General features: G+C 47.4%; 1 protein-coding gene and 1 pseudogene across 3 annotated transcripts; both read left to right on the plus strand.

Annotated features, from left to right (window-relative positions):
* Positions 1–14548: 14548 nt before the first annotated feature.
* On the plus strand, positions 14549–29227 carry LOC141258121 (retinoic acid receptor RXR-beta-A-like; annotated as a pseudogene).
* Positions 29228–38590: 9363 nt separating this feature from the next.
* Positions 38591–302297, plus strand: LOC141259389 (cytochrome P450 2J2-like). 3 transcript variants are annotated; one of them, XM_073675295.1, is made up of 12 exons: positions 38591–38738; positions 93240–93429; positions 113113–113275; positions 128900–129049; positions 157111–157271; positions 179565–179738; positions 181889–182030; positions 184680–184867; positions 192880–193021; positions 291712–291969; positions 302001–302074; positions 302161–302285. In XM_073675295.1, exons 2-12 carry the CDS (start codon positions 93262–93264, stop codon positions 302233–302235), a joined length of 1695 nt encoding a protein of 564 aa, XP_073531396.1. In that variant the 5' UTR covers positions 38591–38738; positions 93240–93261; the 3' UTR covers positions 302236–302285. The 3 variants fall into 3 exon arrangements, with proteins under 3 accessions (XP_073531396.1, XP_073531398.1, XP_073531397.1); XM_073675296.1 differs by lacking the exon at positions 93240–93429 and having other exon boundaries at positions 38629–38738; positions 302161–302297; XM_073675297.1 differs by lacking the exons at positions 291712–291969; positions 302001–302074; positions 302161–302285 and adding an exon at positions 219293–220488.
* Positions 302298–576716: the final 274419 nt, after the last annotated feature.

Genomic DNA, 576716 nt, shown 5'->3' on the forward strand with positions numbered 1-576716 from the left:
GTCTTCCATCTGGAACTGCAACTCCTCGAATCTGTGTACGTCTGTAAGAAGATCATAGAATCATAGAATCATAGAGTTGGAAGGGACCTCCTGGGTCATCTGGTCCAACCCCCTGCTCAAAGCAGGATTCACTAAATCATCTCAGACAGATGTCTGTCCAGCCTCTGTTTGAAGACGTCCATTGAAGGGGAACTCACCACCTCTCGTGGCAGCCTGTTCCACTCATTAATCACCCTAACTGTCAAAAAGTTTTTTCTAATATCTAATCTGTGTCTCCTCCCATTCAGTTTCATCCCATTGCTTCTAGTCTTTCCTTGTGCAAATGAGAATAAAGATGATCCTTCTACAATGTGACAGCCCTTGACATATTTGTAGACAGCTATTAAGTCTCCTCTCAGTCTTCTTTTTTGCAAGCTAAACATTCCCAAATCCTGCAACCGTTCCTCATAGGACATGGTTTGCAGACCAGTCACCATTCTGGTCGCTCTTCTCTGAACTTGCTCCAGTTTGTCTATGTCTTTTTTAAAATGTGGTGCCCAAAACTGTACACAGTATTCCAGATGAGGTCTGACCAAAGAGGAGTAAAGACCGATAATTACTTCACGTGATCTAGACTGTATGCTTCTGTTAATACATCCCAGAATTGTATTTGCCTTTTTTGCTGCTGCATCACACTGTTGACTCATGTTCAGTCTATGATCTATTAGTATACCTAAGTCTTTTTCACATGTACTGTTGCTTAGCTCTATTCCTCCCATTCTGTATATGCTTTTTTCATTTTTATTGCCCAGATGTAGTACTTTGCATTTTTCCCTGTTAAAAACCATTCTGTTGGTTGCTGCCCACTGCTCCAGTTTATTTAGGTCTTTTTGAATCCTCTCTCTCTCTTCTCTAGTATTAGCTATCCCTCCTAGCTTTGTGTCATCAGCAAATTTAATCAGTTTACCCTCAATTCCTTCATCTAAATCATTGATAAAGATGTTGAACAATACAGGTCCCAGGACGGAGCCCTGTGGTACCCCACTTGAGACATTCATCCAGCTGGGTGTGAAGCCATTTACAACCACCCTTTGAGTCCGATCACTAAGCCAGTTATGAATCCACCTAACAGTTGCCTGGTCCATTGCATACTTGGTCATTTTTTCAATAAGGATGGTGTGAGATACTTTGTCAAATGCTTTGCTGAAGTCAAGATATACTATATCTACAGCATTTCCCTGATCCACCCAGTCAGTGATTCTGTCATAGAAGGAAATTAAGTTAGTCTGACATGACTTGTTAGTTACAAACCCATGCTGACTCTGGTTAATCACTTCATTCTTATCCATGTACTTACATACATGTTGTTTAATAATTTGTTCAAAGATCTTTCCTGGTATAGAAGTCAGACTCACCGGCCTATAGTTCCCTGGGTCCACCTTCTTCCCCTTTTTGAAGATAGGAACAACATTTGCTCTTCTCCAGTCTTCTGGGACTTCTCCTGTTCTCCAAGAATTTTCAAAGATTATGGAGAGTGGTTCTAAAATTTCTTCTATGATCTCCTTCAGTACTCTGGGGTGTAATTCATCTGGACCTGGAGACTTGAACTCATTTATGTTAGCTAAATATTCCCTCACAATCTTTCTGTTTACAGATAACTTGGATTCCTCTATTCCTCTAAAAGGACAGTGAAGATCAGTTGATGTTACATTTTCTTTCTGAGAGAAAACAGATGCAAAATAGGAATTAAAAAGTTCGGCCTTCTCAACATCCTCTCTTACCATTTCTCCATTTTCATCCTGTAAAAATCCTATAGCATCTTTGACTTTTCTTTTACTTTTGACATACCCCCAAAATCCTTTTTTATTGCTTTTGACATCTCTTGCAAGCCTTAATTCATTGTCAGCTTTAGCTAACCTGATACGTGCCCTGCAGGATCTGCAGACTGCATTATAATCTTCTTTAGATATGCCTCCCTCTTTCCATTTAATAAACATTTCTTTCTTTCTTTTTAGCATGTGTTTAAGTTCTGTGTTCATCCATCCTGGTTTCCTTAAATGCTTCCCATTCTTCCTACTTTTCGGGATTGTTAACGATTGTGCTTTGAGAATCTCATTTTTAAAAATTTCCCATCCTTCCTGGACATTTTTGTCCTTAAGGACATCCAGCCATTGGATCCCTCCTATTCTCTTTCTGAGTCTCTTAAAATCTGCCTTTCTAAAATCTAACCTTGAAGTTTGAGTCTTCACATGTCTTCCTCCTCTAGTTATCCAAAATTCTATAATAGCATGATCGCTGCCTCCTAGCGTCCCAGCCACCTTTACCTCCTCAACCATTTCCTCCCTGTTTATAAGGATTAGATCCAAAGTAGCAGATCCCCTTGTTTTCTCCCCTACCTTTTGGAAGATAACGTTGTCAGCAAGAGAGGATAAGAATTTGCTTGACCTGTTAGTTTTACTTGAGAGAGATTCCCAACAAATGTCTGGATAGTTGAAATCTCCCATGACCACTACGTCATATTTTTTGGAGAACTTGGTCATTTGATACATAAAGAGTTCATCCATATCTTCAGCTTGCCCAGGTGGCCTGTAGTAAATGCCTACAATGGTGTCCTTTCCGTTGTTCTCTCCTTGTATTCTTACCCAAACAGTTTCCACAGAACTCCCAGTCTCTGAAGCTTCAATCTCTGTGCAGATATACGCTTTTCTAACATACAATGCGACACCTCCTCCTCGTTTATCAAGTCTGTTTCTTGCAAATAAGTTGTATCCTTTTAGCCTTTTATTCCAATCATGTGTATCGTCCCACCAAGTCTCAGTGATTCCAATGACATCATATTCCTTTTCCTGCATTAGTAGTTCCAATTCTCCTTGTTTGTTGCCCATGCTTTGTGCATTTGTATAAAAACATTTTAGTTTGTGATTGGTTTCTCTTCCTCCCATATTTTTATTATTTAGATTGTTTTGTCTTTGTTCTTCTTTTCCACTTCCAGTAGCAGAGATCTCAATAGTATTTGTCAGCTGTATGGCTTTTTCTGGCCTTTTGCTTCCCTTCCCACATTGTTCTAGTTTAAAGCTCTCCTGATGAGTGTAGCAAGGCGACTTCCAAATACATGTTTTCCAGTCTTCGTAAGGTGCACCCCATCTCTAGCAAGTAGTCCATCGTATAGGTAATTCATTCCGTGATCCAGAAATCCAAATCCTTGTTGACGGCACCATCGACGTAGCCAGTTGTTCACCTGTAGAATCTTATTCCACCTCATTGTTCCATGGCCATCCACTGGGATGATGGATGAGAAGACCACCTGCGCTCCCAATTCTTTCACTTTCTTGCCTAAGTCTTCAAAGTCACTGCAGATGGTTTCCAGGTCCTTTCTTGCGGTGTCATTTGTCCCCACATGTATTAGCAGGAATGGGTAGTGATCTGTAGGTCTGAAGAGTCTTGATATCCTGTCAGACACATCTTTAATTTTTGCTCCTGGAAGACAGCACATTTCTCTTGAGGTTATGTCTGGTCTGCAGATAGCGGCCTCTGTTCCTCTTAACAGGGAATCCCCCATGACCACCACTCTCCGTTTTTTCTTCACAACATTCTTCTTTCTCCATCCAGGAGGATTCTGAGGGCTTACAAGGTTATTCATTGCTGGCAAAGTCTTATTTTGCTGTATTTCTTCATGGTTCTCCTGCGTGAGAGCCTGGTACTGGTTCCTGAGCAGTATGGGTGCTGACTGCCTCTCGATCCTCCTGCTTCTCTGGGTCACATGCTTCCATTCCTCTGTTTCGTCAGGTGCAGTTCGAATTTCTTCTCTTTCTGAATCATGAAGAGATAATTCTGCTCTGTCTAAGAACTCTTCACCTTCCTTAATGATTTTCAAGGTAGTTAACCTCTCTTCTAGATTTCGCAACTTTTCCTCCAACAGGGACACAAGCTTGCATTTCTGGCATGTGAAGTTTGGCTTTTCCACTGGCAAGTCTGTGAACATGTAGCAGGATATGCAGCTCACCAAATGGCTCCTGGACTCTTCCATGTTCTTACTGTTAATGTTCTGAAAACAGTGAAAAAAGCTTAAAAAAAAAGCTTCAAAATGCGCGCGCCTACCGGCGCGCGGTTTACCGATGTCCTCTTTTCAGCTCCAACAGCCAAAATCCAGTGTTCTTTGAGCTCGCGGAGACTCTTCACTTACCCCAAAATGCAGTGGGAATATGCAAATTATCTCCTCAGGACTCCTCCCCTGGTTTACCGATGTCCTCTTTTCAGCTCCAACAGCCAAAATCCAGTGATCTTTGAGCTCGCGGAGACTCTTCACTTACCCCAAAATGTAGTGGGAATATGCAAATTATCTCCTCAGGACTCCTCCCCTGGTTTACCGATGTCCTCTTTTCAGCTCCAACAGCCAAAATCCAGTGTTCTTTGAGCTCGCGGAGACTCTTCACTTACCCCAAAATGCAGTGGGAATATGCAAATTATCTCCTCAGGACTCCTCCCCTGGTTTACCGATGTCCTCTTTTCAGCTCCAACAGCCAAAATCCAGTGTTCTTTGAGCTCGCGGAGACTCTTCACTTACCCCAAAATGCAGTGGGAATATGCAAATTATCTCCTCAGGACTCCTCCCCTGGTTTAGTGGGAATGCCTAAAAAAGCACTGGTATCAGGAGATAAGACATTCTGAAGTTAGCTACATTCACTCACCGGACTTAAAACATCTTCACCGGCATCTGCCCAATCCGTTCTGGGCTTCTTTCAGGAAGTTCCAGGTTCCTCGTCCTCAGAGGACCTTGCAAGAGTAAAGTCACCTGACTTTGACTTCCACAACTGGCCAACTCCTCCTCAGTAGCTATCCAAGATGCACTGGGGGATTTACCAAGAGAACCGCCCAAACTCCCTCTCCCCGCAGACATCAGACTGATGAGGGAGCTCACACTCAACTTCAGCAAGTTCCAAACTCGCCGTCTCTGGGCTGGGAGACTCCGTTTGGGGCAGGGCCTCCTTATGTGCATCCATGATTTCTGGCTCCTCATTAAGATCCGGGCCTCTAACCTGTGGAATGTTAACAACAGCAGCAGGGGGTGCAGCCGCCTCCCCTGAGACTTCAGCATAAGACCTACGACTGGTCCTGGCCTTACAGTCCCAATACTTGTGGCCCTCCTCACCACAAGCATTGCACATAACAGGATTTGTGCAGTCTTTTGCCATATGGCCAGAACCATTGCAATTCCTGCAAGTTGGCATCTCCCAACAACTATACTGTGTATGCCCGAAATTCTTACACCTCCTGCAGAACATCGGGACATCCGGGAAAAACAAAAAAACACTATTCTTCCCAATTGAAAAATTAAGACGAGGGCAATGGATGCCTCCGGGGCCTTGGGGATCCATCCCAAATCTCACAAAAAAATTGTACTTCCCGGTCCAGAGCCCTTCTCCATTTCTCCATTCAGGACCCTGTGGGAGTACTGAACATAAATGCAATGTCTCTTTAAAAATAAAGTAATGTCATCCAGGGAAACAAAAGGGTTGTGCATAAAAACTACAAGTGGGACATCCCCCTTAGAGTAAAGCACAGTAAAGGTAAGACCTTCCAGCAAAGGATTTGCAACTCCATTTGTCAGGGCAGTAAACAAATTCCGGCACGCAGCCATAGAAGATAGTACCAGCACATACCTCCCTTCCCTCCTGAACTCCTGTAGGCATATTATCTCAGACTTGTGAATCTTCAGGATGTCATAAAACACCATGTTGACCAAATATCCCAGATAAAAATGCAACTTCTTATCTTCAGCGATGTCAATCCTGAATCCATTTTTGACCCGGCTATCACCGATCCCAGAGAATTGAAGCTTGACTCCCATCTTCCACAGCTTCCAGAATCTCCCTCCTTATACCTCCTGGCTATTTTCCAAAAGCAGTGACCGGCTTAAGCCACCGAAGTGGAGATGCTGGAAGGCCAAGAGACAGCACTGAAGGCGTTTAGGAGTCTTTGAACCTCGTCAGTGCAAAATGTGAGTTCTGGTTTGGCTGGGTGAGAGGCGTCAGACCGGTATCTAAGAAGTAATGTTTCTCCTTGTGGAGAGTGACATGCTAAGCACATCAAGGTGAGGAGAATTTTCAAGCCACAATGCTCCTCTGGGAAATATGCACACGTTGTGACACAAGCGCAGGTGCGATCCTTGTGAGTGAAGTGTCGGCTCCTATTAACTAACCATGCCAGATTAGGCAGTGGCACCTTAGGTGAACCAATGAATTATAGCATTCCACAGGTCAGAATTGACCTATAAATGGAGATAATAGATTGTGGCATGGTATAGCCACAAATAAACTATATTCAGCCCCCTGTGTTGGTATTGTGGATGCTATCCTAACCTAACCCACAATATAGCCACTTTCCAATCTCAGTGTAGGATGGATATAATTTCAGATCCTCTGATATGGATATACTGTATATCACCCAACCACTTATTTGTAGGGACATTGGTTGTGAAACCATTTAACTTAATGCTCTCCCATACATTCCAGGATTCTGTGGGTCACAGCTATTTTAAATATACTCATAGCAGTGACCCAATATACATTCCCATTTGGATGTATGGGCCATTGGATATTTAAATAGAGGTTTTATATAATTAAAGTTAATTTTTATTCACAAATCTTTTTTCTCCCTTTCCCCTCCTACTTTCATTATGTCTGTAGCCTTACCTTTCTGCTTAGAATCACCACCTCTCCACCTTTGATTGATGTACACACATGTATAAAATTGTTTGTACCTTTCTGTTAAAGCAAGAAAAATCCACAATAGTCAATGATAAAACTGAAAAAAAAAATTTCAATTTAAATTTGCTGAATATCAAATAATGAAAATCAAACATTGATTTGAATTGTAGTTCAACAGAAAAATTAAAAAACCCTCAAAATAATGAAAATGGCCAAGGCAAAAATGATGATACACCTAGAAAAGATTGAAAATAATTTTACCATAGGGACATGTGAAACTAAGGTGTGTCCTATGATTAGCATCACAGGTGTCTACAAATTTTGTAATAAGTCAGTCTGCCTATTTATAGTATGAAAAGTAGTCACCGTGCTGTTTGGTATCATAGTGTGTGTCACATTGAACATGGAGCAAAGAAAGCTAAGAAGAGAGTTATTGCTACAAGACCATCTCCAAACAGCTTGGTGCTCCTGGTACTACTGTTGCATATATTATTTAGAAGTTTAAGGTCTACGGGACGGTAGCCAACCTTCCTGCACGTGGCTACAAGAAGTAAATTGATGACAAAATGAAGAGACAGATAATATGTATAGTAACAAAGAGCCCAGAGCAACTTCCAAAGGGATGAGAGGTGAACTCCAAGGTCATTGTACATCAATGTGAGATCTCAATATTTGTCACTGTCTTTGCCAAAGTGGACTCATGGAATTTGACAGAGGAGGAAACTACTGTTGAAAGCAAATTTATGAAAGCGAGGGTGGAATTTGCCAAAATGCATATTGAAAAGCCAAAAAACTTCAGGGAGAATGTCCTTTGGATACATGAAACAAAGCTAGAGCATTTTCGCAAGTCACAGATGCAAAAATGCTGCAAAGAAAAGAACATTGTGAAACATGGAGAAGACTTGTTTATGCTTTGGGACTCAATTGTTACATATGCAACAAAGTGTCATGAATCTGTGCCAGATACAATACAATCTCAAAGACTATTAAGGTATTATGGATCGAAATGCGCTGCCCAGTGTCAGAAAGCTTGGTCTGAGTGACAGGTCATGGGTCCTTCCACGGGATAATGATCCAAAACACAAAAACACACAGCTGAAATATCGAAGAATGGTTAAGAGCAAAGCTTTGGTCTAGTCTGAAGTTGCCTTTTATGAGCCCTGATCAAATTCATATTGAAAATCTGTAGAAGAAGCTGAAACATGTAGTTTGGAGAAAGTGCCTTCACACCTGAGACAGCTGGAGCAGTTTTCTCAGGGGATTGGACAAAATACCTGTGGACAGGTGCAGAAGTCTTATTGAGAGTTAGGGTATGTGCACACGATGCAGAAATGCTCAGGATTTTTTCCTGAGCGTTTCTGCATCTCTCTGGCAGGAAAAAACGCATGCGGATTGTACATGCGGTTTCCTGCCAGGGACATGCGGAAATGAAGCGGTCTTCACTTTCATTTCCGCATGCGGGTTGACAAGCGCTTCCCAAGCGATTTTAGCATCACTTGGAAAGTGCTTGTCAACTTCACACTATATAAATCCATGCAACCGGCATGGATTTATATAGTGTGTAAATGTCAAAAAATAAAAAATAAATCTATACTTTACCCTCTGATGGCCCCCGGTGTCCTGCTTCATCGGTCCCGGCTGCCGGCAGTGAAGACTGTAGGACCTTCCGACGTCAGCGTCACGTGACCCGTCACATAACTCTGACGTCAGCGAAGGTCCTTCATTCAACCGCGAAGTGCGCGGGAAGCCGGCAGGACGCAGCGCGGGCCGTCAGAAGGTGAGAATATATATATATTTTTTATTTTATTCTTTTTTTTTTAATGGTACCTGGGTCTGGATGAGAGTCCTCTCCTCCACACCCGGGTACCATCCGCACATTAGACCGCATGAAAAGCGCATCAACATATACAGTGATGCGGATTCCATGCGGTCTAATGCAAGTCAATGGCGGCAAAAGAGCAGCGTTTCCGCAAAATTAATTGACATGCTGCGGATTTTTGACCGCAGCGTTTACGCTGCGGAAAAATCCGCATCATGGGCACAGCACATGCGGATTTCAATTGGGGAACATTGCTGCCCTTCTACCATGCGTCTTTCATGCGTTTCCGCGGCGTTTACGCAACTGCAAAAACGCCGCGGAAACGCATGAAAAACGCATCGTGTGAACTCAGCCTTACAGAAGCTATTTGCAGTGACTGCCTCAAAAGGTTGTGCAACAAAATATTTAATTAAAAGTAACATAATTTATGTCCATATTTAAACCAAACAGGGAAAAGAGCTGTGATTCCCGACGCTGCCACAGAGTTAAGACAAGGGTGTATGTTCTCTGGATCTTTATTAATTCATACTGAATAAATAAAAATACAGATTTGAATGAATAACAATTCAGAGAACATACACCCTTGTCTTCACAGTGGTCAGGAATCACTGCTCTATTTCCTGTTTGGTTTGAATACAATGGCTTGTGGAAGTATTGACCCCCTTTTGCATTTTTCATGTTTTGCTACCTCACAACCTGGAATTTCACTGTTTTTTTAGGGTTTGCATCAGTTTATGTAAAGAACATGCCGACAACTGTGAACATTTGTTTTTATTTTTATTGCGAAGCAAAAAACAATGGACAAAATAACTGAAAACTTCAGTGTGCATAACTACTCACACCCTTAAAATCATTACTTTGTAGAGCCTCCTTTTGCGGCAATTACAGCTGCAAGTCACTTTGGATAAATCTCTATGAGCTTTCCATATCTTGCCACTGGGATTTTTGCACATTCCTCAAGGCAAAACTGATCTTTCAAGTTAGATGGTTTCCTCTGGTGAACAGCAATCAAGTCGTCTGACCACAGATTCTCAATTGGATTAAGGTCTGGGCTTTGACTAGGCCACTGCAAAACATTTACTTGTTTCCCCTTAAACCTCTCGAGGGTTGCTTTAGCAGTATGCTTTGGGTCAAAGTCTTGTTGGATCGTGAACCTCCCTCCCAGTATCAATTCACTGACAGTCTGAAACAGGTTTTGCTGAAGAATATCCCTGTATTTCACACCATCCATCTTCCCCTCAACTCGGACCATTTCCCTGTCCCTGCTGCCAAAAAACATCCTCACAGCATGATGCTGTCACCACCATGTTTCACTGTGGGCATGACATTCTTGGGGTATTGATCTGTGTTGGTTTCCCGCCAGACATAGAGTTTACGTTGGTGGCCAAAAACTTCAATTTTAGCTGACCACAGCACCTTCCTCCATACATTTGGGGAGTGTCCCACATGTCTTTTGACTAACTCAAAATGAGCATTACAATTTTTGTGTTTATGTGAAGGCTTTTTCTGCCCACTCTTCCATAAAGGCCACCTTTATTAAGTGTACGGATTATTGTAGTTGTCTGGATGGATACTCCAGTCTCTGCTTGGGATCTCTGCAGACCTTTCGTCTCTGTGCTGCCTCTCTAATTAATGCCCTCATTGCCCAGTCTGAGAGTTTTAGTGGGTGGCCGTGTCTTGGCAGGTTTGTTGTTGAATCTTTGAATATGATGATAATGAACTTGATGGTATTCCGGGGGATCATCAGAGATTGGAATATTTTTTTTAATCCCCAACCCTGATTTGTACCTCTCAACAATTTTGTCTCTGACTTGTTTGGAGATCTCTTTGGTCTTCATGATGTTGTTTGGTTAGTGGTGCCTCTTGCTTAATGGTTTAGCAGCCTCTGTGGCTTTTCAAAAGAGGTGTGTGTATACTGACAGACTTAGATTGCACACAGGTGGACTTTCTTTCACTAAACATGCGACTTATGAAGGTAATTGCTTGCACCAGACTTTTTTAGGGGCTTCATAGCAAAAGGGGTGAATACATATGCACATGCCAATTTTTAGTTAGTTAATCCCATAAATTAAATTTATGTCTATATTTTTATCACTTCACTTCACCAACTTAGACTATTTAGTGCTGATACATCACACACAAATCAAATTACAATTTTTTTTAAACACAGGTTGTAATGTAACAAAATAGGGATAAAGCCAAGGGGTAAATGCTTTCGCAAGCCACTCTACATTTCTTCCTACCAGCTTGTGTGTTAGCGGTCGGAGCAGCAGTCCTTCATTCTTACAAGTACGGGTTGTGCCAGGTCACAACACAGACAGGTGAGCATATACAATCCTTTGCTCGCTGTGTCTTATATTGAGGGTAACACTTTGAGCGCCTTTTCTCTCTTCTTTATCATTTTTGTCGAGGACATTTTCATTATTTTTTTTTCATTCTCTGTTGAACCACAATTTAAAAGCAATGTTTGATTTTCATTAGTTTATTTCAGTGACCATTGTGGGTTTTTCTTACTTGACAGAAGTGTACCAACAATTTTGTCCATGTACAGTATGTAGATTACATCTCAATACTACAATACTACTATTTATTGGAAATGTCAATCAAAGGCAGAACAAAGGCATTTGCAGGCAGGGCGATGAGAATGGTCTCAAGAATGCTGAGCATGGTCTGAAAACGCCCATTGGACCACTTGCCGTAGCTTTATGCATGATTCACGTACAGTATGTTAAATTGGAAAACCTGCTGACAGGTTCCTTCTAAGTTCAAACCTCCTTGCATGAATATATAGTGAAGTACCAGATTATGCCTTATGATTCCTTCATGTGGTAATAACTTTGGAATGCTTCAACAGACAGTGGTAAAATTTGTTTGATATAACGCGTTTATGTGTGAAAAAATCTGAAATTTGGCAAAAAATTTGAAAATTTCCCAATTTTTCAAACTTTTAATTTTTATGCCCTTAAATCAGAGAGTTATGGCACACAAAATAGTTAATAACATTTTTCATATGTCTACTTTACATCAGCAAAATTTTTGAAAAATAGTATTTTTTTGTTAGGAAGTTAGAAGGGTTAAAAGTTGACCAGCGATTTCTCATCTTTCTAACAAAGTTTACGAAACTATTTTTTTTAGGGACCACATCACATTTGAAGTAATTTTGTGGGGTCCATATGATAGAAAACTGCCCCAAAATGTGACTGCCCCAAAAGGTATGTAGGGAAAACTATCAGACAATTTTGTGTTAGAATTCTCGAACACCTGGGGGATATTCGGAGAAAAGAAGATACACCAATCTCTAGGCATATTTGGGAAGTACATGGTGGTGATATTAAGGCTATAGGCTTTCAGGGTATTGAAAAAATCAGAACATCTCAAAGGGGGGGTGATCATGACAACAAAATTCAAAGGAAAGAAACCCAGTGGATTCATAGATTAAAAACTGTTGCTCCAATGGGTTTAAATGAACGTATGTCCTTTACTGCATTCATATAATAACTGTGGAAGTTTGGGAATATATGGTTGGGAATGATATTTAATAGCAAGGAGCATCTTGATATTTAATAGCAAAAAGCATGTGAATATACAGCATTAGCATCTCTATGCTTGTCAAAGGACTAACCATACTTATTAAAACTGATATCCTTTAGTCTCCCCAATCCTGGTGAACTTTATTTATAAAGATGCTATACTGTTTTTATTGGATATTCTGGCTTTCTGATGTATGCGTCCATGTTAACAATGGGTTAAAAGTGTGCCTATCTGTGCTGTGGTATCTATGATGACTCTGCCCCCCCCCCCCCCGTGACACGTGAATCCTTGCATGTGACGTGGCAACTCCTTATTGGCCCCAAGGGAGGGGATCTGTGAGTGGCCCATGCTGGGTCGCGTCATTGGAAGGGGGGAGGAGTATTATCTATAAGAGTTTGGCGCCCGTGCCGCCGCATGCGGCTCTCATAACAGCTGGGAGCAGAGACTCCTGCAAATGCATTATCTAATAATATAATGTCTCAGCCTCCTGATGAGCCTATAAAAATATTAGATGGGTGAAACGCGTAGAGGCGTACTTGTATGTTTTGGGGCATGTATGTGGAGATAGGGACGTACATGCTAAGAGGCTGCTGTGATACCCTGAGTTATAAATAAAGGGGTAGCAATTCTTAAAGGGACAGCGTAATGACAGACGATTCATTAGGTCTGTAAGTGAAACAAAAAAGAGCTGTGTCCTATGTAGATGTAGAGCTGCCATTGAGTCATCTGTGATTCAACAGAAATTTACAGGCAGTAAACCGATATTGCAGACCAATTGTTTTTAGACAATAGCACAATATATATTAAATCGTGTTATCTGTATCCTCCATTAGTGAATTGTAGTTTATAAAAAGGATTAGGGGGGGGGGAATCTATCCTTTTTTGTATAACTACGACAATACACAAGATGTGAGGGGGTCTATAGTTCTATTTTCTGCAGAGGGCAAAGTGCATTAATAATCTTATGCTCCCCCTGTGAAAATAATTTAAACCTCTCCTTTTTCATATAACCCCAACTATATACAGGATGAGAAGGGGTTTGTAGTTTTATATTCCACAGAGGGCAAAGTGCAATATTAATTCCATGTTCCCCCTGTGGAAATGGCTTATATTTGTCTAAGGGTTGGGAACTTAGGATACAGATGTATTAAGAATAGTCTAGACATCAGTTATTACACATTGGGTGATTGCTTTTAGGGAATATTAATATCCTGAGTATGACCCGTGTGATAAAATAGGGGACATACAGGATAGACTGCATTAAGTACAGTGGTTTTCTTTATAGTATTTTAAATATTTATAATAAAATATCATTTTTGAAGTATTTCTATTCCACCTCAGCCAGTGAGTTAAGAAGTTTATTAACCCTTCAGGTGCTTCACAGGAACTGAAGCAATGTGGAAGGAAAAATAAACATTTTTCTTTTTTTCACAAAAATTTTACTTTAGACCCCAATTTTTTTTTTTTTCAGAAGGATAACAGGAAAAATGGACACCAACATTTGTTGTGCAATTTCTCCTGAGCACTCTGATACTTCATATGTGTGAGGGAAATATACTGTTTGGGCGCACGGCAGGGCTCGGAAGGGAAGGAGCACTGTTAGACTTTTTGAATGCAAAATTGTCTGGAATCGACAGCGGACATCATGTTGCGTTTGGAGAGCACCTGATGTGCCTAAAAAGTGGAAACCCCCACAAGTGACCCCATTTTAGAAACTAGATCCCTCAAGGAACTTATCTAGATCTGTACTGAGCACCTTGAACCCCCAGGTGCTTCACAGAAATGTATAACGTTGTGCCGTGAAAATCTAAAAATCTAATTTTTTTCTACAAAAATGTTCTTTTATCCCCAACTTTTTTTATTTTCACAAGGGTGTCAGGAGAAAATGGACTCCAAAATTTGTTGTGCAATTTGTCCTGAGTATGCTGATACCCCATATGTGGGGGAAAACAGCTGTTTGGGTGCACTGCATGCTTGGAATGGAAGGAGTGACTGTTTGGAACGCAGACTTTGGTGGAATGGTCTGCGGGAATCATGTCGTGTTTGGAGAGCCCCTGATGTGCCTAAACAATAGAAACCCCCCACAAGTGACCCTATATTGGAATTGATGTAGCATTTTCCTGGTATGTGAATTTTAGAATGTGGTGGCATATGTAAATTGTGTAGAGTGCATCAGGTTGGCATATATGAGTAGTGTAGTGTACGTCAGGTTGGCATACATGAGTTGTTTAAGTCAGAAATTAATTCAGTAGTCCATGGATGTGTGGTCAGTCCACTGTGAGCATAGAAGCCTAATATTTAATCATGTCAGAATAAAGTTATGGATTTTAATGCAACTTGTGAGCTGGAGCGTTCTCCCTTTAGACAAGTTTATATTATGCATGGACCATGGAGCAATTTTGGACCCCGAGGTGTTCAAGACGTCAACATGATCGTTTGTCACAGCCTAGACACCTCATCCCAGAGTCTGCCTTTGGGGTGCCTGTTGAGCGTCACCCCTCCTCCTAGTGCTCCCTTACACCCTTCCATGATCGGATCTGCAATGACCTCCTCCGTCAACTCTCCTCTGGGAAGTTTTGGCTCCCCTTTTCCTGTCATTAACTGTGCTGTTGGCTCCCCAGGAATTCCTGTCACCTCATCTGTAGAATATGGGCCAGTCAGCAGTCCCCAGTTAAGTCACTATATAAACTCCACAGTGAACCTCTCGGTTCTGCAGTTTGTCAGCTCCTCTGAAGACATCAAACTTCCCCTGGGAGTGAGAGTCATGGCCGGCCCTCCCAACAAAGGAGGAGCAAGTGGGAAGAGACTGTACGCCATCTGCCGCAACCACTCCTCCGGGACACACTATGGCGTAAATAGCTGTGAGGGCTGCAAGGGCTTCTTCAAATGCACGGTCCGCAAGGACCTGAACTATACTTGTAGGGACAGCAAAGACTGTATCATGGACAAGAGACAGAGGAATTGCTGCCAGTACTGCCACTACCAGAAGTGTCTGGTCACTGGCATGAAGAGGGAGGCTGTTCAGGAGGAGCATCAGCGAGGCCGAGAGCATGAAGGAGAGGCCAAGTTTAGTGGCACAATAAACAAGGATATGCCTGTGGAGAAAATCCTAGAGGCTGAACTGGCTGTGGAGCAGAAGAGTGATCAGAGCCTCGAAGGGGGCGGATCTCCCAGTGATCCGGTGACAAACATCTGCCAAGCTGCTGATAAACAACTTTTTACTCTCGTTGAATGGGCCAAGAGGATCCCGCTTTTCTTTGAGCTGCTATTGGACGATCAGGTTTTACTGCTTAGAACTGGTCATAATGAGCTATCATCGCTTCTTTCTCCCACCGCTCCATTTCTGTGAAGGATGGACATGATTCACGTCCACTGTAACAGCGCACACAGTGCTGCGGTGGGGGCCATATTTGACAGAGTTCTCACTGATTTGTGTCTAAGATGAGAGACATGTGTGGCGCCCCTGCGGGTTCAGTCGCCACAGAGGTACTGCATCTCACCCAGAGGTATGGTATCTCACGCTCAGGTAAGGAAGGAATACTGCCCGGGACCCTAACACCTGCATCCAACACTACACTACTCCAGACCGGCAGGAGGGGCAAGATGCGTCTCTTCCCTGCTGAGCCCTGTCCCTGGCTGGAGTGGGGGGAACCAAAGTAGGGGGAACCATGTAGTTGGTGTGGGTGGAGGAAGAAGTTCAGGGGAGCATTGAAAGAAGTGATATAAAAAGAACATTCTAGAGTGCAGTCAGTTCCAGTCAGACAGTCTGAGAGGAGAAGTAGAGGGAGCAGGAGCTTTGTAGGAGCTCTGCTCAGGAGGAGGGCCTAGCCAGAGAGGCCCAAGACTGAAGAGAGAGAGAGGAGCAGGAGAAAGGCTCCAGGAACGTGGAAGGGACCCCAGGGGTACGGGTAGTGCTGGAGGCCACCCGTACGCCCGAATCTACCAGGAGGTGGAGGGGTCAGGTCGCACAGAGGGGACCGGTTCCTAAACTAGCAGAGTTCTTTAAGCCTCAACTAGGAAACCGGAGGCTGCAGTATTTCAGGTACTGCAGACAAAAGCCACATCTAATCACCAGAAAGGTGGCCATAGAGGACCCAGGGGACAGAGAAGACATCGCCCGGCAAGGTCCGCGGCCACTGGCCTTAGACACTGGGTGTGAGGTGCAGGGAGACGGCCAGAAGGAACACACAGAAGGGGGACCCGTTACGTACTCCGGATAGACCTGGGAGTTTGCTGAACCCCTCCCTGAGTAAGCACAGGATGCCGTGGGAAGTTACTTTAGTACTGGTAACTGGAAGTCTAAGAACCATGAGTAAACCCTGAGGACTGCACTTTACTGTCTCTGTGATCATTATCTGCGCCATCCTCTGCACTACACCATAATAGCAACATCTACACTGCCCTGGAGCTAAGCTCTACCTGTGGAGAGCTAAACCAACTCTGCTGCATTCACACCAGCTCCAGAGGACCTGCTCCGCAGCGGCGGCTCCCTTTAGCCGCATACCACAGGGGACGTCATGAACTGTATATAAAAACTATAAATCCCCTGTAAATAAAATTCCCCCTTTTATTGACCGCCCTGGGTCACGGACCGGGTCACCGCCACTGTGACATCTCCCCTAGCAGCGACCGGCCCGGCACCAAGTATCCCACGGCCCAGGGGGCGCGTCACATGCATATGGATAACACCAAACTAGACTGTCTGCGAGCAATTATATTGCCAAAGGACTGTCCAACCCGGCAGATGTGGAGGTTCTCAGAGAGAAGGTCTATGCATCTCTGGAGTCTTACTGCAAGCAGACGTATCCAGACCAACAAAGAAGATTTGCAAAACTGCTCTTCCGCCTCCCGGCCCTGCGCTCCATCGGACTCAAGTGTCTTGAATAGTGATGAGCGAATATGTTCGAGATCCGATCTCCTAACTTAAGTTCGACACAAATGTGGCACATTCAGATTCATGATCAGAAAGGCGAGCAAAATTTGTTAAATTCGGGAAAATCGGTAACGTTCAGCGAATTTCCATGGTTACGTGATTGCGGGGCAACTGCAGCTCTTTTACAGTTTTGCTAGCATACTGCTTGTGTATGATGAGCAGGGACACGTGGCAGATGAGTGGGAGGGCTAGTGATAGCTCAGAACAGGTCAGATCAGCGGCGCTTTTTTTTTTTCTCCTGTAGGCAATAACTTTAAGTCAGGAAAGCGCAGCTAGCCAATCAGAGCGCAGGAAGCATCCAGAGTGTCCCAGACACAAGGACTTCTGAAACTGGCTACTGAAATCACATGTCCTCTCCATATAAAAACCGGCCTTGTTCCCTCAGCACCATTTCATGCATGTCACTGAAGGAGATGCTGCTGAGCAGGGCTGGCGTCAGCACCTGGGCAAGTGCCGGGGCTCTGAGCAGGCGGGGGGGCCCACTTACCGTCGGTCACCCCGGCGTGCTATGGGATCCGTGAGCGGCGCGGTGCCGGTGTATGGAGCGTTATATGGGGACCAGTATCCTGTATGGTGCGTTATATGGGGACCAGTATCCTGTATGGAGCGTTATATTGAGACCAGTATTCTGCATGGAGCAATATATGGGGCCCATAATACTGTATGGGGGACTATACTGTCCGGTCTGCACTGTGCGTTGAGAGAATTCACCGGTTTCTGAGCCATTGTAGAATTTACAATAGATATCGCTCATGTAATGTAAGAAGTGAAATCTTCGGCATTGATTATATATACAGTACAGACCAAAAGTTTGGACACTCCTTCTCATTTAAAGATTTTTCTGTATTTTCATGACTATGAAAATTGTACATTCACACTGAAGGCATCAAAACTATGAATTAACACATGTGGAATTATATACTTAACAAAAAAGTGTGAAACAACTGAAAATATGTCTTATATTCTAGGTTCTTCAAAGTAGCCACCTTTTGCTTTGATGACTGCTTTGCACACTCTTGGCATTCTCTTGATGAGCTTCAAGAGGTAGTCACCGGAAATGGTCTTCCAACAATCTTGAAGGAGTTCCCAGAGATGCTTAGCACTTGTTGGCCCTGCGGTATTTCTCTGCGGTATCTGTGCCCACAAAAACCTGGAGCCGGCCCTGCTGCTGAGTGTGCTCTGTCTGGTGTAATGAGAGATATTAGCTAGATAGATGGGCGCTTCTGTGGAAGTCAGATAGTGTAGATAAGTCCTGTGCTGTGTACCTGTTCAATCGCCCTTGCAGCACTTTCTTTTGTTTTTGTGCAATTACTGAGATTCTGACAGGAAGAGCAGGGCCTATGGCACAGAACAGTGTTGCGCACTGGTTGTACTGTCTGTGCTCCATGCCGACCTTCAATCTATTTTTGCAATTGCTAATATGATAAAGCAAGCAATCCCTTGTAGGCTACTTTTTGCTTTTGTGGGGTTGAAATTCAGCTGTCTGCAGTGCTTGTCAGTGCAGAGCACAAAAAAACTTTTTTTTTCATTTGCTAATGTGATAGTGTAAGCTGTGTTAGCCCAGTTTGTCATTTTTTTGGTGGGTGAAATTCAGCTGTTTTCAGAGTAGAAAAATAGATTTTTTCTGTTGCTAGCCACAGTCCACCAAAGATTTTTTTGTGTCGCAGACATGTTACACTCTGCTATAAGCCACCTAGTGCTTTTAGTGGTTGTGAAATTCAGCTGTTTTCAGAGTAAAAAAATAGATTTTTTTCTGTTGCTAGCCTCAGTTCACCAAAGATTTTTTTGTGTGACAAACGTCATACACTCTGCTATACGTCAGCTACTACGTCAGTGGATGTGAACTTCAGCTGTTTTCAGAGCAAAAAAATAGATTTTTTTCTGTTGCTAGCCACAGTCCACCAAAGATTTTTTTGTGTCGCAGACGTGTTACACTATGCTATAAGCCACCTAGTGCTTTTAGTGGCGGTGAAATTCAGCTGTTTTCAGAGTAAAAAATAGTTTTTTTCTGTTGCTAGCCACAGTCCACTAAAGATTTTTTTGTGTCGCAGACGTGTTACACTCTGCTATAAGCCACCTAGTGCTTTTAGTGGCGGTGAAATTCAGTTGTTTTCAGAGTAAAAAAATAGATTTTTTCTGTTGCTAGCCACAGTCTACCAAACTTATCTTTGTGTCGCAGACGTGTTACACTCTGCTATAAGTCACCTAGTGCTTTTAGTGGCGGTGAAATTCAGCTGTTTTTTCTGTTGCTAGTCAGAGTCCACAAAAGATTTTTTGGTGTCACATAAGTGATACATTTTACTAAAAGCCAGTCAGTCCGGGCGTGTGCATTGCAGCATGCTCAGGCCATGGTTCCCGTTGAGCCCCACGGCCTTCGCTCTTTGAGACGTTTTTCAGCGAATACGTGCATTAAAAATAAATAATTTTTTTTTTTCTCTAGCTGAGTTCCAGGCGAATTACGCACCCGTCCAGATGGACTTATCAGCTCTCGTTCCTGCGGATCCGCCACGGTACTATGGGGATCCAAGACAGAGTCGTGCATTTGTGGAGCAATGCATGCTACACTTCAAGTTCTACCCTCTTTGTTTTCCCACCGATCGGGTTAAGGTGGGATTCATTATGTCTAACCTAGCGGGTGATGCCTTGGAATGGATCAACCCCCTATGGGAAACACAGGATCCTATCGTCCTGGACATAATGGCCTTCCTGGTGGCCTTTCTAATGGTCTTCGATGATCCTAACCCGGAGGCTCCTGCTGAAGCTTCACTTCCCAATATCCCGGAGCAGCCCCGATGGGTAATGTGTGTTGGTAGCGCAATAGTCCTCCAGCCCAATGAGACTACTGCCCACCCAGAATCCTCACAGGGTGACTACGCTCTCTGGAATACTTCTCCCAACCTCAAGAGGCAGTCCAGACGTGCTAGATGTAGAGGCAAGCCGTCCCGCCAGGGTCTGTCCTCCCTGAGACCTCCTGACCCCAACCTTGAAGTCCCTACTGAAGCTTCATCTCCCTGTATCCCGGAGAAGCCCCAACGGGTAATGTGCGTGGGTAGTGCACCAGTTCTCCTGCCCGAAGAGACTACTGCCCATCCAGACTCCACACAGGAGAACTTCCTGCACCTGGCATCAGATACTTCACCCACTTTAATCAGTGTGCATGTCCTAGGATGCTCCGATGCTGTAATTACCTCCGAGTCTGTGCACCTCTCCTACCTGGCGGAGGACCCCCTGTTGCCTCCTGAATCCTCTGGGATAACACTCGATGACAAATGGAGAGAGACTTCTCTACACCCGGTACTCGATACTTTGTCCGCTCTGTCCTGTGAGCCTGACAATGGGTACCCCAAAGTGGTAGTTACCCCCGAGTCTCTACACCCCGCCGACCAGGCGGAGGACCTCCAGTTGTCTCCAGAACCCTTCGCGGTGCTACCTGGTAGCAAAAGGACAGAGACTTTCCTATACTCGGTACCCGATACCTCGCCTGCTTCGTCCAGTGAGTCCGACCTAGTGTACTCTGAAGCAGAGGTTACCCATGAGTCTCTACACCCCTTTGACCAGGCGGAGGACCTCCAGTTGTCTCTTGAACCCTTCGGGGTGCTACCTGATAGCGAATGGACAGAGACTCTCCTATACTCGGTACCTGATACCTCGCCCGCTTCTTCCAGTGAGTCCGACCTAGTGTACTCCGAAGCAGAGGTTATCCCCGAGTCTCTACACCCCTCCGACCAGGCGGAGGACCTCCAGTTGTCTCCTGAACCCTTCGGGGTGCTACCTGATAGCGAATGGACAGAGACTCTTCTATACTCGGTACCTGATACCTCGCCCGCTTCTTCCAGTGAGTCTGATCTAGTGCACTCCGAAGCAGAGGTTACCCCCGAGTCTCTGCACTCTTCCGACCTGGCGGAGGACCCCCAGTTGTTTCCGGAATCCTCCGGGGTACCACCTGATAACAAAGAGACAGTGACTTTTCTACACCTTGTACCTGATACCTCGCCCATTTCATTCTGTGAGCTTGACAAGATGTACCCCGAAGCAGAGGTTACCCTCGAGTCTCTGCACCCCTCCAACCCGTCGGAGGGCTTCCAGTTGTCTCCTGAACCCTCTGGGGTGCTACCTGATAAGTGGAGAGAGACTTCCTTGTGTGCTATTCCTGGTACTCCACCCGTTTCGTCTGTTGCTGAGGATGGCTGGATAGGAGGTAGCATCCTAGCTACCCAGAGGAGACCAGTTTTTGCAGTGGACAGTGGAAGTGATCTCCTTGATGTAAAGGATTGGCCCTCGAATTCCCTGCGGAACATTCTGGCAGGCCTGAAGAAGAGGGGGCATAAGGGGGGGGTACTGTAACATACCTGGCGGCGTCCTTGCATAGTGGTCCATCTCCCACTGTGCAAGAGCGCGCACTTGATCTCCAGTCCAGTTTGCTAGCCTGGCTTCCCTCCATGCTGTCTGTTTGCCTCATGTGCTGCTGCTTAAGGGCGGCGCCCGATCACTTCCTGCTTTTTGTACCTGCTGCAGACACACCCCTTGTGCGTCCTCAGCCTATTGCTGTCTGCCATCTGGTATTTAACCCAGCTGCTCCAATGAATCCCTGCCTGAGCACTGTGTTCTGTCAGTTGGCCTTTGGTCACTGATATGCCAGGTCCCGTTTATGTTTCCTGCCTTCGGTGTCAGTTCCCGTGTCTGAACTGTGTCCTGTCTGTATTATCTTCTAGCCTGTTGTCTTCTGCCTATCCTGGAGGCTGTATTTCCAGGCCTGTGTGAACCCGCTCCTGTATCTTGCTGTTGTGTCTGTTCTTGTCTGAATACTCTCCTAGCCTGTTTTGTTTTTCTCTATGTCCGTACTTTCCCTTTTTCTGCAGAGTCTGAACTCGTACCTAACTCCTGCTCGCTGTCACTGTACTTCCGTTTGTGAGTTTGTGGTCCACTCGCTACTTCTCTGCAAGTACCCTGTGGGTATCTGGTTCTGCCTTTCCCTTCTAGTCTGTTCCGTGTGTACAGAGCCCTGTCTTCTCCGCGTCTGCGGTTTTCGCTTTGCTCAGCTCTGTCCACCGCGTCTGCGGTTTTCGGTTTGCTCAGCTCTGTCCACCGCGTCTGCGGTTTTCGCTTTGCTCAGCTCTGTCCACCGCGTCTGCGGTTTTCGCTTTGCTCAGCTCTGTCCACCGCGTCTGCGGTTTTCGCTTTGCTCAGCTCTGTCCACCGCGTCTGCGGTTTTCGCTTTGCTCAGCTCTGTCCACCGCGTCTGCGGTTTTCGCTTTGCTCAGCTCTGTCCACCGCGTCTGCGGTTTTCGCTTTGCTCTGCCCTGTCCACCGCGTCTGCGGTTTCGAATTTGTCTCCCAGTCTGTACTTGACCCTACCCAGCCTGCACTCTAGTCTGCCTGTTCCTGTATTCCCCGGTGTGGGGCAACAGCCATGTCCGGAGTCTGACCTGGAGTAGACCCTGGTTCCTCTGCTCGGTTCCTCCCTGGTGCACTGGCGTCGTATGCCATCGTGCGACCTTGGTCGGATCGGGCAGATACTTAGTTACGCCCCTCCAGGCACTCTCTGGTTCATGGCACAGTGGAATCACTACATAAACACGCACACGCCAGTCAGTCCGGGCGTGTGCATTACACTAACGTCATACACTAGGGGACATCTCAGGGTGCCAAGGGAGGGTGGTTCACTGCGATCGAGGGTGGTTGACGATATCAGAAAAACTGTTTGTGAAGGTGTTAGTGAAGTCGAGGAACAAATGGAAGAGGAAGAGATGATGGAAGAGCAACAGTCAGAACATGAAAAGGATAATCATCCCCTCTCTGTTCGTGTTTGGCGAGAGGGGACAGATGAAACAAGCATCAGAATTGCCCAGCCACCAACACACCATGGGCTTGTACCTCAGGAAAAATATATGAGTGTGTTCTTGCTGCACTATCTGCAACATGATCCCCGTATAGTTATGAAATAGCACAAAATAGTGCTGACGACTGGGTTACCACTCTGTTAGATCCACATTATAAGAGTAAATTTTGCCGCCCTGGAAAGGGACCCGCGAATGCTGGAGTATCAAAACACGCTTTCACACAACCTTGAGATAGGTTTTCCCCAAGCCAGCAGTGAGGTACACAGAGTTCCCTGCAGCTCTACACTTCCAACCTCCGGCACTTCAATTCGTCAACGCCAAAATAGCAGCAGCAGTAGTGTAAGTGGCAGAAGCGATTTCTGCTTTTTTAATGTGTACTGGCTCCATAATGTCCCTGGCCACATTCACTTGTCCGCGTGTTTGTGGTTAGGTGGTCCTCTCCAGTAAGTGCACTGGGGAGGACACAGGTAATGTTCCGGGACCCGTGCTTGTGGAAGGCGGGAACAACACCAGGAGAAATAGTGGTGGCTGTGGACCTAGTATGGAGACCAGGCCGCCGCCGCCATGAGGTTGTGAAAAGCTTCCGCCTCCATGAGCCTAAAAGGCAACATTTCAAGTGCAATCAGCTGTCCAGAAATGAACAGTTTAGTATTGCGGTCTGTGGGTAGGTGGCTGTCTGCATACTAGAGCTTGCATTCCAACTAACAGAAAACTAAGTAGATGGATGGCCTCATCATCATCACAACCTGAAAGGTTTGCGCTATGAACTTTCCTGATGGAGAAGCCAGGGCCCACCGGAGGAGTCTCCGGTTCTCTGCTGGGCCCATCCAACCCCGCCGAGAAACAGCCTTAGTCGAGAAAAGAGTGTGGGAAGGATCCCAGACACTCTATGGCTGCTTTTTTACTGAGGGGAAAACCCACGCAAACACGAGGAGAACATACCAAATCCTTGCAGATGTTGTCCTTGGCAGGATTTGAACCCTGGACCCCAGAGCTGCAAGGCTTCAGTGCTAACCACTGAGTCACTGTGCTACCCGCTTTGTTCTCCCTCTGATATCTAATAAGCTGGAGAAACTTGCACCTACTGCCACTCAGTATCTTCAGCTCCTTTGTGAGAAACTAATGTATTTGGGCAGCCACTCAGTCTACCAAATAAAATTCCTGAGAAGGAAATTGTGGATGGCTTCGCTACTGGTACTGGGGGCACTGCTAATACCATGGCGTCGTGCCATAGTTCACTGGAAATATTCTAGGCTGGTTGGAGCCAAGCTGATTCCCATAGAAAAGTACCAGCAGCAACCTAAGGAGATGGTGGCCTCTATCATCATCACAACCTTTCTCATCATCATCATCACGACCTTGGCACTATGAACACTCCTGAAGGAGAAGCCAGGGCCCACCGGAAGAGTCTCCGGTTCTCTGGTGGGCCCTTCCAACCCTGCTGAGAAGCAGCCCTGGCTAAGAAAATCTGTGGGAAGGTTCCCGGACACTCTATGGCTGCTTTTTTGCTGTGGCCTAGCTCCACTGAGATGTACCTGTCCACATTCACTTGTTCACATGTTTGTGGTTAGGCGGTCCTTCCCACTAAGTGCACTGGGGAGGGCATGGGTAATGTTCTGGGCCCCGTTCTTGTGGGAGGCGGGGACGACACTGGGAGAAATAGTGGCGGCCGGGGACCGAGTATGGAGACCCAGCCACCGCCATGAGGTTGTGAAAAGCTTCCGCCTCCATGAGCCTAAAAGGCAACATTTCAAGTGCAAGCAGCTGTCCAGAAATGTGGCAGTTTTGTATTGTGGCCTGTGGGTGGGTGGCTGGCTGCATACCAAGTAACAGAAAACTAAGGCGATGGATGGCCTCATCATCATCACAACCTGAAAGGTTTGCGCTATGAACTCTCCAGATGGAGAAGCCAGGGCCCACCGGAAGATTCTCCTGTTCTCTGGTGGGCACGTCCAACCCTGCCAAGAAGCAGCCCTGGCTAAGAAAAGTGTGTAGGAAGGTTCCTGGACACTCTATGGCTGATTTTTTACTGTGGACTGGCTCCAGCAATCCATAAGATTGCAATCTTTAAGATCCCTTCACTGACTCCCAATTGCCCAGCGTATCCAGTTCAAACTACTAACACTGACGTACAAAGCCATTCATAAACTTTCTTCTCCGTACATCTCTGAACTAATCTCCCGATATATTCCCTGCCGTAATCTCTGTTCCTCCCAATACCTCCTTCTTTCCACACTTATTTGTTCCTCACCCAATCACCTCCAATACTTCTACCAAATATCCCTCATCCTCTGGAATTCTGTGCCTCAACACGTCCGATTAGCCACCAAATTCGGATCTTTCAGACACAACTTGACAACCCATCTCTTCAAGACAGCCAACAGCCTGCCATTGCCTCGCTGCCACCTCACCTCAACACCACTGGAGCTTATGCAACTCCACAACCTGCTGTCTCCTTTCCCACGATCCTGTAGAATGTAAGGCCGCAAGTGCAGAGTCTATAAGACTTAAAATGCAATATGGCACCTTGGCAAAGCGCAGTTATGTTCTCCCTCTGATATCTAACAATAATAAATAGGTCAAGCTGGAGAAACTTACACCTACTGCCACTCAGTGTCTTCAGTTCTTTTGTGAGAAACTAATGTTTGCTCAGCCAGTCTAACAAATAAAATTCGTGATTTACGAAAATTGTAGATGGCTTTGCTTCTGGTACTGGGTGCTATTACCAAACTGTGGCGTGCCATTTACTGGATATTCCTGGCTGGTTGGAGACAAGCTCATTCCCACAGAAAAGTACCAGCAAGCTAAGGAGATGGTGGCCTCTATCATCATGAAGGCGTTTGATCGTTGTCTAGTAGTCTGGCTTTTATACTAAAGATCCTGCTGATTTTTATAGTTTTAAGTGAGCACGCGGAGACCGAGGTTTCTGCAGCAGCACATTCAGGCCAGGATAGTGGCGGAGAAATTGCTGTACCATCAGGTTGAGGATGCGAGCCATGCAAGGCACGTGTCTGAGGTTGCCCCGGCGTAGAGTAGCCACCGGGTTTTCACCATCGCACACGGCCTTCCCTTGCTCCAGATTCAGTGGAGACAGCCATTGCTCAAACTCGGCCTGGAGAGCTGTCCACAACTCTTCAACTGTATGACTGCGATCTCCAAGGCATATTAATTTTAACACTGCCTAATTGCAGTGAGACCTGGTTGCGCAGTACGGAGGTGGGGGGGATTCTCTCTGCACTTCTGGAACGTGTGCCTCAGTAAGGCAGAGGTTGAGGGCACAGGTGGAGGCCCTAGAGGAAGTGAAGGATGCAGAAGCACTGGAGGATGTGTTAGATACAGAGGTTTGTCCCACAAGCCTTGGGGATTCCAACACTTGCTGTCTAGTGACACCTTGGCGTCTAGTGGTTTAGTTCTCCAACCCTGGCTGTTTAGTAGGTTAGTTTTCCAACCCCTGTTGTCTTATTAGTTTAGTTCTCCAACCCCTGTTTTCTATTAGTTTATTAGTTTAGTTATCTATGTTCTGGTGTGTATTTGTTTCATTCTCCAACCTTAGCTGTTTAGTAGTTTAGTTCTCCAACTCCTGTTGTATATTAATTTAGTTCTCCATGTTCTGATGTGTATTTATTTCTTTCTCCAACCCATCCATGCCCACCCCCAGGGGTTAACGTCTGGTAACAAGGGTTTGGATTCTTCTTGGTCCCTACTTTATCCGGGTCTTGATCAGCTGAAAAAAATTTTGGGCATCGCTACACATGCTTTCCCCCTCTTGAGTCTGTGAAGCTTTGGATCAGATCTCTGATGCCCCGGAATAGAATGTGTGAACAGCTCTGCAGACTCGCCCATCTGTGCTTCCCCAGAGTCAGTTGGCCAGTTGGAGAGTTGTGACATGGGTGAAAACAAGGGTAATTGGGGTGGCACCGCTGATGACTGTACTGTGTGTGATGTTAAGGTGGAGGAAGAGGAGCAGAGGCCACTTAATGCAGCGCTTGTCATCTACTGGAGCACATGTTCTTACTGCCTCTCATTTACAAGGCGTATCACTGTGCGACTGCCAAAGAAAGGGACTGAAGTCCAGTAACAGTTTTCAAAATGCTTCACAATTGCTCACTGCAGTAAAACAAACCTACTTCTTATATCATACGTGCCTCACAACCCTAAACAGCTATTCAGTACTTTCAAGTCCCTCCTCTGTCCACCAGCTCCCTTTCCGTCTCCTCTCCTCTCATTTCAGCTGAAGACTTAGCCTCATTCTTCAAGCAGAAGATTGACAACATAGGGCAAAGCTTTTGCTTAAAGTCCCAACAGCACCTTCTCATAACGACTTAACTCTCCTCCTCCAAAACCATCTTCTCGCCATCACGGAAGATCATCTTTACTCTCCAAATCACATCTCACCACCTGTGAACTTGACCTAATACCATCCCACCTTATTCCAAACTGTACCACAGTCTTCATCCCAAGCCTAACCCTTCTCTTCTACCTGTCACTAACAACTGGCATCTTCCATTCATGATTCAAACATACCTCGATCACACCCATCCTCCAAAAGCCCTCTCTTGACCCATCCTATGTTTAGCTATCGTCCCATCTCACTTCCCCCCCTATGCCTCCAAACTACTGGATCAACACGTCTATTTTGAACTGTCCTCCCACCTCTCCTCCTGCTCCCTCTTCGACCGCTTACACTCAGGCTTCCGACCTCACCATTCCACTGAAACTGCCCTGACTAAAGTCGCCAACGACCTACTAACTGTCTAATACAAGGCAGACAACTCTGTCTTCCTCCTCCTAGACCTGTCATCTGCCTTCGACACAGTAGACCATACTCTCTTACTACAGACTCTCATTTCTTGGCACCACAGACTTGGCCCTGTCTTGGATCTTTTCATACCTAACCGACAGGACATTCAGTGTCTCCCACTCACACACCACCTCCTCATCTCACCCCCTATGTGTAGGTGTTCCCTAAGGTTCAGTTGTAGGGCCCACGCTCTTCTCCATCTACACCTTCGACCTGGGACAGCTCATGGTCTAACGGCTTTCAGTATCACCTCTATGCTGATGACACAGATTTACCTCTCTGGACCTGATATCCCCTCCTCACTAACCAGAATCTCACAATGTGTGATGTGTGTCCTGTATTTCATCTTTCTTCTCTGCTAGATTTGTAAAAATTGACATGGATAAAACAGAATGCATCATCTTTCCACCATCTTATTCACCCCCCCCCCCGCAACTGACCTATCTATCAAAGTGAATGGCTGCCCACTCTCCTCAGTCCCGCAAACTTGACTCTGATCTGTCCTTCAAATGTCAGATCCAAGCCCTTTCCACTTGCTGCTGACTTCAACTCCAAAGTATCTCGGGGATTCGCACATTCCTCAATCATGAATGTAGAAAAACACCAGTGCACGCCCTCGTCATCTGCCGCCTCGACTACTACAAGCTCCTGCTCTGTGGCCTCCCTTCTACCACTCTCGCACCCCTCCAATCTATCCTAAACTGTGCAGGCCGATTAATCCACCTGTCACCCCGCTATTCCCAGGCTTCTCCCCTCTGTCAATCCATGCACTGTCTCCCTGTTGCCCAGAGACTCCAGTTGAAAAGCCTAACTTTGGCATACCAACCCATCGAAAACCTGTCTCCTCCATACATGTGTGACCTAGTCTCCCTGTACTAGTTATCTGCACGCAACTTCCCATCCTTCCACGATCTCCTTCTCTACTTCCCTCTTATCTCTTCTTGTCATGATCGCATACAAGATTTGTTCCCGTGCATCTCCTCTACTGTGTATTGCTGTACCCCAACACATCAGACTCTCGCCTACCGTGCAAACCTTGAAAAGGAAGCTGAAGACCCACTACTTGTGACAAGCGTACAATCTGTGGTAAGTCTCGCTCCAGCATACCGCTGCACGACTAGCTGTACCCTGATCTACTATATCCTCACCCATCCCTTGTAGATTGTTTGTGCTCCCTCGTGGGCAGGGTCCTCTCTCCTCTTGTGCCAATCGTTGAGTCACCGACAATGACTCCTTTTCACATGTAAAGTGCCACGGAATAAATGTCACTGTAATAGTAATAATAATTATAGTACTTGTACTCTGGGTCAATTGATGGCACTTTCCATGTGTCTGCCCCTAATCTGATGTGTTTTGGTAGCTTTTGGGCCCGTTTTAAGATGTTGCGTATGCGTTTTTTTTGTCCCCCCATTGAATCCCATGGCGTTTGGTAACGTTCGACAAATATTCGACAAATAAATCGGCGAATATTGCAAATTTGGCAATTGTAATCCGAATCGAATATTGAAACATTCGCTCATCTCTAGTCTTGAACACCTCTTTTTTAAAATCATTGGAAACACCCCAATAGACACCTTCTTGATGGAGATGCTCGAGGCGCCCCACCAGCTGTCTTGAAGACAGACTGTGGCGAGGACCTGCTACTCCATCCTGAAAGATGGCTAGTATATATACTCTAATGCAAGGGTCTCAAACTCAGCTGGATATATGTGCCGCACACGGAAAAACATTTAATTTGGGGGGCCGCATTATTTGCAGGACAAAGTCACATTTTTAGTGATACCATTTTTTTTTCTATACACTTTTTGAACTGGTCCTCATCTTGTAGTAATGCCCCATGCTGGTCCCTATATTGTAGTAATGTGCCCCATCCCGGTCTCCATATTGTAGGTATATCCCCATCCAGGTCCCCATATTGTAGGTATATCCCCATCCTGGCTCCCATATTGTAGATATGTCCCATCCAGGTCCTCATCTTGTAGTAATGGCCCCATCCTGGTCCTCATCTTGAATTAACGTCCCCATCCTGGTCCCATTCTTGTCGTAATGTCCCCCATCCAGGTCCCCATATTGCAGACATGTCCCCCATACAGGTCCCCATATTGCAGACATGTCCCCCATACAGGTCCCCATATTGCAGACATGTCCCCCATCCAGGTGCTCATATTGCAGACATGTCCCCCATCCAGGTCCCCATATTGCAGAAATGTCCCCCATCCAGGTCCCCATATTGCAGACATGTCCCCCATCCTGCGCATATGTCCCCATCCAGGACCACCCCCCCATACTGCGCACAGGTCACCCCCCCATACTGCGCACAGGTCACCCCCCCATACTGCGCACAGGTCACTCTCCCCCCCCATACCGTGCACAGGTCACCCCCCCTATACTGCGCACAGGTCACCCCCCCCATACTGCGCACAGGTCACCCCCCCCATACTGCACACAGGTTCACTCCCCCCATACTGCACACAGGTTCCCTCCCCCCATACTGCGCACAGGTCACCCCCCATATACTGCGCACAGGTTCCCTCCCCCCCATACTGCGCACAGGTCACCCCCCATATACTGCGCACAGGTTCTCTCTCCCCCATACTGCGCACAGGTTCCCTCCCCTCCATACTGCGCACAGGTGCCCCCCATACTATGCACAGGTGATTCCCCCTCCATACTGCGCACAGGTTCCCTCCCCCCATACTGCGCAGAGGTCACCCCCCCACATACTGCGCACAGGTTCCCCCCCATACTGCGCACATGTGTTTCCCACCCCATACTGTGCCCAGGTGTTTTCCTCTCCCCCATACTGCGCACAGATGTTTCCCCCCCCCCCATACTGCTCACAGGTGTCCAACCCCCCATACTGCGCACAGGTTTCCCCTCCCATACTGCGCACAGATCCCCCCACACTGCGCACAGGTACCCCCCCATACTGCGCACAGGTGTTTTCTTCGCCTCCCATACTGCGCACAGGTCCCCCCACTATACTGCGAACAGGTCCCTCCCCCCTACTGCGCACAGGTCCCCCCCCATACTGCGCCCAGATCCCCCCTCATACTGCGCACAGGTCCCCCCTCATACTGCACACAGGTCCCCTGTGCTGTATTTCACATAGACATGACAGAAAAAAAAAAGATTCTTCTCACCTGTCCTCCGTTCCCTCGGCATCCTTTCTGCACCTGTAGCCCGCAGGCACCATAGACCCCTTGATGATCGCGGCCCCGTCCAGCAACCGCCGACATCAGAGCTGTAGTGCAGTGTATTGCCGCGCAGAGACTGGCTCTTTGCACAGCAATACCAATGCAAGCCACCTGCCTATCAGAGGCTAGCAGCTGACATCGGCATCCCAGCGCAGCGGCGTATGACGTCACTGCCATGTGCAGATGTCAGCTGCTGGCCTCTGATAGGCGGCGGCTGCTGGCACTGATATTGCTGTGCAGAGAGCCAGTCTCTGCATGGCAATACACTGCACTACAGCACTGATGTCGGCGGCTGCTGCGAGCCACGATCGTTACGGGGACTATGTGTCTGCGGGCCGCATGAAGCAGCCGAGGGGGCCGCATGCGGCCCGCAGGTTTGAGACCCCTGCTCTAATGGATCGCGTCCAACTGGAGATGTTATAGGCACCTCAAGAACTACCGAGAGCGACAGCCTGAACTGGTCAGATTCTCCCCTCTCCCCTTCCGGTTATAGTCCTCCACATTCTCTCATGGATGGCATCGAGATCAGAAGGGTTGGATTAAATGCAACAAATTCATATGGAAAGCTAATGAGAGCCCCAAATTAGATTTAACCCTGCCTGGTTATTACTCTTAGAGGTACAGGGACTTTCAGAAAGTGATTGGTATCCTAATGACTGCTGCCGAGGCTTCCACTAATCATGGATGTGTGGTACAGTTTGAAGCATTCTTTTATACACTGGCCAAATTTGTCGGGCAGGTGTCGCATTGCCAAGGTGTCCTTGAGTATCCCCTTCTGTAACACATTCAGCACATCTTTTGCGACCTTCCTTTCTTTTGAGGTTTGAGGCACCTCACTGGGAAATGTTGGCCTGGTACGATACGAGCACCTTCACTTCCGGAAGTACTTGGGCCCGCTCCTTCCTGATGCCAAATATTAGGTACAATTAACACAAAAATAGCATAGAGAGTAGAGATTGCATACCACTTCTAAATCACTATAAACAAACAACTTCTAAGGACGTGTTGTCACGGATGTGTCAGATGTGACAGACAGTCGCCCTGCAGTTGGTTGCAGAAGATCTCTTTGTTTGGCATTTCAGACACCTTCTTAAATCTGTCTCACTCTAGGACCCTGCGACTACCTCCCTCCTGCTAATTGACACCCAGGCCTAGGTGTTTAAATACTTTCTGTTTGCTACAGGAAGGTGTCAGTGATATTCACATGTTCCCTTGTGAAGGCTTGGAGCTATTGCAGTCTGCTTACTTCCTCTCTGGTGCTAAGAGGACATGTGGTGTAATCTCTCTGAAGTCGGCTCAAGCTAAGTTACTTTCCCCCGTGTTTGTCTCCCTTGTTGTCTTTAGTTGTTAGTGGGGACTGACTAGTGCTCACCCGCCTTCCCTATCCAGGGCCAAGCTCTAGGAAAATACAGGTTTAGGTTCCTGTGCGGCAATTGGTAAGGAACCAATATAGGGATCATAGGGGAGACATGGTGATATCAGATTAGCCTAGGAGGTCTCCACTCCCCCTTTCCCAAGTGTCTGGACTCCTTTCCCCTCTTCCCTTCGTGCTGCACTTAGTCTTTCCACACCTTGCGTGACACGTGTTTGTTTATGCCTAATATTAGGGTCTTAATCACTACCTCCTGGAACTGAAGGTACGACGTACCGGTCTGGCCTATACATTGTGATAGCACGAAAGCGTTGTACATTGCTATCTGTACGATGTGCACGGCCAGCTTCTTGTACCACATCTTGGCTTTTCTCATGGCACTGTACGGCTGGAGGACTTGATCAGAGAGATCAATTCCTCTCCATGTTCTTATTGTACCCCAGAACACAGTTTCGTTTGTGGACCTCATACAGTGATGGGGGTGCTGCCATCACTATGTTTGGTGGTCAAGAAAAGGACATCCCTCTTGTCCTTGTACTTGACCACCAGCATGTTGTCGCTACATTGGGCTCTGCTCTCACCCTTTCTGAGCAGCTGCCCAATTAGCGTCTTAGGGAGGCCTTTTTGATTTTTGAGGATGGTACTGCAGGCTGCGGTAGCTCGCACAGAGAGGGACTTGAAGAGTGGGATGCTGGTATAAAAGTTTTCTACGTACAGATGATAACCTTGATTCACCAGTGGGTGTACCAAATCTCACACAATTTTCCAACTTTCAACTTACTCTCAGGACAGGGGAGCATTAAGGGGGTTGATTCCGGTGTCCTTCTCTTTTTAAACTGTAAACTAGTGGACAGGGTCGGACTGGAGCACCGGGACACCGGAGAATTCTCTGGTGAGCCCGGTTCCTCGGCGGGCCCCCGAGCAGGACGCATGGGGGCCTTCTGGTTAACATGGCCGCTGACCAATCAGTGGCCGGCGGCTGAAGCAGGGGCGGACATTCCGTCTATACACCCGCACCGGGGCCAGGAGATGGAGGAGGGCCCTTGCAGGACAGCTGATAATGAGGACAATCTGGCTTGCTTCTCGAACCCCCAGGCTCTGGGGGGCCCATGGCCAGATTGCCCTCATCATGTGCGGCGGGCAGGGAGCGGTGCGATCCTTTCAACTCCGCTGCTGACAGGAGGAAAATGGCAGCGGAGCTGAGGGATTCAGGGGAGATATGGCAATGATGGAGGAGGTGAGGGAGATATGGCAATGATGGAGGAGGTGGGGGAGAGCAATGATGGTTAAGGGGGAGAGCAATGATGGAGAAGATGGGGAGAGCAATGATGGAGGTTGGGGAGAGCAATGATGGGGAATTATTTGGACGCTATATGCTGTTAAAATCTGGTCTGGTCATGGTGTGGTGGTATTTCTCCCTTGTACAGTATGTGGTATTATTCGGTCACTATGTGGTGGTAATATGTGGTCTGGTCATGGGTGTCACTATATTTCTCTCTTGCATGTAGTATTATTCGGTCACTATGTGGTGGTAATATATGGTCTGGTCATGGTGTGGTGGTATTTCTCCCTAGTATGTGGAATTATTTGGTCGCTATATGCTGGTAATATCTGGTCTGGTCATGGTGTGGTGGTATTTCTCCCTTGTATGTGGTATTATTTGGTCGCTATATGCTGGAAATATGTAGTACAGTCTAGGAGTGGCGGTATTTCTCCCTTGTATGTGGTTCTATTGGTGTTGGTATAGTGGATTGTGTTGTATATGGCGGTCATTTGTTCTCTTTGATATTAATTAGGAGAAGATTCTTTATTTCCATTAGTGATTAAATACTTGTAACAGAGCGGCAGAGATGCACTTACAGGGGTTCTCTGGGGAAAACAAGTAATCACCTCTCCACAGGATAAGTTATTGATTAGTGGGGGTCTGAATGCTGGGACCTGCACCGATTGGTAGAATGTGGAGTTTTTAACCTCCATTAGACTGGAGCTCATGTGCGACTTAAACACTAATACATTCATTCCCTTAGTGGCTGTTCTTGTTTTTTTCTGGAAGCCCCAAAGAGAATGAATGAGGCTGCGGTCAGACGTCCCACCTGCCGCTGCATTTTAAAATAGGGATAAGTGTCCTGACAGAGATAAAACTTCCCCATTTTTCCGATAGGTGCGTTTTCCAATATTCGGACCCAAACAATCAATAAGTTATCACCTATCCTGTGGAGCCCATGGATCGGTGATAACTTGTTTTAGGGAAAAAGCCCCTTTAATGCAAACTACCGTAATTGTACATCCCAGTTATAGTGGCACACAGTAGATGTACAGGAGCCGCCAGTGATTTACAGTCGACGCTCCACTATAACAGGGATAATGGGATAATTCAGTATCTGGCCCTCTTACTGGGCAGGTATTTTTGGAATTTGAGCCTCCCCTTGAAATGCAATAGGGACTCATCTAAGCTGATGTTCTTTTGGGGAACGTACACCTCAGCAGACTTGTTGCTGAAGTGCTCAATGACTGGCTGAACTTTGAAAAGACGGTCAAAGTTGGGGTCATCCCGGGGAGGACACTGTGCATTATCGTTGTGGCCTCAAAACATTTATGGGTCACAGTTATGCGGAACAGTGGAATGTTGTATAAAACATCAACACTCCAATATTGCCGAAGTTCTGGCTTCTTCACTAACCCCATGTGAAGTACAAGGTCCCAAAACGTCTTCATTTTTTCTGTGTCTACAGGAGTCCAGTTAGAAAATGAAGTGGTGTTTTGGGCCAAAAATTGCTGGGCGTACAAATTTGTTTTGGCCACCATGAGGTTTACAAAATCCTCAGACAAAAATACTCTGAAAAAGTCTATTTCTGTGAGGTCAGTGGTGTCAGATTGGATTCTTGATTGCACCACAAAATCAGTAGTTTGTGGCTTATAATCTTCAGGTGGTGAGGTCCAGACGGAGTCAGAAATGGTGGGTACTGGTTCATTTTCTCTGCTGGGGAGTCTGTGTGGTGGTTTGTTACCACTTGAGAAAGAGAACGAGGATAAAAAATAAAGGATGGTGGCATCCTCTCCCTCACTATCAGTGCCAGAGGCAAGGAAAGCATATGCCTCCTCCGCTGAATGCCATGTTTGGAACGAGCAGGATGACATATTTTCATATATGCAGTGTTTGTGTGTATTTTATTCAGGTGTGTGTGAGTGTTTGGTGTAAACTCTTTTTATTTAGAAAAAAAAAAAAGAATCTACAAAGAAAAAGATAAAAATACAATAAAAAGAAATAAAAAGCAAACTTGCTAAATGGACGCCAGTAAAAAAATAATAATGAGCGCCCGCAACTATCTGACATTAACTGACTATATTCATTAAAAAATACTGTAGTAGTCGCCGATTACTACAGTTTATTTTTCTAGCCCTAATCTAGTCCGATCAACTAATCTAAATAATTTTTTATTCAATTCTTTTTTTCACAAAAAGAACAAACAAATGAAACAACCTGAGGCCGATCAGTGATGTGTGTCAACGACCAGCGCTCGACGGCTGTAGGAAGCATGTATGGATGTGGTGCACAAAGGGGATAGAAAAAATAGACAGGAAAAAAAAGTTGTGGTCAAAAGCGAGCATGGGTGCCAGTGATAGCGTCTGATCAGCGGCTCGGCTGCTGCAGTTCACAAGCACGGAGTGGTGCGAAGGAAGGGGGGGCAGGGGAGAAAAATTACTTAAGGAAAAAAGTCCTGGAAAACAGCAAGCACAAGTGCAGATCAGTGATTTGTGTCACTGATCAGCGCTCGGCGGCTGCAGGATGCACGCATGGAGGTGATGCAAAGGGGGTGAATCGACAGGGATGAAAAAAGTCCTGGAAAACAGCGAGATCCGACGTTGATCAGTAATTTGTGCCACTGATCAGCGTTCGGCGGCTGCAGGATGCAAAAACCAGCCAAAAATAGAGCGATCAAGTACTTATCAGTGCTCGGCGGGGGTGCAGACGGGGTTAGGGAGAAGGGGAGAGGTGGCAAAATGGGAGAAAAGAGATGGAAAGGGGGAGAGCGGGATTGGAGTGGATTAGGTAACAGATCAGGGAAGGATCAGGAACATCTTTCTTCAACAGGAGCAGCATCACCAGCAGTGATGGCACGGATTTGAAAAAGTCTGTTGCACCACAAGGCCCAGCACAGTGCTACAGAATGACTGTATGACTGCCCTACACGTCCTCATTCTAGCTTCAGACATGTGCATGATGGTCATACTGAGGTCAGATTTATAAATTAGGAGGGCACCATCCAAAGTTTGGGATCTACATGCAGCATGTCCCTAAAGAACAATGAAGTAAAAGAGAGAAGAGGACATGCATGACAGCAGTGATCACCACCAATAATCAAAGTTCAAATAATGTTTACAAAATATCAAAAATTTTTATTTGACACATGGACATACCCACAGAACATCTAAAACACCATTAAAAAGGAATGAAGGACAACTTCCATTCCTGTTCAAACCCACTACTACAGAAACCTTTCATGATAAAGACAAATCTTGGGTGCAAAACAATATACATGCATAGGATAACAAACAGGCTTGATGGTGACTCTGTGGTGGTCAATATTGCACTTGCCCGGGCAGAAATTACCCCAGAAACAAAATTAGTGTATAAATGATGCAACAGTTAAACACTATTTGGAGTATACACAAAACCATATATTTGGAACAACCCCACAGCTGAGAGCATCAGTGTGCAGTAATAGATATCCCACCCAGGAGGCCCTGGCGGTCTTCAAACATATAAACAAACAATATAATAATAATAATGCTGCTGTTATGAACAAGCTGTGCTGAACACAGGTTGCTGTATAAACCCAATAAGTTCCAATCCAAGCAAATAGCCAGGCGATAATACCCAAAGCTGAAAAGGCCTATTTGGCCAAACGCTGTGGAGGGATCTTAATGGCCCTCTGATCCACTACTACAATAGCCCCTCGTGATTAGAATACTTATAATTATGATATTGTACATTTAACAGTCACGCACAGGTTTTGTGGAGGCTCTGTGACGATCAATGTTACACAAGCCCTAAATATATGGTAAAGGGTAAACCATGCAGGGTATGATTCAACAAATAGCAGCTATTTTAAAGTGTACATTGTGTTAGAATGCACGCATTCTTTAATTCCAGGATTTGCATATAGACAAGCCACTAAAAATATAGACATAAAAATGCAGTAATTGCTCATAACTACCAGTAACCCTAATGCTGCCAGATAGCACAATCTAAGGGGATATCCCTATTTTGTATGAGTTAAAGTGAGAGCAGGGTGCTGCATTAGCCCAATACGAACCCAACCAGAAACATGCCCTGTGAGCAATGTCACATGCTGGAAAGCCTGCTGCACTGAAAGGTGTAGATGGGTCCTAGGCAACCCAACGCGTATCGCCACACACGTATCTTCCTTTTTGTCTCTAAGGAGACCTCTTGTCCTACGCCGGCCCCTTCTGTGTTGAGTACGGCTGTAGATCGGGGGCTCACTTGCCTGGTTAATTCGTGTAGGTTACCTGGGATGGACATTTGACGATGGTTATAAGTAATAGAGCCGGGGCTGATCAGTTATGCGCTAGGTTGCTACACTCGGACAACACTTTATTTGGACGTCATTTCAGCAGGCTCTTGTTCCCCGTCCTAGAGTATTGAGTGCTGGTATGTGGCACTAGGAGCAGGTACTCACGTATAGCCCCTCCCGAGGAAGCTCAAAAACTGTACTGCACTCGGGTCACATCTGAGTCCAGTCTCATTCTTCTTATTTTGCGCCCTTAGACCAATGCGTGGCGCGGGTTTAAATCATTACCAACTCACCAATTGCTTAAGTTGGGACTGCCTCTTGTAGTTCTGCTCAATATATGAGGCTGTATTACTCTCACACCTCACACTATGCTAATCAATAGGTGTGGGATGGTGTGACGGTATATATATATCTTTTGTCACTCATGTCACTATTTGCTTTTGCTTCCAAAATTACTATCGTCTGCTTACTTAATCATAACCCCAAGGCTTAGCAAATGCAGTTGTTTGTTCAGCAGCAGAACGGTGTGTGTGCTGCTATACACCTTAAATCATGATATGGAGGCTATGATCTTAGTATAATGTTGTATTGCCACACAATTAGCAATAACCTCAAAAGGGTATCTGGGATAACTCCTCACTTTTTGTGTATTCCTCCCTAGGAGGTCATGTCCCAGGACTCCTTACATGATAGGAGCACACTCACAGGATGATGATAGCCTGGGATTCAGACTGGCATGGGAGATCTGTTTCAGGTTCCCCCTGCTCAGGGAGAGAGACGCAATCCTAAGATCCCTCCTTGGCCTCCTGCTTTGTATTGTATTGTTTGGCTTCTGTTCAGTTGTCTGGTGGTGAGGGACTTCCCTGCTAGTAATACTGGTTCCCTTGGACACGGGAACACCCTACGTCTTCCGGGGTGTGTGTGTGTTGTGTTTGTGCTGCTTCCTCTGACTTCCGTCTTCCACACTGCTACTTTGTTATGCACGTGCTCTCAGTGCTTTCCGAGCAACAACTGACTACCTGGTAATTAGTCATCATTTTATGTATTTATCGATCAACACTTGGATGTGCACTGCACCGACTCCTGACGAAGCCACTGTGTGTGGCGATACGCGTTGGGTTGCCTAGGACCCATCTACACCTTTCAGTGCAGCAGGCTTTCCAGCATGTGACATTGCTCACAGGGCATGTTTCTGGTTGGGTTCGTATTGGGCTAATGCAGCACCCTGCTCTCACTTTAACTCATACAAAATAGGGATATCCCCTTAGATTGTGCTATCTGGCAGCATTAGGGTTACTGGTAGTTATGAGCAATTACTGCATCTTTATGTCTATATTTTTAGTGGCTTGTCTATATGCAAATCCTGGAATTAAAGAATGCGTGCATTCTAACACAATGTACACTTTAAAATAGCTGCTATTTGTTGAATCATACCCTGCATGGTTTACCCTTTACCATATATTTAGGGCTTGTGTAACATTGATCGTCACAGAGCCTCCACAAAACCTGTGCGTGACTGTTAAATGTACAATATCATAATTATAAGTATTCTAATCACGAGGGGCTATTGTAGTAGTGGATCAGAGGGCCATTAAGATCCCTCCACAGCGTTTGGCCAAATAGGCCTTTTCAGCTTTGGGTATTATCGCCTGGCTATTTCCTTGGATTGGAACTTATTGGGTTAATACAGCAACCTGTGTTCAGCACAGCTTGTTCATAACAGCAGCATTATTATTATTATATTGTTTGTTTATATGTTTGAAGACCGCCAGGGCCTCCTGGGTGGGATATCTATTACTGCACACTGATGCTCTCAGCTGTGGGGTTGTTCCAAAATATATGGTTTTGTGTATACTCCAAATAGTGTTTAACTGTTGCATCATTTATACACTAATTTTGTTTCTGGGGTAATTTCTGCCCGGGCAAGTGCAATATTGACCACCACAGAGTCACCATCAAGCCTGTTTGTTATCCTATGCATGTATATTGTTTTGCACCCAAGATTTGTCTTTATCATGAAAGGTTTCTGTAGTAGTGGGTTTGAACAGGAATGGAAGTTGTCCTTCATTCCTTTTTAATGGTGTTTTAGATGTTCTGTGGGTATGTCCATGTGTCAAATAAAAATTTTAGATATTTTGTAAGCATTATTTGAACTTTGATTATTGGTGGTGATCACTGCTGTCATGCATGTCCTCTTCTCTCTTTTACTTCATACTGAGGTCAGATCGCACTCTGATTGGTGCAATTGCCGCCATCGCCCGATCGCACCAATCAGAGCTGGCCCTGGTGACACTGCCGTTGCTAGGCTTCAGCCTATGATTGGTGCTGTTACAGCACCGATCACATGCCGGACATCAGTGTTTCAGACAATTTTATTGCTTGAAACACTGAAAACGCTGTAATTGGCTGTTCAGAATTGAAAAGCCAGTCACGGTGATCGTAGTTGCGTGGGGGGACGTCAAAACCTTCTGTGACAATGAGCCCAGGTGCCATGATGTTAGAAACAGCAGGCACCACATTGCGATCATTGTGGTGCCGCATTTTAGCCATGACGTAGTCACTACTTACTAACCATTACTTACTGGGTGCGTCCAAGGTCAGGAAAAGGTTAATAAATCAGTGTTTTTTTTTCATTGCATTAGGCTATGTGCACATGTTCAGGATTCGCAGCACAAAAATCGTCTGCAAATACTGATGTGTTGGCAGGAAAGACGCAGCATTAAATAGGTGCATTCTTTAATGCGTTTATGGCGTGTTTTTGAATACTTTGTTTTTCACATTCATTAGCATGGGTGAAATCTGCACCAAAAGCACAGAAAAAATTTACATACTTTAGATTTAAATCTGCTGCAAATCTGCATTGCAAAAGTATGCAACGGGTGCATTAGACTTCAGGAATCTCATTTACTTTGTTGGTACTAGAAAATTCTAGAGGTTTTGTGACAAATCTGCTCAGAATAAACTGCAACAAAACCGCATTGTGTGCACAGGCCATTACGGTTTTTATGTGACAGTGCCCACCATACTGCATTTTTTTCAATTGCAATTGTCTAAACCAGTGTATCCCAAACTTCAGTCCTCATGGCCTCTACACGTTTTCAGGATTTCCTTAGTGTTACGCAGGTGATGGAAGTATCATCAAGGCATCAGGAATTCTCTCATCTGTGCAACACTATGGAAATGTTGAAAACGTGACCTGTGGTGGCTGTGAGGACTGGAGTTTGGGAAACACTGGTCTAAACTCTTCTAAGGTCAGGTGCACACATTGAGTATTTGGTGAGTTTTTTTACCTCAGTATTTGTAAGCCTTAAACCAGGAGTGGATGATAAATACAGAAGTGGTGACGTGTTTCTATTATACTTTTCCTCTGATTGTTCCACTCCTGTTTTGGCTTACACATCCTGATGTAAAAGACTGACCGAATACTGAACGTGTGAACATGGCCTAAAACACAACTCCGTTCTGCTGTGCTGAGAGGCTGCTTACAACATGGCCCCTGCTCTCCCTGCCCCCTCTCTCCTGCTCTGTATATTAGAGCGCTGCTTTTTCCCTCCTGCCCTATAGTTACAGCAAGGCAGCTCTGCAGTCGGGCCCCAGGAGGAGGGGAGGCTGCAGCAGAGAGCAGAACCTGCTGAATGAACCATATGCAATCATCTGCAGGGAGGGTAAGTCTATGTGTAAGGTTAAGGTACAGAGGTATGCATGTCTAATATGTTTGTATAGAGGTGTGAACTATGTCCTGTATAGATTAGCGTACATATGTGTATGGTATACAGGTGGATTTATCTGTGGTACATCCATGTATTCTCATGTGTTCATATGTGGCATTTCAGTTCCTGTTAGAGAAAGGTCCTGTGTGGTGGGGCTGAAGTGCCACATGTGTACATGTAGGTGAATTAATACATGTAACCGCACAGTGGACTAGTTGGACAAACATGACCTGGTGACTTCTCCCACCCACTGCCAGTGACTGACAGGTCTCTCTAATCGCTCATGCAGTAATACTGTAGACATGTCAGTCGCTGACAGCGGGTGGTGAGAAGCCGCCGGGTCGCATCTCTCTGATTTATCCACTGTGCGGCTTCGTCCCCAGCAGCTTTTAACCCCTTAAGCCCCGCGGGTGGTTTGCACGTTAATGACCGGGCCAATTTTTACAATTCTGACCACTGTCACTTTATGAGGTAATTACTCTGGAACGCTTCAACGGATCCCACTGATTCTGAGATTGTTTTTTCGTGACATATTGTACTTCATGATTGTGGAAAAATTTCTTCGATATCACTTGCGTTTATTTGTGAAAAAAACGGAAATTTGGCGAAAATTTTGAAAATTTAGCGATTTTCAAAATTTGAATTTTTAAGCCCTGAAATCAGAGCGATATGTCACACAAAATAGTTAATAAATAACATTTCCCACATGTCTACTTTACATCAGCACAATTTTGGAACCAAAATTTTTTTTTGTTAGGGAGCTATAAGGGTTAAAAGTTGACCAGCGATTTCTCATTTTTCCAACAAAATTTATAAAACCATTTTTTTAGGGACCACATCACATTTGAAGTCACTTTGAGAGGTCTTTATGACAGAAAATACCCAAAAGTGACACCATTCTAAAAACTGCACACCTCAAGGTTCTCAAAACCACATTCAAAAACGTAATTCTAGCGTTTACAATTTTTTTTTCTCGTTACGCTGTTTACCGATCGGATTATTTATTTTTTTATATTGATAGATTAGGCGATTCTGAGCGCAGCGATACCAAATGTGTATGAGAGTTCTTTTTTTAAAGTTTTATTTTGAATGGGGCGAAAGGGGGGTGATTTAAACTTTTATTTATTTTTTAATATTTTTAAAACCTTTTTTTTTTTTTTTTACACTTTCTGCACGCTTCAATAATCTCCATAGGAGACTAGAAGCAGCAGTTGTCTGATTGCTTCTACTGCATACAGGCGGTGAGCAGATTGCATGTATGCAGTAGAAATGCTCATGTGCTATGAGCACCGACCTCTAGATGGCGCTCATAGCAATCTTTACATGACAACCACAGGGGTCTGCTGCAGACCCCGGGTTGTCATGCCCATGCATCGGTGACCCGCAATCATATGACTGGGTCACCGATGGGCGGGGTAAGTGAAGCGCTTCCGGCGCTGCAATGTTAAATGCCGCTGTCATAGATTGACAGCAGCATTTAACTGGTTAACAGCCGCGGGTGGATCGCGATTCCACCTGCGGCTGTTGTGGGCACATGTCAGCTGTATAAATCAGCTGACATGTGCTCGGTTCAGTGCGGGCTCAGCGCCAGAGCCCTCACTGAACTGGGGATGATGGCCAGGGGTGTACTAATACACCCCAGTCTTTAAAGGGGTTAAAGGAGTTTTGCAAAATAATGAAAGTGCTGCACACTGGCAGTAATACATGTACATTAAGGAGATTATCTGGTAAAATGTTCTCATGATGGGGTAGGGGTGTTTGATCTTGTAAAAGTGAAAACAAAATTAGTCATATTCACCTGTAGTCGCACTCCGGCATCCGGTGCAGACTGATCTGTGATCTGCAGCAATAATGTCACCATTTTACCAGTGGTTGCGTGACCTGTCACATGACTTAATGACGTCATGTCAGGTCCTCACACCACCGCGAGCCGCCCAACACACCGCACGCATCGCTATGGAGACCGGGGGCAATCGGAAAGTCTAATCTTTATTTTTTATTTTAAATTCTTTTTTTATTTACAGTTTCTATGGTACCCGGGTCTGGATGAGAGTCTCCTCTTCTCCAGGCCTGGGTACCATCCGCACATTGAATCGCTTCATATCCGCGTGTGCACATGTAGTGATGCGGATATCAAGCGTTTCAATGCAAGTCAATCGCGGCAATTACGCTGCGTGTCCACAAAATTAATGGACATGCTGCATATTTTTCCGCAATGATAATCCGCAGCAGAAATTTCTGCAGTATGTGCACAGCACATGCGGATTATCATTGGGGACCATGGGGCACGTATTACCAAGCGTTTTTTAAGCATTTTCGCTGTGGAAATTCCGCGGCAAAAAAACGCTTGAAAAATGCATAGGGAGAGGCTGTGTGCCCACTATCTTTAAAAGTTATGATGTATGCTATTTTGTGACTCTTCCTGTGCGAGGTGACACGCCTACTCCACTGAGAGGGAAGGGGGGCCCAATTAGGACACTTGCTATGGGACCCCATGGTTTCTATGTACGCCCCTGCTCATACTTGCATCTCTGGCAAGGCCATGTCATCACTTCTATATTTTTCTCCTTCCCCCATGACGGCACCACGGAGAGAGGGGATCAGCCCTTCAAGGACAGGAAACCTACAGATAAAAGGGCGGTACCTCTCTCCCACATGGGTTGGTTTCCTGTCCTTGACAGGACCCTACAGTCCGGAGGAGGCATACCTGCAGGGTGCCAGAAGATGGACGTCGTGGGATGCCAGGCCCAGCCAGTCCGATCCAGGCAGTGGGAGTCCCCTGCCTGGGCTGGTGCGGTGTCCTGATGCGCCACCTCGGCATCTTCCAGGAGGACTCCGTCTACAAAGATGGCTCCACCTCCTGTACCGGTACCCGCTCTTCCGTCTGGTTGGTAAGTGAGCTTCGTGAAAGTCCACTTTGTAACTAGGGGCCCTTGCGCTCTCTCTCTCTCTTTTGTCTTCTATAGGGAAAAAAGAGTACAGGGAAAAAAAAAATAGGACTTGTGCACTATGCACTGAAACCTTGCCCACTACTTGGGATAAGAGACTCTGCAGCTCCTGCATTGAGCAGACTATATGCGAGGGAATCCCGAGATTTGCCTCTGAACTTAGAGACCTGATTAAATTGCTGGTCGAAAACACCATTAAATTTTTTAAGGGGGGCAAAAGGTTAAGGAAAACTAAAAACATATCCCCCCAAGTCCAGGTCTAGCAGTTCGGAGGATGGCGGAGATTCGGACACTTCCATCTCTTCCTCCTCCTCTTCCTCATGTACAGATAGAGGAGGACGGAGCTGTTTCCCTATCGAGGAAACAGCCTCCTCAAGGCTGTCAGATCTACCATGGGATTAACAGATCCCCGGCCCAAAAAATCCATACAAGACGTGATGTTCGGCGGTCTAGAACAAGAAAAGGAGAGCTTTTCCACTCAACGAACATGTTCACTCGCTGATTAAGAAAGAGTGGAAAAGACCGGAGAGGAAGGGCTTTCTTTCCCCCAAACGAAAGTACCCATTTGAGGACCCAGTATGTTCCTTTTGGGAGAAAGCACCAAAACTAGATGTCGCCATAGCCTAGGCCTCAAAGAAATACTCCCTTCCATTTGAGGACATGGGTGTCTTAAAAGACCCCATGGATAAAAAGGCAGACACCTTCCTAAAGGGTTCCTGGGAGGCCGCTGGAGGGGGGTTAAAACCTGCGGTAGCTGCCACGTGTACGGCCAGGTCACTAATGGTCTGGCTGGATCAGCTTGAATCACAACTGAGGCAAAAAAACATCGAGACACAATCCTTGAATCTATCCCGATAATGAAAGGGGCAGCGGCCTTCCTGGCTGACGCCTCGGCGGACTCCGTCAGGTTAGGTGCTAGAGCAGCAGGGCTTGCTAACGTGGCTAGATGAGCCCTCTGGCTCAAATGTTGTCCCGGGGATCTGCAGACTAAGTCTAGATTGTGCTCCATCCCCTGTGAGGGCGAGTTTCTATTTGGGCCCTCCCTTGATGATATCTTGGATAAGGCAGTGGACAATAAGAAGCGGTTTCCTATCCTGTCTAACACTACTTACAGGAAACCTTTTCGGAGTAGAAGGTTTATACATAGGAAGCCCCCTAAAGAACAGGATAGATGGGAAGACAGGAGAAGGAAGACCAAAGGTTTCCTATTTAACAAACCCTCCAGTGATAACAGAAAGGCCCCCCAATGAAGATTTGCCCCAGGTAGGGGGAAGGTTATCAAGTTTTCTCCCGGCCTGGGAGCTAATATCCAACAGCTCATGGATTCTGAGCATAATACAATCGGGCCTGAAACTCCAGTTCCTCAAATTCCCTCAGCAAAACTTTGTTATAACCCCCGAAAGGTCTTCAAACGAGGAGTAACTGGCCTTGGAGCAGGAAATCCAGGGACTGGTAGGGAAGGCAGTCCTTCAGGAGGGAGAAGGGCATGGGCTTCTATTCTCCATTATTCCTGAGAAAAAAAACAGATGGGACATACAGGACGATTGTTCAGTTTTTTTAGATTCACAAAGGTGGAAGCCTTCAAAATGGAAACAATAAAATCTTCAGTAAGAATGCTGTTTCCCGTTTGTTTCATGGCCGTCCTGGACTTAAAAGACGCTTATTATCACATCCCGATACACAAAGACTACCGGAAGTTCCTCAGGGTAGCAGTTCCTATGGGTGGAGCGGTCAAACACTACCAATATACAGCACTCCCATTCGGCATCGCCATAGCCCCAAGGGTCTTCACCAAAGTTGTTGCAGAGGTGATGGCTCATTTAAGGGAACAGAACACCCTGGTCGTCCCATACCTAGACTACTTCCTGATAATAGGCAGCTCCTTACTAGACTGCAAATCCCATCTGAAAAAGGTCATGGATTCCTTGACTCGCTTAGGATGGCTTTTGAATCTGGAAAAGTCCAAAACAGAATCATGCCAAATACAGGAATATCTAGTCATCGTGCTGGATTCAAAAGGTCAGGAGTGTCGTCTCCCCGAAGGGAAAATTCAAAAAATCCTAAGCCAGATATCTCGGGCAAAGTCCCACCCATATATGTCCATTCGGAAAGCCATGTCCCTACTAGGTTCCCTGACAGCATGCTTTCCGGCCGTCCAATGGGCTCAAATACATACCAGAACCCTTCAGTGGGAAATCCTAGAGGCAGAAAAAGCCCTAAAAGGGTGTTTAGAAGGGCTTTTAACGCTATCTGCAAAAACCACACTTTCCCTAGAGTGGTGGGGGAACATAGACAATCTAGCCCGGGGGATTCCTTGGACAATCCCAACACCGCAAATCTTGACCATAGATGCAAGTCCCGGGGGCTGGGGGGCTCACCTCAACAATCTGGTAGCTCAGGGGGTCTGGACAGAACGCCAAAAACTAATGTCCTCAAACATGAAGGAGCTCCTAGCTGTAGAGCGGGCACTCCGGGAATTCATGCATACATTACAGGGTCATCACGTGAGGGTCTTTTCAGACAACCAAGTAGTAGTGGCATACCTGAACCACCAGGGGGGTACATGGTCCCATTCCCTAATGCAGACGACAGAGGTCATCTTTCACTTAGCCGAGGAGAACTTACAATCCCTATCCGCTCTACACATAAAAGGGATAGAAAATCGCACCGCAGACTTTCTGAGTCAGACACAGCTGAAGCAGGGCGAGTGGGAATTAAGTCAAGCAGTTTTTTGGCAGATTGTACAAAGGTGGGGCCGGCCCTCCATAGATCTGTTCGCCAACAATCAGAATGAAAAAACACGCTCTTTTTGCTCCCTAGATCCCAAAGGGAACCCCGTAGCTGTGGATGCCTTCATGATCCCATGGAATTACCCTCTAGCTTACGCTTTTCCTCTGACCGCTCTGATTCCAGCTGTTCTGAGGAAAATCAGAAGAGGAAGCGAAGGTAATCTTGATAGCCCCCTTTTGGCCAAAGAGGGCATGGTTTTCATGGCTGAGGAGGTTATCCATCCTCGGGCGTCAAGCTTACACTTCACAGCCTGGAATTTGAGAGGGCTCTTCTGAAAGACAAAGGTTTCTCCCCAAATCTTATCATCACACTACTTCAAAGTAGAAAACCAGTCACCACCAAACTGTACGGGCAAACCTGGAAGAAATTCCTTTCAGTCTCAGGTTCCAGGTTGGGTGGGAAGATACCATTGACAGCCATCCTGGAATTTTTACAGAGGGCGTTGGAGTAGGGCCTGGCCACAAGTACCCTAAAAGTTCAAGTTGCGGCCCTGGGAGCACTCTATAATTTTGACCTGGCTAGGGATAGATGGGTATCTAGGTTTATTAAGGCATCAGCTAGATTCCGTCCCATCCCATCCCGAAATACTACACCCTTGGATTTAAACTTGGTCCTTTCAGCTTTAACGGAGGCCCCCTTTGAACCCCTGTCGGAAGCGTCCCTAAAGACAGCACTCTTGGTAGCTCTCACATCCGCACGTAGGGTTAGTGGTATTCAGGCTCTATCAGCAGGCTCCCCCTTCACACAAATCTTGGAGGATGGGGTTATTCTGAAAACCGACCCTGCCTATCTACCAAAAGTGGCGTCAAGATTTCAAAGGTCCCAGGAAATCACCCTTCCTTCTTTCTGCCCTAACCCTAGGAATACGAAAGAGAAGGTCTTGCATACACTAGACGTCAGAAGATGCCTAATCCAATATCTAGAGGCGACACGAGTGTAGGCAGGATAGTTCTCTCTTTGTTTTCTTTCAGGGCCCTCGTAAGGGGAAGAAAGCTTCTAAGGGCACGCTGGCCAGATGGCTAAGGGAGGCCATCACACTATCTTACTCCTCATGGGGAGAAGCTGGCCCGGAGAAACTGAAGGCCCACTCAACGAGAGCTGTGGCAGCCTCCTGGGCGGAGAAGGCCGGTGCTACGATAGAGCAGATATGTAGAGCGGCAACCTGGTCTTCCCCCTCTACCTTATTTAATCACTACCGGCTAGACTTAACCTCTTCTTCGGACCTTACTTTCGGGAGAAGGGTTCTGGAAGCTGTGGTCCCCCCCCTAATTAGTCACTTCTCTGTAATTCTCTCCGTGGTGCCGTCATGGGGGAAGGAGAAAGACGTAGTTACTTAAAGGTAACGGGATTTCTCAGAGCCCATGACGGCACCCGTACATTCCCTCCCTTCACGTGTGGGTGCGCACACTTATTAGTTACTTGTTGTAGCCATGTGGTGTGTCTGACGAGGTCTTAAATTGTAAAATTTCATGTTACTAACCTGGTGGTCCTCTCATTGACTGTAAACAACTGATGCGGGAGAGGGGTACCGCCCTTTTATCTGAGAAATCCCGTTATCGGTAAGTAACTACGTCTTTTTTACCCACTCCTGGTTTAGGCTTACAAATACTGAGGTAAAAAACTCTCCAAATACTCAACTTGTACAAGTAGGATAAGAAGAAATAACAGCCCCGGGGTGCAGAGTTTGAATTTACATTATAACACAGCTTAGTGGAGGTCTCTTGTTTGAGCAATGTTCTGTTATGGAGAAACTCCAACATGCTGCAGGATAAATTACGCTTTGTGCCACCTAGTAGAATCAATTGGCTGTCCATGTGTTGATCATACAGGCTTGGTGGGTTCACCAGAGTCTGAGCCTATCTCCTCCAAATGTCAGCTCTCCGCTTTAATAGTAGAGAAGACATCCAAATGCCATAATTTATGGTTAAAGGTTTACTAAAACAGGTTGTTACATTCAGTTTGATGAATTAGCCTATGTTCCCACTGTGTGCTTGTGGAGAGTTTTTTACATTACGTATTTTAGAAAAAAATGCAAGTAACCCATTTGGCTATGATGACACATCATGCGGTTTTTTTCAGCGTTTTTTGATGCGTGTTTTTTTATGCAAATTTTCAGCTGCGTTTTACAGTACCAGTGAAGTCTGACATTCCAGAAATCTCATGCACACATCATGGTTTTTTTTTGTTCAGGATTTTGTGCTTTACATGTTTTTTTTGCAAAATAGTGACTTTTTTCAGAGTTTTTTTTCACCCAATAGAAGTTATGAGAAAAAACGCTGAAAAATTGCACCAAAAACAGTCTTTTTTTTTTCAGCGCTTTTGTGCCAAAATCAGAATGAGATTTTATTTTTTCACTGAACTTTATGTACATGCATATGAGACAAAATGACAGTGAAAAAAACCGCACCAAAAAATAAGAAAAAAAGCAAGAAAAATCCTGAACAACCTCCTGGCAAGAGACCAGGTTTTGCTGCAGAAAAAAAAACGCTGAAAAAAAACATGATGTGCCTTTTACTTAAAGGGGTATTCCCATCTCCAAATTACTATCCCAATTTTTGTCTTGTTTGCATTCTGTGCAATTTAAGGGTGTGGCATCCCCTTTGTTGAGCTGATTAGTATATATGTAGCTTACCACGGGCCTAGGTGGTCTGGAGTTGGGACCCGGTCCTATTTGTCTACCCTTTTATATGCATTACTTCAACTTTGATATACAGTAAGGTTTTTAATATAGGCAGTATAGGTACCGTCCCAATTTAGGGTCACCTTGCCGCTGGTGGGACGGCTTGTATACTTTTTTTGATCAAAAATAGTTCACTAAGTACCCTATATTTATTATGCAACTTTGCTTTACATTTATATATAATGATGGTAGGGTATGAGATATATTTTTGTCTTTTGTAGGTTTTGCTTCTTTTTGCTAGTGTGAACATGCCCCTATTTCTTGCATGTCTGCCATCTTAGACCTCAGTTCACATTGCTTGGTTTTTTATCCCAATATGTAGTAGGAATAATAATAGCAAATATCTCCAATTAGAAATGTATTATAGCATTTTTGATTCGCTGTCTCTCTTACCTCATGTGCAGGCTATACAGGACCTTAGGTATCCATGGTTACAACCACTAGAAACTAGCTAACTGTGACTTTATCAGTGGACGTAACCATGGATACCTAAGGTCCTGCGATGCCTGCACATGAGGAAAGAGATGGCAAATCAGAAAAAATATACTACATTTCTAATTGGAGGCATTTGCTAATCTTACTATTAATACACCTACTACATATTGGGATAGGGTCTTGGAGATGGGAATACCTCTTTAAGTGCAGAAATGGTGCAGAAAATTTGGAACATCAAAAACTCACCAGAAGCTCATCATGGGAATGTAGCCTTATACTTTTGAGTTTTTTTTGTCTCCTTGTTGAACCTCTTCAGTAAATGTATAAACTGGATAATTTATGATATACCCGGAGGCTTAAAAGCCATAGCTTCTCCACAAATCATTTTTATGTAATGCTAATAAACAGAACTAACACTTGGGCATGTCTATAACCTAAGGAAATCTCGAACACAAGGTTCAGATGAACAACGCTTTTCTTAGGTACAGGGTCGGACTAGGGTGTCTTGGGACCACAGGGAGAATTGACCCTAGGGGCCCACCCTACAGCTTTATGCAAATATCTGTTAGTCATTATCCCCGTTATAGTGGAGCATCGACTGTAAAAGACAGGCAGCTCCAGCACATATACTGTGTGCACACCATACCTAGGATGTACAATTATAGTAGTTTGTATTAAAGGGGTTCTTTAGTTAAAAGAAGTTATAATAATACCACATAAAAGGGAGAAATACCACCACACCATGATTGGACTACATATTGTTACACGCACGCCGCTAGGTTCAGATAGGGGCGAGACGGGTTACATGAATTCTTTGGAATCCTGGGGTAACAGTTACTCAGGGTGACCATAGACCATGTGCTGCAGTTTCCCTCAGGCACAGACATGTAGGTTGTTTCACTTGCTGACCAGACACACTTGACAAGAGTCCTCATAACCGGTAAAACAGTAGCATTTAATAAGAAGCCGCACAGCCAGTGCAAGTTAAGTGTTATCAGCAACAGGCTCCAGTGACAAACAGTACAGTTTCCTTAGCAGCACAGCAGTTCAGTCTTCCCTGTAGTACAGGACAGCACAGTTCTAATGCAGAGGCACATTAATGAACACAGCATTCTTTACAGCACGGTGAGATGGAGGAGGGGAGAGGGTTTGCTGAGGGAGATGATCCCTGTGACACCATTTCTTCCAGTCCTTATCTTTCTGCTTGCCAATACTCTGCACTGGTAGTTAAGGAATTCTACCAGACCTGTGCTTAGCTTCACTCCTGAATTGAATCCTTTTCACTTGCAGAGGCTCTTCTGTCAGATGCAGAACACACAGACAACCTTTCTCTTCGCTCCAGCCAGACAGTAAACAACTTCCCCACAATCCCCCTGGGGCTCTGCTAAAACACTCCCCTTCTCCTGTGACTGTGTTAACCGCTCTAGTTGCTGGATGCTTCTGGATCACAACACTTCCTGTCTCATCTGCTTGTGTTACTTCTAATAGTTGCTGAATGCTTTTAAAGCAACAGCACTACTTCTGCATGTCACACTCTGCAGCGGCACTACTTTTGCATGTCACAATATTCCACCACATAGTGACCAAATAATACCACATACAAGGGAGAAATAGCGTCACACCATGACCAGACCACATATTGCACCACACAGTGACCGAATAATACTATGTACAGGGACAAATACCGCCACACCATGACCAAATACCACATACAAGGGAGAAATGGCGTCACACCATGATAAGACCACATATTACCACCACATAGTGACCAAATGCTACAATACTGATCATGACTAAAAACCACAATACTAACACTTATTACCACCAGTGACATTATACACAAGAGTGTATAGTGTCATTGTACAGGTAATACAGTGATGACCAGTGACATTGTACACAGGAGCTCTGTATATAGCGTCAGTGTACAGGTAATACAGGGATCACCAGTAACATTATACATAGGAGCTCTGTATATAGTGTTAGTGTATAGGTAATGGTAATCACAAGTGATATTATAAACAGGAGCTTTGTGTATAGTGTACAGGTAATACAGGGATCACCAGTGACACTATACACAGGAGCTCAGTATATAGAGTACTGGTAATATAGTGATCACCAGTGACATTATACACAGGATCTCTGTATATAGTGTGTGCCTGTACATGTGATATACTGACTCACCAGTGACGTCTCTAGGTGAAGTCCTTCATCTTCACTTTTTTTTTCTGGCACATACACCATCACTTCTTCCTGCCGGGACTCATCTCTATAGAAAATAAGTCATTTATAGCTGATCTCTTCTAGACCACATTCCCCACATTTTCCCCCAACTTCTAAATTATGCCAGATGAAGAAAAAAGCGACAGTGCTGCCCTGCACAGTAACAGGCCCCCACCCTTTTTGTTCCCTCCATGGAAAACAGTCTCCTAAAAAATAAAATATATTATAGGAGAAATGATGTCCCCCACTTGCTACCATAAACTAATAATGTATGTTCCTCATTCTCACCCCCCAAACAGTACTTAAAGGGAACCTGTCAGGTCTCCCATGCCCTCCAACCCAGCTGCATTCACTTATATGTGAGTAAATTCCCAGCCTAACCAGCCCTGTGTAACGTTTTTCTGTAAAAATGAGGTTTTGAAAAAAGCATTTATATTGTCCCCGTTTCCTATGCTAATAAGGACTTTGGCTAGATGATGGGGCGTTAGCGCGCTGATTAGTCAGGGGAACTTTCACTGCCGGACCCTGCAAATCTCGCTCACATGCGCTTCACATTTTGGCAGTGCCACTACACCCTCTGCAGCCGGGTGTATGCTTCCTGGCTTCAGAGGCGCACTGTGCATGACTGGAAGCCATCTTCTGAACTTCCAGACAGTGTGCGTCTGAACTCTGTGATAACATGGAAACAGCATGGGAAACGGGGACAATATACAGTGGAGAAAATAAATATTCGATACACTGACGATTTTTGCAAGTTTTCCCACCCAAAAAGAATGTAGAGGTCTATAAGTTTTATCGTAGATACACTTCAACTGTGAGACAGAATCTAAAAAATAAAAACCCGAAAATCACATTGTACGATTTTTACTTAATTAAATTGCACTTTATTGCATGAAACAAGTATTTGATCACCTACCAACCACCAAAAATTCTGGCTCACATATCTGTTAGTTTTTCTTTAATAAGCCCTCCTACTCTGCACTCATTACCTGTATTAATTACATATGTTTGAACTCGTTACCTTTATAAAAGACACCTGTCCACACACTCAGACAGCTCTTTGGTCTTGGTTGGAGTGTGATTGATTAACCACTTTGCGCCAGAGCCTGTTTTTGCCTTCGTGACCAGGCCAATTTTTTCAATTCTGACCACTGTCACTTTATGAAGTAATTACTCTGGAACGCTTCAACGGATTCCCCTGATTCTGAGATTGTTTTTCGTGACATATTGTACTTCATGATAACGGTAAAATTTCTTCGATATCACTTGCGTTTATTTGTGAAAAAATCGGAAATTTGGAGTATATTTTGAAAATTTTGCAACTTTCAAACTTTGAATTTTCATGCCCTTAAATCAGAGAGATATGTCACACAAAATAGTTAATAAATAACATTTCCCACATGTCTACTTTACATCAGCACAATTTTGGAACCAAATTTTTTTTTTTGTTAGGGAGCTATAAGGGTTAAAAGTTGACCAGCGATTTTTCATTTTTACAACAGAATTTACAAAAACATTTTTTTCGTGACCACATCATATTTGAAGTCACTTTGACGGGTCTTTATGACAGAAAATACCCAAAAGTGACACCATTCTAAACACTGCACACCTCAAGGTTCTCAAAACCACATTCAAGAACTTTATTAACCCTTCAGGTGCTTCACAGGAATTTTTGGAATGCGGAAGAAAAAAATGAACATTTAACTTTTTTCACAAAAATGTTACTTTAGACCCAATTTTTTTTATTTTCGCAGGGGTAACAGGAAAAAATGGACCCCAAAATTTTTTGTGCAATTTCTCTTGAGCGCGTTGATACCCCATATGTGAGGGAAAACCACTGTTTGGGAGCACTGCAGGGTTCGGAAGGGAAGGAGAGCCATTTGACTTTTTGAATGTAAAATTTGCTTGAATAATTAGCGGACGCCATGTTGCATTTGGGGAGCCCCTGATGTGCCTAAACAGTGGAAACCCCCCACAAGTGACACCATATTGGAAACTAGACCCCTTAGGGAACTTATCTAGATGTGTGGTGAGCACCTTGAACCCCAAGGTGCTTCACAGAAGTTTATAATATTGAGCTGTAAAAATAAAATTTTCACATTTTTCCCACAAAAATGTTTTTCATCCCCTAATTTTGCATTATCATAAGGGTAATAGGATAAATTGCACCATGAAATTTATTGTGCAATTTCTCCTGAACACGCCGATACCCCATATGTGGGGGAAAACCACTGTTTGGGCGCACGGCAGGGTTTGGAAGGGAAGGAGCACGATTTTACTTTTTGAATGTAAAATTTGTTTGAATAATTAGCGGATGCCATGTTGCATTTGGGGAGCCCCTGATGTGCCTAAGCAGTGGAAACCTGTCACAAGTGACACCATTTTGTAAACTAGACCCCTCAGGGAACTTATCTAGATGTGTGGTGAGCACATTGGGAGACATAATAAACAAATCAGTAGCAGGTGAAGAATTGGTTTTATTTATTTTTTACGCTGTTCCTTGTGTGGTATAAGTGATGAGATTACTTTATTCTTCAGGTCGGTGCGATTACAGAGATACCAGATTTATATCGGGTTTTTATGATTGACAGCTGTCACACACTAAAAGACGTGTTTTTTTTTTTTCAAAATCTAGTTTTTGCATCGCCATATTTTGAGAGCTATAATTTTTCCATATTTTGGCCGACAGTCATATGACGGCTTGTTTTTCGCGGGACCAGTTGACATATTTATTGGTACCATTTTTGGGTACGTGACATTTTTTGATTGCTTTCTATTCCGTTTTTTGGGAGGTAAAATTAACAAAAACCAACAATTCAGGAATTGTTTTTTGAGTTTTTTTTTATGCCGTTCTGCGTGTGGTAAAAGTGATAAGGCAGCGTTATTCTTCAGGTCAGTACGTTTACAGCGATACTACACTTACTGTATATTTTTTTAATTTTTTGGCGCTTTTACACAATAAAACAATTTTATAGAAAAAATATTTTTTTTGCATTGCTTTATTCTGAGAGGTATAACTTTTTTTATTTTTCGGATGATGGAGCTGTATGGCGGCTTGTTTTTTGCGGAACAAGATGACATTTTCAGCGGTACCATTTTTATTTTCATTTTGCTTTTTGATCGCATTTTTTTCCACTTTTTGTTTGGCAATAAGGAAAAAGCATAGTTTTTTGCTCCGTTTTTTATTTATTTTTATTACGGTGTGCACAGAAGGAGTTAATTAGTGTGACAGTTTTATAGCTCGGGTTTTTTCGGACGCGGCGATACCAAATATGTGTACTTTTTTTATTTTTGCATAAATATACGGATTTATCGGTTTAATATTTTATTTATTTATTTTTATTTAGTAATTTTTTTTTAACAGTTTCAAAAAATTTTTTGACTTTTTTTTTTACATTTTTACTTAGTCCCTGTATGGGACATTAATTTTTATTTTTCTGATCACTGATCTCATGTAATGTAATAGACATGTATTACATTACATGAGATCTTTGCTGACTGTTTCACAGTCAGAGTCTCCTGCCAGGCTTCAGCTGCAGGCTGAGCCAGGCAGGACACCATATATGGCAGATCTGGAGGCGGTCATGTGACCTCCAGCTGCCATAGCAGCGTCAGGTCCTGGAACTTATCAGGGGGCCGTCGGAGAGGTAAGTGGACGACCCCCTCTCCTCCTGCTGTATTCTATATGCCGCGATCACTATAGATCGCGGCATATAGAAGACAGCAAAGGGTTAACATCACTGGGACCTGATCCAATCAGGTCCCGATGATGTTCCCTGTCAGAGCTATCGCTCTGCACCGCACCCGCAGCGCTTGCAGGACCCTCGGGGTCCTGAGCGCTGTGGGACCACCCACCGTTTTTAAACGTCTGCGCTGCACAGAGCCCAGGCAGCTCGGACGTTTATCTACAGTGGGCGGTCGGGAAGCGGTTAAGTACACCAGGGACAAAATTGTAGACCTGCCCAAGGCTGGGATGGGCTACAGGACAATAGGCAAGCAGCTTGGTGCGAAGGCAACAACTGTTGGTAGTTGGTACAATTATTGGTGTATTTAAGAAACATGGGTTATTTTAATAAATAAAAAAATGCTGAAAGGAAAATTTGAAAAATATATACATATACACAAACATGAACATATGCATAAGGGCTAATGACAGGCTTAAAAGGGATGAAATCATCATACTCTGTAAGAGAGAGGAATATACACAAATAAATAAATGCATACTGTAAGGCGGCGGTGTTCACACCGTGCATTAACTGAGGCAGTGACCCAAGCAAGTCCAACATAAACTGCTTTATTCAGCAACTCATGTGTAAAACAGAAAGTCCTCCTGTTCGCATCCGGGTTAACAGGAGTCCATAACGGCTGCCGTGGGCAATGGCCGCGCCGGGCTTCTCAGAGCCTGACGGGTGCAGAGCCTTCCCAGGCGTAGGTTCAGCTACACACAGGCCTGCCAAGCTTTCCTGCTATGTTTCTAGCAGGTCCCAACACTGAACAACACTAATCCTTACTGCAGGGTTTTTAAAGGACCTATGGCAAGAGCCACTGGAAAACCCGGGTTGGAGGGAGGAGGCCGCCCCACTGCCTTCCTGTAGTCTCCTCCAAGAAATGAAGGCCCTTCCAGGTTTTACTAATCTGCCTTAGCCAGATAACCTGACCAGGTCAATGCTCACCTTCATTCCTGCATTGCAGCCGCAGGTAAGTTTGTGACTACAATGAACTCCAATGGATTTAATAGGTCTCTGTACACATTCTGGGGGATATAGAACGTCCCTCGTATACGATCCCAGTCACTGCCTCACAATACATACTAGTAACAGCAGCCTTTACAGGATGATATCCAATTACGGTATTCCATAAGAAAGGAATAAAAAGGGACATATTAAGAATGAGTAAAAACATGTACACACAATATAAACAAAACTATAAAATGGTGACCAGAGAGAGATAAAGAAATGGAGCATAACTGAGAGTCTTATTTAATCCTAGAGGCTGTAAAGTCCTTGGAGTTCAAATCCTACGACTTTCACATTGTTCAAGAAATATTGTCTCCACGTATTCCAGTATGAATATGGTCAATGCCGCATACACGCAATAAGGATGGTTTACATTGATGGTGTGTCTTAAAATGTCTTGCAATTAGTTTAAGGGCATCAATGTTGGTCTTATCAGCTGCAGCCAGAATTCCTGTGATATGTTCACGGACCCTTACTTTAAGAAATCTGGTAGTATGACCGATGTAGATCTTGGAACAAGGGCAGACTGGGTTGTACACAGCCACACAAGTTGAGTAGTTGTTAGTCTGTGTAATGGTGTACGTCCTACAATTAGTGGAGTTGGTAAAGGTAGAAGCACGTTCAATATTTGGGCATGCTACACAATTACCACAAGGTGTGCAGCCCCAGCATGGTCTGAGAGCCAAATGGAGAATTTTGTCTAGATGGTTGGTAGTGGCTGAAGACAAAATGGTCCTTAACCCCTTCGCAACCCTGGGATTTTCCGTTTTTGCATTTTCGTTTTTTGCTCCCCTTGTTCCCAGAGCCATAGCGTTTTTATTTTTTGGTCAATATGGCCGTGTGAGGGCTTATTTTTTGCGGGACGAGTTGTAATTTTCAACGCCATTACTAGTTTTACCATATTGTAAACGGGGAAAAAAATTCCAAGTGCGGTGAAATTGCAAAAAAAGTGCAATACCACAAATGTTTGTTTTTATTTTTTTTACCACGTTCACTGAATGCTAAAACTGACCTGCCATTATTATTCTCCAGGTCATTAAGAGTTCGTAGACACTAAGCATGTGTAGGTTCTTTTTTATTTAAGTGGTGAAAAAAAATTCCAAAGTTTGCTAAAAAAAAAAAAAAAAAACCCGCTATTTTCCAAGACCCGTACGTCTCCATTTTTTGGAATCTGGGGCTGGGTGAGGGCTTATTTTCTGCGCGCCAAGCTGAAATTTTTATTGATACCATTTTGGGGTAGATCCAATGTTTTGATCGCCTGTTATTGCATTTTATTGCAATGTTGCGGAGACCAAAAAACGTAATTTTGGCGTTTCTCGTTACGCGGTTTATCGATCGGGTTAATTCTTTTTTTATATTGATCGGGCGATTCTGAGCGCGGCGATACCAAATATGTGTATGTGTTTTTTTTTTTTTTTTTTTTTATTTTATCTTGAATGGGGCGAAAGGGGGGTGATTTTAAACTTTTATTTTTTTAATATTTTTAAAAACTTTTTTTTCACTTTTTGCTTGCTTCTATAGTCTCCATAGGAGACTAGAAGTAGTACTTGTCTGATCGTCTCTGCTACATAGAGGTGAACAGCAGATCACCTCTGTGTAGCAGAAATGGTCCTGTGCGATGAGCGCCGACCACTAGGTGGCGCTCATAGCGATCAGCTCATGACAACCACTGGAGTCTGCTGGAGATCCAGGGTTGTCCTGCCCACCCATCAGTGACCCTCGATCACGTGACGGGGTCACCGATGGGCGGGGTAAGTGACGCACTTCTGGCACGGCGATGTTAAATGCCGCTGTCAGATATTGACAGCGGCATTTAACATGTTACCAACCGCGGGTGGATCGCGATTCCACCCGCGGCTGTTACGGGCACATGTCAGCTGTAATAATCAGCTGACATGTGCCCGGTTCGGTGAGGGCTCAGCGCTGGAGCCCTCACTGATTCGGGGGTTACAGCCTTGTGCGTACAAATACGGCACAGGTTGTAAAGTGGTTAAAGAAGTTGTTCACTACTAATACATTGATGCCTTAGCAGGAAGGTGTAGTCTAAGTCGGTGTCCATTTTGGTGGAATCGGTATAAAATATACCAACTCAAACTCCTAAAAAATCTATAATAAATTGGGTACAGTAGTTCAATGCAGTTTGTGGGGAATATTTTTTTCATAAGAATTTGGGAAAGTTATGAAATGTCCTATTCCTGATCTCAGGGTCTAGGCTTTTAGCTGAGATTAATCAGTGCTACAGTAAATTTATCACTTAAACATGAGCCATGTACGAGGGAGTCGGCATCGTGGAGTCTGTGTCATGAAAATTGATGAGTTGGAGGTTTGGCTTACCTACTCCACAGCCTTGTTCCCTATGCAGGATAGTGTATCAATGTTTGATCTGCTGGTGTCCGACACCCGGCACCCCCGCCGATCAGCTGTTATCGGTGACGGCTTGAAGTTTTCACTTGGGGAGCTTGGCCGTCTAGTTGTAATGGCTGCCGCGGGGTACTACATATCCGCCTCCCATTGAATAGGAGGCGGATGTGTAGTACCCTTCAGCGGCCACTAGAATCAGACTGCCAAGCTCCACAAGTGAGTACTTCCGGTCACTGCCGGCACCGATATCAGCTGATCGGGGGTGCCGGGTGTTGGACCCCGGCCAATCAAACATTGATTCCCTTATCCTGTGGATAGGGCATCAATGTATTGGTAGTGGACAACTTCTTTTAAGTTTGCATGCAGGTTGCAAGAACTAGATCGACCAAGAGAATTGGCCAGAATTTTTCATTTGATACCAATTAGAATGATATTGGGTAATTAGTCTCACCTTATTAATAGATGTATTTCTAGAGTTGGGATTCAAGAGTTCAGATCTATTTCTATTCTTAGCATATTAGTATGCTCGATCTATTTCTGGAATTATATCCATGATCCAGGAATCGTTCTGAAAGGTTGGTTGATTAACATTGAAAATCTGGCTCAGTTGAACAGACCCTCTGCATCCGTAAAAACTGTCCAGTTGGGATAGAACGGATCATCTGGGGTGGATGTGAATGTGAAGAACTTGCATGCAGTAGCGAGTTGGTAGCAGTTGCTTTTCGAAAGATGTCTGTCTGCAACATATTGTTAGTCTCATTTTACTTTAACATCTAAAAAGACAATGTTAACAGAATCACAATGAAAAGGAAGATGAATATGCAGATCATTATTGTTGCATGTCTGAAAAAGGTTTGTAATTCAGAACATGTTCCATGCCAGATAAGGAAAATGTCATCAATGTACCAGGCCCAAAGTAGGACACGGTCTATTGATACATTACCACTAGCGATGAGCGAGTATGTTCTGTTAACCCTTTCTGCAAGCAAGCTCGGGTGCTCGTCGAGTATCTCCAGCGTGCTTAGGTGTTATGTTTTAGCCACGTTGTGCGCATGATTTGCGACTGTTTGACAGCGTTTAATACATGTGAGGAATGCTTGTTTCTTAGGCATTCCTCACATGTGTTAAAAGCTGTCAAAGAAACAGTCATTCCTCACATGTATTAAAGCTGTCAAACAGTCGCAAATCATGCGCACGGCGTGACTAAAACATAACACCTGAGCGCGCTTGTTAGGTATCCCCACAGCGACGACACCGGGGAGATCATGCAATATCTCACCGTTGCTGTCAGTATTTTGTCTGGAATCACGATCACCCGATCCAGACTACTCACTCCATAGGTATCAGCAAGTGACCAGTGAGCGTATGGCGTCACCTCTGGGTTCCAAAGCATGGAATACGTGTTTACGCTCTCTGTACCATCACTGTCAGTTTCACGATAGCCCAATTACTATTCTCTGCTACCACCAGCCGAGTTTGAGCCTGGACCACAAGCCTGGACGCCTGCGTTTTTGTAGCGTATATGGTTTTGGGGGAGGGAACGATTACAGGACAAAAGAAACGGAACTATTAAATTTTATATTTAATCCAAAAGGAAGGCAGTGTTTAGGAAAAATATATACATGGATGTTACAAAGGAGACCTTAAAATACATAAGCAGTTACATAAAATAAACAGGATTAAAGGGGAAACTTGCGCTATACAGTTTGCAGGGATGAATCCGCATAGGTGGAAGAGGGGCTCCCCAGTTTGATTTGAGCGTTATCGAACGCGACCTGTTGCTTATAGTCCTTATACCCCCCAGGCAATGAGTGCTCCTCTATTCTCCATGGATTCTCTTATACCTCAGGGGACATCTGCCCACAAGCCCCTTGTGGTGACATCATGTGGGCTGGTCTCCAGCCTGTACATTTTTATTTAAACCGCTAACTTCTGCAATAACTTATCACTCGTTCATCGCAGAAGCTTGAAAAATATGCCATTTTTTCCGTTATTATTTTACTTTCATTTAGAGACCCCGTATGACATATTTGCGAACCGTCATTCTGGTGTTTTGCGCTATAGCTTGATGGAGGGTTTTTCGGCTACGAAAAAATGAGCATATCGCTCCTTGGCTGATCCTGCCACTAAAAATATAGGTCCCATTATTATCAGACTTATGGAACTTACAATATTCCGTATTGTAGTCGGCGTGTCTATAGATTTTCTTTTGAAGCTCGGGAAACAGTTACACGCAAATTATTGCAATCCTGCAACTAATCATCCCCTGCATCTGCCAGGGAGAAATAAATTTGCATTTTAATTAGGCTGGTAGCACTTCTTGGCTGGCATCTGCCTACAAGGCATTTCTCAAGCGTGTGTTAATTGCATACAGACAGAACTCTGTTCTCTTCTTGTGGCAAATAGTGGATAAGGGAGGGGTGGAGGGGCTTTGGAGAAATGGTCAATACCTATGACAAGGGGAGAAGGAATATTTTTCAATGTTCCACAATATCTCCCTGACAACGCTGAAGATACTCGGAAAACACCTGAGCATGATTGTAAATCTTGAGTAATGAGCATATTCGCTCACCACTACAGTGGTGGCCAAAAGTATTGGCACCCCTGCAATTCTGTCAGATAATACTCAGTTTCTTCCTGAAAATGATTGCAATCACAAATTCTTTGGTATTATTATCTTCATTTAATGTGCTTGCAAGGAAAAAACACAAAAGAGAATGAAGCAAAAATCAAATCATTGATCATTTCACACAAAACCCCAAAAATGGGCCAGACAAAAGTATTGGCACCCTCAGCCTAATACTTGGTTGCACAACCTTTAGCCAAAATAACTGCGAACTTTGGTATTATCTTCATTTAATTTGTCTTCAATGAAAAAACACAAAAAGAATTGTCCTAAAGACAAATTGGATACAATTCCACAACAAACCTAAAAAAGGGGGTGCACAAAAGAAGAAGAAGAAACTGAGTATTATCTGACAGAATTGCAGGGGTGCCAATACTTGTGGCCACCACTGTAAATGCCACATGACATAAAAAGATCCCTTTCTCTTGGCCCCAGTAACAAGTTGGCATAAGAAGGTGCACAAGCTGCACACATTGCGGTGCCCTGCAGGTAGAAGGATCCATTGACTGTCGAATCGAAATTACTCATATTTAAAAAGTGAGACTGCTCGCTGGCCATCTGAATGGCGAATGTTAGTATAGAGTGAGTCGATATCACATGTGACTAATAACATGTTGTCTTGTACATGCAAGCCATCAATTTTTTGTTAAAATTCCAAAGTATCCTGTAAAAATGAGGGTAGGCATTCAACTAAAGGTTTCAGCTATGCGTCAATATATTTACATTTTTTCTGTGATGCCACTAGTTCCTGATATAATTGGCCTACCTGGTAGTAGGTAAAGGATCACTGGTTCAGGTATAATCAAATCCTCCATCAAAGGTTTGGAAATAACTACCAGCTGAAGTAATGATTCAGGAATATTAAGCAATTTTAGACCTGTAGGACAAAATAGGGTTGAAGGTTAATTTCTGATAGCACGTTTTGCCTTTCAATTGTCGGTATGCTTCCACCTCATACATCTGCCAGGGCCAAATGACTAGATTTACTCCATTGTCCGTCTCTCTTCTCTAAATTATTATTATGTATATGTCGGGATATATAAGACATTTCTCTGGAAACAAGTTTTACAAATAGTTCAACTCTGGGCCATGTTAAAATTTTTGTGATTAGAGGTGAATGGATGATGGAATATTACCTGAAATGTGTATAGCGTATTGAGCAGCAAGATCGTAAAGCATTTGTAGAGCTTCCTGTTCAACGGTTGATGGAAAGAATTGCTTGGTTTCTTTATTGTGAAACCATTTCTTAAATGTTAAAGAGCAAGTAGATATGTGTAGATCCTTGATTATTGTGAAAAGACCAAAAGCGGAATAGGGGGAAAGGTTATGATTGTGTAACAACTCTTACGGGGAAACTATCTAAAACACTAAAAAAAAAAAAATGCAACTGACCCAGCCGGTTACTGTACAAACTAGAGATTCTGACCCTACAGTCCCTAGTAGTTCCTACGTGGGCTGGAATAGCTCTAACAGTCTAAACAATGGCAGCTCTGACCTATGCTGCCTGAAAGGCCGTTGGGCGCTTTGCTCTGCCCTCCAGTACTTTAGGGTAAATGTAGAGTGCAATCTCGCTGACGTCAGCGGTCATGTGACCTGTCACTTGACTAAATGATTTCACCGCAGGTCCTTTTAGACCACCGCGAGCCGTACAAAAGACAGGACACACTGGAGAAAACACTGGGGGCCATCGGAAGTTAAGTTTGTTGTTTTTTTATTTTTTGCCATTTTATTCTTTTTTATAAAACTATTAATTGGTCACACTATATAAATCCATGCCAGTTGCATGGATTTATATAGTGTGACCAAGTTGTCAAGGACTTTTCCAAGAGATGCTAAAATCACTTGGAAAAGCGCTTGATAACTTGCATGCAAAAACGCTTGACAAACGCTTCTACCTGGCAGGAAAAGCGCATGTAAAATCCGCATGCGTTTTTCCTGCCAGGGAGATGTGGAAAAAATCTGCAGCATTTCTGCATCGTGGGCACATAGCCTTAGTGCTGTGGCTCGGCAGACATATAAGCCGAGCACAACTCAGGCTCATGGGTTTGCACTCAGACTCCTAATAAGAGGGAATGTTCAGATAAATTAATCACCTTAAGTGAATCTGATATGAAGTCTTCTTGTTCAATTAAAATTGCCATTACCTTGAACAAACTATAATCACATGTTTTCCCATTGATTAATAAAGGATTCATCCTCAATGGGGAAAGATGGAAACACTTGTATTCTAAAACTGCCAGGGATGAAACATTTATTGGTATAGTTCTCAAAAAATGCCTTATTATAAAATATATCTAGAATGATAATATGGAGATAATTAATGGGTGCAATGGTGAAGGGGAACAAGGATAGGTGGCTGGTAACCAATAAATATAATAAAATAAGAGTAGAACAGTTGATGCCAAACAAATAATATGCAGTGACTTAATAAATAAAACATGTTCAATAGAATGAAACCACATAATGAAGGCAAATCTAAAACACCATCTTATCCATAGCTTCCTCCTACTGGATTGGTGCCAGTCCCAAGTCATGTTTCAGCGCAAACTTCGTCAGGGGGTGACGTCAGACTACAGTGGAGTACCTTTTAAATTTCTTAGAATCAATACAATCAGGTAGTACAGGACCAGACTACACTGAGTAGGGGTGCAAATTTGCGTAGGTTCTAGGGTGCCAACCCCTGTGGTAAGGAAGGATTCAGCCTCTGAGTGATGGTCACTAGATCTTAAACCTATCACACCTCACCCTTGCCAAATAAACCCCCCCTCCCTTCCCAATCTATTACTATTGTCCTAGTCCATATACCTCCTTGCCTATTATCATATACTCTTATCGATCTGAGATTTTACCTTTCTGTTAAATCTGATAATGAAAATATTTTTCTGGTTTAAGCAGTACCCTTGTTCAATACTGTTAGGCTGCGTGCCCACTATGCGGATTTAATGCGTTTCCGCGGCACCATTTCCGCCACGAAAACGCATTAAAAACGCATGTTAAGTTGTCTGCCATGTTCCCCAATGATAATCCGCATGTGCTATGCACATGCTGCGGAAATTTCCGCTGCGGATTATCAATGCGGAAAAATCCACAGCACAACCATAAATTTTGCGGAATCGCGGTGTTTTCGCCGACATTGACTTGCATTGGACTGTATAATATCCGCATGACTACATGTGCACATGCGAATATTGTGCGATTCAATGCGTGGATGTTACAGGGTCTGGATTAGAGGAAACTCTCTTCCAGACCCGGGTACCATAGTACCTGTAAGTAAATAAAAGAATTAAAATAAAATCACCTTATACTCACCTTCTGATGGCCCCACTCTGCTAAGACAGGAAATGCGTTGGGAGACACCCTGGTTTAAGACCCACCTAATTTGGATCACTGATGGGCTCAGATATTTAGGTTTGCAGCCTTCCCTGTCAGGTGGGACCATTTACTTTTCCTCACCCTTTGAGAAGCTGGGAGAGAATGTTCCTTTCCTTTTCTATATACAGGTGCATCTCACTAAATTAGAATATCAATACAAAAAGTGAAACAAGTATATTATATAGTCATTACAAACAGAGTAATCTATTTCAAGTGTTTATTTCTATTAATTTGTTGATTTTTATGGCCTCCAGCCAATGTCTCTCGCCTGTACTCCTTGGTGGTCACAGTTTGTTGGACCTCTGCTGCCAGCGTTTTCAGATGGGAATTTTTTTTAATAATTCTGCAACAAGGCCCTTCTCGTACTGCCCCATTTTATTAGGTCTGTCCTGCGCGGGAATAAGAAACTGAGTTCTCCTTGTAGCGTGGGTCTATAAGTATCACCAACCAGTAATGACTGTCACCCAAAATTTGGACAACGCGAGGGTCATGGGAAAGGCAGTATAACTACAAACTCAGCCATGTGTGCCAGACTGTAAAGAGGCAAGACTTCAGTGTCCTCACCAAGAAGACGACTGACCATGCTCTCCTCTTCATCCTCATCTTCCTCCTCCTCCCTGTCCTCATGGCATCCATGCTGCATAGATGGTATGACAGTTTTGCAGGTAGTACCGTCTATAGCGCAGGAAACTAGTTCCTGTTCTACCTCCTCCTCTTCCTCATGGTCACCCAATCCACGTTGGGATGAGATGAGGCTGGGCTGTGTAATCACCCTGTATGGTTCCTTGCTCCATCTCATCGTGCTCCGCCTGCAATGCATCTTCTTTAATTGTGAGCAGAGAGCGTTTCAGAAGACAGAGGAGGGATGGTGACTCTAATTATGGCGTCATCGCCGCTCATCATCTTGGTGGAGTCCTCAAAGTTTTGGAGGATGGTACAGATGTCTGACATCCATGTCCACTCCTAAGGTCTTATGTGTGGAGTCTGACCTGAATACCGACGGCCTTGTTGATGCTGGTAGTCAACAACTGCCCTCTTCTACTCTAAATCCTTCCCAACATCTGCAATGTAGAGTTCCGACCAGGGCTGTGGAGTCGGTAAGCCAAACCTGCGACTCCGACTCCTCAATTTCCCTTACTCAGACTCCGACTCCACGACTCCGACTCCCACATATATTGCTTATATTTAAGTGAAAAATTTATTGTAGTACAATGTGAATATCAGGCATTTAATAATTTTTATGATACAATAATCAATATATTTAGATATAATATATATTTACTGGAATACAACTTTAGAACACAAGCTGTAATAAATTGTAAATATTTAATACACTATGTAATATCGATTATGTGTGTGTATATAGATATATATATAGATAGATAGATATATAATATAAGCTATTGAGCCCGTTCTACGCCTGGGTGGCGAGCATTTTTATTGGTACATTTTTAATTTTATTAAATTATCCTGCGCCATTTGGTTTAAAGATGTCTGCGAATTTGCATAAACGGTGTCTTCAATAAAATGGCGCCGCAGTGTGGTATGCACACGTGCTGACTCGTGCATCACTGCGCAGGTGCCACCCATCCCGTCCAGCATATATAAGATGTACTGAGAATACAGGGGGTGTACTCACTTACGCTGAACACTGTATATAACATACTGAGAATTCAGGGGGTGTACTCACTTATGCTGAGCGCTGTATGTATAACGTACTGAGAATACAGGGGGGGTGTACTCGCTTATGCTGAGCGCTGTATGTATAACGTACTGAGAATACAGGGGGGGTGTACTCACTTTTGCTGAGCACTGTATGTATAATGTACTGATCATATAGGAGTGTACTCACGAATGTGTCTCCCTCTTCCTGGACATGTCGTCATGGCGCCATTCTGAGCATGCTCAGTCTATCGAGGCTTTGGACAGAGACACACATCCCCGGATAGATATTATATATATATATATATATATATATATATATATATATATATATATATATATATATATATATATATATATATATATATATATATATATATATATATATATATATATATATATATAATATATATATATATAACTATCTAAGTGTCAAAAACAGTTTTCAACAAAAACATACTAATTAACATTTGTGCAGTCTATGAATTTGTTCTAAGAAATAGTAGATCCTCCTTCAAATCTGACCTAATAATTTTAAGGCTAGAGAACAACTTCTCTACACTAACTTGGGTTGGAGGCAAAGCAGTAACCACATGGGCAACATCTCTAACAATTTCCGGGTATAAAGGAATTGCCTCATGCACAGTCAGTTTTGATGAATGGTTGAATTTTTCTATTTCTTTGAGAGCAAGTGAAACATTTTGCTGAAATATGGTCAATCTGCTTGCTATAGGAGACGGAGTGAAATCTTTTTCCTTGCGGCAACGCTTTGCCTGCTCCATGTCATCCAAATACTTGTCAAAGTCAAACTCCTCATCTAATGAGGATGAAGATATGGCAGCAGTAGCACTGTCAGGACCCAAGTCCTCTTGCGCCTGGCAGACCTCCTGTAGGCCACTCATCCTAACTGCTTCCTCAGTCAGAGCTTCTTTTCCTTTAGTAAGCTGTTGATCATCAAGCAGTATACGATGACTTGGGTCCACATAAACAGCTGCCAGAAAATTTTTATTTTCCAATAGCTGTGTCTCCGTTCCATTGAAGCAGAAATGCCATCTGCGATTAAACCTCCTCTGTGGGACAGGCAAAATAGCAAGTTCTTCTACTCCCTTATGAAAATGCCAGGAGTTAAATCCTCAGCTTGTAATTTTTTAGTCACCGTAAATGGGTGATTACGCAATTCCTTCAATTCAGCCACCTGTGTCCATTGACCTTCAATTAGGGTTACCTGAGGGTTCGCCATATCTATAAGAAACTGTTTTAGTTCAAGCAATCGCTCAATCATTAAATAAGTGCTGCCCCACCGAGTGGCTTGATCGACAATTGCCCCTTTCCCATCACGTCTCTTCAAGATGGAATCAATTTTAGGGGTTCTGGCGGCAATAACCAATTTCCTCACTTTTCCAATCAGATTTCCAGCATGTCCCTCTTGCAGACTCTCTCATTGCCAGCTGCAGCGTGTGCACAACACAGCGCATGTGATGAATAGGAAAGAGGTGTGAAGCAGCTTCAACAAGATCATCTATTTCTAAAGTATCATTTTGATGTTTTTCTGTTGTAATATCGGTTTGTTCCTCAGTTACATGAACAGCTCTGTGGCTTTCCATCTCAAACATGCTGAATCCTAAATGTTCTTCTAGCTGTTGTTCATTACTCTCATTCATCAGTTTAATTGTACTTATCATGTTTGAAGCATTGTCCGTTACAATAGCAAGAACCTGTTCTTTTTTGAGTTCGTAATCTTGCAGAACTTTTTCCACTAAGGCCTGGAGAAACTGGCTGGTGTGATGAGCTTTAGTATCTTTTACTGCCAGTGTCTTGATAACAATTTCTTTGTCACAAACATATCGAACATTGATGGCAAAATAGTTCACTCTGTGACGTGTGCAGACATCCATTTTAAGAAACATGAAGCGTCTTTTGAGAGTCTTTTTAAAAATATTCCCCACAAACTGCATTGATCTACTGCACCCAATTTAATATATATTTTAGGAGTCAGTCGGTCCATTTTATACCGACTCCACCAAAATGAGCACAGACTCCAACTCCATGACTCCGACTCCACAGCCCTGGTTCCAACACGTGTGGACATCACACACCAGTCGGTGAGCTGGAAGCTGCAAACGCTGCTGAAGCAGGGCAGCGGAAGCTGTAGGTGACTTTCAAAAATGGGCACATAGGCGGCACACTTTGACAAGCAGATCCGACAGATCTGGGTAGGTTTTGATAAACCGCTGAACCACAAGGTTAAGCACATGGGCCAGGCATGGTACGTGTGTGAGCTCGCCTCGCCTCAGAGCCGCCACCAGGTTCTGGCCATTGTCACACATGACCATGCCTGGCTGTAGGTTCAGCGGTGTGAGCCACAGATCTGCCTGCTCTTTCAGAGCTGCCAACAACTCTTCTGCATTGTGAGGTTTGTCACCTAAGCATATTAACTTTAGCACAGCCTGTTGCCGCTTGGCCGAGGCAGTGCTTCCAGCTTGCGACTGATGTGGTCATTTCTGAGATTGATGGGGGGTAGGAGGAGGACGAGGTGCAGGAGTTGTAGAATGTGGGGGCAACCCTGATTGACCCAGGACCCGAAATCCTCGGCGTCGGGAGGACGTGTTTCGTCCCAAGGTCCGACTGGGTCCCGGCTTCCACTATGTTAACCCAGTGTGCCATCAGCAAGATGTACCGTCCCTGCTCACAAGCACTTGTCCACATGTCCGTGGATAGGTGGACTTTCCCAGTAACTGCATTGGTGAGGGCACGGCTAATGTTTTGGGACACATGCTTGTGTAATGCGGGAACGTCACACCGGGAGAAATGGTGGCGGCTGGGGACTGAGTACCAAGGGACGGCCGCTGCCATCAGGTTGCGGAAATCTTCCGTCTCCACGAGCCTAAAAAAACAACATTTTGATCGCAAGCATTCGTGAAATATGAGAATTTAGTAGTGTGGGGTGTTATCTGTGTATATGCGCTTGCGATCCAAGGACTGGAGTAGGGACAACTGAACGCTGCGCTGGGGCAAGCATGTGCTTGCTGATGGTTCTAGTTGAGTGTTCAACGACAGTGGGAAGCATCTTCGCATGTGTTACGCTCACGCCTGGACTGACTGGCGTGAGCGTGGTTAGTGGTCCCACTGGGCCACGAACCAAGGAGTGCCTGGAGGGGCGTGACTAGGGGCCTTGCCAGATCCGACCACGAACACACAGCGGCTCAATCGACTCTGTGGTCTGAGGGACGTGGGAGGTGGCCCAGGTGCTTCTCCAGGTCAGACCCCGGTCACAGCTGTTGTCCCACACGCGGGAATGCAGGAACGGCCAGGCACGGCTGGTATGCAGATAGGCGGGTACTGGCAGGCACAGCTGGTATGCAGACAGGCTTGTACTGGCAGGTAGGAACACAGGCTGGATAGGGACCAGTGCAGACTGGGATACAGGAACAGAGCTGCAGGTGCGGTGGACAAGCAGAGCAGAGCAGAACCGCAGGTGCGGTGGACAAGCAGAGCAGAACTGCAGGTGACTAGCCCAGGGGGATGGGGATGACTCGGTACCCGGGCCTTTGCCCGGCCTTGGGGATGTCGCGGTGGTCGGCTCCCGGGCCCATACCCTGGGTTCAGCTTTTTAAAAGGGGATTATTTGTTAACTCTATGAAAGTTCGTGACACCACCTGTGCTTTCTGGTGAGAATCACCAGCGCTGCGGCAGTCCACTGAGGCCGGTGATAAGGCAGCTGGATGGTATAGCTCCCCACAGGTGGAGCTAGGCCTCAGGGCAGCGTACGGACGGGGAAAGCAGGACGGAGAGACCTAATCGGGTCAGAGCAAGAACAGGGACAGACACGATAGTCACTTCAGTACCTTTTACTGATGGAAATTCAGGCACGTCCCGGAGCACTGTAGGGTGAAGGGTGCATATCAGGATCCTCCCCAATGAGCGGGTGTAGGGCCTCCTGTTTCTTGCTTCTGCGTAGTAAGTTTCTGACCTGCCTGAAGCTAGGCCTAACTTTATCTCTCTCCTGCACCGGCTGACGTTGTGGTAGGGCCTTCTCTTGGAGTGCACGCTCCCAGGTTACGAGGCCTATGTGTCTCCTGGCTCTGTTACGTATCGGCTCTCTGGTGAACCTGGGACCTGTAGTTCTCTTGGGATTCCGGTTATGCCTTACTGGGTCGTAGAGATCCCGGTAAGCTCGGACCCGGTGTCCGGTATATGTTTCGGGGTAAGCTCCTCTGCCCCCCACTGCTACTCACATTCCACTCGCCTTCGGCCACGCTCGGGCCCTCACTAGGCTACTCACACTAATGGCAGCTTGCCGCTCTTCACCGATCTTGGGGCGCCGGCACACCTTAAGCTCACTATTCTGAGCTACAACTGAGTCTGAACTATGCTCCACTACAGGCTGACCTTGCTCAGTCTTCCCTTCTGCAGGAACTCTCTCAACAGACTAAACTGCCTAGCTCCACCTTCCCTATTTATATCCCTAATGGGCTCCCTCTGCTGGTCTGAGGTGGAAGGTGGAGATGTGTGAATGTTTATGGGGGCCTCTTGTGAAGGATTCCAATAATACACCCTTCTAGGATCTGTGGTACCAAGCGCAGCTGGGCGCCACACAGGTGCGGTGGACAAGCAGAGCAGAGCAAAACCGCAGGTGCGGTGGACAAGCAGAGCAGAACAGAGCAGAAGGTGCAGACAGGACAGGGCTCTGATCACATGGTACAGACTGGGAAACGCAGGAAGATAGTTAGAACACAGGAGGTAGATACGGAGGCAGGGAAACGGGAAAAGCAGAACCAGATACACACAAGGTATTTACAATGAAGTAGCGAGTGGACACAAAACTCACAAACAGAAGTACAGAGACAATGAGTTGGAGTTAGGTGCAGGTTCAGACACTGCAGGCAAGGGGCAGGTACGGACATAGAGACAAACAGGTAACGGGCTAGGACACAGTTCAGACAGGAACTGAACCCGGAACAAGATACAGGAACGAGCCTGGGAACTCAGCTCCCAGGGTGGCGAAAAGAAACTAGAAGTCACAGATACAGGTAACAGGCCTGGGTATACAGCCCCCAGGGTGGGGGAAACAGACAAGATACAGGACAGGACCTGGCAACTCATATGCACAGAAGATGCTGAAAGAAAGCGTTGCTCAGACACCTCCTACTGGGTGGAGGGGATTTAAGCATCCAGTCACTCATAGCAATAGGATGGGGACGCATTACAACTGCGCACACTGTAACTTTAAGAATCAGGCAGTAACCGCGCTGCCGCCCTAAGCAATCAGACAAGAGACATGCACACAGCAAGTAATGGAGCAAAGTGTGCAGCCTGGACTGATAGATAAGTTGGCGGTCTTGCATGGTGGGAGATGGTAAGCCATGCCAGCACGCCGCCAGGGATGTTACAGTATCCCCCCTGTTTCGCCCCCTCTTCAAGCCTGCAAGAGTTTTCTGCAGAGAATTTGGAGGCCAATGCCTCTCTTCAAGAAGATTACCTCTTCCTTCCACTAGAGGGAACGAGACTGGTCTCACCACCTTGATGACTAGGATGCTTCCTCCCATCGAGCCATCCTCCGCATCAGATGAAATGGGCGAAGTACCAGGAACAGGACACAGGAAAGTCTCAATCCATTTGTTATCCGGTAGCACCCCAGAGGATTCAGGAGACAACTGGAGGTCCTCCGCCTGGTTGGAGGGGTACAGAGACTTGGAGGTAGCCACCACCTTGATGGACTTATTGCCAGATTTATTAGAGATGGAGGATCCTTGCTTTGGGACAAACTTCAGTCTGGTTTCTAAGATGACACGTCTGCGAGGCAGGGCGGTACCTGAAGCCAGATCATTGGTTCAATCGTCGAGACTGTGTGGGGACATTGCCTCCGCTTCCTTCAGAGACTTCAGCGCACAGTGAGTCAGCGACTAGCAGATCTGGTGAAGAAGACACTGCTGACTGTGCTGAAGATATGGGGACTGGACACCCCTTGTACCTCAGCAGTCCCCCAGGAAACACCATGCAGGATCTTCAGACCTGAGCGGGCACTAGATCTCTCAGCTCTGGACGACCTGTGGGTAAACCATACAGCACCTGGAATGTGAACTTCTGTAATGCTCCAATCTGGAGCTTAATTTGTACAGACATATTTTGACTTGTTTCTGAGTAGGGCTCGTCCTTCCGCTGACAATGCCCTAACCGGATTCTGGAATTGTCGGACGGGAATCAGACACCGACTCTTCAAGGATTTAAGCCCGAAACTTCCGGTTAATCTGAGGCCTTCACTTGCCACAGTCATGGTCATCTGTGGAGAATGTGAGCGAAATACGCTCTCCTCTCTGCCTTCCGAACTCCAAATTAATAAGATTTGTTTTACGAGCGCTCGGGAAATCAATACTAGAAAAGACTAATGCTTTATTGACACATGTGACACTTTAAATAGGGTCAGAGACAAAGGAATGGTTCTCTCTGACCTATCAACCAATAGTAACCTTAGGGGAGTGAATAGAAATGTGAAACCTCACTGCCCATCAGTGTTACTTGATCACCATTACACAGAAGTTACAAGACAAGATGGATACCACATACTCAAAATGGATTATTTTCTCTCACATTTCCCTCCCCCCTTTGTGACCAATTATAGCATCTCAGTAGGTATATAGGAGTGCGCTAGTCACGTCCTCGGGACTTTCCTACCTGCTTCGCCTCAGTTTCCTACCTAAACACCTATTATTGTATCACAACAATGGATCTGTTCTTGTCTGGGGTCCATAGTATACAATCAGGGGTTCTGTGACATGGTTTTCCTTACATATAAACCTGAGTAACTTAGGTGTAACATAAATCTGCGCTTTTACGGCTACATATATCAACAAGCAGAATAATAATAATAATTGCATACATGTATGTATAATCCCTGAGAGCGCCCTATCTAGACCCTTGAACCAATTAGTGGGATTCAGGAAAGGAAATGTTTCTCCCACCAGGACTCCTTGTTTGCGTCATGTTGCTGTAACCACTTATCCCTTATCTCGGGTATCTTCTGTATATCAGTCCTAACCTGGAGATTTCCCATAACGTCGATGTAATGACAACATGCAGGACCGATGATCTGACACATCCCTCCATAGCGGTCAGGTGGTCCAGCACTATGGTGTGTTGTCAGTGACTACAATTAGCTTCTTCTGTATTATATTAGATGCATTAAGGATATCAAGCACCTGGAAGATCTGGTCATCTAGATAATCAGTTGCCTCTACCAGCTTATCCCATCTGCGTTATGGATGGGTAAATCAATACGCTGCTCACAATCTTATTTGCCACCCCCATTTCTACAAGATGAGATTTACCATTGGGTCTGGGATTGTTGTCTGCAGCTCGTCTGTACAGTGTGTGTATAGGGATTGCTTTAACATTTACTCTGATGTGAGGCACTATAAAGGTTGATGGGGTCAGGAAGGCCGGTGTGCAGACCCCTGTAAAGTTATTAGGTAACCACTTGTAGGCCTGATGTCCACATACAATGTACAAACTCTCTGGTGCTCCCATAACTGTGTTATTGAATAGACTAGCAATCCATTTAGACAACAAGGTGGAGCTTAATATGTTCATCTCTTCCTGATACTGAGTGTCATTTGACATAATACCTGATATCAGTCTTTCCAAGGTGACGTTTACACAGTGAAGCTCAGGATTGAGCGTGGCATCGACCACTACACACTGTGTGATGTCGGTACAGACCCGTTACACTCAGAATACTGTAGAGAAAGCGACGTCTCTGGATCTTATCTGGATGCAGCTGCAAGAGGTGAGGTTCGGATAACAGGAGAGGTCAACAGGACTAGAAGCCCAAGGCATTCCTGTCTGTCTTGGAGGCGGACCACTCCTGTTGAACAACAACCTTGGCTCTGTCACCCATGCAGCTACAGGCAAACCTACAGCTCTCTTTCCTGTTGTTATCTAGCTTAGTGGGAAAAGTGCGGTTACTCAAATAGAACATTTCTTTCAAAGTCATTGGAATGGCTAAACAAGGCATAGTATGAGAGCTCACAGGGCTGTGAGTGCAAATCCAACAGTCTTTTGGTAATGTAATCGTGTCCATGTCTTTTAAAAGTACTTGGTGATGTCTAATGAATTTCTTATCCCAGTCACCATTCAGAACTTCATTTAATGTCTTTGCTAGAGGCAATGCCACCACTATCCCCATTAGAACTGGCAAAAAGGTCATCATTCTGCTGGTGGAGTGACTTGTTTACAGTGGCTGGCGTGTATCCAAGTGGACTTTCCCTCAAACTTCACCGAATGTTGCTGTGGTCAGAAGAACTTTGAATGGCCCATCAAATCTAGGATCAAGACTTTTTTTGACGTGTCTTTTTAGGACCACCCAGTCTCCAGGCTTGAGATCATGTGTTCCAGACACTGATTCAGGGTCTGTAATGGAAGAATACACCTGTTTATCACACTGTTTAGGCGATTATGCAAGGCTTGCACATAGCTAATCAGGCTGTCATTCTGCATTTGAAGTGACTGTGGGAAATATAACCCTGTTCTTGGTACTGAACCAAAAAGTATGTCATATGGAGAGAGACCTGTTCTTCTACCTGGAGTGTACCTTATTGAGAAAGGAGCTAGAGGCAAGCATTCGGTCCATGGTTTGCCGGTTTCCTCTTTTGCCTTCTGAATCTTTAACTTTAATGTCCTATTCAGTCTTTCTACCTTCCCACTACTCTGTAGATGGTAAGGTGTGTGTAAACCCTGCTCAATTCCCAAAGACTTTAAGATCTCTCTCATGATCTCTTTAGTGAAATGTGTACCTCTATCACTTTCAATCACGTCAGGAACCCCATATCTACATACCACCTCCTTCATGAGTTTTTGAGCAGTAACCTTTGCTGTAGCTTTCTGCACTGGATATGCCTCAGGCCAGCATGAAAAGAGATCAACACACAAGCACGAACTCATATACCCCTACTCGTGGTAGTTGTATATAGTCAATCTGCAATCTCTGGAACGGGTAGAGCGGACGAGGGGTGTGTTTCTGCGGGGTCTTAGCTTTCACTACGTTGTGTTGGGCACATGTCATATAAGACTGCGTGTGCCTGGCCGCCTGGGTACTGGACCCTGGGCCGTCACTGAGTAAAGAGCTGGCGGCAGGCAGAGCTTACTGCCCTTTTTCCACAAACCTTCCTCAGTCAGCTGGGCTCCCTGCATCTCCTACTCCTTCTTTTCCTGTTGAACCGCCTGTTTCTGCAGGAATTTAAGAATATCAGGAGTGACAGGTGCCACTGAGGTCACGGTCTGTACCGCTGCTAGACTCTCAACTCTCGACCTCTTTGCTGCTTCCTTGGCGGCAGTATCTGCACAAGCATTTCCTCTGGCTTCATTGGTGTCAGCTCGAGTGTGAGCTTTTATCTTCACCACGCCAAGCTTAGTTGGTAACAGGAGAGCCTTCATCAGAGCCTTTATGCTCTCTGTGGTTTATAGGTTTTTCATGTGACTTTAGGCAAGATCTACTATCTACACACACATTTGGCCGTCTTACCCTTTGCCGCTCTACACGCCTCAGTGAGTGCCCTCAGCTCTGCCTCCTGTGCCGATAGGTGAGGAGGGAGTGGTTCAGCTTTTATTACCTAATGTTGTGTGATCACAGCGTATCCAGTATAGAACCAACCAACATCTTGGCATTTGGATCCATCTACAAAAAAACTCAAAATTTGCATTAGCAATGGGTTCATCTGAGACATGTTCAAACCCTGCCGTCTCTTGCTACATCAGAGCTACACAATCATGGGGTGTATGTATTTCGGCTATTTCCTCCTCTGTCAGAGTATGTAAAAATAGTTAATTTTCCCCATCTTTCCCCCCTTTTTAAATCCAATGGCAAAAGCATAAATGGATTCAAAACTGCCCGTCGTTTGAGTTCTACATTTGGGGGAATGAGGAGGGCACATTAAAGTCAAAGTTACTGGGTCATTGAAATGTACCTAGGATGTACCTGACTGAGGACACCATGAATGTCATGTTGAGTATAAAGTGTGACCTTGTAATCAAGAACTATTTCTGTGGCCTTTTCAATCATGGCTTGAACCGCAGAAATGGCTCTAACACAAGAGGGTGCACCTCTGGCAACAAGATCCAGCCTAGCTGAGTAGTAGGCCACTGGTCTTTGTAGTTGTCTGTTTTTGGGTAATGCAAGCTGCTGTATTGTGACTTTTCTTTCCTTTGTGAAATGTCTGGTGTATTGTGACATGCCATGTCCTAAGAAGACTACCTTCTGGTGATAAACCTGTGGTTTCTTTTTAGAGGTTTGTCATGCACGTTCTGTTAGGGACCACAAAAGTGAGATAGACGACTCCTGACATGAGACTTGATCAGGACAAAGTAATAAATCGTCCACATACTCTAAACTAAAGCATCACAACCTCCAAATATGGAGGAGTCAACAAATTTTCAAAATGAGAAAACATTGCAAAAGTAGACACTATCGGTGAATTCTGAGCACCTTGTGATGGCACCATCCATGTAAATTGTTTATGACCAAGGAAAAATAAATAAATAAAAACAAATAAATGCTGGCAGTCTGGATGCAGAGGCGCGGAAATAATGCATTGTCTAAGTAAATCACCATAAAATGCTTTGATGATTTCTCCAAGAAAAACATTAATTGCATACAGACCCGGCTGCCCAGTATCTATTAAGGAAAAAAATAAAAATTTAAAAATGTGCCTGGAGTTCATTTTAATCATTGAAATAGAACCTCTAAAATTTGAATTTCTGTCATTATAGTTTTTATCTAGTGACTTTCAATAATTAGGATGAAGGGGAAAAAGTAATTCCCAGCTATCTGCTATGTGAGTGGGGGCTGCTGCACTCCTGTCTCCCCCCCACCTTTTTCTATGATAAGGAAAAAAACTTACTCTCTTTGTTCTGCAAGTTTGGATCAACTCCTGCTCTACCCCTTTAGCTACTTGTAACAAATCCCTTGGGTCCTTCCCCCTCCACTCTGGGTGCATTTTTTTTTTACAAGTCCCGCTCTAATTGATTTCTTTAACCCATCCACAAAAGCATCTCCCAATATACGTATATTAAGAGTGTCCCCTGGTAAATATCCCATATCTGTCCAAGTCATGTGTGAAAGGGCAAAATATTTTTCTACAGTCTCATCTTTTTCCGGAGTGATGTCATTTAAAGATAAAGATTGTCCTCTCTGTTTTGTCAATGCCCAATGCTGCAACTTCTTACAATAGTCTTCCCCTGACTCTAATGTCTGTAAATATTTTGTTCCAGGTCTGTCAGTCAGATAGTCTTTTGACGGTCCTGTCTCTTGCTTTATAATATGTGCAGTCATATCTCTTCCTTTTGCGTCTACTAACAATTCTAAATCCTGCCATGTTCAGTTCTATATAACCTGTATCTGCTGAACTTGTCTAGCAAAAGGAGCAGGCTTCTCATCAGGGAAGTTGTTTCATCACCTTGTGAGGGGGGCCATGCCTCGTGTGAGGAGTACTGGTCGTTGGTATGTGAGTGTATCCTCTCAGTCCCCCCCTCTCACTGCTCTCGTGCCCTCTTCCCATCCCATGTAATTGGCTCTGGGGGAGGAGGTGTCCTATCAGCTACCACATGCCTCTTTGTTATAACTCGTAGAATAGGAGCATTTGGGGAGTTTAATTTAGATTTAGTTATCTTGCAATTTGAACAGTTATTTTTCCATCCCAAATACTGTACATGTCCACCGTCCTGGTCCATTATAAGGAGGAGGTACTGTTAATTCTGTCTCATTAAGTCTGTTCAGTCCATTGTCAAAAGCACTCACACAATACTTTTACTTATAGTGGTTTTCTCACACTTTCTGCACTAATTACTTCCAGAGCCAACATTCTCTAACTGCTCAGCTGTCCTGATCATGCTTGCTCTAATGAACAGCCTTCTCTCAAAACACATACAGACCAGACCTCCCTGTGGGGAATTTCAGTCATTTCAACATTCTTTTACTATCCGTTATGGCATCCTTGCCTTCACGTTATCTGAACATTCTACTTTTTGCTGTCTTTCCATTGGGTTTCTGTCTCCATTTACACGACAAGTTTTCCATACTTGCCTCAAAATCAGTGCTAGCACAATATCAACAATAGGCACAAAGCCACGGGTCCAATAGGGAGGCACACAGCCACACATCCTATTATTCTGTAGAGTAGTCAGTCACAAAGCCACAAATGCTACAATACACCCCGTAAATTGTCCATAAGATACCCCTCTGGTGAGATGATCAGTCTCATCAGCCAAATAAGATGCAGCAACAACAATCCTCTAAGTACAAGTACCACTATATCACACTGATCCCATCACATGCACACAGTTCAAAAAGGCATAGGTAACTCTTCCCAGTTCTTGGACTACACTATTAATTGCAAAAATAACTCACCCAGATTGGAGGTGACCAGCTCGCAGTAAAAGTGAAATACAATTGTAAGAATAAGCTTCTTACCTTATGCTGCAGCGTTTGAATTCACTTTTACTGGAGGGTCCTCCTCACTCTTGATCCGGATGGTATAATGCGCGTCTAGTCCCGGGACTTTTCGGCATCAAATTCTGTGAGTGAAATACGCTCTCCTCTATGCCTTCTGAACTCCAAATTAATAAGATTTGTTTTACGAGCGCTCGGGAAATCAATACAGCACAGCCAGGAATGGTGTACTAGAAAAGACTTCTGCTTTATTAACACATGTGACACTTTAAATGGGGTCAGAGACAAAGGAATAGTTCTCTCTGACCTATGAACCAATAGTAACATTAGGGGAGTGAATAGAAATGTGAAACCTCACTGCCCATCAGTGTTACTTGATCACCATTACACAGAAGTTACAAGACAAGATGGATACCACATACTCAAAATGGATTCTTTTCTCTCACAAGAGGAAACACTAACGCCAAGGGCAGCCTCTCCCACAGGCCTAATGTCTTGGGATTCTCCAACCTTCGCTGGACAAAGACCGTCAGGTTGTCTCAAACAACCGCAGCGGGACAGCAATCCGATTTTGTGACTGAGTTCCGGCCTCTGCTTTGCCTGATGAACATGGTCATCCTTCATGGATTCTGTGCAGATAGCTGCCTCTACAGGCTGGGGAACTGGAGGTCTTTGGGAGGACGGAACCTGGTGTGACTGTTTACCTCTACGACTTGCACGTCTGGACTGCCTCTTGAGGTTGGGAAGAGAAGTAGTCTGTGGAGCATTGTCATCCTGTGTTGATTCTGTGTGGGCAGCAGCCTCTTCAGGCTGGGGAAATGGTGGGCTACCTACATGCATCACCCATCGGGACTGCTCCAGGATATTGGGAAGGGAAGCTTTAGCAGGAGCTTCAGGGTTTGGGTCATCGAAGACCATTAGAAGGGCCACCAGGAAGGCCTGCTGGTCAGAGACTATAGGATCCCCTGCTTCCCATAGGGGGGTGATCCAATTCAAGGCATCACCCGCTAGGTAGGAAATCATAAATGCTACTTTAACCCGATCAGTGGGAAAATAGTGAGCATAGAATTTGTAATGCAGCATACATTGCTCCACAAATGCACGGCTTTGTTTTGGATCCCCATAGTACTGTGGTGGATCCGCAGGAACGAGTGCTGATAGTTCCATTTGGGCTGGTGTGTAAATCGCCTGGACTTCAGCTTGAGAAAAAATGTTTCCTTGGTGCACGTATTCGCCAGACAAGGATTCAAATGCCTCCGAGAGCGAAGGGCTGTGGGGCTCAACGAGGACCATGGTCTGAGCTAACTGTTACACTCACGCCCGGACTGACTGGCGTGAGCGTGGTTAGTGGTCCCACTGGGCCACGAACCGAGGAGTGCCTGGAGGGGCATGACTAGGGGCCTCGCCAGATCCGACCACAAACACACAGCGGCTCAATCGACTCCGTGGTCTGAGGAGGGACGTGGGAGGTGGCCCAGGTGCTACTCCAGGTCAGACCCCGGTCACAGCTGTTGTCCCACACTGGGGAATGCAGGAACGGGCAGGCACGGCTATTATGCAGACAGGTGGGTACTGGCAGGCACGGCTGGTATGCAGACAGGCTGGTATGCAGACAGGCGGGTGTTGGCAGGCACAGCTGGTATGCAGACAGCCGGGTATTGGCAGGCATGGCTGGTATGCGGACAGGTGGGTACTGGCAGGCACGGCTGGTATGCGGACAGGCGGGTATTGGCAGGCACGGCTGGTATGCGGACATGCGGGTACTGGCAGGCACGGCTGGTATGCGGACAGGCGGGTACTGGCAGGCATGAACGCAGGCTGGATAGGGACCAGTACAGACTGGGATACAGGAACAGAGCCGCGGGTGCGGTGGACAAGCGGAGCAGAGCAAAACCGAAGGTGCGGTGGACAAGCGGAGCAGAAGGTGCAGACAGGACAGGGCTCTGTTCACATGGAACAGACTGGGAAACACAGGAAGATAGTTAGAACACAGGAGGTAGAAACGGGACAAGCAGAACCAGATACACACAAGGTACTTACAATGAAGTAGCGAGTGGACACAAAACTCACAAACAGAAGTACAGAGACAATGAGTTGGAGTTAGGTGCAGGTTCAGACACCTGCAGGAAAATGGCAGGTATGGACATAGAGACAAACAGGTAACTGGCTAGGACACAGTTCAGACAGGAACTCAACCCGGAACAAGATACAGGAACGAGCCTGGGAACTCAGCCCCCAGAGTGGCGGAAACAGACAAGATACAGGACAGGATCTGGGAACTCAGTTGCACAGAACACACTGAAAGAAAGTGTTGCTCAGACACCTGCTAATGGATGGAGGGGGGTTAAGTATCCAGTGACTCACAGCAATAGGCTGGGGACGCATTAGGAGTGCGCACACTGTAACTTTAAGAATCAGGCAGTAACCGCGCGCCGCTCTAAGCAATCAGACAAGAGACATGCATACAGCAAGTACTGTAGCAAAGTGTGCAGCCTGGACTGATAGGTAAGTTGGCAGTCTTGCATGGTGGGAGATGGTAAGCCATGCCAGCACGCCGCCAGGGATGTTAAAGCATGCGCCATGGACAAAGGATTGGCTTGCACGCACAGGGGAAGAAGCTGTGGTGCCACCCACAGACACTGTTCCTGGACCCTGGAGTTTGGCCCACTTAGTCGGGTGCTTTGCCGCCATGTGCCTGATCATGCTGGTAGTGGCCAGGCTGCTAGTTTTGCTACCCCTGCTGATGCTGGCTTGGCATGTGGCGTAAATGGCCTTTTGGGGGTTATCTGCGGAGTCTTTAAAAGACAACCAGACTTGGGAAGTTGTACTGGCAACTTCCGTTGTGTTGATGTTACGGGGAACGGTTGCTTGCCTTCTGTCTGTGGCCACCACACTGCTTCTTCCTGCCTGTTGTGGTTCTCTGCCTCCCTCCCCCTGTGTGCTGCTGTACTAGCTCTGTATGTACCCCTGCCAGGTTGGATCAGTTACTATATCATCCACCACCTCGTCTTCCACTTCCGCACCCTGTTCCTGCTCCTGACTTTCTGGCAATTGTCTCAACATCATCCACCTCTTGTGACAGTAATTGCATTTTCCCACCGTTGCCTTCATGTGACCGTGGCTACTCCAATATTTGGGCATCACTACATGCGTTCTCCTCTTGACTCGCTTGAAGCTGGCCAGGCGAGAGGCTCAAATCTACAAATGGAAAAGTGCACAGCTCTTCTGAGTGTTATATGTGGGATCAGTTGTCTCCAGGCACTCGGCATGGTGGGAGGAAGGAGGATCAGGGTGAGGAATATACGGTCCAGACTCACGGCTACTGAGACTTGACCATGTGGAAGACAGGGTGGTGGTGGCAAAGTGACTGGAAGCATTATCTGCTATCCAACCAACAACCTTTTGACAGTTCTCTGTGGTGTTCTGCGGTCCCCTAGTAATTGGGACAGGAAGGTCGAGCGACAAGATGTGGGTGTTTGTTGTGGCACAATTTCAGCTTGACCTCGGCCTCTGCATGCACCATCACAATCACGTCCACTTCCTCCATCCGTTGCCCATTTTTAATGGAGGGCAATATTTTCCACATTCACAAGAAATGGCTGATTTTAGAACGCAGTTATGTGATACGTCTGACAAAGAACCACAATTTTAAAGAGCAGGCCTGTAATTTGCTAATACTATTCACAGACGCCTAGTGTGAATAGCTTGACCGACACACTGCAACAGAATGGAAAAGGAGGCCAATATTTTCCACGTTCAGTTTAAATTTATGGATTTTTATCGCTGAAATATGGAACAGATCTGGCTTTATTCTGCAGTGAGAACAAGCAAATGGAGCAGAAAAATGGTGTACTCTGCATTGCCTTTATAGCAAATAACCAGTATTAAGATAAAAAAATTTTTCCCTGGCCCCTGATATCTGGGGCTATGTTTACAAATATCTGTAATTAATACAGCAGCAGACAGAACGTTCAATGGACCCTCTTGTGATGTATCATACACTGCAGTCTGCCACATACACTGCCTGCCTAGTACTGATCATATGCCGCTGGATTAGTCCTCAGGACTGTCCGTTCAGATGGGGATAGATGTGTGTGTGTGTGTGTGTTGTGGAATACCTACACTAACTATAAAGAAGCAAATGTCTCTCTACTCTGCCTGATTCCAGAGTGGCTGTGACGAGCATAGCGGCGCCAGGTCTTGTATAGACCTAATCGCGCTGTGCAGCCAGCCAATCAATGTAATGCCACAACCAACATGGCTACGGCATTACAGTGCATGGAAGGCAATTCCTGCATGTTCATTGGCTCTATAAGGAGCGCCAAACATGCAGGGAGGGGACCAGAGTTCCCGCCTGAGCAACCCGGAAATACACACAGAGCTTGTTGAGCACAATGATGCTCGGACGAATAACAAGCAGTGGCGAGCACATTTGCTCATCCCTAATAATGAACAGATGTATCTTCAGATGTGGGGTTATTCCATGGAGACCAGGTTCACCCTCAACTGTCATAATTATTTTTATTAAAGGTATAATTTTGTATAATATGACCTGCATGCCCATGTAGATGGCTTGGGAGGGTTGATCCTACTGACAGATTCCTTTTTAAGTGACTCGCAGGTAAAATATTCAATTGACTGCACTCATTTTCGCTTTTTTTCACACCCAGACTGCTATAGCTTTTTCCAGTCAATCCTTGTCTCCACAGAATATAGTTGTTAGGCCGCTGTATCTGTCTCTCCTGTAAATCAGGTAACTGGATGCACCGCGCAGATAAACACGAGGCAGGAACAGTCAATGAACTTTTTATTTTCATCGCTATGGCGGGAAATTGCAGTAGTTAGAAACAGTTAAACAGTATGAACAGGGTAATTACAAGTAGATTATACAATGCAGAACATATGAGTTTTAAAGTACACTTAGAACTGCAGTCTCGGGGATTATACTAGTGTTCCTCTGACAGGGGTGATACACCCGTCCCTGTGGGAGTTACTACGTTGGCTCCTCCTGAAGTAATGGCCCTAGCGGGGGTTGCCGGGTTGTCCCGTTAGGCCGGAACTCCTCCTGATAAAGTCTACCTAAACACATTGAGCCTCCTTTGCTCCAATTGACCACCACCCTGTCTGCTGTCCTGGCCCAGCCCGACTCCTGTACCATACGACAGTGCTGGAAGCGATGGCCCGGCTCACTCGTGTCGTCCTTCTGTTTTCGCAGGTGTCCTCTTCCGGGTGGAGTCTGTTCAGGGGTGTTCAGTGCTTGACCGACTGCGGTCTCCCGGCTCTGGGGAGAAGAGGGCTGGGCTCCGTATCTTGACCGATGCAGGTCTGGGATTTGGTTCTTGACTGGCGTAGTTGGCGCTCCGGATCTTATCTGGTGTCATCTTGGTCTTATCAGCAAGCAGTCAGCACTCTGCTGGCACATGTTTCCTGCTGCAGCCTTTCACTCTGGCTGCAGCATCTTCTCCTATGCACAGCTGCACCTTGCGCTGTTTTGGCGCCAAAGCATCCTGCGATTTGGCACACAGTGCTTTCATATCCAGGAACTTTGTCATTCAAGGCACCTGACCAGATCTGGCACAAGAACTAGCTCCCCCTGCAATTTTTCTGGTGGAAACTGGTAACGCATGGTTTCGTCCAGCCAGCAGATGGCAGTTTTTCCTCATCATGCAGGGACTCTTCAGAGACGCAATAGTTTCCTCTTACACTCCGCTGGCACTATGTATTACTCCTCTTTCCTCTTTTCGACATGGACTATATATGTGAGTAGACACCAGTGTCCTCAAAGAATGGCAACACAGGCTGCATGTAGCTTCCAGACTGCAGGCTGTGCACCCTTGTTCAAGGAATACTTCCACTGTAACTGGTTACATATAAGTATGTATGGAGTGCACTGCTACTTTTAAAAAACTGGGTTAATTTGCGCTGCCCTGCGGGCCAAGGTGATTAGATCTTAGGTATTAGCAGGTATATGAGAGCAGCTAAATTACAACATGAATAGATTGGTAAAAAAGGACAATGACAATTTAATATTGAAATTTAAAAGGTCAATAAGTACAAAATATTAAAATGTGTAGAGGCAATAACAATAATTGAAATAAATAAGTAGGTATCGGTGTAGAATAAAAGGTGCAAGGTAAGTCCTCGACAGGTCCTGGTTAGTCAGCTGGTTAGCAGTTCGTAGGAGTCCGCTTGTAGGTAGTAGGAAGTGGGGACCAAAGTTTTGGGTTAGAGTTCAGTAGCTGGGTCTAGGAGAAATGGGGGAGGGGGAAATTAATATAGGGAAAGTAACTGGTATAGTGGCTGAATAGAGATGAATGGTAGTTACCTAGGGTACTAGGTTTGATGGAAGCACTCAAGTGGCAGGATGCCGTATGAGGACACTCTGAAAGGTATAAACAAGGAGAATCAGTATCAATGCTGGCAAGCAAATGAGTAGAGTGTAAATAGTAGTTACCGGTATAGGTGGATATAATCCTTGATGGGTAGAATGAAGAGTGGGCCAGCTAATGGATGCTAAGAGGTTCTTTGGAGACCTGTATGGATGGGAGAATACAAGGTGAAAATAGGGATGAGATTGTTGATTCTTAATAATGGAGGTGGAGGTTATTACTTGCTTGAATGGAGGACGTGTGTGGCCCCAAAAGTAGGGGCGCGCTCCTAGGTGGCAACAGGATCAGTGACCTGGCTGGGAGGGGGGTGGGACCCCCAAGGTCCAATTTGCTGTTCTGATCAATAGGATGATGCTTGGATCACTAGGTGATCTGAGCAGGGAATGAGGATGGAGGTCAGAACTGGCACTGAATGATGGTTAAGTAAATGTAGAGGTAGGTACTGGGGAGCTTGGAACTAATGAGGATAAAATGCGGGGGGGGGGAAGAGAGCCGACTATATTGGGTGTTTATGATAGGCTTGAGCGTCGGAGGTTCTGCGGCTTACCTCCTTGGTGGAAGAGATCTTTGAAGAGAGGGTGCTGTAGTAGAGAGCGCGCGTTTCCTGAATGATTGTGGTGAAGCTTGATGGTAGGAGGTTGTGGGGCTTACCTTCTGGGCAATGAAGGGGGAAGTCTGCGTCTTGCGGGTGTCCGTCTGAACGGAGATGAAAGGGCGGTTCTTACCTCCGTTCCTTGGGTGGAGTCCCCCGGGTGGGTAGCTGGAGAGGAGGATGGGCGGGGGATGCAGGAGCAGAGTCCCGGCCGACGACTACTGCTCTGTACCTTACCGCGCGTGTAGTTGTGGAGCGGATGCAGGACCTAGGAGGACCTGATGTGACGTCACAGTCACGTGTAGGCCACGTGATTCAATGAAAGACGGTGTGGCAGAAGGACCAATTCCTACTAGTTTCGAAAGCTCCGGCTATCTTCATCAGCGATGGTCGTTCTTCTGCCCATGGTCCTTTTTATACTTGATGGTTGATTGATAGATGTATCAATAGGGAAAACGCTGAAAGAGCTGTCAGTGGTCGTTAAAAGCAAAGATTTCTATCTCTGCATTAAGTCCCTTAGGTTTCAAGGTGTCCAATTCAAAGATCCAAAAACTTTCTCTTTGACATAATTTTTATGTGGTTGCCTTTTCTCCAACTTTTTTGGAACAGTCTCTAAGCCGGCTATTTTGGTTCCTGTAATTTTTCCTCAGTGTATTTCAGCATAATGAACCGAAAGGGGGTGTCCTTGAAATTGGTTTGTAATGTTCCTTAGATGTTCATTTATGTGTTTAAACTTAGGACGTGTGGTACGTCCTATGTATACCTTATCGCATGGACATTTTAAGAAGTAGATGACACCAGATGTGGAACATGTAATAAAGTCGTTAATTGTGTATTCCTTTTGTGGTGTGGTGATGTTTTTGTTTGGACGTGAGTGAATGTTTGCAGGCTTTACATTTTCTACATGGAAAAAAGCCTTTCAAGTTTTTTGTGAGTGTATTGGAGTAGTTATAGTGCTTGGGTGGATTGCGCACAGAAGGAGCAATTAGGTTGCCCAAATTTTGGGCTTTTCTAAAGACGAATCTTGGGGTTTGCGCTAATTTGCCCCCCAAGATTTTATCGTCTCTAAGTAAGTCCCAATGTTTTGTTACAATTTTACGAATAAAGTGAGTGTTTGAGTTGTATTGTAAAATTATAGGAATGTCTATAATTGTATCGTTGTCAGTGGATTTGGGTCTGGGCTCTTTGTCTTTCAGTAGCCTACTCCTAGGGATTTTCTGGATTGTGTTTTTTGTAGTTTCCAAAAATGTGGCCTGGTACCCCTTTTCCAAGAATTTTTTTGTGAGAGCATTTGCTTCAATTTCGAAGTCTTGAGATAGAGAGCAGTTTCGGTGGAGCCTAGTATATTGACTTTGTGGTATATTAAGCAACCATTATGGTAGATGGCAGCTGTTTAATGGGATGAAGCTGTTAGCGTCTGTGGGTTTGGAGTAGGTTCGGGTTTGTAGACGTCCTTTGTCAATGTATATATCTTGGTCTAAGAAGTTAATTTGGTTGGGACTAATATGAGATGTGAATTCCAAATAATATTCGTTTTTATTAATATCTAGCAGGAACTGGTTGAGTGACATTTTGTCCCCTGACCAGATGAATATGATGTCGTCAATGAATCTATACCAGAGGACCAGGTTTGTGCGTAGTGTGCCTCCAGAGTAGATGGCGGTCTCTTCCCATCTACCTACGTATAAATTGGCATAACTGGGGGCAAACCTGGTCCCCATTGCGGTGCCCCATTGCTGGGTATAGTAGTGCTCATCGTGTAAAAAATAGTTGTGTGTCAAAGTGAAGTACATACAGTCCTTTAGGAATGAGATTTGTTCTGGTGGTGTTTGACTGGAATGGGATAAGTAGTTGTCGGCTGATTCACATCCTTTATCATGTTGTATAACCGTGTAGAGAGCAGTAATGTCCAGGGTAGTTGTAATAAATGTTTGCTGTCCTTAATATACGAAGGGAGTTTGTAGACAAGGTTTTGGAGGTGATGGTCCACAAATCTTGATAGATTAGAGGTGAGGCATTGTATGCCAGATATAATGGGTCTCCCTGGAGGATTAGGAAGGGATTTATGGATCTTGGGTAGATAATAAAAAACGGCAGTCCTTGGATGGGTGATATTGATATAATCAAACTCCTGCTTTTTTAAGCTTCCAAAAGAATACCATTTCTGATATCCGCCACCTGAGTGATAAAAATTTAAGAATAATCTTACCAAGCCAGAGCAAAAAGCTATAAAACAACTGCAAAACAATAAAAATATTGTTATCAGGCCTACTGATAAAGGAGGCAGCATTGTCATTCTGGACTAGCCACTACCAGCTTGAAGCCGCCCGTATCCTAAATGACACACGCACTTACAAAATCGTAAAGAAAGACCCCACTAACGCTTATAAACTCGAATTAAAGGACCTAACAGCAAAAGGCCTAGAATTCGGATATATAAACAAACAGGAGTTTAATTATATCAATATCACCCATCCAAGGACTGCCGTTTTTTATTATCTACCCAAGATCCATAAATCCCTTTCTAATCCTCCAGGGAGACCCATTATATCTGGCATACAATGCCTCACCTCTAATCTATCAAGATTTGTGGACCATCACCTCCAAAACCTTGTCTACAAACTCCCTTCGTATATTAAGGACAGCAAACATTTATTACAACTACTGCAGAAAATCGTTTGGAAGGACAACTATATACTGGGTACCCTGGACATTACTGCTCTCTACACGGTTATACAACATGATAAAGGATGTGAATCAGCCGCCTACTACTTATCCCATTCCAGTCAAACACCACCAGAACAAATCTCATTCCTAAAGGACTGTATGTACTTCATTTTGACTCACAACTATTTTTTACACGATGAGCACTACTATACCCAGCAATGGGGCACCGCAAGGGGGACCAGGTTTGCCCCCGGTTATGCCAATTTATATGTAGGTAGATGGGAAGAGACTGCCATCCACTCTGGAGGCACACTACGCACAAACCTGGTCCTCTGGTATAGATTCATTGACGACATCATATTCATCTGGTCAGGAGAAAAAAGTGTCACTCAACCAGTTCCTGCTAGATATTAATAAAAATGAATATTTGGAATTCACATCTCATATTAGTCCCAACCAAATTAACTTCTTAGACCTAGATATATACATTGACAAAGGACGTCTACAAACCCGAACCTACTCCAAACCCACAGACGCTAACAGTTTCATCCCATTAGACAGCTGCCATCTACCATAATGGTTGCTTAATATACCACAAAGTCAATATATTAGGCTCCACCGAAACTGCTCTCTATCTCAAGACTTCGAAATTGAAGCAAATGCTCTCACAAAAAAATTCTTGGAAAAGGGGTACCAAGCCACATTTTTGAACACTACAAAAAAACAGAATCCAGAAAATCCCTAGGAGTAGGCTACTGAAAGACAAAGAGCCCAAACCCAAATCCACTGACAACGATACACTTATAGACATTCCCATAATTTTACAATACAACTCAAACACTCACTTTATTCGTAAAATTGTAACAAAACATTGAGACTTACTTAGAGACGATAAAATCTTAGGGGGCAAATTAGCGCAAACCCCAAGATTCGTCTTTAGAAAAGCCCAAAATTTGGGCAACCTAATTGCTCCTTCTGTGCGCAATCCACCCAAGCACTATAACTACTCCAATACACTCACAAAAACTTGAAAGGCTTTTTTCCATGTAGAAAATGTAAATCCTGCAAACATTCACTCACGTCCAAACAAACAAACATCACCACACCACAAAAGGAATACACAATTAACGACTTTATTACATGTTCCACATCTGGTGTCATCTACTACTTAAAATGTCCATGCGATAAGGTATACATAGGACGTACCACACGTCCTATGTTCAAACGCATACATGAACATCTAAGGAACATTACAAACCAATTTCAAGGACACCCCCTTTCGGTTCATTATGCTGAAATACACGGAGGAAAAATTACAGGAACCAAAATAGCCGGCTTAGAGACTGTTCCAAAAAAGTTGGAGAAAAGGCAACCACATAAAAATGATGTCAAAGAGAGAAAGTTTTTGGATCTTTGAATTGGACACCTTGAAACCTAAGGGACTTAAAAGCAAAGATTTCTATCTCTGCATTAACGACCACTGACAGCTGTTTCAGCGTTTTCCCTATTGATACATCTATCAATCAACCATCAAGTATAAAAAGGACCATGGGCAGAAGAACGACCATCCCTGATGAAGAAAGCCGGAGCTTTCGAAACTAGTAGGAATTGGTCCTTCTGCCACACCGTCTTTCATTGAATCACGTGGCCTACACGTGACTGTGACGTCACATCAGGTCCTCCTAGGTCCTGCATCAGCTCCACAACTACACGCGCGGTAAGGTACAGAGCAGTAGTAGTCGGCCGGGACTCTGCTCCTGCATCCCCCGCACATCCTCCTTTCCAGCTACCCACCCGGGGGACTCCACCCAAGGAACGGAGGTAAGAACCGCACTTTCATCTCCGTTCATATGGACACCCGCAAGACGCAGACTTCCACCTTCATTGCCCAGAAGGTAAGCCCCACAACCTCCTACCATCAAGCTTCACCACAATCATTCAGGAAACGCGCGCTCTCTACTACAGCACCCTCTCTTCAAAGATCTCTTCCACCAAGGAGGTAAGCCGCAGAACCTCCGACGCTCAAGCCTATCATAAACACCCAATATAGTTGTCTCTCTTTCCTCATCCCCGCATTTTATTGTCATTAGTTCCAAGCTCCCCAGTACCTACCTCTACATTTACTTAACCATCATTCAGTGCCAGTTCTGACCTCCATCCTCATTCCCTCCTCAGATCACCTAGTGATTCAAGCATCATCCTATTGATCAGAACAAAGCAAATTGGACCTTGGGGGTCCCACCCCCTCCCAGCCAGGTCACTGATCCTGTTGCCACCTAGGAGCGCGCCCCTACTTTTGGGGCCACACACGTCCTCCATTCAAGCAAGTAATAACCTCCACCTCCATTATTAAGAATCAACAATCAATCTCATCCCTATTTTCACCTTGTATTCTCCCATCCATACAGGTCTCCAAAGAACCTCTTAGCATCCATTAGCTGGCCCACTCTTCATTCTACCCATCAAGGCTTATATCCACCTATACCGGTAACTACTATTTACACTCTACTCATTTGCTTGCCAGCATTGATACTGATTCTCCTTGTTTATACCTTTCAGAGTGTCTTCATACGGCATCCTGCCACTTGAGTGCTCCCATCAAACCTAGTACCCTAGGTAACTATCATTCATCTCTATTCAGCCACTATACCAGTTACTTTCCCTATATTAATTCCCCCCTCCCCCGTTTCTCCTAGACCCAGCTACTGAACTCTAACCCAAAACTTTGGTCCCCGCTTCCTACTACCTACAAGCGGACTCCTACGAACTGCTAACCAGCTGACTAACCAGGACCTGTCGAAGACTTACCTTGCACCTTTTATTCTACACCGATACCTACTTATTTCAATTATTGTTATTGCCTCTACACATTTTAATATTTTGTACTTATTGTCCTTTTAAATTTCAATATTAAATTGTCATTGTCCTTTTTTACCAATCTATTCATGTTGTAATTTAGCTGCTCTCATATACCTGCTAATACCTAAGATCTAATCACCTTGGCCCGCAGGGCAGCGCAAATTAACCCAGTTTTTTATCCAGGTTTCAATTTCTGACACCTTCTGGACAGGTAGTGGCTCCTGTTCTAAAATTTGCTGCATACCCTTAGGACCACCTACTAGCGCCACCGACTGCTGCTCATTTACCACTGCTACTTTTACACCAACTCTTAGGATGGCTTCACATACAGTTGTCTTGGTACATGTGCTATCCAATATTTTGCAGATAGACAGTGGCGTAACTCAAAGCTTGTGGGCCCCAGTGAAAAATCTCCAACAGTGCCGCCATCTATCACGGATTTTTATTAGTATTGGTTTTCTCAAAGTGGCCTAAGGTACCTTTTGGGCCCCTTAGATTTCCAAGCCTGGGTGCGACTGCAACCCCTGCACCCACTATGGTTACGCCGTGGTGGATAAATCATGGACCCATTGGAATGATTGTGCTTTTTCACGTGTGTGTGTGTGTTTGTTTTTTTGTAGATCGCTTGTCTGCCACAGACACAAAGTGGAAACGTCCTATTTTAATTACATGTTGAAAAGAACAAAGATTGTAAAAACTGACAATTGTGTCCACCACCCTGAAAAAATTACTGACCTTTTTTTAACTTATGAGAAAAAAAGAACATGAAGCCTTACCAGACACTTGTCTTCAGATTGCTGTGATGTCGATAATGCTGGTGATTTATTTGTGCATTTTTTTTTACAAAGGAGAACCTATTCTTCAGCAGCATAAAATAAATCTACGGTTTCCGTAAAGAAATTCTGTACGTCTCTAACGTAATCCCATATGACATTCACACTAAGTTGTCGATGAAATAACTAAATATGCACATCTTTATCTGAGTAATTAGAAACCATAACTCCATGATTTTTTTCCCTTTGACTATTTCCTGATAGATTTTAGGATCACCCCACGAGGATGAATGTTATCTGGATACTTCTGGTTTTACTGTTGGGTCTGTTTAGTATTCAATTCATGAAACTTCGTCAAGCTGCTGCTTTACTGCCACCTGGACCAACTCCGTTACCCATTGTTGGAAATCTTTTTGCAATCAAATTTCAGTTTCATCATAGGACTCTAATGAAGGTAAGTAAGATGAGTCAAATATGGTTGCATTAATTTTTTTAAATAGGATTTTCGTTTTATCTATTTTTATTTAGAAAAATAAAACAAAACCTTTAAATTGCTTTTTACCTTTAACCCCTTTAAACTCCCCCTCCCCCAGCCTATTTTCACCTTCCTGACGAGGACAAATTTTACAATTCTGTCAAGTGTCACTTTGTGATAACTCTGGAATCAGTGATTCTGAGGGTTTTTTTTTTTGTTTTTTTTTTAAATATTTGTGAAAAAATAGGAATATTGACAAAAAATGTCATGGTTCTCAAACTTTAATTTTTATGCCCTTAAACCAGATAGTTATACCAAACAAAATAATTATTAATAACATTAACCACATGTCTACGTTACTTAAGCATAATTTTTTTTTTTTAAACTGTACCCCTCAAAGTGCTCAAATCCACATTCAATAAGTTTATTAACCCTTCAGATGCATCACAGGAAAAAATGAAAATTAACTTTTTCTCTCAATGTTGATTTATCCCCAAATTTTTCATTTTCACAAGGGTAACAGGAGAGAAAGGACCAAATAATTTTTTTTATGGGCGGAAAACTACTGTTTGGGCACATGGTAGGGCTCGGAACTGAAGGAGCGCCATTTTGACATTTGGTTACTATAATAAAGGAAGAAAGGGAGTCAGCTCACTGAAGACGTAGTAACAGGATACAGCTGGTAGTCTCGCACAGATTAGCCCGGGACCAGGCTTATACCTCTGAGACAAAGAAAAGGCATTCCAGCGAGGCAGCAAGTAGATAAAATCCAAGATTTATTGAAGATTCCGTTAAAAAGATGGCAGTACATCCAGGGGCACAATAACCAATTCGATTCAGCTTTAGCAAGCCTCACTCATGGTTACATACGGCATGTCAGAGCTAACAATTAGAGATGAGTGAACATGTTCAGAAAACTTTCGCTATTAATAAATATTCAAATAAAAATAAACACATTATACTCATCTACACCTAATCCCCGATACCCTTGTCCCCTGAAATAAAGAAAAAATAATAAACCACCATATTCCTCATCTGTCCTGCGCAATCCAATTACATCTCCCGATGTGGAAAGAGAAATTTTAAATAGTGTCCACTGCGCTGGTCCACTGAGGTCAGGTAATTGACAAAAGAGAGGAAGTACTTTTAAATAGGTTTTATTATTTTAAAACTGGTAAAAACGTATTGTATTGTGTGCATAGACACATAGTCTTATTTGATTTCTCCAATCGGTCGCGGAAGGTGGGGGGGGCGAGATGTTGGGGTGGTGTGGGGTCCAGGGCCGGTATTGACCTGCAAGGAATGATTCTAAGACCTGTTAGTAGATCCATTTTAGGTAGGTTGGTTCTAGACAGGGAGGTATTGTTGATTGTCAGCTACGTACCTGATAGTGTTTCTGGATGACTGAGGGGAATAGTTTAACAGATGAATGTCCAGGAAGAGGGTGCATCCTGTTGCAAGATACTTCTACAAGGATAAATAGGAGACAGAAGATATTAATTAGGGCAAGGAGCAATCTATATGCTTGATGGGACATTACGGGTGGAAATATTTGTGGTAAACCTAAGCAAGTAGTCCGGTGTCCTGCTTGTAGGTACCAGGTGTTCTTAAATATGGTGTGGACCCTTATGAGATGGTGTCCTTGAGATGATATATCTGCAATATACTGAAAGATTATTATGAGTAAACACCTGTTGTAAATCAGGAAGCATGAGACATGAATAGGAATACTGTACTATCAATGCACTAGGTTAATGCTTAAATGGGTAATTGTACCCTAGTTTTAGTCTTCCAGAACCTTTTTGATGGCACTAGTCACACTAACGGTACTGTAGTTAGCTCAGTGATTGGCCGGAGCTCTGTTGACTGCGATAATCCAGTGATGTCATTGTTTAGAGTGTCCCAGAATGTAGGCGAGAGTAAAAACATTTGAAAAGCGCTTTGAATAACCGTAATTACAGACCTGCACTTAGTGGCGTATGGTCCAATTAAGGATTTGTTGGTGATACAGAGGTGTACCTTGTTAGGATGGCGGCCTTCCAGCATTGACCGCAGGTAGTGCCTGTTCCCTGGTCTGAATCCCACGGAGGCTGATTGGCGGTGGTTGCTTACGGTACAGCTGATGTCTGGGGAGGAGGTGAGTGTAGAGGGTGCCGGAGACTCCGACACGGTCATGCGCTGCTTACTTGGCGCGCTCAGAGCAGGGGGACCTGCATGACGTCAGTCACGTGCGATCACGTGACTAGTCTGGGCAGAGAGAAGGCAGGACCATTACACGTTCCTAAAACAATCGCCTGTGTCCCACGGTAAGCTTTTTACCGCGTGCCACAGCTGCGGGATCACGCTGACATCTGACAGTGTGATCCCGCAGCGCTCTGACCGGCGGTAATTGTTACTGCCGATCAAAGCCTCTACTTCTTGCTCTGTCACGCTTATGACAGCGTGGGAAACCATGGTTGTTCGGGGCCCCATTCAGGTTTGTGTTCGGGTGCCCTAACACGAACCTTTTTTGATGTTCGGGTAAAGTCGACGAACCCGAATATCAAAAGGTTCGCTCATCTCTAATAACAATACATATGCTAAAAAAAACACATCACATGCCAAATGTGATCCAATTAAATAAGTGCACCTTAATTTGTGCACCTGTGAAGACCTGTTGAAGATGGCACCAAAAAAATGCATGATTAGAACACCCGGGATGTGGGGGGAGGGAGGGAATATTTATAGCAAAAGAAACCTACTAATATTGCAAAAACAGATTTTGCCTCACAGTGAGACCTATTGGGGTTCTAGTATTTAAAATAAAAATCCGAAAGGATTCCCTGTTTAAAATTTTCCTTTTGAAATTGTCCTTCCTATTAGGTTTATGAATCTTCTCAATACCTTTGAACAAGAATGAGGACAAATTACCTTTATTTTTCCTGTGCAAAGTAATGTGACACTGCGGAGATATTTAAAGCCATAGTGCTTGTAGCATCCGACATATGCCTCCTAATGCGTATATTTAGGTTGCCAATAGTACACCCAACATATGGGATATGACCGTGTGCAGTCTATGAGATAATTAACACCAGTGGTATTACAATTAATAAAATGCTTGATGTTAAATGTCTGACCTGTAGATGAGGATACAAACTTTTTTGATTTGTGCGCAAAGGTCACAAGTGACGCATTTGGTGTTACAGCACTTTAAATGTCGTGTTTTTGTTTTTGTTGTTTTTTTTATGAAAGCCACAACTCTGGATTTTCTAGTATTTTGTTGAAATAGACTAGGGGATAAGATTGACCCTAATGTTGGTGCCTTTTTGCAACATTAATAATGTCGGTATATTGTAAAATATTACTTTAGTATCTTGGTACACAATGGGTAGGTATTTTTTCATTATATGAATAATATCATGATACTGACGCCTATATTGAGTTGAGAAGGTAATAAAATTATTCCTTTTTAGCGTGGTTAGCGTTTTGCATATTTTTTTTTCATTCTTTTCAAATGAGTATTCACCAATCTGCTTTCAATGGTGATCAGATTATCCGTAAACGTATCATTGTGTTCTGATAAATCATATTGCTTGATTTCTGATATTTGCTTTAAGGCATTGTTCAGATGTCTCTCTATAACCCCTGTTTTTCAGTCTACAAAACACCTTATCAGCCTCCTTAGTAAAGTCCTCTGTTTTAGTACAGTTTCTCCTAATACGGATTAGTTCTCCTATAGGGATATTTTTTAATAATGTGCAGTGTAGGACATGATTCAGCTTGACGAATAGAATTGCAGTCAGAGGGTTTTTGATATGGGGATACAACAACATTACTGTCACCCAGGGGGAGATATAGGGGACTCGGTACCCGGGCCTTTTTACCTTGCTTAGGATGTCATGGCAGTCGGCTCCCGGGTCCGTACTCTGGGTCTCTCTTTGAAAAGGGGTTTTAGTATACAGTTTGTCTCGTGACGCCACCTGTGGTTTCCGGTAATGGTTACCGGCAATGCTGCAGACCTCCGGGGGTGATGAGATGGCAGCTGGGATGTTTCTGCTCCCCACAGGCGGAGCGGGCCCCCGGGGCAGTGTAGGTGCAGATGGTGGTGATGCTGGGGCTTGCAGTGCAGGAGAGATGGCGCAGCAGAATAACTGACGGAGGCAGTGCAGTCATCCGAGTTTTACTCCTAGTTAGTGTTGAGCGATACCTTCCGATATCGGGAAATATCGGAACGGATTGGATCGGACCGATACTTTTGGGGTATCGGATATCGCCGATTCCGATTCCGGAACCCAATGCAAGTCAATGGGACAGAAATATCGGAATAAAAATAAACCCTTTCTTTCCTTGTAGGTTAATTCTACATGAAGGAAAACAACTAAGAATAATGTAGAATGTATTGGGGGAGGTGGGGGAGACAATAAAGGCATAGAGGTTTAGCCCAATCAAATGGAATAGCTGGAATTAATATTTTTTTTAAGACTTTCTGAGTTACGGAAATATTGACGGAAATATTGACTATGTTAAGCTTTTTTATATTTTGTCAGATATTTATGTTTCACTACTTCCATGCTCTTCACCTTCTTTTTTACTTCTCCCACACTTTCTCCTTCATCATCCTCAGCATCAGCATCTTTTTCATCAACTTCTTCTTCACCTTCTTCATCTTCTTTTTCTTCACCTTCTTCGTATTATTCTTTTTTTTTTACTTCTTCATATTCTTCTTATTCAACTATTATTCTTCTTCATCTTCTTCATATTCTTCTTCTTCATAATATTCTTATTTGTGACAGGCATTCCTGTAGTTATCTATAAAAGTTTGAACATTACACCTTTTGTTCTGCCCGTCACAAAAGATTTACAACAGGATTTGTCCGCGTTCAGTTTGGCCTGCAGCAGCAGGTCTTTTCCAGGGGCACCACGAGGAGGAACGGACTCACCCCCATACACTGCTTAGTTATCTTCTGCTTATAATTTAGATAATATATTTTGCTCTGATTTTTAGTCTTATGCTTAATGTTCTTCCGCTTTTTGTTCTGCAGCTTCTTGTACTTCTGCTTCTTGGTTTTCTGTCTCTTGTTCTTCTGTATCTTGGTGGTTGTCTTCTCTTCTTTGTCCTCTTGGTCAACTTCTTCAGGGTCATCTTCTTGGTCTTCTTTGGGGTGGTCTTCGGGGTCCTCGTCTTCAGGGTCCTCGTCTTCGGGGTCCTCGTCTTCTTCGGGGTGGTCTTCAGGGTTTCCGTCTTCAGGGTCCTCGTCAAGGAGATCCAGAGTGATTACCAAGAACCATTTCAAAAAGCTTGAACTTGGAAATGTAGCAGAAGGTACAAGAAGGCTGAGGAACTGCCGAGAACCAGCTGATGGTACTGGAACCCGGATGGGTAGCAGAAGGTACAAGAGCCAATGGAACTACCGAGGACCAGCTGACGGTACTGGAACTCGGTTACTAAGCAGGAGGTACCTGTGCCAGAAAGCACTACCAAGGACCTGCAGACGTTGGTGGAACTTGGATACCGAGAAGGAGGCACCTAAGCCAAAGGCAATGCCGAGAACCAGCAGATGGTACTGGAACCCGGATGGGTAGCAGAAGGTACAAGAGCCAATGGAACTACCGAGAACCAGCTGACGGTACTAGAACTCGGTTACTAAGCAGGAGGTACCTGTGCCAGAAAGCACTACCAAGGACCAGCAGATGTTGGTGGAACTTGGATACCGAGAAGGAGGCACCTAAGCCAAAGGCACTGCCGAGAACCAGCTGACGGTACTGGAACTCGGATGGGTAGCAGAAGGTACCCATGAAAAAAAAAGTTGCAAGGCCGCTTGCCGGCCTGAGTTACCGAAACCCACAGTCCTACAGGGGGTGCTTGTCCTATTTGCACTATGGAACCAGCCTTCATTGCCAGATCCCGCAGTCCACATAGGAGTCCCCTAAACTGCAGGCACCATAGAGTCGGCTAACCCGACTGCAACACGACAGGACAACGCATTGGAGGCAAAGTGACGTTGACACTACCCGGAAACAGCTGGCGTACTGGAACCAGGCTGGGCAGGAGGGAGTACCCGTGCCAAAGACACTGCTGGGAAACAGCTGGCGGTGCTGGAACCCAGGGTAAATACTAAAAACAGAGTGGAGCCAGAGGCCTAATTGGAGCAAGTTTAAAATCAGTAGTAGTGTGAATGTGGACAGAGCCGGAGAAATTGCCGTACGCACAGCAGGGGAACAGCTGACGTTACTGAACCCCAATAACACGGCAGCAAGTGTTGACTGTGCAGACGGCACTTCTGAGCAGCAACTGGCGGTGTTGGAGCTCAGGGATTACAGTTCAGGTGGTAGAAACACAACAGGAGACCTGGATACTGTTGCCAACCAATTATTTATTCTGGAAGAGGACTGGCAAATTCATGCGAGATCTAGGCCTTGTTCATTTTGAGAAAAGTAAGCTGGTCAACGTTATCGGAAGATAGTCGCATGCGACGGTCTGTTAGTACACCACCTGCGGCACTAAAGACGCGTTCCGATAATACACTAGCAGCAGGGCAAGCTAGCACCTCCAATGCATACTGGCTAAGCTCTGGCCATGTATCCAGCTTACAGACCCAAAACTTGAAGGGGGAAGAGCCGTCTGGGAGTACACTGAGAGGACAAGACATGTAGTCTGTCACCATCTGACGGAAACGTTGCCTCTTGCTGACTGGAGCCGTCTGTGATGGTGTAGACATTTGTGACGGCGGGGACACAAAACTTTTCCACATTTGGGCCATACTAGTCTTGCCTTGTGCTGAGGCGCTGCTTCTGCTCCCTCTTTGTGCCGAGCTTCCTCCACTGCCTCGACGCACTGAGATGCTTTGTAAAGCACTAGCAGCACTGCTCTCGGGTGGAATGGAGAACATGATGGAATGCACCAGTGCGTCTTGGTACTCCCGCATTTTACGCTCCCGGTTCAACGGTGTTATGAGGCTTTGTAAGTTGTCCCGGTAGCGAGGATCTAGGAGGGTGGACACCCTATAATCAGCCGTGTTGAGAATGTGGGCGATGCGGCGGTCGTTTCTCAGGCACTGCAGCATGAAATCAACCATGTGCTGCAGACTGCCAACTGGACAAGAAACGCTGTCCCCTGCTTGAGGAGTGATCTCTGCCTGCTCTGCATCACCCCACCCTGTCTTCCTCCTCCATTGACTCCTCCTCATCCTCCTCACAAAGTGTCCCCTGCCTAGGCGTTTGTGAGGAACCACGTTGCGCAGACTGTAGAGAAGCAGATGGCATTTGTGACTCCTCATCCTCCACCTCTTCCAAAACCTCATCCCTTAGTGCTTGCAGTGTTTTTTCAAGCAGGCAGATAAGGGGGATAGTCATGCTGACTAGTGCATCATCTGCACTCGCCATCCGCGTGGAATAATCGAAGGCACACAAAACGTGGCAAATGTCCTTCATAGAGGCCCACTCAGTGGTGGTGAAGTGTGAACGGCGTGCACTGCGACTTGTTTGCGCCTGCTGCAGCTGGTACTCCATTGCTGCTGCCTGCTGCTCACACAACCTCTCTAACATATGTAACGTTGAATTCCACCTGGTGGATAGGTCACATATGATGCGATGTTCCGGAAGACGTAATCGGCGCTGTAGAGCTGCAATGCGCGATCTTGCGTTGCTGGAACGCCGCAAGTGAGCGCACTCTATGCGGACCTTGTGAAGCAAGTGCATCAAGATCCGGATAGTCCCTCAAAAACTCTGCACGACCAAGTTGAGCACATGTGCCAGACATGGGATGTGAGTGAGGTTGCCTAGGCCCAGAGCTACCACCAGATTTCGGCCATTGTCACACACTGCCATGCCTGGCTGGAGATTCGCTGGCACAAACCACACGTCGCTCTGCTGGTTGATGGCATTCCAGAGCTCCTGCGCTGTGTGGCTTTAATTCCCCAAAGAAATTAATTTTAATACGGCCTGTTGACGTTTGGCCACGGCTGTGCTCATATCGGTCATCATAACAGGTAACCGTTCACGGGTCGATGTGGAGGTAGACCGTGACGGCTCCTGCAGCGCTGATTCAGAGGAACTGGAGTATGAGGAAAAGTCAATGTGTACAGACTGGATTCCTGCAATCCTTGGAGTTGGCAGAACACGTACAGCGCCACTCTCAAGGTCTGTACCCGGCTCCACAACATTTACCCAATGGGCAGTGAGGGAAAGATATCGTCCCTGTCCATGCTTACTGGTCCACGCATCGGTGGTCAGGTGGACCTTGCTACTGACGGCGTTTTGTAGCGCATGTTTAATTTTTCCCTCCACATGCTGTTGCAGGGCAGGGACGGCTTGCCTGCTGAAATAAAAGCGGCTGGGCATTTTGTATTGTGGGACTGCCAATGCCATAAAGTTACGGAAGGTGTCAGTCTCCACCAGCCTGAATGATAGCATTTCAAGGGCCAGTAGTTTAGCAATGCCAGCATTCAGAGCCTGTGCTCGGGGGTGGTTTGCCGAGTATGGGCGCCTTTTCTCCCATGCCTGTGCTAACGATGGCTGTAGACTGGCCTGGGAGTGTGAGGATGACAGGGAAAGTGGTGTTGTGGGTGGAATTACACTGTGTCTCTGTACAACAGTGCCAGAGATTCTTCCATGGCGATCCTGTGAGGAAGTCGAACCAGCTGTGTGTGAGCTGGAGGAAGAGGCTACAACACGAGCTGAAGAGGTGGTAGGTGGCGCTGTAGGTTGGCCTAGGTCTTCAGTGTGTTTTTGTAACTCCACCACGTGCTTGGTCCGCACATGTTTCCACATATTTGTGGTATTGAGGTTGCTGACACTTTTCCCTCTTTTCACCTTCTGATTACACAGCTTGCATTTGACAAAGCAAATGTCATTTGCAACTGTGTCAAAAAAGGACCAGGCACTGCAAGTCTTGGGAGCGCCCGCTTTGGATTTTGGAAGAGCCATGCTCCTAATGGGTGCGAAGTGGAGGCTACAGGCAACCAAGTCTGCCCCCTCCCTCTCCCTCCTTTTTGGGCCGTTCGGGGAATCTCTTCCTCAGAGCTGCTCCCACCACCTTCCTGTCCCTCACGCCATGATGGGTCAAGGACCTCATCATCTACACCACCCTCTTCAAACAACTGCTTCTCCTGGGTAGTCTCGACAGCACAGTACGCACCAGAAAGTGGCACCTGAGTCTCATCAGATGCGTACTGAGGTGTGCTGCTGACCATAGTCACTGGTCCACCCGCCTCTTCAGATTCAGAGAGACAAAACGGTTGCGCATCACTGCATACTACCTCTTCTTCAAATTCTTGAATTCTGCTTGGCTGGCCCCCTCTTTCCAAGTCAAGAGATTCAGAGAACAGAAGTAGAGATGGCTCCTGTCCAGTGCTCTCTGACTGCCTGGGCAATTTGGCAGGAGGTGAAGAGACAGATGGGTGCTCTTCAGTGCTCAGGACCTGAGAGGATCTGGAACTAATTGAAGTCGATGCGTTAGCAGCCATCCATCAGACAACTGCTTCAATTTGGTCCTCCCGCAGCAGTGGGGTACAGCTAGCGCCTACAAAGCTGCGCATAAAGGACTGTTCCCTGGTAAAACTGGGAGATGCTGAGTCACTGGTGCCCGCAGCAGGCACAGAATCCCCACGTCTTCTCCCTGCAGGCACAGAATCCTCACGTCCTCTCCCTGCAGGCACAGAATCCTCACGTCCTCTCCCTGCAGAAACTCCACGACCACGACCACATGCCTTACTCCCTGCCTTCTTCATCTACTAAGGGCTTAGTGTGCTTATTCCTGAACAGCTGCTAACAGGTATAAGAAACACTAATTTTATAAAGTGTGGACTAGACTTTAATATGAGATAATGTGGCCTACACAACTGTAAAGTGGAGTGTTTGGTGAACTTTATTTAGGTTTTTTTTGTCACAAAAAGACACTGGATGTGCCCAAAGATGTAATACCGATAGTATCACAAACTTTTTGTAGCTATTACAATGCAGGATGGTAACCTACAATGCAATAGATGAGGCTACAAAAAATAGGCTAATACTAATCTGGCTGGGGCTGCAGGGCACAATGCTGGAGAAAGCCTCCTCTATCTACTCCTATATAGTGTGTTTGGAACCAATGTAGCTGAATACGGATGGAACCACCACACTAATAGGAGATATCAGGAAAAATTATCAATTAGCAAAAAAGGACAATGTATGAGGCAGTGACGCACACTGAGCGCACTACAACCAGACGTGGCTGAAGCACACACTACAGCGTGAGCTGCACTCACACACAGAGACCTTGCAGACAGCGGTGAACAGCACAGAGAACTGTGCACTAGCGCTGCAAGGCACAGCGATTTATAAAGTAGCTTGGGTAAAGCAGAATAGAGCAAATAGGTAGCTAAACCTGTCCCTCAGAACAACAGCGTCCTATCCCTAACTGAATTCACAGCAGAGTGAGCTCAAAATGGCGGCGGCGGCTTTTATAGTGCATCATAACATCATTTCAGCAGCCAATCACAGCCATGCCATTAGTCAACATGCCTACATGCCTAACAGGATGTGCCCACACTTCTTAGGATCCTCATTGGCTGAATAAAATGAAACTGGCTCATTGCATTATGGGAACTTCCGATTCCGGTATACGATATTCTAAAAGTATCGGAATTCCGATACCGCGAATATCGTCCGATACCCGATATTTCAGTATGGGAATGCTCAACACTACTCATAGTTCTTGTTCAAGTTTCTCAGGTACACTGTACGGGTGTCAGCCTCCGCGTCTCACTGTGTTCAGCACTCCTTCAGGTAGATTAGAAGCACTTAACGGGACCCCCTTTCTTATGTTCCTTTCCTTGACCGACTTCACGCTCTGGGTCTTCTTCCTCCTGCCCTGCGCTCCCCCACGCACTTTCCCGATCGGGCGCTCTGAAGTCCCTTCTGGGCAACCTGGAGTTCCTGGACCTACTTGATGCCCTTCAAGTTGACACGCCCCCTGGGCCGTGGGGTACCCGGTGCCGGGCCGGTAGATGCTGGGGGTTGTAGTCACTGTGGCGGTGACCCGGTCCGTGACCCAGGGCGGTCAATCCAAGGGCAATTTTGTATAGGTTTTTATAATGTCTGACTATGCCACCTGTGGAGTACGGCTAATGAGGCTGCCGCTGCGGAACAGTCCTCTGAAGCTGATGGTTTGGCAGCAAGGGTGGTATAACTCCCCACAGGAAGAGTGTAGCTTCAGGGCAGTGTGTGTGGATGATGGTGGTTATTGTGCAGGAAGTCAATAATAAACATGGAGTCAGTGTGATGCAGTTCCAGGGTCTTTACTGATGACACTTTAGACAGGCCTGGACAGAGTCCGGTCAGCCTGAAAGCAAGCATAGAGTCCTCCTTGCCAGGTGGAGTTGTAGACCTGCCGTTCTTACGTCCCTGAGTGTAATGTGCGTTGCTCACCCTTATGGCTGGTAGCGCGGGCCTTGTGGATGCTTTGCTCCTCCATGGCGGTACTGGTCCCTCTGTGCTGCTGAGCCTCCGGGCGTCTGATGGGGGCCAGGAGACCTGCAATCTCCTGCCCTGCGGTATTTGCTGCTGGGCCTGCAGTGCCCCACAGCCTTGGACTCTGGTGTCCGGTTCTTTGTGTAGTCCAGCTAGGACGAGCTATCCTCAGCTCCAGTCCCTAGCTCCTATCTCTTCAATGTCCTAAACTCAACTTCTAACACTAAGCTCAACTAACCCCGCCTCTAGATCCAGTTGCCAAGGGGTGGGTCCTCCCCTTGCTGGTCTAGAGCCAGGAAGTGTTGCATGTGTTATGTTCCTGACCCGGAAACCTCTGCTTGCCTCCAGACATGGCATTACTTCTTTTGAGGCAAGCAATACCACTGTGGCAACCAGACCCTCTGGGGTGCCACAATGGTGACTAGTGTGAGGTTGTGGCAACTGCACCATGGAAGTGCAGAAGCCTCCGGTTTTCCAGCCGAGACCTGGAGTAACATGGCTGGTTCAGGGACTGGTTCCCTTCTTGCGGCCTGATCCCTCAGACACCTGGCAGATTCGGGGCGTACGGGTGCCGTCCTGCACTCACTGTACCCCCTGGGATCCCTTCTGTACCAGAGCCTTTCTCCTCTGCTCCCCTCCTGGGCCTCTATCACTAGGCCCCACTTGTGGAGCAGAGCTCCTGAAGAGACTCTGCTCCCCTCCTCTCCTTACTACTCACTGACTGACTGTCCTCACTGTCCTGCCACCCTAAGGCTGTGTGCCCACGATGCATTTTTAATGCGTTTTTGCAGCTGCGGAAACGCATTAAAAACGCATGGTAGAAGGGCAGCAATGTTCCCCAATGATAATCCGCATGTGCTGTGCACATGCTGTGGAAATTTCAGCTGCGGATTATCATTGCGGAAAAAAACGCAGCACTACCAATTATTTAGCGGAAGTGCTGCGTCTTAGCCGCCATTGACTTGCATTAGACCGCATGGATTCCGCATCACTGTATATGTAGATGCGCATTCCATGCGTTCTAATGTGCGGATGGTACCCGGGTGTAGATGACAGGAGAGTCTCATCCACACCCAGGTACCATTAAAAAATCTGTAAAAAAAAGAATAAAATAAAAAATAAATGTATATTTACCTTCCGGCGGCCCGCGCAGCGCTCCTCCTTGCTTCCCGGCACTTTGCAGTGAATTGAAGGACCTGCGCTGACGTCAGAGTCATGTGACGGGTCACGCGATGCCGACGTCGGCAGGTCTTTCAATTCACTGCTGCCGGCAGCCGGGACCGAGCGAAACAAGCCAACGCGGGCCATCGGAGGGTAAGTATATATTTATTTTTTGATTTTTTACCACTCTCTCGGGGCACACTATATAAATCCATGCTGTTTGCATGGATTTATATAGTGTGACGAAGTTGTCACAAGCACTTTCCAAGTGATGCTAATCGCTTGGAAAGCGCTTGTCAATCCACATGCGGAAATGTCCGTAAATAACGCTCCATTTCCGTATGTCCCTGGCAGGAAAACGCATGCGTTTTTTTTCTGCCAGGGAGATGCAGAAACGCTCAGGAAAAAATCCTGAGCATTTCTGCATCGTGGGCACATAGCCTTAGATGGCTTCCCTTTATATACCTCCTATAATTGTGCTCCCCTACTCTACATCCTCCACCCACACCCACTACTGGTTCCCCCTCTCTTTGGTTCCCCCCACTCCATCCAGGGACAGGACTCGGCAGAGACACAATGCATCTTGCCCTTCCAGCCGGCCTGGAGCAGTGTAGTGTTGAATGTGGGTGTTGGGGTCCCGGGCAGCACGCCGTCCTTATCTGAGAGAAGGAGGCATCACACCGCTGGGTGAGGTGCAGTACCTCTGTGGCAACTGAACCCTCAGGGGCGCCACACTCCCCCCTGGCAAAACACAGCACGTCCGCGGGCTGGAATTGAGCAAAAACACGGCATTTTAGACATACAAAATTTTTTTTAGAATGCATTCGCATAGAAGATCATAAGCATAACATCTTTTCTTCCCTTTATGGGAGGCACATTTTCTCGAACGTTTCAGGTTACTATATCAAAACGTTATAAGACTTATTAAATAGCATTTTCCAGACAAAACATTTGTCATATAAACTGTTCCTTAACAGGTTACAGCACGATCTGCAACCAGGTGTCCATTTTCTTTAGTAAGTTGCAAACTTGAGTATGAGGGACCCGTCCGAAAACCCTCAACGTAGGCCCTGGGCGTGGCTGCAGGGCATAGGTGATCCGGTTGTTGGACCATGTCTTTGGCCACGCCAAACGGGTTTTTATTCTGAGGTCTTTGTTGTACAGATATAAAACCAATAAGGGGCACTTTAGGAAGTGCAACTATTTACAAGATCAGGTCTTGGCTGCTCACAGTCCTCAGCCTGTCAGTTCCTTGTACCCTTCCGGGTAATTATAGAAAAAACACTCATAACTTTTTTTTTTTTTGACTTGCAGCATACCTGATATACCCTTCCGGGCAACTTTACAGTCCACAGTTCCAGCTACTGTCCTCAGTAGTGGTGCTCCCTCGGGGGAAGCTCTTGTCCACTGTAGGCTTGCCCATACGGGTCTTCAGCGCTGTAGGGTGAGGAGCTGCTCCTTTTCTCCACTCGGTGGGCATTCAGGGCATACCAGCCCCTTTCGCCTCTGTGTCTGGTGTAGTTGACGTAATCACCTGGGTACAGATTCTGGTCCGGGTGATCTTCTTTAAGGTGGGACTCCACGTCCCTCCGGTTTACAAAAAGATCTGTCTCGGACTGCGGGTCCAGGATGAAGCCCCAACCTCCCTCCAGGTTGAACTTCACTACGGTCCCTTCGGCACGGGGACCGTAGGCTGCCCCTCCTGTCTTTGCAGGCCCGGGCCTTCTCCTCGATGTTGCGGGCCTCCAGCTTCTCCCAACACACCAGTCGGATGTGCCGCTCCCTCTCTAGCTGCTCCAGCTCCCTCCTGCAGTGTTCTCTCCTGTGGACTACCTCTGCTTTCGTTTCCTGGGGAAACCCCATGAGGTCTCCCCCAGAGTTGTCCCACTCAAATTGATCCTCCTCACCTTGGGAGATGGCAGGGGAGCTGGTAGGAGTGGGGGCCGCTGGTCCTCCACCTCCGCGGACCAATCCCAGGGATGGCGTCTACACACCCATTCAAGTGTCGGGGGAGGTGATTCCCGTAAGGGGCCCAGGAGCAGGCCGGTGTCGCTGGTGCCTGGAGGTGACTGTTCCGGGACCTGAAGGACATTTAGGGCGGGCACGCCCAGGTACAGATGTCCTGGGAGGAGGGTCCGGAATGCGTCCGCGTCTTCCACTCCCGGGGGCAGAGGGCCTTGCTGGGGTGTTAGGAGCGGGCCGGTGTCAGTAGCGCCCGGGATCAGCGGTTCCACCAGGGGGCCCAGGAGCAGGTCAGCAGCTCTAGCGCCTGGGACAGGGAGACTCCTCTTACCTGCTCCCGCGGCTGCTCTTGCGCTGCACCCTGCCTCCTGGCGTTGGTCCGGATCCACCAAGGCTGGGGCGCTGCCTGTAGTTGGTAGCGGTGTTTGCTGCCGGCTTGCCATCCTTTCCACCATTTCCTTTTTCCAGCTTATGATGGCATCTTGCTGGGCCCTCTCTATCCTCTGGTTCAGGTCTTCCATCCCGGCGTAGAGGAATTCTGAATCTTCCCGGGACAGCCTGGCAACTAACCCCTCCAGGGTGAGGGGCGCCTCCGGTTGTAGCAGGCCGCTGGCAGGGATTCCGGTCTCTCTTCCTTCCATGTTCCCTGCCAGGTGCGATCTGTCTAGATGGGCCCAGACCACACCCCGTCTCCCAGTTTTGTTCTTCCCTCTCCCCTTTCTGGGGTGGTCCCAGGTCTGTTTGCTGTCGGCTACACCTGGGGGCATCTCCTCCAGACCGATGGACAGGTCCAAGGTTATGGCCACAGTTGCAGCAGTGGGTGGGCCGCGCTTTTGGCACCATTCTGGGACCCGGCCCACGATGGGAGGCGATATCTTGCTGTCATTTGGCTCGCACATAATGGCACCCGTTCTTCTGGGGCGGGCGCCACATTCAGTATAAAACTCAGTCTCTAAGCGCACAGTACCCGGTGATAACAGGCACGAAATCCTGTTCGTGATGCCAGGAAAGAGAGATGTGTCACCCAGGGGGAGATATTGGGGACTCGGTACCCAGGCCTTTTTACCTTGCTTAGCATGTCACGGCAGTTGGCTCCCGGGCCCGTACTCTGGGTCTCTCTTTAAAAAGGGGTTTTAGTATACAGTTTGTCTCGTGACGCCACCTGTGGTTTCCGGTAATGGTTACCGGCGCTGCTGCAGACCTCCGGGGGTGTTGAGATGGCAGCTGGGATGTTTCTGCTCCCCACAGGTGGAGCGGACCCCCGGGGCAGTGTAGGTGCAGATGGTGGTGATGCTGGGGCTTGCAGTGCAGGAGAGATGGCGCAGCAGAAATAACTGACGGAGGCAGTGCAGTACAGTCATCTGAGTTTTACTCACAGTTCTTGTTCAAGTTTCTCAGGTACACTGTATGGGTGTCAGCCTCCGCGTCGCACTGCATCTGCCAGGCAGGGGTTCAGCACTCCTTCAGGTAGATTAGAAGCACTTAACGGGATCCCCTTTCATATGTTCCTTTCCTTGACTGACTTCACGCACTGGGTCTTCTCCCTCCTGCCCTGCGCTCCCCCACACACAGTCCCGATTGGGTGCTCTGAAGTCCCTTCTGGGCAACCTGGAGTTCCCGGACCTACTTGATGCTTTTCACGGTGACTAGAGTGAGGTTGTGGCAACTGCACCATGGAAGTGCAGAAGCCTTCGGTTTTCCAGCCGAGACCTGGAGTAACACGGCTGGTCCAGGAACTGGTTCCCTTCTTGCGGCCTGATCCCTGAGACACCTGGCAGATTCGGGGCGTACGGGTGCCATCCTGCACTCACCGTACCCCCTGGGATCCCTTCTGTACCGGAGCCTTTCTCCTCTGCTCCCCTCCTGGGCCTCTATCACTAGGCCCCACTTGTGGAGCAGAGCTCCTGAAGAGACTCTGCTCCCCTCCTCTCCTTACTACTCATTGACTGACTGTCCTCACTGTCCTGCCACCCTAAGATGGCTTCCTTTTATATACCTCCCCTACTCTACATCCTCCACCCACACCCACTACTGGTTCCCCCTCTCTTTGGTTACCCCCACTCCATCCAGGGACAGAGCTCAGCAGAGACACAATGCATCTTGCCCTTCCAACCGGCCTGGAGCAGTGTAGTGTTGAATGTGGGTGTTGGGGTCCCGGGCAGCACTCCCTCCTTACCTGAGAGAAGAAGGCACCACACCTCTGGGTGAGGTGCAGTACCTCTGTGGCGACTGAACCCTCAGGGGTGCCACATTACCACCACGTTTACCTCCTTTTAGAGTGATATCTGAAAAGTTAATTTGAGCGTCATTGTGCACATATGTGAATTTCAGGTTGAACGGATTGTCATTGATATATGAAATGAAACCGAAGATCTCCTGTTGTGTGCCCGACCACACAAGCCGGAGGTCGTCAATATAGTGACTAACCAATTGTATGTGATTTATATTGGGTATCGTTGAAAATAAATCTTTCTTTACAAATCACCATTAGAATAAGAATTTTGACAGTAATGCGATTCAGACTTCCTTAAGTAGTAAAACCTTGCCGGAATTTACCATCTCTAAAGATAAAATCCTGCAAAATTTTGACAAACTACAAAAAATCATAGCCACCGCCAAAAATAAAACAAATTTGTACATGACACCACAGATTTCACCAACAATCAGGTGTATGCGTGGCATTTAAATAAATCCATTCTTAGAAATGGGAGAGGTGGTTATTCACCATGAGAGCAGAGGAGAGTCGGCTTTTCCAGCCCAAATACTTCAGCGGGCTCAACTTCAGAATTTTAGAACGTTGAGCCGTGAAAATGAAAAGCATACATTTTTCACACACAAATGTTGCTTCAGCCCAAATTTTTCATCTTCACAAGGTTATCAGAAGAAAATGGACTATACAATTTGTTGTGCAATTTCTCCTGAGTACACCAATACCCAATATGAGGTGGGAAAACTTGTTTGGGCACACGGCAGGGCTTGGAAGGGAAGGAGCACCAACTGAATTCTGGAGCGCAATTTTGGCTGGAATAGATTTTGTCACATTTGAAGAGCCCTTGACATGACAAAACAGCAGAAACCAAAACAAGTGACCCATTTTGGGAACAATATGCCTCCTGAGGAATTCATCTAGGGGGTTTATGGAGCAATTCACAGAATTGTATATTGCTGTAAATAGAAAATTACATTCACCCCCCCCCCCCCCCAACAAAATGCTTTGGCCCAAAGTTTTTTTTCAAAAGGGATAATGTGAGAAATTGCATAGCAAATTGTACAATCCAATTTCTTCAGAGAAAGCCAATACACCATAAATGGTCAAAAAACACTTTTGGGACACAGTGCAAAGCTCAGGAAGAAAGAAGCACCATATTGGAGTTCAGATTTTGCTGGAATGGCTCAGGGTTCCATGTCACATTGGCAGAGCCCATAAGGTGCCACAACAGCAGAATCCTTTGTAAGTGACCCTACTTTACAAACTACACCCCCCCCCATGAATTCATCTAATGGTGCAGTGAGCTTGTTGACACCACATAAGCCTCACCGAATGTCTTTTACCATTGGCTGGTGAAAGAATAATTACATATTTACCACTTTTAGCCCCAAATTTTTAATTTTTAGAAGGGTTAATAGGAAAAGATGGACCTTAACGTTTGTTGTGCATTTTCTCCTGAGTGCACCAATACCCTACATGTAATTGTGAAATACTTTTCAGGCATAGTGGAAGTGAAGGAATATTATAGTGCAGATTTTGCTGTTTGCGGGTGCCATGACCCACTGGAAGAACCCCTCAGGTTCCAGAACAGCAGAAAGCCCTCCTCCACCCCCCCCATGATTCCTTCGTAGGGGTGCCTATCTGAAGGGAGAGTGAGTCCCCTCCCTCTCCCAGCCTCCTAATTGCTGCAATCACTATTGATTGCAACATATTGGGGTTTAAATGGCCTGGGGCGGTGCGTACACAACAATTGGCTGTGACTGCTGGGCCTCAGCTATTAAGCTGAGCTCCCGGCAGCGATTGTGCGGGTACAGCTCCAGATCGCCATTTTGTGGGAACCCCTTCCCGATCATGACGCAAACTTAGACGTAAATGTTGTGAAGGGGTTAAACCGGCTAATCAAAGCAAAATTAGGAAAGACTAGATGGGTATTTCTGACAAAGAAGCATGTGGAATTGATGGCTTGTTTTTGATACTATTGACTATTTTGGTGGTGAAATATTTATTCAGAATCAACCATGCAAGTCTATGAGTCTGTGAAAATCATGTGTGCTGTCCATTTTTTAACATTGCAACGGACAGGAGAAGCTTTGCATACTAGAAAATCAATGGTAAAACACTGATTTAAACGGAACATTGACAAAACACTGATGAAATTGTGATCCAAAACACAGAACACAATTGGACCTTTTTTGCATCTGAAAAAAATCTGAAGTCTGAAAGAGGCTTAAAGAAATTTAAGCGAGTTGGTATATAACAGACCCCTCAGGGAGACAATCTGTGTCCTCAATACTTCACCGAGAGGGGTACATGTGTGGCCTTGAATTTTTAAAGGGGTTGTACGGTTTTAGGCTACATGCCTGCACAAACTCTGACTTCTGAATCCTCACGTCACGTGCATTCCACACTGAGGATTCTCCAGTGCCAGCTCCGGGAGTTGCGGGCAGGTGTCTGCAAGAATGTTACTTGTGTACATGCAGTTACATGCCAACTAAATGGGTGTGGCATCACTCAATGCAAGTGTATTGAGCGAGGCCGGACACAGTCTAGTTGGAATGTGGCAGGATGTATGCAAATTGCAAATTTTCTGATGTTGATGGAGGAAATGGTCGCATATGAACTTCGTCTCTCTGATAAGTTTAATGGCACTTGGGCGTCCTGGTTGGACTTTCACTGTTTTGGTCCCAGTTTTGTAAAATGTCAGGGCTGATCCTAGGATTCAGTACACTGATGAGGCATACATGGCTATTTTACATTACAAACCCTAGACAACAAATGGCAAAGTTTTGGTTGTTTTTTACTATAAATTAGAAAAGTTTGTATATGAACATGTAACTGTTAACTTCTATAATTTTGTTAGGAGTTTTTATTTTAAATATATTTATTTTCCCTTTTATGCACAGTTGTCAGAGATTTATGGGAATATCATGACCATTTGGGTTGGACAAAGCCCAACGATTGTGGTGACTGGATATGAAACTGTGAAGCAATGCCTGATCGACAACTCAGAACAAGTGTCAAATCGACCTACAACACCATACTTTAAGCTATATGCTGAGGAACGCGGTAACTAATAAGTAATTTTACATTATACAGAGTTAACTATGAAAAAATAGGATTGTTTTCTGTTGTGGGATTTGTACTTGATGATGAAAGAGTAATGCACCCCACCCTCCCTGTTACAGAAGATGATTGGTTATGCAGCGTTTTACCCATTTTATAATCTTCAGGAACACCACCAGCTACGCCACACATACCATATTTAGAACATTTAATTTCAATTTTGTTATTTCAGCTCAGGCACAGTCCATGGATTTCCATAAACCTTACCATGCAGGTAACCAGATAAGGCGCCCACCATTGTGATGTATTGCACATCTCTTATAGTCATGGTAAAATGAAAGCTGGTCTCTGTTTTCTTTGCTGCCAATTTGATGAATGAGGCCCGATAAGCATTATACTGTAAAAAAGCACAAGTGAAACAGGGGTCGGTTTTTCACTGTTCAATCCTATATACATTGCCTTGAAAAAGTATGCATAACCCATGAACTTTTCCACACTTTTTCCATGTTACACCCACAAACCTAAAATACAAATAAATTTTTTTTATGTGATATACCAATACAAAGTATCAAGTATTTGTGAAGTATAAAGGAATTGATACATGGTTTTTCTAATTATTTAAAAAATATAAATCTAAAAATTGTGACATGCATTGGTATTCAGCCCCCCGAGTCAATACTTTGTAGGACTACTTTCTAAGCAATTACTGCTGCAAGTCTCTTGGGGTATGTCTCTACCACCTTTGCACATCTAGAAGCTGAAATTTTTTGCCCATTCTGATTTGCAAACTACCATACTTTTCGGACTATACGACGCATCGGAGCATAAGACACACCTAGGTTTTAGAGGAGGAAAATAGAAAAAAAATGTAAGCAAAAATATTTGGTCATGATACACGGCTAAGGGGCAGGGGGTCTGCTGCTGACACTGTTATAGGGGTTATGTCTCCCAATTCTGTTAATATCCCACATCCTGGTATACATGCCCCCCCCCCTTCCTATAATATGTGGCCCTCATCCCCCATTCTGGTATGCATGGCACCCCTCATCCCCATCACGCTGCACACAAAAATAAACACTTCTACTCCCCTCCCTTCTGCTCCAGCGCTGCGTCCTGCTCTGCTGCCGGCACTGATCTCGCCATGTGAGCCGCGCATGACACCACTGCCATGTGCCCTCAAAAGGTGAGATGAGCTGCCGGAATATTCACTGCTCCCCACGCTGGGACTATGTCTGTGGGGAGCAGTGACTACATTCTCCTTTAATAGCGGGCACACAGTGTAGCCGCAGCGCGGCTCCTGCTGCAGCCGGGCGATCACTTGTGCCTGCTATTAAAGAGCATGAATATTCACTACTTTCCACGCCCATAGGAGTGGAGATTAGTGAATATTCACACTGTTTAATAGCAGGCACACTCTATCACCCGGCCACAGCAGGAGCCTCACCGCAGCTACACTGTGTGCCTGCTATTAAGGAGAGTGAATAGTCAGTGCTCCCCATGCCCATGGGCAGTGAATATTAATTTTCTTTAGCAGCGGGCACAGTATAGGCTGCAGCTGGCGGCTCCTGCCTCCTGTGCCCCACTCCTCCGCTGTTGCCGCTCCGCCCCCAGCCACTGTATGTATGTATGTATATGCATGCATACTATTCGGATTATTTTTTGAGGGGAAAAAAGTGCGTGTTATAGTCCGAAAAATACGGTAGCTCTAGCTCAGTCAGAAGCTTGCTCAAGCCCGTACCACAGTCTGGATCATTTGTTCAGTGGTGAATATACCGCAAAGTTATTTCTATTACTTGTGTGTATATATACTTGATGAAATACTTTTGTATAAATTATGAAGAAAAACAACTAGTGCCGGTTTCTGTTTTGTATGGGCTATATCCAGTTGGTGGGAGAAACTGCTAGGCAGCTATTATAGGTGTGAGACTTTCGTATAAAATAAAATAAGCCACTTTTTCAATTTTTTAATAAATCGTTAGAAACTTTACACACTGCTGAATCTGCCCTCACTAAAGAGTGGAAACCAGATTGTAGAGGGTCAAGAAGGGCGTTATCTGAGAAATAGCGAATTAGACGGGAGTGGATCAAGCGGTCCAGGAGTTTGAAGGGAAGTTTAGAGACAGGTCTGCATTTCTTGTTGAGGTTGTTTTTTTTTTTTGTTTTTTTTTAAGTAGAGGGGTTATGTGAGGAGAGAATGATACCAGATGAGAGAGAGGTTAAATGTTAGATGAGTGGTGACAACCTGTGAGAGAGACTGCAGGAGATGTGAGGGCTTAGGGTCACTGGTGCAGGTTGTAGGCCAAGGAAAAGCGAGGAGCCTGGTAACTTCTTCTGTAACAAGCTCAAAGATGGCAAGTGAGCTTGAAATGCGGGAGGGAAGGTGATCCAAGCACTGAGCAGATTGGGCAAAAATGTTGTGATGGATGTTGTGTGTGTGTGTGTGTGTGTGTGTGTGTGTGTGTGTTTTTTCTTTCTAGGAAATAAGTGGCCAGATCCTCACCTCTGAGGTTGGTGACTAGGACCTGTGCTTTAGGGGGTGTAGGGTTTTGAAAAGTCGTTTTGGATTGTTAGCTACTGAAGTGATGAGGGTGGTGAAGTATGATTGTTTGGCCAGATGAACAGGTTTATAAGTTTTGAGCATAAACTTATAGTGGCTAAAAGTGATTTACTCCACTGACGCTCAGCGCACCTTGAACAACTCTGAAGAAAATGTGTTTGCATTGTGTGCCATGGTTGCCGTCGTCTGTGTTGGATCTTGGTGTGTAGCAGATGCTGCTTCATCCAGGGCACTCAGCATTGTTACATTACCATAATACATTGCAAAGTCTGGACTGGAGTAGAAGGAGATGGGAGCTAAAGATGACTGTAGATTGTACATAAGCTCCTGGGTATTAATGGTACGTGTATTCCTATTAGTGAGGATGTCATGGGTATGAAGACAGTTTTTGACAGAGCAGGAAAGAAGGTTGTGGTCAGAGAGAGAGAGGGGAGTTATTAAAGTCATGCACTGAGGAGAGCCAGGAGAAGTCCAGAGTATTCCCGTCTTGATGCGTAGGAGCGTTAGTAAAGTGTGCGAGGCCGATTTAAGAGGTTACAGAAAAGAGATGAGGGGCATATGGGGAGAGGGGATCATCAATGGAGATGTTAATGTCCCCCATGGTGAGAGTGGGAATGTCACAGGATAGAAGGCGAAGAAGCACGGTGGCTTCCTCAGTCCAGTCTAAGTAGCCGTGAGTCTGGACTACATATTCCTCACCCTGATCCTCCTTCCTACCACCATGCTGAGCACCCAGAGAACTGGACACTCCGAAGAACTGTTCACATTTCCATTTATAGATTCTGACCTCTCGCTCGGTCCCCTTCAAGCGGGGCAAGAGGAAATCACATGTAGCGATGTCCAAATATTTGAGCAGCCATGGTCATACGAAGGCGATGGTGGGAAAATGCAATTGAATCGCCCCCTGGGCCGTGGGGTACCCGGAACCGGGCTTCTGTACGATGCTGGGGGTAGTAGTGGCAACCCGATCCCGTGGCGCAGGGTGGTCAGACCAAATTGTGGCAGTCTATTTATCAGTGTTTTGAATGTCCGACTACGCCACCCGTGGATTGCGGTCAGGGATAACCGCTGCTGCAAGGCAGACCTCTGTGGCTGGTGTTGGTGTGCAGCACAGGGATAGGATAACTCCCCACGAGAGGAGCGTAGCCTCAAGGCAGCGTGTAGGGAGGATGGGAGTGATGGTACAGGCGCAGCAGTAATCACAGAGTCCAATGATGCAGTCCAGGGTCTTTTACTCACAGTTGTTATCCAGGTCACTTCTGTCAGCAAGGACTGCCCGAGCCGTGCTGCGCTCACCAGGTGAGGGGCTCGATCAATCTCCAGGTAATTTAGAAGCGCTTCACAGGACCCCCTTTATGTGTCCTTTCTCTGGCCTCTCATACCCCACCAGTGACCTCACTTCTGTCCGGCTGCCTCGGACCTTGTCGGATTAACGTGCCGGACATTTTCCCTGGGCCCTATGTGGTGCCTTCCTAGCAGGTTTAGCAGGGGGCTGTACCAATGAATGGTCGCAACCTCCGGTTCTTGGCTGAGTGTAGTTTCTCCTCCACCAATTTAGGGATCCGGTTCCCCTTCTGCGGCCTGACCCCTCCACACAGGTGAATTCGGGCGTGCAGTGGCTACTGACCGTTCTGCACCCCTGGGGTCCCTCCTTCCTCAGTGTTCCTGGAGCCTCCCTGCTCCCCTTCTTTCTTCCCTCAGGCTCCGGCCTCTGTGCTAGGCCTGCCCAGGGAGCAGAGCCCATGCAGCAGCTCTGCTCCCAGCCTTCTCCTCTCACAGAACTCCCTCCTAAGATGGCCCCCACCTTTTTATACTCCTCTCTCTGTGCATCCAGGAACTGCTTCCTCTCTGCTCCTGCACTACTGGGTTCCCCCTGTTCTGGGTGTTCCCTCCATCCCACTCCAGCCAGGGACATGGTCTGTCGTGCTCGCTGCTGGGAGCACCATCGAGCTGTCCCCCCGGAAATGTGGTGTAATGCATGCAGCTGTCAGGGTCCTGATCCACACTCCATCCTTACCTGGAAGTGAGATACCACACCTCTAACTGAGATGCGATACCTCTGTAGCAACCGAGCCCTCGGGGTGCTACACAATTACTGTCGCAAGAGGTGGATGATGAGACACAATTGCCAGTAAGTCAGGAGGAGGCCCAGGGTGTGTACGTAGAAGACTAGGTGGTGGATGAAGTCACTGACCCAACCTGGCAAGGTGACATGCACGGCGAGAACAGCAGTGCAGAGGGGGAAGGATGCATAGCACCACAACAGTAATGATATAGGCATAACCCTATATAGCATAAAAATATACTACTGGATAACATGGACTCTAGCTAATTAAAATCCAATACATTTTATTAAGTACACCCCTCCTTCCCTCCTCCCGGAAGAAGAATGTTGCGAAACTGCGTAGGGGTTTAGAGAGGTGAAGCTACACACTCCAGGAACATAAAGTCCTTCATATGCTAAACAATTACAGGTAACATACTACCACACCTGATTTGACTTTTTGGCTTATAAATTGACTGAGGCAAACTAGATGCATTCAGGCACTTTGCTGTAGATGGATATATATGTTGAATTGCATGATTGTTAGACTAGATGGGCACCTTGCACTTTATATTATATGTACATTGTATGGCTGCTACCAATCAAAGGAATATACACTATTTATCCGGGCATTTTTTGCACTTTATAAAAGCATCTAGTCATATGTAAATTAACCATCTCCAATCTGATATTTGTTCTGTTCCATTATGCATATATCGCATTGAATTTTTCTTATGATGTGAGTAGACATGGGTGACACGTAAAGCTAGGTTACATCAGTCCTCATTGGAGGTTTCTTGTCCTACACGGTTTCTTGTTTCCCCAATTTTAATTTTATGTATTTAATAAAATTTATTGTTTTTTAATTGGCTAGTCTGTTATCCAGTAGTGTTTTTTTTAATTTTTTTTTATGCTACATAGACACTATAATAACTACGATATATGCATAATCCTATCGACTTTCTCCATCTCTTTGGACATTTTTGAATAATAGTGCCACAACAGGCAGGAAGAAGTAGTGGGGTGGCCACAGACACAAGGTGGACAACTGTTCCCCAAAACACCAACACGAGGGAAGTTGCTAGTCCAACAGTTAGGTCTTCCCATGTATGGCACTCTTTTTAAAGTCTGTCCAGTTAACCCCAAAAAGGCCAATTGCAACATCTGCCATGCCAGCATCAGCAGAGGCAGCAAAACTACCAGACTGACCACCACCAGCCTGCTCAGACACATGACAGCAAAGCACCCCACTACTTGGGCCAAACGGCAGGGTCCAGAGGTGGTGTCTGCAGGTGACACCACTGCATGTTCTGCTGTTGTGCGTGCACGCCAATCCCCTGTCCATGACGCAGGCGAAGATGCCTTCCACCCTGCACCTGTCGTTGCACACTTGCAACCACGTCAATGTTCTTGTCCCAGCACAGCGTTCAGTTATCCCTACCCCAGTACTTGGAATGCAAGCACAAATACACAGTCACCCACTCACAGGCCACAATACTAAACTGCCACATTTCTCAAGTGCTTGCTCTGGAAATGTTGCCTTTTAGGCTCGTGGGTACGGAAGCTTTCCTCAACCTCATGGCGGCTGCTGTTTCTCGTTACTCTGTCCCCAGCCGCAACTACTTCTCCCTGGGTGCCATCCACACCTTACACAAGCATGTGTCCCATAACCTTACTATGCTGTCACCAACACAGTTACTGGGTAGGTCCACCTAACCACGGACACTTGGACGAGTGCTTGTGGGCAGGTATGGTACATTTCAGTAACTGCACACTGTGTTAATATAGTGAAAGATGGGACCTGACAGGGAACACGTCCTCCCGACGCTGAGGATTGCGGGCCCTGAGTCAATCAGGGCTGCGCCCACATTCTACAGCTCCTGCACCACCACCACATTCTCCTCTTCAGCCTCCATCTCCGAAATGACCACATCAGTCGCAATCTGGTTGCACTGCCACGGCCAAGCAGCAACAGGCTCTGCTGAAGTTTATTTGCTTAGGCGACAAACCAGACACCACTGCAGAGTTGTTGAAAGATCTAACAGAGCAGGCAGATCTGTGGCTCTCACTGCTAAACCTACAGCCAGGCATGGTCGTGTGACAATGGCCGGAACCTGGTGGTGGCTCTGAATCTTGGCAACCTCGCACACTTACCAAGACTGGCCCATGTGCTCAACTTAGTGGTTCAGTGGTTTCTCAAAACCTACCCAGATCTGCCTGACCTGCTTGTGAAAGTGTGCCGCATGTGTGCCCATTTCAGAAAGTCAGCTACAGCTTCCACTGCCCTGGCAGCACTTCAGCAGTGTTTGCAGCTTCCAGCACACCAACTGGTGTTCGATGTCCCCACATGTTGGAACTCAACCTTGCATATGTTGGGAATTTGTGAGCAGCAGAGGGCAGTTGTTGAGTACCTGCTTCAACACATCTGTCGGTATTCCAAGCAGCCTCTGCACATGAGATCTGATGAGTGGGCATGCTGGCAACACGTGGGAGAGGAGAGAGGGGAGGCCCCAGATGTGGCACATACATATTAAGAGGCATTATATTATATAGCACTAGATTGTTCCATACTTGCCTCGTGACAAAGCCGCAGGGAGTGGTGAAACGCGTCGTGGTGAAGAGGTTCCAGGCAACTCCAGGTGCACCATGTCTTACGGTGATGGTGCATTTATCTTTATGGATTAGATGCATTGATTTCTGATTATGTCTCCTATATGATGCTCCATTACCTGTCCTTAGGCCAGGTTTATCACTTCATACTACAGTTCGTGGTTATAGCATTGCCATTTCTACGTGTCATTTGCTGGTGAGATGTATTATCTTAATTATATTATTAAATCTGTTTTTGTACTGATTGATAGTTTCAGATAATGTGATGCCCTCTAGAATGTATTCATATAGTCTGTTTTTTGTTTTTTTTTCCTCCTTTTGACATATGGTAACCGCACCTAGGCTTTGTGATTGTTTTATTAGCTTGCTTAGCATATTTTAGTCATTATTGCGACACTATATGGTATACTTGTAGCTGACCTGTCCCTTTCTTGTCTATTATGTCGCACTATGCAGTTTTTGTATGTATATTTTTATATTAAATTTTGTAATTAAAGATTGATTTTCTTTGTGTTCTTTGGATCATATATTCCTTCATGATTCCTTGTAGGTTATTTTCTCCTTGGCCCAGGTAAGACGCTTCTGGCGTGGTCTATTGGTCATGAGTGGCTTGACACAAGGAATGCGACACTTGTAGCCCTTGTCCTGGATACGTATTTGTGTGGTGGCTCTTGAAGCAATGACTCCAGCAGCAGTCCACTCCTTGTGAATCTCCCCCCACCTTTTCGAATGGCCTTTTCTTAAAAATTCTTTCAAGGCTGCGATTATCCCGGTTGCTTGTGCACCTTTTTCTACCACACTTCTTCTTTCCACTCAACTCTCCATTTATATGCTTGGATACAGCACATTGTGACCAGCCAGCTTCTTTAGCAATGACTTTTTGTGACTTACCCGCCTTTGTGGAGTGTGTCAATGACTGCCTTCTGGTAATCTGTCAAGTCAGCAGTCTTCCCCATGATTGTGGAGCCTACTAAAACAGACTAAGGTACCTTTTTAAACGTATATGACGCCTTTTGCAGGTGTTTTTTGTTAATTATTCTAATTTACTGATCTAATGACTTTTGTGTTTTCATTGGCTGTAAGCCATAATCGTCAACAGTAACAGAAATAAACACTTGAAATAGATCACGCTGTTTGTAGTGACTCTATATAATGAGTTTTTTTCCTTTTTGTATTGAAAAACTGAAATAAACTTTTTGGTCTTCTAATTTTGTGAGAAGCACCTGTATGTGATTCAGATTAAACCCTCAAGGGAGCCATTCACGATAAGGAGGCAGCAGAGTTAATCAGGACGCCGTCTGGTATCTGTTTAGCATTGTCCATCTTTTCAGAGGTGCACAAAACTGGGACTGACCGTGCTTTTATGCACACTCAAAAAACCTGATACCTCCAGATTATAGGCCAGACTATGTCCAAAGTGTCCCCATCTACCTTATTAGGCTACAGCCCCACTATCTGTATTTGGTCAGTAATTTTTTTCAGTATTTGCAAGCCAAAACCAGGTGAGGAACAATCAGAGAAAAGGTATAATAGAAAAAAGTGCATCTAATCTTTATTTTTGGCTTACAAACACTGAAGTAAAAATACTGACCAAATAGTGATAGTAGGGCCGTAGCCTTTCAGAGAATCTAACGCTGGGGGTTACATCTGAATCATATATTTGAGATTTCCATGGAAACCCTGATGTACCGTAAGTGCTCAGCGTACTGTGCAGGATAAATGCGAGTTGAGCCTTATTGCGATCTTTGAGAGAGAGAATGAACAAATCATTGCATTGCCATACTTTGAGAGCTATAATTTTTCTATTAATACAGTCCAATATGAAGGCACCATGTTATACATCAGGGAGAGCTGAGTAGATTGACATATAGTTTATTGAGAAGTTTCAGTAGAACTTGTGATTTAATCAATTAACCCCTTCCCGACCTTAAACGTATAGATATGTCCTGGTGATTTTGTGCACATAAAGGCGTACATCACTGCTGACACCCAGCTCTCGCTGCCAGGAATGGTGCCCGCTCTCCCCTCCGATCGGTGCCCCTGTGACGTCATCGTGAGGGGCCAATCATTGGCATGGTGACCCGAAGTCGTCATGACAACATTCGGGTCACCAGGGCTAGCAAGCTTGCTAGATAATGTCATAAAAAGCGTTAACTCGTTCCACAAATAACAAGCGTCACATGACACTGTCTGCAGAAATATGAAAAAATTATAGCTCTCAAAATACACTGCTCAAAAAAATAAAAGGAACACTCAAATAACACATCCTAGATCTGAATGAATGAAATATTCTCATTGAATACTTTGTTCTGTGCAAAGTTGAATGTGCTGACAACAAAATCACACAAAAATCATCAATGGAAATCAAATGTATTAACCAATGGAGGCCTGTATTTGGAGTCACCCCCAAAATTAAAATGGAAAAACACACTACAGGCTGATCCAACTTTGATGTAATGTCCTTAAAACAAGTGAAAATGAGGCTCAGTATTGTGTGTGGCCTCCACGTGCCTGTATGACCTCCCTACAACGCCTGGGCATGCTCCTGATGAGGTTGCGGATGGTCTCCTGTGGGATCTCCTCCCAGACCTGGACTAAAGCATCCGCTAACTCCTGGACAGTCTGTGGTGCAACATAACGTTAGTGGATGGAGCGAGACATGATGTTCCAGATGTGCTCAATCGGATTCAGGTCTGGGGAATGGGCGGGCCAGTCCATAGCTTCAATGCCTTCATCTTGCATGAACTGCTGACACACTCCAGCCACATGAGGTCTGGCATTATCCTGCATTAGGAGGAACCCAGGGCCAACCGCACCAGCATATGGTCTCATAAGGGGTCTGAGGATCTCATCTCAGTACCTAATGGCAGTCAGGCTACCTCTGGCGAGCACATGGAGGGCTGTGCAGCCCTCCAAAGAAATGCCACCCCATACCATTACTGACCCACTGCCAAACCGGTCATGCTGAAGGATGTTGCAGGCAGCAGATCGCTCTCCACGGCATCTCCAGACTGTGTCACGTCTGTCACATGTGCTCAGTGTGAACCTGCTTTCATCTGTGAAGAGCACAGGGCGCCAGTAGCAACTTTGCCAATCTTGGTGTTCTGTGGCAAATGCCAAGCGTCCTGCACGGTGTTGGGCTGTGAGCACAACCCCGATCTGTGGACGTCGGGCCCTCATACCCCCCTCATGGAGTCGGTTTCTAACCGTTTGTGCAGACACATGCACATTTGTGGCCTGCTGGACGTCATTTTGCAGGGCACTGGCAGTGTTCCTCCTGTTCCTTCTTGCACAAAGGTGGAGGTAGCGGTCCTGCTGCTGGGTTGTTGCCATCCTAAGGCCTCCTCCATGTCTCCTGGTGTACTTGCCTGTCTCCTGGTAGTGCCTCTGGACACTACGCTGACACACAGCAAACCTTCTTGCTACAGCTCGCATTGATGTGCCATCCTGGATGAGTTGCACTACCTGAGCAACTTCTGTAGAGTCTGTCTCATGCTACCAAGAGTGTGAAAGCACAACCAGCATTCAAAAGTGACCAAAACATCAGCCAGAAAGCATTGGTACTGAGATGTGGTCTGTGGTCCCCACCTGCAGAACCACTCTTTTATTGAGGGTGTCTTGATAATTGCCAATAATTTCCATCTATTGTCTATTCCATTTGCACAGCAACATGTGAAATTGATTATCAATCAGTGTTTCTTCCTAAGTGGACAGTTTTATTTCACAGTAGTTTGATTTATTTGGAGTTATATTCTGTTTAAGTCTTCCCTTTAATTTTTTGAGCAGTGTATATGGCGATGCAAAAAGTAGATTTTGCAAAAAGTCTTTTTGTGTGACAGCAGCCAAACATTACAGCCATATCAGATTTATATAGTTTTTTTCACACTGACCCGAAGAATAAAGTCCTTGAATCACACCGCACGAGGAACGGCGTAAAAAAATAAATAAAACCAATTCTTGACTTGCTGTGCATTTGTTCACTCTGCCTCCCAAAGATCACAGTAAGACTCTGCGCACATTTATTCTGCGCTGAACGCTTACACCAGGGTTTCCGTGTAAATCTTTGAAATATGTGATTCAGATCAAACCCCCAACTGAAGATTCCCTTTAATGGGGTAGATAGTGACTTTGGACATTGTCTGGCCTATGATAGGGAGGTGTCCGTCTTTTTAGACGTGCATAAAAGTGCAGTTGGCCACAGTTTTGTGCACCTCTGAAAAGGACAATGCTGAACAGAGGCCAGAGTAACTCTGCTGGCTCCATTATAGTGAATGGATCCCTTGAGGGTTTCATCTGAATCATGTAATTTAGAAATTTAGATGGAAACACCGATGTAAGTGCTCAGCATAGAGCGCCGGATAAATGTGATCCCAAACTTTAAAATAAATGTAAAATGTTCCCAATAAAAGCTTCAACTCAATCCACAAAAAAGTCCACACTTGGATCCGTCATTTGTTAACGAAAATATAAGGGGCTTCCACCTTACTGGTAGTACAAAGGCTCTGGAAAAGCGCTATGGCTTCTCGCCCCCCAAAATTCCAGCGAATTCTGCACTCCCAAATTTAAGTGACCCCCCCCCTCCTTTCTGAGTCCCACAATCTGCCTAAACCACATTTAGTGTCCACATGTTGGGCATTTCTGTACAGATGAGAGCCCGCCTAATTTACAAGTGCATGTCTCCAGAAGCACAAGCTGGGCATAATGTACTTGTCACTCCAACATACTGGGCACTATAATGTATGGGGCACTACGATATCAGATTTGCAATTTTCGCTCCAACATCCACTGATGCTTTTTTCTGGAAAACACCCAGGGAGTCAAACTCGTCAATACAATTGTAGATAAATGACCAAATGGGTATAATTTTCAAAATGGGGTCACTTGAGGGGGTGGGGGAATTCTGCTCTTCTAGCACTTAGAGGCTCTATATGTATTCTAGGAAAATCTGCACTCCAGGAGGCAAAAACGCTCTGTCCCTGCCAAGTCTCGCCATGTGGCTAAACAGTACTGTACAGCTACATATGGGGTATTTCCACTTTCAGCAGAAATTGCGGGACAAACTTTGGTGCCAATTTTACCCATTTCACCTTGTGACAAAGTAAAATTTGGGCCTAAAACAAGATTTTTTTTTTTTTTGTAAAAATGTAATTATTTTATCTTCACTGCCCAATGGTATAAAATTCTGTGACACATCTGTGGTGTCAATATGATTGCTGCACCTTTAGATGAATTCATTAAGTGGTGTAGTTTGTAAAATGGGATCACTCATGAGGGGTTCTGCTGTTCTGTCACCTCAGGGGTGCTCTCAGTAGGTCATGGCAACTGCAATCCATAACAGTAAAATCTGCACTAAATTTTGGTGCTCCTTCCCTTCTGAGTTTTGCATTGTGCCTCAAAAGTAGTTACCGATTTACATGTAGAGTATTAGCACTTTCAGGAGAGATTGCACAACAAACTGAGAGGTCTATTTTTTCCTTTTAGCCCTCATAAAAATTAAAAAAATTGGGGCTAAAACAACATTTTAGAGGTAAAATTGTAATTATTCATTCTTCACTGCCCGATGGTATAAATTTCTGTGAGGCACATGTGGTGTCATTGCTCACTGCACCCCTAGATAAAGTTTGTAAAATGACATCACTGATGGGGGGGTTCTGCTTTTCTGGCACCTCAGGGGCTCTGCCAAGGTGACATGGCACCCTCAAACCATTCCACCAAAATCTGAACTCTAATATGGTGCTTCTTCCCTTCCGAGCTTTGCACTGTGCCTTAAAAGTATTTTTCCCCCACATATGGGGTATCTGTGTACTCAGAAGAAATTTACACAAAAAATTGTATGGTCCATTCTCTCCGGTTACCCTTGTGAAAATGAAAAATTTGGGGCAAAACTAACATTTTTGTGGGAAAAATTAATTATTTCATTTTCATAGTTCAACGTTACAAACTTCTGTGAAGCATCTGAGGGTTCAAAGTGCTCAACACATGTCTAGATAAATTTCTGTGAGGGTCTAGTTTCCAAAATGGTATCACTTGTGGGGGGGTTTCCACTGTTTAGGCACATCATGGGCTCTCCAAACGCGACATGGCGTCTGCTAATTATTCCAGCCTATTTTGTGTTGAAAAAATCAAATGGCGCTCCTGCCGTGCTCCCAAACAATAGTTTTCCTCCACATGTTGGGTATTGCTGTACTCAGGAGAAATTCCGCAACAATTTCTCCTGTTAACCTTTTTGAAGAAAAGAAAAAAAAATTGAGGCTAAAAGGACATTTTTGTGGGAAAAATGTGACTTTTTATTTTCATAGCTCTGTTATAAAATTCTGTGAAGCACCTGGGGGTTCAAGGTGCTTCACTACACATCTAAGTACATTCTTTAAGGTGTGTAGTTTCCAAAGTGGGGTCACTTGTGTTTTTTTTCCCTGTTTAAGCACACCAAGGGCTCTCCAAATGCGACATGGCATCTGCTCTCGAATCCAGCAATTTTTGCGTTAAAAAAATCAGTGCTCCTTCCCTTCTGGGGCCCTGCTGTGCGCCCAAACAGTAGTTTTCCCCTACATATCGGGTATTGGCTTACTCAGGGACAATTGCACAATAAATTTTGAGGTCCAAAAAAAAAGTAAAATGTTAATTTTTCTTTCCACATTGCTTTAATTCCTGTGAAGCATCTGAAGGGTTAATAACTTTCATGAATGTGCTTTTTTTTAGGAATGCAGTTTCTAGAATGGTGTCACTTTTGGGTATTTTTTGTCATAAGCACACCAAAATCACTTTAAATTTGATATGGTCCCTAAAAATATGGTTTTGTAAATGTTGTTGGAAAAATGAGAAATTGCTGGTCAACTTTTAATCCTTCTAATTTCCTAACAAAAAAAATTGTTACAAAAAATGTGCTGATGTAAAGTAGACACGTGGGACATGTTTAACTATCTGGTTTAAGGCAACAATTAGAAAGGAGTGTAAGAGAAAATATATATGTAAATGTGTCTATTTAGCCATAAAACCTATATATATGACACATAAACTAGATATAATATAAAATATAACATTTATTGATGATAATTTAAAAATGCATAATAAAAGATGGGGAAAGGAATCACAGAAAAGAAAGGCCACAGAGGTAAGTATCAGCAGTACTCAGATGAACATGCACAAAAATAAAGTAAATATATCAACCAATTCTCCACATGAAGTGTTAAATGCAGGTAATAAAGTGAAACAGTGGTAAAGTGCAATGTGCTAATATACTTCCCACAATATTAGATGTATAAAAAATAACAGACAAAGTGAGAATGGTGTGCAAAGATCAGACATGTGTTACATATTAGGCTGGTACTGACCCGTGAGGCCTGGATCCAACGCGCGTTTTTATACATCTAATATTGTGGGAAGTATATTAGCACATTGCACTTTACCACTGTTTCACTTTATTACCTGCATATATAATATTTTAACACTTCATGTGGAGAATTGGTTGATATATTTACTTTATTTTTGTGCATGTTCATCTGAGTACTGCTGATACTTACCTCTGTGGCCTTTCTTTTCTGTGATTCCTTTCCCCATCTTTTATTATGCATTTTTAAATTATCATCAATAAATGTTATATTTTATATTATATCTAGTTTATGTGTCATATATATAGGTTTTATCTGGTTTAAGGGCAGAAAAATTGAAAGTTTGAAAATTGCAAAATTTTCACCAAATTTCAGTTTTTTTTTCCACAAATAGTCAAATCATATTGAACAAATTTTACCGCTTTCACGAAGTACAATTTGTCACACAAAAAACAAGCTGAGAATCAGTGGGATCCATTGAAGCATTCCAGAGTTATTACCATATGGTGATACTGGTCAGAATTGTAAAATTTGACCTGGTCATGAAGGTGAAAACAGGCTTGGGGGGTGTAGTGGTTAAACTTCTGCTCTCTCTGGGATTTTTGGTCCACTGGGAGTTCCTATCAGACTGCCCACTGGACAGAAAGTCCCGGAAAGCGCATAGCTTTAATGATTAAAGCACTGATTATACTGACTCTATTCTTACAAAATAATATATCAATGTGCTCCACTCTTTGTGCTATTTAACATGATGAATGCAGATTGGACTGCATTTTCATGGTGACACGTTCCATATAATGTATAGTGTTACTCAAGCTCCGTAACAAACTACATTTGGTGAAAGATTGTGAAACATCAGTTTTCACTGGTGTACAAATAAACCAAAACACACAATTCTAGTTGTCCATTCATTTCTCAAAGAAATACTTTCATAGTTTTGTTGTCCTGACTTTAATAAAAAAATTTAATTTAAATTTGATAAGTTTATTAATCTCAAATATTTAAAAAAAATCTTTTTTTTTATAATGGTACTATCACATAGAACAATAGAAAAAATATGATTTCATTGGGTTGTGATTTCTTTCTAGGAATAATTTTCTCTAATGGTGAAAATTGGAAAGTCCAGCGACGCCTTGGCCTAAAGATTCTGCGTAACTTGGGTTTGGGCAAGAAGGTTCTGGAGGGGAGAATTAAAGTAGAGGCTCATCAAATGGTGGAAGTCTTTCTTTCTCAGAAAGGTAATTCATTGGATTTTTTTTTTTTTTAGCTTATGTGGAGATTTTACTAATGATTTGTAAACTAGTGATGAGTGAGCACTAAAATGCTTGGGTACTCGTTGTTCGAGTCGAGCAAATTGGAATGCTTGATGTGAGCAATGAGCCCAATGTAAGTCTAGGGGAAACTCAAGCATTATGTGGCGGCCCTACCCAAAGGTCTGCAGAGAGCCTAAAAATTGCTGAAATCAATGGGAACAGTGCTCAAATAACATGGGAACAGCATGGGGAAGAACCCTGGAAGCATTTCTGACTACCTGGTCACTGCTGTGAACAATGTTGTCAGAGTATTATGCTACTTGTACGGACTCGCAATAAAACATGCAAAAACGAAATCAATATGGATTTTCCTGGGAAATAGGTTAAGGCACATCCTTTCCAGGGTAATGACTTGTATATAAGGCAAAATAAATAACCAAAAACAAAAAATACTCCTCCACACCTTGGGCTATGTTCACACATAGCGTTTTTAATGTGGTTTTGCACTTTTACATTGCTTTCAACTGTGAAATACTTTTACCAGTACATGTCATTTTAACATTTTATCACCTTATGTTGCCATGTGGTGTGTGTGAGACCTGATCATACACATCCTGTTTAATTTATGAAGGAGGGACTCTGAAAGTCACAAAGCCTATTTTTATGGGCAGCGTAGCATCATCCTGAATAGTTCCATGCTCCATCTCATTGTGCTCCGCCTGCAGTGCCTCCTCTTTAATTGTGAGCAGCGAGCCAGGCTAACAGGCAAGACTTCCTTGTCCTCACCAAGAGGACAACTGACCATGCTATCCTCCTCCTCCTCCTCCTCCCTCTCCTCAGGCCATCAACGCTGAACAGACATTATGACAGTTGTGCTGGTAGTACCGTCTATAGCACAGAAAACTAGCTCCTCTTCCTCACCCAATCTATGTTGGGATGAGGTGAAGCTGGGCTGTATGGAATCACCCTGTATAGTTCCTTGCTCTGCCTGCAATCCATCCTCTTTAATTTTGAGCAGAGAGCGCTTCAGAAGACAGAGAAGCCAGATGGTGACGCTAATTATGATGTCATCATCACTCACCATCTTGGTGGAGACTTCAAAGTTTTGGAGGATGGTACAGATGTCTGACATCCATGCCCACTCCTGAGGTCTTGTGTGGAAGCTGACCTGAAAACTGACGGCCGTGTTGATGCTGGTAGTCAATAACTTGCCTCTACTGCTCACAAATCCTTCCCAACATCTGCAGTGTACAGTTCCAACGCATCGGGGCATCACATACCATACCTTTCTAAAGTGGGCACACACACCGCTTGCTTTGACAAGCAGATCCTGGTAGGTTTTGAGATACCGCTGAACCACGAGGTTAAGCACATGGGCATGGTATGTGTGTGAGCTCTCCTAGCCTCAGAGCCGCCACCAGGTTTTGGCCATTATCACACATGACCATGCTTGTCTGTAGGTTAAGCAGTGTCAGCAACAGATCTGCCTGCTCTTTCAGAGCTGTCCACAAGTCTTCAGCGGTATGCGGTATGTCACCTAAGCATATTCGCTTCAGCACAGCCTGTTGCTGCTTGGCCAAGGCAGTGCTTCCAGCTTGTGACTGATGAAGGTTATTTCGGAGGAGGTGGTGCAGGAGCTGTAGAATGTGGGGACAACCTTGATTGACCCATGGCCCGCAATCCTCGGCGTAGGGAGGACGTGTTCCGTCCCAAGGTCTGACTGGGTCCCAGCTTCCACTATATTAACTTGGTGTGTCGTCAGCGAGATGTACCATCCCTGCCCCAAAGCACTTGTCCACGTGTCCATGGTTAGGTGGACTTCCCAGTAACTGTGGTGTTGAGGGCACGGCTAATGTCCTGGAACACGTCCTTGTGTAATGCGGGGACGGCACATCGGGAGAAATAGTGACGGCTGGGGGCCAAGTACCGAGGGACGGCCACTGCCATCAGGTTCCGTGTCCACGAGCCTAAAAGGCAACATTTCGAGCGCAAGCATTCGCAAAATTTGTGCGTTTAGTAGTGTGACCTGTGGGGCATTAGCTGCGTATTTGCGCTTGCGTTTCAAGGACTGGGGTAAGGACAACTCAAAGCTGCGCTCGGACAAAGACGTGCTTGCTGATGCTGCTAGGAGAGTGTGCAGGGCAGGCAGAATCTTCGCCTGCGCCATGGACAGGGGATTGGCGTGAACGCACAACAGCGGAAGAGGCAGTGGTGTCACCTGCAGACACTGTTTCTGGATCCTGTGGTTTGGCCCACCTTCTCGGGTGCTTTGATATTATGTGTTGGATCATGCTGGTAGTGGTCAGGCTGCTAGTTTTGCTACCCCTGCTGATGCTGGCCTGGCAGATGGTGCAAATGACCTTTTTGGGGTTATCTGCAGAGTCTTTAATAAATAACCAGACTCGGGAAGACCTAACAGTTGTACTGGCAACTTCTGTCGTGTTGATGTTTCGGTGAACGGTTGCCCGCCTTGTGTCTGCGGCCACCACACTGCTTCTTCCTGCCTGTTGTGGTGCTACGCCTCCCTCCCTTTGTGTGCTGCTGTCCTCACTCTGCATGTCCATGTCACCTTGCCAGGTTGGGTCAGTGACTTCATCGTCCTCCACCTAGTCTTCCACTTCACACCCTGGTCCTCCTCCTGATTTTCTGGCAACTGTGTCTCATCCTCCACCTCTTGCGACAGTAATTGGACTTTCCCACTCTCGCCGTCGTGTGACCGTGGCTGCTCAAATATTTGGGCATCGCTACATTTGTTCTCCTCTTGCCCCGCTTGAAGCTGGCCGAACGAGAGGCCCGAATCTACAAATGGAAAAGTGAACAGCTCTTCTGAGTGTCCAAGTGTGTGATCAGTTGTCTCCGGACACTCGACATGGTGGGAGGAAGGAGGTCAGGGTGAGGAATATGCGGTCCAAACTCACTGCTACTGAGACTTGACCGTGTGGAAGACAGGGTGGTGGTAGCGGCGGCAAAGTGACTGGGAGCATTATCTGCTATCCAACAAACAACCTTTTGACACTGCTCTGGGTTCAATAGTGGTGTGCTGTGGTCCCCTAGGAATTGGGACAGGAAGGTCAAGCGACAAGATGTGGGTGTTTGTTGTGGCACAATTTAAGCTTGCCCAGAGCCTTGGCCTCTGCACGCACCATCACATCAACTTCCCTGTCCCTTGCCACGCGCCTTGCCCATTTTAAATGGAGGATAATATTTTCCATGTTTACTGCAAATGCCTGGATTTGAACCTCAGTTCTGTGATGCATCTTACGGACTCCCACGGTTTTAAATGGTGGCCCTGTAGTTAACTATTCTTCAGAGCAATCATGTGTGAATAGCTTCACTGACACACTGATGCAAAACTCTAAATGGAGGTCAATATTTTCCACGTTCACTACAAATTTGTGTATTTTTAGCGCTGTAATATGGGATCACGTCTGATGATGGAAAAGATCTGGCTGTATTCCGCAGTGCTAACAAGCAACTGGAGCACTAAAATGGTGTACTCTGGATTGATTTTTAAGCAAATAATCAGGATTAAGATAAAAAAAAAAAAATAGTCCTGGCCCCTGTTATCTGGGGTTATGTCAATGGCTATCTGTAACAGCAGCAGCAGACAGAACGTGCAATAGACCCTCTTGTACTGTATACATTGCCACAAACCCTGCCTGCCTAGCTCCTGCTATCACCACTGAGTATATGCAGCAGGATTAGTCCTCAGAAGAACTGTTAGTTCAGATGAATATATACAGTGCCTACAAGTAGTATTCAACCCCCTGCAGATTTAGCTGGTTGACACATGCGGAATTAACTTGGCATTGTGACATTTGTACTGTAGATCAGCCTGGAAGTGGGAAATGCACTGCAGCAAATATTGTTTTTGTTTTTTTTTTTTGTTTTTTTTTTAAACGTTAAAAGTTAATTCAGAGTGTCATTTATTATTCAACCCCTCAAACCACAAGAATTCTGTTTGGTCCCCCTAAAGTATTAAGAAGTAGTTCAGGCACCAAGAATAATGAGCTTCACATGTGTGGATTAAAGATCTCTTTTGCCAGCCTTTTCTGACTATTTAAGACCCTCCCCAAACTTGTGAACAGCACTCAGACATGGTCAACATGGGAAAGACAAAGGAGCATTCCAAGGCCATCAGAGACCAGATCGTGGAGGGTCACAAGGCTGGCCAGGGGTACAAAACCCTTTCCAAGGAGTTGGGCCTACCTGTCTCCACTGTTGGGAGCATCATCCGTAAGTGGAAGGCTTATGGAACTACTGTTAGCCTTCCACGGCCTGGACAGCCTTTGAAAGTGTCCTCCCGTGCCAAGGCCAGGCTTGTCCGAAGAGTCAAGGCTAACCCAAGGACAACAAGGAAGGAGCTCCGGGAAGATCTCATGGCAGTGGGGACATTGGTTTCAGTCAATACCATAAGTAACGTACTCCACCGCAATGGTCTCCGTTCCAGACGAGCCCGTAAGGTACCTTTACTTTCAAAGCGTCATGTCAAGGCTCGTCTACAGTTTGCTCATGATCACTTGGAGGACTCTGAGACAGACTGGTTCAAGGTTCCATGGTCTGATGAGACCAAGATCGAGATCTTTGGTGCCAACCACACATGTGACGTTTGGAGACTGGATGGCACTGCATACGACCCCAAGAATACCATCCCTACAGTCAAGCATGGTGGTGGCAGCATCATGCTGTGGGGCTGTTTCTCAGCCAAGGGGCCTGGCCATCTGGTCCGCATCCATGGAAAGATGGATAGCACGGCCTACCTGGAGATTTTGGCCAAGAACCTCCGCTCCTCCATCAAGGATCTTAAGATGGGTCGTAATGTCATCTTCCAACAAGACAACGACCCAAAGCACACAGCCAAGAAAACCAAGGCCTGGTTCAAGAGGGAAAAAGTCAAGGTGTTGGAGTGGCCTAGTCAGTCTCCTGACCTTAACCCAATTGAAAACTTGTGGAAGGAGCTCAAGAATAAAGTCCACAAGAGACACCCAAAGAACCTAGATAACTTGGAGAAGATCTGCATGGAGGAGTGGGCCAAGATAACTCCACAGACCTGTGCCGGCCTGATCAGGTCTTATAAAAGACGATTATTATCTGTAATTGCAAACAAGGGTTATTCCACAAAATATTAAACATAGGGGTTGAATAATAATTGACCCACACTTTTATGTTTAAAATTTAATAAAATTCAACTGAGCAACATAACTTTTTGGTTTGTAAGATTTATGCTTCTGTTCATAAAACCTACTCTCGTTTGCAGTTTGAAAGCTCTAACTTATTTGCATCTTATCAAACCAGCTAAATCTGCAGGGGGTTGAATACTACTTGTAGGCACTGTACAGTGCCTTGTGAAAGTATTTGGCCCCCTTGAACTTTTCTACCTTTTGCCACATTTCTGGCTTCAAACATAAAGATTAGTGTTGAGCGAGTATGTTCTATTAACCCTTTCGCCGAGTATGCTCGGGCCGAGCTAAGAGTATTTATAGCTGCTCGGTGATGAGGTTAAATCGCTTCCGTGTGCATGATTTGCAACTGTTTGACAGCTTTATTACATGTGAGGAATGTGTAAGAAATAGAGTATCCGACCACTGCAAATCTACCAAGACCCGGCTGTCCCTCTAAACTTTCATCTCGAAGAAGAAGACTGATCAGAGTTGCAGCCAAAAGGGGCGTGGCCTGGCCGGGCATGTGAGCAGAGGAGCTCCTGTAACCCTGTCTTATAATCCTTCTTTCCCGAGGGAAATAATACGTCTAAAAGAACTTACCCGGTGGCCTGAGGTCTCAGGAGTGCGGGGGAGCAACCTGCAGTGCAGCACAGGATCACCCGGCGAGACAGCAAGCTGAGGCAGGCGGCCGGCACAACGCAGCACGAGGACCAAAATGGCGCCGTGGCCTCTGAGGCGGTGGCCGAGACTCCAAGGCAGCGGGAGAAGCGCATGGAGGTAGCGGACCGGCTCTCCAAGTATGCACTTAATGGAGGTGCTGAGGAGCCTGCATCGGCCGGACTTTGCAGACATCAAAAAGCACGGTAACAGAGGGGGAGGTGGAGAAGGCAGCAAAAGGGATACAGCGGAAGCCACATGAAGAGAAAGTACAGGCTGCCAGAACAACCACTACCCCCAGCAGGGAGGCTCAGGCTACCAGTGGTGCTGACTCAGTGGCAGAGGATGGTGAGCCCACTTTAAAGGATGTGCTGCTGGCCATCTCACATAGTAAAGCAGATCTCACTGAACATATAGGGTCTGTGAAAGTGGACATATCTCATATGCGCCATGACATGCAGAAAATGAGGGAGCGCCTCACTGCAACAGAGGGCAAAGTGGGGAATTTGGAAGATACTGTGACTCCTATGACTAAAACACTTAAAGCAGCTACTGACTCTAACTATTTAATCAACAAAACGGATGATCTTGAGAATCGTCTGAGAAGAAATAACGTGCGTATTGTGGGCGTGCCTGAGAAAGCAGAGGGCAGAGAAGCGGTGGATTTCTTTGAGACATGGCTGCTGCAGTCCTTTGGAAAAGATAAGAGATGCAGCCAAAAGGCCCATGATCACTCTGGATGAACTGCAGAGATCTACAGCTGAGGTGGGAGAGTCTGTCCATAGGACAACAATCAGTCGTACACTGCACAAATCTGGCCTTTATGGAAGAGTGGCAAGAAGAAATCCATTTCTCAAAGATATCCAGAAAAAGTCTTGTTTGAAGTTTGCCACAAGCCACGTGGGAGACAAACCAAACGTGGAATAAGGTGCTCTGGTCAGACGAAACCAAAATGTAACTTTTTGGCCACAATGCAAAACGATATGTTTGGCATAAAAGCAACACAGCTCATCACCCTCAAAACACCATCCCCACTATCAAACATGGTGGTGGCAGCATCATGTTTTGGGCCTGCTTTTCTTCAGCCGGGACAGGGAAGATGGTTAAAATTGATGGTAAGATGGATGGAGCCAAATACAGGACCATTCTGGAAGAAAACCTGTTGGAGTCTGCAAAAGACCTGAGACTGGGATGGAGATTTATCTTCCAACAAGACAATGATCCCAAACATAAAGCAAAATCTATAATGGAATGGTTCAAAAATACACGTATCCAGGTGTTAGAATGGCCAAGTCAAAGTCCTGACCTGAATCCAATCGAGAATCTGTGGAAAGAGCTGAAAACTGCTGTTCACAAACGCCCTGCATCCAACCTCAATGAGCTTGAGCTGTTTTGCAGGGAAGAATGGGCAAGAATTTCAGCCTCTCGATGTGCAAAACTGAGAGACATACCCCAAGCGACTTGCAGCTGTAATCTCAGCAAAAGGTGGCGCTACAAAGCATTAACTCAAGGGGGCCGAATAATATAGCAAGCCCCACTTTTCAGTTTTTAATTTGTTAAATTTAAAATATCCAATAAATTTCATTCCACTTCACGATTGTGTCCCACTTGTTGATTCTTACCCCAAAAAATTAGACTTTTGCCACATTTCTGGCTTCTAACATAAAGATATAAAAGGTAGAAATATGGCATCTAGGGTTAAGCAAGTATGTTCTGTCCGAGTATGCTCGGGCCGAGCTCCTAGTATTTATAGCTGCTCGGTGATATGGTTGAATCGCTCCCGTGTGCATGATTTGCAACTGTTTGACAGCTTTATTACATGTGAGGAATGTGTAAGAAACAGGCAAGTGCCGGGCAAGTGCCGGGGCCCTGAGCAGGCGGGAGGCGCACTGGCGGTCGGGCACCCCGCCGGGCTATGGGCGGAAGAGAGCGGTGTCAGCGCCCGCCCTTCTCCCCCGCTTGCTCAGGGCCCCGGCAGCCGGATACTTGCCTCTCCCCGTGCCTCCGCAGATCCACTGTCTTCCTGCTGTGTGCACCCTGTGACGTCTCAGGTCAGAGGGCGCGATGACGTCTTTCCACCGCTCCCTCCCCTGAGCCGTCACAGGCAGCGCAGAGCGGGAAGACGCCGGCGACGCTGGAGTCCGGACCTGAGCAGTGGCAGCAGGTGAGAAGTGAGGTGAGTATTTGATTTTTTTTTTTAATGTATGGAGGCATAATATGGGGGGTGACATCCTGCATGGGGCATAATATGGGGAGGTGACAGCCTGCATGGGGCATAATATGGGGGGATGAAATCCTGCATGGGGCATTATAAAGAGGGGGGTGTGACATCCTGCATGGGGCATTATAAAGAGGGGGGTGTGACATCCTGCATGGGGCATTATAAAGAGGGGGGTGTGACATCCTGCATGGGGTATTATAAGGGGGGAACAGCCTGCATGGGGCATTATTAGGGGGAACAGCCTGCATGGGGCATTATAAGGGGGGAACAGCCTGCATGGGGCATTATGTGGGGGGAACAGCCTGCATGGAGCATTATATGGGAGCCAGTATCCTGTATGGAGCGTTATATGGGGGCCAGTATCCTGTATGGAGCGTTATATGGGCACCTGTATTCTGTATGGAGCGTTATGTGGGTGCCAGTGTTATGTATGGAGCATTATATGGGGGCCAGTATTCCGTATGGAGCATTATATGGGGGCCAGTATTCTGTATGGAGCGTTATATGGGGGCCAGTATTCTGTACGGAGCATTTTATGAGGGCCAGTATACTGTGTGGAGCGATTCTCCGGTTTCTGAGCTGTTGTGGAATTTACAATAGATATCACTCATGTAATGTTGTAATGTAAGAAGTGAAATCTTTGCCTTGTACTATATCTATATATCTCTGCAGTATCTGTGCATCAGGAATCGTGGTATGTGTTAAAGGGGCCCACTGAAACTCTTTCGCCCAGGGCCCAGAAGAACTTGGAGCCGGCCCTGCCCAGGGCCCACAGCATCGCCCCATTCCTGCAGGCGCAGGCCTCCTGAAGCAGCGGAGCTGGCTCCTATGATCCCTCTCCACCTCAGCAAGCTTACTTCTGATTATAAGTCACACGCCCATTTTCCTCCCAAATTTGGAGGAAAGTGTCTTATCTGAAAAATATGGTGTGTATATATACAGCCAGCAGTGTCCACTATATGATATACAGTGGGTACGGAAAGTATTCTGACCCCTTTAAATTTTTCACTGTTTCATTGCAGCCATTTGGTACGTTCTAAATAGTTCATTTTTTATTCTCATTAAAGTACACTCTGCACCCCATCTTGACTAAAAAAAAACAAATGTAGACATTTTTGCAAATTTATTAAAAAAGAAAAACTGAAATATCACATGGTCATAAGTATTCAGACCCTTTGCTCAGACACCCATGTTTAAGTCACATGCTGTCCATTTCCTTGTGATCCTCAAGATGGTTATACTCCTTGATTGGAGTCCAGCTGTGTTTAACCCCTTTACAGCCCATGACGTATTAATACGTGTCTGTGCCCTGGGACTTAAGAGCCTGACCCATATTAATACGTCATGGCGATCGCGCGCGCACACAGGCTGTGCGGGCGCGATCGCCGCCGGATGTCAGCTGATTGTCACAGCTGACACCCGGGACTATGTGCAGGGAGCGGTCCCACACCGCTCCCGGCACATTAACCCCCGCAATGCTGCGATTGAAGTCGATCGCAGCATTGCGGAGGCAAGGGGAGGTGATCGCAATACTCACCTCCTCTTCCGGCCTCCAGCGCTGTCTGCCGCGGCTTCCCGGGTGTTGCCATGATGACCTGATGCCGTCATGACAACATCCGGGTCACCAGACAGCAGGAAGATTGTTTGGTCATGCGCAGTGCATGACCAAACAGTCTTCTCACTGTGCAGCGCTGACTGCCTGCATAGCACAGGGATGGTGCTCCATCCCTATGCTATGCAGGCGATCAGAATAAAAAAAGTGAAAATCCCACAGTGGGACAAAGTAAAAAAGTGTAAAAACTCTCATAAAGTGAAAAAAAAAAATAAAATAAATAAATTGTAAAAAAATAAATAAAAAAAATAATCCACCAAAAATAAAAATATAATGTACCCATCAATAAATATTATTATGAAAAAAAAGCAAACAAACAATAAAAGTACACATATTTGGTATCGCCACGTCCGGAACGACCTGACCTATAAAACTGTCCCTCTAGTTAACCCCTTCAGTGAACACGGTAAAAAAAAAACAAAAACGAAGAAAAAAACAATGCTTTATCCTCATACTGCCAAACAAAAAATGGAATAACACGCAATCAAAAAGACTAATATGAATAAAAATGGTACTGCTGAAAACGTCATCTTGTCCCGCAAAAAACAAGCTGCCATACAGCTCCATCATCTGAAAAATCAAAAAGTTATAGCTCTTAGAATAAAGCGATGCAAAAAAATAATTTTTTCTATAAAATCTTTTATTGTGTAAAAGCGCCAAAACATAGAAAAACAATATAAATGTGGTACCGCTGTAAACGTACTGACCCGAAGAATAACGCTGCCTTATTAATTTTACCACACGCGGAACATAATAATAATAAAAAAAAAATAATACATTCCTGAATTGGTGGTTTTTGTTTATTCTGCCTCCCAAAAATCGGAATAGAAAGCTATCAAAAAATGTAACGTGCCTGAAAATGGCACCAATAAAAACGTCACTTGTCCCGCAAAAAACAAGCAGTCACATGACTGTGTAGGCCAAAATATGGAAAAATTATAGCTCTCAAAATATGGCGATGCAAAAACTAGATTTTACAAAAAATGCGTCTTTTAGTGTGTGACATCTGTCAATCATAAAAACCCGATATGATTCTGGTATCGCTGTAATCGCACCGACCCGAAGAATAAAGTAGTCTAATCACTTATACTGCACGAGGAACGGCGTAAAAAATAAACTCTCGGGTTAGGGTTGTGCTAGGGTTAGGGTTAGGGCTGGAGTTAGGGTTGTGATGGGGTTGAGATTTTTTTCAAAAGTAAGAAAAAAAGATGACGATATGGCGACTAGTGTTGAGCGCAAGTGCTCGCTACTTGAGTTTGCATCAGGTGCTCTGGTATGCATTGAGTATCGTGGGTATTTGAGTGACATGCTCGAGTCTCCGCCCCATATGCTTCGCGGCCAAAAAAACTTTGCGGGGATTGCCTGCCATGCATGAGCGATCCACGCATGTTTTTTTTTTGGGTGTCTAATAACCGTGAAACATGCGGGGCAGGGACTCGAGCATGTCACTCGAGCACACGCAGTACATGGTGCATACCCGAGTACCCGATGCAAACTCAAGTAGCGAGCACTTGGGCTCAAGACTAATGACAACTTATTCAATATGATGACCTAATGTTATCAAATTCTGTGTCGTACCTCTGGGTTCAAAATGTTCACTATACCCCTTGATAAAATCCTTGAGGGGTCTAGTTTCCAAAATGGGGTCACTTGTGGGGGAGCTCAAATGTTTAGGCACACAGGGGCTCTCCAAACGCAACATGGTGTCCGCTAACAAATTGAATGGAAAATCGGCTCAAATTGTTAGCGGACACCATGTTGCGTTTGGAGAGCCCCTGTGTGCCTAAACATTGGAGCTCCCCCACAAGTGACCCTATTTTGGAAACTAGACCCCCCAAGGCACCTATCTAGATGCGTAGTGAGCACTTGGAACCCCCAGGTGCTTCACAAATTGATTCGTAAAAATGAAAAAGTGGAAAAAAAATACTTTTTCATTTTTACGGATTAATTTGTGAAGCAGCTGGGGTTCAAAATGCTCACCGCCCATCTAGATAAGTTCCCAGGGGGGTCTAGTTTCCAAAATGGGGTCACTTGTGGGGGGTTTCCACTGTTTAGGCACATCAGGGGCTCTCCAAACGCAGCATGGCGTCCGCTAATTATTCAAGCAAATTTTACAATCGAAAATTCAAATGGCGCTCCTTCCCTTCCGAGCCCTGTCGTGTGCCCAAACAGTGTCTTTTCCCCACATATGGGGTATCTGCGTGCCCAAGGGAAATTGCACAACAAATTTTGGGGTCCATTTTTTCCTGTTACCCCTGCGAAAATAAAAAAAATTGGGTCTAAAGTAACATTTTTGTGAAAAAAGTTAAATGTTCATTTTTTTCTTCCACATTCCAAAAATTCCTGTGAAGCACCTGAAGGGTTAATAAAGTTCTTGAATGTGGTTTTGAGCACCTTGAGGAGTGCAGTTTTTAGAATGGTGTCACTTTTGGGTATTTTCTGTCATAAAGACCTCTCAAAGTCACTTCAAATGTGATGTGGTCCCTAGAAAAATGGCTTTGCAAAATTTGTTGGAAAAATGAGAAATCGCTGGTCAACTTTTAACCCTTATAGCTCCATTACAAAAAAAAAATTGGTTCCAAAATTGTGCTGTTGTAAAGTAAACATGTGGGAAAAGTTATTTATTAACTATTTTGTGTGACATATCGCTCTGATTTAAGGGCAGAAAAATTCAAATTTTGAAAATTGCAAAATTTTCAAAATTTTTGCCAAATTTCCGTTTTTTTCACAAATAAACACAAGTGATATCGAAGATATTTTACCACAATCATGAAGTACAATATGTCACGAAAAAACTATCTCAGAATCAGGGGGATCCGTTGAAGCGTTCCAGAGTAATTACCTCATAAAGTGACAGTGGTCAGAATTGTAAAAATTGGCCTGGTCATTAATGTGCAAACCACCTTGGGTAGTAAAGGGGTTAATTAAACTGATAAGACTTGATTTGGAAAGGCACACACCTGTCTATATAAGACCTCACAGTGCATGTCATACCAAATGAGAATCATGAGCTCAAAGGAACTGCCCAAGAAGCTCAGAGACAGAATTGTGGCAAGGCACCGATCTGGCCAAGGTTACAATAGAATTTCTGCATTACTCAATGTTCCTAAGAGCACAGTGGCCTCCATAATCCTTAAATGGATGAAGTTTGGGACCACCAGAAGTCTTCTTAGACTTGGCTGTCCAGCCAAACTGAGCAATCGTGGGAGAAGAGCCTTGGTGAGAGAGGTAAAGAAGAACCCCAAGATCACTGTGGCTGAGCTCCAGATATGCATTAGGGAGATGGGAGAAAGTTCCACAAAGTCAACTATCACTGCAGCCCTTCACCAGTTGGGCCTTTATGGCAGAGTGGCCCGACGGAAGCCTCTCCTCAGTGCAAGACATATGAAACCCGTATAGAGTTTGCTCAAAAACACATGAAGGACTCCCAGACTATGAGAAATAAGATTCTCTGGTCTGATGAGACGAAGATAGAACTTTTTGGAGAGAATTCTAAGCGGTATGTGTGGAGAAAACCAGGCACTGCTCATCACCTGCCCAATACAATTCCAACAGTGAAACATGGTCATGGCAGCATCATGCCATGGGGGTGTTTTTCAGCTGCAGGGACAGGACGACTGGTTGCAATTGAAGGAAACATGAATGCTGCCAAGTACAGAGAGATCCTGGATGAAAACCTCTTCCACAGTGCCCTGGTTCTCAGACTTGGCCGAAGGTTCACTTTCCAACAAGACAATGACCCTAAGCACACAACTAAAATAACAAAGGAGTGGCTTCAGAACAACTGTGACCATTCTTGACTGGCCCAGCCAGAGCCCTGACCTAAACCCAATTGAGCATCTCAGGGGAGACCTGAAAATGGCTGTCCCCCAACGTTCACCATCCAACCTGATGGAACTGGAGAGGATCTGCAAGGAAGAATGGCAGAGGACCCCAAATCCAGGTGTGAAAAACTTGTTGCATCATTCCCAAGAAGACTCATGGCTGTACTAGCTAAAAAGGGTGCTTCTACTCAATACTGAGCAAAGGGTCTGAATACTTATGACCATATGATATTTCAGTTTTTCTTTTTTAATAAATTTGCAAAATTTCTACATTTCTGTTTTTTTCAGTCAAGATGGGGGTGCAGAGTGTACTTTAATGAGAAAAAAAATTTAACTTTTTAGAATTTACCAGATAGCTGCAATAAAACAAAGTGAAAAATTTAAAGGGGTCTGAATACTTTCCGTGTATACAGCATACAGCCAGCAGACAGTATCCATTATATGATATATATAAAACCAGCAGTGTGTCCACTATATGATATAGCCAGCAGCCTGTAGCTGCTATATGATCTATTCAGCCAGCAGCCTGTATCCACTATAATATACACTACCGTTCAAAAGTTTGGGGTCATTTAGAAATTTCATTATTTTTGAAAGAAAAGCACATTTTTTTCAATGAAGCTAACATTAAATGAATCAGAAATACACTCTATACATTGTTAATGTGGTAAATGACTATTCTAGCTGCAAACGTCTTGTTTTTATTGCAATATCTACATAGGTATATAGAGGCCCATTTCTAACAACCACCACTCCAGTGTTTTAATGGTACATTGTGTTTGCTAACTGTGTAAGAAGGCTAATGGATGTTTAGAAAACCCTTGCACAAGTATGTTAGCCCAGATGAAAACGGTTTGGCTGATTTGAGAAGCTATAAAACTGACCTTCCTTTGAGCTAGTTGAGAATCTGGAGCATTACATTTGTTTGTTCTATGAAACTCTCAAAATGGTCAGAAAAAGAGAACTTTCATGTGAAACTCGACAGTCTATTCTTGTTATTAGAAATGAAGGCTATTCCATGCAAGAATTTGACAAGAAACTGAAGATGTCCTACAACGGTGTGTACTACTCCCTTCAGAGGAGAGCACAAACAGGCTCTAACCAGAGTAGAAAGCGAATCTGGAGGCCGCGCTGCACAACTGAGCAACAAGGCAAGTACATTAGAGTCTCTAGTTTGAGAAATCAACGCCTCACAGCTCCTCAACTGGCTGCTTCATTAAATAGTACACGCTAAACGCCAGTGTCATCGTCTACAGTGAAGAGGTGACTCCGGGATGCTGGCCTTCAGGGCAAAGTGGCAGAGAAAAAGCCATATTTGAGACTGGCTAATAAAAGGAAAAGATTAATATGGGCAAAAGAACACAGACAATGGACAAAGGAAGATTTGAAAAAAGTTTTATGGACCGACGAATCAAAGTTTGAGGTGTTTGGATCACACAGAAGAACATTTGTGAGATGCAGAACAACTGAAAAGATGCTGAAAGAGTGCCTGGCGCCATCTGTCAAGCATGGTGGAGGTAATGTGATGGTCTGGGGTTGCTTTGGTGCTGGTAAAGTGGGAGATTTGCACAAGGTAAATAGGATTTTGAATAAGGAAGGCTATCACTCCATGTTGCAACACATTGCCATACCCTGTGGACAGTGCTTGATTGGAGCCAATTTCATCCTACAACAAGACAATGACCCAAAGCACACCTCCAAATTATGCATGAACTATTTAGGGAAGAAGCAGGCAGCTGGTATTCTATCTGTAATGGAGTGGCCAGCGCAGTCACCAGATCTCAACCCCATTGAGCTGTTGTGGGAACAGCTTGACCGTATGGAACGCAAAAAGTGCCCATCAAGCCAATCCAACTTGTGGGAGGGGCTTCAGGAAGCATGGGGTGAAATTTCTCAAGATCACCTCAGCCAATTAACAGCTAGAATGCCAAAGGTCTGCAATGCTGTAATTGGTGCAAATGGAGCATTCTTTGACGAAAGCAAAGTTTGAAGGAGAAAATAATTCTTTCTAATAAAAATCATTATTTCTAACCTTGTCAATATCTGGACTATATTTTCTAATCATTTTGCAACTCATTTGATAAATAAAAGTATGAGTTTTCATGGAAAACACAAAATTGGCTTGGTGACCCCAAACTTTTGAACGGTAGTGTAGATATATAGCCAGCAGCCTGTATCCACTCTATGATGTGTATACAGCCATATTCCGTTATGGCCGAAAGTGTTAGCACCTTTTGAAATTGTTTGAGAAAATGAAGTATTTCTTCTAGAAAATTATTGCAATTACACGTTTTGTTATATACATGTTTATTTCCTTTGTATGTATTGGAACAACACAAAAAAAAACAGAAAAAAAGGCAAATTGGACATAATTTCACAAAAAAAAACAAAAATGGGGCGGACAAAATTGTTGGCACCTTTCCAAAATTGGGGTAAACAAGCATTTGATGCTCGTTCAAACTCACCTGTGGCAAATAACAGGTGGAGACAATATAAAAATCACACTGGAAGCCAGATAAAAAGGGGGCAAAGTTCACTCAATCTTTGCATTGTGTGTCTGTCTGTGCCACACCAAGCATGGAGAAAAATATCAACAATCTTGAGGTTACAAATCCATCTCCAGAGAGCTTGATGTTTCTTTTCCCACTGTGCACAACATGGTCAAGAAGTTTAGAACCCATGGCGCTGTAGCTAATATCCCTGGACGTGGACGGCAGAGAAAAATTGTTGAAAGGTTGCAACACAGGATAGTGCGGATGGTGGATAACCCACCTCAATTAAGTTCCAAAGAAATACACCCTGAGCCTGCGGGACAGCTTGAATCGGTGTCAGCGCGAACTATCAATCTACATTTGAATGAAATGAAACGCTATGGCAGGAGACCCTGGAGCGCCCCACTGCTGACGCAGAGACATAAAAAAACCTAGACAGCAGTTTAGCAAAATGTACAGGAGTATGCCAAAATCCTTTTGGGAAATCATCTTGTGGACAGATGAGACCAAGATTACAGCTTTTTTGTAAAGCACATCATTCTGTTTACTGAAAACGAAATGAGGCCTACAAAGAAAAGAACACAATACCTACAGTCAAATATGGTGGAGGTTTAAAGATGTTTTGGGGTGGTTTTGCTGCATTTTGCAATTGGTGCCTTTACTGTGTGCAAAGCATCATGAAATCTGAAGATTATCAAAGGATATTGGGTTGCAATGTAGTGCCCAGTGTCAGAAAGCTGGCTTTGCATCCTAGTTCATAGCTTTTCCAGCAGGACAATGACCTCAAACCTACTTCAAGAAGCACCCAGATATGGATGGAAAGAGCGCTGGAGAGTTCTGAAGTGGCTAGCAATGAGTCCGGATTTAAATCCCATTGAACATCTGTGGAGAGATCTTAAAATTGCTGTTCGGAAAAGGCACCCTTCAAATATGAGGGACCTGGAGCAGTGTGCAAAGGCATGGTCCAAAATTCCAGTTGAGAGGTGCAAGAAGCTTGTTGATGGTTATAAGAAGCTATTTATTTCAGTTATTTATCCCAAAGGTTGTGCAGCCAAATATTAACTTGAGGGTGGCAACAATTTTGTCCAGCCCATTTTGGGAGTTTTGTGTGAAATTGTCCCATTTTGCATTTTTTTCAGGTTTTTTTTTTTGTTCCAATATACACAAAGGAATTAAACGTGTATAATAAAACATGTAATTGCAATAATTTTCTGGGAGAAATACTTCACTTTTCTTAACAATTTCAAGGATACCAACACTCTCTGCCATGACTGTACATTCATCATATATATGATGACGTATACATCAATTCTGAAACGCTGAGACTGTGACATATACATCACATAGAAGACACTGAGACTCTGCAAAAATAAATAATAATATATATATATTTCTTATCCCGTCTGTCTGTCCAGGAAATCCCAGGTCGCTGATTGGTCAGGCCGCGGCCAATCAGCGACGTGGCATTTCAGAAAAACATGGCGGCCATTAGCGGCTCATGTGTGGCACGGAGGTCAGCGGCGATGCAGCCGGCTGCTCGCAGCATAAGTCCCCCGACCGCAGGCGCCGCTGACCTACATGCGGCTATGGTCAGAAGATCAGCGGCTACGGCCGCTTATCTCCCGATGACAAGTGTGACGCCCCTCCCCTCCTCCTTTCTCCTCCCCTCTCCTCTCCTCCCGTGCTCTGTGACGTCTCAGGTCAGAGGGCGCGGTGACGTCTTTACACCGCGCTCTCTCCTGAGCGGTCACAGCGCACAGCGGGAAGATGCCGGCTACTCTGGAGTCCAGAGAAGCAGTGAGGTGAGTATTGGATTTTTTTTTTTTTGTATGGGGCCATAGGGGACCTGCATGGGGCACTATAGGGGGATGTGACATCCTGCATGGGGTATTATATACGGGGATGTGACAGCCTGCATGGGGCATTATATAGGGGGGATGTGACTTCCTGCATGGGGTATTATATACGGGGGATGTGACATCCTGCATGGGGTATTATATACGGGGGATGTGACATCCTGCATGGGGTATTATATAGGGGAGATGTGACAGCCTGCATGGGGTATTATATACGGGGGATGTGACATCCTGCATGGGGTATTATATAGGGGAGATGTGACAGCCTGCATGGGGTATTATATAGGGGGGATGTGACATCCTGCATGGGGCACTATAGGGGATGTGACATCCTGCTTGGGGCATTATATAGGGGGGATATGACATCCTGCATGGGGTATTATATGCATGGGGTATTATATACGGGGGATGTGACATCCTGTATGGGGTATTACAGTATATAGGGGGGATGTGACTTCCTGCATGGGGCATTATAAGGGAGGGGGGGTGTGTGACATCCTGCATTGGGCATTATAAAGGAGGGTCGGGAGACATATGCTAGAATACCCGATGCGTTAGAATCGGGCCACCATCTAATATATATATATATTTTGATCTATACGTCAGGGTCTCAGCAAATCCAAAGTCATGTATCTGGCATACTGTAACCGGAATAATAGTGGAACCACTGTGCCATGGACCGAGGAGAGCCTGGAGCAGTGTGACTAGGCGAACACTTGACTCTTCGCTGGAGCCCCTGAAGGAGTGGTTAGACTTGGTTCCAGATTGATTGACGGACCTTGGACACACGACAGATGAGCTCCAAAGGGGCAGGAATCTGGTATGAGCAGGAACGAAAAAAGCTTGGCTGGCATAGGCAGGCACGGCAGGAAGACCAGAACGGCAGGTGTAAGCAGGTGGTATGGCTGGTATGCAGGCATAGCAGGTGCAGGCGGGTATAAGCAGTTACAGACCAATATACTAGAACTGGGGACCTGAGAACTAACAGACAAGCAGAGCAAACACGTTGCTCAGGCACCTTACAACAGGTGAAGGTGCCTTAAATAATAATTGTCTCCAAGCTATTGGCTGAGGACACTTTAGGATGTCACGTGCTGTCTATTTAAGAGGCTCAGACCATGCGCCCTAAGTGTAGTGCCTGGGGATCGGCCAGACGTGCGCAGACCCAGGGAGAACGCAGCAGCAGGAGAAAGTGCTGGCCAAGGGTGGGGGCAGTGAGTAAATCTGTGTCCCGGGCTGTGGAGGATGGGGATCACACAAGGATGCCAGCGCTACAGTACCCCCACTTTGCCTCCTCTTCTTCAAGCCTGTAATAAATCTCTTCAGGAGGTGGGGGGCATAATGTTCTCTTTGGGCTCCTACAACCTCTCCTCAGGACCGAACCCCCTCCAATCCACTAGGAAAAAAAAGTTTTTCCTCTTACCCTTTTAGTGGGCAGAATATTCTGCACCTCAATGATGTGTTCAGAGCAGACTTGAGCAGGACTGGTACCCGGGTCATTGAAGAAGGAGCTTAAGATGACAGGCTTGAAGAGAGACGCATGGAATAAGCTGAGGATGGAGCCCAAGAGCTTGGGCTTGTAGAATACCGCATGTATCTGTTTGAGAACCTCAAAAGGACCTATAAAACGGAGACCTAACTTGTACGAAGGTAGATTGAGATGGACTAACTTTTAAGAAAGCCAAGCCTTGTCCCCAGTATGAAACAGAGGTGGGTCCAAATGCCTCTTGTCTGCATGTCTCTTCATCCGTTCTGAAGACTTCACCAATGTGGCCTTGATGTCCTCCCATATTCTAGAGAAGTCATTGGTGAGAGCTTCGTCCACAGGGACGTTGGAGGTAGTAGCTACAGGGAATTGAGTATTTGGGGGGGGGGGGGGGTTGACCATACACAATACAAAAAGGAAACTTAGCAGAGGACCCGCTCACATGGTAGGAGCATCCGTCCCAATCACTGTGTGGTGAGCATTGACAAAATGCCACAGGAATTTGGTTAGAATCTGACCCACTCTACCTGGCCATTGGATTGGGGCTGGTAGGCTGAATAGAAGTCCAGGGTTACCTTTAGTAGATTACAGGTAGCCCTCCAGAATCGAGATGTGAACTGGTGTCCCGATTCCTGTTTTCCTTCTACAGTGGCTTCTATTGTTCACCTTAATTGTGCTGCAATTCCACTCCTTACCACTGGAGGCTGCTGCTGTGTTTTGCAATTGCCCTTTACTAAGATGGCAGATTCTGAACCTGTTCAATCCATCTTGTTTCCTCTTTGGGCCTACTTACAGCTACATGGATCTCTCACTGATTGCTTGATTCTAGCTGTTTAGCCTAGTTCCAGTCTCCAACTCCTGGACTGTCTTACTTAGACTGTTCTTGCCTATCTACGAATTGTTTCCTACAACTCCTTTGCTAAGTCCAAGATCTTCTACTACCACTTGCGGTTACTGCTTGTGATCTTTCGGCCACTGGATTCCAGCAGTGCTACGCCAGTATCGTAAGACAAATAAATAAATCTCTCATTGCCACTTGTAGGCCAAGCAAATTATTTTTCTGCTCTTCTGTGTGTTTTCTAGTAGTATGTCAAATAAGTACATTTCAGCAGCCATTTGTAGGGAAACAAATATTTTTCTGGATTGCTGTGTTTTCTAGTACTGTGACAAATAAATAAATAAATCTCAGCAGCCATTTGTAGGGCAAACAAATAATTTTTCTGGACCGCTGTGCATATTCTAGTAGTGTGGGAAATTAAGTAGTCTACTCTTTCGCAGTCTCTGTGGGAGTAGTATGCAGAAAAAAATGCTTCCAAGAGTGAGGAGAGCATCAAATGGGGGATGTTGACATGGCCTTGGTGGTGTGGCTGCTGCAGTTAGAAGATGTGTTAGTTCTCTGCCTGCTACTTGCCCAAATAAAACACCTTCCTCTAGTGCACGCAGACGACAGGACGTTATGCGTCCTTTCGTAGGACAGAATACCGCTGCATGAATGTTGATTCCACATGATTTTGAAAAGGTGCTGCATTGGATGGCTGAGAGTGCCTTCAGTTAATGTGAAGTATCTTCCAGCCCAGTCACTGCTGAAAGTACAGAGTAGGCAACTGAGGACCATGGTCATTCGGCTTCTACTTCACCCCCTTGCAAATCAGCCAACCAGTCTGAGCCCCAAGTCATGCAGCTGTCTCTTCTGCTTTTTGATGACTCCGCTGGCTGGGGTTTCATGGCCCATCCACCTGCCCTTGCCCCCAAAGTGGAAGAGACCGAGTGCACTGTTGCCCAACCACTTGTTAGGTTGGAGGATGAGTACATGGGAGGGCTAGTGCAAACTATCAGTGGACCAGTGCAGCACATGTCTGTGGATGACTAAACACAGTTGCCAACTGCAGCGTTATTTTGCAGTGTGTAGACTGGCAATGAGGGCATGGGTGAGGAGTGGGTGGAAGATGATGCAGGGGATGATTAGGTCCTAGACCACACATGGAGCGGAGGCCACCCTATGAACATGCGCAGTTCGGAGGAAGATGTGGCCACACTGCTCCAGTAGCACAGCAAAAGAATGAACAGGGTGCAAAGGCACAGCGGGCGGTCCTTAGCCAGTATGTAGGCTGCTACTGCCCACCGCTGAAATCCGCATACCAAAGCCAGCTCAAAAGGGCTCCCTGAAGTGGCATTTCTTCAGGGAATGTCCTGATGACAACTGAGCAGTGGTTTGCATGCTAAGCCATCAGAGCCTAAAGCAAGGTATACATTTTCTGAACCTGAGCACCACCTGCATGACCAGACATCTGAATTCAAAGTGCGAGGTGCAGTGGAGTACACTCCTTTAAAAAGCATGACAGATCTGAGCCTACTCCTGCTCCCTCTTCTGCTGTGGTCTCGGCATCGTCTTCCCGCTCATCAACTGGGCCACCTGCCTCCCTGCAAAGAGGATGTGATAGCACCATCACCACAACCAGTGTCACTGAACATCTCCACACCGTCCCATGCAAGTGTTCAGCTTTCCATCCTCCAAATCTTCTAGAGAAAGTGATGTCACCCACGAGCCATGGACTTGAATGGCAGCACTTCCAAATTACTGGCCTTTGAAATGCTGGCATTTTGGCTGGGGGAGACGGATAGTTTAAAAAAACCCAAAAAACTAATGGCGGTGGCTGTCCCACAGTACGTTGTTCCCAGCCGCCACTTTCCTTTCCAGGCGTGCCATCCCTACCCTGCACACACATGTTGCGGACAAAATAAGATGTGCAACGGCATCAGTGGCAAGGTCCACATAACCACTGATACGTGGACCAGTATGTATGGCCAGGAGTGTTGCATCTATCTAACTGCCCACTGGGTAAATGTAATGGCGGCTAGGACAGAGGCGGAATGAGTTCTTGCCCATGTCCTACCTCTAGTGCATGGGCACTTCCTCCACTGCCTCCTCATCTGGTCACCGTAAGACCTACACCACTAACTTCAGCACAGCCAGGGGGAAATGACAGCAGGCTGTTCTTCAACTCCTCTGTTTGGGGAACAAATCCCACAAGGCGCTGGAGCTGTTGATGGGGATCAAACAGCAGACGAGTGGTTGGTGCCGGTGAACGTCAAGCCCAGCCTGGTGGTGTGCATCCCATATCTGTGGATGCACTTTGCCAAAACGCGCTGTGTACTCTGCATTCATGTCTGTGATGGTACTGCTCAGCGCTTGCTTATCTGCACCGCCGGAAGTCATAAGTCAATTTCTCTCTCACGTTCTTGCACTGCTGCTCTCCTCTAGCCTCACTGCAGACTGTCCATGGTGTCAGCTTCCATGTGGTCTTTTTTTCTCTGCAGGCCTCACTGCATCATTCGTCACTCCTGGCGACTCCGGCTTCAGTCACGCCTCTTTCACTCTTTTGTTTCTTACCAGGTGGGCTGTACTTCATTTTGAAGCGCCCGCCTTTTGGACCACTACTTCCATTCTGGGCCAAGCCCTAGTTTCAGCACTCCCCGGGGGCATTCAACCCAGAAGAGGGGGGGGGGGGGTGGTGAGTACCTTTTCGTGCCCTCAGGCGCTGTAAACTCCCATGATGGGCTGAACTTTTCCACCTCAGACCACAAGTCGCCTCCATCTTGGTTGCCATCTTAGTTTGATCAATATCAGGTACTGTCATATTTGCATCAATGTCCAACATTTTGGAATTTATATGCTGTACCATTTCAGGTTGTTCATTTTCAGGTGCTTCTTCAAGTGCACCACGGGCATTCTTCACCCCACTTTCTCCATGCAAGGAACCCACATCCTGCCAACTACACAAAATGTAACAGGTCCCAGGGTGGTAGCCGTGGTCAAGTGTAGTACAATCGGCACTGCGGCCCTCTACAGAAATAGGGGGACCTTTTGGATCCCTGGGTGTGTGTGGAGTGCAGTGTTTTTGGTGGGGTAGATTTTCATACAAACTTCTGATTCACCTACCGTGGTCTTCAGAATGAGACAGGCATACCAGCTTGTACTTGTAAAGTCCTCTTTTACTTATCAACGCATTCAGATACAGGGAGTAGCATGTAACACATTTTCTTTGATGTTTCACAGGCAATGGCACATTCACTGTGATGGACACATGCACAGCTCTTACACTACAGATCACTGCAGAGTGTTTCAGCTATCCTGGATCCACCTTCTAGATAAGGCTTTGTGTTCTACCGGGTCCCCTCCTAATCATGGCTCCAGTTCCAACAAATAAGAAAATAGAAACTGAGTGCTATTCCATTATCCCTAGCTGGAGTATTCACGTTTGGTTGCCTGCTTTGCACAATAATTTTTTCAACAACATTGGGGCGGTATCCCAAGGCAAAGTGGCTGTGACTGCCAGTAGGAAGCCTCACGCCACTTTGATCTAGAAACAAACTACGAGCTTTTTATCTGTGGCTGCTCTTCTGTACGCTACTAAAGGTAAAAGTTTGGCTCTGTGGGGGTACTCTGACCCACGCTCTGTGGGTGAAATTTGTAAGCTGCCTCTGTAGGGGTTACTGTGCCCCATGCTCTGTGGGTCAAATTTGTAACCTCTTCTGTGGGGGTGGTATGCCCCATGCTCTTAGTGAAAGTTTTAACTGGACTTCCGGTAGCAAACCTCACAGCGGACCGCCAGCTCGATCCAATATCAAACTAGCAGCTTTTCATCGGCAGTTGCTGTACTGTACGATACTGGAGATGAAATTTAGGAGCTGTGGGAGAAATGGAAAACATGCCCGGTGGGTGAAATTTTTAATCCACTTTTGTGGGGTTACTCTGCCCCATGCTCTGTAGGTGAAATTTTTATCTGGACTGGCAGTAACAAGGCTTAGTCTCTGTGGCGGCACTGTTAATGTTATGTTATTCATTTACTTACTATTTTACCATGATTGGTATGGTGGTAGAACCCCTTAAGGTCATTTCCCTATGCACATTTGTTTGCAGGGCAATTGTCCTGCTCTTACCCACATTTTGTTTTCTTTTTCAGTCTCTATCCCTTACTCTGACCATTTTACAGCCATTTTAAAGCACTGAAGTTTGGGTCCCCATTGATTTATATGGGGTTCAGAGTCTGGGGTCAAGTTCGAGTCGCAAACCGGACTTTAAAGAACGTCTGGCCAAATCCGGACATCCGCTCATCCCTACTTAGGACCCAAACCCAGCTTTCTGACACTGGACACTACATTGCGACCCAAAGGGTATCTTCAGATTTCATGATGCCTTGCACACAGTCAAGGCATCCAGTTCCAGATGCAGCAAAACAACCCCAAAACATTTTTGAACCTCCAACATATTTGATTGTAGGTACGGTGTTTTTCTTTGTAGGCCTCATTCCATTTTTGTTAAATAGTAGAATATCTTGGTCTCATCTGTCCACAAAATGCTTTCCCAAAAGGATTTTGGCTTACTTGCATACATTTTGGCAAGCTGCAGTCTAGATTTTGTTTGTCAGTGGGGGGTCCTCCTGCATCTCCTGTCATAACGTTTCATTTTATCCAAATGTTGACAGATACTTTGCGCTGACACTGATCCACTCTAAGCCTGCAGGACAGCTTGAATTTTTTTTGCTACTTGATTGGGGCTGCTTATGCACCATTTGGACCATCCTTCACCCATGACAGCACCATCTTAGAGAGGATCCACCCATCCAGGACAGGAAACCCGCTGAAATAAAAGGACGGCAGCTCTCCTCTGCATCAGTTCGGTTTCCGATCCTTGATGGGAGACCTCAAGAAGGTACAGGAAGCCTCCATCCAGAATCTCACCCTTAGGCCACGGACCCACTATCCGTATTCGGTCAGTATTTTTTCTCAGGAGTGGGAGCCAAAATCAGGAGTGGGTGATCAATGCAGAATTGGTGCACTTGTTTCTATTATAGCTTTTCTCTGATTAGGAAAATACTGATAGTGGGGCAGTGGCCTTACTGAAAGGTTGGAGAACGAACATCCCTTACAGACTTCAATAATGCAGTTCATTTTTCCATGCATTCCATGCTTATGTGGTCATGTGGACATACCAGTAGTAGACACAGACAGAAGAGGCTCCTGTGCAAGAACAATATATTGTCTCTTTGCAGTGGGGCCTTGGCCTTAAGGTCATAATACTCATAGCCTTGACGTCACTTCTAAGGTCAGTGATATTCAGGCCTTGTTGGTAAATCCCCCATACACTCAGGTGCTGGAAGATAGAGTGGTCTAGGGACCTGACTAGTGCTCAGGGAATTGTTCTTCCCTCTTTTTGTAGTACACCAAAAAACCCCAAAGAAAAACCGTTTCACACCCTAGATGTTTGAAAAGCCCTAATTAAATATATAAAAGCAACTAAAGGGTGGAGGAAAACCCAATTGTTCGTGTCCTTTTCAGGGAGCTAGAAAAGGGCATTAAATCTCAGAGTACCTTAGCTCATTCCACTGTGATTGCGACTTCTTGGGCAGAGAAGGCAGAGGTAACCATCAACCAGATATGTAAGGCAGCAACTTGGTCCTCTCCTTAAACCTTCTATAGACACTGTAGGCTGGACTTATCCTCCACAAACGATCTAACGCTTGGTAGAAGGGTTTTACAAGCAGTGGTCCACCCTGAGGTGGGTGGTTATTCTATACGCGTATAAATCTCTCAGGTGGTGCTGTCATGGATGAAGGGAAAAATCTAAGTTACTTACCGGTAATGGGATTTTCCAGAGCCCATGATAGCACCCTTATATTCCCCTCTCACCGGTTGTGGGTGCACTTTTTCAGATTGAGTGATTAAATTTAGAGTGTGGTGATAATTTGGTGTATGTTGATACTAATAATTGTTTGGCGGTCATCTCATGCTCTGTAAACCAACTGATGTGGAGAGGTGCTGCCCTTTTATTTCAGTGGGTTTCCTGTCCTGGATGGGTGGATCCACTCTCAGGTAGCGCTGTCATGGGCTCTGAAAAATCCTATTACCTGTAAGTAACTTAGATGTTCTCTGCCATACACGTCTAGGGAGATTAGCTACAGTCCTATGGGTTGTAAACTTCTTGATTATGGTGCACACCGTGCACAAGTGAACATCAAAATCTCTAATCTCTTTAGATGGACTTGTAACCTGAAGATTGTTTGATATTTTTCAACAATTTTGGTTCTCAAGTCCCTAGACAGTTCTCTTTTCCTCTTTCTGTTCTCCATGCTTAATGTGGCACACGCAGACACACTTTATTCCCTTTTTATATGGTTTCAGGTGTGATTTTTCATATTGCCCACACCTGTTGCTTGCCACAGGTGATTTTAAATGACCATCAAATGCTTAAAACAAAGTTGTTTACCCACAGTCTTGGATAGGTGCCAACAATTTTCCAATTTGCCTTTTTTTTTTTCTCTTTTGTTTGTGTTGTCCCAATACACACAAGAAATAAACTGGTGTATAACAAAACATGTGCTATTGCAAAAATTTTCTGGGACAAATACTTCATTTTCTGGAACAATTTCAAGGGTGTTAACATTTTCGGCTATGATTGTATGTGTGTCACCCCAGGCCTGGATGCCACAAATATTAAAGGCTGTGTCTGAGAGCAGGAGGGAGGTTCTCTGGTCAGGGACAATTAGCATACAGCACCTCCTGTCCCAGGCCAGTAGGGGGAGCTGGCTGCCCCTATAAAAGCTGGAACTGGGGGCAGGGTTAGGGAGAACTGGACGACCTAGCTCAGGACTGAGACTAGTCCCAGAGAAGGAGGGACAGTTGAGCTGAAGCTGAGGAGTCCGGGAGGCAGAGGAGCAGCTGCGAGCCAGGGACAGAGGCGACGAGAGCCGGTCCTGGCTGAAAGAACTACACTACCGGACATTGGGGTCCGAGGCTGTCAGGGTTGCAAGCCCGGCAGCAGAGAACCAACCCGCGAGGGATTTCAGGTCCCTTGGCCTAAGAAGCCTGGAGGCTCCGCCACACAGAGGGACCAGTACAGCACAGAAAAGCAAAAGGTACCTAAGGCCCGAGTTGCAAGCTATACAGGCGAAGTACACGGCCAGCTCAGGGACGTGGGCTATCACACCACGAAAAGGGCGATAGTCAGCAAGGGCAGAGAGGGAACGGTAGGCCTACCCACTCACCCTGACCAGTGGGGCTCGCCCGAATGCTCTCAGACACCCAGGCCCATTCCTGCTCGGTACTCCTGTTGGGTCAGTAATAATACCTTCAATAAAGACCCTGGACTGTTTGAAGCGGTCTCTGAACTTTTATTATTGCGGCCTGCACGATCACCCCCAGCATTCACATACGCTGCCCTGAGGCTACACTCTTCCCGTGGGGAGTTATCCTATCCCTGTGCTGCACACCAACATCAGCCTCAGCGGTCTGCCTAGCAGCGGCGGTCATCCCTGACCGCAATCCAGGGGTGGCGTACTCGGACATTCATAACTCTACAAATACACTGCCACAGCATTTGGTCTGACCACCCTGAGCCACGGGATCGGGTTGCCACTACTACTCCCATCATCGCACTGAAGCCCGGTTCCGGGTGCCCCACGGCCCAGGGGTGAGTCATATGTATTTGCATTCAGCGTAAACATTGGGTTGTATATTGCTGTATTTTCTTTTACTTAATACAAAAGTTTTTTTTATATAGAAAATTATACAGTACATTTGTTTTATGGTTAAGCATTGACGTGTTGAGATGATTATGTGGAAATAATGATACTTTGAACCAAAGTCTGTGCATGAAACTACCCATTTATTGATAATTTCCTTTGCCTTTCTTGTGCCATTTATACCATTCACCTTCTTTTTTAATTGATCCATCAGGAAGTGCCATTGACCCCAGTCGCTGCATTATGAATGCAGTTGGTAATGTGATGTCTGCTGTGAACTTTGGCCATACCTACTCATTGAAAAATGAAGACTTCCATCGTCTTATTGATTCTACTAATGTGGTTGTTGATTTTGCTGGTACTTTATGTGGTCAGGTAAGCAGTTTCTTTCGTGCAGTTTTAAAATACAGAATTAATAATTATTTTACTGATTATTTTCAGGTGCTGTAGGAGAACACAGTAAAAAGGTACCACATTTATCTATGAAGGCCATGGGGGAGATTTACAGTATATGTAACTGTTTAAAGGGAACCTGTCACCAGTTCTTTAATGTACAGTGGGGAAAATAAGTATTTAATAAACTGCCGATTTTGCAAGATTTCCCACCTACAAAGAATGGAGAGGTCTGTAACTTTTATCGTACACATGCTTCAACTGTAAGAGACAGAATATAAAAATAAAAAAACAGAAAATCATATTGTATGATTTTTAAATAATTAAATTGCATTTTATTGCATGAAACAAGTATTTGATCACCTACCAACCAGCAAGAAATCTGGCTCACAGACCTGTTAGTTTTTCTTTAGGAAGCCCTCCTACTCTGCACTCCTTACCCTTTTTAATTTTATTTTATCAAATCATTTTTGATTAAACTCCAAATATGAATTTTCCATCTTTCAAAAAACATGACATGGTAATTCCATAGCATAAAACATAAACAATGTATCTCAACTTCAATTCCCTAACCCACACTAAACCCAAATCCCAACATTCCAGAGAACGTTATTCTAGAACTGCTCTGAAAATGGGAGTATAAAATTTGTAGGAGGAAGAAGGTAAAAAAGTGACTAATAAAGGGATAGCATTGTTAATATTCTATCTCTAATTAGAAGATTTGTGGGCAACTCTGGAGTATCCAACCAAGGACTCCATATCTTTTCGAATAGTTACGTTTACTATAGACTCCTCTTTCCAACCAGATTATATTATCTTCAGTTGTAGCTCGCCCTTAGATGGAGGTTGTGTGTCTAACCAGTGAAATACAAGACGTTTACATGCTTGAAATAAGATAGGAGAGATACCTATGAATAGGGGCAAGTCGAGATCCACTCCATCCTCAAATATTCCAAATATACATATACGGGGATTCTGTTAACAATTTCACTCCATACACCCTTTCTATCAAGGATAGGCCCATTTTGGAATGAGGTCATATCTGTCTACACTCCCACATCCTATGCATCAAATGTGCCTCATCAATCCCACACCTAGGATAGCTCCATGATGCAAAATGCCCTATCTTGTGTAAAAAGCTTGGAGTTTTGTATACTCTGTGAATTATAGTTGAGAGATCCTTTGGGCCTCACAGGGAGATAATTTGGGAACAGTTTCTTGAATCTCTCTCCATTGCTCTATCGATATAGGGCCTACATCCCCCTCCCATTTAGCTTTAAGTGTCAGAGGGTGATTATCCAGTTGGGATGACAATAGGCACTTATATATTGTAGAGATTAAACCCTTTGTATGACCTGTAGAAGTAATGGTATCTATTATGGGATGATGTTGTATGCTAAGATCCATCAGACCCGATTTGAGCTGAAGGAGCATGTCGGATTTGTAGGCATGGGTAAAAAGTGTTGCGCGATAAATTGAATTACTCTTGTGGCTGTTGAAGACCTTTAAAGGACAGAGTTTGTAAATAATTGTTCTATCGACCAGATCCCTTTTTGCGCCCAATCAGAAAAGCCCTTTAACTTTCATACTTCACCCAAATTTGGATTATGCCATACCGGTGTGTATTTGGTGAATCCCTTAATACCCATAAGTTTCTTTCCTCTGTCCCACACTTTATAGACTAACGCCAGTGTGGGAGTAAGAAGATTCCCTCTGGGAGAAATCCCAGACTCCCAAAGTCAGAGGTGAAGCTCATTTCATATTCTGTAAAAGAAAAGCACCTGACTTGCCAATGTCATCTGTACTTCCCCCATCCATGGAGGTGTTGTAATTGGGATGCAATAAAATTCAGCCATGGATCAGGAATGGCCAGTCCACACTCATCCTTATTATGTTGGAGAGTTTGTAGTTTTTTTCAAGCAAGCTGTTTACGCCATATTAATTCTCTGAACATGGTTTGTACTTTTTGAAATATGGGGAGAGGAAGCCAACAGGAAGCGTTATCTAGCACATATAACAATTGTGGCATAATAATCCTCTTGATAAGATTTCCTATACTTATAACTGATAAGGGGAGTTTGGACCATGCATTCACCTTGGTTCTAAATGTATTCAAAAAAGGATCACGTTTAATGTTCCATATTCTTTAGGCTTGGTACTGACCGTTCTTCCCAAATGTTTAAACTTTACTACAATTTGTAACGGAGATTGTTCCACTACTGGAGAATGGGGCAGAGGGAGATTTATTCCAGTTAATTGATAAACCTGACAACCTTCCGAAGTCTATTTATGATTGACATTATTGGACTAATTGAACTCATTTTATCTATAAAAAGCACCATATCCTCTGCATAGAGACTCACTCGCTTCTCTATTTCTACACATTTAAACCCAGTAAAATCTCTTGACTCTCTTAAGCGACATGCCAAGGGTTCAATGGCCAGCATAAAGAGAAAGGGTGACAATGGACATCCCTGTCTAGTGCCCCTCTGTAATTTAAAAGTCTGAGTTGACCATTCACTCGAATTTTGGCAACTGGGGAGTGGTATAACAGCTGGGTTAAAGCAATGTAATAAGGACCAAAGGCCATCCTTTTCATAACTGCCCACAGATAACTCCATTCCACACTGTCAAATGCTTTGGCAGCGTCCAAGGATATAACCGCCTTTGTGCCATCTCCCTTTGAGCTCATTTGGAGGTTGAGGAATAGATGTCTCAGATTTATAGCGGTAGATAAATTTGACATAGATCCAGATTGATCCTCATCCTCATGTACTACTTTTCTGCTAACTTTAATCAATCCATTGGCTAAAACCTTAGCTAGTTGTTTAATATCCAATGGGACTAGAGAGATTGGCCTATATGAGTCAGGTTTTGACATATCTTTTCCAGGCTATAGTATTAAAACTATTATGGCTTTATTCATAGAATCTGATAGGTAGCCCCTTTCTAGTGCCTCCTTAAAGACATCGAAGAGCTTTGGCAGCAGTGCCTCTTTATTTAGTTTATAAAATTCTCCTGGGAGATCATCAGCACCAAGTGTTTTCTCATTTTGCAAGGTTTGTAATGCATCATCTAGTTTCTCCAAGTCCAGGGGCTGATCCAAAGCCTCCCTTCTAGCTCCAAACAGCTTAAAAAAAAGCAATTTCATCTAGGTAAGAGGAAATATCTCCCTCCAAAGCATTAGTCTTAGATGTGTACTCATACGTATAGTAAGAATGGAGAAGTTTAATAACCTCATCAGTGTCTGTTACCATCCTCCCATCTGTTGTGACCAGTCTATATTTTTTATAGGCTATTCCCATCTGTGCTTTAACTATAGTTGCCAGTAGCTGACCTGCACTCTCACCCTCTATGAAGTATCTTTGCTTAACAGTTTCTGAGAAGCTAATGATGGCAAATGATCAGCCAATATTTTCTGTGCATTTTCCCATTCTATTCTACTTGTCGCTGACATATGTGCCACATAAAGTACCTCCTTTTCGCAAACATTCTGTTGCAATTTTTGGGTTAACTCCTTTGTTTTAGATTTTATCTTATTGATCTCCCCTATGCATAATCCCCGTACATATGCTTTCATAGCATCCCATATAAATCTTGTAGATGACTATTCCTCATTAAAACTAAAATATTGTAAGATTCTTGCGCTAAGAGTGGGACCAATTAGTTGCAGCCAAAAAGGATTGAGGCACCATGAATATACCCCTGGAGACCTCACAACACTAATTTGCTGGTGTACCTGTGTTAGGTGAGTGTTAAGACACTCCTTGGCAGATACCTGACAGATTTAATATAGCGTATGATTGATTCAGAGCCAATAGCTAGGTCTATTCTTGACAAAGATAGGAGGCGGAGTAACAGGAATACACTGTGTTCCAAATTATTATGCAAATAATATTTTCTCAGATTTTCCCAAATTACCTATATGAATTGCAGTCATTGTAATTTTCCAGTCAAATAACTATTAGAGTACAATTGAAAGGTTTTTGTACAAACTGCCTATGATAACAGCATATTTTTTAAAAAATAAAAAACTCAAACTGCACTCAAAATGCATGTTCCAAATTATTATGCACAGCAGAGTTTTCAACCTTTTTCATTTTAATAAAGAACAAAAAAATGGTCATTTTTGAAATTATAAGCATTAGCAGGTTATTACAAACTGAAATCAAACAGTTTTCAACTCAAAACTTTATTCTAGGTGATGTTACATTTGCACATAGGACCGCTTGTTCGAAAGGAGCTTCTGAACTCTCTTGTCCATTGAATTTGTCAGGTTTTGGATGGTTTCTGCTTCAATTGTTTTGCATGAGGACAGAATACCCTCCCAGAGCTGTTGCTTAGATGTGAATTGCCTCCTGCCATCATAGACACTCCTTTTGATGATGCTCCAGAGGTTCTCAATGGGGTTGAGGTCAGGGGAGCATGGGTGTCACACCATAAGCTTGTCCCTTTTTATGCCCATAGCAGCCAGAGATGCAGATGTGTTATGTGCAGCATGAGACGGGGCATTATCATGCATGAAATGATCTCGATGGTCCAGATGGATGGAGTGGAGGATGGCTGGTTGATGGACACCCCATGCTTTTTCTGATGTATATCTTTTATATGATACCCCTAACTTTCTGGAATGCAGCACAGGCGCTGAAAAAGGTAGTGATATTGGTTCATACAGTGGGGAAAAGAAGTATATGATACACTGCATTATCACTGGCCGCTCACAGGCATCACATGAACCCCGGCTGCAGCCGGCGCTGACGTCACGACAATTCCAGGCTGCAGCAGAGGGTCCATCTGCCGCGTTCCACTGGTGGCTGCTGGGTTGTGGGCGGGATTATTCCCCTGTGTCACACCCAGCATCCACCGCGCCCTTGTAATGACCGTAACGCCAGTCGTACGTGTGTGAGGATGAGATATGGCGCTGCTATAAATAACTTGCAATAAATAACAGTATTTCACATACAAAGTATGGGCCACGACAGACAAAAAAACCCCCACAAGATACAATTTATGCAGCCTGAGAGATCCCAGGTGCCCCCTTCACGGACAGAAGGAACTATCCCCAGACTGTACCACTCCCACCATTATCCGGTATAGGGCCTACCTGTAGTTCTACAGTGATCGTGACACGTGGTTCTCTCAGGAATACAATCTTATACCCTCCTCCCTCCTAAATTACAAAAGATTCCGGGTACCCTGTTTTCCCCTTTATTTATATATATTTACACGATTAATCTCTTGTATCAACACAACATTTACACAGTACACTGTCCTCTTTGCGAGCGCTCAGAGCGGAAGCCGTGACAGAATATCCTCAAACAGAAAACTGAACTGAATGTTATTCTGACATCCGGCCACACGATTTTAATCAGCTTCCTAGGTCACCGAATTCTCTGGTACAGGTGCAGGTGAAGATTCAGATTAATCCCAGTAATATTTCACGGTGCTCTCCTATGGCATTCACGTTCACCAGAGTTTAGAAACACTGGAGCTCACACAGCCTCCATCAGTCCATCTGTAATCTCAGTAACAGGAATGTTCTTTGAGATGCTGCGAATCCTATCTAACTCTCCCTACCTATCTAAACAGTAGGTGACCGGTCACACATGAAAGTTTACTTACGGAGCCGCTTTCACTGGATCACACCATGCTGTCCAATTTGGATCAGTTCAGGCTCCCAAAACTCCTGTCTCTCTCAGGCAGCACGTCTCCACACAAAATCACCTCAGGAAAAAAACGACCGTTATTTCTTCTTCCTGTTTTCAGTGTTTTCTTCTCTTGTACATCGGTGACCTCTAGTGGCCAAACTAAATTACTGTGGCATCATATCTTAGAAAACATTAACATACCACACGCTCTCCCTCTCCCCATTCAATGGGAAAGCGTGCGGTGGAGACTGGGTGTGACGCGGGGAATAACCCCGCCCACAACCCAACAGCCACCATGGGGACCCCAGCGCTGAGTCACTCCTCACGCCAGCGCTGGGTCACGTGATGCCTGTGAGCGGCCGCTGATATTGCTGCTCACAGGCATTATCAGCAACACAAGGTATTTACAAATATACTTATGCCCACTTATGCCCAAGAGATTTTGAGCATCACTTGGAAAAGTGCTTGACAAGTTGGTCACACAATATAAATCCATGCAACCGGCAGCATGAATAGTAAAAAAAAAAAAAAAAAAAAAAAAAAAAAAATTATACTTGCCTCTCCGGTGGCCCCCGGTCTCCTCTCCGGTGGCGTCCTCTGTCAACGGTGTCCCGCGGCATTCTGAAAAGACCTGCATTGACGTCATTTAGTCAGCTGGCAGGTCAAGCGACCGCCGAAGTCAGCAGTCGCATGACTATCACATGACTAAATGATGTCACCGCAGGTCCTTTGAGAACACCGCCGGGCCGAGAACGCCACCGGAGAGGAGACCAGGGGCCACCGGAGAGGTACAGTAAGTATAATGTGTTTTTTTTTTTTTAAAAATTTTAGGCTTTAATTTTTTTTTTTTTTTTTTACAAATGGTACCTGGGTCAGAGGAGTCTCCTCTAATCCAGACCCGGGTACCATCTACGCACTGAACCGCATGCATACATGTATACATGCGAATGTTATGCGGTTCAATGCAAGTCAATGGCGGCGATTTTGCTGCGGTTGCGCTCAAGAAATGGTTGGGCTGCGGATTTTTCCGCAATGATAACACGCACCATGTGCACAGCATATGCGGATTATCATTGGGAAACATGGCAGACAACTTAACAAGCATTTTTAATGTGTTTTTGTGGCGGAGATGCATTATATCCGCATTGTGGGCACACAGCCTTTATTCAAAATAAAATACAATTTAAAAATTGAAGTATTTAAATACAGAGGCACAATGACGAATGAATCAAAATGCAGTACCTATGGTTATACAGCCCTAATACAAAACTATATATATTACTGTGCCATCACTAAACAGTACATATGCTATTTATAACCAAAAGTTTGTTTATATATAGACATGCAGTGGCCATAACATGACTTAATTACTACTAAATCATTATTACAAATGAAAAACTATTTGGTTAATCAAGCAAACGCAGTATAATTGCTATAGAGATACCAGGCTAAAAAAGGTATATCTGTAGGCATGAAGCTCTTTATGCATGGTGCCTATATAAGCCTGCCATCCCTATGGAACACTCATCCTGAGATGTAGTATTCAGAATGAAGTCATATTATCTAATGGGTGGTATCAGCTTACCCATGATAGAATTCGACTGCATGGACCCAAGGAAAGAGCCTTGTGACGAGCGTTTCGCTTTGGCTTCGTTCCGATTATCATCCAGAGAAGTGGAACTATTTTTTTTCTCACTTATCTGTTTTTTTTACAATAGCAGTAATTTAATCATTTATAAGACCATTTACGGTTTCCTATATTACAGAAATGCAATGTGTCCATAAAAATCAGATGCTGTACTGTGGCTCCCATTTTTTTTTCTTGCATCCAAAGACTTGAATGGGTGAGTCTCGTCCAATTTCAGATTGAAATCTCTGCATGCTGCGATTTTTTTTCACAGACCGATTCTGTCAGTAAGAAAAAAAAGTCTTCTGCAATGCCCCATTAAATAACATTGGGGAAAATTCTATATGATAAAAAAAATCGGATAGCACTCGTCCAATTTATATGTTGTGAGCAAGCTCTAAAGCTGAAAAGGACAGAATGGATCCTTTTATTTATGCCACTACATCTGTTGAAGGGGGTTAGGTGTGAAAAAATGATAGATTGTGCCAAGTGGAAAAGGCCAAACATCTGGGACCTTGGTGGTTTATTTTTGCAGAAAGTCCATTGCTGCAACCACTGAGCCTGGACCGCTAGACTCAATCCCTGCAAGTATTTCAGCCATTAATTTATTGTAGTTCTTTTAAGCCCACATGGTGAGGTCATAATTTAGCTATTTGTGGTTCACCAGACAAGAACTGAGCCAGTACCTCAGCCTACTGGTCTAAAGGTGTTTTTTTTCGATCTATAATTCACTCAAAAACAGTTCGATAGGCCTCCACATCGCACATCGTCCTCATTTGGTCATTTTTTGTAATGCATTCTGGACTGTTTTTCGCCCATTAACACCAGAGGTTTGTCCAGCTGTAGGATAGTTCACCAAATGATGTAATAGTGGCTGCAGAATGTAATAACGTGTTGTTTTTTTTATTTCGCCTCTCTATTGTAGATATGTTGGCAATTAAAGTATTTGGCACGTAATGAGTTAACTTTAGTCCAAATGAGTATTCTCAGTTTGCATTGTGGGCAAGTACTTCTTTGAATTGCCCAATCATTTTAACGCCAACAGATTTTCATATGTTGCCACTAGCAACAAAATGCCTGCATTCTCCACCAAATATGAACGGAACTCTTCAGATTGCCAAGCAAACAGGCACACACTGGTAGCAAAACTTTAAATGTCCAAAATGACTTATGCGCAGGAGGAAAGAATATCCAGATTCCAGTCCAAAACTTATAAAAACTAATGACCAAGTTTAAGAATACAGTGTGCGTCCAAAACGCGTTTATTGTTCCACGATGTTCTCCTCGTATCCCCATTCACACTTACATGCTTAGTGTGGTTGTGTGCTGTGCATTTTGTTACGCACACGCCTGGACAGACTGACGTGAGCGTGGTTAGTGATCCAACTGGACCATGAACCGAGGAGTGCCTGGAGGGGCGTGACTAAGTATCAACTCACGGCGGTTCAGTCGACTCTGTGAACCAGGGAGGAACAGAGTAGAGGGACCAGGTGCTACTCCAGGTCAGACCCCGGTCACCGCTGTTGACCCACACCGAGGAATGCAGGAACAGGCAGGTTAGGCTGGCATACTGACAGGTGGGTACTGGTAGGCATGGCTGGCATGCAGACCGATGGGTACTGGCAGGCACGGCTGGTATGCAGACAGGTGGCTGGCAGGCATGGCTGGAATGCGGACAGGTGGATACTAGCAGGTAAGAACGCAAGCAGGATAGGGACCAGTACAGACTGGGATACAGGAACAGAGCTGCAAGTGCTGCAGACAAGCAGAGCAGAGCAAAACCCGCAGGTGCGGTAGACTAGCAGAGCAGAGCAAAACTCGCAGGTGGGTAGACTAGCAGAGTAGAGAAAAACCCGCAGGTGCGGTAGACGAGCAGAGCAAAACCCGCAGGAGCGGTAGACGAGCAGAGCAGAGCAAAACCCGCAGGTGCGGTAGACTAGCAGAGCAGAGCAAAACCCGCGGGTGCAGTAGACGAGCAGAGCAAAACCCGCAGAGCAGAAGGTGCAGGCAGACAGGAAAGAGCTCTGTTCACATGGAACAGACTGGGAAACACAGGAAGATAGTTAGAACACAGGAGGTAGATACAGAGGCAGGGAGACGGTACAAGCAGAACCAGATACACACAAGGTACTTACAATGAAGTAGCGAGTGGACACAAAACTCACAAACAGAAGTACAGAGACAATGAGTTGGAGTTGGGTGCAGGTTCAGACACTGCAGGCAAAGGGCAGGTACGGACATAGAAACAAACAGGTAATGGGCTAGGACACAGTTCAGACAGGAATTGAACCCGGAACAAGATACAGGAACGAGCCTGGGAACTCAGCCCCCAGGGTGGCAGAAACAGACTAGAAGTCACAGATACAGGTAACAGGCCTGGGTATACAGCCCCCAGGGTGGCAGAAACAGGCAAGATACAGGACAGGACCTGGCAACTCAGTTGCACAGAACACACTGAAAGAAAGTGTTGCTCAGGCACCTCCTACTGGGTGGAGGGGGTTTAAGTATCCAGTGACTCACAGCAATAGGCTGGGGGCGCATTAGGACTGTGCACACAGTAACTATAAGAATCAGGCAGTAACCGCGCCGCCGCCCTAAGCAATCAGACAAGAGACACAGCAGGTACTGGAGCAAAGTGTGCAGCCTGGACTGATAGGTAAAATGGCGGTCTTGCATGGTGGGAGGTGGTAAGCCATGTCAGCACGCCGCCAGGGATGTTACACATTTTGTTGAATCATTATTAACTGCTTCCAGACCGCCCACTGTACATAAACGTTGGCGCTGCCTGGCGCTGCGTTTATGAACAGTCGGTGGTCCCGCAGCCCTCAGGACCCCCGGGTCCTGCAAGCGCTGCGGGTGCGGTGCAGAGCGACAGCTCTGACAGCGGACATCATCGGGACCTGATTGGATCAGATCCCAATGATGTTAACCCTTTGCTATCTTCTATATGCCGCGATCTATAGTGATCTCCCAAAGATCGCAGTAAGGCTCTGCTCACATTTATCCTGCTCTCTGCGCTCAGCACTTACACCAGAGTTTCCGTGTAAATCTCTGAAATACGTGATTCAGAGGGAACCCATGACGGAAGATTCCCTGTAATGAGGCAGATATAGGCCACTGTGGGTGCCGTCTGGCCTGTGATCCCACGGTGTCAGTTTTTTTAGGCGTGCATAAGTGTGGTTGGCCACAGTTTTGTGCACTTCTGAAAAAAAAGGACACCACTAAACAGAGGCCAGACGGAGTCCAGAGTAACTCTGCTGCCTCATTACAGTGAATGGATCCCGCAGGGGTTTAATCTGAATTACATCACTTGGAAATTTAAACACCGATGTAAGTGCTCAGTCTAGAGCGCCGGATAAATGTTACGTAAAATGTTCCCAATAAAAGCTTCAACTCAGTCCTCAAAAAAAAAAAAGCTAGTCCCCACTCAGGTCCGTCATCTGTTAAAAATAGCTTCCAAGTTACTGGTAACAGAAAGGCTCTGGAAAAGCGAAATGGCCCTTGCCCCCCAAAAGAATTTCAGAAAATGTTGTGCTCCCAAATCCAAATGCCTATTCAACAATAATTTGTTCTCCAATTGTCAAATAGCGCTCCGTCCCCCCCAGATCTCGCCGTATGGCTGAGCAGTATGATACAGCCACATATGGGGTATTGCCACTTTTAGAAGAAATTGTGTGACACATTTCGGCACCATTTTTACCCATTGCGTGAAAATGTAAAATCTGAGGGTAAAACATTTTTTTGTGGTAAAAATACAATTATGTTTTCTTCACTGGCCAATGGTATAAATTTAAAAATTAAAAAATACTCACTACTTCCCTAGATGAATTCCTTGAGAGGTATAGTTTACAAAATGGGGTCACTTGTGGGGGTTTCTGCTGTTTCGGCATGTCAGCGACTCTTCAAATGTGACATGGTGTCTGCAACCTATCCCAGCCAACATAGTGCTCCTTTCTCTTCCGAACACTGACGTACACCAAAGCAGTGGTTTTCCCCCACATATGGGGTATCGGCGTACTCAGGAGAAATTGCACACCAAATTTCATGGTGCAATTTCTCCTGTTATCCTTATGATAATGCAAAATTAGGGGATGAAAAACATTTTTTGTGGGAAAAATGTGAAAATTTTATTTTTACGGCTCAATATTATAAACTTCTGTGAAGCACCTGGGGGTTCAAGGTGCTCACCACACATCTAGTTAAGTTCCCTAAGGGGTCTAGTTTCCAAAATGGTGTCACTTGTGGGGGTTTCCACTGTTTAGGCACATTAGGGGCTCCCCAAATGCGACATGGCGTCCGCTAATTATTCAAACAAATTTTACATTCAAAAAGTCAAATGGCGCTCCCTCCCTTCCGAACCCTACAGTGTACCCAAATAGAGGTTTTCCCTCACATATTGGGTATCAACGCGCTCATGAGAAATTGCACTACAAATTGTGTAGTCCATTTTTTCCTGTTACTCTTGTGAAAATAAAAAAATTGGGTCTAAAGTAACATTTTTGTGAAAAAGTAAAATGTTCATTGTTTTCTTCCACATTCCAAAAATTCCCGTAAAAAAACACCTAAAGGGTTAATTAACTTCTTGAATGTGGTTTTGAGCACCTTGAGGGGTGCAGTTTTTAGAATGGTGTCACTTTTGGGTATTTTCTGTCATAAAGGCCCCTCAAAGTCACTTCAAATAAGATGTGGTCCCTAAAAAAAAAATAAATAAAAATTGTTTTTGTAAATTTTGTGGGAAAAATGAGAAATCGCTGGTCAACTTTTAACCCTTATAGCTTCCTAACAAAAAAAAAAATTTTGGTTCCAAAATTGTGCTGATGTAAAGTAGACATGTGGGAAATGTTATTTATTAACTATTTTGTGTGACATATCTCTCTGATTTAAGGGCATGAAAATTCAAAGTTTGAAAATTGCAAAATTTTCAACATTTTTGCCAAATTTCCAATTTTTTCACAAATAAAGGCAAGTGATATCGAATAAATTTTACCACTATCATGAAGTACAATATGTCACGAAAAAACAATCTCAGAATCAGGGGAATCTGTTTGAAGCGTTCCAAAGTAATTACTTCATAAAGTGACCGTGGTCAGAATTGAAAAAATTGGCCTGGTCACGAAGGCAAAAACAGGCTCTGGTATGATTAAAGGATATACGTTTTATGAATTTTGGACTAGCTAGATCGTCTTTCCTCCCGCTCATGGATCTTCAGATATTGTCACATATTCAGATATGTTCATAAATCAAGGTTTTCTCACAAACTTTGCAGGTTCAATTTAAATAATAGTCCTTCATTTTTCACAGTAATCTCTTTGAAAGTTTAATCAGGGGGTAAAAGATTTAATCAGTCCATCAGACACACTACTCTCTTGTAGCTGGTGTTTATTCAATCACACTTCTTTCTACCTATGGATTCTGGTGGTAAGGAAAAGAACTGGAATAACATGTGGGTGAGACCTTCGCACTCGAGCTCTTCAGTCACTCCTAAAGAAAAATTTAGATCCAAACTCCAGTTAAATAAACTCCCATATTACTGGTCATAACATTTCCAGGATTTACACCACAGCAAGAAGAGGCCTCAGTCACACATCTGCCATCCTCAATCTTGCCTCCCGATTGTTTGCTATATGTATAGTCCATATACGTGGTGTGAAAGTGTTTGCCCTTTTCCTGATTTCTTATCCTTTTGCATACTTGTCACACTTAAATGTTTCAGATCACAAAAAATTTAAATATTAGACAAAGATAACACAAACAAAAAATGCAGTTTTTAAATGACAGTCTTTTATTAAGGGAAAAAGAAAACCAAACCTACAGGGCCCTGTGTGAAAGTGATTTCCCCCCTCCTCTTAAAACATACAGTACAGACCAAAAGTTTGGAGTGTGCAAAGCAGTCATCAAAGCAAAAGGTGGCTACTTTGAAGAACCTAGAATATAAGACATATTTTCAGTTGTTTCACACTTTTTTGTTAAGTATATAATTCCACATGTGTTAATTCATAGTTTTGATGCCTTCAGTGTGAATGTACAATTTTCATAGTCATGAAAATACAGAAAAATCTTTAACTGAGAAGGTGTGTCTAAACTTTTGGTCTGTAGTGTATATTAACTGTGGTTTAGCACATCTTTGGGAAACTGCGTTAAATTTCCCTAGCCACACACAGGCCTGACTACTGCCACACCTGTTCTCAATCAAGAAATCGCTTAAATAAGACCTGCCTGACAAAAGTGAAATAACTCAAAAGATTCTCAAAAGCTAGACATCATGCTGTGATCCAAAGAAATTTAGCAACAGATGAGCAACAAAGTAATTGAGACCTATCAGTCTGGAACAGGTTAAAGCCAGAATCCAGTGGACTCCTGGATGATTTGTCACGAGTCCTAGGAAGTTGAGACCACACCCTACGGAAACGTGGTAGAGCATGTCGCCCACATGCAGGAGAGGATTGTCCATGTGATGCCCATTGTTAATGAACATCTCTTCAAGGCACAAGAGGCAGTCAAAGGTGTATAATAGGTTGGATGTGACAGCGGTGGGTATGGGATTACCCTGGTGGAGCATAACTAAGTGACAACCTGGTTTACTCTAGAGCCTCTGATGAGGATGGGCTTGGCTGCAGGTAGTCACCAGGTGTCATTCCTGAGCAGTCCGTAGATCTGTAGCAGCTGACCCATGGGTCAAAGCGGGAAAGCGGAGCACAGATGGGTGAAGACCAGAAGCGTAGTTAGGCTATCTACGGTTGGGGCAGACAGCACAGGTTCACCAAACTAAGCTGAGGTCAGGAGAGGAGAGGTCAAGCTGAAGGGGTAAACGAGAAGGGTCAATAACATGAGAGACTAGATAAAAACACTAGACTGATGGAGAACAGGAATCTAAGTTCAGGCAGGGAACAGGAGGAGGAGCAGACTAATATATCCACTGCTGACAAGGGATAGTTTGGGGAACCCAAACCTGCCGGACACAGCAGGATTAAATTCCTGCAGAATCTGGCCACACCTCCCCATAGCCAGGTGGAAACAGCAGGAATATGCAGCAGAGTTGGAAGTGCTGTATGAGGTACTGACACAGGAAGGAGCAGAGCGGCGAATGGAATGAGTAGCTTGGTGTTGGAAGTGCAAGAGAGTTACCACTGTGCCATCGGCTAGGATTAGAAAGTTAAACCCTGGTGATCAGGTACTTGTGCTGGTGCTCACAGTGGACAGCAAGTTCCTGGCCAAGTAGCTTGGGCCGCTATGACTTGATGTAAAGATTGACGAGGTCAACTACAAAATTCACCAACCAGGGAAAAGTAAACCTTACCAGGTTTATCATGTTAACCTGATCAAGCCTTGGCGAGACAGGGAACCCATGGAAGCTCCTAGTGTGTTGGCAAATTCCACCACCAACGTGGAAAACATCAAGGTGGCAGAATCCTTGTCATGCTCTCAGAAGCAGTAGTGCCGGAAGCTGTTGCACAGGAAATGGAGAACTCTTTCTGAATTACCAGATCTCACTCAGGTCATGGAGCATGAGTTACTCACAGCCTCATGTTCGCGTCAATCTGAAACCCTATTGAATTGCAGAAAGCTGCCAAGAGGTGATCTCAAATAAGGTGAAGCGGATGCTAAATCTGGAAGTCATTAAAGAATCCAAGAGTGACTGGCCCAGTCCTATAGTGTTGGTGCCAAAGCCAGATAGGGAGTGGTAGGTTTGAAACAACTACAGGAAGCTCAATGAGGTTTTGAAGTTTGACACCTACCCGATGGCCCGGGTTGATGAGCCTTCTAGACACCAGAAAGATGTCATCAGTACATTAGGATGCCGTTTGGGTTGCAGGGAAATCCAGCCACTTTCCAGAGAACAAGGGACCGAATCTTGGCACCTCATAAAAAGTATGCTTTAGCCTAACTAGATGACATTGTCATATTCGGCCAGGATTGGGGAAGTCATCTCAGCAAAGTTCAGGCAATAGTTGATTCCCTAAGGAAGGCAGGCTTTACCATCAAGCCAAAGAATTGTGCCATGGGGATGGAGGAGGCCAAGTGGTATGTGGTATGTGATGTGGTGGGCTATGTGGTAGGTAGAGGCGATATAGAACCACAAATAAATAAGGCAGAGGTGATCCATAGTTGGCCACATCCCCTCTCAAAGAAGCAAATCAGGACATTTATAAATAGTTTTTTTTTTCTCCTGCTTACATGTCCCTTTGTGCCTGGCCACAATCCCAAAGAGTCCAATTCAATACGAAAAAATCCGGCACCAAAGAGATATGTTCCAAAGCTTTATTCCAAAAAAATCTTAGATGTGAAAACACAGGCAAACATTTTGAAGGTGTAGAGGGCTTGACACAGCAAGGTCCCAGGACACTGATTTACGCGTTTCAGGGCTATATGTGCCCCTTAATCATAACCAGGTTATGAGGGGGGTTAATTGTAGTTTTTGACAGGCACCTACAAAATTTGTTCCACAATCAGGCCTTATTTGCTTGACTGGTCCTCGTATGGCAAGGAATCGTCTTAAGGCATTGATAAAACTGAAGGAATCCATTGATTCTATTACTTCTATGTGTATTGCTCGTCCACTCACGTTTACTCATTGCATGTCCGCCGCTGGTCCTACGTGCAACTGCCCGTGGGCCAAAAACATTCAAACCAACATAGGTAAATGGTGACTCTGTGCTTGTCCTATCAGCAGGAAGATCAGACATCTCTTGTTGCAGTTTTCCTCTTGTCTTGCGACACTGAACACAATGATGAATTAAATGGGAAACCAGTCTCTTTGCTCCCACAATCCAGAGGCCTGCAACTCTTAAGGCACCTTCGGTGAAGTGTCAGCCTTGATGTTTGACTTTTTTCATGGTAATGTCGTATTAGTAGAGTGGTGATATGGTGACAGCCATGAATAATTAGAGGATTCTTTTCTGCCTCCTCCAACTTGGCCTTGTTTAAATGACCACCAACTCTCAGTAAACCCTTCTTGTCAATTACTGGATTTAAGTCGACAATGGGGCTGTTTTTAGGAACATCTTGTTTTCTAAGTATACATTCCATTTCCTTGTGAAAAACATTCTGCTGCACATTATATATCAGAAACAGTTTACTCAGAGCAATGTCTTCTGCAGAGAGAGGCTTATGACAGATGTGCCAACCGCGACTTTCAGCGTTACTGTCCTTATTGCGGTAACATTGTGCGATGTGGACTAACCTTGCAATGGCACAAACAAGCCTTGTCCATCTGGAGAAGCGATCAAATCGCCGACCGTCCAAGCCAACCTTCTCCTTGGAATTGGTGATGAGGGTGCTGACATCAGGACAGATCTCTGGGTCAACGTCTGGATCCTGAAGGCTGAAGCGGTCTTCAGCAGCAGTCTCTTCACACTGGCTGAGAAGGAACTCCGGTCCTATTAACCAAGAAGAATTTGCAAAGGCACCAATAGACACTGGTCTAGTAGCAAGGTCAGCAGGGTTAAGATGGGATGAAACATACTGCCATTGCTTAGGTTTAGAGGATTTCCTGATCCTTTCAACGCGGTTACTGACGTAGACATAGACTCGTTTTGTCTGGTTGTATATGTAGCCCAGAACAACCTTGCTTTCTGTGTAGAATATTGTCATCCACGTGATTAGCTAGTTCACTCTGTATGAAGTCTGCAATCTCAATGGCTAGTACAGCCCCACAGAGCTGAAGTCTAGGTATGGTGTGCTCGGGTTTAGGAGCCAATTTAGCCTTTCCAAATAGAAATCCAACATGAGCTTCATTGTTAGTCTATGACCTTCAAATAAGCAACAGCTGCAATAGCTTCAATAGAGGCATAACAGAATATATGGATCTTTCCTTTGACTCGTAGCAAGATATGCTGAAGTGTAACTATGTGGTATGTGGATTTTATTCAAGGCACAAAGATTCCTCCATGACTTCCACTTTAGTTGTTTGTCAGCAGAGAGTGGTACGTCCTAGTCCTTAATAGACTGAGAGTTGCCTTAACAGAAACTTGCCTTGTATAGTCAGGGGTGCAACAAACCCGAGTGGATTGTGTAGATACTGTTCACCACTGACAGAACTCCATGTTTAGTAAATTGTTTTTCTGCACCACTAACCTGAAAGCTGAACTTTCTGTACTGGTGGGTTGTCTGAACCTAGGTTCAAGTCTCTGAATTCTGTAGCATGATCATTAGGTTGAAAGGCCTTCATGATAACTGCACTATTGGAGGCAATTTTATGCAATCTTAAATGAGCTTTGGAAAGCATACCTTGTGTCCATTTGAGCAGATCTATGGCTTCTTCCGCTGTGGGCAGGCATTTGAAACCGTTGTCCACATAGAAGTCCTTTTCAACAAACTGTTGGGCACCCTTCCCGAACTCTGATTCGCCACCAGAAGCAGTCCTACGTAGGCCGTATGTAGCAACTGCAGGAGAAGGACTGTTTCCTAACACGTGCACCTTCATGCGGTATTCAACCATTTCCTTGTTGGTGTCGTCTCGGTGCCATAGAAAACGGAGATAATTTCTGTGATCTTGTCGCACAATGAAACAATGGAACATTTGTACGATGTCCGCAGTAATGGCAACTAGCTCTTTTCTGAATCTCATGAGCACTCCCACCAGGTTTAGTCAGGTTGGGACCAGTGAGGAGCACGTCGTTCAGAGATACACCATCATGTTTGGCGCTTGAATCGAACACCACTCTGATTTGTTTAGGCTTTCTTGAATGATATACTCCAAAGGAAGGTAGATACCAACATTCTTCTTTGGCTTGCAAGGGTGGAGCTTGCTCTGCGTGTTCATCGCGAAATATCTAGTCTATAAAGGCTACAAAATGGTACTTCATTTCAGGCTTGTTTCTCAATGTTCTCTGCAGTGAGATGAACCTGGATAAAGCCTGTTCTCGATTGTTAGGAAGCTTGGCCCTTGTAGCTTTGAAGGGTAAGGGAGCAACCCAACGGTCAGATTCTTTCTTGAAGAATCCACTCTCCATTATTTTAATAAATTCCCTGTCTTCTATGGATAAGGCGACCTTGTTGTCCTCTTGTTTTGTGTGAAACACTGTTCTCCCTAAGTCGTCACCATAGGGAGTGGGAATTATGTCAGACTCTTGGATGAAGTCAGGGATCCTTTCACTTCGTAGTGGCAAGAGCATGGTTTGAAGTGAGCTGTGCGACCATTTTGAAGTACATATGTTTTAAAGGAGTTGACTTCGGATGCCTTGTGACTCTTATCCAGACATACATTGGCCACAATTTCCCAGCCTAGATCGAGTCTTTGGGCCTATGGAGCATCATCTGGGCCATTGCATTGTTGGTGCACATTGTGGACCTTTAGAATGTTCCTCCTTAGTAGGATTAGTTTATCAGCATTCGTATCCAGAGGAGGAATTTCGTTAGGTGCCTCAAGTGGGGATGATGGAGCGCAGCTTCCGGAGTGGGAATTTCTTCCGTTTATCGGGTATCTGGTCACGTTCAATTAAAGTTGGCAAGGGTATGTGCACATTCCCCTTGATTGGAGAGATATTGTACTCAGAAGCTCTCCTACCAGAAGTCTCAATACGACCAGAGCAGGTGTTGAGGGTGTATGGAGTTTTGTCCTTTTTATATTAAAGATCTCAAAGAATTTGGGGTTTACTAGAGACCTGTTAGTTGGCTCATCTATTATAGCATACATTTTGGAGGCCTTGTCGGGTTGTCCTTCTGGATAGACTTTGACCAGGCATACCTTGGCACAGCATTTAGGACCCGGTCCCTTCTCCACATACTTCAATACATCAGGAGTAAACAGCAGTTGCAGCAGGAACTTGTGGCTCCCCGCCATGCTTTTGCGCAGGATTGGATGCTGCAGAAGGTTGCAAATTGTGTGGAGCTGGTGTGGGATGCATGGATGTCACGTGTTTGTCACTACTGCATTTGGTACACTTAATGATGGCCTTACAGTCCTTAGCAAGGTGGTCTGAGGAGGCGCAGCACTTATAACATATATCCCAAGCTCCTTCAGAGTATCTCTGCGCTCCTGCAAAGTCTTTGCCCTGAGTCCACGGCATTCTTTAAGAGGGTGAGGTCTTTTGTGGATAGGGCACATACAGTTGCTGTCCATAGCTTTAGGAGCAACAGCATTTGTTTTAGTGAAGGCGGGTGCAGTAAGTGGAACGTCAGTTTTTCTCATTCATACTGTGCCCTTTAACTCTCTACGTTTTGTGGTAATGTATCATACCTTGTAGATGATGACGATGAAGCTGGTGGAGTAGGTTTAGTGAAGTCGAAGCTGGGATCATTCTTCCGAGTTTGATCACTGACGAACCTGGAAAAATATGAAAAGGGAGGAAAAGACACATTATGCTGTCTTTTATACTGTGAGCCGTGGTCTGCCCATTTATCCTGATTGCCATATGGCAACTTGAGAACTACTGGATTCAGGCCATGAGCAGTATCAAGGTAGCTCAGTCCTGAAAGACGTGGGTCTAATTTATGCTAATTCTATTTCCTTTAGCAGGTCGCTCAGGTCTCGAAGTTTTCGATTGTCCTTGTTAGCTATCTTTGGGAAAGTTTGCAGTCTCTTAAATAAGGCAGACTCTACGGCTTCTGAGCTGCCGTAGGTTTGCTCCAGTCTCTCCCATGCTGCAATAAGACCTGTATCTGAATAGTCCACATAAACTGCTCTTATTGCCTTGATGCACTCTGCTAATTCGGGGCCTAACAAGTTAATAAGCAAATACAGTTGTTCCTTGCCGGTGAGGTTGAGGTCTTGGATTACTGCTTGAAAGGTCGACTTCCAGGCGCTATAATTCTCGGCACGGTCATCAAACGTTGAGAGACTGATGTTCATTAACTCCCTGTGAATCCTGTATCTGGTGAATTCGGACATGTCCGATCTCCCGGTCATAGTTGCAGGATTAACTTGTGGTATCCCTGGGGAATGTAAGTTCTCTGGCTTGTATGACTCTGACGAATCAGGACGAATTGTTGCAGCATGAGGGTTAAGTTGTGGTTTAGTCTCTATAGGGTTTGCTGGCTGCAGCCTAAATTGTGGGTTAGTGCTGGAAGTTACCTTGTCGGCAGTAGGTGGCGACATCTCTTGGCTTGCAGGTGCATCCGTATGGTAGATTGGAGGTGGCGCTGGTACAGATGGTAAATGTTTTAGCACATAGTCTGTAGTGCGATCAGCTGGATCCTCCAATTCTCCTGGAATAAGGCAATCCATATCAGCATCTTGACCTAGTGCTTGTTCAAGGACCTTCTGTTTAGCAAGGGCTGTTGCTGCTTCCCTTTCTGCTTGGAGTATTTTTAATTGAACCTCCATCTTGTTTCTTTGAGCTTCTACTTCAGCCTCCTGCCTAACAAAGGAACTTCTTACTCTAGCTTCCTCTGCCGATGCACGGATCTCCAGCAGCTTGTCAGACATTGTTGACTTCCTGGAGTGAGATGATCTGGAAGATCGAGATGTGATTTTGGTTGACGTTGCATGATATGACTTAGCCTCGTGGAGGTGTGCGATGCGGAATTCTGCCTTCTCCAAGAAAAGACCACATTAGTGCGAGATGCCCAGGATAAGAGTCTTTCAGCTAGCTCTGCTGGGGCATCATCCATATCACAGTTACTCAGGAATGTGATGTACTTAACAGACAGTCTCTGGTAGCGATCATAGGTGGCAAATAAATTATTCAATGTGGTGGTTAAATCTGCTGCGTCATTGTTAGCGTGTGGAAGAGCCGCTAAATAGTGCTCAACTCTGCCCCATAACCTAGATCATTAATCATGTAACTCGTCTCTGGTTGTCTCAAAGTTCTCTCTGACTTTTTTGTGTCGGCTTGGTTACACGTTTGGGTCGTACATCCTGCTCTGCAGTAAGTGTGGACTCTGCTCCTGGAGTATCTGTGGTGTCAGGAACATGATGTGCTTCTCCCACAGAGTGATCCACGGTGCTTTTTGTGGACATGCTTTAGCTAAGTTGGTGAACGATCATAGACTTGCTAGCAGACAATGCATATGCACACGGATACAGTAGACTTAGGGCTCTCCTTACTATTCTGCCACCGATGTACATGGGGTGAGATGTGTCTGAAGGATGTGAACACTGATCTCTGTATAAGCAATGGCAGATATTACTCACTAACCTGTGCTTCTATTCCTTATGAACTGCACGTGATTAGTCCGGAAGGATAATGCAGTGATGTATTCAACAGGTTTTATTCACAGTAGTGAGGTGAGGTGAGGGATGAAGATAAGGTAGAAGATAGTGTTGGTATTAGAAGCACGGGTTACAGGTAAGGAGAGAATCCTTTCTCAGTCCTGCAGCATGTGTTGTCCAAGATGGCATTGAACAAGAAGGAAGTGAAGGAGAAGATAGGAGTTGCAGACAGGAAGGATTGTGGGTAACACAGTAATGACAGCATGTTATAAAAAATGGCCAGTAGATGGCAGCAAAGTACAACAAATACAATATATGGTAAAAATAAACCGTGTAACATTAGGCAATGTCCAAAATGGCTGAAAGTCTTTGCAAACAATTGGCTAACAGCACTGATAAAGTTCAGCAAAATGACTTGCAGGACCTGATTATTTACTTTCAGAGCACCATTTATTCCATGGAGCTGTACATGAGAAGGGGTAATATACAATACACAAATAGAAATTATAATGAACAAACTAATAGTGACAGACAGGTACGGAGGGGAGAGGACCCTGCCCCTTATCCAGTGACCACCTTTGTGGTCCATGACTGCTGGACACCGCTTCTGATTAGTGGGCCCCTGTGACAACATGGAGCCCACTAATTATATGAGGTCCTCTAGTTGCCGGGAAGCAGTAGGAAGTTCTCTGGCCTAGCTGCCATGGAGTACTGTTTTTGCGGGTCCTGACACTATTTGTCCAGCAAATCATTTTGCACACATCTAGTCATTGATGTTTCCCTAGTTTCCTAACTGAAAAAGTTCAGTATTATGATTGTGTTCGGAAAATGAAAAAAATATAAAAAATTTAAAATGCTAAATATATTTTAAGGCTAAACTTAATGTGTCTTTTTCTGTTGCTTTTCAGCTTTATGATACTTTCCCATGGCTCATGCATCGCCTTCCAGGTCCTCAACAGGCCATGTACAAACACCTCCACTTTCTTAAACAATGTATGTTGGAAGAAATAAGGCAACATCAACAGAACCCTTCACCTGAGCCTCAAGATGTTGTGGATTATTACCTGGAAGAGATCTCAAAGGTTTGTAAAAGAAACTGGATTTTCTTCAATTTTGGTCACGTAGAAAATTACTAATGTGGTCTTAATAGCCACGATATTGTTTGTTTATATTTGTAATTTTATCTGGCTTGGTGTATGTAAAGTTTTGGCATTTGGTAGCATGGAACTGTTACGATCTGCTTTAAACCAAGCGGCACAAAAATTATGCTAACGGGTTTTGTTTTGTTTTGTTTTTTAAAGCGTTTTTTTTTTCAGTGCTGGAGTGCTGCTGCTAATGTAAGTTCCCTGACCCTTGTCTCATACTTAACAGTGTTTGTCTTCAGCTCTTCCTGGCGCTACTCCGGTCCCACACTGCCATTTTGTGACCCCAACTTCTGACTGACTGGAAGTCAGCGTTAACGGTCACAAGCTCTCAATGTAAGTCTGAGAGCCTTGTTCTGGCTTTCATAGACTTACATTGAGTTGTGACTGTTGGATCATCTAGCAAACACTGGAGCGATGTGGTAGGTCACAACTTGCAGGAGACCGACTGGAGCGGCGTCCATAAAAGATGATGATGGCAACAAAGAAGTATACAACTATGGGCAGGGAATTTAGATTAGTAGCACCACTCCAGCGCTGCAATAAAAAAAAATGCTTGAGTGGTGCTTTAAACAATCAAGCAGACTCCTAAATCTCCCACCCCCTTCCTGTAACTGTCATTAGTAAATAAAGAACATGTTTTTGGTAGTGGTTTGGCAAAGAATATGCTCTACTTTTGAAGGATGTGTATACATCAAGTATAACATCACATTTTTTTGTTATTTACATAGTTATTAGCTTTCAACATAGAACAAAACCCATAAGATACTTTTTCGCCAAGAGCAATTGTTCTTAGTATACTGTGACATGCAGAAGTAGTGCTGATGCTTCAAAAGCATCCAGCAACTATTAGAAATAACACAAGCACAGGAGACAGGAAATGTTGTGCTTCAGAAGCATCCAGCAACTAGAGGGGTTAACACAGTCACAGGAGACAGGGAGTGTTTTAGCAGAGCCCCAGGGGGATTGAGGGGAACTTGTTTTTGCAGTCTGGCTGAAGCCAAAGAGAAGGGTGGTGTGTTATCTGGATCTGACAGAAGGCAACTGAACAGGATTCAGATCAGGAGGGAAGCTAAACACAGGTCAGATAAACTCCCTGAACTAACAGTGCAGAGTATTATCGGGCAGGAAGATGAGGACTGGAAGGAATTGTGTCACAGGGATCATCTCCCTCCTCAAACCCTCTCCCCTCCATCTCCATGCATGATAAAGAATGCTGTGTACTATTGTGTCCTTGATAAGGAAAAACCTGTGGTTGTGTATGCATGGAAGTGTGCTGCTAAGAGATCTAATTTGTGCTGAACTGTGCTACTGAAGAGACTGCCGTTACTGTACCTGCTGTACATAGGGGCTGACTAATTAAAGCTTTAATGCCAGAATAGTCATGTAAAAGCTTTGAAAAGTTTCAAAAAATTTGGGCGCTGCGGAGGTGCCTGAGTGAGAGATGGTGCGTCCATACCTGCCCATCAAATTAATTAAATGTGACGGCAGTTTGTATGTTAGACTGGAGTAATATTTCTGGTGTGGCGCACGTCATTTAGAAAAGGCGCCAAATTCATTGTGAAATACTGGTGATTCTGTATAAAATATTAAAGTATTCATACAAAAGCACAATGATTAAAGCGAACCTGTCAGCAGGATTTTGCTAAGTAAACTACAGGCAGTGTCATGCTGCCCTGATTAATATGATACCTGAGGTGAAGAAATCCATCTTATGGTTCTTGTGTGATCATTGTTTGCAGTTTTGAGTTAATGATATGCCTGTGCTCCGGGGCGGGACTGTAGGCAGAGTCTTATCCTGGTGCTCTAGGCCAGATCAGCAAGAAAAGACCTGATCACTTGCTGATCTGACCTAGAGCACCAGGATAAGACCCTGCCTGGAGCATGGGCATATCATTAACTCAGAACTGGAAACACTGATTAATTACACAAGAACCTCAAGACTGATTTCTTCACCTCAGATATCATATTAATCAGTGCAGCAACTCCAACATGACACTGCCTGTAGTTTACTTAGCAAAATCCAGCTGACAGGTTTGCTTTAAATAAGAATTAAACATTGGTTCTGTGATCTTTGTTCTTTTCCATAGGCGAAGAATGACCCATCTTCCAAAATTAATGAAGAGTCCTTGATTATTGTATTGATGGATTTGGTGCTGGCTGGTTTTGAAACTGTTACATCCACCATACAGTGGGCATTATTGTACATGGCAGTCCACAAAGATGTACAAGGTGACTTTTTTCTTAGTTTTATGGCCATCTCCATATTTGGAGATGAAAGAAATTTACTTTTGTAAGGGCTTGTGCCGATGACCATTTAACTTGAACGAGTGCTATATGTGGTGTAGGGTTTTGTTACTCACTCAGCCGCGTTAGAGGTAGACACAGGAAACGGTTTCTTGTAAAAACTCCCAAGGCTGGTTTATTGTACCTTCATAAACCGCACTTTTAGAAGTAAACAAAAGTTAGCCTTGTCCGGCACAGAGTAACAAAAACAGAAAATAAACAGTCCATACAATATGGCGAGTTCGCCCGCTCACGGTCAGTGTCTTTTAGCACAAAACACTCTGCAGGTCTCCACACCTCCAGCCCCAGACACTAAATGAGACACTCTGCCTCTATTTTATACACATGCCCTGGGGTGGGGGATATGTGAGCAGCCAATCCCTCCCAATTCTTATGACTGCTCATAAAAACCGGCCCTGATGCGTCCAATTAACCCTCTCAGCACTACATGTGCTGGAGCATGCTTATCCTGGATTTACATCACCGAAGCTACCAACCTCTGTGATGCAGATCTCCCCTCAAGGACCTGCAGGACACAATGGGTTAAATTACTGCAGAGTCTGGCTCCGCCTCCCTCTAGCCAGGTGGAGACTCTCCAGCAACAGTGGAATGCAGCAGAGCTGGGAGTGCTGCAACAGACCGCTCAGCTAGCATCAATCGTGGACGTCGCTGTAGTGTATCAGCTCCCATTTACTGCGGTCACCCACTTTTGAATGCGTCGACGCTCGGAGTGAGCCCTTGCAATCTTCACGCAATTCATGTACAGAGGTTTGCTTTAACACACCTCGCGCAGCGCCATACATGTATGGTGGATGTCGTGAAGGGGTTAAGATCTATGAGCAGGACACTAATCTGCATGAGAATCTGTCTGCAGATCTTTTTTTTTTTTTATGAAATTGAATGTTACCAGACTGTCAGTGTATGCTCTCCTGATCTACATGTTCCACACTTGTAAGGCCACCTTTCATTGAAAATAATCTCTGGAGGCAGATTTTCAGGGAAATGTGTCCTGCCCATAGATCCGAACCGCTCATTCCTCTGTGGATTACCCTGGACTGAGACAACAGATAGCAGATCTGAAGGTATCCTTTTATTCCGCTTCCTATGACCTGTGAGCCCATATAGATGGCTTAGAAGGGTTGATCCTGCTGACAGATTTCCTTTAAAAGCTGGCTGGGGACAAAGACACCAAGGTGACTAGTCGGAAAGGTCGCTCCTCAGCGGCTTCTCTTCCGCTGCCAATGACTGACGGGTCTGTCTCTATATACATGCACGTGGGGTGAGACCTACAGTACAGACCAAAAGTTTGGACACACCTTCTCATTTAAAGATTTTTCTGTATTTTCATGATTATGAAAATTGTACATTCACACTGAAGGCATCAAAACTATGAATTAACACATGTGGAATTATATACTTAACAAAAAAGTGTGAAACAACTGAAAATATGTCTTATATTCTAGGTTCTTCAAAGTAGCCACCTTTTGCTTTGATGACTGTTTTGCACACTCTTGCCATTCTTTTGATGAGCTTCAAGAGGTAGTCACTGGAAATGGTCTTCCAACAATGTTGAAGGAGTTACCAGAGATGCTTAGCACTTGTTGGCCCTTTTGCCTTCACTCTGCGGTCCAGCTCACCCCAAACCATCTCGATTAGGTTCAGGTCTGGTGACTGTGGAGGCCAGGTCATCTGGCGTAGCCCCCCATCACTCTCCCTCTTGGTCAAATAGCCCTTACACAGCCTGGAGGTGTGTTTGGGGTCATTGTCCTGTTGAAAAATAAATGATGGTCCAACTAAATGCAAACAGGAAGGAATAGCATGCCGCTACAAGACGCGGTGGTAGCCATGCTGGTTCAGTATGCCTTCAATTTTGAATAAATCCCCAACAGTCTCACCTGCAAAGCACCCCCACACCATCACACCTCCTCCATGCTTCACGGTGGGAACCAGGCATGTAGAGTCCATCCGTTCACCTTTTCTGCGTCGCACAAAGACACGGTGGTTGAAACCAAAGATCTCAAATTTGGACTCATCAGACCAAAGCACAGATTTCCACTGGTCTAATGTCCATTGCTTGTGTTCTTTAGCCCAAACAAGTCTCTTCTGCTTGTTGCCTGTCCTTAGCAGTGGTTTCCTAGCAGCTATTTTACCATGGTGACTACCTCTTGAAGCTCATCAAGAGAATGCCAAGAGTGTGCAAAGCAGTCATCAAAGCAAAAGGTGGTTACTGTGAAGAACCTAGAATATAAGACATATTTTCAGTTGTTTCACACTTTTTTGTTAAGTATATAATTCCACATGTGTTAATTCATAGTTTTGATGCCTTCACTGTGAATGTACAATTTTCATATTCTTGAAAATACAGAAATATGTATATGGCTGAAATCATATAGCCACTGTCTATGTACCACAAAATGGCACATGAAAAAACCCCACTAAAACCTGTTAAGACCACTGGAATGGCAGGATAGAAAACAGACACAAAAGGGACCTTCTTGTACAGTTGATGGGGTCTATTACCTTAAACTAATGACTATAAATCAAAGGTACTGTTAATTTTTTTGTCAGGTCAAATATTCTGATTTTGTTTTACAGTAAAAGCACAGAAAGAAATTGATGCATTTGTACAAAGCATTGAAAATCTTAAATATGAAGACCGCTTGAATATGCCATACACGAATGCTGTAATTCATGAAATCCAGAGATTCACCAGTGTGGGACCTGTAAGCCTGCCCAGGCAATGTTCTCAAGACTTTACCCTGCTTGGTTATTTAATCAGAAAGGTAATTAAGTGAAGATTGTGATTGCATACTGATATCATTCCTAACCTGGCAAATATATATTAATAATCTTTCATGATTACTAAGGAAGTGAAAATAAGGTTAATTTAAACCATGGGAAGTCTGGATGTTACAGCTGTATTTACGAAGTCTCAACACAGCCAAAAAGGAATATAATCAGCTCACCATCTTATAGAGTAGCATACCTGTGTCATCAGTTTAATAGATTATACGGTGCATTAATATTTGGGCCAGTCCCAAATCTTGTAGACAGATAGGATAAATGGATATAAATGGTAATTCAGCTCCAATACATATACTGCTCAAAAAAATAAAGGGAACACTCAAATAACACATCCTAGATCTGAATGAATGAAATATTCTCATTGAATACTTTGTTCTGTACAAAGTTGAATGTGCTGACAACAAAATCACACAAAAATCATCAATGGAAATCAAATTTATTAACCAGTGGAGGCCTGAATTTGGAGTCACCCCCAAAATTAAAGTGGAAAAACACACTACAGGCTGATCCAACTTTGATGTAATGTCCTTAAAACAAGTCAAAATGAGGCTCAGTATTGTGTGTGGCCTCCACGTGCCTGGTAGTATCTAACTTTATTTTATAACTTTTAAAATCATAAGGCAAAAAAATATATTTCACAATGAAACACTTAGCTTTCCAAGCCATTGAAAATGCTTGATCATAATGATGATATACAAACTGTAAGTGATATATACACATATACATAATATATACACATATATGTGTATATGTACATATATGTGTGTGTATATACAGGGTGGTCCAAAAGTAGGTGGACAGAAAATAATATTTATTTTGATTTATATATAAAATTATATTTACTAACACAAGCATAACATTGACAATTAAATTTTATTCTGAACAATAATACAAAAGCCCTTAAATTTTATCAACCCAGGTGCTCAAACTGTTTTCCATTACAATTTGCAGAGCTTTGAAGTCGGCCTCTTACGCTTCAACAAACTTTTTTGCACAAGTCTCTTTGGGTATTAATTTCTTGAAATGCATCTCTTATGTAATTTTTCAAATCACTGACACTTTTTGGTTTTTGACTATAAACTTTGTCCTTGAGTACTCCCCAAAAGAAAAAAATCATTGGTTGCTAAGGGCAACTGAGCTAGTTTCCCTTTACACCATGTTTAATAAATCTCCCCCTTCGTAACCTTATTACACTTTCTGTCCACCTACTTTTGGACCACCCTGTATATGTATAAGTGTGTGTGTATATATGTATATGTTACTGTAAAAGTCAGAAGGCCGGTAAAACCTAGGATTTACCGGTCAATCTGGACATTTACCGAGGCCGTCGGTAAAAGCTCCCACAAGTTCATCTTTGATGATACCAGCCCATACCAGTACCCCACCTCCACCTTGCTGACATCTGAGTCTTAGTGGAGCTCTCTGCCCTTTACTGATGCAGCCTCTGACCCATCCATCTGGCCCATCAATAGTCACTCTCATTTCATCAGTCCATAAAACCTTTGAAAAATCAGTCTTAAGATATTTTTTTGGCCCATTCTTGACGTTTTATCTTATGTCTCTTGTTCAAAGGTGGTCGTTTTTCAGCCTTCCTTACCTTGGCCATGTCCCTGAGTATCGCACACCTTGTGCTTTTTGATACTCTAGTAACGTTGCAGCTCTGAAATATGGCAAAACTGGTGGCGAATGGCATCTTGGCAGCTACACGCTTGATTTTCCTCAATTCATGGGCAGTTATTTTGCGCCTTTTTTGGCCAACACGCTTCTTGCGACCCTGTTGGCTATTTGCCATGAAACGCTTGATTGTTCGGTGATCACGCTTCAAAAGTTTGCAAATTTCAATTCTGCTGCATCGCTCTGCAAGACCTCTCACAATTTTGGACCTTTTCAGAGCCCGTCAAATCTCTCTTCTGACCCATTTTGCCAAAGGAAAGGAAGTTGCCTAATAATTAAGCACACCTTATATAGGGTGTTGATTAGAGATGAGCGGTGTTCGACTAGAACTGTTCGCCAATCTCAAATTCGAGCTGTTTTGGGCGGTGTTCGAGTTGTTCGACGAACCCGAACGATTTGCAAAAAATTCGGCTGCTCGAGGTTATGTTCGATAACTGTTCGTGCACCAAAGCGTGTCCTGCATGTCTGGCGCTATTTAGAGCACCAATCATGCAGGGATTGCCTGCCACTCACTGTAATGCCACAGCCATGGTGGTTGTGGCATTACAGTGATTGCCCAAATCGATGGGAACAGTGCCAACAGTGAAACATGAAAAGCCGGCAATTCAGCAGCGGCATACACCGGTACCCGACAATTTAGAACCGAAAGAATAGAGCTTCACACATAGATTAGATAGAAACATGTCAGTCACATATATAAGAAGTACAGTGACAGTGTTGATTACTGTACTTGTCATTTAGTGTAAAGGATTTATAAAAAAAAATATTAGTGTTTTCATGCACCGTCTCTTTAAAAAAGCCGGCCGGCAATTCAGCAGCGGTACCCGACAATTTAGAATAGAAGGAATAGAGAATCACACATAGATTAGATAGATAGAAACATGTCAGTCACATATATAAGAAGTACAGTGACAGTGTTGATTACTGTACTTGCCATTTAGTGTAAAGGATTTATTAAAAAAAAATAGTGTTTTCATGCACCGTCTCTTTAAAAAAGCCGGCCGGCAATTCAGCAGCGGTACCCGACAATTTAGAATGGAAGGAATAGAGCATCACACATAGATTAGATAGATAGAAACATGTCAGTCACATATATATGAAGTACAGTGACAGTGTTGATTACTGTACTTGTCATTTAGTGTTAAAAGAAAGGATTTATTTTAAAAAAAAATTGGCGTGGGGTTCCCCATAATTTTAGGCTCTAGCGGAGGTTAAGCAGACAGCTGGGGCAGATGTTTGAAGCCTGGGAAGGGGTAATACCCACGGAGCTTCCCAGGCTACTAATATCAGCCCCCAGCTGAATGCCTAGCCTTTACTAGCTATTAAAATGGGGGACCCCCCAAAAAAATTTACGTGGGGTCCCCCTATTTTAATAGCTAGCAAAGGCTAGGCAGACAGCTGGGGGCTGATATTAATAGCCCAGGAAGGGTGCCATGAATATTGGCCCCCTCCCAGGCTAGAAACACCAGCCGTCAGCCGCCCCAGAAATGGCACATCCATAGGATGCGCCAATTCTGGCACTTGGCCTCGCTCTTCCCACTGCCCTGTAGCGGTGGCAGTGGGGTAATAGGGCTGGGGTTGATCTCAGCTTATAATGCCAGCTGACATCAAGCCCAGGTTAGTAATGGAGAGGCGTCTATAAGACACCCCCATTACTAACCCCATAGTCAAAGTTAAAAAAAAACACAAACACCCAGGATAAAGTCCTTTAATTGAAATAAAGACACAATTCTTTATTGTTCTAAATTAAACCATACTTACAATCACGCCCATTCCAGCTGAAACCAACGATCCCCTGCAATAAAAGAAAAATAATAAAGCAACATAATCCTTACCTTTCCATGGTTCCCACGACAGCTTCAGCTCTGCTACATCGAGATGACAGGCTGGACCGCAGCAGAAAGCTGCCATCCAGCCTGTCATCCCGCAGAGACTGAGAAGCGCAGGCTTGCTTGCGCTCCTCAGCGTCTCTCTGTGACGGCATCCAGATGAGCCGAGTTCATGTCCAATGAACTCGGCTCACCTCATGCACGTCACTGACAGCGTGGGAAAATTCTCCTGCACTCAGCGCTTCAGCGTGAGAATTCTCCCACGCTGAAGCGCTGAGTGCAGGAGAATTTTCCCACGCTGTCAGTGACGTGCATGAGGTGAGCCGAGTTCATTGGACATTAACTCGGCTCATCTGGATGCCCTCACAGAGAGACACACTGGAGCGCAAGCATGCCTGCGCTTCTCAGTGTCTGCGGGATGACAGGCTGGATGGCAGCGTTCTGCTGCGGTCCATCCTGTCATCTCGATGTAGCAGAGCTGAAGCTGTCATGGGAACCATGGAAAGGTAAGGATGATGTTGCTTTATTATTTTTCTTTTATTTCAGGAGATCGTTGACTTCAGCTGGAATGGGCGTGACGGTAAGTATGGTTTAATTTAGAACAATAAAGAATTGTGTGTTTATTTCAATTAAAGGACTTTTTTCTGGGTGTTGTGTTTTTTTTAAATACTTTACTAGAAATTCATGGTGGTCATGTCTAATATTGGCGTGACCCCATGAATTTCGGGCTTAGGGCCAGCTGATAATGCCAAGCTGGCCCTAACCCCTTTATTACCCAGTGAGCCACCGCATCAGGGCCCTGGATGAGTTGGGTACAGCGCCAGAAGATGGCGCTTCTATGAACGCGCCATTTTCCGGGGTGGCTGCGGACTGCAATTTGCAGCGGGGGTGGCCCAGAAAGCTTGGGTCTCCCTGCGCTGCAGATTCCAGCCCCCAGCTGCCTAGTTGTACCTGGCTGGACACAAAAACAGGGCGAAGCCCCACGTCAATTTTCTTTAAATTATTTCATGAAATAATTAAGAAAAAAAGGGCTTCCCTATATTGTTGTGTCCGGCCAGGTACAAATAGGCAGCTGGTGGTTGGGGGCAGCCCGTTCCTGCCTGCTGCACCTGACTGGACACAAATATAGTGCGAAGCCCCACGTCAATTTTTTTTAAATTATTTCATGAATTTCCTGAAATAATTTAAAAAAATTGAAGTGGGGCTTCGCACTATATTTGTGTCCAGCCAGGTACAGCAGGCAGGAACGGGCTGCCCCCAACCACCAGCTGACTATTTGTACCTGGCCGGACACAACAATATAGGGAAGGCCTTTTTTTCTTAATTATTTCATGAATTTCATGAAATAATTAAAAAAAAAAAATACGTGGGGCTTCGCCCTATTTTTGTGTCCAGCCAGGTACAACTAGGCAGCTGGGGGCTGGAATCTGCAGCGCAGGGAGGCCCAAGCTTTCTGCCCCCCCCCCCCCGCTGCAAATTGCAGTCCGCAGCCACCCCGGAAAATGGCGCGTTCATAGAAGCGCCATCTTCTGGCGCTGTACCCAACTCATCCAGGGCCCTGGTGCGGTGGCTCACTGGGTAATAAAGGGGTTAGGGCCAGCTTGGTATTATCAGCTGGCCCTAAGCCCAAAATTCATGGGGTCATGCCAATATTAGACGTGACCGCCATGAATTTCTAGTAAAGTATTTAAAAAAAACACAACACCCAGAATAAAGTCCTTTAATTGAAATAAACACACAATTCTTTATTGTTCTAAATTAAACCATACTTACCATCACGCCCATTCCAGCTGAAGCCAACGATCTCCTGCAATAAAAGAAAAATAAAATTCTCACGCTGAAGTGCTGAGTGCAGGAAAATTCTCCCACGCTGTCAGTGACGTGCATGAGGTGAGCTCATGTCCAATGAACTCAGCTCACCTCATGCACCTCACTGACAGCGTGGGAATTCTCCCACGCTGAAGCGCTGAGTGCAGGAGAATTTTCCCACGCTGTCAGTGACGTGCATGAGGTGCGCCGAGTTCATTGGACATGACCTCGGCTCATCTGGATGCCGTCACAGCGAGACACTGAGGAGCGCAAGCATGCCTGCTCTTCTCAGTGTCTGCGGGTTGACAGGCTGGATGGCAGCGTTCTGCTGCGGTCCAGCCTGTCATCTCGATGTAGCAGAGCTGGAGCTGTCCTGGGAACCATCGAAAGGTAAGGATGATGTTGGTTTATTATTTTATTTTTATTACAGGAGATCGTTGGCTTCAACTGGAATGGGCGTGACGGTAAGTATGGTTTAATTTAGAACAATAAAGAATTGTGTGTTTATTTCAATTAAAGGACTTTATTCTGGGTGTTTGTGTTTTTTTTAACTTTCACTATGGGGTTAGTAATGGGGGTGTCTTATAGACGCCTCTCCATTACTAACCTGGGCTTGATGTCAGCTGGCATTATAAGCTGAGATCAACCCCAGCCCTATTACCCCACTGCCACCGCTACAGGGCAGTGGGAAGAGCGAGGCTAAGTGCCAGAATTGGCGCATCCTATGGATGCGCCATTTCTGGGGCGGCTGACGGCTAGAAACACCAGCCTGGGAGGGGGCCAATATTCATGGCACCCTTCCTGGGCTATTAATATCAGCCCCCAGCTGTCTGCCTAGCCTTTGCTAGCTATTAAAATAGGGGGGACCCCACGTCATTTTTTGGGGGGGGTCCCCCATTTTAATAGCTAGTAAAGGCTAAGTATTCAGCTGGGGGCTGATATTAGTAGCCTGGGAAGCTCCATGGGTATTACCCCCTTCCCAGGCTTCAAACATCTGCCCCAGCTGTCTGCTTAACCTCCGCTAGAGCCTAAAATTACGGGGAACCCCACGCCAATTTTTATTTTAATAAATCCTTTATTTTAACACTAAATGACAAGTACAGTAAGCAACACTGTCACTGTACTTCATATATATGTGACTGACATGTTTCTATCTATCTAATCTATGTGTGAAGCTCTATTCTTTCTGTTCTAAATTGTCGGGTACCGCTGCTGAATTGCCGGCCGGCTTTTTTAAAGAGACGGTGCATGAAAACACTAATATTTTTTTAAATAAATCCTTTACACTAAATGACAAGTGCAGTAACCAACACTGTCACTGTGCTTCTTATATGTGTGACTGACATGTTTCTATCTATCTATCTAATCTGTGTGTGAAGCTCTATTCTTTCTGTTCTAAATTGTCGGGTACCGCTGCTGAATTGCCGGCCGGCTTTTTTAAAGAGACGGTGCATGAAAACACTATTATTTTTTTTAATAAATCCTTTACACTAAATGACAAGTACAGTAACCAACACTGTCACTGTACTTCTTATATATGTGACTGACCTGTTTCTATCTATCTAATCTATGTGTGATGCTCTATTCCTTCTTGTCTAAATTGTCGGGTACCGGTGTATGCCGCTGCTGAATTTGCCGGCCGGCTTTTTTAAAGAGAGTGTCTTCTGAGCAGTTTGTCAGCTTTTGGACACCTTTGCAGGTGTTTTCTATGTGTTTCTATGTGTTTTTGTTTGGCTGCATTGGTTTTAACGGTGTTCGACGGTGTTCTAAGGTGTTCGACGAACAGTTCCTCGAACATCCCGGTGTTCGACGAACCGAACCGAACTCGAACACTACGGGGGTGGCTCAACACTAGTGTTGATGTCATTAGTCAACACCCCTCCTCATTACAGAGATGCACATCACCAGATTTACTTAATTGGTAGTTGGCTTTCAAGCCTATACAGCTTGGAGTAGGACAACATGTATAAAAAGTATCATGTGATCAAAATACTAATTTGCCTGCACACAGTGTATAGGTCTTTGGAGTATGAGTAGAAACCAACACAAACACATGGAGAACACACTTGCAGTTGTTGTCCTTGGTAGGATTTGAACCCAGGACCCCAGCACTGCAAGGCTACAGTGTTAACCACTTAGCCACCATACCGCCATGATTGTGCCTATAGTACATACTATGGAACAAACATTACATATGACATTTGGCAATATATACAACATGCTTTGTGTTGCAATTAATCAAAGTTTTAAAGTGGATGTGTTTAACTGTGATTAGTGAAAAAAAAAACTGAGGATAAGCAGAAACAGGGGTGGACATAGCATTGGCGCAGCCATACAGGGGCCAAAGATATAAGGGGGCCCATTTGCACCTCAAAAGCACGTGTGATTGTGCATTATGATGAGCTATTGGACTGCAAAGGGCCCATATACTATTCTTACACAGGGGTCCTCTTCTGTCTGTGTCTGACACTGGGCACAAACTACAGTGTTTCACATCAATAACGGCCTTTTACTGTAAGCCAGGTGAATATGGGATTGAAACAGCTAAGTTCTCATTGAAAAGTTTTGTTTTTTTTTTCCGCTAAAAAATTGACACTGTGTTTGTTACTTATTATTCTAGAATATTGCAATATTTAATTACAATTCTTTCACATGTACAATGATTGTCATTCCCTTAGGGAACCACAATTGTACCTAACCTGGCCTCTGTGCTCACGGCACCCAAACATTGGAAATTCCCAGATACGTTCAATCCTTCAAACTTTTTGGATGAAGAAGGCAATTTTCAGGGCAATAAAGCATTCATACCATTTTCTGCAGGTAATACAATACTGTTTCACAGTCTAATCTATGGGACAGTCCGTAAAAAATATGAACTGATTATTTTCTAATTGTTGGTTTAATATTAGTTACAAACCTTTTACCACACTTTACATGCTAAACTGGTCATATCCTGATCAAATGGCTGGCGTTCTGAATAAAACTTATTTTTATTTATTTTTCCAATTTCCAATGTGAAGATATTCGCTTGTACACTTTATATGCTAATATTCACTATAATCAAGGGAGCGTTGGCAGAGATTTTTGGTCATTTGGGGGCATTTATTTTTTTTCCTTGTATGACGTTGCCTAATCATAAGCAGGAGGTATCATGCAGGACTAAAAAAAATAAAAAACTTCCCCCTATGAAGGTCAGGACTGGCTTTCTCAGTGTGACATGGTGAGACTCATGTTTAATAAGGTCACATTGATCTAGCTACCTGTGATGTACAGGGAGCTGAGGGAGGTAGAAAGCAAAGCTGTATGTCATTTTAAACACTGCTCTGCATCCATTACAAGCATCGGGGAATACTGCCTCAGTACCTGGGAGAAATGCAGCGTTCTAGATGTTATAAGCACTGCTCACACCACAACTCTCATCTCACATATACAGTGCTCTCTCAGGTAGCGAGGCATTGTTTCCCGATGCATGTGATAGATGCAGAGCAGTGTTTATAGTCACACACACAGCTCGATTCTCTCCCCTCCTACACAGTAATTGCCAGCACTTAGATCTGTGTGACCTGGTTACATGAGTCTTATGTCACCCAGAGGAAACTGGTTCTGATCTTCCTTGGTTTTTTTTTTTCCCTGCATGATACCTCCTGTTTATGATTGGGCAATGTCATACAGGAGAAAAAGTAAACACCCCAGAGAAGAATTTGTGCTAACATCCAATTGGCTATAGTGGAAATTGGCATATAAAGTTTACAAGCTAATAACTCCATAACAGAGATGAGAAATAAAAAAGAATGCTTTTATTCAGATTTTCAGCAAATTCATTATTATGTGCTGAGTTTAGCGTGTAAAATGTGATGAAAGGTCCACTTTAAAGGGAATGTGTCACTAAGTTTTTGTTCTATAATCTGAGAGTAAGAGGATGTAGGACCAGAGACCCTGATTAGAGATGTCTCACATACTGGACTGTTTCAATACAATCAGTGTTTTATTAGCAGGAAATTATCACTAGAGGACAACTGGCCTTGTGCTTCCTAGTCCAATCACACCCCCAGCAATGATTAGCAGATTTCTGTCAGTATATAATGTACATAGAGAGCTGCCAATCAGTGGTGTGGGTGGAGTGAAACACTGCTCAGCTTCTGTGCTCTGCTAAATCTTCAGAGAAAACTTTGATTCTATCATAATTGCTGCTGTAAACTAAGTGATCTATATAAAGGTGTGGACTGTATTGCCTTGTTCCTGTCCCTAAAGACAGCAATCACATAGTGTGGAAAGTGTCATGCATCTCTGTGCGTCTAGTGTGTAATATGATATGGTGCAATATAAGTATTGTGAAGTATACTATGCATGTGTAGCAATGTATAATGTTGGTAGCATAGGGAAGGACATAGATTAGGACCTAGTGCATAAGATAAGGACATTAGATTTTGTACATACTGATATAAGGATAAGATATAGTTAATGGGGCTAGCCAGCAATGGCAGGGGGTTAAATGAGGTCAGAAAAGGGGCTCACTTCCTGGTAGTTGTCAGTTAGGGAAGTAGAGTGACAAGGTCAAACTCGGGTGCAGTGGGCTGCTAGGGCCAGCATGTACCAGTCATTCAAGGCAATGGAAAGCCGTACTGATATCACTTGCGGACATTCCGTCATCAGGAGCCCAAAGCTCAGTGTGGGGGCTGATGGGTGCATCGTGTCTTCTGGCGCACAGGGGATGCTGGACGTGGAACCGTGTGAAGGGCAGGTGGCTGATCCCGGGTGCACTGTGGAACTGGACAGGAAGGCCATGGGGCTGACTGAGTCAGTGGGCTTAGGGATAGTCCAGGAGGAACGAAAGGTAGGACTGAAGCTGTAAGGCATACGAAGTGATGTGCCCTATCCCACATGTTACAATCTGAGGAACTTGAACTGACCAGTATACCTTTGATTGTTGCAATGAACTTGGTGTCCCCTAAGTTGTGTGTGACTCCTGAAGATGCATGCCTGGAGACACAGGAGGCCTGCTGCCTACTAGTGATTGTGATGCACTCCACACCTGACAGCACACTGGGACTGTGACACTGATTTCCTGTAAAGTGGCAGAGCCTAACCGAACAGGAGCTCTTGGCAACTTTACAATTGGCGTAGTCGGCAGGATCTAACCATGCATCAAGAAGACTTGAATGCGGGTAAGGATCCAGTGAACATAAAGATAGCACTGAGCACAGACTTCAAGATGGCTGTGAGTGGCGCGAGATGGCGAGACGGACCCGCCCATCTTGGGCATAAGAGAAGTGGAAGAGTGCGAAAATCCATCCAGCCTGGGAAGTGGTTTGTCTGGAGAGGCCGGCTTGTAGTGAGTGATGCTCGCTCCTGCTGGACGTGGCGAAGGAAAAAGAAACCACACCCGTTCCAGAAAGCCAAAGGAGAACGGGAGGAGACTCCTAAGAAACAGGCAGGTGAGCTGAAAGTAGCTCCACCTGGTAAGAGGAGGAGTGTGGCACCCTGCTGCGCATTGGTGCCACAGATCCTAGAGGGGTGCATGGACGGATTCCTCCACAAGAGGCCGTCACAGCATTCACACACCTCCACCTTCCACCTCAGACCACCAGAGGGAGCCCGGATAGGGATATAAATAGGGAAGGTGGAGCTAGCCAGTGCAGTCTAGAGAACAGTTTTCTCAGGGGACAGAGGTAGTTCCAGTCCCTCTAGAGAGTTCAGACTCATAAAGCTCAGAGTAGTGAGCCTAAGGCATGCCGATGCCATAAAAGCGGTGAAGAGTAGCGAGGCCTACTGCCAGTGTGAAGCCTAGTGAGGGCCCCGAGCACGGCCGAAGGCAAGTGGAGTAAGCGAGCTACATAGGGGGCAGAGGAGCTTAGCCAGCTCACCCCAAGACCATATACCGGACACCGGGTCCGTGTCTGCAAGGATCTCTAGGACCAGCAGAAACAACTGGAACCCCTAGCGAACTACATGTCCCAGGAACACCAAAAGCTGACCTTTATCTCAGGGTTAGGAATCACAGAGGCCCAAGAGACCAGGGAGTGTGATCTCCAACAGAAGGCCCTACCACCAGGTCAGCAGGTGCAAGACAGAGACCAAGTTAGGCCTAGCTCCAGGCAGGTCATAAACTTATCAGGAAAAGGCAAGAAACAGGAGGCCCCATACCCGCTCACTGGAGAGAGTCCTGAAATGCACCCTTCACCCTACAGTGCCCTGGATCGTGCCTGAAACACCACCAGTAAAGGTACTGAAGTGAGCTGTTGTGAGTGTGCCTATTCTTCTCCTGACCCGGCTGGGTCCCCTCTGTCCTGCATCCCTTTTCCTACGCTGCTCTGATGCCCTGCTCCACCTGTGGGGAGCCGCACCAACTAAGCTGCCTGAGCACCGGCCTCAGAGGACTGTAGCAGCACTGGTGATCCTCACCAGACACCATGGGTGGCGTCACGAACTTTTCCTATTCCATAAACCTTTCCCCCATTATCCCTTGCTTTTAAGAGTGACCCCATGGTACGGGCCCAGGAGCCGGCCACCGCAGCATCCCCCAAAACTAACAGCAAGGCCCGGGCGCCGAGTAGTCATCCCCATCCCCTGAGCGTGTCATCTCTTCCTGGCGTCACGAACAGGATTCCGTGCCCGCTGCAGCGACGGAGTGTTGTGCTCATTGCCACCGGGTACTGTGCGCCTTTAATCAAAAACTGTGTATTTAACTGTGGCGAAGATCGCCGCCATTGTTGTGCCGCTGAGCGGGAAGAAGGGTGTAACCACGGGAAACTGAGAGGCGTGCCTGCTGAAGTGCGCGAAGCCCCGGACACACCCCACGCCTCGACGTCAAACCAGGAAGCGCCAGGTCCTGGAAGGAGTGCCGGTGAGCGCTCTGACGTAGGACGCAAGGTCCTGAAGAAGACCGTCACCTGCGGAGCTGCGGCCTACCGGAAGAAAAGAAAAGAAGGTAGGCCACGGTTCGCTAGGGGGGTGTCAGAATGTCCGAAGAACGGCACAACGCCCGAGTACCAGTTAACCGCCCTGATGTTCAACCCGTGCTCGGCGCCGAGCAGGCCGAAGCAGCCGCTCCACCAGCAGGGCTTGTAACCCCTGTCACACCCATGGCCCTACCGTACATCCCTGGAGCGAAGTGGCTCCCCCAATACAGCGGCAAACCAGATACCCTGTCTGGATTTAAAAGGAAAATATGCGGTATATTGGACATGTACTCTATGACAGGCAAGCAAAGAGCCGCTGTTGTATTGGGACAATTGACTGGTGCTGCGGAGCGAGAAGTAGAAACCTGGTCGGCCGCAGACCAGGAGTCAGTGTCCGCAATCTTTAAAAAGTTAGACTGTCTTTGAGAATCGTACTGAGACAGACCTCCGGATGAGGTTCTACAACTGCTCTCAGCAACCGGAGGACAGTGTTCGGGACTATGCCTGGCGTTTACAAGGGGCCCTGCGAGCTCTGAAACAGGTTAGTCCAACCAGCATTGATAATGAAAATAAAATGCTGAAGGAACAGTTTATCAGTTTATCCCCTAAACTATGGGGAGGACAAGGTTAGAATACCACGCTACGCCACTGTTGCCAAACTGTGCACAGTAAATAACAACTCCATAGGCGGAGTCCTTAACCTCACCAGATGAAGTGGAGGATAATGACCCGGCAACCCAGGTGGAGGATTGGTATCAACAGCTCCATGTTGGGACAGACACAACGCCTGCCCATCAGAAGCAGGGTGTACACCGGGTGGTTCAGGAATACGCGCAGGTATTCAGTAAGCACCCACTTGACTTTGGGAGGATTAAGGGGGTTCAACACCATATCCCCACAGGTGACCATCCACCCATCAAAGAACATTACAGGCCTATACCACCAGCACACTACCAGAAGGCGAAGGAGATGTTGCACGACATGAAGAAGGCAGGGGTAGTAAGGGATAGTTGTAGTCCCTGGGCAGTTCCCCTAGTTCTATATTAGAATAACCTCGGCACTCGGATTTAGAACAAAGAAGTGTAATTTTTAATGCAGTCCATTAATTTACAAACAAAAGACGTTTCGGTCAAACAGACCTTCATCAGTAAACAGACTGTCTGCTATTAGGGTGAGGCAAATGTGCAGGGGCAGCGGACACAATGTGATAGTATAGCACAGGACTTCCTTAATGCTGCTGGTGCAATGAGCCTGGCGCAGAACGCGGTATCCACCGCTGGTTCCTGGATACCGCGTTCTGCACCAGGCTCATTGCACCAGCAGCATTAAGGAAGTCCTGTGCTATACTATGACATTGTGCCTCAGAGGACTGTAGCAGCACTGGTGATCCTCACCAGACACCACGGGTGGAGTCACAAACTTTTCCTATCCCATACACCTTTCCCCCATTATTCCTTGCTTTTAAGAGTGACCCCAGGGTACGGGCCCGGGACCGGCCACCGCGGCATCCCCCAAAACTAACAGCAAGGCCCGGGCGCCAAGTCGTCCCCATCCCCTGGGCACGTCAGGAGCGATGGGGGGGGAGTACACTCTAGGTAGAGCGGGCAGCCGCCGCTGTTGGCGAGTCAGGAGAAATGGAAGCAAGTCGTGATGGAAGAGTGCAGCTACCCTTTTGAGGGTTATAAACGGCGGTACGCTCTCGCACTCTGGGGAGGGCCTGGTCGAGTTGAGTGGAAGAGGAGGAGATGTGGCCAGGAGGTTTGCAAGTGAAGGTGCTCCATGAGGAAGCTCCGGTGGAGGCCACAGCCAAAGCCCAAGTGAAGGATCCGGAATCAGAACCCAATCCGGAATGGAATATAAAAAAAACGTAGAAAACCAACTTAGCACTCAAAATGGTTTCAGTGAATAGGGGAGACATTTATTCTGGCAATCGTAAAGGGTTAAACGATTTCGATCCTACATTTGGACCTTCATCAAAAATGTGCGATACATACAGAAAATAAAAATAAGTGACAGAATAAATAAATACAGCATTTATATCAGTCTATTTTGTATATTTTGTATACATGTAAATTCTATGTGTTCGCCTAAACGGCCATTTGTTAGGACACATTGCATCAGATTATTCCTTTTAACAAGATATCCATGGTAAATAGAACAATGATATAACAACATCATAATACATTTGGAGCGCATATATATGCCAAGAGAAATACCGAAACTATATAGAAAGATCTAGATCTCGATCTGTGTAGAGATTCCAGAAGTTGTCACTAGATGGTGCTCTGTCCGTTAAAAAGACAATGGTGCAGTGCAATTTCTTTATCCAGAACCTGATAGAACGTTTCCGTGCTTATTAATTAGGGTGAGTGGGAGTCAGGGTATGGTACCTGGGAAAAGTGACTATATTGGTGAACAGGGTAACTGTCAATTTAACAGTAGTAAGGAATGAAAAGGTGAGAATAAGAATTAGAATATATACTTGGTACACTTATATGGTATGTATCCACCAATTATTTGTGAAGACATGTATAAACTATAAGAAAGATATAGTCGTAGGTATAGATAATATGGATGGCTGTGCCTTTTATATGGCAGGAAGGTTAGACAAACTGGAGTAGTACATGTATAATTAAAAGTGGTTACCTGATTGCCAGTGGTTCTTGAATAAGCAGCCTTGAGTTAGCACTGTTTTTGTGACTCGCCCCCTGGGCCGTGGGGTACACAGAACCGGGCCTTCTAGTGTAGGGTGCTGATGGGGGTAGTAGTGGCAACCCGGTCCCGTGGCTCAGTGTGGTCAGACCTATGTTGTGGCTGTCTATTTGTAGATTTCTGAATGTCCGACTACGCCACCCGTGGATTGCGGTCGGGGATGACCGCCGCTGCAGGGCAGACCGCTGAGGCTGGTGTTGGTGTGCAGCACAGGGATGGGATAACTCCCCACGGGAAGAGTGTAGCCTCAGGGCAGTGTAATAGGATGCTGGAGGTGATGGTGCAGGCGCAGCATAAATCACACAGAGTCCAATGGTGCAGTTCAGGCCTTTTACTCACAGTTGTTATCCAAGTCACTTCCGTCGGCAAGGACTGCCTGAGCCGTGCTGCGTCCACCAGGTGAGGGGCTCGGTCAACCCCCAGGCAATTCAGGAGTATGGCACAGGACCCCCTTCTATCCTTTCTCTGACCTCTCGTGCCCCACCAGTGACCACGCTTCTGTCCTGCTGCCTCGGGCCTTCTCTGGTAAAACTAGGCGCCAGTTTCCCTGACCCTATGTGGTGCCTTCCTAGCGGGTGTAGCAAGGGGTCGCACCAATAAATGATCACGACCTCCGGTTCTTGGCTGAGGGATGATTTACCTCCACCAACTTGGGAATCCGGTACCCTTCCGTGACCTGACCCTTCACCCGATATAACGCGGGCTTGCAACGGTTGCTGTCCGTTCTGCTCTCTTAGGGTCCCTTCTGCCTTCTTGTTTCTGGAGCCTTTCTACTCCTCTGTCTCTTCTCCTTCCTTCCTTCGTTCTTCTTCTTCTCTTCTCCTCTCTGGCCCCGGCCTTCTCCCCAGGCCGGCCTCGTGGAGCTGAGCTCAGGCTGAGCCGCAGCTCCCTGTCAGCCCTCTCTGGCTGAACTACTTCTCTCTCTGATGTGAACACTCAATAAAGATGGCTCCCACCTTTTATCTGCTTCTCTGTGTCTGAGCTCCGGTGACCTGCACCCAATGAGCTCCTTCCTATGCTCCAGAAACCGTCCCCTTCTGCTCCTACATCACTGGGTTCTCTCCCCGCTCCCCACTCCAGCCAGGGACATGGTCAGTTGTGCCTGCATAAATGGGAGCACCATCGAGCTGTCCCCCGGAAATGGGGTGAGTGTGTGTATGCAGCTAACTGAGCCCTGGTCCACACTCCATCCTTACCCGGGAGTGGAATATCACACCTCTGGTTGAGGTGCAATACCCCTGTAGCAACCGAACCCTCGGGGCGCTACATATGCGACGCACGTCGCTGCAGGGTATGCGCTCTGAGCGGTGTTCTCCCACCTGCAGCTTTGTAAAGCAGAGACCGGACGTAGCGGTCCCAAAATTGGAAGTAGCTATTCCATGTTATGTCTAGCTGGGGCGTGTCCGTATGACGTGAGAGGTAGAATTAATCTGGACACGCCAGGGTATCCCCGTCTGATGCTGTATGGGCGTCTGTTTGTAGGAGAGGCGTGATGGTAGTCAGACCGCCCAAAGGGGCGGGTGGCCACAGTAAACAGGGGAAGCAATGTGTTATGGGCAGCACGGTGGCTCAGTGGTTAGCACTGCAGTCTTGCAGCGCCGGGCTCCTCTGTGATGCATAATAGGATACTCATGCTCTTAAAGGCTGTGAGAACCGTAATAAAAAATGGTGGTGGGGGGGATTATTTATACTGTGTGTGTGTGTGTGTGTGTGTGTGTGTGTGTGTGTGTGTGTGTATAGCATTATTGCAAGGAATGAAGTGGAATGAGAGGACAGAATAGCAGTACGTGATCCCATACACTACCATATGTGCCCAGGATAGGTGGTGAGTATCTTTCGGTTCTGTTTAGAAAGCGAACAAGGTGTTGGTCATTGTACACCAATAGGCACAAAATCATATAAAAGACAGGGAATAAAATATCATCATTACCACTGTAGTATATGACGCGCCCCTGGACCTGTGTCGCGCTGCGTTGCGCACGCGGGAGCTTACCCGGAGCCGGATCTCTTGAGGGTTGTAGTCTCGTGGCGGTGATCCGGTCCGTGCCCAGGGAGTCAGACTAAGTGGCGCTGTATTAGCGGTAGATGTTGGACGACTACGCCACCCGTTGAGTACAGCTAAGGAGCTGCTGCTGCAGGGCAGACCGCTGAGGCCGGTGGTAGGATTGTGCAGCGTGATAGTATAACCCCCAACGGGAGGGGTATGGCCTCAGGGCAGCCGACGTGGATGATGGGGGTAGCAGGAACCACTCGGAGACGGTACGGTATAGTTCAGGGTCTTTACTGGTGACAAAGATAGACCCTCCCGGAGTACTGGCTAGCGATTGGGGCCTGGTCAGTCCTTGAGCAGATGGGATCTCCCCTGGCCAGGCGGAGTTGTAGGCCTCCCAAACTAACGATACTCTTCCGGCTACCTTGCTAGAGGCGGATATAAGTAGCCCACGTCCCTGAGTGTACCGTGTGGTGCTCACCCGTATGGCCGGTGACTCGGGGCCTTCTAGTAGCTTCCGCTCCACGACGGCGGTGCTGGTCCCACGCGTGTGACCGTGCCTTCGGGTTTCTGGGCCAGAGGACCTGCAATCCCCTGCCGGTCGGTTTCTGCTGCTGGATAGGAGTTAGTCCCCACAGCCTCGGACTCCGGGTCCGGTGATAACTTCTCAGTCAGGACGAGCTCTGCAGCTGCCAGCCCCTGACTCCTTGTAGCACTGCTCCCACAGAGCTCCTGATGTTCTTTTTCTATATCTGCTTCTCTGTCTCTACTTCTTCTCTACTCCCTAACCCTGCCTCAGCCCTAAGTTTATATAGGGGAAGTTCTTCCCCTCCCAGGACTGGGCAGGAGGTGTGGCATGCATAGGATCCCTGACCAAGAGACCTCCCACCTGCTCTCAGACATAACATTGCTGTTACTGTGGAAACCAGACCCCTGGGGTGCCACATTCCCCCCTAGTGAAATTTAGTACTCCGGGACTAAACATATTTTTAGAAAAACATAACAAGGTATAAACAATAATAATACAATAAGAAAAACACATAAGGATGGTCACAACCGGGTGCAGTTTTTGAAGAAAAGCAAGGTGTCCATTTCACCAAAACAGGGAGACGTAACCAGGTAGGGGTCTGTCCTGCCCCGAGTCCTTAACAGTCTTTAGTCCATTCCTAGGTTACGCTCCAACCAATTGTACAAGGATTCCCGGTAAATCCACCAAGGACTCCTAAAAATAACTAGAAACACATAATTATACACAAGCAACAAGAAAAACAGGTAACCATAAATAAAACAACTTATACACTTCAAATCCTCCATCGTGCGGGTAACTGGCCTCTAGTGGCCCTAGTGGACCTACGGAGCTGACTGTCTAGCCCCGAACTACAGGGTGTAGGAACTGTCAAGGGTAAACTGGGCAGCTGTCCACGGGCCCTTTGGCTCACTAGAGGCATGGCAGGTTCACTATAAGCAGAGGGTTGATCCTCCTGGTCTGCTGGTGTGGGGTCTTCTGCCTCCTGGACCGGCTGTTCTTCCAGCTCTACCTGTTGCTCTGTAGGTGCTTGGGATGCTGGTTGGAGGAAGGTGAGTACGGGTACCACAACTGCGCCATTGACTTGAGTCCAAGACCGAGGGAAGTCTCCGAGCACAGTACTAACCATATCTTCCCTTTCCTCTACGGGTCGAGGGTCTTCTTGTTCCTCTTCAGGGTTCCGTAGCTGTTCGGGACACTTCTTCAGGTGATCCCGGGATACAATGGTTGTGGTTTCCCCTCCGTCTTTACTGATGGTACAGACCTTTGGGTTGTCGTGGCTTGAGGGCAGTACGATGTACGGGTCCTTCTCCCACTGGTCGTCCAACTTGTGGAGCCGCCTTTTCCTCTTCAAGACCTGCTCTCCGGGTACCAGGGGAACAGCGGGAGCATACTGGTTGTAAGTTTTCTCTTGTCTTTCCCTAGCTTGACAGAGACTTCGCTCCACGCTCTCCTGTACTTTCCGGTACTGCTGCTGCCTCTCTGTGTCCCAGTCTGCTTCTGGTGAAGTGTCCTCGGGTGTCAGGACTCCCATCTCCAGGTCAACAGGTAGCTTACCAGGTCTTGCCCTCATCAGGTAAGCCGGGGTACAGTTGGTGGAACCTACCGGGATGTGGTTGTATAGGTCCACTAGGTCGGGCAGCCTCTCAGGCCACAGACTGCGTTCTTCCAGGGGCAATGTTTTCAGAAGATCTATCACCACCTGGTTCATTTTCTCACAAAGTCCATTAGTTTGCGGATGATAGGGTGTCGTCCTTATCTTCCGGCAGCCATACAGAGTGCAGAATTCTTGGAAGACCTCCGCTTCAAAGGCAGGTCCCTGGTCTGTCAACACTTGGTCCGGGTACCCGTGTGGACGGCAGAAATGCTGCTGGAAGGCTCTAGCTGCTGTTCGAGCTGTTAAGTCCTTGACGGGGACGACAACCAAGAACCGGGAGTAGTGATCCACGATGGTTAGTGCGTAGACGTAGCCACTTCTGCTTGGGGTCAGTTTTACATGATCCAAGGCTACCAGATCCAACGGCTGCCGGGTGACGATGGACTGCAGGGGAGTCTTCTGGCTGGCACGGTCCTTCCTTCTTAGGTTGCACGGGCCACAGTCTCTGCACCACCTCTCGATGGTTCCCCTCATGCCTACCCAGTGGAACTACCCGCGCAGCAGGAACTCCAGCTTCTTCCATCCGAAGTGTCCAGCCCCGTCGTGGTATGCCTCCATCACCACGGCTGCGTCTCTTCGTGGCACCACTACTTGCCAGATTAGTTCATGCGTCCGGGAGTTAACCATTCGGCGGCACAACTTCCCCTTATAAAGGAACAGTCGACTCTTCTCAGCCCACAGTTGCTTGGCTTCCTCCGGAGCGTCTGGGTCAAGGCGAGCCTCTGGCCGAGTCAGCATCTCCTTCACCAGTCGGACGGCAGGGTCACTGTCTTGCGTTTCCGCCCAGTTGTAGTGAGGCAAGGGATTAAACGTAGCAGCTTGCTTACTCCCTACCCGGTGGGAATACTGGATAGTCCCATGACGGTGGAACGCGGGGAGTTCGACTTCTTCCAGTCCCTCTGGATCTTCTCCTACGTCCGGTAGGTTTGGCATCCTGGACAGGGCGTCCGCGTTGGTATTGGAGCGTCCTGCCCGGTATTTGATTGTGAACTCGTAGTTGGACAGACGGGCCATCCATCTCTGCTCTAGGGCACCGAGTCTTGCTGTGTCCAGGTGTGTCAACGGGTTGTTATCCGTGTACACGGTGAACCGGGAGGAAGCGAGGTAGTGCTTAAAGCGTTCGGTGACTGCCCACACCACTGCCAGGAACTCTAGCTTAAATGAGCTGTAATTCTCAGGGTTTCTCTCGGTGGGTCGCAGTTTTCGGCTGGCGTAAGCGATTACTCGTTCTTTCCCCTGCTGGATCTGGGACAGCACGGCTCCTAGCCCGATGTTACTTGCGTCGGTGTAGAGGATAAAGGGCTGGCTGTAATCAGGGTACGCCAGGATTTCATCCCCCGTGAGGGCCATCTTCAGCTGGCGGAAGGACTCTTCTTCTAACTTCTCCCATCTGAAGGGTGGCTTCTGGTTCTTGGCCTTCCGGGACTGGCCTATCAGGAGGTCCTGCATAGGAGCTGCCTTTTTGGTGAAACCGGGGATGAATCTGCGGTAATAGCCTACCAACCCGAGGAACTGCCGCACTTCCTTTACACTGGAGGGACTTGGCCATTCCTTAATTGCGGTGATCTTATCAGGGTCAGGAGCCACTCCATCAGCGCTCACCACGTGTCCCAGGTACTGCACCTTTGGTTTCAGGAGGTGACACTTGGAGGGTTTCACCTTTAGGCCGTAGCTTGCCAGAGCTTCGAACACTTCCGCCAGGTGTTTCAGGTGGTCCTCATACGTCTTGGAATATACGATGACATCGTCCAGGTACAGCAGGACCGTCTCGAAGTTTCTGTGGCCCAGACAGCACTCCATTAATCGTTGGAAGGTTCCTGGTGCGTTGCAGAGTCCGAACGGCATGCAGGTAAACTCGCTAAGTCCCATCGGGGTGGTGAATGCGGTCTTCTCCCGGTCCGCCTCTGCTACAGGAACCTGCCAGTACCCACTAGTGAGATCCAAGGTAGAGAAGAAGTTAGCAGATCTTAAAGCAGCCAAAGACTCCTCTATCCTTGGTAAGGGGTACGCATCCTTGTGTGTGATACGGTTGATTTTCCGGTAATCTACACACATCCTCATGGTGTTGTCTTTATTTTTGACTAAGACTAGTGGAGCTGCCCAGGGGCTACAGCTATCCCTGATCACCCCAGCCTCCTTCATGTCTCTAAGCATCCCCTTGGCGTGTTGGTAGTGTGCAGGGGGTACGGGTCGATACCTCTCTTTTATGGGAGGATGGTCTCCCGTGGGGATGTGGTGTTCTACCCCCTTGACTCGCCCGAAGTCTAACGGGTGTTTACTAAACACTCTCTCGTACTCTTGAACCACCCGATAGACTCCCTGTTTCTGGTGTGAGGGAGTGGAGTCAGTACCCAAATGTAGTTGCTGACACCAGTCCTCCATTGTTTTCTGAGAGCCGTTACCTTCCTCCGGGGAAGATGGAGGCAAGGGTTCTACGGACTGTATGGAATCTTGATTGATGGTATACAATTTGGCTAGCGTGGCATACCGGGGCAGGTACACTTCCCTCTTCCCGATATTTATTATGCGAACGGGCACCCTCCCATGGCGTACATTGACCACCCCCCGTGCTGTCAAAATGGTGGGCCTACTGTCTGAGTAAACTGGTTCTACCATTGCCTGGTAATCTCTACCTCTCAGACCAATAGCTGCCCGGCACCAAATCATCATTTCACTTTTCGGGGGCATGGCAATAGGGAAAGGGTCACACATTCGCACGCTACCAATCTCACCACCGGAGAGTTCTAGCTGTTGCCGTCGCATCAGTGCCCGGATCTCTTTCTGGAGCACTCGCTGCTGGCCGGAGCTGGCGTTCTTGGCAACCTGCTGTAAAAGGAAAATCACCTCTGCAAGACAATTTTCAATTACATTAGTTCCTAGAGTTATCTTTGGGTGACTCTCATGTTTGTCAATGTCTACAATGATCAGTCCCTGTGCTGCCAGTTCGACTCTACCGATTTTAATGGTCACCTCTTTAAATCCAATCTGTGTCACGGGCTGACCATTGCTGGCGATGATACTCAAGTCGTCGTCAGGGTAGCGGGTGATATCCGAGTCATTCCAGTACTGCTTGAAGAGCACGTACGGGATGGTGGTGACCTGTGACCCGGTGTCCAGTAGGGCACTCATAGGAATGCCATCCAGTACCACGGGTAAGACTGGACGTCCTCCCACATATTTGTCGCGCCAGTTCGATGGGCCTGGTGAACTTTTTCCTGGGGGTTGGCCCTCTACCCCAGGTTGTGCCAGTTTAAAGGACAGTACCTTGCCATATGTCCGGGTTGATTGCAGCGGCGGCAGATGGGTTGTCCGTCCTCGTTGTATCGGTCGCTGGGTCTTCCTCTGGCCGGTGGGGTCCTCCTTGGTCGACGCCACGGGATGTCCTCCGGTCCGGATGCCAGCTGGATCTTCCCTGGAGTGGAAACCTGTAAAGACTGCACAGTTCGGGTTAGCGCAGCAACGCTTTTAGCTAGCTCTTGGACCTGATGGTGCAGGTCTGGAGCCGGGTCATTGTTCAAAGCCTGCGCATCAGCTCCCACAGGCCCTGCCGACAAGGGTGCCGCCTCCTGGTGGTAAGTGGTAGTGGGGCGTCTGTGGGTCACAACGCCACCTGGTGCCGGTTCTCGGAGCACCCGGATGGCTCTGTCCTTGAACTGTGCAAATCCCAGATGAGGGTCCTGTAAGGCCATTGCCCGCAACTGGGTTCGGTGGGCATTGCAATATAAACCCTCTATAAATTGTTCAGTCAACAGCCTGTCCTCGTCTCCCACGCCGTCAGGGTCGGTCTGCTTAATGGCTCTCAGGGCCTCTTGTAGGTTCAGGGCATAGTCCCTTATACTCTCGTGTGCTCGCTGCTTGCACCCGTAGAATCTAAGCTTGATCTCGGCTGAGGTGCGGGTATCAAAGGTGTCCCTCAGCCGGGTTAGTATCCCTGCAACAGTCCTCCCCCCAGGTGGCCAGGACTTTACCTCCCTTTGGGCTGCCCCGGTTAATTGGGCCACCAGGATGCTCACTTTTTGCTCTTCTGTGAGGGGATACACCTGGAAGAGGCTATCCAGCTTTTCTCTAAAGTCATGCAGGGTATGTGACTCCCCTGAGTACTGGGGTAGCCAGGCCGCTCCCGGGATATAGGGCATGGTGAAAGGCATGACTGCAGCAGCGGTGGCGCTAGCGGGGGTTGAGGCAGTGAAGCTCTCCTCCGTATCCGACATCTTCCTCCCCCCTAGTGGACCGTGGCCTACCTTGCGATGATCCTCTTCCGTAGGCCGCGGCTCCGCAGTGGATCGTCAGGGTTGAGGACCTTCCATCGCGCTCCTGTGACGTCGGCGTCTGCTGGGCTCCTTCCAGGACCTTACGCAATGTCCGGACGTGAGGCGGGGCTTCAGTTCTCGCGCGCTTTCGGAGTCCACGCCCCTCTTCTTCCCGCGCGGCGTCTTCAAGATGGCGTCCAACGGCGGGAAAACTCCACGGATGGCGGGAAGAAGGCAGAAGATGGCGCCGGATGGCGGGAAAACTTTGCGGATGGCGGGAAGAAGGTAGAAGATGGCGCCGGATGGCGGGAAACCTCCACGGATGGCGGGAATCTTCACCACTGGTAAGTTTGAACAGTCTTTTTCAGGCACGCAGTACCCGGTGGTTGCGGGCACGAAATCCTGCCGACTACGCCAAAAGTTGACGCGCCCTTGGACCTGTGTCGCGCTGCGTTGCGCACGCGGGAGCTTACCCGGAGCCGGATCTCTTGAGGGTTGTAGTCTCGTGGCGGTGATCCGGTCCATGCCCAGGGAGTCAGACTAAGTGGCGCTGTATTAGCGGTAGATGTTGGACGACTACACCACCCGTTGAGTACAGCTAAGGAGCTGCTGCTGCAGGGCAGACCGCTGAGGCCGGTGGTAGGATTGTGCAGCGTGATAGTATAACCCCCAACGGGAGGGGTATGGCCTCAGGGCAGCCGACGTGGATGATGGGGGTAGCAGGAACCACTCGGAGACGGTACGGTGTAGTTCAGGGTCTTTACTGGTGACAAAGATAGACCCTCCCGGAGTACTGGCTAGCGATTGGGGCCTGGTCAGTCCTTGAGCAGATGGGATCTCCCCTGGCCAGGCGGAGTTGTAGGCCTCCCAAACTAACGATACTCTTCCGGCTACCTTGCTAGAGGCGGATATAAGTAGCCCACGTCCCTGAGTGTACCGTGTGGTGCTCACCCGTATGGCCGGTGACTCGGGGCCTTCTAGTAGCTTCCGCTCCACGACGGCGGTGCTGGTCCCACGCGTGTGACCGTGCCTTCGGGTTTCTGGGCCAGAGGACCTGCAATCCCCTGCCGGTCGGTTTCTGCTGCTGGATAGGAGTTAGTCCCCACAGCCTCGGACTCCGGGTCCGGTGATAACTTCTCAGTCAGGGCGAGCTCTGCAGCTGCCAGCCCCTGACTCCTTGTAGCACTGCTCCCACAGAGCTCCTGATGTTCTTTTCCTATATCTGCTTCTCTGTCTCTACTTCTTCTCTACTCCCTAACCCTGCCTCAGCCCTAAGTTTATATAGGGGAAGTTCTTCCCCTCCCAGGACTGGGCAGGAGGTGTGGCATGCATAGGATCCCTGACCAAGAGACCTCCCACCTGCTCTCAGACATAACATTGCTGTTACTGTGGAAACCAGACCCCTGGGGTGCCACATATACATACAGACAATATGTAGAAGTTTGGGATTATCAAAGTCATGAAAAGGGCAGTAAATAGGAAAGAGAGAATCCTTAGGACTCATACAAAGCTCGCTGTGTCAGTCTCTCTTCATACCTTTTTGATTTGAGAGTTTGAAGCGAGAATATCCAAAACGCTTTGCATTTTTTTTAGCTGTTAGATTCTAATTTGTTCCCTTCTAAGGTGTGGTACTTGTTCCAGAACCTGTAATCTCAATGTGAGACATAGTGGGCCAGTTGTTGATAGTGAAATGGTAAGGGTAGTTGGACCTTCTTGTACCTGATGTTGGATTTGTCCTGCAATATTCTGTCTCTTACTGATTGGGTTGTCTGTTTATTCTGTCACTTATTTTTATTTTCTGTATGTCTCGCACCTTTTTGATGAGGGTCCATATGTACAGTACAGACCAAAAGTTTGGACACACCTTCTCATTTAAAGATTTTTCTGTATTTTCATGACTTTGAAAATTGTACATTCACATTGAAGGCATTAAAACTATGAATTAACACATGTGGAATTATATACTTAACAAAAAAGTGTGAAACAACTGAAAATATGTCTTATATTCTAGGTTCTTCAAAGTAGCCACCTTTTGCTTTGATGACTGCTTTGCACACTCTTGGCATTCTCTTGATGAGCTTCAAGAGGTAGTCACCCGAAATGGTTTTCACTTCACAGGTGTGCCCTGTCAGGTTTAATAAGTGGGATTTCTTGCCTTATAAATGGGGTTGGGACCATCAGTTGTGTTGTGCAGAAGTCTGGTTGATACACAGCTGATAGTACTACTGAATAGACTGTTAGCTGCTTTTTCATTGCCATAATACAAATTCTAAGTAAAGAAAAATGAGTGGCCATCATTACTTTAAGAAATGAAGGTCTGTCAGTCCGAAAAATTGAGCAAACTTTGAAAGTGTCCCCAAGTGCAGTTGCAAAAACCATCAAGCGCTACAAAGAAACTGGCTCACATGAGGACCACCCCAGGAAAGGAAGACCAAGAGTCACCTCTGCTTCTGAGGATAAGTTTATCTGAGTCACCAGCCTCAGAAATCACAGGTTAACAGCAGCTCAGATTAGAGACTAGGTCAATGCCACACAGAGTTCTAGCAGCAGACACATCTCTACAAGAACTGTTAAGAGGAGACTTTGTGCAGCAGGCCTTCATGGTAAAATAGCTGCTAGGAAACCACTGCTAAGGACAGGCAACAAGCAGAAGAGATTTGTTGGGCTAAAGAACACAAGGAATGGACATTAGACCAGTGGAAATCTGTGCTTTGATCTGATGAGTCCAAATTTGAAATCTTTGGTTCCAACCACCGTGTCTTTGTGCGACGCAGAAAAGGTGAACGGATGGACTCTACATGCCTGGTTCCCACCGTGAAGCATGGAGGAGGAGGTGTGATGGTGTGGGGGTGCTTTGCTGGTGACACTGTTGGGAATTTATTCAAAATTGAAGGCATACTGAACCAGCATGGCTACCACAGCATCTTGCAGCGGCATGCTATTCCATTCGGTTTGCGTTTAGTTGGACCATCATTTATTTTTCAACAGGACAATTACCCCAAACACACCTTCAGCAGGCTGTGTAAGGGCTATTTGACCAAGAAGGAGAGTGATAGGGTGCTACGCCAGATGACCTGGCCTCCACAGTAACCAGACCTGAACCCAATTGAGATGGTTTGGGGTGAGCTGGACCGCGGAGTGAAGGCAAAAGGGCCAACAAGTGCTAAGCATCTCTGGGAACTCCAACATTGTTGGAAGACCATTTCCAGTGACTACCTCTTGAAGCTCATCAAGAGAATGCCAAGAGTGTGCAAAGCATTCATCAAAGCAAAAGGTAACTACTTTGAAGAACCTAGAATATAAGACATATTTTCAGTTGTTTCACACTTTTTTTTGTTAAATATATAATTCCACATGTGTTAATTCATGGTTTTGATGCCTTCAGTGTGAATGTACAATTGTCATAGTCATGAAAATACAGAAAAATCTTTAAATGAGAAGGTGTGTCCAAACTTTTGGTCTGTACTGTATGTCCGAAAACGATTAACCCTCTATGATTGCCTGAATAAACGTCTCCACTATTCATTGCAACCATTTTGAGTGCAAAGTTGTTTTTCTATATTAGCAATGGGTAAGAATCCTACTTGAGCACCTCACCACACGCCAGGAGTGCTGTATATCTACAAATAATACCAATACAGAATGCAAGGCGGCTGAGTCTGCGTGGCCAAGGGCTGCAGCAGGGCAGCACGCTTGAAGGCACCAGTGGCGCTAAGGGAACCTCTGACCCCTATAGAGCCCGTCTGGGAAATAGCCCTGACCACCCCCCTCCCTATTATGGATATATGTGAAAGAGACCCCAGCCCCACACCCTGAGATGGCTTGATGGGGAGCCCAAGTGATCCAAGGGAAGAAGGAGCAGGAAAAGTGATGCAGACCCAAATAGATCTTCCTGGAGATGGAGAGGTCAGCATTGGAATGGCAAGCAGCTTCATCAGGTATTTTGATGGGGAGAAGGGATACGGCTTTGCGTAGGAAGAAAGGACCAGCCACTTTGTGTACGTCAATGCTTGTTCCCTGTGGTACGGGCCCACCCTACAACAAGGGGACTGTATCAGCTTTGTGAAGGAAAATGGTACGCGGTGACACTGTCAGTTATTCAATCGGAGGAGGTGAATCACCAGGCAGCTGCCCAATCCCAACAGAGGGAACCGATATTCAGGGCCCCGCCCCCACCGCTCCAATCCCTATGATCTCGGACCCCACCGAACATACCCCGAAGAACAGCTGGGAAAACACCACCAGCTCTGCGTCTTCCACAAGCAAGACCCAGGCCTGGCCTATCAGGATCAACAGGTGCTGCAGCAGTAGTGTACATCTGCCAGGGATCCTATATAACAATATATGTGGGAAAATCAGGTGTCAAAGAGACATGGGTCTGAGAATGGCCGTGGAATCTAAATTACGGTTAAGGAGAACAACAGGTCAGCTGTGAACAATTTCAGCAGTGCTCGTTGCATAAGAAGGAATTGTTCCACGTTTCTGAGGGCAGGAGGCTCTAGATGTACTGGAAACCCCCAGTGTTAGCCAGGATGGCAGAAGAGTTTTGTGTTTTCCCCCCTTCCAGTTTGTTTTTCTCATGTTTGCATATGTCCCTGCTGGATTGAGGGCCTGTGAGCTGTTTAAGGGTCTGAATCTTTTTCTATCCCTGTGGACTGCACATTTCCCCTATGAACTCTGTCCCGTTGCTCCATGAACTTTTCCCCTAGCTATCCATGAACTTTTTTCCCAAGGGACCTCAAATCTGACCTGGGACGACACTGTGCAAATTAAAATGGGCTGTTGTTCACAAAAGGGGGAGGGAAGGAAACTGATAACCCAAAGGTTCCAGCCTAATGGCCCAAGTAACTTTTATCTTTAATTCCGGGGTCAGTGCATCATCCGCAATGGACACTATATACCTCGGGAAGAAGGGTCCATTAATCTTATGTGTATTTTGTGTTGAGAAATGCGTTGTTGTATTCTAGGTTACTGGATGGTCGAGGATGACCATGTTCAAAGAGGGGAGGAATGTAAGGGTGTCGACTGTATTGCCCTGTTCCTGTCCCTGTACCTGAAGACAACAATCACTTAGTGTGGATATTGTCATGCATCTCTGTGCGTCTAGTGTGTAATATGATATGGTGTAGTATAAGTATTGTTAATGTGAAGTATAATAGGCATGATGTGTCGCAATGTAGAATGTTGGTAGTAAGCCACATGGGATAGGACCTAGGGCATAAAATAAGGACAAAAGATTTAGGATAAGGTTAATTTTTGGGGCTAGGCCACAGAGGCAGGGGGTTAGACTAGAAAAGAGACTCCCCTTCTAGTAGTTGTCGGATAGGAAAGTACAGTGACAAGGTCAAGTTCAGGTGCCGTGGGCTGCTAGGGCCAGCATGTACCAGTCATTTAAAGCAGTGGGAAGCCGCACTGAAATCCCTTGCGGACATTCTGGCATCATCAGGAGCCCAAAACTCAATGTGGGGGCTGATGGGCACATCGTGTCTACTGCCGCACAGGGGAAGGAGGACGTGGAACCGTGTAAAGGGCTGGTTGCTGATCTCGGAGGCACTGCGGAACAGGACAGGAAATCCCTGGGGCTGAAGGAGTCAGTGGGCTTAGGGATAGTCCAGTGGGAATGAATGGTAGGGCTGAAGATGTTGTGCTAAGAAAGTAAGGAATATGAAGTGTGGTGCCCTATCCCTCATGTTACAACCTGATGAATTTGAACTAACCAGTAAACCTTTGCTTGTTGCAATGAACTTGGTGTCCCCTGAGTTGTGTGAGGCGGCTCCTGAAGATGGATACCTGGAGACACGAGGCCTTCGGACTACAGATGCGTGTTATGCAACCCAAAGCTGACAGCACACTGGGACTGGGACACCGTTTTATTGTAAAATTCCAGAGCATAATTGGACAGCAGCTCTGTCATGACTACTGCTCTTGGCAATTTTACTAGGGTCTCTATCACTTCTTATGCTGCTGTCAGATTGCATATCAAAAACCTGCTGACAAATTGCCTTTTAAACAAGTTGATCTCACCATTTTCAGCAGGCTTACCTGCTCCAGGACTTTCCTGGTCACAATCGACACCTAATTAATGGCAAGTGTTATGTAGTGTAACATGTGCTGTACATAAGGGCTTATGCAGATGGCCATATAATGATTCTATACAAATTTAAAGTGTACAGAGCCTTAACTAGTAGCAAAACAAATTGCCATGCTGCAGAATTCATGCACAGCAATACACTCCCCTAGAAGCATGGCTGTCACGAGCATAACGCGACAGAGGGGGGCCAAAAGACTGCTTGTCTGGTTTCATGTACTCCTGCACTGGTTAGAAGCACTTCACCATCATATTAAACATTGCAGGTTTTCTCCTTGCTGGTAGTGCAGGGGTTAATCTGTTCAGTAAAGAGCTCCTGAAGCTTTCCTGCTTTGTTGGTTTCAGCTGTTCAGTTTTGGCCACTCCCCTCCGCTAAATATACTCTCCTCTGGCACTCAGAGATTGCCAGTGTTAGTTTATACATCCTGGTTGTGGAGTTGGAGGTGTTGGTTGTTTGAGAAGGCTTTCAGAATGTTGTTGAGAAGACTTTTGTTTGGTGACTTGTCTGTGTGCATATCTTTATCCTCTACTTTTTGGTTTTTCCTTCCTATACTTCCCAGTGTTCCACTCTGTGAATGCATGTTTGTATGACTGGTATTTTCATTTATCCCTGTACATCTTCCCTTGTTTTTTTTTTTTTTAATCAGATAAACTTTTATTAAACATAACAAAACTTTGAACCGATATTACAGCAAGTCCCCCCCCCCCCATGGAGACCTTTCTTTCTCTTTCTTTTTTTTTATTTGTATTGTATCCCCCCCCTTCTTTCCTTTCCTTCCCTACTTTACTCCTTTTCTTTCCTTCCCCCACTCCCTTTCCTTCTCTACCCCTTTTCTTCTTTCCTTCTTCCCTCTCCACTCCGCAATACAGTTTACCAAGAGTTTTACTCTACAGTAGTTAAATATAGGTGTTCCTCTAATTAAACCTATCCAACCATGGCTGCCATAATTTATAGAAGTATTCCTGCTTATTCCTCTTGGTGTAAATACTTTTTTCAAGTTGAATTATATAGTTTGTTTGGGCAATGAATTCGCTTCTGGATGGGAGCTCCTCTCTAATCCAATATTTTGCAGTCAATTTTCTGGCAATAAACAATCTCGCAATTGCTATTTTGGTCATGTCTGTTTTTATTTCCTCAACGTACCCTAATATACATGTCAGTGGGTCCCTAGGGACAATACACCTATACACCATTCCAATACGGTTCATCACTATGATCCAAAAGGAGGACAATCTAGGACAATGCCAAAGCATATACCGTATGTCTGCCTGAGATTGCGAGCACTTTGAGCAGTCGGAGTTAGACTTCAACCCTGCTTTAAATAACATATCAGGGGTTCTATACGCCCTATGGATCACATACAGCTGTGACATTCTCCCAGGCTCACTCATGGATAACTTGGGTTTATATTCTAGAATAGACTCCCACCGATCGTCGTTTCTCTCTCAAGTCTGTCTCCCACTTCGTTCTAGCTTTGATAGGGTGTCCTCCAAGAAAGGCGTGCAGCAGGTCTCTATACACTTCAGATATTGCCCCTTTCGTTCCTCTGTTTTTAAGTATAAAATCTAACATCAGATCTATTTGTATTCCAATAGGCCCCTCTTCTGCTTTGGGTCTGAAATGCATGCTGAACCTGTCTATATTGAAAGAGGTTTAGCTTGGGAATTGAAATTCTTCCTGCAACATTTCATATGATTTTACCTTCCCTATGTAAATCAACTGATAGATCAGGTCAATACCCATTTCTTTCCACTCACCAAACCCCTTCATATTACTGAACTCCTGAAAATAGATGTTATCCCAGATAGGTGAAAATTTTGTGAAGTGAGTTAGGCTGAGTGCCCACTATGCATTTTTCAATCGTTTTTACCACAGAATTTCTGCAGCGAAAACGCTTAAAAAAAACGCTTGGTAATACGTGCCACATGGTCCCCAATGCTGTGCACATGCTGTGGATTATCATTGCGGAAAAATACGCTGCATGTCCATTAATTTTGCGGACACGCAGCGTAATTGCCGCCATTGACTTCCATTGAAACGCTTGATATCCGCATCACTACATATGCACACGCGGATATGAAGCGATTCAATGTGCGGATGGTACCCAGGTTTGGAGAAGAGGAGACTCTCATCCAGACCCGGGTACCATGGTACCTGTAAAAAAAAAAAGAATTTAAAATAAAAAATAATGATTATACTTACCTTCCGATGGCCCCCGACCTCCTCAGCGATGCGTCCTGTGTGTTGGGCAGCTCGCGGTGGTGTGAAAAGACCTTCCATGACGTCATTTAGTCATGTTACAGGTCACGCGACCGCTGACACCAGGGAGACCATACACATTGGAGAAGGAGACCGGGGGCCAGCAGAAGGTAAGTATAATCTTTATTTGTTATTTTTTACCATTCTTATTCTTTTTTTTTAACTATTACTTGGTCACACTATATAAATCCATGCCGGTTGCATGGATTTATATAGTGTGACCAAGTTGTCAAGCACTTTTCCAAGTGATGCTAAAATCGCTTGGAAAAGCGCTTGATAACCCTCATGCAGAAATGCATGCAAAAACGCTTGAGAAACGCTTCTACCTGGCAGGAAAAACGCATGTAAAATCCGCATGCGTTTTTCCTGCCAGGGAGAAGTGGAAAAAATATGCAGCATTTCTGCAACGTGGGCACTTAGCTTTACCCCCCTAATCTGCTTGATTTTCTGCCACATTTTATGTATTAGATTTATGGTATGGTATGGTAATGCGATCCCCATTTCTTGAAGATTCCTGCCTCCAGTCCCATACTTAATGGCGAAATTTTAATTAAGTGCTCCAAACTGCCAGGTACTTGTCCCTTTCCCATAGTCTCCCCTCAGCCCTTGAGGTGTTGGCTTTGTGCAGGAAGAAAGTATAACCAGTGATTAGGGAGCGCTAGGCCTCCCTCCTCTTTCGGTCTCTGCAGTGTTTCCTGTTTAAGTCTGGGACTCTTCTTACCCCACACTAATTCTCCAAATAGTGATTTTATCCTGCGGAACCTGCTCATTGGGATCTAGATGGAGGAATTATGCAGCACATATAACAGTTGCGGCATCACAATCCTTTTGAGGAGGTTCACTCTGCCCACCACCGATAAATGTAACTTATTCCACGCTGTGATTTTAGTGCTCAGTCTATGTAATAAAGGGCATATATTAAGCTCCTCAAATGTCATCAATGAAAGAGCTATATAAATCCCTAAGTACTTAAATTGTTGGACCACCTTTAATTTGGTAAATAGTTCCACCTCCCGGTACAGTCACCCTTTCCATCTATCGGCAGAACACATAACTTATCCCAGTTAATGAGTAGTCCTGATATCTGTCCAAATCCCACAATTAGTGTCACTACATTTCTCAAGGCTTCCCCAAGATTTTTCAAAAAATAGTAGAATATTGTCGGCATATAAAGCTATCTTCTCTGGTTTCCCATATATAAACCCCTTCACCTCCTGCAATCTTCTTATTTTGGCAGCTAATGGCTCCACAGCTAGGGCAAATAGCAGCGGGGACAACGGACACCCCTGTCTCGTACCTCTAAACAGAGGGAAGCTTTCCGACAGTTTGTTATTCACTTTAATTCTGGCTGTTGGAGAGGAGAACAGCAATTTTACCCATGAGGTAAACACTGGCCCGAACCCAAAGCGACTCAGCACCGACCACAGGTAGTTCCATTCCACACTGTCAAAGGCTTTATGTGCATCTAGAGATACCACCACTCTTACCCGCAGCTGGAATTTGCATGTTTAAGTACAGCCTCCTTAAATTGATAGCAGTGGATTTATTTGGCATGAAACCAGATTTGTCCGAGTGGACTACCTTGTCTATTACCCGGATTGGTCTGTTCGCCAGAGCCTTGGCCAGTATTTGCCGTCAAAAGTGATATTGGTCTATATGACTCTATTTGCTGTGGATCTTTTTCAGGTTTCGGAATGACCACAACAATGGCCTCCCTAATTGATGCGGGTAACGCTCCCCTCTCCATCACTTCATCAAATACCCCTAGCAATTTAGTTATTATTTCCTCATTGAGGTTTTTGTATATTTCAGCTGGGATGCCATCTGCCCCCGGTGCCCTGTCCCCCGCCATGGATGCCTCTCCCAATTACTCCGCTGAAAGCTGTTCATCTAGTTGATCTCGGTCTTCGTTGCTTAACTTAGTTAGGTGAGCCTCCCTTAGGAAAGCATCAATCTCCCCTTCCACCTGTTGCGACTGCGAGGAGTATAACTTCCTGTAAAATCCCCTAAAGACTTCCAAAATTTGCTCCCCCCTGTGTAACTACATTGCCATTCTCTTGTTTTAATGCATATACATGTGCCGAGTCCCGCTGCGCAGAAGCCACCACTGAGAGCAGATGTCCTACTTTTTCACCCTCTGCATAGAAAGCTTCTTTTTGAAATGTCCTCAACCTTTCTGTCTTGTGCAAATGTAGTTTATTTACCTCTTCCTGAGCAGCCTTCATGTGGACTTCTTCTCTTGTTAGTCTGGTTTGTGTATTCTTATACACTGCTACTCCCTACTTCCCTGGATGGGGGAGGGGATAGATAATTGCTGATTTAGGAGCTCATCGAGGCACGTGTCCCTGGCTTCTTCACCATCAGAAGTAATCAGGGGAGCAGGGATAAAGTAGGGTGCCCCCCTAGCTAGAGAGAGAAGGAGCCCCTAGCCCCGGGATATCCTGCAGCAGTGCCATGACAATAGCATTTGGAGGAGAATTTCTCTGTACATAAAGGATCCAATGGAAAGTATAAGGCCGTTCATGCTGCTGCTCTGTAAATGAGCCCTAACAAAGATTAAAACTACGATTATCTCAAAATAAGGTATGATTTTACTGATTTGCAATGCCTTTATGGAACTTGCTTAACAAGCTTTTTACTAGATTAGATTAAGGCTGTTGAAATTATTTTTTACTTTTCATAAATAATATTCATTCCATCTCTTGACAGGTCATCGCATTTGTTTGGGAGAACACCTGGCCAGAACTGAGCTTTTTATATTCTTCACCAACCTCCTGAAGACTTTTAGCTTTCATCTTCCCCCAAGAGTGACTAAAGTTAACATGAGTGGAATTTTCGGAACTACATTTAAACCTCATCCATTTCAAATATGTGCTATCCCTCGTTAGAAACCTGCAGTTTTAGGGTTCGCTCACATCTGCATATATAAACTCAGCCAGATTAGTTGGCAAGTGTCAGGCGTGTGTCATGCTTTTTTTTTCTCGCCTAGCATCCGTATGTCATGTGAGTGCTATAGGAGTGTACATGTTTTTCTCACCTACCAATCGTATGACATGCGTATGCGATCCTTATGCAATTCATTTTTAACATCTCTTTTACATACAGTAATTCTCTCATTTCAAGCTAGTTTTCTAGCTAATAAAGGAATCTTTATATACACATATAGATAAATTACAGTGATCTATTTAATCAGTGCTTTGCATCTGTAGCTTTCTGTAGCTAATAAATCAACAAATTTAAGAGAAAAATGTTGGGTCCCCTCATTTTTAATAACCAGCTGAGGGAAAGCAGATAGCTGTGAGCTGGTGTTGTTATTCTGGGAAGGGGATCTCCATGGATCTCCCCAGCCAATTAATATCACTTCACAGCTGTCTGTGCACTGGTTATTAAAAAGGGAAGAAACACCCCCTACCGCATCACTCCCCCCTTATCCCCCACCCAAAAAAAATTATGATAATAATATATAATCTTCCCAGCTTATCATATTATATTATATATTTTTTTCTTTTCTCTCGCTCAATGACTTGCATTGGTGAGTCTTGGCCATTCTATGTGGCCATACGCAGCATGCTGCAATTTTTTCCTTACCCCAAATCAAGGTGAGGAAAAACTCGCAGATGAACACTGCCTCATTGAACAACAATGGTGTGAGTGGAATGCGATTTTTTTTTTTTTCCCCTTCTCATATTGCACTCACCGGTTTTATACTCAGATGTGAGCGAACCCTATACCTGTAATTTTGTAGTTATATAAACTGCTACTGTATCCTTTAAATTCTTTATCGCTATGGCACTAATAATTTAACTTATTTCACTAAAATACCTGATTGTACCATACGTAGACTCTTGTCCTTTTCATGCTATTACATTTATTCTTAAATATTAAAATTACATTAAATGAAGAAACTTCTGCGTGTGAAAGTCAGTTCTATATATTTAAATGGGGCTGTGGGACGATAGTCTAAAATCTTAATAAGCCAGACGATTAAATTTGTTAATCCAAGATAAATACCTTATTGTGTGTTATTAGAGATTGCTGGCTGTGTTTTATTAATGTTCTGCTTGCTCGTCAGTTTATGTACACTAATTTAACTTGTAAAATGTCCAGCATTTCACTATCTCATTAGTATCACAGGAGCCTCTAACCATTGTTCAAAAATAGTTTAGGCCCATTGTGTAAGTGTTGAAAGAAGATCCAGCAGAGCCTTCACCACAGGGAAGCTCACATGTAGACCCAGGTGATGTGGTCAACCTGAGAAAGATACCTCCACTAATGCACACTTGGCTTTGAGGGGGGGAGGGTTAGAGCAGTTCGGCCATTTAGGTGTCTGAACCCAAAGAAGCAGAAGGAACGTGTTTTTTGTAAGTCAGACTTGGGACAGAGAATCAGAAAGACTTTACAAGGAGAATGAGAGACATCCTTCAGGAAAGTAGATGGATTCCATGTCATCCAAAAAGACAGATTTGTATTCTACTTGATTCTAGTCTGAGTACCGGCTCTGACTGGAAAGATAAGGATCTGCTCCATTTGACCATCAGCAGACCATGGATGTTGTTTAGGGTTGCCAGGAGGGACCCACTGATCACCTTCAACCCATGGAGACATCCGGAGAAGCCAGATTGGAACCTGCCGGTAATCTGGCTCCATGGAAATTCTTAGGACCCTCGGGTCTTTTGGCCTTGTACCTCGATGGACTGCTAGCTTCCGAAGCTTGCTGCTACCTTCTCTGTGGGTGCCTGCCCAAAGCGGGGGGCCACTAGTGGAGGTTGTCGGCCCGGGGAGTAGCGTTACGCCCACGGAAGGCCCCGGGTCTTCACAGGTTGCTTTGGCGGTAAGCACGTCGATTTTTGCAAGCATTATTTGTGCCTGACCACGTTTACATTTACCTGTGCCTAAAAGGTTTATTTTGATTGCTGAATAAGCACAAATAAAAGCAAGAAAATATATGACAAATAGAAGAGATTTTCTTTCATGTAATTGTGACCTGTGAAAATTTAATGAGTAGTTCTAAGAGCCACTATATAAGGAGCTGTAATGAGGCTCTGTCACTGGTTGCCTGCCAACTCTACAAAAGGCTTCCATGGACAGGTTGGCACAAGCCACTCCATTTAACAGATTCCAGGGGTAGTTCTGGTTTTCACTTGGGTCCCTGGGCTGAGGCTACGGAGTCAGCTGCTGGCTGGTGGTGCAAGTTAGAAGGGAGTGGTCAGGTAGCCGGGTCAGAATCAGCATGGCCAATCTCGAAGTCTGCTGTGGATTGTTGTCCTGCTGAAACACTGTTGTCCTTTTCATACCCATAGTACTCGAGTGTACAAAGTAACTCATCTTGAAGGATACTCACATATAACTCAGCATTGAGACCACCATAGATCATGGTCAAGTATCTAATGCCTTTGGCTGTGAAACGACCCCTTATCAGGCTTCCTCCACTGAACTTGAAAGTTCCTTCAATTTCTCTATCCATTAGCTTTTTCCCTTCTTTCTTCCAGATCCATTTGCAGCCATCAGAGACTAGTCTATTGACTTTCATCTCCTCGCTCCAAATCACCCATTTCTAATCTTCTGCTGTCCACTTTTCGTACTTTTTTGCAAACTAGAGCCAAAACTTCTTATGACCATATTAAAGTCGAGGCTTCTTCATCTTTTTTCGAGCCACCATTCTAGACTTGTGTATTGTGCGTTGCATAGAGCTTGCATGAACGTCTGTGATCTCACTATTATAAAGCATGCGATCCACCTCCACTGCCGTAGTTTTCGCGCCTGAACTTATATACCTTGTGATGTGTCGACTTATTGACTCCAATATTTTACCTGGACGACCACCTCTTGGTCTTTGAATGAATGGACGGACTTCATTTTGTATCCTTCTGTCATGGCACTCGCATGAAGCATTTTGCCAATTTTGAACGCTATTGATGAGTTGTATGATGCTGTTTCTCGTTTCTTGAGAAATCTTAATGGCTGCTCCTCAATTCGAATCATTAACTTTTCACTTGGGATTCAACCTAATAACACAGAGCTATTAGGGAATGTGAGAACAGGTTGTATTTTGTAATATACAGGAAAAAAAAACATTTTTCCACCACCAGGAGCAAAACAGTACCAAATTAGTGACATTACAAGAATATGCATAACTAATCATATGTTAAATAGTGGTAAGTCAAATTTATGTATGAAATAGCCATGATGGTAGTCTTACATTCAAAGCAGAAGAGGATGGTGAGATATGAAGCCTGAAAGTCAAAACATTGTTACCCTTTTGCTCAACAGTTTACGTGCATGTTATTTTCCTCTAAGTCGTTGACGAAAATGATGTGCAGAATATTGGAGATATAATTTTATGTCAATCATTTGTATCCTATTTGGCATGGGATAATAAAAACCCCTTCAGTGTGCAGCTGTAACAGAACACCTAGCTCCGCAGGAGGGCCAAGTTTCAAAGACTGAGAGACAAATCTCACTGTGACATGTAGAAGTAGTGCTGTTGCTTCAAAAGGATCCAGCAACTAGAGGGGTTAACAGTCACAGGAGACAGGGAGTGTTTTAGCAGAGCCCCAGGGGGATTGTGGGGAAGTTGTTTATTAGTTTTGCCAAAGAGAAAGGTGGTGGGTGATTTGTATCTCACAGAAGGCAAGTGAACAGAATTCAGGTCAGGAGGGCGCCTAAACATGGGTCAGATAGACTCTCTGAACTAACAGTGCAGAGTATTATTGGGCAGAAATTTAAGGACTGGAAGGAATCTTGTCATAGGGATCTTCTCCCTCATCAAACCCTCCCCCTCCATCTCCATGCAGGAAAAAGAATGATGTGTACTATTGAGTCCTTGTGAAGGAAAATCCTGTGGTTGTGTATGCATTAAAACGGTGCTGTACTGTGCTACTGGATAATAGACTGTGTACTGCAAGGGAGACAGTACTGTTATTACTGGAGCCTGTTGCCTAAAGAGACATTTGCATTGCACTGGCCGTGCCTCATTAAATGTTACTGTTCTACCATTTATGAAGACTCTTGTCAGATGTGTCTGGTCAGCAACTGAATCTATTGTATGCCTGAGAGAAGCTGCAGCCTATGGTCGCCCTGAGTAACGGTTCCCCCAGGATTCCAACGAATTCATGTAACCGGTTTCGCCCCTATCTGAACTTAGGCAGCATGCGTGTAACATTGGTGGCCCGTACGGGGTATCCTGAGCGGGAATTGGCATGTAGAGGGAGAAGAGGAAAAGTGTCTGGAAAAACATAGCCGCACAGCACCTCAACTCAACTCTGCTATACCAGTTAAAGGGGACCAGCCCTAAAGAAAAACTCATTAGCAGCAATGAATGTGGAAATACAAATGGACAGAATTAGTCAGCTGCTTCTTCAGTTAACCTGTGAAGAATTGAGAACCGTAGCAGAACATATGAAGATGTCAGAAGAACAGATTTCCAAAGCACACAACCGCAGGCAACTGTTAGCTGCCATTAATGCAAAAGTGGATGAGTTGGGGGAGAAATAAGCTGAAGACGTCATGGGGACATTCCTCCAAGAACTAACACAGTTTCTAACCAGGTTGAAGTTGGAGGATGGAGGGGCGGCACCAATTACCAAAAGCGTGAATCTCCGTCCACAGACTGAACTACAGGAATTGAAAGAACAATTCAAAGCCCTAACAGCCCTGGAGGAATCGACCAAAACCTCTGAACAGGTGAGAGACTCAGACAGAACCTTTTAACCTGCTCGGGTTAGATAAATCAGGGAGACAGTCCTCTCTAACACCACAAATCACCGTAAGGAAAGAATTCAAGATCCTGGGACAGATTGGAGAATGTAAACAAAGAGAGACTGTCTTTTAGGAACGTTGTTGCACCAGATCAATGCAGGCTTACAGAAAGGCTACCAGCCAGATGAGATCGTTGAGGGGGTGGTGAAAGCGATCAGCCCAGGACTGGACCTTCGTAGTATGCTAGAAATTAAAAGCCAATTGACCTTGCCACAGCTGAAGATGATTTTAAAAGGGCACTATAAAGAAGAGAGTACTTCAGAATTGTTCCACCAACTCATTAACCTCTCACAGAAAAATAATGAATCACCCCAAAGTTTCTTGTTCAGAGACTGATGTTTGCATCCAGAGATGTAGAATCGGAGAAGTTTGATGCTGGACTAGTCCAGAAGACATTCTTAAGATCATTGGGGACAGGGTTAATCAGCAAAGACATCAAGTTGCAGCTGAAACAGTACCTACAAGATCCTGGCATTTTGGACAAAGTCCTAATTGAAAAAACTAATGAGGCTGCTAGTTTGGAGTCAGAGAGCGAACAGAAGTTAAAAGGCTCTGCTCCTAAAATCACCAAAATGAGTCACCTGAAGTTGGAGACCCCCAGTGGCCAGTCTGAAGATAATCAGATACCCTCCAGTGCCACCTCCGAGAGGGAACCTTAAATCACCTTCAAAAGAGACGACCACCAGCGCTGACTGGGAGTACGTAATAGGAGAACTGCGAGCAGAGTTGATTGAGGTGAAAAAGTTGCTTCGCTCCAGGCCAGAACCGGTATCCCTCAGACCCAGGAGTGGGGTTCCAAAACAGAAGATACCTGGCTTGTGAAGCGTGCCATTCATCAAATCAGAGTACGGTGTGTGTCCACTGTCTAGCATGTGGTGAGGAAGGACATTATGCCAAGGAATGCCAATGGTCACGGTCGTTTGGGTTAAAAGACACGGAGAACCCGCCCCCAGAAGCCAATCCAAATCTCAACAAACCCCAGAAGGTGCATGATGTAAAATGGCTCCCACAGTACTATCCCAAAGTGTGTTCCCGTCTACAACATCTGCAAGGGAGACAGGGGCTTCAGTTACTTAATGCCCAGTGTGGAGGTCAAACGATGTAATCCTGGGAGGAGGATTCCTCGGTCAGTAAAGATGGCCTCATCAGCCTAATCGGTGAAAGGCGCTTTATACAGTGCCAGCTAGATGGACTCCTCGTAAAAGCACTGTGGGACACAAGAGCCCAAGTGCCCCTTTTAAATGAAGAAGGCGCTACCTGCCAGACACTTGGCTTCGGTCACTAAAAAAACCTCTTGGGACCAGTGGAACTCCACGGCAAAGCTGTCAACCAGACCGAAATCCTTTTCATAGGCTGGGTGGAAGTGACTTTCCAACTCGGGGCCACGAAATCAGCAACACCATCGAGCTTTTGGTACCTTTTCTCGTGCTCAGAATGTGGCAGGCGATCCTATTCTGGGTTATAATGTAATCAGTGAGGTCATCACAAAACACAAGGCAGGGGGGCGCTGGTGGTGGATGCAATCGCCACATCGCTCGCCATACCCAACGCTGTGGCGGAAAACGTGATTCATAGAGTAAAGAAAGCACAGAATACAATGGACCTAAAAAGTCAAGGTAGGCTTGCGTCCAACAATCATCCCTGCAAACCAAATGGTGGGGGTGAGGTGTGGAATCAGGGTAGAACCGTGAAGAAAAGTCCAGAAAAGACTGTTCGTGCCAAAAGACTCCTCAGAACTTCCGGAAGGCCTAGTTCAAGGTGAGACTGTGCTTACGATTCCTACTGGTGGGTTTGCTCAAGTGACCGTACCGGTGATGAATACTACAAAACACAAAATTAGACTGGATCCAAAGACTGTGTTAGGTCACATCGAAACCGTTAAAATGGTATATCCAGCCAGTGTGAGACCAGCCCAGGGGTCTACAGTGAATTCAGTCTCCCCATCAAGGAACAGGCATTGCCCAGTGGAGGAAATTACACAACCCACCTCTGGGTCCTGGGATCCCCCAGTACCCCTGGAACACTTGTGTGCTGAAGATCGAGTGGTAGCAAAACAGATTCTGAGAGAAGAGTGTCATGCGTTCTCCAAAGATGACTCTGATATAGGCTGTATCCTGTCGGTACATTTGAAAATCAATTTGAAAGACACGATCCCAGTAACCAGAAGTTACATATCTGTGCCAAAACCATCACATTGTGAAGTGAGAGTATTTACAAGATCTCATCAACAGAGGTTGGGTCCAAAAGTCTGTCGTCTTATTCTTCTGCTATTGCCTGTGTGGAAGGACGGTACGTTGAGACTCTGTTGTGAATACTGGGAACTAAACCGAGAGTCAGTACCTGATCGACACCCGATAACAAAGATCCAAAATATGCTGGATAGCCTATCAGGAAGCACTTGGTGCTCTGTTCTCGATCAGGGTAAGGCATACTACGAAGGGTTTGTTCAATAGTCCTGTAGACCCTTGACAGCATTCATTACACCGTGGGGGTTATATGAGTGGATCTGCATACAGTTTGGGCTCAGTTCGGCTGCAGCGGAATTCCAGAGGAGCATGGAGACCTGTTTAGAAAGATTGAGGGACAATATCTGCCAGCGGTACTTGGATGGCAATGTGGTGCACAGCAAAACCTTCCGGGAGCATGTTGAATACGTGAGGACCGTATTACAGCGGTATCAACAACACAGAGTTAAGTTGACCCCAAAGAAGTGTGACCTGTTCAAAAGGCAAGTCCGATTTCAAGGGAAAATTGTGTCCGGAGAAGGATATACCATCAACCCAGCAGAAATCACTCTGGTACTGGCCTTAAAAGACAAGCGGCCTTCTACCGTCGGGAAGTTGAAGCTGATCTTAGGATTCATCTCCTACTATCATACTTGCGTTCGAAACTTCTCTAGGATTGCCACCCCACTATACCTCTTCTTGGGGGGGGGGCGGCAGAGACAACAACACCCACGGAGAAAACGAAGAACGTGGGTAGGACCGGGCTTAAAAGAAATAACGCTGTTTCGTCCCAAGTCCCAACAGCCCATTCTCTGGACAACAGACCAGCAGGAGGTATTGGAAGAACTAGTAGACTACCTGGTAAAACCAGCCATCTTGGGATATCCTGATTTCAATTTACCATTTGTTCTTCATTGTGACGCTTCTCAAGTTGGGCTGGGAGCAACCCTGTATCAGCATCAAGATGGAAAATTGAGAGTCATCGGTTATGATTCTAGAATGTTGACAGATGCCGAGAAGAATTACAAAGTACATTCCGGAAAATTGGAGTTCCTGGCATTGAAATGGGCTATCTCTACTACAGCAAAGAGTTTGAGGTGTACATTGACAACAACCCTTTGACCTATGTCCTTACTACAGCCAAACTGAAGGCAACGGGTCAGAGATGGGTCGCTGAACTAGTTGACTTCAATTTCAGCATCGTGAACAGGCCAGGAAAATGCAATGCGGATGCTGACGGATTGTCAAGAATGCCACTAGAGCACGAGGAGTTCATGCAAGAATGCTTGGAGGAAGTCAGTCTGGATGCAATTGAGAGCACAACCCAAGCAGTACAAGCTTATCAGGAGGAAGACACACCATTGTGGTGTCCGTTTACGGTGGAAACCAACATAAAAGCGAGAGAACAAGATCACCATTCAACAAGGAAAAAATCCATAGAGCACAATGGGAAGATCAGATAATTGGTAGAATACTACTTTTATGTGGACCAAAATCTATTTCCAAGTAAACGGGAGAGAGATAATGATTCACAAGCAGTATCTGTCTTAAAGAATGGAAGAAGCTCTACCTTCAGTGAAGATGGCATCCTGTATCGTAAAGGAGGACAAAACCGGCAGTTGGTACTACCCAGAGTATTCTGTAGGTTGGTCTTCAAAGAACTCCATGAAAACATGGGACACCTGGGAGTGGAAAGGACAACAAGCTTGATCCATGAACGGTTCTTCTGGCCGTACATGCAGAGAGTGATTGAGAGGTACACAACCAGGGAGTGTGGGTGTCTAAAAGATAAAAGTCCCAACACATCATCCCGGGCACCTATGGGCAACATGCAAACTAAGTATCCGATTGAGATGGTCTCAATAGACTTTCTACTTCTACAGATGTGGAAGGGTGGTTACGAATACATCTTGGTGGTGATGGACCATTTTACTTGATTTGCTCTAGCATATGCCACCACCAATAAAGCTGGTCGAACAGCGGCAGAGAAGATCTTCAGTGATTTTGCTTTGAGGTATGGGTTGCCTAGGAGGTTACACCACGACCAAGGAAGAGAATTTGAGAACCAGCTCTTTGCCAAGCTAGGAAAGAACTGTAGAATTCAGAGATCCCACACAACACCCTATCACCCAGAGGGTAATGGACAAGTGAACGTTTTAACCGGACATTATTGTCAATGTTGCGCACTTTAACAGCTGATGAGAAGAAAGACTGGAAGAGTTCTCTGTCAAAAGTGGTACATGCCTATAACTGTACAAAGAGCGAATCAACAGGTTACTCACCCTTTTTCCTATTGTATGGACGATCACCAAGACAGACAATTGACACCATGTTCGATACTCCGGTGCCAGAGACTTACAGAACATATCCGGAGGACGTTCGGAAATGGAAGGAAAGGGTGGCAGAGGCATACAACATGGCATCCAAAGTGGTTACGCAAGGACAGATCAAGAGTAAGGAGTACTATGATCGAAAATGTTATGGAGCAGAACTGGCACCGGGAAGACTGGTGCTAGTCAAGAACGTACGTGAGAAAGGCGGTCCAGGAAAACTTCGTTCGTACTGGGAAGACAAGGTGTATGTGGTCGTAAGGAGGAAACCTGATGACAGCCCAGTGTATGAAATAAGGTTGGAAACGGGAGCCAAAAAAAACTGAATAGTCCATCGGAATTTACTACTACTCTGTGATTATCTTCCACCACAACAAGACTTCCCAGAAGTAGACCAACATCGTCCGATATCGACTAAGGGACTATCCGGCAGTGGATAGTAACCTTGAAAGTTCCGATAGAGAAGAACACACCGTTGTAGTTCCCGGACCGTCAAGGGGAGGGATGTACCATCCTCAGGAGAGTGAACTAAGTCCTGAGGCTCCAGAGTTCGTACCAAGGAGTACAGTTGAAGTCTAATTCAGATCTGATGACCGATCGACACTCAGGAGGAGCGTAATTACCAGACTGTGCGCAAACAAGTGACTCATAAGTACAGGAACTTATAGAGGCAGCTCCAAGAGCATCTGAGGAAGCATGGGAAATGATTACGGTGGAAGAAACTTCTGTGAACGAAGAACCTGTGGTCTCTGAGGAACAACCCGCCAGGAGGATGCCGACTCGAAGTGAGGAGGCCCGTGATGCTGACATATGAGACACTTGGTGAACTGAGTCAAGTGCCAAGGACTGTTGACTGAAAACAGATATCTCTGCCTGCGGACCAGGTAAGCTTACTTGAATGGTATTCACCACCGAGAGGCAGTATGGAAGATGTTGCCTGGTGAGAAGACTTGTTTTCCTGCTTTGATTTTCCTTAAAAGACTTTGTAGAAACAAAGAACTGTTAAGGCCTAGAGAGAGAGCTGGTTGAATACGTACGAAAAGCTCCAGCTGAAGAGATGCTGATTGCGTTAATTGTGTTAATTGTTTATTTCTTACAGGAGTCCTACAAGAAAACGGTCATAAAATAGGTTATCAACGTTAATGTTATACCAATTTGACAATGCCAATTTGTATATAAAGTTACTCAACTTTCACCACTGTCTCAGAATTGGTCAGATCGACCAATTAAGGGGAATGTCGAGGTCGACATTCAAAAAGGAGGGAGGAGTGTGACATGTAGAAGTAGCACTGTTGCTTCAAAAGCATCCAGCAACTATAGGGGTTAACACAATCACAGGAGACAGGGAGTGTTTTAACTGAGCCCTGGGGGGGATTCTGGGGAAGTTGTTTATTAGTCTGGCTGGAGCTGAAGAGAAAGGTGGTGTGTGATTTGTATCTCACAGAAGGCAAGTGAACAGAATTCAGGTCAGGAGGGAAGCTAAACATGAGTCAGATAGACTCCCTGAACTAACAGTGCAGAGTATTACTGGCCAGAAAGAGAAGGACGGGAAGGAATCGTGTCATAGGGATCTTCTCCCTCATCAACCCCCCCCCCCCCTTCATCTCCATGCAGGATAAAGAGTGCTGTGTACTATTGAGTCCTTGAGAAGGAAAAGCCTGTGGTTGTGTATGCATTAAAACTGCTGTACTGTGCTATTGGATAATAGACTCTGTACTGCTGTGCTGCAAAGGAGACTACTGTTATTACTGGAGCCTGTTGCTCAAAGAGACATTTGCATTGCACTGGCCGTGCCTCATTAAATGTTACTGTTCTACAGTTTATGAAGACTCTTGTCAGATGTGTCTGGTCAGCAAATGAATCTATTGTGTGCCTGAGAGAAGCTGCAGACTATGGTCACCCTGAGTAATGGTTCCCCCAGGATTCCAACGAATTTGTGTAACTGGTCTCGCCCCTATCTGAACTTAGGCAGCATGCGTGTAACATCACACCTTGACCAGCTCAGTGCAGGTTAAAGCTTGCAGTCCTGTTGAAGCTGCAGACACCTTCTAGAACATTCCAGAAACCTAATTCTATAAGGAGTTATGGAGATACTATACATCCTAGCCGTACATCGTGTATATTTCTGAGATCCCCAGAACATAGTGAATGCCCGCCTGGGTCTCCACCCATTCTAGCACCCAGGGGAATGAAGATACATAGTAGAAACCAGAGAGCAAAGTTGTGTTTCGCTTTAACATGTAGTAGGGGCCTTGCCGCATCCGATGGTGCCTCCTTAGAACTGTCCATTAAGGAGTTATGGTCAATCTTAAGTTTTGGAGTTTTTAGCTGCTAGAGACAAGGAACGGGGATTTAGGTTCAGCACAGAGGGAAGTGACCCAAAGGGGATAAAAGCTAGTGTAAAGCCACGTGGTCTCTCTGTTATGCATGTAGTCCACTTCGAAAGTGGGGAGACCGCATTACTTGATACAGTACTTCTCACATAATAGTAACATCAGGCGGGGTGGCAAGGTGCGGGTCCTTCACATGTGGTGGCAGCGTGGTGGGGGGGGGAAATCAAAATAAAAATAGTGTGTGTGTGTGTGTGTGTGGGACCCATACTCCCAGAGACTAAAGACTACCAGCAGTAGCTTTTGCCGTTGGGGTCTTAAGATCAGCTCAGCATTAGACAGTCTGAGTACAAATACTGTAAGGTTTCTGGCTACATCAGGTTGCAGCTCTGTCGGTGATCAAAAAATGCAAGGATGACCATTGGCACCAGAGGCAGAGCTAGGGAGATGGCTGATGCTCCGGACAGTAAGGAGGAGATGGAAGACTATGTTGCTCAAACAGAGGGGAGTCAGCACAGGCTCCCCAAGGAGCCAGTCTCTGGCTGTCAGTATCGCAGTGGGCCGCTCACCACCTGCCCGTCCCCCCAGCCAGGCAGGTTTGGATGCCCTCATGCAAGCTGCCTTGGCCAGTCTCCAGGCTGGGGACAAGGCCACCTATGAGACCCTCACTGCAGAACATCAGCGTGAGCACCAGTGACATACTTCAGCTCCAACTCCAGCTTCAGCTGCAGACTCCAGCCAGTCACGAGTCCCCTGAGATCTGGGTCCCGATCCCAAAGCTATGGGCAGAGGACTTCCCCATGCTGGACAAAGTAGGGGACTTGGACACTTTCTTGCTGCCATTTGAAAAAAACTTGCCCTCAGTACCATCTGCCAGAGGACCAGTGGGTCCGGTTCTTATTCCCCTCTCCTCTCAGGGCTAAGGCCCTGGAAATCTTTGGGTAGCTGCCCTGCGAGACCACCCTGAGCTATGAGAACTTCAAGCAGGCTCTGATCCTTCAGTACAACTTAACTCCTGAGACGTACCGTAAGAAGCTCTGGAATATGCAGCGGGGTCCTGCAGACAGCTGGGCTAATCACATGTGGGCCCTACTGAGCGCAGTTGACCAATGGACCATGGGATTGGTGCTCAGTGCTCACCACTGTCCAGCAGCTGAAGGAGCTCATCACAACTGAGCAGTTTTTGTGGAACTGCCCGGAGGACCTCCAGCAGTTTTTCTCTGACTGGAAGTCAAAGGGGGCCTCTGCAACACCAACACTAGCTGATGATTACTCCAACAACAGGACTCTGGAGGCCAAGAAACTTTCAGGCTGGAGCGCAAGTAAGACGAACATGGTGCCTACTGTCCCTGCCCCCACACCCAAGGGGGGACCTCACCATGCTTCCCTCTCCACGTCGGTAAGGTAACTCCGACTGTCATCTCTGCAGACAGCTGGGACACTTCAAAGCCATGTGTCCCTAGCACCAGAAGGGCCTGTCCCCATCCCACAAACCATCCATTGTTTTGTGTGGGTGGTGGGAGGTCCTTTCATAGCTTTCAGCCTGTCACTATAAGCTCGGCCGTGGCCATGGGACTACGGGACACTGGCGCTGGTGTCCCCACAGGATTTGTTACCCGGAAAAACCCTAGAGGTCTCTGGGATTGGAGGAGTCGAACCAGCACTGTCTGTCACCAAGGTGTATTTTTGACTGAGGTGCCGAGAGTGGACTGCTGGAGGTGGGGTTAACTTCAAATATTGCAGCGAGTGTTTTGCTTGGGACAGACTTGGGGCGGCTAGTGTCCCAGTATGTGGCCGCTGAACGCCCATGGCCTGATCCTCGAGACAACAATGTAATGTTCACCCCTGCTGATGAGGGGGAGCATGCAGTAGAGGGTGGGGCTGTCCCAGGAGAGGTGGCGCTGTCCCAGGAGAGGTAGGGCTCCCAGGTAAGGCCTCATGGCAGAGTTCCTCCACAATCAGGATGTCAGAGGGCCAAGTTAGTCAGTCTGGAGTGGCGACTTGGTTGGAAGTAGAGGAGAAGCGGGCACTACCCGCAGTTGCAGTGGCCGTGGAGGCCAGGAGACAGGTTACTGGGAACTGACAGATGACTTGGCGGTCTCGTCTATTCTGACCACATCCAGTCAGTGGTTTCAGGCCCAAAGCCCCATTGGTAACTCTGCTCATCACTGAAGAGACTTTCAGGAGGGTGGCTGCTGATTTGGTTGGCCCAATGACCACTCCTAGCAGCTGCTGTAAAAATACTTCGTACTGACTGTAGTAGTTTATGCCACCCAGTACCCAGAAGCGGTAGCCTTGTCATCCATTCGGGCCGACAAAGTGGACACCGACTTACTGGAGATTTTCTCCCTTGTGGTTTTTCCACAGGAAATGCTCACAGACCGTGGGAACCAGTTCAATTCGCACCTGATGATGGAGTCCCTCTGTCGGCAGATACAGGTGCAACATCTGGTGACCAACCTGTACCACCCACAGACTAACGGCCTGTGTAAACGGTTCAGTGGCACCCTGAAGCAGATGCTTAAGATGTTGGTCGACTCCCACAAGTGCGACTGGGAGCCGTAGCTCCTACACCTGCTATTTGCCTACCATGAGGATCTACAGGCCTCAACGGGGTTCTCCCACTTTTAGCTCTTGTGCAGACGACATGTGCGGCAGCCCCTGGCTCTGGTGAAAGAGGTCTGAAAAGGAGACTTGGCCACCCCTGGAGTGTTGGTTATTGAGTATGTCGTGCGATTCTGTGACAAGATGCAGGTCTTGGCGCAGCTGGTACACAATAAAATGACGCAAGCCCAGGCCGGCCAGAAGTGATGGTACGACAAGAATGCTTGTGAGAGGACCTGTCAGTTGGGGCAAAAGGTGTGGGTACTTGTCCCCCGTACTCCAGGACCTGGGAAGGCCTGTACCTCATGTTCCAGCAGCTTAAATCGCATAACGCACCTGGTCATCTTGGACCATGCCCGGGGAAGGCGGAAGGCCTTCCACGTGAATATGATGAAGGCCCTCCCAGTATGCAACCTGCCAGAAGAGGGAGAGGCGAAGACCCTCCCGGGTATTCTCACCCAGGCTACAGCAAGTGGGACATCGAGGGTGTGGAGGTTTGCAACCAGCTTTCATTGGACCAACAGTCCCAGCTGTAGGCAACCCTACACCTCTTCAGCAACAGAAGAGGTGTAGGGTTGTTCAGCAACAAGCCCGGAAGAACAGAGTCGGCTGTCCATCACTTGGACACTGGGTATCATCCGACAATCCAGCATTCAGCATATTGGGTCTCCCTGGAGGTACAGCAGCACATGTGCCAGGAGAATGACAAGATGCTGAAGCTGGGAGTCATCCAACCATTCAGCAGTGCTCTGTACTTCTCGTCCCAAAGAAGGACCAGACAACCGGTTCTTCGTGGATTACAGGGGGCTCAATTCTGTCACAGTCACAGATGCGTACCCAATGCCGCGCATTGATGACCTGCTCGATCAGCTTGCAAGGGCCAAGTACCTGACCATCATGGATCTGAGCCGGGGATATTGGCAGATTACACTGACCCGTGAGGCACAGGAACGCTCTGCCCTTATCACCCCATTCCAATTGTACGAGTCCACGGTGATGCCACTGCCATTTTTCAGCTGATGGTCAACACGCTACTCAAGGGACTTGAAGGGTACATGGCCACGTACCTGAACGACATTGCCATCTTCAGTCTCACCTGGGAGGATCACCTAGAGCATCTGGTGCAGATGCCCAGGTGAATCTGCCAGGCAGGCTTGACCATTAAGCTGGAAAAGTGCTAGCTGGGTATGAGTGAGGTTCGCTACTTGGGACACCAGGTAGATTGGGGGGGCTCCATAGCCGCAGCCGGGAAGGTGGATGCATTTGTATCCTGGCCCACCCCCAGGACCAAGAAACAGGTAATGTTCTTCCTGGGCATCGCCAGGTACTATAAAAGTTTGTCCCTCACTGACCATTCTAATTGGAGTAATATTAAATATAAAACTTTACTTTTATTTTGCGGTCTCTAAAATCCTAAATAAATATAGGAAATATATAGGATTTTAGAGACGGCAAAATAAGTTACATTTTTGTAATTAATATTACTTCAATTGGAATTGTCAGTGAATTAATTTGAATATTTTTGGGGGAAATCTGTTTAATAATTTGCAGTGTAACTGTCCAAGGTTTGTCCCTCACTATAGTAGCCTGGCGAAGCCCCTGTTGGACCTCACCAAAAAGAAGCTTTACACAGCCATTTGAAGTACAGACTGACGCCGTTGACTTTGGCCTCGGTGCTGTGCTCAGCCAGGTTGACTCTATGGGCCAAGAACACCCCATTTTGTACTTGAGCCAGATGCTCCTGCAGCGGGAGTTGGCCTACTCCATGATGGAGAAGAAATGTCTGGCAATTGTGTAGGCCCTGCAGCATCTGCAGCCATATTTGGACAGATGTCAATTCACTGTTGAAATAAACCACAACTCCCTCACCTGCTTACACCAGGTATCTGGGACGAATGAGAGGTTGCTACGATGGAGCCTTGCGCTCCGGCAGTACCACTTCATCATTTGCCACAAGAAGGGCCGTGACTGTAATGCCGACGGGTTATCCCGACGAGGGGAGGTTGTGGACAGGAGCATGGGAGAGCACATTGTGCTGCCCCCTAGCCCCTCTAAAAGGGGGAGGTGTGAAGAATATTGGAGATATAATTTCATGTCAATAATTTTGTATCTTATTTGGCATGGTATTATAAAAACCCCTTCAGTGTGTAGCTGTCACAGAACAGCTAGCTCCACAAGTGGCCAAGCCTCAAAGGCTGTGAGTGACAGATCTCACACCTTGACTAGCTATGGAGATGCTTATGGAGATACTTTACTTCCTAGCCATACCTTGTGTATATTTCCGAGATCCCCAGAACATGGCGAACGACCACCTGGGTCTCTACCCGTTCTAGCACCCAGGGGTATGGGGATACATAAAACAGCTAGTAGAAACAAGATAGCAATGCTGTGTTTGCCCTTAACACGTAGCAGGGGAGCTGGCCGCATCCGATGGTGCAAAACTGCCTCCCTAGAATCATTCATTAAGGAGTTATTGTCCATCTTAAGTTTTGGAGTTTTTAGTTGCTAGAGGAGGGGATTTAGGTTCAGCCCAAAGGGCAGGAGTGGAGTGACCCAAAGGGGATAAAAGCTAGTGTAAGTCCATGTGGTCTCTGTCCTGCTTGCTGTTCTCTTCAAAAAGGGGGGGGGGCGTGTAGACTAACATGCTGTGAAGGATCTAGAAGCCAGCTGGCAGCCAATGCCCCCTGCAGCCCCGTGCCCACATGGTTGAACATCACACCGGTAATTAACATGATCCATCTGCTTATCTTTTGTTCACTATTGTATTTGCATATCTGACAATTTTATATGTACTGTATAACCATTGTGTATATATAGTGTATTGTCTAGTGTGCCCTTAAGGCGATTAAATATATAATTTAACCTCGGGCTGCTCTTTTATCTCGATCCAGGAATCCAGATGTCCGTTTCTCAGGTTAACTTTCCATGCTACCGGGGCTGGTTTCTGGCCCAATGTAATCCCGTTAATGGTCAAGACTTGTATCTAATGAGGAACTGGTGGCAGTCCTACCCAGCTGATCAGGTTCTGTTTCACTGGTGCTAGTGAAAGGGGCCTCTCAGCCTGTCAGGGTTGTAGGCGAGTGTGGTGCCATGTCAGTGACTGCGTGGGCCACATCCTCTCACTCTCTGTGCCTTCCTGGGCCTGTGTAAAACTTTACCAAGCTGTACCAAGCTGACCTTGCATGTCCCCAGGGGGTGCGGAACATCACATTGTTGAAAGTGGTGAGACAGCACTATTACGTCAAAAGGATCACGTAATGCGATCAGTATGGGTGGTAAGGTACTGATTCTTAATGGATGATTTTTAAGTAAGGCAAATTATCATTTTACTCAATGAATTAGCATTTTGCCCATTTTTTGAGTGCTTGGTAACCTATTTACAATGTCCAATTATTGGAAAACAAGCATTCTCAGGAACACTTGTCACTCAATAATCGGGGCAGTATAGATGAATTTATTTATATGTTTTACTCACTTATATAGAGCCATTAATTCCACAGTGCTTTACAGACATTATCGGCACTGTCCCCATTGGGGCTCACAATCTAAATTCCCTATCAGTATGTCTTTGGAGTGTGGGAGGAAACTGTAAAACCCAGAGGAAACCCACGCAAACACAAGTAGAACATACAAAGTCCTTGCAGATGTTGTCCTTGGTGGGATTTGAACCCATAAATGCTCTTTTTGGGTACATTTGCATTAGAGAATTCTATTTGCCTTTTACCTTTTCAGAATATACAACTGGAATCAAATAGATTGTGAACTACTTTAACATTGATGACCTATCCTTAAGATAGGCTATCAGTGTTTGATTGGTGGGGGTGCAACAACCGGCACCCCTGCCAATCAGCATTTCCTGGTATCGGTAACGGCTGGAACTGTTCAGTTACAGAGCTGCACAGCCCAGCATAATTGACGGAATGGTGATCACATCCATGAACTGCCTATCCACCCCCATTGATTTGAATAGGGGGCGTCAGATTAATTCCAGTTATATATTCCAAAAATGGAAAAGACAAATATAATTCTCTATTGCAATTGTTAAAATATCATGAAAGAACATTTACATTGCCCAATTATCAGGGAACAAGTGTGTCTGAGAACGCTCCATTCCTGTTAATAAACCATTGTAAACATGCTGCCAAGCACTCAACAAAGGGTCAAAATGCTCATTTATTGGGTGAAATGATCTTTTGGCTTGCTTATAGGGATGAGCAAACCCAAACTGTAAATTTTGGAGTTCGCACCGAACACCTAGTGTCAGGTACTGATCCCCGCACGCGGATTTTTAACAGGATGTCCAGTTTGCTGTTCAGGTTCGGATGACTTATAAAGTTTGTTGAAAAGCTGCAGTGCAGCTAATCAACTAGCTTTTAGGTGGTGGGCACTTCTTGAGCCATCACAGCAAAGTATTGGCATGGCTGTGATTGGCTGGCGCACCTCGTGACCCAGACTGTATAAATGCTGATCACGAGGGCTGCCGCCATTCTGCTGGGATTAGTGAAGGGATGAGCCGCAGCTGGAGTAAGGGACAGAATTAGACTATGCACTCTGCAAAAAAGCCTCATTGTGTACTCTGCATGTGTTTCAGTGAGAGTAATGTGCCAAATGTCACTGTGTATATTCTGCACCCATATCTTAGAGTACTGTGCCAAAAATCCTCTGTGTGAAGTAGGAGTACTGTGCCTTTAAGCTTCTGTGTGTACTCTGCACCCGTGCCTGTGGGAGTACTGTTCCAAAAAGCCTCTGTGTACGTGTGTCTGTATGAGTAGTAGGCCTCAAAAATAATTGCAGCCGTGTCTTTGCCATCTTTGGTTCATAAAACAATTCTACTCTGCAGCTGTTTTTTTTTTGCGAGTAGTGTGTCTAAAAAATAATTCTACTCTGCAGTTTTATTTTTTTTGCGAGTAGTGTGTCTAAAAAACAATTCTACTCTGCAGCTGGTTTTTTTTTGCGAGTAGTGTGTCTAAAACACAATTCTACTCTGCAGCTGTTTTTTTGTGACTAGTGTGTCTAAAAGATAATTCTACATTGCAGTTATGTCTTTTCCATTTTCGTTCCAAAAAAATAATCCTACTCTGCAGCCGTGTCTGTTATTTATGGGCCCAAAAAAGTTCACAAGTAAATCAATAAATGGTTATGTATCCATTAAATTATATAGCCTATAAACATGATATGCAACTGATTGCTCAAAACAATGTAAATTTTGATTTATCAGAAAGTATTAAAAACATATAGAATAACTAGGGAAAGGGGATTCTCAAACCATTGCAGTCCAGTGGGGTTACCACAACATAGTATATAGGCCATCAAAAAATAGACCTAATTCAGAAGGTATATACATGTTATAAATAAGACAAGGTCATAAATTGCATCTGATCATTAATCCAAAATTGGGAGCAAGTAGGTGTCACGCTGTCTCAGCGAACAGGGGGGTCAGGGGCCTGAGCTGACCCTAGACGGGGGCCCTGACTAATCCCTCAACCTGGAGGTACTGTTAATGGTACAAAGGTCCAGGCCGCCAGCGTAACCCTAAACTCCTGAATATCCCTGAACCTAAGTAATCTAGTCCTGAGAAGGACCCCGATCACAACAATGGGAAACAGGATAGAAAATGCCCAAAACACAGTACTAGACAATCGAGACAGTACAAGGGGAAAACCACCTTGCATACAAAAACTAACACCACAATTACAGAGGGAACAACAACAGGTTAGGAGATAAATGATAAAGGGAGGAAGGGAACAAACCACACCGCATACTCCTCGCTCCGAACTCCACCAAACAACAATCCACTCTGAAGGTCTGCAAGAAATGCTTTCACCGACAACTTCCCTAACAGACCAGCAGGTATTTGAAGGAATCCCAATACTGCAGCATTAACTGCAGCTGGGCGCGGCTGAGCCTCGTCAAGCACAGAGAGAGAGAATTAACTCCCTCACAACCAAAAAACACAAAGCACCAAAAACTCAGCTGCGAGAAGTCAGGCTGTGTAGTCGCGACGATCTTCGTGGCGACACACCCATGACAGTATGACAGAAGAGCAGCACAGATTCAGATAAAAACAGTGGACAGTGAATTCAATACATTATAGTAAAAGGACGTCAGTAAATGAATAAGTATAAATCACTTAAATGGATACATAATGAAAAACCAAGTGGTATGATCCATGGGCGTACCCAGGATCAAAACTAGGGGGGGCAAGCCATGGTCACAGATACCGAAGAGAAATATATATATAGTACAATGCAAAGATTTCACTTCTTACATTACATGAGTGATATCTATTGTAAATTCCACAATAGCTTAGAAACCGGCGAATCGCTCCACACTGTATACTGGCCGCCATAAAATGCCCCATACAGGATACTGGTCCCCATATAACGCTCCATACAGGATACTGGCCCCCATATAACGCTCAATACAGAATACTGGCTCCCATATAATGGTCCATACAGGATACTGGCCCTCATATAACGCTCCATGCAGGCTGTTCCCCACACATAATGCCTCATGCAGTCTGTCCCCCCCCACATAATGCCCCACGCAGGCTGTTCCCCCCCACATCATGCCCCACGCAGGCTGTTCCCCCCCACATAATGCCCCATGCAGGCTGTCCCCCCCCCCATATAATGCCCCATATAGGATGTCACCCCACCTTATAATGCCCATGCAGGATGACACCCCCCCTTCCTTATAATGCCCCATGCAGGATGTCACCCCCCCTCCCTTATAATGCCCCATGCAGGATGTCACCCCCCCCTCCCTTATAATGCCCCATGCAGGATGTCACACCCCCCCTCCCTTATAATGCTCCATGCAGGATGTCACCCCCCCTTATAATGCCCCATGCAGGATGTCACACCCCCCCCCTTATAATGCCCCATGCAGGATGTCACACACCCCTCCCTTATAATGCCCCATGCAGGATGTCTCCCCCCCTTATAATGCCCCATGCAGGATGTCACCCCCCCCCCTTATAATGCCCCATGCAGGATGTCACACACCCCCACCTCACCCCCCTCCCTTATATTGCCACAGGCCTCCATATAGTAAAAAAATCAATCAAATACTCACCTCACATCTCACCTGCTGCTGCTCCGGACTCCAGCGTTGCCGGCCTCATCCCGCTCTGCACTGTGACTGCTCAGGAGAGAGCGTGGTGTAAAGACGTCACCGCGCCCTCTGACCTGAGACGTCACAGTGCAGCAGCCGCGGAGGATGCAGGAGCTGCTGCAAAGGCACGGGGAGGGGTAAGTATTGTGCCGGGGCCCTGAGCAAGCGGGGGGGAGCGAGTGATGACGGTGAGGCCCCCCCCCCGCCTGCTCAGGGCCCCTGCATTTGCCCGGGTGCGTCGGGTGCTGACGCCGGCCCTGGTGTGCGGCTTGCGTGCCTGCTTCTAGGGGGGGGGGCAGCTTGCCCCCCCCCTGCCTCACGGTGGGTACGCCCATGGTATGATCAGTATCCTAAAGTGACTAGTGCATCTGAAAATAACATGTGCAAATATCGCTGTGCAAAAAAAATAGCTGTTATGCAATGACCTAAAAATCTGAGCTAAAGAAAAGTCACCATTCAAATATAATAGAACACATGATTAGAGGTGCAGAAGCTTATACTATGATGTATGTAAAGAAGATGGCAGATTAATAGTAGATGGTGACCCCACTGTGGCTGCACGTGCCCAGTCTCAAATTACTTATGTAGTGATTTTCTATGTACTTTCTGCAAATTGCTCATATTTGTGTCTGCACAGAAGTACAGCAAGTAGTGTGCCGAGAAACCACTTCCAAAATTGAGGAGAGCATCAAATAGGGGACGTGGACGTGGTGGTTCTGGTGTAACTGCTGCTGGTGTTGGTGTAGCTGCTGCAGGGAGAGGACGTGGTCAATTCTGTGCATGCAAATAGCCCAAATGAAATACCTTCCTCTGTTGCACACAGGCGACAGGACGTTATGTGTAATTTCTGAGGGCCAAGTACCGCTGCACCAGTGGTGAGTCCACAAGATGTTGGAAAGGTGTTATATTGAATGGCTGAAAGTGCCTCATGTTCCTTCACATTATCACAGTGGACCACGGCAGCAAATCTGAGGATGATGAAACACAGTTGCCAACTACAGCGTCTTTCTGCAGTGTGCATATTGGCAAAGAGGGCAGGGGCGGGAAGTGGATGGAAGATGATGAGAGGGATGATGAGGTCCTAGACCCCACATGGGACAAAAGCCATCCTAGTGACATGCGCAGTTCGGAGGAAGAGGAGGTGGCCACGCTGCCCCATCAGCACAGCAAAAGCAAGACAAGAGCAGGTTGCAAAGGCACAGTGGGCAGCCTCTTGCCAGTACGTCGGCTGCTACTGTCCACCGCGCTGCTGAAATCCACACACCAACGCCAACTCAAAAGAGCTCCCTAGCATGGCATTTCTTCAGAGAATGTGCTGACAAGCCATGGGTAGTTTTCATGCTGTGCCGTCAAAGCCTGAAGCAAGGCATAAATCTTCTGAACCTGAGCACCACCTACATGATGAGACATCTGAATTCCAAGCACAATGTGCAGTGGAGTACACCCCTTGAAAAGTATGATGGATTTGAGCCTCCTCCTGCTCCCTCTTCTGCTGCGGTCTCAGGCTTTTCTTCCCACTCATGATCAATAGGGCTACCAGCCTCAGTGTCACTGAACATCTCCACACCGTCTCATGTAAGTGTTCAGCTTTCCATCCCCCAAACCCTCGAGAGAAAGAGGAGATACCCCGCCCTACGCATGCACGAGCCATGGTCCTGAATGACAGCATTTCCAAGTTACCTGTCTTTGAAATGATGCCATTCCAGCCGGTGGGGATGGATAGTTTAAAAAAATTGATGTCGGTGGCTCTTACACAGTACGTTCTTCCCAGCCGCCACTACTTTTCCAGGTGTGCCATCCCTGCCCTGCACACACATGTTGCCGACAAAATAAAGTGTGCACAGTGCAACGCCATCAGTGGCAAGGTCCACATAACCACCGATACGTAGGCCAGTAAGCACGGCCTGGGACATTACATCTCCCTAACTGTCCACTGGGTAAATGTAGTGGTGGCTGGGACAGAGATGGAACTCGTTATAGCCCATGTCCTGCCACCACCGAGGATTACTGGACATTTCTCTGTCCAGGTTGCCTCCTCCTTCTACTCCGCTTCCTCCACCACCTTCTCATCCGGTCACAGTAAGACCTGCACCACCAAGTTCAGCACAGCCAGGGGGACACGACAGCAGGTAGCTCTGAAACTCCTCTGTTTGGGGGACAAATCCCACAACGCGCAGGAGTTATGGAAGGGGATCAAACAGCAGACAGATGAGTGTTTGGTGACAGTGAATCTCAAGCCGCCTGGCCTGGTGGTGTGCGATAACGGGCAAAATCACTGTTCAGCTCTGAGCCTAGCCACTTTTATGCACATGCCTTGCCTGACGCATGTGTTGAACTTGCTGGTGCAGAGGTTCCTGAAGAACTACTGTGAAGACCCAAGGTCTTCCATGGGCTGATAACACAGGGTGAGGGTAAAACAGTGCGGCAATGCTTTATTGAACCACTAAATGAACAATAAACACATAGAACAGTCCCAGCAAATACCCAAGATGGTGCAAAATTACACAGTCTCAACCGTCTGCTGGCCCGCCGAGAATAGAGCAGCTGCGACTTTGGCACTTCCAGGGCCAACTACCTCAACCCGTGACCGCTCACTTTTGGCAGTCCCCCACAGAGAGGAGATAGCGGCAAGCTTCGGAAGCTGACAGTCCATCGAGGTACAAGGCCAGGAGACCCAAGGGTCCCATCCTGGCCTCTCCGAGAGTTTCCATAGGGCCAGATGATCAGATGGTCCCAATCTGGCTTCTCCGAATGTCTCCATGGGTTCCAGGCGACCGGAGGGTCCCACCTGGTAACCTCAAACAACATACCCATGGAGCCAGGTGACTTCATCGTTCCAACCTGGTCTCCAGAAATGTATCCATGGGTCCAGTCAGGGCCGTGTACCCTTAGGCCAGAATCATATAGAATCCAAATCTCTGTCTCTCTGGATGAAGCTATGCTACCAAGCTGATGTCCTGAAGAGACGGACTCATCTTTGATTCTCTTTTTCAATGCTCTCTGCTACAGAGGCATATGTCCCTTAAATAGTTAGTTGTTCTTTCAAGCACACATCCACAGGTCAAGGATTAGGGAGGGTATTATTCCACAGGGCTCAAGTCTCATTGAGCATTTAATTAATTTACATAGTTGGTATAGCAGGGAGCGCTGGTAAATCAACATCTAGCTGGCTTTAGTATAATATGTAATTAGCATATTAACAAACATTTGTTTCAAAACCAAGAGAAGTCAACATTCAGGTTTATACACATAATATTATGTCCTTCTTGACCAGCCACAGACATACACATACATTCACAAGTCAACACAAACACAATAGTGGATTTCTCTTGGCTTAACAAATCTAGACGTCTGGCTGATTAAGATAAGAAGCTGTTTTGTCACAACTGCCCACATATGTCAGAGCTACTGATGAAAGTGCAGGCAGTGTGTGCACGCTTTCGGCGTTCTCACCCTGCTGCTCCTCGCCTGTCTGCGCTGCAGCGTCACTTTTTCCTACCCGCTTACCGCCTCATGTGCGACATACCAACAAGGTGGAACTCCACCTTGCATATGCTGGAGAGACTGTGTTAGCAGCAGCGGGGAATAGTGGAGTTTCAACTGCTGCACACACACAGCTGAGTCGCTCTGAGGAACAAGACCACTTCACCACCAATGCGTGAGCTGGTGGGCCTCCATGTGGGATGTGGGTGCTGTTTTGGGCTGAGGAGGAACAACCATGTTCACAGCAGGGTGGCACTCAGAGGAGCTCAAAGTCATCACTGGAGCATGGTTGAGGGGATAAAGAGGACCCAGACGATACCCCTCACACCAAGGACAGCTTGTCGTTGCCTCTGGGCAGCCTGGCACACATTAGCCAATACATGCGCTGTGCCTGCACAACGACCGCCGAGTTGCCCGTATTGTTACCAGTGCAGATTACTGGGTGGCCACCCTGCTGGATCCCCGCTACAAGGGCAACATACCATCATTACTTCCATTTCTTGGGCGGGATAGCAAAATGCGTGAATACAAGCACACGTTGGTAGAGAAACGTCTGATGGCTTTTCCACCTGACAGTGGGTGCTCAGAGGAAGAACAAGGCAGAGGCGAAACAAATTCGCCAACGCAGCTGGGAAACCACCACCATCTCGTAAGGCAGGGTTAGCATGGCAGAAATATGGCAAAACTTTATGAGCACGCCACCACGATCTGATAAGATCCGTATTAGCAGGAGGCAGCATTACAACAACATGGTGGAAGTGTACCTGTCCACATGTCTCCACGTGCTAACTAATGGGTCTGCCCCATTTAATTTCTGGGTCTCCAAATTAAAAACCTGGCCTGAGCTTGCCCTTTATGCCTTGGAGGTACTGGCCTGCCCTGTGGCAAGTGTACTGTCAGAATGTGTTGCATCCGCCTGTCCACTTCCAACGTGGGGAAGCTACCATTCCTTAAAATGAACCAGGCATGGATCCCACAGGACATGTCCATACCTTTTGGATGACTAGACCACTATACCAGTGAACGGGGGCACAGGGCCGGTTTGCTGTGAGCTAGAAGAGTTCTCTTTGCTCTGAAACCCCTCCTCTAAACAGGAATTTGAGTGTACTGTACTGTGCGGTGGAGTTCATTCTTTACTTACTTTTGATTAGGGAGTCCTCGTTATCTCGTTGCTGTCCTCCATCTTGGGAATCATGCCGCCATCCGCCATTTTGGAGCTCAAGTAGCTGTTAGCCATTTTCTTCTCCTTTTAAGGTATTTAATGCTTTTTCTTTTGTTTCCCCGCTTTCTTTACTTTCTTCATTTTCTTTACTTTCTTGTGCTTGACCCTGCTTGCAGCGCCACTTGAAGGGGGGCACAGAGCTGGTTTGCTGTGGGCCGGAACTGAGTTTTCTGTGTGGTGGAGTTCATTCTTTACTCACTTTTGATTAAGGAATCCACATTACCTCCTGTGAAGAATATTCAAGATAATCCCATGTCAATGGCCTCCCATACCGGCTATTTGCATACTGTTAGGTTCCACAGGCCTCAACGGGGGTCTCCTCCCTTTGAGCTCCTGTACGACCGGCGTGCGTGGGACCCCCTGGCTCTGGTGAAGGAGGTCTGGGAAGGGGACTTGGCCACCTCTGGAGTGTCGGTCATCAAATATGTCATGCACTTCCGTGACAAGATGCAGGCCTTGGCACAGCTGGTGCACGATAATATGACATGAGTCAAGGCCGACCAGAAGAGAGAGTACGACCAGAATGCTTGTGAGAGGACCTACCAAGTAGGTCAAAAGGTGTGGGTACTGGTCCCTGTACACCAGGACAAGCTTCAGGCAGCCTGGGAAGGCCTGTACGTTGTGCACCAGCAGCTCAATGCCGTAACGTACCTGGTCACCCTTGACCACACCCGGGGAAGGCGAAAGGCCTTCCACGTAAACATGATGAAGGCACATAATGAGCGAGAGACCTGCGCCCTCCCCATGTGCAAACTGTTTCAGGAGAGAGAGGCAGAGAACCTCCTGGACATGCTCGCTCAGGCTCTAGGGTGGGTGGGACCATTGAGGAAGTGGAGGTTTGCCACCAGCTGTTGTCGGCCCAACGGTCCCAGTTGTGGGCGACCCTATATCCCTTCCATGATGTGTTCAGCAACAAGCCCGGATGGACAGAGTCAGCCGTCCATCACGTGGACACCGGGGATCACCCCCTAATCGGTGTTCAGCATATTCGGTCTCCCTGGAAGTACAGCAGCACATGTGCCAGGAGATTGACGAGATGCTGATGCTGGGGTTCATCCAACCCTCCAGCAGCGCTTGGGCCTCGCCTGTGGTCCTCGTCCCAAAGAAGGACCGGACCACCCGGATCTGCATGGACTACAGGGGGCTCAACGCTGTCATGGTCACCAATGCGTACCCAATGCTGTGCATCGATGACCTGCTCGATCAGTTTGCCGGGGCCAAGTACCTGACAATCATGGATCTGAGCCAGGGATATTGGCAGATTCCCCTGACCCCCGAGGCACGGAAACGCTCTGCCTTTACCATCCCATTCGGACTGTACGAGTCCACAGTGATTCCATTCGGCATCAAGAATGCCCCTGCCACTTTTCAGTGGATGGTCAACACACTGCTCAAGGAACTCGAAGGGTATGCTCCCGTGTACCTGCATGACATTGCCATCTTCAGTCCCACCTGGGAGGATCACTTGGAGCATCTGTGCTCAGGTGGATCCAATGGGCAGGCTTGACCATTAAGCTGGAAAAGTGCAAGCTAGGTATGAGTGAGGTCCACTACCTGGGACACCGGGTAGGTGGGGTAGCTCTGAAGCCAGAGCCTGGGAAGGTGGATGCCATCGCATCCTGACCCACCCCTAGAACCAAGAAACAAGTAATGTCCTTCCTGGGTACCGCCGGGTACTATGGGAGGTTCGTCCCTCACTATAGTAGCCTGGCAAAGCCCCTGACGGACCTCATCAAGAAGAAACTGCCCTCAGCAGGCGATTGGACAAACGACTGTGAGACAGCTTTCTGGGCGCTGAAGACAGCCTTTCTAACTCCCCACTACTACAGACAGCCGACTTCACGGGCCGTTTGTAGTGCAAACCGACAGCAGTGACTTTGGCCTCGGTGCTGTGCTCAGCCAGGTTGACACTATGGGCTGTGAACACCCCGTTTTGTACCTGAGCCGGAAGCACCTGCCGAGGAAGGTGGCCTATTCCACGTGGGAGAAGGAATGTCTGACAATTGTGTGGGCCCTGCAGCGTCTGCAGCCATACTTGTACGGACACCAGTTCACCATTGAAACAGACCACAACCACCTCAGATGGTTACACATCGTATCCAGAACGAATGGGAGGTTGCTACGCTGGAGCCTTGCGCTCCAACAGTACCACTTCACCATTCGCCACAAAAAGGGCCGCTACCATGGCAATGCCTATGGCTTATCCCGACAAGGGGAAGTTGTGGACGGGCGCGTGGGGGAACACCGAGTGGTGCTGCCCCCTAGCGCTCTCTAAAGAGGGGAGGTGTGAAAAATATTCAAGATAATCCCATGTCAATCACTGTGCCCTGTTTGGTGGTGATTATAGAGAACGCCAATGCATAGTGTAATTCGACACTCCAGCTTCAAGGGAGGAGGCCGAAAGGCAGGGAGTGACATACCTCACAGCAGCTGTGAGTGGCACAGGACGATCCCTCCCCCAGGCCATGTGGGCCTTTGGGTAAGATACTATAATTCAACAATGCGTTATGGGAATACGATACATCCCAGTGATAAATAAACTAGATTTTTGGAAACCCAAGAGAATGAGGAATGTCACCCTAGCTTTCAGCACAGTCCAGCGCGTAGGGAATGGGAGATACTCGGCACAGCCTTGCGGGGGCCCCTAGGGCCCTGGTGCTTGGTATCCACGTGTAGCAGGGGCTCGGCTGGGTCTGACGACACCAGAACCGGCTCTCTAGTACTATTAAGGAGGTATAGCCCATTGTATTTTTTGGGAGTTTTTAGCTGGGAGAGACCAGGGGTAGAGATTTGGGTTAAGAGTCCCTTCAGTTAGAGCCCAGTGTCTTTTTCCTTGGGAGGTCGTGACTTCACATCGTGGGGGGGAGAAGTTCCGCAACAAAGAGAGGGCCCCACAAACCTCCCATGTGGCAACCCTTCCCCCGAAAGCCAGATCTTCCATCTGACCCGTAATAACTGCTTTATATCTTTTGTACCCTTACTATTGTGTTTGCAACTCTTACCATTGTGTATGTATAACCCTTATGTATATAGTGTACCCTTACAGCAATTTAAATATATAATTTAACCTTGGGCTGTTCTTTTATCTCGATCCACGAGCTCTCACGTCCGTTGTTCGGTCCAACGAACACACTACCTGGCGGGTTTCTAGCCGGATATAAGTCTGTTGTATATAATAGAAACTGTGGGCCACTCTCTGAGGCTGGCTGGCTTCACTGAAGCTAGTGAAGGAGCTTCTCAACCTGTTTGGGGTGTGAGCGAGTGTGATGCCACATCAGTGACTGAGTGGGCCACCTGTTCTCACTCTCTGGTGCCTTGCCTTCCTGTACCTGTGTAGACAGGGGGTGTCTGTGTAGAACTGCACCAATCTGACTTTACGCGTCCTCGAGGGGGTGCAGAACATCATGTTGGTGCAAAGGGCAGATCCGTACCACGTGCTCCGTCTGACGTAATGTGGCAGCATGTGGGATTTTGCCCGGTCTCTGTTGCCATTTCTTCACAATGGTGGCAGCGGTGGGATTCTGTGGGGTCACTTTCTTGTCATTTCATCACTTTGGTGGCAGCGGTGGGATTCTGCGGGGTCTCTCTGCTGCCATTCCATCACACCTCCCCGTCCATGGGACCAGATCCAGCTACAAACAAGATAGGAGACTTTGGGTCTGGGTTAACAGGCTTGACTTTACTGTGCAATTCATTTACACATGGCTGCAGCATGCAGATTAAGACAGTCTTTTTGTAGTGATGTTCCCTTGGTTCTGTGTCCTAACAGTCATTGTCCCTGTCCTGTCCTGAGACCCACCATCTTCCTCTCTGCGACCCGACCGACATCAGAACCTCTTCCGGACCTTAGGCCCAAGACTGTCCCGGCGTCCAGTTGGAGCATCAGATATGTCCTCATTCTGTTAGAAAACTTGCACTGGTTGAACACTTTCCTCTCTGCTGCATCTGCTTTCTAGAATCTGTTTTGCTGTCTGTTCAGCATTCCTTTTGCCCACACCAATCTCCTTCACTGAACGTGAACTGTATGAGTCATGGACTCTGTAGTAGACTGCCTATAAGTTTATGTGCACACAGTCAGGAGCTGCTGTGGATTTGATGCTGCATCATCTGCAGCGTCAAACCCGCAGCGTCCAGATGTTACAGAATAGTGGATGGGATTTCTATAAATCCCATGTCCACTATGCATCTCTGGGCACCTGCGGCTCACCCACGGAAACTGACATGCGGCGCGTCTTTCAGACCCGCAGCATGTCAATTTCTCTAGCGGGTCTGCATGTGGACTTTCCCCATAGACTAACCTCTATGAGGAAAGTCCGCATGTGAAAAAAATTATGCTGCTCATTTGCAATGCTATTCCGCAGCGTAGGGGCCACAAGTGGCTCCTGACAGTGTTCACATACCCTAACCCGGAAAACCTTTTCAATAAAAATCCTCCTAACACTTCCCACACTGTGGATTAATCCCAATGTTAACTGTCTAGTGTTCTATGTAGTATAAACTATGTCCCTATCCACTGCATGGTTCTCCTAGTGAACAAACCTCCCGCATTCCCATGGACGGCCTTAAGGCAAAGCCTAAGGAGAACCAAAATACAACACCGGCCATAGAGATAAAATATAACAGTCTTTATCACACAAACTGTTACAATAAAACATAACACATCACACTTAACACCTTTGTTGCCATGGCATCTTCATTAGAGATGAGCAAACTTGTTTGGAAATTGTTCGCCAATCTCAAAGTCGGCATGAACATTGCACATTCGGATTCGGATTCCCGAGCATTTTCCTTAAAATCGGCAAAAATAGGCCAAAGTTTGGTAAATGATCGAGGTTCCACTAATGCTTTTGTTAGAAGGACTTTGGCTAGGATAGTGGTGCTGTATGATGAGCGAGGGACATGTTTGATCACACGTACTGGGGCCGCGGAATCAGTAATGCTGTTCCCCTGAGCCAGGTGCTGAAAGCAGCTCACATCATTGTCAGCTGCTCGAACTGACATCAGAGTGAGCAAGGGGCAATGATGGGAGTTTTCCTAATCACCCGCTGAGTACATTCTGTGTAAAATTAAGAATTCAATTTAAAAAAAAAAAAACTGTGTGGGCTCCTGACGATTATTTAGAACCAGCAGAGGGAAAGCCGACCTTTGGGGGTTATATTTCTATCCAGGGAAAGACGCCATTAGCCAAAGATGTTCCCTGGCTATTAATAACATCTCACAGCTGTTTGATTAGCCTTTACTGGCTAGTTTACAGGGGGACCCCAGAAAAAAATGTACTTACGGTCCTCCTATTAATTCTAACCAGCAAAGGCTAGGCAGAGAGCTGAGGGCTGATTGTAAATAGCTAGGGAAGGGGCTATGGATATTGTCCCCCTCCCAGACTAAAAACATCAGCTCTCAGCCGCCCCACAAAAGGTGCATCCATAAGATTCGCCATTTCTGGTGCTTAGATTTCACTCTTCCTACTTGCCCTGATGCGGTGGCAAGTGGGGTAATAGAATTGGGGTTGATGTCAGCTTTATATTGGCAGCTGACATGAAGCCCAGGTTAGTAATGGAGAGACGTCTATAAGACGCCCACATTACTAACCCCATAGTAAAAGTTTTTAGATAAAGACATAGTAAGAATTAAATCCTTTATTTTAAATAAAAGTCCACACAATTTTTTACATATTTATTTAAAAAGAAAAAAGTTATACTTACCTAACACCTAATCCCTGAAGCCATTGTCCCCTGTAAAAAATAAATAAATAAAAAAGCAACCTTATACTCACCTAATGGCCAGTCCCTTTGAGGCCATTGTCACCTTTAAAAAAAACAAAAATAAATAACAATATCCCTCACCTGTCCGACGTGATGAAATAACCCATACAGTCGCACGCTGATCTTACATTGTAGAACAGTCACATCAGCAGATGTGACTGGTTTACAGGACAGCTGGCTACACACTGACACAGGCAATGTGCAGCGCTGAGCTGTCGTGAGAGAGGTCACAGGAGTTCATCAACTGATGAGCTCCAGTGATTTCACTTATGGCACCACCGCAGTTCAGTAAGTGAGAATACTGGAGCTCATCAGCTGATGAACTCCTGTGATCTCTCAAGGCAGCTCAGCGCTATACACTGTGGGAGCGATTATGCCCCTGTCAGTGTGTAGCCGCGTCCAGGTAGAACAGTCACATCTGCCGATGTGACTGTTCTACAAGTGAGATCGGCATGGGACAGTATGGATTACCTGGATTACGGCGGATAGGTGAGTATGTATTATGGTGGTTTATTATTTTTTCTTTTTTTACAAGTGACATGGGCATCGGTAATTAGATGTTAAGGTGAGTATTATGGTGTTTTTTTATTTTTTTTACAGGGGACAATAGCATCAGGGATTAGGTGTAGGTAAGTCTAACTGTGTTTTTTATTTTTATTTGACTATTTATGTATTCATTTTAACTTTATTTTACTTGGAGCGTCTGCGCTTGCTGTTTACAGTGACAGCAGGTGTCTGCTGATGGGAGTAGTAGTCTCATTAGCTGACGCCTGTGACCCACGGTAAGCTTTTTACCGCGGATCACAGTCACAGCTATGGGATCACGCTGATATCTGCAAGCTTGATCTCCCAGTACTCTGACGATGTTATGCGGATGACAGCATGACGGGCCTACAGGGTTGTTGATCGGAGATGGAAAAAGTCCCATTCCAAAGAGCACTTCATCGCATTCAAACAGTCCCTCAACAGCTATTCAACACTTTCAATTCTCTCCTCTGTCCCCGGCGCCTCCTCCCTCTCCTCTCATCTCAGATGAGGACTTTGCCTCATTCTTCAAACAGAAGATTGACACCATCAGACAAAACTTTTGCCTAAAGCTCACACAGCCCCTTCTCATATCTTCTCAACCCTCCTCCTCCAAAACCAGCTTCTCCACCATTATAGAAGTTCAACTTTCCTCTTTACTCTCCTAATCACACCTCACCACCTGTGAACTTGACCCAATCCCATCCCACCTCATCCCTAACCTTACCACAGTCTTCATCCCAACCCTAACCCACCTTTCCAACCTGTCACTAACAACTGGTGTCTTTGCAATTCAAACATGCCTTGATCACACCCATCCTCAAAAAGCCCTCCCTCGACCCATCCTTTCTGACTAGCTATCACCCCATATCACTTCTCCCCTATGCCTCAAAACTACTCGAACAACACGTCCATTTTAAACTGTCCTCCCACCTCTCCTCCTGCTCCCTCTTTGACCGCTTACAATCTCACTTCCGACTGCACCATTCTACTGAAACTGCCCTGACTAAAGTCACCAACAACCTACTATCCACCAAATCAAAGCTGTCTTCCTCCTCCTGGGCCTGTCATCTGCCTTCGACACAGTAGGCTATTCCCTATTACTACAGACTCTCTCATCTCTTGATATCAAAGACTTGGCCCTATCTTGGATCTCCTCATACCTAAAAGACAGGACATTCAGTGTCTCCCACTCACACACCACTTTCTCATCTCGCCCCCTATCTGTCGGTGTTCCCCAAGGTTCAGTCCTAGGACCCCTGCCCTTCTCTATCTACACCCTCGGTCTGGGACAGCTCAGACTCTCACGGCCTTCAGTATCATCTCTATGCTGATGACTCACAGATCTAGCTCTCTGGACCCGATATACCCTTACTAACCATAATCCCACAATGTCTGTCCACTATCTTATCCTTCTTCTCTACTAGATTTCTAAAACTTAGCATGGATAAAACTGAATTTCTCATCTTTCCCCCATCTCACTCAACCCCCCCCATCTGACCTATTCATCAAAATCAATGACTGTCGACTCTCCCCAGTCCCGCAAGCTCGCTGCCTCAGTGTAACCCTGAACTCAAATCTCTCCTTCAACCCACATTTCCAAGCCCTTTCCACTTCCTGCCGACTCCCACTCAAAAATACCTCCCGGATCCGAACTTTTCTCAACCACAATTCTGCAAAAACACTAGTGCACGTCCTCATCATCTCCCGCCTTGACTACTGCAACCTCCTGCTCTGTGGCCTCCCTTTTACCACTCTCACACCCCTCCAATCTATCCTAAACTCTGCTGCCCGACTAATATACCTGTCCCCCTGCTACTCCCCCACCTCTATCCTCTGTCAATCACTTCACTGGCTCCCCATCGCCCAGAGACTCCAGTTCAAAACCCTAACCTTGGCATACAAATCCATCCACAACCAGTCTCCTCCATACATCTGTGACCTAGTCTCCCGGTACTTACCTACACGCAATCTACGATCCTCACAGGATCTCCTCCTCTACTCCCCTCCCCTCCTCTTGCGTTTTTGTTCAAGATTTTTGTAATTGCTTTTGCTATGTAATGGCCTTTCACTTGTAAAGCGCCATGGAATAAATGGCGCTATAATAATAAATAATAATAACAACAGGTAGAGGATGAAATGCTGCAACAAATTAAAAAAGCAGCAAATAATAATATGGTCCTTATTATGGGGGATTTTAACTATCAAGACATTCAATGGGACATAGAATCTTCTGGTTGTGCTAAAAGCTGCAAGTTCTTATCTGCAATTCAAGACAATTACCTCTCTCAACAGATAGATAAACCAACCAGGGGAGATAATCTGCTGGATCTGGTTCTGTCAAATAGACCAGATACAATTTCAGATCTACAGGTCAGGGAGCATTTGGGATGCAGTGACCATAATATGGAAAGCTTCAATGTAATTTTCAAACATTCAAAAGAGAAAATGCAAAAACCTGTAACTTTAGGAGAAGTGATTTCAACAAATAAAGAGAAGAGCTTAATCGGGTAGACTGGAATCATGTCATGGTAACCTGGGGATATCGAACATAAATGGGGCATGTTTCAGGAAATACTACCAAAATCCTGTAGAAAACTTATACCCTCTGCTAATAAAATGTCCAAAAATAAAAACCATTATGGATAAATAAGACAGTACAAAGTTTATAAAGATAAAAACAAAGTGCATTCAAAATTTTGAAGGCCGAGAATAGCATTTCAGGAGTATAAAGATCTCAATAAGAAATGTAAAAAAGAAATCAAGCTAGTAAAGTTATCTACAAAGAAACAAATTGCCAGCGACCTTAAAATAAATCCCCAAAAACTTTATAAACACATCAATGCCAAAAAGAAAAAAACAGATGGTTTCGGCCCCTTAAAAGATCATGATAAGATAAATATAGAGGACAAAGAAAAGGCTGAGATATTAAACAGTTACTTTTCATCCATGTTCATCATTGAACTGTCTGTTCCAGGGATCTTTCAACAAGGCAAAAATCAAAGTTCACCACCTAATATAACTAGTTTAACACAAGAAAAAGTACGCCAGCGTCTGAGCAAATTAAACAGTGACAAATCCCTAGGCCCAGATGGCATTCATCCTTAGGTATTGAGGGAATTGAGCTCAGTAATTGACAGACCAATGTATCTCATATTCTTAGACTCTCTTGTAACAGGGTTGATGCCAGAGGATTGGAGGATAGCTGACGTGTTACCGATATTTAAGAAAGGTAAGAAGGTGGATCCAGGCAACTACCGTCCAGTAAGTCTGACATCAGTAGTATGCAAAGTTTTTGAGAGGATTATAAGAGAAGACCTGGAGAAATATATTGCAGAGAATAATATAACTGACAACCAGCACAGATTCATGAAAGATAAGTCGTATCTAACTAATATGTTAGGTTTCTATGAGGAGGTAAGTGCAAATCTGGATGTTGGTAATGCAGCTGATGTTATTTATTTGGACTTTGCAAAGGCATTTGATACTGTACCACATAACAGTCTTATACTGAAGCTCCAGAAGAAGGGACTAGGTGAAACTATATGTAAATGGGTAAGAAATTGGCTAAAAGACAGGAAACAAAGAGTCGTCGTAAATCGTACATTCTCTAAATGGGATATAATCAGCAGTGGGTTACTGCAGGGATCTGTACTAGGACCAAATCTTTTTAACCTCTTTATTAATGACCTTGTGGATGGGATTGAGAGTAAAGTGTCTATTTCCTGACAACACCAAACTATGAAGGATATTAAAATCTGATCTTGACCGTAGAATATAGCAAAAGGATCTGGATAAGATGTCTGAATGGGCAAACACTTGACAAATGAGATTTATTGTTGATAAATGTAGAGTAATGCACCTTGGTCGGAATAATCATATTGCTGCATATACATTAAATGGGAGTATACTCGGGACAACAGAACAGATGGACTTGAGTATTCTGGCTACAAGTAAGCATAGCAGCAGTACTCAATGTCAAGCAGCAACCACAAAAGCAAACAACGTTTTAGGGTGTATAAAAAGATCCCAATTGTTACCCCTCTTTAAATCACTTGTGAGACCACAACTAGAATATGAGATCCAGTTTTGGGCTCCACATTTTAAAAAGGATATTCAGAAGTTGAAGTCCTTTCAAAGACGGACAACTAGATTATTACAAGGAATTGAAGGCCTCTCATATGATGGGAGGTTGGAAAAGTTGGGCTTGTTTAGCTAAGGAAAAAGACCCCTTAGAGAAGATTTCATTTCCATCTATAAATACATGTGTGGTCAGTACAAAGGATCGCACATGACTTATTCCTTCCAAAGACCATACTAAGGACCAGGGGCACTCATTACAGGTGGAAGAAAGGTGATTCTAGCAGCTAAATAGGAAATGACTCTTTACAGTTAGAGCAGTCGGACTGTGGAATGCCCTACCACAAGAAGTAGTAATGGCAGACACAATAACATCTTTTAAAAAAGGGCTGGATGATTTCCTCAATACACATAACATTGTGGGTTATAGTTAATTTAGTGACAAAATGTACAATTGGTGGATAAAGGTTAAACTTGATGGACCTGTCTTTTTTCAACCTATGTAATTATGTAACTATGGGATTTGAACCCATAACCTGCTGCAGTGCTAACATCAGCACATGAAAGTGAAGTTTTAGCTGCTCGCACAGGTGAGTCGATCTGCGGAACAACACCACTTCAAGACCAACAACTGGGCCCTTTATGGGGGACGTGTGTCGTGTTGCGCTTCTTCAAATACTCCATGAACATGGCCATTGTTGAAGACTCCATCAACAGCATTATGGACTCCTTTGTAGGTCAGTATTGGTAGCTTGAAGTGGATAAGTTGTGAAATTGGGAGACAATGAAGGGATTTGCCGACGAGTAGCGAGGACAGAAGTGGATTAGTAGAGTTAAGGACAGACTAGAGAGGTGCGATGATGCGATGGGGGGTGATGGGGTCCTAGACCCTACATGGAGTCAAGGTCATCCGAGTGATGTGGGCAGTTCGGAGGAAGAGGTGTTAGTCATGCTGCCACAGCTGAACAGCAAAAGAGGGAGCAGGGTGCAAAGCACCTAGCCAGTACGTCCGCTACGTTTAGATGCATGTCCTACCACCAAAGAGGATTGCTATATTTTTTTTTGATGTTTCTATGGCCATGCTGCATCCTCCTATTCCATTTCCTCCAATGCCTCCTCATCCGGTCAGCATAACACCTGCACCACTAATTTCATCACAGCCAAGGGTAAACGACAGCACGCTGTTCTGAAACACATCTGTTTATGGGAAAAATCACACAATCCGCAGGAGCTGTGGATGGGGATCAAACAACAGAGAGACGAGTGGTTGGTGCCTATAGACCTCAAGCTTGGCCTGGTGGTTTGTAATAACAGGTGAAATCTCATAGCAGCTCTGGGCCTAGCTGTTTTGATGCACATTCTTTGTCTGGTGCATGTGTAGAGAGATGGACAAGAGAGACTAAGTAACTGTAAGCAAACACCTCCCTCTGCTGAAACAAACTGAAAATGAAAGTAAACAAAGAATTGTGCTAGCAGGAACTAAATGTTGCTGGCAGATTTGCAGGGAGACTTTTGTGTGATGGACCTAATCATGTGACCCAGAGAGTTAACTGGGTATAAGGCCCTATGTGCCAGATTGCAGGGGCTTTTGGCGCCCAGAGAGCGCGGGGTGCGGATATGCACCAGGGAAGATGCTGCAGTCAGAGATTTTGGCGCCAAGCTGCAGAGTGGAGTAGACATGCTCCAGAAGGACAGCAGAGTACAGCGTGACAGGCCTCAGCCGGAGGGCTGCGCTGCACCAGAGTTGGACATCACCTGAGAAGCTCCGCACTCCTCACAGAAGCCCCTCCCTGAGCCCTGCACATGTTGGTCAGAGTCAGGACCTGCGCCCCACACTGAGTAAGTTCCCAGGATCCGACGATGCCTGTCTAGAGCCGAGGTCTGGACCCCCTTCCCCCAAGTGAGAGAGACTAATGTCGATGGTCAAGCCGAGAAGAGCTGAGAGAGGACCGTGACAGGAAAGACGCGCCAGCAGCAGCGGAGGAACCGCGCAAGTGAACAGAGCCGTGACTTAAAACTATCACCTACTGCAAAGGGGACAGTTGGGATTAGGATCTCAGGTTGGGTGGGGGCCATTTGGTGCGTGAGAGGCTAAACAGGGTCTGATAGACTTTATCTTAAAGAGACTTGCGGCCTAGCGGGAACAACCGGTGACCCCCGCTAGGGCCATATAAAGAGAAAGAGAACTCACATGGTGTCTCCCACGACTGGGTGCATCACACTGTTGCAAAGAACTTTACTGTTATTCACTGAAATATTTCTCATTGCTATTCCAAGTTGCAGTTTATTACCCTTGATACTAACCCCCTTTGTGGAATAGTTGTTATACATATAAAGTGGTTATATCAACCCCTGACTGTTCTCGTCTTGTGTCTCTGTGCGTTGCGTTCCGGCACCTGCATTACACATGTGCTGAATTTGGTGGTACAGAGCTTCCTTAAATTACACAGACGTGTCAGAGCTCCTGCTGAAAGTGCAGGCCATCTGTGCGTGCTTTCGGAGTTCTCACCATGCTGCTGCTCGCCTGTCTGTGTGTCTCCTGTGCCTTGACAGAAAGAGAAGCCAAACACAAAACACAAGATAAAGGGATCAAATACATGAGCATGACAGTTTCAACAGCATGGTGGAAGAGTATGTGTCCAAACCACCTCTCCACATACTAAGTGATGGGTCTGGCCCATTTAACTTCTGGATCTCCAAATTAGACACATGGCCTGAACTTGCCCTTTACGCATTGGAGGTGCTGGCCTGCCCTGTGGAAAGTGTACTGTTGGAACATGCGTTTAGCACAACAGGGGATGCAATCACAGATAGGGGCATCCGTCTGTCCACAGCCAACGTGGCCAAGCTCGCATTCATTAAAATGAACCAGGTGTGAATCCCGCAGGACTTGTCCGTACCTTTGGTTGAATATAGAAGTATACCAGATGCACTTAGCTATTGCTAGACTGCACCGCAGTTTGTTTGTTCTATTTTACATTCACAATGTTTTGGGGCCTACCCAGATTAAAAAAAAAAGCGGGTGTTTTGCAGAGTACACACACAAGTTTTTGGCACAGTATTCCCACAGACACAGTTGCAGATTAAAAAAATTGTTTTTACGCACAGTATTCCCACAGACACGGGTGCAGAATATAACTCTTTTATTAGGACCACAACTCTTACAGTCACAGCAACAGAGTATACAGTAATTATTTTTTAGGCACACTACTCGTACAGACACAGCTGCAGTGTACACAGTTTTTTGGCACAGTACTCCCAGAGGCTTTTTGGTACAGTACAGACAGAACAGTACTCCCAGAGGATTTTTGGTACAATACAAACACAGGCTTTTTGGCACAGTACACACACAAACGTTTTGGCATAGTTCTCCCAGAGGCTTTTTGGTACAATACAAACAAACAGAGACTTTTTGGTAAAGTACAAGCAGAGGCTTTTTGGCACAGTACTCTGAGGCTTTTTCTTACGGTACAAACAGAGGCTTTTAGCACAGTACACAGGGGCCTTTTGGTACTGTACAAATAGTTTTTTTTGGCCCACAAATGGGAAAGAGATGGCTGCATGTTAGAAAATATATTTTTAGACACACTACTCACAAAAAGACACCTGCAGAGTAGAAAAATGTTATAGACACACTACTCATATAGACCCAGTGGTAGAATTAAATATTTTTTTTGGCCCACAATTGGGAAAGAGATGTCTGCATACTGGATTATATACATGGCTCAAAAAAATAAAGGGAACACTTAAACAACAGAATATAACTCCAAGTAAATCAAACTTCTGTGAAATCAAACTGTCCACTTAGGAAGCAACACTGATTGACAATCAATTTCACATGCTGTTGTGCAAATGGAATAGACAATAGATTGAAATTATTGGCAATTATCAAGACACCCTCAATAAAGGAGTGGTTCTGCAAGTGGGGACCACAGACCACATCTCAGTACCAATGCTTTCTGGTTGATGTTTTGGTCACTTTTGAATGTTGGTTGTACTTTCACACTCGTGGTAGCATGAGACGGACTCTACAACCCACAGAAGTTGCTCAGGTAGTGCAGCTCATCCAGGATGGCACATCAATGCGAGCTGTGGCAAGAAGGTTTGCTGTGTCTGTCAGCGTAGTGTCCAGAGGCTGGAGGCGCTACCAGGAGACAGGCCAGTACACCAGGAGACGTGGAGGGGGCAACAACCCAGCAGCAGGACCGCAACCTCCGCCTTTGTGCAAGGAGGAACAGGAGGAGCACTGCCAGAGCCCTGCAAAATGACCTCCAGCAGGCCACAAATGTGCATGTGTCTGCACAAATGGTTAGAAACCCACTCCATGAGGGTGGTATGAGGCCCGACGTCCACAGATGGGGGTTGTGCTCACAGCCCAACACTGTGCAGGAAGCTTGGCATTTGCCACAGAACACCAGGATTGGCAAAGTCACCACTGGCGCCCTGTGCTCTTCACAGATGAAAGCAGGTTCACACTGAGCACATGTGACAAAAGTGACAGAGTCTGGAGACGCAGTGGAGAGCGATCTGCTGCCTGCAACATCCTTCAGCATGACCGGTTTGGCAGTGGGTCAGTAATGGTGTGGGGCGGCATTTCTTTGGAGGGCCGCACAGCCCTCCATGTGCTCGCCAGAGGTAGCCTGACTGACATTAGGTACCGAGATGAGATCCTCAGACCCCTTGTGAGATCATATGCTGGTGCGGTTGGCCCTGGGTTCCTCCTAATGCAGGACAATGCCAGACCTCATGTGGCTGGAGTGTGTCAGTGTAACGGGTCTGGGAGGCGGAACCTCTGGGCTACAATACAAGGGGGCGATCCTTGTAAGGGAGCGGGTGGCGACCAGGCAGGTAGTCACAGGAGGTGACCAGGACAGTCTCTGGGTGTACGGGCAGGAGGACACGGCAAGTGATCGGGGCAGTCTCTGGATAAAGGGTAGGTACGACCTGTGATGGCTGAACCTCCAGGTAGGCTAGCAAGGCAGATGGAGAATGTGTGCTCCCAGGTGAGCAAGCGAGAGTCTCTGGAATAGCAGGTGGTCACAGCACGTGACGGCGGAGCCTCCAGGTAGGCAAGCAGGCAGGTAACGGAGAAGCGCTCCCAGGTGAGCGGGCAAGAGTCTCAGGAATAGCTGGTGGTCACAGCACGTGACAGCGGAGCCTCCGGGCAGGCAAGCAGGCAGGTAGCGGAGAAGCGCTCCCAGGTGAGCGGGCAAGAGTCTGGAGTAGCTGGTGGTCACAGCACGTGACAGCGGAGCCTCCGGGCAGGTAAGCAGGCAGGTAACGGAGAAGCGCTCCCAGGTGAGCGGGCAAGAGTCTGGAGTAGCTGGTGGTCACAGCACGTGACAGCGGAGCCTCCGGGCTGGCAAGCAGGCAGGTAACGGAGAAGCGCTCCCAGGTGAGCGGGCAAGCTGGTCCATAGACAGACTGACCGGAGTTGTAAGGCAGACCGTCGGACCTCAGGCAAGCAGGCAGGTAGCTGAGGTGCGCTCCCAGGTGAGCGGGCAGGCTGGTCCTTAGACAGACTGACAGGAGTAGTAAGGCAGACCGTCGGACCTCAGACTAGCAGACAGGTAGCAAGTAATCAGGCAGGAATCTGACAGGTAACTGGCAGGTAACTGGCAACGGGACCTGAGGGCTGAAGCACAGGTGAGACACAGGTGCAAACAACATTGCTCGGGCACCTCCATTTTGGAGGAGGTGCCTTATATATGATGAAGTCCTCCGGCCATTGGCCGGGGACTCCTTAGGACGGCGCGCGCGGCCCCTTTAAGAGGAGGGGAGCGCGCGCGCCCTAAGCACAGGGGCCAGGAAGGAGCGCGCGCTGAGAGCAGAGCGGGAGGAGGACGCCGGGAAGGAGCGCGCGCAGACAGCAGAGCGGGAGAGGGACGCCGGGCACGGGGCAGAGCGGTGAGGGGAGCAGCGTCCCTGCCTAGCAGAGGGCAGGGACGCCGGCACTACAGTACCCCCCCCTTTAGGCCCCCCCTTTTTTAGGCCAGACAGAAATTTAGCTAGGATGAGAGGGGCATGGATGTTCTCCCGGGGCTCCCACGTTCTCTCCTCAGGACCAAACCCCTTCCAATCTACCAGAAAAAAGGTCTTTCCTCTTACCCTTTTGGTGGCAAGAATGTTCTCTACCTCAAACTCGTCCTCAGCAGAAACCGGAGCAGGAGGCGTACCTGTAGACTTGGAAAAAGAGTTAAGTACCACAGGTTTGAGGAGAGATACATGGAAGGAGTTAGGGATCCGTAAGTTGGCCGGGAGTTTCAATTTATAGGCCACCGGGTTGATCTGACTGGTGACCTCCAGAGGTCCGATGAACCGAGGCCCTAACTTGTAAGAGGGTATCTTGAGTCGAACATATTTAGATGAGAGCCAGACCTTATCTCCTGGATGAAATTGAGGAGGATCCAGGCGTTTTTTGTCAGCGTGTCTTTTCATCCGCTCGGACGACTGAAGGAGTGCGGATCGGGTACTCTCCCAAATGGAGGAAAATTTGCTAACGAGAGATTCCGCAGCCGGGTTGTCCACCGAGGTGGAGACAGGAAAAGGAATCCGAGGATGCTGACCAAAGACTACAAAAAACGGGGATTTGGAGGAGGATTCGCTCTCGTGATTATTGTAAGAGAACTCGGCCCATGGTAGGAGATCCACCCAGTCAGAATGATGGGCATTAACGAAGTGCCGGAGGTAACTGGTCAGGTTCTGATTGATCCGCTCCACTTGACCATTGGACTGTGGGTGGTAAGCGGAAGAGAAGTCCAGGGTGACGTCTAGTAGTTTACAAGTGGCTCTCCAGAAGCGTGAGGTGAACTGTACCCCACGATCCGACACGATGTGGAGGGGCAGGCCATGAAGACGGAAGATGTGACGAATAAAGTCTCTAGCTAGCTCGGGTGCAGACGGGAGGCCTGGCAGGGGAACGAAATGAGCCATCTTGGAGAAGCGGTCAGCGACCACCCAAATGACCGTACAACCGGCAGAGAGTGGGAGGTCAGTTATGAAGTCCATTGCAATATGCTGCCAGGGGGCAGCAGGTACTGGGAGCGGAAGGAGGCGACCGGCTGGCAGATGTCTCGGAACCTTGTTGCGGGCGCAGGACACACAGGCAGAAACAAAGTCTATTACATCCTTGTGCAGGGTAGGCCACCAGTAGTGCCGGGAAATAAGCTGGAGGGTCTTCTTCTGACCGGCGTGGCCAGCCAGTTTAGACGAGTGACCCCAGTGAAGGATCTTCTCCCGATCAGGTACTGATACGAACGTCTTTCCGGGAGGGAGACTATTTAGATTCACGGGAGCCACCTGCATTACTCTGGCGGGATCGATGATGTGTTTCGGATCTTCCTCGAGATCAGATACCAGAAAGGATCGAGACAAGGCGTCCGCCTTGACGTTTTTGTCAGCCGGGCGAAAATGAAGGACAAAATCAAAACGAGCGAAAAACAAGGACCACCGGGCTTGGCACGGGTTAAGTCTCTGGGCATGCTGGAGGTAAGCCAAGTTCTTGTGGTCAGTGTAAATTATTACCGGGTGAAGAGCCCCCTCAAGCAGGTAACGCCACTCCTCCAATGCCAGTTTGATGGCCAATAACTCTCGATCTCCTATGGAATAATTGCGCTCTGAGGAGGAGAAGAGTTTAGAGAAGAAGCCGCAAGTTACCATCCTCCCGGAAGAAGATTTTTGAGTAAGTACCGCTCCAGCTCCAGAGGAGGAGGCGTCCACTTCCAGGAAGAACTGCTTGTTGCCGTCCGGGCGATGCAGCACCGGGGCGGAAGAGAAGGCCTGTTTTAAGGAAAGAAAGGCTTCTTCTGCTTCGGGCGGCCACTCTTTGGGATTAGTACCCTTACGGGTGAGCGCGGAAATTGGGGCAGTTCGGGAAGAGAAGTGTGGTATGAAGAGGCGGTAGTAGTTGGCGAAGCCCAGGAACCGCTGAATGGCCTTCAACCCCTCCGGTCGGGGCCATTTCTCAATGGCAGACAGTTTCTCTGGATCCATTCGTAGGCCGGTCTGAGAAATAATGTAGCCCAAAAACGGAAGCGAGGTCTGCTCAAAGAGGCACTTCTCGTATTTAGCGAAGAGGTGATTCTGCCTGAGCCTGAGCAGGACCTGACGAATGTCCCTCCGGTGAGTCTGGAGATCCGGAGAGAAGACCAAGATGTCGTCCAGGTACACCACTACGCAGGAGTAGAGAAGGTCCCGGAAGATGTCATTGACCAACTCTTGAAAGACGGCAGGAGCGTTACAGAGACCAAAGGGCATTACCAGGTATTCATAGTGGCCGTCCCGGGTGTTGAATGCCGTCTTCCATTCATCCCCTTGACGGATACGAACCAGGTTGTACGCCCCACGGAGGTCTAGTTTGGTGAAGATTCTAGCCCCCCTCAGACGATCAAATAATTCTGGAATGAGCGGAAGGGGGTACTTATTCTTCACCGTGATCTGGTTTAGGCCTCTATAGTCTATACAGGGACGGAGAGAGCCGTCCTTCTTTTTGACGAAAAAGAAGCCTGCTCCCGCCGGGGAGGTAGATTTCCGGATGAATCCCCTGGCCAGATTCTCCTCAATATATTCGGACATCGACCGGGTCTCAGCAGCGGATAAAGGATAAATACGCCCACGGGGAGGAGTAGTACCGGGTAACAGGTCGATGGGACAGTCGTATGGTCTATGAGGGGGTAATGTCTCTGCCTCCTTTTTATTAAAGACATCAGCATAAGACCAATAAGGAATTGGAAGTCCAGGTAGATTAGCTGGGGTAGGAGAGGGACGGACGGGATGGACGGGAACCAGGCAGGTCTTATGACAGTCTTGTCCCCAGCGAAGGACTTCTCCGGTTTGCCAGTCAAGCACGGGTGCATGTTTCTGGAGCCAAGGCAGACCTAGCAAGAGGGCGTGAGAGAGTCCAGGCAGAACATGAAAGGAGATACTTTCAGAATGCAACATTCCCACCTGCAGAGTAATGGATTCGGTGATGAGTTGGATGGGGCGTGGTAAGAGCCCCCCATCCACGGCAGCCACAGACAAGGGTACAGCCAGAGGTTTGGTGGGGATGCGGTATTTCTCTACCAGGGACTGTGAAATAAGATTCCCGGCTGCTCCAGAGTCCAGTTGGGCTAGTTCGAAATAACGGTTCTCCCCGTAGACGATTGAAACTGACAATAGCAGGGATGGAGAGGATTTATTCTTGTCTAGGTGGACCTCTCTGAGCGAACCTAGACACAGGCGTTTCCCGACCTCTCCGGGCAGGCACGGATCCGGTGCTCCTTACTGCCACAGTAGAAGCAGGTCCCCTCGGCACGGCGTAAGTCCTGACGGGTCTTGACCATCTTGGTCTGGTCGACCTGCATAGGCTCAGGAGGGTGTACCTGGTTAGAGACAGAAGGAGTGACGGGTTTCTGAAAAGTAGGAGCTAGACGTGGTAACCTCCTCTCACGGGTGACCTCTCTGGCACGCTCCTGGAACCGTAGGTCAATCCGGGTGGCAAGAGTTATTAAGTCATCGAGAGTGGTAGGAATGTCCCGACCGGCAAGTTCATCTTTAATACGGCCGGACAGACCCTCCCAGAAGACGGAAACCAGAGCGTCGTTATCCCAGGCCAGCTCCGAGGCAAGGGTACGGAACCGTATGGCATATTGGCCCACGGTGAGACTCTCCTGACGGAGGCGTAGCAACGATGATGCAGATGAGGTCTTCCGTCCGGGTTCGTCGAAGACTTTCCGGAAAGCCGTGAGAAAAGCAGGCAAGTTGGACACCAGGGGGTCTCCTCTCTCCCATAGAGGATTTAGCCAGGCCAGGGCCTCCCCGGTGAGATGGGACATGATGAAGGCAATTTTGGCCCGGTCGGAGTTAAACTGGTGGGACAAAAGTTCAAAGTGCAGGGTGCACTGATTTAAGAAGCCCCGAGCCTGGACGGAGTCGCCTGCGAAGCGAGGAGGTGCAGAAAGCCGGGGTCCGGGGTAGGATACCATGGTATTAGTGGGCAGCGGAGCTGCCGGATTGCAAGATATGGCACTGGCGGAGGTTGTTGGTGGATCAGACAGAGTGTTCAGGCGAGTATTGACATTCCGCAGGTGACCCAGGATGGACTCCTGTTGGGACCTCTGACGGGACAGTTCAAGACAGAGGTCCGAGAGCGAGGGAGCTTGGGTGCCACCGGGTTCCATGGCCCGAGCAAACTGTAACGGGTCTGGGAGGCGGAACCTCTGGGCTACAATACAAGGGGGCGATCCTTGTAAGGGAGCGGGTGGCGACCAGGCAGGTAGTCACAGGAGGTGACCAGGACAGTCTCTGGGTGTACGGGCAGGAGGACACGGCAAGTGATCGGGGCAGTCTCTGGATAAAGGGTAGGTACGACCTGTGATGGCTGAACCTCCAGGTAGGCTAGCAAGGCAGATGGAGAATGTGTGCTCCCAGGTGAGCAAGCGAGAGTCTCTGGAATAGCAGGTGGTCACAGCACGTGACGGCGGAGCCTCCAGGTAGGCAAGCAGGCAGGTAACGGAGAAGCGCTCCCAGGTGAGCGGGCAAGAGTCTCAGGAATAGCTGGTGGTCACAGCACGTGACAGCGGAGCCTCCGGGCAGGCAAGCAGGCAGGTAACGGAGAAGCGCTCCCAGGTGAGCGGGCAAGAGTCTGGAGTAGCTGGTGGTCACAGCACGTGACAGCGGAGCCTCCGGGCAGGTAAGCAGGCAGGCAGCGGAGAAGCGCTCCCAGGTGAGCGGGCAAGAGTCTGGAGTAGCTGGTGGTCACAGCACGTGACAGTGGAGCCTCCGGGCTGGCAAGCAGGCAGGTAACGGAGAAGCGCTCCCAGGTGAGCGGGCAAGCTGGTCCATAGACAGACTGACCGGAGTTGTAAGGCAGACCGTCGGACCTCAGGCAAGCAGGCAGGTAGCTGAGGTGCGCTCCCAGGTGAGCGGGCAGGCTGGTCCTTAGACAGACTGACAGGAGTAGTAAGGCAGACCGTCGGACCTCAGACTAGCAGACAGGTAGCAAGTAATCAGGCAGGAATCTGACAGGTAACTGGCAGGTAACTGGCAACGGGACCTGAGGGCTGAAGCACAGGTGAGACACAGGTGCAAACAACATTGCTCGGGCACCTCCATTTTGGAGGAGGTGCCTTATATATGATGAAGTCCTCCGGCCATTGGCCGGGGACTCCTTAGGACGGCGCGCGCGGCCCCTTTAAGAGGAGGGGAGCGCGCGCGCGCGCGCCCTAAGCACAGGGGCCGGGAAGGAGCGCGCGCTGAGAGCAGAGCGGGAGGAGGACGCCGGGAAGGAGCGCGCGCAGACAGCAGAGCGGGAGAGGGACGCCGGGCACGGGGCAGAGCGGTGAGGGGAGCAGCGTCCCTGCCTAGCAGAGGGCAGGGACGCCGGCACTACAGTCAGCAGTTCCTGCAAGATGAAGACATTGAAGCTATGGACTGGCCTGCCCGTTCCCCAGACCTGAATCAGATTGAGCACATCTGGGGCATCAGGTCTCACTCCATCCACCAATGTCAAGTTGCACCACAGACTGTCCAGGAGTTGGCGGATGCTTTTGTCCAGGTCTGGGAGGAGATCCCACAGGAGACCATACGCAACCTCAGCAGGAGCATGCCCAGGTGTTGTAGGGAGGTCATACAGGCACGTGGAGGCCACACACATCACTGAGCCTCATTTTGACTTGTTTTAAGGACATTACATAAAAGTTGGATCAGCCTATAGTGTGTTTTTCCGTTCATGACTATGAAAATTGTACATTCACACTGAAGGCATCAAAACTATGAATTAACACATGTGGAATTATATACTTAGCAAAAAAGTCTGAAACAACTGAAAATATGTCTTATATTCTAGGTTCTTCAAAGTAGCCACCTTTTGCTTTGATGACTGCTTTGCACACTCTTGGCATTCTCTTGATGAGCTTCGAGTGGTAGTCACCAGAAATGGTCTTCTAACAATGTTGAAGGAGTTCCCAGAGATGCTTAGCACTTGTTGGCCCTTTTGCCTTCACTCCGCGGTCCAGCTCACCCCAAACCATCTCAATTGGGTTCAGGTCTGGTTAATGTGGAGGCCAGGTCATCTGGCGTAGCACCCCATCACTCTCCTTCTTGGTCAAATAGCCCTTACACAGCCTGCTGAAGGTGTGTTTGGGGTAATTGTCCTGTTGAAAAATAAATGATGGTCCAACTAAACGCAAACCGGATGGAATAGCATGCCGCTGCAAGATGTTGTGGTAGCCATGCTGGTTCAGTATGCCTTCAATTTTGAATAAATCCCCAACAGTGTCACCAGCAAAGCACCCCCACACCATCACACCTCCTCCTCCATACTTCATGGTGGGAACCAGGCATGTAGAGCCCATCCGTTCACCTTTTCTGCGTCGCACAAAGACACGGTGGTTGGAACCAAAGATCTCAAATTTGGACTCATCAGACCAAAGCACATATTTCCACTGGTCTAATGTACATTTCTTGTGTTCTTTAGCCCAAACAAGTCTCTTCTGCTTGTTGCCTGTCCGTAGCAGTGGTTTCCTAGCAGCTATTTTACCATGAAGGCCTGCTGCACAAAGTCTCCTCTTAACAGTTGTTGTAGAGATGTGTCTGCTGCTAGAATTCTGTGTGGCATTGACCTGGTCTCTATTCTGAGCTGCTGTTAACCTGTAATTTCTGAGGCTGGTGACTCGGATAAACTTATCCTCAGAAGCAGAGGTGACTCTTGGTCTTCCTTTCCTGGGGCGGTTCTCATGTGAGACAGTTTCTTTGTAGCGCTTGATGGTTTTTGCAACTGCACTTGGGGACACTTTCAAAGTTTGCCCAATTTTTCGGACTGACTGACCTTCATTTCTTAAAGTAATGATGGCCACTCGTTTTTCTTTACTTAGAATTTGTATTATGGCAAGAAAAAAGAAGCTAACAGTCTATTGAGTAGGACTATCGGCTGTGTATCCACCTGACTTCTGCACAACACAACTGATGGTCCCAACCCCATTTATAAGGCAAGAAATCCCACTTATTAAACTTGACAGGGCACACCTGTGAAGTGAAAACCATTTCCGGTGACTACCTCTTGAAGCTCATCAAGAGAATGCCAAGAGTGTGCAAAGCAGTCATCAAAGCAAAAGATGGCTACTTTGAAGAACTTAGAATATAAGACATATTTTCAATTGTTTCACACTTTTTTGTTAAGTATATAGTTCCACATTTGTTAATTCATAGTTTTGATGCCTTCAGTGTGAATGTACAATTTTCAAAGTCATGAAAATACAGAAAAATCTTTAAATGAGAAGGTGTGTCCAAACTTTTGGTCTGTACTGTATATATAATATATTATATTGTGAGGCAGTGACGGGGATTATATGAGAGGGATGATATGTATCCCCCAGAATGCGCACAGAAGCATATTGAACCCGTTGGAGTGCATTGCAGTCACAGAGATAGCTGTGGTTGCAGTGCAGGATAAAAGTAAGTTTGGACTTTTTCAAACTATTTGACCAAGGCAGATTTGGTAAAACCTGGCATGGGCTTTTATTCTTGGAGTGGACTACAGGATGGCAGTGGGGCGGTCCACTCCCTCCAGCCCGGGTCTTGCATGTGACTCTTGTCCACAGTTTTCAATTAAAAACCTGCAGCAAAGGTTTTGGGTATGTCAGTGTTTTGTCTGCAACACAGGCCTATGTGAAGCTGAACACAGAGCCAAGGGCAGCAAAACTCCTGGCACCCCTCATCGTGACACGGCAGTGCATTTGCCCACGGTAACGAGTTTGAAGAAGGACTGTGTTACGACCCGGCTGTGATCCGGAGGATACAGTGACTTTTACTTTGACTTTTGGAAAATAGAAGACATTTATGTTGAACTTTACTGGGTCACTGCCTCATTACCGCACAGTGTGAATACCGCCGCACTACATTATAATGTATGACTTACCTCCTGACGACACTGCAAAGAGCAGTGAAACGCATCAAGGTGTAGAGGCTCCAGGTAGCTCCAAGTACATCATGGCTACAGGTAACAGTGCATTTACCTTTATGGATCAGATGTATTAATTTTAGATTATGCCTTCTATATGCCGCCCTATTACCTATCCTTAGGCCAGGCTTATCACTTCATATTATGGTTGTGGTTATAGCATCACCATTTATGTGTCATCCACTAGACCAGGGGTCTCAAACTCAGCGGGGCATATTGGCCGCACAAGGAAAAACATTTAATTTGGGGGGCCGCATTATTTGCATGACAAAGTGACATTTTTAGTGATACCATTTTATTTTCTATACACCTTTTGAACTGGTCCTCATCTTGCAGACATGGTCTCCCCTCCAGGTCCCCCATATTGCAGACATGGTCTCCCCTCCAGGTCCCCCATATTGCAGACATGGTCTCCCCTCCAGGTCCCCCATATTGCAGACATGGTCTCCCCTCCAGGTCCCCCATATTGCAGACATGGTCTCCCCTCCAGGTCCCCCATATTGCAGACATGGTCTCCCCTCCAGGTCCCCCATATTGCAGACATGGTCTCCCATCCAGGTCCCCCATATTGCAGACATGGTCTCCCATCCAGGTCCCCCATATTGCAGACATGGTCTTCATATTGCAGACATGGTCTCCCATCCAGGTCCCCCATATTGCAGACATGGTCCCCCCTCCAGGTCCCCCATATTGCAGACATAGTCCCCCATATTGCAGACATGGTCCCCCATCCAGGTCCCCCATATTGCAGACATGGTCCCCCATCCAGGTCCCCCATATTGCAGACATGGTCCCCCATATTGCAGACATGGTCCCCCATCCAGGTCCCCCATATTGCAGACATGGTCCCCCATATTGCAGACATGGTCCCCCATATTGCAGACATGGTCCCGCATTCTGGTCCTTATGTTGCAGACATATCCCCCATCCAGGTCCCCATGTTGCAGACATGTTCCCCATCCAGGTCCCCCCCCCCATATTGCGCACAGGGAAGCCCCCCGCCCCATACTGCACTCAGGGTCCCCGTCCCCCCATACAGCGTCCAGAGTCCCCGTCCCCCATACTGCGCACAGTGCCCCCCCTATACTGAGCACAGGTCCCCTGTGCTGTATTTCACATGACAGAGAAAAAAAAAAAAAAAAAGTGCTCACCTGTCCTCCATTCCCTCGGAGTCCTTTCTGCACCTGTAGCCCCAAGGCAGAGACCCCAAAACGATCGCTGCTCTCTCCAGCAGCCGCCGACATCAACGTTGTAATGCAGTGTATTGCCGCGCAGAGACCGGCTCTCTGCACAACAATACCAGTGTCAGCCGCCGGTCTATCAGAGGCCAGCAGCTGCCATCTGCGCATGGCAGTGACGTCATACGCTGCTGCGCTGGGACGCAGAGGTCAGCTGCTGGCCTCTGATAGGCCGGTGGCTGACACTGGTATTGCTGTGCAGAGAGCCGGTCTCTGCATTACAACGCTGATGTCGGCGGCTACTGAAGAGAACCGCGATAGTTACGGGGCCTGCGGGCCGCAAGAAGCAGCCGGAGGGGCCGCTTGTTTGAGACCCCTGCACTAGACTGTACTGATAGTCTGTTTCTTTCCCCATTTCTGACATATGGTAACTGTACTTAGGCCTTGGGATCATTTTATTAGCTTATTTAAGCATATTATAGTCATTATTGCCATACTGTACCTGCACAACTGTCATACAGTCTGTTCAGCATGGATGGCCTGAGGACAGGGAGGAGGAGGAGGATGAGGAAGAGAGCATGGTCAGTCATCCTCTTGGTGAAGACACGGAAGTCTTGCCTCTTTGCAGTCTGGCACACATGGCTGAGTTTATGTTACGCTGCCTTTCCCGTGACCTTCGCGTAGTCCAAATTTTGGGTGACAGTCATTACTGGTTAGTGACGCTAGTAGACCCACGCTACAGGGAGAACTTTCGGTCTCTTATTCCCTTGCTGGACAGGCATAACAAAATGGTGTAGTACAAGAAGGCCCTTGTTGCGGAATTATTAAAAAAATTAGCATCAGAAAATGCTGGCGGCAGAGGTCACAGTTCGTTAGACAACCAAGAAGTACAGGCGAAAGAGACACAAATGCAATCCAACAGAGGCAGGGGAACACTGTCAAAGTTCTGGGACAGTTTTCTCAGACCCTCCCATCGCACAGGCCCTGAGGCGCAGGGTACTCCCCCAAGGAGTGCAAAGTTTGGAGGGAGTACTTGCCGACCGTACCAACGTCCTCCGTGATTCCTCTGTGCCTTATAATTATTGGGTATCCAAGCTGGACCCGTGGCATGAACTGGCTCTCTACGCCTTGGAGGTCCTTGTCTGCCCTGTCGCTAGCATTTTGTCAGAGCGGGTTTTTAGTGTTGCCGGTGGAATTATAACCGATAGCCGCATCCGTCTATCAACTGAAAATGCTGACAGGCTGACTCTTATAAAAGTGAACAAGGGCTGGATTGGGCGAGACTTCTCAACACCACACAATGATAGCAGCATAACATAAACTCAAATACTGTGTCTTTTTTTGGGGAGGTCTAACTCTATTCCCATGCACCTCTGTCTTCACACCCAGACATGGGTATAAGCTTCCTGATTTTGTCTACTTGCTCTTGTCCTCCTCCTTCTCCGCATCCTCATCCTCCACCACCATATGTACCATATCAACATATCTACATCTCTTGCAAGGGGTATTGGAGTTCCTCCAAATTTTTTGGCAGCCATTGCTTCACTGCATAGGCAAACACTATGGGAGATCCACTTCCTAGTAATGGGAACATTGTTTTTAGGAGGCTCTCTGACCTCTACATCTCTTGCAAGGGGCATTAGAATGCCTACAAATTTTTGGCAGCCCTTGCATTCACTGCATACGCAGTAACAGTATAGGAGACCCACTCGTTAATAATGTGAATGACCTCTACGTCTCTTGCAAGGGGCATTGGAGTGCCTACAAATTTTTGGCAGCCCTTGCATTCACTGCATGCGCAGTAACAGTATAGGAGACCCACTCGTTAATAATGTGAATGACCTCTACGTCTCTTGCAAGGGGCATTGGAGTGCCTACAAATTTTTGGCAGCCCTGGCATTCACTGCATACGCAGTAACAGTATAGGAGACCCACTCGTTAATAATGTGAATGACCTCTACGTCTCTTGCAAGGGGCATTGGAGTGCCTACAAATTTTTGGCAGCCCTTGCATTCACTGCATACGCAGTAACAGTATAGGAGACCCACTCGTTGATAATGTGAACAACAAAGCATAGCCGGCTGATGGCTCTCTAACAATAGCGAAGGCCGACTGCTGGCCCTTTAAGAATACTAAGGGCCGCCTGATGGCCCTATAAAAATAGGCTTTGTGACTTTCAGAGTCCCTCCATCATAAATGAAACAGGATGTGTCAGATGATGTGTCACACACCATTTGGTCAGATAAGGTTGTAAAATGTTAAAATGACATTTCCCAGTGAATGCATTTGTCTTGGTTGAAAGCAGTGCAAAAAACGTATCAAAAAAGCTACGTGTGAACATAGCCCAAGGTGTGGAGGAGCATTTTTGTTTTTGTATATTTATTTTGCCTTATATACAGGTCATTACCCTGCAAAGGATGTTCCTTAACATATTTCCCAGGAAAATCCATTTTGGTTTTGTTTTTGTATGTTGTTGACAGCAGTGACCTGGGAGTCAGAAATGCATCCAGGGGTCCTCCCCATGCTGTTCCCATGTCATTTGAGCACTGTTCCCATCGATTTGGGCAATTTTTAGGCCCCCTGCAGACCGCCGGAGGGAGCCACCTGAAAAATGCTCAAGTTTCCCGTAGACTTACATTGGGCTCGTTGCTTGGGTCGAGCACCCGAGCATTCCAATTTGCTCGACCCGAACATAGAGCACCCGAGCATTTTAGTGCTTGCCCATCACTATTAATACACTTATTGAATGTGGTTTTGAGCACTTTGAGGGGTGCAGTTTTTAAATGTTATCATTTTTGGGTATTTTCTGTCATATAGGCCCTTTAATGTCACTTCAAACATGATGTGTTGCCTAAATAAAAACGGTTTTGTAAGTTTTGTTGGAAAAATAAGAAATTGCTGATAAACTTTGAACTGTTCTAACTTCCTAACAAAAAAAAAATGTTTAAAAAATGATGCAGATGTAATGTAGATATATGGGAATTGTTGTTTATAATTTTTTTGTACAGCATGACTAACTGGTTTAAGGATGTAAAAATTACAAAATTTTCAATTTTTTTTCCCAAATTCTGATATTTTCACAAATAAATGCAAAAAATTTCAACCTAAGTGTACCACTAACAAAGTACAATGTGTCATGAAAAAATATTCTCAGAATCATAGGGATTCATTGAACCATTGCAGAGTTATTACCACATAATGTGACACTGGTCAGAATTGTAAAATTTGGCCTAGTAAGGAAGGTGAAAACAGGCTCGGGGTGAAGGGGTTAATGCTTCATTCATTCATTCATTCTTTCAATGTGATATGTACCTTGTGTGCACATATACTGCATATAAACTAGTTTGATTGATGTGAATGTGTGGTAATTCTTATTTTAAGATAACCAGTGGGTGGCTATAGGACAGTAAAATGTCTAAGAAAATTTTCTTGGTTTACATATTTTGAATGGTTATAAAGCATAAAAAGTCCATTCAATATTTTTATTGGTAGCAACCTGAAAAAATGACAAGAGAAATATTATTTTTGTAATTTTTTTCAGTTTGCTCCTATTAAAATATTGAATGTTTAGAATAAGGATGGTGCTCATAAGTTAGTAATATTGCCTGGCTCTTGGCTCTTTGTATGTAACTGTCTTTATGTGGTTGAGCATGTGCAGTAATTCTTTATATTCCTGCCTCTAAAGCTGCTCTCAGCTGTAAAACTATAATTCTTTGTTTATACAGCTCTGGAAGAGAGCCGGCCAAGACAGAGGATAGCATAAAGAGCCAGCAGGGACAAAGGAATCTCATTTCACTGTGGTGTGCAACTATTGTCACAGTTCAGTTTTTAAATTTCAAAATACTTTTAGTTGTGCAAATTACACACTTGTTTTGTCTAAGGAGGTAATCACACACCAAAAAAAGGGCAACAGTGTTTACCTGCCCAGATCTAAGAACTAATGCGCTCAGGATGCAGCAAACCCATATGACAAAGATGGTGGCAACACAGGTGCAAAATACTGATGAGACAATTACTTACAACTAACCCAGTTCATGGAGGGGGTGATTGCTTAGCATTAAAATTGCACACAAAGATGGCTTGTATAGGGCGCTGTTCACATATGGGTAGTACACAGCATCTGGCTTACAGCCTATTAGTGATGCCCATACTATTCGACTTAGCGGGCTGCCCACTACTATCTAAGTGCACGCCATGATGCACTCCATGATACTACTATTCTTCTTATTGTGGCTTTGCTTCTAGGTTAATGTTAGGACTCGCAATTGTGAGGACCCTTGACGCGGGTTGTGAGCTTGCGTAGTTTGGCCAAAATATCGACTAATACCTCATATGTTATATATATACGTATCTTTTGCACTTTTTTATTCCAGGGTGCAGCCAGGCCCATCAATGTTGGCATTGCAAACTGGGATGTCTGTCTTCATGGGGTGCAACCTCTCAACAGAGGAGCTGGGGAGAATGACTCCTGCAGCAAGAGGCCCTGGAGCTGCGCTCAGCGAGCGGTGTCCTGTGATTCACTGAGCGCAGCGAAGGTCCGGGGTCCTATCGCTGCAGAAGTCATTCTCCCTCGCTACTCGGCGTGAGCAGTCACATGGATTTTAGTATATAATAGTATATGTTTTCTGCAGTTCTATGTAACCAGAGATAACACAGAACAAACTCTCTGAGTACAGTTAAGGTAGTAGCTATTATCTGCAGTCCTATGTAACATCATAGATAACAGTGATGGCACGCTGAATACAGATTGTATATTATCTGGGTTACATAGGACTGAAGGAATAATCCATTACACTGTGATAACTCAGAGTACAGATCATAAACCTTGTATGGACTCGATTAAAAAAAAAAGTCTGTGCGCCTGTGCACTATTCTGTCTGGCCGCAGGAGCAGAGTGCTTTTGCTTCCTGAGCATATCCCGTGTTTTGCGCAAACGGTGGGGCTTCAAGTCCTGAAACCCCCACTGATCACAGAAAATCTGCAGGGCATTTGATGTCCTGTCAAATATTAGAAAAAAATGTTTAGGCACTCTTTAAAAATGTTGACCAGAGGTTGAAAATGAAAGTAATTATTTAAAATTTTTTTTTTTATAACCAACATGATAAACTCCCCACCAGCTTTACTTTTCCAGCAGCGATGATGTCAGGTACAGTCACTGAGCTCACGTGCCGCACATGCTGACATTATTACTGAGGACAGGGTATTGCTGCAACAATCATGGAGAAGTATGGCACTTCATTACTGCAGGAAAGCAGACAAAACCATCAGAATCACCGGATTCACAATTTATAGTTTTATTGCTTCTGTGAAACAAAAACAAATGATTTTATTTTTCAATTTTCTGTCAATGGAAATGGAGCTGTAAAAGAGCTTATTTTTTCCGTTACAAGGTATAGTTTTCAGTGATACCATTTTTCGGATGCTTGTGACTTTTGATCACTTTTAACTCCTTAACGAGCGATGACAGACATAGCACACCATGAGCAGGTGTCAGTTCCTGCATTATGATGTGCAATGTCGATCATGGATTAAAATTGTCACTGTGTGGAAACACTGTGTCAACAGCGGTCACTGACAGATGACCGGCACAGCTAGAGATGTGGGGACCCATTTCAGAGGTCCCCACGCTCTGATCGCTGTGAGCGATCAGTCAATCCGACTTACGAATTACAGCATGTGATCAACAGGAAGTGCTGAAATATTAGTGACTCGCCCCCTGGGCCGTGGGGCACTCGGATCCGGGCAGTGGGGGAACGATGGGAGTAGTAGTGGCAACCCGGTTCCGTGGCTCAGGGTGGTCAGGCCAGTGGTAGTCCGTTATGTGCTGATGTTTATGTCCGACTACGCCACCCGTGGATTGCGGCTATTAGGAACCGCCGCTGCATGCAGACCGCTGGGGCTGATGAGGTGTGCAGCTAGGGTAGTGTGACTCCCCACGGGAAGAGTGCGGCCCCAGGGCAGTATAATGGATGTTGGGAGTGATGGTAGTGGGAGTCCCAGTGCTGATAGTGCTGGAGGAGCAAGGAGCACACAGACAACAGGTTGCAGTCCAGGGTCTTTACTAGAACAGGTAAATTGACCCACAAACAGTCCCGGCTAGGAGGGGACCTGGATGTCTGAGAGCAACGGGGAAATTGGCCCTGGTCAGGGTGAGGGTGTAGGCCTACCGTGCTTTCTGCGCTCCTTCTGGCTATCTCCTCCTTATAGGGTAACAGCCCACGTTTCCGAGCTTTCCGTGTATTCTCGCCTGTATGACCTGCGACGTGGGTTCCTTTCTGCTCCCAGCCTTGTACGGCTTTGCTGGTCCATTCTGTTGTGGCAGGGCCTCCAGGCTTCTTAGGCCAAGGAATATACAGTCCCTTGCGGACTGGTTCTCTGCTGGAGGATGTAGAATCCTCCCAGCCTCAGACACCAAAGTCTGGTAAAGTAAGTCTTTTATCTGCCAAGACAGTCTCTCTTCGCCTCTTGTCTCTGGCTTGTGGCTCTCCTCCTGCCACACTTCCTCTTAGGTGCAATACAACTGTCTGTCCCTGCTCTGCTCTGGGACAAGTCTCAGTCCTGAGACAGGCCTTCAAGTTCTCCCTAACCCTGCCCCCAGCACCAACTTTTATAGGGGCAGCCTGCTCCCCCTACTGGCCTGAGACAGGAGGTACTGCATGCTAATGTTCCCCTGACTAGAGAACCTCCCCCTTGCTCTCAGACACAGCTTTAAGTACACTTGTGGCATCCAGGCCAGGGTGACACATTCCCCCCTAGTGAAATTTAGTACTCCGGGACTAAACAATAAACAAAGACAATATGCATAACCATAAAACATTAATAGACAGACGACGCACAAATTGAGTTCTTAAGATCACAGTGTGGCCTGTGAACGGGTGTCCATATCACCAATACAACGGGGAGCCTTAACCAGGTTGGGGTCTGTCCTACCCCAAGTCCTTTACAGTCTTAGTTCGTTCCTGGGTTAGGCCCCGAATGCAGTCCATACAAGGTCCCGGTTATAAAAAGTCCATAACCTTTGAGTCCTTACGGTAGCTGCAAGAAACTGAAACACAGAATTACCAAACATGCATGTAACTTTGCAAACATTTCAACATTTGGTAACAGGGTTATTTACAATTTTAGTACACTCTATATTTTCCAGCGAGCGGGTATCTGCCCCTTTGTGCTCCTGGTTGACCTCCTTAACCCACTGTCTGGTGGTGGACCGACCTGGCTTTCCCCACTAGCGTTAGGGGTACAGCTACCAGCTGGGTGTACAGGTAGGGCAGGCAGCTGTCTGCGGGTCCTTTGGTTTACCGCAGGCATGGCTGGCTCACTGTCAGCAGAGGGTTGACTCTCCTGGGCTGCTGGTACAGGCTCTTCTGCCTCTGGAACCGCTTGCTCCTCTTCACCTTCCGGCTCTAGTGTTGGTTGTTGCTGTGCCGGTTGCAGGAAATGCAGAACGGGTACCACTATGGCATCATTTATGCGAGTCCAGGACTGAGGGAACTCTCTGAGAACGGTGCTGATCATTTATTCCTTGTCCTCTGCGGGTTCAAGGTCACTCTGATCCTCTTCTGCACTACGGAGTTGCTCGGGGCACCTTTTGAGGTGGTCTCTGGAGACGGTACTAGTGGTTTCTCCTCCATCCTTGGTGATCACGCACACCTTCGGGTTGTCGTGATCAGACTGCAGTACGGTGTAGGGTTCCCTTTCCCACTGGTCGTCCAACTTATGTAGCCTTCTTTTTCGCTTTAGGACTTGCTCACCAGGTTCTAGGGGACCAGCAGGGGCGTGTTGATTGAAGAGTTTTTCTTGCCTCTCTCTCACTTGGGCCAGGCTCTTCTCCACACTCTCCTGTACCTTCTTGTACTACAGTTGCCTTTCCGTATCCCAGTCCGCATCCGGGGAGGTGTCCTCAGGTATTAGGACTCCCATCTCCAGGTCTACGGGCAGCTTACCTGGTCTAGCTCGCATCAGGTAAGCCGGGGTGCAGTTTGTAGCATTCACCGGGATATTGTTGTATAGGTCTATCAGGTCCGGCAGTTTTTCTGGCCACAGGCTGCGTTCCTCCAGGGGCAACGTCTTCAGGAGATCAATGACTATATTGTTCATCTTCTCACACATTCCGTTGGTTTGGGGGTGGTAAGGCGTTGTACTGCCATAGAGGTTGCAGAACTCTTGGAAGATTTCAGCCTCGAACACTGGACCCTGGTCTGTCAGGACCTGTTCCGGATACCCGTGTGGACGGCAGAAATATTGCTGGAAGGCTCTGGCCGCTGTTTGGGCTGTCAAGTCCTTTACCGGGACCACCACTAGAAAACGGGAATAGTGGTCCACGATTGTCAGGGCATAGATGTATCCAGACCGGCTTGGAGCCAACTTGACGTGGTCTAGAGCTACCAGCTCAAGAGGCTGCGTGGTGACAATGGGCCTCAAGGGTGCCTTCTGGCTGGCACGGTCCTTCCTCCTTAGGTGACAAGGGCCACAGTCTCTGCACCATTTTTCTACAGCTCCTCTCATGCCGACCCAAAAGAATCTTCCTCTTAGCAGGAACTCCAGTTTCTTCCAACCGAAGTGCCCCGCTCTGTCATGGTAAGCTCCCAGGACCATAGCTGCATCCCGATTTGGAAACACGACTTGCCAGGTCAGCTCGTGCGTCCGGTGGTTGACAATCCTTCTGCACAGCTTGCCTTCGTAGAGGAACAGCTTGCTCTTCTCCTTCCACAGCTGCTTGGCTTCCTCTGGAGCATCCGGATCCATGCGGGCGTCTTCCTGGGTCAACAGTTCTTTCACCAGACGGATGGCAGGGTCACTATCTTGGGTCTCGGCCCAGCTGTGGTGAGGTAGGGGATTGATCATCACGGTTGTTAGATCCTCCTCTTTCACGCGGTGGGAGTATTGAGCGGCTCCATACCGGTGAAACGCGGGGAGTTCTACCTCCTCCAGCTCTTCTGGGTCTTCGTCACCTTCAGGTAAGTGAGGCATTCTTGAAAGGGCGTCCGCGTTGGCATTGGTTTTGCCTGCCCGGTACTTGATCACGAAGTCATAGTTGGAGAGACGGGCCATCCACCGCTGTTCCAGGGCACCTAGTCTTGCATTGTCCAGGTGTGTCAACGGGCTGTTGTCCGTGTACACGGCGAACTTTGCGGAGGCCAGGTAATGCTTGAAGTGTTCCGTCACGGCCCACACCACCGCCAAGAATTCTAGCTTGAAGGAGCTGTAATTCTCCGGGTTCCTCTCGGTGGGCCTCAGCTTCCGGCTGGCGTACGCGATCACCCTTTCTCTGCTCTGTTGGTTTTGGGACAGTACGGCTCCCAGTCCCACATTACTGGCGTCCGTGTGGAGAATAAAAGGCTGACCATAATCAGGGTAGGCTAGGATCTCATCCCCCGTGAGGGCCATCTTCAACTGGCGGAAGGACTCCTGTTCCGGTTTATCCCACTTGAAGGGTGGCTTTTGACTTCTGGACTTAGACTGTCCGATCAGGAGGTCCTGCATAGGAGCTGCCATCTTAGTGAACCCGGGGATGAACCTTCGGTAGTAGCCTACCAACCCGAGAAACTGTCTCACCTCTTTGATGTTCGAGGGGCTTGGCCAGCTCTTGATTGCCGTGACCTTGTCAGGGTCGGGGGCCACTCCTTCCGCGCTTACCAAGTGCCCTAGGTACTGGACCTTCGGTTTCAGCAGGTGACACTTCGATGGTTTCACCTTCAGGCCATAACCTGCCAGGGCTTCGAACACCTCGGCCAGGTGCTTTAGATGGTCCTCGTAGGTCTTCGAATAGACGATCACGTCGTCCAGGTAAAGGAGGACCGTCTCGAAGTTTCGGTGCCCTAGACAGCATTCCATCAGCCGCTGGAAGGTCCCTGGTACGTTGCAGAGCCCAAAAGGCATACAGTTGAATTCGCTCAGTCCCATCGGGGTGGTGAAGGCGGTCTTCTCCTTGTCAGCCTCTGCCACAGGAACCTGCCAGTACCCGCTAGTAAAGGTCCAAAGTAGAAAAGAAGTTAGCAGATTTTAGTGCGGCTAAAGACTCCTCTATTCTAGGCAGCGGATATGCGTCTTTGTGGGTGATACGGTTGATTTGTCTATAGTCCACGCACATTCTCATGGTGCCGTCTTTCTTTTTCACCAGAACCAAGGGGGCTGCCCAGGGGCTACAGCTATCTCTAATGACCCCAGCTTCCTTCATTTCTCTTAGCATGCCCTTTGCATTCTGATAATGTGCAGGGGGTACAGGTCTGTGTCTCTCTTTTATTGGTGGTTGGCTCCCTGTGGGGATGTGGTGTTCTATCCCTTTTACTCTGCCGAAGTCTAGCAGGTGCTTACTAAAGACTCTCTCGTACTCCTGTACCACCCAGTAGACTCCTTGTTTTTGGTGCAGGGGAGTGGAGTCAGCACCCACGTGGAGTTTCTGGCACCAGTCCTCTTTTTGTTTCTGGGAGCCATTACCCTCCGCCTGTGGAGATGGAGGCAAGGGTTCCACGGCCCTGATAGCTTGGTGTTCGACAACAAACAGTTTGGCGAGTGTAGCGTACCTGGGTAAGTGTACATCCCTCTCCCCAATGTTGAGGATGCGGACGGGCACCCTCCCATGACGGACATCAACCACACCCCGGGCTGTCAAAATGGTGGGCCTGCTGTCTGAGTACACGGGTTCTACCATGGCTTGGTAGTCTCTACCTCTCAACCCGATTGCAGTCCGACACCAGATCATCATTTCACTTTTGGGAGGCATGGAAATGGGGAATGGGTCACTCAGTCTTACGCTACCGATCTCACCACCAGACAGTTCTACCTGCTGCCGTCTCATCAGGGCTTTTATCTCTTTGTTGAGGACTCTCTGTTGGCTGGAACTAGCATTCACCGCCACCTGTTGTAAGATTACAATTACCTCTGAAAGACAATTTTCAATTTCAAGTTCCCACAGTTATTTTAGGGTGACTTTCACGACGGTCAATGTCCACAATAATCACTCCCTGTGACGGCAGTTCAACTTTACCAATTTTAATGGTCATCTCCTTGAACCCCATCTGCGGCACGGGTAAGCCATTACTGGCGATGATGCTCAAGTTACTGTCTGGATACCGTGTGATATCAGCATCAGTCCAATACTGCTTAAAAAGTACATAAGGGATAGTGGTTACTTGTGACCCAGTATCCAGCAAGGCGCTCATGGGGATACCGTCCAGCACCACGGGTAAAACCGGGCGCCCCCCAACGTACTTATTACGCCAATTGTAAGGGCCTGGTGATCTTATGCCTGGGGGTTGGCCCTCTGCCCCAGGTTGGACCCGTTTAAATTACAGCACCTGGAAATGTGTCCGGGCTGGTTGCATCGACGGCAAATGGGCTGTCCATCCTCTGCGTAGCGGTCTGTGGGCCTCCCTCGGAATGACGGGATCCTCCTCTGTCGACGCCACGGGACATCCTCCGGACTTGAAGCCAGCTCGATGGGTCTTGCCGGGTCCACTTGCAACGCCTGGACGGTCCTGGTCAACGCCGCAACGCTCCTGGTCAGCTCCTGGACTTGGTGGTGCAGGTCTTTCGACGGGGCTTGGTTCAGGGCCTGTGCATCAGCCCCCACGGGGTCCATAGAGGAGGGCGCCGCCTCCTGGTGGTAGGTGAGAGCAGGGCGCCGGGGGTTTATAGCGCCACTGGTTGCAGATTCACGGAGCACCCTTATGGCCCCGTCCTTAAATTGGGCAAAGGTCAGGTCGGGGTTCTGAAAGAACATGAGGCGCAGTTGGGCCCTGTGGGCGCTAGACAGCAGACCATCTATGAATTGTTCTGTTAGCAGCTTATCCGTTTCCTGCACACTGCCAGGGTCAGTTTGTTGAATAGCCCTCAAGGCTTCCTGCAGATTTAGGGCATAGTCTCTGATGCTGTCCTGTGCCCGCTGCTTACATCCATAGAACCTCATTTTAATCTCAGCGGAGGTACGTGTGTCAAAGGTACCCCGCAGCCGGGCCAGAATACCCTTCACAGTCCTTTTCTCCTCAGTGGGCCATGATTTTACCTCCCTTTGGGCTGTGCCAGTTAACTGCCCTGTTAGTATGCTGACCTTCTGTTCCTCTGTCAGGGGGTAAACCTGGAACAAACTGTACAGCCTTTCCTTAAAGTCAGTTAGGGCATGGGGCTCCCCTGAGTACTTGGGCAGCCAGGCCGCTCCAGGGATGTAGGGCAGGGAAAAGGGCATCACCGCTGTTGCAGCTGCGTTGGTGGTAGTGGGCGCCTCTGTGTCCGACATCTTCCTCCCCCCTAGTTAAGCGTGGCCTACCTTCCGACGATCCTCTTCTGTAGGCCGCGGCTCCGCTGCTGCTGCTCTGGACGAGGACCTTGCGTCGCGTCCTGATGACGTCAGCGTCGCTCTCTCTCCCTTCCAGGACCTTGCGCAGCGTCGGTGCATGGGGCGGAGCTTCGGGTCTCGCGCGCTTTCGGCGTCCACGCCCCTCTTCTTCCCGCGCGGCGTCCTGAAGATGGCGTCCAACGCCGGGAAAACGACTTCGGATGGCGGGAAAACAGCTGAAGATGGCGGGAACCGACTGAAGATGGCGGGAAACGGCTCCGGATGGCGGGAACCTTCACCACGGCAGGTATGACAGTCTTTTGAAGGCACGCAGTACCCGGTGGTTGCGGGCATGAAATCCTGCCGACTACGCCAAAGCTGACCCGCCCCCTGGGCCGTGGGGCACTCGGATCCGGGCAGTGGGGGAACGATGGGAGTAGTAGTGGCAACCCGGTTCCGTGGCTCAGGGTGGTCAGGCCAGTGGTAGTCCGTTATGTGCTGATGTTTATGTCCGACTACGCCACCCATGGATTGCGGCTATTAGGAACCGCCGCTGCATGCAGACCGCTGGGGCTGATGAGGTGTGCAGCTAGGATAGTGTGACTCCCCACGGGAAGAGTGCGGCCCCAGGGCAGTATAATGGATGTTGGGAGTGATGGTAGTGGGAGTCCCAGTGCTGATAGTGCTGGAGGAGCAAGGAGCACACAGACAACAGGTTGCAGTCCAGGGTCTTTACTAGAACAGGTAAATTGACCCACAAACAGTCCCGGCTAGGAGGGGACCTGGATGTCTGAGAGCAACGGGGAAATTGGCCCTGGTCAGGGTGAGGGTGTAGGCCTACCGTGCTTTCTGCGCTCCTTCTGGCTATCTCCTCCTTATAGGGTAACAGCCCACGTTTCCGAGCTTTCCGTGTATTCTCGCCTGTATGACCTGCGACGTGGGTTCCTTTCTGCTCCCAGCCTTGTACGGCTTTGCTGGTCCCTTCTGTTGTGGCAGGGCCTCCAGGCTTTTTAGGCCAAGGAATATACAGTCCCTTGTGGACTGGTTCTCTGCTGGAGGATGTAGAATCCTCCCAGCCTCAGACACCAAAGTCTGGTAAAGTAAGTCTTTTATCTGCCAAGACAGGCTCTCTTCGCCTCTTGTCTCTGGCTTGTGGCTCTCCTCCTGCCACACTTCCTCTTAGGTGCAATACAACTGTCTGTCCCTGCTCTGCTCTGGGACAAGTCTCAGTCCTGAGACAGGCCTTCAAGTTCTCCCTAACCCTGCCCCCAGCACCAGCTTTTATAGGGGCAGCCTGCTCCCCCTACTGGCCTGAGACAGGAGGTACTGCATGCTAATGTTCCCCTGACTAGAGAACCTCCCCCTTGCTCTCAGACACAGCTTTAATTACACTTGTGGCATCCAGGCCAGGGTGACACATTAGCACTTCCCTGCATGATCACCACCAGGAGCTCTGCGCAGCTCCTGTGGTAACAGCCAGGGCTACTGGCGGATTAACCCTCCAGATGCTGTGATCGATAGCAATACTGGGTTGCTTGTGAGGGTTTCTTCTGTTTTGGAACCTTAACCGCTTCCCGACCGCCCACTGTAGATAAACGTCCGCACTGCCTGTGACCCCCAGGGTCCTGCAAGCGCTGCGTTTGCGGTGCAGAGCGATAGCTCTGACAGGGAACATCATCGGGACCTGATTGGATCAGGTCCCAGTGATGTTAACCCTTTGCTGTCTTCTATATGCCGCGATCTATAGTGATCGCGGCATATAGAAGACAGCAGGAGGAGAGGGGGTCGTCCACTTACCTCTCCGACGGCCCCCTTATGCCTTCCAGGACCAGACGTTGCTATGGCAGCTGGAGGTCACATTACCGCCTCCAGATCTGCCATATATGGTGTCCTGCCTGGCTCAGCCTGCAGCTGAAGCCTGGCAGGAGACTCTGACTGTGAAACAGCAAAGATCTCATGTAATGTAATATATGTCTATTACATTACATGAGATCAGTGATCAGAAAAATAAAAATGAATGTCCCATACAGGAACTAAGTAAAAATGTAAAAAAAAAAGTAAAAAAAAGTGTTTTGAAACTGTTAAAAAAAAATTACAAAATAAATAAAATATTAAACCGATAAATCCGTATATTTATGCAAAAATAAAAGTACACATATTTGGTATCGCCGCGTCCAAAACAACCCGAGCTATAAAACTGTCACACTAATTAACTCCTTCTGTGCACACCGTAATAAAAATAAATAAAAAACGGAGCAAAAAACTATGCTTTTTCCTCATATCGCCAAACAAAAAGTGGAAAAAAATGCGATCAAAAAGCAAAATGGAAATAAAAATGGTACCGCTGAAAACGTCATCTTGTTCCGCAAAAAACAAGCCATGATACAGCTCCATCAGCCGAAAAATAAAAAACTTATACATCTCAGAATAAAGCAATGCAAAAAAAATATTTTTTCTATAAAATTGTTTTATTGTGTAAAAGCGCCAAAACATAAAAAAATATACAGTAAGTGTAGTATCGCTGTAAACATACTGACCCGAAGAATAATGCTGCCTTATCACTTTTACCACACGCAGAACGGCATAAAAAAAACCTCAAAAAACAATTCCTGAATTGTTAGTTTTTGTTAATTTTACCTCCCAAAAAACGGAATAGAAAGCGATCAAAAAATGTCACGTACCCAAAAATGGTACCAATAAAAATGTCAACTCGTCCCGCAAAAAACAAGCCATCACATGACTCTGTCGGCCGAAATATGGAAAAATTATAGCTCTCAAAATATGGCGATTCAAAAACTAGATTTTACAAAAAAAAAGCGTCTTTTAGTGTGTGACAGCTGTCAGTCATAAAAACCCAATATAAATCTGGTATCTCTGTAATCGCACCGACCCGAAGAATAAGGTCGTCTAATCACTTATACCGCACGAGGAACGGCGTAAAAAATAAATAAAACCAATTCTTCACCTGCTACTGATTTGTTTATTATGTCTCCCAATGTGCTCACCACACATCTAGATAAGTTCCCTAAGGCAGGGTTCCCCAACTCCAGTCCTCAAGGCCCACCAACAGGTCATGTTTTCAGGATTTCCTTAGTATTGCACAGGTGATGGAATTATTGCCTGTGCAGGTGATGCAATTATCACCTGTGTAATACTAAGGAAATCCTGAAAACATGACCTGTTGGTGGGCCTTGAGGACTGGAGTTGGGGAACCCTGCCCTAAGGGGTCTAGTTTCCAAAATGGTGTCACATGTGGGGGGTTTCCACTGTTTAGGCACATCAGGGGCTCCCCAAATGCGACATGGCGTCCGCTAATTATTCAAACAAATTTTACATTCAAAAAGTCAAATGGCGCTCCTTCCCTTCCGAACCCTGCAGTGTACCCAAATAGTGGTTTTCCCCCACATATGGGGTATCGGCATACTCAGGAGAAATTGCACAGCAAATTTAATGGTGCAATTTCTTCTGTTACCCTTATTATAATGCAAAATTAGGGGATGAAAACATTTTTTGTGGGAAAAATGTGAAAATTTTATTTTTACAGCTCAATATTGTTAACTTCTGTGAAGCACCTGGGGGTTCAAGGTGCTCACCACACATCTATATAAGTTCCCTAAGGGGTCTAGTTTCCAAAATGGTGTCACATGTGGGGGGTTTCCACTGTTTAGGCACATCAGGGGCTCTCCAAACGCAACATGGCGTCTGCTAATTATTCAAACAAATTTTACATTCAAAAAGTCTAATGGCGCTCCTTCCCTTCCGAACCCTGCAGTGCGCCCAAACAGTGGTTTTCCCTCACATATGGGGTATCAGCGCGCTCAAGAGAAATTGAACAAAAAATTTTGGGGTCCATTTTTTCCTGTTACCCCTGCGAAAATAAAAAAAATTGGGTCTAAAGTAACATTTTTGTGAAAAAAGTTAAATGTTCATTTTTTTCTTCCACATTCCAAAAATTCCTGTGAAGCACCTGAAGGGTTAATAAAGTTCTTGAATGTGGTTTTGAGCACCTTGAGGGGTGCAGTTGTTAGAATGGTGTCACTTTTGGGTATTTTCTGTCATAAAGACCCCTCAAAGTGACTTCAAATATGATGTGGTCCCTAAAAAAATGTTTTTTTGTAAATTTTGTTGTAAAAATGAGAAATCGCTGGTCAAATTTTAACCCTTATAGCTCCCTAACAAAAAAAAATTTGGTTCCAAAATTGTGCTGATGTAAAGTAGACATGTGGAAAATGTTATTTATTAACTATTTTGTGTGAAATATCTCTCTGATTTAAGGGCATGAAAATTCAAAGTTTGAAAATTGCAAAATTTTCTAAATTTTCGCCAAATTTCCGATTTTTTCACAAATAAACGCAAGTGATATCGAAGTAATTTTACCACTATCATGAAGTACAATATGTCACGAAAAAACAATCTCAGAATCAACGGGATCCATTGAAGCGTTCCAGAGTAATTACTTCATAAAGTGACAGTGGTCAGAATTGAAAAATTTGGCCCGGTCACGAAGGCAAAAACAGGCTCTGGCGCGAAGTGGTTAAGAGGCTTTTCAATTGTGACCTGGCATCTGTAATCTATTACAGACAATTTTGCACTACAAAAATCAAATATCGCTCCTTTCCTTCCAAGCCCTGCCGTGTGAGCAAACAAAAGTTTCTGACCACATATAGAGTATCCCTGTACTCAGGAGAAATTGCACAACAAATTATGAGGTCCATTTTCTCCTGTTAACTTTGAGAAAATGAAAAATTTGCGGCTAAAACACGTTTTTTTGGGGGGGAAAAAAAATTACTTTTAAATTTTCACGGTCCAATGTTTTAAAATTCAGTGAAGGACCTGTTCAAAATGCTCACCACATCTCTAGATAAATTCCTTGAGGGGTGTATTTTCAAAAATGGGGTCACTTGTGGGGAGCTTCCACTGTTTAGACACCTCAGGAGCTCTGCAAATACGATATGGTGTTCGCTATCTAGTCCAGACAATTTTGCAATACTATGGTACTACAGTATTTATAGTATAAGCGTTCAAATGATCTTAAGTGAAGCTCTCTTAAGAGGACTAAAAAAAAGTTAAGTAAATAGTTTTTAAAAATATATACAGTACAGACCAAAAGTTTGGACACCTTCTCATTTAAAGATTTTTCTGTATTTTCATGACTATGAAAATTGTACATTCACACTGAAGGCATCAAAACTATGAAATAGCACATGTTCAATTATATACTTAACAAAAAAGTGTGAAACAACTGAAAATATGTCTTATATTCTAGGTTCTTCAAAGTAGCCACCTTTTGCTTTGATGACTGCTTTGCACACTCTTTGCATTCCCTTGATGAGCTTCAAGAGGTAGTCACCGGAAATGGTTTTCACTTCACAGGTGTGCCCTGTCAGGTTTAATAAGTGGGATTTCTTGCCTTATAAATGGGGTTGGGACCATCAGTTGTGTTGTGCAGAAGTCTGGTGGATACACAGCTGATAGTCCTACTGAATAGACTGTTAGCTGCTTTTTTCTTGTCATAATACAAATTCTAAGTAAAGAAAAACGAGTGGCCATCATTACTTTAAGAAATGAAGGTCAGTCAGTGTGAAAAATTGGGAAAACTTTGAAAGTGTCCCCAAGTGCAGTTGCAAAAACCATCAAGCACTACAAAGAAACTGGCTCACATGAGGACCGCCCCAGGAAAGGAAGACCAAGAGTCACCTTTGCTTCTGAGGATAAGTTTATCCGAGTCACCAGCCTCAGAAATCTCAGGTTAACAGCAGCTCAGATTAGAGACCAGGTCAATGCCACACAGAGTTCTAGCAGCACACACATCTCTTCAACAACTGTTAAGAGGAGACTTTGTGCAGCAGGCCTTCATGGTAAAATAGCTGCTAGGAAACCACTGCTAAGGACAGGCAACAAGCAGAAGAATGGATGTTAGACCAGTGGAAATATGTGCTTTGGTCTGATGAGTCCAAATTTGAGATCTTTGGTTCCAACCACCGTGTCTTTGTGCGACGCAGAAAAGGTGAACGGATGGACTCTACATGCCTGGTTCCCACCGTGAAGCATGGAGGGGGAGGTGTGATGGTGTGGGGTGCTTTGCTGGTGACACTGTTGGGGATTTATTCAAAATTGAAGGCATACTGAACCAGCATGGCTACCACAGCTTCTTGCAGCGGCATGCTATTCCATCCGGTTTGCGTTTAGTTGGACCATCATTTATTTTTCCACAGGACAATGACCCCAAACACACTTCCAGGCTGTGTAAGGGCTATTTGACCAAGAAGGAGAGTGATGGGGTGCTACGCCAGATGACCTGGCCTCCACAGTCACCAGACCTGAACCCAATCGAGATGGTTTGGGGTGAGCTGGACCGCAGAGTGAAGGCAAAAGGGCAAACAAGTGCTAAGCATCTCTGGGAACTCCTTCAAGATTGTTGGAAGACCATTTCCGGTGACTACCTCTTGAAGCTCATCAAGAGAATGCCAAGAGCGTGCAAAGCAGTCATCAAAGCAAAAGGTGGCTACTTTGAAGAACTTAGAATATAAGACATATTTTCAGTTGTTTCACACTTTTTTGTTAAGTATATAATTCCACATGTGTTAATTAATAGTTTTCATGCCTTCAGTGTGAATGTACACTTTTCATAGTCATGAAAATACAGACAAATCTTTAAAAGAGAAGGTGTGTCCAAACTTTTGGTCTGTACTGTAGATCATTAAAAAAATTCAAATGATCCCCAAATCCCCCACTAAAAATAAAGGAAAAAAAACATTTGGTATTGCTGCATTAAATCCTGACAACAAGATTTTGTAGTGTAAAAACAACATGGCTGTAATGGCGTTGTTATACAGCTTACATTGTTATCTTTGGGAAAGAAATCTGCTTTGTTGTTCTTCTTTAATCACCATTTGAAGTTTTCTGCTAATTAGATTTAGGCGCACAGGTCCCGGACTGTGTACTAGATCTTCTCCTCCCTGTCTGTGATTCCCCGGTCCCTCTGCCAACCACTGGTCTCTGAATGATAGGTCACTACTGAGATTCAAAACAGAGGAGGCAGGTTATTCACAAACCAAAGACAGACGGAGGAGCCTGTGGAGATGCTTTTCTTCAGCAGTGACAGGGAAGCTGGTCAAAGTTGATGGGAAGATGGATGGAGCTAAATACAGGGAAATCCTGGAGGAAAACCTGTTAGAGGCTGCAAAAGACTTGAGACTGGGACGTAGGTTCACCTTCAAGCAGGACAACAACCCTAAACATACTGCCAGAACTACAATGGAATGGTTTAGATCAAAGCATAATCATGTGTGTGAGTGGTCCAGTCATAGTCCAGACCTAAATCCCATTGAGAATCTGTGGCAAGATTTTAAAATTGCTGTTCACAAACACTCTACATCCAATCACACAGAGCTACGGCTGATTTGCAAAGAAGAATGGGCAAAAATGTCTGCCTCTATATGTTGTGGTAGATCGGCTCACTTGGTTGCACATAGAGGTAGACACAGGAGCAATGTCTCTTTTAAATCTTCTGCTGGGTTTATTAAGAATGCTGCATAAACCACAGCAATGTTAGCAAAAACAAACACTGCCTTCCTGGCCTAAAAGGAAAAACAAAACATAATGTATGGCACAGTCCTTGATGCTACGGGTAACCGCCCGCTTCAGGAACAAACCACCCAAGGTTTGTCTTTCCTTCACATGACAAAACAACTCAGAGCTTTCACCTCCATGCCCTCCCCACACACATATGCTCTGAAAGGCTGGGATTTTATCCTCTGGTCTCCTCCATTTCTACAGGTGTTTAATCATCCTAGCACTAAATATGGCCAATTAACCCCTTATTCCTTCATGCACTGGAACCCTTTTCCTATGTTTAATTACTGGAGATAACAATCTCAGTGCTACACCTCTTCCCTCCAGTACTTTACCAGTGACTTTGTCACAATGTGTAAAGCTGGTAGAGACATACCCCACAAGACTTGCAGTGAAAGGTGTTCGTAGAAAGTATTGACTCTTGGGGGCTGAATACAAATGCACATCACAATTTTCAGATTTATCATTTAAAAATAATAAGAAATCCATGGGTCATTTCTTTACACTTCACAAATACTTGCTACTTTGTCTTGGTATATCACGTAAAATCTTAATAAAATACATTTAAAGTTTGTGGTATAATATGAAAAAATGTGGAAAGGTTCACTGTATGCATAAACTAAAGACAACATGCAATAAATGCATTACCATTGTGACATATATAATGTACAGACATTGCTTGAATGGTATAATAATTAATACAAAAAATGTCACTTTCTCTTTGTAGGTCCTGGAGCAGTGAAGAACCTGGCTGCAGAAAATATCACTACCACTTCTTTCACTCTAAACTGGCAGTCTCCAGAGGGAAATGTTAGCGGTTATCTCATCCAGATCAGTGGAAACGTAAATGTTACAGGAAATACAACATATACAACATATACACCTGGAAGTTTGTCTCCTGGAAAAGCTTACAAAGTTGTGGTTTCAGCTGTGGTTGGTGATTCTACAATACAGGGAGAAGGCTCACAAATAGTGGTACAAACAAGTAAGTATTTTGACAACTCTTCAATGTATTGTTAATTAAAGAGGTGTTCAGTTGAGACTTCCAGAAATCTCCAAAACAGGGTTCTGCAGTGTCCTATCTGATTGGAGCTGTGTACAGCATGCACACTGCAACTCCACTCATTGTCTATAGGACTGTCTGAAATTGACAAGCACTGTTCTCCGTTATCTCTGGCAGTCCCATAGACAATGAATGCTAAACCGACACTTTTTTAGATGGGACACTGCAGAACCCTATTCTCTGGATTGGTGAGGGTCCCAGTAGTGGAATCCATGGTGATCGTAATATTACCTATTGCATGGTTCTGTGGATAGGGGAAAACTTATTCATACTGGAGAACCCCTTTAACCACTTTCTGACGTGGAGCATAATAGTACGCCCTACGTCAGATCCCCGTTTGATGCGAGCTCCGGCATTGAGACCGCACCTTTCCAGGCACATGTCAGCTGATCTATACAGCTGACATGTGCCCGCAACAGCTGCGGGTGGAATCGCGATCCACCCGCGACTGTTAACCAGCTAAATGCCGCTGTCAATCTCTGACAGCGGCATTTAGCTCGCGCTTCTGGGAAGCGCGTTATTGGCCCCGCCCATTGGCGAACCCCGTCACATGATCGCGGGTCATCGATGGATTGGCGTGACAACCCGGGATCTGCAGGAGACCCCTGTGGTTGTCACTGCCAGATTGCTATGAGCGCCGCCAAGCGGTCGGCGCTCGTAGCAAGTGAAAAAATCTGCTACACACAGATCTGATGTGTGTAGTACAGAAAATCAGACAAGTGCTGCTTCTAGTCTCTTATGGAGACTATTGAAGCATGCAAAAAGTAAAAAAAAAAAGCTTTTAAAAATATAAAAAAATATAAAAGTTTAAATCATCCCCGTTTCGCCCCATTCAAAATAAAACAATAAAAAAACCACACATATACATATTTGGTATTGCCGGGTTCAGAATCGTCTGATCTATCAATATAAAAAAATAATTAATCCGATCGATAAACGGCGTAATGAGAAAGAAATTAAAAATGCCACAATTACGTTCTTTTGGTCGCTGCAACATTGCAATAAAATGCAATAATGGGCGATAAAAACATTGTATGTACATCAAAATGGTATCAATAAAAACGTCTGCTCTGCGAGCAAAGCATAAGCCCTCATCCGGCCCCAGATCCCGAAAAATGGAGACGCTACGGGTCTCGGAAAATGGTGCCATTTTTTTTTTTTTTAGCAGACTTTGGATTTTTTTTTCACAACTTAAATAAAAAAGAACCTATACATGTTTGGTATATATGAACTCGAAATGACCTGAACAATCATAATGGCAGGTCAGTTTTAGCATTCAGTGAACGTGGTAAAAAAAAAAAAATACCCAAAAAACAACTGTGGAATTGCACTTTATTTGCAATTCACCGCACTTGGAATTTTCCCCCATTTTCCAGTACACAATATGGTAAAATTAGTGATGTCGTTCAAAAGTACAACTAGTTCCGCAAAAAATAAGCCCTCACACGGCCATATTGACTTAAATATAAAAAAGTTATGGCTCTGAGAAGAAGGGGAGCAAAAAGGAAAACACAAAAATGGAAAATACTCTGGTCATGAAGGGGTTAAGCAATTTGCAACCCCAAGCCATTGACTTCCCAGCACCTGCACAATAGAAACCTGCTGCGCAGTGCACAGACAGACAGGGCCAGGAGGAAACAAAGCGTGCTCTATGAGGTGCAGGGGAGGGGGGAATATGATAAATAAGCACATAGATGGGGATTTCGGGGATTACTAATCAGATAGATGGGGATTTCTTGGCCTGTGCAAAACAGAGTTGATAAAAACACATTTCTCTGCAATCAGACCTCTACTATGGGCCATACTGGTGTGTATAGATTCTTTTCTATAACCTGTATGCCCATAGTAGAGGTCTGATATCTCCCAGGGGGTGACAGATTCCCTTTAAAAACCCATGTGGAGAAAAGTACAACATAAATCACATATGTATAGGTATTCCTCAAGGAAAATGGTGTAAGATCTCTACCTAGTGGCCAAACGCATATATACATATCAGTACAAGGAGAAAAAGCAATTCATCTTTATCCAGTGTGAAATCACACCAAAAATAGGGGTAGTTATATTTTATAATAAGAGCCAGTTTTTAATAAACAGAATCCACAGATAAATATAATAGTGGATACAGAAACAGTAAAATATATCCGTAAAAAATATAGATCTGATAGAAGCCTCTCCATCACTAACCCCTGGGCTTGATGCCAGCTGACATTACAAAGCTGATATCAACCCCAAAAACTATTACCCCAATTGTGACCGCACCAGGACAATCGGGAAGAGTCGAGTCTAAGCAGCAGATTTTCTGACTTAACAAAACATAAGTCATGGCAACACACAGCATGAGAAAAGGAGGTTGCAGAGTGATGCTGCCGTTCTAGCTCTGGCCCTACAGAACGTCCTGCTGGCCAGCCTCACACACCACAGCAAGACCTTGTGCCCTAGATGAGAGAAATAGAAGGGAAAGGTGAAGGCAAGAGGCTCACTGTGACTTTGGGCTGCACAGTCCACCAGGAATTTGCCCATTAGGGCATATGACATCAGCCTTCTAATACATCCAAGAGGATGGGGGCATAAGTCTGGGCAAATGAACTCCCCTGATGACTAAAGGGAAACGCGTCGGGAGCCCGCCTATTTTATATTACCAGTAATAGAGGATCAGATAAGTAAATTATATGTTGATGGTGCCTCTTTATATTTAAATATATGGTGGAATGATTCATTTGTGGTTATGTGTTGAGTCTAACCACAACAAATATTGATGGCCTCAAACATCTATTTCTGTTTGGCTGATTTATAATGTACTAAGTTAGCTGGTTGGTTCTGTAGCGTCGGCGTCCCTGCCCTCTGCTAGGCAGGGACGCTGTTCCCCCTCACCTCTCTGCTCCGTGCCCGGCGGCTTCCTCCCGCTCTGCTTGCAGCGCCCGCTCTCCCCCGGTCACTGTGCTTAGGGCGCGCGCGCGCTCCCCCTCTCTTAAAGGGGCCGCGCGCGTCGCCCTAAGGAGTCCCCGGCCAATGGCCGGAGGATCCCTCCATATATAAGGCACCTCCTCCAAAATGGAGGTGCCCGAGCAATGTTGTTGCACTGTTCACTACTCTGCTTCAGCCCTCAGGTCCCGTTGCCTGTTACCTGCCTGTTACCTGCCAGTTGCCTGCCAGTTTCCTGCCAGTTTGCTGCCTGATTCCTGCCTGTCATCCGCTTTCCTGCTTGCTAGCCTGAGGTCTGACGGTCTGCCTTCCGACACCTGTCAGTCTGTCTATGGACCAGCTTGCCTGCTCACCTGGGAGCGCTCACCTGCTACCTGTCTGCTAGTCTACCTGGAGGCTCCGCCGTCACATGCTGTGACCACCTGCCAGTCCAGAGACTCTTGCCTGCTCACCTGGGAGCGCTCATCTGCTACCTGCCTGTTAGCCTACCTGGAGGCTCCGCCGTCACGTGCTGTGACCACCTGCCAGTCCAGAGACTCTTGCCCGCTCACCTGGGAGCGCTCATCTGCTACCTGCCTGTTAGCCTACCTGGAGGCTCCGCCGTCACGTGCCGTGACCACCTGCCAGTCCAGAGACTCTTGCCCGCTCACCTGGGAGCGCTCATCTGCTACCTGCCTGTTAGCCTACCTGGAGGCTCCACCGTCACATGCTGTGACCACCTGCTTATCCTGAGACTCTCGCCTGCTCACCTGGGAGCACTCATCTGCCATCTGCCTGCTAGCCTACCTGGAGGCTCAGCCGTCACAGGTCGTACCTGCCCGTTTACCCAGAGACTGTCCCGGTCACTTGCTGTGACCTCCTGCCCGTTTACCCAGAGACTGTCCCGGTCACTTGCTGTGACCTCCTGCCCGTTTACCCAGAGACTGCCCCGGTCACTTGCCGTGACCTCCTGCCCGTTTACCCAGAGACTGTCCCGGTCACTTGCCGTGACCTCCTGCCCGTTTACCCAGAGACTGTCCCTGTCACCTGCTGTGACTGCCTGTCTGTCTTCCCTGGTCGCCACCCGCTTCCTTACAAGGACCACCCCCTTGTATAAGTTGCTCAGAGGTTCCGCCTCCCAGACCCGTTACAGTTTGCTCGGGCCATGGAACCCGGTGGCACCCAAGCTCCCTCGCTCTTGGACCTTTGTCATGAACTGTCCCGACAGAGGTCTCAACAGGAGTCCATCCTGGGTCACCTGCGGAATGTCAATACTCGCCTGGACACTTTGACTGCCCCACCAGCAACCACCGCTAGTGTCATGACTCGCAGCCCGGCTGCTCCGCTGCCCACCAATACCATAGTATCCTGCTCTGGAATCCGGCTTTCTGCACCTCCTCGCTTCGGAGGCGACTCCGCTCTAGCTCGGGGCTTCATTAACCAGTGCACCCTGCACTTTGAACACCAGTCCCACCAGTTTAATTCCGAACGGGCCAAAGTAGCCTTCATCATGTCCCATCTCACGGGAGAGGCACAGGCTTGGCTAAATCCTCTATGGGAGAGAGGAGACCCTCTGGTGTCCGACCTGCCAGCCTTTCTCACGGCTTTCCGGAAGGTCTTCGACGAACCCGGACGGAAGACCTCATCTGCCTCATCTCTGCTACGCCTCCGTCAAGGGAGTCTCACCGTGGGCCAATATGCCATACGGTTCCGTACCCTTGCTTCGGAGCTGGCCTGGGATAACGACGCCCTGGTGTCCGTCTTCTGGGAGGGTCTGTCCGGCCGTATTAAAGATGAACTCGCCGGTCGGGACATTCCTACCACTCTCGACGACTTGATTACACTTGCCACCCGGATTGACATCTGGTTCCAGGAGCGCGCTAGGGAGGTCACCCGTGAGAGGAGGATTCCACGTCTAGTCCCTACCTTCCAGAGACCCGTCACTCCCTATGTTACTCCCCAGGCACACTCACCTGAGCCTATGCAGGTCGACCAGACCAAGATGGTCAAGACCCGTCAAGACTTACGTCGTGCCGAGGGGAGCTGTTTCTACTGTGGCAGTAAGGAGCACCGGATCCGTTCCTGCCCTGAGAGGTCGGGAAACGCCTGTGTCTAGGATCGCTCAGAGAGGTCGCCCTAGACAAAAGTAAACCCTCTCCATCCCTGATGCTGTCTGTTTCTATCCTCTGCGGAGAGAACCGCTATTTTGAACTGGCTCAACTTGACTCTGGAGCTGCTGGAAATCTCATCTCTCAATCCCTGGTAGAAAAATACCACATTCCCACCAAACCTCTGGCCGTACCTTTATCTGTCGCCGCCGTGGATGGGGGTCTCTTACCACATCCCATCCAACTCATCACCGAATCTCTGACTCTACAGGTGGGAATGCTGCATTCTGAGAGCATCTCCTTTCATGTTCTGCCTGGACTCTCTCACGCACTATTGCTTGGCCTGCCTTGGCTCCAGAAACATGCACCGGTGCTTGACTGGCAGACCGGAGAGGTCCTTCGCTGGGGACAGGACTGCCATAAGACTTGTCTAGTTCCCGTTCGTCCTGCCCGTCCTTCTCCTACCCCAGCCAATCTGCCCGGTCTTCCGGTTCCCTATTGGTCTTATGCGGATGTCTTCAATAAAAAAGAGGCAGAGACTTTACCTCCTCATAGACCATACGACTGCCCAATCGACCTGATGCCCGGCTCTACTCCTCCCCGTGGGCGAATCTACCCTTTGTCCGCTGCTGAAACCCGGTCCATGTCTGAATATATTGAGGAGAACCTGGCCCGGGGATTTATCCGGAAATCTACCTCCCCGGCGGGAGCAGGCTTCTTCTTTGTCAAAAAGAAGGACGGCTCACTCCGTCCATGTATAGACTATAGAGGCCTAAACCAGATTACTGTGAAGAATAAATACCCCCTTCCGCTTATTCCTGAATTATTTGACCGTCTGAGGGGGGCTAGAATCTTCACCAAACTGGATCTCCGTGGGGCGTATAACCTGGTCCGTATCCGTCAGGGGGATGAGTGGAAGACGGCATTCAATACCCGGGACGGCCACTATGAGTACCTTGTGATGCCCTTCGGTCTCTGTAACGCTCCTGCCGTCTTTCAAGAGTTGGTCAATGACATCTTCCGTGATCTTCTCTACTCCTGCGTGGTGGTGTACCTGGACGATATCTTGGTCTTCTCTCCGGATCTTCCTACTCACCGGAGGGACGTTCGTCAGGTCCTGCTCAGGCTCAGGCAGAACCACCTCTACGCTAAATATGAGAGGTGCATCTTTGAGCAGACCTCTCTTCCATTTTTGGGCTACATAATCTCTCAGACAGGTCTACAAATGGATCCTGAGAAACTGTCTGCCATCCCGAAGTGGGCCCGACCAAAGGGGTTGAAGGCTATTCAGCGGTTCCTGGGCTTCGCCAACTATTACCGCCTGTTCATACCGCACTTCTCTTCCCGGACCGCCCCTATCTCTGCTCTCATCCGTAAAGGTACGAACCCCAGAGAATGGCCGCCCGAAGCAGAGGAGGCATTTCTTTCCTTAAAACAGGCCTTCCTCTCCGCCTCGGTGCTGCATCGTCCGGACGGCAACAAACAATTCTTCCTAGAAGTTGACGCCTCCTCCTCCGGAGCTGGGGCGGTACTTACCCAAAAATCTTTTTCCGGAAGAAAGGCAACCTGCGGCTTTTTCTCCAAACTTTTCTCCTCTTCTGAGCGCAATTATTCTATAGGAGACCGAGAATTGTTGGCCATTAAGATGGCACTGGAGGAGTGGCGTTACCTGCTCGAGGGGGCTCTCCACCCGGTAATAATTTACACTGACCACAAGAACTTGGCATATCTCCAGAGCGCCCAGAGACTTAACCCGCGCCAAGCCCGGTCATCTTTGTTTTTTGCCCGCTTTGATTTCATTCTTCATTTTCGTCCGGCTGACAAAAACATCAAAGCTGACGCCCTGTCCCGATCCTTTCTGGTGTCTGATCTTGAGGAGGAGCCTAAACACATCATCGATCCCGCCAGGGTAATGCAGGTAGCCCCCGTGGGCCTAAATCGTCTCCCTCCCGGTAAGACGTTCGTAACGGAGTCCGATCGGGAGAAGATTCTACACTGGGGTCACTCGTCTAAGCTAGCTGGGCACGCCGGTCAGAAAAAGACCCTCCAGCTTATTACCCGGCACTACTGGTGGCCTACCCTGCACAAGGATGTAATTGACTTTGTTTCTGCCTGTGTGTCCTGCACCCGCAACAAAGTTCCGAGACACCCGCCTGCCGGCCGCCTCCTTCCTCTGCCTGTGCCTGCTGCCCCGTGGCAACATATAGCTATGGACTTCATAACAGATCTCCCCGTCTCAGCCGGTTGTACGGTCATTTGGGTGGTCGCTGACCGCTTTTCCAAAATGGCTCATTTTATTCCCCTGCCAGGCCTTCCGTCTGCTCCCGAGCTAGCTAAAGACTTTATCCGCCACATCTTCCGTCTCCATGGTCTGCCTCTCCACATCGTGTCGGATCGTGGGGTTCAGTTCACCTCACGCTTCTGGAGAGCCACATGTAAACTGCTCGACGTCACCCTGGACTTCTCCTCCGCTTACCACCCACAGTCCAATGGTCAAGTGGAGCGGATCAATCAGAATTTGACCAGTTACCTCCGGCACTTCGTTAATGCCCACCATTCAGACTGGGTGGATCTCCTACCATGGGCCGAGTTCTCTTACAACAATCACGAGAGCGAATCTTCTTCTAAGTCCCCGTTTTTTGTAGTCTTCGGTCAGCATCCTCGGATCCCTTTTCCTGTCTCCACCTCTGTGGACAACCCGGCCGCGGAATCTCTCGTTAGCAAATTTTCCTCCATTTGGGAGAGTACCCGATCCGCACTCCTTCAGTCGTCCGAGCGGATGAAGAGACACGCCGACAAAAAACGCCTGGATTCCCCACAGTTTCGTTCTGGAGATAAAGTCTGGCTCTCATCCAAATATGTCCGGCTCAAGATTCCTTCCTACAAGTTAGGGCCTCGGTTCATCGGCCCACTGGAGGTTATCAAACAGATCAACCCGGTGGCCTATAAATTGAAACTCCCGGCCAACTTGCGGATCCCTAACTCCTTCCATGTATCTCTTCTCAAACCCGTGGTACTTAACTCCTTTTCCAAGTCTACAGGTACGCCTCCTGCTCCGGTTTCTGCTGAGGACGAGTTTGAGGTAGAGAACATTCTGGCCACCAAAAGGGTAAGAGGAAAGACCTTTTTTCTAGTGGATTGGAAGGGGTTTGGTCCTGAGGAGAGAACATGGGAGCCCCGGGAGAACATCCATGCCCCTCTCATCCTTGCTAAATTTCTGTCTGGCCTAAAAAAGGGGGGGCCTAAAGGGGGGGGTACTGTAGCGTCGGCGTCCCTGCCTCCTGCTAGGCAGGGACGCTGTTCCCCTCACCTCTCTGCTCCGTGCCCGGCGGCTTCCTCCCGCTCTGCTTGCAGCGCCCGCTCTCCCCCGGTCACTGTGCTTAGGGCGCGCACGCTCCCCCTCTCTTAAAGGGGCCGCGCGCGTCGCCCTAAGGAGTCCCCGGCCAATGGCCGGAGGATCCCTCCATATATAAGGCACCTCCTCCAAAATGGAGGTGCCCGAGCAATGTTGTTGCACTGTTCACTACTCTGCTTCAGCCCTCAGGTCCCGTTGCCTGTTACCTGCCTGTTACCTGCCAGTTGCCTGCCAGTTTGCTGCCTGATTCCTGCCTGTCATCCGCTTTCCTGCTTGCTAGCCTGAGGTCCGACGGTCTGCCTTCCGACACCTGTCAGTCTGTCTATGGACCAGCTTGCCCGCTCACCTGGGAGCGCTCACCTGCTACCTGTCTGCTAGTCTACCTGGAGGCTCCGCCGTCACGTGCTGTGACCACCTGCCAGTCCAGAGACTCTTGCCTGCTCACCTGGGAGCGCTCATCTGCTACCTGCCTGTTAGCCTACCTGGAGGCTCCGCCGTCACGTGCTGTGACCACCTGCCAGTCCAGAGACTCTTGCCCGCTCACCTGGGAGCGCTCATCTGCTACCTGCCTGTTAGCCTACCTGGAGGCTCCGCCGTCACGTGCCGTGACCACCTGCCAGTCCAGAGACTCTTGCCCGCTCACCTGGGAGCGCTCATCTGCTACCTGCCTGTTAGCCTACCTGGAGGCTCCACCGTCACATGCTGTGACCACCTGCTTATCCTGAGACTCTCGCCTGCTCACCTGAGAGCACTCATCTGCCATCTGCCTGCTAGCCTACCTGGAGGCTCAGCCATCACAAGTCGTACCTGCCCGTTTACCCAGAGACTGTCCCGGTCACTTGCTGTGACCTCCTGCCCGTTTACCCAGAGACTGTCCCGGTCACTTGCTGTGACCTCCTGCCCGTTTACCCAGAGACTGCCCTGGTCACTTGCCGTGACCTCCTGCCCGTTTACCCAGAGACTGTCCCGGTCACTTGCTGTGACCTCCTGCCCGTTTACCCAGAGACTGTCCCGGTCACTTGCCGTGACCTCCTGCCCGTTTACCCAGAGACTGTCCCGGTCACCTGCTGTGACTGCCTGTCTGTCTTCCCTGGTCGCCACCCGCTTCCTTACAAGGACCACCCCCTTGTATAAGTTGCTCAGAGGTTCCGCCTCCCAGACCCGTTACAGGTTCCATATGGCCATACCTAGAAAATAGACCTTGCATATTGATTTGTGTTTTGCTTGTGTTCTACTATTTGGTTGGAATCATGCTAATTCTGGTGTGATCTGGTGGTGGAGTTTATCTATGTTAAGACTAACGTTTCACCTTCATGAGACAGGCACATCCATAATATAGGATCACACCTATATAGGGTTTTTTTGTTTGCCCCACAAGTTTGGGTACAATTTGCCCTGTTTGGTATTTAATTATACCATTTTAGTACTACATGGTATATTTTATACATGTGGTGTACTTTACACTTTTGGGTTCGATTTTAAGTAATTTGAATAAAGTTTATTAGTTTTATCCCTCTGCTATGTATTACCAAATTGGTTGGGCACCACATTAGCTTTTCTATCAATAATTTTATTACTTTATTTTGCAGATGCCAACAGCCTGTTTATAACACTTAAATATTCATCAAGTGATGATAATTCTGAAGTTGTAGTCATAAATGAGGTAAGAAATAGAATTAGTACAGTTTATTATTAATACAGATGCTATATGAATGAACACTAATATAAATCTTCTGTGATTTGTTCTAGCTGAATCGTATTATTAACCAAAAGTTCTCCGGCCGGAATGTGACTGTTGCTTTGAAGCAAATCAAAAAAGTTTAGTTCTGTAAAATATTGGACACAGTTTTTAACCACTTTGACTGAAGAAATAAAAAACATTCTCTTAAAAATGCAAGGAAAAGAGTAAAGTCTCAATGAAATTTTACACCAATGTTTTATAAGACTGGTGGCCTTTCCATGAGGGACTGAAGAATGAACCTTTGGATCTGATGTCTTGTACTGAATCATTCTTGGTTAAAGTAATCTTTTCCTTGAATGCCTTTAAATAGAACCTGTCACTTAAAGGGATAGATGCCTTTCTCACAACAAATGGCACTGTGGGTTTTAAACAGACAATGTATTACTGGTAAGGATTGATGGATCTAGGTCTTTTTTCAACCTATGTAATTATGTAAAAAGTGGTCGGCCACATTCATGAAGGTTGCATTTTTGGGCATTTTACAGGAAGTTCGTCTCCCCTCAGCATTCAACTTTCAACTTTGATGTTGTCTGTGGTTAGTAATTAGCTGGAAGGAGATCAGAAAAAGTCAGAAAACAAAGTTACAAAGTCTGTCAGAATGCCCTCATTTACCGATTCTCCGCTAACTCTGTCTGCACAAACAGCAGAGAATGTAATACAAAAGCTATAGAAAGCAATTGGTGCAAAATATGTAATTAAATCGAATTGCAAAAGTGAGTTTTAGCCAAAAATGCATGCATTTAAGTAAAAAAATGTCCCTAAAGAGTGAAATTTCCCCTTTTAAATAAACTTATGTTGTATTTTAGAAAATACTAAACTTTATAATTTTATAAAATTACTAAATTAAAGAGGTCTGAAGTATTTTGTTTCTGTCTATGCAAATATATCATATGCTTATCTTTTATGTTCAAGTACTTTTTCTCTGCTGTAGGTTCCTTCAATCACAAGAAACATTAGGGTCCGAAAAAATTGTGTTAAGCAGAGATGAGTGGATCGATCCACGGATGATCGCGTTCAAACACTTTGAGATTCGCATCAGAGAGCGGGTTAATGTTTTTTTGCATGGCCGCACGGTTTTCCCCATAATGCCATGCAGCTATAACATCAAGTAGATTATCATACATTGGACAGTGGTGGTTAGTACCTGGACTATCACTATGAGCCGTTCTGGTATCTGACCTCGGACCTCCTGATTACCCTTTCTCACAGCTTGCCAGTGAGTAATGACCCAGCGTCACACTGTCCTCATATTCCAGTAAAACATTCTGTCACAATTGCACTGTTCATGGAAACCTTGAAGCGGTTACTAAAATTTCCATGGATAGGCTTAGGGAAAGCCACTCAGCTAACCATAACCCAGGGGTTGCCCTGGCCTTTACTCTTTCACCCATGCACTGGGATCTGTACTTACACAGGGAGCCCTGCTCTGGGGCCACAAAGTCAACGCAGCAAGCTGGCGGCAAGAAGGGTTGTCACTTGGATTCGATACCAAGAGACCACTCCAGGGAAAAAATCAGAAAGCAAGCTGGTGGTCAAAATAAAAGCTGGGGTCAGAAAATGGGATAAATTAGGAGGCACAACAGGAGCAAGGACTAGGGCTATAGACCATAGCCTCTCCAATGAACAAGGTACTGGACCACCTTACTATCTGGGAATCAAGAATTTTGCACAATACCATAGTTCAACACAAGAACAAAGGAAACTAATGTTTCGTGCTTTCTTATTATTATTTTTTTTACATTCTTCTGTCTATTGTGATATGTATTGATCCCATTCCTGGGCTTGCTTCCCAAATATCGGCCAAACAGTCATACTAACTAGGGTGTGTCGGCTGTAGACCAGGCTCCTTGGCAGTTTTTCCTCTACCCCTTCTTCTGTTACCCATATATCTACCTCTGTGTCTTAAGCTTACCCACCTCCATATCAATGGGTCCATGACCTGAGCTGCCAAATATACAACATGCTGACATCTAGTGCAGATATATTAACCCTCTAACGATTGTTCAAAGCATGCATACATCTCACAAGATATACATTTGCCCTTTGATTCACTCTTATTTCTCTCCTTTGTACAGCAGCAATTGTCCTGTTTTTTAGGAACAACATCCTGCAGTAGAGATGCTAATCCTGGAATTGCATCCATAATATCAGCCTAACAGCTAGGATATGCCAGCTCACGACAAGGCTCCCTGGCACTTTTTCTTCTACCTCTTCTTTTTTTTTTACCCAGCTACCAAGTGTGTATTTTATGAGATGTATGCCTTGGACAACCATTTTAGGGTGAATACATCAGCAAAAGAAACTAGCATGTTGTATATTTGCAGACCCAGGTTATAGATTGTATGAATTGAATATAGTACAGTGGCTTGTAAAAGTTTGGGCACCTGTGGGAGCAATGGGCCCACCAGAGTTGATGTGCAAGGCCGAATTAGAGGTGTTGTAATGAAAGAGCTCGGAGAATCAATACAGTACACGCATACATGTATTGTCAAACATAAGATTCTACTTTAATTAAATGCGGGTGGGGTTTATATACACTCCTGGTAGAAAGGGGCTTATACCAACAAGCAAGCAACTGTTTTGTGGGATTCACAGATAGTTGTGTCTAAGTGTCTGGTTCGATCAAGAATCTCAGGGACTTGGAATGTGTAGGGGGAGGTTTCTCTGTAAAAGTGCTGTGTGTTAGATTTAGAGCATAACATGAGGACTGACAAGACAAAATGGATCCTGATTTCCCACAACACCCCTGGTCAAAATGACTGTTAAGCAAGTTGAAGATGAAATTATCTCTAAAAGGCCTAAAGTTAAAGATGACACATTTCCTTTGCATTTTAGGCAAAAAAAAATATACTGTAATTTCTTATATTTTAAAAATTACAAGAAAGAAAATGGGCTGATGCAAAAGTTTGGACACCCTTGGAGATTTGTGTGCTCAGATGACTGACCAAGGTTTCAGACCTTAATCAGCCTGTTAGGGTTATGGCTTGTTCACCATCATCGTTAGGAAAGGCCAGGTGATGCAAATTTCGCAGCTTCATAAAAACCCAGCCTCCTCTAGCCTTGTTTCAAAAAAACAGCTGCCATAGGTTCTTCTAAGCAGCTAGCAATCTGAAAATGAAAATTGTGGAGGCCCACAAAGCTGTATTAAAGTATAAGAAGATAGCAAAGAGTTTTCAAGTTTCCCTTTCCTCAGTTCAAATTGTACCGTATTTTTCGGACTATAAGACGCACCGGACCATAAGACGCACCCAGGTTTTAGAGGTGGAAAATAGTGAAAAAAATACTTTTGAAGCATTCTGCCCATGGATTGCGACAGCTGATACATTCTGCCTGTGGATCAGCCAGAATGCATCAGACACTGGATGTACGACGTAAGGCTGATATGGTATTGACGCGCCCCCTGGGCCATGTTTGGGGAATACCCGGAGCCGGATGTGTTGGTGGTGGTAGTCCTCGTGGCGGTGACCCGGTCCGTGCCCAGGGTGTCAAACTAAGTGGCGATGTTTTTAGTGGCAGATGTGATATTGTTCGACTACGCCACCCGTTGAATGCGGTTACGAAACCGCCGCTGCAGGGCAGACCGCTGAGGCCGGTGGTACAGTTGTGCAGCGTGGGTAGTATAACCCCCAACGGGAGGGGTACGGCCTCAGGGCAGCGGACGTGGATGATGGGGATGGTAGAATTGCACGCAGGCACCAGGAACCACTCAGACGGTGCGGTGTAGTTCAGGGTCTTTACTGGTGACAAAGATAGACCCTCCCGGGAGTACTGGCTAGCGGTCGGGGTCTGGTCAGTCCGTGAGCAGACAGGATCTCCCCTGGCCAGGTGGAGTTGTAGGCCTCCCCAACTAACAGTACTCTTCTTGGCTACCTTGCTAGAAGCGGGTAAAAGTAGCCCACGTCCCTGAGTGTACCGTGTGGTGCTCACCCGTATGGCCGGTGACTTGGGGCCTTCTGGTAGCCTCCGCTCCACGACGGCGGTGCTGGTCCCTTGCGTGTGACCGTGCCTTCGGGTTTCTTGGCCAGAGGACATGAAATCCCCTGCCGGTCGGTTTCTGCTGCTGGGTATGGAACAGTCCCCACAGCCTCGGACTCCGTGTCCGGTGAGATCTCTTCAGTCCGGACGAGCTCTACAGCTTCCAGTCCCGGACTCCTTTTATCACTGCTCCCACAGAGCTCCTGTTCTTATTTTCCCTGTAACTGATCCACACCAGACCAGACTGTGTCTCTGTCTCTGTCTGTGTTCTTTTCTAACCCCACCTCAGCCCCAGTTTATATAGGGGAAGTTCTTCCCCTCCCAGGACTGGGCAGGAGGTGTGGCATGCTTAGGATTCCTGACCAGGAGACCTCCCACCTGCTCACAGACGTAATATTGCTATTACTGTGGTAACCAGACCCCTGGGGTTCCACATTCCCCCCTAGTAAAATTTAGTACTCCGGGACTAAACATATTTTTTTGAAAACATAACAGGGTATAAACAGGAACAATACAATAAGGAAAAACATGTTAAAGTGGTCACGGCGTGTCCGCAACCGGGTGCAATTTTTGAAACAAAAAGGGTGTCCATTTCACCAAAGAACAGGGAGCCGTAACCAGGTAGGGGTCTGTCCTGCCCCGAGTCTTTAACGGTCTTTAGTCCGTTCCTGGGTTACGCTCCAAACATATATACAATAGAGTTCTAGTAAATCCACAAAAGATACCTATAAAATAACTGGAAAAACATAATTATTTACAAGCAACAGTAAACAGGTAAATATTAATAAAACAGTCTAAACACTTTAGATCCTCCAACGTACGGGCAACTGGCCTCTAGTGGCTCTAGTGGACCTACGGAGCTCACTAACTGGTCCTGCACTACAGGGTGTAGGAGCTGTCAAAGGTAAGCTGGGCAGCTGTCTATGGACTCTTTGGCTCACTAGGGGCACGGCAGGCTCACTATAAGCAGAGGGTCGATTCTCCTGGTCTGCTTGTGTGGGGTCTTCTGCCTCCTGGACCGGCTGCTCTTCCGGCTCTACCTGTTTTTCCGTAGGCACTTGGGATGCTGGCTGGAGGAAGGTGAGGACGGGTACTACAACAGTGCCATTTACTTGTGTCCAAGATCGAGGGAAGTCTCCGAGTACAGTACTGACCATCTCTTCCCTTTCCTCTGCGGGTCGAGGGTTTTCTTGATCTTCTTCAGGGTTTCGTAGTTGCTCGGGACACTTCTTCAGGTGATCTCGGGAGACAATGGCTGTGGTTTCTCCTCCATCCTTACTGATTGTGCAGACTTTCGGGTTTTCATGGCTTGATGGCAGTACGGTGTACGGGTCCTTCTCCCACTGGTCGTCCAACTTGTGGAGCCGTCTTTTCCTCTTCAAGACCTGCTCTCCAGGTACTAGGGGAACAGCGGGAGCATGCTGGTTATAAGTCTTCTCCTCTCTTTCTCTTGCTTGACGGAGACTTCGCTCAACGCTCTCCTGTACTTTCCGGTACTGCTGCTGCCTCTCTGTGTCCCAGTCTGCTTCTGGTGAAGTGTCCTCGGGTGTCAGGACTCCCATATCCAGATCAACAGGCAGCTTACCAGGTCTTGCTCTCATTAGGTAAGCCGGGGTACAGTTGGTAGAACCTACAGGGATGTGGTTGTATAGGTCCACCAGATCAGGCAGTTTCTCAGGCCACAGACTGCGTTCTTCCAGGGGCAATGTTATCAGAAGGTCTATCACCACCTGGTTCATCTTCTCGCAGAGTCCATTGGTTTGCGGATGATAGGGTGTTGTTCTTATCTTCCGGCAGCCATACAGGGTGCAGAACTCCCGGAAGACTTCCGCTTCAAAGGCAGGTCCTTGGTCCGTCAGCACCTGCTCTGGGTATCCGTGTGGACGGCAGAAGTGCTGCTGGAAGGCTCTAGCTGCTGTTTGAGCCGTTAAGTCCTTGACGGGGACTACAACCAAGAACCGGGAGTAGTGATCCATGATGGTTAACGCATAGACGTAGCCACTTCTGCTGGGGGTCAGTTTTACGTGGTCCAAGGCTACCAGTTCCAACGGCTGCCTGGTGACGATGGACTGCAGGGGAGTCTTCTGGCTGGCACGGTCCTTCCTTCTTAGGTTGCATGGGCCACAGTCTCTGCACCACCTCTCGATGGTTCCTCTCATGCCTACCCAGTGGAATCGCCCGCGCAGCAGGAACTCCAGCTTCTTCCATCCGAAGTGCCCAGCTCCGTCGTGGTATGCCTCCAGTACCATAGCCGCGTCTCTTCTTGGCACCACTACTTGCCAGATCAGTTCATGCGTCCGGGAGTTAACCATTCTGCGGCACAACTTCCCCTTGTAAAGGAACAGTCGACTCTTCTCAGCCCACAGTTGCTTGGTCTCCTCCGGAGCGTCTGGGTCAAGGCGGGCATCTGGCTGAGTCAGCATCTCCTTCACCCGTCGGACGGCGGGGTCACTGTCCTGCGTTTCCGCCCAGTTGTAATGAGGTAAGGGGTTGAACGTAGTGGATTGCTTACCCCTTACACGGTGGGAATACTGGGTAGTCCCATGACGGTGAAACGCGGGGAGTTCAACTTCTTCCAATTCCTCTGGATCTTCCCCTACGTCCGGTAGGTTTGGCATTCTGGACAAGGCATCCGCGTTGGTATTGGAGCGTCCTGCCCGGTATTTGATCGTGAACTCATAGTTGGACAGGCGGGCCATCCATCTCTGCTCCAGGGCACCGAGTCTTGCAGTGTCCAGGTGTGTCAACGGGTTGTTATCCGTGTACACGGTGAACCGCGAAGAGGCGAGGTAGTGCTTAAAGCGTTCGGTGACTGCCCACACTACCGCCAGGAACTCTAGCTTGAATGAGCTGTAATTCTCAGGGTTTCTTTCGGTGGATCGCAGTTTTCGGCTGGCGTAAGCAATTACCCGTTCTCTCCCCTGCTGGATCTGGGACAGTACGGCTCCTAGCCCGATGTTACTTGCGTCGGTGTAGAGGATAAAGGGCTGGCTGTAATCCGGGTACGCCAGGATTTCATCCCCCGTGAGGGCCATCTTCAGCTGGCGGAAGGACTCTTCTTCCAGCTTCTCCCATCTGAAGGGCGGCTTCTGGTTCTTGGCCTTCCTGGACTGGCCTATCAGGAGGTCCTGCATAGGAGCTGCCTTTTTGGTGAAACCGGGAATGAATCTTCGGTAGTAGCCTACCAACCCGAGGAACTGCCGCACTTCCTTTACGCTGGAGGGTCTTGGCCATTCCTTAATCGCGGTGATCTTATCAGGGTCGGGAGCCACTCCGTCAGCACTCACCACGTGTCCCAGGTACTGCACTTTTGGTTTTAGCAGGTGACACTTCGACGGTTTCACCTTCAGACCGTAGTTTGCCAGGGCTTCAAACACTTCTGCCAGGTGTTTCAGGTGGTCCTCGTAGGTTTTGGAATAAACAATAACATTGTCCAGGTACAGCAGGACCGTCTCAAAGTTCCGGTGTCCCAGACAGCATTCCATCAATCGTTGGAAGGTTCCTGGTGCGTTGCAGAGTCCGAACGGCATGCAGGTAAACTCGCTAAGTCCCATCGAGGTGGTGAATGCGGTCTTCTCCCGGTCCGCCTCTGCTACAGGAACCTGCCAGTACCCGCTAGTGAGATCCAAAGTGGAGAAGAAGTTAGCAGATTTTAAAGCAGCCAAAGACTCCTCTATCCTTGGTAAGGGGTACGCGTCTTTGTGTGTGATACGGTTGATTTTCCGGTAATCTACACACATTCTCATGGTGTTGTCTTTCATTTTAACCAAGACTAGTGGAGCTGCCCAGGGGCTACAGCTATCCCTGATTACCAACACGCCAAGGGGATGCTTAGAGACATGAAGGAGGCTGGGGTAGTGTGCAGGGGGTACGGGACGATACCTCTCCTTTATGGGAGGATGGTCTCCCGTGGGGATGTGATGTTCCACTCCCTTCACTCGCCCGAAGTCTAGCGGGTGTTTACTGAACACTCTCTCGTATTCCTGGAGCACCCGGTAGACTCCCTGCTTTTGGTGAGCGGGTGTGGAGTCAGTACCCAAATGCAGTTGCTGACACCAGTCCTCCATTTGTTGTTTAGAGCCGTTACCTTCCTCTGGATGAGATGGAGGCAAGGGTTCCACGGACTGTACAGAATTTTGGTTGATGGTATACAATTTGGCTAGCGTAGCATACCGGGGCAGGTACACTTCCCTCTTCCCGATATTTATTATGCGAACGGGCACCCTCCCATGGCGTACATCAACCACCCCCCGTGCCGTCAAAATGGTGGGCCTACTATCTGAGTAGACTGGTTCTACCATTGCCTGGTAATCTCTACCTCTCAGACCAATAGCTGCCCGGCACCAAATCATCATTTCACTTTTCGGGGGCATGGCAATAGGGAAAGGGTCACACATCCTCACGCTACCAATCTCACCACCGGAGAGTTCCACCTGTTGCCGTCGCATCAGTGCCCGGATCTCTTTTTGGAGCACTCGCTGCTGGCCGGAGCTGGCGTTCTTGGCAACCTGCTGTAAAATGAGAATCACCTCTGCAAGACAATTTTCAATCACATTAGTTCCTAGAGTTATCTTTGGGTGACTCTCGCGCTTGTCAATGTCCACAATGATCAGTCCCTGTGCTGCCAGTTCAACTTTACCGATTTTAATGGTCATCTCTTTAAATCCGATCTGTGGCACGGGCTGACCATTGCTGGCGATGATACTCAAGTCGTCGTCTGGGTAGCGGGTTATATCCGAGTCATTCCAGTACTGCTTGAAGAGCGCGTACGGGATGGTGGTGACCTGTGACCCGGTGTCAAGTAGGGCACTCATAGGAATGCCATCCAGTACTACAGGCAAGACTGGACGTCCTCCCACGTATTTGTCACGCCAGTTCGATGGGCCTGGTGATCTTATTCCTAGGGGTTGGCCCTCTACCCCAGGTTGTGCCGGTTTAAAAGGACAGTACCTTGCCATATGTCCAGGTTGATTGCAGCGGCGGCAGATGGGTTGTCCGTCCTCGTTGTATCGGTCGCTGGGTCTTCCTCTGGCCGGTGGGGTCCTCCTTGGTCGGCGCCACGGGATATCCTCCGGTCCGGATGCCAGCTGAATCTTCCCTGGAGTAGAAACCTGTAAAGACTGCACAGTTCGGGTTAGCGCGGCAACGCTTTTAGTTAGCTCTTGGACCTGATGGTGCAGGTCTGTAGCCGAGTCATTGTTTAAAGCCTGCGCATCAGCTCCCACAGGCCCTGCCGACAAGGGCGCCGCCTCCTGGTGGTAAGTGGTAGCAGGGCGTTTGTGGGTCACAGCGCCACCTGGTGCCGGTTCTCGGAGCACCTGGATGGCTCTGTCCTTGAACTGTGCAAAGTCCAGATGAGGGTCCAGTAAGGCCATTGCTCGCAACTGGGTTCGGTGGGCATTGCAATGTAGACCCTCTATAAATTGTTCAGTCAACAGCTTGTCTTCGTTTCCCACGCCGTCAGGGTCGGCCTGCTTAATGGCTCTCAGGGCCTCTTGTAGGTTTAGTGCATAGTCCCTTATATTCTCATGTGCTCGCTGCTTGCACCCGTAGAATCTAAGCTTGATCTCGGCTGAGGTACAGGTATCAAAGGTGTCCTTCAGCCGGGCTAGTATCTCTGCGACAGTCCTCCTCCTCCCAAGTGGCCAGGACTTTACCTCCCTTTGGGCTGCCCCTGTTAATTGAGCCACCAGGATGCTCACTTTTTGCTCTTCTGTGAGGGGGTACACCTGGAAGAGGCTATCCAGCCTTTCTCTGAAGTCATTTAGGGTATGGGACTCCCCTGAGTACTGGGGTAGCCAGGCTGCCCCCGGGATGTAGGGCATGGTGAAAGGCATGACCGCAGCAGCGGTGGTGCTGGCGGTGGCTGTAGCAGTGAAGCTCTCCTCCGTATCCGACATCCTCCTCCCCCCTAGTGGACCGTGGCCTACCTTGCGATGATCCTCTTCCGTAGGCCGCGGCTCCGCAGTGGATCGTCAGGGTTGAGGACCTTCCGTCGCGCTCCTGTGACGTCAGCGTCTGCTGGGCTCCTTCCAGGACCTTACGCAACGTCCGGACGTGAGGCGGGGCTTCAGTTCTCGCGCGCTTTCGGAGTCCACGCCCCTCTTCTTCCCGCGCGGCGTCCTCAAGATGGCGTCCAACGGCGGGAAAACTCCACGGATGGCGGGAAGAAGGCAAAAGATGGCGTCGGATGGCGGGAAAACTCCACGGATGGCGGGAATCTTCACCACAGGTAAGTTTAACAGTCTTTTTCAGGCACGCAGTACCCGGTGGTTGCGGGCACGGGATCCTGCCGACTACGCCAAAAGTTGACGCGCCGCCTGGGCCATGTTTGGGGAATACCCGGAGCCGGATCTGTTGGGGGTGGTAGTCCTCGTGGCGGTGACCCGGTCCGTGCCCAGGGTGTCAAACTAAGTGGCGATGTTTTTAGTGGCAGATGTGATATTGTTCGACTACGCCACCCGTTGAATGCGGTTACGAAACCGCCGCTGCAGGGCAGACCGCTGAGGCCGGTGGTACAGTTGTGCAGCGTGGGTAGTATAACCCCCAACGGGAGGGGTATGGCCTCAGGGCAGCGGATGTGGATGATGGGGATGGTAGAATTGCACGCAGGCACCAGGAACCATTCAGAGACGGTGCAGTGTAGTTCAGGGTCTTTACTGGTGACAAAGATAGACCCTCCCGGGAGTACTGGCTAGCGGTCGGGGTCTGGTCAGTCCGTGAGCAGACAGGATCTCCCCTGGCCAGGTGGAGTTGTAGGCCTCCCCAACTAACTGTACTCTTCTTGGCTACCTTGCTAGAAGCGGGTAAAAGTAGCCCACGTCCCTGAGTGTACCGTGTGGTGCTCACCCGTATGGCCGGTGACTCGGGGCCTTCTGGTAGCCTCCGCTCCACGACGGCGGTGCTGGTCCCTTGCGTGTGACCGTGCCTTCGGGTTTCTTGGCCAGAGGACCTGAAATCCCCTGCCGGTCGGTTTCTGCTGCTGGGTATGGAACAGTCCCCACAGCCTCGGACTCCGTGTCCGGTGAGATCTCTTCAGTCCGGACGAGCTCTACAGCTTCCAGTCCCGGACTCCTTTTATCACTGCTCCCACAGAGCTCCTGTTCTTATTTTCCCTGTAACTGATCCACACCAGACCAGACTGTGTCTCTGTCTCTGTCTGTGTTCTTTTCTAACCCCACCTCAGCCCCAGTTTATATAGGGGAAGTTCTTCCCCTCCCAGGACTGGGCAGGAGGTGTGGCATGCTTAGGATTCCTGACCAGGAGACTTCCCACCTGCTCACAGACGTAATATTGCTATTACTGTGGTAACCAGACCCCTGGGGTTCCACAGTATGTTTCAGTCTTCCGTCTGAAATGCTGCGGCAGAGGAAAACATACCGTACTTTGGCTTCTCCTCTCCTGCTGTCAATGTCTGACTGGTCTCTAACTGTACACACACGCAGGAAGAAATGCCGAAAAACAAATGTGGCTGAAGTCATACAGCCAGTATGCTGCCCGATGAACTGGCGGCTTGTATCATTTACTGGCTGTATGACTTCAGCCACGTATGGTATGTCCTCTTTAAGATCCCACAGGTATTGGGGTTGCCTTCGAGGGGCACTATAACTCCCAGCAAGTCCTTCAGCTCTTATGGCATGCTGGAAGTTATAGTTCACCACAGGAGTGGTACAATGTTTAATGACATGTGCTTTTTCACTTTACTTTATATTTCACTACTACGTTATTATGCTTGCCTCTCATTCTGGACCCACGATAGGCAGGGAGCGGGGTCACACTGGCTGGGGGCTGCGGCAGCGGAGGCGTGTAATGACCGGAGGTCCGAGAGAGATCCAGTGAGTCACAAACTGAGACAGAGACAGAAATAAACAACACTTTCTTTACTAAAACAGGGATTAGACTAAAATTCAGTATTTAATGAATCCGTCTCAGGTTCTGCCTGGGACACTGTCTCTACTAAATACACACAATCAGTAAAAGCTGAAATCAATGTGCCAATCTCAAGGTTTCCAGCTTGTGTGAATTATTCTAGAGATCTGGAACAATTTTACCTAAACACTGTGTCAGTCTAGTGAGGCCGGTATATGGGGACCCCCTGAGATGACACACTGCATACAATCCTACCACTATGAACAATAATAATGCATGAAACTATATCAATTGCTCTTATACTCTTATTATCAGGATACCCGGGTATCTTAAAGTTATGGTACCGTTAACCTCAGATGCAGTCTATCACAGGCCTGTGAATCACGGTGGCTGCAGCTAGTCCCGGAAAACTTTGGCGCCAAAACAAAAACAAAGTTCACAAAACAGCAAAAATTCCTTGTCTTGTCGGCCGATGCAGAGCCCACACGCCGGGGACTTTAGTCCTGTAGCCTCAGATTAAGGTCTGGGAAGATCTCTTCACAAAGTCTTGTCAATATCCTCTCAGTGGAAATGGCACCAGAAATCTTCTTTCCTCCCGAAGTCTCTCACTGTTAGCCAGTACACCAACCACCTGCTCAGTCACAGAAATGGATTACTCAGTCCCTTCATCACTCGACACGTGACTCCTTCAGCCCAAAGTCTATAATCCACGCAGCATGGACTTCCACAAAACTCCACAGAGCCACACAGCTTCCCCAGCTCAGCACTTGTCCTTAAACAGAGAAGAGAGTAAACAAACTCCACACAGAAGTGTGTAAAGACAGAGTCTTCTTTCTGCTCCTTGTCACAGACTTCCTGTCTAGACTCACACATCAGACGCTCTCAGAATACACACAGTTTCTAGCACTGCCCCTCCTCTGATCCCAGCCAGGCAAAAGTCACAGGGTCCTAGTGCTCTCCTGCTGTTATCACATTTAACACTCTCACATGCCACCCCACTAGAGGTTGGTGTCCTCGACACACCTCCCCACTCAAAGTCGTCTTGTGCATAGCGATGTGGAGGTATACCTGCCGTAGCTCGAGTAGTTCTCCTGAGACCCACCCCAACAGGCTCGGCTCCCGAGGGAGCATAAGTCTCTTCAATGGGAGCCAATGAGGCTGCTCCCTCCTGAGGTGTGGCGCCCTGTGCCACATCATACGGATCAGGTAACTGACCTGATTCCCCATTCTCTGAAGGACATACCACATTCTCAATACTCTCTTCACACGGGGACAGATCGGTCGCAGGGGGCAAGTAAGCAGGGGCGGAGACAGACCCACCATCAAGTTCGAGAGTATTAGGGATGTCCACCCCTCGGGACACGGCCTGTGGTTCCGGGGAAACGGGGAAGGCATCTTTAAACCAGCACCGTTGTAGCATGTTACGATGAAGATTACAGGATGGTCCCCCTGTCCCCACCGGTTCAACCTCGTAGACTGGAATCTCAGGGCTCAGTTGTTTTTTTTACCAGGTACGGAGTCGCCTCCCACCGTTCACTCAGCTTTCTGAACTGTCGTTTGATTCTCACCAACACTCTATCCCCCGGGGAGAAAGGCTCGGTTTGCGTGTCCCTATGGGTCACCTGACTGAGTTGATCACCCACCACCTGATACACCACCCTCAATCACCGCCGGTGTTCCCGAACCCATTCTGATGCGGTCCGAGGGGGATTGGAGGAGGGATCTGGCATGCTCAAATCCTCAATGTCCTGCCCTGGCCTCCCGAACATCAACATGTGTGGTGAGTAGCCAGTAGTGCTGTGCACTCTATTATTGTAGGCCCACATCAATTCGGGAAGATACTCAGGCCAGCGTACCTGTTGTTTACCCTCCAACGTCCTCAACATCTGCAACAGAGTCCGATTAAAGCGCTCACAAGCTCCGTTACCTTGGGGATGGTAAGGTGTCGTTCTCGACTGTGCGACACCATACAGCTGGTACAGCTCCTTCATCAATGCCCCCTGATCTGAGTGTATTCTTTGCGGACACCCAAACACCTGAATAAAATATCGACACACGGCTTCAGCCGCCGACTCCACCGTCTGATCTCTTGTCGGCACTGCTACAGCATACTTGGTGAAGTGGTCTGTCATTACCAAGCAATAGGAATACCCAGACGTTGAGTATCCTATCAGGACATAGTCAATCATGAGCAGCTCTAAAGGAGCGGAAGTCTTAATAGATTGCGTTGGCGCCCGCTGCTCAGGGCTCTTACTGAGACCACAGACCCGACACTGACGACACGCCTCTGTCACCATCTCCCCCAATTCAGGACAATAGAGGACTCCCTGCAGCCACTGGAGTGTCTTTTCACTCCCAAAGTGGGCCCCCTTCTTATGCGCCTCGCGAGCGACTACTGGACCCATCCCCATAGGAATTACTAGCTGGTACCAGTTCTGCAGCTCAGATGGCAGGTACACCTTACGGTACAAGAGGCCCTGTTCCACGCACAACTTATCCCACTGTTGCAGTAGTTTCACTCCTTCCACGGACAGCTGGGCCTTTTCCTCTGAATGCGGCCAGACCCCTTTTTGTACCCAACTGCACACTAGTGCAATGTCAGAGCAATCGTTCTGGTCCTTCGCCCAATCCGAGGGTGTTTTCCCCAGAACACACGGCATCCCTGACGACACCCCACTTGAATGTACCACACTTCGGAAGATAGGTACCTGCCCCAAGTCAGGGGTTTCAGTGTCCTCCAGCTGGTCATCAACATTTTTCCCCGAGGACCCATGGGGCACCCTTGAGAGTGCATCCGCATTTTCGTTTTCCCGCCCAGATCGAAACTTAATTCGATAGTTAAACTTAGCAAGGTGAGCGACCCACCGCTGCTCCAACGCTCCCAGCTTTGCGTTTTCTAGGTGAGCCAGAGGGTTATGATCAGTCATGACCAGCACCTCAGCTCCCGTTAAATACTCGGCAAAGCGTTCCGTCATCGCCCACACCAGGGCCAGTAGCTCTAGGCGAAACGAACTGTAGTTAGCTGGGTTGCGTTCAGTGTCTCTCAAAGACCTGCTGCCATAGGCGATTACTTGCTCCTGACCATCCTGCACTTGTGCTAGTACCGCCCCCAGCCCATGCAGACTGCCATCGGTATATAGCAGGAAAGGGGAATCGAACCAGGCATACGCTAACAACGGAGCACTCGTTAGGGCGGCCTTCACCTACTCAAATGCCTTTCGCTGCTGGGGTCCCCATGGGATTGGGCGATTTTGGGGGCCTTGTGCCATCCCTCTTAAGAACCCATTCAGGGGACTCACTACTTGTGAAAACTTAGGTACAAATCGCCGATAGTACCCCGCTAAACCTAAGAAGGCCCGAACCTCTCGCAGGGTACGGGGGGGTGGCCACTCCTGCACAACCATGACCTTACTGGTCGCGGGCAGAACCCCGTCCGGAGTCACCACGTGACCTAGATACTCAATCTGACTCTGCAACAGTTGGCACTTCTTTGGTTTTATTTTTAGGCCATAACAACTGAGCCGCCGGAGAACTTGACGTAACTTCTCAAGATGGTCTTCAAATGAGGCCCCGAACACCACAATGTCATCTAGGTATATCAGGACTGATTCAAAATTCAGATCACCTAAGCAATGTACCATCAGGCGCTGAAAAGTTCCCCGTTCGTTAGCGAGCCCGAAGGGCATCCGGTTGAATTCAAAGAGCCCCATTGGTAGGACAAACGCCGTCTTGGCTCGGTCTTCTTCGGCCATTGGTACCTGCCAATAGCCACTTGCTAAATCCAACGTCGAGAAATATTTGGCCCGACCCAATGCCGACAGAGACTCTTCTATGCGAGGTAATGGATATGCGTCCCTCACCGTGTGAGCATTCAATTTGTGATAGTCCACACAAAACTGAAGGGTCCCATCCTTCTTCCGCACCAAGACCACAGGGGCCGCCCAGGGGCTCTGGCTTTCTCGGATCACTTTGTTGTCAAGCATACTGGCCACCATGCGCTTCACCTCTTGATAGAGTGTTGGAGGGATTTGACGATAAAGTTCCCTAATAGGAGGAGTATCCCCTGTGGGAATCTCATGCTCAATCGTCCGGGAACAACCGAAATCCTCTGCATGTCGCGAAAAGGTTTCTTGATGTTCCCACAAGACTTTCTCCAGCTGCTCCAATTGCACTGGCATCAGTTTCTCCCGATCCACTCCCATCTGGTCCATGATCACACGACCATTCCATTCTTCGGTAGGAGATTCGGTCTGGCCTACTTCAACCGCGTATGTCCAGGAAGACTGTTCATCTGAGCGAAGTTCAAACACTGTCTTATCAGGCACCTTCCCTGCTGGTACGAACAATTCAGCCAGAATGGTCCCAGCAGGAATTGTAACAGCCTCATCTAAAAAGTTGATACATCTGACTGGCACCCGTCCATTCTTCACAATCGCCAGAGACCGGGCCACATGCGCCTTGGCGAACGAGGACTTCTCTGGGGCTGGCTCGATGAGTACTTCAAGCCCATTTAGTCTCTGCGCAGTCCCCACCGGTAACATTAAGAGTTCTTCATGCCGGGGCACTAGCTAGATCGTGGTCCGCGATGGCACTCGGACCAGGCCCACCCGACCCCCAGGGACCGCACTCTTCAGGAGATCGCAACTCAGCACTAGACGGTGTAACATTCTCTGGGTGGGTCGATGGTGGGTAGCACTTGCCCAGTATCTGGGTCCCTCCCTGGCATACATCTGATGATTTAAATCTCGCAGAACGTTCATTCCGAGCGTCACCTCCATCCCTCTTCTGGGAGGGTGGTCCACCAGCACTATCCCTTTCTGACCCAGCTCTTGACCAAACATTTTCAGTTGCATCCACACGATCCCCTTCACCGTCAGTTGGCCATTGTTAGCAGCTGTAAGCCTTATCACTCGGCCGTCCTCGGGAACCACGAGTTGACTGAAGTGCCTTTCGTACACCTCTAAGGGCATTATGGTACATTCGGATCCTGTGTCGACCAAGCATCTCATCTTCCGCCCTTCAAACTCTGCTTCCAGCACTGGACTGCATGCGAACAAATCTTGTTCTTCCCGTCGAGGGCTTTGTGTGGGGTGGGCCGCTGCTGCTCGCCCTCTCATGGCAGCGGCTGGGAGTTTAACGCCGGCGAAGGAGGCTCCGGGGCTGCAGACATCCGGCAGTACCGGGAGATGTGTCCCCGACGCCCACACCTCCAGCAGGTGACTGCCAGGTCGCCCCCCTCGAATGATCCAAGTTCTCATCTACAACGAGCAGACTGTGGAACCACCATTCCAGAGGACGGGGCGGGTGGCCCTTCCGTAGGAGTAGGGACTGGCCCAGCTCTGAGTTTAGACACCTCCAGCTTTAACTCCTTCAGTTCGGCACACAGAGCCTGTACAACGTTTACCAGTCCACCCCCTCCTGAAACTGGCGCCAGACCTCCTTCCAGCTGTGCACTGTCCACTGCCCCCTTGGCCACCAGAGTAGACTCCTCCTCCCTTTCCACCGCGGCCCGATAAATCTGCCAGAAGGATAATTCCGGGGTAGCTCGGGACATCTCCATCAGTTTGTCTCGGAGGAGTCTATTGGCTAACCCCATTATGAATTGATCCCAGAGTAAGCGGTCTACCTCTCGGAATGCCCCCATGGCCCCTGGGTCTAGTCGCTGCACCTCATTCAATGTTTCCTGTAAAGTGTTCGAGTACTGCATCAAAGTCTCACATTCCCTTTGGGGCCGATTGAAAAACAAGGAACGAAGCTGGGCCACACGAGCCCGGCCTCCTGAACTCCCCTCTAACAGCTTCAAGATTTTCTCTAACGTGCTCCTCTCTGACTCTGGACGTACCATACCATCACCATCCGCCTAGCGTCGCCCTCTAGTGCATTTAATGCCAACTTTGCCCATAATGCGGGGGCCAGATTACACATCCGCAGCACACTCCGAACCCTCTCAGCCCAATCCTGCAACGGCATGTTAGGCCCGTCGTATTTCGGCATGTGGTGGAGTAAAGCTCCTACCGGCACATATCCTCCCACAGTCGTCGTGGCTGCCAGGGGTTCTGCTACCAGCGGGGGGGCTGCTGGTGCGGCAGAGTCATTTCTTCCCTCGCCTCCGTCCATGACAAGCACTGGATCCTGCCGACTACGCCAAAAATGTAATGACCAGAGGTCCGAGAGAGATCCAGTGAGTCACAAACTGAGACAGAGATAGAAATAAACAACACTTTCTTTACTAAAACAGGGATTAGACTAAAATTCAGTATTGAATGAATCAGTCTCAGGTTCTGCCTGGGACACTGTCTCTACTAAATACACACAATCAGTAAAAGCTGAAATCAATGTGCCAATCTCAAGGTTTCCAGCTTGTGTGAATTATTCTAGAGATCTGGAACAATTTTACCTAAACACTGTGTCAGTCTAGTGAGGGCGGTATATGGAGACCCCCTGAGATGGCACACAGCATACAATCCTACCACTATGAACAATAATAATGCATGAAACTATATCAATTGCTCTTATACTCTTATTATCAGGATACCCGGGTATCTTAAAGTTATGGTACCGTTAACCTCAGATGCAGTCTATCACAGGCCTGTGAATCACGGTGGCTGCAGCTAGTCCCGGAAAACTTTGGCGCCAAAACAAAAACAAAGTTCACAAAACAGCAAAAATTCCTTGTCTTGTCGGCCGATGCCGAGCCCACACGCCGGGGACTTTAGTCCTGTAGCCTCAGATTAAGGTCTGGGAAGATCTCTTCACAAAGTCTTGTCAATATCCTCTCAGTGGAAATGGCACCAGAAATCTTCTTTCCTCCCGAAGTCTCTCACTGTTATCCAGTACACCAACCGCATGCTCAGTCACAGAAATGGATTACTCAGTCCCTTCATCACTCGACACGTGACTCCTTCAGCACAAAGTCTATAATCCACTCAGCATGGACTTCCACAAAACTCCACAGAGCCACACAGCTTTCCCAGCTCAGCACTTGTCCTTAAACAGAGATAAGGGTAAACAAACTCCATACAGAAGAGTGTAAAGACAGCGTCTTCTTGCAGCTCCTTCTCACAGACTTCCTGTCTAGACTCACACATCAGACGCTCTCAGAATACACACAGTTTCTAGCACTGCCCCTCCTCTGAGCCCAGCCAGGCAAAAGTCACAGGGTCCTAGTGCGCTCCTGCTGTTATCACATTTCACACTCTCACAGGCGGATGGCGCTGCGGAGGGAGCTGTGGCAGCGGAGGTGGCTGGGGCTACGGAGGTGGCTGGGCCTGTGGCAGCGGAGGTGGTTGGGGCTGCGGAGGCGGCTGGGGCTGTGGCAGCGGAGGCGGATGGAGTTAGGGCTGAGGGGGGGTCTGGGGCTGTGGCAGTGGAGGGAGACGGGGCAGTGGAGGGAGACGGGGCAGTGGAGGGAGACGGGGCAGTGGAGGGAGTCGGGGCAGAGGAGGGAGTCGGGGCAGAGGAGGGAGACGGGGCAGTGGAGGGAGACGGGGCTGTGGAGGGAGACGGGGCTGTGGAGGGAGACGGGGCAGCAGAGGCGGCTGGGGCTGTGACAGGGGAGGCAGCTGAGGTTGTGGCAGTGGAGGCGGCTGGGGTTGTGGCAGCGTAGGCGGCTGGGGTTGTGGCAGCGTAGGCGGCTGGGGTTGTGGCAGCGTAGGCGGCTGGGGCTGTGGCAGCGGAGGCGAATGGGACTATGGTAGCGGAGGGGGCTGTGGCAGCGGAGGGGGCTATGGCTGAAGGGGGCGGAGGCAGCAGGGAGCTGGGGCTGTATGAGCAGAGGGGGCTGTGGCAGGAGGGGGCTGTGGCGGCGATGGAGCGGTGTTACCCAGTAACAAGTGGCGGCAGCTGCATGTTTGTGGGCACAGCCATGAATTCACTACGTCCACGCTAGACATCAGGAGGCGCGCTGCAGTGATGTTACAAAGAGGCAGGGCTGGGGATGACTGCGCGCTGTGCTGTTCTGTGTTGCCCCGGCCCTGCCTCTTAGTAACGTCACTGCAGAGCGCAACCTGGATGAAAGACCGCCCACCTCCTGATCTCTAGCGTGGACGTAGTGAATTCATGGCTGCGCCCACAAACATGCAGCTGCCGCCGCTCGTTACTGGGTAACATGGTTCCATCGCTGCCCCAGCTGCCACAGCCCCAGCCGCCCCCACATCACAAAACAGTACATTCGGACCATAAGACACACCCCTATTTCCCCCCATAATTTGGGGGGGGGGGGGGGGAGTGCGTCTTATGGTCCAAAAAATACGGTAATTAAGAAATGGCAGTTAACAGAAACAGTGGAGGCAAAGAATCAAGATAAGGTCTGGAAGACCAAGCAAAATTTCAGTGAGAGCTGCTCATGGGATTGCTAGAGGGGCAAATCAGAACCCCCGCTTGACTGCAAAAGACCTTCAGGAAGATTTAGCAGACTATGGAGTTGGGGTACATTGTTCTAGTGCTCAGAGACAGCTGCACAAATATGGCCTTTATGGAAGAGTCCTCAAAAGAAAACCTATCCTGTGTCCTCACCAGAAAATTCAGAGTCAGAAGTATGCAAAAGAACATCTAAACAAGCCTGATGAATTCTGGAAACAAGTCCTGTGGACTGACGAGATTAAAATAGAACTTTCAGTATATACAATATTACTAGAATCTTGTAGAGAGTATATACCCTAAGATAACAAAATGTCCAGGAAAAAAAAAAAAGTTATGTATAACCAAACAAAACCAAAAGGCATTTAACATTTTGAAGGGCGATGTCTAAAAAACAATTCCAGGTTTATAAAGATCTCAAAGAGAATATAGAAACTTAATCAGCCCAGCAAAGTTAGCCATTGAGAAATAAATTGCCCCATAACAATAAAATAAACCCAATCATATAAATACATTTACCCCAAGAGAAAAAAAATCAAATGGTATTGAACCTTTAAAAGATATTTGTAGACAGCAAAATTGTTGTTGTTGTGTAAAATTTTTGATGATATTCTAAGAGATGAGCCGCAAAAGTATACAGATGTAGCCATGAAGTTAATATGTCTGTCAGCACTGTAATAGGCTTACAGCTTTGAAAAAATAATTAGTAACCTGTTATGCACTAATTTTACCAACAGGTGGCATATAAAACAATACTCTTGAACAGCACTGTATACCGCGATATACACTAATATGTACTTACAGTTTATGTTAACTTCCTCCTCACTGTATGTACATGGGAAAAATAAAACAACCATGTAAAATGTATAAATGAACGATTATCAGCTTATAGGTTATTATACAGTATGGACCAACATAAAGCCACGAGCTACTTAAAACAAACGAATGCCAATTTTAGGAGATTCACTTATCTCTAAAAAATATATATATATTGAATATTATAATTGCAACTGGATAGTCATGGATGCTATGATTTTGAGGTGAAATGTTATATTTTGTCATGATCACGGCAAAAAAGCATTCATTTTGCCACGATATTGGAAACTGCAACAATAACGTATAGATTTTCCTGTAATATCGGAATTTGTGGCAAAATACAATATGCATGAACAGAATTGCTAGTTAACTGCTTGACGGTAATTATATAGCAAAATTCAACCACTTAACACTCCATGACTGATATGTACCTTATGGAGAGAGACAGACTGTGTGGAATGTCTCAGGAGCTGATCCCCCTCTTTCCAGGGCAGTTGCTGACTGTGTCACACAGCCGACATCTACCTCTAAGGCTATGTTCCCAAAATGAGCTTTTCATGAGTTTTTGATGCTGCAGATTTTCTGCACCATTTCTGCACCGATTAAGTAAAATAGGTTACTTCAATTTTCTCAAAAATACACAGTGTAAAAAGCTCACCAAAAACTCATCGTGGGAACGTAGCTCAACAACCGCAATTGGCGGTAGCTGTTGAAATTTTTTTAAGCCATTAAAATATTATAAAACAATACAAGTTTGGTATCGCAGTGATCATAATGACCTAAAGAATACATTTTACTGCACAATTAACATTGTAAAAATGAAAGCCACATATTACCTTTATTCCAAAAGAAGGAAAAGCTAAAACCATCTGTGGCAGTTGTAAACCAATATCGTTAATCAATAATGACATCAAACTATATGCTAAAGCAAAAAGAATCCAAAAAATTCCTTCCTAACTTAATCAACCTTGAACAATTCGGCTTCACAGAAAGAAGGGAAGCTAAAGAATATATTCAGAATATTGAACACCATACATTTAGCAAAGCAAAGGAGTATTCATACAGCAATCTTTGCAACTGATGCTGAAAAAGCATTTAAAGGGAATCTGTCACCCCCTGGAATGTTTTTACTAGTGGTGAGCGAGTAGGTTTCATCATCTCTTTCGGCGAGCACATTCGGGTGTTAGAACCCTCCTGTTAGTTTTTTCTATTTTTGCTGGTCACATGACTTTTTGCCTTTATAATCCAGCTCCGCCCTCCTGGCCTTGCTGGACTTCAGTGTTACTATTACTCTTAAGCTAGCCAGGTGCCTTGTACCTTACTCTGTAGTTTGCTTGGTCTTTTGACCACTAGTATTTTGGTGTGCTTGGTATCTCTTTTAATGTTGCCGCTCCTGCAAGTGTCACGGCTGATAGACAGCTGTGACACATGCAGAGATTGCCTGTCAAACAATTAATCTTTGCATGTGTCACAGCTGTCTAACAGCCGTGAAACTGGCAGGTGAGGCGACATTAAAAGAAATGCTGAGTGTGCCAAAATACTCGGCGAGCACCCGAGCGTGCTCGCCGAAAGAGTTAATGAAACCTACTCGTTCATCACTAGTTTTTACCTATTAATAAGGGCATACAGGTGGTAGAATGGTAAAACTAGTCTTATTTGTATGCCCATATCTGCGGTCTTGATGTGCAGAAATCGTCTTTTATTCTGTTATGTTAATGATTTCTTCCAGGCTCCGGGACGTGAGGTGCCTGGAAGAAATCTCCGCCTCCTGTTTTCATTTGAATAGCACCCCTCTCCCATCAGTGTCACACTGGCCTGTGATGTGCATTTCTGCACATCCCTCACCTGCGTACTGCAATCGCGCAATTATACCTACCTATTCCTCCCTTTTATGGGCAGTGGCTCCATCGCTCTTCTGCGCAGGCGCCGGCGAGTCACTGCTACTAACATTTAAGTGTAATAGGGAGAAGAAAATAGGACGATTAGGGACTTGACAGGTCCATCTGTACCACTGCCTGGAAAAATCGAGATTAGTTCTGACCATATTACCTATATGCTCTACAGTATCTCTGTCTGTTATGCATTTTAGAATTATGAGTCCAATATACTTTTAAAAATATTAATAAAAGTACATTTTTAAGGGTCTATTTTTTTTCTCTTTCGTTTTCAAGTTTTTATGAGGTCCTATTTCTTTAAACATGGTGTTCACTTCATATGTAAATGACCTAAAAGTCATGTTGATGTAGTCAATAAACTACGGTATGGCAGACACATTGTCCCTCCAGACGAGAGGCATTTCATCAATGTATCTGACATACCAGTAGTTGTGACTCACGAAAGGATTGGTATCTAAAAAATATATTGGTTCAACCACCAGGGCATCACTAAATTTTTAAGTGAGGGGGATTACTTAGCCCCCATGGACATTCCTCGCACCAGCAAATGATATAACGCATCAAATCTGAAAAATGATGCGACATTAGTAAGATTGTTGCATTAATCATATAGCCCTTAAGATCCTGTATTGTTATTCTATAGATGGAATTTAATCTCAGACATGGCCATCTAACGGAGTATACAAGTATTCTATGAAATTGTGATCTCCTTCCCAATAAATGCCATCCATGACCCAACACATCTCCCTAGACTACTGGGACCATCTTGACAAAAGGCTGTAGTAAATGGTCAAGCCACTTAAACGGCCTCTCTGCAAGATAGCCAATCCTTAAAGGGGTTGTTCAGTCTAGAATGATAAGTCTGCTGTCACTTTGTGTGACTGCAGACTTGTGAATCCTCCCAGGGCACGCACGTGCTTGGAATCCTCCCATCACACAGTACGTGTGCTGGAGGACTGACAAGTATGCAGTCACACAGATTAACTGCAGACATATCATTCTAGACTGGACAAATCCTTTAACACAATGGCCCTCATAGGTGGAGGCCATTTGAAACTTTTTTTAGCATTACAGGAAGATTTTAAATATATATTAATACAGAAATGAGAACATTTTATGGGAATGCTGGAGAGGGCATGTTTTTTTCTAATGAAACCCGCTACAAACTCTTGTATCTCTTACAAGCACTCTTATGTAAATCAGTGCTGAAGTAGAATCATGTAGTAGATGTGGCTGCAACCATCTGCAGCTCTGTGGCAATAGCCTACAAAACAAATACTGATGCATGCTGCGCTCATGTGGACTGGGACGTTAATGTACATATTAGTCAGTGTGCTGTGGACCGAAATTACATTCATCCAAACTGGCGCTTCGACTGCATTCAGATGAACTGACCTCTGAATTACAACATTCATTTGACAACATCAGCCCTTTGGCCTAATTCAGACCTCAGAAATGTGGTCCATGTTGACCGGACAGGTTGTAGGTCTCCTGGTTCAAACTCAGCAGCCTCATACACTCCTCAGTATTGAAGTATCAACAGAACAAGGAAACAAAGTGAAATTATGAAAATAAAAATTGTGGGATTGTTAGACAATTTAATGATATGCAAGTGATTGAAAAATGAAAATAAAATTTTCAAAACAGCTACATCTAAATTTTTTCAGCATTGAGTATGAGCACCATGTTAAGAAGCACACACTATTACAGCCTTAGAATGCAGTCAGTCAGCTTATTAATGGTTGAGCTTACAGTCAGAGGCAGACAAGTGGAGACAGTGAGCTGCGCTTACAGTCAGAGGCAGACAAGTGGAGACAGTGAGCTGCGCTTACAGTCAGAGGCAGACAAGTGGAGACAGTGAGCTGAGCTTACAGTCAGAGGCAGACAAGTGGAGACAGTGAGCTGTGCTTACAGTCAGAGGCAGACAAGTGGAGACAGTGAGCTGAGCTTACAGTCAGAGGCAGACAAGTGGAGACAGTGAGCTGAGCTTACAGTCAGAGGCAGACAAGTGGAGACAGTGAGCTGAGCTTACAGTCAGAGGCAGACAAGTGGAGACAGTGAGCTGTGCTTACAGTCAGAGGCAGACAAGTGGAGACAGTGAGCTGAGCTTATAGTCAGAGGAAGAGTCCCGTTGTGTAGTGATGAGCGAGCATCAATGAGGTCCTATATGCGTCATCTGGGGCATTGCGCATTTAAATAACTACTAATATACTTATAATACACAGCTGAGCATTTATTATCCCATATATCATTAATACCAATAGGTGAAATATCTGCTTTGTACAAACTTGGAGCAAATTAATATTGAAATATTTTATTTGCTATACATATTTTATATATAAGTGCATGTATTACAATATGGTGCATTTAGGAACAGTTCTCAGCCCTGCAATTCAGCAATTATTAGCAAACAGCACTGAAGCCTGAATGTCATGATGTCACAAAGCTATGATCAGGGTTGAGAGTCACTTATTATGAGAGGGTGAGGTCACACTCACAAGTGATGTCATAATGGCATTCTAGAATGTCCTAAGGATATACAATCACTGAGCACAGTGACTTCAGCGCCATTTTGTGAGTTTATGCTTTCGCTAAGACATCACTTTGGTTTTAGAAACGCACTCTAGATTGTTTTACATATCTAGTGTTTTTTTTTTCTCTTTGCACAATAATATCGGTGCCACTTGAGAATTTAGTTCTCAAGAACTTCATTACCCCAGCCTCCGGAAACTAGGCCATGAGTTCCCAAGAGCTAAGACAGCTGATTGAGGACAATGACGCATGGTTGAGCCGACCTGAAAATGAAGGTAAGTGAAATATTTAGAGTAGAAAATCAATATTCCCCTCATATCTTAGCCTTCCTGGGTGGAGTTATCCATGTGGTTTGCTGAGTAATGTTTCAGTGCATTCTCCACCTTCTATCCTTATTCCTTGGGGGCAAATTTACCATTTATCCAGTTCCACCCCATCCTTGTGATGTCTTCAGAAAAGGGATGCACTGAGCAGGCTTACTCAGCCCATATTTGACACAATTTTCGTTAGAGTGCCCATATCTGTAAACCACATAATAACACTACTGCCCACCCAAGTGTCTAAAAAGGTATTTTGTTAATTAAATTATAATGTCATTATAGGTCAGGCAACAATTGTCCATAGACTTAGGTCTTCTGAAACACATCAGGGAAGATATTCTGCTAATCATGGCCAACAGAGTTTCACTAACTCTGGCACTGAGACAAGAGGAAGATGTGCCAGAACTAGGGGACATCAAAGGGGACAAGAAATAAGTACTGCAAGAAGTAGGTCTCCACTAAGCCGTGTCCCTGTAGAACCTTCAAGAACCACAGGAGACAGCAGCTGGGATGATGGTCAAGCAAGTGGCTCTTCAGCCACGACCACGGCATTTGAATTCCAACTGCCAAATACCATCCTGCAGAGTCGCACACCCAGGGAAGTTCTAGCTCCAGGCAGAACAATAGGAGCAAACTGCAGAAATGATGGCAGGCAAGCAAGTGAATCTGCAACTACCACAACAGAATTTGTATTCAGTCCACCAAATCTCATCTCACCTAACAGCAGACCCAGGGAGGGTCCAGCTCCAGGCAGAACAACCAGTGGATCTGCAGGCACCAACATTGAATATCAACCGCCAAATCCAATTCCACCTCGCGTCAGATATAGTGAGGTATCTAATGTGAACAATACATTCAACATGCTCATTCAGCTGCAAAGAATGGGTGTAATGAGACGACCAATGCCACAGGTGCAGCCACAAACACCACCTGCACAAAATTCAGCTTTTCAGGAACGATGGCATTCTCAGTCCAGAAGGAGAGCTTTGCAAATTGACACTTTCCCAACCAGGAATATAACAGCTCAGGAGGACGCTGGGTCATGTGTTATATGTATGACAGAGTACGAGACTGGGGAGCAGGTCAGGGTGCTCCCCTGCAACCACAGCTACCATCAGTCTTGCATCTCGACTTGGCTTCAGTCCAACCCTAGTTGTCCTCTATGTCGCAGTAACTGCTTCAGATAATTCACCAAAATTACATTTTAAAACTACTTCAAGGACATGAAGATCAGGGTGCTGATACTCATCTGTTGCAGCTCCAGCGCCGGGCGCATTGAAATTATCACCCAAAGCATTTTAAAGACAATTCAGACAGCTATGTATTTTCTGATTATTAAGAGGTTACTGATTTTTTTTATTTTTCAATAAATCTTGTTGTTACGTGCCTCCAGCTACATCTATGATCTTATTTTAGCAGTAATTACCATTTATCATGTTTTTAGCAGCACTTCCTCTTTGCTGGCTGCAGCGCTGATGCTTACATCCATTGCTTCCTCTCCCCAGGCTTTCTGTATTGTATTACTACAAGTTCCATCATGCTTTGCACTGGGCCAGTAAACCAGCACCAATCACATCCATTAATAACTCCACTCAAACCCTTCCCTCCTCTATCTTCAATCTGCAGCTTCCTATTGCCAGTGACAAAGTCCAAACACCAACTGCTGATGAGAGTAAGGCTGTGTGCCCACTATGCGTTTTTTAATCAATTCCGCTGCAGAAACGCTTAAAAAACGCTTGGTAGAAGGTCTGCAATGTTCCCCAATGATAATCCGCATGTGCTGTGTACATGCTGAGGAAATTTCTGCTGTCTATTATCATTGCGAAAAAATCCGCAGTACTACCAATTATTTTACGTAATCGCGACGCTTTCGCCGCCATTGAGTTGCATTGAATCGCCTAATATCCACATGACTACATGTGCACATGCGGATATTAAGCGATTCAATGTGCGAATGGTACCCGGGTCTGGAGAAGAGGAGACTCTCCTCCAGACCCGGGTACCATGGTACCTGTAAAAATATAGAATTAAAAGAAAAAAATACATTATACTTACCTTCTGATGGCCCCCGGTCTTTTCTTCGGTGTGTCCAGTCTCTTATACGGCTCGCGATGGTCTAAAAGGACCTGCCATGACGTCATTTAGCCATGTGACGGGTCACGCAACCGCTGATGTGGGTGGTCGCATGACCTGTCACATGACTAAATGACGTCATGGAAGGTCCTTTCACACCATCGCGAGCCGTATAAGAGACTGGACACAGCGGAGAAAAGACCGGGGGCCATCAGAAGGTAAGTATAATGGTTTTTTTTAAATAATTTTTTACCATTTTTAATATTTTTTTTTATATGGTGTGACCAAGCTTGGAAAGCTCTTGACAAGCCGCATTCGGAAATGCATGTGAAGAACGCTTCACTTCCGCTTGTCCCTGGCAGGAAAAACGCATGTAAAATCCGCATGCATTTTTTCTGCCAGGGAGATGCAGAAATGCTCAGGAAAAATCTGGAGCATTTCTGCATCGTGGGCACTTAGCCTGAGAGTAAGCTCTCGATCACATGGCAGTATTTTTGTGAGTATTTCACATCAGTATTTGTAAGCCAGAACTATTTATGGGTAAAAAATCCAGAAGTGATGACGTGTTTCTATTATTCTTTTCTCTGATTGTTCCTCTCCTGGTTTTGGCCTTTAAATACTGATGTGAAATATTCAGCAAAATACTGCCATGTGAACGTAGCCTTAGGGGAGGTCCAGGGCCGGTTTTAGCTAAAGTGGGGCCCTGGGAAAAATTAAAAGCGGGGATCTCAAATGCTAAGATATTGCACCATCACACAGCAGTCTTGTGGAAACTATATGTAACCGGTGATGGAGGCTAAAGGGGTACTCCATGAAAAATGTCATATCTATAAAGAGGGGAAATCCTCCACAGAAGCCATGAAAAAGGAGCTATCTGGAAAGGTGCTCCTCTTCTCCAGACCTCAAAAGAGCCAAAGCTACTGCTTCTGTGACACACATACGGTATATATACTCAGTCTACATTATACATATGAGATGAATTACACACAATCCTCACATTGTCTATATACAAATGAAGAGTGTAGATAGCTCACCAGTCTCTCCTCTTTAATTTCTACAGACTTCAATATAGACTGATATTGCCGGACCGGCATTACCAATGCAGTTTCTGTTCTTTCAAAGCAGGCGGCCCCCCAACCTGCAGCCGTGTAACGTCTAGCAGTGCAGGGTTGTCAACCTCAGCTCCAATTTTTTTCTTGACAATTGAATCAGAAATCACAGACAGCTCAAATGTTTTACTAACATACATTCTACCCTTTTTTTCGGGCCATGCTCCCCCAAACCATTCCTTTTTAGGTTGCATTCACATGTGCATTTTTTGATGCAGTTCTTGAGCCAAAGTCAAAAGCATATTTAAAAGAAAAGAAAAATAAAAGGCAAGGACTTATACTTCACCTTCCGCCTGGATCTACATCTTTGACTCTGAAAACAGCATAAAAAACTGCTTCTTTTCAGTCGAATACAATGGGTTATTTAAAAATATAAAATAAAATCGTATAGTCTGTCAGGATGATGACATATAATGCCTGGAGAACCAAACAGTGAGTCTGTGAGAAATATTGTATATGCTAGTATCTCCAGAAAAGAATGGGGGGATATAGTGGAAGTGAAGAGCCGATATACTCCTGGGCTCATATCTTCATATCTACGTTGGAGCCTCCGTTAGGTAAATGCTTTTATTAGGAAGTTCTATTGCAGAATTCATCAGTTTTACTGCTGCAATATTTTTCTACTTAAATGATGGACGGCCTAACAGAACCATGACAGATCCCATTGTAAGCCAGCGGGGTCCGTCACGTAACAGAATGCCATTATTCTGTTCCTAATGTGGTGTGACCCCCACCCTATACTGACAGATGTACATAGTGGACACATAGGTGCACAATACAGAGAGATTAGTTTAACTTAAAGGGAACCTGTCAGGAAATTCATTCTGCCAAAACCGCGGGAAGCATGAATCAGAGTTTGGCTGCTCGAATGCAGCTAGGTATATTATTCTCTGAAATGCTCTGAGATTTCAGAGAAAATATACTTTGAAGGTCTTTGGACGATAAATGGAGATGACACAAGCCCCTGGCCGGCTCTTTCCAGCAAAGCAGCAGGTGATTTACATGTCTGTACCCATGGGTGGATTAAGAGTAGCAAGGGCCCCGTGCAGTTTAGAAGGCACGCCCCACCCCACCCCTCCCCACACACACACACACACACACACACACACACACACACACACACACACACCTGATGTATCACGTGACATGTCACATGATCCCCTGTGATAGATCATGCGATAGTTCACGTGAAATTAATTTGGCACAATATATGCGTTTTTTAAGCGTTTCCGCAGCGGCAATTCCGCTGCAGAGACGCTTAAAACGCTTGGTAGAAGGTCTGCCATGTTCCCCAATGATAATCCGCTGCGGATTGTCATTGCGGAAAAATCCGCAGCACTACCAATTATTTTGCGGAAGCGCGGTGCTTTCGCCGCCATTGACTTGCATTGGAACACATGGAACCCGCATCACTGCATCTGTACATGCAGAATCCAAGCGTTTCAATGTGCGGATGGTACCCGGGTTTGGGGAAGAGAAGACTCTCCTCCAGACTCGGGTACCATAAAACCTGTAAAAAAAGAATAAAATTAAAAATAAATATTATACTTACCTTGTGATGGCCCCCGGTGTCTTTATCCGATGCGTCCTGGCTTGCCGGCAGCTTGCGATGGTCTGAAAAGTACCTGCCGTGACGTCATTTAGTCATGTGACGGGTCACGCGACTGCTGACGTCGGCAGGCCATCAGAAGGTAAGTATATATTTACTTTTTACCATTCTTTTACGGTCACACTATATAAATCCATGCCGGTTGCATGAATTTATATAGTGTGACCAAGTTGTCAAGCACTTTCCAAGTGATGCTAAAATCGCTTGGAAAGCGCTTGTCAACCCGCATGCGAAAATGCATGTGAAGAACGCTTCACATCCGCAAGTCCCTGGCAGGAAAAAAGCATGTACAATCCACATGCGTTTTTTCTGCCAGGGAGATGCAGAAACGCTCAAAAAAAAATCCGGAACATTTCTGCATCGTGGGCACATAGCCTTACATTAATTGTATGACTCAATATATTGAGAATATTGAACACCATACATTTAGCAAAGCAAAGGAGTATTCATACAGCAATCTTTGCAACTGATGCTGAAAAAGCATTTAAAGGGAATCTGTCACCCCCTGGAATGTTTTTACTAGTGGTGAGCGAGTAGGTTTCATCAACTCTTTCGGCGAGCACGTTCGGGTGCTTGCCGAGTATTTTGGTGTGCTTGGTATCTCTTTTAATGTTGCCGCTCCTGCAAGTGTCACGGCTGATAGACAGCTGTGACACATGCAGAGATTGCCTGTCAAACAATCAATCTTTGCATGTGTCACAGCTGTCTAACAGCCGTGACACTTGCAGGTGCGGCGACATTAAAAGAAATGCTGAGTGTGCCAAAATACTCGGCGAGCACCCGAGCGTGCTCGCCGAAAGAGTTAATGAAACCTACTCGTTCATCACTAGTTTTTACCTATTAATAAAGGCATACAGGTGGTAGAATGGTAAAACTAGTCTTATTTGTATGCCCATATCTGCGGTCTTGATGTGCAGAAATCGTCTTTTATTCTGTTATGTTAATGATTTCTTCCAGGCTCCGGGGCGTGAGGTGCCTGGAAGAAATCTCCGCCTCCTGTTTTCATTTGAATAGCACCCCTCTCCCATCAGTGTCACACTGGCCTGTGATGTGCATTTCTGCACATCCCTCACCTGCGTACTGCAATCGCGCAATTATACCTACCTATTCCTCCCTTTTATGGGCAGTGGCTCCATCGCTCTTCTGCGCAGGCGCCGTCGAGTCACTGCTACTAACATTTAAGTGTAATAGGGAGAGGAAAACGTGACGATTAGGAACTTGACAGGTCCATCTGGACCACTGCCTGGAAAAATCGAGATTAGTTCTGACCATATTACCTATATGCCCTACAGTATCTCTGTCTGTTATGCATTTCACAATTATGAGTCCGATATACTTTTAAAAAATATTAATAAAAGTAAATTTTTAAGGGTCTATTTTTTTTCTCTTTCGTTTTCAAGTTTTTATGAGGTCCTATTTCTTTATACATGGTGTTCACTTCATATGTAAATGACCTAAAAGTCATGTTGATGTAGTCAATAAACTACGGTATGGCAGACACATTGTCCCTCCAGACGAGAGGCATTTCATCAATGTATCTGACATACCAGTAGTTGTGACTCACGAAAGGATTGGCATCTAAAAAATATATTGGTTCAACCACCAGGGCATCACTAAATTTTTAAGTGAGGGGGATTACTTAGCCCCCATGGACATTCCTCGCACCTGCAAATGATATAACGCATCAAATCTGAAAAATGATGCGACATTAGTAAGATTGTTGCATTAATCATATAGCCCTTAAGATCCTGTATTGTTATTCTATAGATGGAATTTAATCTTGGACATGGCCATCTAACGGAGTATACAAGTATTCTATGAAATTGTGATCTCCTTCCCAATAAATGCTATCCATGACGCAACACATATCCCTAGACTACTGGGACCATCTTTACAAAAGGCTGTAGTAAATGGTCAAGCCACTTAAACAGCCTCTCTGCAAGATAGCCAATCCTTAAAGGGGTTGTTCAGTCTAGAATGATAAGTCTGCTGTCACTTTGTGTGACTGCAGACTTGTGAATCCTCCCAGGGCACGCACGTGCTTCGAATCCTCCCATCACACAGTACGTGTGCTGGAGGACTGACAAGTATGCAGTCACACAGATTAACTGCAGACATGTCATTCTAGACTGGACAAATCCTTTAACACAATGGCCCTCATAGGTGGAGGCCATTTGAAACTTTTTTAGCATTACAGGAAGATTTTAAATATATATTAATACAGAAATGAGAACATTTTATGGGAATGCTGGAGAGGGCATGTTTTTTCTAATGAAACCCGCTACAAACTATTGTATCTCTTACAAGCACTCTTATGTAAATCAGTGCTGAAGAAGAATCATGTAGTAGATGTGGCTGCAACCATCTGCAGCTCTGTGGCAATAGCCTACAAAACAAATACTGCTGCATGCTGCGCTCATGTGGACTGGGACGTTAATGTACATATTAGTCACTGTGCTGTGGACCGAAATTACATTCATCCAAACTGGGGCTTCGACTGCATTCAGATGAACTGACCTCTGAATTACAACATTAGCCCTTTGGCCTAATTCAGACCTCAGAAATGTGGTCCACATATGGTCCATGTTGACCGGACAGGTTGTAGGTCTCCTGGTTCAAACTCAGCAGCATCATACACTCCTCAGTATTGAAGTGTCAACAGAACAAGGAAACAAAGTGAAATGATGAAAATAAAAATTGTGGGATTGTTAGACAAGTTAATGATATGCAAGTGATTGAAGAATGGAAACAAAATTTTCAAAACAGCTACATCTAAATTTTTTCAGCATTGAGTATGAGCACCATATTAAGAAGCACACACTATTACAGCCTTAGAATGCAGTCAGTCAGCTTATTAATGGTTGAGCTTACAGTCAGAGGCAGACAAGTGGAGACAGTGAGCTGAGCTTACAGTCAGAGGCAGACAAGTGGAGACAGTGAGCTGAGCTTACAGTCAGAGGCAGACAAGTGGAGACAGTGAGCTGAGCTTACAGTCAGAGGCAGACAAGTGGAGACAGTGAGCTGAGCTTACAGTCAGAGGCAGACAAGTGGAGACAGTGAGCTGAGCTTACAGTCAGAGGCAGACAAGTGGAGACAGTGAGCTGTGCTTACAGTCAGAGGCAGACAAGTGGAGACAGTGAGCTGAGCTTACAGTCAGAGGCAGACAAGTGGAGACAGTGAGCTGAGCTTACAGTCAGAGGCAGACAAGTGGAGACAGTGAGCTGAGCTTACAGTCAGAGGCAGACAAGTGGAGACAGTGAGCTGAGCTTACAGTCAGAGGCAGACAAGTGGAGACAGTGAGCTGAGCTTACAGTCAGAGGCAGACAAGTGGAGACAGTGAGCTGTGCTTAAAGTCAGAGGCAGACAAGTGGAGACAGTGAGCTGTGCTTACAGTCAGAGGCAGACAAGTGGAGACAGTGAGCTGAGCTTACAGTCAGAGGCAGACAAGATGAGACAGTGAGCTGAGCTTACAGTCAGAGGCAGACAAGTGGAGACAGTGAGCTGAGCTTACAGTCAGAGGCAGACAAGTGGAGACAGTGAGCTGTGCTTAAAGTCAGAGGCAGACAAGTGGAGACAGTGAGCTGTGCTTACAGTCAGAGGCAGACAAGTGGAGACAGTGAGCTGAGCTTACAGTCAGAGGCAGACAAGTGGAGACAGTGAGCTGAGCTTACAGTCAGAGGCAGACAAGTGGAGACAGTGAGCTGAGCTTACAGTCAGAGGCAGACAAGTGGAGACAGTGAGCTGAGCTTACAGTCAGAGGCAGACAAGTGGAGACAGTGAGCTGAGCTTACAGTCAGAGGCAGACAAGTGGAGACAGTGAGCTGTGCTTAAAGTCAGAGGCAGACAAGTGGAGACAGTGAGCTGTGCTTAAAGTCAGAGGCAGAGTTCCGTTGTGTAGTGATGAGTGAGCATCAATGAGGTTCCATATGTGTCATCAGGGGCATTGCACAATTGAATAATTACTAATATACTTATAATACACAGCTGAGCATTTATTATCCCATATATCATTAATACCAATAGGTGAAATATCGGCTTTGTACAAACTTGGAGCAAATTAATATTGAAATATTTTATTTGCTATACATAATTTTATATATAAGTGCATGTATTACAATATGGTGCATTTAGGAACAGTTCTCAGCCCTGCAATACAGCATTTGTTAGCAAAAAGCACTGAAGCCTGACTGTCATGATGTGACAAAGCTATGATCAGGGTTGAGAGTCACTTATTATGAGACGGTGAGGTCACACTCACAAGTGATGTCATAATGGCATTCTAGAATGTCCTAAGGATATACAATCACTGAGCACAGTGACTTCAGCGCCATTTTGTGAGTTTATGCTTTCGCTAAGACATCACTTTGGTTTTGGAAAAGCACTCTAGATTGTTTGACATATCTAGTGTTTTTTTTTCACTCTTTGCACAATAATATCGGTGCCACTTGAGAATTTAGTTCTCAAGTACTTCATTATCCCAGCCTCCGGAAACTAGGCCATGAGTTCCCGAGAGCTAAGACAGCTGATTGAGGACAATGACGCATGGTTGAGCCGACCTGAAAATGAAGGTAAGTTAAATATTTAGAGTAAAAAATCAATATTCCCCTCATATCTTCGCATTCCTGGGTGGAGTTATCCATGTGGTTTGCTGAGTAATGTTTCAGTGCATTCTCCACCTTCTATCCTTATTCCTTGGGGGCAAATTTACCAACTGTCCAGTTCCACCCCATCCTTGTGATGTCTTCAGAAAAGGGATGCACTGAGCAGGCTTACTCAGCCCATATTTGACACAATTTTCGTTAGAGTGCCCATATCTGTAAACCACATAATAACACTACGGCCCACGCAAGTGTCTAAAAAGGTATTTTGTTAATTATAATGTCATTATAGGCCATGCAACAATTGTCCATAGACTGAGGTCATCTCAAACACATCAGGGAAGATATTCTGCTAATCATGGCCAACAGAGTTTCACTAACTCTGGCACTGAGACAAGAGGAAGATGTGCCAGAACTAGGGGACATCAAAGGGGAGAAGAAATAAGTACTGCAAGAAGTAGGTCTCCACTAAGCCGTGTCCCTATAGAACCTTCAAGAACCACAGGAGACAGCAGCTGGGATGATGGTCAAGCAAGTGGCTCTTCAGCCATGACCACGGCATTTGAATTCCAACTGCCAAATATCATCCTGCAGAGTCGCACACCCAGGGAAGTTCTAGCTCCAGGCAGAACAATAGGAGCAAACTGCAGAAATGATGGCAGGCAAGCAAGTGAATCTGCAGCTACCACAATAGAATTTGTATTCAGTCCACCAAATCTCATCTCACCTAACAGCAGACCCAGGGAGGGTCCAGCTCCAGGCAGAACAACCAGTGGATCTGCAGGCACCAACATTGAATTTTAACCGCTAAATCTAAATCCACCTCGCGTCAGATATAGTGAGGTACCTAATGTGAACAATATACTCAACATGCTCATTCGGCTGCAGGGAATGAGTGTAATGAGACGACCAATGCCACAGGTGCAGCCACAAACACCACCTGCACAAAATTCAGCTTTTCAGGAACAATGGCATTCTCAGCCCAGAAGGAGAGCTTTGCAAATTGACACTTTCCCAACCAGGAATATAACAGCTCAGGAGGACGCTGGGTCATGTGTTATCTGTATGACAGAGTACGAGACTGGGGATCAGGTCAGGGTGCTCCCCTGCAACCACAGCTACCATCAGTCTTGCATCTCGACTTGGCTTCAGTCCAACCCTAGATGTCCTCTATGTCGCAGTAACTGCTTCAGATAATTCACCAAAATTACATTTTAAAACTACTTCAAGGACATGAAGATCAGGGTGCTGATACTCACCTGTTGCAGCTCCAGCGCCGGGTCCTGCTCTATACTCTAGTGGCCTCTGCTCTTTGATGTAGCCCACGCCAAGTATCTCAAGTAATCTGATTATCTCCAGTGAAATTATCACCCAAAGCATTTTAAAGACAATTCAGACAGCTATGTATTTTCTGATTATTAAGAGGTTACTGATTTTTGTATTTTTCAATAAATCTTGTTGTTACGTGCCTCCAGCTACATCTATGATCTTATTTTAGCAGTAATTACCATTTATCATGTATTTAGCAGCACTTCCTCTTTGCTGGCTGCAGCGCTGATGCTGACATCCATTGCTTCCTCTCCCCAGGCTTCCTGTGTTGTATTACTACAAGTTCCATCATGCTTTGCACTGGGCCAGTAAACCAACACCAATCACATCCATTAATAACTCCACTCAAATCCTTCCCTCCTCTATCTTCAATCTGCAGCTTCCTACTGCCAGTGACAAAGTCCAAACACCAACTGCTGATGAGAGTAAGGCTGTGTGCCCACTATGCGTTTGTTAAGCTATTCCGCTGCAGAAACGCTTAAAAAACGCTTGGTAGAAGGTCTGCAATGTTCCCCAATGATAATCCGCATGTGCTGTGCACATGCTGAGGAAATTTCCGCTGCGGATTATCATTGCGGAAAGATAAGCAGCACCACAAATTATTTTGCGTAATAGCGGCGTTTTCGCCGCCACTGACTTGCATTGAATCGCCTAATATCCACATGACTACATGTGCACATGCGGATATTAAGCGATTCAATGTGTGGATGGTACCCGGGTCTGGAGAAGAGGATACTCTCCTCCAGACTCGGGTACCATGGTACCTGTAAAAAAAAAATTAAAATAAAAAAATACATTATACTTACCTTCTGATGGCCCCCGGTCTTTTCTCCGCTGTGTCCAGTCTCTTATACGGCTCGCGATGGTCTAAAAGGACCTGCCATGGCGTCATTTAGGCGCGTGACCTGTCACATGACTAAATGACGTCATGGAAGGTCCTTTCACACCACCGCGAGCCATAGAAGAGACCGGACACAGCGGAGAAAAACACCGGGGGCCATCAGAAGGTAAGTATAATGTTTTTTTTTTTAATTTTTTTTACCATTTTTAATATTTTTTTCAACTATTAACTTGGTCACACTATATAAATCCATTCCGGTTGCATGGATTTGTGGCACCCCAGGGGTCTGGTTACCACAGTAATAGAAATATTACATCTGAGAGCAAGTGGGAGGTTTCCTGGTCAGGAGCCCTTAAGCATGCAACACCTCCCGCCCAGACCTGGGAGGGGAGGAATCTGCCCTTATAAACTGGGTCTGGGGCGGGATTAGTTAGTCAGAGCCTGGAGTGAGTTCCAGACACAGGGAGAGAAACAGCAGGAGCTCTGTAGGAGCAGGAGCTGAAGACCAGGGGCTGGAGCTGAGCAGAGCTCGCCCTGGCAGAAGAGTCCAAGTACCGGACACCGGAGTCCGAGGCTGCGGGGACGTATATTCACTCAGCAGCAGAAACCAGCCGGCAGGGGATTCCAGGTCCTCTGGCCATAGAAGCCCGGAGGCTCAGTCACAAGGAAGGAACCAGCACCGCCATCGAGGAGCGGAGGCTATCAGAAGGCCCCAAGTTACCAGCCATACGGGTGAGCACCACACGGTATACTCAGGGACGTGGGCTACTTCCACTCGCTTATAGCAAGGTAGCCAGGAAGAGTGCAGATAGACGGGGAGGCCTACAACTCCACCTGGCCAGGGGGACTCCTGTTTGCTCGCAGACTGACCAGGCCCCTTATGCTAGCCAGTACTCCCGTGAGGGTCTGCCTTAATATTATCAGTAAAGACCCTGAACTGCACTGCAAAGACTCCAAGTCGTTCCTGCTTTCTCACAGCATACAGCACTACTAGTACTGGGACGCCCGCGCACCATCACTCCCATCATCCACATTCCCTGCTCTGAGGCCATACTCTTCCCGTGGGGAGTTATCCCATCTTTAGCTGCGCACACCACACCAACCTCAGCGGACTGCCTCGCAGCGGCGGTACACCCTGACCGCAATCCACGGGTGGCGTAGTCGGACATTAAACCACAAAAACCCTTCTAAAGACTGCCACTGGTTTGACCACCCTGAGCCACGGGACCGGGTCGCCGCCACGGAGACTACAATCCCCAGAGACCCGGCTCCGGGTATCCCAAACACGTGAACACTAGGCCCAGGGGGCGCATCAACCTTGACGTAGTCGGCAGGATTTCGTGCCCGCAACCACCGGGTACTGCGCGCCTTCAAAAGACTGTCATACCTGCCGTGGTGAAGGTCCCCACCATCTGGAGCCGTTTCCCGCCATCTTCAGTCGGTTCCCACCATCCGCAGCTGTTTTCCCGCCATCCACAGTCGTTTTCCCGCCATCGGACACCATCTTCGGGACGCCGCGCAGGAAGAAGAGGGGCGTGGACGCCGAAAGCGCGCGAGACTAGAAGCTCTGCCCTACGCACCGACGCTGCTCATGTCCTGGAAGGGAGAGAGAGCGACGCTGACGTCACCAGAGCGCGACGCAAGGTCCTCCACCCTGACGATCGCGGCCTACGGAGAAGAAGCAACAGAAGGTAGGCCACACTTAACTAGGGGGGGAGGAAGATGACGGACATGGAGGGACCCTCTACCACAAGCGCGGCCGCTGCCGCTGTAATGCCGTTCACAATGCCTTACATCCCCGGAGCGGCCTGGCTGCCCCAATACTCAGGGAGTCGCATACCCTAAGCGACTTTAAAGAGAGACTGTACAGCCTGTTTAAAGTATACCCCCTGACGGAGGGACAAAAAGTGAACATATTGGTAGGCCAGCTAACCGGCGCAGCCCAACGTGAAGTAAAGTCCTGGTCAGTCAGGGACAAGGAGACCGTGAAGGAGATCTTAGCCCGTCTGAGGGACACCTTTGATACCCGCACCTCAGCAGAGATCAAAATGAAATTTTATGGGTGCAAGCAGTAGGCCCAAGACAGTATAAGAGACTATGCTTTGAATTTGCAAGAGGCCCTGGGAGCCATTAAACAGGCAGACCCTGACAGTGTGCGGAATGCAGATGAACTGTTGACTCAGCAATTCATTGACGGTCTGCTGTCCAACGCCCATCGAACCCAGTTACGTGCAATGGCCTTGCAGAACCCTGGGTTAGACTTTGCAAAGTTCAAAGACAGGGCCATCCGGGTGCTCCGAGAACCGGCACCGGGTAGCGCTGTAACCCACCGGCGCCCTGCTATTACCTATCACCAGGAGGCGGCGCCCTTGTCTGCAGAGCCTGTGGGAGCTGGTGCGCAGGCTTTGGATAACAACCCAGCTACAGACCTGCACCATCAGGCCCAAGAGCTAACCAAAAGCGTAGCCGCGCTAACCAGAACTGTGCAGTCTTTACAGGTCTCTCCTCCAGGAAAGATCCAGCTGGCATCCGGACCAGAGGACGTCCCATGGCGCCGACAGAGAAGGATCCCAACGTCCAGAGGAAGACCCAGCGACATCTACAACGAGGACGGACAACCCATCTGCCGCCGCTGCAATCAACCCGGACACATGGCAAGGTACTGTCATTTAAACGGGCACAACCTGGGGTAGAGGGCCAACCCCCAGGCATAAGATCATCAGGCCCATCGAACTGGCGTGATAAATACGTAGGGGGACGTCCGGTCTTGCCTGTGGTACTGGATGGCATTCCTATGGGTGCCCTACTGGACACTGGGTCACAGGTGACTACCATCCCGTACGTGCTCTTTAAGCGGTACTGGAATGACTCGGACATAACCAGCTACCCAGATGACGACCTGAGTATCATCGCCAGCAATGGTCAGCCCGTGCCGCAGGTGGGATTCAAGGAGGTGACCATTAAGATCGGTAAAGTCGAACTGGCGGCACAATGACTGATTATTGTGGACATTGACCGTCATGAGAGTCACCCTAAAATAACCTTGGGAACTAACGTGATTGAAAATTGTCTTGCAGAGGTAATTCTCATTTTGCAGCAGGTTGCCAAGAACGCCAGTTCCAGCCAGCAGCGTGTTCTCCAAAAAGAGATCCGGGCGCTGATGAAACGGCAACAAGTGGAACTATCTGGTGGTGAGATAGGTAGCGTGAGAATGTGTGACCCGTTCCCTATTGCCATGCCCCCGAAAAGTGAGATGATGATCTGGTGCCGGGCAGCTCTTGGTCTAAGAGGTAGAGACTACCAAGCAATGGTAGAACCCGTCTACTCAGACAGTAGGCCCACCATTTTGACAGCACGGGGGGTGGTCGATGTACGCCATGGGAGGGTGCCCGTCCGCATCATAAATATCGGGGAGAGAGAAGTATACCTGCCCCGGTATGCCACGCTAGCCAAATTGTTCACCATAAACCAAAATTCTGTAAGCCGTGGAAGCCTTGCCTCCATCTCAACCAGAGGAAGGTAACAGCTCTAAGAAACAAATGGAGGACTGGTGTCAGCAACTGCATGTGGGTACTGACTCCACTCCCTCACACCAAAAACAGGGAGTCTACCGGGTGGTTCAGGAGTACAAAAGAGTCTTTAGTAAACAACCGCTAGACTTCGGGCGAGTAAAGGGGGTAGAACATCACATCCTCACAGGACACCATCCGCCCATAAAGGAAAGATACCGACCTGTACCCCCTGCACACTATCAGCATGCAAAGGGGATGTTGCGAGACATGAAGGAGGCTGGGGTAATCGGGGACAGCTATAGCCCCTGGGCAGCTCCACTAGTTCTAGTGAAAAAGAAGGACAACACAATGAGAATGTGTGTAGACTACAGAAAGGTCAACCATATCACACACAAAGATGCGTACCCGTTACCTAGAATAGAAGAATCTTTAGCTGCATTAAAATCTGCTAACTTCGTCTCCACTTTGGATCTTACTAGCGGGTACTGGCAGGTTCCTGTAGCAGAGGCAGACAAGGAGAAGACTGCATTCACCACCCCGATGGGTCTCAGAAAATTCAACGGTATGCCGTTCGGGCTCTGCAACGCACCAGGAACCTTCCAGCGGTTGATGGAATGCTGTCTGGGACACCGGAATTTCAAGACGGTCCTGTTATACCTGGACGATGTCATCGTTTATTCCAAAACCTACGAGGACCATCTGAAACATCTGGCAGAAGTGTTTCACCCCCTGGCAAGCTACTGCCTAAAGGTGAAACCCTCCAAGTGTCACCTCCTGAAACCAAAGGTGCAGTACCTGGGACACGTGGTGAGTGCTGACGGAGTGGCTCCCGACCCCGATAAGATCACCGTGATTAAAGACTGGCCAAGACCCTCCAGCATAAAGGAAGTGCGGCAGTTCCTCGGGTTGGTAGGCTACTACCGAAGATTCATTCCCGGTTTCACCAAAATGGCAGCCCCTATGCAGGACCTCCTGATAGGTCAATCCAGGAAGGCCAAAAACCAGAAGCCGCCCTTCAGGTGGGAAAAGCTGGAAGAGGATCCTTCCGCCAGCTGAAGATGGCCCTCACGGGGGATGAAATTCTGGCGTACCCCGACTATGGCCAGCCCTTTATCCTCCACACGGACGCGAGCAACATCGGGCTAGGAGCCGTACTGTCCCAGATCCAGCAGGGGAAAGAACGGGTAATCGCTTACGCCAGCCGAAAGCTACAGCCCACAGAGAGAAACCCTGAGAATTATAGCTCATTCAAGCTAGAGTTCCTGGCAGTGGTGTGGGCAGTGACAGAACGTTTCAAGCATTACCTTGCCTCTTCCAAGTTCACCGTGTACACGGATAACAACCCATTGACACCCCTGGACACTGCAAAACTTGGTGCCCTGGAGCAGAGATGGATGGCTCGTCTGTCCAACTATGAATTCATCATCAAATACCGGGCGGGACGCTCAAATGCCAACGCGGATGCCCTGTCCAGAATGCCAAACTTACCGGACGTAGGGGAAGATCCAGAAGAACTGGAGGAAATCGAACTCCCTGCGTTCCACCGTCATGGGATTACCCTGTATTCCCACCGTGTAAGGGACAGGCGCTCTGCTACGTTCAATCCCTTACCCCACTACAGCTGGGTGGAGACACAAGACAGTGATCCCGCAGTCCGTCTGGTGAAGGAAATGCTGACACAGGCTGATGCCCGTCTTGACCCAGACGCTCCGGAGGAGACCAAGCAACTGTGGAAGGAGAAAAATAAGCTGTTTCTCTACAAGGAGAAGCTGTGCCGGAGAATGGTCAACTCTCGAACACATGAGCTGACCTGGCAGGTAGTGGTCCCAAGACGAGACTCGGCTATGGTTCTGGAGGCATACCATGACGGAGCAGGACACTTCGGATGGAAGAAGCTGGAGTTCCTGTTGCGTGGACGGTTCTACTGGGTAGGCATGAGAGGAGCCATCGAGAGGAGGTGCAGATACTGCGGCCCGTGCAACCTAAGAAGGAAGGACCGTGCCAGCCAGAAGACTCCCATGCAGCCCATCATCACCAGGCAGCCACTGGAACTGGTAGCCCTGGACCATGTGAAACTGGCTCCAAGCAAATCTGGGTACGTCTACGCCCTCACCATCATAGATCACTACTCCCGGTTCCTGGTGGTGGTCCCTGTCAAGGACTTAACAGCTCAGACAGCAGCCAGTGCCTTCCAGCAGCACTTCTGCCATCCACACGCGTATCTGGAGCAAGTGCTGACGGACCAAGGACCAGCCTTCGAAGCGGAGGTCTTCCAGGAGTTCTGCAACCAGTATGGCTGCAGGAAGATAAGAACAACACCCTATCACCCTCAGACCAACGGACTATGTGAGAAAATGAATCAGGTGGTGATAGACTTGCTAAAAACGTTGCCCCTGGAAGAACGCAATCTGTGGCCTGAAAAACTGCCTGATCTGGTGGACTTGTATAATCACATTCCCGTAGGTTCCACCAACTGTACCCCTGCTTACCTAATGAGAGCAAGACTTGGTAAGCTGCCTATTGACCTGGATATGGGAGTCCTGACACCTGAGGACACCTCCCTAGAGGCAGACTGGGATACAGAACGGCAGCAGCAGTATCGGAAAGTACAGGAGAGCGTCGAGTGAAGTCTGTCTCAAGCAAGAGAAAGGCAAGAGAAGGCTTATAACCAGCATGCTCCCGCTGTTCCCCTGGTACCTGGAGAGCAGGTCTTGAAGAGAAAGAGGCGACTCCACAAGTTGGATGACCAGTGGGAGAAGGACCCGTACACTGTACTGCCCTCAAGCCATGAGAACCCAAAAGTCTGTGTAATCAGTAAGGATGGAGGAGAGACCACAGCCATTGTCTCCAGAGGCCACCTGAAAAAGTGTCCCAAGCAGCTGCTAAGCCCTGACGAAGATCAAGAGAACCCTCAACCCGCAGAGGAAAGGGAAGAAATGATCTTTCCCCGGTCCTGGACTCAAATCAACAATGCAGTCGTGGTACCCGTCCTCACCTTTCTCCAGCCAGCCCCTCAAGGACCTACAGAAGAACAGGGAGTGTCAGAAGAGCAGCCGGCCCAGGAGGCAGAAGAACCCATACCAGCCGACCAGGAGAATCAACCCTCTGCTAGTAGTGAGCCTGCTGTGCCCCTAGTAAGTCAAAGAGTACGCAGAAAGCTGCCAGACCTACCCGCAACACCTCCTACACCCTGTAGTGCAGAACCAGATAGTGGGTTACGTAGGTCCACCAGGAGCACTAGAGGACAGATGCCCGCTCGCTGGAGAGTCTAATGCCAAGTATATGTTTACCTGTACATACGTAAATGCTGAAAATAGTTTATGTTTTTGTTACCTGGTTACTAATTATGTTTCTCTAGTTACCGTTCAGGTTTATTTGGACTGACAGGTTATGGACGCTGAGTAACCGGAACTACATTGTAGATAGTTGCACCTTGGTGCCTCTTGCGAAGATGGCCACGGAAGAGAAAAACCTGTCTGGCATGGCCTCCTTGTGGCCCAAAGTAGCTAGCCTCAGCCTTGCAGCCACGCCCAGGGCCAACGTTAGGGATTTGCTTTGGACAGGTCCCCCTACTCTGTGCCAAGACTTCACCTTGTTGGGTGACATGGACACCCGGTCACAGACACGCCGTGACCTCTAGAGACTAAAGCTTCTTGTATATATGTTGTTGCATTATTGTTTATACCCTGTATTTGTGTTTTCTTAAAAATATGTTTAGTCCCGGAGTACTAAAATTTACTAGGGGCGAATGTGGCACCCCAGGGGTCTGGTTACCACAGTAATAGAAATATTACGTCTGAGAGCAAGTGGGAGGTTTCCTGGTCAGGAGCCTTTAAGCATGCAACACCTCCCGCCCAGACCTGGGAGGGAAGGAATCTGCCCTTATAAACTGGGTCTGGGGAGGGATTAGTTAGTCAGAGCCTGGAGTGAGTTCCAGACACAGGGAGAGAAACAGCAGGAGCTCTGTAGGAGCAGGAGCTGAAGACCAGGGGCTGGAGCTGAGCAGAGCTCGCCCTGGCAGAAGAATCCAAGTACCGGACACCGGAGTCCGAGGCTGCGGGGACGTATATTCACCCAGCAGCAGAAACCAGCCGGCAGGGGATTCCAGGTCCTCTGGCCATAGAAGCCCGGAGGCTCAGTCACAAGGAAGGAACCAGCACCGCCATCGAGGAGCGGAGGCTATCAGAAGGCCCCAAGTCACCAGCCATACGGGTGAGCACCACACGGTATACTCAGGGACGTGGGCTACTTCCACTCGCTTATAGCAAGGTAGCCAGGAAGAGTGCAGATAGACGGGGAGGCCTACAACTCCACCTGGCCAGGGGGACTCCTGTTTGCTCGCAGACTGACCAGGCCCCTTATGCTAGCCAGTACTCCCGTGAGGGTCTGCCTTAATATTATCAGTAAAGACCCTGAACTGCACTGCAAAGACTCCAAGTCGTTCCTGCTTTCTCACAGCATACAGCACTACTAGTACTGGGACGCCCGCGCACCATCACTCCCATCATCCACATTCCCTGCTTTGAGGCCATACTCTTCCCGTGGGGAGTTATCCCATCTTTAGCTGCGCACACCACACCAACCTCAGCGGACTGCCTCGCAGCGGCGGAACACCCTGACCGCAATCCACGGGTGGCGTAGTCGGACATTAAACCACAAAAACCCTTCTAAAGACTGCCACTGGTTTGACCACCCTGAGCCACGGGACCGGGTCGCCGCCACGGAGACTACAACCCCCAGAGACCTGGCTCCGGGTATCCCACACACGTGAACACTAGGCCCAGGGGGCGCGTCAGATTTATATAGTGTGACCAAGTTGTCAAGCACTTTCCAAGTAAAGCTAAAATCGCTTGGAAAGCTCTTGATAACCGGCGTGCGGAAATGCATGTGAAGAACGCTTCACTTCCGCTTGTCCCTGGCAGGAAAAACGCATGTACAATCCGCATGCATTTTTTCTGCCAGGGAGATGCAGAAATGCTCAGGAAAAATCTGGAGCATTTCTGCATCATGGGCACTTAGCCTGAGAGTAAGCTCTCGTTCACATGGCAGTATTTTTGTGAGTATTTCACATCAGTATTTGTAAGCCAGAACTTGGAATGGGTAAAAAATGCAGAAGTGATGACGTGTTTCTATTATTCTTTTCTCTGATTGTTCCTCTCCTGGTTTTGGCCTTTAAATACTGATGTGAAATATTCAGCAAAATACAGCCATGTGAACGTAGCCTTAGGGGAGGTCCAGGGCCGGTTTTAGGCAAAGTGGGGCTCTGGGAAAAATTAAAAGCAGGGGTCTCAAATGCTAAGATATTGCACCATCATACAGCAGTCATGTGGAAACTATATGTAACCGGTGATGGAGGCTAAAGGGGGACTCCAGGAAAAATGTGTGTTATCTATAAAGATGGGAAAGCCTCCACAGGTTCACAGAAGCCATGAAAAAGGAGCTATCTGGAAAGGTGCTCCTCTTCTCCAGACCTCAAAAGAGCCAAAGCTACTGCTTCTGTGACACACATACGGTATATATACTCAGTCTCCATTATACATATGAGATGAATTACACACAATCCTCACTATACATACATAATCTACACATTGTCTATATACAAAGGAAGAGTGTAGATAGCTCACGAGTCTCTCCTCTTTAATTTCTACAGACTTCAATATAGACTGATATTGCCGGACCGGCATTACCAGTGCAGTTTCTGTTCTTTCAAAGCAGGCGGCCCCCCAACCTGCAGCCGTGTAACGTCTAGCAGTGCAGGGTTGTCAACTTCGGCTCCAATTTTCTTGACAATTAAATCAGAAATCACAGACAGCTCAAATGTTTTACTAACATACACTCTACCCTTTTTTTCGGGCCATGCTCCCCCAAACCATTCCTTTTTAGGTTGCATTCACATGTGCATTTTTTGATGCAGTTTTTGAGCCAAAGTCAAAAGCATATTTAAAAGAAAAGAAAATTAAAAGGCAAGGACTTATACTTCACCTTCCGCCTGGATCTAGATCTATCTTTGACTCTGAAAACAGCATAAAAAACTGCTTCTTTTCAGTCTCATATAATGGGTTATGTAAAAAAATATAAAATAAAATCATATAGTCTGTCAGGATGATGACATATAATGCCTGGAGAGCCAAGCAGTGAGTCTGTGAGAAATATTGTATATGCTAGTATGTCCAGAAAAGAATGGGGGGATATAGTGGAAATGAAGAGCCGATATACTCCTGGGCTCATATCTTCATATCTACGTTGGAGCCTCCGTTAGGTAAAATGCTTTTATTAGGAAGTTCTATTGCAGAATTCATCAGTTTTACTGCTGCAATATTTTTCTACTTAAATGATGGACGGCCTAACAGAACCATGACGGATCCCATTGTAAGCCAGCGGGGTCCGTCACGTAACAGAATGCCATTATTCTGTTCCCAATGTGGTGTGACCCCTACCCTATACTGACAGATGTACATAGTGGACACATAGGTGCACAATACAGAGAGATTAGTTTAACTTAAAGGGAACCTGTCAGGAAATTCATTCTGCCGAAACCGCGGGAAGCATGAATCAGAGTTTGGCTGCTCGAATGCAGCTAGGTATATTATTCTCTGAAATGCTCTGGGATTTCAGAGAAAATATACTTTGAAGGTCTTTGGACGATAAATGGAGATGACACAAGTCCAGCTCTGCCCCTGGCCGGCTCTTTCCAGCAAAGAAGCAGGTGATTGACATGTCTGTACCTTATATGTATATATGGAGAGACCCGCCATTCACCTGCAGTGGAGTTAGGAGAAGTAAAGTATCTCTAATGTAAATCTTCTCTGAATCATTGGAGCATTTCAGAGAATAATATACCTGCCGGCAATCATGCAGACAGACTCTGATTCATGCTGCCCGTGGTGTGGGCAGCATTAATCTCCTAACAGGTTCCCTCTAATTGCAGGAGCCCTTTTACATGTCTGTCATGATTCTGCTCCCGGTGGATTCAGTTACTGTACACACAATACACCGGGAATTGGCTAGTTTTGAAAGCCATTTGATGCTCCCCCTGGGCCACGTGTGTGTGGGGATACCCGGAACCGGACCCATTGTGGATGCTGGGGGTTGTAGTCCTTGCAAGGCGGGGACCCGGTTCCATGGCTCAGGGTGGTCAACCCGAATGGAGTTCTATTTATAGGGTTTTGTGGTTAAATGTCCGACTACGCCACCCGTGGATTGCGGTCAGAACGAACCACCGCTGCGGGGCAGACCACTGAGGCTGGTGTTGGGAGTACAGCTTTGGATAGTATAACTCCCCACGGGAGGAGTATAGCCCCAGGGCAGCGAGCGCGGATGTTGGGGGTGATGGTGCGCGGGAGCAGCAGTAACGACACAGAGTCCTGTAATGCAGTCCAGGGTATTTACTCACAGTTCTTTATCCACGTTACTACAGCTGGTCATAACGTCCCACGTCGCACTGTGTTCACCAGGTGAGGGGCTCGGCCTAGTCCCAGATAACTTTGGCGCGCTTCACAGGACCCCCTTTGTGTGTCCTTTCTCTGGCCTGTCATACCCTGCCAGTGACCTCGCTTCTGTCCGGATGCCTCGGGCCTTCTCTGGTAAACCTTGGCGCCGTTTCCCTGACCCTATATGGTGCCTTCCTAGCGGGTGTAGCGAGGGGCTGCGCCACATGAAATGTCACAGCCTCCGGTTTCTAGCTGAGAGTAGTTCACCTCCTCCTCTAGTTTCGGGGACCGGTCTCCCCCTTTGGCCTGACCCCCCTACGCAGGTAGATTCGGTGGTCCACACCCCTGGGGTCCCTTCGTTCCTTGTTCCTGGAGCCTCCTCCGCTCCTCTTCCTTCCTTCTCCTTCCTCCAGGCCCCGGCCGCGCTCTCCGGCCTGCCTGCGGAGCAGAGCCCATGCAGAGCCTCTGCTCCCAGCCTCCTTCTCTCCCAACTACTGAGCCGACTGACTTCTTCCTGAACTAAGATGGTGCCCACCTTTTATACCTCCCTCCAAGTGCACCCAGGAACTTCCCTCTCCCTCCTATGCACTACAGGGTCCCCCCTTCCTCGGTGTTCCCTCCCCCCACTCCAGCCAGGGACAGGGACTGTCGTGCTCTACTTGGAGCATATCGGTCGCCCTGCCCCCCGGAAATGTGGTGTAATGCATGCAGGTGTCGGGGTCCTGATTCACACTCCATCCTTACCTGGAAGTGAGATATCACACATCTGGATGAGATGCAATACCTCTGTAGCGGCCGAACCCTCGGGGCGCTACATTCCCACCTGGTAAATCACAGCACATCCGCGAGCTGGAACAGAGCAAAAGACAATGCAAATTAGGACATGCAAAATTGATTTATTTATTTTTTTAACTGCCAACTGCATATCACTCCTCTTTATGGGAAACATTTTCTCTTTTCACCAATATATAAAACATTCTCTTTAGTAGCAAACATATAAAACATCATCAGCAGCATATCAACGACGAAGTCTCTTTTCAACAGGTCACAGTTCTTTCCGCGACCAAGTGTCCATTCTTAAGGTGCAAACTTGGCAAAACTTTTGAACATGAGGGACCTGTTCACACACCCTCAACGTAGGCCCTGGGCGTGGCTGCAGGGCATAGGTGATCCGGCCGTTGGACCACATCTTCTGCCACGCCAAACGGGATTTTGTTCTGAGGTCTGTTGTTGCAATTCTTATAAAACTAATAGAGGGAACTTTAGGAAGTGCAACTATTTACATGGATTGGCTGCTCCCAGTCCTCAGCCGGATAGTTCACAGAAAGTTGGCTGCTCCCAGTCATCAGCCGGATATTACTGACCCGTCTCCGGGTAACTTTAACCAAACAAATGAACAACAACCTTTAACCAGGCAAACTTCTCATAATCCGGAAAATGGCATGTCCTTAAACTTTTCTTTTTTTTCTTCACCCTGGCGGGTAACTATATACAGTTAGGCTGTCGCTCATCAGTAGCGATGTCCTTGTGGACTCTCCTCCTCCTCATCGTACTCTTCAGACCCATCCGGGTCCTCTGGGTAGTAGGGTTCAAGGTAGTGCTCCTCCTCTACCTGCTGGATATTGAGGGCGTACCACCCTCGCAGGCCTCGATGTCGGGTGTAGGACACCAAGTCCCCCGGATACAGATCCCGTCCCCGGTGACCCTCAGGTAGGTGGCTCTCCACGTCCCTCCTATTAACAAAGAGGTCCGTTTCTGTGGTGGGGTCCCAGATGAACCCTCACCCCTTCTCCTGATGGAACTTCACCACGGTCCCAGTAATTTTAGGACCACGTGCAGCTTGGGGGGTATCGGCAGGTCCGCGTCTTCTCCTCCGCTCTCCGGGCCTGCAGCTGCTCCCTCTTCTGGCGCCGCGCCCGCTCCTCCTTCTCTAGCTGCCTTATTTCCCGCTGGCAGAACTCCCGCCTGCGAGCTGCGGCCGCCCGCGTCTCCTGAGAAATCCCCATAAGGTCCTCCCCAGTCTGGTCCCACTCTATCTGGACCTCTTCCTCCGGGAGCTGGGGGATGGCGACTGGCTGTGGAGCAGGCAGGAGCGGAGCAAGCGGGGCCTCGGCCCCTTACCTGCTTCCAGGGCTGCGCTGCTCTCAGCTTCCGGCCTCCGCTCCTCGTCCTCAGGGGCTGGCTCTCTGGTCGGTACTGGCGGCATCCCGTGCTGCTGGGCCGCGACCCGCCGGGCCATCTCCTCCCTCCATTCCGCTACAGCTTCCTGCTGCGCATGGACCATCCTCCGGTCCAGATCCTGCAGCGCAGTTTGAAGGAACTCAGGGTCTTCTCCAGGGAGCTGAGCCATCAGCTCCTTGAGGCTGTACGGGGCCGCGATGGCCTGCAGCAAGCCACCTGTCAGGGTGCTGGAGTCGGTGCTGCTCGCCATCTCCAGGTGTGGTCAGCGGAGACTGATCCAAACCACACCCTGCCCCCCGGTTTTCTTCTCCTTCCGCCCCTGTTGGGGGTGGTCCCGGGGCAACCTGCTGACAATCACTCTCAGGGGCAGCCCCCCCACGTTGATGGACATCTCTACAGCCGCACTCAAGGCTGTTGGGGGTGGGCTTCCTCATTGGCGCCATTCTGGGACCTGGCCCACGATGGGAGGTGGCTTCTTGTTGTCTTTTGGCGCCCACATAATGGCGTCCGTTCTGCTGGAGCGGGCGCCACATTCAATACAGTAAAACAGTCTTTTTTCAGGCACGCAGTACCCGGTGGTTGCGGGCACGAAATCCTGCCGACTACGCCAAAAGTTGACGCCCCCCTGGGCCGCGTGTGTGTGGGGATACCCGGAACCGGACCCGTTGTGGATGCTGGGGGTTGTAGTCCTTGCGTGGCGGGGACCCATTCCCGTGGCTCAGGGTGGTCAACCCGAATGGAGTTCTATTTATAGGGTTTTGTGGTTAAATGTCCGACTACGCCACCCGTGGATTGCGGTCAGAATGAACCACCGCTGCGGGGCAGACCACTGAGGCTGGTGTTGGGAGTGCAGCTTTGGATAGTATAACTCCCCATGGGAGGAGTATAGCCCCAGGGCAGCGAGCGCGGATGTTGGGGGTGATTGTGTCGTTACTGCTGCTCCCGCGCACCGAGTCCTGTAATGCAGTCCAGGGTATTTACTCACAGTTCTTTATCCACGTTACTACAGCTGGTCACAATGTCCCATGTCGCACTGTGTTCACCAGGTGAGGGGCTCGGCCTACTCCCAGATAACTTTGGAGCGTTTCACAGGACCCCCTTTGTGTGTCCTTTCTCTGGCCTGTCAAAACCCGCCAGTGACCTCGCTTCTGTCCGGCTGCCTCGGGCCTTCTCTGATAAACCTTGGTGCCGTTTCCCTGACCCTATATGGTGCCTTCCTAGAGGGTGTAGCGAGGGGCTGCGCCACATGAAATGTCACAGCCTCCGGTTTCTAGCTGAGAGTAGTTCCCCGCCTCCACTAGTTCCGGGGACCGGTCTCCCCCTTTGGCCTGACCCCCCTACGCAGGTAGATTCGGGAGTGCGGTGGCGACTCGCCGGTCCACACCCCTGGGGTCCCTTCGTTCCTTGTTCCTAGAGCCCATGCAGAGCCTCTGCTCCCAGCCTCCTTCTCTCCCAACTACTGAACCGACTGACTTCTTCCTGAACTAAGATGGTGCCCACCTTTTATACCTCCTTTCCAAGTGCACCCAGGAACTGCCCTCTCCCTTCTATGCACTACAGGGTCCCCCCTTCCTCGGTGTTCCCTCCCCCCCACTCCAGCTAGGGACAGGGACTGTCGTGCTCTACTTGGAGCATATCGGTCGCCCTGCCCCCTGGAAATGTGGTGTAATGCATGCAGGTGTCGGGGTCCTGATTCACACTCCATCCTTACCTGGAAGTGAGATATCGCACATCTGGATGAGATGCAATACCTCTGTAGCAGCCGAACCCTTGGGTCGCTACACATTCATTTTTATGTGAAGGACTCAGAGATGGAGGGGCAGTGTCAGACAAATATGTTAAAAGGAACTTTGTCACCAGGTTTCCCCATATAAAGTATGGCCAGCAACTTTAAGCTCTCTGTTACAGCATTCTAGTATTCTGTATGTCTGTCCCCAATCCCCTCTGCAAGGCGCAAAAAAAGGCCTTTTATTATACTCACCTATGACGCGGTCCTGTCTAATGCGCATTTCTTGATCCGGCACCTCTTCTCTTTTTACGATCATCGTCCTCCATCCCTGCTTCATGTGGATGTCATGTCCTACGTCATCCACACAGTGTCACCCATAACGCTCCTGTGCAGGCGCACTTCTCTCTGGGCTGCCGAGGACAAAGCAAAGTACTGTTGTGTGCATGCACCAGGAGAGGCCAAAGAGCGACGATGAGGCCCACAAAGCTGTATTAAAGTATAAGAAGATAGTAAAGAGTTTTCAAGTTTCCCTTTCCTCAGTTCAAAATGTACCGTATTATTCAACGTACCTGGGTTTTAGAGGTGGAAAATAGTGAAAAACATACTTTTGAAGCATTCTGCCCATGGATTGCGACAGCTGATACATTCTGCCTGTGGATCAGCCAGAATGCATCAGACACTGGATGTACGATGTAAGGCTGATATGGTATGTTTCAGTCTTCCGTCTGAAATGCTGCGGCAGAGGAAAACATACCGTACTTTGGCTTCTCCACTTCTGTTGTCAATGTCTGACTGGTCTCTAACTGTACACACACGCAGGAAAAAATGCCGAAAAACAAATGTGGCTGAAGTCATACAGCCAGTATGCTGCCCGATGAACTGGCGGCTTGTATCATTTACTGGCTGTATGACTTCAGCCACGTATGGTATGTCCTCTTTAAGATCCCACAGGTATTGGGGTTGCCTTTGAGGGGCACTATAACACCCAGCATATCCTGCAGCTCTTATGCCATTCTGGGAGTTATAGTTCACCGCACATTTGTCATGTGGTTGCTCCGAGGAGAACTATAACTCCCAGCAAGTCCTTCAGCTCTTATGGCATGCTGGGAGTTATAGTTTACCACAGGAGTGGTACAATGTTTAATGACATATGCTTTTTCACTTTACTTTATATTTTACTTCTACGTTATTATGCTTGCCTCTCATTCTGGACCCACGATAGGCAGGGAGCGGGGTCACACGGGCTGGGGGCTTCAGCATCGGAGGCGGCTGGGGCTGCGGAGGGAGCTGTAGCAGCGGAGGTGGCTGGGGCTGTGGCAGCGGAGGTGGCTGGGCCTGTGGCAGCTTAGGCGGTTGGGGCTGCGTAGGTGGCTGTGGCAGTGGAGGCGGATGGAGCCAGGGCTGCGAAGGGGTCTGGGGCAGCGGACATGGATGGGGCTGTGGCAGTGGAGACGGCTGGGGCTGCGGAGGGGGCCGGGGCAGTGGAGGCGGCTGTGGTAGCGGAGGCGGGTGGGGCTGTGGCAGCGGAGGCGACTGGGGCTGTGGCAGGGGAGGTGGCTGGGGCTGTGGCAGCGGAGGCGGCTGGGGCTGCGGCAGCGGAGGGGGCTATGGCTGAAGGGGGCTGTCGAAGCAGGTGGCTGGGGCTGTATGAGCAGAGTGGGCTGTGGCAGGAGGGGGCTGTGGCTGTGGCAGCAGAGGGGGCTGTGGCGGCGAAGGAGCGGTGTTACCCAGTAACGAGAGGCGGCAGCTGCATGTTTGTGGGCGCAGCCATGAATTCACTACGTCCACGCTAGACATCAGGAGGTGGGCGGTCTCTCATCCAGATCGCGCGCTGCAGTGATGTTACAAAGAGGCAGGGCTGGGGATGACTGCGCGCTGTGCTGTTCTGTGTTTCCCTGGCCCTGCCTCTTAGTAACGTCACTGCAGCGCGCAACCTGGATGAAAGACTGCCCACTTCCTGATGTCTAGCGTGGACATAGTGAATTCATGGCTGCGCCCACAAACATGCAGCTGCTGCCGCTCGTTACTGGGTAACATCGTTCCATCGCTGCCCCAGCTGCCACAGTCCCCTCCACTGCCGCAGTCCCAGCCGCCCCCACATCACAAAACGGTACATTCGGACCATAGGACGCACCCCTATTTTCCCCCATAATTTTGGGGGGGGGGGGGTGCGTCTTATGGTCCGAAAAATACGGTAATTAAGAAATGGCAGTTCACAGAAACAGTGGAGGTAAAGGATCAAGATAAGGTGTGGAAGACCAAGCAAAATTTCAGTGAGAGTTGCTCATAGGATTGCTAGAGGGGCAAATCAGAACCCCCGCTTGACTGCAAAAGACCTTCAGAAAGATTTAGCAGACTATGGAGTTGTGGTACATTGTTCTAGTGCTCAGAGACAGCTGCACAAATATGGCCTTTATGGAAGAGTCCTCAAAAGAAAACCAGAAAATTCAGAGTCAGAAGTATGCAAAAGAACCTCTAAACAAGCCTGATGAATTCTGGAAACAAGTCCTGTGGACTGACGAGATTAAGATAGAACTTTCAGTATATACAATATTACTAGAATCTTGTAGAGAGTATATACCCTAAGATAACAAAATGTCCAGGAAAAAAAAAAAGTTATGGATAACCAAACAAAACCGAAAGGCATTTAACATTTTGAAGGGCGATGTCTAAAAAACAATTCCAGGTTTATAAAGATCTCAAAGAGAATATAGAAACTTAATCAGCCCAGCAAAGTTAGCCATTGAGAAATAAATTGCCCCATAACAATAAAATAAACCCAATCATATAAATACATTTACCCCAAGTGAAAAAAAATGGAATGGTATTGAACCTTTAAAAGATATTTGTAGACAGCAAAATTGTTGTTGTGTAAAATTTTTGATGATATTCTAAGAGATGACCCGCAAAAGTATACAGATGTAGCCATGAAGTTAATATGTCTGTCAGCACTGTAATAGGCTTACAGCTTTGAAAAAATAATTAGTAACCTGTTATGCACTAATTTTACCAACAGGTGGCATATAAAACAATACTCTTGAACAGCACTGTATACCGCGATATACACTATGTACTTACAGTTTATGTTAACTTCCTCCTCACTGTATGTACATGGGAAAAATAAAAGAACCATGTAAAATGTATAAATGAACGATTATCAGCTTATAGGTTATTATACAGTATGGACCAGCATAAAGCCACAAGCCTCTTAAAACAAAAGAATGCCAATTTTAGGAGATACACTTATCTCTAAAAAATATATATATATTTAATATTATAATTGCAACTGGATGGTCATGGTTGCTATGATTTTGAGGTGAATTGTTATATTTTGTCATGATCACGGCAAAAAAACCCATTAATTTTGCCACGATATTGGAAACTGCAACAATAACGTATAGATTTTCCTGTAATATCGGAATTTGTGGCAAAATACAATATGCATGAACTGCTTGACGATAATTATATAGCAAAATTCAACCACTTAACACTCCATGACTGATATATACCTTATAGAGAGAGACAGACTGTGTGGAATGTCTCAGGAGCTGATCCCCCTCTTTCCAGGGCAGTTGCTGACTGTCACACAGCCGACATCTACCTCTAAGGCTATGTTCCCACAATGAGGTTTTCATGAGTTTTTGATGCTGCAGATTTTCTGCACCGATTAAGTAAAATAGGTTACTTCAATTTTCTCAAAAATACAGTGTAAAAAGCTCACCAAAAATTCATCGTGGGAATGTAGCTCGACAACCGCAACTGGCGGTAGCTGTTGAAATTTTTTAAGCCATTAAAATATTATAAAACAATACAAGTTTGGTATCGCAGTGATCATAATGACCTAAAGAATACATTTTACTGCACAATTAACATTGTACAAATGAAACCCACATATTACCTTTATTCCAAAAGAAGGAAAAGCTAAAACCATCTGTTGCAGTTGTAAACCAATAATGACATCAAACTATATGCTAAAGCAAAAACAATTCAAAAAATTCCTTCCTAACTTAATCAACCTTGAACAATTCGGCTTCACAGAAAGAAGGGAAGCTAAAGAATATATTCAGAATATTGAACACCATACATTTAGCAAAGCAAAGGAGTATTCATACAGAAATCTTTGCAACTGATGCTGAAAAAGCATTTAAAGGGAATCTGTCACCCCCTGGAATGTATTTACTAGTGGTGAGCGAGTAGGTTTCATCAACTCTTTCGGCGAGCACGTTCGGATGTTAGAACCCTCCTGTTAGTTTTTTCTATTTTTGCTGGTCACATGAATTTTTGCCTTTATAATCCAGCTCCGCCCTCCTGGCCTTGCAGGACTTCAGTGTTACTTTTACTCTTAAGCTAGCCAGGTGCCTTGTACCTTACTCTGTAGTTTGCTTGGTCTTTTGACCACTAGTACTTCTGTTTGTTTGTTTGTCTTTGCTCTGCTACAATTTCTGCTAGGAGGTGTCCAACTATATCCCAGTCCTTAGTTCTATTAGGGATCCCTCCCTTATATCTATAGGTCTGCGTTCAGACTAGCCGAGGACTTAGGCGGGTCTGTTCACAAGGAACAGGTCCCCCGCTGCATCGTAGGGAATCAGCTTAGTCCTATTGTAGGGACAGTTTTCCTATCTTTCCTTAGTGTTTGTAGCAGTTCATAACAGTAAGTCCAGCCCAAAAATAAAACACTCTAGGAAAAAAAAAAAAAATCCTGATTTCAGCATGGTGTCGGTTGAGGAGTTGGCTCAACGCCTGCAGGGACTGTCTTTGGAGGTGGCCGAGCTCCAGCAACACGTGAGTAACTGTCCTGGAGCACATTTTGTCGAACCGAAGGTAGGACTTCCAGATTTTTTTTATGGTAAACGGCAAGATTTTTTTTCCTTTAAAAACGCTTGTTTATTATATTTTCGTTTAAGACCCAGATCCTCGGGGAATGAATCACAGCGCATTGGGTTTATAATGTCACTTTTGCGCAAAGAACCACAGGGATGGGCCTTTTCTCTACAACCTAATGATCCGTGTTTTAGATCTGTGGAAGATTTTTTTTATGCTATGGGGTTGTTGTATGATGATCCTGATCGAGTCTCATCTGCTGAAACTGAATTAAGACGTTTGAAGCAGGGATCAGGTGATGTGGAAAATTATTTTACATACTTCAGAAGATGGTCGGCTGAAGTGGAATGGAATGACTCAGCATTAAAAGGTTTGTTTCTTGATGGTCTAGGTGAAAGGGTTAAGGATCTGCTGATTGCCGTCCCAAAACTTGGAACCTTGCAGGAGGCAATGCAATTAGCCATACGTGTGGACAGGAGACTGCGTACTAGGAGTAATGAAGAGAAATCTACTGCTATGGCAGCTCCTAGTTTTCAGAGGGTCTGTTCGGAGAGTGGAGAACCAATGGAGATTGGGGAGATGTCACCCCACTCTCAGGAAAAAGACCGCAGGTTTGCTAAAGGATTATGTTTTTATTGCGGTAAATCTGACCACTTTATTAAGAACTGTGTGCTTCGTTTGAACAAAGAAAAAAAAAAAAAGAGGTCAGTTACGCCCGCATAGAGTGTTTAAACTCAAAAGGAGTATTTTTTTCTGGAAGCACCTCATTCCAGGAGGAGTTGATTGAATTTCGGGTATTTGTGGATTGTGGTTCTACACTCAATGTGATTGATGAGGGTTTTTTGGAAAAATTTTAATTAGAATCCAAACTTTTGTCATCTCCTATTTCTGTGGTTGCTGTTGATGGCTCTCCCTTGAAAGGTATTACTCACAAGGTTTTTGAATTTCCCCTCACCATTAATGGTATCCATCAAGAGAATTTGGATTTGGCGGTATTAAATAATTTGCCTGCTCCAGTGGTTTTGGGGTTACCTTGGTTAAAATTGCACAATCCTGTATTGGACTGGTCTACCAATGAAATTAAGTCTTGGAGTCCTAAGTGTTATGATAGATGTTGTAACGGTCGCATTGCTGCTGTGGAAAGAGGGGAATTAACTGTACCTATTCAGGATTTTTGGAAGGTTTTTTCTGAGGAGGAGTCGCAAGTTTTGCCTCCTCATAGGGACTTTGATTGTACTATTGAGTTTGTCCCTGGAGCAACTCTTCCCAAGAGTCGCTTATTTAATCTTACTATCCCTGAGAGAAAGGCCTTGGAGGAATACATACAGACAAGCTTGGCCGCCGGTCACATTAGACCTTCTAAGTCACCTGTGGGTGTTGGATTTTTTTTTGTAAAAAAAAGGGCGGCGGTTTACGTCCATGTCTGGACTTTCGCGAAATTAATAAAATTACAGTACGCAATTCCTACCCACTGCCATTAATTCCTGACTTGTTCAACCAGTTAGTGGGGGCCAAGTGGTTCTCTAAGATTGATCTCCGGGCGGCATACAATTTGTTACGTATGAAGGAAGGTGATGAGTGGAAAACTGCTTTTAACACTCCAGTGGGTCATTTTGAGAATCTGGTTATGCCCTTTGGTCTTACCAACGCACCAGCGTTTTTTCAGAACCTTATTAATGACATCCTAAGACCGTTGATCGGCAAGAATGTGGTGGTGTATTTGGATGACATTTTGATTTTTGCGCCGGATCGGGAGTCTCATTGGCAGAGCGTACGTGAGGTATTGCAGTTGTTAAGCGACAATTCACTTTTTGCTAAGCTGGAGAAATGCGAGTTCGCTGTGCAGAGAATTAGTTTTTTGGGCTACATTATCTCCAGCGAGGGCTTTGAGATGGATCCGGTGAAGGTTCAGGCAGTGCAGGAATGGCCTAGGCCTATTGGTTTGAAACCAATACAGAGATTTTTGGGTTTCGCCAATTATTACAGAAAATTCATTAAGAATTTTTCTATAATTGTTAAACCGCTGACCGATCTCACCAGGAAAGGTGCGAATACGGTTCAGTGGACTACTAAGGCCATTGAAGCTTTTGTGTATCTCAAGGAGAGGTTCAGTTCTGCCCCCATCCTTATGCAGCCTGATGAGACCAAGCCTTTTTTGGTCGAGGTTGATGCTTCTTCGGTGGGGGTCGGTGCTGTTTTGTCTCAGGAAAACAAGGATGGAGTACATCCCTGTGCTTTTTTTTCAAAAAAATTTTCTGAGACCGAACTTAATTACGATGTCGGTAATCGGGAATTGCTGGCGATTAAACTCGCATTTGAACATTGGCGTCATCTCTTGGAAGGTGCTAAATTTCCCATTCAGGTTTTTACTGATCATAAGAATATGATCTATCTTGATGCTGCCAAGCGCTTGAATGCCCGTCAAGCTAGGTGGGCACTTTTTTTTTCGCGGTTTAATTTTTCTGTTACTTACATCCCGGGTACCAAGAATGTAAAAGCTGATGCTTTATCTCGCAGTTTTTCTCCCATGGTTGGTACCGAGGAGGAGGAGAGCATTTTACAGGAAGGTGTTGTGATAGCAGCATTGGACTCCGTTTTGGAAGATGGGATTCTGAAAGCCCAGGAGGATGCCCCATCTAACACTCCCCATGGAAGGTTGTTTGTGCCTAGGAACTTTAGGAGAGATTTGTTTGTGGAGTGTCATGAGTCTCGGTTGGCAGGTCATCCAGGAATTTCGGAGACTAAGAGACTTGTAGGTCGCAGTTTTTGGTGGCCTGGGTGGCTGAAGGAAGTCATTAAGTGGGTGCGTCAATGTACTGTGTGTGCTAGATCTAAGTCTTCACATGCTCCTGCTGCGGGGTTGCTTTGCCCTCTGGAGGTTCCTAGTGCTCCTTGGATGCATCTTGCTATGGATTTTATTACTGACCTTCCTGCCTCTGAGGGTTTCACTGTTATCTGGGTGGTCGTGGACCGTTTTAGCAAGATGTGTCACTTGGTTCCCTTCATCAAACTGACCTGCGCCAGGACACTCGCTAAGGCTTTTGTTAAAGAAATTGTCAGCCTCCATGGTGTTCCTACCGACATTGTTTCCGATAGGGGACCTCAGTTCGTGGCTCGTTTTTGGCGTGCCTTTTGTGACAGGTTGGGAGTCCATTTGTCATTTTCGTCTGGTTATCATCCTGAGTCTAATGGACAGACAGAAAGAAAGAACCAGGATGTTGAACAGTTTTTGCGTTGTTTTGTGGCTGACAATCAAGAGGGGTGGTCTGAGTTTCTGCCACTGGCTGAATTTGCTCTTAACAACCATACATCCTCTTCTACTGGGTGTTCTCCTTTTTTTTGTTGTACTGGGAGACATCAGTCGTTTGGGTCATTCTCCAAATTGGTATTGGCTGTGCCGGAGGAGGAGAATTTTTCCGGTGATTTGGAGAGAGTTTGGATTGATGTACGTCGTAACCTTCAAGAGGCTAACAAAAAATCCAAGAGGTACTTTGACAGGAAACGTCAAGAGGTTTTGTTTACTGTTGGTGACATGGTTTGGTTGTCCTCTAGGAATCTGCGGTTGAGGATTCCTTCTAAGAAATTGGGCCCGAAGTTTGTTGGTCCGTTTAAGGTGCTTCAGGTAGTTAACCAATCTGCTGTTAGGTTGGAGGTTCCTACCTCCTGGAAGATTAATCCGGTGTTTCATGTTTCCTTATTGAAAAAAGCTGATGTTTCTGATAGGGACGCCACTGTCTCTGTTCCTCCGGTGGAGGAAGACGGTGAATATGAAATTTCTCGCATTCTTAATTCTAGATGGCATAGAGGGAGATTGCAGTATCTCATCGCTTGGAAAGGTTTCGGTCCCGAGGATAACTCCTGGGTAAGGGCGGATGATGTCTCTGCTCCTAGACTTGTCGGAGCATTTCACAGGAGGTTTCCTGATAGACCTGGAGGATGCGGAGGATCCTCATAGAAGAGGGGGTACTGTTAGAACCCTCCTGTTAGTTTTTTCTATTTTTGCTGGTCACATGACTTTTTGCCTTTATAATCCAGCTCCGCCCTCCTGGCCTTGCAGGACTTCAGTGTTACTTTTACTCTTAAGCTAGCCAGGTGCCTTGTACCTTACTCTGTAGTTTGCTTGGTCTTTTGACCACTAGTACTTCTGTTTGCTTGTTTGTCTTTGCTCTGCTACAATTTCTGCTAGGAGGTGTCCAACTATATCCCAGTCCTTAGTTCTTGTAGGGACCCCTCCCTTATATCTATAGGTCTGCGTTCAGACTAGCCGGTTACTTAGGCGGGTCTGTTCACAAGGAACAGGTCCCCCGCTGCATCGTAGGGAATCAGCTTAGTCCTATTGTAGGGACAGTTTTCCTATCTTTCCTTAGTGTTTGTAGCAGTTCATAACATCGGGTGCTTGCCGAGTATTTTGGTGTGCTTGGTATCTGTTTTAATGTCGCCGCTCCTGCAAGTGTCACGGCTGATAGACAGCTGTGACACATGCAGAGATTGCCTGTCAAACAATTAATCTTTGCATGTGTCACAGCTGTCTAACAGCTGTGACACTTGCAGGTGCGGCGACATTAAAAGAAATGCTGAGCACGCCAAAATACTCGGCGAGCACCCAAGCGTGCTCGCCGAAAGAGTTAATGAAACCTACTCGTTCATCACTAGTTTTTACCTATTAATAAGGGCATACAAGTGGCAGAATGGTAAAACTAGTCTTATTTGTATGCCCATATCTGCGGTCTTGATGTGCAGAAATCGTCTTTTATTCTGTTATGTTAATGATTTCTTCCAGGCTCCGGGGCGTGAGGTGCCTGGAAGAAATCTCCGCCTCCTGTTTTCATTTGAATAGCACCCCTCTCCCATCAGTGTCACACTGGCCTGTGATATGCATTTCTGCACATCCCTCATCTGCGTACTGCAATCGCGCAATTATACCTACCTATTCCTCCCTTTTATGGGCAGTTGCTTCATCGCTCTTCTGCGCAGGTGCCGGCGAGTCACTGCTACTAACATTTAAGTATAATCGGAAGAGGAAAATGGGACGATTAGGAACTTGACAGGTCCATCTGTACCACTGCCTGGAAAAATCGAGATTAGTTCTGACCATATTACCCATCTGCCCTACAGTATCTCTGTCTGTTATGCATTTTAGAATTATGAGTCCGATAATATTTTTTAAAAGTATAATAAAAGTACATTTTTAAGAGTCTATCTTTTTTCTCTTTCGTTTTCAAGTTTTTATGAGGTCCTATTTCTTTATACATGGTGTTCACTTCATATGTAAATGACCTAAAAGTCATGTTGATGTAGTCATTAAACTACGGTATGGCAGACACATTGTCCCTCCAGACGAGAGGCATTTCATCAATGTATCTGACATACCAGTAGTTGTGACTCACGAAAGGATTGGTATCTAAAAAATATATTGGTTCAACCACCAGGGCATCACTAAATTTTTAAGTGAGGGGGATTACTTAGCCCCATGGACATTCCTCGCACCTGCAAATGATATAACGCATCCAGGGCCGGCTCCAAGTTTTTCTGGGCCCCGGGCGAAAGAGTCTCAGTGGGCCCCTTTAACACATACCACGATTCATGATGCACAGATACGGCGGAGAAATATATATATATATATATATATATATATATATATATTTTAGTACAATGCAAATATTTCACTTCTTACATTACATGAGTGATATCTATTGTAAATTCCACAATAGCTCAGAAACCGGTGAATCGCTCCACACAGAATACTGGCCCCCATATAAGGCTCCATACGGAATACTGGCCCCCATATAAGGCTCCATACAGAATACTGGCCCCCATATAACGCTCCATACAGGATACTGGTCCCCTTATAAAGCTCCATACAGGATACTGGCCCCCATATAACGCTCCATACAGGATACTGGTCCCCTTATAAAACTCCATACAAGATACTGGCCCCCATATAACGCTCCATACAGGATACCGGTCCCCTTATAACGCTCCATACAGGATACTGGCCCCCATATAATGGTGCATGCAGGCTGTTACCCCCCACATAATGCCCCATACAGGCTGTCCCCCGCTTTTAATGCTCCATGCAGGCTGTTACCCCCCACATAATGCCCCATACAGGCTGCCCCTCCCTTATAATGCTCCATGCAGGCTGTTCCCCCCACATAATGCACTATGCAGGCTGTCCCCCCCCTTATAATGCCCCATGCAGGCTGTCACCCCCTCTCTCTATAATGCCCCATGCAGGATGTCACCCCCTATCTTTATAATGCCCCATGCAGGATGTCACCCCCCCTCTTTATAATGCCCCATGCAGGATGTCACCCCCCCTCTTTATAATGCCCCATGCAGGATGTCACCCCCCCTCTTTATAATGCCCCATGCAGGATGTCACCCCCCCCTCTTTATAATGCCCCATGCAGGATGCCACCCCCCCTCTCTTTGTAATGCCCCATGCAGGATGCCACCCCCCCTCTCTTTATAATGCCCCATGCAGGATGCCACCCCCCCTCTCTTTGTAATGACCCATGCAGGATGCCACCCCCCCTCTCTTTATAATGCCCCATGCAGGATGCCCCCCCTTCTCTTTATACTGCCCCATGCAGGATGCCACCCCCCCTCTTTATAATGCCCCATGCAGGATGCCACCCCCCCTTTATTATGCCCCATGCAGGATGCCACCCCCCCATCTTTATCATGCCCCATGCAGGATGTCACACCCCCCTCTTTATCATGCCCCATGCAGGATGCCACCCCCCCTCTTTATAATGCCCCATGCAGGATGCCACCCCCCCTCTCTTTATAATGCCCCATGCAGGATGCCACCCCCCCCATCTTTATCATGCCCCATGCAGGATGTCACCCCCCCATCTTTATCATGCCCCATGCAGGATGCCACCCCCCCTCTTTATAATGCCCCATGCAGGATGCCACCCCCCCTTCTCTTTATACTGCCCCATGCAGGATGCCACCCCCCCTCTTTATAATGCCCCATGCAGGATGCCACCCCCCCCTCTTTATAATGCCCCATGCCTCCATACATTAAAAAAAAAAGAAAAACAAATACTCACCTCCCTCCTCCTCACCTGCTACCTGCTGCCCACTGCTCGGGTCCGGACTCCAGCGTTGTCGGCGTCTTCCCGCTCAGCGCTCCCTGTGACGGCTCAGGGGAGGACGCGGTGTAAAGACGTCACCGCACCCTCTGACCTGAGATGTCACAGGGAGCGCGCACCAGGAAGACAGCACATCTGCGGAGGCACGGGGAGAGGTAAGTATCCGGCTGCCGGGGCTCTGAGCAAGCGGGGGGAAGGGCGGGCGCTGACACCGCTCTCCTCTGCCCATAGCCCAGCGGGGTGCGCGATCGCCAGTGGGCCCCTCTGCCTGCTCAGGGCCCCGGCACTTGCCCGGGTGCGCTGGGTGCTGACGCCGGCCCTGAACGCATCAAATCTGAAAAATGATGCGACATTAGTAAGATTGTTGCATTAATCATATAGCCCTTAAGATCCTGTATTGTTATTCTATAGATGGAATTTAATCTCAGACATGGCCATCTAACGGAGTATATGACGCGCCCCCTGGGCCATATTCTTTAGGGGGAATATCCGGAGCCGGATCAGATGGGAGTTGTAGTCTTCCGAGTGGCTGTGACCCGGTCCGTGCCCAGGGTGTCAAACTCAGTTGTATGTGGCAGTCCTACAGATGTTACTAAGTTCTTAATGTCGACTACGCCACCCGTTGTATTGCGGTCACCGTGGCCGCCGCTGCAGCAGGGTCCGCTGAGGCTGGTGGTGTAGGTGCAGCTTTGGTGATATAACCCCCAACGGGTGGGGTATAGCCTCAGGGGGATCAGGTGCAGAGGATGGGAGTTGTGGTGATGCAGTGTAGACGGCAATCAGAGACAGAGTCGGGTTATGCAGTTTAGGATGTTTACTCACTGCTGATGTTCTGGTCACTCCAGCTTCGAGTGACCTCCCGAGCCGTGCTGCGTCCACCAGGTTCTGGATCCAGCCAACCCCCAAATAAGTCCGGAGCGTGACCCTGAGCTCTCCTTCTGTCCTTTCTCTGGCCGTCCCCACTATTGATCCACCCAGGTCCAGCTCCCTCGGGCCTTCTGTTGGGAGACCCTTGGCCTTGGGCTCCCTGACCCTCCTCGTGGTATGCCTTCGTGGTGGATGTGGTGGGTGACCGTGACAAACGCTGCCCACGGTCTCCGGTCTCTGGCTGGGGAGTGTTTTTGCCCCCACCAGCTTGGGTTCCGGTACCCTGTGCCGACTCTTCACCCGGGGATTTAAGTTGGGTTCTTGGAGTCCTTTTCTTCTGTTTCCCCCTCTGGGTCTCTCTTTCTCCTCTCTCACTCTGGGTCTCTCTTCTCCCCCGCTCGCTGACTTTCTCTCTGCAACTGACCCTGTTCTTAGTTGGTGCCCACCTTATATACACCCTCTATGTGTGAGCTCAGGTGACCAGCACCCAATGAGCTCCTATCTTTACCCAGGCTGCTCCCCCTATCTGCCCCTACACTACTTGGGATGTACCACCCCCCCTCCCACTCCAGCCAGGAACAGACTCGGTCGTACCTGCACATTTCTAAGTGGGAGTACCGTCGGTCTGCTCCTCGGAAATGGGATGTGTGTAGTGCATGCAGCCTACCGAGCTCAGTTCCACACTCCTTCCTTACCCGGGAGTGGAATATCACACCTCTGGATTGAGGTGCAATACCCCTGTAGCAGCCGAATCCTCAGGGTGCTACATTCCCCCCTGGTAAATCACAGCACGTCCTCGGGCTGTAAGACAAAAACATCACAAAACATACAAAAAATTTTTATATAAACATAAACATATAAAACATATAAAACTTTATATATATATAAAACTTTTCAGATAAAACATTCTCGTCGTCTCTTGTTTCTCCTCCAGTCACTGTGCAACTGTTGACCGGGCAAAGTGCGACAGTCTTTCTAGAAAAAACTGGTTTTCCTATAAAACCGGTAGGGGGCGCTTTAGGACGCGCAACTATATACAGGGATATGGCCGCTCTCAGTCCTCGGCCAGTTAAGGAGGGAAAGGGAATGGCTGCTCACAGTCCTCAGCCTGTGGGATTAAGGGTAAACGGGTAAACAGTTCACTCAGCTGGTCCCAACGGGGACTATATTTGCAGTAACAGTTTCTTTATACCCCGATCGGGTAACTATTTACAGCACCTACTCCGCTGTACTCAACAACGTCTTCCTCCTGCTCCTTCTTTGGGGTTCTCAGCTTCAGACCCGTCCGGATCCTCTTGCTCTTCCTCCTCACATCGCAGCTCCTCCTCTGTCAGGCGATGCACATGGAGGGCGTAAGGTCCTTTGGCACACTTGTGCCGGGTAAAGGTGACCTCGTCCCCGATATAAAGGTCACGACCTCTGTGCCCCTCCGGCAGATGGGACTCCACATCTCTGCGCGTGACAAAGACGTCGCCGGGGGTGTTGTGGTCTCTGATGAAGCCCCACCCATGCTGCATGTTGAACTTAATTACAGTCCCGGTGGTGCGGGGACTGTGCGCTGCACGGGGGTCCCTCCTGGTTCGGCTCTTCTGCTCGGCGCTCCTTATTTGGGCCTGTTGTTCCCGGACCCGCCTCTCTCTCCGCTCCCTCGCAAACTCCTCGAGCTGCTGTCGGCAGCACTCAGCACGCTCCGCTGCAGCTGCCCTGGTTTCTTGAGTGAACCCCATTAGGTCTTCTCCGGTGGGGTCCCACTCAAATTGGGTCTCTTCAAGCGGGGGCGAGATCCTTATCACGGGCTTCGGAGCCGGAATCAGGGGTGCACACATGGCCCCAACTCTCCTCTGGTGCTCCAGTTCATAATATTTCTGGGGCCAGATGAAAGGCTGCCCGTCCGGCCACGTGTGCTGGGCAAACAAGTCCTCTCCCAGACGCGGCACCCTTGGTTTTACGGGTGCGGGCGCGGTGGTGGTGGCGCCCGGGTTGCCCAGGCCTTGCGGCCAGGCCTGGGGCACCTGGAAGGTGAAGGGCACCGTTAGGACGGCGGCGCCCTGGGCTACCTGGCCTTGCGGCCAGGCCGGAGGCTCCGCGGAGGTAGGGGGCGCTGTTGGTGATGCGACGCCCGGAAATTCTAGGCCCTGCGACCAGGCTGGTGTTACTTCCTGTTTTGCCACGCTCGGGGTCGGTGCGCATGGCGTCACAGGGGTCGCGGCGGCGGCTTCCGGTTGGGGCCTAGTCTGCGTCGGTGACATGGCGTTTTCGGGCACAGCAGGGGGACTTTCGGGCTCTGCGACGGGGAGCTGGGGCAGGTAAGCGGTGTCCCGGTTTGGGGTATAGACGTCCCCTTTACCTGCCTCCATTCGTTCGGCTCCCGTCTCGGCGCCGTCTCCGGCCTTGGGTCCTCCCGCGCCATCCTCAGAGGTGGTCTGTCTCCTCATCTTGGCTGGCGTGCTCCGGGTCTTGGTTTGCTGGACCATCTCTCGGCTCCACTCCGCCAATGTCTCTCGCTGTACCCGGGCCATCCTCCGTGCGAGGCCCTCCAGGGCAGTCTGTGCACACTCCCGGTCTCGGGGGAGCTGTGCGAGGACCTCCACTAGGCCTAGTGGGGTCGTGGTTTCCAGCAGGCTCCTGACCAACGGGTCGGTGCTGCTCTGCTCTTCTTCCAGCAGGCTCCTGGCCAGCGGGCCGGTGCTGCTCTGCTCCCTCGCCATCTCCGGGTGAGCTTCTCTGCTACTCTTCTCCAGGCTTCCTGCCTCCGGGTGCGCTCGCTCCAGACTGCTCCAGGCGGCACCCATCTTCGTTCTTTTCTTTCGTCTCCTCCCACTTCGAGGGCGGTCCCGGGGCCACTGGGTGACTGTCAGCTCCAGGGGCGGTTCTTTCACGCTGACAGACACCTCTAGCATCACAGTCTCTGTTGGTGGGGGCGGTTTCCACTTTTGGCGCCATTTTCGGTCCTGGCCCACGATGGGAGGTGGCCTCTCACCACCCTCTGGCACGCCCATAATGGCGTCCGCTCTTCCAAGGCGGGAAACCTTTGGAAATGGCGGGAATCGCTTCCCAGTGGCGGGAAACTCTGCAGATGGCGGGAAAAAGTTGTTAATGGCGGACACCCGGCGGGAATCGACTGGTGATGGGGTCCGATGGCGGGGACCCTCCGGAACCGGCAGGAGACTTCTTTTTGAGGTAAACTTGTTCTTTTCTTCAGGCACGCAGTACCCGGGTGTTGCGGGCACGTAATCCTGCCGACTACGCCAAAGTTGACGCGCCCCCTGGGCCATATTCTTTAGGGGGAATATCCGGAGCCGGATCAGATGGGAGTTGTAGTCTTCCGAGTGGCTGTGACCCGGTCCGTGCCCAGGGTGTCAAACTCAGTTGTATGTGGCAGTCCTACAGATGTTACTAAGTTCTTAATGTCGACTACGCCACCCGTTGTATTGCGGTCACCGTGGCCGCCGCTGCAGCAGGGTCCGCTGAGGCTGGTGGTGTAGGTGCAGCTTTGGTGATATAACCCCCAACGGGTGGGGTATAGCCTCAGGGGGATCAGGTGCAGAGGATGGGAGTTGTGGTGATGCAGTGTAGACGGCAATCAGAGACAGAGTCGGGTTATGCAGTTTAGGATGTTTACTCACTGCTGATGTTCTGGTCACTCCAGCTTCGAGTGACCTCCCGAGCCGTGCTGCGTCCACCAGGTTCTGGATCCAGCCAACCCCCAAATAAGTCCGGAGCGTGACCCTGAGCTCTCCTTCTGTCCTTTCTCTGGACGTCCCCACTATTGATCCACCCAGGTCCAGCTCCCTCGGGCCTTCTGTTGGGAGACCCTTGGCCTTGGGCTCCCTGACCCTCCTCGTGGTATGCCTTCGTGGTGGATGTGGTGGGTGACCGTGACAAACGCTGCCCACGGTCTCCGGTCTCTGGCTGGGGAGTGTTTTTGCCCCCACCAGCTTGGGTTCCGGTACCCTGTGCCGACTCTTCACCCGGGGATTTAAGTTGGGTTCTTGGAGTCCTTTTCTTCTGTTTCCCCCTCTGGGTCTCTCTTTCTCCTCTCTCACTCTGGGTCTCTCTTCTCCCCCGCTCGCTGACTTTCTCTCTGCAACTGACCCTGTTCTTAGTTGGTGCCCACCTTATATACACCCTCTATGTGTGAGCTCAGGTGACCAGCACCCAATGAGCTCCTATCTTTACCCAGGCTGCTCCCCCTATCTGCCCCTACACTACTTGGGATGTACCACCCCCCCTCCCACTCCAGCCAGGAACAGACTCGGTCGTACCTGCACATTTCTAAGTGGGAGTACCGTCGGTCTGCTCCTCGGAAATGGGATGTGTGTAGTGCATGCAGCCTACCGAGCTCAGTTCCACACTCCTTCCTTACCCGGGAGTGGAATATCACACCTCTGGATTGAGGTGCAATACCCCTGTAGCAGCCGAATCCTCAGGGTGCTACATATACAAGTATTCTATGAAATTGTGATCTCCTTCCCAATAAATGCCATCCATGACGCAACACATCTCCCTAGACTACTGGGACTATCTTGACAAAAGGCTGTAGTAAATGGTCAAGCCAACTTAAACAGCCTCTCTGCAAGATAGCAAATCCTTAAAGGGGTTGTCCAGTCTAGAATGATAAGTCTGCTTTCACTTTGTGTGACTGCAGACTTGTGAATCCTCCCAGGGCACGCACGTGCTTCGAATCCTCCCATCACACAGTATGTGTGCTGGAGGACTGACAAGTATGCAGTCACACAGATTAACTGCAGACATATATCATTCTAGACTGGACAAATCCTTTAACGCAACAGCCCTCATAGGTGGAGGCCATTTGAAACTTTTTTTAGCATTACAGGAAGATTTTAAACATATATTAATACAGAAATGAGAACATTTTATGGGAATGCTGGAGAGGGCATGTTTTTTTCTAATGAAACCCGCTACAAACTATTGTATCTCTTACAAGCACTCTTATGTAAATCAGTGCTGAAGTAGAATCATGTAGTAGATGTGGCTGCAACCATCTGCAGCTCTGTGGCAATAGCCTACAAAACAAATACTGCTGCATGCTGCGCTCATGTGGACTGGGACGTTAATGTACATATTAGTCAGTGTGCTGTGGACCGAAATTACATTCATCCAAACTGGCGCTTCGACTACATTCAGATGAACTGACCTCAGAATTACAACATTCATTTGACATCAGCCCTTTAGCCTAATTCAGACCTCAGAAATGTGGTCCACATATGGTCCATGTTGACCGAACAGGTTGTAGGTCTCCTGGTTCAAACTCAGCAGCCTCATACACTCCTCAGTATTGAAGTATCAACAGAACAAGGAAACAAAGTGAAATTATGAAAATAAAAATTGTGGGATTGTTAGACAAGTTAATGATATGCAAGTGATTGAAAAATGAAAACAAAATTTTCAAAACAGCTACATCTAAATTTTTTCAGCATTGAGTATAAGCACCATTTTAAGAAGCACACACTATTACAGCCTTAGAATGCAGTCAGTCAGCTTATTAATGGTTGAGCTTACAGTCAGAGGCAGACAAGTGGAGACAGTGAGCTGAGCATACAGTCAGAGGCAGACAAGTAGAGACAGTGAGCTGAGCTTACAGTCAGAGGCAGACAAGTGGAGACAGTGAGCTGAGCTTACAGTCAGAGGCAGACAAGTGGAGACAGTGAGCTGAGCTTACAGTCAGAGGCAGACAAGTGGAGACAGTGAGCTGAGCTTACAGTCAGAGGCAGAGTCCCGTTGTGTAGTGATGAGCGAGTGTGGCGCCCCTGAGGGTTCGACCACCACAGGGATGCTACACTAATGGAGTGTAGTGTTCCTCCTCTGAGGTAAGAACAGTGTGATGGTCAGGACCCTTCCTCCATATCCAACACCACACTTCTCCCACCAAAGGGGGCTAGAATGCACTAGGTGCTGCTCCTCCTGGTTATCAGGAGATTGGGGAACCAAGAGATAGGGGAATCATTTAGTGGGTGAGGGTGGAGGACTCACATTTTTGTGACACTTTAAAATTTCATATTTAATACACAGCCATCTTGGTTCTTCGTCCTTAGTCTAGTCTTTGCTTGTCCTTTCTGTCCGTCAGCCCTCCAGACTGTCCTTCAGTCTGTACAATGATGGTTCTTTGACTGTTCTACTGTGACCTCCTAACCTGAACTCGGATCCTGTGTGGGCCTGTATCAGATGGAGACACAGCCCTCAAACCTTGGCCTTGGGTCGAGGGGCAGGTTGCAGATAATGGATGTCTCAACCCGGTCAAGGGCCATGACCAAGAAGGCCCGGAGCTCAGGAGAGTAGCTCCACAGCAAATGGATCCCAGGGAGGATGCAGACGGAGCGGTATATGCCACCTGTCCTCGCCAACATAATATATTCAGAGGGATTCCGGCTGCAAGAGGGGTACCGGCCCCCGACACCCGACCTTGCTACTCCATGTCCTGGTCAGGAAAGTCTGGTAGGCCCTGAGGATCCCACCGGGTAACAGAAGGAGCGGAGCTGCCACCCGTACCCTTTTTCTGAGAGGAGTTCAGAGGGAGACCCGGCCTATCTACACACACACAGACAGAAAAAAGGACCCGGTCTGTAGTTTAGGAACACTCTGGTGCGGGGTCCTGGTTGAACACTGGACTTGCTCAGAGGTTGTCGGACCCCCCCCCGTCGCTGGTGACCGCAGAACTCCGCGAGGAGCAGGGAGAAGCCTTGCAGCTGTACACTACAATGTGAGTAAAAACCCTGGAAGTTAACCCCTATGGCCTCCGGACTCTTTATTCTGCATTCCACGGCGCTACGCAGCACCAGACCTCACGGAATACTACTCCCTTCATCCTGTCCCTCTGCCCTGAGGCCCTGCTCCGCCTGTGGGGAGTAGTAACAACGACGGCTGCAATATCACCATGCCTCAGCGGAATGCAGCAGCGCTGATGGCCTTCACCAGGTACCACAGGTGGCGTAGTCGAGATCAGCCACTCAACCCGGACGAGCCCATACTATCCCTTTTTTTAGTGTGACGGCCCTGGGCACGGAGCGGGTCCGGGCCACGGCTGCACCCCCCATCAACAACATAGGAACCGTCTCCGAGTCCCCATCTCCCAGGGTAGGGCTTCCAGTAGTGTCACACACGAGCATCAATGAGGTCCCATATGTGTCATCTGGGGCATTGCACATTTAAATAACTACTAATATACAGCTGAGCATTTATTATCCCATATATCATTAATACCAATAGGTGAAATATCTGCTTTGTACAAACTTGGAGCCAATTAATATTGAAATATTTTATTTGCTATACATATTTTATATATAAGTGCATGTATTACAATATGGTGCATTTAGGAACAGTTCTCAGCCCTGCAATACAGCATTTGTTAGCAAAAAGCACTGAAGCCTGACTGTCATGATGTCACAAAGCTATGATCAGGGTTGAGAGTCACTTATTATGAGACGGTGAGGTCACACTCACAAGTGATGTCATAATGGCATTCTAGAATGTCCTAAGGATATACAATCACTGAGCACAGTGACTTCAGCGCCATTTTGTGAGTTTATACTTTCGCTAAGACATCACTTTGGATTTGGAAAAGCACTCTAGATTGTTTGACATATCTAGTGGTTTTTTTTTCACTCTTTGCACAATAATATCAGTGCCACTTGAGAATTTAGTTCTCAAGTACTTCATTATCCCAGCCTCCGGAAACTAGGCCATGAGTTCCCGAGAGCTAAGACAGCTGATTGAGGACAATGACGCATGGTTGAGCCGACCTGAAAATGAAGGTAAGTGAAATATTTAGAGTAGAAAATCAATATTCCCCTCATATCTTCGCATTCCTGGGTGGAGTTATCCATGTGGTTTGCTGAGTAATGTTTCAGTGCATTCTCCACCTTCTATCATTATTCCTTGGGGGCAAATTTACCATCTGTCCAGTTCCACCCCATCCTTGTGATGTCTTCAGAAAAGGGATGCACTGAGCAGGCTTACTCAGCCCATATTTGACACAATTTTCATTAGAGTGCCCATATCTGTAAACCACATAATAACACTACTGCCCACCCAAGTGTCTAAAAAAGTATTTTGTTAATTAAATTATAATGTCATTATAGGTCAGGCAACAATTGTCCATAGACTGAGGTCTTCTCAAACACATCAGGGAAGATATTCTGCTAATCATGGCCAACAGAGTTTCACTAACTCTGGCACTGAGACAAGAGGAAGATGTGCCAAAACTAGGGGACATCAAAGGGGACAAGAAATAAGTACTGCAAGAAGTAGGTCTCCACTAAGCCGTGTCCCTGTAGAACCTTCAAGAACCACAGGAGACAGCAGCTGGGATGATGGTCAAGCAAGTGGCTCTTCAGCCACGACCACGGCATTTGAATTCCAACTGCCAAATATCATCCTGCAGAGTCGCACACCCAGGGAAGTTCTAGCTCCAGGCAGAACAATAGGAGCAAACTGCAGAAATGATGGCAGGCAAGCAAGTGAATCTGCAACTACCACAATAGAATTTGTATTCAGTCCACCAAATCTCATCTCACCTAACAGCAGACCCAGGGAGGGTCCAGCTCCAGGCAGAACAACCAGTGGATCTGTAGGCACCAACATTGAATTTCAACCGCTAAATCTAAATCCACCTCGCGTCAGATATAGTGAGGTACCTAATGTGAACAATATACTCAACATGCTCATTCGGCTGCAGGGAATGAGTGTAATGAGACGACCAATGCCACAGGTGCAGCCACAAACACCACCTGCACAAAATTCAGCTTTTCAGGAACGATGGCATTCTCAGTCCAGAAGGAGAGCTTTGCAAATTGACACTTTCCCAACCAGGAATATAACAGCTCAGGAGGACGCTGGTTCATGTGTCATCTGTATGACAGAGTACGAGACTGGGGAGCAGGTCAGGGTGCTCCCCTGCAACCACAGCTACCATCAGTCTTGCATCTCGACTTGGCTTCAGTCCAACCCTAGATGTCCTCTATGTCGCAGTAACTGCTTCAGATAATTCACCAAAATTACATTTTAAAACTACTCGAAGGACATGAAGATCAGGGTGCTGATACTCACCTGTTGCAGGTCCAGCGGCGAGCCTTGCTCTATACTCCAGTGGCCTCTGCTCTTTGATGTAGCCCACGCCAAGTATCTCAAGTAATCTGATTATCTCCATTGAAATTATCACCCAAAGCATTTTAAAGACAATTCAGACAGCTATGTATTTTCTGATTATTAAGAGGTTACTGATTTTTTTTTCAATAAATCTTGTTGTTACGTGCCTCCAACTACATCTATGATCTTATTTTAGCAGTAATTACCATTTATCATGTATTTAGCAGCACTTCCTCTTTGCTGGCTGCAGCGCTGATGCTGACATCCATTGCTTCCTCTCCCCAGGCTTCCTGTATTGTATTACTACAAGTTCCATCATGCTTTGCACTGGGCCAGTAAACCAGCACCAATCACATCCATTAATAACTCCACTCAAACCCTTCCCTCCTCTATCTTCAATCTGCAGCTTCCTATTGCCAGTGACAAAGTCCAAACACCAACTGCTGATGAGAGTAAGGCTGTGTGCCCACTATGCGTTTTTTAAGCAAATCCGCTGCAGAAACGCTTAAAAAACGCTTGGTAGAAGGTCTACAATGTTCCCCAATGATAATCCGCATGTGCACATGCTGCGGAAATTTCCGCTGCGGATTATCATTGCGGAAATATCCGCAGCATTACCAATTATTTTGAGTAATTGGGGCTTTTTCGCCACCATGACTATATGTGCGCACACGGATATTAAGCGATTCAATGTGCGGATGGTACCCGGGTCTGGAGAAGAGGAGACTCTCCTCCAAACCGGGTACCATGGTACCTGTAAAAAAAAAAAGAATTAAACTAAAAAAATACATCATACTTACCTTCTGATGGCCCCCGGTCTTTTCTCCACTGCGTCCGGTCTCTTGTACGGCTCGCGATGGTCTAAAAGGACCTGCCATGGCGTCATTTAACGGGTCACGCGACCGCTGATGTCGGCAGTCCCGTGTCCTGTCACATGACTAAATGATGTCATGGAAGGTCATTTCACACCACCGCGAGCCGTAGAAGAGACCGGACGCAGTAGAGAAAAGACCGGGGGCCATCAGAAGGTAAGTATAATGTTTTTTTATTATTATTTTTTACCATTTTTAATTGTTTTTTCAACTATTAACTTGGTCACACTATATAAATCCATGCCGGTTGCATGGATTTATATAGTGTGACCAAGTTGTCAAGCACTTTCCAAGTGATGCTAATTTCGATTGGAAAGCTCTTGACAACCCGCATGCAGAAATACATGCAAAAACGCTTCACTTCCGCTTGTCCCTGGCTGGAAAAACGCATGTAAAATCCGCATGCGTTTTTTCTGCCAGTGAAATCCGGAGCATTTCTGCATCTTGGGCGCTTAGCCTGAGAGTAAGCTCTCGTTCACAAACCCTTCCCTCCTCTATCCTCAATCTGCAGCTTCTTATTGCCAGTGACAAAGTCCAAACACCAACTGCTGATGAGAGTGAGAGTAAGCTCTCGTTCACATGGCAGTATTTTTGTGAGTATTTCACATCAGTATTTGTAAGCCAGAACTAGGAATGAGTAAAAAATCCAGAAGTGATGACGTGTTTCTATTATTCTTTTCTCTGATTGTTCCTCTCCTGGTTTTGGCCTTTAAATACTGATGTGAAATATTCAGCAAAATACTGCCATGTGAACGTAGCCTTAGGGGAGGTCCAGGGCCGGTTTTAGGCAAAGTGGGGCCCTGGGAAAAATTAAAAGCGGGGGCCTCAAATGCTAAGATATTGCACCATCACACAGCACGCTTGTGGAAACTATATGTAACCGGTGAAGGAGGCTAAAGGGGGACTCCAGGAAAAATGTCTTATCTATAAAGAGGGGAAATCCTCCACAGGTTCACAGAAGCCATGAAAAAGGAGCTATCTGGAAAGGTGCTCCTCTTCTCCAGACCTCAAAAGAGCGAAAGCTACTGCTTCTGTGACACACATACGGTATATATACTCAGCCTACATTATACATATGAGATGAATTACACACAATCCTCACATTGTCTATATACAAAAGGAAGAGTGTAGATAGCTCACCAGTCTCTCCTCTTTAATTTCTACAGACTTCAATATAGACTGATATTGCCGGACCGGCATTACCAATGCAGTTTCTGTTCTTTCAAAGCAGGCGGCCCCCCAAACTGCAGCCGTGTAACGTCTAGCAGTGCAGGGTTGTCAACCTCGGCTCCAATTTTTTTCTTGACAATTGAATCAGAAATCACAGACAGCTCAAATGTTTTACTAACATACACTCAACCCTTTTTTTCGGGCCATGCTCCCCCAAACCATTCCTTTTTAGGTTGCATTCACATGTGCATTTTTTGATGCAGTTCTTGAGCCAAAGTCAAAAGCATATTTAAAAGAAAAGAAAGAAAAAAAGGCAAGGACTTATACTTCACCTTCCGCCTGGATCTACATCTATCTTTGACTCTGAAAACAGCATAAAAAAACTGCTTTTTTTCAGTCTAATACAATGGGTTATTTAAAAAAATATAAAATAAAATCATATAGTCTGTCAAGATGATGACATATAATGCCTGGAGAACCAAACAGTGAGTCTGTGAGAAATATTGTATATGCTAGTGACGCGCCCCCTGGGCCTGTGTTGTGCAGGGGATACCCGGAGCCGGATCGCTGGGGGTTGTAGTCTCAGTGTGGCGGTGACCCGGTCCGTGCCCAGGGCGGTCAAACCAGTGGCAGTCTATTGGTATTGTAATTGTCCGACTACGCCACCCGTGGATTGCTGTCAGTGGGGACCGCCGCTGCGCTGCAGACCGCTGAGGCTGATGTTATATGCGCAGCCAAGAATGGGATGTGACGCGCCCCCTGGGCCAGTGTTGTTTGGGGGATACCCGGAGCCGGATCAGATGGGGGTTGTAGTCTCCGAGTGGCGGTGACCCGGTCCGTGCCCAGGGTGTCAAACTCAGTGTGTGGCAGTCCTTATAGATGTTGCTAGATGTTCTTTTGTGTCGACTACGCCACCCGTTGAATTGCGGTCAATACGGCCGCCGCTGCAGCAGGGTCCACTGAGGCTGGTGATGTGTGTGCAGCTTAGGTAGTATAACCCCCAACGGGAGGGGTATAGCCTCAGGGGATCAGGTGTAGAGGATGGTGGTTGTGGAGGTGCAGGGAGGATAGTAATGAGACTCAGAGTCGGGCTGTGCAGTTCAGGGTCTTTACTTACTGCTGTTGTTCTGGTCACTCCGGCCTTGAGTGACCGCCCAAGCCGTGCTGCGTCCACCAGGTCCTGGACTCGGTCAACTCCCAGGCAACTCCGGAGTGTGGTCCTGAGCTCCTTTCTGACTCTCCCTTCTTCTGGCCGTTCCCACCAGGGATCCACCTAAGTCCGGCTCCCTCGGGCCTCTTGTTGGTAAACCCTTGTCTCTGGGTTCCCTGACCCTATTCTTGGTCTGCCTTCCGGGTGGATTTAGTGGGTGGTCGTGGCAGATCCTGCCCACGACCTCCGGTCTCTGGCTGAGGATTAGTGCTGTAGCCTCCACCAGCTTGGGATCCGGTACCCTGTTGCCGACCCTTCACCCTATTAGCTCTCTTATGGGCTCTTGGGGTCCCCTCTTCCTGCGCCTCTGGGTCCCTCTTCCTTCTCCTCTGCTCTGCTTCTCAGGCTCTCAGACAGACTGTCTGACTGGCTGACTGACAACTGACTGACTGACTGACCCTGATCTAAGATGGTGCCCACCTTATATACTCCCTCTATGTGTGAGCTCAGGTGACCAGCACCCAATGAGCTCCTAGCTTTACCCAGGCTGCTCCCCCTATCTGCCCCTACACTACTGGGATGTTCCACCCCCCCTCCCACTCCAGCCAAGGACAGGCTCGGTCGTACCTGCACATTTATTAAGTGGGAGTACCGTCGGTCTGTCCCCCGGAAATGGGATGTGTGTAGTGCATGCAGCCTACTAGCTCAGTTCCACACTCCATCCTTACCCGGGAGTGGAATACCACACCTCTGGGTTGAGGTGCAATACCCCTGTAGCAGCCGAATCCTCAGGGTGCTACATTCCCCCCTGGTAAATCACAGCACATCCTCGGGCTGTAAAAGAATAAACATCCAAAAACATACAAATTTTTTTTTTTTCATAAACATCAACATATAAAACATCATATATATATCATAAAACTTTTCATATAAAACTTTTCATAAATAACATTCTTGTTCCTCCGGCCACGGTGCAACTTGTGACCGGGTAAAGTGCGACAGTCTCTTTTGGAAGAAAACAGTTTCCTATAAAACCGGTAGGGGGCGCTTTAGGAAGCGCAACTATATACAAGGGAAATATGGCCGCTCTCAGTCCTCGGCCAGGTAATGGGAATAGGGACACACGGGTTAACAGTTCACTCTTGTCCCAACGGGGACATATTTAAATCAGCAACAGTTCTTGGTACCCCGACGGGCAACTTTATACAGTCTCTCTCTACCGTACTTCAACGACGGCGTCCTCCTGCTCTTTCTTGTTGGTTGGTTTCAGTTTCTGTTTCAGACCCGTCTGGGTCCTCTTGCTCCTCCTCACACCGCAGCTCCTCCTCCGTCAGGCGATGCACATGGAGGGCGTAGGGTCCTTTGGCACACTTGTGCCGGGTGAAGGTGACCTCGTCCCCTAGATACAGGTCATGACCTCTGTGTCCCTCCGGCAGATGGCTTTCTACGTCTCTGCGGGTCACAAAGACGTCGCCGGGGGTATGATGGTCTCTAATGAAGCCCCACCCATGCTGCAGGTTGAACTTAATCACAGTCCCGATGGTGCGGGGACTATGAGCTGCACGGGGGTTCCTCCGGGTCCGGCTCTTCTGTTTAGCGCTCTGTATTTGCAGCCGCTGCTCACGGACCCGCCTCTCTCTCCTTTCCCTGTCAAAGACTTCCAACTGCTGGCGGCAGCACTCCGCACGCTCAGCTGCGGCTGCCCTTGTTTCCTGAGTGAACCCCATGAGGTCTCCTCCGGTGGGGTCCCACTCGAACTGCGCTTCTTCCAGCGGGAGCGGGGTCATCTTGACAGGCGCCGGAGGCGGTATCAGGGGCTCATCCAGAGGCCGTTCCCTCCGGAGTCGGGGATTGACGAACTCCGGAGGCCACACAAAGGGCTGCCCATCCGGGCACGTATGCTGGGCGAACAGGTCTTCACCCAGGTGCGGCGCTCTAGAGGTTGAGGGCGCTGTGGTGGTAGCGGCGCCCAGGTTTACCAGGCCTTGCGACCAGGCTTGGGGCACCCTGAATGTGAAGGGCACCGTGAAGACGGCGGCGCCCGGGTGTTCCTGGCCTTTCGACCAGGCCGGCGGCTCGGCAGAGGTGGAGGGCGCTGTTGGTACTGCGGCGCCCGGGGGCACTCGGCCTTGCGACCAGGCCGGTGGCTTCTCCTGCTTGGCCGCGCTCTGGATTGAGGCACGTGACATAGCAGGGGGCGTGGCCGCGGCTCCGGCCGCTTGAGGCCTAGCTTGGAGCGATGACGCAGCGGCTACGGGAACGGTGAGTGGGGCTTCGGGCTCTGCGACGGGGAGCTGGGGCAGGTTTACGGCTTCTGGGCACGGGATGCTGTCGTCCCCATTACCTGCCTTCATCTCTTCGGCTCCCTCCGTGGCGCCGTCTCCGGCCGTCGTCCCTCCTTCGCCGTCCTCAGAGGTGGACTTGCTCCCCCCTGCGGGTGGCATGCTTCGCTGGCGGGCTCCGGCTTGCTGGGCCATCTCTCGAGTCCACTCCGCCAGTGTTTCCTGCTGCACCCGGGCCATCCTCCGTGCTAGGCCCTCCAGCGCGGTCTGTGCACGCTCCCGATCTCCGGGGAGCTGCGCCAGGATCTCCAGCAGGCCTTCTGGAGTGGCGACCTGCAACAGGCTCCTGACCACTGGGTCGGTGCTGCCTGCCTCTCCCTCCATCTCCGGGTGTGTTCTCTCTGGACTCTCCTCCAGACTTCTTGTCTCCGGGTGCACTCTCTCCAGACTGCTCCAGGCGACACCCATCTTTGTTCTCTTGTTCTGTCTCCGCCCACATTGAGGGTGGTCCCGGGGCAACTTAGTGATTGTCAGTTCCAGGGGCAGTTCTCTTACGCTGATGGACACTTCCAGCATCACAGTCTCTGTTGGTGGGCGCGGTTTCCGCTTTTGGCGCCATTCTTCGACCTGGCCCACGATGGGAGGTGGCCTCTTGCCACCCTCTGGCACGCCCATAATGGCGTCCGCTCTTCCAAGGCGGGAAATCTTCGGAAATGGCGGGAATCGTCTCCCAGTGGCGGGAAACTCCATGGATGGCGGGAAAAAGCTGCAAATGGCGGACAACCGGCGGGAAACGACCTGTGATGGGGTCCGTTGGCGGGGACCCTCCGGAACCGGCAGGAGACTTCTTTTTGAGGTAACGGTGAACTTTTCTTCAGGCACGCAGTACCCGGTTGTTGCGGGCACGTTATCCTGCCGACTACGCCAAAGTTGACGCGCCCCCTGGGCCAGTGTTGTTTGGGGGATACCCGGAGCCGGATCAGATGGGGGTTGTAGTCTCCGAGTGGCGGTGACCCGGTCCGTGCCCAGGGTGTCAAACTCAGTGTGTGGCAGTCCTTATAGATGTTGCTAGATGTTCTTTTGTGTCGACTACGCCACCCGTTGAATTGCGGTCAATACGGCCGCCGCTGCAGCAGGGTCCACTGAGGCTGGTGATGTGTGTGCAGCTTAGGTAGTATAACCCCCAACGAGAGGGGTATAGCCTCAGGGGGTCAGGTGTAGAGGATGGTGGTTGTGGAGGTGCAGGGAGGATAGTAATGAGACTCAGAGTCGGGCTGTGCAGTTCAGGGTCTTTACTTACTGCTGTTGTTCTGGTCACTCCGGCCTTGAGTGACCGCCCAAGCCGTGCTGCGTCCACCAGGTCCTGGACTCGGTCAACTCCCAGGCAACTCCGGAGTGTGGTCCTGAGCTCCTTTCTGACTCTCCCTTCTTCTGGCCGTTCCCACCAGGGATCCACCTAAGTCCGGCTCCCTCTGGCCTCTTGTTGGTAAACCCTTGTCTCTGGGTTCCCTGACCCTATTCTTGGTCTGCCTTCCGGGTGGATTTAGTGGGTGGTCGTGGCAGATCCTGCCCACGACCTCCGGTCTCTGGCTGAGGATTAGTGCTGTAGCCTCCACCAGCTTGGGATCCGGTACCCTGTTGCCGACCCTTCACCCTATTAGCTCTCTTATGGGCTCTTGGGGTCCCCTCTTCCTGCGCCTCTGGGTCCCTCTTCCTTCTCCTCTGCTCTGCTTCTCAGGCTCTCAGACAGACTGTCTGACTGGCTGACTGACAACTGACTGACTGACTGACCCTGATCTAAGATGGTGCCCACCTTATATACTCCCTCTATGTGTGAGCTCAGGTGACCAGCACCCAATGAGCTCCTAGCTTTACCCAGGCTGCTCCCCCTATCTGCCCCTACACTACTGGGATGTTCCACCCCCCCTCCCACTCCAGCCAAGGACAGACTCGGTCGTACCTGCACATTTATTAAGTGGGAGTACCGTCGGTCTGTCCCCCGGAAATGGGATGTGTGTAGTGCATGCAGCCTACTAGCTCAGTTCCACACTCCATCCTTACCCGGGAGTGGAATACCACACCTCTGGGTTGAGGTGCAATACCCCTGTAGCAGCCGAATCCTCAGGGTGCTACAGATGACTCCCCACGGGAGAAGTATTGCCTCAGGACAGCTAATGTGGATGATGGGAGTGATGATGTGAGCGTCCCAGTAGTAATGGTGCGGCGATGAAACACAGAGACGTGTGGTGCAGTTCAGGGTCTTTACTGATGGTATAAAGCAGACCCTCCCGGGAGTACTGGTTAGCAGTAGGGGCCTGGTCAGTCTGTGAGCAAGCAGGATCTCCCCTGGCCAGGTGGAGTTGTAGGCCTCCCCGACTATCTGCACTCTTTACTGGCTACCTTGCTCTATGCGGGTAGAAGTAGCCCACGTCCCTGAGTATACCGTGTGGTGCTCACCCGTATGGCCGGTGACTTGGGGCCTTCCGTTAGCCTCCGCTTCACGATGGCGGTGCTGGTCCCTTGCTTGTGACCGTGCCTCCGGGCTTCTAAGGCCAGAGGACATGGAATCCCTTGCTGGTTGGATTCTGCTGCTGGACCTGGATGTCCCCACAGCCTCGGACTCTGTGTCCGGGTTTAGTGTCTTCAGCCAAGGAGAGCTATCTAGCTTCCAGCCTCTGGCACTCGCTCCTGCTCCTACAGAGCTCCTGTTGTCACTTTCCCTGTGTCTGCTGTCCTCCAGACCTGACTGCGTCTCGGTCTGGGACTTCACTCTAGGCTCTGACTGCTCTGCTTGTTCAGCAGGCTCTGTCTGTCTTAATCCCGCCCCAGACCCAGTTTATAAGGGCAGATTCCTCCCCTCCCAGGTCTGGGTGGGCCGTGTTGCATGCTTAGGGCTCCTGACCAGAGAAACCTCCCACTTGCTCTCAGACATAATATCTCTATTACTGTGGTAACCAGACCCCTGGGGTGCCACACTAGTATGTTCAGAAAAGAGTGGGAGATATAGTGGAAATGAAGAGCCGATATACTCCTAGGCTCATATCTTCACATCTACGTTGGATCCTCCGTTAGGTAAAATGCTTTTATTAGGAAGTTCTATTGCAGAATTCATCAGTTTTACTGCTGCAATATTTTTCTACTTAAATGATGGACGGCCTAACAGAACCATGACAGATCCCATTGTAAGCCAGTGGGGTCCGTCACGTAACAGAATGCCATTATTCTGTTCCTAATGTGGTGTGACCCCCACCCTATACTGACAGATGTACATAGTGGACACATAGGTGCACAATACAGAGAGATTAGTTTTACTTAAAGGGAACCTGTCAGGAAATTCATTCTGCCGAAACCGCGGGAAGTATGAATCAGAGTTTGGCTGCTCAAATGCAGCTAGGTATATTATTCTCTGAAATGCTGTGAGATTTCAGAGAAAATATACTTTGAAGGTCTTTGGACGATAAATGGAGATGACACAAGTCCAGCTCTGCCCCTGGCTGGCTCTTTCCAGCAAAGCAGCAGGTGATTGACATGTCTGTACCTTATATGTACATATGGAGAGACCCGCCATTCACCTGCAGTGGAGTTAGGAGAAGTAAAGTATCTCTAATGTAAATCGTCTCTGAAACATTGGAGCATTTCAGAGAATAATATTCCTGCCGCAATCATGCAGACAGACTCTGATTCATGCTGCCCGTGGTGTGGGCAGCATTAATTTTCTAACAGGTTCCCTCTAATTGCAGGAGCCCTTTTACATGCCTGTCATGATTCTGCTCCCGGTGGATTCAGTTACTGTACACACAATACACTGGGAATTGGCTAGTTTTGAAAGCCATTCATTTTTATGTGAAGGACTCAGAGATGGAGGGGCAGTGTCAGACAAATATGTTAAAAGGAACTTGTCACCAGATTTCCCCATGTAAAATATGGCCAGCACCTTTAAGCTCTCTGTTACAGCATTCTAGTATGCTGTATGTCTGTCCCCTATCCCCTCTGCAAGGCACAAAAAAGGCCTTTTATTATACTCACCTATGGCGCCTCTTCTCTTTTTACGATCGTCGTCCTCCATTCCCTGCTTCATGTGGATGTCATGTCCTACGTCATCCACACAATGTCACCCATAACGCTCCTGTGCAGGCGCACTTCTCTCTGGACTGCCGAGGACAAAGCAAAGTACTGTAGTGCGCATGCACCAGGAGAGGCCAAAGAGCGACGATGACCTGGAAGTAAAGCCAGTGCATGCGCACTACAATACTGTGCTCTTACTTCAGCAGGGCAGAGAGATGTGTGCCTACTCAGGAGCGCGATAGAGGACACTGAGTGCATGATGTGGGATGCATCTTCCACACAAAGCAGGATGGCAATCGCAAGAAGAGAGTAGGTACCGGATCAAGAGCAGAGATGTCTATCGGATGGGACTGCTCCGTCTGTGAGTATAATAAAACCTCTTTTTTGTGCCTTGCATAGAGGATTAGGGACATATATAGAGCATTCTAAAACACCGTATATTTGGGTGTACAAATACTGGCCGTACCTTATATGAGGAAAACCTGGTGACAGTTTCCCTTTAATCTGTATAATCTGTAGCCACCACCTTTCAGCCACATTTAAAAGCCGCCCCGCAAGAACCCAGCCGCCCCGCAAATCTAAGAAAATAGCTTATCATTCTCTTTCTCGTAAGCTAATCAGTAGCGTCCAGTCAGATAAGTGTCTATGGACCATGCTCAGTCCCTCTCTGATCCCACAATTGACGTCCTCCTGCCATTATTGATGCGGCTGATGTCTCCTATGTCATCCACAGTCTGCAGCGCCTGCGCAGCTCCTGTTCCCTCCTGTGCAGGAGCAAGAGTTGAACTGCCTGGATGACATAAGTATAGCATCGGCGGCTCTGCCTCCTGTCAGGCAGAGACGCCGTCCCCCTTACCGCCACGGCCTCGGTCCGGCGTCTTCTGGCCTCTCTGCTGCTGCTCGTGCATGCAGCTTCCCGGGCACTTTGCTGAGGGTGCGCGCGCTCCCCCCCTCTTAAAGGGGCAGTGAACGCCGTCCTAAAGAGTCCCCGGCTAATGGCCGGAGGACTTCCCATATATAAGACACCTCCTCCAAAATGGAGGTGCCCGTGCAAGGTTGTTGCTCTGTCTGCTTACTGTTGCTTCAGCCTTCAGGTCCCTCTGCAAGTCAGTCCTGTCCCCCAGTCTGTCTTTCAGTCCAGCCCGCCAGTCTGACTTCTATCCAGCCCAACAGTCTGTCTACCATCCAGTCCACCTGTCTGTCTATGGACTCAGCCCGCCTGCTTACCTTGAAGCACCTGCCAGTTACCTGTTGTGCCCACCTGCTAGCCTACCCGGAGCACCTGTCTGGCTATTTGCTGAATCAGCCTGCTTAACCCCCCGGACCACCGGTCTGCCTTCCTACCGTGCTCATCCGCTGTATAGGTCAGTTCCTGCCATCTGACCCGTGAGAGTCACGCGCTTTCACACAAGGTCGGTCCCAGAGTGGCACCTGGTCCCTCTGCTCGGTCCCTCCCTGGTTCACGGAGTCGATTGAGCCGCCGTGCGACCTTGGTCAGGCAGAGTTGATACTTAGTCACACCCCTCTGGTCCCTCCTTGCACCGTAGCTCAGAGGTTCCACCACCCGGATCCGTAACAGTTTGCATGGGCCATGGAACCCGGTGGCCCCCCAGGCTCCTTCGCTCTCTGACCTGTACCAGGAGGTCTCACGTCAGAGATCCCAACAAGAGACTATCCTGTCCTATCTGCGGACTGTCAACTCCCGCCTGGACACTCTGTCGACCCCGCCTTTGTCCGTCTCTAGCCGAGCAGCTCCCGCTCTGGCAGCACCTCTACCCACTGGCGCTATGGCATCCAGCTCTGGACCCCGGCTCTCTGCGCCTCCACGTTTTGGTGGTGACCCCGTCTTATGACGGGGCTTCCTGAACCAGTGCATGCTGCACTTTAAACTCCTGGCACATCAGTTCCCCTCCGACCGGGCCAAGGTGGCGTTCATCATATGTCACCTCACCGGGGAGGCCTTGGCATGGCTTAACCCGCTGTGGGAAAGAGGGGACCCTCTGGTGTCCGATCTTCTGGCCTTCCTCGCTGCCTTCCGGAAGGTCTTCTATGAGCCAGGGCGAAAATCTTCTACTGCCTCTTCTCTTCTCCGCCTCTGCCAAGGGAGTCTCACCGTCGGCCAGTATGCCATACGTTTCCACACCCTCGCCTCTGAGCTTGCCTGGAACAACGAGGCCCAGGTGTTCACCTTCTGGGAGGGTCTTTCCGGATAGATCAAGGACGAGCTAGTCGGTCGTGACATTCCTACCACCCTGGACGACTTGGTGTCATTAGCTACCCGGATTGACATCCATTTTCAGAATGTGCTAGGGAGACTACCCAGGAGAGAAGATTTCCGCGTCTCGCTCCCATATTCCAAAGCCCAGCTTCACCACCTGCAGCACCTTGGGCACGTTCCCCAGAGCCTATGCAAATTGACCAAACCAAGATGGTCAAGTCTCGCTTGGAGACGCGCTGGGCTGAAGGGTGTTGCTCCTACTGCAGCAGTAAAGAGCATCTGATCCGTTCCTACCCGGTGAAGTCGGGAAACTGCAGTGTCTAGGACCATTTGGAGAGGTCGTCCTAGGCAAGAGTAAATCCTCTCCGTCCTTGACTCTATCTGTTTGTATTTCCAGTGACGAAACCCGCTTCTTTGAGACTGCCCATCTGGATTCCGGAGCCGCTGGGAACCTCATTTCACAGACTGTAGTGGAGCGGTATCAGATCCCATACGTCTGGCTGAACCGTTGGCGGTTGCCTCTGTGGATGGGAGGCTTCTTTCGTAGAACATCCTGCTCGTCACAGAGCCTGTAACCCTTCAGGTGGGAATACTGCACTCGGAGAAGATCTCTTTTCATGTGCTGTCCCGTCTCTCTCACTCCCTCCTGCTTGGTCTGCCCTGGTTACAGAGACATGAACCCGTCCTGAATTGGAGATCCGGTGAAGGTCAGGAATGCCATGAGCCCTGCCTGGTTCCGGTCTGTCCAGCTCGACCCCCGTCTAATCTACCTGGTCTACTGGCACCTTACTGGTCCTATGCAGACGTCTTCGACAAGAAGGAAGCAGAGACACTACGACCTCATAGGCCGTATGATTGCCCCATCGACCTGGTACCTGGTGCTTTTCCACCCTGTGGGCGTATCTAACCCTTGTCACTGGCTAAGACTCAGGCCATGTCTGAGTACATAGAAGAGAATCTTGCTAGGGGATTCATCCAGAAATCTACCTCCCCGCTGGAGCAGGATTCTTCTTCGTGAAGAATAAATATGGCTCACTGCGTCCCTGTATCGATTACAGGGGCCTTAACCAGATTACCATAAAAAATAAGTACCCCCTGCCGCTCATCTCTGAGCTGTTCGACCGCCTTAAAGGCGTGAAGATCTTCACCAAGCTCGATCTTCATGGGGCGTACAACTTGGTCCGGATCCGCCAGGGAGATGAGTGGAAGAAGGCATTCAACACCCGGGACGGTCACTATGAATACCGTGTGATGCCCTTTGGTCTCTGTAATGCTCCAGCCATCTTCCAGGAGCTGGTTAACGACATCTTCCGTGATCTCCTGTATTCTTGCGTGGTGGTGTACCTGGTGTACCTGGACGACATCTTGGTCTTCTCTCTGGATCTGCTCACACACACCGGAGGGATGTTCGTCAGGTTATGCTTAGGCTCCGGCAGAATCACCTATACGCAAAATTTGTGAAATGCCTCTTCGAGCAGACCTCCCTTCCATTCCTGGGCTATATTATTTCTAAGACTGGTCTGCGGATGGACCCCGAGAAGGTCTCTGCCATCTTAAGGTGGCCCCGACCGGAGGGGTTGAAGGCGATTCAGTGATGGAATTTATTACGGATCTCCCTGTTTCTGCCGGTTGTACTGTCATCTGGGCAGTCACTGACAGCTTTTCTAAAATGGCCCACCTCATCCCTCAGCCTGGTCTTCCGTCTGCATCTGTGCTGGCTAAGGACTTCATCCATCACATCTTTCGTCTCCACGGCCTACCCCTCCACATTGTGTCTGATCGTGGGGTCCAGTTCACTTCTTGCTTCTGGAGAGCTACGTGCAAGCTGCTGGATGTCTCCTTGGATTTTTCCTCTACTTATCATCCTCAGTCCAACGGTCAAGTGGAACGTATCAACCAGGTCCTTACCAGCTTTCTTCGGCACTTCGTCAACGCTCACCATAACGATTGGGTTGAGCTCCTACCCTGGGCCGAGTTCTCCTATAACAACCATGAGAGTGAGTCTTCTTCCAAATCCCCGTTCTTTGTGGTCTACGGTCAACACCCCCGGATTCCTTTTCCCGTCTCTTCTTCTGTGAACAATCCTGCCGCGGAGTCTCTGGTAAGCGAATTTTCTGCTATTTGGGAGGACACTAGATCCGCTCTTCTTCAGTCCTCCGAGCGGATGTAGAGACATGCTGATAAGAGACGTCTGGATCCTCCTCAATTCTGTCCGGGAGACAGGGTCTGGCTCTCCTCCAAGTATGTTCGTCTCAAAATACCATCGCACAAGTTGGGCCCGCGGTTCATCAATCCGTTCGAGGTTCTGAACCAAATCAATCCTGTGGCTTACAAGCTAAAACTCCTGGCCACCTTACAGATTCCCAACTCCTTCCACGTATCTCTCCTCAAACCAGTTGTTCTTAATTCTTTCTCTGACAATCCAGGTACCACCCCAGCTCCGGCCTCCGCTGAGGACATCTATGAGGTAGAGAACATCTTGGCCACCAAAAGGGTAAGAGGAAAAACCTTTTTTCTGGTGGATTGTAAGGGGTTTGGCCCAGAGGAGAGGTCTTGGGAACCCAGGGAGAACATCCATGCCCCTCATCTTCTCAAAGTATTTCTTGCAGGCCTAAAAAAGAGGGGCTGTCCCCCTTACCGCCGCGGCTCCGGTCCGGCATCTTCTGGCCTCCTTGCTGCTGCTGCTGGTGCACGCAGCTTCCCGGGCACTGTGCTTAGAGCGCGCACGCGCTCCCCCCCCTCTTAAAGGGGCTGCGCGCGCCATCCTAAAGAGTCCCCGGCCAATGGCCGGAGGACTTCCCATGTATAAGGCACCTCCTCCAAAATGGAGGTGCCCGTGCATGGTTGTTGCTCTGTCTGCTTACTGTTGCTTCAGCCATCGGGTCCCTCTGCAAGTCAGTCCTGTCCGCCAGTCTGTCTTTCAGTCCAGCCCAACAGTCTGTCTACAATCCAGTCCGCCTGTCTGTCTATGGGCTCAGCCCGCCTGCTTACCTGGAAGCACCTGCCAGATACCTGCCGTGCCCGCCAGCCTGATTACCTGGAAGCACCTGCCAGTTACCTGCCGTGCCCGCCTGCCTGCTTACCTGGAAGCACCTGTCAGTTACCCGTTGTGCCCACCTGCTTGCCTACCCGGAGCACCCGTCTGGCTATTTGCCAAATCAGCCTGCTTATCCACCCGGACCACCTGTCTGCCTTCCTGCCGTGCTCATCCGCTGTACCGGTCAGTTCCTGCCATGTGACCTGTGGGAGTCACCCGCTCTCACACAAGGTCAGTCCCAGAGTGGCACCTGGTCCCTCTGCTCGGTCCCTCCCTGGTTCACGGAGTCGATTGAGCCGCCGTGCGACCTTGGTCAGGCCGAGTTGATACTTAGTCACGCCCCTCTGGTCCCTCCTTGCACCAGAGCTCAGAGGTTCCACCACAATAAGAGACGTCAGCCATGTCAATTCAGGCAGGAGAGCCGTTGAATTGGGGAGCCAGCTCAGCCCCTCTCTCTTTACTAGTGCTCTCTGTTATCAACTTCTCATTTCCTGCCATATTGGCCATTTATATACTTAAGCTAATAGAGTATATAGTTTTCCAGGGGTATAGGACTAACTTCTAACATAAACATTCCCTAAAATATAAACTTTAAGATATTTTTAAAATTTCCAAACAAAAATTCCACCAAAAACAAACGTGAAAAATGTGCAAAAAGATAAATGTTATTACACATTGAGTCCGTACCACAGCCAATAAAATAATTGCTCCTGATTACTGGTCTAATATCCCTGTGATGAATGTATTGGCCACTGCCAAAGAGGATCTCCATATTAACGTAGGTAAGTAAGTTAGTAGATGTAAAAAATGATGACCAAAAGGAGGGGGGGGGGGGGGGAGTAACCCTTACTGACCGCAGGGGTTGACACAGCACGAAAGTGGTGCCCCCACTCACATGTCATCTGTCCCTAAAGCTCCCTGGTAGTCCCTATATGATTTAGGGAAAAGGAGCTAACGTATTGTGTGGTATAAACTACAGGAGGATATGTCAAACATCCACCCCAAAACGAGCAAAAAAATATATATAAAACATAACCCACCAGATCGGGCTTGCAGGATAGGCAAAACTTACGTATAAAACTGAAAAGCAAGGAAGTTTCTTGAACGTAAATGCCTATATACAGATCAAAGGATCAGATATATCTTTATCTTTTTATGCTTTGGTGTACACACATATAATAAATGACATTTGCCAAGATACTTCTCAATTCACATGTCAGTCTTTCATTTTTAACATATGTCAGGCAAGAAGCTTTCCAAAAACTGGTATGTGTATATTTAAACCAACTGATACCTTTGTGCTATGGTAAACAGACAAAATAAATGACATGTGCCAAGATAATTATCGACCATATGTCAGTTTTTCAATCTCTCTCTGTCCGACTTGCAGGATAGACAAGACATACAAATAAGTAAAGCAATGACGGTTCTTAAACTTGTGTATATCTATTCAAACCAATAGATGAGATGTATCAAATAGTAAATGACATGTGCCAAGACACTCATCAATCCACATGCTGTATCCTCTGGTCCTGGCTGCTGCTCCTCGCTGTCAGGCTCCTCCCAGTCAGAGACAAACAAGTGGAGACAGTGAGCTGAGCTTACAGTCAGAGGCAGACAAGTGGAGACAGTGAGCTGAACTTACAGTCAGAGGCAGACAAGTGGAGACAGTGAGCTGTGCTTACAGTCAGAGGCAGACAAGTGGAGACAGTGAGCTTAGCTTACAGTCAGAGGCAGACAAGTGGAGACAGTGAGCTGAGCTTACAGTCAGAGGCAGACAAGTGGAGACAGTGAGCTGAGCTTACAGTCAGAGGCAGACAAGTGGAGACAGTGAGCTGAGCTTACAGTCAGAGGCAGACAAGTGGAGACAGTGAGCTGAGCTTACAGTCAGAGGCAGACAAGTGGAGACAGTGAGCTGAGCTTACAGTCAGAGGCAGACAAGTGGAGACAGTGAGCTGAGCTTATAGTCAGAGGCAGACAAGTGGAGACAGTGAGCTGAGCTTACAGTCAGAGGCAGACAAGTGGAGACAGTGAGCTGAGCTTACAGTCAGAGGCAGACAAGTGGAGACAGTGAGCTGAGCTTACAGTCAGAGGCAGACAAGTGGAGACAGTGAGCTGAGCTTACAGTCAGAGGCAGACAAGTGGAGACAGTGAGCTGAGCTTACAGTCAGAGGCAGACAAGTGGAGACAGTGAGCTGAGCTTACAGTCAGAGGCAGACAAGTGGAGACAGTAATCTGTGCTTACAGTCAGAGGCAGACAAGTGGAGACAGTAATCTGTGCTTACAGTCAGAGGCAGAGTTCCGTTGTGCAGTGATGAGCGAGCATCAATGAGGTCCCATATGTGTCATCTGGGGCATTGCGCATTTAAATAACTACTAATATACTTATAATACACAGCTGAGCATTTATTATCCCATATATCATTAATACGAATAGGTGAAATATCTGCTTGCAGGGGAGTACATAGGAATCATGGGGCCCCATAGCAGAAGTTGTAATTGGGCCCCCCTCAAAAAAAAATGTAAATAATTGTTGGGGGCACAGAAGAGCAGATCTCACAACTATCCAGCCTTTGCATAGCAATTTTCTTGCCTGCTGAAGTCCTAGATTCCTCTTTCATTGCCCCATAAAATGTGATGCCAACAAAAGTGTCCCCCCCTTAACACAGTATGATACTCCCATGGTGCATTCCTCCTCATTAGCCTCTACATGCACAGTGAAATGACCCTACTGTCAGGGCTGTGGAGTGGGAGTCGGTATAAAATGGACAGACTCCTAAAATATATAATAAATTGGGTACAGTAGTTCAATGCAGTTTGTGGGGAATATTTTTTTTATAAGAATTTGGTAAAGTTATGAAATGTTCTATAAATGTCTGTCCTATTCCTGATCTAAGGGTCTAGACTTTTAGCTGAGATGAATCTGCGCTACAGTAAATTTATCACTTAAACATGAGCCATGTATGAGGGAGTCGCAGTTGGAGTCGGTGTCATGGAAATTGAGGAGTCGGAGGTTTAGCTTACTGACTCCACAGCCCTGCCTACTGTACCCCACCTCAACTCCCAGGGCAAAGTATGGTGACCCCAACACAGTATAATCCCCCAACTGTGACCCCCACACAGCCTTCCATGCAGTATAGTGGGCCTACATACAGTATAATTGCCCCCACACCTCTCCACACTCCACTGGTCCTCCACACAGTATAATGCAGTCCCTATGGTCCTGTGTGGCACCCCAGGGGTCTGGTCTCCACAGTAATAGCAATGTTATGTCTGAGAGCAGGTGGGAGGTCTCTTGGTCAGGAATCCTATGCATGCCACACCTCCTGCCCAGTCCTGGGAGGGGAAGAACTTCCCCTATATAAAGCTGGGGCTGAGGCAGGGTTAGGGAGTAGAGAAGAGTAGAGAGAAGAGGAGCAGCATAGGAAAGAAAGATCAGGAGCTCTGTGGGAGCAGTGCTAAAAGGAATCAGGGGCTGGCAGCTGAAGAGCTCGCCCTGATTGAAGAGTTACCACCGGACCCGGAGTCCGAGGCTGTGGGGATTAACCCAGACCCAGCAGCAGAAACCGCCCGGCAGGGGATTTCAGGTCCTCTGGCCAAGAAACCCGAAGGCACGGTCACACGCGTGGGACCAGCACCGCCGTCGTGGAGCGGAAGCCACTAGAAGGCCCCGAGTCACCGGCCATACGGGTGAGCACCACACGGTACACTCAGGGACGTGGGCTACCTTTACCCGCCTCTAGCAAGGAAGCCAGAAGAGTACAATTAGTTGGGGAGGCCTACAACTCCGCCTGGCCAAGGGGGATCCCATCTGCTCAAGGACTGACCAGGCCCCGACCGCTAGCCAGTACTCCGGGAGGGTCTATCTTTGTCACCAGTAAAGACCCTGAACTACACCGCATCGTCTCTGAGTGGTTCCTGCTACCCCCATCCTCCACGTCGGCTGCCCTGAGGCCATACCCCTCCCGTTGGGGGTTATACCATCTACGCTGCACTATCCTACCACCGGCCTCAGCGGTCTGCCCTGCAGCGGCAGCTCCATAGCTGCATTCAACGGGTGTGCAGGGCCGCCGGCATGTCTGATGGCCATCACAGGCTCTGGACCATCAGAGGGGCCCACTCGCCGTCGGGGCCCAGACCGCTCCCCCAGCATGTCCACAGAGATGACCTCCAGCAGTGTTTGATTGCCGGCACTTAATCAGGGCCCCCCTCCTGCACCCTCTGCTCCGCCGGCGCTGCTTAATTGCCGCCACTTCATCAGGCCCCCCTCCATCGGGGCCTCCCTTAAACAGGGCCCCCCCTCCATCGGGGCCTCCCTTAAACAGGGCCCCCCCCTCCATCGGGGCCTCCCTTAAACAGGGCCCCCCCCTCCATCGGGGCCTCCCTTAAACAGGGCCCCCCCCTCCATCGGGGCCTCCCTTAAACAGGGCCCCCCAATCCATCGGGGCCTCCCTTAAACAGGGCCCCCCCCTCCATCGGGGCCTCCCTTAAACAGGGCCCCCCCTCCATCGGGGCCTCCCTTAAACAGGGCCCCCACCTCCATCGGGGCCTCCCTTAAACAGGGCCCCCCTTCCATCGGGGCCCCCCTCCTGCACCCCCCGCTCCGCTGTTTGATTGCCGCCGCCCGCCGACACTGATTTCGGACAAGGCCGCGCGCAGTGCACTGTGCGGCTGTGTCTGCTAGTAATGACGCGGCAGGGGCGACACAAGCACAATTAAAGGCGCAGTGTCGCCCCTGCCGTCATTACTACAAGACACAGCTGCACAGCGCATGGCAATGTCTGAACACAGTGGCAGTGGGCGGCAATCAAACAGCGGAGCGGGGTTAAAGAAGGGGGGCGACTGCTATCGGGCCCCCCTGGCTCACGGGCCCCATAGCAGTCGTGTGGCCTGCCGCCATTGGCGGTACGCCACTGCTGCTTTGTACAAACTTGGAGCCAATTAATATTGAAATATTATATTTGCTATACATATTTTATATATACAGTACAGACCAAAAGTTTGGACACACCTTCTCATTTAAAGATTTTTCTGTATTTTCATAACTATGAAAATTGTACATTCACACTGAAGGCATCAAACTTTGTGCAGCAGGAATTCATGGTAAAATAGCTGCTAGGAAACCACTGCTAAGGACAGGCAACAAGCAGAAAAGACTTTTTTTGGGCTACAGAACACAAGGAATGAACATTAGACCAGTGGAAATCTGTGCTTTGATCTGATGAGTCCAAATTTGAGATCTTTGGTTCCAACCACCGTGTCTTTGTGCGACGCAGAAAAGGTGAACGGATGGACTCTACATGCCTGGTTCCCACCGTGAAGCATGGAGGAGGTGTGATGGTGTGGGGGTGCTTTGCTGGTGACACTGTTGGGGATTTATTCAAAATTGAAGGCATACTGAACCAGCATGGCTACCACAGCATCTTGCAGCGCATGCTATTCCTTCCAGTTTGCGTTTAATTGGACCATCATTTATTTTTCAACAGGACAATGACCCCAAACACACGTCCAGGCTGTGTAAGGGCTATTTGACCAAGAAGGAGAGTGATGGGGTGCTACGCCAGATGATCTGGCCTCCACAGTCACCAGACCTAAACCCAATCGAGATGTTTTGGGGTGAGCTGGACCGCAGAGTGAAGGCAAAAGGGCCAACAAGTGCTAAGCATCTCTGGGAACTCCTTCAACATTGTTGGAAGACAATTTCCGGTGACTAACTCTTGAAGCTCATCAAGAGAATGCCAAGAGTGTGCAAAGCAGTCATCAAAACAAAAGGTGGCTACTTTGAAGAACCTAGAATATAAGACATATTTTCAGCTGTTTCACACTTTTTTGTTAAGTATATGACGCACCCCCTGGGCCATATTCTTTAGGGGAATACCCGGAGCCGGATCAGATGGGGGTTGTAGTCTTCCGAGTGGCTGTGACCCGGTCCGTGCCCAGGGTGTCAAGCTCAGAGTATGTGGCAGTCCTACAGATGTTATAAAGTTCTTTATGTCGACTACGCCACCCGTTGTATTGCGGTCACTACGGCCGCCGCTGCAGCAGGGTCCGCTGAGGCTGATGGTGTTGGTGCAGCTTTTGATAGTATAACCCCCAACGGGTGGGGTATAGCCTCAGGGGGTCAGGTGCAGAGGATGGGGGTTGTGGTGGTGCAGCATAGATGGTAATTAAAGACAGAGTCGGGTTGTGCAGTTTAGGGTATTTACTTACTGCTGATGTTCCGGTCACTCCAGCTTCAAGTGACCACCCGAGCCGTGCTGCGTCCACCAGGTCCTGGATTCAGCCAACCCCCAAGCAAGTCCGGAGCGTGACCCTGAGCCCTCCTTCCTGTCCTGTCTTCTGGCCGTCCCCACCAGGGATCCACCTAGGTCCAGCTCCCTCGGGCCTTCTGTTGGGAAACCCTTGGCCTTGGGTTCCCTGACCCTACACGTGGTTTGCCTTCAGGGTGGATGTGGTGGGTGGCCGTGGCAGATCCTGCCCACGGCCTCCGGTCTCTGGCTGAGGTGTGCTTGAGCCCCCACCAGTTTGGGATCCGGTACCCTTTTGCCAACTCTTCACCCTAGGTTTGTATATGGGTTCTCAGAGTTCCTGCTTGTTTTCTCTGGGTCCTTCTGACTCTCCTCTCTCACTCTCTCTGGGCCTGTGGCTGCTCTGCTCCTCTTCCTCTGGCTTCTCTGCAAAAGGCTGACTGACTCCTCACAGACTGACCCTGATCTTAGATGGTGCCCACCTTAAATACTCCCTCTATGTGTGAGCTCAGGTGACCAGCACCCAATGAGCTCCTATCTTTACCCAGGCTGCTCCCCCTATCTGCCCCTACACTACTTGGGATGTACCACCCCCCTCCCACTCCAGCCAGGAACAGACTCGGTCGTACCTGCACATTTCTAAGTGGGAGTACCGTCGGCCTGTTCCTCGGAAATGGGATGTGTGTAGTGCATGCAGCTTTCTGGACTCAGTCCCACACTCCATCCTTACCCGGGAGTGGAATATCACACCTCTGGGTTGAGGTGCAATACCCCTGTAGCAGCCGAACCCTCAGGGTGCTACATTCCCCCCTGGTAAATCACAGCACGTCCTCGGGCTGTAAGATATAAAACATCCACAAACATACATTTTTTTTATATAAACATATAAAACATATAAAACAACATATATTAGCAGCAATAAACTTTTCATATTAACATTCTCGTAGACTTCTCTTGTCTCTGGTTCCTCCTCCGGACACTGTGCAACGTGTGCCCGGGAAAAGTGCAACAGTTTCTCTAGAAAAAATGGTTTTCCTATAAAACCGGTAGGGGGCGCTTTAGGAAGCGCAACTATATACAAGGTATATGGCCGCTCTCAGTCCTCGGCCAGGTATTAGGGAGGAATGACCACTCTCAGTCCTCGGTCAGTGGGATTTAAGGGATAAACGGGTAAACAGTTCACACTTGCTGGTCCCAACGGGGACTATATTATCAGCAACAGTTTCTTTGGTACCCCTACGGGTAACTATATACAGCTTCTACTCTGCCGTACTCAACGACGACGTCCTCCTGCTCTTTCTTTGTGGTTACCTTTAGCTTCAGACCCGTCCGGGTCCTCTTGTTCTTCCTCCTCACACCGCAGCTCTTCCTCCGTCAGGCGATGCACATGGAGGGCGTAGGGTCCTTTGGCACACTTGTGCCGGGTGAAGGTGACCTCGTCCCCTATATACAGGTCACGACCTCTGTGTCCCTCCGGTAGGTGGGACTCAACGTCTCTCCTGGTCACGAAGACGTCGCCTGGGGTGCGGTGATCTCGGATGAAGCCCCACCCGTGCTGCATATTAAACTTGATCACAGTCCCGGTGGAAGGGGGACCATGGGCTGCACGGGGACTCCTCCTGGCCCGGCTCTTCTGCTCCGCGCTCCTTATCTGGGCTTGTTGTTCCCGGACTTGCCTCTCTCTCCGCTCCCTCTCAAAGACCTCGAGCTGCTGGCGGCAGCACTCTGCACGCTCCGCTGCAGCTGCCCGGGTCTCCTGAGTGAACCCCATGAGATCTTCTCCGGTGGGGTCCCACTCAAACTGCGCTTCTGCCAGCGGGGGCGAGATCCTCTTTACGGGCTTTGGAGCCGGGATCAGGGGTTCATCTAGGGGTCTCTCTTTCCGGAGTCGGGGATGGTGAAACTCCGGTGGCCAAATAAAGGGCTGCCCATCCGGGCACGTATGTTGGGCAAACAGATCTTCTCCCAGATGCGGCACTCTTGGTTTTATGGGCGCGGTGGTGGTGGCGCCCGGGTTGCCCAGGCCTTGCGGCCAGGCCTGGGGCACCTGGAAAGTGAAGGGCACCGTAAGGACGGCGGCGCCCTGGGCTACTTGGCCCTGCGACCAGGCCGGTGGCTCCGCGGAGGTAGGGGGCGCTGTTGGTATTGCGGCGCCCGGGGGTACTAGGCCTTGCGACCAGGCTGGTGGTACTTCCTGCTTGGTCACGCTCGGGGTCGAGGCGTATGACGTCACAGGGGTCGCGGCTGCGGCTTCCGGTTGAGGCCTAGTCTGTGGCGGTGACGTTGCGGTTACGGGCACGGCAGGGGGTACTTCGGGCTCTGCGACGGGGAGCTGGGGCAGGTACGCGGTTTCCCGGTTTGGGGTAGATACGTCCCCTTTACCTGCCTCCTTTCGTTCGGCTCCCTTCTCGGCGCCGTCTCCGGCCTTCAGTCCTCCTGCGCCATCCTCAGAGGCGGTCTGTCTCCTCGTCTCGGGTGGCGTGCTCCGCTGACGAGTCTCGGTCCGCTGGGCCATCTCTCGGCTCCACTCCGCCAACGTCTCTCGTTGCACCCGGGCCATCCTCCGTGCGAGGCCCTCCAGCGCAGTCTGCGCACACTCCCGATCTCGGGGGAGCTGTGCCAAGACCTCCACTAAGCCTAGTGGGGTCGTTGCTTCTAGCAGGCTCCTGACCAACGGGTCGGTGCTGCTCTGCTCTCCTTCTGTTGTCTCCAGCAGGCTCCTGGCCAGCGGGCCGGTGCTGCTCTGCTCTTCTCCCATCTCCGGGTAAGCTTCTTCTGGACTCAGCTCTAGGCTTCTTGTCTCCGGGTGCGCTCTCTCCAGACTGCTCCAAGCGACACCCATCTTTGCTCTCTTCTCCTCAGTCCTCCCACTTCGAGGGCGGTCCCGGGGCCACTTGGTGATTGTCAGCTCCAGGGGCAGTTCTTTCACGCTGACAGACACCTCTAGCATCACAGTCTCTGTTGGTGGGGGCGGTTTCCACTTTTGGCGCCATTTTCGGTCCTGGCCCACGATGGGAGGCGGCCTCTTGCCACCCTCTGGCACGCCCATAATGGCGTCCGCTCTTCCAAGGCGGGAAACCTTTGGAAATGGCGGGAATCGTCTCCCAGTGGCGGGAAACTCTGCAGATGGCGGGAAAAAGCTGTTAATGGCGGACAACCGGCAGGAATCGATCTGTGATGGAGTCCGATGGCGGGGACCCTCTGGAACCGGCGGGAGACTTCTTTTTAAGGTAAACTTGTTCTTTTCTTCAGGCACGCAGTACCCGGGTGTTGTGGGCACGTAATCCTGCCGACTACGCCAAAGTTGACGCACCCCCTGGGCCATATTCTTTAGGGGAATACCCGGAGCCGGATCAGATGGGGGTTGTAGTCTTCCGAGTGGCTGTGACCCGGTCCGTGCCCAGGGTGTCAAGCTCAGAGTATGTGGCAGTCCTACAGATGTTATAAAGTTCTTTATGTCGACTACGCCACCCGTTGTATTGCGGTCACTACGGCCGCCGCTGCAGCAGGGTCCGCTGAGGCTGATGGTGTTGGTGCAGCTTTTGATAGTATAACCCCCAACGGGTGGGGTATAGCCTCAGGGGGTCAGGTGCAGAGGATGGGGGTTGTGGTGGTGCAGCATAGATGGTAATTAAAGACAGAGTCGGGTTGTGCAGTTTAGGGTAATTACTTACTGCTGATGTTCCGGTCACTCCAGCTTCAAGTGACCACCCGAGCCGTGCTGCGTCCACCAGGTCCTGGATTCAGCCAACCCCCAAGCAAGTCCGGAGCGTGACCCTGAGCCCTCCTTCCTGTCCTGTCTTCTGGCCGTCCCCACCAGGGATCCACCTAGGTCCAGCTCCCTCGGGCCTTCTGTTGGGAAACCCTTGGCCTTGGGTTCCCTGACCCTACACGTGGTTTGCCTTCAGGGTGGATGTGGTGGGTGGCCGTGGCAGATCCTGCCCAAGGCCTCCGGTCTCTGGCTGAGGTGTGCTTGAGCCCCCACCAGTTTGGGATCCGGTACCCTTTTGCCAACTCTTCACCCTAGGTTTGTATATGGGTTCTCAGAGTTCCTGCTTGTTTTCTCTGGGTCCTTCTGACTCTCCTCTCTCACTCTCTCTGGGCCTGGGGCTGCTCTGCTCCTCTTCCTCTGGCTTCTCTGCAAAAGGCTGACTGACTCCTCACAGACTGACCCTGATCTTAGATGGTGCCCACCTTAAATACTCCCTCTATGTGTGAGCTCAGGTGACCAGCACCCAATGAGCTCCTATCTTTACCCAGGCTGCTCCCCCTATCTGCCCCTACACTACTTGGGATGTACCACCCCCCTCCCACTCCAGCCAGGAACAGACTCGGTCGTACCTGCACATTTCTAAGTGGGAGTACCGTCGGCCTGTTCCTCGGAAATGGGATGTGTGTAGTGCATGCAGCTTTCTGGACTCAGTCCCACACTCCATCCTTACCCGGGAGTGGAATATCACACCTCTGGGTTGAGGTGCAATACCCCTGTAGCAGCCGAACCCTCAGGGTGCTACATATATAATTCCACATGTGTTAATTCATAGTTTTGATGCCTTCAGTGTGAATGTACAATTTTCATAGTCAAGAAAATACAGAAAAATCTTTAAATTAGGAGGTGTGTCTAAACTTTTGGTCTGTACTGTAAGTGCATGTATTACAATATGGTGCAGTTAGGAACAGTTCTCAGCCCTGCAATTCAGCAATTGTTAGCAAACAGCACTGAAGCCTGACTGTCATGATGTCACAAAGCTATGATCAGGGTTGAGAGTCACTTATTATGAGAGGGTGAGGTCACACTCACAAGTGATGTCATAATGGCATTCTAGAATGTCCTAAGGATATACAATCACTGAGCACAGTGACTTCAGCTCCATTTTATGAGTTTATGCTTTCGCTAAGACATCACTTTGGTTTTGGAAAAGCACTCTAGATTGTTTGACATATCTAGTGTTTTTTTTTTTTTTTTTTTTTTACACTTTGCACAATAATATCGGTGCCACTTGAGAATTTAGTTCTCAAATACTTCATTATCCCAGCATCCGGAAACTAGGCCATGAGTTCCCGAGAGCTAAGACAGCTGATTGAGGACAATGACGCATGGTTGAGCCAACCTGAAAATGAAGGTAAGTCAAATATTTAGAGTAGAAAATCAATATTCCCCTCATATCTTAGCATTCCTGGGTGGAGTTATCCATGTTGTTTGCTGAGTAATGTTTCAGTGCCTTCTCCACCTTCTATCCTTATTCCTTGGGGGCAAATTTACCATTTATCCAGTTCCACCCCATCCTTGTGATGTCTTCAGAAAAGGGATGCACTGAGCAGGCTTACTCAGCCCATATTTGACACAATTTTCGTTAGAGTGCCCATATCTATAAACCACATAATAACACTACGGCCCACCCTAGTGTCTAAAAAGGTATTTTGTTAATTAAATTATAATGTCATTATAGGTCAGGCAACAATTGTCCATAGACTGAGGTCTTCTCAAACACATCTGGGAAGATATTCTGCTAATCATGGCCAATAGAGTTTCACTAACAAGAGGAAGATGTGCCAGAACTAGGGGACATCATAGGGGACAAGAAATAAGTACTGCAAGAAGTAGGTCTCCACTAAGCCGTGTCCCTGTAGAACCTTCAAGAACCACAGGAGACAGCAGCTGGGATGATGGTCAAGCAAGTGGCTCTTCAGCCACGACCACGGCATTTGAATTCCAACTGCCAAATATCATCCTGCAGAGTCGCACACCCAGGGAAGTTCTAGCTCCAGGCAGAACAATAGGAGCAAACTGCAGAAATGATGGCAGGCAAGCAAGTGAATCTGCAACTACCACAATAGAATTTGTATTCAGTCCACCAAATCTCATCTCACTTAACAGCAGACCCAGGGAGGGTCCAGCTCCAGGCAGAACAACCAGTGGATCTGTAGGCACCAACATTGAATTTCAACCGCTAAATCTAATTCCACCTCGCGTCAGATATAGTGAGGTATCTAATGTGAACAATATACTCAACATGCTCATTTGGCTGCAGGGAATGAGTGTAATGAGACGACCAATGCCACAGGTGCAGCCACAAACACCACCTGCACAAAATTCAGCTTTTCAGGAACAATGGCATTCTCAGCCCAGAAGGAGAGCTTTGCAAATTGACACTTTCCCAACCAGGAATATAACAGCTCAGGAGGACGCTGGGTCATGTGTTATATGTATGACAGAGTACGAGACTGGGGAGCAGGTCAGGGTGCTCCCCTGCAACCACAGCTACCATCAGTCTTGCATCTTGACTTGGCTTCAGTCCAACCCTAGTTGTCCTCTATGTCGCAGTAACTGCTTCAGATAATTCACCAAAATTACATTTTAAAACTACTTTAAGGACATGAAGATCAGGGTGCTGGTACTCACCTGTTGCAGCTCCAGCGGCGAGCCTTGCTCTATACTCCAGTGGCCTCTGCTCTTTGATGTAGCCCACGCCAAGTATCTCAAGTAATCTGATTATCTCCATTGAAATTATCACCCAAAGCATTTTAAAGACAATTCAGACAGCTATGTATTTTCTGATTATTAAGAGGTTACTGATTTTTTTTATTTTTCAATAAATCTTGTTACATGCCTCCAGCTACATCTATGATCTTATTTTAGCAGTAATTACCATTTATCATGTATTTAGCAGCACTTCCTCTTTGCTGGCTGCAGCGCTGATGCTGACATCCATTGCTTCCTCTCCCCAGGCTTCCTGTGTAGCATTACTACAAGTTACATCATGCTTTGCACTGGGCCAGTAAACCAGCACCAATCACATCCATTAATAACTCCACTGAAACCCTTCCCTCCTCTATCTTCAATCTGCAGCTTCCTATTGCCAGTGACAAAGTCCAAACACCAACTGCTGATGAGAGTAAGGCTGTGTGCCCACTACGCGTTTTTTAAGCAAATCCGCTGCAGAAATGCTTAAAAAACTCTTGGTAGAAGGTCTGCAATGTTCCCCAATGATAATCCGCATGTGCTGTGCACATGCTGAGGAAATTTCCGCTGCGGATTATCATTGCGGAAAAATCCGCAGCACTACCAATTATTTTGCGTAATCGTGGCGTTTTCAACGCCATTGGCTTGCATTGAATCGCCTAATATCCACATGACTACATGTGCACATGCGGATATTAAGGCATTCAATGTGCGGATGGTACCCGAGTCTGGAGAAGTGGAGACTCTCCTCCAGACCCAGCTACCATGGTACCTGTAAAAAAAAGAATTAAAATAAAAAAATACATTATACTTACCTTCTGATGGCCCCCATTCTTTTCTCCGCTGCGTCCAGTCTCTCATACGGCTCGCGATGGTCTAAAAGGACCTGCCATGACGTAATTTAGCCATGTGACGGTTCACGCGACCGATGACGTGGGTGGTCGCGTGACCTGTCACATGACTAAATGACGTCATGGAAGGTCCTTTCACACCACCGCGAGCCGTACAAGAGACCGTACGCAGCGGAAAAAAGACCGGGGGCCATCAGAAGGTAAGTATAATGTTTTTTTTTAAATTTTTTACCATTTTTAATATTTTTTTCAACTATTAACTTGGTCACACTATATAAATCCATGCCTGTTGCATGGATTTATATAGTGTGACCAAGTTGTCAAGCACTTTCCAAGTGAAGCTAATTTCACTTGAAAAGCGCTTGACAACCCGCATGCGGAAATGCAAGTGAAGAACGCTTCACTTCTGCTTGTCCCTGGCAGGAAAAACGCATGTAAAATCCGCATGTACAATCCGCATGTACAATCCGCATGCATTTTTTCTGCCAGGGAGATGCAGAAATGCTCAGGAAAAATCGGGAGCATTTCTGTATCATGGGCACTTAGCCTGAGAGTAAGCTCTCGTTCACATGGCAGTATTTTCGTGAGTATTTCACATCAGTATTTGTAAGCCAGAACTAGGAATGAGTAAAAAATCCAGAAGTGATGACGTGTTTCTATTATTCTTTTCTCTGATTGTTCCTCTCCTGGTTTTGGCCTTTAAATACTGATGTGAAATATTCAGTAAAATACTGCCATGTGAACGTAGCCTTAGGGGAGGTCCAGGGCCGGTTTTAGGCAAAGTGGGGCCCTGGGAAAAATTAAAAGCGGGGGCCTCAAATGCTAAGATATTGCACCATCACACAGCACTCTTGTGGAAACTATATGTAACCGGTGATGGAGGCTAAAGGGGGACTCCAGGAAAAATGTCATATCTATAAAGAGGGGAAATCCTCCACAGGTTCACAGAAGCCATGAAAAAGGAGCTATCTGGAAAGGTGCTCCTCTTCTCCAGACCTCAAAAGAGCCAAAGCTACTGCTTCTGTGACACACATACGGTATATATACTCAGTCTACATTATACATATGAGATGAATTACACACAATCCTCATTATACATACATAATCTACACATTGTCTATATACAAAGGAAGAGTGTAGATAGCTCACCAGTCTGTCCTCTTTAATTTCTACAGACTTCAATATAGACTGATATTGCCGGACCGGCATTACCAGTGCAGTTTCTGTTCTTTCAAAGCAGGCGGCCCCCCAACCTGCAGCCGTGTAACGTCTAGCAGTGCAGGGTTGTCAACCTCGGCTCCAATTTTTTTCTTGACAATTGAATCAGAAATCACAGACAGCTCAAATGTTTTACTAACATACATTCTACCCTTTTTTTCGGGCCATGCTCCCCCAAACCATTCCTTTTTAGGTTGCATTCACATGTGCATTTTTTGATGCAGTTCTTGAGCCAAAGTCAAAAGCATATTTAAAAGAAAAGAAAAATAAAAGGCAAGGACTTATACTTCACCTTCCGCCTGGATCTACATCTATCTTTGACTCTGAAAACAGCATAAAAAAACTGCTTCTTTTCAGTCTAATATAATGGGTTATTTATAAAAATATAAAATAAAATCATATAGTCTGTCAGGATGATGACATATAATGCCTGGAGAACCAAGCAGTGAGTCTGTGAGAAATATTGTATATGCTAGTATGTCCAGAAAAGAGTGGTAGATATAGTGGAAATGAAGAGCCGATATACTCCTGGGCTCATATCTTCATATCTACGTTGGAGCCTCCGTTAGGTAAAATGCTTTTATTAGGAAGTTCTATTGCAGAATTCATCAGTTTTACTGCTGCAATATTTTTCTACTTAAATGATGGACGGCCTAACAGAACCATGACAGATCCCATTGTAAGCCAGCGGGGTCCGTCACGTAACAGAATGCCATTATTCTGTTCCCAATGTGGTGTGACCCCCACCCTATACTGACAGATGTACATAGTGGACACATAGGTGCACAATACAGAGAGATTAGTTTAACTTAAAGGGAACCTGTCAGGAAATTCATTCTGCCGAAACCGCGGGAAGCATGAATCAGAGTTTGGCTGCTCGAATGCAGCTAGGTATATTATTCTCTGAAATGCTCTGGGATTTCAGAGAAAATATACTTTGAAGGTCTTTGGACGATAAAGGGAGATGACACAAGTCCAGCTCTGCCCCTGGCCGGCTCTTTCCAGCAAAGCAGCAGGTGATTGACATTTCTGTACCTTGTGTGTACATATGGAGAGACTCGCCATTCACCTGCAGTGGAGTTAGGAGAAGTAAAGTATCTCTAATGTAAATCTTCTCTGAAACATTGGAGCATTTCAGAGAATAATATACCTGCCGGCAATCATGCAGACAGACTCTGATTCATGCTGCCCGTGGTGTGGGCAGCATTAATCTCCTAACAGGTTCCCTCTAATTGCAGGAGCCCTTTTACATGTCTGTCATGATTCTGCTCCCGGTGGATTCAGTTACTGTACACACAATACACCGGGAATTGGCTAGTTTTGAAAGCCATTCATTTTTATGTGAAGGACTCAGAGATGGAGGGGCAGTGTCAGACAAATATGTTAAAAGGAACTTGTCACCAGGTTTCCCCATATAAAATATGGCCAGCACCTTTAAGCTCTCTGTTACAGCATTCTAGTATGCTGTATGTCTGTCCCCAATCCCCTCTGCAAGGCACAAAAAAGGCCTTTTATTATACTCACCTATGGCGCGGCCCTGTCTAATGGTCATTTCTGGTCTTGATCCGGCGCCTCTTCTCTTCTTACGATTGTCGTCCTCCATCCTTACTTCATGTGGATGACATGTCCTACGTCATCCACACAGTGTCACCCATCGCGCTCCTGTGCAGGCACACTTCTCTCTGGGCAGCCGGGAACAGAGCAAAGTACTGTAGTTTGCATGCACCAGGAGTGGCCAAAGAGAGACGATGATCTGGAAGTAAAGCCGGCACATGTGACGCGCCCCCAGGGCCGTGGGGTACTCGGCAGCCGGGCCTATGGATAATGGGGGGGGGGGTATGTCACAGTGGCTGGCCCGGTCCATGGGCCAGGGCGGTCAACAAAAAGGGGATTGTTTATATGGGTTTTTGTAGTTTGATCGTGACGCCACCTGTGGTTTCTGGTAATTTTTACCAGCGCTGCTGCAGACCTCTGAGGCAGTTGTTAGGGCAGCTGGGATGGAACGACTCCCCACTGGTGGAGCGGGCCTCAGGGCAGTGTAGAGTTTGATGATGGGTGGTGATGCTGGGGCTTGTAGTGCAGGCGGGATGGCGCAGCAGGAGTAACTGACAGAGACAAGGGATTCGCTTCAATACCTTTACTGGTGCGGATGTCAGGTACGGTCCAGGGTACTCGGTAGGAAGTGTGCCTTCAGGACTTCTCCCCAGTGAGCGGGTATAAGGCCTCCTGGTCCGTGTCTTCCTCTCTCTATGCTCCTGGCCAGCCTTCAACTGGGCCTAGCTTATGTGTCGTGCTGTTCCTTCACCTGTCACTTGGTAGTAGGACCTTCCGCTGGCAACCACTATCCCTGGGCACCGGGGCCTTCGTGGTTCCTGGTCCTGTAATGGGTTTAGCTTCAGGTCGGCCATAGACATGTATTCCTCCTGGTATGTCGGTGATCCCTACTGGGTATAAAGGACCCTGTAGGCGCGGACCCGGTGTCCGATTAGTATTCTGGGGTGAGCCTATGATGCTCCTCTGCCCCCTTAACTCCTCTTTCCTTCCTCCTCTTGCCTCCGGCCACACTCGGGGCCCTCAATACAGCAGCAGACGTGCTGCTTCTTCACTGGTCTCAGCGCCAGCACACTTTCAGACTCTCTGACTCTGTCTGACTACTGACTGCCTGGCTCCACCCTCCTTATATATATCCCTAACAGGGCTCCCTCTGGTGGTATGAGGTGGAAGGGTGGAGGTTTGTTTGTAATGAGGGCCTCTTGTGGAGAAGTCCATCCATGCACCCTTTTGGGTCCTGTGGTACCTGTGAACAGTAGGGTGCCACATTCCCCCCTAGTACAATTCAGTACTCCTGGACTGAAGCATTTTGTAAAAGGTTACAACAATAACAATAATAACAATAACAATAATTAAGTTACAGTAAGTCCCGTAACCAGGTGTCCATTTCACCGAAGAAAGTGTAACAGGAGAAGCATGAGGGACCCGCCTGAAAACCCTCAACGTAGGCCCTGGATGTGGCTACAGGGCATTGGTGATCCAGGTGCTGGACCATGTCTTCGGCCACGCCAAATGGGTTTTTGTTCTGTGGTCAAATAAGGGGGCACTTTGATAAGTGCAACTATTTACAAGATAGTTTTTGGCTGCTCACAGTCCTCAGCCTACAAGTCTTTGTACCCTGATGGGTAACTAAAGGCACACATAAATTTCAGTTTATGCAATAAACATTAGGCAATACCCAACTGGGTAACTATTTATAATGTAGGACTTTTGTATATTAATCCCTAAACCTGGCAGGGATTTGTCCTTGTGTGCTGCTTGTGGACCTTTGTAGCACTGGGGTGTTACTAGTGTCTGTGCATGCACTCTATGTTAATCTAGCAGGTGTATGTGCTGGTAGATTATAAAACTGCCTTAATCTCTCTATGGGACTGGCAAGTGCACTGATTACTGGGCTTTCAGGCTCTGCTTCAACGGGTGATTCTCCTCTGACTGGGGACTCTTCCTGTTCCTGAGCAGATTCTTCTAGCGCGCTCACAGGTTCTTCTTGTGGCTGATAGAAGTGTATTACAGGTATAATAACTGCTCTATCAAGTTGAGGCCAGTCCGCAGGGAAATCTCCTAGAACTGTGTGAAGCACGTCTTCCTTAGGTTCTTCCGGGGCTATAAGAGGTATTTCTTTCTCCGTTGTTTTCAGTAGACCTGGGCACACTTTCAAGTGGTCTCTTGAGACTGTTGCAGTTGTTTTACCTCCATCTTTGCTAATCAGGCAGGTTTTACTGTTGTCAAATTTGGAGATCAACACTGTGTAGGGCTCTCTTTCCCATTGGTCATCGAGCTTGTGACCTCTTCTCTTCCGCTTTAGCACTATCTCTCCAGGTGCCAAGGGTTCTGCTGGTGCATGTTTATTGTACTGTTCTTCCTGTTTTTCCCTTACTCTGTTCAGACTGTCTACGACACAGGCCTGTACCTTCCTGTACTGCTCTTGCCGACTTGTGTCCCAATCTTCATTGGACGTATCTGCAGCAGGCTCTACCACTCCGAGCTCCAGGTCCATGGGCAATTTTCCAGGTCTTGCTCTCATGAGGTACGCTGGGGTACAGTTTGTAGAACTCACGGGTATGTGGTTATACAGGTCCACTAGGTCAGGTAGCTTTTCTGGCCACTGGTTCCTTTCTTCCAAGGGTAGGGTTTTCAACAGGTCTATAACGATGTTGTTCATTTTCTTGCACATACCGTTGGTTTGCGGATGATATGGCGTAGTCTGGATCTTTTTGGACCCATACAGGTGGCAGAATTCCTTGAACAGCTCAGCTTTGAAAGCAGGGCCTTGATCTGTGAGCACCTTTTCTGGATAGCCATGGGGTCTGCAGAAGTAGGCTTGGAACGTCCTTGTTGCAGTTTCTGCTGTCAGGTCCTTGACAGGGGCTACCACCAGGAACAGGGAATAGTGATCCACCATGGTCAGGGCATAGGAGTAGCCTGATCTGCTGGGTGACTGCTTGACGTGATCCAGAGCGACAATCTCCAGAGGTTGGGTTGTTTTGATGGACTGCAAGGGTGCTTTCTGGCTGCCGTAGTCTTTTCTTCTGAGGCTACAGGGCCCACAATTCCGGCACCACCTCTCTATGGAACTCCGCATTCCAACCCAATAGAATCGGTCCTTCAGCAGGGTTTCCAGTTTCTTCCAGCCAAAGTGACCTGCTTGATCGTGGTAGGCCTCCAACACCATCTGGATATCTGTCCTGGGTACAACAATCTGCCACACCATTTCATGGATCTTGGGGTTAACATATCTTCTGCACAGCTTCTCTCTGTAGATGAACAGCCGGCTTCTTTCAAATCACAGGTGTTTGGCTTGTGGGGGAGTATCCTTCTCCAGGTGAGAACTTTCCTTGGTGATCAGTCTTTAGATGAGGCTGACAACCGGGTCACTGTCTTGAGTCTCCTTCCAACTGTGATGGGGTAGAGGATTCAGCGTCCTTCCATGACGTCTTCTGGTAGCGTGTTGCTCGTGGACCACTCCGCTTCTGTGGAAGGCAGGTAATTCAACTTCCTCTAAATCATCCACTTCATCCTCGGTGTCTGACTTGGGGGGCATCTGACTAGCCCAGGGGAAATGGGGATGACTCGGTACCCGGGCCTTTGCCTTGGGGATGTCGCGGTGGTCGGCTCCCGGGCCCATACCCTGGGGTCACTCCTTTAAAAGGGTTTGTGATTTGTGCAGTTTATAAAAGTTTGTGACACCACCTGTGGTTCCTGGTTAGAATCACCAGCGCTGCGGCAGTCCACTGAGGCCGGTGATAAGGCAGCTGGATGGTATAGCTCCCCACAGGTGGAGCTAGGCCTCAGGGAAGCGTACGGACGGGGAAAGCAGGACAGAGAGACCCAGCCGGGTCAAAGCAAGAACAGGGACAGACACGATAGTCACTTCAGTACCTTTTACTGATGGAAATTCAGGCACGTCCCAGAGCACTGTAGGTTGAAGGGTGCATGTCAGGATCCTCCCTAATGAGCGGGTTTTGGGCCTCCTATTTCTTGCTTCTGCGTAGTAAGTTTCTGACCTGCCTGGTTCTAGGCCTAACTTTGTCTCTGTCCTGCGCTGGCCGACCTTGTGGTAGGGCCTTTTCTTGGAGTACACACACCTTAGCTACGGGCCTATGTGTCTCCTGACTCGGTTACGTATCAACACTTTAGCGATCCTGGGACTTGTAGTTCTCCAGGGATTCCGGTTGTGCCTTACTGGATCATAGAGATCCCGGTAAACTTCGGACCCGGTGTCCGGTAACTACTTCGGGGCGAGCTAGTTAAGCTCCTCTGCCCCCTATGAACTAACTCTCCACTCGCCTTCGGCCTACTCGGGCCCTCACTAGGCTATATACACTAAAGGCAGCTTGCCGTGCTTCACCGATCTTATGGCGCCGGCACACCTAAAGCTCAATACTCTGAGCTACAACTAAGTCTGGACTGTACTTCACTGCAGACTGACCTCTTTCAGGCTTCTTTACTGCAGGAACTCTCTCAACAGACTTATGCTCTCTGTCGACTCCAGTCTAGACCAGACTAACTGCTGCCTGGCTCCACCTTCCCTATTTATCTATTCCTAATGGGCTCCCTCTGGTGGTCTGAGGTGGAAGGTGGAGATGTGTGAATGGTTGTGGGGGCCTCTTGTGGAGGAATCCGTCAATGCACTCTTCCAGGATCTGTGATACCAAGCGCAGCTGGGCGTCACATTCCCCCCTAGTTAAGCTCAGCTCTCCCGGGCTGAAGTACATTTTATAAAATAATAACAATAGGAAACATGAACAATGCATTAACAATAAGAACAATCTTCCCTTTATGGGAGGCACCAAGCTTAAACGTTACATAACATTATAAACAAATACAGAGTGTCCTCAGAACTCAAGTCTCTTGTGGTGAGGTTCCCAAGAAGGATGTCCATCTCACAGGGTAGAGTACTTGGTGGTTTTGAGGGACCTCTCCTAAACCCTCAACGTAGGCCCTGGGGTGGCTGCAGGGCATGAAGATCCCGAGTTGGACCTCCATTAGAGCCACTCCAGACAGGCTTTTCTTCTGAGGTCACCTAAAGGGCACTCCAGGGAGCGCAATTATATACAAAAAGCAGTTTTTGGGCTGCACACAGTCCTCAGCCACGAAGTTCTTAGGTAAATAATAAAAGAATTAATAAGGCAAAGCACAAATTAATAAAGACATACATAAAAGAAAGTACACAATTAATACAGTACATTTCAATTTTAATACACAATACCCCAGGGGTAACTATCTACACTCTCAGAAATTTGACTATTTTATTCAGTGTACTTGACAGAGGGTTTACCTCTCGTGCTACGTATTGATCTGCGTATTGCGGTGGTTTGTGGGATATCAGTGTCTGTATTCTCAGTTACTCTACCAGCTCTACGTGTGACCAAGTTGTAAATCTACCTTAACCTCTCTCTTGAACTGGCAAGTCTACCATTGGCTGGGCCCTCTTGCTCTGCTCCTACCGGGGATCCTTCATCCGGGGATGCTTCTTGAGCTGGCTCTTCTGCAGCACTTAGAGGTTCAACTTGCTGTGGAGGGTTTTCTGGCTGTTCATAGAATTGGAGTACTGGAATAATTACTGCACTTCCTACTTGAGGCCAATCCGCTGGGAAGTCTCCTAGGTCAGTGTGGATCACTGTTTCCTTAGGTTCTTCCTGGATTGTGAGAGGCACTTCTTCTTGGGGTTTCAGTAAGTCTGGACACAACTTTAAGTGGTCCCTGGACACTGTAGCAGATGTTCTCCCTCCATCTCGACTGATTATGCAGGTCTTCTTATTGTCAAATCTTGACGGTAGCACAGTGTAGGGTTCTTTTTCCCACTGATCGTCAAGTTTGTGGTTGCATCTTTTTCTTTTCAATACTGTTTCACCAGGTGTGAAAGGTTCTGCGAGTGCGTTTTTGTTGTATTGAACTTCCTGCTTTTCTCTCACCCAAGTAAGACTGTCCTCGACACAAGCTTGTACCCTTCTGTACTGCTCTTGTCTAGTCGTGTCCCAGTCCTCAGTGGTCATATCAGCTTCAGGCTCAACAACACCAAGCTCCAGATCCATGGGCAGATTTCCTGGCCTTGCCCGCATGAGATATGCCGGAGTGCAATTGGTGGAACTTACTGGTATGTGATTATACAGATCTACTAAATCAGGCAGTAGGTTTGGCCACTGGTTTCTCTTCTCAAGTGGTATGGTCTTTAGCAGGTCGATGATGATGTTGTTCATCTTCTCGCAGAGACCGTTTGTTTGTGGATGGTACGGTGTAGTTCTTATCTTTTTACACCCGTAGAGATGACAGAACTCCTTGAACAACTCAGCCTCAAAGGCCGGGCCTTGGTCCGTCAGCACCTGCTCAGGATAACCATGGGGTCTACAGAAATATGCTTGGAACGTCTTTGCTGCTGTCTCTGCCGTCAGGTCTTTGACCGGGGCGACCACCAGGAAACGTGAGTAGTGATCCACCATGGTCAGGGCATAGGAGTATCCCGACCTGCTGGGGGACAGCTTGACATGGTCCAGGGCCACGATCTCCAGGGGCCGAGTCATCTTGATGGGTTGAAGGGGTGCCTTCTGGCTGCTGTAGTCTTTTCTTCTGAGGCTACAGGGTCCACAGTCTGGACACCACCGCTCAATGGAACTGCGCATTCCCACCCAGTAGAATCGACACTTCAGCAGGGTCTCTAGCTTTTTCCAGCCAAAGTGCCCTGCCTGATCGTGGTAAGCTTCTAATACCATCTGGATGTCTGTTTCCGGGACCACTATCTGCCATACCATCTCATGGGTTTTGGGATTGACGTACCTCCGGCACAGCTTCTCACGGTAGATAAACAGCCGGCTCCTCTCGTTCCACAGCTGCTTTGCTTGCAGAGATGCTTCCTTCTCCAGGGATGCACCTTCCTGGGTTATCAGCTCCTTGATACGGCTGACAACCGGGTCGCTGTCCTCGGTCTCTTTCCAGCTATGGTGAGGAAGGGGGTTTAACGTCTTTTCACGCTGCTTCCTGGAGGCTCGTTGCTCGTTTATTATCCCATTCCAGTGAAAGGCAGGTAGCTCTATCTCTTCCAGGTCATCCACCTCTTCTTCTGTGTCAGACTGGTGAGGCATCCTAGACAGAGCATCGGCGTTGGCGTTCTTGCGGCCCGCCCGGTATTTAATTGTAAATTGGTAGTTTGACAGCCGAGCCATCCATCGTTGTTCCAGTGCCCCGAACTTAGCTGTTTCAAGATGGGTCAAGGGGTTGTTATCAGTGAAGGCAGTGAACTTGCTGGAGGCCAGGTAGTGCTTAAACCTTTCAGTGATGGCCCAGACCAAGGCCAGGAACTCCAACTTGAAGCTGCTATAGTTCTCTGGGTTTCTTTCGGTCGGGCGGAGCTTCCTGCTTGCGTATGCGATCACTTTCTCTTGGCCATTCTGCTTCTGACTTAGAACAGCGCCCAGTCCTTCGTTGCTGGCATCTGTATACAGCAGGAATGGTTGGCTGTAGTCAGGATAGGCTTGGATCTCATCGCCTGTCAGGATCTCCTTCATCTCCTGAAACGACTCGGCTTGCTCCTTACCCCAGTGGAATGGGGGATTTTTGCCTTTTGGGGACTGCCCTACCAGGAGGTCTTGCAGAGGAGCTGCTTTCTTAGTGTAGTCTTTTACAAACCTCCGGTAGTATCCTACTAGTCCCAAGAACTGACGCACCTCCTTGAGGTTCTTCGGCTCCGGCCACTTCTGGATGGCTGTGACCTTCTCCGGGTCTGGTGCTACCCCTTCCGGACTGACAATGTGCCCCAGGTACTGTACCTTTCTCTTGAGCAGGTGGCACTTTCAGGGTTCCAACTTCATCCCGTACCGGGACAGTGACTCAAATACCTCCGCCAGGTACTTCAGGTGGCCCTCGTACGTTCTGGAGTACACTATCACATCGTCCAGGTAAAGTAACACAGTCTCGAAGTTGCGGTGTCCCAGGCAGCACTCCATCAATCTCTGGAACGTTCCGGGGGCATTGCAGAGTCCAAACGGCATACTGTTGAACTCGCAGAGTCCCATCGGGGTGGTGAAGGCCGTCTTCTCCCGATCCTCCTCAGCCACAGCTACTTGCCAGTACCCACTAGTGAGGTCAAGGGTGGAAAAGTAATTTGCAGACTTTAAGGCAGCTAGGGACTCCTCTATGCGTGGTAAAGGGTATGCATCTTTATGTGTAATGCGATTTACTTGACGGTAATCTACACACATTTTCATGCTCCCATCCTTCTTCCTCACTAGCACTAGGGGAGCTGCCCAGGGACTACAACTATCCCTTATTACTCCCGCCTTCCTCATGTCATGCAGCATTTCTTTTGCCTTCTGGTAGTGAGCTGGGGGTATAGGCCTATAACGTTCTTTGATTGGGGAATGGTTGCCTGTGGGGATATGATGTTGAACCCCCTTAACCCTCTCGAAGTCAAGTGGATGTTTACTGAACACCTGCGAGTATTCTTGAACCACCCGGTGTACACCCTGTTTTTGATGGGCAGGAGTGGTGTTTGTCCCAACATGGAGCAGTTGACACCAATCCTCCACCTGGGTTGCTGGGTCATTGTCCTCCACTTTGTCTGGTGAAGTTAAGGACTCCGCCTCTTGGATGCAGTTGTTATTTACAGCATGCAGTTTGGCAACAGTGGCATAACGTGGCAGTTTGACCTCATCTTCCCCTAAGTTGAGAAGACGGACGGGCACCCTCCCATTACGTACATCTACCACTCCCCTGGCGGTTAAGAGCGTGGGTCTGTGCTCAGAGCAAAGGGGTTCTATTACCGCCTGGTAGCTCTGTCCTCTTAGACCTATAGCAGCTCTACACCAGATGAGCATTTCACTCACTGGGGGAATGACAATGGGTATGGCGTCTGTTACCCGCAAGTTACAGATTTCACCGTCTGTTAACCTTACTTGCTGTTGATACATCAGGACTCGGATTTCCTTCTGCAGCGCCCTCCTCTGTCTCGGCCTGGCAGTGTCGGCGATCTGTTGGAGCAAGAACACAACCTCTCCCAAACAGTTACCAACAATGTTAGTGCCTAGTACCATATACGGATTGGTGTCATCAGGATTAGTCTCTACTACAATTAGCCCTTGGTCCTTCAGCTCCACTCTCCCCTCCTTAACAGTCACATTCTTAACCCCGAGTAGGTTAAGGGGGAGTCTATTTGAGGCATATACAGTCAAATTTGTAGCTGGCGGACGTAGGTCGTCCATGGACCAGAACCTCTTGTAGAGGACGTCAGGCATGATGGTTACCTGAGATCCTGTGTCCAGCAGGGCATACGTCGGGATCCCGTCCAGTGCAATGGACAAGAAAGGTCTTCCTCCGACGAACCTGTTGTACCAGTCTGATGGGCCTGGTGAGTTTACTCCTGGGTGTCGGCCCTCGGACCCAGGGTTTTCTCGTTTAAAGGACAATTCTGGGCGATGTGTCCGGTCTTGCGGCATCGGTAGCAGGTTGGGTCCCTCGGTGGACGGCGCTGGTCACCGGTCCTCGAAGAGGGTGGTGTTGGCCTCCTCCTCTTTCGCATCCAGGGGACATCCTCAGGGCTATCGGCTAGCAGGATCTACCCTCCTTCCTCGGACTCCGTCCGCAGCTGCAGAGCACTCAGCACGGTGGTCAGGGTTTTACTCAACTGACGCACTTCAGAGCGCAAACTGTCCAGTTCTTTAGGGGACGTTGCTGGGACCTTGGCTTCAGCAGCCACTGGGGAAAAGGTGGGTGTTGCAGGCTCTGGGGTAGCCCCACCCTGGTAACGTTGGATGGCATTTGTCTACAGGGGCTGCAGTCCTTTTATAGCCATGTCCTTGAGATTGTCAAAGGTGGCATCTGGATGATCCAGGGACCACCAACGCACAGTCCTGCTCTCCTCTGGAGACCTCAGTCCCCGAACAAACTGTTCCTTCAGCATCTTGTTCTCATTCTCGACGCTGGTTGGACTAACCTGGTTCAGAGCCCGCAGGTCCCCTTGGAGACGGCAGGCGTAGTCCCGAACACTGTCCTCTGGTTGTTGGGAACAGCTGAAGAACCTCATCCGGAGGTCCGCCACAGTAAGATCCTCAAAGACAGTCTGTAGTTTTTGGAATATTTCGGACACTGACTCCTGGTCTGCGGCCGACCATGTTTCCACTTCCCATTCCGCAGCACCAGTCAGTTGTCCTAATACAATGGCGGCTCTTTGTTTGCCTGTCATGGAATACATGTCCAAGATACCACATATCTCCCGTTTGAATCCAGACAGGGTATCTGGCTTGCCGTTGTACTGGGGAAGCCACTTTGCTCCAGGAATGTACGGTAAAGTCATAGGAATGACGGGTGTTACAGGCGCTGCTCATCCTCGGGCGCGGGTTGAATATCAGGGACGTTGGCCGGCATGTCGTCATTCTGCTGTTGCTCGTCGGACATCTTGGCGCCCCCCTAGTTAACCGTGGCCTACCTTCTGGTTTTTCTTCCGGTAGGCCGCAGCTCCGCAGGTGACGGTCATCTTCAGGACCTTGCGTCGCTTGCGTCCTACGTCAGCTCGTTCAGCGACGCTCCTTACAGGACCTGGCTCTTCCCGATTTGACGTCGAGGCGTGGGGTGTGTCCGAAGCTTCGCGCTCTTTTGCAGGTACACCCCCAATTTTCCCGCGGTTACGGCCTTCTTCTCGCTCGACGGCCCAACAATGGCGGCTATCTTCACCACAACTTTACGTACACAGTTCAGAATAAAGGCGCACAGTACCCGGTAGCAACGGGCATAACACTTCGTCGTTGCAGCGGGCACGCAATCCTGTTCGTGACGCCAAGTTGGAGATGACTAGCCCAGGGGGAATGGGGATGACTCGGTACCCGGGCCTTTGCCTTGGGGATGTCGCGGTGGTCGGCTCCCGGGCCCGTACCCTGGGGTCGCTCCTTTAAAAGGGTTGGTGATTTGTGAAGTTTATAAAAGTTCGTGATGCCACCTGTGGTTTCTGGTTAGAATCACCAGCGCTGCGGCAGTCCACTGAGGCCGGTGATAAGGCAGCTGGCTCGTATAGCTCCCCACAGGTGGAGCTAGGCCTCAGGGCAGCGTACGGACGGGGAAAGCAGGACAGAGAGACCCAGCCGGGTCAGAGCAAGAACAGGGACAGACACGATAGTCACTTCAGTACCTTTTACTGATGGAAATTCAGGCACGTCCCGGAGCACTGTAGGGTGAAGAGTGCATGTCAGGATCCTCCCCAATGAGCGGGTTTTGGGCCTCCTGTTTCTTGCTTCTGCGTAGTAAGTTTCTGACCTGCCTGGAGCTAGGCTTAACTTTGTCTCTGTCCTGCGCTGGCCGACCTTGTGGTAGGGCCTTTTCTTGGAGTACACTCACCTTAGCTGTGGGCCTATGTGTCTCCTGGCTCTGTTACGTATCAGCACTTTAGCGATCCTGGGACTTGTAGTTCTCCAGGGATTCCGGTTATGCCTTACTGGGACATAGAGATCCCGGTAAACTTCGGACCCGGTGTCCGGTAACTACTTCGGGGTAAGCTAGTTAAGCTCCTCTGCCCCCTATGAACTAACTCTCTGTAGTGCCGGCGTCCCTGCCCTCTGCTAGGCAGGGACGCTGCTCCCCTCACCGCTCTGCCCCGTGCCCGGCGTCCCTCTCCCGCTCTGCTGTCAGCGCGCGCTCCTTCCCGGCGTCCTCCTCCCGCTCTGCTCTCAGCGCGCGCTCCTTCCCGGCCCCTGTGCTTAGGGCGCGCGCGCGCTCCCCTCCTCTTAAAGGGGCCGCGCGCGCCGTCCTAAGGAGTCCCCGGCCAATGGCCGGAGGACTCCATCATATATAAGGCACCTCCTCCAAAATGGAGGTGCCCGAGCAATGTTGTTTGCACCTGTGTCTCACCTGTGCTTCAGCCCTCAGGTCCCGTTGCCAGTTACCTGCCAGTTAACTGTCAGATTCCTGCCTGATTGCTTGCTACCTGTCTACTAGTCTGAGGTCCGACGGTCTGCCTTACTACTCCTGTCAGTCTGTCTAAGGACCAGCCTGCCCGCTCACCTGGGAGCGCTTCTCCGCTACCTGCCTGCTTGCCAGCCCGGAGGCTCCGCTGTCACGTGCTGTGACCACCAGCTACTCCAGACTCTTGCCCGCTCACCTGGGAGCGCTTCTCCGCTACCTGCCTGCTTGCCAGCCCGGAGGCTCCGCTGTCACGTGCTGTGACCACTAGCTACTCCAGACTCTTGCCCGCTCACCTGGGAGCGCTTCTCCGCTACCTGCCTGCTTGCCTGCCCGGAGGCTCCGCTGTCATGTGCTGTGACCACCAGCTATTCCTGAGACTCTTGCCCGCTCACCTGGGAGCGCTTCTCCGCTACCTGCCTGCTTGCCTGCCCGGAGGCTCCGCTGTCACGTGCTGTGACCACCGGCTATTCCTGAGACTCTTGCCCGCTCACCTGGGAGCGCTTCTCCGTTACCTGCCTGCTTGCCTACCTGGAGGCTCCGCCGTCACGTGCTGTGACCACCTGCTATTCCAGAGACTCTCGCTTGCTCACCTGGGAGCACACATTCTTCATCTGCCTTGCTAGCCTACCTGGAGGTTCAGCCATCACAGGTCGTACCTACCCTTTATCCAGAGACTGCCCCAATCACTTGCCGTGTCCTCCTGCCCGTACACCCAGAGACTGTCCTGGTCACCTCCTGTGACTACCTGCCTGGTCGCCACCCGCTCCCTTACAAGGACCGCCCCCTTGTATTGTAGCCCAGAGGTTCCGCCTCCCAGACCCGTTACACTCTCCACTCACCTTCAGCCTACTCGGGCCCTCACTAGGCTATACACACTAACGGCAGCTTGCCGTGCTTCACCGATCTTATGGCACCGGCACACCTAAAGCTCACTACTCTGAGCTACAACTGAGTCTGGACTGTACTCCACTGCAGACTGACCTCTTTCAGGCTTCTTTACTGCAGGAACTCTCTCAACAGACTTATGCTCTCTGTCGACTCCAGTCTAGACCAGACTAACTGCTGCCTGGCTCCACCTTCCCCATTTATCTACCCCTAATGGGCTCCCTCTGGTGGTCTGAGGTGGAAGGTGGAGATGTGTGAATGGTTGTGAGGGCCTCTTGTGGAGGAATCCATCAATGCACTCTTCCAGGATCTGTGATACCAAGCGCAGCTGGGCGTAACACATCCTTGACAGGGCATCAGCATTGGAGTTCTTGTGACCTGCCTGGTACTTGATTGTGAACTGATAGTTCGACAGTCTGGCCACCCAACGCTGTTCCATGGCTCCCAACCTGGCTGTCTCCAGGTGTGTCAAGGGATTATTGTCAGTAAAGGCTGTGAATTTCGTTGCGGCTAGGTAATGCTTGAACCTTTCAGTGATGGCCCAGACCAAGGCCAGGAACTCCAGTTTGAAGGAACTGTAGTTCTCCGGGTTCCTCTCAGTAGGGCGAAGCTTCCTACTGGCATACGCAATTACCTTTTCTCTGCCGTTTTGCTTCTGGGACAACCAAGCTCCCAGTCCCTCATTGCTGGTGTCGGTGTACAGCAGAAAAGGCTGGCTGTAATCAGGGTAAGCCAGGATTGCTTCACCGGTTAGGACTTCCTTCATCACTGCGAAGGACTCAGTCTGCTCCTTGCCCCACTGGAATGGGGGACTTTTTCCTCTTTTGGACTGTCCTACCAGGAGGTCTTGTAGGGGTGCTACCTTTTTGGTATAGTCCTTTATGAACCTCTTGTAGTACCCGACCAGTCCCAGGAATTGCCGTACTTCTTTGATGCTTCTCGGTTCAAGCCACTTCTGTATGGCAGTGACCTTCTCCTGATCTGGTGCTACTCCCTCTGAGCTGACTACGTGTCCCAGGTACTGAACCTTCTGCTTGAGCAGGTGGCACTTAGAAAGTTTTAGTTTCATCCCATACCGGGACAATGCTTCAAATACCTCCGCCAGGTGCTTCAGATGTTCTTCATACGTCCTCGAGTACACGATAACGTCATCCAGGTATAATAGCACTGTCTCAAAGTTCCGGTGTCCCAAGCAACACTCCATCAACCTCTGGAACGTTCCGGGTGCGTTGCAGAGCCCAAATGGCACACATTTGAAATCGCACAGTCCCATCGGGGTGGTGAAGGCTGTCTTCACCCGGTCTTCCTCAGCAACAGAGACTTGCCAGTACCCGCTAGTGAGATCCAATGTAGAGAAGTAATGGGAAAAGATTTTAGTGCAGCCAGGGATTCCTCTATACGGGGCAAAGGGTATGCATCTTTATGTGTTATTCGATTAATTTGTCGGTAATCTACACACATCCTCATGCTACCGTCCTTCTTTCTGACTAGGACTAAGGGAGCTGCCCAGGGGCTACAGCTATCCCTTACTACCCCTGCCTTTTTCATGTCGTGTAACATTTCTTTGGCTTTTTGGTAATGTGCTGGTGGTATGGGTCGGTAACGCTCCTTAATGGGTGGATGGTTACCGGTGGGTATGTGGTGTTGTACCCCTTTATCCCTTCCAAAATCAAGTGGGTGTTTACTCATATTCCTGAACCACTCTGTAGACACCGTGTTTCTGATGGACGGGAGTGGTGTCAGTTCCAACATGGAGCTGTTGACACCAATCCTCCAGCTGAGCTTCGGAGTCATTGTCCTCCACTGTATCTGGTGGGGTCAAGGATTCCACTGTATGTATGGCATCATTATTCACAGTATACAATCTGGCAACAGTGGCGTATCTTGGCAATTTAACTTCCTCCTCCCCACACTTTAGGAGACGTACAGGTACCCTCCCATTGAATACATCAACTACCCCTCTAGCAGTTAAGAGTGTAGGTCTGTGCTCTGAGCTAGTGGGCTCCATTACTGCCTGGTAGTTCTGTCCCTTGAGACCTATTGCTGCCCTATACCAAATCAGCATTTCACTCATTGGGGAATCACAATGGGTATCGGGTCTGTCACCCGTACATTACCAATTTCACCACCTGTTAGCTTTACCTGTTGCTGGTACAGGAGGCCTCGAATTTCTTTCTGGAGCACCTTCCTCTGCCCCGGTTTGGCAGTGTCAGGCATCTGTTGGAGTAAGAACAACACTTCTCCCAAACAGTTACCAACTACATTTGTACCAAGTATCATATACAAGTCTGTATCACCAGGGTTAGACTCCACTACAATCAGCCCTTGGTCCTTTAGTTCCGCTCTCCCCACCTTCATTGTCACGTCCATAACCCCTACTAGGTTAAGAGGAAGGCCATTGGATGCATACACAGAGAGATTTGGGGATGGCGGGTGGAGTTCATCTATGGACCAGTACCTTTTGTAGAGGACATCAGGTATGATGGTTACCTGTGAGCCGGTGTCCAGTAGTGCAGGTGTTGCTATCCCGTCCAGCACGATGGACAGGAAAGGCCTTCCTCCTACAAACCGGTGGTACCAGCTTGATGGGCCTGGTTGGTCTACTCCTCGGTGTCGGCCCTCGGCCCCAGGCTTTGCCCGTTTAAAGGACAGTTCCGCGCGGTGTGGCCTGCCTTGTGGCAACGGTAGCAGATGAATTCTCCTGGAGGGCGACATTGGTCGTTGGTCCTCCCACGGGGTGGCGTTGTCCTCCAACGGTGTGGCGTTGTCCTCCCTTCTTCTCCTCATCCAGGGGACATCCTCAGGATTTTCAGCGAGTAGGATCCTTCCTTCCGGCTCAGGCTCCGTCTGTAGCTGCAGGGTGCTCAGGACAGTGGCCAGGGTTTTACTTAGCTGACGCACTTCAGAGAACAGGCTGTCCAGCTCGCTAGGGGGCACTGTTTGCATTTTTGTTTCAGCCGTTAATGAAGGAGCAGTGGGTGCTGCAGGCACTGGGGTGGCCCCTCCCTGGTAACGCTGGATAGCAGTATCTGATGGTTTCAGGGGCTGCAGACCCTTAATAGCCATGTCCTTCAGGGTGTCAAAGGTGGCATCTGGATGATGTAAAGCCCACCACCGTACAGTTCTGCTCTCCTCCTGGGACCTCAACCCCTGGATGAACTGTTCTGTCAGCATTTTGTCCTCACCATGTATGCTGGCTGGACTAACCTGTTACAGGGCCCGCAGGGCTTCCTGTAAGCGCCAGGCATAGTCCTGGATACTGTCCTCAGGTTTCTGGGTACAGTGGTAGAACCTCATCCGGAGATCTGTCTCAGTGCGGTTTTCAAACACAGTTTGCAGTCTCTTAAAGATAATGGATACTGATTCCTGGTCTGCGGCTTGCCAGGTTTCAATTTCCCGCTCTGCGGCACCAGTCAATTGTCCCAGCACAACAGCGGCTCTCTGTTTACCAGTCATAGAATACATGTCCAATATACCGCATATCTTTCTCTTGAACCCAGACAGGGTGTCTGGTTTGCCATCATACTGGGGAAGCCATTTTGCTCCAGGGATATACGGCAGGGCCATGGGTATTAAAGGAGTCACGACCCCTGCTGGTGGGGCGGCCGCTCCGGCCTGAGCAGCATCGGGCGCAAGTTGAGCATCAAGAGCGTTATCCGGTGCTCCGGCGTCCTGCTGGTCGTCGGCCATGGTTGCGCCCCCCTAGTAAACCGTAGCCTACCTCCTGTTTCTTTTTCGGGTAGGCCGCAGCTCCGCAGACGACGGTCCCCTTCCAGGACCTGACGCGTCCTGGTGCTGCGTCAGAGCGCGAGGCGGGGCTCGAGCTTTGCGCGCTTCCAGCGGTTATGCCTCTCTGATTCCCGCGGTTACGCCCCTCTTCTTCCAGCGCGGCGACGCGGTAATGGCAGCGATGTTCACGACAGTTAAAACACAGTTCAAATACGGCACACAGTACCCGGTGGCAACGGGCACGAAATCCTGCTCGTGACGCCAGAGATGACGCGCCCCCAGGGCCGTGGGGTACTTGGCAGCCGGGCCTTTGGATGCTGGGGGAGGGGATATGTCACAGTGGCTGGCCCGGTCCATGGCCCAGGGCGGTCAACAAAAAGGGGATTGTTTATATGGGTTTTTGTAGTTTGATCGTGACGCCACCTGTGGTTTCTGGTAATTTGTACCAGCGCTGCTGCAGACCTCTGAGGCAGTTGTTAGGGCAGCTGGGATGGAACGGCTCCCCACAGGTGGAGCGGGCCTCAGGGCAGTGTAGAGTTTGATGGTGGGTGGTGATGCTGGGGCTTGTAGTGCAGGCGGGATGGCGAGGCAGGAGTAACTGACAGAGACAGGGGATTCGCTTCAATACCTTTACTGGTGCAGATGTCAGGTACGGTCCTGGGTACTCGGTAGGAAGGGTGCACTTCAGGACTTCTCCCCAGTGAGCGGGTATAAGGCCTCCTGGTCCATGTCTTCCTCTCTCTATGCTCTGGGCCAGTCTTCAACTGGGCCTAGCTTATGTGTCGTGCTGTTCCTTCACCTGTCGCTCGGTAGTAGGACCTTCCGCTGGCAACCACTATCCCTGGGCGCCGGGGCCTTCGTGGTTCCTGGTCCTGTAATGGGTTTAGCTTCAGGTCGGCCAGGGACTTGTAGTCCTCCTGGTATGCCGGTGATCCCTACTGGGTATAAAGGACCCTGTAGGCGCGGACACCGTGTCCGGTTAGTATTCTGGGGTGAGCCTATGATGCTCCTCTGCCCCCTTAACTCCTCTTTCCTTCCTCCTCTTGCCTCCGGCCACACTCGGGGCCCTCAATACAGCAGCAGATGTGCTGCTTCTTCACTGGTCTCAGCGCCAGCACGCTTTCAGACTCTCTGACTCTGTCTGACTACTGACTGCCTGGCTCCACCCTCCTTATATATATCCCTAACCGGGCTCCCTCTGGTGGTATGAGGTGGAAGGGTGGAGGTGTTTGTTTGTAATGAGGGCCTCTTGTGGAGAAGTCCATCCATGCACCCTTTTGGGTCCTGTGGTACCTGTGAACAGCAGGGTGCCACACATGCGCACAACAATAGGACGGCAATCGCAAGAAGAGGGTAGGTACTGGATCAAGACCAGAGTTGTCTATCGGACGGGACTGCTCCGTGAGTATAATAAAGCCTTTTTTGTTGTGCCTTGCATAGAGGATTGGGGACATATATAGAGAATTCTAGAACAACGTATATGAGGGTGTACCTGATATGAGGAAAACCTGGTGACAGTTTCCCTTTAATCTATATAAACTATAGCCACCACCTTTCAGCCGCATTTAAAAGCCGCCCAGCAAGAACCCAGCCGCCCCGCAAACCTAAGAAAATAACTTATCATTCTCTTTCTCGTAAGCTAATCAGTAGCGTCCAGTCAGATGAGTGTCTAAGGACCAAGCTCAGTTCCTATCTGACCCCACAATTGCCGTCCTCCTGCCATTATTGATGTGGCTGATGTCTCCTATGTAGTGATAAGCGAGCATTCTCGCTACTGCTCGGTGCTCGCCCGAGCATCTCACTGCTCAAGATGCTCGGCGCTCGCCGAGTATTTCCGGGTTGCTGGGGCGGGAACTCGGGTCCCCTCCCTGCATGTTTGGCGCCCTTAAGGGAGCCAATGAACATGCAAGGATTTCCTGCCATGCACTGTAATGTCGTAGCCATGTTGGTTGTGGGCATTACAGTGATTGGCTGGCCGCATGGCGTCATCAGGTCTATATCAGACCTGGCGCCACCATGCTTGTCACGGTCACTCCGGATCAGACAGTGTAGGGAGAGCTGCTGCTGCGTCAGGGACAGATTTGATTGTGCATTAGATAGTGTAGGGAGAAAAACCGTACATTACACATATCCATCTTAACAAACAGTCCTTCTGAGGACTAATCCATCTGCAGAGATATCAGGCAGGCAGGGTGTATAGGCAGGCAGTGTATATAGCAGACTGCAGTGCATATAGCACAAGAGGCTCCATTCCAATTCTGCCTTCTGCTGCTGTTAAATATTTCTATACAAAGGCCCAGGTCTCAGGGGCCAGAAATACTTTTCTTTGGATCGTAATCCTCATTATTTGGTTAAAAAGCAATCCAGAGAACACCGTTTTTCTGCGCCATTTGCTTGTGTAGGGAGATATGCTGCTGTGTCAGGGACAGATTTGCTTGTGTATTAGGTAGTGTAGGGAGAAAAACCGTACATTACACATATCCATCTTAACAAACAGTAATTCTGAGGACTAATCCATCTGCAGAGATATCAGGCAGGCAGGGTGTATTGGCAGGCAGTGTATATAGCAGACTGCAGTGCATATAGCACAAGAGGCTCCATTCCAATTCTGCCTTCTGCTGCTGTTAGATATTTTTATACAAAGGCCCAGGTCTCAGGGGCCAGGAATACTTTTCTTTGGATCTTAATCCTCATTATTTGCTTAAAAAGCAATCCAGAGAACACCGTTTTTTCTATGCCATTTGCTTGTTGGCACTGCAGAATGCAGCCAGGTCCTTTCCATATTAGAGCGCTAGAAATCCAGCTATTCAAAATTCTGTTTTCTCCGTCAAACGGATCACATATACGTTGTCAGAAAATACTGCCATTTCTGGCCTTCATTAAAAATGTCCTTTAGTGTGTCATTGAAGCAATGCACCGCAGTTTGCTGTTCAAACTACTTACCTACAGGCCAGGTATTTAAAACTCTGTTTTCTCCGTCAAATGGATCACATATACGTTGTCAGAAAATACTGCCATTTCTGGCCTCCATTAAAAATTTCCTTTAGTGTGTCATTGAAGCAATTCACCGCAGTTTGCTGTTCAAACTACTTACCTACAGGCCAGGTATTTAAAATTCTGTTTTCTCCATCACACGGATCACATATAAGTTCGCTCCAAACTCAGTCATTTGTAGTGAGCGTGGAAGATACTGTCCTCCATTTAAAATGGGCAAGGCATGTGGCAAGGGACGGGGAACTGGACGTGATGGTAATGGCGCATGCAGAGGCCGAGGACAAGGCCGTGAGCAAGCCGAAATTGTGCCACAACAAACACCCACATCTTCTCGCCTGACCTTCCTGTCCCAATTTCTAGGGGACCGCAGCACACCACTATTGAACCCAGAGCAGTGTCAAAAGGTTGTTGGTTGGATAGTGGATAATGCTTCTAGTCACTTAGCCACTACCACCACCCTGTCTTCCACACGGTCAAGTCTCAGTAGCCGTGAATCTGGACCGCATATTCCTCACCCTGATCCTCCTTTCTCCCACCATGCCGAGTACCCAGAGACAACTGATCCCACACTTGGACACTCTGAAGAGCTGTTCACTTTTCTATTTATAGATTCGTGCCTCTTGCCCGGTACACTTGAAGCGGGGCAAGAGGAGATCGCGTGTAGCGATGCCCAAATATTTGAGCAGCCATGGTCACACGAAGGCGATGGTGGGAAAGTGTCACAAGAGGTGGATGATGATGAAACACAATTGCCAGAAAGCCAGGAGTAGGACCAGGGTGCGGAAGTGGAAGACGAGGTGGTGGATGATATAGTAACTGACCCAACCTGGCAGGAGGACATGCAGAGCGAGGACAGCAGCACACAGGGGGAGGGAGGCAGAGCACCCCAACAGGAAGGAATAAGCAGTGTGGTGGCCACAGACAGAAGGCAGGCAACCGTTCCCCGTAACACCAACACGAAGGAAGTTGCCAGTACAACTGTTAGGTCTTCCCGAGTCTGGTTGTTTTTTAAAGACTCTGCCGATTACCCCCAAAAAGGCCATTTGCACCACCTGCGAGGCCAGCATCAGCAGGGGTGGCAAAACGACCAGCCTGACCACCACCAGCATGATCAGGCACATGGCAGCAAAGCACCCGACTTTGTGGGCCGAACCCCAGGGTCCAGGAACAATGTCTGCGGGTGGCACCATTGCTTCTTCCTCTGTTGTGCATGCAAGCTAATCCTCTGTCCATGGTGCATGCAAAGACGCCTCCTGCCCAGCACCTGTCGTTGCACACTCACAAGTAGCAGCATCAGGAAGCATGTCCATGTCCTTGTCCCAGCGCAGAGTTTAGTTGTCCATACCCCAGTCCTTGGAACGTTGGCGCAAATATGCAGCCAACGTCCCACAGGCCTCACTACTAAATTCTCACATTTCACGACTGCTTGCACTCGAAATGTTGCCTTTTAGGCTCATGGAGACGGAAGCATTCCCCAACCTGATGGCGGCAGCCGTCCCTCGGTATTCGGTCCCCAGCCGCCACTATTTCTCCTGGTGTGCCGTCCCCGCATTACACAAGCACGTGTCCCAAAACATTAGCCGTGCTCTCACCAATGCTGTTACCAGTAAAGTCCACCTAACCACGGACATGTGTGTGGCGCCCCTGAGGGTTCGGTCTCCACAGAGGTACTGCATCTCAACCAGAGGTGTGGTATCTCACTCTCAGGTAAGGAAGGAGTACAGCTCAGGACCCTAACACCTGCATCCAAGACACCGCTCCAGGCCAGCAGGAGAGGCAAGATGCCTCTGGTACTTGCTGAGCCCCTTTCCTGGCTGGAGTAGGGGGAGCCTAGAGAGGCAACATTCCATACCAGTCTCACCAGGAAGGTAGCTATATAGGACCCAGGGGACGGAACAGACGTCGCCCGCCAAGGCCCGCAGGTACTGGATTGGGACACGTGGTATGAGGTTCAAGGAGACAGCCAGAGAGAAGACACAGAAGGGAGTCCTGCTATGTACTCCGGAGTTATCTGAGGGTGGACTGAGCCCCTCCCTGAGTAAACGCAGCACGGCACGGGAAGTTACTTTGACATCTGTAACTTGGACTGCAATAACCGTGAGTAAAGACCCTGAGGATTGCATCCCACACCATCCCTGCTGCAGTAACATCAGCTTCAGAGGACTGCTCCGCAGCGGCGGCTACCTTTAGCCGCATTCCACAGGTGGCGTCACGAACTAAATATCCCCCTATTGAATGACCGCCCTGGGTCACGGACCGGGTCACCGCCACTGTGACATTCCCCCAGCATCTACCGGCTCGGCACCGGGTACCCCACGGCCGAGGGGGCGCATCAACTTGGCGTCACGAACAGGATATGAGCCCACCCGTTATCACCGGGTATTGTGCGCCTAAAGACTGTGTTTAAATACTGAATGTGGCGCCCGCCCCAGAAGAACGGGTGCCATTATGTGCGAGCCAAACAACAACAAGAGATCGCCTCCCATCATGGGCCGGGTCCCAGAATGGCGCCAAAAGCGCGGCCCACCCACTGCAAATGTGGTCATAACCCTGGACCTGTCCATCGGTCTGGAGGAGACGCCCCAAAGTGAGTCTGACAGCAATTTGCCAGGGAACCGCCCCCGAAAGGGGATAGGAAGAAAAAAGAAACCTGGGAGACAGGGTGTGGTCTCCAAGAGTGCAGACAGACCACACCCGGAGGGCAAGATGGAGAGACAGGAGCCAGCTCCTATCCGTGGTCACCAACAGGCGGCAAGGCCTCTTACCTTGGAGGAGGCCATGGCAGAGCTAACCCTGGAGGATACTGAATTCCTCAAGGCGGAGATCCAGGAGCTGGGAAAGAGAATGGAGAGGGCCCAGCAGGACACCATCGCTGGCTGGAGAAAGGAGCTGCTGGAGAAGCTGATGATCCAGCAGCAGCCAGCGCTGCACACCACCAGCAGTGCTCCAGCCTCGGAGGAACCTGAACAGAGCCAGGAGGCAGAGGACGGCACAGGCGCAGCCGCAGGAGCAGGTAAGGAGAGACTCCCTGTCCCGGGCGCTGAGAGTGCTAGCCTGCTCCTGGGCTCCCCGCCGGAACCTCCTATCCCGGGCGCCTGCTCCACCGACCTGCCCCTGAGCTCCCCAGCGGACCCTCTGATACCGGGCGCCTGCTCCACCGACCTACTCCTAGACCTACTCCTGGGCTCCCCAGCGGAACCTCCAACACCGGGCGCCTGCTCTGCCGATCCGCTGCCCGATCCTCCGGCGGGATCTCCCGTCCCGGACACCTGCTACGCCGACTGGCTCCAAGACCCCCTGGCGGAAGCCCTGTGCTCGGGCGCTAGCTCCACCGACTTGCTCCTGGGGCCCCTACCGGAGCCACCTACCCCCGCGCCTGAGTGGATCTATGGAGACACTGGCTATGACTGGTCCGCCCATTATGAGGACCAGCAAGGACCCCCGCTCAAACCTGCACCTCCACCCCCGGTTACCTGCCCAGAGGGAGAAGAGTTCCGGTGGGATAACCGGGGAGGGGAACTCATGGGGTTCCCATGGGAAACGCAGGCCCAGGCCCTCCGGAGGGAAGAGCACTACAGGAGGGAGCTCCTGCAGCTGGAGTGGGAACATCATGACCGACAGGTGCGGTGGGAGAAGATGGAGGCCCGGAACATGGCGGATAAAAACCGGGCCCGCCAAGCCAGAGCTACCACCCCTAGTCCCCGTCTGGAGGGAGTTGTCGTCAAATTCGACCTAAATGCAGGGTGGGGCTTTGTGAGAGAGCCAAATACTGATCGGGGTGTATTTGTGAACCGGCGGGATGTGGAACCCCACATCCAACAGGGGCATCCCGGCCGGAGCTTACACCCCGGAGACTATGTCACCTTTACCCGTCACAAGGGCGAGAGGGGATGGTATGCCCTACAGGTGTACTGCATGGTAAAGAAAGGAACCATGCCCCCGCAGCCCCAGGCGGAAGACCCGGCTGGGTCAGCATGTAAAGAGTTTCCTCCCCGGAGGGAGCACCACTACTGAGGACAGTAGCTGGAACTTTGAACTGTAAATAGTTATCCGCAAGGGTACAGGAAAGTTCACAATTTTTTTTAAACCAATTATTTTTATTTAGGTTTCAAAAATTTACAGCAAACAGTTATCAATATACATATAACAATTCACATAACGTGTAGTAATACAGTCAAAACCCTCTCCCCCCTCCCGCCAATACTCCTTATGCCGGGCATACCTGGGAACATTGACAATCATATTACCGCCATCCATGCGGGCCATATTTTCCCAAAAGTTCTCTCTCCATGCCTCCGCCTGTAAATGCTTTCCTCTAAATGCATTACCGTACGTGTCTGAGCAATAAATTCCCTCCTAGTGGGGGGTTCCGAATCTGTCCATTTTCGTGCTATTAGTTTGCGTGCCACATATAGCAATCGCGCTATCGCCACTTTGTAATGTTCTGAGACAGGTATTCCATCCACCTCCCCCAAAACACACAGCACCGGGTTTCTGTCAGTTGTACATGTATAAGCCCTCTCAATTTTGTTAACAACGACCAACCAATAAGCCACTAGCCGCGGGCATGACCATAGCATGTGTAGCAGTCCGGCCTGGTCCGTGCCACATCTAGGGCAATTGGAATCTCCCCTCAAGCCCGCCTTGTACAGGCGCAGCGGTGTTTTGTATGTCCTATGTATTATGTATAATTGGGAGATCCATGCCTGCTCGCTTAGAGAGATCTTCGGGACATATTCTAGAATTGCCTCCCATTGTTCTGTTGTGAGGGTACCCACCTCCCTTTCCCATTTACTCTTTGCAATGAAGTGATTTCCCCCCAGATAGGAGTGCAGTAGGTCATGATATAGGCTCGATATGACTCCCCTCGTCCCTCCCTTCATGCACACAGAGTCTAGTACAATATCACCCTGAACCGTCATGGCTCCCAATACACACTGTGCCCTCCAAGCATGTCGAAGCCTATAGTATTGAAATCCCCACACCAAAGGCAAATCAAATTCTTCTCTCAATTTCTCAAAGGTCTTCAGGTCCGTTCCACTCTGCAGCTGGCACACATATCTCACTCCTTGCGCCTTCCAATTGCCCATTTGACACAGCTTATTAAGTTCTGGCAGATGTTCATTGCCCAACACCGGTGAGTACTTAGTCAGCCCGTCCACCCCCCTGATCTTTTTAATAGTGTCCCATACCTTCTGAGTCAAGCCTAAGGTAGGATATATTGCTCCCAATTTCTTAAAGGTACCATCCTCTAACGCCTGGACCAGTGGGCGTCTCCCCGACACATGTACCAGCACCCGGCAAGCTGCCCCTCCACAATCGGGTTCTCTCCATCCCCTGACATGCTGGCCCTGTACTGCCAAGAAATAGACCCAGGGATTGGGTGCGGCCAATCCTCCCTACTCCTTCCCATTTTGCAGCGTTCCCAATTTAATCCTTGCCTGCCTCTTGCCCCATATCAAGGATCTGAAGATAGAATCAATACCCTGAAACCGTTTTTTTGGTAGCCATATCGGTGAGTTGTGCAAAACGTACATTAGTTATGGCATAAGGACCATCTTAATCAGGTTAGTTCTACCCGTCACCGTCAAAGCCAATTGGCACCATGCGCCTATTTTCTTTTTAAATTTCTCTAGCAGAGGAACTAAATTCAGATCCGTGAATCTTGTCAATGGAAGCGCCACCCATATCCCAAGGTATTTAAATTGTGAAACCAGCTGGAGCTGCTTCCCCCTCTCATCTATCTCCTCCGCTTTTATTGGTCTATCTACAGCCATGACATAAGACTTGTGCCAGTTTATCTCCAGTCCCGAAATGCTCCCAAAGTGTTTAATTACATCCATCGTGCACCCCAATGTCTCTCCTGCATTTTCCAGAAATAACAGGATGTCATCGGCATACAGTGATATTTTTTCTTCCAGCTTCCCAAATTTAAATCCGACCACTCCTCTCTCAGCTCTTATTTTGGCCGCCAGGGGCTCCACTGCCACCGCAAACAATAGCGGGGACAGCGGGCACCCCTGCCTTGTGCCCCTATGTAAGTCAAACATCCCGGACCGTTCACCATTCACCTTAACTACCGCCCTTGGGGATGAGTACAATAACTTCACCCAGGCCATGAATGCGGGGCCAAATCCCATTATTTCCATGATTTTCCATAAATATTTCCATTCCACGCTATCAAATGCTTTTCTAGCGTCCAATGACATCACTATTCTCCCGCCACCATTATCAGCAGGCAGCTGCATATTAAGAAATAATCTTCTCAAGTTAACAGCCGTGGAGCGGTTGGGCATAAAGCCCGACTGGTCCTCGTGAATAACAGTATGCGCAACCCCGGTGAGCCGGGTGGCCAGGATCTTAGCGAGTACTTTGACATCCGTTGTCAACAACGATATAGGCCTATACGACTCCGCATCCACGGGGTCTTTCCCCTCCTTTGGCAGAACCACTATCACCGCTTCCTCCATTGATCTCGGTAACGCCCCCTTCACCAAAGCCTCATCAAACACAGATTTCAATTTTGGAGCTAGCAGTTCCACCAGCTCCCTGTACACCTCTCCAGGTAGACCATCAGCACCCGGTGATTTGTTATTGGGCATAGACAGAATTGCACATTCCACCTCCTCCACACTCACAGGTTCATCCAACCTCATCCTATCTTCCTCAGACAATTTAGACAGTGAGATGCCTTCCAAAAATTCCTCTACGGCCCCCTCCGTGTCCCGTACTCTTGAATTGTACAGTGCCATGTAATATTCCTTGAAGACCTCCAATATGTCCTTTGTGTCTGTCAGAGTCGTCCCCGTTTGGTCTCTCAACCTGTACACCCTGGAAGACTCCCTCTGTGCCGCAGATATCACCGCCAACAAGTGACCCACTCTCTCTCCTTCCTCAAAGAATTGGGCTTGCTGAAATGCCCTTTTCCTCTCAGCTTGCATCATGTGCAGTTTATTAACTGCCTCCTGTGCCAATTTTAGTCTATTGTGAGCTACACTCGTTGGCGCCAAAATCATGTCTGCCTCTGCCCTTGTCAAGTCATCCTTTATTTGTTGATCTGCCAATTTAGTTTTGGTCTTACACCGTGAGATCTCACTTATAAAGAGTCCCCTCGTAAATGCCTTCATAGCCTCCCACACCACTGTGGCCTCAGCACTCCCTTCATTCACTTGGAAGAAGTGCTCTAGTTCTTTGGTTATGCCACCCATATCCACCACTTTAAGCCACGTCGGGTGAAGACGCCAACCTCCCCTCTGACCCTGAGCAGATCCCACTAGAAGCGTGACAACCATAGGACTATGATCGGATAGAGTCCTCTGTAGGTATTCCACCTCCCCAACCATCCCATCCATAGCAGTATCCCCAAAAGCCAGGTCTATCCTTGACAGTGTTCCGTGTGTAGCCGAGTGACATGAGAAGGTCCTCTTACCCTCATTTCGTACTCTCCACAGATTCACCAGCCCCAGCTCCCCCACGTAGGTGCCAAATGCAGTCATTCCGTCCCGTCCAGCTTCCATACCTGCCGGACGTACTTTATCCCAGTAATCATTCATGGTGTTGTTAACATCTCCCATAATCAACATCGGAGCCTCCCCCCATCTGGCCGTCAAGTCCATTACTGCTTGAAGTTCCTTTTTAGAATAAGGTGGAGGGATATATAAAGCCACTAAAATCATTTTGTGTCCATACAATCTGCACGCAATCCAGACATACTGCCCTTCACTGTCTACTTGCACTGCCAGCTCTTCATAATGTGCGTTTTTGTGTATTAGGACTGACACCCCCCTGGAGTACGAGGAATAAGTGGAATGATATGTCTTTAACATCCACCCTCTCGATAGCCAGTGCCTAGTATCTCTAGTGAGATGGGTCTCCTGTAAGCACGCAATCATAGGATCACAAGATCTGATGTGATTCAGAACTGCTGCCCTCTTAATCCTGTCAGATATACCACGTACATTCCAACTTAAAATCCGAACCGTACGGTTACTCATTGTGCATTAGAAAAAACAATCCACCATCATCAAGTAACATCTTTCCATTTTGTTCCCCAGCATACCAGGTCAAACAGCATAAGCAACCCCATTTTCCCGCAAATCCAACCCATCCACCTCCCCCCCTCCTTCCCCCTCCCCCCACCCTTCTCTTGTCACTCTCTTCCCAACGTGAGAGTGGGAGCTCAAAGAACCTGAGCAACATCGTAGTATACCGCATATCAACATGCGCCGTGTCCTCCTCCAGCATTGGCAGTCTCTCCACCACATAATCAATAGTATGCATAGTCCCGAACCATTAATCAAACAAATTAACTATAAAACTATAAAACGTAGATCCCAGCGGGGGTTTCTCCCCCTCCTCTGCGGTTTCGCAGAGCAATGCAGAGCCACAACCCTGTCCAGTGGTCAGGATAGCAGGGTCGTGCATTCACCGTGCCGAGTCCTCAGCTTCTCTCAATTTGCTCCTGTTCCGCTCCAACCACGAGGCGGCCTCTACCGGTGATGGGAAAAAATTGACCTTTCCAAAGGCTTCCACTCTTAATTTGGCAGGATAAATTGTAGAGTATTTCACATTCAAAGAGCGGAGCTGTTTCTTCACTTCACCATACCGTAGCCGCAGCTTTTGCACCTCAGCCGAGTAATCCGGGTATATTTCAATGCGTTTGCCCTCCAGGGTAAGATCTGTCAATTTTCTGGCCTTACGTAAGATAGTGTCCCGGTCTCTGCAGTTCAGGATTCTGGCTAACATCGTACGAGGGCCCTCTCCAGGCACTGGGGGTCTCATGGGCACTCGATGGGCACGCTCCACAGCAAACACCCTCGACAGGATATTAGACCCAAACTTTCCCAGCAGCCAGGTTTCAACAAAGGTCGTGGGGTCAGCACCCTCAGCTCTTTCTGGGATGCCCACAATACGCAAATTGTTCCTGCGTGACCGGTTTTCCAGATCATCATTTTTGTTAGCCACTACCGTGATCCTCTGAGTGTGCTGTTGCTGCGTCTTTTGCACTGAGGTTAAATGATCTTCTGTTACACCAACTCTGCCCTCCACCTCAGTCAATCTGGCTGTAACTTTCTGCATAGAAGCCTCAATGCCTCCCATGTCGGCTTTCAGACCGTTCACCTGCTTTGTCAGAGCAGTTAAAGCAGTCTTGCAGTATAAGACAGCCTGGAATACATCTCGCAGAGTCGGCTCTGCCTCATCTGAACTTTCAGCTGCCAGCACAGTGTCACCATCCCCCTCCTCCTGCTGTTCATTATGTAGCACAGGCACAGGCAGCTCCTCACCATCTTCCTCCTCATCTCCATGCTTCTCACTGCCTTCACTTCCTTCTTCATCTGCCTTCATGCCCCTCGCATACCTGTGCAGCCGTGCTGAAGCCTCCAGCCTCCGTGCATAGGCTGTGTTCCTCCTTCCCGCCTCTTCCTCTGTCTCGGTGCCATCTTGGGCTGAGGCACTGCTGCAGGCCCCGGCATCCTTCTGCCTTTTGCGGCCCATGTTGGACTCTCTGAGTCTGGCAGAAGCTCGCCTCTGACTCCCGGGACCCTCAGATAGCAGTTCCTGATAAGGGATTTGGCTGGTTCGGGCTCTGTACAGGATAATTGAAGCTAATGGTGGTGGAGAGGCACTGCCACCCGACCTCTCACATCAAGAGCTAGGCCACGCCCCGGAAAGTTCACAATTTAAAAATTTGTTTCCGTGTGCACTAAAAATGACATATGCCTTTAGTTACCCATGAGGGTATAGAGACATTAGGGTAGAGGACGGTGATCTCCCTAAAAGCTTTCCATTGTAAATAATTGCACTTCATAAAGTGCCCCCTATTGGTTTTATAAAGCTACAACAAATGGCCTCAGAACAAAAACCCGTTTGGCGTGGCCGAAGACGTGGTCCAACACCCGGATCACCTATGCCCTGCAGCCACGCCCAGGGCCTACGTTGGGGGTTTTCGGACAGGTACCTCATGTTCGTGTTTGCTAGTTTGCACCTTACTGAAGAATGGACACCTGGTTGAAATTCGTGCTGTAACCTGTTAAAGAATGTTTCATATGAAAAATGTTTTATGTGAAGAAATGTTTTATATGTGTAAAGAGAGATGTCCTTTAAAAAGTTTTCTAATGTTTTTGGTAAAGAAACGTAAACAGTAACGTTAAAGAAAAAGAGCCTCTCATAAAGGGAAGAAATGTTATGTTTTATAATCTTCTATGAGAATGCATTAAAAAATTTTGCAGGTCTTTAAAATGCTTTGTCTTTTACTCTGTTAGAGCCCGCGGACGTGCTGTGTTTTACCAGGGGTGTGTGTGGCGCCCCTGAGGGTTCGGTCGCCACAGAGGTACTGCATCTCAACCAGAGGTGTGGTATCTCACTCTCAGGTAAGGAAGGAGTACAGCTCAGGACCTTAACACCTGCATCCAACACACCACTCTAGGCCAGCAGGAGGGGCAAGATGCCTCTGGTACTTGCTGAGCCCCTTTCCTGGCTGGAGTGGCGGGAACCTAGAGAGGGCGAACCATGTAGTGGGTGTGGGTGGAGGAAGTAGTTAAGGGGAGCACATAGAGGGAGAGATAAATAGAGAAGCCATCTTAGAAAGTCAGATTAGTCAGAAGAGGAAACTGAAGGAGCAGAGGCTCTGCAGGAGCTCTACTCCAGAGGCGGGCCTGGTCAGTGAGGCCCAAGGTTGAAGAGAAGGGAAGAAGAGAGGAGAGGGAGCAGGAGAAAGGCTCCAGGAACGGAAGAAAGGACCCCAGGGGTAAGGGCAATGAGAGAGGCCACCCGTATGCCCGAATCTACCGGGAGGTGGAGGGGTCAGGCTGCACAAAGGGGACCGGTCCCTTAACTAGTAGAAGACTGCACGTCTCAGCTAGAAACATTCCATACCAGTCTCACCAGGAAGGTAGCTATATAGGACCCAGGGGACGGAACAGACGTCGCCCGCCTAGGCCCGCAGGTACTGGACTGGGACACTTGGTATGAGGTTCAGGGAGACAGCCAGAGAGAAGACACAGAAGGGGGTCCTGCTATGTACTCCGGAGTTATCTGAGGGTGGACTGAGCCCCTCACTGAGTAAACGCAACACGGCATGGGGAGTTACTTTGACGTCTGTAACTTGGACTGCAATAACCGTGAGTAAAGACCCTGAGGACTGCACTTCCTTGTCTCTGTGTTTCTTGCTACGCCATCAACCCCTGCACTACAACGCCCAGCACAACCTACAACATCTGCACTGCCCTGGAGCTAGCTCTTCCTGTGGAGAGCCACACCATCCCTGCTGCAGTAACATCAGCTTCAGAGGACTGCTCCGCAGCGGCGGCTCCCTTTAGCCGCATTCCACAGGTGGCATCACAAACTAAATATCCCCCTATTGAATGACCGCCCTGGGTCACGAACAGGGTCACCGTCACTGTGACATTCCCCCAGCATCTACCAGCCCGGCACCGGGCACCCCACGGCCCTTTCTAATGGGAGCATTTTTTTATGAGGCCCTCCTCCACGTCTCTTCCAAGGGTCATTGAAGTGCCTCCAAATTTTTGGCAGCCCTTGCATTCACTGCATAGGCCAACACTATGGGAGACTCTCTCCTTTCTAATGGGAATTTGTCGTTACTATGGCCCTGCTCTATGTGTCTTTAAATTCTTAGTGGGGTTTTTCCTAAAATTGGTCAGCCGTTGAACTCACTGCATACCCTATAACTGTATAGCAGACTCTCTCCTTTCTAAATGCAATTTGTCTTTACTGTGGCCCTGCTCTATGTGTCTTTCAATTCTTAGTGGGGTTTTTCCCAAATTTTGGCAGTCCTTGCAGTCACAGCATGGGCATTACCACCCGCTACTTTATAATTGGAACATTTTTTTTACTGAGACCCTCCTCTATGTCTATTCAAATGGGGTATTTGGTTGCATCCAAATTTTTGGCAGCTCTTGCAGTCACTGGATACGCAATAACAGTATAGGAGACCCACTTGTTAATAATGGGAACAACAAAGCATAGCCGGCTGATGGCTCTCTAACTATAGCGAGGGCCGACTGCTGGCCTTTTAAGAATAGTAAGGGCCGTCTGATGGCCCTATTAAAATAGGCTTTATGACTTTCAGAGTCCCTCCATCATAAATAAAACAGGATGTGTCTGATGATGTGTCACACACCACATTGCCAGATAAGGTTGTAAAATGTTAAAATGACATTTCCCGGTGAATGCATTTGTCTTAAAAAATAACGTAAAAAAAATAAAACAATAGGATCTTTCTTTAGTATAAAAAACAGCGTCACCAATTTAACCTCAATGTAATCACATTGTTCAGCTCATGCACCTCCTCCTTCATCATGCACCTCCTCCTCCATCTCCGAAATGACTACATCAGTCACAAGCTGACAGCACCGCAGCACTGCCTTGGCCAAGCGGCAACAGGCTGTGCTGAAGATAACATGCTTAATGCTTAACCCCTTAAGCCCCGCGGGTGGTTTGCACGTTAATGACCGGGCCAATTTTTACAATTCTGACCACTGTCACTTTATGAGGTAATTACTCTGGAACGCTTCAACGGATCCCCCTGATTCTGAGATTGTTTTTTCGTGACATATTGTACTTCATGATTGTGGAAAAATTTCTTCGATATCACTTGCGTTTATTTGTGAAAAAAACAGAAATTTGGCGAAAATTTTGAAAATTTTGCAATTTTCAAAATTTGAATTTTTAAGCCCTGAAATCAGAGCGATATGTCACACAAAAGAATTAATAAATAACATTTCCCACATGTCTACTTTATATCAGCACAATTTTGGAACCCAAATTTTTTTTTGTTAGGGAGCTATAAGGGTTAAAAGTTGACCAGCGATTTCTCATTTTTCCAACAAAATTTACAAAACCATTTTTTTAGGGACCACATCACATTTGAAGTCACTTTGAGAGGTCTTTATGACAGAAAATACCCAAAAGTGACACCATTCTAAAAACTGCACCCCTCAAGGTGCTCAAAACCACATTCAAGAACTTTATTAACCCTTCAGGTGCTTCATAGGAATTTTTTGAATGTGGAAGAAAAAAATGAACATTTAACTTTTTTCACAAAAATGTTACTTTAGACCCAATTTTTTTTATTTTCACAGGGGTAACAAGAAAAAATGGACCGCAAAATTTGTTGTGCAATTTCCCCTGGGCACACAGATACCCAATATTTGGGGAAAAAACACTGTTTGGGCGCACTGTAGGGCTCGGAAGGGAAGGAGCACCATTTGACTTTTTGATTGTAAAATTTGCTTGAATAATTAGCGGACACCATGTTGCGTTTAGAGAGCCCCTGTGTGCCCAAACATTGGAGCTCCCCCACAAGTGACCCCATTTTGGAAACTAGACCCCCCAAGGCACCTATCTAGATGCATAGTGAGCAGTTGCAACCCCCAGGTGCTTCACAAATTGATTCGTAAAAATGAAAAAGTGAAAAAAAAAACACTTTTTCAATGTTACGAATCAATTTGTGAAGCACCTGGGGGTTCCAACTGCTCACTATGCATCTAGATAGGTGCCTTGGGGGGTTTAGTTTCCAAAATGGGGTCACTTGTGGGGGAGCTCCAATGTTTGGGCACACAGGGACTCTCTAAATGCAACATGGTATCCGCTAACAAATTGAATGGAAAATCGGCTCAAATTGTTAGTGGACACCACATTGCGTTTGGAGAGCCCCTCTGTGCCCAAACTTTGGAGCTCCCCCACAAGTGACCCCATTTTGGAAACTAGACCCCCCAAGGCACCTTTCTAGATGCATAGTGAGCACTTGGAACCCCCAGGTGCTTCACAAATTGATTCGTAATAATGAAAAAGTGAAAAAAAAAACACTTTTTCATTTTTACGAATCAATTTGTGAAGCACCTAGGGGTTCCAAGTGCTCACTATGCATCTAGATAGGTGCCATGGGGGGTCTAGTTTCCAAAATGGGGTCACTTGTGGGGGAGCTCCAATGTTTGGGCACACAGGGACTCTCTAAATGCAACATGGTATCCGCTAACAAATTGAATGGAAAATCGGCTCAAATTGTTAGCGGACACCACATTGCGTTTGGAGAGCCCCTCTGTGCCCAAACTTTGGAGCTCCCCCACAAGTGACCCCATTTTGGAAACTAGACCCCCCAAGGCACCTTTCTAGATGCATAGTGAGCACTTGGAACCCCCAGGTGCTTCACAAATTGATTCGTAATAATGAAAAAGTGAAAAAAAAAACACTTTTTCATTTTTATGAATCAATTTGTGAAGCACCTGGGGTTCCAAGTGCTCACTATTCATCTAGATAGGTGCCTTGGGGGGTCTAGTTTCCAAAATGGGGTCACTTGTGGGGGGCTCCAATGTTTGGGCACACAGGGACTCTCTAAATGCAACATGGTATCCGCTAACAAATTGAATGGAAAATCGGCTCAAATTGTTAGCGGACACCACATTGCGTTTGGAGAGCCCCTCTGTGCCCAAACTTTGGAGCTCCCCCACAAGTGACCCCATTTTGGAAACTAGACCCCCCAAGGCACCTTTCTAGATGCATAGTGAGCACTTGGAACCCCCAGGTGCTTCACAAATTGATTCGTAATAATGAAAAAGTGAAAAAAAAAACACTTTTTCATTTTTATGAATCAATTTGTGAAGCACCTGGGGTTCCAAGTGCTCACTATTCATCTAGATAGGTGCCTTGGGGGGTCTAGTTTCCAAAATGGGGTCACTTGTGGGGGGCTCCAATGTTTGGGCACACAGGGACTCTCTAAATGCAACATGGTATCCGCTAACAAATTGAATGGAAAATCGGCTCAAATTGTTAGCGGACACCACATTGCGTTTGGAGAGCCCCTCTGTGCCCAAACTTTGGAGCTCCCCCACAAGTGACCCCATTTTGGAAACTAGACCCCCCCAAGGCACCTTTCTAGATGCATAGTGAGCACTTGGAACCCCCAGGTGCTTCACAAATTGATTCGTAATAATGAAAAAGTGAAAAAAAAAACACTTTTTCATTTTTATGAATCAATTTGTGAAGCACCTGGGGTTCCAAGTGCTCACTATTCATCTAGATAGGTGCCTTGGGGGGTCTAGTTTCCAAAATGGGGTCACTTGTGGGGGAGCTCCAATGTTTGGGCACACAGGGACTCTCCAAATGCAACATGATATCCGCTAACAATTTGAGCCGACAATTTGTTAGCGGATATCATGTTGCATTTGGAGAGTCCCTGTGTGCCCAAACATTGGAGCTCCCCCACAAGTGACCCCATTTTGGAAACTAGACCCCCCAAGGCACCTATCTAGATTCATAGTGAGCACTTGGAACCCCAGGTGCTTCACAAATTGATTCATAAAAATGAAAAAGTGTTTTTTTTTTCACTTTTTCATTTTTACGAATCAATTTGTGAAGCACCTGGGGATTCCAAGTGCTCACTATGCATCTAGATAGGTGCCTTGGGGGGTCTAGTTTCCAAAATGGGGTCACTTGTGGGGGAGCTCCAATGTTTGGGCACACAGGGACTCTCCAAATGCAACATGATATCCGCTAACAATTTGAGCCGACAATTTGTTAGCGGATATCATGTTGCATTTGGAGAGTCCCTGTGTGCCCAAACATTGGAGCTCCCCCACAAGTGACCCCATTTTGGAAACTAGACCCCCCAAGGCACCTATCTAGATTCATAGTGAGCACTTGGAACCCCAGGTGCTTCACAAATTGATTCATAAAAATGAAAAAGTGTTTTTTTTTTCACTTTTTCATTTTTACGAATCAATTTGTGAAGCACCTGGGGATTCCAAGTGCTCACTATGCATCTAGATAGGTGCCTTGGGGGGTCTAGTTTCCAAAATGGGGTCACTTGTGGGGGAGCTCCAATGTTTGGGCACACAGGGGCTTTCCAAACGCAACATGGCGTCCGCTAACAATTTGAGCCGATTTTCCATTCAATTTGTTAGCGGACACCATGTCGTGTTTGGAGAGCCCGTGATGTGCCTAAACAGTGGAGCTCCCCCACAAGTGTCCCCATTTTGGAAACTATACCCCTCAAGGATTTTATTAAGGTGTATAGTGAACATTTTGAACCCAGAGGTACGGCACAGAATTTGTTTACATTAGGTCATCATATTGAATAAGTTGTCATTATTCTTGAGCGCAAGTGCTCGCTACTTGAGTTTGCATCGGGTACTCAGGTATGCACCATGTACAGCGTGTGCTCGAGTGACATGCTCGAGTCCCTGCTCCGCATGTTTCACGGTTATTAGACACCCAAAAAAAAACATGCGGGGATCGCTCGTGCATGGCAGGCAATCCCCGTAAAGTTTTTTGGCCGCGAAGCATATGGGGCAGAGACTCGAGCATGTCACTCAAATACCCATGATACTCAATGAATACCAGAGCACCCGATGCAAACTCAAGTAGCGAGCACTTGCTCTCAACACTAGTCGCCATATCGTCATCTTTTTTTCTTACTTTTGAAAAAAATCCCAACCCCAGCCCTAGCCCTAGCACAACTGACGCGCCCCCTGGGCCAGTGTTGTTGGGGATACCCGGAGCCGGATCAGATGGGGGTTGTAGTCTCCGAGTGGCTGTGACCCGGTCCGTGCCCAGGGTGTCAAGCTCAGTGTGTGGCAGTCCTTATGATGTTACTAGATGTTCTTTTGTGTCGACTACGCCACCCGTTGAATTGCGGTCAATACGGCCGCCGCTGCAGCAGGGTCCGCTGAGGCTGGTGATGTATGTGCAGCTCAGGTAGTATAACCCCCAACGGGAGGGGTATAGCCTCAGGGGGTCAGTTGCAGAGGATGGGGGTTGTGGTGGTGCAGCGAGGATGGAAATGAGACTCAGAGTCGGGCTGTGCAGTTCAGGGTTTTTACTTACTGCAGTTGTTCCGGTCACTCCGGCCTTGAGTGACCACCCGAGCCGTGCTGCGTCCACCAGGTCCTGGACTCGGCCAACCCCCAGGTGATTCTGGAGCGTGGTCCTGAGCTCCCTTTCTGTCCTGTCCTCTTCTCTGGCCTTCCCCACCAGGGATCCACCTATGTCCGGCTCCCTCGGGCCTCTTGGTGGTAAACCCTTGTCTCTGGGTTCCCTGACCCTATTCCTGGTCTGCCTTCCGGGTGGATTTAGTGGGTGGTCGTGGCAGATCTTGCCCACGACCTCCGGTTCCTGGCTAAGGTGTGCTGTAGCCTCTGCCAGCTTGGGATCCGGTACCCTGTTGCCAACTCTTCACCCTCTGGTCTAATTTGGGCTCTTGGAGTTCCTTCGTTCTCCCCCTCTGGGTCTTTCTTTCTCCTCTCTCTCTCTTGGCCTTGGAGCTGCTCTTCTCCTCTGCTCTGCTTCTCTGACTCAACTCTGACAGACTGACCCTGATCTAAGATGGTTCCCACCTTATATACTCCCTCTATGTGTGAGCTCAGGTGACCAGCACCCAATGAGCTCCTAGCATTACCCAGACTGCTCCCCCTATCTGCCCCTACACTACTGGGATGTTCCACCCCCCTCCCACTCCAGCCAGGAACAGACACTGTCGTACCTGCACATTTCTCTAGTGGGAGTACCATCGGTCTGTTCCCCGGAAATGGGATGTGTGTAGTGCATGCAGCTAACTGAGCTCAGTTCCACACTCCATCCTTACCCGGGAGTGGAATATCACACCTCTGGCTTGAGGTGTAATACCCCTGTAGCAGCCGAATCCTCAGGGTGCTACATTCCCCCCTGGTAAATCACAGCACGTCCTCGGGCTGTAAGATATAAACATCCACAAACATACATTTTTTTTTCATAAAACATAAACATATAAAACATATAAAACATCATCTATTATCAGCATTAAACTTTTCATATAAATAACATTTTTGTAAACATTCCTGTCTCTGGTTCCTCCGGTCACGGTGCAACTTGTGACCGGGTAAAGTGCGACAGTCTCTTGAAGAAACACGGTTTTCCTATAAAACCAGTAGGGGGCGCTTTAGGAAGCGCAACTATATACAAAGGGGATATGGCCGCTCTCAGTCCTCGGCCAGGTATTAGGGAGGATTGACCGCTCTCAGTCCTCGGTCAGTGGGAATAGGGACACACGGGGTTAACAGTTCACTCTTGGCTGGTCCCAACGGGGACTATATTTTAACTAGAACAGTTCTTATACCCTGACGGGTAACTATGTACAGTCTCTCTCTACCGTACTTCAACGACGGCGTCCTCCTGCTCTTTCTTGTTGGTTGGTTTCAGTTTCAGACCCGTCCGGGTCCTCTTGCTCCTCCTCTGTCAGGCGATGCACATGGAGGGCGTAGGGTCCTTTGGCACACTTGTGCCGGGTGAAGGTGACCTCGTCCCCAACATACAGGTCACGACCTCTGTGTCCCTCCGGCAGATGGCTTTCTACGTCTCTGCGAGTTACAAAGACGTCGCCGGGGGTCTGATGGTCTCTGATAAAGCCCCATCCGTGCTGCATGTTGAATTTTATCACAGTCCCGGTGGAAGGGGGACCATGAGCTGCACGGGGATTCCTCCTGGTCCGGCTCTTCTGCTCCGCGCTCCTTATCTGCGCTTGCTGTTCCCGGACCCGCCTCTCTCTCCGCTCCCTCTCGAAGACCTCGAGCTGCTGGCGGCAGCACTCTGCACGCTCCGCTGCGGCCGCCCGAGTCTCATGAGTGAACCCCATGAGGTCTTCTCCGGTGGGGTCCCACTCGAACTGTGCCTCCTCCAGCGGGGGCGAGGTCCTCTTTACGGGCTTCGGAGCCGGAATCAGGGGCTCGCACATGGGCCTTGCTCTCTGGAGTTCCAGCTGAATGTACTCCTGGGGCCATACAAAGGGCTGCCCATCCGGGCACGTATGCTGGGCAAATAGATTTTCACCCAGGTGCGGCACTCTAGATGTTGAGGGCGCGTTGATGGTAGCTGCGCCCGGGTCGACCAGGCCTTGCGACCAGGCTTGGGGCACCCTAAAGGCAAAGGGCACCGTAAGAACGGCGGCGCCCGTGGTTACTCGGCCCTGCGGCCAGGCCGGTGGCTCCGCGGAGGTAGGGGGCGCTGTTGGTATTGCGGCGCCCGGGGGTACTAGGCCTTGCGACCAGGCCGGTGGTATTTCCTGCTTGGCCACGCTCGAGGTCGAGGCGTGTGACGTCACAGGGGTCGCGGCCGCGGTTTCCGGTTGAGGCCTAGTCGGCGGCGGTGACGATGCAGCGACGGGCACGGCAGGGGGAATTTCGGGCTCTGCGACGGGGAGCTGGGGCAGGTACGCGGTTTCCCGGCTCGGGGTAGAAACGTCCCCTTTACCTGCCTCCGTCCGTTCAGCTCCCTTCTCGGCGCCGTCTCCTGCCTTCATTCCTCCTGCGCCATCCTCAGAGGCGGTCTGTCTCCTCGTCTCGGGTGGCGTGCTCCGCTGACGGATTTCGGTCTGCTGGGCCATCTCTCGGCTCCACTCCGCCAACGTCTCTCGCTGTACCCGGGCCATCCTCCGTGCGAGGCCCTCCAGCGCGGTCTGTGCACACTCCCGGTCTCGGGGGAGCTGTGCTAGGATCTCCAGCAGGCCTTCTGGAGTGGCGACCTGCAACAGGCTCCTGACCACTGGGTCGGTGCTGCCTGACTCTCCCTCCATCTCCGGGTAGGCTCTCTCTGGACTCTCTTCCAGACGTCTTGTCTCCGGGTGCGCTCTCTCCAGACTGCTCCAGGCTGCACCCATCTTCGTTCTCTTCTTCTGTCTCCGCCCACATCGAGGGTGGTCCCGGGGCAACTTCAGTTCCAGGGGCAGTTCTCTCACGCTGATGGACACTTCCAGCATCACAGTCTCTGTTGGTGGGCGCGGTTTCCGCTTTTGGCGCCATTCTTCGACCTGGCCCACGATGGGAGGTGGCCTCTTGCCACCCTCTGGCACGCCCATAATGGCGTCCGCTCCCCCAAGGCGGGAAATCTTCAGAAATGGCGGGAATCGTCTCCCAGTGGCGGGAAACTCCATGGATGGCGGGAAAAAGCTGCAAATGGCGGACAACCGGCGGGAAACGACCTGTGATGGGGTCCGTTGGCGGGGACCCTCCGGAACCGGCGGGAGACTTCTTTTTAAGGTAACGGTGTACTTTTCTTCAGGCACGCAGTACCCGATTGTTGCGGGCACGTTATCCTGCCGACTACGCCAAAGTTGACGCGCCCCCTGGGCCAGTGTTGTTGGTGATACCCGGAGCCGGATCAGATGGGGGTTGTAGTCTCCGAGTGGCTGTGACCCGGTCCGTGCCCAGGGTGTCAAGCTCAGTGTGTGGCAGTCCTTATGATGTTACTAGATGTTCTTTTGTGTCGACTACGCCACCCGTTGAATTGCAGTCAATACGGCCGCCGCTGCAGCAGGGTCCGCTGAGGCTGGTGATGTATGTGCAGCTCAGGTAGTATAACCCCCAACGGGAGGGGTATAGCCTCAGGGGGTCAGTTGCAGAGGATGGGGGTTGTGGTGGTGCAGCGAGGATGGAAATGAGACTCAGAGTCGGGCTGTGCAGTTCAGGGTTTTTACTTACTGCAGTTGTTCTGGTCACTCCGGCCTTGAGTGACCACCCGAGCCGTGCTGCGTCCACCAGGTCCTGGACTCGGCCAACCCCCAGGTGATTCTGGAGCGTGGTCCTGAGCTCCCTTTCTGTCCTGTCCTCTTCTCTGGCCTTCCCCACCAGGGATCCACCTATGTCCGGCTCCCTCGGGCCTCTTGGTGGTAAACCCTTGTCTCTGGGTTCCCTGACCCTATTCCTGGTCTGCCTTCCGGGTGGATTTAGTGGGTGGTCGTGGCAGATCTTGCCCACGACCTCCGGTTCCTGGCTAACGTGTGCTGTAGCCTCTGCCAGCTTGGGATCCGGTACCCTGTTGCCAACTCTTCACCCTCTGGTCTAATTTGGGCTCTTGGAGTTCGTTCGTTCTCCCCCTCTGGGTCTTTCTTTCTCCTCTCTCTCTCTTGGCCTTGGAGCTGCTCTTCTCCTCTGCTCTGCTTCTCTGACTCAACTCTGACAGACTGACCCTGATCTAAGATGGTTCCCACCTTATATACTCCCTCTATGTGTGAGCTCAGGTGACCAGCACCCAATGAGCTCCTAGCATTACCCAGACTGCTCCCCCTATCTGCCCCTACACTACTGGGATGTTCCACCCCCCTCCCACTCCAGCCAGGAACAGACACTGTCGTACCTGCACATTTCTCTAGTGGGAGTACCATCGGTCTGTTCCCCGGAAATGGGATGTGTGTAGTGCATGCAGCTAACTGAGCTCAGTTCCACACTCCATCCTTACCCGGGAGTGGAATATCACACCTCTGGCTTGAGGTGTAATACCCCTGTAGCAGCCGAATCCTCAGGGTGCTACACAACCCTAGCCCTAGCACAACCCTAACCCTAGCACAACCCTAGCCCCAGCACAACCCTAGCCCCAGCACAACCCTAGCCCCAGCACAACCCTAGCCCCAAACCCAGCCCTAACCCTAGCCCAATCCTAACCCAAGAGTTTATTTGTGACGCCGTTCCTTGTGCGGTATAAGTGATTAGACGACTTTATTCTTCGGGTCGGTGTGATTACAGCAATGCCAGAATCATATGGGGTTTTTATGACTGACAGCTGTCACACACTAAAAGACGCATTTTTTGTAAAATCTAGTTTTTGCATCGCCATATTTTGAGAGCTATAATTTTTCCAGATTTTGGCAGACAGTCATGTGACGGCTCGTTTTTTGCGGGATGACTTGACGTTGTTATTGGTGCCATTTTCAGGCACGTGACATTTTTTGATCGCTTTCTATTCCGATTTTTGGGAGGCAGAATAAACAAAAACCAACAATTCAGGAATTGTTTTTTTTTTTTTTTTTTTTTATTCTGTTCCGCGTGTGGTAAAATTGATGAGGTAGCTTTATTCTTCGGGTCAGTACGTTTACAGCGGTACCACATTTGTATCATTTTTCTATGTTTTGGCGCTTATACACAATAAAAGCTATTTTACAGAAAAAAATATTTTTTAGTATCGCTTTATTCTGAGAGCTATAACTTTTTTATTTTTCGGCTGATGGAGGTGTATGGCGGCTTGTTTTTTGCGGGACGAGATGACGTTTTCAGCGGTATCATTTTTATTTATATGCGTCTTTTTGATCGCGTGTTATTCCACTTTTTGTTTGGCGGTATGGTGATAAAGCATTGTTTTTTGCTTCGTTTTTTTTTTTTTTTTTTTACCGTGTTCACTGAAGGGGTTAACTAGTGGGACAGTTTTATAGGTCAGGTTGTTCCGGACGCGGCGATACCAAATATGTGTACTTTTATTGTTTTTTTTTTATTTTTTTTTATAATAATATTTATTGATGGGTACATTATATTTTTATTTTTGGTGTATTATTTTTTTTATTTTTTTATAATATTTTTGCACATTTTTTTTTTTTTTTCCACTTTCACACAGTTTATACACTTTATTACTTTGTCCCACTCTGGGACTTTCACTTTTTTTTTTCTGATCGCCTGCATGGCACAGGAATGGAGCACCATCCCTATGCCATGAAGGCTGTCAGAAGTGCACAGTGTGAAGATTGCTTGGAGATGCACTGCGCATGTCCAAGCAATCTTCCTGCTCTCTGGTGACCCGGATGTTGTCATGACGACATCGGGTCGTCATGGCAACACCCGGGAAGCCTTTGCAGACTGCGCTGGAAGCCGGAAGAGGAGGTGAGTATCGCCGATCACCTCCCCTTGCCCCCGCAATGCCGCGATCGACTTCGAACGCGGCATCGCGGGGGTTAATGTGCTGGGAGCAGTGCAGGACCGCTCCCTGCACATAGTACCGGGTGTCAGCTGTGACAATCAGCTGACACCCGGCGGCGATCGCGCCCGCACAGCCTGTGTGCGCGTGCGATCGCGATGACGTACTAATACGGGTCTGGCTCTTAAGTCCCAGGGCACAGACGCGTATTAGTACGTCAGATGTTATTAAGGGGTTAATTGACAAACCGCCCAGCGCTGCAGAGTTGTTGAAAGCTGTAACACAGCAGCCTGATCTGTGGCTCTCACCGCTGAACATACAGCCAGGCATGGTCGTGTGTGACAATGGGCGGAAAATGGTGACGGAGAAATGACAGCCAGGGTAGATACGGTTTCCCTCTATGCCAGTCCTTTCACTGAGCTAAAGAATATGGCTGTGGTGAAATACAACTCCCACTGAGAAGCCGTTTCAGATTGAAAAACATTGTGCCCACCAGAGGATTTGATTCTGAGGGATAACCTTTCTCACCCGCTCAAGAGCCCCATAGTAGCTGCAAAGTTAGCGCTATCATGAACTCTCCTGAGGTAGAAGCCAAGGAACACCAGAGGATTCTCTGGTGGGACCGTCTAACCCTGCCGAGAAGCAGTCCTGGCTAAGAAAAGTGTGTGGGAAGGTTCCCGGACACTCTATTTTTACTGAGGAGGAAACACAAGCAAACACGGGGAGAACATACAAAGTCCTTGCAGATGTTGTCCGTGCTGGGATTTGAACCCAGGATCCCAGCGCTGCAAGGCTTCAGTACTCACCACTGATCCAATGTGCTCCCGTTCACCCTCTAATATCTAACAGGCTGGAGAAACTTGCACCTACTGCCACTCTATCTTCAGCTCCTTTGTGAGAAAATGTATTTGGGCAGCTACTCAGTCTACCAAATAAAATTCCTGAGAAGGAAATTTGGGATGGCTTCGCTACTGGTACTGGGGGCAGTGCTAATACCATGGCGTCGTACCATAGTTTGCTGTAAATATTCCAGGCTGGTAGGAGGCAAGCAAATTCCCACAGAAAAGTACCAGCAGTAATGTTCAGGCCACATTTCAAGTGCAAGCAGCTTTAGAGGACTTCCTGTGAGAAATGACACGCAGGGAAGATACGGTTTCCCTCTATGCCAGTCCTTTCACCGAGCTAAATACAACTCTCAGCAAAAAAAGTTGTGGACTGGCTCCGTACCATCTCTGGCCACATTCTCCTGTCCAGGTGTTTGTGGTTAGGCGGTCCTTCCCATTAAGTGCACTGGGGAGGGCACGGGTAATGTTGTGGGACCCGTGCTAGTGGAAGGCGGAGGCGATACCAGGAAATATAGTGGCGGCTGGGGACCGAGTATGGACACCCGGCCGCCGCCGGCATGAGGTTGTGAAAAGATTCCACCTCCACAAGCTTAAAAGGATATATTTCAAGTGCAAAGAGCTGCCAAGAAATCTGGCAGTTTAGTGTTGCGGCCTCTGGGTGGGTGGGTGGCAGGCTGCATACTTGCACTTGCATTCCAAGTAACAGAAAACTAAGCAGATGGTGGCCTCTATCATCATCATGGCCTCACCTCGGCACTATGAACTCTCCTGAAGGAGAAGCCAGGGCCCGCCGGAGGAGTCTCCGGTTCTCTGGAGGGCCCGTCCAACCCTGCCGAAAAGCAGCCCTGGCTAAGAAAAGTGTGGGGGAAGGTTACCGGACACTCTATGGCTGTTTTTTTAATGTGGATCGGCCATGCTTATGCATGTTATTTCTCAAAACGCATTACAGATCAGGCCATTGTCCAACTCTGTATTCAAGACTTTAAATGCGCAAAGAAAGATGTGTGTGTGTCAAAGCACCACGACAAGTGCAAGTTGATGTTGGATGGGCTGCCATTGCTTCTGCAACAAGCTCAATTGCAGGACTTCCTGGAAGAAATGACACGCAGGGTAGATACGGTTTCCCTCTATGCCAGTCCTTTCACCGAGCTAAATACAACTCTCAGCAAAAAAAGTTGTGGACTGGCTTTGTACCATCCTTGGCCACATTCACCTGTCCCTGTGTTTGTGGTTAGGCGGTCCTTCCCAGTAAGTGCACTGGGGAGGGCACGGGTAATGTTGTGGGACCCGTGCTTGTGGAAGGCGGAGGCGATACCGGGAAATATAGTGGCGGCTGGGGACCGAGTGTGGACACCTGGCCGCCGCTGGCATGAGGTTATGAAAATCTTCCGCCTCCATGAGCCTAAAAGGCCACATTTCAAGTGCAAGCAGCTGTCAAAAATTTGGCAGCATAGTATTGCAGCCTGTGGGTGGGTGGCTGGCTGCCTGCATACTTGCGCTTGCATTCCAAGGAATGGGGTAGGGACAACTGAACGCTGCAGTGGGACAAGGACGTGGACGGTGATTGTTGCAAGTCTGCAACGACAGGTGCATGGCGGGAGGCATCTTCGCATGCGCCAAGGATCACTTATGATGGGCACACTTTTAGGCAGTGACCTGGGAGTCAGAGATGCTTCCAGAGGTCTTCCACATGCTGTTCTCATGTCTTTTCAGCACTGTATGCATGTGTCTGATGATGTGTCACACACCACATGGCCAGATAAGGTTGTAAAATGTTAAAATGACATTTCCTGGTGAATGCATTTGTCTTGGTTGAAAGCAATGCAAAAGTGCAAAAACGCATCAAATATGCTACGTGTGAACATAGCCCAAGGTGTGGAGGAGTATTTTTGTTTTTGGTTATTTATTTTGCCTTATATACAAGTCATTACCCTGGAAAGGACCATATTTCCCAGGAAAATCCATTTTGGTTTGGTTTTTGTATGTTTTATTTAGAGTCGGTAAAAGTGGCGTAATACTTTGACCACGTTGCTGACAGCAGTGATCTGGGAGTCAGAGATGCTTCCAGGGGTCTTCCCTATGCTGTTCCCATGTCATTTGAGCACTGTTCCCATCGATTTGGGCAATTTTTAGGCCCTCTGTAGACCGCAGGGGGGGAGCCGCCTGAAAAATGCTCGAGTTTCCCATAGACTTACATTGGGCTCGTTGCTCGGGTCGAGCACCCGAGCATTCCAATTTGCTCGACCCGAGCAAAGAGTACCCGAGCATTTTAGTGCTCGCTCATCACTACTCCTATGTCATCCACAGTCTGCTGCGCCTGCGCAGCTCCTGTCCCCTCCTGTGCAGGAGCGAGAGTTGAACCGTCTGGATGACATAAGAGATGTCAGCCATGTCAATCCAGTTCAGGAAAGCCATTGAATTGGGGAGCCGGCTCAGCCCCTCTCTACTAGCGCTCTCTGTTATCAGCTTCTCATTTCCTGCCATTTTGGCCATTTATATACTTCAGCTAACAGAGTATATAATTTTCCAGGGGTATAGGACTAGCTTCTAACATAAACATCCCCTAGAATCTAAACTTTAAGATACTTTTAAAATGCTCCGCAGTGTGTCTGAAGGATGACAAGCTGGATGGCAGCATTCTACTGCGATCCAGCCTGCCATCTCAATGCCATCCCAGCATGGGAGAATTCTCCTGCTCAAGCGGTGATATCATTTGCCGGCACCACTTGAGCAGGAGAATTCTCCCACGCTGTCAGTGACGTGCATGAGGTGAGCTGAGTTCATTGGACATGAACTCGGCTCATCTGGATGCCGTCACAGCCAGACACTGAGGAGCTTCACTGAGGAGCTTCTCAGTGTCTGCGGCATGGCAAGCTGGATGGCAGCGTTCTGCTACGATCCAGCCTGTCATGTCAATGTAGCAGAGCTGAAGCCGTCCTGGGAACCATGGAAAGGTAAGGATGAGGTTGGTTTATTATTTTACTTTTATTGCAGGAGATCGTTGGCTTCTGCTGGAATGGGCGATACGGTAAGTAGAATTTAATTTAGAACATTAAAGTATTGTGTCTTTATTTCAATTAAAGGACTTTATTCTGGGTGTTTGTGTTTTTTTTAACTTTCACTATGGGGTTAGTAATGGGGGTGTCTTATAGACGCCTCTTCATTGCTAACCTGGGCTTGATGTCAGCTGGAATTATAAGCTGACATCAACCCCAACCCTATTACCCCACTGCCACCGCTACAGGGCAGTGGGAAGAGCGAGGCTAAGTGCCAGAATTGGCGCATCCTATGGATGTGCCATTTCTGGGGTGGCTGAGGGCTGGTGTTTCTAGCTTGGGAGGGGGCAAATATTCATGGCACCCTTCCTGGGCTATTAATATCAGCCCCCAGCTGTCTGCCTAGCCTTTGCTAGCTATTAAAATAGGGGGGACCCCACGTCATTTTTTTTGGGTCCCCCATTTTAATAGCTAGTAAAGGCTAGGTATTCAGCTGGGGGCTGATATTAGTAGCCTGGGAAGCTCCGTGGGTATTACCCCCTTCCCAAGCATCAAACATCTGCCCCAGCCGTTTGCTTAACCTCCGCTAGAGACAAAAATTACGGGGAACCCCACGCCAATTTTTTTTTTAATAAATCCTTTATTTTAACACTAAATGACAAGTACAGTAACCAACACTGTCACTGTACTTATTATATATGTGACTGACATGTTTCTATCTATCTAATCTATGTGTGATGCTCTATTCTTTCTGTTCTAATTTGTCGGGTACCGATGTATGCCGCTGATGAATTGCCGGCCGGCTTTTTTAAAGAGAGTGCATGAAAATCGGAGGGCACTAGTGTGTTCCAAGTTCCCTGCTATGTTTTTTCATGCACCCTCCTATATACCCTGCCTGCCTGTCTGCCTATATATTCTGCCTGCCTGACATTTAAGTGAGCACTGTTCCTATCGATTTGGGCAATTTTTGACCTTCTGCAGACCGTCGGGGGGACCGCCAGAAAAATACTCGAGTTTCCCATAGACTTACATTGGGCTCGTTGCTCGGGTCAAGCACCCGAGTATTCCAATGTGCTCGACCCGAGCTTCGAGCACCCGAGCATTTTAGTGCTCGCTCATCACTAGTAAAGATACAAAATAAATGACACGTGCCAAGATAATTATCGACCATATGTTAGTTTTTCAGTCTCTCTCTGTCCGACTTGTAGGATAGACAAGACATACAAATAAGTAAAGCAATGAAGGTTCTTAAACTTGTATGTACAGTGCTGGCCAAAAGTATTGGCACCCCTGCAATTCTGTCAGATAATACTCAGTTTCTTCCTGAAAATGATTGCAATCACAAATTATTTGGTATTATTATCTTCATTTAATTTGCTTGCAAGGAAAAAACACAAAAGAGAATTAAGCAAAAATCAAATCATTGATCATTTCACACAAAACTCCAAAAAAGGTTGCACAACCTTTAGCCAAAATAACTGCGAACAACTGCTTCCGGTAACCATCAATGAGTTTCTTACAATACTCTGCTGGAATTGTAGACCATTCTTCTTTGGCAAACTGCTCCAGGTCCCTGATATTTGAAGGGTACCTTCTCCAAACTGCCATTTTGAGATCTCTCCACAGGTGTTCTATGGGATTCAGGTCTGGACTCATTGCTGGCCATCTTAGAAGTCTCCAGTGCTTTCTCTAAAACCATTTTATAGTGCTTCTGGAAGTGTGATTTGGGTCATTGTCCTGCTGGAAGACCCATGACCTCTGAGGGAGACCCAGCTTTCTCACACTGGGCCCTACATTATGCTGCAAAATTTGTAGGTAGTCTTCAGACTTCATAATGCCATGCACACGGTCAAGCAGTCCAGTGCCAGACGCAGCAAAGCAACCCCAAAACATCAGGGAACCTCTGCCATGTTTGACTGTAGGGACCATGTTCTTTTCTTTGAATGCCTCTTTTTTTTCCTGTACACTCTATGTTGATGCTTTTTCCCAAAAAGCTCTACTTTTGTCTCATCTGACCAGAGAACATTCTTCCAAAACGTTTTAGGCTTTCTCAGGTAAGTTTTGGCAAACTCCAGCCTGGCTTTTTTATGTCTCGGGGTAAGAAGTGGGGTCTTCCTGGGTATCCTACCATACAGTCCCTTTTCATTCAGATGCCGACGGATAGTACGGGTTGACACTGTTGTACCCTCGGACTGCAGGGCAGCTTGAACTTGTTTGGGTGTTAGTCGAGGTTCTTTATCCACCATCCGCACAATCTTGCGTTGAAATCTCTCGTCAATTTTTCTTTTCCGTCCACATCTAGGGAGGTTAGCCACAGTGCCATGGGCTTTAAACTTCTTGATGACACTGCGCACGGAACACACAGGAACATTCAGGTCTTTGGAGATGGACTTGTAGCCTTGAGATTGCTCATGCTTCCTCACAATTTGGTTTCTTAAGTCCTCAGACAGTTCTTTGGTCTTCTTTCTTTTCTCCATGCTCAATGTGGTACACACAAGGACACAGGACAGAGGTTGAGTCAACTTTAATCCATGTTAACTGGCTGCAAGTGTGATTTAGTTATTGGCAACACCTGTTAGGTGCCACAGGTAAGTTACAGGTGCTGTTAATTACACGAATTAGAGAAGCATCACATGATTTTTCAAAGGGTGCCAATACTTTTGTCCACCCCCCTTTTTAGGTTTGGTGTGGAATTATATCCAATTTGGCTTTAAGACAATTATTTTTGTGTTTTTTTCATTGAAGACAAATTAAATGAAGAGAATAATACCAAAGAATTTGTGATTGCAATCATTTTCAGGAAGAAACTGAGTATTATCTGACAGAATTGCAGGGGTGCCAATACTTTTGGCCAGCACTGTACATACTCAAACCAATAGATGAGCTGTATCATATAGTAAATGACATATGCCAAGATACTCATCAATCCACATGCTGTATCCTCTGGTCCTGCCTGCTGCTCCGAGCTGTCAGGCTCATCCCAGTCAGGGGCAGACAAGTGGAGACAGTGAGCTGAGCTTACAGTCAGAGGCAGATAAGTGGAGACAGTGAGCTGAGCTTACAGCCAGAGGCAAACAAGTGGAGACAGTGAGCTGAGCTTACAGTCAGAGACTAACAAGTGGAGACAGTGAGCTGAACTTACAGTCAGAGGCAGACAAGTAGAGACAGTGAGCTGAGATTACAGTCAGAGGCAGACAAGTGGAGACAGTGAGCTGAGCTTACAGTCAGAGGCAGACAAGTGGAGACAGTGAGGTGAGCTTACAGTCAGAGGCAGACAAGTGGAGACAGTGAGCTGAGATTACAGTCAGAGGCAGACAAGTGGAGACAGTGAGCTGAGCTTACAGTCAGAGGCAGACAAGTGGAGACAGTGAGCTGAGCTTACAGTCAGAGGCAAACAAGTGGAGACAGTGAGCTGAGCTTACAGTCAGAGACTAACAAGTGGAGACAGTGAGCTGAGCTTACAGTCAGAGGCAGACAAGTGGAGACAGTGAGCTGAGCTTACAGTTAGAGGCAGACAAGTGGAGACTGTGACCTGAGCTTACAGTCAGAGGCAGACAAGTGGAGACAGTGAGCTGAGATTACAGTCAGAGGCAGACAAGCGGAGACAGTGAGCTGAGATTACAGTCAGAGGCAGACAAGTGGAGACAGTGAGCTGAGCTTACAGTCAGAGGCAGACAAGTGGAGACAGTGAACTGAGCTTACAGTCAGAGGCAAACAAGTGGAGACAGTGAGCTGAGCTTACAGTCAGAGACTAACAAGTGGAGACAGTGAGCTGACCTTACAGTCAGAGTCAAACAAGTGGAGACAGTGAGCTGAGCTTACAGTTAGAGGCAGACAAGTGGAGACTGTGACCTGAGCTTACAGTCAGAGGCAGACAAGTGGAGACAGTGAGCTGAGCTTACAGTCAGAGGCAAACAAGTGGAGACAGTGAGCTGAGCTTACAGTCAGAGACTAACAAGTGGAGACAGTGAGCTGAACTTACAGTCAGAGGCAGACAAGTGGAGACAGTGAGCTGAGATTACAGTCAGAGGCAGACAAGTGGAGACAGTGAGCTGAGATTACAGTCAGAGGCAGACAAGTGGAGACAGTGAGCTGAGCTTACAGTCAAAGGCACACAAGTTGAGACAGTGAGCTGAGCTTACAGTCAGAGGCAAACAAGTAGAGACAGTGAGCTGAGCTTACAGTCAGAGGCAAACAAGTGGAGACAGTGAGTTGAGCTTACAGTCAGAGGCAAACAAGTGGAGACAGTGAGCTGAGATTACAGTCAGAGGCAGACAAGTGGAGACAGTGAGCTGAGCTTACAGTCAGAGGCAGACAAGTGGAGACAGTGAGCTGAGATTACAGTCAGAGGCAGACAAGTGGAGACAGTGAGCTGAGATTACAGTCAGAGGCAGACAAGTGGAAACTGAGCAGAGATTACAGTCAGAGGCAGACAAGTGGAGACAGTGAGCTGAGATTACAGTCAGAGGCAGACAAGTGGAGACAGTGAGCTGAGCTTACAGTCAGAGGCAGACAAGTGGAGACAGTGAGCTGAGCTTACAGTCAGAGGCAAGCAAGTGGAGACAGTGAGCTGAGCTTACAGTAAGAGGCAGATAAGTGGAGACAGTGAGCTGAGTTTACAGTCAGAGACAAACAAGTGGAGACAGTGAGCTGAGCTTACAGTCAGAGGCAGACAAGTGGAGACAGTGAGCTGAGATTACAGTAAGAGGCAGACAAGTGGAGACAGTGAGCTGAGTTTACAGTCAGAGACAAACAAGTGGAGACAGTGAGCTGAGCTTACAGTCAGAGACAAAGAAGTGGAGACAGTGAGCTGAGCTTACAGTAAGAGGCAGACAAGTGGAGACAGTGAGCTGATCTTACAGTCAGAGACAAACAAGTGGAGACAGTGAGCTAACTTACAGTCAGAGACAAACAAGTGGAGACAGTGAGCTGAGCTTACAGTGAGAGGCAGACAAGTGGAGACAGTGAGCTGAGCTTACAGTCAGAGACAAACAAGTGGAGACAGTGAGCTAAGCTTACAGTCAGAGACAAACAAGTGGAGACAGTGAGCTGAGCTTACAGTCAGAGGCAGACAAGTGGAGACAGTAAGCTGAGCTTACAGTCAGAGGCAGACAAGTGGAGACAGTGAGCTGAGCTTACAGTCAGAGGCAGACAAGTGGAGACAGTGAGCTGAGCTTACAGTCAGAGGCAGACAAGTGGAGACAGTAAGCTGTGCTTACAGTCAGAGGCAGACAAGTGGAGACAGTGAGCTGAGCTTATAGTCAGAGGCAGACAAGTGGAGACAGTGAGCTGAGCTTACAGTCAGAGGCAGACAAGTGGAGACAGTGAGCTGAGCTTACAGTCAGAGGCAAACAAGTGGAGACAGTGAGCTAAGTTTACAGTCAGGGTAGACAAGTGGAGATAGTGAGCTAACTTTACAGTCAGAGGTAGAGTCCCGTTGTGTCTTGGTTGCTGCTGGATCTGATGACTTTTCTGGAGCAGGAAACTTTGAAGGAGAGCGCGCTCAGCCAGGATTGGGAGACTAACCTTGCTACCCCTCTCCACCACAGACTGCAGAAGAGCGGTCACATGACTCACTCCCTGCACGCTGATTGGAGACCTCTCATCCGTTTTCTAGTGCTCACTCCCTGTGATCGTGTTTGCACTGTGCAGTACAAACGCAGGGGAAACAAAAGATGATCATTGCCCAGAGGCAGGGGCCCGTTAATGAATGGGACCCTAGGCAAATGTCTAGTTTGCCTATCGCTAACGCCGCCACTTGTAGGTCCACACGACCATAGAATATATCATTCAGTCTCATCCAGAAAAGTAGGATGATTTTTTTCTCACTTTTCATCCATGTGCTGTCTGTAAGCAATCAGTTTTTTTTTTTTACAGCAGCAGCTATTAATCAATTACAGGACCATTTACAGTTTCCTATGGTACAGAATTGTAATGTATCAGTAAAAATCGGATGCTGTCCTGTGTCTCTGTATGGAATTTTTTTTGCACTTCCATAGACTTCAATGCGTGAGTCTCATCCGATTTACAGAGGCATGCTGTGATTTTTTTCACATGCAGATTCAGTCAGTGAAAAAAATCGTTCCTCTAAGAAATTTTTGGAATTTGCCTTGCTTCAGTTTACAGTTTATTTTTATTTACTTTTTTTTACCATGAGTTTACCATGATCTGGTATAATAAACTTAGTCTTCTTATCTTCAGGTCATTTCCATCTTAATCCACAGATACCTCATGTGTTTCATAAGCGAGGGTTACATGAGCGAATATTCTCTCATCCGAGAGAATCGAGTCAATTAGTCAAATCATACTCTGAGTTTGATCATAGTGTTATCATGGTGTGATCCGATTCTCCTGGATAAGAAGATGGTGGATGAAAATAATTTCTCCGTCTTCTCTATTCTGTTAGTCTGAGGAAATTGGACTGCATTCAAATGTTATCCAAGTGCGATCCGATGTTTTCCACTGATTCATTGAATTGCATGGCTGAGTGTGACTCGCCTCGGACCGAGGAAAAAATCTGACATATGTGACGCGCCCCTGGGCCTGTGTCGCGCTGCGGTGCGCACGCGGGAGCTTACCCGGAGCCGGATCCGTGGAGGGTTGTAATCTCGTGGCGGTGACCCGGTCCGTGCCCAGGGAGTCAAACTAGACGGCAGTCTATTAGTAGTAAATAGTTGATGACTACGCCACCCGTTGAGTGCAGCCAGGAAGCTACTGCTGCAGGGCAGACCGCTGAGGCCGGTGGTAGGATTGTGCAGCGTGATAGTATAACCCCCAACGGGAGGGGTATGGCCTCAGGGCAGCCGACGTGGATGATGGGGGTAGCAGGAACCACTCAGAGACGGTACGGTGTAGTTCAGGGTCTTTACTGGTAACAACGACAGACCCTCCCGGAGTACTTGCTAGCAAACGGGGCCTGGTCAGTCTTTGAGCAGATGGGATCTCCCCTGGCCAGGCGTAGTTGTAGGCCTCCCAAACTGACTGTACTCTTCTGGCTACCTTGCTAGAAGCTGATGTAAGTAGCCCACGTCCCTGAGTGTACCGTGTGGTGCTCACCCGTATGGCCGGTGACTCGGGGCCTTCTAATGGCTTCCGCTCCACGATGGCGGTGCTGGTCCCACGCGTGTGACCGTGCCTTCGGGCTTCTGGGCCAGAGGACCTGAAATCCCCTGCCCGACGGATTCTGCTGCTGGGTAGGAGTTAGTCCCCACAGCCTCGGACTCCGGGTCCGGTAAAGAATCTTCTTAGTCAGGGCGAGCTCTGTAGCTGCCAGCCCCTGACTCCTTGTAACTCTGCTGTTTCCTATGCTGCTTCTCTTCTCCACTCTCCTTGTCTGACTCACCCTGCCTCAGCCCCGGGTTTATACAGGGGAAGTTCTTCCCCTCCCAAGACTGGGCAGGAGGTGTGGCATGCACAGGATCCCTGACCAAAGGACCTCCCACCTGCTCTCAGACATAATATCTCTATCACTGTGGCAACCAGACCCCTGGGGTGTCACATTCCCCCCTAGTGAAATTTAGTACTCCGGGACTAAACACATTTAGAAAAACATAACAAAGTATAACAATAACAATACTATAAGAAAAACACATAAGATGGTTACGGCGTGTCCGCAACCGGATGCAGTCTTTGAAGAAAAGCAAAGGTGTCCATTTCACCAACACAGGGAGACGTAACCAGGTAGGGGTCTGTCCTACCCCGAGTCCTTAACAGTCTCTAGTCCATCCTGGGTTACGCTCCAACTATATACAAGGATTCCCGGTAAATCCACCAAGGTTTCCTAAAAATAACTAGAAACACAAAATTATACACAAGCAACAAGACACAGAAAAACATAAATAAAACAATTTATACACTTTAAATTCTCCAGCGTGCGGGTAACTGGCCTCTAGTGGCCCGAGTGGACCTACGGAGCTGACTGTCTGGCCCTGAACTACAGGGTGTAGGAGCTGTCAAGGGTAAACTGGGCAGCTGTCTACCGGCTCTTTGTCTCACTAGGGGTACGGCAGGCTCACTATAAGCAGAGGGTTGATTCTCCTGTTCTGCTTGTGTGGAGTCTTCTGCCTCCTGGACCGGCTGTTCTTCCAGCTCTACCCGTTGCTCCGTAGGTTCTTGGGATGATGGTTGGAGGAAGGTGAGTACGGGTACCACAACTGCACCATTGACTTGAGTCCAAGACTGAGGAAAGTCCCCGAGCACGGTACTAACCATATCTTCCCTTTCTTCCACGGGTCGATGGTCTTCTTGTTCCTCTTCAGGGTTCCTCAGTTGTTCGGGACACTTCTTCAGGTGGTCCCGGGATACAATGGCTGTGGTTTCCCCTCCGTCTTTACTGATGGTACAGACCTTCGGGTTCTCGTGGCTTGAGGGCAGTATGGTGTACGGGTCCTTCTCCCACTGGTCGTCCAACTTGTGGAGCCGTCTCTTCCTCTTCAAGACCTGCTCTCCGGGTACCAGGGGAACAGCGGGAGCATACTGGTTGTAAGTTTTCTCTTGTCTTTCCCTAGCCTGACAGAGACTTCGCTCCACGCTCTCCTGTACTCTCCGGTACTGCTGCTGCCTCTCTGTGTCCCAGTCTGTTTCTGGTGAAGTGTCCTCGGGGGTCAGGACTCCCATTTCCAGGTCAACAGGTAACTTACCAGGTCTTGCCCTCATTAGGTAAGCCGGGGTACAGTTGGTGGAACCTACCGGGATGTGGTTGTATAGGTCCACCAGATCGGGCAACTTTTCAGGCCACAGACTGCGTTCTTCCAGGGGCAACGTTTTTAGAAGATCCATTACCACCTGGTTCATTTTTTCACAAAGTCCATTAGTCTGCGGATGGTAGGGTGTCGTCCTTATCTTCCGGCAGCCATACAGATTGCAGAATTCCTGAAAGACCTCCGCTTCAAAGGCAGGTCCCTGGTCCGTCAGCACTTGGTCCGGGTACCCGTGTGGATGGCAGAAGTGCTGCTGGAAGGCTCTAGCTGCTGTTTGAGCCGTTAAGTCCTTGACGGGGACGACAACCAAGAACCGGGAGTAATGATCCACGATGGTTAACGCGTAGACGTAGCCACTTCTGCTTGGGGTCAGTTTTACATGATCCAAGGCTACCAGTTCCAACGGTTGCCGGGTGACGATGGACTGCAGGGGAGTCTTCTGGCTGGCTCGGTCCTTCCTTCTCAGGTTGCACGGGCCACAATCTCTGCACCACTTCTCGATGGTTCCCCTCATGCCTACCCAGTGGAACCGCTCGCGCAGCAGGAACTCCAGCTTTTTCCACCCAAAGTGTCCAGCTCCGTCGTGGTATGCCTCCATCACCATGGCTGCGTCTCTTCGTGGCACCACTACTTGCCAGAGTAATTCATGCGTCCGGGAGTTAACCATTCTGCGGCACAACTTCCCTTTGTAAAGGAACAGTCGACTCTTCTCTGCCCATAGTTGTTTGGCTTCCTCCGGAGCGTCTGGTTCAAGGCGAGCCTCCGGCCGAGTCAGCATCTCCTTCACCAGTCGGACGGCAGGGTCGCTGTCTTGCGTTTCCGCCCAGTTGTAGTGGGGTAAGGGGTTCAACGTAGCAGCCTGCTTACTCCTTACCCGGTGGGAATACTGAATAGTCCCATGACGGTGGAACGCAGGGAGTTCAACTTCTTCCAGTCCCTCCGGATCTTCTCCTCCGTCCGGCAGGTTGGGCATCCTGGACAGGGCGTCCGCGTTGGTATTGGAGCGTCCTGCCCGGTATTTAATTGTGAACTCGTAGTTGGACAGACGGGCCATCCACCTCTGCTCCAGGGCACCGAGTCTTGCCGTGTCCAGGTGTGTCAGCGGGTTGTTATCCGTGTACACGGTGAACCGGGAAGAAGCGAGGTAATGCTTAAAGCGCTCAGTGATTGCCCATACTACGGCCAGGAACTCTAACTTAAATGAGCTGTAATTCTCGGGGTTCCTTTCGGTGGGTCGCAGTTTTCGGCTGGCGTAGGCGATTACTCGTTCCTTCCCCTGCTGGATCTGGGACAGTACGGCTCCTAGCCCGATGTTACTGGCGTCGGTGTAGAGGATAAAGGGCTGGCTATAATCCGGGTACGCCAGGATTTCGTCCCCCGTGAGGGCCATCTTCAGCTGGCGGAAGGACTCTTCTTCCAGCTCTTCCCATTTGAAGGGCGGCTTCTGGTTCTTGGCCTTCCGGGACTGGCCTATCAGGAGGTCCTGCATAGGTGCTGCCTTTTTGGTGAAACCGGGAATAAACCTTCGGTAGTAGCCTACCAACCCGAGGAACTGCCGCACTTCTTTTACGCTGGAGGGGCTTGGCCATCCCTTAATTGCGGTGATCTTATCGGGGTCGGGAGCCACTCCGTCAGCGCTCACCACGTGTCCCAGGTACTGCACCTTTGGTTTCAGGAGGTGACACTTGGAAGGTTTCACCTTTAGGCCGTAACTCGCCAGAGCCTCGAACACTTCCGCCAGGTGTTTCAGGTGGTCCTCATACGTCTTGGAATATACGATGACATCGTCCAGGTACAACAGGACCGTCTCGAAGTTTCTGTGGCCCAGACAACACTCCATTAGGCGTTGGAAGGTTCCTGGTGCGTTGCAGAGTCCGAACGGCATGCAGGTGAACTCGCTAAGTCCCATCGGGGTGGTGAATGCGGTCTTCTCCCGGTCCGCCTCTGCTACAGGAACCTGCCAGTACCCGCTAGTGAGATCCAAGGTAGAGAAGAAGTTAGCAGATCTTAAAGCAGCCAATGACTCCTCTATCCTTGGTAAGGGGTACGCATCCTTGTGTGTGATACGGTTGATTTTCCGGTAATCTACACACATCCTCATGGTGTTGTCTTTCTTTTTGACTAAAACTAATGGGGCTGCCCAGGGGCTACAACTATCCCGGATTACCCCAGCCGCCTTCATATCTCTAAGCATCCCCTTGGCGTGTTGGTAATGTGCAGGGGGTACGGGTCGATACCTCTCTTTTATGGGAGGATGATCTCCCGTGGGGATGCGATGTTCTACCCCCTTGACTCGCCCGAAGTCTAACGGGTGTTTACTAAACACTCTCTCATACTCTTGAACCACCTGATAGACTCCTTGTTTCTGATGTGAGGGAGTGGAGTCAGTACCCAAATGTAGTTGCTGACACCAGTCCTCCACGTCTTTCTTAGAGCCGTTACCTTCCTCCGGGTGAGATGGAGGCAAGGGTTCCACAGATTGTATAGAACTTTGATTAGTGGTATATAATTTGGCTAGCGTGGCATACCGGGGCAGGTACACTTCCCTCTCCCCGATATTTATTATGCGAATGGGCACCCTCCCATGGCGTACATTGACCACCCCCCGTGCTGTCAAAATGGTGGGCCTACTGTCTGAGTAAACTGGTTCTACCATTGCCTGGTAATCTCTACCTCTCAGACCAATAGCTGCCCGGCACCAAATCATCATTTCACTTTTTGGGGGCATGGCAATAGGAAAAGGGTCACACATTCTTACGCTACCAATCTCACCGCCGGAGAGTTCCACTTGTTGCCGTTGCATCAGTGCCCGGATCTCTTTCTGGAGCACCCGCTGCTCGCCGGAGCTGGCATTCTTGGCAACCTGCTGTAAAAGGAAAATCACCTCTGCAAGACAATTTTCAATTACATTAGTTCCTAGAGTTATTTTTGGGTGACTCTCATGTTTATCGATATCTACAATGATCAGTCCCTGTGCGGCCAGTTCGACTCTACCAATTTTGATGGTCACCTCTTTAAATCCGATCTGTGGCACGGGCTGACCATTGCTGGCGATGATACTCAAGTCGTCGTCGGGGTAGCGGGTAATATCCGAGTCATTCCAGTACTGCTTGAAGAGCACGTACGGGATGGTGGTGACCTGTGACCCGGTGTCCAGTAGGGCACTCATGGGAATGCCATCCAGTACCACAGGCAAGACTGGACGTCCTCCCACATATCTGTCGCGCCAGTTCGATGGGCCTGGTGATCTTTTTCCTGGGGGTTGGCCCTCTACCCCAGGTTGTGCCCGTTTAAAGAACAGTACCTTGCCATATGTCCGGGTTGATTGCAGCGGCGGCAGATGGGTCGTCCATCCTCACTGTATCGGTCACTGGGTCTTCCTCTGGCCGGTGGGGTCCTCCTTGGTCGACGCCACGGGATGTCCTCCGGTCCGGATGCCAGCTGGATCTTCCCTGGGGTGGAAACCTGTAAAGACTGCACAGTTCGGGTTAGCGCAGCAACGCTCTTAGCTAGCTCTTGGACCTGATGGTGTAGGTCTGGAGCCGGGTCATTGTCCAAAGCCTGCGCATCAGCTCCCACAGGCCCTGCTGACAAGGGCGCCGCCTCCTGGTAGTAAGTGGTAGTGGGGCGTCTGTGGGTCACAACGCCACCTGGTGCCGGTTCTCGGAGCACCCGGATGGCTCTGTCCTTGAACTGTGCAAAGTCCAGATGGGGATCCTGTAAGGCCATTGCCCGCAACTGGGTTCGGTGGGCATTGCAATATAAACCCTCTATAAATTGTTCAGTCAACAGCCTGTCCTCGTTTCCCACCCCATCAGGGTCGGTCTGCTTTATGGCCCTCAGGGCCTCTTGTAGGTTTAGTGCATAGTCCCTTATACTCTCATGCGCTCGCTGCTTGCACCCGTAGAATCTAAGCTTAATCTCGGCTGAGGTGCGGGTATCAAAGGTGTCCTTCAGCCGGGTTAGTATCCCTGCGACAGTCTTCCTCCCAGGTGGCCAGGATTTTACTTCCCTTTTGGCTGCCCCGGTTAGTTGGGCCACCAGGATGCTCACTTTTTGCTCTTCTGTGAGGGGGTACACCTGGAAGAGGCTATCCAGCTTTTCTCTAAAGTCATGCAGGGTATGTGACTCCCCTGAGTACTGGGGTAGCCAAGCTGCTCCCGGGATATAGGGCATGGTGAAGGGCATAACTGCAGCAGCGGTAGCGCTGGCGGGGGTTGAGGCAGTGAAGCTCTCCTCCGTATCCGACATCTTCCTCCCCCCTAGTGGACCGTGGCCTACCTTGCGATGATCCTCTTCCGTAGGCCGCGGCTCCGCAGTGGATCGTCAGGGTTGAGGACCTTCCGTCGCGCTCCTGTGACGTCGGCGTCTGCTGGGCTCCTTCCAGGACCTTACGCAACGTCCGGACGTGAGGCGGGGCTTCAGTTCTCGCGCGCTTTCGGAGTCCACGCCCCTCTTCTTCCCGCGCGGCGTCCTCAAGATGGCGTCCAATGGCGGGAAAACTCCACGGATGGCGGGAAGAAGGTCGAAGATGGCGCCGGATGGCGGGAAAACTTCGCGGATGGCGGGAAGAAGGTAGAAGATGGCGCCGGATGGCGGGAAACCTTCACCACTGGTAAGTTTGAACAGTCTTTGCTTTTCAGGCACGCAGTACCCGGTGGTTGCGGGCACGAAATCCTGCCGACTACGCCAAAGTTGACGCGCCCCTGGGCCTGTGTCGCACTGCGGTGCGCACGCGGGAGCTTACCCGGAGCCGGATCCGTGGAGGGTTGTAATCTCGTGGCGGTGACCCGGTCCGTGCCCAGGGAGTCAAACTAGACGGCAGTCTATTAGTAGTAAATAGTTGATGACTACGCCACCCGTTGAGTGCAGCCAGGAAGCTACTGCTGCAGGGCAGACCGCTGAGGCCGGTGGTAGGATTGTGCAGCGTGATAGTATAACCCCCAACGGGAGGGGTATGGCCTCAGGGCAGCCGACGTGGATGATGGGGGTAGCAGGAACCACTCAGAGACGGTACGGTGTAGTTCAGGGTCTTTACTGGTAACAACGACAGACCCTCCCGGAGTACTTGCTAGCAAACGGGGCCTGGTCAGTCTTTGAGCAGATGGGATCTCCCCTGGCCAGGCGTAGTTGTAGGCCTCCCAAACTGACTGTACTCTTCTGGCTACCTTGCTAGAAGCTGATGTAAGTAGCCCACGTCCCTGAGTGTACCGTGTGGTGCTCACCCGTATGGCCGGTGACTCGGGGCCTTCTAATGGCTTCCGCTCCACGATGGCGGTGCTGGTCCCACGCGTGTGACCGTGCCTTCGGGCTTCTGGGCCAGAGGACCTGAAATCCCCTGCCCGACGGATTCTGCTGCTGGGTAGGAGTTAGTCCCCACAGCCTCGGACTCCGGGTCCGGTAAAGAATCTTCTTAGTCAGGGCGAGCTCTGTAGCTGCCAGCCCCTGACTCCTTGTAACTCTGCTGTTTCCTATGCTGCTTCTCTTCTCCACTCTCCTTGTCTGACTCACCCTGCCTCAGCCCCGGGTTTATACAGGGGAAGTTCTTCCCCTCCCAAGACTGGGCAGGAGGTGTGGCATGCACAGGATCCCTGACCAAAGGACCTCCCACCTGCTCTCAGACATAATATCTCTATCACTGTGGCAACCAGACCCCTGGGGTGTCACATATGCACTGCCCCATAGAATAACATTGATCCGAGTGCGATCCAATGTTTTGTCAGATTGCACTTGGACTGAAAATACATGCATGAGCCCATAGGGACATTGATACCATTATATGCCATGATCCTGATAATAGCTGCAGATCCAGACTTTGATGCTGTTATATATTCCATCCATAATCAGAATATTTCTAATAAATATATAATAAATATATGCCATTCACCATACTTATGTCTGATTGCTACCTCTTGTTATACATAGTTTTGCTACATAATGTTAGGAACATATAATGATAAGAATTACAGAATTATTAATATTGGGTATAGAATTAGCACTTACACCAGACACATCTTAAGGGGTTTGAAGGCATCTGTAAAACATGAGAAGACATCAACAATGCAAAAGGGAGCCCTGTTACAGATGTATACAGTACATAGTTTTATAGTTTTTTAGGTTAAGGTAGACATACGTCGTAGCTAAAGGGAACCTGTCAGTAAAATATGGTATTTACCTGCAGCCACAGTGCTAATCTGCAGGTATGTATGTCACCCTGGCCTGGATGCCACAAATATAATAAAGCTGTGTCTGAGAGCAAGGGGGAGGTTCTCTAGTCAGGGAACATTAGCATGAAATACCTCCTGTCTCAGGCCAGTAGGGGGAGCAGGCTGCCCCTATAAAAGCTGGAGCTGGGGGCAGGGTTAGGGAGAACTGGACAACCTGTCTCTGGATTGAGAGGTGTCCCAGAGCAGGGACAGACAGTTGTGTTGCAGCCTAAGAGGACGTGTGGCAGTAGGAGAGCCACGAGCCAGGGACAAGAAGCGAAGTGCGCCTGTCCTGGCTGACAAAGAGACTAATCTACCAGACTTTGGTGTCTGAGGCTGGGAGGATTTCACGTCCCACAGCAGAAACCAGTCCGCAGGGGACTGTATGTTGCTTGGCCTAAGAAGCCCGGAGGCTCCGCCACAGCAGAAGGGACCAGCAAAGCCGTACCAGGCCGGGAGTAGAAAGGGACCCACGTTGCAAGCCATACGGACGAGAGGACACGGTGAGCTCGGGTACGTGGGCTGTTACCCTACAAGGAGGGAAATAGCCAGAAGGAGCACAGAGAGCATGGTAGGCCTACACCCTCACCCTGACCAGGGCCAGCCTCCCACTTGTTCTCAGACATCCAGGCCCCCTCCTAGCCGGGCCTGTTTCTGGGTCATATTACCTGTTCTAATAAAGACCCTGAACTGTTTAAGAGGCCTCCGTTTCCTGGCTATCGCGGTCGGAATCATCCCCTCCATCATCCATTATATATTCTGCCCTGGGGCCATACTCCTCCCGTGGGGAGTTGAACAATTCAGTGCTGCACATTTATATTAGCCCCAGCGGTCTGCACTGCAGCGGCGGTTAGTCCTGACCGCAATCCACGGGTGGCGTAGTCGGACATCACTTAAAACTTATAAAGGACTACCACTGGTCTGACCACCCTGTGCCACGGACCGGGTTGCCACTACTACCCCCATCGTCTCCCTATTGCCCGGTTCCGAGTGCCCCACGGCCCAGGGGGCGAGTCAGCTTTGGTGTAGTCGGCAGGATTGTAACCAACCCGCCACAAAAGGGTATTGCGTGCCTGACGAAGACTGTACACGTACCTGAAGAAGAGGCTTCCCGCCATCCGGAGCCGTTTCCCGCCATTTCCAGCCATCTCTCGCCATCTTCCGTCAGTTCCCGCCATCGGGAGCCATCTTCAGGATGCCGCGCGGGAAGAAGAGGGGCGTGGACGTCCAAACCGCGCGAGACCCGAAGCTCCGCCCCACGCACCGACGCTGCGCAAGGTCCTGGAAGGGAGAGAGAGCGACGCTGACGTCACCAGGACGCGACGCAAGGTCCTCGTCCGGAGCAGCACCAGCGGAGCCGCAGCCTACAGAAGAGGATCGTCGGAAGGTAGGCCACGCTTAACTAGGGGGGAGGAAGATGTCGGACACAGAGGCGCCCACTACCACCAACGCGGCTGCAGCAGCGGTGATGCCATTTTCCCTGCCCTACATCCCTGGAGCGGCCTGGCTGCCTAAGTATTCAGGGGAGCCCCATGCCCTAACTGACTTTAAGGAAAGGCTGTACAGTTTGTTCCAAGTTTACCCCCTGACAGAGGAACAGAAGGTCAGCATACTGACGGGGCAGTTAACTGGCGCAACCCAACGGGAGGTAAAGTTATGGCCCGCTGAGGAGAAAAGAACTGTAAAGGACATTCAGGCCCGGCTGCGGGGTACCTTTGATACCCGTACCTCCGCTGAAATTAAAATGCGGTTCTATGGATGTAAGCAGCGGGCACAGGACAGCATCAGAGACTATGCCCTAAATTTGCAGGAAGCCTTGAGGGCCATCAAACAAGCTGACCCTGGCAGCGTGCAGGATACGGATAAGCTACTAACAGAACAGTTCATAGAAGGTCTGCTGTCTAGCGCCCACAGGACCCAGCTGCGCCTCATGCTCTTTCAGAACCCTGATCTGACCTTTGCTCAATTCAAAGACAGGGCCATAAGGGTGCTCCGTGAACCCGCAACCAGTGGCGCTATAAACCCCCGGCGCCTTACTCTCACCTACCACCAGGAGGCGGCGCCCCCCTCTATGGACTCCGTGGGGGCTGATGCACAGGCCCTGAACCAAGCCCCGTCGAAAGATCTGCACCACCAAGTCCGGAAGCTGACCAGGAGCGTCGCGGCGTTGACCAGGACCGTCCAGGCGTTGCAAGTGGACCCGTCAAGACCCATCGAGTTGGCTTCAAGTCCGGAGGATGTCCCGTGGTGTCGACAGAGGAGGACCCCGTCGTTCAGAGGGAGGCCCACAGACCGCTACGCAGAGGATGGACATTTGCAGGTACTGTAATTTAAACGGGTCCAACCTGGGGCAGAGGGCCAACCCCCAGGCATAAGATCACCAGGCCCTTACAATTGGCGTAATAAGTACGTTGGGGGACGCCCGGTTTTACCCGTGGTGCTGGACGGTATCCCCATGAGCACCTCGCTGGATACCGGGTCGCAAGTAACTACTATCCCTTATGTACTTTTTAAGCAGTATTGGACTGATGCTGATATAACACGGTATCCAGACAGTGACTTGAGCATCATCGCCAGTAATGGCTTGCCCGTGCCGCAGATGGGGTTCAAGGAGATGACCATTAAAATTGGTAAAGTTGAACTACCGGCACAGGGAGTAATTATTGTGGACATTGACCGTCGTGAAAGTCACCCTAAAATAACTGTGGGTACTAACGTGATTGAAAATTGTCTTTCAGAGGTAATTGTAATTCTACAACAGGTGGCGGTGAATGCTAGTTCCAGCCAACAGAGAGTCCTCAACAAGGAGATAAAAGCCCTGATGAGACGGCAGCAGGTAGAACTGTCTGGTGGTGAGATCGGTAGCGTAAGACTGAGTGACCCATTCCCCATTTCCATGCCTCCCAAAAGTGAAATGATGATCTGGTGTCGGACTGCAATCGGGTTGAGAGGTAGAGACTACCAAGCCATGGTAGAACCCGTGTACTCAGACAGCAGGCCCACCATTTTGACTGCCCGGGGGGTGGTTGATGTCCGTCATGGGAGGGTGTCCGTTCGCATTCTCAACATTGGGGAGAGAGAGGTACACTTACCCAGGTACGCTACACTTGCCAAACTGTTTGTTGTCGAACACAAAGCTATCAGGGCCGTGGAGCCTTTGCCTCCATCTCCACAGGCGGAGGGTAATGGCTCCCAGAAACAAAAGGAGGACTGGTGCCAGAAACTCCATGTGGGTGCTGACTCCACTCCCCTGCACCAAAAACAAGGAGTCTACCGGGTGGTCCAGGAGTACGAGAGAATTTTTAGTAAGCACCCGCTAGACTTCGGCAGAGTAAAAGGGATAGAACACCATATCCCCACGGGGAGCCATCCACCAATAAAAGAGAGACACAGGCCTGTACCCCCTGCACATTATCAGAACGCCAAGGGTATGCTGAGGGAAATGAAAGAAGCTGGGGTCATTATAGATAGCTGTAGCCCCTGGGCAGCCCCCTTGGTTCTGGTAAAAAAGAAAGACGGCACCATGAGAATGTGCGTGGACTATAGACAAATCAACCGTATCACCCACAAAGACGCATATCCGCTGCCTAGAATAGAGGAGTCTTTAGCCGCACTAAAATCAGCTAACTTCTTTTCTACTTTGGACCTTACTAGCGGGTAGTGGCAGGTTCCTGTGGCAGAGGCTGACAAGGAGAAGACCACCTTCACCACCCCGATGGGACTGAGTGAGTTCACCTGTATGCCCTTCGGGCTCTGCAACGCACCAGGGACCTTCCAGAGGCTGATGGAATGCTGTCTAGGGCACTGAAACTTCGAGACGGTCCTCCTTTACCTGGACGACGTGATCGTCTATTCGAAGACTTACGAGGACCATCTAAAGCACCTGGCCGAGGTGTTCGAAGCCCTGGCAGGCTATGGCCTGAAGGTGAAACCATCAAAGTGTCACCTGTTGAAACCGAAGGTCCAGTACCTAGGGCACGTGGTAAGTGGGGAAAGAGTAGCCCCCGACCCTGACAAGGTCACGGCAATCAAGAGCTGGCCAAGCCCTTCGAACATCAAGGAAGTGAGGCAATTCCTCGGGTTGGTAGGCTACTACCAAAGGTTCATCCCCGGGTTCACTAAGATGGCAGCTCCTATGCAGGACCTCCTGATCGGACAGTCTAAGTCCAGAAGCCAAAAGGCACCCTTCAAGTGGGATAAACCGGAAGAGGAGTCCTTCCGCCAGTTGAAGATGGCCCTCACAGGGGATGAGATCCTGGCCTACCCTGATTATGGCCAGCCTTTTATTCTCCACACAGACGCCAGTAATGTGGGACTGGGAGCCGTACTGTCACAAAACCAACAGGGCAAAAAAAAAGGGTGATCGCGTACGCTAGCCGGAAGCTGAGGCCCACAGAGAGGAACCCGGAGAATTACAGCTCCTTCAAGCTAGAATTCTTGGCGGTGGTGTGGGCCATAACGGAACGCTTCAAGCATTACCTGGCCTCCGCAAAGTTCACTGTGTACACGGACAACAACTCGTTAACACACCTAGACGGTGCAAGACTTGGTGCCCTGGAACAGCGGTGGATGGCCCGTCTCCAATTATGACTTTGTGATCAAGTACCGGGCGGGCAAAACCAATGCCAACGCTGACGCCCTATCGAGAATGCCTCACTTACCTGAAGGTGACGAAGACCCAGAAGAGCTGGAGGAGGTAGAACTCCCCGCGTTTCACCGGTATGGAACGGCTCAATACTCCCACCGCGTGAAGGAGGAAGATTTAACAACCGTTATGATCAATCCCCTACCTCACCACAGCTGGGCCGAGACCCAAGATAGTGACCCTGCAATCCGCCTGGTGAAAGATCTGCTGACCCAATTGCTCCAGAGGAAGCCAAGCAGCTATGGAAAGAGAAGAGCAAGCTGTTCCTCTACGAAGGCAAGCTGTGCAGAAGACTTGTCAACCACCGGACACACGAGCTGACCTGGCAAGTCGTGGTCCCAAGGCGGGATGCAGCTATGGTCCTGGGGTCTTACCATGACAGAGCGGGGCACTTCGGTTGGAAGAAACTGGAGTTCCTGCTAAGAGGACGGTTCTTTTGGGTCGGCATGAGAGGGGCTGTAGAGAAGTGGTGCAGGGACTGTGGCCCTTGTAACTTAAGGAGAAAAGACCGCACCAGCCAGAAGACACCCTTGAAGCCCATCGTTACCCAGCAGCCTCTTGAGCTGGTAGCTCTGGACCACGTCAAATTGGCTCCAAGCCGGTCAGGATACATCTACGCCCTGACAATCGTGGACCACTATTCCCGTTTTCTAGTGGTGGTCCCGGTAAAAGACTTGACAGCCCAAACGGTGGCCAAAGCCTTCCAGCAATACTTCTGCCGTCCACACGGGTATCCGGAACAAGTTCTGACAGACCAGGGTCCAGCGTTCAGGGCCGAAATCTTCCAAGAGTTCTGCAACCTCAATGGCTGTAAGAAGATTCGGACAACGCCTTACCACCCACAAACCAACGGGATGTGTGAGAAAATGAACAATATAGTCATTGATCTCCTGAAGACATTGCCCCTGGAGGAACGCAGCCTGAGGCCGGAAAAGCTGCCGGACCTGATAGACTTATACAACCATATCCCGGTGAATGCTACAAACTGCACCCCGGCTTACCTGATGCAAGCCAGACCGGGTAAGCTGCCTGTAGACCTGGAGATGGGAGTCCTAACACCTGAGGACACCTCCCCGGATACGGACTGGGATGCGGAAAGGCGACTGCAGTACAAGAAGGTACAGGAGAGTGTGGAGAAGAGCCTGGCCCAGGTGAGAGAAAGGCAAGAAAGACTCTTCAACCAACACGCCCCTGCTGGTCCCCTAGAACCTGGTGAGCAGGTCCTGAAGCGAAAGAGAAGGCTACATAAGTTGGACGACCAGTGGGAAAGGGAACCCTACACCGTACTGCAGTCTGACCACGACAACCCGAAGTTGTGCGTGATCACCAAGGACGGAGGACAAACCACTAGTACCGTCTCCAGAGACCACCTCAAAAGGTGCCCCGAGCAACTCCGTAGTGCAGAAGAGGATCAAAGTGACCTTGAACCCGCAGAGGACAACGAAGAAATGATCAGCACCGTTCTCGGAGAGTTCCCTCAGTCCTGGACTCGAATAAACGATGCCATAGTGGTACCCGTCCTGCATTTTCTGCAACCGGCGCAGCAACAACCTACACCAGAGCTGGAAGGTGAAGAAGAGCAAGAGGTTCCAGAGGCAGAAGAGCCGGTACCAGCAGCCCAGGAGAGTCAACCCTCTGCTGACAGTGAGCCTGCCATGCCTGCGGTGAACCAAAGGACCCGCAGACAGCTGCCTGCCCTACCTGTACACCCAGCTGGTAGCTGTACCCCTAACGCTAGTGGGGAAAGCCAGGTCGGTCCACCACCAGACAGTGGGTTAAGGAGGTCAACCAGGAGCACAAAGGGGTCGATACCCGCTCGCTGGAGAATATAGGGTGCACTAAAACTGTAAATAACCCTGTTGCCAAGTGTTGAAATGTTTGCAAAGTTACATGCATGATTAGTAATTGTGTATTTCAGTTTCTTACAGTTACCGTACGGACTCAAAAGTTATGGACTTTTAATAACCGGGACTTTGTATGGACTGCGTTCAGGAGCCTGACCAAGGAATGAACAAAGACTGTAAAGGACTTGGGGCTAGGACAGACCCCTACCTGGTTTAAGGCTCCTCGTTGTGTTGTTGATATGGACACCCAGTCACAGACCACACTGTGACCTTAAGAACTCAACCTGTGTGTCGTCTGTCTACTAATGTTTTATGGTCATACATGTTATTCTTGTTTCCTGTTTAGTCCCTGAGTACTAAATTTTACTAGGGGGGAATGTGTCACCCTGGCCTGGATGCCACAAATATAATAAAGCTGTGTCTGAGAGCAAGGGGGAGGTTCTCTAGTCAGGGAACATTAGCATGCAATACCTCCTGTCTCAGGCCAGTAGGGGGAGCAGGCTGCCCCTATAAAAGCTGGAGCTGGGGGCAGGGTTAGGGAGAACTGGACAACCTGTCTCTGGATTGAGAGGTGTCCCATAGCAGGGACAGACAGTTGTGTTGCAGCCTAAGAGGACGTGTGGCAGTAGGAGAGCCACGAGCCAGGGACAAGAGGCGAAGTGCGCCTGTCCTGGCAGACAAAGAGACTAATCTACCAGACTTTGGTGTCTGAGGCTGGGAGGATTTCACGTCCCACAGCAGAAACCAGTCCGCAGGGGACTGTATGTTCCTTGGCTTAAGAAGCCCGGAGGCTCCGCCACAGCAGAAGGGACCAGCAAAGCCGTACCAGGCCTGGAGTAGAAAGGGACCCACGTTGCAAGCCATACGGGCGAGAGGACACGGTGAGCTCGGGTACGTGGGCTGTTACCCTACAAGGAGGGAAATAGCCAGAAGGAGCACAGAGAGCATGGTAGGCCTACACCCTCACCCTGACCAGGGCCAGCCTCCCACTTGTTCTCAGACATCCAGGCCCCCTCCTAGCCGGGCCTGTTTCTGGGTCATATTACCTGTTCTAATAAAGACCCTGAACTGTTTAAGAGGCCTCCGTTTCCTGGCTATCGCGGTCGGAATCATCCCCTCCATCATCCATTATATATTCTGCCCTGGGGCCATACTCCTCCCGTGAGGAGTTGAACAATTCAGTGCTGTACATTTATATTAGCCCCAGAGGTCTGCACTGCAGCGGCGGTTAGTCCTGACCGCAATCCACGGGTGGCGTAGTCGGACATCACTTAAAATATATAAAGGACTACCACTGGTCTGACCACCCTGTGCCACGGACCGGGTTGCCACTACTACCCTCATCGTCTCCCTATTGCCCGGTTCCGAGTGCCCCACGGCCCAGGGGGCGAGTCATATGTGGCAATCTATTTAGAAGTGAGGCTTCAGGCAGGGTTGGGCTGGCCTGGCGGGGTACTGGTGAAATACCCTGTCTGCCCCAGAGAGAGAAGAGGGAAAAAACATTTTAGGGGCATGGGCCACTTAAAAGTGCAGGAGGCAGGGGCACGCACATGCAGACCTGACCCGTCGCGGTGACTATGACCACCCGGCGCATGCAGGCAAGTGCTGGGGCCCGGGGAGGGAGGCAGCTGCACGTTATGGAGCCCGTGAATTGGGAGGAGCCCACCTCCTCAAATACTCAGAGCCCCCTTCCTCCTCAAATACTCACCTCTCCTCGTTCCCAGCAGCTCCAGTGTCTTCAGGGTCAGTGACTTCTGACTCTGACGTTTCAGTGCAGAGGGAGCGATGATGTCACTACAGCGCACCCTCTGTCTTGAGCACTGTGGAGTCACAAGGCGGGCTGAGTATACCGGTCCTGCAGGAAACGGGAGAGGCGAATATTTTTATGTATGTAGCATTATATGGGGCCGAATATGACGAGCCCAGAGGGTATGGTGGACGACTCGGTACCCAGGCCTTTTGCTTGGCCTTGGGGATGTCGCGGTGGTCGGCTCCCGGGACCGTACCCTGGGGTCACTCTTTAAAAAGGGGTTGTTAATTATATGGAAAGCTTGTGACTCCACCTGTGGTATCTGGTGAGAGTCGCCAGCGCTGCGGCAGCCCGCCGAGGCCGGTGATAAGGCAGCTTTTTGGTATAGCTCCCCACAGGTGAAGCTAGGCCTCAGGGCAGCTTATGGAAAGGAGGATGCAGGCCAGAAGAGACCCAGCCGGGTCTGAAGAAGGATAGGCAGACACACAGTTCACTTCAGTACCTTTTACTGATGGGAATTCAGGCACATCCCGGAGCACTGTAGGGTGAAGGGTGCATTTCAGGATTCTCCCCAGGGAGTGGGTATAGGGCCTCCTGTTTCCTGCCTTTGCGTAGTAAGTTTCTGACATGCCTGGAGCTAGGCCTAACTTTGTCGCTGTCCTGCACTGGATGACTTTGTGGTAGGGCCTTCTCTTGGAGCGTACGCTCCCAGCTTGCGGGGCCTATGTGTCTCCTGGCTCTGTTACGTATCAGCTGTCGGGTGATCCTGGGACCTGTAGTTCTCCAGGGATTCCGGTTATGTCCTACTGGGTCATAGAGATCCCGGTAAGCTCGGACCCGGTGTCCGGTATATTCTTCGGGTGAGCTGGTTAAGCTCCTCTGCCCCCAATGCTACTCACTTTCCACTCGACTTCGGCCACGCTCGGGCCCTCACTAGGCTACACACACTAACGGCAGCTTGCCGCGCTTCACCGCTTTTACGGCGTCGGCACGCCTTGGGCTCTCTAACTTGAGCCTCTACGGAGTCTGGACTGGGCTTCAGGACTGCTGGAGGCCTAGCTTGCCTCACACAGCAACCTGGGCGCTGCTCTGCACACTCCACTCTTCACTCCTTGTGCACTCCAGACTCGACTGACTACCTAGATCCACCTTCCCTATTTATATCCCTAACGGGCTCCCTCTGGTGGTCTGAAGTGGGAGGTGGAGGTGTGTGTATGCTGTGAGGGCCTCTTGTGGAGGAATCTGTTCATGCACCTGTGGCGCCCCTGAGGGTTCGGTCGCCACAGAGGTATTGCATCTCAACCAGAGGTGTGGTATCTCACTCTCAGGTAAGGAAGGAGTATGGCTCAGGACCCTAACACTACATCCACTACACCACATTTCCGGGGGACAGGGCGAGAATGCTCCTATGGTAGAGCACAAGTGTCCCTGATCCCTAGCTGGAGTGGGGAGGAACCACTTAGAGAGGGGGAACTACGTAGTGGATGGGTGGAGGACGTAGATCCTGGGCGCACTGAGTAGGAGCATATAAAAGAGAGTAGCCATCTTAGATTAGTGTTCAGTCTGAGGAGGAGAGTGAAGGAGCAGGGGCTCTGTAGGAGCTCTGCTCCAGAGGCGGGCCTAGTCACGAGGCCTGAGCCTGAGAGGAAAGGTGAGCAGGAGAGGCTCCAGGACGAGGAGAGAAGGGACCCTAGGGGTACGGACCATGCAGCAAGCCACCCGTTCGCCCGCCGCTGCCAGGAGGTAGGGGGGTCAGGCCAAAGAAGGGGAACGAGGGTCCCCCAGCCAGCAGAGACTACAAGGCTCAACTGGGAACCGGAGGCTGCAGCACTTCAAATACAGCAGGCCGTCCACACCAGCCACTAGGAAAGTAGCCACATAGGGCCAGGGGACGGAACACACGTCGCCCGCCAAGGCCCGAGGACACTGGACAGAGGTGCCACTAGGTGTGAGGTACAAGGAAAGAGGTCAGAGAGGACACACAGAAGGGTATCCTGATAAATGCTCTGGAGATATCTGAGGGTCGTCCGAGCCCCTCACTGCATGAACGCAGGACGCCGTGGGCCTTGCACTGGCGCCTGTAACTGGAACTGCTTTAACTGTGAGTAAAGACCCTGGGACTGCACCATCTTGTCTCTGTGTTCCTTGCGGCGCCAGCACTCACAGCACTAGAGCGCCCGGCACAATCACCACCATCATCCAGTCACGCTGCCCTGAAGCTACACTCCTCCTGTGGGGAGTCACATCACCTTGCTGCACATACCACCAGCTTCAGAGGACTGCTCCGCAGCGGGGGTTACCAATAACCGCAATCCACAGGTGGCGTAGTCGGACATTAACATTTGTATACATAGACTATACATAAACTACCCTGGTTTGACCGCCCTGGGTCACGGACCGGGTCGCTGCCACGGTGACTACAACCCCCAACATCCACCAGGCCCGGCTCCGGGTATCCCCATGGCCCAGGGGGCGCGTCAACTTTGGCATAGTCGGCAGGATTTCGTGCCCGTTACCACCGGGTACTGTGTGCCTTTAAGAACTGTGTCACATACCGTGGTGAAGTTTTCCCGCCATTGCCGCTGTTTTCCCGTGATTGTCCGCCATTTTTGGGTCGCCGCGCGGGAAAAAGAGGGGCAGAACTGCTGGAAGCGACCGAAGCCCAAGCCCCGCCTCACGCAATGACGCAGCACCAGGTCATGGAAGGAGCCCCAGCGAGCGCTGACGTCAGACGCGTGCGACGCCAGGTCCTACAAGGAGACCATCACCTGCAGAACTGTGGCCTATGGAAGAAAAGTGAAAGAAGGTAGGCCACGGTTCACTAGTGGGGAGGAAGACGCCCAAGATGGAGAGAACTTCAACCACCGGCGTGGCCGCTGCCGCAGTAACGCCATTCACCATGTCTTACATACCGGGGGCGGCGCTGCAAGTGATCGGCGGCGCCTAAGCCCCGGCGGAACTACTCATGGATCGGGAGGTGATGGGCCGAGCTGAAGCGGGAGCAGGTAGGAGTGATGTCCCTGTCCCGGACACAGCTGGCGCTGCACCGTGCCTGGTCCCCCTGCCGGAACCGCTTATCCCGCTCGCTCACACCCCAGACCTGTACCCTGGTGATCACGTCATCTACACCAGGCACAGAGGTGAGAGGGGCTGGTATGCCCTGAACATCCACCGAGTGGAGGCAGAAAGCGACTTTCCACCTGACAGCGCAGAGGACCCGGCTGGGTCAGTCGGCAAGGATCAGGAGCTCCCCTGGCGGGAACTCCATTATTGAGCTATCTGAACTTGAACTGTAACCTGTTGAAAAATGTTTTATATAGTAACCTGCAACAGTTAAAGAAAGTGTGCTTCCCATAAAGGGAAGAAGCTTTATGTTTGTGATCTTTTATGTGAACGCGTTCTAAAAATTTTGCATGTCTTTGAAATTGTCTTTTACTCTGTTCCAGCCCGCGGACGTGCTGTGTTTTACCAGGGGGGTGTGTGGCGCCCCTGAGGGTTCGGTCGCCACAGAGGTATTGCATCTCAACCAGAGGTGTGGTATCTCACTCTCAGGTAAGGAAGGAGTATGGCTCAGGACCCTAACACTACATCCACTGCACCACATTTCCGGGGAAAGGGCGAGAATGCTCCTATGGGAGAGCACAAGTGTCCCTAATCCCTGGCTGGAGTGGGGAGGAACCACTTAGAGAGGGGGAACTAAGTAGTGGATGGGTGGAGGACGTAGATCCTGGGCGCACTGAGTAGGAGCATATAAAAGAGAGTAGCCATCTTAGATCAGTGTTCAATCTGAGGAGGAGAGTGAAGGAGCAGGGGCTCTGTAGGAGCTCTGCTCCAGAGGTGGGCCTAGTCAGGAGGCCTGAGCCTGAGAGGAAAGGGGAGCAGGAGAGGCTCCAGGATGAGGAGAGAAGGGACCCTAGGGGTACGGGCCGTGCAGCAAGCCACCCGTACGCCCGCCGCTGCCAGGAGGTAGGGGGGTCAGGCCAAAGAAGGGGAACCGGGTCCCCCAGCCAGCGGAGACTACAAGGCTCAACTGGGAACCGGAGGCTGCAGCACTTCAAGTACAGCAGGCCGTCCACACCAGCCACTAGGAAAGTAGCCACATAGGGCCAGGGGACAGAACACACGTCGCCCGCCAAGGTCCGAGGACACTGGACAGAGGTGCCGCTAGGTGTGAGGTGCAAGGAAAGAGGCCAGAGAGGACACACAGAAGGGGGTCCTGATAAATGCTCTGGAGATATCTGAGGGTCGTCCGAGCCCCTCACTGCGTGAACACAGGACGCCGTGGGCCTTGCACTGGCGCCTGTAACTGGAACTGCTTTAACTGTGAGTAAAGACCCTGGGACTGCACCATCTTGTCTCTGTGTTCCTTGCGTCGCCAGCACTCACAGCACTAGAGCGCCCGGCACAATCACCACCATCATCCAGTCACGCTGCCCTGAAGCTACACTCCTCCTATGGGGAGTCACATCACCTTGCTGCACATACCACCAGCTTCAGCGGACTGCTCCGCAGCGGGGGTTACCAATAACCGCAATCCACAGGTGGCGTAGTCGGACATTAACATTTGCACACATAGACTATACATAAACTACCCTGGTTTGACCGCCCTGGGTCACGGACCGGGTCGCCGCCACGGTGACTACAACCCCCAACATCCACAAGGCCCGGCTCCGGGTATCCCCAAGGCCCAAGGGGCGTGTCACACCCTTCTAGGATCTGTGGTACCAGGCGCAGCTGGACGCCACAAATATACTGTATGGAGCTGTAGCGCCCCGAGGGCTCGGTTGCTACAGGGGTATTGCACCTCAACCAGAGGTGTGATATTCCACTCCCAGGTAAGGATGGAGTGTGGACCAGGGCTCAGTTAGCTGCATACACACACTCACCCCATTTCCGGGGGACAGCTCGACGGTGCTCCCATTTATGCAGGCACAACTGACCATGTCCCTGGCTGGAGTGGGGAGGGGGGAGAGAACCCAGTGATGTAGGAGCAGAAGGGGACAGTTTCTGGAGCATAGGAAGGAGCTCATTGGGTGCAGGTCACCAGAGCTCAGACACAGAGACGCAGATAAAAGGTGGGAGCCATCTTTAGTCAGTGTTCAGTTCAGAAGGAGAGCAGAAGGGAGAGAGAGCTGACAGGGTCGGCCTGAGCTCAGCTCCACGAGGCAGGCCTAGAGAGGAGGCCGGGGCCGGAGAGGAGAAGAGAAGAAGGAGAAGGAAGGAAGGAGAAGACACAGAGGAGTAGAAAGGCTCCAGAAACAAGAAGGCAGAAAGGCAGAAAGAACCCTAAGAGGACCCTAAGAGAGCAGAACGGACAGCAACCGTTGCAAGCCCGCATTATATCGGATGAAGGGTCAGGTCGTGGAAGGGTACCGGATTCCCAAGTTGGTGGAGGTAAATCATCCCTCAGCCAAGAACCGGAGGTCGTGATCATTTATTGGTGCGACCCTTTGCTACACCCGCTAGGAAGGCACCACATAGGGTCAGGGAAACTGGCGCCAAGTTTTACCAGAGAAGGCCCGAGGCAGCCGGACAGAAGCGTGGTCACTGGTGGGGCACGAGAGGCCAGAGAAAGGATAAAAGGGGGGACCATCACCCCCAGCATCCTATTACACTGCCCTGAGGCTACACTCTTCCCGTGGGGAGTTATCCCATCCCTGTGCTGCACACCAACACCAGCCTCAGCGGTCTGCCTTGCAGCGGCCGTCATCCCCGACCGCAATCCATGGGTGGCATAGTCGGACATTCATAAATCTACAAATAGACGGCCACAACATTGGTCTGACCACCCTGAGCCACGGGACCGGGTTGCCACTACTACCCCCCCAGCATCGCACAGAAGCCCGGTTCCGGGTGCCCCACGGCCCAGGGGGCGAGTCAGAGCAATTTATGGGCCCATTATATACTGTATAGAGCATTATACTGTATGTGGTCCATTATATACTGTGTGGAGCAATATATAGGGGCCATTATATACTGTACGCAGCAATATATGGGGGCCATTATATAGTCTATGCAGTATTATATGGGGCCCATTATATAATGTATGGAGCAATACACAAGGCCCATTATATACTACAGTACAGACCAAAAGGTCGTTCCGGACGCGGTGATACCAAATATGTGTACTGTACTGTATTGGATTAATATTTTTTCTTTTTTTTTGTTCTTTATATTGTGATTTTTTTTATATATTTTTATTAACTTTTTTTATTGTCCTACTATGGGACATCAACTTTCCCTACCCTGATCGCTGATCTAATACTCTGCAATGCTTCTGCACTGCAGAGCATCAGATCAGCATCTGACACGCAGAGAGGAGGCGTCTCAGCACCTGCTCTCTGAGCAGGCGCTGACAAGCCACCTTCCTGAAGGAACTTGAAGGGCCCTGTGGCCATTTTGGGACCGGGGGTCATCATGCAGACCATCAGCACATCGCGATAGCCCACTCCCTCTGCGATGCCCCGCGATGTAGCTGTCACTATTGACAGTGGCATCACAGGGGTTAAACACCCGCAATCGGTGCTAGCAGGTTTCAGCTCCCACATAGAGGTGACACCCGCATTCGATTGCAGTGGCGCTCAGCGTGAGCCCGCGCAATCATGGTGCCATATATACGGGGCTTTGCGGGAACATAAATCATGTCGAGAAGAGGTTAAAGGGAACTTGTCACTAGGTAAAAATTAACCTGAAGATATGGGGTTAATCTACAGCAGGATAATAGCGTTACTAACATGCTCACACTTAGCCGAACGCTGCTGGGATAAAATTAACTTTTTTTTCCCCCAGCAGCATTCTGGTGTCAGTCATGGGGGTGGCGTTGGTGCAGGTTCAGTCACCACTGAGTATACGGAGCTGCAGCTGTAACTGTGCTCCTGGCTCTGACTGACAGCAGGCCCTAATGCTGCACCGGTGCCAGTCGTAATGGCCGGGGGCACGGTTACAGTCCCCGCTCTGTATACTCGGAGCGGTGACTGAATCCGCACCTGTGCCACCCCCGTGACTGAAACGGGAATGCTGCCAGGGGGAAAATAAAGGTCATTTTCTCCCAGCAGCGTTCAGCTAAGTGCAGGTGCCGGGCAGGATGGTAACGCTATTAACCTGCAGCTTAACCCCATATCTACAGGTTAATAGCATTTTCTCTGGTGACAGGTTTGCTTTAAAAGATTTGGCAAGTACTGCACTGAAAGTTATAGTTCACCAATTCCCAATCAGGCCAATTTTTCCCATTCCTGTCCAGGCACATTTCTAGCTTTTATCACACTTGTGCTTTTAAAGGCTCTAAAAAAATGTACTCATTCATATATAAAATAATTTTTGCATCTATTTTTTCGCAACACATGAATTTTTACGTCATTTTTATATTCCTTTTTTATGCTGATAGAGGGAAAATATGAAGATAAAAACTAAATGCATGTCTATTTTTAATATGTTTTTAAAGTTTTTTTCTTTTATGACTACAATGAATTTTTATAATCATTTCAAATTGTGTTCCTCTTTCCGTAGAGATTATTTTTATAAACCGGACATTTTTTTTTCAATGGGGGATGGGCTAAAAACTGTGATTCAGACTGAAGGAGCCTTTTTTTTTAAAGTTGGTTTTATTTATTTATTCTCATGCTTTAAATATTTTTTCATCTATTTTGTTCACTGTACCCTTCATAACTCATAGGTCTTATAAGACCTTTAAGGGGCATTTGAACATATTAATACATTTGGTTTATTGCTGATTTCGCCTGTAACTGGGTCTGGTATATTAGCCACAGTTACAGCAGAAAATGAGACTCTTCTCTGTGTTTGGGTTTTTAATAACCCGGAAGCTCATATTTTCACCCTAAACCCAAAGATAACATAGAATCATAGAGAATCATAGAATGGTAGAGTTGGAAGGGACCTCCTGGGTCATCTGGTCCAACCCCCTGCTCAACGCAGGATTCACTAAATCATCTCAGACAGATGTCTGCCCAGCCTCTGTTTGAAGACGTCCATTGAAGGGGAACTCACCACCTCTCGTGGCAGCCTGTTCCACTCATTAATCACCCTAACTGTCAAAAAGTTTTTTCTAATATCTAATCTGTGTCTCCTCCCATTTAGTTTCATCCCATTGCTTCTAGTCTTTCCTTGTGCAAATGAGAATAAAGATGATCCTTCTACAATGTGACAGCCCTTGACATATTTGTAGACAGCTATTAAGTCTCCTCTCAGTCTTCTTTTTTGCAAGCTAAACATTCCCAAATCCTGCAACCGTTCCTCATAGGACATGGTTTGCAGACCAGTCACCATTCTGGTCGCTCTTCTCTGAACTTGCTCCAGTTTGTCTATGTCTTTTTTAAAATGTGGTGCCCAAAACTGTACACAGTATTCCAGATGAGGTCTGACCAAAGAGGAGTAAAGACCGATAATGACTTCACGTGATCTAGACTGTATGCTTCTGTTAATACATCCCAGAATTGTATTTGCCTTTTTTGCTGCTGCATCACACTGTTGACTCATGTTCAGTCTATGATCTATTAGTATACCTAAGTCTTTTTCACATGTACTGTTGCTTAGCTCTATTCCTCCCATTCTGTATATGCTTTTTTTATTTTTATTGCCCAGATGTAGTACTTTGCATTTTTCCCTGTTAAAAACCATTCTGTTGGTTGCTGCCCACTGCTCCAGTTTATTTAGGTCTTTTTGAATCCTCTCTCTCTCTTCTCTAGTATTAGCTATCCCTCCTAGCTTTGTGTCATCAGCAAATTTAATCAGTTTACCCTCAATTCCTTCATCTAAGTCATTGATAAAGATGTTGAACAATACAGGTCCCAGGACGGAGCCCTGTGGTACCCCACTTGAGACATTCATCCAGCTGGGTGTGAAGCCATTTACAACCACCCTTTGAGTCCGATCACTAAGCCAGTTATGAATCCACCTAACAGTTGCCTGGTCCATTGCATACTTGGTCATTTTTTCAATAAGGATGGTGTGAGATACTTTGTCAAATGCTTTGCTGAAGTCAAGATATACTATATCTACAGCATTTCCCTGATCCACCCAGTCAGTGATTCTGTCATAGAAGGAAATTAAGTTAGTCTGACATGACTTGTTAGTTACAAACCCATGCTGACTCTGGTTAATCACTTCATTCTTATCCATGTACTTACATATATGTTGTTTAATAATTTGTTCAAAGATCTTTCCTGGTATAGAAGTCAGACTCACCGGCCTATAGTTCCCTGGGTCCACCTTCTTCCCCTTTTTGAAGATAGGAACAACATTTGCTCTTCTCCAGTCTTCTGGGACTTCTCCTGTTCTCCAAGAATTTTCAAAGATTTTGGAGAGTGGTTCTAAAATTTCTTCTACGATCTCCTTCAGTACTCTGGGGTGTAATTCATCTAGACCTGGAGACTTGAACTCATTTATGTTAGCTAAATATTCCCTCACAATCTTTCTGTTTACAGATAACTTGGATTCCTCTATTCCTTTAAAAGGACAGTGAAGATCAGTTGATGTTACATTTTCTTTCTGAGAGAAAACAGATGCAAAATAGGAATTAAAAAGTTCGGCCTTCTCAACATCCTCTCTTACCATTTCTCCATTTTCATCCTGTAAAAATCCTATAGCATCTTTGACTTTTCTTTTACTTTTGACATACCCCCAAAATCCTTTTTTATTGCTTTTGACATCTCTTGCAAGCCTTAATTCATTGTCAGCTTTAGCTAACCTGATACGTGCCCTACAGGATCTGCAGACTGCATTATAATCTTCTTTAGATATGCCTCCCTCTTTCCATTTAATAAACATTTCTTTCTTTCTTTTTAGCATGTGTTTAAGTTCTGTGTTCATCCATCCTGGTTTCCTTAAATGCTACCCATTCTTCCTACTTTTCGGGATTGTTAACGATTGTGCTTTGAGAATCTCATTTTTAAAAATTTCCCATCCTTCCTGGACATTTTTGTCCTTAAGGACATCCAGCCATTGGATCCCTCCTATTCATGATTTCTGTGTCCAGTTAGCACATGTTCAGCACTGTGTATACAGAAATCATGAAGGTAGTAATGATAATAAATCATGGCTGCCTTCTCTGCAGGGAGTCTAGCTTTGTCTGACAGCCAGCTCCCTGCGCCTGCACAAATCTATTCTGCATTCGTCAGTGGTGTTTTAGAAAGTCACTGCAGAATAGAAGGGGGCTGCCCAGAAGTTCTTAGTCCTGAAGAAGTTAAGAAACGTTGTCTTTGAGTGTTGAGAAACACCAAATTCATTTATGTCTGCACCTGTTAACTGTTTTCTCTTGAGGGGTAGTCAAATTCTCAATGAAATCATGATAGTCTCTTCCCTTTGTGACTGACATCAATTTGTATGTTGTATATTTTCATTTATTTCTTCCATATTACATCTAAAAAATACAATTAATCTGAAAATCCATCAATGAAAATGTAAAACTAAAAAGGATCCGAAAGCACCATTGAGTACATATAGAAGCAAAAAAGGTTTACCATAATTGTGACTACCTGTGAAATTCCCACAAATTAATTTTTGCACCCTCTCCCCAATTTTCTCCTTGCCAAACAAAATACTTTCTATAGAGGCCCTTCTACTCTCTAAGACAGTATATGTAGTATAGTAGGTTGTTCCAGCAGCAATCCTTCTGCAATACCTTTTTCTGATACTTACTGGACAATTAGCAAGAGCAAAAATGAAATATTGTACCATATATCTTGGCAGAAGGATTTTGCCCGTAAGGCTAGAGCTATGCCATCTATAATAACAATGTCGGACTAGAGCTATATGATCAAGTACAATACTTTAGGACTAGACCTATATAATCTAGTATAGTACTATAAGGTTTGGGCTATATGATGTAGTACAATACTATAAGGGTAGGGCTATATGATCTAGTATAATACTGTAAGGGTAGGGTTATATTATCTAGTATAATACTGTAAGGGTAGGGTTATGTTATATTATCTAGTATAATACTGTAAGGGTAGGGCTATATGATCTAGTATAATACTGTAAGGGTAGGGTTATATGATCTAGTATAATACTGTAATGATAGAGTTATATTATCTAGTATAATAATGTAAAGCTAAGGTTATATTATCTAGTAAGTTACTGTAAGGCTAGGGCTATACCATTTTACTTTAGTAATGCTGTAATTTTTCATTACTTATACTAACACTAACAATATAATTTACTTTGATGTGCCTGGAATTATAGGTTTTCGTCTAAATAATAAATATGAAATGTTATAATCTTCCATGATCACTGTTTGATCTATTATTTATAGTATATATATATACATATGCAGTATATATATAACCTGCTTTACACATTGATACTGAGTATATCGCTCTTCACATGTGAGTAATATTTTTGTATTTTTTTTATCTTAAGGACCAGAAAAGGTGAAGAATCTGACAATTCTTAGTATCACTGACACGTCTGTATCTCTGAGCTGGCTGTCGCCAGATGGAAGAGCAAGTTCTTATCTCATACAGATCCAGAGAGATGAAAAATACAATAAAACCACTACACTAACTGAGATTACAGTGCAAGACCTAATACCTGGGACTCAGTACACCTTCCTGGTCTCATCCTTAACTGGCTTCGATACAGTACAGGGAGACAACGTATCAACATCAAATTACACAAGTAAGCCTCCGCTACAGCTGGATAAATGTTTTATCATATGTTCTATCACCTATTGGCGATTTTCACAGGCTCAGTATTTGGTTAATATTTTACATCTACTTTTCACAGGGACAGAAAAAATTAGTAATTCTGAGTTTTAGCTGCTTTGGGTAAAGGAACTGGGGCACAGTCCCCTGGTGCCTTACAATAGCAACATGGCTGTAAATGGCTAAAGTTAAGAAAATGGATATAGAAATACTTACAATTAAGCCTCGGCCCCACTATCAGTATCTGGTCAGTATTCAGTCAGTTTTTTTTCTCAGGAGTGGGAGCTAAAACCAGGAGTGGGTGATAAATGCAGAATTGGTGACTTGTTTCTATTATACCTTTTCTCTGATTGTTCCTCACCTGGCTTTGGCTCGCACTCCCGAGAAAAAATACTGACCGAATACTGACCAAATACTAACGGAATACTGATAGTGGGGCCGTGGCCTTAGAATCTATAGTTTCTCAACTGCTTAGGGACAAGACAGTTTTAAGTTTTTGTGCTTGAATTTTTTTTCCCTTACCTTTTTAGCAAAGTTTTAACCTTCTTATTTTTCTGTCGACAAAACCCTGTGAAGGATTGTTTTCCACTGGTCAAGTTGTAGCTTTGAATACCATTAATTTTAATCTACACTTCTTAACATTGAAATTCCAACACCAATAAGGAAAAGCAATGGAATTATGGAAAATACAGCAAAATGTAATAAGCAAATGATAAGAAAATAAAAACAAATTTTTCAAATAGCTTGATTCAGTATAGAGTATGAATTAGTGATGAGCTAGCATACTTGCAAGTACTCGGTACTCACCCGTGCATCTCAGTACTCAAGATGCTCGGAGCTCGCCGAGTACTTGCAAGATGCTTGGGCGGATGCTCGGGTCCCCTCCCTGCATGTTTGCCACTCTTTAGAGCGCCAATCAACATTCAGGGATTGTCTGCCACTCACTGTAATGCCGCAGCCATGTTGGTTGTGGCATTACAATGATTAGCTGGCCGCACAGCGTCATCAGGTCTATATCAGACCTGGCGCCGCTGTGCTCGTCAGTCTACTCCGCAATCAGGCTGTGTAGGGAGAGGTGCTGCTGAGCTAGGGAGAGATTTGGTTGTGTATTAGGTAGCGTAGGGAGAAAACAAGTACATTACACATATCCATCTCAACAAACAGTCCATCTGAGGACTAATCCATCTGCAGAATATCAGGCAGGCAGTGTATATAGGCAGGCAGGCGGTGTATATAGCAGACTGCAGTGCATACAGCACAAGAGGCTCCATTCCAGTTCTGCCTTCTGCTGATGTTAGACATTTCTAGACAAAGGCCAAGGTCTCAGGGGCCAGGAATAATTTTTTTGGGATCTTAATCCTCATTATTTACTTAAAAAGCAATCCAGAGAGCACCGTTTTTCTGTGCCATTTGGCTGTTGGCACTGCAGAATACAGCCAGGTCCTTTCCATATTACAGCACTAAAAATCCAGCTATTTAAAACTGTGGTTTGTCCTTCACGCGGATCACATATAATTGCGCTGAAAATACTGCCATTTTTGGCCTCCATTGAAATTTTTTTTCAGTGTGTCAGCAAAGTTTTTGACACTGGTTTTCTGTTCAAAATAGTTACCTACAGGCCAGGTATTTAAAACCGTGGTTTGTCCGTCACACGGATCACATATACGTTTTCTGAAAATTCTGCCATTTCTGGCCTCCATTCTAATTTTTTTTCAGTGTGTCAGCAAAGTTGTTGACACCGGTTTGCTGTTGAAAATAGTTACCTACAGGCCAGGTATTTAAAACTGTGGTTTTGCCGTCACACGGATTACATATAACTTCGCTCCAAATTCAGCCATTTGAAGTGAGCGTGGAAGATATTGTCCTCCATTTAAAATGGGCAAGGCGCGTGGCAAGGGACGGGGAACTGGACGTGATGGTGATGGTGCATGCAGAGGCCGAGGCCGTGGACAAGCTGAAATTGTGCCACAACAAACACCCACATCTTCTCGCCCCGACCTCCTGTCCCAATTCCTAGGGAACCGCAGCACACCACTATTGAACCCCGAACAGTGTCAAAAGGTTGTTGGTTGGATAGCGGATAATGCTTCCAGTCACATTGCCATCACCACCACCCTGTCTTCCACATGATCAAGTCTCAGTAGCCGTGAGTCTCGACTGCATATTCCTCACCCTGATCCTCCTTCCTCCCACCATGCCAAGTGCCCGGAGACAACTGATCCCACACTTGGTCACTCCAAAGAGCTGTTCACTTTTCCATTTATAGATTCGGGCCTCTCGCCTGGTCCACTTGAAGAGGGGCAAGAGGAGATCGCGTGTAGCGATGCCCAAATATTTGAGCAGCCACGGTCACACGAAGGTAACGATGGGAAAGTGTCACAAGAGGTGGACGATGATGAGACACAATTGCCAGAAAGTCAAGAGGAGGACCAGGGTGTGGAAGTGGAAGACATGGTGGATGATATAGTAACTGACCCAACCTGGCAGGAAGACATGCAGAGCAAGGACAGTAGCACACAGGGGGAGGGAGGCAGAGCACCCCAACAGAAAGAAGAAGCAGTGTGGTGGCCACAGACAGAAGACAGGCAACCTTTCCCCGTAACACCAACACAAAGGAAGTTGCCAGTACAACTGTTAGGTCTTCCCGAGTCTGGTTGTTTTTTAAAGACTCTGCCGATAACCCCAAAAAGGCCATTTGCACAACCTGCGAGGCCTGACCAACACCAGCATGAACATGCACATGGCAGCAAATCACCCAACTTTGTGGGCAGAACCCCAGGGTCCAGGAACAGTGTCTGCCGGTGGCACCACAGCTTCTTCCGCTGTTGTGCATGCAAGCCAATCCCCTGTCCATGGTGCATGCAAAGATGCCTCCTGCCCTGCACCTGTCGTTGCACACTCTCAAGTAGCAGCATCAGGAAGCACGTCCACGTCCTTGTCCCAGCGCAACGTTCAGTTGTCCATACCCCAGTCCTTGGAACGCAAGCACAAATACGCAGCCAACGCCCCAAAGGCCACACTACTAAATTCCCACATTTCACGACTGCTTGCGTTCGAAATGTTGCCTTTTAGGCTCGTGGAGACGGAAGCGTTCCGCAACCTGATGGCGGTGGTCGTCCCTCGGTACTCGGTCCCCAGCCGCCACTATTTCTCTCGGTGTGCCATCCCCACATTACACAAATACGTGTCCCAAAACATTAGCCATGCCCTCAACAACGCAGTTACCTGCTAACAACGCAGTTAACTGTTTTGATTGCAGCTGTTCTTCTAATGTGTCAAAACAACTGAAAATAGCGGTGGATGGAGTGGGCTCAGCTCTTTGCAGTAATGTTGCAACTCAATACTTTTACGGCAACAGTTGCTAAGGGGTTAAAAAATCTGTATACTTAACCCAGAAATATAATGGCAGGGTTTTGTTTTCTTTCTTGATCCCGATGTAGTTAAGAATCTTACAGCTAACAATATCACTACTACTTCAGTGTCTCTGAACTGGGAGAAACCAGATGGAAATGTAAATTCTTATATGATCCAGATCCTTGAAGATCCAAGTCTCAACCATATTGTGACCACCACTTTGAATACAATCGGAGGCCTCACAGCTGGATATTATTACACATTCATGGTTTTTGCTCTTGTTGGAAATAACAGTGTCTAAGGAAAAAAGAATACCACGTATATGTTACTGTAAAAGTCAGAAGGCCGGTAAAACCTAGGATTTACCGGTCAATCTGGACATTTACCGAGGCCGTCGGTAAAAGCTCAAAATGAAATGTAAAATTGGACTTTTACCGGTGAAGTCTTGGTAAATCTTAACATTTACCGTCCAGAGTGGTAAAAGTCAGAAATATCAGGTGTGAAGATGGAACATCTGACTTTAACCAAGCGCAGTTGGTAAATCTGCACATTTACCACGGTTTCTTGGTAAATGTAGCTGAGAAGGGTGTAAGCGCAGTTGGTAAATGTGCACATTAAAATGTAGCTGAGAAGGGTGTAAGCGCAGTTGGTAAATGTTCACATTTACCACGGCTTCTTGGTAAATGTAGCTGAGAAGGGTGTAATAAAAAGTGTAAGCCACCACGGGAAAGGTGTCTGATTAGGCAGATACGGCGAGGAAATGGAGGACACAGTGGGAAATGTGTCTGATTAGGCAGATACGACGAGGAAATGGAGGACACTGTTCAAAGTTTTTATAAATGTAATAAGAGTAAATGGGGAAAATATAGTAATAACAATGAACAAAATCTGCTACCCTGTAAGGTATCTGCTACCCTGTAACGTATGTACGTTCTATATATACAGATGTCAATCCTGACTATCCTTAACGTATGTACGTTCTATATATACAGATGTCAATCCTGACTATCCTATGATTATTGTTCCGATCATACAAAAAGTGCCCACTTCCCGCTAACATACAACCACTAAACCCACACTAAAATATGCAAAAGAGAACGTCCTATGAATCTTAGGGTATCAGTGTTCCGCAGCACCATCTCACAAAAAGTTACAAGAAGTACACACGCTGCCGGTGTAGTAGTGTATAAATTGTCCTGTACTTAGCTTCCTGTAGAGCGCAGAGTCCAAAGTCTTTCCAAGGGCCCCTTGCAAGGTGGACGCTAACACCACTCACACGATTTACCGTTGCCGCGCCAATGTGGTAGAACCAAAAGATATGCAGATAAGCTCTGAGCCGGAGTTGCTGGGTGCCATGAACGGTCTGTTCCACCCGAGCACCATAGTCTCTGATCAGGGGAATCGGAAGACAGCGCATTCCGAGAAAAGGCTGGAAGGAAACAGCGCAACAGCCCTGTCTGTGCTCAGTCTAGTCAGCACAGCACCAGTCCTCTCACTCTCCCTAAAATAGCTTCTGCCTCAAGTCCTAGTTTCCTGGGGTTCTCTTCTTAGATTGCTGCCCAATCACTGCCTGAAGAAAATCACTAACTCATCAATGGCAGTGTTAGACCAGTAGATGGTGCTGTTGTACAGTGTTTCACACAATGCTGAGTAACCCTATTACAAAAGAACATGGGATTCTTGCCAAGCAGTGTGGGTAAATGGGCGTACTTCCTGTTTGTGTCCTCATGCTGGACGACTGCCTGAGTGTTTTGCAAGCTGCACATACTGCTCAAAGCTGCATAGCCGACTGCCTGTCAAAGCTGCACAGGCACCAGCTGTTTTTTGGAGCTCTTGAATGAAGTGGTGGAGAAAAAACGAGATAATAATTTTTATCTCACGGACGATAAATACGACAATATATTGAAAGAAGTGAAGGAGGCTAAGGTGGCGGTACCTAAACAGAGTATTCACTACAGGCGTTTGAAGAGGTACGACATCATGACCGTCGGAAGTGATGAAAAGTTAATTGCACCAATCTCGTGTGAAAAAGACAACGTGTTGCATTACGTTCGGTGTGCAGAACTCTTTAGTGTCATTCATAATGCACACATCAGTACCGGCCACGGAGGGCGGACCAGGATCCTAAAGGAGGTGAACCATAAGTTCAAAAATGTCACAACGGAGCCAATAGTTATTTATCTGCGACTCTGCCAGCCATGCCAGAAAAAAACAGAAGATTACCAAAAAAGGCCTTGTTGTGAAACCCATCCTACACAGTGAAATGAATTCTCGTGCTCAAGTCGATCTCATTGACATGCAATCCAATTGTGATAATGATTTCAAGTTCATATTCGTCTACCAAGACCACGTCACTAAATTTGTTCTTCTACGTGCTTTATGCACTAAAAGAGCAGAAGAGGTTGCGTACCACCTCCTTGACATTTTTTCCACTTTTGGTGCCCCGTGTATTCTGCATTCTGATAATGGGAAGGAATTTTGTAACAAGGTCATACAGAGTTTGTGCGCGATGTGGCCTGATATGAAAATAGTGCATGGTAAACCAAGACACAGCCAGTCCCAAGGCTCCGTGGAAAGAGCAAATCAAGACATTGAAAACATGTTTTCAATGTGGATGGAAACAAATAAGACACCCAAGTGGTCTGAGGGCCTTCGCTTTGTACAAGCAATGAAAAATAGAGCATACCATGAGGGAATAAAATGCTCGCCCTATGAAGCTATGTTCGGAGTACCAATGCAGATGGGTCTAGCTACCTCCAAAATTCCTAGTGATGGGATCAGAAATCTCTCTTCAGAAGAAGATCTTGAAAAAATGTTTGTTGGTTTGCAAGAGGAACCTAGTGATCCGACATCACCAACAGAAGCCGAAGGGTCAGATGAATCTAACTTTCATCACACGTCAGCACCGACAGCAGCAGAAGCTTCGGATGAATCCAACTGTCATCAGCTGTTCACAACGGAAGGAGAAGCTTTGGACTTATCCAACTGTCCGCACACCTTAACAGCATATGAAACTCCACCAATTTTGCCATCCAAGAATAATGAAGACCTAAAAGAAAAAAGTGTCGAGTTAAAGCCTTCTAAGAAAGATGGAGAACTTCATGATGATCAGCAACCTGACGTTTTGATTTCGCATACAATCAATAGAAGAATTGGTGCGGTCAGAAGAGTTCGAAAAGCTGCAAGAGAAGGACTTGAAACACAGGCCAAGAAAATGTTGAAATGTTCCAGTCAAAAATTATCCGAACCTAACATTGGACAGAACATCAGAATCAGAATTCCAGACGTCGACAGTTCAAAAATGGACCCTAAGTCGATCATTGCGATTATTATAAAAAAAGAAGATGACTTCTACCAAGTGGGGACTACCGCTGGGATCCTAAATGCATTATATTATCGCAATCCGTTCACCATCTGTCAGGAAAATTTCATAGGATTGCAGGATGTGAAAAAAGTTCAGATCTGCCTTCGCACGGCGGTTTCCCAACAATCGTTGGTGGGAGGTCAGGGATTGAAGAAATGCAACTGTTTAAAGAAGTGCCGAAACGAGAAATGTGTTTGTAGGCTGGCAAAAATGAAGTGCCATTCAAAGTGTCACAATTCCCAACCGTGTTGCAACAAATAGGTCCTCTTTTGTGTTTGTTGTATGTCTTTTTCATTGAGATGAAAAATTAAGTGCCATTTAACGGGTCACAATTAGAGCTGAGTGGATAGCTGGATATCCGTCTATCCGTACGGATAAGACCGAGATCCGAGTGGATCCGGATCCTATCCGTGTCCCATATAAGTCTATGGGACAACTATCCATGTGCAGGGACATCCCTCCTGCATCACCAGTGATGCGGGGGAAACTCCCTGCACGCCGGTGGGCATCCCTGCCGTCACCAGTGATGGTGGGGACTCGGCCGGGGCATACCTGAGCGAGGAGATCCTCGCTGCGTCACTGCAGTAGGAACTCCCCGCCTACTAGGGTCATCCCGCCCTCTGGCCGGACCCCCCTTCTCCGCCACTTAAAGATCACTACTTACCGGAGGCTACCAGAGGCTTCCCAGGTCTCGTCGGCCGGCCGCATCCTCCTTCTTCCGGGTCACATGACTGCATACGTCACCACGAAAGTGACAGGTGCATAAGTCATGTGACACGAGTTGTGTCACATGACTTACGCATGCGTCACTTGCGTGGTGACGTATGCAGTCATGTGACCCGGAAGGAGAACGCGGACGACGAGACCTGGGAAACCTCCGGTAAGTAGCAATTTAGCTTTATACCTGTCTGCCCTGAACACTTGCACCATCCATGCCTTCCGATGATGCATGATACATGCATTATCGGAAGGCACGGATATATCCGACAGATATCGGGATTATCCGTATCCGTACAGCCCGTTATCCGCTCGGATAACGGGTCTGGATGGATCTATCCTCTTATCCCTAGTCACAATTACAGAATTACATAGTTTTGAAGTTGCGTTATTGTAACATACCTGGCGGCGTCCTTGCATGGTGGTCCATCTCCCACTGTGCAAGAGCGCGCACTTGATCTCCAGTCCAGAATGTCTCTCTGGCTTCCCTCCATGCTGTCTGTTTGTGTCTGTTTCTGCTGCTTAAGGGCGGCGCCCGATCACTTCCTGCTTTTTGTACCTGCTGTGGGTCACACCCCTTGTGCGTCCTCAGCCTATTGCTGTCTGTCACCTGGTATATAGCTCAGCTGCTCCCATCTATTCCTGCCTGAGCATAGTGTTTCATTCAGTGTGTGCTTGCACTCTGAAGGTGCCAGGTCCCGTTCTGTGTTCTCTTGTCTGCCTATCCTGGAGGCTGTATTTCCAGGCCTGTCTGAACACGCTCCTAGCCTGTTCCTCCTGCCTTCTAGGGGCCGATTACCTAGACCCGTTCCTGTATCTTGTCTGACCTGTCTGAACACGCTCCTAGCCTGTTCCTCCCGCCTTCTAGGGGCCGATTACCTAGACCCGCTCCTGTATCTTGTCTGTCCTGTCTGAACACGCTCCTTGCCTGTTCGTCCTGCCTCTCTGGGGGCCGTATTCCCAGACCCGCTCCTGTATTCCGCTGCAGTGTCGGTCTCCTCCGTACACTCAGTTCCAGTCTGAACTCTCTCCTATCCTTTACCTGTTTTGCCTCTATGTCCGTTCCCTTCCTTTTTCTGCAGAGTCTGAACTCGTACCTAACTCCTGCTTGTTGTCTCTGTACTCCCGTTTGTGAGTTTGTGGTCCACTCGCTACTTCTCTGCTAGTACCCTGTGGGTGTCTGGCTCTGCCTTTCCCTTCCTGTCTGTTCCGTGTGAACAGAGCCCTGTCCCCCCTACTCAGTCTAGCCTGCTCTGACTCCTTTGCTCACCGCTCCGGCGGTTCTAGCCTGCTCTGACTCCTTTGCTCACCGCTCCGGTGGTTCTAGCCTGCTCTGACTCCTTTGCTCACCGCTCCGGCGGTTCTAGTCTGCTCTGACTCCTTTGCTTACCGCTCCGGCGGTTCTAGCCTGCTCTGACTCCTTGCTCACTGCTCCGCAGCCTTGCTCCGCTCTGACCCTTTTGCTCACTGCTCCGGCAGCCTTGCTCCGCTCTGACCCTTTTGCTCGCTGCTCCGGCAGTCCTGTCCTGCCCTGCTTCTGCCCGCTGCTCCGGCAGTCCTGTCCTGCCCTGCTTCTGCCCGCTGCTCCGGCAGTCCTGTCCTGCCCTGCTTCTGCCCGCTGCTCCGGCAGTCCTGTCCTGCCCTGCTTCTGCCCGCTGCTCCGGCAGTCCTGTCCTGCCCTGCTTCTGCCCGCTGCTCCGGCAGTCCTGTCCTGCCCTGCTTCTGCCCGCTGCTCCGGCAGTCCTGTCCTGCCCTGCTTCTGCCCGCTGCTCCGGCAGTCCTGTCCTGCCTTGCTTGTGCTCGCTGCTCCTGCAGCCCCGTCCTGCTCTGTTCTTGCCCACCGCTTCGGGCGTTCCCTCTCTGCTGTGGTTGTCTACCGCATCTGCGGTTCTGTGACCCAGTCTGTACTGGGTCCTATCCCGCCTGTGTTCCTACCTGCTAGTGCCTCCCTGTCTGCACTCTAGCTGTGCTTGCCTGTACCCCTCTGCCTGTATTGTTCCTGAGTCCCAGTGTGTACTGGGTCCTATCCCGCCTGTGTTCCTACCTGCTAGTGCCTCCCTGTCTGCACTCTAGCTGCGCTTGCCTTTACCCGCCTGCCTGCATACCAGTCGTGCCTGCCTATACCCTCCAGTCTGTGCGCCAGCCTAACCAGCCTGTTCCAGTAATCCCTGTGTGGGTCAACCCCCGTGTCCGGAGTTTGACCTGGAGTAGCACCTGGTCCCTCTGCCCGGTTTCTCCCTGGTGCACTGGCGTCGTATGCCGTCGTGCCATCTTGGTCGGATCGGCCAGATACTTAGTCACGCCCCTCCAGGCACTCTCCGGTTCATGGTCCAGTGGAACCACAACACCCGCACACGCCAGTCAGTCCGGGCGTGTGCATAACAGTTATTCTTGTATTTGCGTTAATCTGTCATTTTTGAGAAGTATTTTCCTACATAAATGTTTCCTATTTGAATTCAGAATTACATAGTTTTGAAGTTGCGTTATTCTTGTATTTGCGGTAATTTGTCATTTTTGAGAATTATTTTCCTACATAAATGGTTTCTATTTGCATTTTCCTATTTGTATTTGTTCATTTGCATTTGCATTTTGAAGAATAAAAATATTTCTAACGATTAAGGCCTTCATCAGAGTCGGAAATTGCGTTTAGTTAACTTTTACCACCATCATCTGCTGGTAAGAGTCAGAATTCTGTGACTCAAAGTTACTTTTACCAACACATGCTGGTAGTTACTTTTACCAACACATGCTGGTAAATGTAAAGATTTACCAATTCACCCAGGTAAAAGTCCAAAATCGTTCGTTTATATGGAATACATCTGACTTTTACCAACGCTGTTGAGAAATGTTAAGATTTACCAAGACTTCACCGGTAAAAGTATATATATATATATATATATATATATATATATATATATATATATGTTACTGTAAAAGTCACAAGGCCGGTAAAACCTAGGATTTACTGGTCAATCTGGACATTTACCAAGGCCGTCGGTAAAAGCTCAAAATGAAAAGTAAAATTGGACTTTTACCGGTGAAATCTTGGTAAATCTTTTTTCACATCCTGCAATCCTATGAAATTTTCCTGACAGATGGTGAACTGATTGCGATAATATAATGCATTTAGGATCCCAGTGGTAGTCCCCACTTGGTAGAAGTCATCTTCTTTTTTTATAATAATCGCAATGATCGACTTAGGGTCCATTTTTGAACTGTCGACGTCTGGATTTCTGATTCTGATGTTCTGTCCAATGTTAGGTTCGGGTAATTTTTGACTGGAACATTTCAACATTTTCTTGGCCTGTGTTTCAAGTCCTTCTCTTGCAGCTTTTCGAACTCTTCTGACCGCACCAATTCTTCTATTGATTGTATGTGAAATCAAAACGTCAGGTTGCTGATCATCATGAAGTTCTCCATCTTTCTTAGAAGGCTTTGACTCGACACTTTTTTCTTTTAGGCCTTCATTATTCTTGGATGGCAAAATTGGTGGAGTTTCATATGCTGTTAAGGTGTGCGGACAGTTGGATAAGTCCAAAGCTTCTCCTTCCGTTGTGAACAGCTGATGACAGTTGGATTCATCCGAAGCTTCTGCTGCTGTTGGTGCTGACGTGTGATGAAACTTAGATTCATCTGACCCTTCGGCTTCTGTTGGTGATGTCTGATCACTAGGTTCCTCTTGCAAACCAACAAACATTTTTTCAAGATCTTCTTCTGAAGAGAGATTTCTGATCCCATCACTAGGAATTTTGGAGGTAGCTAGACCCATCTGCATTGGTACTCCGAACATAGCTTCATAGGGCGAGCATTTTATTCCCTCATGGTATGCTCTATTTTTCATTGCTTGTACAAAGCGAAGGCCCTCAGACCACTTGGGTGTCTTATTTGTTTCCATCCACGTTGACAACATGTTTTCAATGTCTTGATTTGCTCTTTCCACGGAGCCTTGGGACTGGCTGTGTCTTAGTTTACCATGCACTATTTTCATATCAGGCCACATCGCGCACAAACTCTGTATGACCTTGTTACAAAATTCCCTCCCATTATCAGAATGCAGAATACACGGGGCACCAAAAGTGGAAAAAATGTCAAGGAGGTGGTACGCAACCTCTTCTGCTCTTTTAGTGCATAAAGCACGTAGAAGAACAAATTTAGTGACGTGGTCTTGATAGACGAATATTAACATGAAATCATCATCACAAATGGATTGCATGTCAATGAGATCGACTTGAGCACGAGAATTCATTTCACTGTGTAGGTTGGGTTTCACAACAAGGCCTTTTTTGGTAATCTTCTGTTTTTTCTGGCATGGCTGGCAGAGTCGCAGACAAATAACTATTGACTCCGTTGTGACATTTTTGAACTTACGGTTCACCTCCTTTAGGATCCTGGTCTGCCCTCCGTGGCCGGTACTGATGTGCGCATTATGAATGACACTAAAGAGTTCTGCACACCGAATGTAATGCAACACGTTGTCTTTTTCACACGAGATTGGTGCAATTAACTTTTCATCACTTCCGACGGTCATGATGTCGTACCTCTTCAAACGCCTGTAGTGAATACTCTGTTTAGGTACCGCCACCTTAGCCTCCTTCACTTCTTTCAATATATTGTCGCATTTATCGTCCGTGAGATAAAAATTATTATCTCGCTTTTTCTCCACCACTTCATTCAAGAGCTCCAAAAAACAGCTAGTGCCTGTGCAGCTTTGACAGGCAGTCGGCTATGCAGCTTTGAGCGGTATGTGCAGCTTGCAAAACACTCAGGCAGTCGTCTAGCATGAGGACACAAACAGGAAGTACGCCCATTTACCCACACTGCTTGGCAAGAATCCCATGTTCTTTTGTAATAGGGTTACTCAGCGTTGTGTGAAAGACTGTACAACAGCACCATCTACTGGTCTAACACTGCCATTGATGAGTTAGTGATTTTCTTCAGGCAGTGATTGGGCAGCAATCTAAGAAGAGAACCCAAGGAAACTAGGACTTGAGGCAGAAGCAATTTTAGGGAGAGTGAGAGGACTGGTGCTGTGCTGACTAGGCTGAGCCCAGACAGGGCTGTTGCGCTGTTTCCTTCCAGCCTTTTCTCGGAATGCGCTGTCTTCCGATTCCCCTGATCAGAGACTATGGTGCTCGGGTGGAACAGACCGTTCATGGCACCCAGCAACTCCGGCTCAGAGCTTATCTGCATATCTTCTGGTTCTACCACATTGGCACGGCAACGGTAAATCGTGTGAGCGGTGTTAGCGTCCACCTTGCAAGGGGCCCTTGGAAAGACTTTGGACTCTGCGCTCTACAGGAAGCTAAGTACAGGACAATTTATACACTACTACACCGGCAGCGTGTGTACTTCTTGTAACTTTTTGTGAGAGGGTGCTGCGGAACACTGATACCCTAAGATTCATAGGACGTTCTCTTTTGCATATTTTAGTGTGGGGTTAGTGGTTGTATGTTAGCGGGAAGTGGGCACTTTTTGTATGATCGGAACAATAATCATAGGATAGTCAGGATTGACATCTGTATATATAGAACGTACATACGTTAAGGATATCTAATTCACAAGCAAGACTCTCAGAAATAAGAGAGCTTATATGACCAGAGTTTTTTCAGAAAAAATAATACTTTATTAAACATTACATATTAAAATATGATGGTGCTGCAAAAAGAGGGTACAGCTAACTCACATATTATTCAACAGGAGTATATGTTCGAGAAATAATTATCCAGCGTATAAAATCCCATCAGTATTGTGATGTAGCCGGTTAAAGTGAACAGTGCATAGTGCCTAATAAGTTATATAAACATTCACAGTTTTATTGGACTCATAAATAGTCCATCAATTTATAGAAGCACATTCATGAGCCTATAAGTCTATTAATCACTCTAACATTAGGAGTATACCTGGCATTCAGATCCTAATATAAGGTTCTACCTCTGTCAAAGATTATTCAGGCAAATAGCCATACCTCCACAAATTATTCAGGCAAATAGCCATACCTCCACATATTAATCAAAAGTACCTACCTGGGTCACCCGCCCCCCGACGAAGCGAGGGCGAAACGTGCGTAGGGGCGCGAGGGTAAGAGCGACACTCACTCACCTCCACAGGTAGGTACTTTTGATTAATATGTGGAGGTATGGCTATTTGCCTGAATAATTTGTGGAGGTATGGCTATTTGCCTGAATAATCTTTGACAGAGGTAGAACCTTATATTAGGATCTGAATGCCAGGTATACTCCTAATGTTAGAGTGATTAATAGACTTATAGGCTCATGAATGTGCTTCTATAAATTGATGGACTATTTATGAGTCCAATAAAACTGTGAATGTTTATATAACTTATTAGGCACTATGCACTGTTCACTTTAACCGGCTACATCACAATACTGATGGGATTTTATACGCTGGATAATTATTTCTCGAACATATACTCCTGTTGAATAATATGTGAGTTAGCTGTACCCTCTTTTTGCAGCACCATCATATTTTAATATGTAATGTTTAATAAAGTATTATTTTTTCTGAAAAAACTCTGGTCATATAAGCTCTCTTATTTCTGAGAGTCTTGCTTGTGAATTAGATTTCCAATGGAGTTGGATGTGATGTTCCTGAAATCCTTGTGAGTATGGTGTTACTTATACGTTAAGGATAGTCAGGATTGACATCTGTATATACATAACGTACATACGTTACAGGGTAGCAGATACCTTACAGGGTAGCAGATTTTGTTCATTGTTATTACCATATTTTCCCCATTTACTCTTATTACATTTATAAAAACTTTGAACACTGTGTCCTCCATTTCCTCGCCGTATCTGCCTAATCAGACACCTTTCCCACTGTGTCCTCCATTTCCTCGCCGTATCTGCCTAATCAGACACCTTTCCCGCGGTGGTTTACACTTTTTATTACACCCTTCTCAGCTACATTTACCAAGAAGCCGTGGTAAATGTGCACATTTACCAACTGCGCTTACACCCTTCTCAGCTACATTTTAATGTGCACATTTACCAACTGCGCTTACACCCTTCTCAGCTACATTTACCAAGAAGCCGTGGTAAATGTGCACATTTACCAACTGCGCTTGGTTAAAGTCAGATGTTCCATCTTCACACCTGATATTTCTGACTCTTACCACGCTCTACGGTAAATGTTAACATTTACCAAGACTTCACCGGTAAAAGTCCAATTTTACTTTTCATTTTGAGCTTTTACCGACGGCCTCGGTAAATGTCCAGATTGACCGGTAAATCCTAGGTTTTACCGGCCTTCTGACTTTTACAGTAACATATACAGTTATATGAAAAAGTTTGGGCACCCCTATTAATCTTAAGCTTAATGTTTTATAATAATTGGTGTTTTTGCAACAGCTATTTCAGTTTGATATATGTAATAACTGTTAGACACAGTAATGTTTCTGCCTTGAAATGAGGTTTATTGTACTAACTGAAAATGTGCAATCTGCATTCAAACAAAATTTGTCAGGTGCATAAGTATGGGCACCCTTATCATTTTCTTGTTTTAAATACTCCTACCTACTTTTTAATGACTTACTAAAGCACTTTTTTTGGTTTTGTAACCTCATTGAGCTTTGCACTTCATAGCCAGGTGTATGCAATCATGAGAAAAGCTACTTAAAGTGGCCACTTGCAAGTTGTTCTCCTGTTTGAATCTCCTCTGAATAGTGGCATCATGGGCTCCTCAAAACAACTGTCAAATGATCTGAAAACAAAGATTATTCAACATAGTTGTTCAGGGGAAGGATACAAAAAGCTGTCTCAGAGATTTAACCTGTCAGTTTCCACTGTGAGGAACATAGTAAGGAAATGGAAGAACACAGGGACAGTTCTTGTTAAGGCTAGAAGTGGCAGGCCAAGAAAAACATCAGAAAGGAAGAGAAGAAGAATGGTGAGATCAGTCAAGGACAATCCTCAGACCACCTCCAGAGAGCTGCAGCATCAACTTGCTGCAGATGGTGTCACTGTGCATCGGTCAACTATACAACGCACTTTGCACAAGGAGAAGCTGTATGGGAGAGTGATGCGAAAGAAGCCGTTTCTGCAAGCACACCACAAACAGAGTCGGCTGAGGTATGCAAAAGCACATTTGGAGAAGCCAATTTCTTTTTCGAAGACGGTCTTGTGGACTGATGAAACCAAGATTGAGTTGTTTGGTCATACAAAAAGGCGTTATGCATGGCGGAAAAAAAACACAGCATTCCAAGAAAAACACTTGCTACCCACAGTAAAATTTGGTGGAGGTTCCATCATGCTTTGGGGCTGTGTGGCCAATTCCGGCACCGGGAATCTTGTTAAAGTTGAGGGACGCATGGATTCCACTCAGTATCAGCAGATTCTTGACAATAATGTTAAAGAATCAGTGACAAAGTTGAAGTTACGCAGGGGATGGATCTTTCAGCAAGACAATGATCCAAAACACCGCTCCAAATCTACTCAGGCATTCATGCAGAGGAACAATTACAATGTTCTGGAATGGCCATCCCAGTCCCCAGACCTGAATATCATTGAACATCTGTGGGATCATTTGAAGAGGGCTTTCCATGCTCGGTGACCATCAAACTTAACTGAACTGGAATTGTTTTGTAAAGAGGAATGGTCAAAAATACCTTCATCCAGGATCCAGGAAATCATTAAAAGCTACAGGAAGCGACTAGAGGCTGTTATTTTTGCAAAAGGAGGATCTACTAAATATTAATGTCACTTTTCTGGTGAGGTGCCCATACTTATGCACCTGTCAAATTTTGTTTGAATGCAGATTGCACATTTTCTGTTAGTACAATAAACCTCATTTCAAGGCAGAAACATTACTGTGTCCAACAGTTATTACATATATCAAACTGAAATAGCTGTTGCAAAAACACCAATTTTTATAAAACATTAAGCTTAAGATTAATAGGGGTGCCCAAACTTTTTCATATAACTGTACATACCCAAGTGGGTTACTATTATAGTAGTAAAATTACATCATTATGTTGGTGTGTCAGTGGCACAATCATACCCTTAAAGGAGTTGGCCACTACTGTAAGCCCCTTTAATGTGAACTAACTTCCATAGACAACCTCTTTTGTAAATACCGTGGTTTCTAAAATCCTTCTATAACCTGAGCTTCTCTTCTTGTCACATAATCTCTGGCTGAGAATCCACTAACTTCCTGCAATGTCTAGTCAATGTCTACTTATGTTCTTGGCTCTGGAATATGATGTGACATCACAGTCATGTTACTTTCATGTTTTGTGGGTGGATAGGGCTCTATTCAGCAGAGCTCAACCAATGCTTCAGAGAATATAGCTGCAGACACAGATCTCCCATTTCTCATAATTTTTATTGTAGGTACACTTCACCCGTGAGAGACAGAATCATTAAAAAAACAGAAAATCACATTGTATGAGTTTTTTATGTAATTAATGTGCATTTTATTACATGAAATAAGTATTTGATACAATAGAAAAATAGAACTTAATATTTGGTACAGAAACCTTTGTCTGCAATTACAGAGGTTAGACATTTCCTGTAGTTCTTGACCAAGTTTGCACACACTGCAGCAGGAATTTTGGCCCACTCCTCCATACAGATCTTCTCCAGATCTTTTAAGTTTCTGAGCTGTCGCTGGGAAACATTGAGTTTCAGCTTCCTCCAAAGATTTTCTATTGGGTTCAGGTCTGGAGACTGGCTAGGTCACTCCAGAACCTTGAAAGGCTTCTTACGCGGAGTCACTCCTTAGTTGCCCTGGCTATGTGTTTCAGGTCATTGTCATGCTGGAAGACCCAGCCACAACCCATCTTCAATGCTCTTACTGAGGGAAGGAGGTTCTTGGCCAAAATCTTGCGATACATAACCTGATCCATCCTTCCTTCAATACCGTGCAGTCGTCCTGTCCCCTTTGCAGAAAAGCACCCCCAAAGTATGATGTTTCCCCCACCACGCTTCATGGTGGGGACGGTGTTCTTGGGTTGTACTCATTCTTCTTCTTCTTCCAAACACTATGAGTGGAGTTGATACCAAAAAGTTCTATTTTGGTCTTATCTGACCACATGACCATCTCCCATGCCTCCTCTGGATCATATACAATCCCTGGCAAAAGTTATGGAATCACCGGGCTCGGAGGATGTTCATTCAGTTGTTTAATGTTGTTTAAAAAAAGCAGATCACAGACATGGCACAAAACTAAAGTCATTTGAAATGGCAACTTTAGGGCTTTAAGAAACACTAAAAGAAATCAAAATTAAAAATGTGGTACCCAGTAAGGGTAATTTTTTTCAGACCAAGCAGAGGGAAAAAATTATGGATTCACTCAATTCTGAGGAAAAAATCATGGAATCACCCGGTAAATTTTCATTTCCAAAACGTACACCTGCGTCAAATTAGATCTGCTCGTTGGTCAGCATCTAAAAAGGAGTGATCACACCTTGGAGAGCTGTTGCACCAAGTGGACTGACATGAATCATGGCTCCAACACAAGAGATGTCAATTGAAACAAAGGAGAGGATTATCAAACTCTTAAAAGAAGGTAAATCATCACACAATGTTGCAAAAGATGTTGGTTGTTCAGAGTCAGCTGTGTCTAAAATCTGGACCAAATACAAACAACATGGGAAGGTTGTTAAAGGCAAACATACTGGTAGACCAAGAAAGACATCAAAGCGTCAAGACCGGAAACTAAAAGCAATATGTCTCCAAAACAGGAAATGCACAACAAAACAAATGAGGAACGAATGGGAGGAAACTGGAGTCAATGTCTGTGACTTAACTGTAAGAAACCGCCTAAAGGAAATGGGATTTACATACAGAAAAGCTAAACATAAGCCATCATTAACCCCTTACAACCCATGCCGTATTAGTACGCACATTTGGCATCCCCTGGTTCAGTGAGGGCTGCTGCGCTGAGCCCTCACTGAACCGAGCACATGTCAGCTGATTCTTACAGCTGACATATGCCCGCAACAGCCCCGGATGGTATCGCGATCCACCCACGGCTGTTAACATGTTAAATGCCGCTGTCAATCTCCGACAGCGGCATTTAACGCGTGCTTCAGGGTAGCGCGTCATAGGCCCCGCCCATCGGCGACTCCATCACGTGATAGCGGGTCACCGATGGGTGGGCATGACAACCCAGGGTCTGCAGCACACGTCTGTGGTTATCATGATCTGGTCGCTATGAGCTCTACCTAGTGGTCGGCGCTCATAGCACAGGACCATTTCTGCTGCATGCAGGGGATCTGCTCGTCCCCTTTATGTAGCAGAGCCGATCAGACAACTGCTGCTTCTAGTCTCCTATGGAGACTATTGAAGCATGCAAAAAGTAAAAAAAAAAGTTTTTAAAAATATAAAAAAAATTAAAAAAATATAAAAGTTTAAATCACCCCCCCTTCGCCCCATTCAAAATAAAATATAAAAAAAAAAACCTACATAGACATATTTGGTATCGCCGCGTTCAGAATCGCCAGATCTATCAATATGAAAAAAGAATTAATCCGATCGGTAAACGGCGTAAGAAGAAAAAAATTCCAAACCCCAGAATTACGTTTTTTGGTTGCCGCAAAATTGCAATAAAATGCAATAACAGGCGATCAAAACATCGGATCTACCCCAAAATGATATGAATAAAAACGTCAGTCCGGTGCGCAAAAAATAAGCCCTCACCCAGTCCCAGATCACGAAAAATGGAGATGCTACAGGTCTCGGAAAATGGCACTATTTTTTTTTTTTTACCAAATTTTGGATTTTTTTTTCACCACTTAAATATAAAAGAACCTATACATGTTTGGTGTCTATGAACTCATAATGACCTGTAGAATAAGAATGGAAGGTCAGTTTTATCATTCAGTGAACGTGGTAAAAAAAATAAATAAAAAACAAATGTGGTATTGCACTTTTTTTGCAATTTTACAACACTTGGAATTTTTTTCCTGTGTTCCCGTACACGATATGGTAAAACTAGTAATGGCATTGAAAAGTACAACTCGTCCCGCAAAAAATAAGCCCTCACATAGCCATATTGACCAAGAAATAAAAACGCTATGGCTCTGGGAACAAGCGGAGCAAAAAACGAAAAAGCAAAAACGGAAAAAGCTCTGGTCCTTAAGGGGTTAACACCTAAACAGGAAAAAAAAAGGTTACAATGGGCTAAGGAAAAGCAATCGTGGACTGTGGATGACTGGATAAAAGTCATATTCAGTGATGAATCGCAAATCTGCATTGGGCAAGGTGATGATGCTGGAACTTTTGTTTGGTGCCGTTCCAATGAGATTTATAAAGATGACTGCATGAAGAGAACATGCAAATTTCCACAGTCATTGATGATATGGGGCTGCATGTCAGGTAAAGGTACTGGGGATATGGCTGTCATTACATCTTCAATAAATGCCCAAGTTTACATTGATATTTTCGACAGTTTTCTTATCCCATCAATTGAAAGGATGTTTGGGGATGATGACATCATTTTTCAAGATGATAATGCATCCTGCCATAGAGCAAAAACTGTGAAAACATTTCTTGAAAGAAGACACATAAGGTCAATGTCATGGCCTGCAAATAGTCCGGATCTCAATCCAATTGAAAATCTTTGGTGGAAGTTGAAGAAAATTGTCCATGACAAGGCTCCAACCTGCAAAGCTGATCAAGCAACAGCAATCAGAGAAAGTTGGAGCCAGATTGATGAAGAGTACTGTTTGTCACTCATTAAGTCCATGCCTCAGAGACTGCAAGCCAGAGGTGGTGCAACAAACTAGTGATGTATTGGAGTGTTCTTTTGTGAAGCTGAGGGAGGAGTGCCTCCAAACCCATAGTCAGAGTTACAGGGGTGTGCTCACTGCTGGCTTGAAGCCCAGAACAAGGGCTGATGAAAAATTCTGAAAAGGAAATGATGGCTGTGAGCAACAGAGCTAATGCCAGGGCACATGAAGTGAAATAAAAAGGTACAAAATGACATAGAAATTGGCAGAAAAGGTATAATGGGTTATTTGAGGTCATTATGCTTAGGCATATATGGCAAAACTAGTAACTGAGTAAGGCCACGACCCCACTATCAGCATTTGTTCAGTATTCAGTCAGTATTTTTTCTCAGAAGTGGGAAACAAAACCAGGAGTGGGTGATAAATGCAGAATTGGTGACTTATTTCTATTATACCTTTTCTCTGATTGTTCCTCATTTCGTTTTGGCTCCCACTCCTGAGAAAAAATACTGACCAAATACTGATAGTGGGGCTGTGGCCTTAGGGTAGTAAAAAACCTCTGTAAACACACAAGTACAGTATATGATTCTTGGTATGTTGTAAACTGAAAAATAACTGTCTTTTGGTTACTTCCTAGAACCTGAAATAGTGGGGAATCTTAAGAGGGTGAATGTCACAACCACCTCTGTATCTCTGAGCTGGGAGAAACCGATTGGAAATGCAAGCTCTTACAGTGGTGGCCAAAAGTATTGGCACCCCTGCAATTCTGTCAGATAATACTCAGTTTCTTCCTGAAAATGATTGCAATCACAAATTCTTTGGTATTATTATCTTCATTTAATTTGTCTTCAATGAAAAAACACAAAAAGAATTGTCCTAAAGCCAAATTAGATACAATTCCACACCAAACCTAAAAAAGGGGGTGGACAAAAGTATTGGCACTGTTTGAAAAATCATGTGATGCTTCTCTAATTCGTGTAATTAACAGTACCTGTAACTTACCTGTGGCACCTAACAGGTGTTGGCAATAACTAAATCACACTTGCAGCCTGTTAACATGGATTAAAGTTCACTCAACCTCTGTCCTGTGTCCCTGTGTGTACCACATTGAGCATGGAGAAAAGAAAGAAGACCAAAGAACTGTCTGAGGACTTGAGAAACCAAATTGTGAGGAAGGATGAGCAATCTCAAGGCTACAAGTCCATCTCCAAAGACCTGAATGTTCCTGTGTCTTCCGTGCGCTGTGTCATCAAGAAGTTTAAAGCCCATGACACTGTGGCTAACCTCCCTAGATATGGATGGAAAAGAAAAATTGACGAGAGATTTCAACGCAAGATTGCGCGGATGGTGGATAAAGAACCTCGACTAACATCCAAACAAGTTCAAGCTGCCCTGCAATCCGAGGGTACAACAGTGTCAACCCGTACTATCCATCGGCGTCTGAGTGAAAAGGAACTGTATGGTAGGATACCCAGGAAGACCCCACTTCTTACCCCGAGACATAAAAAAGCCAGGCTGGAGTTTGCCAAAACTTACCTGAGAAAGCCTAAAACGTTTTGGAAGAATGTTCTCTGGTCAGATGAGACAAAAGTAGAGCTTTTTGGGAAAAAGCATCAACATAGAGTGTACAGGGAAAAAAAAGAGGCATTCAAAGAAAAGAACACGGTCCCTACAGTCAAACATGGCAAAGGTTCCCTGATGTTTTGGGGTTGCTTTGCTGCCTCTGGCACTGGACTGCTTGACCGTGTGCATGGCGTTATGAAGTCTGAAGACTACCAACAAATTTTGCAGCATAATGTAGGGACCAGTGTGAGAAAGCTGGGTCTCCCTCAGAGGTCATGGGTCTTCCAGCAGGACAATGACCCAAAACACACTTCCAAAAGCACTATAAAATGGTTTGAGAGAAAGCAGTGGAGACTTCTAAGGTGGCCAGCAATGAGTCCAGACCTGAATCCCATAGAACACCTGTGGAGAGATCTCAAAATGGCAGTTTGGAGAAGGCACCCTTCAAATATGAGGGACCTGGAGCAGTTTGCCAAAGAAGAATGGTCTACAATTCCAGCAGAGCATTGTAAGAAACTCATTGATGGTTACCGGAAGCGGTTGTTCACAGTTATTTTGGCTAAAGATTGTGCAACCAAGTATTAGGCGGAGGATGCCAATACTTTTGTCTGGCCCATTTTTGGAGTTTTGTGTGAAATGATCAATGATTTGATTTTTGCTTCTTTCTCTTTTGTGTTTTTTCCTTGCAAGCAAATTAAATGAAGATAATAATACCAAAGAATTTGTGATTGCAATCATTTTCAGGAAGAAACTGAGTATTATCTGACAGAATTGCAGGGGTGCCAATACTTTTGGCCACCACTGTACCTAATTAAAATTGTTGAAAATACAACTTTTAGTAAAATTGTGTTTACAACCTTTGATACAATCGGGGGCCTCACACCTGGATATTATTACACATTCATGGTCTTTGCTTTTGCTGGAAATGACAGTGTTCAAGGAGAAAAGAATATCACGTATATATGTACACAAGTAAGTAATTATCACAGTGTTATTGGAAATGTACACAAACTGCATAACATGGCTGTTAATTAACTATGCAGTTTGCTCAGCGCTTCAGTTAAACATTTGTGGAGCGCCAAATATTCATTTTAGGTTTGCTATATCCTTGTATATGACTTTTTGATCTCTTATTTTACTGTACATTTATTACTGAGATAATATGATCAAAAAAACAAACATTCTGGGAGTTTTTTTAATGTTTATTTTTTTTTAATGACATTCATTGTGATGGATAAATAATGTAATATTGTAATAGTTTGAATATTTAAAAATTACAAACAAAAGGTATAGCAAATACTGTGTACAATATGTTTTGTGGTTTAATTTTTTTTATGTAACAAGTGGGAAGATTGGTAATTTATTTTTCATTTACAAATAAAACATGGCAATCACTAATCTTACAAAACTTTATTCTACCAGATGCATTAAAACAACAAAGTCAAGCAGGATGGGAGGTACAGATCGTTTCACGCTACGTAGCTCTTCATCTGGCCTTTGGCCTCAAGGGAACATATCACTCTTCTTGATCTGCAGCTATTATACACCTTCTAGTCATTTTAAAAGTAATTTACCAATTTAATGTACATAATAATACATACTAATCCAAAATTGCTACATTTTCATTGAATGTGGAGGCAGTGGAAGAAGCAGAGTAGGAGGCAACATGGACAGAGAAACATCCAGCAATTCTCTGTGGTGGCAGGACAACCACCTCAGGCTCAGCTGCCACTACATTTACCCTGTGGGCAGTTAGGGAGCTATAATGTCCCTGCCCGTGCTTACTGGTCCACTTATCAGTGGTTATGTTGACCTTGCCACTGATGCCGTTGCGCAGTGCACACCTGATTTTGTTCGCAACATGTTTGTGCAGGGCAGAGCTGGCCCACCTGGAAAAATAGTGGTGGCTGGGAACCACGTACTGTGGGAAATCTACCATCATAAGTTTTTTTTAAAAGTGTTCGTGTCCACCAGCCAGAATGGCAGCATTTCAAAGGCCAGGAATTTTGAAATGCTGACATTCAGGACCAGAGCTCGTGGATGGTTAGGGGGTACTTCCTCTTTCTCGCTAGAGTTTGGGGGATGGACAGCTGAACCATTTCCATGGGACAGTGTAGAGATGCTCGGTGACACTGCTGCTGGTGCTGTCACATCCTCTTTGTGGGGAGCCAGGTGGCCCTGTTGCTTGGGAGCGGGAGGAAGAGGACAAGACCGCAGAAGAAGAGGGAGCAGGAGGTGCCTCAGATCTTTCCTAGTTTTTCAGGTGTGTACTCTGTAAGAAGGTGACCAGGACCTGGTCATGCAACTTGTCTGTATGTGTACATATAATGCCATATCCTGTTTGCAATATGAAAAGGTTTTATGATTAATTGCCCTACATGTTAGTAGAGGGTAGTGTAGGAAAGGGTTAAGGAGTTTGGGAGCTGCTGAGTGTGGGAGGAGCAGATTCAGTGGATCAGAGAGCAGTTTCCTGGTTGCAGTTAGTTCCTGGGAGAGAGAGAAAGATGTAAGACAAGTACAGTTGGTGGTCCAGGGGGGCACCTTTGGCACAAGTTGTCCAGCAGAGAAGAACCTGTACTCAGACACTCTGAACAGACGTTTCCGTACGTTCGGGACCTATGGTCCATAGGATTCACAGTGAGTTGTGTCTCCACAAGCCTTCAGAGAAGGGGAAGCCGGACGGGAAACAGTCAGTACAGGGACTCTTACTACTGCAAGGGTCTTATAGACCAGGAGTGTTCGCTATGAAAGGGACAACTCGGGACAAATGGACACTGAACATCTATACGTGCGGTGTGTCGAACGGTGACCCTGGTGGAGTCGGTATGCAATGTTATGTGCTGTATGAAGATTTTTACAAATGTTCTAGTAAAGTTATTTTTTATAAAATGGAACAGAACTCCTTAAATGTGTGTGCGGCCGTTCCTGAGGTGAGAAGACTGAAGACGGCAGAGATCTATGATCCAGATGTGAGTGTCCTGCACCGCACACACAACAAGGGAAAATTGGGACTTTTATCTTTGTCAGGGGACCAGGGTATGGGAACACATCAGCCCCTCGCCATAACTACTACCCTGAGTCTCCTACAAAATTGTCGTAGTCGGCAGGATGCGAGTACCTCGCATGAAGAGAGCGGGATGGAGAAGACCCGTGGCGCAGATGAGGCGCCTGAAGATAAACAAATGCAGCGGAGAGAATTGAAAAGTGTACGAAATGAGATTGCGGATGAACATGGCGATGCCAAGATGGTGGCCGGTAACGTGAGTCCAAAGATGGCGGAGGATGTCGCGGAGATTGGCGAAGGTCCCGCCCATCGTGGGCGTCCTGAGCACAAAACGGCGCGGAAAGCAGTATGGTATGGACGCTGGCCCAGATGGAGATTACGGCCCCCTGTGAGCGGTATCCGCCCACGGTGGGCGCGGCGAAGGAAGAAGTTCCGCCTACCACTGAAAATCCCAGAGACAGAGTGGGAAGATTTGCCGAAGGCAGCCCCGCCCATGGAGGGGCGGAGTCTTGAAAGAGGATCTCGTGTGATGAGCAGTGCGGCGCCATTGCTGAAAGGAACGGAGAAGCGGCGACAGCATAACAAGATGGCTCATCGTGGCGGCTGCGGGAGGATGGAGTGCAGCCGGCGCAGGGAGCGCGAAGGAAAGGAGGAACGCCCAGGAGGCCGCTGGGGAGTCTTTGACCTCCATCACTATCCCCTTGAGAGTGGTCTGCCTTTTGTACCAGGCTGGTACCCTTTTCACGACCCGCGGGGAGATTCCGTCCCCCTTGTGGAGGCCCTGAAGGGGCTCATGATGACAAGCACTGAGGAGAAGCGAGTGGCGGTCCGGAAGGAAGCGGCCGGAGGAGCAACGACCGAGGAGGTGCCAGCAGTCGAGGACAAGCCGGCTCCGGTGACCACGGCAGCGGTGAGTCGCAACGTGGGCCCTGTCCCCAGCCCCCAACCCCCTACTTACCAGGAGGTAGTGAGGACCCCCGGGGAAGAGGAGGCCCGGTGGATAGCCGGGGTGATCTCAGAAAAGAAGAAGCGGGAGCGCCGTATCCGCGAAGAGCTACGGAGCCCGGGGGGAGGAGCAATGTCCGGCCGGATGACTAGCGGCATCGTGCGGCATTTCGACTCGTCCCGCGGCTACGGGTTCCTACAGGAAGTGGGGACCGGCGAGAAGGTCTACGTCAACCAAGGGTCTGTTGACACCCCCGGTCTCTTGTTTATCAGTAACCGGGTTGGGTTCATTAAAGAACGTGGGCCCCGAGGCCCGTATGCAGTGGCCGTCACCGTTCTGTCTGACAGGGAAGAACAGGCGATGGATCGGCCTGTACGGCCGACGGTAGTGGCCGCAGTACAGCTGGCTGTGGGCCAGAGTGACAGAGTCAACTCCAGAGGGGGATCCCCTGCGCTGGAGTCAGTGGGGGCAACGGCCAGTTCACAGGGAAGCGTGCGGTCGGGAGCCTCGAGCATGTCAGCATCGGAAACAAGGAGCCGGAGCAACAGCGGAGGATCGGTCTCCAGTGATTCGTCCTCTGGGACCACCATCATCTATATCCAGGGTCAGGGAGTGGCCCACTACGGTGGTCCCAGGGGAATCCCTGAGTGAGCGGCTGCTTTTAAAACATCTGGTTGTGCTCGTTGCACGGAGGAAGACAAGGAACTGTTCTGCGTTCCTAGGGGCGGGAGCCCCTGTTCAGCCTGGTGATAACCGGAGGTGGCCCAGGATGCAGTCACTAAAGAGAGGCTGTTCTGCGTCTCTTAAAGGGCAACCAGCCCTTATAGCACCATGGAGCAATGGTGCTGGCCAGACGGCCAGAAGATAATTTGTTTTTTTTTCCCCCTCCAAGTTCTGTTGCGCACGTTTGTGCATTCCCCTGCTGGATTACGGGACTGAACCCTAACAGGGTTAACTAAGGACTGTGCGCAACTGCTTCATGGACTGTGTCCTAGTAAAGAACTGTCGAGCGGTTAAAGGTCCTCAACGGGACCGTACCCAGTAAAAGGAGGGAGGGGGAGAAACTGTCAGGACGACCTGAGGATCGAGCCGGGTCACTGCTTCAGGACTGTCGGAGCAGGATTTGTTGGCCAGCGGGCCTGTGGTGGACAAAATTTTTTTGTGTTTATTTGTTTTTGGTCCCAGGAGCAAGGGGACCGGAGTCCGACGGACTCATATCCAAAAGAACTTGAACTCTGTGTTCCAGGGTCCCAACCGAGTGGGACCGAGGTGAAGATTGACCACCAAGAAAAAGTGGATTAATATATTGTGTGTTTTAATATAAATATATGTGTCGAATGTTTTAAATGTGCATTGTGTTTTTACAGGTGCTCTCATGGTCGGGACGACCATGTTTAAGGAGGGAGGAAAATGTAAGAGGGTGACCAGGACCTGGTCATGCACCTTGTCTGTATGTGTACATATAATGCCATATCCTGTTTGCAATATGAAAAGGTTTTATGATTAATTGCCCTACATGTTAGTAGAGGGTAGTGTAAGAAAGGGTTAAGGAGTTTGGGAGCTGCTGAGTGTGGGAGGAGCAGATTCAGTGGTTCAGAGAGCAGTTTCCTGGTTGCAGTTAGTTCCTGGGAGAGAGAGAAAGATGTAAGACAAGTACAGTTGGTGGTCCAGGGGGGCACCTTTGGCACAAGTTGTCCAGCAGAGAAGAACCTGTACTCAGACACTCTGAACAGACGTTTCCGTACGTTCGGGACCTACGGTCCATAGGATTCACAGTGAGTTGTGTCTCCACAAGCCATCAGAGAAGGGGAAGCCGGACGGGAAACAGTCAGTACAGGGACTCTTACTACTGCAAGGGTCTTATAGACCAGGAGTGTTCGCTATGAAAGGGACAACTCGGGACAAATGGACACTGAACATCTATACGTGCGGTGTGTCGAACGGTGACCCTGGTGGAGTCGGTATGCAATGTTATGTGCTGTATGAAGATTTTTACAAATGTTCTAGTAAAGTTCTTTTTTATAAAATGGAACAGAACTCCTTAAATGTGTGTACGGCCGTTCCTGAGGTGAGAAGACTGAAGACGGCAGAGATCTATGATTCCAGATGTGAGTGTCCTGCACCGCACACACAAAAAGGGAAAATTGGGACTTTTATCTTTGTCAGGGGACCAGGGTATGGGAACACATCAGCCTCTCGCCATAACTATTACCCTGAGTCTCCTACATACTCCACTGCAGCTTGTGCTTTGCATTCAGATGCCTCATCATGCAGGTGGTCAGGTTAAGAACATGTTTGCCTCGCTTCAGTCTCTAATGGCACAGCATGCAAACTACCCGTGTCTTGTTGTCAGCACATGGCCTGAAGAATTGCCACGCCAAGGAGCTCCTTTGAGCTGGCTTTGGTGTCCTCAGTTCGTCGGCGTGGTGGGCAGTAGCAGACAACATACTGGCTAGGGGCCAGCCTCTGTGCTTTTGCACTCTGCTCCCTCTTTTGCTGTGCCGCTAGGGCAGGATGACCACTGCTTCTTCCTCTGAACTGCCCACGTCACTCGGATGACCTTAGCTCCATGCGTGGTCTAGGACCTCATCATCATCTCCCGCATCATCTTCCACCCAGTCCTCACCCCTGCCCTCCTTGCCGGTCTGCACACTGCATAAAGACTCTGCAGTTGGCACCTGTGTTTCATCATCCTCATCAGAGATGTGTGCTGTGGTGGTCCGCTGACCATTTGCAATACCCCTCCCACATACTAATCGTCAAACAGAACAAGTGGTTGGGTATACGTGCAATCAATCTGTCCCACTTCTGGGGCAGGGCCAGGTGGATGGCTCACGGAACCACAGCCACCGGAGTCATCAGAAAACAGAAGTGACTGCTGCATGACTTGGGGCTCAGACTGCTTGCCTGATATGCAAGGGGATGAGGTGGAACACAGACGCCCAGTAGGGGACTGGCTGGAAGACAAAGCAAAGGAACTAGAGGCACTCTCAGCCATCCAATCTAAAACTGCCTCTACTTGTTCTGGCATCACCATTCTGTCCAGCAGTACTCAGGCCTACGAAATTACACAGAACGTCCTGTCGCCTGTGTCACCAGAGTCGGCGTAGAAGGCACAGATCGGCCACGTCCTCTCCCTGCAGCACTGCACCACCACCACATCCCCTATTGTATGCTCTTTTCATTCTTTGAACCCAAAAAAAGTGCAGAGTATTACACAGCCTGTATACAGAGATAGAGTGGCTAGCAGATTATTACACTGCCTGTATGCAGAGCACCCCCAACGAGGTTGTTTTGCACAGTACCCCCCAATAAAACAAAAAAAAAACCCAGAAAAACAGTGTTGGCTACCTTCTCCTCTTCCACTTACACCGCCACGTCCACCTCCACCTCATCCTTCTTCTCCACTTGGACCTCTGCCTCCTGGTTCAAGATTATTATTTTTTATTCTATGTTATTTCAAGTTATTTTTCTATACACATTTGTTTGCAAGGCATTTGTCCTGCTCTTACTCCCATTTTGCTTCCTTTTGCAGCCTAATTGCCCTTAGTATGACCATTTTGCAGCACAAAACTTTGGGTCTCCATTGACTTCTATGGAGTTCTGGTACTCAAACCGAACTTTGAACAGTTTTGTCGAACCCAACGAACCCGAACATCCACGGGTCTGCTCAGCCCTAGTCAGAGACCTTGTGAGGCATTATGCAGCGTAAAATTGTCATCGCCTTGCTGCAGTGTAACTCTGGGTAGCTTTGTTGCTATGCTTCTGGCATAATATGAATGCAGAATATTTGTGAGTGCCATTTTTTATTCCTAAATGAAGGAATATGTAATTAAGTATATGGCATCATGAGTACAATCCTTGTCTGCAAGTATGATCTCTGAACTTCATGAGCATTTGAGTGAAAAATATTTGGTGTAGGGCAATGGTTTACGACTACAGACTTCATAGTTTCTTAAAGGAGATTGCTAATTTACAGTACATATAAGTTACAGAAGACTATTTTATATATATATATATATATATATATATATATATATACACAGTTGAAACCAGAGGTTTACATACACTGTATAAGAAGACACGTATGCATGTTTTTCTCAATATCTGCCATGAAATCAGAATAAACCATTCCCATTTTAGGTCAATTAGGATTACCATAATTGTTAATATTTGTCAAATGCCAGAATAATGAGAGAGAGAATGTTTTCTGTGTGTGTGTGGGAACCCTGGCTGGACACACAAGGGGGGGCCCAGCTGGACACATGAGGGGGAACCCCGGATGGACACACGAGGGGGGGCCAAGTTGGACACACGAGGGGGGGCCAAGCTGGACACACGAGGGGGAGCCCTGGCTGGATACACGAGGCGGGAGCCCTGGCTGGATACACAAGGGGGGCCCTGGCTGGACACGCAAGGGGGAACCCTGGCTGGACACACAAGGGGGGGCCTTGGCTGGACACAAGGGGGGGCCCTGGCTGGACACACAAGGCGGAGCCCTGGCTGGACACACAAGGGGGGGCCCTGGCTGGACACACAAGGGGGGACCCTGGCTGGACCCAGGCAAAGGGGGGTGGGCAGGATGGGTATATGGGGCCAGGCTGGACACATGGAGGCCAGGATGGATATATGGGGGGGCAGGCTGGACACATGGAGGCCAGGATGGATATATGGGGGGGCAGGCTGGAGACATGGAGGTCAGGATGGATATATGGGGGGGCATGCTGGACACATGGAGGCCAGGACGGATATATGGGGGGGCAGGCTGGAGACATGGAGGTCAGGATGGATATATGGGGGGGCATGCTGGACACATGGAGGCCAGGACGGATATATGGGGGGGCAGGCTGGACACATGGAGGCCAGGATGGATATATGGGGGGGGCAGGCTGGACTCATGGAGGCGAGGATGGATATATGGGGGGGAGCAGGATGGACTCATGGAGGCCAGGATGGATATATGGGGAGCAGACTGGACTCATGGAGGACAGGATGGATATATGGGGGGGGCAGGCTGGACACATGGAGTCCAGGATGGATATATGGGGGGGCAGGATGGATATATGGGGGGGTGTCAGGATGGATATATGCAGGGGTGAAGGGCAGGATGGATATATGGGGGGGCAGGATGGACACATGGAGTCCAGGATGGATATATGGGGGGGCATGCTGGACACATGGAGGCCAGGACGGATATATGGGGGGGCAGGCTGGACACATGGAGGCCAGGATGGATATATGGGGGGGGCAGGCTGGACTCATGGAGGCGAGGATGGATATATGGGGGGGCAGGCTGGAGACATGGAGGTCAGGATGGATATATGGGGAGGCATGCTGGACACATGGAGGCCAGGACGGATATATGGGGGGGCAGGCTGGACACATGGAGGCCAGGATGGATATATGGGGGGGGCAGGCTGGACTCATGGAGGCGAGGATGGATATATGGGGGGGAGCAGGATGGACTCATGGAGGCCAGGATGGATATATGGGGAGCAGACTGGACTCATGGAGGACAGGATGGATATATGGGGGGGCAGGCTGGACACATGGAGTCCAGGATGGATATATGGGGGGGCAGGATGGATATATGGGGGGGTGTCAGGATGGATATATGCAGGGGTGAAGGGCAGGATGGATATATGGGGGGGTGGCTGGACACATGGAGTCCAGGATGGATATATGGGGGGGCAGGCTGGAAACATGGAGGCAAGGATGGATATGTGGGGGGGGGCAGGCTGGCCACATGGGGGGCTAGGATGGGTATATGGGATGGGGCAGGCTCGATACACGTGTGCTAGGATAAATAGATGGAGGGGTCACACTGGACAAATGGGGGCCAGAAGGGATATATGCAGGGGGGTGTCAGGATGGATACATGGAGTCCAGGATGGATATATGGGGGGGGGCAGGCTGGAAACATGAAGGCAAGGATGGATATGTGGTGGGGGGCAGGCTGGCCACATGGGGGGCTAGGATGGATATATGGGGGGAGGGCAGGCTCGATACATGTGGGCTAGGATAAATATATGGCGAGGCCACCCTGGACATATGGGGGCCAGAAGGGACATATGGGGGTGCCTGGCTGGACAAGGGACTTAATTACTGTTTGGGGGCCAGATTGAGGAACATACTTTATTAGTTTATGGTGGCCAGTGGGGAACATTATTACTTTAGATTCCAATTATTATTATTACATTATTACTTCTGTAATATAATTTACTTTTTAGGAAACTGTTTTCCATGGGATGGGACAAAAGAGGAGTCCTGTTACTGTGCAGGATGGCACTATGTTGCTTTTTTTCTTCAACTAGTATAGTGTAGAAGTCGGGGGAGGGGGAAAAGTGGGAATATTCTCTAGAAGAGATCAGTTATTGGTAACTGTGTTATTTTCTGCAGAGACGGTTCCTGGCTGGAAGAAGTGATGGCTGTCTGTGCCAGATGAAGAAGAAAAGCGAAGATGAAGGACTTCACCTAGAGACGTCACTGGTGAGTCAGTGTATTACATGTACACTTAAACTACACATGTGGTCAAAATTGTTGGTACCCCTTGTTTCATGAAAGAAAAACCCACAATGGTCACACAAATAACTTTAATCTGAAAAATTACAAATTTTTGAAAATGAACAAATGAAAGTCAGACATTGCTTTTCTGCTTCCACAGAATTTAAAAAAATTAACCTCATGAAATCGGCCTGGACAGAAATGCTGGTCCTCTTCTTCTTAACTTAATATTTTGTTGAACCTTTTGAGGCAATCACTGCAATCAAACGATTCCTGTAACTGTCAATGAGACTTCTGCGCCTCTCAACAGGTATTTTGGCCCACTCCTCATGAGCAAACTGCTCCAGTTGTCTCGTGTTTGAAGGTCGCCTTTTCCAGACGACATGTTTCAGCTCTTTCCAAAGATGCTCAATAGGATTTAGGTCAGGGCTCACAGAAGCCACTTCAGAATAGTCCAATGCTTTCCTCTTAGCCATTCTTGGGTCATTATCCTGTTGCAAGACCCATGACCTGCGACTGAGACCAAGCTTTCTGACTCTGGGCAGCACATTTCTCACTAGAATCCCTTGATAGTCTTGAGATTTCATTGTACCCTGCACAGATTCAAGACACCTTGTGCCAGATGCAGCAGAGCAGCCCCAGAACATAACAGCCTCCCCCATGTTTCACAGTAGGGATAGTGTTCTTTTCTTGATATGCTTCATTTTTCCGTCTGTGAACATAGAGCTGATGTGCCTTGCCAAAAACTTCCATTTTTGTCTCATTTGTCCATAGTACATTCTCCCAGAAGCTTTGTGGCTTGTCAACATGTAGTTTGGCAAATTTCAGTCTGGCTTTTTTATGATTTTTTTTTCAACAATGGTGTTCTCCTTGGTCATCTCCCATGAAGTCCACTTTGGATCAAACAATGATGGATAGTACGATCTGACACTGATGTTCCTTGAGCTTGAAGTTCACCTTTAATCTCTTTAGAAGTTTTCCTGGACTCTTCTGTTACCTTTCATATTATCCGTATCTTTGATTTGTCATCAATTTTCCTCTTGCGGCCATGTCCAGGGAGGTTGGCTACAGTCCCATGGATCTTAAGTTTCTGAATAATATGTGACACTGTAGTCAAAGGAACATAAAACTGCTTGGAGATGGTCTTATAACCTTTACCTTTAACATGCTTTTCTCTCATTTTCTTTCTAATCTCCTGAGACAACTCTTTCCTTTGCTTCCTCTGGTCCATGTTAAGTGTGGTACACACCATGTCACCAAACCTCACAGTGACTGATTACAAGATTGTAGACACCTGTGATGCTAATTAGTGGACACAACTTGATTTAACATGTCCCTTTTGTCACATTATTTTCAGGGGTACCATAATTTCTTTCCAGGCCTATTTCATGAGTTAAATTTTTTTTTAAATTCTGTGGAAGCAGAAAAGCAATGTCTGACTTTCATTTGTTCATTTTCATAGATTTTTAATTTATTATTACTTTTGTCAGATTCAAGTTATTTCTGTGACCATTGAGGGTTTTTCTTTCATTAAACGAGGGGTACCAACAATTCTGACCACGTGTGTATATGTAACGGGTCTGGGAGGCGGAACCTCTGGGCTACAATACAAGGGGGCGGTCCTTGTAAGGGAGCGGGTGGCGACCAGGCAGGTAGTCACAGGAGGTGACCAGGACAGTCTCTGGGTGTACGGGCAGGAGGCCACGGCAAGTGATCGGGGCAGTCTCTGGATAAAGGGTAGGTACGACCTGTGATGGCTGAACCTCCAGGTAGGCTAGCAAGGCAGATGAAGAATGTGTGCTCCCAGGTGAGCAAGCGAGAGTCTCTGGAATAGCAGGTGGTCACAGCACGTGACGGCGGAGCCTCCAGGTAGGCAAGCAGGCAGGTAACGGAGAAGCGCTCCCAGGTGAGCGGGCAAGAGTCTCAGGAGTAGCTGGTGGTCACAGCACGTGACAGCGGAGCCTCCGGGCTGGCAAGCAGGCAGGTAACGGAGAAGCGCTCCCAGGTGAGCGGGCAAGAGTCTCAGGAATAGCTGGTGGTCACAGCACGTGACAGCGGAGCCTCCGGGCAGGCAAGCAGGCAGGTAGCGGAGAAGCGCTCCCAGGTGAGCGGGCAAGAGTCTGGAGTAGCTGGTGGTCACAGCACGTGACAGCGGAGCCTCCGGGCTGGCAAGCAGGCAGGTAACGGAGAAGCGCTCCCAGGTGAGCGGGCAAGCTGGTCCATAGACAGACTGACCGGAGTTGTAAGGCAGACCGTCGGACCTCAGGCAAGCAGGCAGGTAGCTGAGGTGCGCTCCCAGGTGAGCGGGCAGGCTGGTCCTTAGACAGACTGACAGGAGTAGTAAGGCAGACCGTCGGACCTCAGACTAGCAGACAGGTAGCAAGTAATCAGGCAGGAATCTGACAGGTAACTGGCAGGTAACTGGCAACGGGACCTGAGGGCTGAAGCACAGGTGAGACACAGGTGCAAACAACATTGCTCGGGCACCTCCATTTTGGAGGAGGTGCCTTATATATGATGAAGTCCTCCGGCCATTGGCCGGGGACTCCTTAGGACGGCACGCGCGGCCCCTTTAAGAGGAGGGGAGCGCACGCCCTAAGCACAGGGGCCGGGAAGGAGCGCGCGCTGAGAGCAGAGCGGGAGGAGGACGCCGGGAAGGAGCGCGCGCTGACAGCAGAGCGGGAGAGGGACGCCGGGCACGGGGCAGAGCGGTGAGGGGAGCAGCGTCCCTGCCTAGCAGAGGGCAGGGACGCCGGCACTACAGTACCCCCCCCTTTAGGCCCCCCCTTTTTTAGGCCAGACAGAAATTTAGCTAGGATGAGAGGGGCATGGATGTTCTCCCGGGGCTCCCACGTTCTCTCCTCAGGACCAAACCCCTTCCAATCTACCAGAAAAAAGGTCTTTCCTCTTACCCTTTTGGTGGCAAGAATGTTCTCTACCTCAAACTCGTCCTCAGCAGAAACCGGAGCAGGAGGCGTACCTGTAGACTTGGAAAAAGAGTTAAGTACCACAGGTTTGAGGAGAGATACATGGAAGGAGTTAGGGATCCGTAAGTTGGCTGGGAGTTTCAATTTATAGGCCACCGGGTTGATCTGACTGGTGACCTCCAGAGGTCCGATGAACCGAGGCCCTAACTTGTAAGAGGGTATCTTGAGTCGAACATATTTAGATGAGAGCCAGACCTTATCTCCTGGACGAAATTGAGGAGGATCCAGGCGTTTTTTGTCAGCGTGTCTTTTCATCCGCTCGGACGACTGAAGGAGTGCGGATCGGGTACTCTCCCAAATGGAGGAAAATTTGCTAACGAGAGATTCCGCAGCCGGGTTGTCCACCGAGGTGGAGACAGGAAAAGGAATCCGAGGATGCTGACCAAAGACTACAAAAAACGGGGATTTGGAGGAGGATTCGCTCTCGTGATTATTGTAAGAGAACTCGGCCCATGGTAGGAGATCCACCCAGTCAGAATGGTGGGCATTAACGAAGTGCCGGAGGTAACTGGTCAGGTTCTGATTGATCCGCTCCACTTGACCATTGGACTGTGGGTGGTAAGCGGAAGAGAAGTCCAGGGTGACGTCTAGTAGTTTACAAGTGGCTCTCCAGAAGCGTGAGGTGAACTGTACCCCACGATCCGACACGATGTGGAGGGGCAGGCCATGAAGACGGAAGATGTGACGAATAAAGTCTCTAGCTAGCTCGGGTGCAGACGGGAGGCCTGACAGGGGAACGAAATGAGCCATCTTGGAGAAGCGGTCAGCGACCACCCAAATGACCGTACAACCGGCAGAGAGTGGGAGGTCAGTTATGAAGTCCATTGCAATATGCTGCCAGGGGGCAGCAGGTACTGGGAGCGGAAGGAGGCGACCGGCTGGCAGATGTCTCGGAACCTTGTTGTGGGCGCAGGACACACAGGCAGAAACAAAGTCTATTACATCCTTGTGCAGGGTAGGCCACCAGTAGTGCAGGGAAATAAGCTGGAGGGTCTTCTTCTGACCAGCGTGGCCAGCCAGTTTAGACGAGTGACCCCAGTGAAGGATCTTCTCCCGATCAGGTACTGATACGAACGTCTTTCCGGGAGGGAGATGATTTAGACTCACGGGAGCCACCTGCATTACTCTGGCGGGATCAATGATGTGTTTCGGATCTTCCTCGAGATCAGATACCAGAAAGGATCGAGACAAGGCGTCCGCCTTGACGTTTTTGTCAGCCGGGCGAAAATGAAGGACAAAATCAAAACGAGCAAAAAACAAGGACCACCGGGCTTGGCGCGGGTTAAGTCTCTGGGCATGCTGGAGGTAAGCCAAGTTCTTGTGGTCAGTGTAAATTATTACCGGGTGAAGAGCCCCCTCAAGCAGGTAACGCCACTCCTCCAATGCCAGTTTGATGGCCAATAACTCTCGATCTCCTATGGAATAATTGCGCTCTGAGGAGGAGAAGAGTTTAGAGAAGAAGCCGCAAGTTACCATCCTCCCGGAAGAAGATTTTTGAGTAAGTACTGCTCCAGCTCCAGAGGAGGAGGCGTCCACTTCCAGGAAGAACTGCTTGTTGCCGTCCGGGCGATGCAGCACCGGGGCGGAAGAGAAGGCCTGTTTTAAGGAAAGAAAGGCTTCTTCTGCTTCGGGCGGCCACTCTTTGGGATTAGTACCCTTACGGGTGAGCGCGGAAATTGGGGCAGTCCGGGAAGAGAAGTGTGGTATGAAGAGGCGGTAGTAGTTGGCGAAGCCCAGGAACCGCTGAATGGCCTTCAACCCCTCCGGTCGGGGCCATTTCTCGATGGCAGACAGTTTCTCTGGATCCATTCGTAGGCCGGTCTGAGAAATAATGTAGCCCAAAAACGGAAGCGAGGTCTGCTCAAAGAGGCATTTCTCGTATTTAGCAAAGAGGTGATTCTCCCTGAGCCTGAGCAGGACCTGACGAACGTCCCTCCGGTGAGTCTGGAGATCCGGAGAGAAGACCAAGATGTCGTCCAGGTACACCACTACGCAGGAGTAGAGAAGGTCCCGGAAGATGTCATTGACCAACTCTTGAAAGACGGCAGGAGCATTACAGAGACCAAAGGGCATTACCAGGTATTCATAGTGGCCGTCCCGGGTGTTGAATGCCGTCTTCCATTCATCCCCTTGACGGATACGAACCAGGTTGTACGCCCCACGGAGGTCTAGTTTGGTGAAGATTCTAGCCCCCCTCAGACGATCAAATAATTCTGGAATGAGCGGAAGGGGGTACTTATTCTTCACCGTGATCTGGTTTAGGCCTCTATAGTCTATACAGGGACGGAGAGAGCCGTCCTTCTTTTTGACGAAAAAGAAGCCTGCTCCCGCCGGGGAGGTAGATTTCCGGATGAATCCCCTGGCCAGATTCTCCTCAATATATTCGGACATCGACCGGGTCTCAGCAGCGGATAAAGGATAAATACGCCCACGGGGAGGAGTAGTACCGGGTAACAGGTCGATGGGACAGTCGTATGGTCTATGAGGGGGTAATGTCTCTGCCTCCTTTTTATTAAAGACATCAGCATAAGACCAATAAGGAATTGGAAGTCCAGGTAGATTAGCTGGGGTAGGAGAGGGACGGACGGGATGGACGGGAACCAGGCAGGTCTTATGACAGTCTTGTCCCCAGCGAAGGACTTCTCCGGTTTGCCAGTCAAGCACGGGTGCATGTTTCTGGAGCCAAGGCAGACCTAGCAAGAGGGTGTGAGAGAGTCCAGGTAGAACATGAAAGGAGATACTTTCAGAATGCAGCATTCCCACCTGCAGAGTAATGGATTCGGTGATGAGTTGGATGGGGCGTGGTAAGAGCCCCCCATCCACGGCAGCCACAGACAAGGGTACAGCCAGAGGTTTGGTGGGGATGCGGTATTTCTCTACCAGGGACTGTGAAATAAGATTCCCGGCTGCTCCAGAGTCCAGTTGGGCTAGTTCGAAATAACGGTTCTCCCCGTAGACGATTGAAACTGACAACAGCAGGGATGGAGAGGATTTATTCTTGTCTAGGTGGACCTCTCTGAGCGAACCTAGACACAGGCGTTTCCCAACCTCTCCGGGCAGGCACGGATCCGGTGCTCCTTACTGCCACAGTAGAAGCAGGTCCCCTCGGCACGGCGTAAGTCCTGACGGGTCTTGACCATCTTGGTCTGGTCGACCTGCATAGGCTCAGGAGGGTGTACCTGGTTAGAGACAGAAGGAGTGACGGGTTTCTGAAAAGTAGGAGCTAGACGTGGTAACCTCCTCTCACGGGTGACCTCTCTGGCACGCTCCTGGAACCGTCAATCCGGGTGGCAAGAGTTATTAAGTCATCGAGAGTGGTAGGAATGTCCCGACCGGCAAGTTCATCTTTAATACGGCCGGACAGACCCTCCCAGAAGACGGAAACCAGAGCGTCGTTATCCCAGGCCAGCTCCGAGGCAAGGGTACGGAACCGTATGGCATATTGGCCCACGGTGAGACTCTCCTGACGGAGGCGTAGCAACGATGATGCAGATGAGGTCTTCCGTCCGGGTTCGTCGAAGACTTTCCGGAAAGCCGTGACAAAAGCAGGCAAGTTGGACACCAGGGGGTCTCCTCTCTCCCATAGAGGATTTAGCCAGGCCAGGGCCTCCCCGGTGAGATGGGACATGATGAAGGCAATTTTGGCCCGGTCGGAGTTAAACTGGTGGGACAAAAGTTCAAAGTGCAGGGTGCACTGATTTAAGAAGCCCCGAGCCTGGACGGAGTCGCCTCCGAAGCGAGGAGGTGCAGAAAGCCGGGGTAGGATACCATGGTATTAGTGGGCAGCGGAGCTGCCGGATTGCAATATATGGCACTGGCGGAGGTTGTTGGTGGATCAGACAGAGTGTTCAGGCGAGTATTGACATTCCGCAGGTGACCCAGGATGGACTCCTGTTGGGACCTCTGACGGGACAGTTCAAGACAGAGGTCCGAGAGCGAGGGAGCTTGGGTGCCACCGGGTTCCATGGCCCGAGCAAACTGTAACGGGTCTGGGAGGCGGAACCTCTGGGCTACAATACAAGGGGGCGGTCCTTGTAAGGGAGCGGGTGGCGACCAGGCAGGTAGTCACAGGAGGTGACCAGGACAGTCTCTGGGTGTACGGGCAGGAGGCCACGGCAAGTGATCGGGGCAGTCTCTGGATAAAGGGTAGGTACGACCTGTGATGGCTGAACCTCCAGGTAGGCTAGCAAGGCAGATGAAGAATGTGTGCTCCCAGGTGAGCAAGCGAGAGTCTCTGGAATAGCAGGTGGTCACAGCACGTGACGGCGGAGCCTCCAGGTAGGCAAGCAGGCAGGTAACGGAGAAGCGCTCCCAGGTGAGCGGGCAAGAGTCTCAGGAGTAGCTGGTGGTCACAGCACGTGACAGCGGAGCCTCCGGGCTGGCAAGCAGGCAGGTAACGGAGAAGCGCTCCCAGGTGAGCGGGCAAGAGTCTCAGGAATAGCTGGTGGTCACAGCACGTGACAGCGGAGCCTCCGGGCAGGCAAGCAGGCAGGTAGCGGAGAAGCGCTCCCAGGTGAGCGGGCAAGAGTCTGGAGTAGCTGGTGGTCACAGCACGTGACAGCGGAGCCTCCGGGCTGGCAAGCAGGCAGGTAACGGAGAAGCGCTCCCAGGTGAGCGGGCAAGCTGGTCCATAGACAGACTGACCGGAGTTGTAAGGCAGACCGTCGGACCTCAGGCAAGCAGGCAGGTAGCTGAGGTGCGCTCCCAGGTGAGCGGGCAGGCTGGTCCTTAGACAGACTGACAGGAGTAGTAAGGCAGACCGTCGGACCTCAGACTAGCAGACAGGTAGCAAGTAATCAGGCAGGAATCTGACAGGTAACTGGCAGGTAACTGGCAACGGGACCTGAGGGCTGAAGCACAGGTGAGACACAGGTGCAAACAACATTGCTCGGGCACCTCCATTTTGGAGGAGGTGCCTTATATATGATGAAGTCCTCCGGCCATTGGCCGGGGACTCCTTAGGACGGCGCGCGCGGCCCCTTTAAGAGGAGGGGAGCGCGCGCGCCCTAAGCACAGGGGCCGGGAAGGAGCGCGCGCTGAGAGCAGAGCGGGAGGAGGACGCCGGGAAGGAGCGCGCGCTGACAGCAGAGCGGGAGAGGGACGCCGGGCACGGGGCAGAGCGGTGAGGGGAGCAGCGTCCCTGCCTAGCAGAGGGCAGGGACGCCGGCACTACAGTATATAGTATATACAGAGCTCCTGTGTATGTCACTGGTGATCACTGTATTATGTATACACTATATACAGAGCTTCTGTGTATAATGTCACTGGTGACCACTGTATTACCTGTACACTATATACAGAGCTGCTGTTTATAATGTCACTGGTGATCACTGTGTTACCTGTACACTGACACTATATACAGAGCTCCTGTGTATAATATCACTGGTGATCCCTGTATTACCTGTACAATGACACTATATACAGCGCTCCTGTGTATAATGTCACTGGTGATCACTGTGTTACCTGTATACTGACACTATATACAGAGCTCCTGTGTATAATATCACTGGTAATCCCTGTATTACCTGTACAATGACACTATATACAGAGCTCCTGTGTATAATGTCACTGGTGATCACTGTGTTACCTGTACACTGACACTATATACAGAGCTCCTGTGTATAATGTCGCTGGTGGTAATAACAGTGTTGTTAGTATTTTGGTTTGTATTCATGATCAGTATTGTAGTATTTGGTCACTTTGGGGTGGTAATATGTGGTCTGGTCATGGTGTGGCCGTATTTGTTCCTTGTATGTGGTATTATTCGGTCACTTTGAGGTGGTAATATGTGATCTAGTCATGGTGTGGTGATATTTGTCCCTTTGGTATGTGGTATTATTGGTGCTGATATAGTGAACTGTGTTGTGTATGGCGGTCATTTTTCTTGCTGATATTAACTAGGAAAATATTTTTTTCCATTAGGCCACAGCCCCACCATTAGTATTTGGTTAGTATTTTTTCTCAGGAGTCGCTGCCAAAACAAGTAGTGGGTGATAAATGCAGAATTGGTGACTTGTTTCTATTCTACCTTTTCTCTGATTGTTCCTCACCTGGTTTTGGCTCCCACTCCTGAAAAAAATACTGACCGGATACTGACCAAATACTGATAGTGGGGCCGTGACTTTAGAGATTAAATACACAGAGCAGCAGAGATGCACTTACAGGGGTTCTCCGGTGAAAACAAGTAATCACCTCTCCACAGGATCAGTGATAATATTGATTGGTGGGGGTCTGACTGCTGGGACACAATTGGCAGAATGGTAAGCTTTTCTCCCCATTAGACTGGAGCAGCATGTGAGATGCGACCACTGACCCTTTCATTCCCTCAGTGGTTGTTCTTGTATTTTTTCTGGAAACCCCAAAGAGAATGAATGGAGCTGCGGTCAGACATCCCAGCTGTCGCTGCATTTTAAAATGGGGATAAGTGTCTTGTCAGGGATAAAACTTCCCCATTCTTCCGATAGGTGCGTTTTCCAATGTTCGGACCCAAACGATCAATAAGTTATCACTTATCCTGTAGAGCCCATGGATCGGTGATAACTTGTTTTAACCAAAGAAGCCCTTTAATGCAAACTACCGTAATTGTACACCCCAGTTAGTGTTGCACAGTAGATGTGCAGGAGCCACCAGTCAATGCTCCACTATAACAGGGATAGCGGATAACAGATATTTGCATATGGCTGTAGGTGGGCCCCTAGAGTCAGTTCTCCCTGTGGGCCCCAGACACCCCAGTCCGACCCTGTGTGTGTGTGTGTGTGCACGCACGCACACACATGTTGGCACCCTTGCAATTAAAATTAATTATTTCTCCCAGAAAATTACTGCAGTTACACATGTTTTGTTATACAGGTTTATCTCCTTTGTGTGCTTGGAGCAACAGAAAAAAAAACGTAGAAAAAAAAGCAAATTGGATATCATTTCACACAAAACCCCAAAAATGGACTGGACACAATTGTTGGCACCTTTCTAAAATTGTGGGTAAACAACTTTGCTTCAAGCATGTGATGCATGTGATGCTCATTCAAACTAACCCATGGCAAGTAACAGGTGTGGGCAATATGAAAATCACACCTGAAATCACATAAAAAGAGAAGTTGACTCAATCTTTGCATTATGTGTCCGTGTGTGCCACACTAAGCATGGAGAACAGAAAGAGGAGAAGAGAACTGTTTGAGGACTTGAGAACTAAAATTGTTGAAAAATATCAATAATCTCAAGGTTACAAAACTATCTCTAGAGATCTTAATGTTACTTTGTCCATGGTGTGCAACATAATCAAGAAGTTTACAACTCATGGCAATGTAGCTAATCTCCCTGGACGTGGACAGCAGAGAAAGATTGATGAATGATTGCAATACAGAGTAGTCCAGATGGTGGATCAGCAACCCCAATCACGTTCCAAAGAAATTTCTGTAGGCTCATGGTGCATCAGTGTCAGTGCGAACTATCCATTGACTTTTGAATGAAATGCTATGCCAGAAGACCCAGGAGGACCTCACTGCTGACACAGAAACATAAAAAAACTAGACTGCAGTTTGCCAAAATGCTCGTAAGTAAGCCAAAATCCTTCTGGAAAATGTCTTGTGGACAAGATACAGCTTTTTGGTAAAGCACATCATTCTAATGTTTAAAGAAAATTTAATGATGCCTAAAAAGAAAAGAACACAGCACCTACAGTTAAATATGGTGGAGGTTCAAAGATGTTTTAGGGTTGTTTTGCTGCCTTTGCACTGGGTACCTTGACTGTGTGCAAGGCATCATGAAATCTGAAAATTACCGAAGGATTTGGGGTTGCAATGTAGTGCCCAGTGTCAGAAAGCTGGGTTTGCTGTTGAGAGAAGGCACCCTTCTAATTTGAGAGACCTGGAGCAGTTTGCAAAAGAAGAATGGTCCAAAATTCCAGTTTAGAGGTGTAAGGAAGCGATTGATTTATTTCAAAGGGTGTGCAACCAAATATTAAGTTGAGGGTGCCAACAATTATAGTCAGCCCATTTTTGGGGTTTGTGTGAAATGTCAAATTTGCCTTTTTTCTCTGTTTTTTTGTGTTGTTTACATACAAAGGAAATAGACATGTGCATAACAAAACATGTGTAATTGTTATAATTTTCTGGGAGAAATACTTTATTTTCTGGAACAATTTCAAGAGTGTGAACACTTTGGGCCAAGACTGTTTGTAAGTTTTTTATTCTTCAAAACTTTCACGTACAGTTTTTTTGAACCTTAAACAGGAACATTTTTTTAACCCTAGTCTACATCCTGATCTAAAGTGAACATTTGATTTTAGCGATTTAGCAATTTTTCAATTTGCGCTCCTGTCCCTGCTCTCTAAACTCCCTTTTTCTTTCAAAAGCCATTACTTTTTTACATAATTGTGTCAAGGCATATTTGGTAAAAATTGATGATATCATTCAAAATGGGTAAACATTTCCAAGTGCAGAAAAAATGCCCCCCAAAATGCGATTTCACCTTAGTTCTTTGAATTTGTTTTAAAAATATTTGATAAAAATATCCTGGCAACATGACTTGCGAGGTCAACACAAATCCGGTGATACCAAACATGTTTATATTTTTTACTATTTACATTTTTTTTTGTATTTAATTGGTTTGTATTGCCTTTTCTTTGAGCCCTATAACATTTTCATTTTTCCATCAATGGAGCTGTGCTTAGGCTTGTTTTTTGCATGGTCAGATGGCTGGATGCAGTGTCGGACTGGATTACCTTGGGCCCTCCAGAGAAAAATCATTCTTTGGGCCCACCATGCAGTTATGTAAAAATACCAGACAGGATAGATCCTATATACTACACCACACAGGAGAGCTGACAGATCCTCTATATACTACACCACACAGGAGTGCTGATAGATCCTATATATACTACACCACACAGGAGAGCTGATAGATCCTCTATATACTATATCACACAGGAGAGCTGACAGATCCTCTATATACTACACCACACAGGAGAGCTGACAGATCCTCTATATACTACACCACACAGGAGAGGTGACAGATCCTATATATACTACACCACACAGGAGAGCTGATAGATCCTCTATATACTATATCACACAGGAGAGCTGACAGATCCTCTATATACTACACCACACAGGAGAGCTGACAGATCCTCTATATACTACACCACACAGGAGAGGTGACAGATCCTATATATACTACACCACACAGGAGAGCTGACAGATCCTCTATATACTATATCACAGTACATGGGAGAGCTGACAGATCCTCAATATACTACACTACACAGGAGAGCTGACAGATCCTCTATATACTACACCACACAGGAGAGGTGACAGATCCTATATATACTACACCACACAGGAGAGCTGATAGATCCTCTATATACTATATCAGACAGGACAGATCCTCCATATACTACACCACATGGGAGAGCTGACAAATCCTCCATATACTACACCACATGGAAGAGCTGACAGATCCTCTATATACCACACTACACAGGAGAGGTGACAGATCCTCTATATACTACACCACACAGGAGAGGTGACTGATCCTATATATACTATATCACACAGGACAGATCCTCTATATACTACACTACACAGAAGAGCTCATCAAGAGAATGCCAAGAGTGTGCAAAGCAGTCATCAAAGCAAAAGGTGGCTACTTTGAAGAACCTAGAATATAAGACATATTTTCAGTTGTTTCACACTTTTTTTGTTAAGTATATAATTCCACATGTGTTAATTCATAGTTTTGATGCCTTCAGTGTGAATGTATAATTTTCAAAGTCATGAAAATACGGACAAATCTTTAAATGAGAAGGTGTGTCCAAACTTTTGGTCTGTACTGTACATATAAGGAATTTAGGGATGGAATGTAATAGTGCTGTAATGATGGCCTCCTGGAAATATAACTACCGGTATGACTAATTCCTATTTTCCCCAGGACATCCCTCATGACAGCATGACCAGAGAAATATTAAATCAATGGAATATTTAGGGCGGGACTACTGCCTGAAGAACTTTCCTTCCATAGGCTAAATGTTGAGGGGATGAAATGTCCAGCTTACAGGTGCATCTTACTGAATTAGAATATCATCAAAAAGTTAATTTATTTCAGTTCTTCAATACAAAAAGTGAAACTCATATATTATAAAGAGTCATTACAAACAGAGTGATCTATTTTAAGTGATTATTTCTGTTAATGTTTATGATTATGGCTTACAGCCAATGAAAACACAAAATTGATTATCTCAGTAAATTAGAATACTTTATAACACCAGCTTTAAAAATGATTTTAAAATTCGAAATGTTGGCCTACTGAAATGTATGTTCAGTAAATGCACTCAATACTTGGTTGGGGCTCCTTTTGCATCAATTACTGCATCAATGCGGCGTGGCATGGAGGCGATCAGCCTGTGACACTGCTGAGGTGTTATGGAAGCCCAGGTTAGCTTTGATAGCAGCTTCAGCTCGTCTGCATTGTTGGGTCTGGTGTCTTTCATCTTCCTCTTGACAATGCCCCATAGATTCTTTATGGGGTTAAAGACAGGCGAGTTTGCTGGCCAATCAAGCACAGTGTTGTTTTTAAACCAGGTATTGGTACTTTTGGCAGTGTGGGCAGGTGCCAGGTCCCGTTGGAGAATGAAATTTCCATCTCCAAAAAGCTTGTCGGCAGAGGGAAACATGAAGTGCTCTAAAATGTCCTGGTAGATGGCTGCGCTGACTTTGGTCTTGATAAAACACAGTGGACCTATACGAGCAGATGACATGGCTCCCCAAACCATCACTGATTGTGGAAATTTCACACTAGACCTCAAACAGCTTGGATTGTGTGCCTCTCCACTCTTCCTCCAGACTCTGGGACCTTGATTTCCAAATGAAAATTGGAACTCTTGGACCTTGTGGAGTTTGTCAATGACTGCCTTCTGGACATCTGTCAAGTCAGCAGTCTTCCCCATGATTGTCTGCCTACTGAAACAAACTAAGGGACCTTTTTCAACATTTAGGAAGCCTTTGCAGGTGTTTTTGCTAATTATTTTAATTTAATGAGATAATGACTTTTGTGTTTTCATTGGCTGTAAGCCATAATCATCAACATTAACAGAAATAAACACTTGAAATAGATCACTCTGTTTGTAATGACTCTATAATATGAGTTTCACTTTTTGTATTAAAGAACTGAAATAAATTAACTTTTTGATGATATTCTAATTTAGTGAGATGCACCTGTATAATGTCTACAGAAATTGGTTATATTGGCCCATGTTGTGGCCCTTCAAATCTGGTCCACGGAGGCCCCTGCCCTATCAGACCAAGAGGCTGAAATTTCTCTAATAGAATGTGCCTTGATATCAAGCGGAAGCAGAGAGCTGGAGGCACAGCTAGATATAAGAGGGGTACTACAGGCAACCTGTGAAATACATGTAATGAGAAAAAAAGGAGAAAAGCCACAGGTATAGAGAGCCAAGCACACCCAAATATTTGTATTGTAAACATATAATAATTTTATTAAACAGAGTTTGACAAAAACAATGATATCAAGCGGAGGCTCTCTTCCATCTCGTATGCCATGGAAATTATTGCGGCAATCCATCTGGCTAAAGTCACTCTTGAAGCTTTCTTGCCCCTGTTTTTACAAGAATGCTGAATGAAAAGATTTGAGTCATGTCTCCATGGTTTTGTGACTTCCACGTAACGCATTACTGATCTTCTGACATTTAGTGTATGGAATAATCTTTCTTTTTCGTTTTTCGGGTGCTGACAGAAAGATGGCAAGATGATTTCTTGGTTCAAATTTTTCGTGGATGAAGGATGGGTCAAGTTTGAAGATTATCCAGTAATCCAGAATACACAAATAAGGGTCTGTTATTGATAGCACCTGGATCTTTCCTATTCGCTTTGCTGATGTAACTGCTACCAGAAATGCTATCTTCATGGAGACTAATTTGATACTAGTTTCCTCCTGAGGTTCAAAAGGAGTTTTACATAAGGCATCTAGCACCAGGTTTAGGTCCAATGGTGGTACTAATTTTCTAATTGTAGGTCTTAATCTAGTAACTGCTTTTGAAAACCTTGCCACCCAGGGATGGTTCGCCAGTGGGTAATCTAAAAAGACGGTAAGAGCCTAGATATGTACTCTGAGTGAGCTGGGTCTCAGGCTTTTCTCAATCCCTAGCTGGAGGAATTCTAGAATCTTTGGAATGTCGGGCTGGGAAGAGGTTCCTAAGGATTCTCTGACATGAGTGCAGTATTTTTTCCATATCTTGGAGTAAATAGCGGAAGTCACTGGTTGTCTACTAGCTTGCATGGTGGTTATTACTCTATTTGATAGACCCTTAGAACTTAGGATCTGCCTCTCAGGATCCACACTGTCAGACGTAGGAAGTGTATGTCCTGATGTATTAGAGGGCCCTGGGATAGAAGGTCGTGTCTCTCTGACAGGGGGGACGGATCTTCTAGGGCCATGTGGTTTAATAGCGGGAACCAGCTTCTTTTGGGCCAACAAGCGGCTACTAGTATTACCGTGGCCCTGTCTTCCTGGATCTTTATGACCTTTGAAATCAGTGGAAAGGGAGGAAATGCATATAACAGGCCCTTTTTCCAGTTCTGGGACAAGGTATCCACCCCGTCGGGATTGTCTCCTGGATTTATGGAGAAAAACCTCTTCACCTTCGTGTTCCTGTAAGTGGCAAAGAGATCTATTGACGGGATGCCCCATCGGTGGGGATGACCAAACCGTCTTCTTGCTGAGGAAGTCCACCACTATGTCCTCTGATAACTTGAGGTGGACCGTGGTTATGGAGAGAACTGTCTTCTCTGCCCACCGGAATATCTGCCCAGACAAGTACTGTAGTAGCTGACCTCTTGGCCCTCCTTGGTGCTGAATGAATGAGCCAGTCATTATATTGTCCAAAAAAATCTTCACATGTGTTCCTCTTAGGACGTGCTGGTATTGCTGATGCACTTCCCATACTGCTCTTAATTCCCTGTAGTTGGATGATCACCTGCTCTCTTCTGGGGACCAAGTACCCTGAATGTACTGATCTTCTACCTCCGCTTCCCAACTTAGTTGACTGGTATCTGTGGTAATCCGTATACACGGGGATTGAGTCCACGGTATTCCTCTTTGGAGATTTCTTGGAGATATCCACCATGACAGGGAGGACTTTAGACTTGCGGAAATCTTCATTCCTTTGTCTAATGCGAATGGTTGCTTGTTCCAGTTTAAACAGGACTGCCTGTTGCAGTTCCCTTGAGTGGGCCTGACCCCATCATACGCTTGGGATGCATGATGCCATAAACCCTAAGATTCTCATGATGTGCCTTATTGATGCTGTTCTTTTCTTTTGGAATGAGCGAATTCTGCTGCCGATTTCTTTTCTTTTGGCGATGGGGGGGGACGGACATTTCGCGATGCGAATCTAGGAGGACTACCTGGAACACTTACCGCATCTCTAATTGTAGTTTGGATTTTTCCCAGTTTATACACTATACTCAGTTTTTTAGCGTGTGGATAGTCTGGGCAAGATGCTGATTGAGAAAACGATACTGAATCTGCCACCAGAAGGAGATCGTCCAGATATGGTACGATAATTATGCCTTCCTTCCTTAATGCCACTGCTACCTCCGTCATTAGCTTTGTGAAGACACGAGGTGCCACAGATAGGCCAAATGGTAGGCATTTAAACTGGCAGTGGTAGACGCTCCAGTATTTCAGTGCAAATCTTAGAAAAGAATGGCAGGTGGGATGAATGGGCACATGGTAATATAAGTCTCTTAGGTCCGCTGTACACATCACTGAATTCCTTTTTATTAATGGAATAATTGTTTTTATAGTTTCCATCTGGAATGTTTTGTATTTTATGCTCTGGTTTAAGGGTCTTAGATTTCTGATCGTGCGGTATTTCCCTGAGAGTTTTTTTTTAAGGAGAAAAGTAAGGAGTAATGGCCTTGTCCTATCTCTGAAGGTGGTACTGGCCTGACCACGCCAGATTTCAATAGATCTCTGATATCTCCCCAGAGTCTTTCTAAGGCGGCAGGAGTCTGAGGGATAGTAAGCCAATACCTTTGTAGTGGGGGCAGGCAAATTCTATCCTGTAGCCTATTTTTACGGTTTAAAAAAATCCATGGATTTTCCGTGATGGACTGCTAACCCTTGGGAAAGAACCGAAGCCTCCCCCTGATTTCCCTGGTGTCATGGTCTTCCCGATAGGCCTGTAGTGAATCGGATCTACCCTTACCTCCCTTGGGGTAACTCCACCTCCCTGATTTCCCCTTTCCTTTGTAATCCTGGCTTTCCAATGGTCAGAGCCTACGAAAGGAGTGATATTTTCTAGTTTTCTCTTCTGGGAACCGCTTTTTCTCATCAGAAGCCCTCTCCAGGATCTTAACTAAGACCGACCCAAAGACATTGACTCCTGAAAATGGGATTGCACAAAACTTATTTTTTAGAATGGCTATCCCCCGACCAGGTTTTCAGCCAGATAGTGTCTTGCTAGGCAAGGAAAGGACAAAGTGTACAACGATGGGAAAAGGTGGAAAGCCCAACAACTAGGGAAAGTTATAGTGGAGACCCCTAGGCAGATCTTACTACACCCTGACTTCCCTACCATCCCTAAATAGGTTCCACACCTATCGCCGAGCAGGATACCTAATCCCTAACTGACCCTAGAGCTAGGCCCTAGGTAGGGAGGGGAAGGGGTGAGTACTAGTCAGCTCCCAATGCAACTAAAGACAAACAAGGAAAACAGACAAGGGTATACACTTAGCTTTGAGAAGACACCAGAGAGAACATGATAAATATCCATCAAGAAACTCCAAGAAGAAATGAGCCGACTGCTAGAACTCCAGGCCTGAGCAGAGGGAAATAGTTCTATCACCGGCGACTATCTGGAGACACTGAGGGTTTTATCTAGCAAGGGGGTGTCAATTAGCAGCAGAAGGTGGAGATCACTGCTGGGTACTAGCGAGAGAAGGATACCACTACACTACAGAGATGAAGAGATCAAGAAGATGTCTTCAAAGCCAAACGCAGCTGGACCAGAACAACTGTCTGTCAAACCTGACACACCTGTGACAGATAGCTCATCTTGCCATATTAGACAAGACATTGCTTCTAGCCGAGAACCTTACAGACTCTGCTGATGCATCTGCCATAAACTGGGTTGCAGATTTTAACATTGGAAGGGAATCTAGGATGACCTGAAGTATTAGATTTTATTTGTGATGATAACTCGTCGATCCAGAGGGACATGGACCTGGCTACTGAAGTTGCAGCTGTATTAGCTTTAATAACAGCAGCCAAGGCTTCAGAGCTTCTCCTTAGCAACCCATCAGCTTTTCTATCCAGGCTATATACTATATGCACATAATTGTTTTTTTTTTATGTGCATCACGTAGCCTTGTATTACAGGTTGGGCATATTCTCGGCTTTTTACGGGAAGATGAACCCAATCCTAAGGGGCCTCTCTCCTAAATGTAAAGAGACCATAACCGTGTTTTAATGTTCGGAAGTGTTATCAGGCACCTCGGGGTCAACTTACACTGTCTAGGGATTGTTTGGATGGTGCCTCTCAACGTGCAGGATTAGAATCAATGTTCAGAATGAGCAAATCATATACTGATGTAAGTACCCTTTTATAGGGTCTTACATTGTCCCAGGTGCTTAGTGAGGACTGCCATCAGACTTTCCTTGTATTCCAAAGTGGAACGCACTCTGCACCGTCCAAATTGGATGCTCCCCTCGAAACCGGAAATGCGTTCCAGGCTGGAATGCATACCCATCATCAGAAGGCGTCCGGACCAAAAGTGCGTCCCCTGCTGGAGCAAACGCCGTGCGCTTGCTGGAGGAAGCGTTCTGTGGGACTCAGCGTGGTGCTGATAGCCCTCCTGAGAGGGAGGTGGCGGCGTCAGGAGCAACATCCCGCTCTACTGATGTCGATGAGGGACCCCCACCCAGTGAGGTTTCAGCCCCGAGCCTCTTGACAGCAGGAAAGGAAGAGATCGATCCCCTCCTATCCCACTGAGCTCCCAGGTAGGAACCGATGCGCTCGTCTCTGCATCTCTCCTGCTAGGGACAGAAAAAACACTGAGGGTGTGGTGGAGGGGGGCTTTTAACCTCTTTTGTGTTTCCTGTCCCTAGAGGATGAGAAGGACAACCTCCTGTTGTGCTTTCATGAGGAACGTCCTGGGGAAATGTAATTTTTCATTTTCACGGCTAAATGTTATAAAATTCTGTGAAGCATCTATGGCTTCCAGGTGTTCACTACACCTCTAGATAAGTTCCTTGAGGGGAGTAGTTTCCAAAATGGGGTCAATTGTGGGGGGTTCCAACTGTTTAGGCACATCAATGGCTCTGCAAATTTGACAGTAGTTTTCCTACACATATGGGGTATCTGCGTACTCAGGAGAAATTGCAAAACAAATTGTATGGTTCATTTTTTCCTGTTACTCTTCTAAAAATGCTAAATGAACATTTTTTGGTTAAAGTTAAAATATTTATTTTTTCCTTCCACATTGCGTTAATTGCTGTGAAGCACCTAAAGGATTAATAAATAGTGATGAGCGAACTTGCTCGGCACTGCTCGAGATGCTTGGCGAGTATTTCCTGGTTCCTCGCGCGGGAGCTCGGGTCCCCTCCCTGCATATTTGGCGCTCTTTAGAAAGCCAATGAACATGCAGGGATTGCCTGCCACACACTGAAATGCCGTAGCCATGTTGGTTGTGGCATTACAGTGATTGGCTGGCCGCACAGTGTCATCAGGTCTATATAAGACCTGGCGCCGCAATGCTCGTCACAGTCAACCCCGGAATCAGGCAGAGTAGGGAGAGCTGCTGCTGAGCTAGGGAGAGATTTACTTCTTTATTAGTTAGTGTAGGTATACCACAACATATATATATATCCAACTGAACTAACAGTCCTTCTAAGGACTAATCCAGCTGCATCTATTCTGTGATGACAGCAGGAGTCAGGCAGGCAGGCAGGCAGTGTATGTGGAAGACTGCAGTGCATATAGCAAGAGGGTCCATTGAACGTCCTGTTAGTCTAGGTATTCTACAACATACAGTATATATATATATATCAGCGCTAGGCAGGCAGGCTGTGTATATGGCAGACTGCAGTTCATACAGCACAATAGACTCCATTCCAGTTCTGTCTGCTGCTGCTCTTACAGATATTTCTAGAAATAGCCCCAGGTATCAGGGGCCAGGGATATATATTTTTTTATCTTAATCCTGATTATTTGCTTAAAAAGCAATCCAGAGAACACGGTCTTCTGCTCCATTTGCTTGTTGCCACTGCAAAATACAGCCAGCTCCTTTCCATATTACAGCAATAAAAATCCAAAAATTTGTAGTGAACGTGGAAAATATTGGCCTCCATTTAAATTTTGTTGCAGTGTGTTAGTGAAGTTATTGACACCAGGTCACTGTGAAAAATAGTAACTTACAGGCTAGCTATTTAAAACCATGTTTTTTCGTCACACGTATCACATACAAGTTCACTCCAAATTCAGCCATTTCTGGCCTCCATTTAAATTTTGTTGCAGTGTGTTAGTGAAGTTATTGACCCCAGATTGCTGTGAAAAATAGTAATTTACAGGCCAGCTATTTAAAACTGTGGTTTTCCATCACACGTATCACTGCGGTTCTAAAGCAGCCATTTGTAGTGAATGTGGAAAATATTGTCCTCCATTTAAAATGGGCAAGGCGCGTGGCAAGGGATGGGGAAGTGGACGTGATGGTGCATGCAGAGGACAAGGCCAAGGCTGTGGGCAAGCTGAAATTGTGCCACAACAAACACCCACATCTTGTCGCTTGACCTTCCTGTCCCAATTAATAGGAGACCGAAGAACACCACTATTGAACACAGAGCAGTGTGAAAAGGTTATTGGTTGGAAAGCAGATAATGCTTCCAGTCACTTAGCCACCACCATCCTGTCTTCCACATGGTCAAGTCTCAGTAGCCGTGAGTCTGGACTGCATATTCCTCAACCTGATCCTCCTTCCTCCCACCATGTCGAGTGCCCGCAGACAACTGATCCTACACTTGGACACTCCGAAGAACTGTTCACTTTTCCATTTATAGATTCGGGCCTCTCGCCCAGTCCACTTGTAGCGATGCCCAAATATTTGAGCAGCCACGGTCACACAAAGGCAACGATGGGAAACTGTCAAAAGAGGTGGATGATGATGAGACACAAATTGCCAGTCAGGAGGAGGATCAGGGTGCAGAAGTGGAAAACGAGGTGGTGGACGATGAAGTCACTGCCCCAACCTGGCAAGGTGACCTGCAGAGCGTGGACAGCAGCACACAGGGGGAGGGAGGCGTAGCACCACAAAAGGCAAGAACATGCAGTGTGGTGGCCGCAGACAGAAGGCGGGTAAATGCTCCCCGTAACATCAACACGACGCAAGTTGCAAGTACAACTGCTAGATCTTCCCGAGTCTGGTTGTTTTTAAAGACTTTGCCAATAACCCCAAAAAGGCTATTTGCACCACCTGCCAGGCCAGCATCAGCAGGGGTAGCAAAGCTAGCAGCCTAACCACCACTAGCATGATCAGGCACATGGCAGCAAAGCACCCGACTAAGTGGTCCGAACTCCAGGGTCCAGCAACATGTGTGCGGGTGACACCACTGCTTGTTCCGCTGCTTGTTCCCCTGTCCATGGCGCATGCCAAGATGCCTCCCGCTCTGCAACTGTAGTTGAACATTCTCAACTAACACCATCTGAAAGCACGTCCATGTCCTTGTCCCAGCGCAGCGTTCAGTTGTCCCTACCCCAGTACTTGGAAAGCAAGCGCAAATACGCAGCTAATGCCCCACATGCCACACTACTAAATTCACACATTTTGCGAATGCTTGTACTCGAAATGTTGCCGTTTAGGCTCGTGGAGATGAAAGCTTTCCGCAACCTGATGGCGGCAGCCATCCCTCGGTACTCAGTCCCCAGCTGCCACTATTTCTCACGGTGTGCCATCCCTGCATTACACAAGCACGTGTTCCACAACATTAGCCGTGCCCTCAACAATGCATTTACTGGGAAAGTCCACCTAACCATGGACACGTGGACAAGTGCTTGTGGGCAGGCATGGTACATCTCGCTGACAGCACACTGGCTTAACATAGTGGAAGCCGGGACACAGTCGGACCTTGGGATGGAACACGTCCCGACACTGAGGATTGCGGGCCCTGGGTCAATCAGGGTTGCACCAACTTCCTACAGCTCCTGCACCTCCTCCTCCTCTTCAGCATCCATCTCCGAAATGACCACATCAGTCGCAAGCTGGAAGTACTGCCTCGGCCAAGCGGCAACAGGCTGTGCTAAAGCTAATATGTTTAGGTGACAAACCACACAACGCTGAAGAGTTGTGGACAGCCCTGAAAGAGCAGGAAGATCTGTGGCAGACACTGCAGAACCCTACCGTCAGGCATGGTTGTGTGTGACAATGGCCGGAATCTGGTGGCGGCTCTGAGGCGAGGTGAGCTCACACACATACCATGCCTGGCCCATGTGCTCAACCTTGTGGTTCAGTGGTTTCTCAAAACCTACCCGGATCTGTCAGATCTGCTTGTCAAAGTACGCCGCCTGTGTGACCATTTTAGAAAGTCAGTTACAGAGTCCGCTGCCCTTGCCGTGCTTCAGCAGCATTTGCAGCTTCCGGCTCACCGACTGGTGTGTGATGTCCCTATGCATTGGAACTCTACATTGCAGATGTTGGGTAGGATTTGTGAGCAGAAGAGGGCAGTTGTTGACTACCTGCATCAATATGGCAGTCGGTATTCAGGTCAGACCCCACACATAAAACCTCAGGAGTGGACATGGACGTCAGACATCTGTACCATCCTGCAAAACTTTGAGGACTCCACCAAGATGGTGAGCAGTGATGATGCCATAATTAGCATCACTATCCTGCTTCTCTGTCTTCTGAAAAGCTCTCTGCTCACAATTAAAGAGGATGCATTGCAGGCGGAGCACGATGAGATGGTGCAAGGAACCATACAGGGTGATTACACACAGCCCAGCCTCATCTCATCCCAACGTGGATTGGGTGACAATAAGAAAGAGGAGGAGGAAGAACAGGAGCTAGTTTCCTGCGCTATAGACGGTACTATATGGTGTACTTGGGGCTGACCTGTCACTTTTTTGTCTGTTATGTCGCACTATACACGTTTTAGTATGTGGGTATTATGTCACATTTTGTAGTAAAGATTGATTTTTCATCTATTTTTGGATCATACAGTCCTTCATGATTCATTGAAGGATATATATATATATATATATATATATATATATATATATATATATATATATATATACTAGCTATTGAACCCGTTCTACGCCCGGGTGGTGAGCATTTTTATTGGGACATTTTTAATTTTATTAAATTATCCTGCGCCATTTGGTTTAAAGATGTCTGCGAATTTGCATAAACAGTGTCTTAAAAAAAAATGGCGCCGCAGTGTGGTATGCACACGTGCTGACTCCGGTGCCTCACTGCGCAGGCGCCACCCATCCCGTCCAGCATATATAAAATGTACAGAAAATACAGGGGGTGTACTCACTTACGCTGAACACTGTATATAACGTACTGAGAATTCAGGGGGTGTACTCACTTATGCTGAGCGCTGTATGTATAACGTACTGAGAATACAGGGTGGTGTACTCACTTATGCTGAGCGTTGTATGTATAACGTACTGAGAATACAGGGGGGTGTACTCATTTATGCTGAGCGCTGTATGTATAACGTACTGAGAATACAGGGCGGTGTACTCACTTATGCTGAGCGCTGTATGTATAACGTACTGAGAATACAGGGGGGTGTACTCATGCTGAGCGCTGTTTGTATAATGTACTGAGAATACAGGGGGGTGTACTCACTTATGCTGAGCACTGTATGTATAACGTACTGAGAATACAGGGGGTTGTACTCACTTATGCTGAGCGTTGTATGTATAACGTACTGAGGATACAGGGGGGTGTACTCACTTATGCTGAGCACTGTGTATAACGTACTGAGAATACAGAGGGGTGTGCTCACTTATGCTGAGCGCTGTATGTATAACACACTGAGAATACAGGGGGGTGTACTCACGAACTCTGAGCGCTGTATGTATAACGTACTGAGAATACAGGGGGGTGTACTCACTTATGGTGAGCGCTGTATGTATAACGTACTGAGAATACAGGGGGTGTACTCACTTACGCTGAGCGCTGTATGTATAACGTACTGAGAACAAAGGGGGGTGTACTCACGCTGTATGTATAACGTACTGAGAATACAGGGGGGTGTACTCACTTATGCTGAGCGTTGTATGTATAACGTACTGAGAATACAGGGGGGTGTACTCACTTATGCTGAGCGCTGCATGTATAATGTACTGAGAATACAGGGGGGTGTACTCACTTATGCTGAGCGTTGTATGTATAACGTACTGAGAATACAGGGCGGTGTACTCACTTATGCTGAGCTCTGTTTGTATAACGTACTGAGAATACAGGGGGGTGTACTCACTTATGCTGAGCGCTGTATGTATAATGTACTGAGAGTACAGGGGGGTGTACTCACTTATGCTGAGCACTGTATGTATAACGTACTGAGAATTCAGGGGGTTGTACTCACTTATGAAGAGCGTTGTATGTATAACGTACTGAGGATACAGGGGGGTGTACTCACTTATGCTGAGCACTGTGTGTATAACTTACTGAGAATACAGAGGGGTGTACTCACTTATGCTGAGCGCTGTATGTATAACGTACTGAGAATACAGGGGGGTGTACTCACTTATGCTGAGCGCTGTATGTATAATGTACTGAGAATACAGGGGGTGTACTCACTTATGCTGAGCGTTGTATGTATAACGTACTGAGAATACAGGGGGGTGTACTCACTTATGCTGAGCGCTGTATTTATAACATACTGAGAATACAGAGGGGTGTACACATTTACGCTGAGCGTTGTATGTATAACATACTGAGAATACACGGGGGTGTACTCACTTACGCTGAGCGCTGTATGTATAACGTACTGAGAACACAGGGGGGTGTACTCAAGCTGAGCGCTATATGTATAACGTACTGAAAATACAGGGGGGTGTACTCACTTATGCTCAGCGTTGTATGTATAACGTACTGAGGATACAGGGGGGTGTACTCACTTATGCTCAACACTGTATGTATAACGTACTGAGGATACAGGGGGGTGTACTCACTTATGCTGAGTGCTGTATGTTTAACGTACTGAGAATACAGGGGGGTGTACTCACTTATGCTGAGCGCTGTATGTATAACGTACTGAGAATACAAGGGGGTGTACTCACTTATGCTGAGAGCTGTATGTATAACGCACTGAGAATACAGGGGGGTGTACTCACTTATGCTGAGCGCTGTATATATAACGTACTGAGAATACAGGGGGTGTATTCACTTATGCTGAGTGCTGTACGTATAACATACTGAGAATACCAGCAGGTGTACTCACTTATGCTGAGCGCTGTGTGTATAACGTACTGAGAATACAGGGGTGTGTACTCACATATGCTGAGCGTTGTATGTATTACGTACTGAGAATACAGGTGGGTGTACTCACTTATGCTGAGCGCTGTATGTATAACGCACTGAGAATACAGGGGGGTGTACTCACTTATGCTGAGCGATGTATGTATAATGTACTGAGAATACAGGGGGGTGTACTCACTTACGCTGAGCGTTGTATGTATAATGTACTGAGAATACAGGGGGGTGTACTCACTTATGCTGAGGGCTGTATGTATAACGTACTGAGAATACAGGAGGGTGTACTCACTTATGCTGAGCGCTGTATGTATAACCTACTGAGAATACAGAGGGGTGTACTCACTTATGCTGAGCGCTGTATGTATAACGTACTGGGAATACAGGAGGGTGTACTCACTTACACTGAGCGCTGTATGTATAACGTACTGAGAATACATGGGGGTGTACTCACTTACGCTGAGCGTTGTATATATAACGTACTGAGAATACAGGGGGTGTACTCACTTATGCTGAGCGTTGTATGTATAATGTACTGAGAATACAGGGGGGTGTACTCACTTATTCTGAGCACTGTATGTATAACGTACTGAGGATACAGGGGGTGTACTCACTTACGCTGAGCGTTGTATGTATAACGTACTGAGAATACAGGGGGGTGTACTCACTTACGCTGAGCGCTGTATGTATAACGTACTGAGAACACAGGGGGGTGTGCTCACGCTGAGCGCTATATGTATAACGTACTGAAAATACAGGGGGGTGTACTCACTTATGCTGAGCGTTGTATGTATAACGTACTGAGGATACAGGGGGGTGTACTCACTTATGCTCAGCACTGTATGTATAACGTACTGAGGATACAGGGGGGTGTACTCACTTATGCTGAGCGCTGTATGTATAACATACTGAGGTTACAGGGGGTGTACTCACTTATGCTGAGCGCTGTATGTATAACGTACTGAGGATACAGGGGGGTATACTCACTTACGCTGAGCGCTGTATGTATAATGTACTGAGAATACAGGGGGGGTGTACTCACTTATGCTGAGCGTTGTATATATAACGTACTGAGAATACAGGGGGTGTACTCACTTATGCTGAGCGTTGTATGTATAATGTACTGAGAATACAGGGGGGTGTACTCACTTATGGTGAGCACTGTATGTATAACGTACTGAGAATACAGGGGGGTGTACTCACTTACGCTGAGCGTTGTATGTATAACGTACTGAGAATACAGGGGGGTGTACTCACTTACGGTGAGCGCTGTATGTATAACGTACTGAGAACACAGGGGGGTGTACTCACGCTGAGCGCTATATGTATAACGTACTGAAAATACAGGGGGTGTACTCACTTATGCTGAGCGTTGTATGTATAACGTACTGAGGATACAGGGGGGTGTACTCACTTATGCTCAGCACTGTATGTATAACGTACTGAGGATACAGGGGGGTGTACTCACTTATGCTGAGCGCTGTATGTATAACGTACTGAGGATACAGGGGGGTGTACTCACTTATGCTGAGCGCTGTATGTATAACGTACTGAGAATACAGGGGGGTGTACTGACTTATGCTGAGCGTTGCATGTATAACGTATTGAGAATACAGGGGTGTGTACTCACTTATGCTGAGCGCTGTATGTATAACGTACTGAGAATACAGGGGGGTGTACTCACTTATGCTGAGCGCTGTATGTTTAACGTACTGAGAATACAGGGGGGTGTACTCACTTATGCTGAGCGCTGTATGTTTAACGTACTGAGAATAAAGGGGGGTGTACTCACTTATGCTGAGCGCTGTATGTATAACGTACTGAGAATACAAGGGGGTGTACTCACTTATGCTGAGAGCTGTATGTATAACGCACTGAGAATACAGGGGGGTGTACTCACTTATGCTGAGCGCTGTATGTATAACGTACTGAGAATACAGGGGGTGTATTCACTTATGCTGAGTGCTGTACGTATAACATACTGAGAATACAGGCAGGTGTACTCACTTATGCTGAGCGCTGTGTGTATAACGTACTGAGAATACAGGGGAGTGTACTCACATATGCTGAGCGTTGTATGTATTACGTACTGAGAATACAGGTGGGTGTACTCACTTATGCTGAGCGCTGTATGTATAACGCACTGAGAATACAGGGGGGTGTACTCACTTATGCTGAGCGATGCATGTATAATGTACTGAGAATACAGGGGGTGTACTCACTTACACTGAGCGTTGTATGTATAATGTACTGAGAATACAGGGGGGTGTACTCACTTATGCTGAGGGCTGTATGTATAATGTACTGAGAATACAGGGGGTGTACTCACTTATGCTGAGCGCTGTATGTATAACCTACAGAGAATACAGAGGGGTGTACTCACTTATACCGAGCGCTGTATGTATAACGTACTGAGAATACAGGAGGGTGTACTCACTTATGCTGAGCGCTGTATGTATAACCTACTGAGAATACAGAGGGGTGTACTCACTTATGCTGAGCACTGTATGTATAACGTACTGGGAATACAGGAGGGTGTACTCACTTACACTGAGCGCTGTATGTATAACGTACTGAGAATACATGGGGGTGTACTCACTTACGCTGAGCGTTGTATATATAACGTACTGAGAATACAGGGGGTGTACTCACTTATGCTGAGCGTTGTATGTATAATGTACTGAGAATACAGGGGGGTGTACTCACTTATTCTGAGCACTGTATGTATAACGTACTGAGAATACATGGGGGTGTACTGACTTACGCTGAGCGTTGTATATATAACGTACTGAGAATACAGGGGGGTGTACTGACTTATGCTGAGCGCTGTATATATAACGTACTGAGAATACAGGGGGGTGTACTCATTTATGCTCAGCGTTGTATGTATAACGTACTGAGAATACACGGGGGTATACTCACTTACGCTGAGCGCTCTATGTATAACGTACTGAGAATACAGGGGGGTGTACTCACTTATGCTGAGCGCTGTATGTATAATGTACTGAGAATACAGGGGGGTGTACTCACTTATGCTGAGCACTGTATGTATAACGTACTGAGGATACAGGGGGTGTACTCACTTATGCTGAGTGTTGTATATATAACGTACTGAGAATACAGGGGGTGTACTCACTTATGCTGAGCGTTGTATGTGTAATGTACTGAGAATACAGGGGGGTGTACTCACTTATGCTGAGCACTGTATGTATAACGTACTGAGGATACAGGGGGTGTACTCACTTATGCTGAGCGCTCTATGTATAACGTACTGAGAATACAGGGGGGTGTACTCACTTACGCTGAGCGCTGTATGTATAATGTACTGAGAATAAAGGGGGGTGTACTCACTTATGCTGAGCGCTGTATGTATAACGTACTGAGAATACAGGGGAGTGTACTCACTTATGCTGAGCGCTGTAAGGATAACGTACTGAGAATACAGGGGGGTGTACTCACTTACGCTGAGCGTTGTATGTATAACGTACTGAGAATACAGGGGGGTGTACTCACTTACGCTGAGCGCTGTATGTATAACGTACTGAGAATACAGGGGGGTGTACTCACTTATGCTGAGCGCTGTATGTATAACGTACTGAGAATACAGGGGGTGTACTCACTTACTCTGATCGCTGTATGTATAACGTACTGAGAATACAGGGGGTGTACTCACTTACTCTGATCGCTGTATGTATAACGTACTGAGAATACAGGGGGGTATACTCATTTATGCTGAGCGTTGCATGTATAACGTACTGAGAATACAGGGGGGTATACTCACTTACGCTGAGCGCTGTATGTATAATGTACTGAGAATAAAGGGGGGTGTACTCACTTACGCTGAGCGCTGTATGTATAACGTACTGAGAATACAGGGGGGTGTACTCACTTATGCTGAGCGCTGTATGTATAACGTACTGAGAATACAGGGGGGTGTACTCACTTATGCTGAGCGCTGTATGTATAACGTACTGAGAATACAGGGGGGTGTACTCACTTATGCTGAGTGCTCTGTGTATAATGTACTGAGAATACAGGGGGGTGTACTCACTTATGCTGAGCACTGTATGTATAACGTACTGAGAATACAGGGGGGTGTACTCACTTATGCTTAGCACTGTATGTATAATGTACTGAGAATACAGGGGGTGTACTCACTTATTCTGAGTGCTGTATGTAGAATGTACTGAGGCTACAGGGGGGTGTACTCACTTATCCTGAGCGCTGTATGTATAACGTACTGAGGATACAGGGGGGTGTACTCACTTATGCTGAGTGCTGTATGTATAACATACTTAGAATACAGGGGGGTGTACTCACTTATGCTGAGCGCTGTATGTATAACGTACTGAGGATACAGGGGGTGTACTCACTTTTGCTGAGTGCTGTATGTATAACGTACTGAGGATACAGGGGGGTGTACTCACTTTTGCTGAGTACTGTATGTATAACGTACTGAGGATACAGGGGGGTGTACTCACTTATGCTGAGCGCTGTATGTATAATGTACTGAGGATACAGGGGGGTGTACTCACTTTTGCTCAGCGCTGTATGTATAACGTACTGAGGATACAGGGGGTGTACTCACTTTTGCTCAGCGCTGTATGTATAATGTACTGAGAATATAGGGGGTGTACTGACTTATGCTGAGCGCTGTATATATAACGTACTGAGAATACAGGGGGGTGTACTCACTTATGTTGAGCGCTGTATGTATAACGTACTGAGAATACAGGGGGGTGTACTCACTTATGCTGAGCGCTGTATGTATAACGTACTGAGAATACAGGGGGGTGTACTCACTTATGCTGAGTGCTCTATGTATAACGTACTGAGAATACAGGGGGTGTGCTCACTTTTGCTGAGTGCTGTATGAATAACGTACTGAGGATACAGGGGGGTGTACTCACTTTTGCTGAGCGCTGTATGTATAACGTACTGAGGATACAGGGGGGTGTACTCACTTTTGCTGAGCGCTGTATGTATAACGTACTGAGGATACAGGGGGGTGTACTTACTTATGCTGAGCGCTGTATGTATAACGTACTGAGAATACAGGGGGGTGTATTCACTAATGCTGAGCGCTGTATGTATAACGTACTGAGATTACAGGGGATGTACTCACTTACGCTGAGCGCTGTATGTATAACGTACTGAGAATACAGGGGGGTGTACTCACTTATGCTGAGCACTGTATGTATAACGTACTGAGGATACAGGGGGGTATACTCACTTATGATGTGCGCTGTAGGTATAACGTACTGAGGATACAGGGGGGTGTACTCACTTATGCTGAGCGCTGTATGTATAAAGCACTGAGAATACAGGGGGGTGTACTCACTTATGCTGAGTGCTCTATGTATAACGTACTGAGAATACAGGGGGTGTACTCACTTTTGCTGAGCGCTGTATGTATAACGTACTGAGGATACAGGGGGGTGTACTCACTTTTGCTGAGCGCTGTATGTATAACGTACTGCGAATACAGGGGGGTGTACTCACTTATGGTGAGCGTTGTATGTATAACGTACTGAGAATACAGGGGGGTGTACTCACTTATGGTGAGCGCTGTATGTATAACGTACTGAGGATACAGGGGGGGTGTACTCACTTATGGTGAGCGCTGTATGTATAACGTACTGAGGATACAGGGGGGTGTACTCACTTATGCTGAGCGCTGTATGTATAACGCACTGGGAATACAGGGGGGTGTACTCACTTATGCTGAGTGCTCTATGTATAACGTACTGAGAATACACAGGGTGTACTCACTTTTGCTGAGCGCTGTATGTATAACGTACTGAGGATACAGCAGGGTGTACTCACTTTTGCTGAGCGCTGTATGTATAACGTACTGAGAATACAGGGGGGTGTACTCACTTATGCTGAGCGCTGTATGTATAACGTACTGAGAATACAGGGGGGTGTACTCACTTATGCTGAGCGCTGTATGTATAACGTACTGAGAATACAGGGGGGTGTACTCACTTATGGTGAGCGTTGTATGTATAACGTACTGAGAATACAGGGGGGTGTACTCACTTATGGTGAGCGCTGTATGTATAACGTACTGAGGATGCAGGGGGGTGTACTCACTTATGCTGAGCGCTGTATGTATAACGTACTGAGAATACAGGGGGTGTACTCACTTATGCTGAGCGCTGTATGTATAACGTACTGAGAATACAGGGGTGTGTACTCACTTTTGCTGAGCGTTGTATGTATAACGTACTGAGAATACAGGGGGTGTACTCACTTATGCTGAGCGCTGTATGTATAACGTACTGAGGATACAGGGGGGTGTACTCACTTTTGCTGAGCGCTGTATGTATAACGTACTGAGAATACAGGGGGGTGTACTCTCTTATGCTGAGCGCTGTATGTATAACGTACTGAGAATGCAGGGGGGTGTACTCACTTATGCTGAGCACTGTATGTATAACGTACTGAGGATACAGGGGGGTGTACTCACTTATGCTGAGCGCTGTATGTATAACGTACTGCGAATACAGGGGGGTGTACTCACTTATGGTGAGCGTTGTATGTATAACGTACTGAGAATACAGGGGGGTGTACTCACTTATGGTGAGCGCTGTATGTATAACGTACTGAGGATACAGGGGGGGTGTACTCACTTATGGTGAGCGCTGTATGTATAACGTACTGAGGATACAGGGGGGTGTACTCACTTATGCTGAGCGCTGTATGTATAACGCACTGGGAATACAGGGGGGTGTACTCACTTATGCTGAGTGCTCTATGTATAACGTACTGAGAATACAGGGGGGTGTACTCACTTATGCTGAGCGCTGTATGTATAACGTACTGAGAATACAGGGGGGTGTACTCACTTATGGTGAGCGTTGTATGTATAACGTACTGAGAATACAGGGGGGTGTACTCACTTATGGTGAGCGCTGTATGTATAACGTACTGAGGATGCAGGGGGGTGTACTCACTTATGCTGAGCGCTGTATGTATAACGTACTGAGAATACAGGGGGGTGTACTCACATTTGCTGAGCGTTGTATGTATAACGTACTGAGAATACAGGGGGTGTACTCACTTATGCTGAGCGCTGTATGTATAACGTACTGAGAATACAGGGGGGTGTACTCACTTTTGCTGAGCGTTGTATGTATAACGTACTGAGAATACAGGGGGTGTACTCACTTATGCTGAGCGCTGTATGTATAACGTACTGAGGATACAGGGGGGTGTACTCACTTTTGCTGAGCGCTGTATGTATAACGTACTGAGAATACAGGGGGGTGTACTCTCTTATGCTGAGCACTGTATGTATAACGTACTGAGGATACAGGGGGGTGTACTCACTTATGCTGAGCGCTGTATGTATAACGTACTGCGAATACAGGGGGGTGTACTCACTTATGGTGAGCGTTGTATGTATAACGTACTGAGAATACAGGGGGGTGTACTCACTTATGGTGAGCGCTGTATGTATAACGTACTGAGGATACAGGGGGGGTGTACTCACTTATGGTGAGCGCTGTATGTATAACGTACTGAGGATACAGGGGGGTGTACTCACTTATGCTGAGCGCTGTATGTATAACGCACTGGGAATACAGGGGGGTGTACTCACTTATGCTGAGTGCTCTATGTATAACGTACTGAGAATACAGGGGGTGTACTCACTTTTGCTGAGCACTGTATGTATAACGTACTGAGGATACAGCAGGGTGTACTCACTTTTGCTGAGCGTTGTATGTATAACGTACTGAGAATACAGGGGGGTGTACTCACTTATGCTGAGCGCTGTATGTATAACGTACTGAGAATACAGGGGGGTGTACTCACTTATGCTGAGCGCTGTATGTATAACGTACTGAGAATACAGGGGGGTGTACTCACTTATGGTGAGCGCTGTATGTATAACGTACTGAGGATGCAGGGGGGTGTACTCACTTATGCTGAGCGCTGTATGTATAACGTACTGAGAATACAGGGCGGTGTACTCACATTTGCTGAGCGTTGTATGTATAACGTACTGAGAATACAGGGGGTGTACTCACTTATGCTGAGCGCTGTATGTATAACGTACTGAGAATACAGGGGGGTGTACTCACTTTTGCTGAGCGTTGTATGTATAACGTACTGAGAATACAGGGGGTGTACTCACTTATGCTGAGCGCTGTATGTATAACGTACTGAGGATACAGGGGGGTGTACTCACTTATGCTGAGCGTTGCATGTATAACGTACTGAGAATACAGGGGTGTGTACTCACTTATGCTGAGCGCTGTATGTATAACGTACTGAGAATACAGGGGGGTGTACTCACTTATGCTGAGCGCTGTATGTATAACGTACTGAGAATACAGGGGGGTGTACTCACTTATACTGAACGCTGTATGTATAACGTACTGAGAATACAGGGGGGTGTACTCACTTATGCTGAGCGCTGTATGTATAACGTACTGAGAATACAGGGTGGTGTACTCACTTATGCTGAGCGTTGTATGTATAACGTACTGAGAATACAGGGGGGTGTACTCACTTATGCTGAGCACTTTATATATAACGTACTGAGAATACAGGGGGTGTACTGACTTATGCTGAGCGCTGTATATATAACGTACTGAGAATACAGGGGGGTGTACTCACTTATGGTGAGAGCTGTATGTATAACGTACTGAGGATGCAGGGGGGTGTACTCACTTATGCTGAGCGCTGTATGTATAACGTACTGAGAATACAGGGGGGTGTACTCAATTTTGCTGAGCGTTGTATGTATAACATACTGAGAATACAGGGGGGTGTACTCACTTATGCTGAGCGTTGTATGTATAACGTACTGAGGATGCAGGGGGGGTGTACTCACTTATGCTGAGCGCTGTATGTATAACGTACTGAGGATGCAGGGGGGTGTACTCACTTATGCTGAGCACTGTATGTATAACGTACTGAGGATGCAGGGGGTGTACTCACTTAGGCTGAGCGCTGTATGTATAACGTACTGAGGATGCAGGGGGGTGTACTCACTTATGCTGAGCACTGTATGTATAACGTACTGAGGATGCAGGGGGGTGTACTCACTTATGCTGAGCGCTGTATGTATAACGTACTGAGGATACAGGGGGGTGTACTCACTTTTGCTGAGCGCTATATGTATAACGTACTGAGGATACAGGGGGTGTACTCACTTATGCTGAGCGCTGTATATATAACGTACTGAGGATACAGGGGGGTGTACTCACTTATGCTGAGCGCTTTATGTATAACTTACTGATAATATAGGAGTGTACTCACGAATGTGTCTCTCTCTTGTTGTCGTCATGGCGCCACACTGAGCATGCTCAGTCTATCGAGGCTTCGGACACACATCCCCGGTTATATTATAGATAATATAGCTAGCTTCTGAAGGGATCACTATTATCATATTTGAGGATCATTGTATTTTGATAGAATTTTTTTTATAGACAGTACTCACAAAAAGACGGCTGCCAAGGCTTTCTGGAACAGAACTCCCACAGGCGGGGTAGCAGAGTACACACAGTGGCTTAAGGGCACAGTGCTCCCACAGGTGAAGTTGTAGAGAGCACACACAGGCTTTTTGGTACAGTACTCCCACAGGCGAGGTTGCATAGTACACACAGAGGCTTAAAGGTAAAGTACTTCCACAGGCGGAGTTGCAGAGCACACACAGAGGTTTAAAGGCACAGCACTCCCACAGGCGGGGATGCAGACTACACACAGAGTCTTTTCGGCACAGTACTCCCACAGATATGGTTGCGCAGTACTCCCACTCAGACACGTGCGAAGGGGGTTGTATTTACTATAGGTGCAGCTTCCACTATGGTTTAATGCAGAGGGTGCCTCTCAAGTAAAATAGGCTGGAGAAGACTGCAGTAAAACATTCTGAAAGGTGGAATCCTCCAGACATAGTCTTTGTTCAATAAGACTTGAGATAATTTTACATGTAAACCATATTTTCAGCATGGATGTCAAATGACATTATAAAATATACTTGTTTAAATTACTTTATAAATACTTCACATTTCAGCATTATTAGAGAAAAAACACTCAATAATCAAACATAGATAAGCTAGTTTGTACCTTTCAAGCAGCTGTGGTACCTCAAGAATGCGATGGGTCTGAGCATGAAGTTCAGAATTTTCTCACTTTATAGAATCTGGCCCATTGTTTACATTTTTGGCACATATCCATTTTGTGCAATACTAATAAACAGATCTGACACTTAAAGGTGTTGTACGACATCCAAATTCCAATCTATTTAGCATATAAATTATTTTTTTATATACTTGAATTAAAAATTCTCTATACTTCCCTAACTACACTACCTGCTTTTCTATTTTTTTCCCAACTTCCTTTTTGAAGACGCTTAGGCTGTGTGCCCACTATGCGTTTTTCAAGCATTTTTGATGCAGAATTTCCGCAGCGTAAACGCTTGCAAAACGCTTGGTAATCCGTGCCCCATGATCCCCAATGAAAATCTGCATGTTCTGTGCCCATGATGCAGAATTTTACGCTGCGGATTTTCCTTGCGGAAAAATCCGCAGCATGTCCATTATTTGAGCATTTCTGCATGCGGATTTGAGGTCCCAATGCATTTGAAAAACGCAAGTCAAATCCACATGTAAAAACGCTGCAAAAACGCATCAAAAACGCGTGTAAAATCCGCAAGCGTTTTTGACTGCCAAGAACATGCAGAAACGCTGCAGAAATTTTCTGCTTCATTTCTGCATCGTGGGCATATACCCTTAATTTGAGAATATCCAAAGCATGCTGTGATACTCAAAATAAGCATCATCAGGGGCAAAGGCTGCGGTCACTGCTGCAGCCTCTGCCCCTTCCCAGAATCTAAACGTTATTGACGCGCCGGTGGGCCTTCTGTGTCGTGCGGCATCACGCGCACGGGGGCTTACCCGGAGCCGGATCAGATGGGGGTAGTAGTCTCGTGGCGGTGACCCGGTCCGTGCCCAGGGAGTCAAACTAAGTGGCGAGTCTATTAGCAGTAGATGTTGGATGACTACGCCACCCGTTGAATGCAGCTTTGGAGCTGCCGCTGCAGGGCAGACCGCTGAGGCCGGTGGAAGGATGGTGCAGCGGGGATGGTATAACCCCCAATGGGAGGGGTATGGCCTCAGGGCAGCAGGTGTAGATGATGGGGGTTGTGATGGTGCAGCAAGGAGAGTCAGAAACGTATGGTGCAGTTTCAGGGTTTTTACTCACAGATGGTACTTCAGTCACTTCGGCCGGGAGTGACCACCCGAGCCGTACTGCGTTCACCAGGTGCGGGACTCGGCTAACCCCCAGGCAGTTCCGGAGCGTGGTCCTGAGCTCCCCTCTCTCTCTCTTTCTGCTGGCCGTCCCCACCAGGGATCCACCTTTGTCCGGCTCCCTCGGGCCTCTTGGTGGTTAAACCTTCTCTGGCTTTCCTGACCCTACTCGTGGTGTGCCTTCCTGGTGGATATGGTGAGGGTCGTGGCAAAACTTGACCACGACCTCCGGTTCCTGGCTGAGGATCATTAGCCTCCACCAGTTTGGGTTCCGGTACCCGTTTCCGCCAACCCTTCACCCGGTAACTTGTGGGATCTCAGGGTTCCCTCTGGCTCTGCGTCTCTGGGCCTTTCTTCCTCCTCTCTCTCCACTGCAGGCTTGGCCCTGGAGCTGGGCCCAGCCGGAGCCACAGCTCCCCGTCAGCCCTCCTCAGACTGACTGACTGACTGACTGACTGACTCACCCTGTCCTAAGATGGTGCCCACCATATATACTCCCTCTATGTGTGAGCCCAGGTGACTAGCACCCAATGGGCTCCTATCTCTATGCCCAGAGCCCCTCCCCTATCTGCCCCTACACTACTGGGATGTTCCACCCCCCCTCCCACTCCAGCCAGGGACAGACACTGTCGTACCTGCACATTCACCTAGTGGGAGTACCATTGATCTGTCCCCCGGAAATGGGATGAGTGTAGTGCATGCAGCTAGCTGAGCTCAGTCCCACACTCCATCCTTACCCGGGAGTGGAATACCACACCTCTGGCTCGAGGTGCACTACCCCTGTAACAGCCGAGTCCTCGGGGTGCTACATTATCAGTGATGCTAATTTCAGGGCTGAGCTAGTCCCTTCGCAAAGACTCCTTGCTCTCTTGTCGGATCCGATCAGGAATAATGATCTGGCAACAGAGTGCAAAGTCAGAATACCTGGCATGCAGAGACCAGTGCCGCCCCCATAAGTGAGGTCACTGGTATCTGCATACCGGACATTCTGCTAAAGTGTTTTGTTGCCTGCTCATTATTGCTGATCTGAGCCAGCAAATAAGTGTGCACTGTCATTATGCATATCACACAGTGCACATCACGCAGAGACTAGCCCAGTCCCTTAAACAAGCATCACTGGCGCTATGTATCAGGGAGGGGGCAAAGGCTATGGCAGTGACAACAGCCTCTGCCCCTTGATTATGCTTAGTTTGAGCATCCCAGCATGCACTGGGATTCCCAAACAATGCATCAACAAAAAAAGAAACAAAAAAATTTAGAAAATAAGTTAGATAGGGTAGTTAGGGAAGAATAGGGAATTTTTAATTTGATTATGTCAGAAAATAATTTAGATATTAAATAGATAGTAATTCAGGAGTGAAATTAATTTGGACTTCGGACCACCCCTTTAAGGCTACGGCCCCACTATCAGTATTTGGTCAGAAATTTTTCTCAGGAGTGGGAGCCAAAACCAGGAGTGGGTCAAAAATGCAGAATTGGTGACTTGTTTCTATTATACCTTTTCTCTGATTGTTCCTCACCTGGTTTTGGCTCCCACTCCTGAGAAAAAATACTGACCGAATACTGATAGTGGGGCTGTGGCCTTAGGACAGAGTCACACTACTGTATAACACGGCCGAGTGCTATGCAGGAAAAACATAGAATAACACTTGACTGATTGCTATGCAATGGGGCTATTCAGATCAGGGATTATTACCTCATGCTGATTCGGCTTGAGAGAACAATCACAGCATGCTGCAATTTGCAGTGAGAGTCGGCGCGCTCGCACCCATACAAGTCTATGGGTGTGAGTGAAATATCGGACTGCACTCGGTTGTCAGTTCAGTGAAGTTCGATATACGCAGAGTCACGCCATGGAGGAGAAGGAGAAATTACTTTATTCGTCTCCTCCGCACCTGTGCTGCAATTCTCTCATGCGAGACGAGCGCAGCACAGTAGTAGGACACTCGGCTGCCGCTCACAGCAGTGCAGGAGCCTAGGGTCATTAGCATATCGCGTCTGATGCTCTTGCATTGGATGCCATACGTTGCTGTGACGCTGGCCTTAGTGTCAGGTCTGTTTATTAGTGTTGCACAAAATGGACATGTGCCAAAATAATAAAATATGGGCCTGATGATTCATCAACGCTTTTACAAAGAGACATGCCTCTTCATGAATCAGGAATATTTGTTCCCATTTTATCCCCTTATCAAAACCCTCAGAGCTGGGATCCCCTTCCCTCCCACACATCAAGTTCACTTTCCACCTTTGAACCTGTCACAGAAGAAGTTTATCAGGCTCTTCACTTCTTCTTGCCCTACAACCTGCATCAATTAACCTATTCCCGCAAATCTCCTTCAGTCCTTTTCCCTAGCTGTCACTGCCCACCTAACTTAATCTTGATTACTTTTAGTGTTTCTTAAAGCTCTAAAGTTGCCATTTGAAATGACTTTAGTTTTGCGCCATGTCTGTGATCTGCTTTTTTTCAACAACATTAAACAACTGAATGAACATCCTCCAAGCCCGGTGATTCCATAATTTTTGCCAGGGGTTTGTAGGACAGGAAACAAGTAGAGAAGGAACCAAATAAAAATGTAAACTTGATACTTAAATATAAAACATGGTATGGTGGGGCCAATTCATCAAAGCTTTTACACAAGAATACTGATGTAAAAGCTTTGAAAAGTCAAATTTTTTGCACAATGGGGAATTTTAAGCCAGAAAACCATAGTACCATTTCTATCACAACGCACAGAAGCGTAAATTACATAGGAGATGTGCCAAATTCATTAAGTGGCGTGCACCTTTTGATAAGTTTGGTGCCTTATACTCCTGCAAGATTATGAATCGACCCCTGTGTGTTTTAAGTTGGCAGACATACACACTGGTTCCATTCATGGTCCCTTTTTTGCCTCCATTTGCTATTCTGCAGCCACAGAAAAAAAACTTTACACGTCCTGATGATTCCAGTACTGGAAAAAACAGTACCTGTGTCATCAGTGTGGCGTATCTGTGTGACATACTTGAGTTACTGTGTGTTATCCCTGTGGCATCTGTGTGCAGTCTACAAAGCATTTTATTCGGGTACGTGTCACATTGATGGGACATGGATGCCACACGGATGACGCACCCATACAAACAGATGCCACACGGATGCCACATGGATGACACACACATACACATGTATGTCATACGGACACGCAACACTGATAACACTGGTACTGTTTTTTGCCAGTACTGGTATCATTAGGACGTGTGAAGGAAGCCTAAAAGGGAGAGGTGGCAGCCAAAGCGATGTAACAGCACCTCATGGCTCCTCCACCAATTTCTTTGAGCCTGGGCTTGTAACGCATAAAGTGCTTAAATGCCAAATTGATATCTGGAATTGCTACAAATGTTACAGCTGCACAAGTTTCTCATGTTGGGAACATTGCAATCACGTCATTTGGAGATTTAGATGGAAACCCCAAAGTAAGTGCTCAGCGTAGAGCGCCGGATAATGCACCCAAACAGTGGTTTTCTGCCACATATAGGGTATTGGCGTGCTCAGAAGAAATTGCACAACAACTTTTGGGGTCCATTTTCTCCTGTTACCCTCGTGAAAATACAACATTGGGGTCTAAAAGAAAATTTTTGTGATTGTTTTTTTTTCACGTCTTTATGTCATAAACTTCTGTGAAGCACCTGGGGGTTCAAAGTGCTCATCACACATCTAGTTAAGTTCATTGAGGGGTCTAGATTCCAAAATGGGGTCACTTGTGGGGGTTTCTGCTGTTTAGGGACATCAGGGGCTCTCCAAACGCAACATGGCGTCTGCTAATTATTCCAGCAAATTTTGAATTCAAAAAGTCAAATGGCGCTCCTTCCCTTCTGACCCCTGCCATGCGCCCAGACAGTGGTTTTCTGCCACATATAGGGTATCGGCGTGCTCAGGAGAAATTGTACAACAACTTTTGGGGTCTAGTTTCCAAAATGGGGTCAATTGTGGGGGGTTTCCACTGTTTAGGCACATCAGGGGCTCTCCAAACACAGCATGGCATTTGCTGATTATTCTAGCAAATTTTGAATTTAAAAAGTCAAATGGCGCTCCTTCACTTCCGAACCCTGCCATGCGCCCAAACAGTAGTTTTCCGCCACATATTTGGTATCAGCATGTTCGGGAGAAATTGCACAATACAATTTTGGGTTCATTTTTATCTGTTACCCTTGTGAAAATAAAAAATGTTAATTTTTTTCTTCCTCATTGCTTCAGTTCCTGTGAAGCACCTGAAGGGTTAATAAACTTCTTGAATTTGGTTTTGAGTTCCTTGAGGGGTGCAGTTTTTAGAATGTTGTCACTTTTGGGTATTTTCTGTCATATAGATACCTCAAAGTGACTTCAAATGTGATGTGGTCCCTAAAAAAAATATGGTTTTGTAAATGTTTTAACCCTCATAGCGCCCTAACAAAAAAAAATTTTGGTTCCAAAATTGTGCTGATGTAAAGTAAACATGTTGGAAATGTTATTTATTAACTATTTTGTGTGACATATCTCTCTGATTTCAGGGCATAACAATTCAAAGTTTGAAAATTGCAAAATTTTAAACATTTTCGACAAATTTCTGTTTATTTTACAAATAAATGCAAGTCATATCAAATAAATTTTACCACTATCATGAAGTGCAATATGTCACGAAAAAACAATCTCAGAATCAGGGGATCCGTTGAAGCGTTCCAGAGGGAGGTATTACTGCACAAAGTGACAGTGGTCAGAATTGAAAAAATTGGCCTGGTCATTAACGTACAAAGTGGCTCGGTCCTTAAGGGGTTAAGTCATATGCCGTCCATTTCCTTGTGATCCTCCTTGAGATGGCTCTACTCCTCCATTGGAGTCAAGCTGTGTCTAATTAAACTGATAGGACTTGATTTGGAAAAGCACACACCTGTCTATATAAGACCTCACAGCTCACAGTGCATGTCAGACCAAATGAGAATCATGAGCTCAAAGGAACTGCCCAAGGAGCTCAGAGGCAGAATTGTGGCAAAGCACAGAGCTGGCCAAGGTTACAAAAGAATTTCTGCATTACTCAAGGTTCCTTAAATGGATGAAGTTTGGCACCACCAGATGTCTTCCTAGACTTGGCCGTCCAGCCAAACTGTACAATCATGGGAAAAGAGCCTTTGTGAGAGAGGTAAAGAAGAACCCAAGATCACTGTGGCTGAGGTCCTGAGATGCAGTAAGGAGATGGGAGAAAGTTCCACAAAGTCAACTATCACTGCAGCCCTCCACCAGTCGGGCCTTTATGGCAGAGTGGCCCAACAGAAGCCTCTCCTCAGTGCAAGACATATGAAAGCCCGCATAGTTTGCTCAAAACCACATGAAGGACTCCCAGACTATGAGAAATAAGATGCTCTGGTCTGATGAGACAAAGATAGAACTTTTTGGTGATATTTCTAAGCGGTATGTGTGGAGAAAACCAGGCACTGCTCATCACCTGCCAAAAACAATCTAAACAGTGAAACATGGTGGTGGCAGCATCATGCTATGGGGGTGTTTTTCAGCTGCATGGACAGGATGATTGGTTGCAATTGAAGGAAACATGAATGCAGCCAAGTACAGAGATATCCTGAATGAAAACCTCTTCCAGAGTGCTCTGGACTTCAGACTTGGCCAAAGGTTTACCTTCCAACAAGACAATGACCCTAAGCACACAGCTAAAATAACAAAGGAGTGGCTTCAGAACAACTCTGTGACCACTCTTGACTGGCCAAGCCAGTGCCCTGACCTAAACCCAATTGAGCATCTCTGGAGAGACCTGACAATGGCTGTCCACCAACGTTCACCATCCAACCTGACAGAACTGGAGAGGATCTGCAAGGAAAAATGGCAGAGGATCCCCAAATCCAGGTGTGAAAAAACTTGTTGCATCATTCCCAAGAAGACTCATGGCTGTTCTAGCTCAAAAGGGTGCTTCTACTCAATACTGAGCAAAGGGTCTGAATACTTATGACCATGTGATATTTCAGTTTTTCTTTTTTAATAAATTTGCGAAAATTTCTACATTTCTGTTTGTTTTCAGTCAAGATGGGCTGCACAGTGTACTTTAATAAGAAAAAAAAGAACTTTTTAGAATTTACCAAATGGCTGCAATGAAACAAAGAGTGAAAAGTTTAAAGGGGTCTGAATACTTTCCGTACCCATTGTAACATTCGTTAGCGTGCAATTCGATTTTTTTATACGCAAGTGTGAGCGAGCCCTAAGGCTGGATTCACATATCTTGAGTTTTTTTAGCTTTTACTGTTGTAAATAGAGATGAGCGTTGTTCTACTCGAACTGTTCGCCAATCTCAAATTCGAGCTGTTTTGGGCGGTGTTCGAGCCGGTCGGCGAACACGAACAATTTGAGAAAAATTCGGCTGTTCGAGGTTATGTTCGATAACGGTTCGTGCACCAAAATCATAACTGGATTTTTTCTCAGTAATAATGAAAATTAATGTTAATACGCAGTTTGAGTGTACAGCGGGGCGGGGGGAGGGGCAGGGGATGGATCTCTGCAGGAACAATGAAGATCTCCATTTTTTTTTCTCTTTCCCGCATTTGCAGTGGGGAGGTGCAATCTGTCAGCCTATCAGCAGCGCACACACGGAGCGAAGTGCTTTTTTTCACACAAGCAAGGGCATGTGTGATTGGCAGTGTATGTCACATGTCCTTGCCCTATAAGACCAAGCCATTTTCCCCGTCGCCACCATTTTCTCACTGCTGCAGCTGCGTGTTAGACGGCACCGCTGTTGCTGTGTGCGCTATACCTTGTTAATTTCAAGCCAATTTTCGCACAAATATACAGATAGCTTGGGAGTAGGGAATAGTTGTGATTGCAGTCCTTTTAAGGACTAGGTTACAGCATTTCCTACGACTTTTATCAGGCAGGTCTGTGCTCTTAAATAGATAGATTGTGGGAGTAAAGACTAATTGTAATTGGAGTCCTTTTCAGGACTAGGTTACATCAGTTCCTATCAGTTTTTGCCAGGCAGGTCTGTGCCAGTGCTGTGCAAGTTTTTTTCACAGCATTTGGCTGAATCTAGCAAAGCTAATCCTTTTTGGCCTATTGCAGAGTGTGTTAGTCAGTGGAGTAGCCTATCTGTGTTGCAAGATATACCACCTGTGTATAGAATACCAATTTTTTTACTGCACCTAGTGAAGTAAAATCTTTTGGGCATAGCATCATTCTATTAGTCCATCTATACTGACCTCCATCAGGTTGCAAACTGAATATAATTTTTTTCTGCATCTAGCTCTGAAAAAATATTTGGGCTTCTAGCAGTGTGTGGGACTTGGTCTATTAGTCCATCTATACTGACCTCCATCAGGTTGCAAATTAAAAATAATTTTTTTCTTCATTTAGCTCTGAAAAAATATTTGGGCTTCTAGCAGTGTGTGGGACTTGTTCTATTAGTCCTTCTATACTGACCTCCAGCAGGTTGCAAATTGAATATAATTTTTTTCTGCATCTAGCTCTGAAAAAATATTTGGGCTTCTAGCGGTGTGTGGGACTTGGTCTATTAGTCCATCTATACTGACCTCCATCAGGTTGCAAATTAAAAATAATTTTTTTCTGCATCTAGCTCTGAAAAAATATTTGGGCTTCTAGCAGTGTGTGGGACTTGGTCTATTAGTCCATCTATACTGACCTCCATCAGGTTGCAAATTAAAAATAATTTTTTTCTTCATTTATCTCTGAAAAAATATTTGGGCTTCTAGCAGCGTGTGGGACTTGTTCTATTAGTCCATCTATACTGACCTCCATCAGGTTGCAAATTAAAAATAATTTTTTTCTGCATCTAGCTCTGAAAAAATATTTGGGCTTCTAGCAGTGTGTGGGACTTTCTCTATTAGTCCATCTATACTGACCTCCATCAGGTTGCAAATTAAAAATAATTTTTTTCTGCATCTAGCTCTGAAAAAATATTTGGGCTTCTAGCAGTGTGTGGGACTTGGTCTATTAGTCCATCTATACTGACCTCCATCAGGTTGCAAATTAAAAATAATTTTTTTCTGCATCTAGCTCTGAAAAAATATTTGGGCTTCTAGCAGTGTGTGGGACTTGTTCTATTAGTCCTTCTATACTGACCTCCAGCAGGTTGCAAATTGAATATAATTTTTTTCTGCATCTAGCTCTGAAAAAATATTTGGGCTTCTAGCGGTGTGTGGGACTTGGTCTATTAGTCCATCTATACTGACCTCCATCAGGTTGCAAATTAAAAATAATTTTTTTCTGCATCTAGCTCTGAAAAAATATTTGGGCTTCTAGCAGTGTGTGGGACTTGGTCTATTAGTCCATCTATACTGACCTCCATCAGGTTGCAAATTAAAAATAATTTTTTTCTTCATTTATCTCTGAAAAAATATTTGGGCTTCTAGCAGCGTGTGGGACTTGTTCTATTAGTCCATCTATACTGACCTCCATCAGGTTGCAAATTAAAAATAATTTTTTTCTGCATCTAGCTCTGAAAAAATATTTGGGCTTCTAGCAGTGTGTGGGACTTGGTCTATTAGTCCATCTATACTGACCTCCATCAGGTTGCAAATTAAAAATAATTTTTTTCTGCATCTAGCTCTGAAAAAATATTTGGGCTTCTAGCAGTGTGTGGGACTTGGTCTATTAGTCCATCTATACTGACCTCCATCAGGTTGCAAATTGAATAAAAAAATTTTCTGCATCTAGCTCTGAAAAAATATTTGGGCTTCTAGCGGTGTGTGGGACTTGGTCTATTAGTCCATCTATACTGACCTCCATCAGGTTGCAAATTAAAAATAATTTTTTTCTGCATCTAACCCAGCCAATAGTTTTGGCCTAATACCACAGTTTGGCCACTCAGCTCTGCTCGGTTACCATCCATTGTTTTTTTGTGCAAACAACTCCAGAGTTGTGAATTAGTTAACCACCAAAATGAGTGGAAAAAGGCCTGCTGCTGGTGGAAAGGGGAATAGGCGTGTTGGGAAGGGGAAAAAAGGTTGTGTCCGTGGGGTAGGTGCAGAAGAAAGACCATCTTCCAGCCAAACTAAAATGTCTACTTCTTTTAGCGGACAATGTGATAAGATCCCGTTCTTACGGCCACGCCAATCGCTACAAATTCCAGATGAGGCACAAAAACAGCAGGTGCTTCAACGGATATCAAGTGCTCCTTTAAGTGGGCTCTCCTCCACATCAACTTCAACATCACAAATACTCCAGTCCTCAAAGGTGTCACCCAAATCGCACTTGCTTCCTCACAGCTCCCAAATCTCCAGCTGCCCGTCTGAGTATGAGGTAGAACAGATGGTTGAGTCTGCAGAGCTGTTTACTCATACTATAGCCTGGGAATCAGAGGTCGACTCCAGCGCTTCTGTGAATCCAGACGAGGAAATGATCTGCACTGATGCCCAGAATCTTTATGAGTCGGATCCAGGACCAGACGCAGAAGGTTCTGACCATAATGTAGACCCTCATTCCCAAACTGTAACTCCTGTTGGTGGAGACAATGAGGAAGACGATGATAAGACTCAAATACCTGATTGGAGCGACAACTTTAGTTTTTTGTCAGGGCAGGAACAGGTTGGCTCTGAGGACGACGGGTGTGATAACGCACAGGGTGATGATGATGAGGTCGGAGATCCCACTTACTGTCAACCCACAGTCAGCCAAGAGATGAGGTCAGCAGAGGAGGTGGAGGAAGATGCTAGTGACGACGAGGTCAGGTTGCGCCTTCCTGGACAGAGACGTAGTACTGGAAGCACGTCAACAACTGCATCCTCAAACACAACTCTGCCTCTCACCACAAGTCGTGGTGGCTCTTCAGGTCGCATGGGTGCTAAGCCTTGCATAGCCTGGGCATTTTTTCAGATCGATAAAGATGACCCAACTCGTGTTATCTGTAACATTTGTCAGCAAAAGCTAAGTAGAGGCCAAAAAATACATAGTTTGAGTACTTCATGCATGAACCGGCACATGGACATGAAGCATAAGTTGCAGTGGGAAGCTCAGTGTGCTACAATGCGGTCTAGCCGGCCGGGCCAACCACCGTCTGCCATATCTTGTGCATCCGCGGCCTCTTCATCCTCTGTGACTGGGGGGACAGCAGTCACACCTGTTTTGGGGCGCAGACCTGCCACCTCTTTACCCGCAACAGCCAGCGTGATTGGCAGGTCATCATTTTCTTTGGAGGTGGTAACACCAGCTGGTCTTGAGCGCTGTCCGACATCGATAGCACCACCTTTGGATCAAGGCAACCTAACATGTCCGCCTGCATCTTCCTCACAGACCGGCAGTTTGCCGGGGACACCCTTATCAACCCCGTCTAAGCACAATAGCCAGCCCTCGGTCCCTCAGATGTGGACAAGTAAAAGACCATTTCCTCCTAGCCATGAGAAAGCTAAGAGGTTGAATTTCACCATCTGCAAGCTCTTGGCTACAGAAATGCTGCCTTTCCGCCTGGTGGACACAGAGGATTTTCGAGACCTTATGTCCGTCGCAGTGCCCCAGTACCAGATGCCCAGTCGGCACTACTTCTCAAAGAAAGGTGTGCCTGCGCTCCACCAGCATGTCGCACACAACATCACCGCTTCTTTGAGAAACTCTGTGTGTGACAGGGTGCATTTCACCACAGACACTTGGACGAGTAGGCATGGACAGGGGCGTTACATGTCGCTGACTGGGCACTGGGTAACTATGGTGACAGCAGGACAAGGGGCTGCTGTCCAAGTCTTGCCGTCCCCACGAGTTGTGCGTCAATCCTCTTTATGTCAAAGTTCCTCCACTGCTTCTGCCTCCTCAACCTCCTCTCGGTCTTCCACCTGCACCCAAAGCCTGTCTGGTCATGCCACAAGCTTTCTAACTGCGCAGAAGGGATCCTGCACACCTCCTTACTATGCTGGCAGTAGGGCTCAACGTCATCAGGCGGTTTTTACATTGAAATGTCTGGGAAATGTGAGTCACACAGCTGAGGAGTTGTGGTCAGCTCTGGAGAACCAATTTCATGAATGGTTGTCTCCACTGGACCTGAAACCAGGGAAGGCCGTGTGCGACAATGCTGCAAACCTGGGTGCGGCCCTTCGCCGGGGCAATGTCACACACGTGCCTTGTATGGCTCACGTGTTGAACCTGGTTGTCCAGCAATTTTTAGCCCACTATCCCAGACTAGATGGCCTTCTGCAGAGGGCACGGTCGCTGTGTGCTCACTTCCGCCGTTCGCATCCCGCAGCTCAGCGACTTACATCTCTACAGAAGTCGTTGGGCCTGCCACTTCACCGGCTAAAATGCGATGTGCCTACCCGGTGGAATTCAACTCTGCACATGTTGCAGCGACTGTGGCAGCACCGACAAGCCCTGGTGCAATACGTTCTGACGTATAGCCTGGGCCAACGAGATTCAGAGGTGGGGCAAATCACGCTGGAGGAGTGGTCTCAGATCAGGGACCTATGCACCCTTCTGCACAGTTTTGAAATGGCGACGAAGATGTTTAGTGCTGACGATGCCATTATCAGCATGACTATTCCGGTGATTTACATGCTGGAGCACATGTTAAACAGAATTCGGAGTCAGGTGGTGGCACAAGAGGAGGTGGAGGAAGTAGAGGAGGAGGAGTTGTATGCGGAAGGGCTAACATCTGCAAGGTCCAGACGGTCGGCAGCACCAAGGCGGCAGGCATGTGAGGGTGGGGGAGATGATTTTACCAGGGCGCATGGTAGCAGCCAAACTAGTGAGGAAGGTGCAGGAGCCCAGGAAGAAGTGGAGGACGAACTGATGGAAGACTCATCAGATGAGGGAGACCTTGATCACATTTCTGTTGTGCGAGGTTGGGGGGAGAGGACAGAGGAAGGAAGCATGATTGCTACCTCGCCACCAACACAACAGGGACTTGGTGCTCCTGGATGCGCAACACACATGAGTGCCTTCTTGCTGCACTACCTGCAACATGACCCTCGAATTGTGAGAATTAGAAATAATCCTGACTACTGGGTTGCCACACTGTTAGATCCCCGGTACAAAAGTAAATTTGCAGAAATTATTCCTGCCATAGAAAGGGATGCACGCATGCAGGAGTATCAGCAGAGACTGTTGCAGAATCTTACATGTGCTTTTCCACAAAATACCAGTGGTGCACGTAGTGAATCTCACAGTTCCAACTTGCCAACCGTGGGACCGTCAAGTGTTCAGCACTCAAACCGTAACAGAACCACAGTATCTGCTGGTAACATCAATTTTGCGGAATCATTTCACCACTTTTTTAGCCCATCCTTTGCAAGGCCACAGGAGACAAGAAGTCTGACACATAGTCAACGCCTAGAGACGATGGTACAGGAGTATCTCCAAGTAAACATTGAAGCCACGACTGTGTCACTGGACCCTTGCTCTTTTTGGGCTTCCAATCTGGATAAATGGCCGGAGCTAGCCACTTACGCCTTGGAGATCTTGTCATGCCCCGCAGCCAGCGTTCTGTCTGAACGTGTGTTCAGCGCTGCTGGTGGTGTGCTGACAGATAAGCGCACGCGGCTCTCCACTGATAATGTAGACAGACTCACGTTCATAAAGATGAACAAATCATGGATCCGAAACGACTTTTCTACCCCTGTGTCATCCTGGGGAGAGTAAAAGCTTGATGATTGGTTAAAATCACCCTACCAACCGTTTTAAGCTTTCAAATTACTAATCATGTTTATCTGTATCTTGACTGGAAAATAATTTGGGCTTTGTAGCAGTGTGCAGCACTGATCCTATTAGGCCATCTATAATAAGCTCCACCAGATTTAAAATTAAAAATAATTTTTAGCTGCATCTAGCCCGGAAAATAATTTTGGGGCTCCGAGATGCGCAAGACACATAAGTGCCTTCTTGCTGCACTACCTGCAGCATGACCCTCATATTGTCAGAATTCGAAGTAATCATGACTACTGGGTTGCCACACTCTTAGATCCCCCAAACTTTTCGATCAACCTTTTCATTTTAATAAATACCAAAAAAATGGTCATTTTTGAAATTATAAGCATTAGCAGGTTGTTAGAAACTGAAATCAAACAGTTTTCAACTCAAAACTTTATTCTAGGTGATGTTACATTTTCACATAGGACCCCTTGTTCGAAAGGAGCTTCTGAACTCTCTCGTTCATTGAATTTGTCAGGTTTTGGATGGTTTCTGCTTCAATTGTTTTGCATGAGGACAGAATACCCTCCCAGAGCTGTTGCTTAGATGTGAACTGCCTCCCGCCATCATAGACACTCCTTTTAATGATGCTCCAAAGGTTCTGAATGGGGTAGAGGTCAGGGGAGCATGGGGGTCACACCATAAGTTTGTCCCCTTTTATGCCCATATCAGCCAGAGATGCAGATGTTTTATGTGCAGCATGAGATGGTGCATTATCATGCAGAAAAATGATCTTGCTGTGAAATACATGGTTCTTCTTCTTGAACCATGGCAGGAAGTGCTGTTTGAGAAAATCCACATACATTATTGAGTTCATCTTTAGCGCCTTCAGGGATCCTAAAGGGGCCGACAATCTCTCTCCCCATGATTCCAGCCCAAAACATTACTCCATCTCCTCCTTGTTGGCGCTGTAGCCGTGTTTGCGTGGGGTGTCCATCAACCAGCCATCCTCCACTCCATTCATCTGGACCATCGAGCGCTGCACGGCACTCATCCGTGAACAAAACAGTTTTGAAATCAGTCTTCATGTAATGTTTGGCCCACTGGAGCCGTTTCTGCTTGTGTGAAGTGGATAGAGGAGGTCGACAGGATGGCGTATGCACAGCTGCAAACCTCTGAAGGACCCTGCATCTTGTTGTTCGGGGGACGTTGGAGGCACAAGCAGCTTCAAAAACTTGTCTGCTGCTATGACAAGGCTTTTTTGCCGCTGCTGTTTCAACCTGACGTAATTGCCTGTAGGAAAGAGTCCTCAATTTGCCCTTATCAGCACGCACACGTGTGTACTGTGAATCAGCTACATACTTCTTGATTGCCAAGACACTTCATCCTGATCATCGCACAATGTTGATTGTAGTCATGCCTTGACCTAAACACTCCACAATTTGTTGCTTCTCAGCAGCCGACACATCCTTTTTCTTTCCCATTTTGGCAGAAAATGTAGGCTGCTTAATAATGTGAGAGAGCCTTCTTAAGTAGTCTTGCCTTTCATTGGACACACCTGCCAAACTAATTAGCACAGGTGTCTGCAATTGCTTACAGTGATATAAAGAGCCCTGACACACATCACCATCAATGAGTTTAACTGACAAACAAACAAATTCTTCCCTTATCACTCCTAAACACTTTTTGCATAATAATTTGGAACGCGGTGTACATGTGCTTTTCCACAAAACACCAGTGGTTCACGTAGTGAATCTTACAGTTCTAACTTGCCAACCGTGGTCTGTATGGAATTGTTCAATAAAGGGCCCAAAATTAAGATAACATAGATGGGAGAGGTCTCTATGAATAGGAATTCCTAAGTATTTGATACCCTGTGAGGGCCAGGCAAAGGGAAAGTTGGACTGGATGGAATCCTATATGGATTTAGGGAGGGAGACATCGAGGGCCTCAGACTTCGCTGCATTGATTTTAAAATTTTACCATGTAACAAAGTGATCTATTTCAGCCATAACAGCAGGGATGGATATATGTGATTGAGTGATATATACTAGGACATCATCAGCAAATAGAGAGCACTTGTACTCGGTGCCTCCCACCTCAATCCACCTAATATTGGGGTTATGGCGAATTGATGAGAGCAGGTGCTCCGTCACTAGGATGTATAAGAGAGGGGACAGAGGACATCCCTGCCTTGTCCCATTGGTGATTGTGAAAGGTGATGAAAATGTTCTGACGCACCCCCTGGGCCTTGGGACACCCGGAGCCGGACCCTTTTTGGTGGATGCTGGTGGTTGTAGTCTTCGTGGCGGCGATCCGGTTCCGTGGCTCAGGGCGGTCAAACCAGTGGCGGAACTATTTATGTGGTTTTGATGTTTAAATGTCCGACTACGCCACCCGTGGATTGCGGTCAGAGTGAACCGCCGCTACAGGGCAGACCGCTAAGGCTGGTGTTGTGGGTGCAGCAGAGTGTAGCATAACTCCCCACGGGAGGAGTATAGCCTCAGGGCAGTGTATGCGGAGGATGGGGGTGATGGTGCAGGGCAGCAGCAGTAACGACACGGAGTCAGTGATGCAGTTCAGGGCCTTTACTCACAGTTCTTATTATCCAGACCACGTCTGCAGGTAACGGCTGCCCACGTCGTACTGTGCTCACCAGGTGAGGGGCTCAGACAACTCCCAGATAACTTTGGAGTGCTTCACAGGACCCCCTTTGTGTGTCCTTTGTCTGGCCTTTCTTACCAACACTTCTGTCCGGCTGCCTCGGGCCTCCTCTTGGTAAACTTGGCGCCAGTTTCCCTGACCCTATGTGGTGCCTTCCTAGCGGGTGGAGCAAGGGGCTGCGCCACATAAAATGTCAGAGCCTCCGGTTTCTAGCTGAGGGTCGTTTCCTGCCTCCACTAGTTCGGGGACCGGTCTCCCCCTTTGGCCTGACCCCTCCACGCAGGTGGATTCGGGCGTGCGGTGGCGACTCGCCCGTCCGCACCCCTGGGATCCCTTCATTCCTCGTTCCTGGAGCCTTCTCCGCTCCTCTTCCTTCCTTCTCCCTCTTGCAGGCCTGGGCCTCTGTTACTAGGCCCGCCTCCGGAGCAGAGCTCATGCAGAGCCCCTGCTCCCTGCCACTTCTGCTCAGACTTCTCTGCACTGAACTAAGATGGTGCCCACCTTTTATACTCCCTTCTCAATGCACCCAGGAACTGCTTCCTCCCTGCTCCTGCACTGCAGGGTTCCCCTTCCTCAGTGTTCCCTCCCCCCACTCCAGCCAGGGACAGGGACTGTCGTGCCCATCTCAGGGGCATATTGGTCGCCCTGCCCCACGGCAATGTGGTGTAATGCATGCAGGTGTCGGGTCCTGATCCACACTCCATCCTTATCTGAGAGTGAGATATCACACCTCTGGGTGAGGTGCAATACGTCTGTAGCAACCGAGCCCTCGGTGCTACAGTTCCATTTATCTTCAGCCTAGGTGACGTATTGTGATACAGGGCCGTGATTTTGGCTATAAAAGGGTCCCCTAGACCCCTACCCCAAGCTTTTTAAGAGAATCATATATGGCGTGCCAGGAGACTCTATGGAATGCTTTCTCAGCATCCAACGAGAGTATCTACTTACAAATTTTTAACTGCATCTAGCCCAGGAAATACTTTGTGCCTAGTAGCAGTGTCTGCTAGTCAGCGGATTATCCCGGCTGTTAAGCAAGCTACACCACCTGTAGTTTGGACACTTAATTTTTTCAAAGGAAATGCTTCGGGACCACGGGATACTTAGTGAAGAGCATCAGGAGGCACCCCAAGGCATAGGGGCTGGGACTGGCACTAGGATGCCTTGCGGTGGACAGCCGAGCTCGATCCTTATAAAAGCTTTTTAACTGCAGCAGCTTTAGTGGACGCTACTGGAGCTGGAATTACGCGGCTGCTGGCATGAGACTTGCCCTCCAATAGATCCTTGTAAATGGATTTAAAGTGTATTCATTCAAATTAGAGGGACAATTTAAATTAAAAAGCTTAGAGCTGCCTCCACCACAGGGGGGCTCTCTCGACCCACCAGCGGACAGGCACCAGTATTGGGAGAGGGGGGCTGGCCGTCAGGGTTCACTGCGGCTCTGGCACAAACCCGGCGACACGGAGGTGGCACGGGCAGGAGCGGACTGGCCGTCTCGGCTTCTCACTTTTTGGATTTTAGAAGGGCATGACATGCCTATATCTGTGTCTCCCCCTCCTTTTACTCCTCCACCTCTTTTCTTTTCGCATGACTATATGTACTTGTCACTTTTCCATGTGTTAATTGTGTCTTCTGAGCAGTTTGTCAGCTTTTGGACACCTTTGAAGGTGTTTTCTATGTGTTTCTATGTGTTTTTGTTTGCTTGCCATTGGTTTTAACGGTGTTCGAAGGTGTTCGACGAACAGTTCGACGAACAGTTCGGCGAACACACGGGTGTTCGACGAACCGAACCGAACTCGAACACTACGGGGGTGGCTCAACACTAGTTGTAAATACTTTGATGCCTAAAAATCAAAAACGTATTCTACTTTTCTAACCAGAAGAATTATGTCTGCAAGCTTTCAGGACACAGGGCCTCCTTCTTCAGGCAGGTTTACAAGGTTTACAAATGAATTACTGAGACAAAAATATTTTTTTGTGCATAGGGTGGGTGGGGTGATGCTTCCTAAAGATAAGCCAAGAAAATAAAATTATTTTTTTTTTGCTACAAATGGAGAGGTAGTAGTGATGGCTTAGTGATCTGGAGTCGGTCTGGTGGAGGTGTGAACTGTGTCCATGTAGAGAGTCATAAATCCAGGTGTTCAATTGAGTCCCATTGTCAAAGAGTTGAACATCCTTATCAGTTTGAATTCCCAGATTTTTCTCTCTCTGTTCTCCTTAAAATGACGTTTCAGTATTAAGACTTTTAAATCAGTCCTACAGTTTCCAGGTCCAGAGAAATGTCTTCCCACGGGCGTGTCCAATTCATTTTTAATTGTCTGCCTGTGTAGATTCATTCTTGTTTGTAGTTTTTGCTTGGTTTCCGCAATATAGGTCTCACCAGGGCACCTTGTACATTGTATCATGTATACCACTTTGGAGGATGTACATGAGAAGAAATCCATGATTTTATAGTCCTTATTTGTGTTGGTTATGCGGACTATATTTGTTGGTAATATGTGGGTACAAGTCTTGCAATTTTTTTGTTACATTGGGAATGTTCCCATTTCTAATGGTGAGAGAACATTTCTGACAAGGAGATTCCTTAAATTAAGGGGCTGTTTATAGGAGAGAACTAGTAATTCCAGGATTTTTTTTCTTTCAGTCTGTGGTCTGAGGCACCTTTCAAATATGAGAGACCTGGAACAGTTTGCAAAAGAAGAGTAGTTCAAAATTCTAGTTGAAAGATGTAAGAAGCTTGTTGATGTTTATAGGAAGCGATTGATTACAGTTATTTATTCCAAGGTTATGCAATCATATATTAAGTTGAATGTACCAACAATTTTATCCGTCCGATTTTTGGGGTTTTGTGTGAAATGATGTCCAATTTGCCTTTTTTTATTCTGCTTTTTTTGTGTTGTTCCAATACACACAAAGGAAATAAACGTGTATAACAAAACATGTGTAATTGCAGCAATTGTTTAAGAGAAATACTTCATATTTTGGAACAATTTCTAGGGTGCCAAAACTTTTGTCCATAAGTGTATATGGTCGTGTCCAGAAAATGTATTTGGGAATGTAAGAAATTAAGGGTGAAGGTTGATGGTTTTGTGGAACTTGTTGAAGTTATCATGGAAGGTAAGTAGATCATCTTTTGAGCCTGTCCAAGTTATTAGCAGATCATCAATGTAGCGGAATTATGCTAGAGGTTTGATAGAGCAAGATGACAAAAACTCCTCTAGTTTAGCCATAAACAGGTTAGCATATTGTGTGGACATTTTGCTTCCCAAAGCGCTGACCACACACTGTTGGTGTAAATAGTTTCCAAAGGAAAAAAATTGTGATGGAACAGAGACCTGATAAATTGCAGAGCTGGTTCTGTGGCCAGATTATTGAAATATTTGCATGCAGTTATCCCATCCTCATGAGGAATGTTAGAGTAAAGAGACTCTACATCCATGATCACTAATATTGTGTCATCTGGAAGTTGGCCAAGGGCGGACAATTTGCAGAGAATGTCTGTGGCATTCTGGAAATATCTTGGTGTGCGACTCACCAAGGGTTTCAGAATGTTCTCCACCGAGCCTGAGATATTCTTAGTATATGTCCCAATACCAGAGATGATTGACCTCACAGGGTTACCTTCTTTATGCATTTTAGGTAACATTTAGAAGGTACCTGTTTGGGGATTGCCTTGTATTAGGTCTAGTCCAGTCATATAACATGTCAGAGGAGAAAGAAAGGATGTACCTAGGCCCACCACGGTACCTTAGTATCAGATCCGCAATCCCCTGGCCCTCCTCCTCCTTCTCTTGAAGCAAAATGGTGGGTGCATGCGCAGTGCACCTGCCAAGACCTACCTGACTCTACCTAGCAACTGCAGGATTTTTTCCTATTGGTTGCTGACTTTTGATCACTGTGATAGGGTCTATCACAGTGATCAAAAACCCAATCAAATGTCTGCAAAAAATATAATTTTAAGAGCTGTTTTGGTTATTCCACGTAATCTTTGTTTTTCGATGCACTGAGTCCAAAAATTACCTTCATTTTGTCATAGGACATCACCTTTCCTGACAATTTAGGTAACTATGTTAAGTAAGGCAATACCGCAAAGTAAATGAAAACAGACTTAGAAAATTAACTTTTTATTACAAATTTTTCATGAAATCATTTTTGAACTGAAATGAGCTCACTAACACTCAATAAAAATCCATTTTTTTTTTCCGTGTGAGGCTCCTCTTCGTACATTTCTGCTTTTGAGTAGCATCTGGAATGTCTCTCTGAAGCATCCAACAGTAGTCTGCCATCATTGTAATGCTCCATTTTCCCTGGTATCTTCTTTCCGTCTCTTTAATGTCCTGGTGGAATCGTTCACTTCGCTCTTCACTCACAGCTCCCAAATTTTCAGGAAAGTAGTCAAGGTGGAAATGGAGGAAATGCACTTTCAAACTCATCAGGCAAC

This window comes from Phyllobates terribilis, unplaced genomic scaffold (genome assembly GCF_046119375.1).
Source record: "Phyllobates terribilis strain yellow unplaced genomic scaffold, ASM4611937v1 Scaffold_3__8_contigs__length_932513732, whole genome shotgun sequence".
Classification (NCBI taxonomy): domain Eukaryota; kingdom Metazoa; phylum Chordata; class Amphibia; order Anura; family Dendrobatidae; genus Phyllobates; species Phyllobates terribilis.

Excerpts from the sequence above, each read along its gene's own strand:
- LOC141259389 (XM_073675295.1), top strand. The coding sequence starts at position 93,262 with ATGAATGTTATCTGGATACTTCTGGTTTTACTGTTGGGTCTGTTTAGT. Across the intron at positions 113,276-128,899 it reads GCTATATGCTGAGGAACGCG|GAATAATTTTCTCTAATGGT; the intron begins GTAACTAATAAG and ends ATTTCTTTCTAG. Across the intron at positions 182,031-184,679 it reads AGTCCACAAAGATGTACAAG|TAAAAGCACAGAAAGAAATT; the intron begins GTGACTTTTTTC and ends TTTGTTTTACAG.